The 407,500-nt window shown below is 40.6% G+C and overlaps 3 protein-coding genes across 6 annotated transcripts; 2 read left to right on the forward strand and 1 right to left on the reverse strand.

Annotated features, from left to right (window-relative positions):
* Positions 1 to 7,562: 7,562 nt before the first annotated feature.
* Positions 7,563 to 108,099, forward strand: pappaa (pregnancy-associated plasma protein A, pappalysin 1a). Of its 2 annotated transcripts, none has more exons than XM_086054144.1 (22): positions 7,563 to 8,297; positions 20,397 to 21,495; positions 27,861 to 28,006; positions 28,687 to 28,980; positions 30,005 to 30,197; positions 30,918 to 31,039; positions 40,578 to 41,079; positions 48,535 to 48,663; positions 50,538 to 50,629; positions 52,632 to 52,828; positions 68,467 to 68,577; positions 69,181 to 69,316; positions 71,908 to 72,121; positions 75,547 to 75,721; positions 83,749 to 83,932; positions 84,304 to 84,505; positions 84,631 to 84,865; positions 86,984 to 87,131; positions 88,311 to 88,426; positions 93,913 to 93,984; positions 95,065 to 95,163; positions 106,106 to 108,099. In XM_086054144.1, the coding sequence occupies exons 1-22, from the start codon at positions 7,901 to 7,903 to the stop codon at positions 106,208 to 106,210; spliced, it is 4,968 nt and encodes a 1,655-aa protein (XP_085910270.1). In that variant the 5' UTR covers positions 7,563 to 7,900; the 3' UTR covers positions 106,211 to 108,099. The 2 variants fall into 2 exon arrangements, with proteins under 2 accessions (XP_085910270.1, XP_085910271.1); XM_086054145.1 differs by having other exon boundaries at positions 84,631 to 84,835.
* A 12,531-nt stretch (positions 108,100 to 120,630) lies between these two features.
* astn2 (astrotactin 2) lies at positions 120,631 to 385,475 on the reverse strand. 3 transcript variants are annotated; one of them, XM_086053042.1, is made up of 23 exons: positions 384,909 to 385,474; positions 333,468 to 333,655; positions 298,997 to 299,420; positions 269,048 to 269,200; positions 253,537 to 253,644; positions 251,413 to 251,559; positions 246,611 to 246,778; positions 241,402 to 241,486; positions 239,236 to 239,310; positions 237,274 to 237,399; positions 226,939 to 227,089; positions 217,822 to 217,988; positions 215,811 to 215,999; positions 195,440 to 195,564; positions 193,232 to 193,336; positions 192,648 to 192,827; positions 178,159 to 178,478; positions 165,234 to 165,367; positions 164,634 to 164,782; positions 140,693 to 140,834; positions 126,969 to 127,069; positions 126,289 to 126,472; positions 120,631 to 122,885 (listed from the first exon to the last, which is right to left on the reverse strand). In XM_086053042.1, the coding sequence occupies exons 1-23, from the start codon at positions 385,297 to 385,299 to the stop codon at positions 122,645 to 122,647; spliced, it is 4,053 nt and encodes a 1,350-aa protein (XP_085909168.1). In that variant the 5' UTR covers positions 385,300 to 385,474; the 3' UTR covers positions 120,631 to 122,644. The 3 variants fall into 3 exon arrangements, with proteins under 3 accessions (XP_085909168.1, XP_085909167.1, XP_085909169.1); XM_086053041.1 differs by having other exon boundaries at positions 237,274 to 237,411; XM_086053043.1 differs by having other exon boundaries at positions 122,733 to 122,881; positions 237,274 to 237,411; positions 384,909 to 385,475.
* On the forward strand, positions 181,712 to 187,257 carry trim32 (tripartite motif containing 32). Its single transcript, XM_086053044.1, has 2 exons — positions 181,712 to 181,823; positions 183,678 to 187,257. Exon 2 carries the CDS (start codon positions 183,691 to 183,693, stop codon positions 185,731 to 185,733), a length of 2,043 nt encoding a protein of 680 aa, XP_085909170.1. The 5' UTR covers positions 181,712 to 181,823; positions 183,678 to 183,690; the 3' UTR covers positions 185,734 to 187,257.
* Positions 385,476 to 407,500: the final 22,025 nt, after the last annotated feature.

Consider the following 407,500-nt stretch of genomic DNA (forward strand, 5'->3'; position numbering starts at 1 on the left):
AGAAAGCCTCAAAGACAACACAATATTTCCTCTCCTACTAATTACTTTTTCCCTAAAAAATAAGGCCCTGGAACACTGGTAGGATGTTGGGTGGGGAAGTGCAGCTTAAAATGAAATCAATCCAAACATATTTTTTTCAAGAATATGTTCCCAGCAGGCCTACTAGTTGCAACACGGCACTCTGATTAATATTGCGATTGTGGAATATGAGTTAAGCAGCAAAATCCACCCCTTTTTAGCCATCTCAGGGGGCCCAAATATATATTTTTTCAAGAATATGTTCTATGCAGGCCTACTCGTTGAAACAAGGCTTTCTGAAAAATACTGCGTTTGTGGAATACGAGTTAATCCACTCATTTTTAGCCATATCTGGGGGCAGCCATTTTGTCACTTCAGTCGACTGAAAATGACATCACAACTACCCAGTGCAATTCTGTGTGCCGCTTCAAAAAACCATAAGCAACCTTTTTTTTTTTTAATATTGGGCGAAGGGGTCTCAACCCTGTTGAGATGTCGCGTTGCTTCAAATGTTTGAGGATGGCCTTTTCGGCTTCAGTGGTTACGAATGGCCTTTTTTTCATTGTGTACGCTGGGCGTGAGAACGTGTACCAAATTTCAAGAAATGTTGCGGCTGCGTGGATTCTAACATTTGAGAATGACCATTATTTTCAGATTGTGCGTTGGAAAGCGGTGGTGCACCAAACGTTGGGCATGTTGAAAGGGGTGCACCTTGAATCAATGAAGTTCATTTTTCATGTTCTTCCAATGGGCCATATCCCATTCACCTTAGCAGGCATTTTCCTCTCATCCTCACCCAAAGGGATCAGACTACCTCGTTCCGAGGAATCATCTCTTTCCTTACGCCCTCGCTGTTCCAGCCACTCTTGGTGACGGCATGGACTCGTGCCCAAAAAAATCCTTGGATGCGTCAGCCTGGTTCATTCGTCCGTACAGAGCACTCGACTTTGTGTTTTTATGGACAAGCGTCAGTGCAAGTGTATTTCAAGCGGCCCAGCTAACGAGCGTGTTAAACATCTCCATATGGACGTTTCCTAGCGTCTAGACGGAGGGGCAGTGGTGGTGGCGAGTGGCGGTGTGCTGACTGCGCCATACTCGGCGCATATAATTCTTCCCCGCAAGCAGCGCAATTCAAATAAGACTGCAGCAGCCTTGGTTGTGGTCACTGAGCCATAATGGATTAATATTATTTACTACACGCCTCACTCACAACGGCCGCAGCCAAACTCCAGGATGTGGCTGTGACGGCGACTTTTTGAACGCTGGGGCCTTCCTGTTAGACTAATTCATCACACTTTCTCCCTTTTGAGGAACAATTGATCTTCTCAAAAAGTCCCATAAAGGCTGGCACCTTAACGCTTTCGTCTATATTAGTGCTTAACCATGCGGGAGTGGCTATAAACTTTGTGAGCTCATTAATTTTCGTAATGAACGGGCATAAAGCAAAAGTGTCCAAAAATACTCAGTCAACACATCCACTGGAAAACTCTTAAAGTGCATTGTGAAGGCAAACTCAATGTTTTGGCTAATTTATCACCTTGTATAATACAGTGAAATCTCTTCCAGGACGCTGGTTGAAGCTTTTTTTGAGGGTGTGTGCCAGGCTTGTCTCGCCCATTTTTGGGGGTGCTCAAGCACCAATGAAAATTTGATCGATTTTAAGATTTTATTTACTATATGACTTTTTTTAATGCAAGGGCCAGGCAGCTTTATAGAACATTTGATATACAAGGTGACTAAGTGTGCTTTGGATAATTAACAGTACAACTTAAAAAAAGCATTTTAAAATAAAGTACAGAAATAAAAGATAGCTTGCGAAAATTACAAAAAGAACATACAGTGCAACAAAAAAAAAAATTATTTTAAAAATGCTTTAAAAGACCTCAATCATAGACATGGGGAAAAGGCATCATTTTAACCTGCCGATCGAATGCTCCTCTATCGGATGTGCTCTGACACCAAAACTGTCAGCACCCCTAAACTTCTGATCCTAGACTCGCCCCCCCTAGACTCGTGCGCGCTTCAGACTGCGAAACTGCCGTGCAGGGCAATGAGTAGCTCCTGAGGTGGCGTGGCCTCTGCATCTTCGTCAAAACCGTCTCAAAGTGCAACCTCAAAGACACTAGCAAGAAGGCCAAGTGGCGTGCAGGATGGTGGGATTGGGATGAATAAAGCGGTGGCATCCCGCCTCCTCTTGTGTGTGTTCGCGTGTACGTGCGTGTGGCTCTGCAGCTGGAAGTTATGACTAATGGATGCCGGCGCACGTGGACGAGAGAAGATCAAGTGGCCGACCAGGGGGAGTTAGTGGCGCTGGGATGAAATATAGAAAAAAAAAACACACAGTAAAATGCAATAGATCATGACGTGCTGATGGAAACGCTCATCGGAGACATCATTCACGGCCAGAAATCAGAGATGGAATGACTCAACTACACGCTGACATCCACATTGAGCTAAGCAGCCTAATGCCGAAATGTGACCTTCCAATTATTGCTTCATAATCCTTTAGATCAGCCGTTCCCCAACTTTTTAAGCCATGCCCCCCTTTCAACATCCCGAGAGAGCTGGCGCACCTCCTCTCCCCTTTCGCTTACCCTAAAAAATGCCATTCTTAAACTTTTTTATGCTACGGACCCTTTTCGGCATACAAACAGAATCGGCCAACCTCATCTCCCCAGTGCACGCCCTGGAAAAAGGACACTTCAAAAGTCTTCAAGCTGTGCACCCCTTCCAACATTCACACTAAAAAATGCTGGGTTGTTTTGCGAATTTGGAGCAGATTAGCTTACTTTTAGCCAAGGTTGGGTTAGCTATTTTGACCAGCAGATTGGGTTGAAGATTGTATTTGGGTAGGCTGAAGAGCTTTCGACTCAACTCAACTCAACTTTATTTATAGAGCACTTTAAAACAACCACAGCTGCATGCAAATCACTGTACATAAAGTAAAAATCTGACATATAAAAACAGTGACAGTTCAAATTACAAACACAATAAAACACTAAAACAGTGCCAAGTGTCATAGGTGCAAAGCCGAAGAGTAAAAATGTATTTCAAGGCGAGTTTGAAAGATGGACAGAGAGGGGGCTTGCCTGACGTTTAACCGGATGTCCTCCCAAAAGGAGGGACTTGCAACGGAAAAGGCCTCTGAGCCTCCGCTTTGTTTTCGGTACCTCCAGTAGCTCCTGCTCCACGGGCCTGGTCGCCATTTTGGACAGTTTTGTTGCAGACTGAAGTTGAAGTAAATTTAATGTAACATTCGACAGAAAATAGGTGGGTGTGTCAGGGAGGACATCTTGTGTAAAATCTGTGCTGAACCTATCATGTTAGTGACTTGCTGCGGTAACCCCTCACAAGAGAAAGTTGCTTCTTCTTAGAAAATGTTGGTAGTAAAATTTGTGTTATTTTTAACCACAGCTACATTGATAACTCATTTGTTGGTCGCTCTAACTCATCAGTATGGGTACTTTTTAGTTTACACTGTAAATCTGATGACGTTAATTCAACACCTCCGGTGTTAATTTAAACACTGGCATACTGTCGATAATTTATCCACACTAGCCGGTGTTAAAGTAAAAAAAAAAGTGTTACATTAGATTATTTGGTAAAGGTCGTCTTTGCTTTTTAGGTTTGTGACGGTTCGGGTGATGGCTAAAAATGGCTTCCATCTGTTTCAAAGTTTCCGTCAGCCGTGAGACGACCAGCGAAATGAGAATCCATCAGGGACTGACTGACGGATCTTCCGTCGGTACTGACGGACTGCCCACCGCTGATGCTAATACGAGCGTTTTGAGTTGTGTTGTGCTTTTTCCTCTTTGCCCTGTGCAGCGTGCACGCCATATAAATACTCCAGTGTCCATCTGAACTGGCTGCCCTTCCATGCTAAGCGCATCTAAAAAAAATGACAGCTGTCAAAAGCATTAGGAAAGATTAAACCCGATTTATGCGTATAGCGTATACATTTCCCGTAATCTTTGCCATTGGTTAAAAGTAACAAACAACTCCTCGGCGCCGGTCGCTCATGGCCCTTATTACCAAGTGGTTTCCTTTCGAGTTGGGGGCGGACATTCTGCGTGACAGTTTTCACGGAATGACTGAAAGTTTGAGCCGCTGCTGTTAGTTTGTAGTTGGGATTATGCTCTTAAGAGCTTTAATGGGTTATTCTCTCAACACTATTTAGAAAAAGAAGCCCATGTAAAGTTGTCTTAGCCGCCACAGAGTCCTATTGTCGATATTTCTATGTTTTGTGTTCGATAGTTACAGATATTCTTGCGCAATGCTGACACTAGGATGTAGATGGTGTAAGATCAGCGACAATATTTGAAAGGGCGAAAGAATTTAGGTTTGCACTTTAAAACAGTCTCAGATTAAGCTCAGTGCATTAATGGATTATGAAGCTGTGTGTTTTTTCTCCTATTTATCTGCTGCCGCTCGCTCCACAGTGGCTCGGATGACGCAGTGGGATTATTGCGGGAGCACGCCGCAACCGCTTTTCTCCAAACACAAGCGACCACATCGCCGCGGGAGTTGGACGATGTACGCCAGCACGCTCGATCGTAAAGGTCCTGTTCTAACTTTGCCCATCGTGCGAACGGCTGATGAGTAAAGTGGGGCCGCTATCCTGCACGAGAAGCGGTATGCAGCTCCTCGGGGTTTAGGCCTATGGAAAGGCACCCGATTCAAAGCCTATGGAAACACATTGCAAGTGAAGTCTGTCGAGTCTGCGCAATATGGCAGCTTCTTGGCCTAAGGCCTCTTGGGTCTGTAGGTTAAAGCTGGATGTTGTTATTTCTGGAGTGTCGTATCTAAAAATAACCGGATGATCTTGTGTAATAAGGAGAGATGGTGTAACTGTAAGGCCCTTTTAGTGGCTTTGAATGGTGGGGGGGGGGGGGCTGCAAGACAGACTATAGTAAAACAATCTCATTGGGTAACAACGGGATGCAGAATCCCCTCTCCATACCCACTAGACACATTAAGTACACTTGCACGATAGCAATAACCGATGAAGCCACTTACAACACTCCAGCAAAGACAGTATCAAAACAACACTTTTAGTCATCACATATACCCAGTCTCAAACTTTCGCAGTCATGAAAGTCACATTTTGTGGGTGAGAAAATGTCTTATCGTGTAGTTAAGCGGGAGTTTGGAATCCTAAACCCCAAACAAAAAAAGTGAAACCGTGCAATCAAATATGCAAAGGTGAATGCGTTCACAACCTTACCATTTTGCTGCTGTTTTAAAATATCTGGCTCTTCCTTTCACGGTCATAGACCTTTTCAATATGCCAATATGTCACACATCCCCCAGCCCCTGCCAACCTCCACACACCCGTGCGAGAGACACAAAAGGAATATGTGGGCCCAAGTCGCAACAACACAAGAAGGAAGAAGGCAAATATTGAATGTTTGTTCCCGCTTTCCTTTTATGGTAGATGGCAACACACATTTACAACAAACAGCAATGGATGAGCACTAGGCACATTCCACATGATGGTCTCGATGGGAAAAGACACCACATTTAACGTCTCTACGGACAGACACTACATGTAAAATCTATGGAAAGATACTTAATTTAAAGCTTGTGGAAACGCAATGTGTAAAGTCTATGGAAAGACACAACATGTAAATACTACGTTTATGGAAAGCAACGTCATGTAGAGTCTATGGAAAGACATCGCATTTAAAGTCTTTGGAAAGACTCTGAGGGCCCTATTTTCATTCCGAGAGCAAGTCTATCGAAAAGCGCAGTCTAAATGTGCACATGGGTGGAGTTTTCTTTCTTTTGGTATTTTGCTAGACTTTGGGTCAGTAGAAATGGGTGTAATATGGCGTTTGCGCCGTTGTGGGATGAAAATAATCTTTTCCCGGCCAATCCAAGTGGCGTCCTTCACTTGCATCAAAATCAGGGAGGTCACAGCGCAGTACACCTGAGTACGCCGTGCTTGACATTGCGGAAACTAATAGACTTACTGGGATCCATGCATGACATTGTCAAACTGCAAGCTCACACCTTGCCGATGATGTAGTCATCATGCATCCATGTGACGTGGGCAATTGGAGACCAGATCTGTGTGAGGGCACAGCTTGCAAATGTCACAATGACCAAACCTAGACAAAAGGTGAGCAGTGACTGGTCTTGTCTAACCCCTGAGCAACTGTGATGTCATTTTAGGTCGACACCAAGTGGCAAAATGGCCGCCCCGAGATAGACAAAAACAGGTGGATTTTACAACTTAACGCATATTGCACATATACAATATTAATCAGAATGCCATGTTTAGACTAGTAAAACATGTAGGCTGCATACAACATATTGTAAACACATTTTTTTACTTGACTTCCCCTTTAAGTTTATGGAACGTTTTTTCACGTAACATACAAGTCTATGGAAGGACGTTAAATGTAAAATATATGGAAATACACTTCATATAAAGTCGCAGAAAAGACAATCCATGTAAACATTTGAACTTTTTTTTTGTTTGTTTGGTTGTGCGGTTAAATTATGTTTACAATTATTTTTGAAGAATTAGATACGTGAGGCTCTTCGTGACTTACGACATATGTACGACATATAATTTAAGGTACTGACTGACATTTTAACAACCGTGGTTACTACTTTTTACCCTTGTATGACTGCTAAGAATGTTAAAACAATGCTTTTCAAAAACTGCATATGCAGATTTATGATGGCGACTGGTTGACCCTGGAACTCATTATTTCTCCACAATGCAATATGTGTGAATATAGATGTGGATTTTACTGTGAATACATAGCAAGCTAGTTCCGGTTGTAGCCACCAGGGGGATACAGCACACACAATAAACATCACCATATCTTAGCATGCAGTGGACAGTGAGAGTTCCCTACCTGCGCGCGCGTGTGCGTGTGTTTGTGCGTGAGTGTGTGACTTCCCACTTTGAGGTAAAGGGGGTGGGGGGGGATAAGACCACACACACACACACACACACACACACACACACGCGCGCGCACACCCCCACACACACACTCACACAGCCGAAACATTTGAAACACGAGTTGTTCATTTCGAATAGGCCTATATACATACACACACACACACACACACACACACGTACACATGCTTGCGCACGAACACAATTGGGGAGAAACCGGCTCCGCGAGCGAGGAGCGACTGGTGCGCACAAATGTGTCCGCTTTAGGCGCGCGTGAGGACGGCGATGCTGCGGCTCTGCGCCTCCCGGTCCGCTGCAACTTTTTAAACTTTTTTTTGTCTTTCTTTCTTTTTTTTTTTTTTTTCAAACAGCATCTTAAAGGAAGTTGGGAGCATTTTCCATTTTTGTGGGGACTTCTTTCAATAAATATGAGAGGTCGCTTCGCTGTCACTTTCCCACGTCTTTTAATTGGTGAAATGTCTTATTCTGTTTTAAGGGTGGGATAAATAATTCCAAAAAGGACGGAGAGCGAAAAAAGGTGTGACAGCGGCTTGGCGGACAACTGTGGATCTCTGCGAGTAACTCCTACCGTCCAGAAGGGGGGTGGGGGTGGGGGGGGAGATGAGGAGGGGGGGGCATCGGCCGTACCCCCCTCTCCTTGATTGATTAGTTATTAGTCATCCCTTTGGCTAAATGGGACCCATTGAAAAGGCACCGTGGAACACATACATGAATCAAATATTCCTCGTGTCCCCTCATGTCTCCACAGTAGTTTTGCTTAAGAAGAGAGGGGGTCGTGGCTTAGCATTATAAAGAGAAGGGGAAAACAGCAAAGCTTTATGAGGTTTATTTGGACACGTTCAAACGCAAAAAAAAGAAGAGGATTCCAAACAGAAGACGGATTGTGGACTATATTTTTCTATTGTGGGTTTTTATGTCACATTTGTTGGCATTTTTCATTGTGAAAAAATGAAACTTTGGACGTCTCCCTGGGTGTCCTGCCTGGTGATTCTCATCCTGTGTTTTGGATCAGAGTGCGGGACGGTGGAACAGCGGAAAGGCAGATCCAAGAGGGACTTGGTGCGCATGAGGGAGGCGGGAGCCACCGTCCCGGGGGCTTGCGCCACGCGTCTGCCCCGGGGCAAGCGCTCCCTGGCCGGCTTGGAACGCCGTGGGCTCCGCCAGCGTCGGCGCTCCTCCTCGCAGCCGGAGGTGAGCTCCCCTGAGCGGGGCAAGGCTGTTTATTTCACCGGCAGGGGCGACCAGCTCCGGCTGAAGCCCGGCGTGGAGATCCCCAGAGGAAACTTCACACTTGAGATGTGGATCAAACCGGAGGGAGGTCAGCGATCACCCACTGTTATAGCAGGTAGGAATACGGTGTCTTTGTTTTTTTTATTAGATATACGTATTTTTATGCAGTTTAGGCCAACTTAATCCGAGCCTCACAATGACAACTTGGTGTCATTTGAGGCACTGCAACACACTTGCATGCAGCTTGCCTTGGATGGAGCAGATTTAGCGCGTCAGCTGGTGTCGCGACGCGTTCAGACGTATTCCTCCAAAAGCCCACTTGGCTATTTTAAAACTATGATGTAATGGCCAAAAAGTTTGGCGGCTCGAGAACTTCAAGGGAAATTGATAGCGCGTTTTTGGACGTTACTTCAAAAGATCGACAGTAGGATTGACCACTTTTTGTGCACTTTTACGCACACTGATCGCCTCCATACGCAATCCTAGATGATGATGGATAAAGGTGATGCATCGGGGTGATGAGGTAGGCTTTTGCGGGGGTGGGTGCTCTCGAGTGGATCGTCCACTCGAGTCTGCAGTCGTGCGTACAAAGTGGCACCAAAAGTCGAGGTGTTAATTTACAGTGCACGACTACACGCGCTACCTCGGCTCGCCAATAGGGAGCGTCGCGCTACACGTTACCTGCTGCCTTTGCCTTGTGTAGATGGCTGCTTGGCTGCCTTTGAACCGAACTGAACTGGAATGAACCCGGTACCTCCTCGCGCGTACGCATGCAGCACGTTTTGGAGGTACTTTCACTCAACCATATGAGCAAATTTAGTTATTTCTATCGGTGTCTGACTTCACACACAAAGAATCACAGTAATGTGTGTGTGTGTGGGGGGGGGGGGGGGCGTGCGGGTGTGTGTGTTGTTTGCAGAGTACACTTTTTAGAGCTGCCAGCTGGCAGGGGGATGCTCTGCAAAGGGAAAAAACGCATTGTAAGAGTTTGTGGAGGCATTTAATGATGATGATAGGTGCACACACGGCCTGTGAGGCAGTGCGGGATACACTTTAACACCCTTAAAGATGCACTGAAGGGAATTAGAACATGATTCCAACACAAATATTTTGTCTTCTCCCCCCTTCCATCTCTCACTACTTTGTTGCCTTCTGCCATGCTGGGGGTGGGGGGAAAACGGGGGTCCCAAAAGAGAGCAAATAAGACGACCTAACATTCCCAATAAAGCCTAATCTTTTAAATCTAATTCAGGCCTCTGCAAATGCCCCATCCCCTTGTTTTGATCCATGGGGCTTGTTTGCAGCAGCTGTTTTCTAGACTGGCTTGTTTTGACCATTGCAGTTTTCTCCTTTCCTGTGTCCCAAGCACCGCCCCCCTGCCCCCTCTCGCTTCTAAAGTTTCTTATTTTTGACCTGTTTACCTACAGTATGTTGTTATTTCTCATTTGGAAAGTTGGGGGAAACCATGCGTGACATCAGACATGCTGGGGGAAAAAAGTCACCTCAGTGACTTTGGGAAATTCCTAGGATGCTGTATGGATTAATTAAAGAGGAAGTCAACGCAAACATTTTTTTTCAAGAATATGTTCTATGCAAAGCCCACTAGTTTAAACAAAGCAAAATGCACTCGTTTTTAGCCATCTCTGTTGGTGACCATTTTGTCTTCTGTCGACTGAAAATGACATCAGAACGACCAATCAAGGCTTGGATTCAGAAAACAGGTCAGCCGTGATTGGTTGTTGTGAGCAGTTGTGATGTCATTTTCAGTCGACAGAAGACAAAATGGTCGCCCCCGGAGATGGCTAAAAACGTGTGCATTTTGCTGCTTAACTTATATTCCACAAATGCAAAATGAACCAGAATGCCGTGTTTCAACAAGCGGGCCTGCTGGGAACACATTCTTGAAAAACATATGTTTGGGTTGTCCTCTGCTTTAATAAATTATGTACAGGACTAGCCCTTAAAATCGTAATTATTCATCTTCCCAAGACCTTTTAGGCAGTTTTATGCTTCTAATTTGATTTAAACATTAATAACAAGACCGTATTTTGTGCTCCAGTGTGTGGCATGCTTGGATGATTTATGGGAGATCAGATTTGTTTTGTCAATGTAAGTATAACGTGCAGGTGTCTCAATATGTTTGTCCATACACAGTGAAACCGCGCTATTCAGAGGGGCATAGGGACCGGACCGTGCTGTCAGTACTAATAGTTCAAACCGTAAATATAATACAAACTATTATTACAAAACATTTTAAAATAATTTCAAGATCATCTGGCAACATTACCCTTTGAAATAAATAGCTTACGAATGATTTTATTAAAAAAAAAAAAAAATGCGCTGAATGTGTACATTCACATGCGGCAGAGACTTTCCCACCTTCCACAAACAACCTGGGCTAAACTAGAAAAATCTTACATAAGCACACAGATTTATTTAGCTGTTGATACTTTCCTTTTGATCTATATTCTTGCTAATTTACCGTTCGTAGCGGTTTACTGCTGTTATGGAGGTGAGGATTAGTGTCTTAAAATTGCTGCTGCACACCTTGGAATGAACAATCGACCCTCCCCCTGTAGCCTATACAGTACAACAGTGGTAGGCACGTCAGTCATCATTCCGTCATTATTTCAGGCTGGCCCAGTCCATCCGTCATCATTGGCATCGACAACGTACTTACTACGCAAGTGCAGCACAAGCAGACTCGGGTTAAAAAAACAAACAAACAAACAAACAAACAAACAGTGCTGTATACCTTTCAGTCCACTAGACCGCAATGACATTGTCCCATCTTGTTTTTATTTCACAAATCACCACGCTGTGTGTGTGGCTGTTGTTCTTGTTGTTTTGTTGAGAGCATGTACGTGTGACGTAGTTGGTACATTCTCAACACCCATGGGCTGTCGCCGCAACCGACCGACTGGGCCAGCCTGAAATAATAACAGAAAGATGGCTGCAGTACCTGCGGTAGTTATCTTAGCACTTAACTTAGCATTCACTTCCGTGTTTCCTGAGCACAAGCAGCCGGGAAACCAGGGAGGCTTGATGACTGTTCGCCAAGTTTGACGCACTGCCAAAAGCATATTGGTAGCCATGAGGTGCACTAGCCAGAGGCTGAGCTTCACAATGTTTATTGACTAGCGTGTGGCAATTACATCTCTTGCCCTTCCCTAATATGTTGCCTGTGATAACTTGTACCAAAAAGGGGACGTTATTTATTGTACATGAAGGGTTAAGAGGGGTATTTTCCTTTCTGACTTGAGAGCTGGAAAAGTAATCTTTTTGGTCATCCAATACTGTCAATAGGCATCCGTTAAAACTCAACACATCAAATCTCTTAGTCGTCTTGTGCTCTTCTTAAGCTTAGTGCTGCTGTGACTGTTACATGTGGTCAGAATTGATCCCAGCTTTGATGAAAAAAAGTCCCGTTACACTCATACAGACAATTAGAACATCCAGTACTGCATCCAAATGTTATGCAAACTTTGTTGTGGCCTATTAGCCCCGTATCCGGGTCATGTTGCATTGTCCCACATCAAGGGAAGAAGAAAATAAATGGTAAGGCAAACCAGGGTTCTCTCCAGGGAGAATTCCATGCAGACGTCGGCTGATATTTGCTGAGATAACAGTACTATAACCTGGTGCTTCAGTTGCTTGGGTTGTCTTCTTGTCTGGTACAAACCAGATGAAGGCAATCATTTGTACATTACCACAAAAACTATCATACTGGGAAGAAAAAGATTTTATACGTCTATTGGACATTTTCAAGTGTCTGTAGCACAAACTCCAGTGCGCTGTATTAGTGGTTAGCACATTTGCATCACAGTTTTGACTTTGAGTGTTCGACTCTTAATCCTGCATTCATATAGATTATCTCCGCGGTATTCCCACTTCCTCTCAGACTCTTGCATTTAAGGTACATTTTAAGTCTGTCATTGCCTATAGGTGATTATGTGACTGAGAATCATTCAGTCAGAGAACGTTCGGGACTGTCATGTCATGTCATCTTCCAAACCGCTTATCCTATATAGGGTCGCGGTGAGTTGCTGGAGCCTATCCCAGCCGTCAATGGGCGAAGGCAGACTACACCCCGAACTGGTCGCCAGCCAGTCGCAGGGCACACCGTTCGGGACTGGTGGCTATTAAAGTGTTATCGCATTCAATGTGGGCCAGTCGACAAACCAGCAAATCTCCAACAAAAGCCTGCGTCATTCGCTTTATTCACTGAACAAGAAGGGTCGAAAGTTGCGGCAGAACAACTCGTGGCTGCTTCACCCTGACATGCCTGAGCATCCGACAGTTCCTGGCCAGGAAGAATGTGATTGTGCTGGATCAAGCTCCCTACTCACCCGACATGGCTCTGTGTAATTTTTTTCACCCTCTTTTCCCAGTACAAGGAGGTAATCAAGGGGACCTGTTTTGAAGACAAGGAAGCTGTGGAGTATCCACGGAAGAAGCCTTCCAGGCATAGCAGGGAGGGCTGGGAAAGTGTGCTAGATTCAAGAGGGATTACTTAAAAACGGTTAGCTTGGATTGCAAATATAATTTTTGTCACCAGTCCTTGAACTTTTCGGACACATATTGTTTGTGCCCCACAATTGGCTGGCGACTCTGGCGTCCCCCAACTCAGCTGGGATGGACTCCACCTATGACTCTAATGTAGACATTAGGTATAGAAAATGGCTGGATGTATTATAGACGTCCCAATTAAACGTCCAATTATCAGAGGAAGGGCAGTCCGTCCCTCGGGCGGAATGGTCCGTCCCTCCGTCCCAGATAGTCTTGTTTCTGTTCATGTAAATATTGCAATTGTTGTCAACTAGCCAACGGAAGAATGGATGGGCTTTATAAGAGGAATCGAGTGTGACATCAGCAATTATTGTCTCAAACGGAACTCTTATTTGTTTCGCCATTGAGCGAATATGAGCACCACCAACTTCCTTAATGGGATGTCAATGTCCCAAAAATAAGTTACGATGCAAAAAAAGGCAATCAGGGTCCAATAACCTGAAACCATTTTAACTGTATCTTATTGGCAGACTCACAAGCGTGAAGACTCCAAGAAGTAGTCTAGAATATTCAAGCCTGACAGCCTAGTTAAATGTTTAAAGTCTCAATATGTGATGTCATGACATTTTTATCATCAATATCTTTTTATTTGTTCATGTTTTAGATTAAATATCAGTGACTTTTTCCATCATCCTTCAGGGAAACTCTGGCTTTAGGACGAAAAGTTATTTCACCTCTCGTAGGGTGACAAAGTCAACACACTCTTCATTGTTTGTCGAGTCAAATCCGATGTGTTTCTTTGTAGCGTGTGTGTGTATCAATGCTGCTTTACTTTTTCAGGCCTTTTGTTTCCTGAGAGTGTTTTTCTTGGACTGACACGAATGCAAGGCGGCCTTTGGAACGAGTGCAAATCCCTTAATGTGTGCAGACACAAATGGATAATATATCATATGTAGCATACAGTGGTTGCGCTTGAAGTTCACCCAAATCGTACAATTTGGAGCTCAACCAGAAATTCTCGGGACAAAATTCAAAGAATCATAGATCACCTCGCCAGACCAAATTTTGGCCAGCACAGAAGGATCAAATATGCGTATTCACTTTTCCTTAGGTTTTTACTCACTTTCAAAGTCAAGTATCCATGTACTTTGTCCAGCATCTAACATGTTGATACTAGTATTTTGGTGGGTTACTAAGTCTTATTTTTGTCTCTACTATCGTTTACATTGATTGGACTCTATATCAGCAGTTTCGACCAACTTTTTGAGAACAAATGACTTTCTATGACTGGTGTGGTGCATTTGAGGCCAACGGTTTGTGCTCTTTGACAGGGAGGAGCACTGAGGGAATGTGTAGAGCACTGAGGGAATACGTAAACTGCTAATGTTAGCTTCTCATGCTCGCTGATAATACTCTCAGCTGGTATTGCCCAAATAACTTAATTTGGATCTTTTCTGGATAGTGGTGTTAGATAAGAATGAGCACTGGGAGAACAAGTATACTCCACGTTAGCTTTTCGTGCTTGAAAGCTTGATAGGACTCTCAGATGGCCGGAGCTGATTCATCAGTGGAGTACATGAGTTTGTGCTGTTTGACAAGTAGCACTGAATTATTTTGTATGAAATGTGCTACAGTGTATAAATAAAATTGACTTGCCTTGCTTTGCCTTGTCTTGAATGAATGTGTAGCTTGCTAACGTTAGTTTCATGTGCAATAGACCTGTGTTTCCCAACCTTTATTAAAGAGAAATCAACCCTAACATATATTTTCCAAGAATAAGTTTCCAGCAGGCCCACTAGTTGAAACATGGCATTCTGATTAATATTGTATTTGTGGAATATCAGCAGCAAAATCCACCCGTTTTGAGCCATCTCTGGGGGCGGCCATTTTGTCATTTCTGTCGACTGAAAATGACATTACAACTGCTGAGGGCTCAGCTCATGACCGACCACGGCTCAGCTTCAGAAAACAGGTCAGCCGTGATAGGTTGTTACATGAGCCCTGGGTAGTTGTGATGTCATTCTCAGTCGACAGAAGTGACAAAATGGCCGCCCCCAGAGATGGCTCAAAATGGGTGGATTAACTCTTATTCCACAAACGCAATATTGATCAGAATGCCTTGTTTCAACTACTGGGCTTTCATAGAACATCCATCCATCCATTATCTATACCGCTTGTCCTCACAAGGGTCACGGGCATGCTGGAGCCTATCCCAGCAGTCTTCGGGCAGTACGTGGGGGACACCCTGGCCAGCCAATTGCAGGGCACACAGAGACAAACAAACAACCGCACTCACAATCACACCTAGGGCCAATTTAGATTAATCTCCATGCATGTGGGAGGAAACTGGAGTATTCGGAGAAAACCCACGCAGGCACCGGGAGAACATGCAAACTCCACACAGGGAGGCCGGAGCCGGCATCGAACCCACGACTTCTGAACTGTGAAGTGAACGTGCTTACCAGTCCACCACTGTGCCGGCCCTGCATATAACATTTTCTTGAAAAAAATATGTTTAGGTTGTCCTCCCCCTTTAAGCCAAGGCACATATTTCGCATTGGAAAAATGTCAATGTACAACACTTGGCAAACCAATGCACAAAAAGTGGACACACCGAGTTAATTATGTACCTTCTGTCATCTAGTCAAAGAGCATTTGGTTGTTCTGTCTGTCACAATATGTGGTTGGCATGTGTCAATTAACAAAACATTTTTTAAAATAGAAAATAAATAATTTCTTGTCCAAATAACTGAGATTTCCTGCGACAAACCTGATGATCTCTCACGGCACACTCAGCACGCGGGTTGGGAACCACTGCAACAGACGATATAATAGATTTCCTAGCCGGAATCGCACAACTTTTTCAGAACAAATCACTGTGATGTGGATCTTATGTAATCAGAGCATTTGAGTCCATCTGTTTCTGCTGAGTGACGAGAAGCACTGAGTGAAGATGTAAACTGATCATTTTAGTTTTGTGTGCTAGCCGGCTAGCCGGCTTCATAGACCTACACACTAGCTGGAGCCAGTATTTACAAGCTTTTTGTGAAAAATAACTTTTATTAGAGGTCTGTTATGGTACATTGGTGTCCAACTGTGCTGTCTGACAAGAAGGAACACTGAGGTTGGATGTAGAGTGCTATGTTATCTACTTGCGCAAGTAGTTGAGCAGCCAAAAACCTGTGATCAAGAAATTGAGAGTAAATGTTAATGTTACAATTTTTTTTAGTTTATTCAATTTTATATGCTGACTGGTGTCCCAGAGCAGATCGTAGTTACACACCAATCTGTATATCGCTATATATTTACAGTATACCTGTATATTGGGTGTGTGAGCCAGGGGAGTCCTGAAAGCAGGCTCTGGAAAAGTGTAGTGTGTTAGATTGATTGAGCATGGCAGAATTATGACAGCTGTTTACACGAGAAGCCCTGCAAGCATTGGAGCACACCTTTTAGCCTTGAGTGCACTAGCTGACAGATGGAGGGCTTTTTCTTTCCAACCGAGTGAAAAGGAGGCAAACGTCATCCACCTAAGGCCTGACCTTGACGCTGAACCCGGGACATCATTCTCCTTTTGAACATAAGCCCATTAAATTAGCAAGTTAATGAATGCATCCTGGAGCCGCTCGCTGTCTAATGAGAACCAGATCAAAGTTAGCACTCACCATTAGCCAGCGGTGTGGCTTGATCGATGGCGGTACCTTATAAAGATATGGGAAGAGTCGGTTAAGACCAAGAGGTTTTGTTTATTACTATTATGATTAATATTAACCTTGACATGTTTTTTGACAGCATTAATTATGACAATAAATAAGAGATAAATATTAGGAAATCATGTTAGACTAACTAGCCTCCTACGGTTTTGAAAATCAGGTCAGAAATCTATCTAGTAATGTCTTTTAGATATGCATTGGGCAGTCGATGAGCGTATATGAGCCAGGTGTGCCCCCCCGCAACGTCATTACGAATCAGCCAAGTTGGCTGGTGACAGTCATTACCTGGTGTCAGCAGCTGTGACATGACACAAAAGGTGCAACATGATGTTTCACTTTCCAGAGGTGCTAGTCAAGGGGTGCCCAAGTCCGGTCCTCGAGAGCCCCTATGCAGCCTGTTTTACATGTATCCGTCCTCGAACACACCTGATTCAAACGATAAGGATCGTTATCAGGCTTCTGCAAAGCTTGCTGATAAGCTGATCATTTGAATCAGATGTGTTGGAGGAGAGAAACATGTAAAACAGGCTGGATAGGGGCTCTTGAGGACCAGACTTGGTTCCCTTCTGCGGTGTTGTTGTGCATTCTGGCAATTGCAGTTTCTTCCGAATTTGTTCAAAGATGACTCTTGTTTGTAAATAAAAATCACAATGGCTAGCACTATTACGGAGGTGCAGGGTGAGGCATTATTTGAATTTTGACGATTCTGATTCCGGTTCATTTATTTGATTACAGTTCATAACAACTCTCAATTCCAATTCTTAAAAAAATGAATAAATAAATACATTTAAAAAAAAAATGGGGAGGGGATAACCTGAGTTATTTTTGGACAAATCGGATGAACTTCTCTGTTCTTAAATTTTATGACATTTTTACTGTTTTAGAACTTTACTATGATTTACTGAAAGGGCTGTCTTAAAACAGTATATTCATCTTTCACAAGAGCTTTATTTTTGTGAACCTCAAGAAAATACAATAATACATGAGTTACTAAAAGCTACCGAACACAGCTGGTGTTATCTAGTGTAGTTTTTCTTTAGAAAGAAAATACACAAAGTTGCATTTGATGGCAAGCTATGAAAATGTACCTACTCTAATCAGTCTCTAATTTACCTAGTCTAGAGTAGAGTCTATGTAACCATATGCTCTATGTGTACATGTATGTATGTATGTATGTATATGCTGAAGCTGTGTATGCTATAAGCTACATATTAGGTATGAGCCTTTGTGCGTTGACTAACTGTTTTAGTCCCAGTTTAACTTTTTAGTATTGGATTTCTTTAGCTGATTTTGACTTCGGGTCCAGATCCACACCAGTACTAAGGCTAGGCGCTGCCCGAGGCAGTTAGCCGGGCTGGCCGGGACGAAATCACTATTGTGGGGTCCTGGAGGTCGCCCCAGCTTCCGTGGGAAGGGTCTGGTGGACATCCATAGTTGCCGCCGCGGTCCACTCATGCACGGCGCTGTCGCTCATAGGAACCGGGTGGCGGGACCAACTGAGAAAAGTGGCCAGCGGGGACAAGCTGCCGTGCACCCGTGCTGCAACTTTGGCGGCGGAAGGGCCCTTCTTCATTTGTCCTTCTTCTGCGGGGCTAACTAAGTGTCAAAACTGACATTTTAAAACCTGAACGATTTTAGGAGATCCAGAATGATAGTCCCAGTTCCGCTCAATTCCCGGTTATTGATGCAGAATTTACTTAAGACCCCTTGTTGTGCCTAAAGGCATTAAAAAAAAAAGACAAACCTGAGGAGAGCATTCTCCCTTCAACTGTCAATTCAAAATCCTCTGTGATGGACCATGTGGGACATGTCTAGGTGCTTTGAATCCTTGCAAAACGTCCATGCAGCAGCCTGGGCCACAAACTTGCATTCACGTTGAACCCTCATGCACCCGAACGTGTGCACCGGTCACATGCGTACCTCAACAAGCGTTAAACAAACAAACAGTTAGCATTCAGAGATCCCCTAAGAAGTGAAAACACATTACCATGCTGGAGCTGACACACATGGTCCAAGTGAAACAGGAAAAAGGTGTTTTGGTGCCTCTACAAAAACAAGGCCTCAGCAGAGAACTGGCCTTTTCTGGCTACTAAGCTGGCAAGGGACATTTACACTAACAACTTTAAATGCACTCAGTGTTCGTGAAAACCCTATACAGAGAGATTTCCATGGAGTTTCCCTTAGCCAAACATGCACTTCAACCCAATTTCCAGGACAACACACCCTCAGATATATGGGAGAAAAATAAATCACATTTATGCCTATGCATCTGCTCTGTGATCTTGACAGCTGGAAATAAAAGTTACCAGAATCGTACATATTTTAGATTTTTTGTAATGTATGGGATTGAGTTGAGTTTTATGGTGGTTGTTGGCGGGCGTTATGTTCTCTGTACGTATTGGTGTACCTAATGGTTTGGTGTGTGATCACGCTGACTGTGGAAAGCCTTGCATGACGGATAAGAGAAGACTACAGTATCTGACCAAATCCACAGCTCTATTTGGACAAATGCCACCTCACCCCCCCAGCCCAAATCTGCATGGAATCTCTGCCATGCTTTGCATTTGCCTGCAGAGACATATTTGTACCACGTTTACTCCCTCCGGCTAACAGACTCCATTGTGTTGCAGCCAAATATCTAAAGCTTAAACATGTCAATCCAGATCAGCCGCTGTTAGTTTTCTCCACCTGAGTTTCTATGTGTATTAACTCTGGCGATTCATTTGACTCCCACATAAGATTAACAGGACCCTCTGGAGTCTTCCGTAAAGACGATCTCAGATAACTCCACGCTGGAGATAGGTGTTACCACTTTTCACTGCAAGAATCGTCATTGTAACATTTGAGGATAAACAGCTATTAATGGCCTCACTGATGGTGTAAAATGATTTACCCACCTGACTTCTGTGCACGCAGCATCGGTTCAATTCCCATTAAGTGACTGTGTGAATGTTAGTGTAAAAGGCTGTTTGTCTCTAAATGAGTCCTGTGATTGACGGAGATGGGCACTTTACCCTATTTTGCCGGTCGGTCCTCCATCGTCTGTTCACGACCTGGACACCCTTCCGCCATCGTCCCTCCATCCTTATTCATAAAAATTATCATCCTCCGACCCCGTCTGTCCTCATCCTTTTAAAGCGCTTCCATCCTTACATTCCATCAGTCCACCCCCGCACCCCTACGCCGTGGAAAAAAAAAAAAAACTCCATGCAAGACACCGTGGTAGAGGTTTCATAATTCACAAATAATATGTAAAGCTCATTAGCTGGCTAATTTCCTATTCACATCCACTTACCGGCTGGGAGTATCGAGAGTGGATTGACTTAAATTTACAACTGTTTTAGTGTCCACCAAGATAACATTTAGCTGCCAACACAACCACAGTCGGTCACCAGACTACGGAGCCGGCCAGGGGTAATCACAAGAATATTCAAGATTGCGTTATAATGCAATACTATTGTGTTTTATTGCATAACTTTGGCATTATAACTTATTGCGTCATCATTCATGTCAGCACAGTACACTCAAAGCTACGACCCGGAAGTGGAAGTCTTTCATTCTCCCCCTAAAATAACATAAATAACATTGGATTGGCTGGCAACCAGTTCACGGCGTACCCCGCCTACAGCCCGATGACTGCTGGGATAGGCTCCAGCACGCCCTCGACCCTTGTGAAGATAAGTGGTATATAGATAATGGATGGATGGATGTTTGTGTGTGCAGAATGACACAATCAAAATTGAAAACTTATTGCGTTATTTGCAAAATTTACAGATCATGACAAACACCAACAGTTATCTCTCCTTGTTTGTGTTAGTGTGCTACAAAATCCCATTTTGCTGCAGTCCTCCCTTTTTTGTAAACTGCCCTCCCCAAACTTGTGAGTTGGAAGCGACAGCCTGCCAGAACATACAGACTTACAGGCAGTCTACGCCTAATGCTTGCTAAGCGAATGCACATATTAACAGGTTTTTCTTTTCTTGTCTTCCCAGGACTTTACGACAAATGTTTCTACGCCTCCAGCGACAGAGGCTGGTTGCTTGGCATCCAGTCGGTCAGTGAACACGGCAACCGAGACCCTCGCTTCTTCTTCTCCCTCAAGACAGATCGTGCTCACAAGGCCACCACCATCCACTCCAATGCACGCTATGTACCAAATCAGTGGGCGCACCTAGCCGTCACCTATGATGGTGTCTACATGAAGCTCTTTGTCAACGGCGCCCAGGTTGGCGTGAGTCGTGAGCAATCGGGTGACGTCTTCAGTCACCTGACCAAAAAGTGCAAAGTGCTGATGATCGGGGGGAATGCTCTGAATCATAATTACAGGGGGGCGGTGGAGAGGGTGGCTCTGTGGAGGCATGCTCGAGGGCAGAGGCAGATTATCAGGGATATGCAGAGCAATGAGGATCAACAAGATCTACCTCACCTGGTGATACGTGAAACTTTTGAGCACCCGGGCAGGAAGTGGCTGACTGTGAAAGACGGTAGCTTCCCTCAGCCAGAGCATAAGGGAGTTGGACGGATGGGTTTTCAGGGTGGTGGAGGAAATGCTGAAGGATTATTAGACACAACACTAGAACCGCCAGCTTGTGGCCAAACAATCTGTGACAATGTCGAAGTCATCAAAAATTACAACCGGCTTTCCAGCTTCCGACGTCCCAAGAAAGTACGGTACCGTGTGATAAATATCTGGGACGATACGCGGACCAAGCCAACCGTGTCGGACCACCAAATAAGCTTGCAACACCAGCATCTTAATGATGCCTTCAGTCCCTACAACATCACCTGGGAGCTAAGCATAAACAACATTACCAACTCGTCCCTTCGAAACAGGTTGATTCTTGCGAACTGCGACATCAGCAAAGTGGGTGACGACGCTTGCGACCCAGAATGCAACCATCCACTCACCGGGTTCGATGCAGGAGACTGCGTGTCGGGCCACCGGAGCCGCTGCCCTGAGAGCAAGCAGGGTAATGGCGTGTGTGACCCGGAATGTAACTGGGAAAATTTCTACTACGACCTTGGTGACTGTTGCAACCCCGATGTAACAGATGTGACCAAGACGTGCTTCAACCGCTCCTCTCCACACAAGTAAGATCGCCACTAATCTATTTAGTAGTTCTTCGATCTCACCACAACATTCCTTGGTTGATTTCCGACAAGTCATGATGAAATAATTTCAGTAGACCAAATCCACACCTCTCATTCCCCGATTAATCAAAAGGCAAAACTTTCGGTGTGCCCATCCCGCAAAATCGTCTTGGAAGTCGAGTCCTTCTGCTTCCTGACCATTTGGTTTGTGGCTGAGTTGTAACTTGACTCCCAGCCTGTGTGGCCTGAGAAATCCTCCAGGGGCAGCTAGTCCAATCTTACCTTGGCCTGGTTCAATCAGTGTTCCGCACACAAGAGGGGCAAAACAAGTGCTACATGATGAGTCTCCTGGTAGCAAATACCATTTGCCAGACGGATCTTTTTTTTTTTTGTGAGTATCCATTTTTCAAAAACACTCCCCCACGTTTTTCTACTTTGTCTGTAGCCAGTGGTCCTAATTAAGCCGTCTTGATTGGAGGCGGCAGTTGATTCGGAAAGAGTGAGATTGTAAACAGTGTAAAGGCAAATAGAGGTCAGGAAAGCGGGAGCAGAATGACTTTCGCTTGTAGCAATGGAAATTATTCTAGACATGCCGCTCTCCCCAGGAAACCGCACAGACGTGTTTCCTTGGGAGGCAGGTGAGGGTCCCTAAACATGGGAGGCTAAATTTTCCAATGACAAAACAGTGGAGAAACTTGTGTGTATCCATTTTTTTTCTTCCAGGTGTACAGCACATGAACGTAGGGATTGTGGTATTCAATGTGGCTGCTTGAAAACACGCAGACCTTCATAAATCTTTTTTGTTTTGTTTTTTGTTTTGTTATAATGTCATAGTTGCTAGTAAATGATGACTAAAAGCTGGCAGACATCATAGATATTTGACTTTTTTTAAAAAGACCTCTGCCAGTCCTCCAATACCAATTTTTGGGGTTCCGGGTATGCAAAGGACAGTAGCCATGAGTGAGGACATAGCAGGGGGTTGTCATCATTAGCAAAAGCACTAAATCACCGTTTAGATTGTCATAATAGTGTGAACAGAGTGATGAAGTTGGCTGGTTTTAATCACGGCTGAAGCTGGAAGCGCTGACAGTCCTCCTCTCTCCCTTTGTTTGAAATGACCGCTAAATAGCAAAATAATGACATTTAATTAACAACATTGGAAGAGTAAAAGCAGGTGGGCTTCACATCCCTTCCAGTTTAGTCATCGTTCAAAGCTCATTCATCAAGCAGCGGAGAATCTGCTTGATTTAGACGTCAACAACTGGCTTCCACTGTCCAAATCTCCCTGGTATTTGACATATGGGCGTGGGGTTTGACGCATACCAGAAAGAAAGAAAAACAGGGGTGGTATTCTCATTCAGAATAATCTTGCTCAATTGACTGCTTGCTTTGTTTTTTGATTATGGTATGTGTATGGTATGCTCTACAGATATTTTGAGTTATTCGACTGCATATAGAATCCTGCATGAGCATTGCACTATATATATTGAAGAGGGACAATAACTGTGGCTTTCATTTCCTCAGCATTGCTGCCTGTTTTTAAACAGCAAGTCAACATACAAATAAAACTGCAACTGCAAACATTACCTCCTTCCCCAATCTCAGCAAACAAGTCTTACTAAATATTGCATTGTTTTCCTAGCCTTTGTGTTTGACACCTCTTTATGAGATTTTTGCTGGTACATGTTATCTCATGGTCCTTTTTTCAAAATGCCAAACATTCCTTTGTCTGGATTTATACGGAGTGAATTGATATTACATGAGGGGGTAAGTCAGATAGCGAAAGGCACAGGGAGTTGGTTTCTTGGTTTAGCCACAGTGAATCTCAAATGATACAATCAGTACTGCTTCATATACTGTACTTAAGTTTTTAGTCGTTTTTAAAACCTAAGAAACTGGACGTCACTCCTAAACCAATGAAAGACAAGTGCATAAACCTTTTCATTTTGGGAAATGAAATTCTGGCCCAGCGTTGTCAGAGGCTAATAGGTCATCCGTTTTCCCTTGGCCTCTGCCTCTCCTCCTCATGAGTCAATACCTCTCAGCGTGGCAGATTGATGGATGGACCACCCTTTCTCTGCTCCACTCCCTCTCCCCGCTGTATTTAGCTCGGTGGAGGCAGCTAATCTCCCGGGCCCTTGACTTGGGTGTTTTACAGTTGGTCGTCTAAACCATTAAGCCTCGTCCCATAAAACATAATGGAGTGCTTGTTCGTAAATACCAGGACTTTGCACTTCCTCTTTAAAGCCGTGGCGCACTTATAAAAACACCTGTTGTTGAGATTTCACCTGTGCTTTCAGTGAGGGGGTGGGTGGCTTTTCGGGAAAAGGACTCCTGCAATCTAGGCCATTAGCCTACTCAGATGGGATAATGGATTGTCAGATTATATCTTTTTGGAAAATATACTGCATTGGGGACTTCACCGCTTTATGCTCCGGCTAGATGGTGGTCATTAAGTCACAGAAGGCAGTAATGAAGATGTTGCCAAAGTTCTAAGAGCGTTCACTCCAATGCCCAGTTAAGAGCAACCACTTCAGAGATTTGGTGGAGCTTTTGACGGCCCCTTTGTCCTGTTAAACCCTTGTAGTTATTGTTGTCATCATTCCTGATTCTAATTTCTCTCTGGGTTGTTGAGAATCTAAACGCCCAAGAGTGCATTTATAAGCAGAAAGGTTGAGGACAAGCAATCAGATCCGGTAATAAAGGCGGAGTTGAACGATGGGGTTTAGGGTGTGTGGTGTTAACCCAATCGGAATATGAAAGTTCTATTGGCCACTAGAGTGTCACAGACACACCAGCTTGCTCCTTCGCTGGCCCCAGGCCTACTCTACTGAATATATACGAGGCAAATTTATGGCTTTATATGAATTATACATGGGTGTAAATGGATGAAGTCATAATCTCCCGTTTAAAAGCTTTGAATGCAGAAGTTTGAGCAGCCACATGAAATTCTGGATTTCACACCAAATGATCCCTCACTGCCACCCTTCCAACCTCCCCATGTGACGGGGGTCCAAAGAGGGAGAGCGACAGGGTTGAAGTAAAGCCGGGTAAGGGTCATTGGCAAGGAGCTTAGAAGAAGACGTGAATGGACGGGCACAAAGACAGAGTGACCGGTCCAAACTCTTTGTGTGCTACAAACACTTCTCCAGGCTCGGCAAAGTGGCAGCTGATCAAAGCTTCTTTTCTTGCAAGAGTATCAGACAATAGTCGGAAATCTAGAGCATATGGGCGCCTTCAATACGCAGAAATGAATGCACATCAAGGACCCTTAAATCATTTTTGGTTTTGTACAAAACGCCAAATGTGTGTCCAACGTGCTAATAACCATGGTTGGTTATTAAATCAACTTGAATGAATAGAATTAAGTAGAATTTGCGCTCTTGAATGTCCGTCAGTCAAACCCTATGACCAATCCAAAATCATTGGGGAATTCCTTAGAGGATATCGTAGTTGTATAGTATAGTATGCACTATTTCTGTTCATTTAAATTCATCGTGTTTCTTTAATAACATGCCAAGTCACAGGCATGTTTCATCAAAATGCCCCAAGGATCAAGAATTACAGCTAAATTAGCCTAAAATGATGCCAAAAGAATTTGCCTTGCTGAATTTTGTCGATTTTAATGGGACGCGCTTGTCTTCCATAAAATGAGCCACTGCACACCCCGCCCCCCCATCTCCTTAATAGCTAATGTTGAATGTGGCTAGAGCTTGTAAATGAGACAAAACAAGCGGATTCTGCTTAGTGTAGTCCTGTTGTTGCCTGGAAATGGCTGATTTGGAAGTTGGCATCTCACAAGAGTTACTGAGTTAAGTAATTTAACAGACAAGACAACTATTTGTATACAAGCAATTAATAAGTCAATTTGACTTTTACTATTATCCAGTATGCCCCATGTCTCTTTCCTCCTTATGGTGCAATGAGATTTATCCAACAGATTTTGCGCAGATATTATCTATTAAATGGCTCTGGGTTCAAACCTCTGCCGAATTGCCAATGAAGGACAATTTTCTCACGAGTGTATTTCCTCTAAAACACTGCCAAACACCGCTGTTAGCCACTTTTAAATTGCTTCCTCTAGGTGACATTGAACATACGCCGCCAGTCAGCTTGGTTTTACATTGAGATTTTAATATCTTATGCAGACACTTGCCTCTTTTTTTGTGTGTTTTTTTTTAAGATGTGGAACTATCCATTTAAAAGCATGCTGGCTATGTTTTTAGAGCGCAGAATGGAATAGATGATACCCGGAGTGTTGTGGTGCAAAAGACTGAAATATAAATTAACAGTACAGACAGCACTAAGTGAATGTAATGAAGAAGTTGGTGAGAAAAAAAAGTAGATGTTATGCTAGTGAAATTTAGTTATCAGATCTTAACATTATTTAATCAGGGTGTCCATCATTACATCACAATTTTTTTTCCGTCAGTCTTTTCCTGCTTCTCACTTTCATCCACAAAGATTCCAATTCTTAACCACAGACTTATAATGTGTAAATGGACAAACACAGGCAGCCATTTAGAAAAACTACCCATAGGCGTGCAGTGTATTTGTTCCAGTGAGAGATTATGCTGCATGAATTTCACCACTCAGTCCACATTTAACCAGAGGGTCGGAACCGTTTAGTTGGAAGTACGTTTGTTTCCCAGCTGTAAACGGACATGTTTTTTTTGTTTCTTTTTAGCCTCATTGTTGTCGCACTTAATCTTATGATCCAAGAACACAGAAGTTATAAACCGAAACACTGGTCGTAACTGGCGAGCGGATCACACAAACTAGGTCAAAACATTCAAAGGGTGTAATTTGTGACCATGTTTTGTCCGTTGTGTTTTGTGTTGTTTTGAGAAAAAAAACTCCAGCAGATGCTACAGTTTATTGACACTTTCAAGCGATGGCTGTGCTTGCTGACACTGTCTGCCAGGGCCAGCGGCCAGGCTTTAATTTCTTCATAAAAGGAATGACAGATAGACTGCAGTGACAACTTATCGTGGTGCTGAATGACTGCAGTTATCAGTGCCGTTTTTTTTTCCCCCCAGTGCCTGAACCCAACGCTGGGCCACACGCTGAAAGACAATACTTCTCTCCGTGCACTCAATTAATTGGTGGTTTGATGAGACGAAAAATGCCTCGGGAGATCTTGGGAATCAAACGGAATAATAGCAGCAAATGTTTTATTGAACTGGTTGTCTTCCCAACATAAAACATGTGTAGCCATGATGTTCACAAAGCATTGCGGCTTGGCTATCACCACTGCTACAAACAAGGGAAATGAAGGCCCTTAGTTGCATTTTGGGTTACTGTTTATTGGCCTCTTGCGCTTCCGAGACAACAACCTCGACATTGTCCAATTTCCTCTCGATTACACAAGGGTGTAATACCGAGGATGACAAATGATTTGGGCGTTTTCAAATTGAAATGGAATTGCCGTATTTTATAAATTAGGTTTCTCTCACTCCATTCAATCATGTATTTGTGCAAATAATTTGTTGCTCATGTTCCCCAGCCAGGTGTCCCATAAATAAAAGTACATTTACACAATCCATTGCGCCTTATCCAATTGAACTACTTGAACTTGAATGTGTTTTCTGTGCTGGTGGGACCCAAAGTACAAAATAACAAGTCCAATTATAAAAAAAATAAATAAAAAAAATGTAAATCCCCCAAAATAAAATAAATAAACAATATTTTTTGTTGGGGTGTTTTCATTTTTTTTTTTTAATTGCAACTTTATCATCATAAAAATATGACTTTTCTAATCACGCGATAACTTAACGTAAAATGACAATAGGTATTTCAGACACTTTTGGGAAAATATATTTTTTTGTATTCTTGTGATTTTATTCTGAAAATGTATGAATGTATGAATATTGTTATGCTATTCTCATTATGTGGCAATTTAGTTTTCATAATATCACAACTTTGTGCTCATATTCCTTCTAATATTATGGCTTATTCGCATAAAAGTACAATTGGGAACCAACATATTTCAACTTTGCTCTTGCAAAATTTACACTTTTATCCTGTGATTATTTTCTTCTTGGAAAACATTTTTCTTGTAAATTAGGGTTATAAACTTGTAAAATGACATTTGAGGAACTTTAAAAAAAAAATCTTGTAATCTTTCAACCTTATTCTCATACAATTCTGACTTTTTTCTTGTGATATTTGGAATTTATTGTCATAAAATAACTGTTGTTGATATTACAACTTTATCCCTGGGAAATTATTTCCAATATTATCACTTTTATTGTCTTATTTCTATAACTTTCTTCTCAGTTGTTCTAATTTTCTTTTCTGCAAAAGAAAACCTGATTTGTATGTAAAACGCTTCCTTTCTATGTGCTTTCTCTGTCATTTCCCAGAGCTTATTTGGATGTGAAGGAGCTGAAAGAGATCCTGCGCTTGGATGGCTCCACTCACCTGAACGTTTTCTTTGCCAACTCTTCTGATGAAGATCTAGCGGGGGTTGCCACTTGGCCGTGGGACAAAGAAGCCCTCACTCATTTAGGTTAGATGACATGCACACACACGCAAACACGCGCACACACACAGCCGCACACACATGCAAATATTCTGCGCAACCCGTATCTGGCACACCCAGACTGTTGATTTGGGGTAATTATAGTTCAAGCCTCAAGCAGCAAGCGTCTGTCTTGATCACAGCTCAAACTGTGAGGAAGCCCAGGTGGACTGTGAATAATGCATTGCGTGATTCTACTGGCTCTATTGATTGTTTGCATCAGGCACTTACAGTGGATATGAAAAGTCTACACACCCCTATAAAATGACAAGTTTTTTTGTGTTATAAAAAGATAAATCAAACTTTAAACAAATCTTTACAACATTAATGTATCTTATAACCTGTACAACTCATTTGATTAAAAAAAAAATACTGAAATAATGTGTTCTCACAAGTGTGCACACCCCCTGATAACTAGGCATGTGACTGTATTCAGGATTAACCAATCACATTCACACTCATTAAATGGGAGTTATCACATGCGTTTAAAGTGCCTCAAATCAACCATAAATCATTTTCAGATGTTCTAGTCGGCTTTTTCCGAGTCAGGAAGCTTTATTTTGATGATTTCCCGGCCCGATCAGCAGTTGTTAGACACATCCCACACACAAGGGAGCGATGACAGCTGTGACGTGGGCTGAAATACACCCTATTTTCCCCCCTCCCAGGTGGGATTGTGTTGAACCCGTCTTTCTACGGCACATTTGGCCACACCGACACCATGGTTCACGAGGTCGGTCACAGTCTGGGCCTCTACCACGTCTTTCGAGGGATCTCTGAGATTGAGTCGTGCAACGACGCTTGTTTGGAGACCGAGCCTTCCATGGAGACCGGCGATCTGTGTGCCGACACCAACCCCACGCCCAAGTACAAAGGCTGCCATGATCCTGAGCCGGGAAACGAAACCTGTGGCTGTCCGCATTTTACGCACACGCCCTTCAACAACTATATGAGTTACGCAGGTGAGGAACGGCGCATCGTGATTGTTTGTTTTCACGTTACGTTACCTTGGTAACACACACTTGTGGAACAGGCAGCTAATGTTTGATGACCGGAAGTGTTGAGATGGATTTGAGACTGCTGTGAAGTCGGTAATATCTCACTTGAAAGCGTGACAGTACATTTTTAAGTGGAAATAAAAAAACATGGCTGGTGAGCAAAATAAGATGCTGCCAAAAGGGAGTTTATGGTGCTGGTGCTGTTTACGTGCTTTGGTGCTGCTGTTTTGGTTTGCAACTGAGTTTGATGGAGCTCAACAGTTGATTATTCAATATCTGTGTGACCAACAGCAAAAGTTTTTTTTTTTCCTGACACAAAAAAGGAAGCATCTGTTGGATGGACGTGTATATCTGTCTTAAGTTATTTTGCACAATATTTTTTTACATTATATTGATTTCGGTTGTGAACTCCTATCAAGACTTTTTCTCATATCATACATTTTTCCCTCTACATTACAGCTTCATTTTCCTAAATTTGTATCTTGGAATAGTATGTATTCTTTTGCTTCTGATATTCCAACTTTATTGACTTTATTACTTTTACTACAATTCTTATATAATTACATAATGGGGAAGTACATTTTTTCCCCAAAAAACTAAATATTACTCTGTGTATTACAAGTAGTACTACAATTCTCATTTAATTGCAATATTGGTGAATAATGAAATTTAATTGTGTGTGAATTATCTTTTTTTTATTACCTTGTAATATAATGACTTTGTTCTCCATTCATTAAATCTTTTTATTCCATCCATTATCCAAACCGCTTATCCTCACCGGAAAACATTAAAACTTCATTTGCTGCTTTACAGATTTTTTTATTGTATTTCAACGCTATATTCTTGTCAAATAACATACTGGAACGCGATGAAGCCCAAATTGATTTATCAGTATATTTAATTTAATATCCATCTGTGTCCAGCAATGGTACAGTCGAAAGTCTGTCCCACTTCCCATATTCCTGCAAAACGACTGTCTTCCCCACAGATGACTCCTGTACCGACTCCTTCACCCTGAATCAAGTGGCTCGGATGCACTGCTACTTGGACCTGGTCTACCAGACCTGGCAACCTGCCTCCAAACCTCCCCCGGTGCCGATGCCCCCTCAGGTGGTGGAGCAGCATCATAACTCTGTCACCTTGGAATGGTTCCCGCCCATTACGGGACACTTTTATGACAGGTGAAATGACCTGGATTTGTTGCCTATTAATAACAATGGCTTGGCTTGGAAGTCCTAAGTGATCCTTCGTAGCCTAATTGGACATCACATCCCATTTTTAATCAAACAGTTGAGGCTGGTGTTCATTTACTCACATTCAAACTAAGGGAGCTGCCTATTAGAGCAGAGGGCTTTAATTGTATGCATTTTTAGAATATAACTATGTACTGTATACATGAACAAGGATACACACAACACTGAGGCAAGCCCACTGAAGACTTTAAATACAGTTAATATACACTCTAGTAACAAAAGGATAAAGAAAGACGTGCATATATATATATATATATATATATATATATATATATATATATATATATATATATATATATATACACACACACACACACATACACATCTAACTCTTTCATGTTTTGCAAGGAAGTTGTTTAAAATGTAGGTTAAGTCTCCATCTTGGTATTTTTTGGAATTTAACGGAGCACAGCTGTTAATGTCCGTGCGTGAACAATAGCTCCTTTTACCTGAAATAATTACAGTCAATGCCTGATTTCTTCCTGTGGTGAAAAGGGGAGGTTTACATTTAGCGGTTCAAGCGTACAATACATCGGACAACTAATCGAGAAGCGGCGTCTATTGGAGTAAGAACCACTGTTTGAGGAAATACGGCACATGTGGCCTGTATCTAAGTTGGTTGCTGTGCCTGTCTGTTGTGTTTCCTAGAGAATTGGGATCAGTGTGTGATAAATGCACTGAGGGGAGAGTTCTACTGCAGTACGCCTCCAATTCATCATCGCCCCGACCGTGCGCCCCCTCTGGACACTGGTCTCCACTCGAGGCTGAAGGTAGATATCATGTGCATGCATACCGAGCATCTGTCTACTACTTCACTAAGGGAGATGGAGGCTGCACATTCCCTGTTTGCTGTGTAAAACATCCAAACAGGAAATGAGGTTTTGCCGTTTTGTTGTCTTTCTGAGTCAGAGCTCCAACATGCAAACATTTCGCCTCCTGACTCACTTGCGAAACACGCACCCATTAGGTCGACTCCTAACGGATGAAGATTTAAGGTATCACCATTCACGTGGCGTGAGTGCTCAAGCCCGCAAACAAGTCAAAGGCTTTGTCTGAAATGAAAATTCCCCCATTAAAAAACATGAGAATTAAGCACAATAAAATATGACATAAGTGGGATTTCAGGTTAGATTTTGTTGGTGCACTGATAGCGAGTCCCCTAAATAAGCACTTTATGAGGTATTTATGCTATTAAAATACTTTTGTGTCCCATCTGTGCATCACTGAATCACTCTGGCAGCACTCACATCAAGCACACTCACTTTCTTCCTATTATGAAACTAGGATGGCACTCAAAGCACAGAATTCCACCTAATTTGGATTCACTCTCTTGTGCGTATAACTCAAGTCGGTCACCAAGATTAAAACGAATGCAAGAACGTATTGCAACGTTTGCAATGTTGACAAAATGATGACACCATTGTTCAAATAATTGTATTTATTCAGTTCTTTATTTTTTTGCATTCCGTATTTGTCTTCTACTTGTGAAAAGAAGAAAATATGTGCTTTTTATTTATTACATGAACACCAGATGGTTCATAATTCATATGAATGCATTTTAACTCAGGCTTGAGGATAATTTAACAAAACAAATGACAAAAATATCAACAATTGAATGGATTAAACATTAAAAAAAACAAAAATGGCTTCTTCATTGGCTTCTACCCCAACCCTCTACAAATATTTGTGGGAATCGCTTAAGTACTGTGGTCATGATCCGGCACATTAGAAAACAAACTTGGATCAAAAAAAAAATCAATGCAAGTAATGACTGCAACTGTACATGTCCAAAGAATATTTCTACTAACGACAGCAGTGATTACGATCTTATTCATATTTGTAGCATACAATCTGGAAGGCTTGTCCAACCAGGACCTATTACTCACGCGTTATTACACACTTTTAATGACTATTTTAGATCTTGCCCTTCTCCACATATCATAACAAATGTACTCGCGCTCCTTTCAGGCATGTCGCCAAACGACCAAATTTAATGTGTCGCCTTTATCTCGGACTCTGTGCGGTGTTTGTCTGCTTGAGTTGGCGTGCGTGCTTGTGGGTGATCTATAGATTATTTAAAGTCACTGAACCTTGCCTTAACACTCGCCATAATGTGTGTACCAGAGGCAAGTCTGGGCTTGTCCAACATGCTCTGTGTGTAAACTGTACTCAATTTTCTTTCTTGGAAAGCCTCCCTGTTTGTGTCAGCTCCCCATTTCCTCTTAACTCTGCCCGGGCCGGCGTCTCGGTAGACACCCAGCTGCCGTTTTGGGTGAATAAAGTGTCTGCAGTAGTAGACGTTCTCCTAATGTACCCGCTCATGACTGGAAACTGATGCATTTGCATTTAAACTATACGGTGAGGCTCATATCTGGTGATAAACGATGCCGTGTTACGCTGCATGTGCGAATGCATTCATGAGTTGAGCGTTCATGCATACACATCGCACCTCAAACGGCGGCGTGGTCATCGAGGGCCAGAGTACCTCTCATAAATGTTTACGACTCGATGCCCTGGCAGGAAAAAAAGCCCCAAAAGAAAAGGCACACATGGACACGAGTTCGGCAGGACGTAGAGAGGAAGAGAGGTTGTGTGCGGTGGAAAGCAACCAAAATATTTAAGCAAGATGTGTGTGGTTAGCGTCATTCACAAGGAAAGGATCCTGGCTTGATTGGAAACAGAAGTGTGCATGCATGTGAGTGAATGTGGTGCAACATCCTGTATGTATATGTGAGTATGCGCACGGTGTAAAAATGTTGATTGGTGTTAGAGCCATAAGAACATTTTGGTTGGTTAAATATTCAACTATTTGTTTACCATTTGAATAATTTTAATTGACCAGTTACAAATCGTTTGGCTGATATTTGATGTTTTATTTTATTGTTATTTTACTTAAAGTAAAATTAACAAGAATGTTTATGTACTTAGGCTCCATTGGTTGCCCTACTTGTTGAGAAAAGATAGCTGCCGTAAAGTGTGGTGTTGACGTAAGGATAATTTGGAATGCAAGTAGGGCATGGAGCAACAACTTTTTTGACCGTGAATTTGTATTTGTATTCGTGTACTTGTATTCGTGTATTCTTGTATTCGTGTGCGTGCATTCGTGTATTCACACAACTCAGGTGGAATTAAATCGAAGCCTTTTTTTGTTCAACTACAACGCCGTTGTTCTTTTGGTGTTGTCGTTGCTGGACCGAAAGGCTCATAGATGGAAGACACGAGTCAGGATTTTCATGCCCTGCTGAAGTAGCAACAAAATGACAGCAAGTTGCCGCTACAATTGGGTGTAGCCAAGGCTCGGAACAAACTATTATTGTTTCTATAGATTTCTGCCATTTTGGCACATCTTTGCGATTCCAACATCCCGCCGTGGGACGTTCTATATATTCACTATATATAGTACAACTTCAAAACATGCCCAGGCATGTTGTATACGGTTAGAAAATTGAGTTTTTGCAGATTCGAATGAAACCAAACATTATAAGATACAATCATATCTGCAGGCTCGGCGAGCATTTAAGTAAAACAATCGCTATCACATAAAAAATACGTAACTCACCATTTCAGCCTCATAAATGTCCAAGACAATGTCATAATCCATCAAAAATGATCCCATTATGTCGACAAGGGTCCAGTAAAGGTTTTGCAGTTATGTACTGTCGTTAGTCCACACCAAGTCTTACATCTATAAAGCCACGTTATTAGTTGCTGAAATCATTAGATATCTCCATCAGATTCATCAGCTTCAAATTTACTTTGGTGCACCTTTTTAGGCATCCAGGTAAAAATGCCAGGTGGAATTTTAAAGTGTTAGTATTGCAAATCGCAATGATTAATTGCAATGACAAAAACTAGAAAACAAATTTTGCAATTCATTGTAAAACATTTTTCTAGTTGGGCTGAATAATTTCGGGATCGTCCAAACGGCATTTTATTTCTAAAGGCCTCTTATACACGCTAAGATCACTGGTCAGAAGTGGCATCCTACTGGTGGATAGGTCACACAAACCAATCAGCGCCGAGCTGGTTAAAAAAAGTGTCCACGTCACACAATCACCCATCCTCGTGGAAGTCCTTGCTTTTCTGGCTGGTCACGAAAGCTAGGCGCTAAACTGACTTGCTCTATACAATGTCTGTGGGAGCTACGCGACAAGTATCCACTCCTCTATTAATCCTTGCATCCGTGGCGGCAAATAACTACATTTCTAACCAGTAGCGCTATCAGTAGAGGCAAACAAGATGTTGCTAGACATGCACCGAACAAGAAGGGAGAACATGAGAAAATTGAGACGATAATGCTAATCGCTCAGGTGAAACACAGAGTCGCAAAAGACCAGAATAGGTGTACAGTACAATTTTCACGAAAGTCCGGCTAGACTTTTGCTTGTGGACTTTTTTACTGTTCCAATCATTTGGAACTGTTCTTGTCTTATCTATTCCCATCAAATTACACCATTCTCCATGGGGCAGGAGCCCAGGACGTAGCATGCAAGCTAACAAACAAGCTCAATAACAGTCTTCCACAACTCTAAACATAATTTATGGTTGTCATCTGGAAATCAACCAACTCTAACAGTTTAGCCTCTGAACACTCCAAATTGCAACACGATGTGACACTGATTCCCCAGCTGTTTAGTCAGTGTCTTTCGCCTTCGTCAAGTGTGCGTGGTTGAGAGAGTGTTGCGAGAGTGTCGAGTGTGTGTGTGCGTGTATGTGTGTGCGGGGTGGGATTATCTTGTCTGCCTTGGGAGTGTGTAACAGTGTTTGACAGTGAGTCATTCACCATGGGAGCCAATTCTTAGAAAGCAGAACGTGTGCATGCCTGGACATGTCCCATAGTTCACCCGCCTGCCTCTTTGGATGGGGGCAGACCGAGGGCTGCACTGATAATTCAATATCAATATGTATCGCGATTGACATTTGATCAATATCAATAGAAAATGCCTGAGATAAAACTTTAGATATAAAAAAAAATGTTAAAACAAAAACGATCGCGGCATGGTGCACGATGTAGGCAGCGCGCATCCCCCCCCAAAAAACACGAAGAAGTTAAACCAACGAAGAAGAAGCTGCTAAATCAACAAAGAAGAAGCATTTAAACCAACGAAGAAGAAGTAGCTAACCCAACGGAGCATGCGTGCGGGCCCGGCAGCCGTCCACCATACTCACATCGAGCGAGCGGCGTAACTTGGTTCAAATCAATGACCAGTCTACTCTGTACAACTCTTACAATAAAATGATATTATGCATAATAACCAGATTAAACACCTCCGGATGTAGACGTGGTATACAAGTAAAGGAGTTCCCTGTCTTTGACATGCACCAGTTAGCCATAGCCGACCCTCAGCTTCACACTTAAGTTAAAATCAAGCAAATAAAATACAGTATGAATGGACTATGGCAATAATGAGTCCACTAAAAAGATAAAGTAGTCCTAAGACGGTTGTTCAACAATAATGTATACACTGCAATAGATTATTAGTTCATTTACATTGTATGAACATTGAATGAAGGCTAATGTATGTGTATCAACAATACTGGTTTGGGGTAGCACCTAATGCAAATAAGCATTTACAATGCACTGGTGGAGGAGAAACTGCGTAGGCTACATAATGATGTACATAAAAAGAGTTAACTGTTATTTTTCAAACATAGGTTTAAAACAAAGTCAGTAATTGTCAATATTAACTGATAAAAAATATTTAGATTGTGACAGTTTTTCAGACATATTGCCCAGCCCTACTAAGCACATTATGTTTAAAACTGAATTTATTTAATCTTTGTATTCATCAGTTTATTTCACTCTTTCATAGTTACGTTGACCTCTTATTAAAGTGTAAGTATTATGCTAAAATAAAATAACCTACATTGATTTTTCTCCGGGTCATGATTTTCAATAGCTAAAAAAAAGAAAAAAATCAATACATATCGATATTGACCAGTATGAAACACATATCGCCCAGCCCTAGATAGACCCCAGTAGTGATACTGTACATGGGTGATGGGTCGGTGGTTCGCCCACTTTTTGGGTGTCGTCATATTTTACAACAAACATGTATTCTTAAATTAGCAGTGTCTTTAGAGAAAATAAATTACGGTAGGCAATGGGAAAAAGTCAGTGATGGCCAGTGCTTTTGATCCAAGTCATTTTAAAACATGTATTTATTTATTTATTTTTGCCTTTTTCTCCAGTTAATATTTTTTTTCTTTTTTTTTCTTCGGATTTACAGTGTAATTTTATTACCAGTACATTAAATTGGTAAGTGAGTTTCAGTGTATCATCATTAATGATAATAATAGGTAGTAGTTGTAATAAAAATAACAACAATGACAACAAGTGGCACAGTGTCCAAGAGGTTAGCACATCCGCCTCACAGTCATGAGGTTGTGGGTTCAAATCTGGGCTCTTCGTGTATAGAATTTCCATACTATAATTATAATAATAATAACAACAATAATTATTTCATATATAGGCACTTTCCTGAGAACTCATGGATACCATATTGATCTTATAATATATACAATAACAGCAAGGAAACAAGAACACATAAAAAGGCAAAAGATTACTTCAAGAAATAAACAGTAAAAAAAAAAAAAGCAGCCAACCAAAAACAAACATACACTGGGACTGATTATACAAAAATTAGACTTAATCCAAAGCCTTATCAAGTAGTGTAACTTCACTACTACTACTACTACCACTGATAGTAATAATAATAATGATAATAATAATAATAATAATAATAATAATAATAATAATAATAATAATAATCATAATAATAATAATAATAATAATAATAATCCTCTGTGGGAGCATGTACGCCACAGCAAGAATTCTAAAAATAGAAAAAGTCTGTTCAAATAATAAATTCACAAATGGAAATATGTTCTGTTGTGCCTTTAACACCTGTAAAGTACTGTGGTTTTGACTTGACCTGCAATATTTTGACCATGCTTGCATTTGCATCTCTAAGCATTTGAACAGTAGTGCAGGAGCATCGGTAGGGCATCATAGCGGCTGATTTGCTCCTTGAAAACGCAACGAAAATGAGGCCTGCAGCAGGAGGTCACAGAGTAAAGTGAAGCTCTCCGAGTATTTCAGTAAATACTTCTGTACCAGCCTTACTTTTGTCTTTTTTCCACATTCTTCTTCTTTCATTTACCTCCACTCTGGCCACACACGCAGTTACAGTACAATAATAAATGTGTTGAGATAATGTGGCTTGGAAAGCATATTCAGTATTCACTTGATTAAACAGTGGAATTTTGCACGGTGCCCAGAAATGAGGTTAGCAAATGGCTTCGTCGCTCGCCAGCTTGGAAGTGCACTAAAGGAAATCGGGGGAGAACATAGTGTCTGCCTCTCACTGGCTTCTCAAAGTGCTTGATGAATGTTAGCGTACGTCACTTGGGATAATGCGAGTTAGCTGTGTGCCGACTCCAAATATGGAGCGTTTGTGACTCTTCGGGGTTGTAATGACTTTGCTGAACTGAGAGCCCCTCACGGCAGGCCCCCCTCTCGCAAGGTACACACCTCGTTTGGCTCGCAAGAACTCACAATGAACTCTCAGTTTCACCTCCACCTTCATGTCGCAAGAGGTGCACATGCTTGAGAAATTAAAAAAAGAAAAACCTTTAGGATGCACATTCTCCATCTGTTGGCCCTCGTAAATAAGATCCAAAGCCTTAAGCACACACAAGAGAACATTGTGGCATCCTGTTTGGATTTCATGCATCATTGCACCATTATGTTCAATGGATGTAAAATGTACACACCACTGTTGAAATGCCAGGTTTTTGTAATATAATAAATGAGACAAAGATATACCCTTCCTGCTGGCAGCCGTAATGGCCAAGAACGTCCTGGAAATACACCAGCCGTTCGGGAAAATTGCACGCACATTTTTTTTTTTATTTAGTTTTTATTTAATATATTGTTTGTGATATTTTAACATTTGTTTTATTCATTTATAATACATTTAATTTCACACAATTTGCGTATGCTTTTATTTGAATACATTAAGTGGAAATATAGTATTTGATCGTGGGCAATGTGTTCATGGTTGCCTCAAAGTTGACATCGGCGAGTGCGGCTTCCTTCCACAATCCAAAAATGTCCATGTTAGGTTCACTTCTAATTGTCTATAGGTGTAAATATTCATGTGAATGGTTTTGTAAATGTGTGCTCTGCAATTTGCTCCTTTGACCAATCCAGGTTGTGCTCTGCCTTTCGCCCAGAGTGAGCTAAGATAGATTCAATTTTTTTCAAAATATTTGTATTGCCTCAAAGAATGATATAATAAAAATTATACAATATAGTTATGTGTAACATTTGAATATGCAAAACATTAAATTATATATGCACAGTAAACCCATCACCCACCCCACCTCACCTCGGCTTGGCATATCATGGTTAGCACAAAATGCTAGTTAGAGATGTAAAAAACAAAAACAAAACAGGGAGACAACTAGATGGGCAATGACTTCAACTTTGTGAAGTAAGAGATAAGGGGTTACATTTTTTTTTTCTTTTTTGAAAATTCCATCAGTGGACCCCTTAAAGTGTACTTAATCTTTTCAAGTTTCAAAAAGAACATGGTGTGCTTAAGCCACGGAGAGATAAGAAGGATAACTTAGGAGACTTTCACTGCAGTAGTAAACAACGTCTTGCCAGTAAAGATGTGAAGGCTATTGAGTGTACAATTCAATGCAAGAGAGGTTCTGGAATACCAAATGTAGAAACCAACGAGGAAGGCTGCCCATTCACCTGAAGTACAGCGGGCATTGTACCAAAATATCCGTTCCAGAAATTAACCAGGTTGTGACTAGAATAAAACATACGATTAAGGTCACATGGAGCCATGACATTTCTCGCATTTATGCACAACATCTGTATATATTTGAGAAAGTCTGGATTTTGGAAAATGGACCCTGAACCTTAAACTGGATAAGTCCCAGGTGAGCACAGGAGTTGGTAAATCACAGAAGTCAACATCTATTTGCATGCCTAATTTATTTCCCATGCAATCTTAATATTAATGCCCGACGGGTCGCCTAAGGCCAAAATGTAGTCATAAATACTAGAGATTGTTCCCCTCTGCTGTGGATTAAGAAAGAACAATTGCTCCCAGGTCTGCCTTGAAGGTTAAAAAGGTGAATTAGGAAAACCTTTGAAAACAAAATCACAAACCTGAAAAAAATGAAACAAATGATTCGACAGGAGGTTATAAGCAGAAGTTACGCTAGCAAAACGATCAAATACGCCGTGTCCATATACATTGTACTGTCTTGAATTGTTTAATACCCTTGCCATACCACATTGAAAGTACCGTCTAAAAGCAATGCAGGAATTAAGCATTTGTTGCGTAATGGGCCAAGGCGGATGCATCCCGAAATTTAAAGCGCCGTCCAAACTTATAACACATTCTAAGAGTATGCGAACCACTTGGTTGTCTGTATATAATGACGGTTTTGTGGGTAAAGATGAATAAAGGAGGGCAGGTAGAGAGAAACCCCTACAGAAGGATAGTTCCCATCTACACCAAGGGAAATCAGGAGCAGTTAACCAGAAGCTAAGTTCGTGCACATGAGCAACCCAATAGCAGGCTTGAAAATGAGGTAACGCCAGAAAGCCACTAAGTCTACAACTTTGTAGTCATGTTTTATGAACTGGTTTCCCACCCTAGATAAAAGAAGAAACAATCCAATCCAGGGAATTAAAGACAAAAAAAATGGCAAAAAGATGGATCAACTGCAATAGGAAAATAATTTTTGGTAATATATTCATTTTTATAACATTAATCCTGCCAATCAGTCAAAGGAGGAGTTTACTACACCTTTGAGATAAGAGGAGAGAAATTACCGGATTAAAGATTCCAGTTCAGCCACCACCCTGAAGAGGACAAGCACTTTAGAAAATGGTTGGCTGAAAGAAAAGTGTAGCAATGATTTGTTTAATATCAATCTGTATTTTTTAGCACTTGTCCTCATTAGTGTAATCACGAGCCAGAGTCTATTCCAGTTGACTTTGAGTCGGAGTCATTTTACAACTTGGACTGGTTGCTAGTCAATCACAGGTCACATATAGACAAACACCAAATCATGTTAGAATTTACACCTACGGACAATTTAGAGTCATCAATTCACCTAAGAAGCACGTTTTGGAAATGTGATAGGAACTACCCGCGCAGAACATTGTCATCGCCAAACGGACATGTTCCAATAACCACTAAACCTCTGCATTGCCAATATGTTTTTTTTTTGTTGTTCTTTTTTTGACATTTATATTTTTGTGACTGTACCCCTCAGGCCCTCCAGATGTTGAGCAGGCCTGCGAACCAAGTGTGCGCACCTGGAGCCCCAATGCAGGGATCGAGCAGGGCATTGTCGGCCTGTCCGAGTGCCCCCTCCAGGGCTGCATGCTCCAGCTGGAGTTCCCCCATCCGCTGGTGCCGGATTCGCTGACTGTTTGGGTCACGTTCTTCAGCCCTGAAGAAACAGCGCTACCGGCTATCCACAACATCCTGCTGCTCACCGTCAGTGGCAATAACATCTCCCTCGGGCCCAGCAACGTCTTCTGCGACACCGCACTCACCCTGAAGCTGGACGTTGAGGAGGAAGTCTTCGGGGTGCAGTTCTTCACCATGGAGCAGCACCTGGAGATCGACGCCACCCTCTTGGCTTCCAAGCCAGACTGCGCTCTGTGCAATGACTGCCAACCACTGCGCTACCGTCTGCTGCGCCAGCCGCCATTCACCCACGCGCCACATGGTCTCATTTTCAATGAACCGTCACGTCGATATACAGACAGGTGAGTCACCTGGTAGGTAAATTGCTTTTTGAGTCAACATTCCATGTTGTTTGTGATGCTCCCTTGGAAAATCTGTGAATTAAAACCTAGAGACAAGACCATGACCTAATGGTTTGGTACATGTAAAATTATTGAAAAAGACACAGGTATGTATAATAATAAACTGTTATATATACATGTCCTGTGTATTTTGATTGAGTATCCCAGGAAAGTCAGGAAACAGAGGTAGTGTTTTCTTCAACACTTGCTTTAAAGTGGAAGTGTAATTAGGGATTTTTATGTCACAGTGAAGTGGATGTGTGTTTGTTTATGTGAGCAAACTAAACTCACAAACATGGTCTCGCAATAGCGGATTTCCTTTTCAGTGCCGCCGCGGAAAATGAGTAAGCCACCGATTCTCTTAGAGTTTCAAACCTGCGGTCGGACATGTATTTCCAAAGTCGCAGGTCAATCGTTGCCCACATTTGTTTTTTTCCTTGTTCCGTGAAGCAAGGGCAAACAGATGGCTTGTTGAAAGTATTATGTGCACACTGTGGTGAGAGTTTAGTGCTGTGCTCTTGCGGAATGTGCTGACTTGCCAAAGATTTGTGCTATACGTGGCACCGATGTGTGTTGTGCCATCTTGCTATCATGCCGTCAGCGCGGTTCACATGAGAAGGAAAATCGCCTGATAAGATTCGAAGGGTGAGTATGGGTGTTACACAAGATGGAGCGATGATACTTGTGTTGCATAAAGTGCCCTCACAACAACTTCCTGGTTTTGGACAGCAGGAGGTCTTCCAATGGCTGCACCAAGTAAGATGCATTTTATTTGATGGGAGGCTTTGGCACACCTCATTGAATATTGACCTACTGTAGGTAGTTTAAAAGCTGCGGCGCATTTCATGAGCTGCGGTTGCATTCCCGCGGTCGAGGTCAGTGGCACTGGTTTACTGTTTACCTTCTTGAGTGCATATGGAATCTTGTCACTGGTCAGAGGGGTTTTGTAGCGTGATTGCAACAAAGAAAACACATACTTGCTTGTTTATTTAGAACACAATACATATAAATGGAGTTCTGAAAACATTATCCCTGGCATAGGGTGCCATCACGAATTGGTTTTGGAAAAAAGAAAGTGTTTAGCTGAGTCTTGTTTATCACAAATGTTCTTCCTTCTTGAGGGTCTGCTGTGCTCTCTAGTGTCAGACCACTGGCCTTTACCTGAGCTGGATCAAACTGAGCAGAAGGAGCCATTGGAGTTTTTTCCTCGGCTCCATTCTTGGGTGGCGGTTTGTTTGGAATGACCCAAGACTGGAAGGTCAAAACAAAAGGATAAATTATGGTGCAAAATCAGGACGTGTGAAATGAAGAGGAGACGCGTAGGGTTGAAGGTTGGACTATTTGGGGTTAAATCATCGGGGAGGGCCAATAGATGGTAGAGGAGAACATTCGGGGGTTGAGAATGCATGAGTGGGGGGTAGGGGGAGGATTTGGTCTGACCCCCATTCAGTCGAGGCACCCCAGTCGATGGGCTAATCCTCTCAGTGATGTGGGTTTCAGAGCTGTCACTGGGTCAAAGGCTATCTCAGAACTGATGTGACGGGACCTCCCAGAGAAGTAACTCCCCACACCCCCTCTCTAATTGGGAAAGACCTAGGGATTGACAGCTCTTTCCCATAATATCTCATGACAATCCCCATGGCTCCTTTGTTGAGAGGGCTACTAAACACAGATCAATCAAGGTACACCTGAAATCAGCTCTTCCAAATAATCCAGTTTAGTAAACCACCCTAATTCGTGTTTGGGACGGATTTAATCTCCTACCAATTCATTGCCTCTTTGAACACTGGCCATCATCATTTCATCCACATGGAACCGGCGTTTTGGAAGCTGGAAAATGATACATTTTATAACTGTGTTCCAGAGTATCTACGATAGTTTTGTTTTTGCATATGAACGACTCAGTTTCTATGCGAACATAGTTAATTTCGAGGCAGAGGAAAGGTTGAGTGTGAAGTTTATCACACAAGACTCATTTGTGTTGAAAGCAATTGTCTGTCACACACATTGAATTAATTGAATGCACAAAGCTGTGCCTAGTTTGTGAATGTCAATGTACCACTTTGTTTAAGTTTGGTGAAGGCACAAGCGAATAAGATTTGTATCTTTCACGTTACACCTCCGATGTTCAAATTTCCGTGAAAAGACATGCGAAATTGGATTTTGTTTTTGTTACAGTGGTAACTCAAAACTGAAACGACAAAGTTTTGTGCAATTTGTTGTTTGACCAGAATGTCAGATAGATAGAGGGTAGTACTTGGACAAAACCTATACATGCACGGGGTGAACATGCAAACTCTACAGGAAGTCCAGAGCCGAAATTTAGATAGATAGATAGATAGATAGATAGATAGATAGATGTCTCCGTCTTCCAACACACCTGATTTAAATGATCAGGATCATTATCAGGCTTCTCAGAGTTTGCAGACTCGGGCACCCCTGCTTTAGAGTTAGACATCTAGACATCAAAAGACATGTTTGTGTCTGAACATTAATTTGAATGACAATTAGGGGCTATATAAAATAAATGCAGCCCATTTAACTCTAAAAAGCATCAAAACAATAGATGAATATCAACTCCCATATTGACAAAACGATTCTTACCTTGTTTCTTGTTCTTGTAGATAGCTAAAGGTTTGTCTGTTTTAGCTATCCAAGATCTCTTAGCAAAGACCAACAAGCAGATACAAGAAACAACTTCATATGAACGCACGAGATATACAATAACACTCTTTTTAATCTAAGTGGACGCTTACAAACTTTGGAAGGTATATTTCATCTACCTTGTACTAGACTTTTAGACGGCCTCAAGATAAAAACCCCTCATTCTTTTCCGACAAGCTTCTTGAGAGGAATGTCGGGATCCACAAACGAATGACATCTTATCAGTGATAAAGACTTGTATGGCTGACTTCTTTGCCGGCATGTAAATGGATTACAAGTGTCTTGTTTTACCTTTCATCTCTTCTGTCCCCAAACATTATAGTCAGCATCAGCAAGGAAAGAGTTCACTCTTTTTTTTCTCTCTGCATGTATTTACACCAGCTGTGCCCATCTCATTTTGACAAAAAGCAGAGTTTTTTCTGTGAATACAAAATAATTACTTTTATTGTACTTTCGGTGTTCAGTGCTGTAATCCTGGGGATCGGGAAATGGATGATGAGGTGATCCAAGATGGTTGATTGACTAGTTTGATCTGTATCCGTGAATATGGATATTCAGCCATCAAAATGACATGTCTTGGGCTTATAGTGTCTTATATTTTCGCTTATTGTTTTATTTCTACTACACTCCTTTGGCACTGTAAATCATTTTGATTAGCCTGGACCGTTTATAAATAAACCTGCCATGCATGCCTCAACATCAACCACAGAAAAGTCTTTTGTAGTGTGAGACATATATATCTACCGGTAATCACTAAAATAGGAAGCATTTTTTATGGGATTCTGAATCAACTGTGTACTTATATTAAAATCTTTACTTACTCTCAACACCCAAGGTAAAGTCTAATTTCCAACCGTCATAGCATGATGGTAGTGTGGTACCAGGAATTCAAACGCAATCTATTCCGTGATGTTAGTTGTACTTGGACTTGGTCCCATTAAGATCACTTCTAATTGCAATAATTCATTCCAGAGTACAAACAGTCACAATCATAAAAGATTATTTTTTTTTAGGTAATGCAAAATGTTAAAGCATGACAGACAAGCATTTGGCAGCTAACCAATTCAATCTGTGAGAGCCAACACCAGACGCTAACATAGCGGTCTACCTTTTTTACTCCCTCCTTCTTGTAGAACAGCACAAATTTATGGACTTGTATGAATGACACCCGTCCCAGAACCATATCCAAGGCATTTGTTCATAAAAAGCTACTCAATACTCGATCAGAGTCATATTGACACAGAACTAGAAGTTGAAACTCACCTCAATAAAATCTGTAATAGCGCTTAATAAAAGCAAACATTTCTCTGCTTGGTCATCTACTTGACTACTGGCTGGCCATCTCCAACTAACATTCGCTCAATGTTGGATGCAAGTAAGTGGACACTGCCAGAGTCTTTTCTATTTTATTTTCTGTTACCAGAAAAATCCCATCAGCAAAAAAGTGTATGAAAATGTCAAATTTTAGAATACACAGAGTTAATCCTTTGGTGCTGGTTAAACTGAGGTACAAGAGGCGCCCTGAGGCGTCACGAGATATGCTGTCATAATGCATGGTGAGATTTTAAACAAACAAAAAAACATAAACACTTTAGGCGGATATGTTTTAGGAATTTGGATACATACCAAATTGTAAAGCTTTAAAGTGCCCCTGTTTGTAAAGTGTCATCATCCTTGATCCATCCATTTCCCTTAGGATCCTCAATAGTGTCACAAATACACTGTAGACTGGTCACACCTCAGGACAATTTAAAATATACAATGAACCTAATATGTAAATTATTGGAATGCGGGAGGCAACTGTAGTACTTGGACAAAACCTATACATACACGGGGTGAACATGCAAACTCTACAGGAAGTCCAGAGCCGAAATTTGAACCTCATACATCAGAACTGGGAGGCAGATGTGCTAAGCATTCGGACACTCTGCTGCCTGTTCTGGAACACAATACAAATTGAAAACATTATTTGACACATTGGAAAGATGTGAAAAGATGATGGCCATTGTGTTTTAACAAGAAATAATTCTTAAAATTTGTTCTTAATTAGTTGGTCCCACATCCAGAATGGTAAACTTCTTGATCCCACAACCAAGTGGTCGTTTCAGTCATTTCAGTCCACCAGTAGCGAATTAGACGCTGGCTTCAACTTGACACAACCGCAACGACTGCAGCCCATTGTTTCTGTGTTTGTCTTCCATCAAACCCGCCATTGTCCACATTGCCAGGACAGGATGTGCTGTGGTCATTTTTTTGTGGGACTCCATTGAGTCATCAAACTGATCATCATTTTGTGTGCGTAGAAGTGAAGCTTTGTTAGCCACAGTCGCTATCATTGTGATGGAGGTGCTGGCTGCCCGAGAAACTGTGGTTGAAGCAGGATGTGAGTGACGACTCACGACCCAGTGGGCATCAGACTTGTTTTATGGTTGGAATAGCTTTGAGGCATTGCAGAAGCTGAATAGTGCAAAGACGAAACTTAAACGAAAGATGCTAGATGCTAAGATGCTAAGCTAATTCATTTAGATGGCTTCTACATACTTGTTCATGTTTGAGCGGAGCCACCGTATCCCAACACTGCATGAGTTTGCATTGAAGAGGGTGTTTAAGATCATACATATTGTTTTAATAATACAAAAAACACCACATAAAATGTCCAAGTTTTTTTTAACAATGAAACTTGTTTTTTTTTTCCCCATGACATACAGACAGGCAGCTCTTGTCTGTCTGGAATGTGTTGAACAAATGCAACAGAAATGGAAATAATACATACAAGAGCATCCAAGGACCATAGCTGGAGATGTCATAAATAAAATAACATCACATAAATACGTTTTACCAGAAGTCTTCTCGCACAGTAATCAAAATCATTCTTTGACATCCAAATCCACTTTCCGTCCTGCTAAACATTAAATCACTCCAACATCGCTGTATTTTTTTTTTTTTTTTGGAAATTCCATAGGATATTCCTACAAAACTTGATGGTCCACATGAAACAATTTACTTTATCTATCAGTCCTATTTGGCCCTAATTTACCAACTCTGCCCCCAAACTTGTTCCTCCCTTTTACCCCTGCTATGATTAAACAAAACATACTGTATACATGCAGCTCCCGTTACACATTAAACAACAAGATATAGGCTTTATTATGCTTAAAGAGTAGGAAACTGTGAACTTTTTTCCCCTAGTATTGTGAATATAAATTGTTTTACAAATATTTCTAGCATATTAAATATCACACCAATAGAAATTATAGGGTGTGAAAATACTTGACTAGTAGAACGAATAAGACAGTATTGTCTTTTTTGTAATCAATAAATACTGTGTGAAACAATACGAGGACAATTCACAAATGTTTATTTACATATAGAACTGTACATAGTGGCGGCACGGTGGTCGACTGGTTAGCACGCCTCACAGTTCAGAGGTCGTGGGTTCGATCCCGGCTCCGGCCTCCCTGTGTGGAGTTTGCATGTTCTCCCCGTGCCTGCGTGGGTTTTCTCCGGGCATCCGGTTTCCTCCCACATTCCAAAAACATGCATGGTAAGTTGATTGGATACTCTAAATTGCCCCTAGGTGTGATTGTGAGTGCGGATGTTTGTCTCTGTGTGCCCTGCGATTGGCTGGCAACCAGTTCAGGGTGTCCCCCGCCTACTGCCCAAAGACAGCTGGGATAGGCTCCAGCACGCCCCGCGACCCTTGTGAGGAGAAGCGGTACAGATAATGGATGGATGGACTGTACATAGTATACCACAAAAAAATGGTGAATGGAACAAAGATAACATGATCTTATTTGTTCATAGCTATTTATGTGCAAAACAACTACAATCTGAAGCAACATTTAATGATATACTGTACGTACGTACATAAGCATATACATAATAAACAAAACAAAATATTGTAGTTGGCACTGGATACTGTGTGAAACAATAAAACAATGTGTGAAACATCCAATTACACACACACACACACACATGCATACACACACACACATCAACACACTACGCAGGGCATTTGAAAGCCAAAAGCAAAACTTAAATGAGAAATAATAACCATGAATAGCAAATCAAGTATAAATGATGAACTCAACTATAAGCAAATAAGAAAACTGTAAATGACACATTTGCAAGGAAGAGTGCTGCATATTTTTTATTTTATTTTATTTTTTTATAAAGGATAGGATACATGTGAGAAAAGGCTGCTTGCACTTTTGTACTTTTACAGTTTTCTCGTTTGTTTGCTTATGGTCTTCAGTTTTTCATTTATCCACTGATTATTTTTCCTTTTTAGTTCTTAAACCTTTTTTTGGGTTCTTTATAGTTTTAAGTTTTCTCATTTAAGTATTGTTTTTTTCCTTTCAGACCTTTTATTTTCAGCCTTCCTTATCATGCCGACTCAAGAAACCGTCATGGCGACATACATCCGTAAAGTGAGTAGTCCTCAATAATTCCAACCATTCCGCTTGTGTGTTCCTCATGATGGTTCTTTGACTCGCTATGATGGACAAGCAAAGGGAGCGTCTGTGGGTATTGTGTGTTTTGGCTCATGGAAGCGTCGCTGCTAAAAAGATGCCGCAAAACACAACGTCCCGACATGCAGTTTTCCACCAGGCTGGTCCAAATGTCTTCGCAGCGTATAATCTTTTAGTAATTGTGGTTCGCTCTGACGTTGCTTGGAGTCTTCCCGTTTTCCTGAAATGCACAGCCGTTTTTGTGACGTTAGGCTCTCTCTCTGTGTTTCTGTATCTCAAGGGATGTGGAGCCACATGTTCCGTACACCTATCAGGTCCAAACCATCTCCAGTCGTAGCGAAAGCGAGCCTTCCCCACCGCTGGTGCATGAACTTGGGGCAACCTACTGTGGGGATGGATGGATCCAAAGGTGAGCCAAACCTACAGCATTCATACCAGGCATTTTCTCCAATAGTTCTTGATGAAGTGTTCTTGAACTGGGGGCTTTAGTAATGTCGTGCCTACTTTCCATTTGGCTGCAGATCTCCCCGTTCTTTGCTGCCCGTAGTCACATGTTGGATATAATGTTTCCTGAGAGTGGGCTGTAACACATATCAATTTGTACAATATGAGAGACCCTACACGTGACTAAGAAATAATCGTGATTTTATATATATATGTGTATATATATATATATATATATATATATATATATATATATATATATATATATATATATATATATATATATATATATATATATATGCATACATACAGAGCTGAGCACCTAACACTGTGGTGGCAGCAGCCGCCCTTCGCGGGTCGGTGACCCTACCCGGTTGGCTCATGGCTGTCGCCTAGCCATAGAAGTGACGCGATGCGGTTCATGACGCAAAGTCAGAATCGGCTAAGTACGTCTAATGCCTACAATGAGCCAACAAGTTCAACACACAAATGCACATATCCAGCTAATATTTAGCTTATAGCATATGTAGTTAAACCAAATATACATACATACTGTACATACACATACAGCATATGGTTACATAGACTGCTTAGATTAGATAGACTTTCCTTGCTTGTCCTTAAAATGCAGCGTTGTATTTGTCATATATATTTTCTTTCTACAGAAAGGCAAGGTTAGCCAATCAGTTGGTGTTCAGTAGCATGCTTTCAGTAACAGCTGCATTAATGTATTGTCTTGAACTTCTAAAGAATAAAGCTCTTATGAAAAATAATATTAAACAATAATACAAAAATGTTTATTAAAAATACATCTACTGGTTAAAAACAGACCTTTGAGTAATTCATGGTAAAGTAACTTTTTTTTTGTTTGTTAAAAATCGGACTCAAAAACCAGAATCGAATCAAAGAATCGGAACCGGAATTGTCCAAATTCAATACGATGCCAAACCCTGGTGGTACTCTTCAGCCATCTGTCTATCCACCTTTTTGGCAAGCCAGACAAAATAGTAATGGCCTATATGTCTGTCAGACCATCATTTTAAATGGGTTCCGTTAGCATTTCCCTCGACAAACTCCACCCCCGTCTAACGTCGCCTACAAAATGGGCGTCCATCATAGGCGGATAGATGGATTTGTCCCTCGGATAGGTGGAATGGCCATATATATCCATCCATTCATTATCTATAACGCTTATCCTCACTAGGGTCGTGGGCGTGCTGGAGCCTATCCCAGCTGTCTTCGGGCAGTAGGCGGGGGACACCCTGAATTGGTTGCCAGCCAAACACACAGAGACAAACCAACAACCGCACTCACAATCACACCTAGGGGCAATTTAGAGTATATATATAGTAATATATATATATAGTAATATATATATATATATATATATATATATATATATATATATAGTAATATATATATATATATATATATATATATATATATATATAGCGAGAGAGAGCGAGAGAGAGAGGTGCAGCTTGGCTGAGTCCGATTTCCTTTCACAGGATATATATATATATATATATATATATATATATATATATATATATATATATATAGCGAGAGAGAGAGGTGCAGCTTGGCTGAGTCCGATTTCCTTTCACGCCAATACTTAAATACGGCAGCCTCATTGTGTTTATTATTGTGGTTATAGGCTACTGTATTTTACCCACACATTTTCACAATTGGATTCTTGTGGAGATGCCTGGTGCCTTAACTGTATTGCGCCCAGTCAGTGTACACACGGAGAGAGTCTTCTACTGTATGACGTTTGATTGTATGTTGTTTGGCAAGTCTGAGTGTGGATGTTTCCTTAACCACCTCCTGATGTGTTAGTTCCAAAGGAGAGGAGTGTGATGACATGAATTCCATGAATGGTGACGGCTGCTCCAGCCAGTGCAAGAAAGAACCTTTCTTCAACTGTGTTGGTAAGTCAATTACATTCATATTTTGTTGCCTGCAAGTCCATCCATACACTCAGAAAGCCTCAAAGCTTTGCCTTTCTTTTAAAAAGTCTGGAAATCATTACATTTCCAAGGAGTGACTCATCCTATTTTAAATTGCTAAATGACTGGCATATCCGACATTCTTTTTCACCAATAGATGGATGGGTTTCCTGTGTTGCTCTCCTGCTGAAGACCAGCACCCCCCCCCTCCCCCCGACCGTACCCCAGATCCCCCCCGCTGACCTCCCCGCACTGTTCTCCTTGTTGCATGTGTTTGCACATGTACACGACATGCGAGCAGGCGCATGCATGTGGGAACGTCTGTGAAGTGGCTGCTTTAATTCCTGTTGGATTGCCGGATGACTGCATTGGCCGTGCTGTTTTTCCACCAATTGCAAGGCTCAAGTGTGTGTGTTTGTCCGTGTGTGTGTGTGTGTGTGTAGTTATGCACAGAATTTGGATAGCATGATGATGGGACATTCTATCTGCTCCCCCTACAGGCTGTTCAGGCAATATTTTTAGTACAAGAAGTGTAAGAATAAGTTAAACACTATTATTAATATTAATAATAAGGCATTGAAACAACGGTACAGATGGAGGGAGAATACAAGTCGCCTACATAGACTAAGCTCATGTGCACTGTAGGTTCCATCCTTCCCTCCTTCTTTTATTATTTTTGCCTTGGTAAGTCAGCCAGAAGATATAAGTATCCTGAACTGAAATGACCTAACAACCAAAGCCATTTCTAATTAGCTAATTTGTTAATAGATTGTATAGGGTTCATTTCTACGGCCACCAGTGGTGGCATTCAGTGCTAGCTTTGCAAAAAGAGACAGAAATAGCCAAAGGAAAATGCACTTGGGGAGTTAATTCTTTCTATGCTAAGCTTGAAAGTCTTGCAAAACATGTTGGCAGTACAGTACAGTAATTGTTCACTACCCTTGTTTTTGCGATATTTGAGGAGTTGGACTTTGAATGTTTCTTTGTAATTGGTTTGGTTATGCATGCTTGTTGAAGGTTGTAAATTGCTGATTGATGGAAAAAACGGAAACAAAACCAGTGTTAGAAGCCAAAGAAATCAGCGAATCTAGACACTGAGGTTCTTATGTAACTTTGCTGTTGCAATACAATGTCTTCAAAACGAAATTTTGGCGTTACGCACAAGGTGCTCTGGCTGGTTGACCAATGTTATAAAGCTGAGAGATTCCCTTATTACTGGGCTTTTAAAATAATGCCTTGTTTCTTCCACTTTTTCCATTTTCTCTTTAAATGATCCAAAATCCAACAGTGGACTCCTAGCCTACACTATTCTTTTTTCCTCTGTAAATTCTCATGAGCTACCATTTGAGCTTCCTTCTGTCTCAGTTTTGCCATCACCTCCTGTTCCCATTAAGTGCAAAGCATCTGTGCCCCCTCAGTAGCCCCTCAGTTCACCATCCAGTGTAGCACAGAATTGACTTTCGTTTTTTTGGACCGCACTGGGGAGGGCTGGAATTTCGAGAAGGAGGCCCTGGCCAACTTGGCACTGAACGCCGTCTCCCCTCCCCATTCTCCTAAATGGAACCCCATCAGCTAACAGCGCTTTAGCTGTGAGCAGTGAGGCCCTTCTCCTCCAGCCCCATAAGCTTCCACTTCTAGACTTTGAACCCGGTGTGGGTCTGGAAAAATAAGTACCGTAGTTGTATTTTTCTTGATTTTGTCTGATACCCCGTACCAACCCGCACACTCCCTTCTGTCTCTGGAACTGTTACACCACCTTTATGTTATCACAGTTTGCTTTAAATCATTCCTTTTGTTTTTTTCCTTCTGAACCTCTCTGGAATGTAGTTTCTTTTTCCTCCTTTCTGTATTTGGTCAGATATCTTCTCTTTGTTAAGAGATAGGGATCAAAGGGATAGTCCCGAAAGGTAGAAGACCTGGAGGATGTGAAGGAAGAGTTTTGAAGAGTTTGACGATCTTCTGTTGTTTTTGCATCAATTCTCAGAGGAACCAAGCATGTGCTACTACTACGACGGGGATGGCATTTGCGAGGACTTTGAGAGAGAGACCGGCGTTCGAGATTGCGGCCTCTACACGCCCAGCGGCTTCCTGGACCAGTGGGCATCCACTGTGGAGGTTTCCCACGAGAAGAAGCCCTACTGCTCGGGAGAGGTTGCAGCTGGTTATCCCGCTGTTACGAAGGTAGTGCCCTTTTTAAGACTTCTATGCCAATCCACCCATTCATTTTCTACGACTTGTCCAGTTCAGCGTGACAGGTGAGTTGAAGGCTGTCACAGCTGACTCTGAGAGTGAGGTGCACTAGGCCCTGGACTGATCGGTGGTCAATGAGAAGGCTCATATAGACAAAGATCATTCACACATATGGGCAATTTAGCCTCTCGCCTAAAATGCATGTTATGGGAATATGAGGGGAAAATGGAGTAGCCAGAGAAAGCCCACACAAACACAAGAACATACAAATGTCCCAAGCTGAAATTCAAACCTAGAATCTTTGACTGTTAGGCCCCACAGACTGCCACCATGCTCTCTATCCCGTTATGATATTAGGATTTATCAAGGGTTAACACAAATATTGGTCTGTTTGTTCGACCATCTTTTCATAGCTTCCTCATGCTTCTCGTTTTAATCCGCAGATGACATCATTTTTTGCCAAACAACTTCTTTTGCCGGTTTGCCAGTTAAGTCATTTTAAAGATTGGGACGTTTAATTAGATTCCCCCCTCTTATGGCGGGTGCATAAATTTGCCTCTCTCATTAAAGTAATGCTTCCAGAAGACGGGACACAAAGCCATTGATTCTAGCCGAGCATGGTGGAAGCATTGATCTGTTGCCGTTGCGACGCGATGGCACAAATCATTAGGGCGATGCATATATCAGGTAGACACAAAGCTGCACGTATGTGGAAGGGCACAACCCTCGAATTCCCCTTGGGGCGTTGACATGTGCTACATAAAACCATCTCCTTCAAGTCCTTGTTTATTATTTCTGTTCATTGTCCAGTCTTTTTACAGCATTCAAGGCATCCAAACCAACTAAAAGATTCAAAATCTTTCCACACTTTCTTTAATGTGAGAGTAACTCTACTATGCATCATTAATGTTCATACCAAGAACCACTGGAGTTTTCCAAAGTCATGTGGACTTTGACAGTGCTAGTTCTTGCTACTGATGATCACTGTAAAATGTCAGTGCATTCCTGGATGGTTGTGGTCAGGGAGGATTTGAAAATCACTTACTGTGTCGATGTAACAATTTGTGCCGTGAAGGCAGTCGATCCACATAGAGACCACATGTGCAGATCAAAAGGTCATGAGACATGAGTTTATTTCTACTTGGTTCACATACATTCTCATTACTTATAATTTTTCTTTTGATTTGGGAATTCCACACAACTTTGAATGCAATATCCTTGCAGTAAATGTGAAGTAATTGAGCGATTTTAATATCATAAGGAGATTGAGACTGTGATACTACAGAGCGACCTGTAGTTCAATGATTGCCCATGGCAACTTTACATTGACGGAACATGAAGTTGTGATTACTAAGCATGGAACTAATTTTGTAGACTAAACCCTATCTGCATGACCTGAGGGTAGGTTGATTGTTGAACAGGAGTTATCTGTGTGGGTTTGTCAGTTCTTCAAAAAAGTCTGTGTCAAGGTCTTTAGGTTTCTCCTGACCAAAAAAAGAGGTCACCTTAAAGTTTTCCTATCCATTTCTAACAACAGCCATTACAGTTATTTGGTTGTGGTAGGAATGTTTGGAATTAGTAATGAATAGGAATGTGTTAGAGTTAGAGCTACTGTAGGCTATAACTCTAACTCTGACACCATCCCTAACAATTACTCAGCCTAACTTTAGCCATAACTCTAACCCTGTCCCTGACCACAACCAATCCTAGCTGTAACACTGAAACTAACCATGACACACCTAAACCCTAATAATTTCACCCTCCTTCTTGGTGTGGCCAGTTAGTAAATGTGGGCCAACGTTGAGAGCGTTGAGTGACCTTGCATAAATGAGATTAAGATTGACCCTTTCCCGGATGGCTAAACCGCTATTGTGAAAATGTTCTTTGGGTTCAGAATTTTGTGCTTTGGGTACACCTCACTCTCAATCTGTGTCAATTCCTCTGCTAATCCCTGCGCAATCGACATTCTATTAGGCAAATACCCTTTGCCACAATGCTTCAAAAGTGATTCCGATGCCAATCAGGGTTAATACTCGAGTCTATGGGTTTCCGCTTCTGTTCTCTGCTAGACTTACCAAAGGTTTTTATCTCTTCTATCCATCCATCTCCGTGTATCATTGTGGTCCTTGCAGTGTTTTTTTTTTCTTTCCAGAAAGAGAGGCGAGGCTATAACTAACATGCACCTCAACATCTTAAGTGCTCCTTGGCATGGAGCATATACATCTTATTTCTCCAGGATGGATGTACGCCATCTTGTCACACACTTGAAAAACTGGCTGTGCAAATGAGCTGTTTTTTTTTCTAACTAAATCACGTCACCTGTCCTGTTAATAGCTCGCTTCATCCCTTGTGGATTAATTTCAAAGCGCTTTGATAAAGTCTGGCGAGAGATGTCCTGATAGAGGACGGCACATTTTTGCGGCATTGCAAACGGTTGCTTTTTATATTCTGAATGAGCATGTTGAGGATAGGACATCATTTCCACCCGATCTCATAAACAAGTCCTGTGTTGGCTTTGTGTATCTGTTGCTTTTGATGTCCCACGACAGTGTTGATTCCGTGTGTGCCTCGGCAAAGCGAGCAGCTGCGATAGGAATCTTTACGGATGCAAGAAAGGCAACAACAGCACAAGAAGGCACTTGAGGAGAAAGAGAGATCGTGTCTCTGCACGAAATCTTAAGTTTGGCATGTGTGTGTAACAAAAAATGTGTGTGCGTTGACAGCCTGTTACACATAAATCTTTATCTTTGACTTTAAAGCAGCAAAATCGATAAGGACTCACATCCATATATCATGTTTTGACATGCTGAGCATGTGCTTTTATTGATTTGGTTAGGTTTTTGTCTGCTTAATTTTAAAAATGATCACGCAGCATCTCATATCCAACAGTGAGGACGGCTGAGTGTGGTTTCGATAAGATGCAAGTTAATGATGCATGGACACATTAAGGCTCAGTACTCCAATTTCCACAGTATAAATAATGTGCGCTGTTATATTTGGTTTGAAATACTCTACTCCATGACAATATATTACACATTTTATGTAGTAAGATTGCCTAGTTATTTATTCTAATTACATGTTATTTTAAAGTGTTTTATTTTCTCCCATGGATTTTGATTATTTATCCAACTTAAAATAATGTGTTTATTGAATCTTGGAAAAACGTATAGGACAAGTCTAACATTTAGAAGACCAGTCAACATCCTTTCAAGACATTTTCCATCTTTTGTCACTCTTCCAATTTTCTACTTGTTTTGAACTTGATGGATGTGACCAATGTTCCCTCTAATTTTCCATGCGTCTGAGCATTCACAAAAAATCCATGAGCATTCCTTGGACCGTTGTGAGCAATCAGACATGCACACGCCGGCCAAACCAGTATCACATCTGTCCAAAACCTGAGATCAGAACATGTTACATGACGTAGATATGTTACAGAAAAATGAAAACCCCTATCTATCAAAATAGATCTATCTAATCTATCAACATGGAACATATCATTGAATAGAGATTTGAGACAAATAAAATCAGCCCTTGTTTACTTTTATTTTAGCAGTCATTTTAAGCATAATTAAATCTCAATAAAATCTGTATAAATATTGTCCCACATTGTCCACTCATAAATAATGGAAAACATGTCATTTAGTAAAACGTAAAAAATTCTAGTCACCTGACCTCTGAAACGCGCGAAATAGCCTTATTTAAGGCGCTCGTAAACTACGCCCATATTTGGACTTCCTGAATGGCGCGGTCGGTGTGTTGCCTGCGCCCTGCAGCGTCTCGTCAGTGGGGAGTGTATATGCGTCAATGTATGTTTCCAACTGTAGGAGAACAAATGAGTTTGCACGCTCGGTTGCACTACTGAGACGGTAAGGCAAGTGTCCTGTTTGTAGATCAAACTGGGGTGGAAATGAAGGAATGACGCGCGAGCGTCATCATGTGCGCTAGGAGGGTGAGAGAAGTGCGCAATTGCGCACGTGCGCAGCTTAGAGGGAACATTGGATGTGACAAAAACTTACTTGCCCTTTTCCAAGTGGTTAGTAGTGGTTGGTGGTTCTATCCACTCTTCCGCAGAATTAAGGATTACAGTAAATGGTCTGAAAATAACAGCAAAGACGGAGTAAATTCATGAATGAATTTTGGAGAAACAGTAATGATGCCACTTTAAATGGCATGCAGTAATGTAAGGGGTCAGATGCGCTGACAGATGGGTTTATTGGTCATAAGCAGGGTTAGTTTGACTGACAGTCCTCACTCGGTTCACTGGAGATGATGTCGCTGAATAAAAGTAACAGAGAAAATGGTTCTTTGTTTACCACTGTTGTCGTAAAATACCTTGAAATGAGCAGATTGAGTTGACTAAAACAGTGGTAAATATGTGCTGATTACATTAATGACCATGTTCAGTGGTTAGCTCAGCTCTTCCACTGAATCTCATGTGGTTCATGTTGCACACCCTCGACTCGACTGGGGAATTAAATACGCTACAATTGACATCAAGACATTATTCTCTCATCATCAAGCCTTTAAATATGGTGCTTGACTTGAGAAGAATTGAGAACTAACCACTGTATTTGTGTGTACATGAGTTCACATGTGCGTGTATGTTGGGTGTTTGCGCAGATTCTAATTTCAGACGAAACAGCGAGGCAGGTGATTTCTCCTGAGATATTTGCTGCCCAGGCAATCTCTGACGCAACCGCCCCGGGTATCCCTTGAGAACGCCACCCTTAATTATACATAAGCAACAGAAGGGGATAACATTTGAGTTCTCTCACCCTGCCAGAAAGTGTTTCTACATGAAGATCATCTGTGTTGAGGTGTAAAATACATGAATAAGGCTTGGAAGGATTAATATAAAGTAATGGTAGAATAATATGTGCAATTGTTATTGTCATGGTTCAGAGTAGGGCTGTCACTATTGAATAGTTTTAGAATCAAATTTTCTGTCAAATATTCCATTGAATAATGGGATAAAATTTAATTTTGCATTCAAGTGAGTTACAAAACCATTTTCCCGGATTACAGTTCATTAACCAATCATTGTTTATTTATTATTGTTTAGGGATTACAAAATGCAACTAAACTATTAAGCAATATCACACGAGAGGGATTGGCTCACCAACCTTCTTGAAACTGATACACATACTGGTTCGGTCATTCTTTTCCAAAGTTAAAGTAGATGTTTGCAAATGTCTCATTTTTGTTAAACGCAAAAGTTAATGAGTCTACTTTCACGAAGGCCTATATAAATCAGAGAATAATTACCGTGGAGAGGCTGAAATCAGAGGATTTGGCCAAAAGTGATGGCTTTAAACCCATACTCGGTTATTAAAATATTTGCCCATTAATTTGATAATCGATGAGTTGTAAATAATTACTGACACCTCTACTTCAGAGTGAAAACCAATCTGGACTTCAGTAAAATTTGGATTAGAATCTAACTTCTCCACTTGCCTGACAATTAAACAAAAGAAGTAACGTTATCAAATGTTGTAGGCAAGACCCCACTAACTGAAAATGGTTGAGAAAAGTCAAGATTTAGGACAGATTAAGCCTTGTGTGACAGCATTTTGACAAAATTTGTGCAAACAGTATGAACAAGCTACTCAAACTAATTTTAGGAGATGCAAAGACATGTTGAGGAAACCTCTCTCTTGGTTTGAAAATTTATTGATAGTTGGTAAATTGTTGGTATGTGTCAGAATGGTAAAACTTTACCTCTGAATTACCAAAATTGCTCATTTTCACACATGTGGAGTTGCTATGTTCATATAAAACAATGGCTTGCGAGACCATCACCAGGGGTCTATTTCACAAAGTCCGAGTTGATCTACTCTGAGATAGGAAACTCTGAGTTTCCGGTTCCAGAACAGCTGATTCTAATCAGTTTACTCAACTCGGCGTACCTTCACCTGGAGTTAAGCGCGTGCACCACAACTATGAAAAGACAGCATGAATGGAGCCCCGATTCGCCGAGTCACCATGGCAACGAGGGAGGGGCGTGGGAGAACATTGCTGTTCGGGTCAATATATGCGGAGGTTTCAAGTCCTTTGCAATCACAATACAATAACAGAGGAAAACTGCTTGCTTCTACCTATTAATTTATTTAATTTAGGTGCAATCTCGCGTGGGAGAAGCGCACTTAACAGCTGGTGGAATATAAAAACATTGTTCAAACAGTTAAGACCTCGGCATAATCTCATGGGGGTGCACTGAAAAAAATGGTTGAATTTTCTCAATTATATTTCATCAGGTTGCACAAAATAAAATAATCTGGATCCAGATACATTAATTTAGTAGATGTAGTAGATTGAAAAATGTATCTGGATTCAGATGACTATATTTCGTTCAACCACGTTAAAGAAATAAAATTGAGTAAATATTCAACAGAAACATATTTCAGTGTACACTGAAAAAAAAGGAATGTTGAATTCATCCATTCCATTCATTCATCCATTATCTACCGCTTATCCGAGGTTGGGTCGCGGAGGTAGCAGCTTCAGCAGGGAAGCCCAGACTTCCTTCTCCCCAGCCTCGTCTTCCAGTTCTTCCGGAGGGATCCCAAGGCGTGTCCTGGGTCATCCCCGAGGCCTCCTACCGCTGGGACATGCCCAGAACACCTCACCAGTGAGGTGTCCAGGAGGCATCCTAATCAGATGCCCGAGCCACCTCATCTGGCTCATCTAAACGTGGAGGAGCAGCGGCTCGACTCTGAGTCCCTCCCGGATGACCAAAATTCTCACCTTATCTCTAAGGGAGAGCCTGGACACCCTGCTAAGGAAACCCCTTGCGGCCGCTTGTATCCGGGATCTCATTTTTTCGGTCGCGACAAACAGCTCATGACAATAGGTGGGTGATGTTGAATTCACTCAATTTTATTTTGTCAAGTGGTTGCACTAAATATAACCACTTGAAACCAGATAGCTTTCCTGAGTCGACTATGCACCTTTAAAAAATTATCTGGATCCAGATGATTTCATTAAATGCAACCATCTGATGAAATAAAATTGAGTAAATTCAACATTCCATTTTTTTCAGTGTATATAGATGATGGACTGTCACGTGAAACAGTACCACTCAAAAAGATAATTTTCTTTAAATGCTAAAACATCACACCGTGGTCTGATCTCTCGACGAATATTTAATTCTGCTCCACCTTCATCCACGTCCTCATTATCATAAGGACGTCACGTTTGTCTCTACTTACATTGAAAAAAATGGTATGTTGAATTTACTGACTTTAAGTGGCAGTTGCACAAAATTAAATCATCTGGATCCAGATACATTTATTTAATAGATGTAAAGTCTACTTAAAACAACAAAATAAAATGGAGTAAATTCAACAAAGTTTTTTCAGTGATACTGTTCCTAATGGACTTCTCATATGCTGACTGCGATTTTTTTTAATGACAGACGGCAGAACTACGCTACGACAAAACTCGCCTGGGCGAATTGAAGGAATGAGGAAATGAAAAGGAGTGTGTGGCTCAGAAAGAGGGCGGAGACAGAGCGAAACTCGAGGTTCACTGAGATAAACCTGCTCCCGACCAGGTTAGTTTCAGAGAGTCTGTTACTGCAGTAACTGACCGGGAGCTTAAATTACCTCTCTCTCTCTGAAACCGGCTAGAGTTACCCCTCTTTCTCTGGTTTGAGTTACATCCCTTCTTTAAACGGAAAAGTCAGAGTTTCCCTATTTTCAGGGTTAGCAGACTCTGAGTTTTCATTAAACCTGTTTTATGAAATGGACCCCAGGTTTCACAAACCTCAACCTTGAATCGTTTGTGTAATCCCAATGGCTAGCCAAGCAAGCCAATGCTAAAAAAGAAAATAGGTGGCCCACTTTTGTCTTAACGTGCCCAAAAAAGCAATCGGAAGCACTGTGTAAAGGCTACTGTAGAGCAGATACTCACATTACAGATGAAGAAAAAAAAACAACAACAGTAGCTGGGCTGCCGCTTTCAGCAGGAGAGGAAAGCCAGCTCCTTTGGCACGGGCTCCCTCGCCAACATTCCCTCAAACCGCACAGACCTCGTCAGGCAGCGTGCCAGTGACATAAGCGTGTGGTAACATTAAAAAGAAACCTCTGGGATGGCGTTCCTTTTTCCCTTTTGCTTTTCCCGTTTCAATTATTATTGTGGCTCTGCCATGCAAAAACCTCAGTGCGGTTGGTGTGCTTTTTTTCGTGGCACTGTTGACCCCACATAACATTTTCAAGCTGTTAATATGCAAGGTTTTGGCCTTGTTCTGTTCAGCAAAGGGGACCACTGACTGAGGGACATTTATCCTCTCAGCAGACCCATCTGTTTTCAACTTTCCGCCATCGCACGCTCACCAACTCCTATATGTTAGATTGCGGTCGACGCTCGCTACCACCCAGTCTCCCCTGATGAGACGGGCTTAGGTAAACTGCATAATTGCCCTCGCTCGTTAGCGCTTAACGGCCTCACTCTCAGCAGGCCGCCAACGTCACTGCCATTAGCCCTGCACCAATGAGACGGTGAGCTTCAGTGGCTAAGGGTGGGACTGGGTGACAGGACATTACCTCACACACCAGGCGCTCACCAACATTCCGGTAAACCATGGGATGGTGCTTGGAAAGTGGTGCTCGTTCCTCCCTCTGTTCCTTGTTCTCTTTCCTTCCACAAATGCCTCGCAGATGCTCACGTCTGCTCAGGCTTCAAATTCATAGTATGTATGTTTGCCAAGAATCTGAGAACTAGACCTAAAAACATACCTGTGGCAAATACGTTTCGCTGTCATTGCATCAACGGTTTCCAAACACTGCAATGTCCTGCACCCCTATGTACATTTAAGCTCCATCCCTCCATTCCACTTGTGGGCAGTTGAAGCCCATCTGTGTATTGTTCCAGTTTATGTACTACTGAAGTGGTACGCTTGCCATGTGTGAATACATCTTATACAAATCTTATCTCACTGACTTTTCACGTCATCATTGGGGAAGAGTTTGTACACAAAGTAATAAAGTGTCTTACTTAGTAGTTGACATTTTGATGATACCTGATAAAGCTTTGTAAATGGGCAATATGGTTCATTCAATGATGCTCAGTGGGGATCCTTAACTCCACCAGCAGAAATCCAAGTATTCCGTCAATATGCATTTGTGTAAATTGTAGAAATCATGCACAGAATTTTGCAATTTTAGAAAATTTGAGCCGATTCAAATTCTTTCCTATAGCGCTTGTGCTATAAAGTGCTTGACATTGAGGCACACTGCATTAAGCGAAGGGCGGGCACTCTTTTCTTTACCTTTGAAGTGATCAAACAACTCCATAAAACTTTCATCTTGGAAAGATTGTTGAGTAGAACAGCATTCTTTTTTTTCTATACACTAGACAGTTTCGCCCTGTTCTTCATACTGATGAATATATATTGTACCTCGCGCATACTTAAGACTTAGTTCATGTTGATTCTACAAGTGATTTGTTAAGTCGTTGGCACGAAACAGCAAACAGTCTAGTTAATATATCACAGCAAGTACCCTAATTATTGACTTTCTTAGGAGTGGCATCGAATAATATGGGGAGGGCTTGCCAACATGAAAACAATCACTTTCTCTGGAGTATGTGTTGCTTCTTTTCATTGCCAAGTACAGTCAAGATCACCCCAGTGAAGAACTGACCTCGTGCTTGTGTTTATCGATGGGGTTTATTGAACTGAATCCACAGTTTGAAGGCTTCATAATGAGAGTGAAAGCATGGCAGGATTTGATCATTTTACTACCTGGATGTTTGTCCTGCCCAGTGATTCAGTACATTACTCTGTAGGAGTCATTTTTATTGCCATTACTCTGTCTTTACCAACGATGATTCCTCCTTTAATCTTTACTTCTTACTCGAACTGTACATTTTCCTGTGCCCGCATATTTTCAGCGTAATGACTCTGACAGTTGCCCTCTCGCTCTTTTTCTGCTCGACTTCCTCTTCTCTCCATTGCCCCTTGGCTTCACATTAACGCTGCTGTTAGCTAAAGTGATGTTTAACAAACACTAGTGGGTGCCTCCAGATACGGCCGGCCTGACCAGCCAGCTGGTACAAATTAAGACCGCATGTTTTTCCTGTGGGGTTTTGTTCCGAGTGGACACCTAGTACCGTGTACTTGATTTGGTATTGGTACTTTGTGACGTCCTTGAATTTATTACAGGAGCTTTTTGAATATTTTTAAAGGGATGTGAACTCAATGTAGTGGTTCGCTGCATGTGGTTCCTACTGTGATCACAAGGAGTAAAGTTTTCGGGAGATTTATGCTTGCTGATCTCTGAACAGTCTCTGGCTTTCTCTTTGGCATGTGGATGATAGAGGGAAAAACAAGTTCCATGCAGCAATGAGTCACAACGGTTTGTTTAGACGCTTCGAAAACTGGTGACACAATTAAGACAGTCCAAAGTGGCTTTGCATCGGCAGAAGGGAGGCACTCGTAGTAAAATGGGCAATAAAATGTTTGCTGACAGTTGGCTGACTGTTTCATTCATTCATTCATTCATTCATTCATTCATCATTGCACTGGTAGTGTGGTAGTTCACATAGTTGACTTCCACACAGCTGGCGAAAGATCGATTTGCACTCAATGCCCAATTCACCATCGCACTGCGACTGACTGCTGACAAGTCCAGATTGTAGTCCTGGGGGCTACACCCAAATAGAGTTGGAGGTTAGGGTTCAAGACTGGATGCCCTAGCATGTGTGTGTCAATTTCTTTTAATATTCACAAAGTATGGAAACCTTGAGTGCACAAGAATAGGATTAATAAATGGTGCAATTTTTAGTCTCTCTCCACCCTTTTTGCTTTTGTTTTCTTCGCTTTGCTTCCGAATGTCGCTAACTGGTGTGTTTGTAAGTGCTTTTAGGTGTTGTGTCTTTGCTTGTTTTTAAACACATTGAGTTGCTGCCTTATGTATGAAATGTGCTACAGTATATAAATAAAGCTACCTTGCCTTATGTTGACAATTACAATTCGCTAGAAGTACTGTATTCAGATTTACATTACTCTAATGCTGAAGACAAGACAGTTCGCTTCTCTCACTGGGCACACAGTTACCAGTTTAAATCATCCATATCTGCTTTCTCCTTCCCTTGTCTCACCTTGAGACTATAAATATTCTGTGTACCATCTTTTGTCATCTGTTCCTGCTGTGATATTATGACTGTTTTAATCAAGCAATCAATTGAAAGGTCTGCTCGCAGGCGGTGTTTCTTAATACCCGGACTAAAGGAGGGCAAATATCTGTGTCGTCATATTCTTTCCAAATGTTTTGTTCCAGTTTTGCCTTGTTATATTAGAGTGCGCTGACTTTGGTGTTGTACAAAGTACCACTCTTATGCAAACTACTGTGTAGTTTGCCTGCCAGTCACTTTTTGTGTGAACAGCCGCCTTGGCCCTGAATACCACATCCTACAAAGATACAGTTACTAATGCCTTTGACAGTAACTTTTGCCTCCAGGGGTGGGCTGACTGGTCAGTACTGATACAGTTTGACTGTGATAGAGCTAAAGGCATCTGGTTTTCATTCAACCCATGTATTTTTCCCAATTTTCTCATTTTTATTCTATTGAGTGAAAGACTCATGGCAAAGACATTGCAGAGAGAACCTGCCTCAAATTTGTCAATAATAGCTACATTACTAACCAGATGTTTGTCCAGTCTTGCAGACTTTGGCTTTTGCAGATGGTAAACTGGTTGAAGTAGCCTTGGAATATTAATAATTGTTTCCATGTGGTTTATTACTCAACCTGTTATAAAGAGACGTCTATAAATGTCTGCAGGGTTCTGTAGCCCTCCCCTCGAAGCATTCATCAACAAACGTTCATTTTTACTGTCCTCTGGGACACATTTTTGGTCTTATTATAATACCTGATCACGGCTCAAAGGAGTCCAAGGAATGTTTCCCTGCAGCGTGTTTGAAGGATCCGACATCTTGCAACACGGGTGTATCAAATTAAGCTTCATAGGTTAACGCTGGGCATGTGCAAGATGGGATTCGTTGTACACAGCATTTTGGGCTTTCCAAGAATTTATATAAATCAATCGTGTATAGCTCTGTTGTTCAATTAAGTTTGTCCGTACATTGATGATCCATTTATTTAAGTGATTTCGATGTCCATAGCGGTCAGTCTTGCAATCTTTGCAACTTTCATTTTTGTGTCATGGAAGTAATTTTTAGTTCTTGCAACTCAATTTTTTTTATAGCAAGGGCTGTTTCTAATAGAAATGGAGCCTGTGAGTTGCTGCTGACATGACATTCAAACTGTTGGTTTACTTTGGACTGTAACAATGTGCTTTGAAGAAAACTGAGTAAGAGATCCATCAGTTTCTGCTTTGTCTCAGAAAATATATACAGTATAGACCAAGCTTGAAAGAAAACTAAACTTTGACTGAAACAAACGCAGGTACTATATAACTGGAAAAGACAGTAGTAAGCTTAAAATGAAATTTTATAAAAAAAAAATAACGCATGGAGCCAAGGCCACTGCTTGGTCACAGATGGGAAACAAGTGACCGATTGGGGAGTCATTAAGATCAGATGATGGATGGACAGATAAACAGACGGACATACCTCTGCGGCTTTAAGATTAGATGAAACAAACAATCTTTAGAAAAACACAGTATTGAAGGCTGGAACTGGTTGGGAGGAGGAGGGTGAAACACAACACTGTGCACTGGAACGGTGTGATTGATGCCACTGGGATGCTTTGTTTTGAAAGTCGACCCAATTGAAGTTCCACCGACGTCAAGGAACAGATTGGGGTTGAACTTCAGGGGTACCATTGTATTTGTAAGAAAATAATGCTTTTCATGGGTGTTCATCCTTAAAGATCAAGTGTGAAATCAACTTGGCCAACCATCTTTTGAGTAATACGAATGGCTAAACCTATTTTAAGCATACTTTTGTGCGTTTTTCTGACGCAATCCACCCAGATTCATAATTCGACCCATAGCAATGTGCTTAACAACAAAAATGAATATGTTCGAAAATTTGTGGTAATCTTTGGCGAGTTACGTCATTTAAAGAGATGGACTTGCCAGTAAGACATTGTACTGCATTGTTGATTCTCCTGTTATTGCGTTTTTCGGTGAAATGCCTCGGCGCTGTGTGGTGATGCATTGTTCACATTCAGGCCAACAGTTGTTTGAGTGGCCAAAAGACAAGAATAGGGAACGCAAGAAATTGTAAACAGAAAAAAAGAAAAATATAAAGGTAGAGAGAGCAGTATTTCAACCAGAGTGAATGCTCTACCCACTACATCATGAGCTGGCACACTTTTACTGGCACAGAATTTGTACTTGCAGATCTAAATAAATTCCCTGTAGAGGGCACAAGTTTGGTGCTCAACGTATACATCCACGTCAACTTGACATGGTCGCGATCGTGTCACAAGTCACTCTTATTGTAAATTCACTTGCATTGTATGATTTATTGAATATACTTTATTTATGCTTACTAGTACTATCACAATGTGACAAGAAATAACGTTAATTTGACGATATGGAACACCAACCCAATAAGCTCTCAGTGCTAACAGAATAAATGGACCAAGTAAGTTATCTCATCATGTGTAATTTACAGCATAGCACAGTGTCGAATTTCAAACAATAACGCTAGGCAAAAAAATGTACCCTATATAACTTACTATTCTTCCTGGGTCTCGTCTCCACTCGATGTCCGGTTGTTTGGGCACAACATTTTTGGCAGCCTGAGCATCTGACTCATACATGTATGGTCCAACATACATCATGCCAACAACTTCCTCTTCCTCCAACTCTTTAAACACCAGGATCGCCTCAGATAAGTTTGAAATATTGCTTTCTAAGTCGGTTTCTGACTGGCTTTGTACACTTTCCAAGTTGCGCACTGCCATTGTTGTCTTAAAATGACATCTCACTTCTTGGTTGTCCCTCGACAGGATCTCACTTTGGAAAAACGATTATTTTGTCAAATATACAAAATCGAAATGATATTTTATATGCTTTATTTTTTGTATGACGTTTAATTACTTTACTTAGATTTCATTTGGCATTTTCTGAAATTACTTCACACTTGATCTTTAAAAGCAAGTCATGCAAACACAGTGATTAGTTGAATTGCTTCCTAATCTTATGGTTCAACAGATTGGATTTAAGGTGTTTCACACGTAACATTCTCCTCGGCAGTTATCAAATGACACAAAAACTGTCTGGTTGCATCACAGTGTCATGGGACTCTATCCACAAAATGGCATTTGCATTCTCATAGGAATACTCATTTCTGCTGCATCAGCAGCAAGCATAGAGGCCATGTCAACAGATTCAGGGAACAGATATATGGGCAGATAGGTGGTCAGGACAGTTTTTCCACGGTGGCAGAATCTTGCAGTAGCCGCCGTAGCAAAAATCTCCGGTTACAGGTGTCCCATTTCACTAGGTCAGGGCAGCGGGCGAAACTAGCCGTGCTTGGTTATCTGCCCTCCATTCGCTTTTGTGTTTGCTGATCTTTTGTGTCCATTTGTCACATTTTCCTCGCTGCCACTTTTCTTTCTTTTCAATTTATGCTGTTTTCTCAATTTTTTATTCGTTTTACGATCCTTTTAAAGCAAATTATGACATCCAACACAAGTTGGACCCTTTGACCCGCTTCTTTGTAAAAGGGGCGTCAGCAAATTCGAAACTGTAGCAACACTCTAGCGCAGCAGTGGGCGATTCCGATATGATCATTTGAATCAGGTGTGTTCCAGCAGGGAGAGATGGAAAACAGGCAGGATACTGGCTCTCGAGGGCCGGAATTGCCCACCCCTGCTTTAGCGTTTTGTAGTGGAGAGGTGTGACATGATGTTTTATAGGCAATTAAAGCAGCCACTTATAAAAAGCAATATTTTATGGATGATCATAGAAACAAATAATTGAAAATACAACTTCTATTGCACTTACTGTAGTTGTTGTAATTACTCTGGTGGGAGCGTTGCACTTGTCTCTCTTAAATGAGCCTGTCGAATCTTAGGGGTAATAGGAGAGAATGGCATCCAAAGTGTGTTACTTATGTCCAGTCCGGGCAGTAATGTTTATTTTGGTGGGGTTCTTTGCAGAAAATGTTGTTTCACTGTGGCCCAGTACCAAATGGCCCATGGATTGGTACGATAGTTCCTGGTCATTGGGGACTAGTAAAGAAAAGTAGCAAGTGGGATGCTGAGACTAGGATCTATTTTTTGTCTATTAGTCAAAATAGTAGTAAATGTTTTATGCCCGGCGGCACGGTGGTCGACTGGTTAGCACGTCCGCCTCACAGTTCAGAGGTCGTGGGTTCGATCCCGGCTCCGGCCACCCTGTGTGGAGTTTGCATGTTCTCCCCGTGCCTGCGTGGGTTTCCTCCGGGTACTCCGGTTTCCTCCCACATTTCAAAAACATGCATGGTAAGTTGATTGGACTGTCTAAATTGCCCCTAGGTTTGATTGTGAGTGCGGATGTTTGTTTCTGTGTGCCCTGCGATTGGCTGGCAACCAATTCAGGGTGTCCCCCGCCTACTGCCCAAAGACAGCTGGGATAGGCTCCAGCACGCCCGCAACCCTTGTGAGGATAAGCGGTATGGATAATGAATGAATGAATGTTTTATTGCCCTCTTCTTTTTGTCTTACCTTAGACATGTCAGTCCAAGGTGTTTGATCTATCTGATGGGGTTTCCCAATACGCCTGGTTCCCGTGTCATGACGCCCGCAAGACTCCCTGGGGATACCCAAACTACTGGCTTAAGGTAAAACCAGACGGATTAAATGTATCACTTGGTACTGATACAACAGTTTGAGTCAATCAGGATTTTGACTCACTGTTATAAATAAAAAATACAAACCGGGAATATGAACCCAAAATACTAAAACTCAGTGTTTGATCTGTGTGTGTCACTAACTGTAGCTTATGAACCTACTGTTGTCCGCTATTATGTTAGCATGCACGATGGCACAACTTAAGTGAATAAATTGTCAGTTTTGATCAAGGTTATGTGATATCCATATGAAGTTGGTCTACCACATTCTAAACCAGGAGACCTGCGGTGCAATATAATATCATTTTCTCATTACAGTGGCTGCTTTCTTTAAACATAAAGAACACAAACTTAAAAGTCATACAGTGTATCCTGGTTTTACTTTGTATAACATCCTGTGTTCGTGAAACATTAACTTTTAAGATTTGGCCATGAAGAGGGAAAAAAAAGTGCATAAAAAAATGTGACACCATAACACAGCCACTTGCATTTATGGTGCAGTATATGCGAACTGAATATAGCTCAGAGGAAAAGCACTTAATAGCGCAGTCCGTTTTACTCTTTGGAAACATGGTCTCTTCTTCCCTTATACAGGCCCAGTTCTCTCATCCGATGGTAGCTGCGGCGGTGATCATACACCTGGCGGCTGATGGGACGGGTTACATCGACCAGACTCAGTGCAACATCACCGTTCAGCTGGTGGACACCAAAGAAGGAATCCATAGTCTTGGCAAGAACCTTCATATATACTTTTACTTTGTCAATGTTCTGTTCATACATCAAATGTCAGTGACATGGAATGTGGGGATGAGGTTCACCCATCCAGCAATTTTACCAGTATAAGAGAAGGTCACCACCTTTGTGCAAGGCTTTTCACTATGCTGGAACAACAGCCGAAATTTTAACACCTAGAATGCACTTCTCCTGCCCTGTTGTTTTGAAAGTAATTATTCACATTATTATTCACCACTGGTCAACAAATATTTACTAATTTTTTTAATCAGATATGCAAGTAAACCTTTCCAGATTCATTTTGCACTGATTCTGTATCTGCCCTGTTTTTTTTTCTCTAGCACATCAGGTTTTCCTAATAATAATAATAATGATAATAATAACAATAACAATAACGATAGTACTCTTTTAAATGAGAATCATATGCAGGGATTGGCACATCAATAAATTTGGCGGTTCGTTATTCACCAGCGGCCGGGCCACCCATCCGACATCGTCAAGTCCGTCATTATTTCATTACTAACTGACCACTCTGTCATCGTTATTTTAACTACACTTCCGTCATCGCAGCTACACTTCCGTCATCGCTAAACTACAGTTTGATTGTCAGTAAATTTCACCGGTCCGCTTGTCCGTCATTGTCAGTCAGTCACTCCATCATTGTTATTTTAACCACGCTTCTGTCTGTCCTGCTTCTGTCTCTGCTAAATCTACCCATGATCTATAATGGGGCGGTCAGATCCAAAGTAAGCTTCCTCTTTCTCCTTCTCCACTTCTTCTCTTACCTAATTGGCAGATGACAGCCGTTTTGTGCATACTGCGAGCCACTGTACACAAACCACAGATGGACTTAGCATGATCTATCTTATCGACTATAGGTCAAAGCTGAGTGTTTCTGGCAACGCTTTTCTATATACAGTATATGGTCAATGCAGTCCGCTCGAAGCAAACCCGGTGTTTATTCACCCTCGAGACCAAACGTGCATGTTTCCGTCAGTCTGTCACTGACATCTGTCAGTACTGACAGAAGGCCAACCTCTGATTATATTGTAGTAATGTATTTAGTAACATTTAAGAATTAAGGTTTAGGTTCGGCCACAGTTACAATTTTTTTCTGAAATGTCATAGCTATAAATTACCACGTATGGTATAATCTGTAGGCAGCACGGTGGTCAACTGGTTAGCACGTCCGCCTCACAGTTCAGAGGTCGTGGGTTCGGCCTCCCTGTGTGGAGTTTGCATGTTCTCCCCGTGCCTGCATGGGTTTTCTCCAGGTACTCCGGTTTCCTCCCACATTCCAAAAACATGCATGGTAAATTGATTGGACACTCTAGATTGCCTCTAGGTGTGATTGTGAGTGCGGGTGTTTGTCTCTGTGTGCCCTGCGATTGGCTGGCAACCAATTCAGGGTATCCCCCGCCTACTGCCCGAAGACAGCTGGGATAGGCTCCAAAACGCCCCGCGACCCATCTAAGCGGTATCGATAATGGATGGATGGATGGTATAATCTGTATTGCGCAACCGCAAAATACAATTAGGGACACATAAAGCCATCTGTGATTAAAACTTGCTGTTGACCAGTGTGATTTTCCCGATATCCCGCATTGCAAGGTTTTGCACAGTCAAAAAGGCACAGGCAGATAGAGTAAATGCTGAATCTACGGTGGCTGTAATGCATCCATTTTGTGGGATCTCTGTGCTATTCCCACTGCCAATGAGGTATTTGTTTGCCATATATCAATTATGAAGGGTACTTATTCTTCCAACAAGTTTCCAAAGGTAGTAACAAGTCACACTGCTGTGAAAAATATCCATCCATCCATTTTCTATAGTGCCCATTAGAGTTGGAGGTGAACTGGAGCCTAGCCCAGCTGACTCACAAATGACTCACAATCACACGGCAACATATAGACAAAGAATCATGAACAGTCACATTCACACCTATGTACAATTTAGTGTCTTCTATTTTCCTAACATTCATATTTTCCATCATGCTGGCCATGGAATATAATACAATAAATATAAATTATATACATTCACGTCCAGTCTCTCTATCAAATCTATTCCAATACATGCAAAATAATCTGTTTGATGAATGTTGAGATTGCATAACATTAAACCAAGGAAAAATTCCTGATTTGTTACAGACTGCGCATTTGGTAGCAAATCCTGTTTCAATGAAATGTTCAGTCACCGCAAAACTAGTCATACGCTGGCCACATTTGAAGTTAGATTTTTGTTTGACAAATATGTGTCTCTTTGTTGAAAATTATGCATAGTTAATCATTTTTAGAATGTAAAAATATCATGAAAACATCAAATAGTTTTGATTAACATCTATATCACAACTTTTGAATAAGCTTTTGTCACATTCTTGTGTCATTTTCAGCTGTGAAAAAATACCCGTTCTTCAAAAAAAATATTCACTTTATCTGCCAATTTAGCCACAAAAAATTGATCACTAAACTGTAGTTCTATAATAAGATGGGCCTTTGTAGGATCTCCTTTTTTTGTGTTTACTTTGGATCCAGTGGAAATGCCTAGATTTGGTCAACAAAATCCTAAAAATTTCTTGGTCCTTCTTTCCAGGCGAGTGGCGACTGAGTTGCCGTACAAATCCGTTGGTGATTCCAGTGAGTCACGATTTGTCGGTGGCCTTCTACCACACCAAGGCCATCCTGGTCATGTTCGCCTCCCGCCTGGTGGCCATCTCCGGCGTCGGCTTGCGCTCTTTCCAGTCCTTTGACCCTATCACCATCAGCGGTTGCCAGAGCAATGAGATCTACAACCCCACGGGTCAAAGGTGAGAAAGCAAATGTGCCAACATATCACAAGCAGGACAAGATATTTCATATTGTTAAACATTGCTATTATTATCACCATCGCTAATATTATACAATTGTAGTCTGACTCAAATTAGTTAACGTAATCATATGTTTATGCCAAATGATGGCATGCCATACCACAGGAATGAGGAATCAGACATGCATCATTTACTCAAAATCAATCCGAGACGCAATTCCGCGAATGTGCTAAACATTGCCTGTATTCACCGGGAAGTTTATTTATACGTCCCTGACGGACAAATTTCCTCTGACCAGAAATGATTCGTTAAACTCCAAAAAGTCTAGCAAAGCAGATGTCTTGATTCCCCACAAAAACACAAAACTGGAATTGCCGTCCAATCCGCTTATCCTCATGAGGGTCACGAGCGTGATGGAGCCCATCCCAGCTGTCCTCGGGCAATAGGCGGGGTACACCCTGAACTGGTTGCCAGTAAATTGCAGGGCACACACAGACAACCAAATATAAATATGTATATTCATGTAGTGTAAATATTAGTATGCATGTATGTATGTTTTTGTAGACAGTATATACGTGTGTATATATATATTATATATATATATATAATATATATATATATATATATATATATATATATATATATATATATATATATATATATATATTGCACCTGTGTGTGAGGAAGTGTTTGGAAAGCCTAAATGTGATGCAGCCAACCACTTCAAATCGAAGTCAATCATCACCGACAATTATTGATGTCATTCCTCCGGGTTGTTTATTGGAGCACTAATGAGATTTCGCAGTAAAATTTGTCTATTCTGAGTTTTGATACCATTTTGAATTGAAACTTTTTGGTTGACGAGTCACTTAACACAAATAGCATGACACACACGCACAAAGGAACTCGCACTGTTTACCCGATTGCCACACCGCTGTCACGCATGTGACTGTTCGCACTGATGATGCATACACACATACGCACACTCACAAGATTTTGCCACGCCACATGCTGCGAGTAAACATCACAATCCACAAAGGACGCTTATTTGTGAAGGTGTGCGGCCAGCGATAGAGCTGTTTGTACTATTTGTCATGTGCCAAAACCACCTAAATGCATTTAGGACTTCATCTGCATTGCCTGCAACACATGCTTATTTGACTAACTCTCATAGTGGTAAAAACACACATGCATAAAACTCATTTTTTAAATGAATTTGATAGTTCGGTCGAATGGTCGCACGCAGTTTTTTTTTTCAGACTAGGAAATAAATGCCTCTATAAGACAGAATACTCAGGAAATAAAGGTAGGATTTAATTGCTTCCTAGATGCTGTTGTTCACACCTTAGCCACTGCGCCCATTTGAACATTTGCTTATAACTCAAAGAGCAACACTGAGACACGTCAAGGGTCACTTCGAATAATTAAAGTGTGGAGTTACCGACTGTGTACATTTTTACGTTACTGACTGCATTAGCAACTACCCTGCACAGTAATAAAGATTATATTACCTTACTTTTTACGCAATGACATGCCATTGCTCCTCCGAGGTTCTCGCTGTTGCTCTGAGTTTCTCAACTATAGTCCTATATTTTTTGTTTTAAAATCCACTTTATTACCTTAAAGAAAATCTATATGGTAACCTGCGTAATTATGAGTTGTAAAAATAAGTTAATCAATGCAAAGAAACACGCCTCTTGCTAAGACTATATCTTTCTTTCTGAACAACGCTTGTTGAGGTCAGTCCTAAGTGTTGAGCAAAACACCACAAGCCAAAGAAAAAGCAAAAAATATAGGCACAGAAGTTGTGATTTTTCCTTGATGCCCGCTGAACTTGGTTACATGCGCACATGGTGTGGTGCGACTTTTGAGGCGTCATTAAATCCAATTTTTAATTTTGTGAACATAGACGCCAGCTCCCCCCAACCCTCTTTGCCATCTACTCCAAGTTCTCCCCTTTTTATGTGCCTGCAGCTCTGGTACTGCCTTGCTCACACACATTTTCTGTAACATTCCAAAAGACTACATCCCTGAACCCCTCCCCCCCCCCCCCCACACACACACACACCATCGTCCCCCAGCCACCCCTGCCCACTTTCCCTCATCTGCCTCCACTCTGAGTCGTTAACAACAGTAAAAGCTATTAAACGTCACTTTGTGCACACCGTTGCCCCGTTTAGTCTTTTCGTGCCAGTCTATGGTTAAGTATTATGTTATACGATGCACTTTTCATTGGGAAAAGCAGAAGGGGAGGCTTAATATTGGGTGGTTAAATTCAAATTTACGACAAAAGGATTCCAAGTACCTACTGGAGATTATAAGGAACCTCCAGTGTACCGCCTATACATACAATGGAAAAAAATGTGCATTGAATTAACTCAATTTTATTTTATCATGTTAATAAGTAAAAGCATCTGGATCCAATCTACTTAAGTATAAACAATTACAGTTCATACAGTTAAAATTGACATTACTATATTTTGTGTTTTTAGGCATTACAGTTAGTTGTTTTTTTAATCTTTTTTTTTAAATATTTTATTGTTTCATCACCTCTATATTCAAACATGATATTATAAGTAACTTTAAATCCACACACGTTCTTGCCCTTTTTCTTAATTCACCAGGTTTATGTTGCAACTACTCTATTTATTTATTATTACACCAGGTAAGGCCGACTGTGAGTCAACTTAGGTTGAGTGTCTTGCCCAAGGACACTTTGACAGCAAACGTTGAGCTCCGGGATTCGAACCAATTGAGCCACAGCTGCATCCAACAGACTATGATCGCATCATTATTAACGCCACAAGATGTCCCACCATGCATATTTAACATTTTGTTTGGGCTAATTTCATTATGAACAATAAATTCTCACTTTGTCAGTGGTGGATTGGAACCATCGGACATGGGCGCATGCATACAGTATACATAGGCAGCCTGTGATTCAGTGGAAGCGGAAAAAGCACGTAAACAAGAAAGATTACGGCTACATGCGAGGCTATAAAACAAATGGATTACATTTCTGCAGCACACACACTAACACTTATTGTGTGGACCCCTATATGATAGCCTGTTGTAAAAAAAAAAAAAAAAAAAAGTACAACTAATAAAATGTTGCCAGCTTGGGCGTGCAGGCATTCCATGAGCATGAAATGCCAAGACAGTCCTTGTATCCCGCCACTCCTCTAACACACGTTACTCCACAATGTGTCTTGGCCCCCCAGCCTTCAACCATGACGGCATTCAAATATGGCTATCTTCTGTCTCCATGCGGTTTATCGATCCGATATGTAAAGCAGTCATTGATGGATGGATGTGGCCGCTGACATTTTGCAGTGTTATTTCACCCGCATGTACACCATTTGTAACGTTTCATTTCACTCTTTCGCTTTCTCTCGACCTTCCCTCTAACATCACCATCTTCGCAGTTGTGTACATTATTCGTGCGAAGCCATCGACTGCCAGGAGCCCTTGATCCGCAATGCAGAGCTCAAGTGCAGCAACGCCGGCCGCCACTTCTACAACGGCGACCGCTGCACCATCTCCTGCAACTCGGGATACGTCCTGCAGATCCACCAGGATGACGACATCATCAAGAGCCAGGTGAAGCGCGCACACACATACGCACGTACATGCGGCGCAGGTGATGTACAGCACACAAGAGCGTATTGGGACATGCGTGCCAATGTGAATGCACACGCGATGCAAACTTCAGCACACAAGTGGCCAGAAGAGAGCTTCTGCTTGCCTCGGCACTTATTGTGTCATCTGCCAGTGCCACAGCCAGTCCCCTGGGATGGGTGAGGTAGGGGGAAGGGGAAGATATCATCCAGGTAGGCGAAGTGCGACGCTGAGGAGCTAGGGAGATGTGCACCCAGCGCCTCCTCCCTGCACACGTGAGCGCCTCGCACCCGTTTAGTCCCTCGCCGAGAATGCTGCGCCATCACCTCAGACAGTCACTTTGTGTGGCTGTCGCTCCGCTGGGACCATGACATCATTGCATAGTGTCTGCTCCCCCTCCTCTCCCTATTTCCCGCCCGCCGCCCCTCCCTCCCTCATTGCTTGCTCCATCTTTACACACACACGCACACACACACACCCACACACGCACATACACAGTGAAGCCACTGTTAAAGTGCAGAGATTTGCTACCGCGACGGCACATAAAAGGCACTTGCATGTAGGAACTGACACGTATACGGGAAATTGCACCCAATGCCCTGCATAAACAAGATACACACACACAGATGCAGATACATGCACTTTCCAAGTAAATATACAAACAGGAGGGTTGACACCATGCCGTAAAGCTTGTGGGCTGGCTCCAAGATGCTGTAAAGGCCAATATCAGTGCTTAATCCCTCCGTGTGTCTCACACTGAAGCCAGACAATCGAATAAGAAACGAGATAAGAGAACAAAGTATCTAATGTAGCTTTTATGCGCAGCCACACATGTTTAATAATTTGAAAAGTGAGCAGACTTTCCCAGACTTTAGTCAGGATTGTGTCCTTTCTATCTGTCCCCGATGTGTCCTCTGCTCAATGACCTCGTCTGCACTGTACATGTGCATAAAGCACCACATGGGAATAATTACACGAGTGGAGTGTGGAGGTGCATTTACAGCCACTTGCACGCCCACAAACACAATATTTCCCAATTGAGTCCCGGCGTGTCGGTAATTGCTTTATCTTTTGATTGACGGCGCACTTTGTGGCTATTTATCAATGCCAATTCATTTAGTGCTAAATTATGAGATTATCAGAGTGGCAGCGGCAGGTATGTGTGGAGAAAGTGGAGGGGAGGGACAGCAGCAAATAGGGAAGACAGTAAAGTGTGCCTTGTATTATACTACAAAGCCTTTTAACTATGGTGGAAGAGAAGCATAAAGCCAATCAAAGTTTTAAGTAGTGTTGAGCAGTTTAGAACAACTGAATACGAACCATTTAACTTTATTTTTTTTTCACACACGACTGTTATTTTACATACTTTATATGTAGTACTGTTTAAAAATATTAGGGCGCCGAAATATTTGTTGTTTATTGTTCAAGGCTTTGGGCGGCCATTTTGTCTTCTGTCGACTGAAAATGACATCACAACTGCTCACAATGACCAATCACGGCTCAGATTCAGAAAACAGGTTACCATATTGTTGATCAAGGAAATATAGTCAAATGTTCAACTCTAGTCAGAGTTACTTTTAAGGGCACTAATGTGGTTTGGATCATTTCAGGTAGGATTCATGTTCCTCTCGACTATAAACTTGGCTACATATGTTCATTAAGAAGCCAGACAGACAACATTGTGCCAAAAACATCAACATAAATTTACAAAATTATTTTTAAACGGGCCTTGTCCTGTCACTTGGGGCGCCTAAATCACTCCACAAAGCTCACATGTCGCCAATAATCGAGCTGATGCTGCAAAGTACTTGTGCTGACAGAATGATGTTTATAATTACTCTATAGAATCTGGCGGGGTTAAATGGGGGCAGGATGTGGTTTTTTTACGGCTGGGACAGCCATTTGTCGAAACACCGGACAAGTAAGACAAATGAGAAGGCAAACACTGGGAATGCCCATTTTTACATCCCAACGTCAAAAGCGGGCTGAGTCATGAGCCATTGTTCCATTGCAAAGTGAAAGGAAGTTCAACAACATAGATTTTGAACAAAATCAAATATCAGATGGGCCCCATTCGTACTAAAAAAGGGTCTGCTTTCCATTGACAAGAGCTAATTGCTGAATTAATATATAGACTGGTAGTTTCTTGTGCTTCCGCCAAGTGGCGAGTACCAATATGCTTGTGATTTGTTCTTTTAAATATGAGGTGGAAAGGCCCCCTTGAAATGTTTTGGGTCAACATTATTGTTAGACCAAACAAATTGCCAATTTGAGGCTTTGCTTTCCCATACTTACAAACTCACCAAGTTTTACAGGTGTGTTTATCCAGGTCAAAGTATATTAGGGTCATTTTGGCAGCTCTAAGGTTCCTTGAAAATAGAACCTGTCCTGTGCCACAAATTTTAAAGCATGTGTATTATTTGCCAACTATTCGAGTTCAAGCGGGGGGGGGGGCCTGTTGACCGCTGCGCCTAGCTTTAATATTCTGCTATTATACTTGTATGACAATAATGTTAACACATGACTTTGCCTGTACCATCAATAGGGTTTTATGATGTTGACAGTTTAGACTCTGGAACATATTATTTAAAATATAATTCATCTCAATGGGACATTTCTTTTTGAAAGTAAACCAAAAGTGTTTGAAGGCAGGATTGTGGTTGCCTTGCTGCTGAAGTTGAAAAGTTCAGCAGGCAGAGCCATCTTGACGCCGTGCATTATCCAGTTGTATCTTTTTGACAGTAAAAAATGATCCGGGAACACCTTCTTCTCTGGAATAATTCTATCTTAGATCTTCTCTTTCCCCCCCATCAGTACCGTTTATGCAAATGTCATAGCTGTCTGTTTTCCATTTGCATCTCCTTCAAGAGGTCAGAGAACACTGAGTACTGGCACCGAAACTGACTGATATCCACAATTTCTCATGTAGGCATTCCTTTTGGGCTCTATCGGCTTGTTGTAATACAGCACAGCGACTTGAAAGTGCTCGGCAAGCTGAATTATCGCCATACTGTACGTGATCAAGTCAGCCCGACGATATATTAGAGTGTGACCAGAAAACCCTCTTAAGTCTCATTAAGGCGGCGGTGCATGGTGTCCACGTGTGACCCGTAAATGTGTGTGGCCGTGTGAGGGGGGGCCACTATGGTCTCCGTTCAGGCAAATTCCATGGAATGTCCCAGAGGGCTCTTAGCAGCTACATTCACATTGTCATTATTTTAAGTGAAAGGGCATTCGGAGTAGCCAGTCAGTCAGTTCATCTGTAGGAAGACTTCTTCTGCTTCTAATGATAGGAACAACATGTTCCCGAGACCTGGGACAGTCCTGACACGTTTTGGGATATTAAAGAGAATGTCCTCATAATATTACAGCGTTCTTATCTGTCTATAAGTGTAAAAGTAAGTTAAAGAGGAAATCACAAAGTGAAAAGAGTTAAAGAGCAAAATGCAACCCAACTCTTGTTTCAAGCCAGCTTTACTGCATCATACTGGACAGATGAGGAGGTTCTGCCCGCTTCTAATTGTCCCTCCTCGATAGATTCCAAATACTTTGACCCTCATCAAAGATCCAGCCAAATTGAACCACGCTAATTAAAAAGTACAACTCTGGAAAACTTCCATACCTCAGCTCTGCGTCACCGCCCTTTGCCCCCTTTCCAGTAAGTGACAGAGTTTTTGCTAAGGGCTTCACTTTTTTTTTAAAGCTTGTAAGCCAAACCAAAATCCTTAAGACAAAATGAACCTCGAATTTGAACACCCAGCGGCATTATTTAGTCAGCCCTTAGATCATTCATAAGACTCAAATGACATCACTGCATCGCAGGCTAAATTGATGTGCTTATATATATTGTATACTCCTCCCACAAAACACAAAATGAACTGTTCAGCACTTTCGCAGACAAAATCCTAATTAGCACATCGGCTTCCATATCTGTTTGTAGACGCAATCAAGTTTGTGCGTTCAGTCAAGCTTCTGCCTGTTTTTGCTTGTGTAAACCTTCAGTAAATCAGGCGCTAAGAGTTTTACAAGTACGAATCTGACAAACATTTTTTTATGGAAATGTTGCCCCCAAAAGCTTGCCCATCATCAGATCAGACATTCACCTCATGTCACAAAGTGTTTGAAAATTGGCATTTAGGAGGCCAGTTAGGCTAGGTTTTGAAATGGGGTCCAAGAGTGCTTGAACACAAATGTCTCCTTTGTTGCTCTTTTCACACTCTCCACCATTGTTATTATCTTATTATTAGCTTAGTATTTGTTCATTTGATACGGACATCACAAAAACACTGGACAAACCAGAGACTGTTTACATCACATCAGTCAAATATTCCCTGTATTGCTATTCAGGGTTTTAGGACAATTTATTCCAAATACAACTATTTTCTTGGGAAATGTATTTTGGAAATTAAAGTTTGTTGTGGTACCACAGCAACACAATCATGTAGAGTTCTTCGTCAGTTGCTTAAAGTCAACCCAAACGTATATTTTTCCAGAATATGTTCTGTGCAGGCCCACTAGTTGAGACAAGGCATTCTGATTGATATTACGTTTGTGGAATATGAATGAAGCAGCAAAATCCACCCGCTTTTAGCCATCACAGCATTTTGTCTCTTCTGTCGACTGAAAATGACATCACAGATGTTCAGGGCTCAGATAACGACCAATCATGACTCAGCTTCAGAAAACAGGTTAGCTGTGATTGGTCGCTACCTCAGCCCTGAGCAACTGTGATGTCATTTCCAGTTGACAGAAGTGACAAAATGGCCGCCCCCGGAGATGGCAAAAAAGGTGGATTAACTCTTATTCCATAAATGCAATATTTATAAGAATGCCTTGTTTCAACTAGTGGGCCTGCATAGAACATATTCTTGAAAAAAAACATGTTTGGGTTGACTTCCATTTTAAGCCAGTATTCATGAGTGCAAAATGGTGTTTTCATTAAGCTCCAAAATTGCCGTCTGCAACATGTTTGCGGATTTTATAACCTGAAAATGTTATTACGTGCTTAAATCCTTCAGTGATTCTGGTTCCTTCTCACATTCATTAGGTTACAATGAGAGCTTATATTGTTGCCAGAATCCAAATCCTTATTGGGTTTTGTCACTCAAATACTCTCTAATGTCACTGATTTTTTTTTGCACACAAATCATTTTTTTTCTCAAAGGTGGTTGGCTAGACATCAAGTCAGCCTCAGTCAAGGTACCAGCGGGAGGCCTTTTTATTGTACGAGCTTCACGTCTACACGTGACCAAATTTGCACTGAAAATGTGTTTCCTTTGCTGTTTGAGTGTGTGAAACCATCAAAATGATGAATGGAATAATGGCACATGGCTGTTTCCATTCAACCATTCCAAATGCGGTACTCCTATATAGCACCATTAGACCGTATTAACGAAATACAACTGCAGAATCAGCCGCGTCATACTTTTCACATGTGCTCATGTGTTTGTGTGCCGCTTGAGGAAAAGCTCTGGCTCGAATGAAGACGCCGTCGTTCTGTTGGTTCTTGTGTCTAATAGGCTGCCTGGCTTGAATTAGGCAGAGTGGCCAAAGGTTGTTAAAGTGGCTACTGGAGGAGCGCTAGTCAGCTGTAAAGTTTTTAAAGGAGGGAAACTTCCCACAAATTTACACGCATAGAGGCACTCGCAGCCTTATGTGTCCTATGGCAGCCTACCACAGACGTTTAACAGCAGAACAATTGTCATCGGATGGCTTTCCTTTGCGTTTGAAGAGCCTTGCATGCGTAGTCTTTGTAATCATATTAGCTCCCAGGGGATAAATGACTGGTTTTACAGCGGCCCTGCTCACATGGTGCGCATGTGTTGCGTTCTAAGCGTCCAATCTCACTGGGAGTTTATTTATTTGGAGTGAACCTGATACTGTTATGCAGTGTTATGCAGTGTCATACGCTGGGATCCAGATGAAAGCTTCAAATTAATGACGGCAGAGAAATAAGGGGTTTGTGTTGCAAAAGAAATGTCTGCTAAATTGTGTGACGTTTACATTTGGACACTCTTTAAAGCAAAAAAAAGGGGAGAAATTTATGTTAAAAACAGAGATTTTCCTTTATTTAGTCTGAGCCGGCGAGGGATGTCAAAATGATAAAAGTTTCCCAGCTTTGTTGCAAGATTTGTTGGCATGGCCATAAATTTGAGCATTCCCGTTGTGTAACATGTTGCTAGTTAATAGGAGAGGATGAAAACACTTGAGGTTTGGACCATGCTCCGCATTTTGCTCTCATCCCTGCGAACAGAATACCACAAGCCAGCTAATTTACAGGAATCATAGCTATTTCTATTAGGTGAATAGGCCGATCAGAGGTTTTCGTTTGGAGAAATTTTAAAACATTGTAGATGATTTTTTCCTTCCCACTCTCTCATTTAGAGACTTCTTCATCTTCTTTTTCAACAACACACATCCTCAGTGTATGATCGCCAATCCTATGTGCGCTTGTGTCAAAACTTGCTTCGCTGATGCATCCGTAAAATAGCTAAGAATATTCATCTCTTATATTAGCTCTGACTGAATATCATGCTCTCCTCTGTTTCCCTTTTACATTATATTGGTAGAATGTTTATTCATGGTTGTTTGGCCCCTTAGTCTTCTGTTGTGTGCGCCCCTATTTCACCAAACTTCGAGTCCCTGATCGCTCTCAATGCACTCAGTAAACTTGAAGGTCTGATGTAATTTTTTTGTTTGAGACTCCCAGACTGGCGGGATTTAGATTTATGGTTATCTGTCAGCTGTCAATCAATAAATCATGCAGCTAAGCTAAGGGCATTAGCTTGGTAGGTCAAAGCTGTGTATGTGTCATTGCGCCATTTTTTCTCCTCACCAGACAAAAAAAACGATGGGCTCTCTGTGAAAAAAAAAAATGTGGATTGAGGCACAGAAATTGATTGAATTTCTGTTGCGAAACATCCCGTGTGTTTATGTGTGTGTTTCTCTGATTGTGTGTATGAGTGCTTCCCAGAAATTGACACAATGCCACCTAAGTCAGCCTGCATTTTGTTAGGGTTGAGGTATTAGGTGCACTTGTAGGATATCAGTTGTCTGAGCGGCACAACTTGGCCTTAAAAATGCTCCTATTGGGTACTTGAGCTGCTGAGTCGCCAGTGCGGTTTACCGTAAACTAAGACCAGTTTTCTTCTGCGACATGCTGATGAAAGCATGGATGGTACATCCATTCGCCATCATCAACCATCTAGCGCCGACCCGTTGGGTTATTGCGTTGAAAGTCAATCGTCAGGTAAGGTGCTAAAAATAGCTCTGAGTTTTAAGGACATTTTACTTCAGCTACCTCATGAATCTTGAGGCTAGATAGTATAGGGTTCTTGTTCAAGTCAGCTGGGTTCACCTGCTAAACTAATGACTACAAGCACTAAAAAATATCGATGGCTGTTTTTCACACAAATATTTACTGTAAATATGACTTTTACTACTGTGTTAGCAAAGGCTAGTGACAGAGTACAGCATATTCCAAATTACGTAAAAATGTGGGCTACATTGCTGCCGATTATCATAAATCCCTCCAGATTAATATATTATTGCAAGTGTATTGAGATGTGTATCACTAGCCCATGTTAGAATCCACCCACCCCACCTCTTGCCATATATCGGTTGTGAAAATCTCCAGCTTTTCTGTGGCCTTGAACAGGATCATCTGTATAGAAAATGGATGGTTCACCTAAGCGAAAGGGCACATATGAATGTTTTTCTATTGTAAGTGATATTCTCCACTAGCAAGTCTGTTCAATTCACCATGGTATGGTACCAAACCAATGTTTTCTAATATGGTTTCCACACTTTTACTTACCATTGTAATGCAGAAGTGACAATTGTCCACCAACTAGTGTTACCATACATGAGCGTATTACTACCAAATGATACTCTGACAAAAGGCTACTGAAAATTAGGTATACGACTAAAATATTTTGGGACCCTTCACAAAGAAATTCATTGAAACTAGTAGAAACATTTTTGAAATGGTAATCTGTGCTCCTTTGCAGTCTGACTCTTTGGTGACTATAACCTGTGCAAATGGCAAATGGAACAAACAGGCATCATGCGAGCCTGTCGACTGCGGTCTGCCCGACAAATACCACGTTCACCCGGCCAATTTCAACTTCCCCGAGGGCACCACCTATGGCAAGAAAAGCACGTTCCAGTGTCGTGAACCCGCCCAGCTTGTAGGTGAGCTGCTCCGCCGTGCTCGTGCATGTAGATCGTTTTTTTAGGCTGACCTCAAACTACTTTGGCGAGGTTTGCTTGAAAAAAAAAAAAAAAAACACACAAGATGGCACAAACCTAAGTGCAATCTATTGCTTCCCTCTTGGGTGTGTCAGACAAGCAAACAGATGAGGCCTGTGTTCTCTCTTACATTGTTTGCATATTTAAATTTTAATGCACATTAGGATCCTGGTACGTTCTGCATTTTTCAGAGTCGCGTGGGGGAGATACAAAGCAAGATGACATGACATTTACAGGCTATATAACAACTGAACATCTCATGGCTGGTTCGTCAATCCACACATTAGTTCTTCTTTTTCTGACCTCTTGATCAGGTACCAACAACACTCTGACCTGCCTGGAGGATGGGCTATGGTCCTTCCCGGAGGCTCTGTGTGAGCTCCGCTGCCCAGCTCCTCCGCCCGTGCCCAACGCCGTGCTCCAGACTAAGCGCTGCAACGAGACGGGCCTCAAAGTGGGAACACTGTGCAAGTACAAGTGCAGGCCGGGCTACCATGTGACCAACAAACCAAAGAGGTAAAGAGGCAAACAACCAGTTGTTGATGAATGCATATTTGGTCTCCACAAACAGAATTTGTGGTGAATAGAAGCAGATTAACTTTCCCAAATATTCTCATTGTAATTTTAATGCCTTTCTTTAGGCGTGCGTTCAAGCGTCAGTGCACTGAGGATGGCAGTTGGCTGGAGGGGGCTTGCGAACCGGTGACTTGCGAACCCCCACCGCCCATCTTCCACGGCTCCTACCACTGCACAGACGGCTTCCACTTCGACAGCGTTTGCCGACTCAACTGCTCTGACCCGGCCGGTAATAGCGCTAATGCCGTCACTGGAGGCTCCGCCCACACGGTGAGGCTGCTGCACGCTCCATGCAAGCAGGTCTGTCCATCTCTTCCCTCTCTTTCTCTTCTTCACTGTGCCTTTTATGTGTGTGTCTACCATGACGTGTCATTTGTTAGATCAGTGAAAACATTACCTTCATCTTGGACTTCTTTCCTCTTTCTGTTTTGTAGCTTGAAGGATTTTTTTTGCAAAAAGAGACAAATGGGTGAACTAAAATAGATACACGGATAGGTGGATAGATGGACAGATAGCTAGATAGACAGTTACTTACATAGATCGAGAGATAATTACATACTTATGTAACATATACATATAATTACTAATGTTACAATTCGTTTTAAGAATGATTTCTTAATTTGGATAATTGATCATTTTAGTTTTGGTTACAATTCATTTGAAATAAAAATGTAAACATTGAGAATACGTCCGCTGATAGTGTAGTGGTACACACGCCCGAGTTGTGTGCGGGCAGCGTGGGATCGATTCCCGCTCAGTGACAGTGTCTATGTGTGCCCTGCGACTGGCTGGCGACCAGTCCGGGGTGTAGTCTGCCTTCGCCCGTTGACGGCTGGGATAGGCTCCAGCAACTCCCCGCGACCCTGTATAGGATAAGCGGTTTGGAAAATGACATGACATGACATTGAGAATACATAAAGTAATATTATACAATAAATTAGTTAATAATAAAGTGACACGGGCGGCACATTGGTCAACTGGTTAGCACGTCCACCTCACAGTGCAGAGGTCTTGTGTTCCAATCCGGCCCCGGCCTTCTCCCCGTGCCTGCGTGGGTTTTCTCCAGGTACTCCAGTTTCCTCCCACTTTCCAAAAACATGCATGGTAGGTTGATTGGACGCTTTAAATTGCCCCAAGGTGTGATTGTGAATGTGAATGTTTGTTTGTCTCTGTGTGGCCTGCGATTGGCTGGCCACACAGCCGATTGAGTAACTGGCAGCACGCCTGCGACCCTTGTGAGGATAAGCGGTTTGGATAACGGATGGATGGATAAAGTCACATATAACCAACCATGATTATTTATATTTTTAGTCATTTAAAGGAGAGGTCAATTTATTTGTACTTTTTTTACAATAATGTGTTCTATATAGCCCCACTAGTCCAAACACAGTATCCCGATTAACATTGCGTTTGTGGAATATGAATTAAGATGCAAAATCCACCAGTTTTGATCCATATCAGGGGGCGGCCATTTTGCCACTTGCCGTCAATGGAAAATACCATAACATGCTCAGGCTCCGCGGCTAAGCTTGCAAATGTCACATGACCAAACTCAGAAAACAGGTAAGACTTAATTGGTCGTTATCTGAGCCCTCAGCAACTCAACATTTTCAGTTGACGGTAAGTGGCCAAATTGATTCCCCCTGAGATGGATAAAAAACTGTGGCTTTTGCTGCTTAACTCATATTGCACAAATGCAATTTAATCAGAAATCCATGTTTAGACTCATGGGGGCACATAGAACATATTATTGCAAAGACAATTTTGGGGTTGACTTGCCCTTTAAAGATAAGTCAAAGTTTTTAAAATACAAACAGATACTGTATACTATAATTATTAAGCCTCCTAAATAATTGTAATAATTATAAAAAAATGCAAAAACATAATTAAACTTAATCAGCTCGATAATACCGCCTGAGTATTAATTTGAAGACATTTGGCGGAACAATTTGGAAAAGGGCCATGAGTTTGGTGTGGAAGAACCTAAGTGCTTTGAGCTTTTGTCCGTATTGTGTAAAACATACAATAACACACTGTAAACATCTCATATCCTATAAACACGTATCTGATAAATTCCTAACATACAGTAGATATTTAAGGAAACCTAACTTGCCCTAAAAGTACCTGCCAGCTTTTATCAGATACTCCTTACGTTGTTTTCAGGTTCGCCGACTCCCCTAGCACCCCTTAGTTTGATGCCGTTCTATTCAGAAGGCTATTGATTTCCACAACAGCCCTGCTTGCCATGGAATTCTGAAATGTATACACCTCTTAATCTGCTCGGCCTCTCAGGCCTCATGACTAGGTTGCCTGATAAAAGTTGGATTGTATTTCGCCCCCTTTCGCAACAGGATGCCAGCATAATGTCCTCGCCCTGCCTCTTGGATGAGCGTCTCGGTGTATATGTTGTTTTTGCAGGGCACAGGCTCCAACGCGATCCGCTGTAGGAAGGATGGCAACTGGACAGGATCCTTCCGCCTCTGCCCAAACATCAAAGGCCAGTGTTCTTTACCTCAAAACCTGCATTACAGCCTTCAGTACTCATGCAGACGAGGACATGGCATAGGTGGGTATGCACGGAGGGATCAGTTTTCTTTATCACAGATGTCAACTTTTTCACCATTTTGGCCCCTTTTGCTCACATTACTGTTTCCGATGGTCTCCAAGGGGGTTACGTCATTACTTGAATCTGTTGTTTTTTCTGCAAGTACTTGCGTCTTAGGGTTAACCTCAGCAAATTAAAATCTTCATAGATGCCGACCCAGGACCATTGGGGTGGGGGTGCATTTGGAGAAGGGGAAGCAGTAGTAATTAAAAAAAGGCAGAATTTCCAAGTTGCAACACATTTCCTAGAGTTGCCTGTCTTGGTTTGTATCCTCCCTTCCAATTTAGTCCCTGTCAGTCTTGGTGGTAAACCATCTAAGGTTTGAGGAAGCCTGAGGTTGAGACCCCCACAAACAATTCTCTGAAAATGTCAACAAAAATGAAAATCAAATGCAGGTTGTGAACCAAAATTGAATAGGAACTGTCGTAGCCCGCGCTTCACCCCTTCGAAAAAGAACATTTGTTTTTGGGTAATCCAGCTAACAAGCTAGGATCAAAATAATTTAATGAAAACATAATCAGTAGGAATGGGTGCTATCATTAATCGGATTGAATGATTAATGGAGTAATGAAGCAGTTTAGACAAAAGAGAGAGCACTAGATTAGTTTATTTGAAAGGGGACAGTGCAATTTCACATAACGTGAAAAATCATGGTTAAAAAAAGCCAGAATTAGCCAAACGGCTATTTTTCATTTGTAGTCCCCTGGCTAGCCATGATGTAAAAAAAAAAAAACCATTGAAATACATTTACAAAAAATAAATATAAATGGCAAGACACTAAGTCCTTCAAACATTTTATGGCTGCTTGGCTGCAATCAGCAGAGATGGTGTTGATTCTACCTAACTTGTTTGTGGCCTGAAAAGCAACATGTCACACCACGTTATTTGTTAGATGGCATTGAAATTAACATATAAATGGGAAGAAATACATTCAGGCTCAGCCATCTAAAATGAATACTGTAGAAAACTGTTTGAGCCTTGATTTTTGATAATTGATCAAGGAAATGTGATAAAATGCCCATCACTAAAACGACATAGTTGAGACATCCTAGACTCTAAAATGTGTCAACTTAGAATTTTTTTTGGAGTGTGCAAATATGAGTGTGTCTTTCTTGACGTTGATTTTCTCGTCATGTGCAGGTGAGGAGTGTGAGCTGTCGTGCAGGGAGAGCAACAACGACGTGGTGATCCTCCCTAGCAACATGACGGTGCAGGGCGTACTCAAGGAGCACTGGAGGAGCCCACACAAAGTCAAGGTACGTTGGAGGAGTGTGTTCGCCTCACCGTTGTGACAGACGCACTTGACAAAGGCCTGTGATCCACAACTCTCCTTTAAGGAATTTCCCATCTGGTGTCGACATCCTCGCTCCGTCGGTGGCAATTCGAAAAAGGCTCACGTGTGCCTGCCTTTTATCTTCTGCCGCAACCAAATGTTTTGGTTCAAAACATGGCAACCCCTCAGACATTTTTCAGAACACGGTGTTACCCTCTAGCATATTCCTAATAGTGGTCGAGCCGACTGCTATTTTGGGGATGCGCAGACAAGTCACACCTGTTCAAACGTTCAGTCAATTTACCTTGTGTCTGTCATGCAAGAATAAATTTTGCGATAAGAGTCAAATGGTGTTCAGTTTGGCTCCGGACGTAAGCTTGAGGGGGAAAGGTTTGGGTTTGGTTAGGGTTAGAGATTACAGTTATGTTTTGGGTTATGGGTTAGGGGTCATGTTTAGGATTAGGAGTTAGGTAAAGGTATTGGGTTGAGGTTGTGTCTGCTCTGGCTCACTTGGTCAAGAGTATCTATCTTCTGGTGACCAAAAGGTCAGGGGTTTGATTCCTGGTTCTAACTCTCTACTGGTAAATTGTCCTAGGGCAAAACACTGAACTTAAATTACCTCCAGGTCAGCATTGTAAGTAGGAACCTATTCTCAATTGCCTTACCTTGGTTTATTATTATTATTATTATTATGGATTTGGAGCTTGGGTTAGGTTATATAATAAAGAACATGTTAAGGTTTAGGGCAGGGTTAGGTGAGGTTTAGGGGTTTGGTATAATGGCCAGGAATTAGTGGTTAGGTGTTAAGTTTACGATTAGGGTTAGGGTCAAAATGATGTTTACTGAATTAGAGTTGGGGTGGGGCGGCACGGTGGCCGACTGGTTAGCACGTCCGCCTCACAGTTCAGAGGTCGTGGGTTCGATCCCGGCTCCGGCCTCCCTGTGTGGAGTTTGCGTGTTCTCCCCGTGCCTGCATGGGTTTTTCCGGGTACTCCGGTTTCCTCCCACATTCCAAAAAACATGCATAGTAAGTTGATTGGACTCTCTAAATTGCCCCTAGGTGTGATTGTGAGTGCGGATGTTTGTCTTTGTGTGCCCTGCGATTGGCTGGCAACCAATTCAGGGTGTCCCCTGCCTACTGCCCAAAGACAGCTGGGATAGGCTCCAGCACGCCCCGCGACCCTTGTGAGGAGAAGCGGTATAGATAATGGATGGATGGATGGAGTTGGGGTGAGCATTTGCATGATGGTAGGGCTAGGTTTAGATATTTTACAGTCACTAATAGTCATATGGATTGTATATAGCAGGGATCTCAAACAATTTATGCGGAGGCCGCTGGAGATAGGCTGGGTGTGTCTGGGCCACATCAAGTATTCCACAATAAAAGTGGTTCAAGTATTCCCCCCAAAAAGTATAACTAATCCAATCTTCTCAATCTTTTTTTAATAACAGTTCATAATATTACCGGTTCTACAGAACGTGAAGAAGATTGGTGACTCCGTCCTCACTATCATCTCTCTTGTACTTAGCATATTCCTCAGCATGTCTAGTTGAATAATGACGTCGGCTTTTTTTGAGGACCGCAACTTTCTCTATGCATTCAACATGTAGGAGCCAATGTACTCAACCAAAAAACATTCAGTTTACAAGAAATTAAATGTTCTCGCCACCAACCTTTCTCTTTATGGCAGGTTTTGAACAAGGATATCTTTTCCTTTCGCTTGGTGTCACTTGAGAATTGTTCTGCTGAAAGCTGTCATGAGCCTGTGGTAGCCCAACACACAAAATGGCCCAGGGCAATGACATGTCAAAATCGATGTGGGCCGCCCTAACATTAAACTTTGATGTCAAGTAGGGGGCCGCAAAATATCATGGCCCACGGGCTACAAGTGTGAGCCCCCTTAACACTGATGTGGAAAGAATCACACAGTTTGTGTGTTGGTGTGCTTTCCCTCCTACAACCCATTCCGTATGCTTTCAGAGTCACGCTGAGTCAGCAGTGGGCTGGGCCATGAGGACATTAAATGATCTGTTTTTCATGGATGTGCGTAATTGATATGATTTGTTCTCAGCGGTAAATTGAGACTCGCGCCTGTGTTACTGGAGGGCGCCGCAATGGATTGCGTACAAGTAAACCTGTAAAGAGATAACGGTTGAGTGCCAGAAGGTTGAGTGTGCCCTGGTAGCACAAGCTCAGCATTTACATTGTTTGTTTCTTTAGCAGGAAGTTTATGTATTCATTGTGTTGCATTTATATACAGTCTGTTGTTCTGAAGTCGTTGAAGTGTGAGTCTAATCTAATCTAATCTAATCTATCGGATTGACTTCACAAGTGTGTTGATCTTTTTCTATGATATTTTTGTGACAACCACAGTGATGGCAAACTGGATGAAAAAGTATGATAAACAGGATTTTCTTTCTGAAGTAGGCAAGCGCAACACACTTAGTGCTACTCCTACAAGACATAGTAATAAAATAAATAAATAAAATGTTCCCCCCACACCAGTTTTGCCGTTCGACACAAAGTTCTGTGAACTTGTCTATCACAACAGGACACACGAAATGAGATTGAACAATAAGGCCGCAATTTTGGTTCAAAGCAGCCATTTTGAGCAGAGCTTGTAGTTTAATTTTTTGAAACAAGGCTCACACCTGCCTATTGGGCAGACACTTTTCCATTGAAAAAATAAAGAATGCATATTACCAAAATGCACATTCAGTCTAGTTCTACTTTCAGAGGTTAAAGGACAAAGTCAACCCAAAAATGTTTTTTACAAGACTTATGTTCTATACAGGCCTGCGAGTCAAAACATGGCATTCTGATTAATTTTGCATTTCCATCTCAGACATTTTGCCACTTGCTGTCGACTGAAAATGGCATCACAGTTGCTCAGGGCTCGGATAACGGCCAATCATGGCTCAGCTTCACAAAACAGGTAAGATATGATTGGTTACCTGAGCCCTGAGCAACGGTGATGTCATTTTCAGTCGACAGCATGTGACAAAATGGCCGCCCCGTGAGATGGATAAAAGACAGTGGCTTTTGCTGCTTAATTCATATTCCACAAACGCAATATTAATCAGAATGCCATGTTTAGACTCGTGAAGGTGCGTACAACATATTATTACAAAGAATTTTAGGGGGTTGACTTCCCCTTTAACGTTGTCCACTTTAATAAGTGGTGATGATTTATTGCTTTAAACCAGTTGTAGTTCAGTTCTCGCTATGACCCACTTAGACATCCCTCCTCCTTCTCTCCCTGTGTAGCTAACGACTCTGCGCCCAAATGCACCCCCCCCCCAACCCCAAGCACCCGCCTTCCCCTTTATCAGCAAAATTAGCCTGTCGGGCTTTCAGTGGAATTAGTCATTTTCTATATGACATTACGTCGTCTCAGGTGGCGCTGAGATGGGGATCTATTTTTATGTGGCATCAGTGCCCCGGGAGGCTTGGAGCGACTGAGGATCACATACATAGCGAGGGGTGAAGCCAGGCAACCATCATGGATTATCATGATTTACGGCCCTGCTGAGAGAGGAGAAAAGGAGTGTGAGAGAGAGCGGGGAGGGGACGGAGTTTCTGGATGACATCATCGCTAAAGCAACGAGAACAAGTGGAAAGTACAGTAGGTGCAAAAAGTTTCAGCTCCCAAATGAATTAAGGTGCTCTATCTTGCACGGCGTGGCTACTGTAGGCCTCACCTTCTGCTCTACGCGCCTCCTCCTCCATCTTCCATCTTTCTCAATTGCATCGATTTGCTGACAGAGCTGTAATGACAAATAGCTTTCGTTTGCGGCCGCAAAGGAAAACCGTGTCAATTCTCTTAGATAAAGGCACACAGGGGGTGTTATTATTTGGGGGTGTTATTTGAGGTGAGGCAGTTATTTTGTCCCGCTGGGATGTGTTAGATTTATAGTGGTCTGACCTGCACTGAGAACACAGGACACTGTTTTTTTTGGAGCAGTTTGTGTGTTTGTAACAGCACTTGAGATCTTAATGGTATTTCCTTTTTCCTTTTTGGATTTAGCTTCCATAATGAAACTTTTTGTCCAAGTGTTGAAGGGTTTATTAAAGTGTAAATTCACTGAAATCCTAGAGTACAAGTGTGCTTTCCTTCATTAGTGTACTGTATTAGAATACATCTACGCACAAGCTGTCCAATGGAATATTTATATTACTGCTTTTGTATTTACTTTCCATTTGTCTTCATACAGTGGCTGAGAGCTTTTAGTCACTCAGCTGCAGTATGCGAGGCGTCTGAGGCAAAAGTTGTGTTTTTATTTTGTAATACCATATTTCCTCTAATAGACACCCTCCACATTAAGACAAATACATGCCTCCCTCAAGTAGGCACCTTCCTTTTAATCCGTCAAAAAATGAACATATATGATATCGTCTCAGTTTGTAAAAGCTATTATGAAGGATGAACTGCAAACACAAACAGTAGCACCTGCTCAAGTAAACATCATCTCGCAATTTGTGTTACAGTACTTACAATTAAACCTCACCGTCAACCTCAGCTTTACAGATGCCACGTTTACTCTGCAGGCCATGTGTGTTGGAGTGCTTGAGACCATCTTCAAGAAGTCCAGTGAAATACATTGTGATTTTGTATTTTGCTTCCGTTTTCCCCCATATAGTATCTCAGAGTTTTTATTTACCCAAATGAAGAATACCAGGACTAGTAAAGATAATCAAAAACCTTGAGGCACTTTTTTTTGTGACTATTTAGAGCATGTTGTCTATTACAGCGGAGGCCACTGCTTGAGGAAATAACATGGTTTTGTTTCTTTTTTTTTTTTTTTTTTATCGCAGGAGATTGCATTCTTTTTCATCCATGCGCACACACAAAAACGGACACGCAAACGGACACACAGATTAACTTTGCATTTGACATTTGACTGCATTGGGACTGATGTAAAAAGATTGACAGACTCCTTCCAACACCTGGTAGACACACACGCACACACACATACAAACAGACGCACCCACACATTCCATGCACAACTCCCATGAGCTGCATTTTAAGGACAAGCACAGTGGGAAAGGATTCCACACATTCTGTGAAGATACTTGAGAACATTGTGCTCTTTGCGTGTGTGGTTTCCCCTCTTGTGCTCTCAGCTCCTTGACCTCAAAGCACCCTGCTGGACACCCCACCCCTATGACTGGTTTAGTTATATATTTAAAAAAAACACTATTACAACTATTATTAGGTTCTATCTTGTCAAAACCAATTGTTTTCACATGTGTTTTGATGTAGACACGGTCACTGTAAATCAAAAGCAGCCATAAATATGAAAAGCGTACATGAGTAGCACATAATAACTTTTAATAGATCCTTTTGGTATACTGTCCATGCATGTGCGTGTCTTGATGTTGTTTGCAAAAAAACATGTTTTATTTACTGTTCTTTTTTGTTCTCCGTTCTAAACATCTTAATTGATTCTTCACAATGTATCTTACAGAGTATTGTCTGTACAATGGGACTGAAGTGGTATCCACACCCAGAATTACTCCACTGCTTCAAAGGATGTGAGGTAAGAGAGTGTTCTATAAAAAAAAAAAAGTAGCCTCTTTTTTCATGTAAGAGCAGATTTTATTTCAGTAGAAAACTCCCAAACAAATAAGTACCAAACCAAGGTAAGATAACTTTTATTAGTACCACAATGGGGAATGTATATATATATTTTTTTAAAAATGGCTAAACAGTATAAAGTGAGTGATCAGAACTTAACAGCTTTGGCTGTTCTGAAAACAAACAGATTCCAAAGACTAGCCACATTTAACATTTTAAAATTTTTATTTTACTATTTTCTGACAAGGTCAACTACATTTCCATGACAAATAGGGTCCAACATTTTTGGGTTAGATTGACCTAAAGTTCCATAGAATATAAGGCCCAAGTTTTTTTTTAATACAGTATGCACTGTAAGTAATTATTTTGCTTTTATGTGATAATTAAGTAATTCCACCAAATTCAACCAAAGATTTACTCACCAACTATTTGAGGTTTTCTTTGGGGACCAGCAGAGGTCTGCAGACCACACTTTGAGAAACATAGCCTTAGCGACAATCAAGAATAACAGAATTTTTTTAAGTATTCATTTTTCTTTTACCTACAAACTCCACCTACAGGGGTGAACTGTAGTTGACTTAAATCCAGACAGCTAGTCATTACCATGTAGTCCACTGCCTTTAAAGTCTTTATTTTATTTGGAGGTCAGACTGAGGTCATCAGATCAAACACCGTCTGTCTTGTGCAAATGTGACGTTCACAAGTGAAGGAATTCCCCTCCACTGTATGGAAGAATTATATGATGTGCGCACTTTAGACCAATTGGATATCCTGATTGTTAACTCAAGTGGAAAGGGTCGGGCCAACCCTATAAATCTCCTCATAGGAGAGATTTTTTTCCCCTCCTTTTTTTGTACTGAATACTTTATTGCGTTCTCGGTCAGATTTATGATTCTGGTCCACAAAGGGCCAAACAGAAAAAAAAAATCACATTAAAAGATAAAGGTTGTAAAAAGGCATGTATTGCGTGCAGGACACTACCATTAGCACAATCATATCAATATGATAGTACTGAAGATGAGTGTTTTTTTTTTTAACACAGCCATTCATGGGAGACAACTACTGTGATGCAGTAAACAACCGAGCCTTCTGTAACTACGATGGGGGAGACTGCTGCCAATCCACTGTCAAGACCAAGAAGGTTAGACGCACCATTGTACGGCACATGAACTCAGTTTCCTTTTTTTTTTTTTTTTTTAGATTACATGTTACCATTGGCAAGCTTCAGCACTGTAAATAATATAAAGTACTTTTGAAAGAAAAATATATTGGAGGCAATATGTTAAATGAGAACTGTTATGCCCATAAATCCTCGTCTTGGACTCCCTCTGGAGTCATTTTGCCTTATTGATGGTTGCCAAAACTCATTATCAATACCATACTGGCACTTTAAGAAGCCTCTGAGTTCATACCCTGTCTGCAACAAAAGTTCACTTTCCGTCCCCTGGGTATGGTTTGGAACGGTAAACCCTGACCTCAACTTGTTTCCACCGCAGGGTGTGTAGGCGAGATGACGCTAGTCTCGTCAGCTACCAGCTACGCAAATTATGTGACATCATAGCAACGAGACACGGCGAAACTTGCCGATGAATCCACTGAATCCACTACATCCACTGTACTTTACTTGATCGGTTATCTTTTTATTGGGGGGCGTTTGATTGGCTATCTTGAAAACGTTTGCAACTTGAAAAGCAGAAAGAGAAAATTGCACACCATACCAAACTATATCCTGTGAAACAATGACATCTGTCAGTTGAGGTGCCTCGGTTGTCATCAGCATGTTCATTGATGAGAGAAAAAAAGTGATTGACTACGTAGGATTACACTGGTACCTCCAGTTCAACCACGATTCAATCTATTGACGCTGGTCGAAGTAGCAACCTACTAAAATGAAACTTGTTACATTGGTCTGCATGACATCACTGGGCTACTGTTGATCATATCTGAATCTCACGACATTGAAGCACACATAACGCTGTCCAAAACTGACTTGGATTTGGTCGTTTTTTGCGTCTTGGGTCCATCTATGCAGTTTTGACAATGCTTGTCCTCAGTAGTGTCACAGGTGAGCTGGAGCCTACCCCAGTTGACTTCTGGTGAGAGGCGGGGTGCACCAAGGACTGGTCACCAGCCAATTGTAGGGCACACGTAGTCAAAGACATTCACACTCATGTTCACACCTATGGACAATTTACAGTCTTCAATGAGTCTAACACACACGTTTTTGAAATGTGGAAGGAAGCTGGAGAAAACCCACATAAGCACGGGGAAAACATTCAAACTCACAAACCCTTCACGATACCTTCCGGCTAATGTTCCAGTTTTTCATTTCTTCTTGTACCACCGTCACCCTTTCGCAAAAAATAAAATAAATGTGCAAAAAGCCACAGGAAAAAGTAGCACACTCATATTGGCTGAAATGAGGTCTACTGAACTCTTAGCGGCAAATGAATGTCAGGGTACCACTGTATCAAATTTGAATCTTCGAAGCAGTCAATAATCCTGAACATATGTTGGGACCAGCCATTCAAGGTTCAGGTTTTGACTGGTAGATGGTGAACTGACTTTGTTTTTAGCTGCGGTTGTAGCATTCAGACCTGTGAACATTCCTTTGCAGTCCATGTTATTACCCACATTCATAAACACTCAACATTTTCTCGACATTTAGGCAGTTGTTAACGTTTTTGCGGTTGGCTGCATATGGCAAAGCGCTCGGTTCTTGTGGTAGCAGCACTCTTTAGTGTAGCGACGGGCTTTGTCTGGATCACACTTAGCAGTTGTTGGCAAATGGCATGATTGGAAGTGTAGTTTAGCTTCTGCACTGCAACATCTGCTTCTCTGGTTTGGCCTCTCCTTCTGAATTTGGCGAGGGTCTGAAGTTGTACTCCTGGCATATCCATCTGTATGTCTGGCTACATTTATACAGCAGTCTATGCATCTCCCTGGATATTTCACTGTGTCTGACTAGGAAGCCTCTTTATTGCCTCTGGTGAATTAGAATGTACAGGGAACATCGTGCGCTTTTCCGACGGTACAATTGAACATCTCGGGACTGCTTCATGTCCACTTTCACATTTCAGTGTAGTTTACAAATAAGCCGTGCTCACAAGCAGTATTTTTTTTGAGTGACTGCTACTTTATTTTTTGGCCATGGTCTGACCAAGGCATTACCTTTGAAGGGGAGCAAGGTATGGAAACAGCAGTGATCAGATCTGTGTTACTTTTCCAGAATTATGAATTCCCTCGTTGCAAATGTCGTTAAGTTGAATGTAAGGATGCAGAATTGGATCATAAGTGGCCAAATACGTCACCTTAATAAATGTTTTAATTGGTGAGCAAAACACTCTCAAGTCATTTTGACAGAGGGAGTTATTACGGCAACTCCAGTTTGCTTTTCTAAATCATTTTCACAGGTATTCTACATTGGCATTGTTTGAAGACAACTGTTTACTTTTTCTTTTCTCAAAAGTTTGGCGTCTTGTAAGACATGCCTGTGATCCCTTCATTACTCTTCAAAAATGGATGTTAGGGTGAGGAAAGCTTATTGTTCATAGGGGTTCAAAGGGAAATTACCATTGGTAAGAACCATCCACTCTCCCCGTGTCTGCGTGGGTTTTCTCCGGGTACTCCGGTTTCCTCCCACATTCCAAAAACATGCATGGTAAGTTGATTGGACACTCTAAATTGGCCCTAGGTGTGATTGTGAGTGCGGTTGTTTGTTTGTCTCTGTGTGCCCTGCGATTGGCTGGCAACCAATTCAGGGTGTCCCCCGCCTACTGCCCGAAGACAGCTGGGATAGGCTCCAGCACGCCCGCGAGCCTTGTGAGGATAAGCGGTGTAGATAATGGATGGATGGAAGATCCATCCACCTTAGATACTGTTGCCAAGTCCGTCAAGCTTTTCAGAAAAAAACTTGACATTTCCAGTGTCTGCATTCTCTGGAGTAACATTATTCAACGTTTGGGGGAAAATACAAGACTTTTAGTAGCAGGCAGAATGGTGGACATTACAGTGCAGGAGTAGGACACTTCGATATACAGATTTCAGAGAACTACAACATTGCCCAACAATGTAGGATGACAATATCAAGGAGCTGGCTAGGTCTCTATTTACTATTACAATCAATCAAAAGATCAGAAGAACAATTGGCCTATACAAAGACTGCTACCAGGAGAAACTTTCGAGCACCTTGGTCTGCGCTGTTGAGCATTTTCATTGTCTGCAGTCATCACCTGCAATTTAAATGGCCCATTTTTCAGATGGCAGAAGACAGGGGTGTTCCATGCTCATTTTCTTAGTTCATTCTACAAATAAACAGTGTTAATTTTTTTTAGAAGCATGGTTGCAGGCTGCAGTCTGTGAACCATAGCCTTTAGCTGTTTGCTTAGCTCTTGCTAAGCCCGTACTTCCTCTTGCAATCCGAGTGCGACTGGGGATATACCGCACTGCTAAATGTCAGCGCAAGACCGGTTTAAAGCTTAGTACGCCTCATTTAAAGTCCTAAACAAGACATAGAAAACAAGTGTTAAGAAGTGTTCAGACAAAACCAGCTGGCTCCAAGTGCACCTTCGTCCGGATTGTGTCGTAACATCAAAGATGCAGACAGTGCCAACTGAATCAAATTCTGAAAGTCTGCCAAGTCAAATATTTTTATGTATATATCAAGAATCTAGTGTAATGTATGCCGATTTACATTCGATTTTTCACTTAGAGGCAAAGGACGTGAAGGACGGTGAGTCTCCAGCAGAAGCATTACAATAGGATGAATGCCCCTATAAAGCGACTGGCTGGAAAACTATCATGTGCTTTGTCCAAGCCACTTTATTTGATTTAAAAAAATATATATATATATATTTTTTGTTTTCTTAGTCAATGCACACTCTGAATGGACAGCTAACAGATCATGAGGAAATATTCCTGGATTTGACAAAACATGTATTGAATTACAATCGCTGACTCCCCCTTTGAGTTCTGGATGAGTTGATGTGTATTATTCCAGCCCCAGGAGCTTTGAGGGTGCAAGGTCTAGCTGCATGTAAGGTCACCTCTGGATCTAGCGTTAATAGTTGCAAGCTGTCAGTTGGATTTGGAGAGGATGAGAGTAGGCAAGCGTATGGAGGAATGCCTTTTGAGGGTTGCCTCCACAGAACCCCCCTCCCTTTTTTTTTGTTGACCCCCTCCCTTCACATCCCAATTTTGGAAGAAATTCCTCTCCTGGATGCTTGACGCAGTATGGAGAGGGCAGCAATTATATAGTTATATGACTTGGCCTCTCTAAAACAACTTTTGCTAAATGAGACTATATGTTTTTTCTGTCTGCTTTGGTGGTCGGCTCTTGAGTTGCCTCCCAGTCTCTCAGCGCTGTTTACAGCTCTCCGTCTGGCACAGGAATGCTCAATACGCGATTTGTAATGTGTCATGACTGATGTTTGTGTCCAAGCTGATGGTCCAGCATTGCCAGCACTGACCACCTCACTTTTACTCTTGCTTTCAGCCACAGATTATAATTCAAACCATTCCGTACTTCTGAAGTTACAAACAGAGATAATGATGATATGGGCATTTGAAATATAAAAAAATATGTTTGCCTTCACTTATGTCTTGAATATGTTCATTTGTTAAAATGTCTGAGGTCTACAGCCGCACAGAGTATTCAGTAGTTGTGTTTCGGCAGTGGTATCCAGGGTTACTTTCCTACCTTCTCATGTTTTTGCCAGGCTACTGCAATCCCCTGTAATTGCCAACAATTGAATAAACAGCATCTCGCCATAACTAACTCAAATGCCAACTCTGGTGGTTGAGGGCGTTTAAGTAGGACGAGACTTGGGGATAATGTGAAAGGGGATTGGGGGTTTTCTCCACAGCTGAGCAAAGGTAGTTGCACACCAGTGAGGACACACTCCCCTCTGTTTGTTAGCCATTTTGGCAGTTTGCTGACGTTAAGTACCAGCACTTATGTAGTCAAACAGAGTTATGTGTTTTTTGTTTGTTGTTTTTTTATTTTATTTTTTATTTTTTGCTCCAAGGCTGCCATTTCTACATATTAATAAGTTAAAATACAGTCTTTCCAATTCTGCCCCTCTTATATAAGTGTTTGTTGCATGTAACGTTCGGATTCTGAAATGATCATAAAATGCGCCCCCAAACACGGTATTCTGATTAATGTCGCATTTGTGGAATAGGAATTAAGCAGCAAAATCAACACGATTTTGCCACTTGCTGTCAACTGAAAATGACATCAGTTACTCAGAGCTCAGGTAACAACCAGTCATCAAGTCATGTTGTCTGAGTTTGGTTTGGAAGAATAGAAATTACTGGTCCGTCCATTCCTAGGTTATTATAGTTCACGAAAACTAACGAAGTAACTAAAACTAAATTTGAAAAAAACATTTTCATTCAAGTTTTAAAATAAAAAAGTGAGTGCTTTTAAAATGGCAACTAACTGAAACTACATTGTATGTTATAAAAGTAACTACAATTATAATTAGAGCAAAAATGTCCTTCGTTTATGTTTTGTCAATTAATTCACCAACACCAACTTAGCTCTACTTGGCTTGGTGTGGGAGGCTCAATTTTTCAGCTTTGAAATAGTACAGCTGGCAACTGCCAAAACAGTGCCTCGTTGAAAGCATCAGTTGGAATGGGTTACAAACAAACACGGCTAAAGCAACATTGAAAGCTATTGGCAATCCCCTCTGTTCTTGTAAATGTGACTCTTAGCCACATTGAGGAGATAAGTTGAACCCAGAGAAGACTGAGGGCCGTTGCAGCCAAGCGGAGACTCGTCGTGTTCTGACCCAAGCCACAGCAACGGTCTAGTTTAATGATAGCATATATGTTTATTTCAGCCATTTCAAGACGTGTATCTTGCTACAATACTGCATCAATGATAAATCTGCTGGACCAGAGTGGTTAAGTCAACCATATGGTATTGACTTACAATGCTTGGTGCACTGACAGAGTAGTGACTAGAGATTTGTAAGACCTCGAGGTAATGTTTTTCCCTCCAATGTCTTAGACTCAACTGTGAGTAGATTGTATAAAAGGCATTCATATTCCACTAATAACTAGAATTACGGTAGTATAAAGACAGTTCATTCAACAATGATGGTTTTAGATGGCTTCGTCCACGCCAAGAACTGGGATACGCAGAATTTCTACTGTACAATGAGGGGAAAAATGTATGTTTTTGCTCCCACCCTAACCTTATCTTGTACATAGGTTTTAAGGAAAGGGGTTTTCACATAATTTCAAACAAGGGTCATTGGGCATATAATGGTTGTTAACATAGATAACTTTCATGGAGATGCCATTGAACCAGTTCACACCCAATGCCCCTTAAACCATCACCTTGCGAGTAGCTGGTGGTCAGTACAGAGTTTAGTCCACCTGCAGCCCTAAGTGGGTGGGACTGTCTGCAGCAGTCGAGAAAATGGGTAGATTGTGCAGTGTAGGTTATGCAGTAGTTTGCATAGCTTAATATTTGTGCAGCTCCCATTCGCGTTTTCCTTGCTGAGCTGACTGGCTGGCGATCAGTACAGGTGGCAGTCCATCTGAGTTTACCCTGTAATGATTTGAGGAAATGAGTTAAACAGTTTTTACATCATTCCTGCCCAAAACCAATTATTTCCCAGAAAACGTTGACATACCTTCTTCCTGAATCGTATACCTTAGCACATTTTTAGAAAACAAGACAAACATTTTGGGGTGGGAAAAATAAGAAATAACACTTTCTTTGCATTCCCACCATTAGTGTTTACTACCTTGGGACAGTGGGTAACAAAACTGGCTTTTATGCAGCAAGTGTCGAATTAGATTCTGGTCAATGGCCCTCATACGATCACCCTGAGACTGACTATTCGTATGTCATCCATCAGTAGACAAGATGAATGGGGAAGCCACTAGCTGTATAGTGGTTCAAATAGTTTAATGTGTGCGTGTTTGTTGACTTAGTGGGCCATTTGCAGTTACCCTGACGATTGACTGGTGATCAATCCATTTTTTATTCCCTCAGTCTGCCGGAGTCGAGATCGGCATCTTTTGTTTTGTTGTGCGTGACGCACCTTTCCAGAGTGTGCGCAAGCGCTCTTGTACACTATCTGCACACCTGGAAATGTGTTATGACTGTGTGGTTGCTTGTGTTGGATTGGCGCCCCTGACGCTATGTCCTTCCCTTGCCCTTGAAGCAGCTTTTGTGTCTGAAAATCTGCAAGCATATCAGTCAGCAGAGTCTAAAGCCACCTTTGATAAAGTCCAGTCAAGTTGGAGTACGAGACTAGCCTTACATACCCTCCGCCCTCCAAGCAATGACTGACACTCACATAGTCAACTGAAATGAGAGGGACGCTGTGTTATTTTGACCTGGACCAGAGATGGAAGGATGAGGTTCTGACAAGGTCAACAACCACCAGAATGTCTTTCATGTAGCACTTACTGGGTGTCCCCCACTCCGCCCCCACCCCCAGGCCTCCCTCTAGCTCTGGGATCTGGGGCCCCGGGCCCACTCGGCCAGCCAGCTATTTCCCAGCCACCCTGAAGAGAGGCCCTCAAGTCGGGGCCAGATGTGGCAGCTGGCCCCGCCACCCTTCGGGTCAAGGTCAAAGGAAAACAGTTCAAATTTGCCACCCACCATCATTCGATAGATGCAGACGTAAACCTTGGATGGAAGATAAGCCTTGGATGGAAAGCGAGGTGACGTGAGGAAGTGGGAGTGGGTTGTGAGTAGGAGCAGAAAGATAAACCAAAGCGAGACACTAACTAAACTGAAGCCGGGAGCTCTTGGCCTCGTACAGGAACACACATCACACCGTTGACAGCTGTTTCTGATGAGAGTCCGGCCCCCGGTCTCGTAAAAATCATCCCATGTAGGCGTCATTTTCTTAAGCGGGTCCAGGGCACTGCCCACTCTATCCACCTGGCCCTCACATGAAGAGCAGCCTGTACGCACAAACAACTTCTTTTATACACCAAGAGAGTGTCATACTCATTCACTTTGTTTCTTTCATGAGTTACTACTGGGGTTCAATTGATTGTCATTCCAAAGTAAGGTACATCCTTTGGTACCCAGATTGGGCTAAGCAGCAAAAATTCTGCATACATTTATACTTAACTACATTACGCGAGTCTTGTTCCAATGGAGATTTAGTACAATTCAAGATGAAATGTAAAGCAAAACAACATCTTTTTGACTAATTAAAAAAAATATTTTGCAGTTTATAACTTTGTACTGTATGTTGACTGAATTTATCCCACTGCCATTTTGTTATGACGTCCCACACTTAATGAAATGATAAAAAAAATACTTTGACAATTAAGTTATAGTGCTAAAAGAAAAAGTCGCAATATTATGAGAAAAGCAGAATATTTCGGTTGGAAAATTCTACCAAATAATTCAATTTGAGAGAAAATCTTTAATATTACGATCATAAATTTGAGGATGGTTGATAATTGCCTTTTGTTGTGCTTTTTCAAGCCTTTATCTCAGGGATAGGCAACTTTAATGATGGGGGCTACAGTTTTTCATCAACACTACCAGGGGGCTACATACCATGCACTTTCTGACCAGTTTATGACAAAAATGCCATTTTAAATATGGACAAACTATGTGCACGTCTGTTTTTTTGTTTTTTTTTCATGTAAAAAGTAAGTCAACCCAGAAAAGTTCTTGACAAGAATATGTTCTCTGCAGACCCATTAGTCTAAGCACAGCATTCTGATTAATATTGCATTTGTTAAGTATGAGTTAAGCAGTAAAATCCACCCATTTTAGTCTATCTCAGGGGGCAGCCATTTTGTGGTTCTTGTGAAGGAAAACAATCTGTTATGTATGTTGGTAGAGATTGGCCACTTTTTGGTGCCCAGAATACAATGCGGCATGCAATGCTGAACTTTTTCCCGTCATAAGGACATTAAAAGGATTATTGTGTAAGTGTGTTTATGTTACCCGTAGTTTGTTCAATGTGTGTCTTAATTAAATGTCCGATTAAATTTATGTTGCACGTTGTTAACATGAAACCGTGACTGTGACTTTAGTATAATACAGTAAGATCCTGGTTAATCAAGTGTAAGGCTACAATAAAATTAATTAATCATTACCTCTTGTCTTACCAGGACATGTTAGTGTGCTCTTTCTGGTGATAACGCAAAAAATCCTCTTTCTTCTCCATGGTGAAAGACTCTCCTTTAACTTGTGTGGCTCAAAAACACCACAAAATCACTAATGCCTGACAGCATCCCTACATTATTTTTCTCTCATGGCAATGAGCCAGTAGAAGTGCTTCAAAGCAATGTCTGCTGTCTAATGGCATTTTTTGTAATGTTCAAAAATTAATTAAGGGGCCACATGCAAGTCTGCTGACCAACAGTTGTTATCCTTAATCTAACTAAAGTAAAAATAAAATAAGTACGATTCTGACTCTTAGCATTCTACAATTATTACCCTTTGGCCTACATTGTTACATACAATATTTCTTGAAATAATGAAAACGAACATAAAATTACAACTTTATTATTATCTCTTTACAATATTTTTCCAATGTGGTCCTAAGACTCCCTCATGCTTTGCGATCCAGACCAAGTCAACTTTATTCCGTATTTTCAACTCAATGAAAGGAGCGGCCAGTCAACTTTCATTAATGACACTTGAACTAAAAAACAGCCCAAACTCTGTGGTGTGTCAAGATGGATTAGTCTTATTTTAACGTCTGCATTGAATACTGGGAACCATTGTATAAAAAAGTTCACAACCACTTAACCTCTAATAAGAAAAAGTGATGCTGGCAGCAGACCCCCACAGTGTGAGCTGATAACTCCCTTTTTTTTTTTTTTTTTTGCACGAACGTGCCCTCAGTCTGCTGTTTGCCTTTGCATGACTTGGACCACATGTGTTCCTGGTTTGGCTGAGGAGCAGTTTGTATACCAAAAAAGATGAAACCGGCCCCCCAGAGACGCCGGTAGACAAGGTGGCAGCAGCGGCAGCTGGTGCTGGTGACGCATTCTCAGTGTTTTATCCGGTGACGTTGAGCACCGAGAGTGAAGGCTACTGATCCTATCATCGTATTTTAACCAATCAATATACTATTGTAACATAGTAACATGCATCCATCCCTCAATCCATTTTCTGTAACGCTTGCCATTATTAGGGTCATGAACATGAGCCTGAACCTAACTCGCATGTTTTTGGAATGTAGGAGGAACCCATGGAAGCACATGGAGAACTCCACACAAATTCAAACCCAAACCTCAGAGCTGTGATGCAGACATGCTAACCTCTACTCAATGCCCTGTAACAAATTGGGAAAATTGTTTATTTCCATTCATCTGGACTGAAATGATGACATGTTTGAAAATGTCCTGAAGTCTGAAGGTGCCCTGAAATGCTCTTTGAGTACCGACTCACCGGCTTGACACAGTTCTACTGCACGATTGCTGTTTTTCTATTTGCCAAAGAAAATACTACCAGGTTCCCTTTTCAAGTGGTGTAAATCAACACCTGTGATGTTAATTTTAACGCCGGCAAAGTGTCTATATGCAGCCACACTACTTAGTGTTAAAGTAACATTTATGAAAGTGTTAAATGTTCAACACCCAATAGTGTGTTGCAGCAACAAAAAGTAGTGTTGACACAAAACAAAACATTACAAGATTTCAATTACGTTTCAAAACAATTCAAAAGTTTTTTTTTAATTAAATCCATTTCAGAGAGCTCACACAAAACAACAGTAGGTCACAATATATGTTCTTTCATCATTTTCATGTGAAAATTGCCCATCGTGATGCCAAAAAATGAGGTCAGACACACCGATGACAGCAACAAATCCTCCTCAATTTTAAATGCATTCGGGTAGACATCAAAACCTGTAATAACAGTTTTGGTCAATAGAAATGCCTTATCGTCATTAAGGTGTGAACACTTTCAGTTCCATAGTTTATCACCCAAGAGCTAGTGGCATTTTGCTCTCTTCAATGCAATATGTTTTTTGCAGTTTGGTGGCAAACCGACTGGCCCGAACCGAGGTCAATTGGTACTGTGCCGTGGAAAAGTGGTATAAGGGTATTTGTTTGCTTTTTTCTCTCCTGCTCAGGTGATTCCATTCCCCATGTCCTGTAACATACGGAACGAGTGCTCCTGTCGGGATCCGAACGCCACAGAGAACAAAAGAGAAGAGAAGGTCCATTCCCTGGGGTGACCAAACCTACGAAGGAAGGGGGGAGGGGGCGGGGGCTGAGGGAGGGCCTCAACTTCCAAAGACCCTTTGCTCCAACACTACACCCATCGTGGCCGAGGCGACACCCCCGCACCCCCTCGATCTTCATCCTCCATTTTCCTGCACATGCTGCTTTAACAGGCATACCTCTCCGTCCTCGCAACCCCTCTGCCTCCACATCATGAAAAGATCGAGAAAAGACGACGGGACTCACGAGACGCCACTGAAAACTTCATCCCTCAACTAAAAGGAAAGTAGCCTCACAGTACTGTATCATCATCATGAAGCAACATGGAGAGAATTGTGAAAGATCTATTCAAAAAAAATGAAAACCTAGGCAGGCCAAGGTATTGTAGCATGCCTTTTATTCAGTGTCTAGTTTAGTGCCCTAGCTTGACAATTACACGATGAAAGCAAATCCAAATGTTTAGTGTGTGTGTGTGGTGCGTGCGTGCGTGTATCTGTGTGTGTGTGTGTGTTGGGGAGGGAGGGGGAGGAGTGGTTGTTGGATCGATAATTATAAATATGAAGGAAATGAAGACACATGTTTCTCAGACACGTTTTGAAGGCATGAGGTTTTGGCACGAGTGGTCAGACATTCTGTATCTGTTTTAATTTCAGTCATGTGTTTCTTCATCGGCACATCAGAGGTTGGAACTCGCTTGGTGGGAAACGATATAGCCTCATTTACACTCCGCAGAGTCCACACACAATAACTGAGATGAAATGAGCAAATAGTCACAGAAACGATCAAGTAATTACCCTGCAACCGCAGAAACAATATTCCCATGCAACGTCTTTTTTTGTTGTTGTTGTTTAAGCAAATCTCAGAGCGTGTAATGAAAACAACGTCCGTGCGGCCTCTGCTACTGCATCTGCTGCTACTCGACATTTTGCATTGTAATATCCTCAAGGGGAGGCGGACGGTTTATGGCTTTTATCTGTTTTTCGCTCACACGTGCATGTTCACGGGCAATGCTTTACAACCTTGTACATCGACCATGACTTAAGGAATGTCACTGAAAACACCTCACTTTGCAGCACTCGATTTTAGTTCGACTATGATCAATTTTTCCAACCAAAAAGCTACTAAAAACTCAAAAACACCTCAGCTCATTTTTAGAACGCAACCGTTATGATATCATAAAATTTAGACCAGGGATGGGCAACTTAAATGCTGGAGGGGGCCAGAGTTTTTTTCAGTAAAATATTCCGTTTTGATATCACTATTTCAAAAGATTGTCGCTAGAAAATGGCATGAGATAAAGGCACACTGTAAATGTTGCTTGGTGCAATTTTTGCTAGTTTGCCACTCAAAGGGTGAATTCAATGTGGACAAATACTAGCAAAACACGTGCTCAGTTTTGATAATCTAGTTTTCAATGGATGTATAAAAGATCCACTATCCTAAGCCAACAACAATATAACATACTGTATTTTTATTTTCCAGTGCAAGGGTCTCTCGCATAAAAAACATTCAATAATGGCACAGCAGACATCAAGTGCAAGAACTCAACTGACTCAAATTGCTAATATTATTGAGGTACTATGATTGTTCTTCAATATCATTTCAAATTTGCAAGAAATTATTAGGCCTACTCATGTCGTACAGTAATATAGGGCAGTATAAGACCCAGTACAAGCGTAACTAAGACAAGTCTGCTATTCGCATATTTTTTTACATCCCTCTTTTTAAAGTATTTTTTTGTATTTTTGTTTTTCCATTTTTTCCTGGATTTGTTCCCCTCATTTGTCCCAGGTTTTTTTTTTTTGGTGGAAAAATACTGGCTATTTTTCAAGAGTTTTTGACAGTTTTTGTACACACACATATATATATATATATATATATATATATATATATATATATATATATATATATATATATATATATATATATATATATATATATATATATACATATATATATATATATATATATATATATATATATATATATATATATATATATATATATATATATTGTATATGTTCCCCCCCATAAAAAAAAAAAAAAAAAGATCAAGGGGCCACTCAGAGTGTGATCGCGGGCCACCGCCAGTTCGCCAGTTGCCCATACCTGGTTTAGACATACAATAAAGTGGCTGGATGAAAACAATGGACAATCGGTACTTATCGGTACTTGTGATGGAACAACATTTGTAAATGTACACAAGTATCTACAATATTTTCAATTTAAAAAAACAAATCACTGGATGATGATCCTTTGCTGGGTGTTTTTAAGTGCATTTGTTTGTTGTAGTCTGCATTTTATTTTAGCTGAACTATTTCCCGACCAATTCACCTTTCGCTAAGACCTGACCCTTCTCCCACCCCTCCCGTTAGTTCAGTCCGTCAAGCTTCTGGAACCAACACAGCGCTTCCACTGTCTCTGGTCACAGTTTTCAAAGAAAAAAAAAAGACATTTCAATCTCACTGGCTAAGCTTGCTAGTGCTGCAGAGGCTGATTACGACTATATGGATAACCTCATTTCTTTATCCAGACACATTTATTTTCACGACATCATTTACGAGTTTTTAGTTTTGTTTTAGGGAAATGAAAACAAAATCTTTTAATGTGTTTCACGGTGAACCTTAATTACCTTTTAACCTCATGTTAATGTTTGTTTTGCAGGAACAGCAATAATGTTTCTGGGTCACTCTGACCCAGGGCATGTTTAATTATCCAAACATATCAGAAATGAAAGAAAATCAAAAAACATTGTTTGTATCTCATGATTAACTCCATTACCAAATATTACATTGCATAAACGTGAACGTTTTGTATCCCAAAAAACGACACTTGAATATTTTATTTCTTTAATTGGTCAATTTGACCTCAATGTAAAAGCATTGTTGTACAGACCAGTACCATATGCAGAGGTTGAACCTATGTTCTTCGCTGTGATTGGCCAGTTTTAGCGAAAGGGTGAATTAACCTCATTCTTTTCTCTCGTTTCATTACACACACACTATCGGCCCACGTTTTGCTGCGTCGGTTAGGTTACGATTGCAACAGGACTAGGACCTCTCATTGGACTCACGTAAGGATGCTAAAGCATTCCTCACCATCCTGATTAGTCAGGAAATATCATTCACACACAACAGGCAAGTGGCAATGTTAAGACTGATGATGGCATTGTACAGACAGTGGTACAGACATAAGGCACACAGTCGCGAGGTATTATTTTCCACCCCCCCAAAAAAAAAAAAATACAAATTAATATTTTGTAAATATTACTTCTCAATGGAGGGGAACATTATCTTTTTCATGTATTTGATTTTTACCAAATGTCACATTCAATTAGTGTTTGTAATAATGACCTCAGTTACTGCACTTTTTGAGTTGCCGTCTAAGGGGAAAAAAAGTATGTCTTTCAAAAAAAAAAAAAAAAAAAACTGTCTAGAAGCTGCTATTTTCCACATGGTCATCTGAGACAAACTGTATGATATTTGATATTTGGTCCATTTGCTTCCTGTGTGTTGCTTTGACATGACCTTTTCCCTTACCTTTTCCTAAATCTGCTTTGCGTATTGCTCCCAAGAGCATTAGATATTCCTAAAGAGGTTTAAAATCCGCCCCGGTGCATATTCAGTGGAACCTCCAAAGTCGAACACAAACCATTCCAAACAATTTTACCTCCTGTTCCGCTGCCAAACTATCGGCCCCATAAAATATTTGTTGCTGTCTTTTGCCGAGTAGCCATGTTGAAGACGTGCATTACTTTTCTTACACTGCAGTAAGTTCCATTTTGTATTCTATGGCTGTCGTCTTGGGTCATAATGCTTCTGTGGCGGTATGAAAAAAAAAAAACGGACAACACAAAATGACCATTTAGGTCGGGATCAAGTGATACGGCCCTGCTCATTTTTTGGGGATATTTGCATCATACGTTTTTATATATTTACAACGGCCCTGTGAGGGCTTAATAAAAGCTAAAATGCACCCTGATTGGAAAAGAAAAGTTTACATACTCAGGCCATTAAATGCTCACTGAGCTGAGGTCTTGTGCCGTTTCCCAAAGTCTTCACATTTTGTGGAACTTTTTGGTTTGGTCGATGTTGGAGGTTGTACTGTGGAGTTCATGTAATATTTCAGCATATCACAACTAACTGAACTGCACATTTGTTTGTCTTTCGCATTGATTTCTATTATTATTGATTTTTTTTCAAGCTGTACATTTTGGCCGAGAAACTCAAAGAGAAGGAAAATCTAAATGAAGAAATGACAATTATTATTTTTGAATGATTGTATGGATGTTCAAAAAAGGCTACATTATCTTTAAAGCTTGCATTTAACAGAAGACATGTATTATCTTCATATTATTACACAATGTAATATTAGTACTCTGGTTGCGGCTGTTTTACATAGAACTGTAACCAGTGGGGTAGGGAGGAGGGGGGTTTTGAACCTGCAGACCGTGCTGATGACCACAGGTTCAATATCCACCACTCAGCTCCATTCCTGCCATTTGAATGGACTGTTCTGTTGTTTGGACTCACAGTGACCAGTACCCCAAGTCTGTGCCTGGCTCCAAAGGTTACGGAAGATAAGACTGGATTTTCTTTTGGAGAAGGTGCCCGTAAAGCCGTAGTCCACTTAGCAATTCACACAAGGAATCACCTCGATACTGTCGTCATCACAGGATCCCTCACTGTACCTCATGCCTGTAATGTTTGCTGCTTCAATATATAGATATATATTATTTTATTGATTTTTTTTTTTCTGCTTCTCATATCGATGGTGTACATAGTAGAACTATTTATTGAGAGTGTTATACTTTTTTAAGTTATATTTAATGTCCATGTAAGTTATTTTTGACATTCTGCATTCATCATTATCATTGTAATCTGGCAACCCCTCTGCCCTCAAACAAACTTTTTTTTTTAAACCCTTAAGTGTTAAAAAAAACAAAACAACTGACACTGCTTGCTTCACATGTGTAAAACGTTACGGATTTAAATAACAGAATGTATTTTTTTTTTTAACTCTCTTTTGTTTGCCTATGGGTAAAAATAATGTATGTTGTGGTACAATTATCATGAATAAAATAATTGACATTGAAGGTACTCAGACTCCAAGGTACCTTTTTTGAGTAAACAAAAAATGCGTGCCCAAGCAACATACTGCCAGCACAATAAATGTAACCTGATTTGTTTTTTTAAATTGTAGATTTCCAAATAGCCCAATCTGACCCAGAACATAACAAGATGGTACTTTTGAGGGTATGCCTGACCGGTAGGATAAAGTCCTTTTTTTCTGAGTGTGAGGTGCAGAGTGGTGTTGGATGCAGATAAAAAGCTGTGTGATGGGGCGGGGGTAGGGAATGGGTGGGCTGCTTTTCCTGGCCTGGTCAGCTATTTGGCCAGGTGTGAAAATGTGTACTCACAGGGGCCGGACCCCGATGCCCCCACAGCGGCGTTGGCGGCCAGCATTCGACTGGCAGCGCGACACGTAAGCCGCCAGTGAGTCCGATTTTCTGCCGGAGGGTTGGGCGGCCGTCCCCCTTCCACCGGGACATCCCCCCAAACCTCCGCCCCGGCCCCTGCCTGCCCGCCTCCTACTCCTTTGACACACTGCCTCATCTGTCACTGTCAGCTCGGGCGGCACAGGGCGGCCAGTGTGGAGCCAGGCCCTGCGTAAAAAAGGAGAGAGGAAGTTTGGGCAGCTTAAAGAGGCGTTTGAAGTGCAGGCTGAAGGAACACACTTCTCCTTGGCCAAACGCCTGGCTTATCACATACACTAATATGTTTGGAGTCCTGCTCGCTCCCTTGACAGGCTTTGATATCGCGCCATTTATACCAACAGTTGCCACCTTCTTTCACCTCCAGTTGCCGTTTCTAATTTATTATTTTTTTTATTTTTTTGCATGCCCACAAATGGTAAACTACGACAAAGAAGTAGAGGAGTGTTTGACGCCCCTCAGATCATAGAATACTGATGTGCCATCTTGTTGAAGACATTTTTATTTGTGTATTGACACACATGAAGTACCTCTCACAGGCCTCTGGTTCTAGACTTAGTCCACTTTTTGTCTCCCTCAATAAAGGTGACTTGTCCTTTTGTTTATTTTTGTTATTTTAAAGTATATACAGTATATAAATATATATATATACAGTATATATATATATATATATATATATATATATATATATATATATATATATACACAGTATATATATATACAGTATATATATACAGTATGTATATACAATATTTATATACAGTATATGTATATATATATATATATATATATATATATATATATATATATATATATATAAAATCAAGTGTATTTGCATATTACGTGGATATCTAGTGGTATTACTGCAATGTTTCGTACCCGATTGCTCAGCAAATATATTTTAAGATGTAAATAGTAATATTATATGATGATTGTATTTGCAAAAACAATGTACTAACTGTTTGGGAGTAGCTCTTGGATGGATTTTTATCCTAACTGTTATACAAAAGATGTTGTATATTGTGTCAAAATAACGCCCGCAAAATACAGAGAGAAACAAACATTAAAAAACAAAGAAGATGCTTTGACACGCCCACTCGCAGTTAGCATTTATTTGTCCTTAATGGCTCTGTGGAAGTACTGTTGTCAGCTTTCTAGACCATTAATTATATCCAGTGAGTCATATTTATTTGTCATCCAAATGAATGGAACCCGGATGATCTCTTCTGGGTCGAAATGTAACCTCAGCAGCAACTCGGTTGCATTTTTTTTTTTAAATGAATTATTACTAATATGCATTTAAATGTTTGTTTCAGGCACCAGCCGCTAACTTTTAACAGTTTCTTTGCCCTCAGTTTGGACTGTATGAGTCATATTTGCCTTTGGGTCTCCACCAACACTGTAAAGGAAGCCATCGGTCGTCCCTCCGATGGCTTCTTCGCTTTTTGGTTTCTTTTTTACAGTATGCACTTTTTCAGGCACATATACAACCAGTTGGACTTTTTATGTTTTCCGTGGATGTTTGTCCTTGTTTTCTTCACAGTTGCAATTATTTCAAATTTTTTGGTGCTCTGGTACATGGCAAAAACATGTCGGAACTGTACTATATTTTCATAAGAAAGAGTCATACAGATGAGTATCATGTTGATTTTTTTTTTTTTTCCGCTGTCATTTATTGTGTAGAAATAAAACACTGGTTAAAGTGATCTGGAAAATGTGTGGTTATAATGTTTGTCTTAGTCATATTTTTCTTTACATACACATTTTTTCTTAGAATTATATATGATATATTTTGTGCACTTTATTCAATGGGTAAAATATGTTCTTGGGGTTTATATTTTTGATATATATTTTTGAAGACTCCATATATACAGACTTTAAAGCATTACAAGTGCTATAACAAAAGTTCAAACAGAACCAATCAGATCAATTGCATTCTTAATGATCAATTAACGATTTTGAAAAAAAATATTGTTTATAAAGGGGTGGGAAAATCTCTGAATGTTCTGAACACCTTTTTCAATGCCAGCCTATTACTAAGCAGAGTAAAGCTGCCAGTAGAATTTGTATGTCATCTATGTGGATGAAATTTAGCTCTGAATGACAGTTATTGAATATCTTATCAATTCCTTTTGTATTCATTGGGTGAAAAGGAATGCTCAAGTGGCCAATTTATAGTTTCAAAATAACATTTAGCTTGGGGCCCCAATTTGGTCATGGGCGTCCCTGGGTAAACACATACCAATAATATCTTTACTGACTTTAAAAATGTACTGTAAAATTTGTGGTGTGTCATGTGCTCAAGATGACCAACATAACAATAGCTCCCCCAACAATTGTTGTACCATGACTGACCAAGACAGGCAGCAGGGTGAGGTTGCAAATTCTTCTCCTCGTCATATTTATTGGGTGAATGAATTGTGAGCTACGTCGTACGAGCACTGAACACAACCACTTGCTTTTCTGGTTAAAAGTGGCGCAAGCGTGAGCAAGCTAATTTCACAACATAATATTTCTCAAATTTCTCAAACAACTCATACATATTGCAAAACATCCTGGAGCTGTCACCGAGTGGGAACTTCCGAGGCCAAATCACGGAGTCGCTGTTGTGACGACAACGCTCGCAACATGGATGTGGCGATACGTGAAGCTGGCTTTGAGCCACACATTAAGTGCTTATCGTGCAGGCAATGAACGCAACGCTAGTGCAGCTGGTCCAAAATTGGCTGCGTATCATGTTTCTTTGGACGTGTCAAGCGTATAGTTTCTTTTTATCACCGATGCTCAACAGCAGCAGCACTTTTGACGTCTAAATAAAGCAGGCTCGAGCTGCCCGCGCACAAACTAATTATGGATGTAATCACGCGCTAGAACAACTCTTTGGATATGATGGCTCGCGATCTAGAGCAGCGGTGTGCCGTATTTTCAGCTCTGAGGAGCCCAGAACTACGACGAGTTGCAGAAATCTTGACACAGACGCAGTGACATTCCTCTTGTTGAAGATCGACTGAGAAACACGTTGAACTCTACAATAAAATACAATTTTATTTATATAGCGCATTTCATAACAGCTAGAGCTGTCACAAAGCACTTAAAAAAAAATACAATAAATAAAAAAAGCAATAAGAGGCAATATATCGATAAATATTAACAAATATTATACAGATATATATATATATATATATATATATATATATATATATATATATTGGCGTGGTGAAGAGGCTTGACCAGGCTTGGTGATGAGGCTTGGTTTGACGTGGCCCGGCATGGCCTGGCAAAAAAAGAGATGTCTTGGCATGGCAAAGAGAGTTTACTAGACTTGACAAAAGGAAACTCAGTGACACCATCAGATATTGACACCACAACACAGCAACAACCAGCTACAACGATAATGACCCGACAAGAACTGAAAGGAAAGCTAGGAACTAAATACAGACATACTCACGAGACAATGAGAAACGCCTGGACAATACATGAAAAGTAGGAGGGAGCTGATTGGTCAACACTAGGGCGGGAAAGGAGCACAGGTGGACACAATCATAACGAAACAGACAGGAACACTGAGGAAAAACAGGAAAATAAAAAAACAACAACAAGTCAAACAGATCATGACAATAAGTGTGGGTATGATTTTTACAAATTATTGATCAATCAAAAGCAGGGGTGTGCTCGGGGCGGGACCTAACGGGGCATTTACCTGGGGGGGCATCCACAACATTTATATATTTTTAATCAAACATGCAAGTACATTTTCTACATTTTTTTTTGCAATGATTCCGAATCAGCCCTCGTTGTTTTCTCCAGCACATCATGTTTTAATCCATTCAGCCATTATCTACACCGCTTATCCTCACAAGGTTTGCAGGAAGTGCTGGAGCCTATCCCAGCTGTCTTCGGGCAGTAGGCGAGGGACACCCCAAATTGGTTGCCAGACAATTGCAGGGCACACAGAGATAAACAAACATCCGCACTCACAATCACACCTAGTGCTCTTGACCAGTCCAATCAACCTACCATGCATGTTTTTGGAATGTGGGAGGAAACCGGATACCTGGAGAAAACCCACGCAGGCACAGGAGAACATTCAAACTCAACACAGGAAGATCGGGGCCGGATTTGAACCCAAGACCTCTGCACTGTGAGGCGGGCGTGCTAACCACCGTGCCGCCACTGATGTTTTGATATTTAGTAATATTTGTGAATTACGGCTTAGGTTCAGCAACAGGTGGAATATTTGTCTGAAACCTTATAGCCATAGAATTACAACGGATGGTAAAATCCATGTTGCGCAAGCTTTTATAGGTCAAACTTAAAAACAAAAAATGAAAATATCTCAAAAACCTGATGTGCTAGAAGAAAAGTAAGGACATTTTTAAAATCAGAATCAAAAATACGTTTCGGGAAGCATAACACCATCTCTAATTAAAATTTGACCAGTGTAATCAGGCCTTAGCTGACTTTTCTCGGGAGTGGAGGGTTGCTCAAATTCGGGACGATTGACTAGGCTAATTGTAGTACTGTTTTGACATTAAAGGTTTGCCATCGCTCCCCGTAACACGTAAACAAGCTCATGAAAAGAATGTTCTATTCGCACCTCGTATATAAATGCAAGCTAATTTAATTTATTGAGAAGGTCAGTCACAAAATCACTACTTTGACGTAAACATCGTCGACAAATGCTGAAATTGCAGAATTGCTATATTCACGGGCGGTTGTGACAATATCACTGATACGTCGGAACGGAAATGAGGGTGTTGTTCCTGGCGCGCCACTTGACGACCGTGGCCTAATTCCGTGAGAATGAACATCAAGCTACTGATTTTTAAAAGTGGCCCTTAATGTTGCATGACTGGAAAAAAACGAGATGGGGAGCTTAAAGGAATAGTTTTGCAGAGGGGAGGTGGAAAAAGAAACTGCTTTCCCGGCAGCTCACGCACACAGGAAGGCATAGCCACCTTTTTGCTTAATGATATCAATTAGAGAGTCCAAGTGGTGTGTTAGTTCAGGAGCTAATGTAAATATTTTCACTATGGATTGTGCTAACTGCTGAGAAATGACTCTATATTACCTTCTGCAGATCATCTTCTTCACACGTGTCAGCAGATCAACACCGCATCCCATTCATTGACCTTCCTCACAAGCCACCGATGTATTTAAAAGAAGCATCTTGTTTACAGGGAGACCTTTTGTACAGAAGTCAGCTCCGATCGGCCATGCTTATAAATCTTAGCTGGCTCGACCAAACCATAAAATTTGATAATAACTGCAGTCATGCGCTGAAAGGCCAAACAGTGACTATTACACTTTGGCCTTACTGCTACTGTATATGACAGCACGTAATTATCTCATTTTAATAGAGTGCTTACTTGTTCTTGCGTTCATCCTAAACCTAACATTTGAAGAAGTCTGACAAAAGTACTAAAAATGGGGTCGCTTTGGGAATTGTGAAGCAAACAACATACCGGAGCAAGTGTTTTGCATGTTTGCCTCACAGTCAAGAAGAATTCAAATCTCAGCTCGTGCGTTCTCCTCATGCTTGTGTGGGTTCTCTCCGGGCACACAGGATGCCTCCCAAAACATTCAAGTTTGAACCATTGAAGGCTAAACTGTCACAGGTGTGAACATGAATGTGGATTGTTTGTTGATACGTGTCCTCTGATTGACTGATTGATCTGTTCTTGACCAGTACAGATGAGAAAGTAAATGACATGTATCAATCTGAATAGGGTTACAAAGCCATTCCTAAAACTTTAGGACTCCTTCGAATCTTGATGAGATCCATTATCCACAAATGGAGAAAAACATGGAACAGTGGTGAACCGTCACAGGAACTGCCAGCCTATCCCATGAGCACAGCAACAACTCATCCAGAAGGTCGCAAAGCAACCCAAGACAATGTCGAAAGGACTGCTGGCCTCCCTCACTCTAATTAAGGTCAATGTTCATGACTCAACATAAGGAAGAGAGTGAACAAAAATGATATCCATGGCAGGGTTTCAAGGCAGAAACCACTGCTGACGAAAAACATACTGTATAAAGGCTCAACTTAGTTTTGCATCCATCCATCCATTATCGATACCGCTTCTCCTCACAAGGGTCGCGGGGCGTGCTGGAGCCTATCCCAGCTGTCTTCAGGCAGTAGGCGGGGGACACCCTGAATTGGTTGCCAGCCAATCGCAGAGCACACAGAGACAAACATCCGCACTCACAATTACACCTAAGGGCAATTTATAGTGTCCAATCAGCATACCATGCATGTTTTTGGAATGTGGGAGGAAACCGGAGTACCCGGAGAAAACCCACGCAGGCACGGGGAGGACATGCAAACTCCACACAGGGAGGCCGGAGCCGGGATCGAACCCACGACCTTTGAACTGTGAGGCGGACGTGCTAACCAGTCGACCAACGTGCCGCCCCAGTTTTGCAAAACACTAAATAAAAAAAAGTTGAACCTTTCTGAGAGTTTGCAAGTGCTTGTTACATCTGGCATAAATGTAAAACGGGAAAAAAAACATCATAACAGTCGAATATGGTGGTAGTAGCGTGATAGTGTGGGGCTGCTTTGGTAATTCAGGGCCTGGATGACTTGTTAGCATTGATGGAACCATGAATTCTGCTCTTTATCAGAAAAACCTGAGGGAGAATGTTTGGCAATCAGTTTGTGACCTCAAGCTGACGCTCACTTGGGTTCTGAAGCAGGACAACAATCCAAGGCACACCAGCAAGTCAACTTCGGAATAGCTTGGCCTAGTCAAAGTCCGGACTTCAATTCAATTGAAGAGCAGGGGCATGACCTTAAAAATGCCATTCATGCTCAAAATTCCTCCAGTGTTGTTGAATGTAAACAATTCTGCAAGGAAGAGTCTCCGCAGAGATGTGAAAGACTCATTGCCACTTATAGAAAATGCTTGATTTCAGTTAAAATGAGACTACATCCAGTAGACTGTGACACGTGATTGCTCCACAAAGTGTTATATCAGTGACCTTTTCTTTGTCTTGGCTGGAGTAGACTCATACAAGAAGTAGCCTCGATAAGGGCTGTAAAGAAAAAAACGTGAGAAGACACATAACACACATTAAAAGCAGCATGACTTCAATATCGTAACCCCCCGCCTCCTTAAAATTTTGATCCGCGATACATTGGCCGTTTTTTTTTCAAATGGAGAAACGTGAGTTTTTATAGGGTTTTTTGTTTTTATTTTTAAATCTGAATTAGATTAAATTTCTGTTATTTCTTTGCACTAAATATAGTGTAAACAAATCAAATGGTGACTATCATCCTGGAAAAACAGGCCTGTATCCTTAAACATTCAATATTTTCTGTTGCTTCCAATGTCTTTTGTAAATTAGATTGCCTACCTAATGCTTTGAAAAATAACAAGGCAAAAGAAACAAAACATAATAAATGCATCAAATATCTGCAATATAATGTGACAGAGGTTTGTAACATTACAATTGCACATTTTCACAGCCGTCCTTCGCTGTCATTGGAGAAGTATGTGCTCCAGCTCATTGGTTTTGAAGTCGTGAACGCAATTGGTTTTGGATGTGGGTGTTCCAACATGTGTTAGTACTTTTTTGGAGGCCAAGTATCAACAAGCACTTCTTCAGTTTCTCCTGATAGAAGGGTAGCACGCCGCAAAACGGGGCCAGGGAAGCTTCGAGTAGCAGCGAGAATTGACGCCTTCAGCTTCCAATAAGGGGCTGTAAAGCTGCATTATTACATTGAAAAGAACGTTTCATTTTGAATTTCATTTGAATGTACAGTGCTTTAACAAATGTATCAACCATCTGTCATAACAATGCCAAGACACCATACAGCATTACGACTCACTTTAATGCAGACTATTCCTATTCCAGCAATCTGCCAGTGTTTTACGATTTTGAAGAAGAATGTTTTTCTTTTTAACAGAGTCCACCGTTTAAGACACAAATTTAAGTGTGGAATAAACCTTAAAGCAGGGGTGTCAAACTTGCTTTCATTGCAGGTTAGTTTTGGTTGTCCTCAGGAGGCCACTTCCAACGGTCAAACCACATAGAGCACAAGTACATACGTCCTTGTATTCTGTTTTTAAAGATTCTATAAAGTCATGTTTGTGCTGTTTCTAAATACATTAAATATGTTTGAAGATACTGTAGGCTCTGAAAACGTGCTAAGACTGAGAACCTTTGAGTACTGAATTGTTGGTTTTTCTGCATGGGGCTAAAAATTCACCCAGTGTTATGTACAGGTAGCCTTGGGCATATACTTTCTGGGTCAGTCAGCTGTCCCCAACATTAGCACTGTTATTTCATCTGTGCCTAATCGTTGCAATTAAGAAAAGAAAACTTGGCCCATTTGTACCACTACAGTGGGCAGTTATCCAGCAAGCTATGCCTACAACACAAAAAAATGCATCTCCCTGAAGTGTTGTGCTATGTCCAGCGCACGGCATAAGACACTGAGAGTGGCTCCATTGTGAATTAGCCAGCTAATAGCTATTACTACTATTACTACTACAGTACTAGCTAGTCTAGTAGGTACTAGCCACTAATGGGCTGGCGGACCGGTGAGCCGTCCAATACTGAACCACCTCACTTCATGTGCCGCGCGTAGAACAACACTTAAGCCAGTCAAAGTTTTAACGTTTGCTGGCCCACGAGTGAGTGAGCTAACGGCGTCGTTTAATATGTCGGTGCCTCGCTTGGTGCTGTGTATGGGTCCCCACATAACAGAGACAACAAACCGACTCGAATCCACTTTTAAATCGAACCGTGTCAAATCGTCTATTTTGGAAAGATGCACACCCCTCGTAAATACCGAAAGCAAATTTATCATAAATTTGATCGTTGCCAGGAAACCAGCAGGCGACCATGGACCACATTTTGACAAACCTTACATATGTCGAAATACTGTAATATTTTTTATACAGTACGTAAAATAGACACATTGCTCAATGAGAACTAAACATTTTTATGTATATACATTTTTTAATATTTCACATTCTTCAGGAAAAAAATTGACAATGAAATCCACATAATACAGTTTTTATACAATTGTACAATGTACAATATCATTTAATTTTACAGTTAATATAACATAAGATGAACATACCGTAAATGGAAATAAAGGCAATGTCTATGTAAAAAAAATAAACAGATGGAGAGTGATCAACTGTCACTTTTTTTTTTTTCATTTCTGCTTTGGGTGGTTGAATCTTGTAATGTGCTCTTCTGTGGGTAATCATACAAAAATGTAATACCACGTTCATAACCAGGCTATTTTCCTGCTAAGAGACAAAAATACATGGGCATAGAATGTTATAAACACTACATTCAAAGCAATTACACTACTTGTGATTGGGTTTAATTTTCAAAAGAATCACTCAGAAAAAAAAACGTTTAAAAAACTCAAAAGTCAAAATTGTAATGCATTCTTTTTGTACAAAATCTTACTGTATTCTCTTGAGAACAGGCTCACGGTACGTGGTAAACACAAACATAATTTGTTTGCATTCCGACAGAAATGATCAATGATTAATTGGATTATAAGCGTACAAAATGGTTTTATTGACCTTGTTTTCTCGAGTTTTGTCCCATCAATAAACCATGAAAACATGTAAAGCATTAACCGAAAAGCCTTGTAGCTACATTGTTTTTGTTTCAGACGGGCCATTTACATAGTAAGGAGGTATATTCTATTTGAAACAAAACATTGAGCGAGCATGTAGAAGAGTATTGGAATGGCACAAGACCATATAATATACATATAACATTTTTTTTCAGGGGAGGTGCTGCTGTTTTGGCTAGCGAAGACATTCAAATGGGCATGGGAAAGATGCAATGGGAAAATAATTGGGGCACTTTTGGCCTTGCGATTTTTAAATTCTTTTTAATTATTATGTGCGAGTTTGCAGGATTACATAAAAGCTTTTTGCAAATGACATTTTGATAGTGATCCACAATCCAAACATTGGAACAATTGTTATTTTAACAACAATTGAGTTACTTTCTCGGTGAAAAAAAAAGCCTCAATTTCAATGATAACATTCTATTCTATTCTAATTCTATGAAATTGCTTGAGTGCAACCGAAACAAAAAAAGACTGGCACTGTCAATACACTAGCTTCAACGTTTTCCAAATAAAAGTGTGACTATTTTGGTAGCAAAACAAGTCATTATTTTTTTGTTAAAGAAATAAAAGGTAAAAAAAAGTAAAAAAAAAAAGTTTTTCTTTTTGTTATAAATTAGGAAGAAACAAATAAAATAGTAACATTTGGCAAGACAAACTTTTTTGTACTGTTGACTTCATTTGTTTTGTCAAACTTGCACATTTGTATTTTGTTAGTTCAACAAAAAATACTGTTTTATGTTTCCAATCGTTTGGCTTTAACACTTTCTGACAGGCCTAAATGTTTTGCATTTTTGTCGACTTTGGATTGTCACTTATTCGTTCAGCTGCCAAGTGTATAGCTTCGCCGAGTACCAACAGTCATGGACGTGAATTCTCAATGATTTTTTTTTTTTAAGAATTTGCAATTATTTGGCTTGAAAATGTAAAAACAGTTAGTTTTGCAAATGGTTTTTACATTTCTCCTTTTTAAATTATGGTAAACATAAAGGCAAACTTATCTTTAGATTTGTACTTTTTTTCTCTCTCTTTTAAGTGCTTCACGTAGAAGCATGAACAAAGCAACTACAATCTTACAGTCAACGTATTGAAACAGACAACTGGCTGATTAGCTGAGGATTATCTTCTACCATCCATCATCATCTATCTACATGTTCACATCACTCCTGCTGTTTGTTGTCCAATGTGATGTATTCGTGCCTCACGCTAGTAGTAAGCCACACGCATTGTTTTATTTTCGTCCCGTGGATTTCTTCGCAACGACACCTGCTGCAGGACGACGTCAGCTGATGCATCAGTCAAAGACATCACAAAACGCAAGCGCGTCCCCGTTCTTGTGTCTCACCGGAGTTTGGTGTTGCTGTACATATTGCGCTGTACAGAAATGAGTTTCTCCGCGCAGGCGGTGCGGCCTTCGTGCAACGAGCCACTCCACATGCCATTGCCCGGTATCCGGCCGTCGTCGCTGCGGCAGTAGACGTACGCCATGGTGTCAGTACGGCTCTGGATATGCGTGCTGCGCAGGAGGGAGCGGCAGTAGTGGCTGATCTTGTCCACCCTTCGGAGGATCAGGTTGGCCTTTCTGTCAGAACGACAAAATTAACAAACATGCTACTACCACCAAAACGCAAAAAAAAAAAAAATCAAATCAAAAAATGTTTTTGTTGTTTCTTCCGATAAAAAAAGGCAACTCAAACGGGAATTACACTGTAAATTGAAATTTTGTTTGATAAGGGAGTTTTCTATGTTCAGACATTTTAGTTATAACTGTCAGTATGACCTGACAGTAGGCTTGGGACTTGAGTGGAACCGGGACCATCATTCTGGTTCTCCCGGAAGCGTATATACATGTGCATGTACACATACACATATATATGTATACATATATATATATATATAGAGAGAGAGAGAGAGAGAGAGAGAGAGAGAGAGAGAGAGAGAGAGAGAGAGAGAGAGAGAGAGAGAGAGAGAGAGAGAGAGAGAGAGAGAGAGAGAGAGAGAGAGAGAGAGAGAGAGAGAGAGAGAGAGCATGAAATGTCAGACATTTTTTCAAAAGACTCATTACTGATCTGCTCGTTCGTGTAAAGTGAAGTCCTGGTATTTTATATTTAGAATACTTGTTTTTTTTGTTTTTTGGGTTGTTTTTTTTTGCGATGAACATAAATCATGAATTGTTTTCCAAAGAATACACTTATGTTGACTTGCCAGCACATTCCCGCAACATTTTTGTCAACTTGCAATTTTCATTCACCTGTTTACCTGCCACATATATTGTTTTGTTACGTTTCAGCATTACATGCAATAAACATACAACTATTTTTCAATTGTCAATTCTTTGGCTAGGCTACCAAATTTCCCTAACATTTTCATCACTAAAACAAGGCATTCTGTTTTTAGCAGTCTATTCATTGAAAATACATTGCCAGTTGTTGGTCAAAGAACCGTCACTTCTTTCAACTAGACACACAAGTTGAAATGCCTTCACAAAGGTTGTGTTTACGCATGTGTTATCAAGGTCAGCACAGAGGTTTACCTGATGCCACAAAACAAACACATGCACAAAAAATGAACCACATGAAATATTTGTGGTAGCACAGTCGCTGATTCCAGACCGCAGCAATCATGTCCTGCCTGCCCGCCTGGGTCAAACTATCACGTGCAGCTGCGTGTTGTATTGTCAGATAGCCTTGTTGTTGAACACTCCACCAGAGACAGCTGTCTGGAGTCAGTGAAACAGAGAATCTGGATAGGAACGTCTGCTGCTTGCCACTGTTTACCACGTAAAAGCCCAATCGAGGAAAGATGCTTGCAATGCAGGAAAACAACAACTGAATACACCTACAGTCGGTTTTGAATTCAAGGTTGTTAAGCTAGTGGGGATTCTAAAATGAGGAAAACACACACGGAGAAGGGGGGAAAAAGTTCCATTTGTTTTGAAAAGCAGCGTCTGCTGACCATCAACATCTGTCTTTAGTTACGCAAAAGGAGCACAGACATCCTTTTCACTTATTTGCTGAAAATGGGGGAAACATTTTCTCATTTCCCCCCTTGAAAATTCTTGTGTCTGACACAACAGTATACCAAACACATAATCAAGAGAGACTCACAAGCGTGTGAACTGGAGACAAATTAAACATTTATGACTCTCAACAAACAGCGAAAGCAACAAAAAAACACACGAGTGGGTAAAAAAACAACACTGAATTGAGTTTACAGCTCATTCCATTATGTTTGGCCTCACGTGAAGAAATTCAAGAGTGATGCATGGGAATACTTCTGCATTTGTGTATTTAAGAAAAACAGCATTGATGTTGAGAATAATGCGGCTATGAATAGAGCTGTTAAAATAAATCTACATGGACGTCAGGAAGCTCCTAGGATTGTTGGTGTCTGGTTGAGCGCTGATTGTGCTTATGTTTCATTTGGCCATTCTTCTTTTGGCCTTAAAAAAAAGGCACCACCAGTAGAGCACGCTTGTAAATTACTCTCAATGAGGCTCCAAGCCTGCCAACATCAGGCAGTAAATAATCCAAAGCACGCTCAACCAGAAGACACCCCCAATAACCTCACCACACCCAAGATCACCTCAGGGGTGCTCACACACACCCACCCCCCCAAACACATTTATGTCCACAAAAAGACCATCCCGATATTGGACAACAGATTTTGCACTGACCTAAACAATTTTGCAAACTATGTACAAAAAAACAAAAATACAAATTAAGTAATTAAAACCCTCTACCAAAAACACTTTAGGGTAATGAAAATTCAAAACATATTCTCATAATTTGAGAGGTGGCTTTACAAAATTTAAAACAAAAAAAAGCTATTAATGAAATACAAATAGTTGTCATTAAATGACTTTTAGAGCCCAAATTATATTTCACAGGACACCAATTTGCTTCATCACCAGTGTGGACAAGAGGAGTGTAAATCTATTATTTTGATCACATCCTTGTATGTTTTTGTCGACGATTGTTTTGTCATTAGATTGTTTTATATTTAAGTGTTACTTAAAGGGGAAGTCAACCCAAACATTTTTTTTCAAGAATATGTTCCATGCAGGCTCACTAGTTCAAACAAGGCATTATGATTAATGTGAAATTAAGCAGCAAAATCCACCCATTTTTAGCCATCTCAGGGGGCAGCCATTTTGTCACTTCTGTCGAAGGAACGTGACATCACAGACCCTCAGGGCTCAGATAACGACCAATCACGACTCACCTGTTTTCTGAAACTGAGTTATGATTGGTCTTTATCTGAGCCCTGAGGGTGTGTGATGTCATTTTCAGTTGACAGAAGTGGCAAAATGGCCGCCCCCAGAGATGGCTTAAAACGGGTGGATTTTGTTGCTTAATTAACTCATATTCCACAAACACAATATTAATCAGAATGCGGTGTTTGAACTAGGCCTGCATAAAACATTCTTAAAAAAAATATGTTTGGGTTGACTTCCACTGTAAGTACAAAGTTAGGTTCCGCAAATGCCTTACTGGAATGGAACACTGTTCGAAACTGAAGATGCCTTGACTGGTTTAACATTTGACTTGTCGTCACAGCATCTGAACAGGCTAACCTTGGGCCTCCATTTTCCATAATCCTCGACTGCAGCTGCCTCTTCCTGAAGAAATTACATTTTGACCGCTTGCAGTGCGTAGGATGCTTTTCAAAAAGGGTGGTTGATATTTTAAACGAGTACTCTTGAGTTTCACTGTTCAGGTATTGTCACACACTGCATCTGTTGGAGGATTTTAAAGACCTTTAGCATCACCGTCTTGGAATTACCAGGAATTATAGAGAATAACTGTAAAATAAATTGCCTGGCAAGCACCAGGCAGTTATCGTTACGTAAGAAACCTCAGGATGACTGTAATGGAGGCGAAATCATATGTCAGAAAAATGTCTAGAAGAGGGAACTGTAAGATTACTCAGACGTCTAAGTGGGCCCTATTTTAAACATCCTCCGCTATCCCACATCCTCTCACCTGGGGCCCAGCTCATCCTCGCTGCGCCACACAAAGTCGCCAAACTTCTCATAGAGGGAATTGTAGTGGTGCTGGACTCGGTAGAGCAATGGAGGAGAGATTTCCATCAAGGTGTTATACGCCAGCTGCTGTTCCTTGCCACTCGTGTAGCCGTTGTACAAGTTGTACACCTTGTCTGCGATCTCTTGAAAAGCAAGCAGAAACAGATTCAGTGTGAGAACGAGTCTAGGACTGAAGTGTTCAAAACAGCAAACGTGTAGTTTGATTTTAAAAACAATTTTAACAAATTTAAAAACAGCCTACAATTCTGAATTTTTGAGGTTATGTTGGGTCAGGTTTGCGTTGTCCCCACACCCAATTCTTCATCAGTTTTTTTTTTCATCAGTTCAGTGCAACACCAATTTTAAGTCAATGCAATGACAGGGAAAACAAGTTTGTTAGTTTATGTCCTTCAGATGTGCTTCCTCCAGAGCAGCAGACCAACTTCATCTGATTTATTAGTATGAAATCCAAAACGAAGAAAAACAAAACCACCCCGCAATGTGGCATTTGAAAAACTGTAATTAGATAATCACTCGGCTGTATCATCAGGGCAGTTTAAAAAAGAAAAAAAATCTTCTTTTGTGCCAACCGAGAAAACAAAAAATGGAAGACGCCAACAATTCTGAGAATGTCGGTACCTTCAGCTCGGCTATCGTCAACCATCGGGCAGGACGTCCGTACAGAGACGAAGCTGGAGTCGGAGGGACTACCCCGGCTGTCCACTGCATAGAGAGTGAACCTGGAAACAACAAGTATATGATTATCAACTAAGCATGTAAAACAATGCTGGTCTTAAATCTCAAAAATCAAAGATTTGACCTAAAGAAAGAAGCATCTATAGGATATTTAAATGCCCCCACTACTACACCACCACCACATACACACACTCAATTCCATTGTTATACTGTAAGTATTCAAGTGAAAATAAAGTTTACTATTCCCACGGCAGGAACATGGAACTTGAATTTGTATGTATATTGGAACCAAGGTTATAATAGTTTTCAATTTCTTTTTATTATAGTTAATTTTAATTTTGACGTTTGCTTTTAAATTTCAGTTAATTTTAATTCATTTTTACAGCAGGTTTGTTTTAATTTTTTTAATGTTTATTTTTAGTTTAGTTTTTATAAGTCTTATTGTTATTTTCTTTATTTAAATATATGTATTTTTCAATTTTATGTTTTATTAGTATTAGTTTTCTTTTAAACATAGAGTATATGTCGAGTGTAAGATGAAATAAAATGTCAGTAAGTATTATGTTATAAAGTAAACTACAATGCTCAAATGCTTCTGTGCTACTGAAACCCAAAAGCTCATGTATGTTATTAACTGAAAAAGACAAAAATGAAGGACATTTTTGCTATCATTCCAATTCGTTTTATAAACGTAAGATGTACATTAGTTTTCATTTGTTTAAAAGTATTTTAGTTTTTATTTTATTTCGTTAATGAAAATTCCTTGGTTTTAGTTATTTTCCAGAGACTGTCCGGTCCGTCGTTACTGATGGGCACCCGTTTTGCTGACGATTGATGGAAGTGAGTTTGCATATGTCAGTGTAATCATCCCCAACCGCATCTGTCAGTGACAGTCCGCCAGTCTGTCACTGGCGGACGCCCGTTTTTTTGTATGTTTTTTGCGGGGACCGACTGACTGACCAACGAACTTCTGACGGACTAACTGACAGACTTAACTGATGGTCTGACTGACGGACTGGCTGACTGCAATTCAGTTTGTCACCAAAAATTACTGACAAATGATGGACGGCTCCCCTGGCCGCTGATGGACCAGTGAAATTGAGTAAAATGCCCAAATCTGGTTATTTCATTAGTATTCGTTAACATTAAAGTGGAAATCAACCCAAACAGCAGCAGGTCTACTAGTTGAAACACAGCATTCTGATTAATATTGCATTTGTGGAATATGAGTTAAGCAAAATTCACCACTTTTTAGCCATCTCAGGGGGCGGCCATTTTGTCACTTCTGTCGACTGAAAATGACATCACAGCTGCTCAGGGCCCAGGTAACGACCAATCACGGCTCAGATTCAGAAAACAGGTTAGCCGTGATTGGTAGTTACCTGAGCCCTGAGTAATTGTGTTGCCCGTTTTGCTTCGTTTGAGTCGTTTTCAGTCGACAGAAGTGACAAAATGGCCGCACCCAGAGATGGCTAAAAACGGGTGGATTCATTCTTATTCCACAAACGCAATATTTATCAGAATGCCTTGTTTGAACTTGTGGGGTTGCGTTGAACATATTCTTGAAAAAATATATGTTTGGGTTGACATCCCTTTAATAACCTTAATTGGAACGTGTCACAGTCTATCACTAACCTATGCCAACCCTGCAGTAAAGTGATAATTACAGTAAATAGTTGTAGAAAACACTTCTAAGACATAAATTTGTAACTATCAGTAATACGTATGAAATGAAGTCAACCACTAATATAATATGATGTAAAATTCAAGTTCAAAGGATAATATAAAACACACTACCCTTATGGCAGTGAAACAATCTGTGACTAGTTAGCTAGCACTAGCAGTTTACCTCTTAGCTCAGCGAACTCAAAATGCAAAACAAAAGTGAAAGAAGAATCAAAGACTTCTGCAACAATAATGTGAATGTATTGTGACAATAAGTGTCCTATCAAGCCAAAGGCAATGAAACAAAACAGGAAGGAGGTTTTCATCAGTGTAAAACAGTTCTAAACATCGGAAACAACAAAACCAACACTAAATTACTTGGAGTCTTTTCTGCTTAGAAGTCCTTCACAGGGGCCTCTGGTAATTTTGTTCATCTCTAACCACTGTCAGCCTTTCAGAGTGACACGTGGAGGTAATCTGTCGAGGATGCACAGTTTAAATTCAAGCATAAAATGTTTATTATCTAAATGTGAAAGTTGTTCATTATTAAGTGGAAATGTGTTTTTTTTTGTTTCTGTATCTTTAACCAAGAAAAAAAATGTCAGAATACCCGATTATTTGATAAAATTTTCAGTAGGATATCTGAATACCAAAATGCTTGATAGCTACAGCCCTACTATATTATTCAAACTTCAGGGTACCACTGTAAAATGATTTTATTTCAAAGGATCCACAGGGTTCAATAATGTTTATCATACTATATGGGTTACAAGAGAAAAAGCAAGTCTGGCTTGTCTCCCCATGATCTCTACCAAGCCAAAGCTTTCCCCTCTGGAAATGTCAAACGTTACAAAGATTTTTGGGACGACTCAGTGACAGACTTCAGGACCGCTCAGTTCCCATATCGTAAGGTACGGAAAACAGTTTGAGACGGTTGGAGATCAGATGCCCACCGCATCTCACCTTTAAATGGCCTTTTGCAAATGGCAAGGTGTGCCATGGCAAACGAAAAAGGAAGTACGGAAAAAAACGGACCATGTAGAATTTGCACACATTTACACAGCAATATCCACTCAGTGGCTAGGAAAAACTCATGTTTGCTAGCATAAACATTGAGAATCTTTGTGGTCATTTTCAATTGAAACCACAAAGAATATCAACATATTGTATTCAGGGCTTTTCGGTTTTGTTCGACTTTCTGTGAGGAAAGAACCATGATTAGACGACAACTCCCTGAGGTTTGTGTTTGTTTTGTCGCACCTGTGTCACCTCGTAATATCTTATATCCAAGCACGGGCATGCCAAACCTCAGTCTGGCCGCATAGTCCAACAACCGGTATAAGTGAAAGCACCTGCGCAGATCCTCCCATGGAAACTGTTACTGAATGTCTGCTCGTTTATCCAGTGGCTGACTGGGCAGGGCATCTTATATTTTCAGACCACTGTGCTCATAGTTTAGGTTCAATATTTGGTGAGGAATTAACTGTATGCAAAAAACAGTACATGGGGGTGAAAAAAACAAAGAAAGTTTAATCGCTGCTCAGGGCGCCTGCCTCTGACGGCGTTTATTTACAAAAAAACAATTCTCCTGAATGTTATGAATGTTACGTCACATGTGGCAATAAGTAAAACTAGTGTCAGGGAATATTTTTCCAACTTTTGAAGGGTTCTACAGGGTGACCTTTTGGGGTGGGGGTCGTTATTCATTCATTCATTCATTATCCATACCGCGTATCCTCACACAGGTCGCGTGGGGGGGGGGGGTCGTTATGTTAATACATAAACAGTTTGCATTGTAAAACATTTTTTGAAGTACACTATATTCACAAAGACAGAACAATTTTAACAAAAACATTACATATGGTTGTGTAAAAGTCTTCTTCCCAAAAAAAGCATGTGATGTTATATTAGTTTGTTACATTTTATTTGGTCTTAAAAAGTCCATGGGAAAACACCCGCAAGCACAGCGTGAATGTTTTGAAGGAACAAATTAATTCGTAAATATGAAACGTTTCAACATTTTTATTCAATTAGTCTTTCTTTATAGAATTGCCACTATGAAAACAATTCAGACTACCGCAAAAACACAATGAGAAAGAACAACCGAGCCCAAATTCCAAGTATTAATCATGCCTCATGCACAAATTCAGAAAACTTAAGAATCTGACTATTTTATTGTATTTCTTCCGAAACCCATTTGCGATGTTTTAAATGATCTATTGAGGCACGGTCCAAGTGCTGCTTGTTTTGGTTGTAACATGACCTCTTTGGGCATTGCTCGCATAGTTTGTCTGATCTTGTGAATGTGGTATTCCCCCAAGAACCTCACACAAGTTTGCATGGGCCATGGTGGCTCCTCTGCCCAGCAAAACAATGTCAGCTTGTGAGACACACTGTTTAAATCACACGGGCACAATATTACATGCAGATGGAGAGATTGGTACACAAAGACAGGAGGAAATTAGGATAACTAGACTTTTCTCAACAGCCAACACCATCAAAAGCCCTGTTTATTTATCCATGTCTAGCTGTCATTCCACGACTGATAGTGAATACTGCTAGTTTCATTCTCAGATGGACAAACGGTTTGTTTGTTAGTTTGTCATGTCATCTTCCAAACCGCTTATCCTATATAGGGTCGCGGGGAGTTGCTGGAGCCTATCCCAGCCGTCAATGGGCGAAGGCAGACTACACCCCGAACTGGTCGCCAGCCAGTCGCAGGGCACACATAGACACTGTCACTGAGCGGGAATCGATCCCACGCTGCCCGCACACAACTCAGGCGTGTGTACCACTACACTATCAGCGGACCTTGTTAGTTTGTTTGTTTATTTATTTATTTTCCATCCATCCATGTATCCATCCATCCATTTTCCCAAAATTATTTTAGAAAGAAAGAGTTGTGTTGATTCAATATTCATAATAATACTATGCATACACTATACTATGAGAGTACACTATTCTATTTATATATAATGTATTACTATAGTGGTTAGTACACCTGTTGATATTACTGCTGGTGTGTTTTTTGGGGGTAAATAAATTGAAATAAAATAAATTGAATTTGATTCCTCTCTAAAATACAACCGTTGAACAAATCGATCAAAACTGAGTCAGCTTTACAGGGATTTTTTTGTATTCTTCTCATAGAAACAATTCTTCAAAACTTCTCGCTTATATGTTCAGTTCTACGCACCAGCAGCGTTGACTTGCAAGGCCCTGTGGAGGTATAATATATCCATCCATTCCATCCATCCATTATCTACACCGCATATCCTCACAAGGGTCGCGGGGAGTGCTGGAGCCCATCCCATCTGTCTTCGGGCAGTATGCAGGGGACACCCCGACTTGGTTGCCAACCAATCGCAGGGCACACAGAGACAAACATCCGCACAGAGTGTTCAATTAACCTACCATGCATGTTTTTAGAATGTAGGAGGAAACCGGAGTACCCGGAGAAAGCCTGCATAATTTTTATTTTCCAGACTACAAGCCGTGACTTTTTTCCTAGATTTTGAGCCATGCGGCTTATAGTCCGGCGCGGCTATTCTGTGGATTTTTCTTCCACAGCTCGGGGCGCTCTAACCGGAATGACAGTACAATTCAATACAATACATTTGCCATGAACTGCATGTGACTGCAGGTGGAGGAGTTCAACAGGCGATGACGCCATAGACTAGGTTATTGCATTAGGTGTTGTAATGCTTTGATTCTATGTTTTCCTAGAGGTCCGTGAAGTGCACATGAATGCGATTGGCTGATGTTACGTCTGTTGTGTTATTTCGATGTGAAATGCTATTGTTGATTTAGCACGTCATGTGTTAAGATTGGCTGACTTTATTAACATAAAACAAGACAAGTGCATATGTAGAATGTAGTAGAACAATGATGGTGGAGTCTGGTGGACATTAGCTGACAAACTGGAGCGGCAGTCGGCAGTGAAATGAAGATAAGTACTGTTTATTTTCTCTTGGTTCTCTTCTGTTTTAATCAGCAACATTGCTGCAGTGTTGAAAGGCACTGTTAGGAAAGAATCTGCTCAGGTACATACATACATGTACATTTACAGTTCATAATCGTTCTGTAAATGCAGTAAATATAAACGTTTTCAACATAGATAGGTGCGTCTTATATAAAGGTGTGGCTTATTTAAAAAAATGTTTCCAAAATATTCTAAAAATAGAGTGGGTGCGGCTTATATAGCGGTGCGGCTTATGGTCCGGAAAATACGGTATGCATGTGGATGGCCTCACAACAACTAGAGACTTTAGGAACTCCGGGCGGATCACCATCAGGGCTCTGCCACCGAGGAGATTTTTAATCACCTCAGAGTCCCCACATTGTGCTTCCTCAAGGGAAGGCGCGTTGGTGGAATTGAGGAGGTTTTCGAAGTATTCTCCCCACCAACTCACAATGTCCCGGGTCGAGGTCAACAGCGCCTCATCTCCATGATACTGCTCCCCCCTCCTGAGATGCCAGTTGGTGGACCAGAATTTCCTCAAAGCAATCCAGAAGTAGTTTTCCATGGCCTTTCCGAGTCCCACAGGCCAAAAAGGCCCGATAGGGCTCCTTTAGCTTGACAGCATCGCTTACCGTCTGTGTCCACCAGTGAGTACTTACAAACGCCACGAAACCGGACCACATCATGCCTGTCGTCAAATCACTTACACTGGCTTCTGTGAGTCAAAGAATACTGTAGATTCTAAAATCTTGCCATTGTTCTATACATTTCTAAATGGTCTTGGATGAAAATATATGCAATACTGTATGTATTAGTACCCTATGAAGCATCCAGACCTATCGCCTTGCTGGTATGCAGATTCGACCTCAGGAAGAGAGTTGATTAAAATCCTGACCTAGAAGTACAAATGCCAACATATTTTGTGTAACTTAAACGCATTGGTAGCTGTAGCACAACATATGCTATGCTCATCCCAATGAAAAGGAAACACTTGGTTTTATCTGAGATTTTTGTCACCTTACGTGGTGAAAGAGGAGGGGACGAATCGTGGTCTTTATGAAACCGAGGGGGACGTGTCTCCCCTCCCCCCATTGCCGTCTGTGCTTATGTGTGTACGTCATGTAAGGTTTGCCATTCACATCCACAATTAGAGAAATTATTAATGTATAGTTGCCACAAGCACTGCTGCTGCTTATGTAAACCTACTGTAGAACATACAGGCCTATTTGAGTCTACTCTATTCTATTCGACTCTATTATAAGTAGGGAGACATTTTATCAAGGCAACCCAGCATCTATGTTTGCCAACATTTCATAGCTGCGTTTCAAATGTTGGCTTCAGTCTACCCCAATGGCAATTACAAGGTTGTTATGTGCAGTTATAAAATAGTTTCTGCCAGGACTTTAAAGCCTCTCTGGGGACTCGACTGTGTAGATGTTTTTGTTTGCTGGTTTGAGACAAGAGTGGGATAACTTCTCATTGTGCAAAGACATTAACATATTATGTGGAAATGGAGGGGAAACATTTTTGAGCTTCATTCGCATATCACTGAAAATGAACTTTCTTTGGCAGTGAGTTTGGGTTTCATTCTTAAGATGCATTGAGAGGCGGCACAGGGGGTCGAATAAACAGGGTGTCCGATGATGATAAAGATCGCCTGGGAGCACAAAGAAGCCAAAACGTGGTCTGGCCTGCCACGAGAATGTCAAACATCAAGTATGAAAATTGGCAAGACACACACAAACCTCCGTGGCCACCCACCCTCACTTGACTTTTTTCCCCACACTTTTTCAGGGGGTATGTTACATAGACATAAACATAATCAGAGGCGACTAAAAACGAACCCTAACCTTGACCCCAAATGGCAGCCGTTTCCTCACTAACAGCGGACTTGGCCTTTGTCCCCAATTTAACAAGCTCCCCTGCAAACTAGCTGCTCTTTAGTGCCAAATGTGTCCTTGAAAAAGAGCAAAGTCAGGAAAACACATATTCGCGCACAGACACTTTTAAGAGGCGGCTTGTCTGGTGCAACACTTTCGGTCCCCGCAAACCTGTCAGACCCCACAGGTATAAGTCATTCAATTTAACACACATGTTAAGGACACACGTATGACCCTAAGATGCCACTAATACCAGCAAACCTGTTGGACCCCACAGGTATAATAAAATAACAGACACGTACACACACACATAGAGACACAGAACCTCATCAGACCCCACAAGAGTAGTAAATCTAATTGACACACAATTTTCCATAAACCACTGGCCAGGTCCACATGACATGCACACACAGCGATCTGGCATCTGGCTGGTGGTGACCTTGTGCCATAGTTAGGTGAAAGCTCAGCAAGTAACAAGACAGACAAATGTCGGATTAGCGTGCAAATGCCATTAAATTGAGCAGTTTCATCGTAATCTAATGAGACAGTCAAGGTATGTCTGAACAAGAGATGACAGGACAAGAAAGCCCAACAGGAGAGGATGCCTGGCACAAAGTGACAGCGAGAGAGAGAGGACCAATTAGGGCAGTATTTTTGGCACGCGGGTGGACGCCAGGGCAGAAGGGGACGCCTTTTCCATGACATCAGCAGTTTGGACGCACATCAGTCGAGCCAGACCACAAATCAATCCGAGCTGCGTAGAATTGTTTCTCGCCACCGCAAGAATTTGTGGCATCTTAGAATATCTGACTGCTTGGAAATCCTCAAATCTTGCAGGTCAGCAGCAGCATCACAGCCCAAAATAACAGTGACAGCATCTTGAAAATCAACAGTCGAAAATGTATTGAGCAGATACTAGTGTTGTAGTCAAGACCTCACCCACCGAGACCAAGACATTTTCAAGACTAGAGAGTATCGAGACCGAGACAAGACCAAGACATTTGAAGATCGAGACCGAGACAAGACTTTTGGAGGTCAAGACAGAGAAAAGACTAAGACATTTGGAGGTTGAGACCGAGACAAGACCAATACTGTATATACCAAAGAAAAATCACAAAAATACACAACCATTTTGTTGTGTATTTTTGTGATTTAGATAGTATTTTTTTTAAGGTTTGCAACAAAAACAAATTCTTCCCTTCCCTTTGAAATAGTACAATAAAACAAATCTCAAATCTAAGCAAATGTGTTGTTGTTCACTTCCTCTACAAATTATGCAATCATAAACTAAAAATCACTTATTAAAACTGAATTGTCCTGAAAGACATAGTAATAAATAAATAAATGTCATTTTAAATGAAAGGGTCAGTGCACCTCACGCGACACTGGGGAGGCAGCGCTGCGCCTGCATTTCTGACTGATCATGGTAGTACTGGTCCGGTCTCTACATATTTTGATCAAAAATACTCTCTAGTTTGCTCTGTCCGAGACCGAGACAAGACAGAGTATAAATGCCTTAGATTCTGAGACAAGACTGAGAACCTTAAAAAGTGGAATCAAATCCAGTCTCAAGACCAAGATCAATCTTGAAAACTACAAAAGTAGCAGAGAATATAGATACAGTGTGTTAATTTTGTTCAACTACTTTAACCACTTTGGCAAGAAAATGGAGCCTCCGCTCGGAATTGGCCTCTGTGTTGCAATCGATGGGCAATACCTGCTTACTTTTTCGACAACAGTTGCACATGGCCATCCGCTTATTACATTTTGGCTAGGGAAGACACTGGAAAGAAAAGAAAGAGGAGGCATATTGCCGAGTAGAGAGAGAGAGAGAAAGAGAGAGTGTGGACAACATATAATAAAACCTATCCTCCAAATGCTCATGAGTCATTCTTTGGAAAGGTTCTATGGGTCATTTAAGAACAAACAACTGACCTTTTTTGGGAGGTGGGGTTGAGACTTCTTGTGCAACAACTGGCACAGAATATTTGACCCGGTGTCTTTAAACAGTATACGGTATCATGTTAACTCATTTGCATATACATGTCTTTTACAAATCAAAAGCAGGTAAGTGAAAAAAAACATATTTGTCTGTTTTTGTATAATAGTCTACTGTACTGTTCACAGACCAGAGGTGCCCAAAGTACATTACTAGGGTGGAGAAACAAAAGGACACAAAGCAGTTCACACAGGCCAACAATAAGATGGATGGGGTGGTAAAGGAATTCGAACAAATGAACTGTCTGGTCTGGAGACTCACTTTCGTAGACAATTAGAAGCAGCTGAGGAGTAATCAGGAAGATGTTGGGCAGTTTGCAGGAGATGAGGACATTGTCCAACAATGCGCAAAGTCAAAAACAAATGGGAGGTACAAACCCATCAATCAATGACACATTTTTGGAGTATGAATGATTCATGATTCAAGAGGCCATCTGACTTGTGAAAATAATAAACTGTGAGGCTTATAATGAGTTCCTCAGACCGCAGGCATCGGCAGGCTTGTATTCATCTTCATTGTTGACAAAGAAGGATTAGACATCCAAATGTATTAGAATTTACTAAATTTAGCAAAATTATTTGGCAACTGTTTTTGATGGTTTGGAAATGAGTTTCCTGTTGGCAATTACTTTTCAGTGTGCATTTCGCTAACTTTTAGTGAGGTTCAGTTTTCAATCTTCCTGTGTGCATTTTCTTCTTGTGTCCAACTGTTCAAGGTTTCAGCACTTTTCGCACAAGTTTCTGTTCTCTAACAAGGCACTGGACATCAAAATATGTAGGTGTTTGTTCAATTCATCCACTTATACATTTCCAAGAATGTCAATTCCCAGACCGATGACGGAGCGGTCCGTCTATCTGCCTATGACAGACGCCCATTTTGTAGGCGGTAAACGATAGACGGAAAACTTAAATAAATAGACTAGGCATAGGCGGAAGCACATTTTTTCCATCTATGTAATCGTCTATAGTCTATGGCTGTGGTGAGGCTTCCATTTCCCATTGGCCGCGTTGAGACTTTTTGACATCTTCTGGGTCCTAAAGGGAGACGAATTTAATCCGGCCGCAGTGAAGCTTCCATGGCACGGTGAGTCTTTCGTATCAAATTTCACTGAGTGGTGTGAGGGGGCTATGGTAACGTGTCTTCAGTACTGCGAAATTTAGAGACTTTTCTGACACATTCAGTGACCATTTTTCAAAAAATAGATCAGATCATGATTTGTGAGTCCATACTAGGAATGGCCAATAAGAGTTAGCAGCTGGTGCTCATAATGTCAGCACACTTCCGGGATGAATATCCACACTGCCGACAGGTTTTTTTGAGAATGGTGATTACATAAGAATATAATATATAACTATTATATATTACTATTTCATAATTCGTGAAACAATTTAAACATCTGACATATTTACAAGTCGTAGTTTATTAAACAGTACCATTCATATAAGACATTCTCCTTGAAAATAAAATCGGACATTTTGACTTTGATTTCACGAAATGAGTACCGGTGAATTTTGTATGACTGGTATAAAACTGAGCTATATCGGGGGTGTCAAACTCATTTTTGTCATGGGCTGTCATGACTGTGAAACCATATGAATGTTTAATTGTCTCATCATATTACATATACAAACACGAAATTAATGGATAACTCATTTTTGAATAATATGTCAAGGATAACAGTTTGTTCAACTATTCTTCAAGTTACTGTCAACGGTTTGTAATGTAAACTTTCTGGGAATATCTCAACAAACGTGGTGCGCCAGATCTGGCTCTGGCCTTGGATTTGACACGTATGATATATTTTTGCATGTCCTACACTGATTATTTATTTTTTGTTTTTTTTTCATCCAGTTTTTTAAACAGTTGTATTAGTTCAGGTGCACAATCTTAGCATCTACTAGCGACCAAAACATCATCATAATACTGTATTATTTAGACATGTTTTTATAAAATAAATAAAAAACAACTATAATCAATTTTAATCAACTACAATCAATCAAATAACTAACAGTACTGAGTCTTGATAGTTTTCAGAAATGAGCGCTTTTGAAATGGGAATCTGATGTTGTCCCCATTGCTAAAGAAAGGCTGCTACCATAGCAGCCTTAGTAATGATCAAGTCTGACGCCAATTTCAGTGGAGGTTTTATCTGGCTACTTGATTTAGACAAGTGCGTTTTGCTGCACACACATGTGCCCTCAGACGTAATTTCGACGTAAATTTGGCCCTTATCAGTCCAAAACAACGCTGTGAAGAATGCATAAACAAAGATAACAGGGCAACAAAGATTGACATTAGCCCCGTTTTGTAAGTTCATGTAAGTAGAGGGCAGATTTCTTTCGATTAACCCAATAGTCATTCCCCAAATATTCCTATCTACTGATAAAACTTTTGGGAAAGTCATCATTGTGAAGCAAAAGTGTTGACTGTAATTCCGAGAACTGTGTCATCATGCCTGTAAACCGGGCCTGGCCAACACGCGGCTCGGCATGGCTCTTTGGTCAGTTTCATGCGACTCCTGAAGCTCTTTTCAAAAATGAGCTCAATCCTATCATTGTGGATGTGGGGAGCACGGCGTGCTGCACTAACGGTTCCTTGCTATCGTCCTGGTCTTGTTTCACTGACAAAATAATGAGCTGTTCTTCATAAAATGTAATTTTACTCGCCAGTGTGGCCTTTCAGCACCTATCATCCGGGTTCGTGTTACGCGGCCAATCGGGTGTCTGTATTTGCAATACAAATACTTTCTCCCCCTTTCTCGAGCGGAACTTTGTAAACAAAAACCAGCCGTGTACGGTACAGTACATTATCTTCTCATTAAAAAATATATGTAAGTCACCGTGATGTGCCGTCGTCTGGTGGCGAGCAGTGTCGGTTGTTGAGGCTTCTACTTCCAATTTTGGGTCAAAAATGGACTGATCCACTACTTATGTCAATTTGACCCAACTTTACCTCGAAAAATGGGTAGTTTGGTACAAACAATGCAAAAACACATTTATTTATTCTAGTTTTGCATTTATCCATCCATCCATCCATCCATCCATTTGTTCATTCTTGTATTCATTCAGGTAGCTGGTACCTACAGCCAATCCCATCTGATATTTGGCGAGAGGCTGGATACACCCTAGATTAGTTTCCAGTCAATCGCATGGCAAATCACATTGTTTCAACGATGCCGCTCTTATTGACTTTAGTCAAAGAAGAACTCTCAGAGGCGAATGTCCTGGAATCTTGGCATTCAGCGAGTGCAGAGCAGATTCTTCTATCATTTCCCAAACACCCTATCATTGTCCTCCTCAGCACATCATTGCAGAATATTCAATATTACTACAAAGATGATTATGTCCGTTTTTGTTTTAGTATCTGATGCAGTTCACAGTAGGATGCTAAAGCAAGGTTGTTGCTTTTGGAGTTTATGGCAAGCCTGTCTAAGTCTGAGAAACCCCACGGTTCCAAGCTCTGAGAAACCCCACCGAGATGGATCAACCCCTCTATTTATTACTACCTCTGAGGTACATAGGTGAGTCAAACTGAAGTGTGTCTAGTTTTCTCTGATCTCCTTCAGACGTTTGCTTTGGCAAACCTGCAAACTGACAAAAAATTTGCTGAAGATCTTCACTGTCAGTTTTCATCGCCAAATATCTGCACGGCCTCCAGCAGCGCTCATCTCTTTTTGTATTATTGCTCTGGAGTTCTGAATAATGACCCTGGAATTCAAATAGATACCCATTTCACTCTAAAATCTGCATATCATTTAGGTTTACCTCGCCTGGATGAAGATGTTTTTCTTTGGTAATACTTACTTTAGAGGCTCTCAACATTTTTGAAGCTGGAAGCAAAAGTTGTATTAAACATTTTGGGCTTATAATAGAAGAACATCATAAACACTGCCCAGATGTGTTCAACATTGCAAGTGAGTTGACTTTATCATAGCCAGGGCTTGTCAAGATCACCTTGGTACTTTGTCTGATGACATATCGCAGTTATATACCGCTCCATACTTCCAAGAGTTTTTACAAAAGAACCGAGTGAATAAAGTCTGCTCATGAAAAAAAAAAAAAAATAACTCCACCATGAAAATGACCAAACGGCAACAATTAAATCAAGCAAGACAGGGTTATTAGTTTTTCCAGGAAAACTTGGTAAAAAGAATCCAACTTACTTGTAGAGACTGTCAGGCTCCAGGCACTTGAAAACAACGGAATAAAGCAGCGTGTGAGGATGTTCGCCACTCCTTTTACCAGGCACAACGCAGGATGAACCCAAACCCGAGAAGAGATCATCCAGCAAACTCAATACTTCACCTGGAAGGGAGATTGAATTGGACAGAAGGTTAGTCGAATGAAACAAAGGTTAGTTGAATATTTCAGTTGTATAAGAAATGCCGTCAAATTTGGAAAAACAATTTTAAAAATGTGACATGTTCTGAAAAAATTTGAGGCCTATGTGTATATATATATATATATATATATATATAATATATATATATATATATATATATATATATATATATATATATATATATATATATATATATATATTTAAAAACATTTAAAACTGTATGGTAATACTTTGCAACCATGCTGACTTTTTGGTCATACAAAAAAGACGGCAGGCAACACTCTTTTTTGTGCAAACCCACATTGCTATTTTCCAGAGCTTGTGGGGATGATGGAAAGGTGGGAGCTATCAAAAAAGTTGAAAAACTCTGAAAAGGTTAGATTTGTAGAAATAGTTGGACTATTTCTACACACAGGCAAAGGGCAGCTTAGTTTGAGTTTATAATTCAAGATCCAACTTGTAAATACTCAATTAATCCGGCTGGCAGGCCACAAAGTAAGAAAAGAAGTTCGAGAAGGGATGGAAAAGAACTCTATGAATGAGTGATTTGACCTTTCTGTACAAATAAACGTGAGTATACAAAATAATTCCCTAAAATGCATTCCTGTGCTGTTCCTCTTTCGAAGGTTTGGACTATCTAAATCATGTCTCAGACTGCATGGATTTTATTCATATTTTGCTGCACTATACTAGTATATATATTATATTGTATTTTTATATTAACATTGTAATTGTTATTTTAAAAGTTGACATTGCTCGACAAAACTACCCAATTATAGTTTCTTGGCCAGATTACTTAACTCTGGTTTGCTACAAAGATTAAAAAGAAGGAAATAGAAAACGTTCTACTTCAAATCGAGGGATTTAACATAGGATGCAAACTATGATCTTTTTTTTTTTTAACTGCTGCTTATTCTGCTGCCTGCTCTATACTGAATAATCATTGTCACCACCACAGTAACTAACATGCCAGCACTTTATGGAACAGTAATTATCCCACTCAGACTGCTTAATTATTCACAGACATAACTGACAATTATATATTTCCTCCTTTTAAAATAATTTGGCTTCATCACGCCTCTGTTTCACCTTTCACTGTGTGCAAATAATAAAGGAATGTCAACTGGACGCCAGTTTTCAAAAATAGAGCACAACAGCTAAGTGCAGTATGAAAAAAAGCCAAGAAGGAAAGAAAAATGAGAGAGAAGAAAGGGTGAATAATATGTTGATGACGCCATATTATATAAGTAGATGAATTATGTCAATCAGTCTTTCAATAATTTCAGTAATTTCTGTCTGCATAAGCAAAAGCCACTCAGGATGGGCCTAAGTGAGTATACGTCATTAACACAGAATCTTGACCCATATAAGTCCACTGATAGGCCTACTGACTCATGTTCATCTTGCATAAACCTGTCCATGGCATCTGTTCAACCTGGTTCTAGCAGGACGTAGCTCAGTGATGGTTTGGCTTTGGGTCTTCTGGTTTTATACATTGTATACCATACATTCAGTCTAAACAGTATGTCACACTCAGAGATGGGAAGTAATGAAGTACAAATACTTCCTTACTGTACTTGAGTAGTTTTTCCATTACTTTGTAATTTATTTAGTTAGAATACTTTTTACTTTTATCCTTTTCTTTTTAACACCATTATAGATACTTTTTACTCAATACATTTACGAAACAGGTATTGTTACTTTTGTTACATGATGCATGATAATTGGAAAATAAATTAGACCAATGTTCGTGGCTCCGCCAATCATATGAAGTGGTACACGCGGTCCCGGACATTCCAGCTTGTGATTGGCTCTTTCTCAAGCTATGACATCACCCGACAAGATGCTATGCTACCCGCTACAGAAGATAATTTAATTGGAAGGTGAGAAGAAGTCAAATGAGCGACAATGATTCTTGGCGAATGCATTGTGTCCTGTGTAAACCTAAAGTCCATGAGCTCGCTACCCTGTCTGACCTGAGAAAACATGCTAAATGATCAGCTTTTCGTTAGCTTGGTCCTGGTTAATGCCGTTAGTTTAGCATAACATTCTGCATTAGCGTGGTGGACCATTTGGATGATTTTGTTTGCTCTCAGGAAGATATTGACATTTTTAAGTTTGAGAACTAAAAAAAAAAACATCCAGTCAGTTTAATGGGTGTTAAGTGACGACTTCCTTCAAATTATATGACCTAAGGAGGAAACATCAATTAAAAGTACGTTTTACTTTCACTCACGAAGTATATTTCAGAGCCTGTACTTTTTTACTTTGATTTGAGTAATTAATTGAATGAATACTTTTGCTTACCAAAGTCATTTTTACACAGGTAATTGTAAATACAGGAAGTCAATACTTTTCCCATCTCTGGTCACACTCAAGAAAAATGCAATGTTTTCAAAATGTCCTAATAGTGGGTAAGATTCCCAATTATCTGTTCAGCATTTCAGTTTCAGATTTGAACTGCCCAAATATTCATTCATATGCAGTTATATACTGCGACTGGCTGGCGACCAGTTCGGGGTGTAGTCTGCCTTCGCCCATTGACGGCTGGGATAGGCTCCAGCAACTCCCCGCGACCCTATATAGGATAAGCGGTTTCGAAGATGACATGACATGACATGCAGTTATATACAGCTGAAGAAACATTTATCCAGGTGTCGAAAATGAGCATTTCATGTTTGTCTTGGTATAGTGAGGCTAACTTAACACTTGGAGTTCTGTACCGCAATGGTCCAAAAACTAAACTTAGCATTTGGGAAACCATTCCTCAAACGTTTCAAACTTAACATTTCTCAAATTGTACCCCTGAAGGTAAAAAACAAACTTAACATTTCAGAAATGTTCCTTCTAAAGTCCAAAACACAAGCATACCATTTCTGAAACTGTTTCTTGAAGTTATAAAAAACAAACTCAAAATTAGATAAACGATCCAGAGAAAGTCCAAAACCCAAACTTAGTATGTTAGTAGAAGAAAATTAACAGTTCTGATATCGTCCCTCAGAGGTCTGACACCTGAACTTAACATTAACAGAAACATTCTGATGAAAGTCCAAAACCCAACTTAGATTACAAACTGTCCTTTGACCATCCCAAACTCAACTTTAAAATTTCAGAAACACTCAAAAACCCTAACTGACCATTTCAAGGAATAAACCCATGAAAGTCAAACACCCAAACTTAGTATTTGGGAACCAAAGCATGGATAAAACATACCATTAATTGATGTGACTAAATTTATGTTTGCTCTTTTAAAAAGCATAAATATAACATTTGGCATTAAAAGGCCCACTTGGGTGGTGACACAAGTCAAGAAGTCATAAGTGTCACATGTCTCTAAGTACACGAGGACTTGACAGGATACAAACAACGAGCCGATGACGTTGCTCAGTGAAGCTTGAAGCAGCTACTGTATTATCATACATTTGGGCTCTTTATGTTTGTTTAAAATCAAAAGCTCTTACTGACAGAACCAAATCAGCACATTCCATGGGTCAACAGCTAAAGTATCGGATGTACCATCATGACCAGGCTTGAAATGTACTTCTGGCATTCGGTAAATGCCACTTTGTGAGTAGCTAACCAAAATGAGGATAAAATATGGAGATCATTTTACCTCCTGCCTTAATCCTGCATCCACATAGTCATCTTGTGATGAGAAGACATCAAATCACTTCCAGTTCATTTATTCCAAAACAAAATACAAATGGAGCTAGCCAAAACCTGATGTTGGCAAATTGAAGAATAGTTGTATGATTCAAAGTCTAATCATGAGCCGCCCATTCAACATTGCGTGGACAGTTGTGTTTTTTTACGGATGTCCCTATCATACTTTTGTCCCTGAGTCCAAGTCTTCCGAGTCCTCAGCAATGGATCCCAATCAATCAATCAATCAATACATTTGTATATATGTTATTATACAGTATATATTTACATTCATATTATATGGGCCAATCCACCAAATCTGTGCCAAATGCTTTCACTCTCAAAATAAATATTTTTTTTTTTAGGTCTAAATTTGATGATACACTTATTAAACAACTCAACATGTATATTGGTAAATCTCAGACAATTTATTATTTTTTTCGTACTTAAACTCGTACTTAAACTCCAATGCTTTTTAGCATAAAATTAGAAAATACATGAACATTTACACTTTACACTAACAGAAAGCTAACATTAAGGACAATACATATCAATGTGCAGGACGCTGCACAAAAAATGTATTTTTCTGCAATTGTATAGTGCATTTATACATTTTGTTTCTTGGGGATGCAAATGGCTTCAATTTGTGGAATGGCCTATACGTTTTAAGTATGAAGAATGAGGGATTCCACTGTTTGAGTGCATTTGAATTATCTAATGGTAAACGATACATTTACATGGCTATTTACTGGCATGTGCGGGCTAATAAGTCCACAGAGCTACGTAGTTGGTGGGTACTTGTGTGACTTTCTCATGTACGGACAACACTATTGATTTATTACCTCGTTAAACGCAACAAGTAGGGAACAAGCTTGCTTTTCACTAAATAATTTACACTCCTTAACCTTCTATTTGAAGTTATGTTGTTGGGGCGCGTCACAATTGCTTAACTGTCTATCACTCTCTCAACTGTTATGTTGTTCACTGAGGCAGCTTTATATCAGGCAAGGCAGCCTTAGGCTGTTTTAGAAGTATCTTTAGGCTCACCCCGAGTGTTTTCACATTTTTTATGTGTTTGTTGCTCCAAACAATTAACATTCTGCTTCAAAACGGCTGTGCACAGGCAGAGCGTGTGTGGCTCTTACTAACACTCTGACGACTACCCGCCCCAAAAAACAAAATGGAACATTCTGTAATATAAAATTGAGCTATTACTGCCCCATTTCACAAGATATTTATAACTTTGTATTATTTGGTCATTTTGTGACCTCTAAAATCTCAAAAAAGGAAGAAAATATCTTTTTGCCCCCGAAAACCATGTGATTGCCCTGATTTCCAATGATGTGATCAGATCAGGACATCCCTGTTTCGCAGAGCTGGGCAGTCCGCCCTGGGGGTGGAACGGCCGGATGCCCATTTTTGGGGGCGGTGGGTGGAGGGTGACACCCTTTAAAAAAGGGGCAGACTAATTAAGAGCAGAGATGGATTTTAGTCCAGCCCACTACACAAGGCAGCCAAAGTTCATTTCAACATCCTACTCAGTGATATGGACAAACAATAGTAATTGCATTCCAACATTTCAAATGCACCACTAGTTATCAACTACGCTGCAGAAGAGTTGAAGGACATAGAGGCGCAGTATCATTTGCCTTGCTTGCATATGCTAACATGGCAGTCAGGTTTGTCATGCGGTCCTCAGTTATGGTTTCATAAAGTACAATGTATACGTGTCCAGAATTCTGTTCAACACATTCATGGTGGGGGTGTGAACAAATCTAAATTAAAAAGTAGTGCTTAGAATTGTGGAAAATTCATATATTTTTGTGTCATGGTGCTTTTTAGATATTAATTGAATGAATAAGCCACCAACGTCAGTCTGCAGTGGTGTCTGTGACAATCACTCTGATTGGCTGTCAGCCAGGAAATGCAAATCAGTGCATGAGCTAGACGAATTTGTAAAATGGTATACAATTTATTTCAGTTCTTTAAACCAAGCAATATTGTATTTTTAACTGTATTGCATTGGTTCAAGTAAAAACCATTTTCAATGTTTAAAATACAGTAATATATTAATTCTACAAGGAAATATGATCCTTTTCACATATATTAATTGTACAATTAACAATTATGTTGACTTAAAGTACACACCAATTCATTGTTATTCATATTACAGATTTTTGATGTCATGATTTTACAGCATATTAATGTTAATTTCACAAACATTTTTTACAGTGCAGCTATAATAAACTCCTCGCTCACGGTTCTCCAAACCAGGTCTCTTTTTTTCTTGTCCCGGTACTTGTAGCTGGCCATGTTATATGTAGTCCAGTAAATATGGGGTCGGGGGCCGATAATTTTTATGAATAAGGCCGGAGGAGGAATGACCGGCAAAAAAGGGTCAAGAGCCCAGCTCTGCTATTTTGTATCATGAATTTATATGTAGCTCATGTTATGGCAATGCATGTTATTATAATATACAGGGTGGTACATACAGTTCCCAACATGGGAAAAATAAATGTGAAAAGAGCTTGCTATAAACTATAGTGTATTTATGGAAACTTGCTCTGTGGTTGACTGCGGAACCAGTTCAGAGTGTACTCAGCATTTCAGCCAGTCAGTTGGGAAATACTGCAGCCCTCGTGATAATAAGCAATACAGAAAATGTATATATGTTATGTACATAAACCATATTGTAAACCATATCCTGGGGAACTAATTTTCTCTTGAACATCCGGCCTAAAATAAAAAAACAAAAAAACAATGACACTTTAATTCCCAGGCGTTACTTGCTTACCACACCGAGTGCCATCTGCATCTAATCAGTGGTATTGCTGTAACTAGTGACAGATAAATCAACAGTTGCTCAAAAGTCAGCATGAGTACAGACCCACAATAAATTGAAATTTAAAACTTAAATTGAAGGCACAGTGACAGAACCAATACTGAAGTATGGATGACTTTAAAATACAAGAACATCTTTTTCACATTGAATGTCAAATCACAACAAGATAAAAAAGGAATAATATTGTTTAAACTTTAAATGTTCACAACATGAAACTGCCTTAATACTGTTTTGTGGCAATCAATTATTGTCATTTCACACAAAATATACACAAACTCTGGAAAAGCATAAATACATTATATTTTATACATGGGATACGAAAATCCTCATGTCAATATTAAACATCCCAGTATAACTGACTTAAGGTGCCTTAACATGGCCACAAGTGTAGTTACTCATCTACTTGCTTCCAATCTAAAGTTAGTCAAATTTGAAAAAATGTTTGGCAGAAAAACTAATGAAACCCAACAAATGTGCAAATTATGGTGTGACTGAGGTCAGCATTTTCTAACAACACCCCCCCCCCCAAAAAAAAAAAGCCAAAACATGGCACACAGCTGGAAAAAATTACAGTTCCTGAAATTCTATTATGGTAAAAGCCATTTTGCGTGTTCTCCGGCTTACATGGCGATTACAAAAAGCTGATGACAAGGGATCTTTTTTGTAGGCAGAAAGGGGAACAAATGATAGCAAATCACAGGGAGGTAAAGAAGGAGAGCATGTGTGGGGGGGTGCTCAAATGTATTATGTAATTCCATTAAATCAAACATATTTGTATGAGAACTGCCTGACCCAGACTAAAACAAATGTTGTGAGAAAAATAACCAAAAAAACTGCCATAACAAAAGACAATATAGCAAACAAAATGTATGTGAAGGAAATTCAGAAAAGTCAGTCTCAGTTGGACAGTGTCGTGCGCAAAGGGAGCTGAAGTCAGGAAAGGACCAATTACAAACAATGAGCAGAAAAGCAATACAAGCAGCACATTTATGCAAAGAGCACATATTTTATTATGCACTGCATCAACTTACATGCATCATGTTTATTTTGCAGTCAAACATGCACACTTTAGGGTCGCTTCTTTTAAGCTAAAATGAAGATGAGTAGGGGTTGTAACAGTTTGGGTAAGACAATGTTATGTCCTCTGAAGCGATGGAAACACAATCTCGTGTGTCTGTGGTGTCTGCATCCAGGTTTACATGGAGACTTTTATTCATTCAGAATGAAATCGTTGCGCACACATATTCTATCCACTACGGATAACTAGGAATCGAAACACAGACATTCCAAAATCTGACAGAGAGGATGGAATAGGATTTCGCATCCTATGCCTGTATTAGTCTCGATCAGCCAGACTGAAAAAAATAAAATCATAATCCGTCTCCGGTATTATTCAGGGGCCGTAGTTTAGGGACAGCCTGCTCTAGACCGTATAGCATATTTGCAATGTCCAACATTTGCCAAAGGCATTTCTTTTAAAACATTGATCGGAAATTTGTTAGTGAGCACTGCTCTTTTGCCAAAGTAATCCATCCATCCCACAGGTGTGGCATTATCAAGATGCTGATTTGATAGCATGATTATCGCAAAGACGTGGCTTAGGCTGCCCACAATACAAGGCCACACAAAAATGTGCAGTTTCATCACAGCACAATGTCTGATATTTTGGGAGTGTGCAATTGGCATGCTGACACCAGAGCTGTTGCCATGAATTGAATGAATGAATTTCTTTATGATAATTAATTTCGATTCAATTCCCTTCATTTCAATTTCATTCATATATTGCCATATAAATCCCTGATAGTGTAGTGGTACACACGCCTGAGTTGTGTGCGGGCAGCGTGGGATCGATTCCCGCTCAGTGACAGTGTCTATGTGTGCCCTGCGACTGGCTGGCGACCAGTTCGGGGTGTAGTCTGCCTTCGCCCATTGACGGCTGGGGTAGGCTCCAGCAACTCCCCGCGACCCTGTATAGGATAAGCGGTTTGGAAGATGACATGACATGACATGACATGACATATTGCCATATCAAAACATAAGTTGTCTTAGGGCACTTTACACATGGATCAGGTTAAAGATCACACTCATCACTTCTTAAAATATTAACTGAACCCCAAATAAACCTCACATGAGCAAACACTGGGTGACAGAGGCAAGGAAAAACTGCCTCTTGGGTAGAAATTTCGAGCAGACCCAAGACAATGTGGGATGACTGTCAGTCTCGACTGTCTGGTGTCGAGAGAGAAGGCCATCTCCAAAGGTGTTTCAGGCGAAAATGTTCTGGAGAGGATGAGACGACATGGAGTTTGAAAGTCAGTCTATAATTACCAGAGCTGGGCATTTTACTAAAAATTTGCGGTTCGTTTATCGCCTTCCACCTACATTTGGGGTACCCTTCCGCCATCCGTTTATCTGCCATTTTGTCTGGCCGGACCAAATAGTAATCGAATAGAGGCCGGTCCGACTATCATTTAAACTGGGCTTCCGTTTGCGTTTCCGTCTACTACAGTGGTTAGCTCATAAACACAAGAAGATTTCTAGTCTGAGTGCTAAACTTAGAGAAGTGGCTGCTCGTTAAGGATTCAATTATGACATCATTGGGCTCACAGCTACATGAACTACTCATTCACGTACCATGAGATCCAGCGGAGTCTGCTGACCCATCTGTCCAACTGGACCCAGCCACAGACTCACAACTTCCGGCTCGTGTGTCATTGGCATGCTTGCAGCTCTCCCTCCCAGGGAAGTTCTCCAGTAAATCAGGTAACGTGAGACCTTTTTTGATGCAGTGCAAACTGGGCCACGGTAGAGTGGAGTCAGAGGTCCGCTGTCTGTCCCTCCCTCACTGGATTCCCACGCGCCCTCGAACAGGTGTTCCAGCACACCTCCAGCAGCAGAGAAACAGCCAGTTCACTGCTCGGACTGAGGCAAGGTCAGCGTTCAGTTTTGGATTATTCTATTGACTTGTTCCCTCGCTACTGACAGCGAGTGGAATCCTGCGGCTTTGGTCATATTTTTTGATCAGCTCATGTCAAGGGATGGATGATTTGGACTCACCCATCAGGCCATCAGGACGGACAAATGCCTAGCCGAACGTGACCAGGAGTTGGGACGTCTTAACACTTGATCCTCGTCTCCTCGCGGATGGAGGAGCAAGTCATGGGAGTTCCCCCAACCGTGTCCGACCAGCGCCATCCAAACAGCTTTCCGTCTTCCCCACCTCACACAAGCCCATGCAGCGTGGCTACCGGACAACTGGGCCATCAAATGAGTGACTGCCACATCAAGAGAGGTGGCTCTCAGATGAAGGAACAGCAGTCGTGAGTCACAGTTGTATGATTGGCAATACTGCCCGATGCCAGCACCTTCTGGAACTACAGTCTGACTCTGACTTTCTTCACTCCTCTCTTGTCAAATGTCTGGGGCTGAGGAGGTTTGCCCTCCAACAGCCCCGTGAAATCAAAGCTGTGAACGGCAACCACCTTGGCAGGATAAGTTACCGAGCTCAGTCATTAAAGCTGACATTTCCTGACTCTCACTCTGAGAGTATTAGCTTCCTTATCTTTGACTCCGACTCACACCAAGTTATTTTAGGGGACTCGTGGCTAAAAGTACACATTCCTGACTTTGATTGGGTTAGTGGGAAGATTACCTCATGGAGGCCTCAATGTTATAGTTCATGTTTCCGTAGACCCAAAGATTGCATAAGAACGCCAGTTCCCATGAGCCCTGACATCGCCAATGTTTTCCCATGATACCATGACCTTTCTGAAGTCTTTTGTAAGGATAAACCCACGTCCTTGCCCCCACATCACCCTTATGACTGTGCAATAGACCTGTTGCCAAGTAGCACCCTAACTTGGGGTAGAATCTTTTCTCTCTCTGTTCCAGAATAAAAAGTCTCATTGACTCATCGAATCTCCTCCTCTGCCGCTAGAGCAGGGTTCTCCATCGAGAAAAAGGACCAGATCCGCAGACCCTGCATTGACAATCATGGCCTCAATGCTAATTCTATCAAGAACCGTTACCCTCTCCCCTCATTTCTACAGCCTTTGAACTTCTCGAGGGGAGCACCATTTTTACCAAGCTCGATCTCTGCAATGCTTACCAATCAGGCAGGGAGATGAGCGGAGGACAGCCTTCAACACCCCCACAAGGCATTATGGGTATCTTATTATGCCTTTTGAAGTCACTAATGCACCTGTGGTCTTTCAAAATCTTGTTAATGATGTCCTATGGGATATGTTAAATGTCTTTATCTATCTAGACAACAGTCTGGTATATATATCACCGATGGGGAAACTCACAAAGTCTATGTTAGGAAAGTGTTACAACGGTTGTCTGACAACCAGTTGTACGTGAAGGCTGAGAAAAGTGAGTTAAACAGATCCTCAGTCTCTTTTCCTGGGTTCGTTCTGTCTGAGGGGGAGATCCAGATGGAGCTTGCCAAAGTCTCTGCTGTTGCTGAATGGGCCACCCCTCGTTCTAGGAAGAAGGTTCAGGGGTTTCTAGGATTTGCTAATTTCAATTGAAATTCATTCGTAATTACAGTTTTGTTGCCTTGCTTCTGCATGATCTCACTTCTTCCCACAAACCCTTTGCCTGGTCCACATGAAGTGAGTCTGCCTTTCAGCACCTCAAGAAAACCGTCACTTCCACCCTGGATCTCATCCTCCCGGACCCCAGCCAGCAGTCCCTGGTGGAGGTAGACCCTTCCCACATTGAAGTTGGTGTGATCCTCTCACAATTTAGCTTCAAGGACAATACACTTCACCCATGTGCCTTTTTGTCCAAGAAGCTCTCATCTGCAGAACAAAATTACAACACAACCAACGGTCAATCTGAGCGCATCAATCAAGAACTTGAGACTGACCGCATCACTGTCTCCCAGAACCCTGAAACCTGGCCCCAGAGATTGGTTTGGGTTGATTTTGTCCACAACACTCTACTTTCCACTTCCACTGGTATGTCCCACTTCGACATTGTTCATGGCCATCAACCCTCTCTGTTCCTATCCAAAGACTCTGATTCCTTGGTTCCCTGCATGTTGGCCTTGGTGAGATGGTGCAGGAGGATCTGGGAACGTAAACCTCCTCCGTCAGTCCAAAATCTACAAAGTGGCTGCGGATCACAGGAGGACCCTGCTCCACGCTACAGAAGGTGAGGTTGTCCACATAGGGTCTTCCCCTCTGAGTCGAGTCCAAGAAGCTCGCTCCTAAGTTCATCAGCCTGCTCTTTGCTTCCCCGCCCTCTTCTTTGTCAGCGTCACCTGCTCCCTGATTGTTTTGCCCTCGCCTGTTTCTCATCTCCAATCAAGCTTTATATATTCCTCTTGTGCCTCTTGTCTCATTGCCAGTTCGTCGATTCTCTGCAGGTAACGTTTCAGCGATGTGTTTACCTCAATCATAGCCATAGTGCACATGGTATCCAGAACCTTGTTTGTTTTCTGCCTCATGTGTCTTGTAACTGATCGATTGTTTGTGTCTCACGTGTACCGACCTTGACCTGGATTAAACCTGTTTGCCCTCACCAACTCTGACTCAAGCATTTGGGTCCCAACCACGTGTGCCTCGCCCATGACATGTATATAGTGTGTGAAATGTTTATAGTGTCAGTAACATTATTTTTTTGTTTGCATAATAGTGCTGAGTTTTGATTTGACTTCTGAAATGTGTACAATAAATAAAAAAAAAAATCTTATTTTACAGTATGAACTTTTTTAATCAGTTCAGCTTCTCTAATTGACCACACAACCTGATATTTCTTGTAATGTGTCATTCTGTAACTAAAATTGTCATTATGTTGTATGTTTAGCAATCAAGATGTATTGAATACACCAATGATGGTGGTGCGTTTGTCTGTTTTTTTGGCTGAGACACAAATGTTCCTGGCAAAATCCAGATTTTTCCTGAGAAGTTTCTTCTGATTCTTCAAATATCCATCCATCCATCCATAATCTATACCGCTTATCCTCACAAGGGTCGCGCACAAGGGAGCCCATCCCAGCTGTCTTTGGGCAGTAGGCGGGGCACACCCTGAATTGGTTGCCAGCCAATCGCAGGGCACAGAAAGACAAACATCCGTACTCACAATCACATCTAGGGGCAATTTAGAGAGTCCAATCAACTTACCATGCATGTTTTTGGAATGTGGGAGGAAACCGGAGTACCCGGAGAAAACCCACGCAGGCACGGGGATAACATGCAAACTCCACACAGGGAGGCCGGGGCCGGGATCAAACCAGACCTCTGAACTGTGAGGCGGATGTGCTAACCAGTCGACCACCGTGCCGCCTCTTCAAATATCCATCCATCCATTATCTATACCGCTTATCCTCACAAGGGTCGCAGTCGTGCTTGAGCCTATCCCAGCAGTCTTTGAGCAGTAGCCGGGGGACACCCTGAATTGGTTGCCGGCCAATCGCAGGGCACACAGAGAGAATCAAACAACCGCACTCACAATCACACCTTGGGGAATTTTAGAGTGTCCAATCAATTTACCATGCATGTTTTTGGAACGTGGGCGGAAACCGGAGTTCCCGGAGAAAACCCACGCAGGCACGGAGAGAACATGCAAACATCGAACCCACGACCTCTGAACTGTGAGGCAAACGAGCTAACCAGTCGACTACCGTGCCGCCCCGATTCTTCAAATAAATCATTGAAAATAGTGAAAACCTATCCCCCATTTCCTGTAAAATATCAGCAATAAATTGTGATTTTATATGAACGGGACACAACTGATCAAAAATAATACTTGGACTATTCTGAGCTCAAACATTTATGTTTATTGCCTGAGTGTGCTGTGTAATATGTAGTGAAATTCTACTACTGATAGGAATTAATTGCTCTTCAAAGGCAGCCAAGCACGTCGTTCCCTTTTTCTTCTTTGGCCGGCACTACAACAGCTTGATCGCTCAACAGCCTGGTTGTCATTATCATTGGTCTTCGCATCACTGTGCTTTTAAAAGAGTGCTTGCAAATACATATCACACTCCGGTTATCCTCTTGACTGAATTCTTTTCTTCTCCCTCCAAACATGTGCGCCACTTCTGCTTGTCTGGGTCCCATCATCGCATAAAGGGGATTATGGAAATTACGATATCAAGAGTGATAATTGGTATTTCAAAGTGTAGTGTTCTGCATGAATCTGGGTTTCATGTTGTAGTTATATGGCGTACTGGGTCCCTTTGTACCAATCTTTTGTATCCCCAGCTTGACTAAGGGCTTTAGCTATGTCTCCTATTGTTGGTGCAGGGATACCTCAGAGTTCAGCCGTGGTGGTCAAACATCAAATTGTTCAATGGTCATGGCTGGAGGCTGGACTGAACGCAATCAAAATGACAGAGCTGCAATAAGCTTGCTACACAAATGCGGCAGTGGTGGGCATTCGTCAGTGCTTTAGTCCGTCTGTGACTTCTCGCCTGTATTTCAGGCTTTCAGGCCCGCCCGGTCGGTCCGAGTCTGCCAAACGGCGTTGACAACAGACTTACCGCTATCACGTTACATGCAGGTGGCACACTTCTGACACACAGCCAAATACATCAAAATAAAAAATAAAACAGTGCTGTCTACTTTTCAGTCCCACAGACGCAATGACAAGTGCCCCATACTGTTTTTATTTCACCGATCACCACACTGTGCGCGCGTGTGTCTGTTGCTTTTATTTGATATGTTTCTTTATTTGGCGGCGTGTCTGCTTGTGCGGTGCCTGCGTGTGACGTGAAAATTATGTTCTAGACGCCGATTTGCTCTCGCTTACGAGGATGGACTGTGGCCAAGTGGCTTGGCCGGAAGCAAAGATGGGAACTGAGTGACGGATAGACAACGCTCGCCTCTGAAATGCACACTCACACAATCAAATGTGGTGCGCATGTGAATATCTTCAGCACACATGCGCATCTGCAGACCACTTATGTTTACCCCTGTTAATAGAAGAAACCTTTTGGTCAGTCATCCAACTGAGTTCCGGTGATCATCTCAGACTATCATGACATGGAAACAATAGGTCTAGTTGGACAAAAGTACTTTTGTCAAAATTGTTTCAAAATGAATCATCAACTAATCTATTATCAAATTAATCGCTAACTAGAATCATGCATGTCAGGTTAATTGAAGATTCTAATTTGTCCACGGGGGTGACAAGACTGTGAGCATTTGTTTTCCTAAATGTGCACTCTGATTGGCTGGCTACCACTCAAGGGTGTACCGCGCCTCTTGCTGAAAGTCAGCTGGGATAAACTCCAGCTCACCCAAGACCTAGTACAATTGTTTTAGAAAATGGATGTATGGTTTTGACCATAAAAGTGTTTTCATCTATAATGCAGTGGTGAACATAGCAAGACAGTACAGAACATCTGGAACTATGATCAGCATGAAATAAGTGTATCTATGTACATTCAACAGCGCATACTGAGGAAGGATTTATTACTCTTGGTTTTGGATATCAACTCTTTCATCCTGATGTACTGGCAACTCGTAAGCATTTGCAAAAATCAAACCAAAAAAAAAAAAAAAAAAAACCTAGTAACTTTCCTAATAAAATGTGGGGTTCAGCCAACTCTTACTGAGATTCTGCACAAGTCTAAGCAGGTACATTTTCTTGTGTATCACTGCCATGTCATCATGAAGAAAGCCTGACTACTATTTATGTCCCGAATGGCAAAATGAATCAGAATAAGTGCCCGGCTTAAATGCCTTCGCTTTCGATCAACATAACTTATGTCTCGGATTCATCACGTTCAAAGATTTTTCTTTCATTGCTGCTGTTGTACCTGGCCCAAAACAAACAGTAATGAATAAAACGTGGATCTTGTCAAAGTTATATTTTGAATACTGTATGATTGAGTGAGCTTTAAAAAAAAAGTAATGAAAGAGAAAGCAACACTAACGGCGTGTTTGTGAGGAGGTAAAAATGGGAAAGAATGGGTGGGAAAAAAGAGGGAATGCAGAAACCCCTTGGCCCCCTGCCTGCGATCTGCAATCTGCTGATGGCGAGGCTCGTGATGAGGAGGTGCACAGCATCCATTTTTAGCGATGAGGTCATCTTTAATTAACAACACAAAGAGAGTCAGCTGTGTCACTCCAATCTGTTATCTGCACCCGTGCTCAAGGACGTCGGTTATCTCCATATAATTCAATCTCTTTGAATGAGGGCTTATCGGGCACAATTGTGCAATGATGGCGTGCTTACATAAACAAGGGAGTGGGATACCTTGTTGGAACATGAGGAAACCGAAAGAGACATTCCAAATGTCATGGGCATGTCTGGCTGGTAATGGCAAGAGGAAGGTGCAAAGATCAAATGGTTGGTCGTGTTTTTACAGTGCAAAATTGTGAGTGTGAGATGACATCATTCCTGAGTAGCCTCGAGTTCTGTTGACTCTTTTCTCCTGCCCGTTATTCCCGACGGACCATGGCTTTCCTACATCTTCATACAACCGCTCCGTCCCGGCCATAAAAAACAAAAAAATACAAGATCAAGTCTCATGCACATGTAACACACACAAAATGGACCTGTAAATTTTCAATTAGCATTAAACGTGCATGTGTGCGGACATAACAGTGTGATATAAGGACACCGAATTAGCAGCTGACAAAACAATGACATCGAGGAAAGGTGATGACGGAAACCAGAAGCTTGTCCACATTCGTCAAGTATACGAGGCGCCTTCCACTAAAGCATTTTATTAGACACTTTTCACAACGATTTTGGCACCTTCCCTTTTCCTTTTGGGAACTCACAGTGAGAGACAGGAAATAGAGACATCTGACGTTACAGACTAGGTAAGCCACTAATCATTCCCATGCAGTCAAAACATTACACGCAATTTACTGCAAAACAAACTGAAGTGGCAATAACCGTGTGAGGTGTTTTCCTACATTTGCCAAGTAGACACCTTACCGGCAGAGTTTCTCTGGCTTGACCTACATACCACTGTTCGATCAATACGGCCAACCCTTAGGAGGTCATATTTAGAAATTGATTAGAAATTTAAAGGGCAGGTTAAAAGGCCATGCCTAAAATGTCAATACATTATCATTTTCAAACAAAAAGCTCTACAGCTAGTATGCATATGATCTGATCGCCAATTTCGACTTTTGTATCAAAGCTGCTTTGACGTGCCATTGTGGATGAATGCCCAACCTGACACTAATGCATCAGTGCTGCTTATTCAAGTGGCTGCTTGGTGAACGCGGCCCCTGACTTGGTGTGCCATCTAGAGGCCATCAATGTAAGACCCCAGTGATTTGGGTCCTTCCCAAGAGCAATCCTAAAGAGGTATTAAGGGAGGGAAAGGTAGTTCTATCGAAAACAGGATACATGTAGTCTATTAAAAATATTTTGAATGCTGTAATCAGGATAAAAGGGCACCATACTTGCAGATGGACATACTATAGAAGATACTGTACTTAGGAGGATAAATATGAGGACTATAGAGCACAAAGTGTAATTTTTCTCTCTATCCTGACTGCCGACTACCATATAAGTAAAAAACATTGTAATTTGATAATGAAATAACAACCGTTCACCGGCATGCATTGCCAGGGTGAAGGAGCGCAGGGCAAATTCAACTTGAGCAAATCAGGCTCACGGTCACGCATCTCTGACCAGGTAGTCAGTTCAATTCGACTAAGTAAACAACAATTGTTCATCTAACGTATGGGTACATACACACACACACACACACACACACAGCCGCACAGGATTTCAGCTCAGTGAGCATCAAAATAATCATATTGATTTTTTTGTAGCGAGCCCACTACAAAATATTATCAGTGATAGCAAAGCCCAATTGATGCCATAGACTCAGACGTGGTTCTCGGTTTGGCACGCATCCCTGCCCAGGCTGCTCATTAAAAAGTCAATCCTAATCATAAAGGCAATCACCCATTTTTTCCATAACCAGACATAACCCTAACCCCTCAACAATAAGACCCTGGGATTGATTAAATCCATTCGCATTATTTCCACTGAGAATGAATCGTTTGTTGTATGATCAGCGTCCTGGAACACACTGTGGTCGACCTTAGTCTCAGCTCTAAGCCAGGCCTCAAATGACTTATCTTCCATTCCTTGACACAGGAAGAAACAGATCGGGGTGACGTTTTTCTTCACTAACTATTCAAACACAGCTCATGTTTGGAGTCCTTTCACTTGTACATACCCGGCATACTCACTCGAGACTGCACGCTGTGGATCAGCGAGACACAATTTACATGCCAATGGGGATGATTTATCATATTTGAAGACTATAAATGCCATCTCAACTCACCTTTACAATTGCTTTTATTCAGCACTTGGGATGATCGACTGCCATCTGCGGTGACCTCATCTTCACCTGCACTTCATCTCTGTGAGTCAGAGTTCCTCTCGCCACAGTTGTGGGAACAGGTGATCCCCCTCTGTCTGCTTCAAATCTAATGCCTGGCTCCAGAAGTGTTTTTTTGTTACGTCAGGGTCTGTGCATTTTTACGAAAATTACCTCAAGAGGACTAAACTCTGAATAAATAGGATGCAATGATGGGACAGATTTTGATTATCACAAAGGCTGAGTTTTTTGTTTTTTTTTACAACACTTCCTCTGAAGATTTTTTTATTTTTAGAATTGCATGGCAGTCCCATCAAATGCTGTAGGTTCCCCACCCTTGATCACTTTACCGTGCCTTTCCCCATTCCTGAGCATCTGTACTTTTGTTTTCTTGGTGGTTTAGTGCAAGCAAGATGACTGCTTAACGTCACACAATGTCCTCACCTTCAACTTTGCTGTAAGGATGGGTCGATTGTTCCTACCTAAAATGGCCACAGCCTCTCCATGGGCTATCCCTAAAGAGGTGGCAGTGGGGGGAGGGATTTGGGATTATCATGGTTGTGGGGTATTACAGTGAATTTAGTAGAAAACATTGAAAACAAATTTATTTATGTATTTTTTTTGTGTAAGGCATAATTGTCTGTTAGAAAATTAGCTGATAACTGGCTCCTCCGTGCAACATAATTTAACATCAATTAGCCAGACGAATTGATTTTACCTAGTAGATGCTAACATAAATAACATGTATCTTATTGCATAACGGCTAATAACAAGCATGAAATAATAGTCAGTGAGTGGTGCATAGGTTTCTTGTTTTGACTTTTGTTTAATTTCATTGTGGTAGGTAACTTCTCTTTGAGCATTGTAAAAATGTACGCAAGATTCTTAAAACATTCGCTGAACAGTCAATTAGGGTTTTACAGTGGCTCAATTCAATTCACTTCACATAATTTCTTATTGGAACAATATTTTATAAATCAGAACAACCAGCGTCATGGGACGGATTGTGTTCCACTTTGCGGATTTGTGTGTCTTCATGCAAAGGTGAAAGGTCTTCATAGCCAAGCTTAGTCCAGGCTGGGCATAAAATGGGAACGCTTTTGACGTAGGCTAGGTTCGTGTTGATCATTGCCGCTACGCACACCACTTAGCAACGCAGTCCAGCTCCATGCAGTGTGCAACCAATGACATTAGCAGACAGATAAAAATAATTCCTGGAGTCCGGATCAAACAGGAGGTAGTCGCATCAGCGGCATTTTTGGGATACTGCCTTTAGAATACATTGCATTCACAGGCAAGACACCAAACTACTTGGATGATTGCATTCATTCATGCAGGAAGCTGTTACAGATGAAAAAACACCAGTTGAAAGAGAGGTTTGTTAAATTGCTTGAATCAGTGTGGGGGTAAAAAGCACACTCAAAAGCATACACCTAATCAGTCAATCACTGATTTACACCCATAGATCTCAGCTTGTCACTTGATAGACCTTTGACAGTCCTGAATGTACCGGAGGACAGGTACCATTTCCTCCTACTGTGGTCTAGACAGCTCTGGCATTCAGAATAGGACATGAGAATCCACGGACACGTTTCCGTGCACATTCCTCAAATGGTGCACTCTAGACTGCGTGACTCATGCACTGACATTTGCATGAATGTGAATGTGCAGCTGCCTCCAAATCGCCAACCTCAAGCCATTTTGTTTCTTAGTCCGAGTAAGATGCCAGTGGCTGGGTACAGGAACTGCTATTACCATTGACACTAGACCACGTCACAGTAAGGCTACTTGATTGTTGTTTTTATACTTTTAGTATACCGTATTTTCTGTAAGCCGCTACTTTTTTTTTTTTTTTATTGCATATAAAGGTGCGGCTATTCTGTGGATTTTTCTTCTACCGCTAGGGGCGGTCTAACCGGAATTACAATACAAAACAATCCAAGTGCCATTAACAGGATGTGACTGCAGGTGGAGGAGTTCAACAGGCGTAGGCGCTATGCACTAGGTTATGAATTACGTGGTATGCGGAAGTAGAGCTGGCAAACTGGAGTGTCGACCTTAGGCTTTAATCAGCAAAGTTTCTGCCGTGTTAAAAGGCACTGTTAGGAGAGAATCTCCGCATGTACATACATGTACATTTACAGTTCAAAATCGTTCTGTTAATTGCAGTAAATATCTAATTTTTCGACATAAATAGGTGCGCCTTATATAAAAGTGCGGCTTATATATGTTTTTTCCATTCCTTTTTTTTTAAATAGAGTGGGTGCGTGTCGCTTATAGTCCGGAAAATACGGTAGAAACTGCAACAAAAAAAAAAACACACTGCCATCAAATGCATCGATCAGAACATGAAACAATTCATTCCAGAGAAGACTGAGGGGAACACTGCAGCAAAGTGGAGACTGTGGCACCCAGAGCTGCATGTTCTTGCAACACTCAATGAATGCTTGATAAATGAATAGACTTCAGTAACCATAAATACCACACCACCACTTCATGTCATTGAAAGGTTGAAAAATTCAGCTTTTCCTTTTGTCAGTTTTTCTATTTCTAAATATTACTGCAAGAAACTGCGGCAAGCGAAAAACAATTCCCTCTTTCACACTAACTTACTGTTTTATTCCATATCAGATGTATAATTAAATCATTGTTGGAATTTCTCTTTCTGAGGGAACTCATTCAAGACGGACATTGGTGTCTCTGAAGTGCAGGGTCACACAGCACTTGCGGCTCTAAAAATTTGATGTGTGGCAATGTCAGCGTGACAAAGACAATTGCTTTCAACACAAAAGGAAGTAGGCAGGGAGTTTCGGGTGTTAAGATTTACATTCTGCTGATCCCGCCACAGACTACGTCTGATGGCAGTAGATCTTTGGCTCAACTTCAATCATACTGGTAAGAGGAAGGAAATATATATTGGTGTATCTCGCATAACTGCATAAACCATTTTTTGCTCAATACAAGTAGTGTACATTTTTGTCCTTACTTTACTCTGATGATTTGCATGAATGGAATCAGCCAAGGGATGCAGTACAAACAAGAGCTGCTGATAGCGAGCCGTGCACACACTTCTCAACAGAGCTGGGCATTTTACTGAAAATTCCCAGTCCGTTTATCGCCTTCCCGCCTGCAGCATGGATACCCTTCCACCATCCGTCTATCCGCCTTTTTGTCCGGCTGGACCAAATAGTAATCACATATTGGCTGGTCCACTTATTATTTTAAACGGGCTTCTGTTAGAGTTTCCGTCCACCAACTTCGACCAACTTTTACTAGCACCCCAACCCCCACCCAGTCCCGTTTGGCATTTGCTGCACAACACGCAAAAGGTCAACAATAACTTAAAAGAGTCAGCCCAAACTTAAGTACACCAAATGAGCCAAACCCAAACATTACGCTGTTTCTTCCAAGTATGAGTCTTGACTAAAGCTTTGGATCAGGATTTTTCCTTAGGATCGTCAAATATGGGTTTCTGTAAATCAGGCAACTAATCCTTTATTGCATGTGTACCCACCCTTTAGATGTTAGATGTCAGGAAAAGGCCCGACTGCTTGAAATCGTCACACAGACTTGGAAAATATGAACAAGGAAAAACGAAGAACTCCAGAAAACCACCAAGATACCCCTGAGCAAAGAATGTCTCCTCAAAACGGGCTGCTTGTGACCAGTGCTGGAAGGTTGGTTAGCCAAGGAATGTGTTTCCTTGTCTGTCAAAGTCAACATTTTGAATGATTGACAGTGTGAAATTGTTGTTTCAATCTGTGTCCGAAAGGTGGGCAGGGCCTACTTGGCTCGAGTAGATTCTATTTGGGCTTTTGGTTGCATTAAGCTGTCTTCCATTTTCCTAGGAAGCGCCTTGAAGATTATCCCTAAAGAAAATGCCAAGCAGGAAGATCGGCCAGTACCAATCGAATTATTTCCAAATAAGTCAGTGTAAGTGTGAGAAAATTATACATTTCAACACTGTGCGCGATTATTTGCTGAGTCCGGAGAACAAGATCTCATCATTTTAAGAGGCCCCTATTATTTCATAAATCTTCCCCTGCGATCCATCCAAGTATGTATCAGCGATCTCTGTCCTGCTCGCGTCGGAGAACAATGGCTACGTTGAGCAAACTGCCGTTTTCAGCATTTACCGTTGAAGTGGAGGCCACCCGACTGCATGCCAGTCGCTGATGATAATTCACACTGGACAATGCGCATGGGAGGCATTTACCAAATCAACAGCTCATCCATGAAAATTCACTCTAATAAACTATGCATAGTTTTTTTTTTGTTTGTTTGGTTTTAGTTTTTTTTTCTCAACGCATCATTCCGCTATTTTTCCAGAGCTGCAGGATTACACTATACAATCACATACAGTATAATGGAAAGAGGGGAAAAAAGGTGAAAAATGAAGATAAAGATGTCTAATCTATATTACATGCTTTGCAACGACATGATTTATAGTGGTGACTGGCACGTAGCAAAGTGAGTCACCCACACCATCTGCCCCTTCCAACCACCTTGCTGGGGCCCATGCTTCATCAGCACTCCTCCCAGGGGTGATGGATTGCCTGTCCATACTTCTCAATGACTAAAGCCAACTCCTTCCACACCAATATTACTCAATTCCTATCACCCTTCCTCTGACTCACCCCCGGTTCCTTGGAAGTGCCATAGCTACTACTTTTCTAATTCTGCAGCAAATGAGGCAACATTTGTGCCCCGGACCACATTTTCTTCATTCATGATCCAAATTCCTACAAGCCACTCAACTCTAATCAGTCAGCATTTCTTCACTAGGACAAAATACAATTCCAGGTGCATGCACACCAAATACCCACATATGGTACAAGTTACTCAGCTGCAGAGGGGTGGAGACATCAATGGAGGGGGGGGGGGGGGATTTATCTAACGGACCCTTGCACTACGGAAGTGTACATTAGTAAAAGATCACTCCTCAGAGTGTACAAAAGGCAGTGCTGTGGATGCTGAGTAAGCGGCCGGGTCAGTGTGCACGACTTGTATCCGGTGATGCAGTGGCAGCATGGATTCGAAGACCGAGTAGGTGTGACTTGACCAAGTCGTTACATTTGTATGACACGTTTATTGAAAAAGTTATCAATTTTTGGACCAGCCAATCACAGGACACAAATAGACAACATTAACACTTCAAAGATTTGGACTTAAATGCCGGTTAACATGTCTACCTGTTAGCTCTGCTAACTTTCTTCCTTTTTTTTTTTTGCACTTTTCCACCTTTGTTTACCATTTCGTTTTGTTTTACATCATGCCAACCCGTTTAGCACTATTTACAGCATTTTAGGCGGAGAATATCAGTAGTCGTGGTGTGCGCCTGTAAATCGGCTGTCTGTTACAACAGCATTCTTAACTTTCTCCTCATTTGTACTATAAGTGTTTTAGCCATGATACTATTTTTTTGCAGAGAATATCCACACGACTGGATTTACGCCATTTATTTACCATGCTACAGATGTTTTTCTTGTATTACCTTGACTTAAATTTTAAGCAAATGTGAAACCTCCCATTAGCTAAATAAACATAATGCCCGGGGGGGGGGGGGGGGTGTATTGCTGGTGTACTGTAAAATTTTGTCTGCCATTTTTAAGAAGTTCGAAAGGCAGACATAGAAAATATGGGACATTTTTAGGGATCAGTAATTTTGGAGAATCAAATCAAATCAAACTAATCCCTGGAACATAAACATGGACTCAACAAAACATTGTGGAGTGATCACATCAAAGTCTACTAACTAGACTGCTTATCGTCTCTACATAACAAACATACCATCTTGAACACTGCACAGTTTAGAAAGGTGTGGTAAATCTCCACACGTTAATTAATCTGACACCCTGTTTACACTTTAGATGCTGATGTTTGGTTTAGTAACTGACTTCTGGGCTCAAGTCAACTATGAACATCTTATACAGTCCTCAGCTAGAATGATGGAGTATTATTTCATACCTGTGTAGACCTCGGCCTCTGAGGGGTCTTCCACCCGTTTATGCTGGATGATGTAGTCTGAAACCTTGCAGCCAATCAGGGGCTCCACGTCCAACCACTCCAGGGCCACCATTGAGCTTGAAGGCTCCAGGTAAGGGGCTAGGCGCAAACTAAAGAAAACAAGAGTAAATGTGATGTGGGAATTGAACACCTTATCGAAGTGACCATCTTATAAACATGTATTATAAAAAAAATGATCAGTATAATTGTGCATTTGGATTATTATCAATACATAATGTGCAATCAGTTGTAAGTGCGCTGAAACTGTTATTGATACCGCAATGTACCAAACTATGCCGGAAACGTCTGGGGTGCCTTTGATCCACAGGACCCGGAGTCAGTAGTTCATATAATCTCAAGTGTATCATCAGGACACCTTGAATGAGAGCATGTTCCTATCAGAGGAAGGGCTGATTGACAGCTGTTAGGGCTTTGGGAACTATCCTTGTGTCCGTAACTTTCTCATGTCTGCATCTACATGGCGCATCCGTGCATCCATCTATAAAATCATTCTCGTGTGTGCCTGGATTCTGAGGTGGCATGACATCAGTTCACACTTACACCGGCTGTCTGAGGGGACTGCAGTTAGGCAGGCCATCTCTGCTGAAGGCACTCAGGTCACAGCGACACCAGTTATCAATGACGTCGCCCTTTCCGCCGCACCAGTATGAGCTCATTGTGGCGCTCTTGAAGGCCTGTAAAGGGTAACAGGTGAGGGAAATACAATTATCTCAGAGAACATGCACTGCCTGTCCATCTATGTGTACTGCCAACCTGCCCCACGATCTGAGCACACACACACACACACACACACAAGCATAGGAATCATTATACTTATTCCTATATAACTCTCCTCCAGTCAGTTCCTTTTGAATGTTACGTAAAATGAATCATCTAAGTGTAAAGCCTCAAACTAGCTGAAATGTCCTTCAGTGTATAAATGCTCTCTTTATAGGAAGGTCTCACACCCAGATGGGGCTCACTAAGATAGTGAGCACAGTTCACACACACGGAGACAGAAGGACCTTTTCAATTCCACTGCTTCCAATTACCGGAAGCGGGGAACATCTCACTAACATCGTTGATCTTACGCTGCGATATCATAGATGTACTGTGACTTTCATGATGGAGGTGTGAATGCCCCCCACCCACCCCTTCGACGTCTATGTTTGTGTGGTCGTCTGTCTGCAGCAGCGGAGGGAGGAGCGGATATGTGAGGAGATGACATCATCTCCTTGCATCTCCTTGTACTGCTTCATTAACAGCTGAAAGCAAAAAATCAAATGTAAGGAGCTCAGTCATTCTCTAAAAGGCAGTGAAATGCCAATGGGAGTGTCAAGGCAGTAAAATATAATGTCAGGGTTTCCCTTAAAGCCACAGGAGCAATAGACGGAGTTCAGGGGCGTTCGCAAGCACTCTGGCTCCCCCTGTCACGCAGTTGGATCAATAGAGCACTCGGTTTATTTATGTGCCCTTAACTTAACTTTGGACAAGTGCTTGATCACAGTCACGAAAAGAGGACAGTGGAACCAAACAGAAACATTATCGCCAGGTACCAGGCTCCCAACATAAAATAACAAAGAGCAGCCATTCTTTTGTTCACCCTGAGAAAAGCAAGGGACGCTTCTTGAAGACCACCACTCTCTCGCACGTAGTCAATGCACACACACCAAATTAATTATTGATTTCCACAGTTGTTTCATGCCGGAGCAATGCCAAGGACACTTCAGTTCACAGTCCCGATCACAGAAGTAGACAAAGGTAAACTTCCAAGCACTTCCCAGCAGGGGTGGGAATAAGTAATGTGTGAAAGTCACAACTAAGTCACAAGTCATAACCTTCCAGTTTCAAGCAAGTCCGAAGCCACTGTGGGGAAAAAAAAATCAAGCAAGCCAAGTCTTGTCCCTAATAAATGTAAGCAAGTTATTACCTGTCTTACACGAGTCATAAATCAAGTCAAACAACCATAATCATTCACAAAATATATTCGAGAAATATTTTTTCACCGATTGTAGCACAACTACTACTACTGTGATGATCAATACTGTCTTGAAAAATATTTTATATAGGAACATTGATTTAAAAATGTGCATTAGCGCATTAGTGTACATTATGTCAAGTCTAATCTTTTATACGTTTTAGCCAAAGCAAGTCATAAAATCGGTGACTTAAGTCTGACTGGAGTCAAGTCATGTGACTTGAGTCAGCCACCTCTGCCTTTTCGCATACTGCATTGCTAACTGTGGAGCATGTTCTTCAGTTACAAAGGAATAGAGGAGAACAAGCAATTCCTGCTTTTACTGTACGTCTTGGCATGCGGCTGTTGGCCTCAGGAATGAGAAAAATGTTATCTTATCGATGACGAATCTGCACGACTAATTTCGCAGCAACAGTGGTTTACATCCCTCATATGGTATCATCCCAACATGCTCCGAGCTCCTAACTGATCAGCTAGTGCAAATAGTAACTCGTAATAGCTGGTAGTTGTACTGCAGTTGAGGCGACAGAATCAAAGCCCAAGAGCACAACTTTGCAACTGAGTCAAAACGAAGATCAAGGGAGGTTGACCCCAGGCCTTGCAGCTCTGATTTACTGATGTTTTCAAATAAATCCAGGGTCCACTTTGACCAGACACCAGAGATGAAATTGTACACCTGCACAAAGCTGGGATGAGTCACACTGCAATTGGTAAACAACTTTGTGAGAAAAGATCAACAGTTGGAAACATTATTAGGAAAAATTATTAAAAAATGGAAAAAGTATGAAACATCACTGACAATCTCCCTAGGAGTGGGGCTCCATGCAAGATCACACCTCACGGTGTTCAAATGAGCCTAAGAACAGTGTGGAATCACCCCAGAACTACACGGCGGGAACTGGTCAATGATTTGAAGACAGCCTGGACCACCGTCACAAAGAGGAACAATAAAAAAGAGACTACGTCGTCATGGAATGAAATTCTGCATTGCCCATAAGGTTCCCCTACGAAGCAAAAATCATGTAAGAGCCCGTCTGAAGTTTGCCAAAGACCATCTGGATGATCCAGAGGAGGATTGGGAGAATATGATGTGATCAAATGAGACCAAATCGAACTTTTTGGTTTAAATACCACTCGCCGAGTTTGGAGGAAGAAGAATGCTGAGTTGCATCCCAAGAACACCATATCTACTGTGAAGCATAGGGGTGGAAATATCATGCTATGGGGATGCTTTTCTGCAAAAGGGACAGAAAGACTGGCCCGCATCAATGGCAAGATGAATGGGTCCATGTATTGTGACATTTTGGGTAAAAACCTCCTTCCCTCAAAGAATTGAATGAAACGTAGCTGGGTCTTCCAGCACGATAATCATCCAAAGCACACAGCCCAAAAAAAACAAAGTAAAAAGCAGAAAAAGGTTCTGGAGTGGCCTAGCCAGTCTCAAGACCTCAACCCAATTGAAAACCTGTGGCGGGAGTAGAAACTCTGTTGCCAAGCGACAGCCCTCCAACATCACAGCTAGAGAAAGGATCTGTGCAGAGAGAGAACTACAGAACTACAGGAACCGTTTGACCTCTGTCATTGGCACCCAATGCTACATTACATTACATAAAATTAACTTTTGCTGGCTGCCCAATACCACCCATTTTCACAAATAAATTGTTTAAAAATCATAAAATGTGATTTTTTTTAATTTTTACATTCTGATTCACACGCTTGATGTGTACAAATGATGAAAACTACAGACCTCTCGTATCTTTTAAAATGGGTGAATTTGCAAATTTTTTTGTTGCCCAATACTTATTGGCCCCACTGTATATCCAAGTTAAAATAACATTGTTCACGAGACTACCCGAAAGTCGTCTGGGACTGAGTCCAGTCTCAAGACATTTTGAAATTCCATGTTTCCAACTTTGGGTGAACAGTTTGGGGAAGATCCTTCCTGTGTCAGCAAAAGTACAGAAAACGAGACCCATCGCAGGATCTGACTTGGCTTCAACCTTGTCAAACACCTTTGGGATAAACTTTTGTAGTCGTTCATCTTCTGGATGAGTGGGCAAACATTACAGCAGACACATTTCTGTAGAAAGTATTTCCAGAAGGGTAGAAGCTCTTAAAGCTGCAAAGAGGTGTGGGTGGGGAGGCCAAGTCCATATTGTGGACCCCCCAAATGAGCCGGATGAATGAGTGAATCTGGCAAATCAAAAAGGGAGAAATATTATAACCTCTCTCCCCGCTGCAAGCGGCTTGCCACTTTGTGTCAGCAGAAAACCGGCCACAGACAAATTCTAGACATTTGAACAAAATTTACTTGACATCTACACAGGCTCACAGACTAGACAAATCGCAGGTATGACCTCAGCTGCTTGAGGCGAAAGAGAGCAAGGGACCCGCATTTGCATTTGCCGCTATTAGATTCCTCAAAAAAACAAAGAGCCCATATGGTGCTGCACGATTCGCTGCATGGCTGCATATGGGAAAAACAGACAAAGCGATTACCACCGTGTTTATGTTTGACAAGTAATGCATGCCAATCCCCTTTGGGTAACAGGGATTGGAATGGTGGTTTTAGAAGAGAGGCTGGTGGGGGTTGAAAGAGGTAATGCGACGATGACTCTGACATATTCAGAATTCGGTGCTATTCTTCATTTGTTCTCATGTGAATTTCATATTTGACTATATTTAATACAGAGCGCTGAAAGACATACATTTGTTACTATTCTATGCTATTATACTAGCCAGTCAAGCTCCCCAAAGCAGAATTTAAGAAAAAGGCTCCTGATAGGAATAAGGTTGCCCACCTCCGATGCACATTTTCCCTCTGATGAATTATGCCTGACAAGTGGTATGTGCGTGCCCAGAAAAAAAAATCTGTTCATCTATGTTGCACCACTTTTATTTAGTTCCAAATAAATAAAAATTGTGCCTTGCTGTTGATCACAATTCTTAAAAATCCGGTTGGAAGAAGAAATTTATGGGGCGGAGGAAAAGCATATTAGACTATAATAGTTTTCTGGGTATGCGGCCTAACTAAGTGGTTGGTCCACCACCAATTTTTGTTACATAACAAAAAGTCTTGTAGGTAAAAAAAGGCGTTGAGGTTAGTAATGGAATGCAGTGGAAGCGGGGGAAGGTGCATGTGTCCATTGCTGTTACTTGATAAGAGGATGATATCTTTTACTTTATTGATTATCCATAGATACATTTCCCAGAACACTATAGAGGCATATACATTCTGTCTTTGACTAATGGGAGGATATGAGACAAATCATTATGCATTAGACATCATTTTGGAAAAGGAGGTATTTTGACAAAGACGCTACTGGATGTCCACAATTGCTTTCAGTGTCAGTGGATGGCCCTCAGTTTCTGCCTTTTTGCAAACATGCCTCAATTCATCCCCATGATTTTATCAATATCAAAATGAATTGAGTTGAAGTGATTTCATTTCAAAGCCTTGATGATGATACTTGAGCATCAGCGACAACTCCAGCTGCAAAATTCTGAGCCTTGACGTCATGTAGCCCCCCCCCGGGCAGACTCGCTGGCACCAAAACACTATTTGGACCTTTCATTTTCGTAGAAGCCTGACGTGACTTACAAGAAGGCCACGGAGGCCACTGTGACCTCTTTAATGTATTAATCAGTTTGTCCACTATAAGCTGACCATATTACTGTCCACCTTTAGTGGCTAATACAAGAAAACACTGGCCAGCTGGCCCACAGTATTGATTTATAAAGTGATCACCAGTGGTGGTAAAGAGTCAGCCCACACAGGAGATTGCCAACGGTGAACCAAGAGTGTGGGGTTTTGTGTGTAAACATGTGTTAACGCAGTCATTCCAATCAGAGGACGCTTTTAGGAACCATATGATTATCTGTGCTTCCAAGAAATTGGAGATGCTGGTTGGGTTGGTTCACCCAAACCTTTCCATGTCATGTTTGGGGACTCTTTTACCTGATCTTACTGATTTTAGTTCTTAAATTATAATACTGTTGCCTTTTAGTTTTGATGTTTTCTTTTCTTATTAGCTTTTAGCTCGAGTGTTTCGTCATGGGGGGCGTCCGCGTTGGGGTGGGGGTGGAATGTGGCTGTCTTTCCCGCAGGGGGCATTATCGCAGGGGCTCCTTAGGTCCAGGTGACCGGGGGCCTCTACACTAGGTGTGGGGTCTCCCCGGCTAATCTGGGCCGGGGGTCTCTGTGATGGTGGCACTCCCTGTGGCCGTGGACTGTCATTTCCCTCAACGTGAGGTACCATTTCCTCATATGGTTTCCCTGTGCCTTGTCATGTCTTTTTAACACAGTTTATTAAGTTGTGTGCTTTGTGTGTGTGTGTGTGTGTGTGTGTGTGAGTGCTGATGTACTGGCAGATATATGTCTTTGGGTATGTTGGGAGGGAGAGCATGAGCGGGTCTTCCTTTTATGTTGTGTTTTGGACATTTTTATTGCACAGCACTTTGAGTTGCATTTTTGTATATGAAAAGTGCTGTATGAATAAATGTGATTGATTGATTGATGTCACAAGAGAGAAATTCATCTGAAAACCCACAAACAATTTGTCTTTGTAATTTCATTACTGATGATGTGTTGTCAAAATTGGCCAGAACAAAAGACTGAATAGGCTGTAATTTGCATGCCAAGCCTGTAGATAGCAATGAAGTCTTATAAACAGAGAAATAGCCCTGTGACACATCATTGTTATTTTGGTTCTATTTGAAACCATTTATTGGAGCTGGCTTGTTGCATGCAAACATTCCGGTCGTACTTAGGAAATGGCAAAATTCTATTTTCTGGAAACTGAATGTGTCAGGCTACCTCTGTATTTCATCAAATGCCCTCAGGTTGGTTTTTGTTTGGAGCTTCAAGGAGGCAACCTGGGATTTTCATGTCTTTCCATCCAATTTTTGACATAAAGGGCATCGGTGTTGATTTAAATCTTGATTTAGACAGTTCCTCTTTCAGACAAGTCCCAGTAAGGGGCGGCAATTGTGTGCAAGCATGACAGCGGCCTGCCTTCAAGATATGGAGCATTTTTAGCTGCTAAGCTGAGCTCACAAGCCATTCCTTCGGAGGCTTACCATAACACAAGTTGTGGCAACGCAGGGCTACTGGCAAGCTGTTGCGTATATATTCGCCATGTTTTCTTCAAATCTCTCTGAGGGTGCTTATTAAAGTGCATGTTGCAGGTTATGCTACTATTCAAGATCACCATTCCATGTGTGGCTCCAGTCAAGTTAAGACCTGGGAAAAGCAAGACCACTTTGAGATTTGATTAAATTAACGGGATGGCGCTATATCGCCAAGGAAGTGAGCCTATAATCTTAAAGTCTTCCTTTCTCACCAACTCCAGTAAAATGACGACCAAGCATATAAATTTATGTAGTGTTCCAGCAACCCATAAAGAAGGTGCAATGCCAGATTACACTGCTAAGGGTGTCGCTACCTGATCCCATTTCTGTTTAATGTTCTCTACAGTTTATGCCGAAGTGCAAAGTAGATAATTTGTGACCTGTGTAAAAATAAGGAAAACTCTAGCACTTGGGATAGAATCCTGGTAAGAGAAATAAAATAGAATATCATACAAAACTAAGGTAATTATGTTATTGAGCATCTGCCAGAGCCGTACTCCAGATAAAAATGGTCACCTTACCCTCACCTACAGCATCCTCCATAAACAAGTCAGATGCTGTGGTTAGAACATGATATTTTGAAAAAAAAAACTCTTAAGATTTTGCCAGAGCATTACAGTTATTTTATATTCACTCACTGATAAGATTTGTAAGAGTAAGGTTTGAAATAATATCAAATAATTTCAAGTGCACATTAAAACCAATGGGAAAAATTCTTATTAGCCATCTGACATTAATTGAGACTCTGGGAGCCACGATCAAAAACTCTGGTGAGGTTCAGGTGCAGCAGAACATTGTAGTACAAGACAGATTATCAACCTACCAAGTATTGAGAGCAATTTCCACATTTTGTGTGGAACAGGCTTGCACATTTTTGTGCTTTACAACTTCATCTTACCATGCAACTGAAATGTTTTTTTATGTGCACTTCGAGTCAGGGGCGTCACCTTGTTCCAGACAAAAATGTCGGCCTTGATCCATAAAAATCCACATTTTTACCCTTTGGAGCTTCTGCCAACGGCAAAGAAGTTCAACGAGGTTTGTGTCGGTTCTCGGAAGATGCACACAGGGATATTACTCCTGAATTTAGTCTTTTAAATATTTCTTTCAGACTGGGCGTTAATGGCCAATCACCTGTGACTTTAGAAATATAAAAAAGCTCTGAATTATAAAAATAAAAATATATATATAATAGGCTGTCATTTCACTTTTACTGTTCATGCAGTCATCGGCTAGACTACTTGGCATTGAATACTAGCAGCACCATTGATTGGTCAGTTCTTTCACCGTGATTCTCTTCAGGGCCTGCGTTCTAAATGTAAAAACTCCTGACAGGCACCACAATCACTGTTCATAAAGTAATTCTTCATACACTCTATTTGTCCGTCATTAACTCATTCACTGCCATTGACGTATTTATTTGTCTTTTCACAGCCCAGCCATTCAATCCCAGGAATTTACTTATCTATATTTTAATTTTTTTTCAAACGTTAGGGTAAAAGCGGGTCTGAAATGTCTGGCAGTAAATGAGTTAATGACATAAACTTTCTTCAACTGGTCATCGTGCAGATATTGGAAAGATGTATGTCAATGATAACATGCATAGTGGGAACTAAAAAGTCCAGTCGGCATTTCATGACGTACGTCGACACGTATTTATCTCTTGTGCTGCCTTTATTATCTGTGTCTGATATTTAAAACCTTAATGTCTGCCATCTTAGTTCATGCAGGCATTAGCAAGTCGACTTGTCAGTAATGACAGCAACTGATTGGTCGCTTTTGTCAGCTGGACTAATGTAGATTGGTTAGTCACGTGTCAATCATTAGAACACCATGAAAACTAAAGCATTCAGACGGAATTTCATTACCTCCCTTGATACGTATTCATCCCTTGTCATGTGACTTACTGTATGTTTTTCTTTTAAGTCACACTTTCTTCCACTATGTAAACCTCCATACAGTCATTAGCTGCCATTTCGGTTTACTGCTCATACAGTTATTGGGCAGTGTAAATTACTGCTGGCAGCAATAAGAATTGGCAATTGACGTCAATCACTGATGATCAATTGCCAGTTTATGGTTTTCTTTCTAGTTAGGATTCAGTTAGGCCCATTCAAATAATTTATCTGTCCGGCATGTGTTGCGTTGTTGTATTTGAGGGTCAGATTTGCTTTAAATCATATTAAGTCGATTTTATACTGCAGTTAATTTCCCATACCCCTTACGCATCTACAGTTCTTGTCTTACATAATCCACCTGCACTTCAGCAGAGCAACTACTGTACTTCTCTATTTTTTGCAGTTAGGCGCCAAAATAAAAATAAATAAATAAAAGAAGAACAAGCTCATCACGGAGAAAGCTTTTGCAACATGGCAGCTGTCTTCCTGATCGAGGCAGCCAAGTAGAAGAAGTCTCAAAGGTGTGTGTGAAAGACACGCACACAGGCACACACTGAACGAACAGTTGTGTGCCTTTCGATGGCTTTTATTCAATACATGTTATATGTACCTTTTAATGTACCTTTCAGACTAGCAGCAGCTGCACTTGCCATGGCCAAGAACAGCAGCAAAAGGACGTTTGAAAAAAAAAAAAAGAGTAGGGGAGTGATGGACTCCCCTCCCTCCCTAGGGGTCGATGACATCAATAAGAAGCTAATAATCCTGCCTGGAGCTACCTCACTCGAGCAATCCACTGCAGTCCAGTCCTCCTCCTCCACATACATCTCACTCTGTACATCCCCGCAAGACCATGGCTATAGACTTAGGAGGGGTGGAATCGAGGGGCTTGGGGCGGTGGGGTTATGGTAGGTTAGGAAATGGAGAAAATGAAGACGTTTTTGCTCCTCTTCACATTTAGTTATCGATAAGGTCCACTAGAGATTGTCTGCTATTGACTGTGCGTTTCTTTAGGGCTGCGGTGCTTGGTGTGGGAGGCACACACTTTTCAGAGCTTTGTTGATGTATATGTCTGTATGCCATGTTTTGTTTGTTTTGGATGTTTTTAGGTGATGTGATTAGATGCCTGATTAGTGAATGCATAAACTAGTTGTAAATACACACAAACATACATGCACTGCGTGATAGCTGCAGCTATGCAAAGATGAATGCAGAATTGAGCAAAAATGGGGTAAACTAATGTCAACATGACGTCAAAACCTGCACCCCTCCTCCACACACTCCTTTCTCCTTAATTATCTTATGTAAAAGCAATCTCCTACGATTGACTTTCACGGTCCAAACATTTGGCCATTATGCTGATACTTTATTACATATGGCTGTCAATGCTTGTTTAGACATACACAAACACCCACACCCACACACACACGCTACACAGGTATTGAGACAGTGACTTGCTCACAAAGAGAGACAACCATGATGTCATCTTTTTTATGGCCGCTGTATTACTGGGCGCGTTTACAAAAGATTAACCATCCAATGCCCCCTAGAGGTGATGAGTTGAAACTGCCCCACTAAATGCCTCGAGATACATTGTCAATGATGAGCATAAAATACAAGGTCCATTAAACTACTGAACTCAACTGTACAACTAGTACGGTATTACAGTGATAGAGAAAAACTGCATTACAGAGATTTCAGTCAACCACATGCATAATTAAAAATATTTTAGAGAGAGTCTCAAAAGCCTTCGCGGGCCCACAGTTGACAAAGATTAGCGACATCCCCTGATCTAAACCCGCCAACCAAACAAGGGAAAAACTCCAAACCCCATTGTGGGGAAAAAAGAATAAACCTTGGGAACAGACTGCAGATGGAGGTATCCCCCTTCTGGGATGACAAGGCTGCCATGGATCTAGAATAGGCCACATTTCTCACAGGATACGGTGCTATACAATGTTAGCTATAAATGCATGAGAGTCCATAATGAGATGAAGCGTCGTGAATAGATGCCTTCACGAAAGTGGTTCTTCCTCTGGCCCTGGCCTGGTCAGTTGATGCATAATCTTTCACAACAACACCTCCAGGGAAGTGGTCCACCTCAGATCTTGTCCTGGTTAGTGAATGCATAACCCAAACAGCAACAGCTTCACATTCAGCCACCTAGCCCCATCTCCAAACAGGAGAGGAGGGGGAGAGAGGAGAAGTGTCAGTAAAACAGGATTACATGTTATTTAACTAGATGGCAGTGTGTAAACATTATTTTTAATACAAATTGTAACAATTCTACTGAAGCATCCACTTTAATTTCTGCAGGTAGGGCATTGTAAAATACTGGAACACAAAAAGAAAATGCTCTAGAACCTGCTGACTTCTTTTTAGCTCTCAGATCATCAAAAAACAGTGTGTTCTGACGTTTCCGGGAGGAGCATACTGTACAGTACTACTAAGTCAGCAAGAGAGCACGGTGCTAAATCATGCAATATTTTAAGAGAAAGTAATAAACTTTCAAATCAATCAAGTTGGCCAGTATATGAGTGATATGATCAAACTTTCTTGTTCTTGTCAAGAGGCTTGCTGCAGCATTTTGTACTAACTGCAGGCTTTTAATATGACATGGGAAGACCACAAAACAGTGTGCTACAATAGACAAGGCGTAACAAACATAACAAATGCATGAAGTAAGATTTCTGTGTCACTAGTGGATAGAGTGGACCATCATTTAGCGATATTGCGGAGGTGAAAAAAAAATACAGTTCCGGTAATTTTCTTAATGTGCATTTGAAAGGAGAGATTTGAGTCAAATATAACACCTGGATATTTTGCTTAGTCACTCTGGGTTAATGTTACCTTTATAACAACTCAAAGTGGTGTCCTTAAACACGTACCTGTATCTAACAGGGCCAATACAACATCTCCGTTTTATCAGGTTTAAAAAGCAAAAAGTTATAGGATATACATTATTTAATTTAAATGAGACACACCTGAAATTACAGCAATCACGTGGGTTAGTATTAAAGACATATATCGCTGGGTATCGTCGGCACAACAGTGAAAAGCTAATGCGATATTTGCGTATGACATTGCCAAGCGGCTGCATATACTGTGATTATTGAACAGTAGAAGGCCAAGTACTGATCCCTGCGGTACACCGTAGGTGACATTATAATACTCAGAGGTCACATTGCCATGGATTACATGGTGCATCCTCTTTGAGAGATAAGATCTAAACCAAGAAAGTACTCGACCTCTAATACCAAGACATATGTACTGTACATGTTTGGAGATGATCTATTAGTACAATGTTATCAAAGGCAGCGCTGAGGTAGAGTATTAATAGTCTTGATGAAGTGTCTGTAGCTAGTAAAGGTTCATAAGTCACTTTTGTCAGGGCCGTCTCATTAGAGTGAGACGCCCTGAATCTGGAAAAAGTTCGAAATAGATTGCTGTAGAGTCCATGTGACCACTAAGGTATTGTTGTTTATTTTTTTCAAGAATTTGCAAGATGAATAGGACATTGAAGGGCCAGGTGGTGCACGAGTCCATACTTACGTTTATTTGGCTGGAGCTCTGGAAGCGAAGGAAGTAGGAAAGCAGAACAGCTGAAGATCCTCGTTGGTGTCCGAGCAGGGGTGTGGCCGAAGCTAGCAATTTAACTTTAAAATCAACACTTGACCGCTCTCAAAAATTCTAATTAGTCCAAAAAAAACCTAAAAAACAAAGGTAAAAGTAAAGCGTAGAACGTCTTTTTTTACACGATGGACCGCTTTCACGTAAAGACATATTTGGACAAACATCCAAAGCCACAATGATACTGAGCTGTCCGTGAAGCCCGCTGTCTCCTCATCAGTGTGTTCGGCCACCACCTCAGGTGGTGCTTCTCGTATTACATATGTTGGACTGCAGTCGCCAGTCAGGCCAGCCAAGTCAATCCAGCCGGCACATCAATTGTTCATACTATGCATTATGCTAGCTACATAAAAACCTAACAAGTAATAATGTAAATGGACATCAGTGCATTAATATGCTTTTATTTTGAGGTTGGCGCTCAGAAGCAGTCGTAGCAATTCACTTGATTTGACTTTGACCACAGCCATGTTGGCAGCTGCAATATGCTTGGTACACAAATGTCTACCAATCCAATCTGGAGTGCACATGAATATGTTCAGTGTGCATGTGCAGCTGCGCACCACTTACTTACAGCATGATTAACGGGTTGGCATGAATAATAAAAAACAAAACAACAACAACAAAAATGATTGAAAAATGATTCCCCTGGGATCTAGTACAAGTTGTGTCAAGCACTTGGTTTAGAAGGAGTTTACTTGGGAACTACGTGGGGTGGGGGGTTGCAGTTTCAGTTTCACCGTACTGCATGTACTAAAATATGCAACGAAAGTTAGGACAGAAGACGTTGTTGGTTTCTGAGCATTGTGCAATACCATAATAACAACCATACTATGACACATTATAAGAGTCTCACCTCTTTGGTGATATTGTCCTGGACCAGGCTGTAAAGGGGCACTATGCGGCTGACTTCCAACAGGACGGGGATGGGCGAGGGCGGCTCACCGCCCCTGCCACGGCCCCTTGCCACCATGCCTCCCGCCGTCCCGGCCTGGTGGTGGCACAAGTGACAGCTGAGTGGGCAGCTGCCCTTCTCCTCACAACGGATTTCCACACCACTGACTGCGTCGTCGGACAGCAGCTGGCTCTTCTGCAACGCTGTCAAGTAACTGATAAAGGGCACCGATTTCAGCTCATGACGCCCGCCGCCGCCACCAAGCCCTTGCTCTGTTGCCTCTGGAAGAGAAAAAAAAGAACAAGTACCGGTACAACAAACCGCTTATGGTCTACATCTGGATTGACTCTCTTGCTCAAGAACAACAATTTCTAAACCCACCCTGTCATCAGCTTGTTAAGGCTGGATAGCAGAAACAGGGGCTTTTCCACCACAGAGTCAATAAGAAATGTTTGATCTTCCCATCGGAAGTGGGGTGACGGGGAAACGAAACCATTCCAGAGGATGAGGAGGCAACATAGAGTATGTGTGTGGAATCAAGAGTGTCATTGTCACACTGTCAAATGCAACTGAATCAACAACCAACCAACCAACCAATCCAGAGACCCATAACATAATGTCGGTGGGTTTGATATGACAATATGGAAAATTACCTGTTCAGCCATCAAGCTTAAAAATTAAATAACCAAGAAAACAGGCATGGTAGACCCACGAGTGATTGCCAGCCAATCGCATGGCACATATACGCACACAACCATTTACACTCACTTTTTCACTAAGGACAATTTTTAGTCTTCAATAAACCTAACATGTATGTTTTTGAAATGGGGGAGGAAGCTGGAAAACCCACACAAGCGCAGGGAAAATATGTAGGCTCTACACAGGAAGACCAAAGCCCGGATTTGAACGTACATCCTCAGAACTGTGAGGCAGAAGTGCTCACCACTCATCCACAGTGCCAAGAGGTAACTTCTCAAATAGATTTTTTTTTAATGCTTTAAACTGAAGATGTGCAGCATTTTTATTCATCAATTAAAAAAATTTGCATGTCCTGTTGTCTGTGGCGGAGAGTCCATTCCCCATGTGTATTTGTTACACTGTATCTCACTGTTGTAGTTTTTTTTTTTGTTACCCTGTATATTTGATTGCTGTTGTATTTGAACACATGTTTTTTGAGATTCCGTTTAACACCTGCCTTCCTTCCCGAATCCTGGGTCCTCTTGTCTTGTTTTCCTGCGCACCAACAATACGAAACTCTCACAAGGTGGCAGCTTTCACTTCTTTCTAGCTTGTTTGTGCAAGCCAAAAGGCCCTGGAACAGGAGAATTGCGACTAAACCCTGATGCATCTTGGGAAGAGCACAAGGTTATCGTCATCAGCATCCTCATTCTCATTATGCATTTTTCTCACATAACCTTTGACACTCCTCTGCTTATGTGTGGTTGTCTTATGCAACATTTGTCTGTCGACGTGCAGGTAGACACACAGACAGAGACAAGAAGAATGGTGCCAATTTCCCCAGCCATTGATCTCGCACCAGCTTGTGAATTAAAATGTCGTTGTTGGTTGCAGTATAATTACTCATCTGGGACACAACCCCAGTGGGTGGCTGGGGTTGCGTTGCCTAGGGCAACAACGGCTGAGGTGACAAATAAGTTCCATAGCAATGTAACACAGATGTTGGGAGGTATGGATAATAATTTAAATGTTTGGATGTGTTGAATATTCCACGCATATACATACTATACTGTATGTAAGTCATTGTTGTGTCTTTATGATGGGTAATACATACAAATATATATATATATATATATATATATATATCCATCCATCCATTATCGATACCGCATATCCTCACAAGGGTCGCAGGGCGTGCTGGAGCCTTTATATATATATATATATATATATATATATATATATATATATATATATATATATATATATATATATATATATATATATATATATATATATATATATATATATATATATATATATATATATATATATATATATATATATATATATATATATATATATATATATATATATATATATATATGTGTACAATGTAGGGCGGCACGGTGGTCGACTGGTTAGCACGTCCGCCTCACAGTTCAGAGGTCGAGGTTCGATCCCGGCTCCGGCCTCCCTGTGTGGAGTTTGCATGTTCTCCCCGTGCCTGCGTGGGTTTTCTCCGGGCACTCCGGTTTCCTCCCACATTCCAAAAACATGCATGGTAAGTTGATTGGACTGTCTAAATTGCCCCTAGGTGTGATTGTGAGTGCGGATGTTTGTCTCTGTGTGCCCTGCGATTGGCTGGCAACCAGTTCAGGGTGTCCCCCGCCTACTGCCCAAAGACAGCTGGGATAGGCTCCAGCACGCCCGCGACCCTTGTGAGGAGAAGCGGTATGGATAATGAATGAATGAATGAATGTACAATGTAATCAAATTGCAATGTATGTCTCAAGCAAAATATCTAAGGTGTCATTTACCTTCATAATGAAGCATGTTAAAAAGCAAACGTTACTCAAGTACAACAAGAACATATATTACCATTTCATTTCTGCTGTTACGTTACTGTGCTACACAGTGCAGTGACGCCGTATGAGTCACTTCGATTAGAAGACTTATTCTGACACCCAGTGGCTATTCTCTGCAATCACTATGTCGGGTCAAAAACGATGACATCATTTCAGCGCTTTCTCAATGGTCTCTCCTCTGTCTCTCTCTGTCTCTTGTCTGTGTCTCTGTCTCTGTCTCTCTCGCTCACTCACTCATCCACTCACTCACTCCCTCCCTCCCTCCCTCCCTCACTCCCTCCCTCACTCACTCACTCACTCACGACATATATAAGAAAAAACGTGACTATTGCGAGTTACTACCTGCTAAGAAATTATTATTATTATTATTTTATCACAATAATAATATATCATCATTATAACTAAAATAAGCTTATAATTGTGGAATTCAACTTTTGAATAATAAATATATTATCATTTTTTTATGTCTGTATTTTATTTCATAATGTATGATCATTATATTATCCATCCATCAATCTTCTATCGTCTACTCAATATTCACTGGTAGGGTATCATAATTGCAGGATTATTATGTAATTAAATTAAAAATAAATAAAACTTGCATTACACCATAAAATGTATTAAAAACAACAAGAAAAACAAGCAATATAATAATAGAAATGTCCCATTTATTTAATGTCGTACCAAGTAAATTAATTAAAGGTAATAAAAAAATGGCGATTATGGAAAAGCTGGAAAACCTCCCCAAATACATATTTTTAATACTGATGCATGTTTTGTTTTTCTGTAAAAATTATATCAAATCAGACTACAGTACTCTTGCATGTTTTTCATTTAAATTAATATTAATTCTCGTGCATTTATTGTGTGTGTTTTGATGGCCGCCATTGCGTTGCCGTGCCCACTCAGCAGCAGCCAATCACCACAAACGCCTGCGTTCACGCACTTACGTAAACGCGTAACCTTGCGTACATGACGTCACCGCCACTGCAGTCTCTCCAGCGGACAGCCTTAGCAGAAACCGAAGCAAACACCTCCATCTCAACACGTCTTTACTTGCAACCAGACAGCTAGCAAATAAAGGTAATTTTATTTGCACAATGCCATGTTAGGAGGGCACATTTTATATGTACGGACATAAAATATTGCCATTTTGTTAACGGAATTACAGAGTCGATTGTTCTCGAGGGAGACGTTTCGCTCGTGTGGCCTGGCTTGTTATTAGCCAAATACTGTATTATGAAGGCTGCTAAATAATTGACTTTGATGCGTGAGCACTATGTTTGCACCTTTTCAGGCAACCGTTCCACATGTTTTCTCCCAGATATGGGCTTGGCACCTTCAATGTTGACAGAGGCCTTGTACGTTTGGACTCTCAATACAACTGTCATTTATCCAGTTTTGGATTGTGACTTCTGCGGCAAGCGCCCGCATAAACGGCATTTTTGCGCCCAAGTATTAGTCTAACCTGTTACCGTGTGAATGCTACAGAGACACCCATTCACAGCAAAGCACGTATTCTAAATCCTTTACTTTTCTCATGGTTTTGTGGTTCTTCTCAATATGTGCATTTCAGAAGTCGTGCCAAAGCGAAGGAAATGATTCGCATTTTCTAATTATTCTACTGCGGTCATATCTGAATGTTTATACAGTTGCTTCAGAGAAGACTGTGCCTCTGAATTATTGGACAGCAGTAACACAGCAATGTGGTAATGATGTCATGACATTGAGAGAAGAACTAAGTGACGTCCAATCGGAATGGAAACTATTTTGGGATGTTGTCCGGTTCATCTTGTGTTGATATTTCATTGCTAACCAACCACCAATAGCAATAACAAACACAGGGCGTCAGAAAGTTAATGCTACTGCGGCAAAAAAATGTCACATTATGTATTACATACCCGAAAACTTGAACGGACGAAAACTGGGCTGCCCAAGCATCAATTGTATATCTGGCTTGTCATCACTGGGTTCCTATCCCAGTTCACTGGGCAGGAGCTCGGGTACACCACATTCACATTCACACAGATAGACAATTTACAATATTAAACATAAGTATGCTTTTGGAATGTGTAAGGACATCGGTATACCAGTTGAAAACCCACACAAGAATGGGGGAGAACATGTTAAGTCTACACAGCCATGTTTTAATAGAAAGTTGAACCCGAAGCTCCTGACTGTGAGGCAGATGTGCTAACCATCATGCTGCCAAAACTGGACTTGGTTGTTCTCAGAAATTATTGTCAAAGAATTGGGCTGCGGATGGTGACCCAGTTTGAGAGTGAATATGTTTCCCTTTAAAATCAATCACCAGATTTGATTTTTTTTCCCAACATTGCATATATAATGCAAAAATAAAATAAACAACCTAACTGAGATTTCTACTGTGGTCGGTGTGAGAATTTATTTTGAGAAATGAACAATAGCCGCTACAACCATTTCCTGTTCGTGACATGCCAACGAGACCTTTATACCCTTAAAATCCAGAAATGCATCAAAACATACACATGAAGGTGTCGTAAGCCCAAGGAGGATGTCCAGGATTTTTTCGTGCAGTAATGGGGGACACAAATGATCACGGAAGCTCTGAAATAAGTGCCGGCAGTGAAAAAATGCTGCCGGACTTGTGGACTTAGAACCGGTGGAATGTGTTATGAACGTGCATATGGTTAAGATCTATGTTTGTAGACAATGACGATACCAACGACTTTGTAACAAAGTAGAGGATGGTAATTGCTGCTCAATATTTTAATATTAAAAATAGTGTTTCTCTTCCACTGACACTTTATTTTTAACATTTGTGATTGAAACAGTAAATAATAATAAAATCAGGCCTGTGTGAAAGCCACATGTCTAAGCTCTCAAATTCTTTTGGAAAACAATGTTCCAGCAACACTCTTCGTGTCACGGTAACCTATGAGGTTTTCTTTCTTTCAGGCAAAACGCCCTCATGGCAGCAGCATCTTACCCACTTGATCCAGATCTAATGAGGGAGGTCCTTGAATGTCCCATCTGCCTGGAGACCTTCAACGAGGACCAAATGAGACCCAAACTCCTCCAGTGTGGTCACACAGTGTGCCGCCATTGCCTGGAGAGGCTGTTGGCCAATACCATCAATGGTGTGCGCTGCCCTTTCTGCAGCAAGGTCTCGCGCATGAGCAACATCTCACAGTTGGCCGACAATCTCACAGTGCTCAAGATCCTTGACTGCGCGACGTCGTGCGGAGCGGCCGCCGCCGTCCTCATGTGCGGGTCCTGCTGCAGCCGCCTGCCGCGGCAGTACTGCCACGACTGCATCACCGTCCTTTGTGAGCTCTGTAAAGGCGAGGGCCACCTACACCGCGGACATTCCGTTCAGCCCATTCGGATGGCTGCCGAGCAACGTCGGAAAGAACTGGGCGGCAAACTGTCCACCCTGCGTGAGATTATGGGCGAAATCCAGAAGAAAAAGACAGCAATCGAAAACATTACCAAATCATTAAGAGCAAAGTACCGAGCGGTGCAGCAGGATTACACGGCGGCCGAGCTGCAACTTCAAGAGGAGCTGAGTCGCTCTCGGAGCACATTCACTGCGTCAATGGCAGAGGTACAAAAGCTCAATGGGCGGGTCCTTGAAGAGCAGACGTACCTCCTTAACATTGCGGAGGTGAAGGTGGTATCGTGCTGTGACTATCTGACCATGCGGGTGAGGCAGAGCGACATTAGCCTGCTCAGGGACGATGGAGGCGGGTGTGAGGACGAGGAGCTCAACCTCAGGAGCAGCTTGCCCACCGTGTTTCAGCTGCACGAGCCAGAGTTGATCCGAACGGAACACTCCAAACCGGCAGAAGTAGGGCAATTGACCACAAGCACGTACACAGTCAATACAGACAATTCGGAATGCGCTTTGGATATTGCACTCAAGGGTGACGCTGAGGGTCTAGATGGGGCTGTAGGCGGTGCAAAGGGGCCTTCGATGGATCTTTACCGAGATGTCGACATGGTTGCAGCGGTAGATGACAGTATAAGTAGCTCACCTTGCACCTTTAAGTCAAAGTCAATGGACGCAGGCGGGGAATCACAGGGAGGCGCATGTGCAGGCCCACCAGCGTGCCAGTTTGTGAAGAAGATGGGCTGCAAGGGAGCTCTTCCTGGTTCTTTCAATTTACCAGTTAGCATCTGCGTAACCCAGCAAGGCGAGGTCCTGGTGGCTGACCGTGGCAACTATCGAATCCAAATCTTCAACCGCAAAGGTTTCCAGCGTGAAATCCGCCGAAACGCCAGCAGTATTGACAACTTTGTCCTTAGCTTCCTTGGTGCTGACCTGCCAAACCTCATGCCCTTGTCCATTGCCGTTACGCCTCAGGGCCTTATCGGCATCACTGACAACTACGACAACTCCGTCAAAGTGTACACCATGGATGGGCAGTGTGTGGCCTGCCACAAAAGCCAGCTCATCAAGCCCTGGGGCATCGCCGCAATGCCCTCGGGCCAGTTCGTGGTGTCGGATGTGGAGGGCGGCAAGCTGTGGTGCCTTGCCGTCGACCGCAACCTCGGCGTGGTGAGCTACAGCCGGCTGTGCTCAGCGGTGCGGCCCAAGTTTGTGACGTGCGATGACGCCGGAACCGTCTACTTCACTCAAGGCCTGGCTCTCAACTTCGAGAAACGCCACAACGAGCCCCACCTGGAGGGCGGCTTCTCGATTGGCTCGGTGGGCACCGACGGCCAGCTCGGCAAGCAGCTCAGCCATTTTTTCTCTGAGTCGGAGGACTTCTGCTGCATCACTGGCATGTGCGTTGACGCCAACGGGGATCTGCTGGTGACGGACAGTGGCAGGAAGGAAATCTTGCAGTTTCCCAAAGAAGGGGGTTTTAAAATTCTCATCCAGGAAGGACTGAACTGCCCTGTCGGCGTGGCCACCACACCCAAAGGGCAGCTATTGGTGCTGGACTGCTGGGACCACTGTGTCAAAGTCTATACATACATTCAAAGAAGGCACTCATCCACTTCCTAGAGCCGTCGACCGCACACAGTGTGGAAGGAAGCGCCGGTACGTTTTGTGAGGCGTTTGTAAAAGGTGCACGCAGAATAATTATTTTTATTTAGTTTTAACTTATTCCCACAACAGTTTGTATTGGCCAACATAATTTAAAATTGTGTCACCTCTAAGTAACACTACCAAGGCGACGGCGTCTTGAGTATTAATGATCTCGCAATAAGCTTTATATTTAAGAATACACGCACATGCTGTCTCATACAAATAAGAGTCTCCCTCTCATTGGTTTAGATGTGCAATACATGAACAGTGGAGATTTAACCGCATCCTCACATGAAATAGCATAAACCTCTGGGCTGTGAGCCTATGAAGCACTTTATTGTGGACTCATTGTTTTAATTGCATGTTGACAGCTTTAAAGTTTATTGTGCAGTTAACTAATAAGTCAATGACCTTGGTAAACTGCATTCAGTAACATTCAGGGAGCATGCACATTGCACATAGTATATTCTGTTACACGCACTGTGGCTTGTTTGTGGGAAAAAAAAAAGTTGTGGAATATTATACTAGTCAGTGTGGTTTTGTGTTTTTTTTTATTCATACCGGCATTGTCAAGTGTGGAAAAAAAAATGTAATTGATATGTAACTGTTAAACTTATGTACTTTTTGCTAAGCCTAATCAAAGTGATTGAAGTGAGGCTGTAAAATGTCAAAACTGACCTTAAGTCCAGTGATGGGCACACAAACAGGAGCTTGGAAAATTCTGAGAGAAATTGATTACATTAATACGAAATGTATTTTTGTTTCCCTATAGCCATTAAAGGGAATTTGGTCACATGTATATTAAATTTGTGGGGAAAACATCACTAAGGCTGAACGATTTAGCTTTTTTTTTTTTCTAATTGAAATTGCGATATGTGATCACGTGATTGCCAAAGCATTTTTTTTTCAGCACTCCTGATTGACACAGAATCTGTTGTATCAACAATTATCTCATGTCCCTCCTCTCTTACAAAGCCCACCAATATGAAGTGGCATGAACGAAGTTCATCTCTTTTAACCGCACCGAATGGATGGATTTTTGGTGCTTCGCTCCGCGTCCCACCGCTCCAAAGGCATCATCTGCGCTGCCCCGCACACAACCGTGCCCGTCCGCGCAAACTACATTGGATTCAATTCAAATGCACCGCCAGAAACACTCGCAATGGATTTATTGTGAATGCAGCATACGCCAGTGATTCTCAACCAGTGTGCCGTGGCACATTAGTGTGCCTTAAGGGATCATCAGGTGTGCCGTGGGAAATTAATCAACGTGAATTATTTTGACAAAAAACAAATTAAAAAACAGTTTTTAATTTATTTATGCCAACCGCGTATAGTAACAGGCAAAACAATAACATGTTCTTCCACTAGATGACCGAAGGTACATAATGACCCCCCTTGGCCACTTTTTGTGAATCATAATTGTTAAGTGGTGTGCTGTGAGTTTTTTTTCCCAATGTTAAATATGTGCCTTGGCTTAATAAAGGTTGAGAAACACTGGCCTAAACATACAACACTGAGCAAGAGAGAGCAGAAGAAACCAAAGCTAATCGCTAAGCTAATGTTGTGTCCCCAAATACCATTACCAGAAAAAATGCTTCGCTCTGAAGTACATGTTTCAAATAAGTTTGGAACTGTTTGAAGTGAAAAGCAACCAGCTATGAACAGCAAATAAGCAGGTCAATTAATAAGTGTCTGAAATAAAAATAGTAGTACAGCGACACAGTAAGCACACCCTCCAAAAACACAGAAACTATTCAGTTACGTCACCCAGGACAAAGCTGAGCTCTGTACTGTATTTGCATTTGTTTGCTCTATTTTGACCCCTAGAGTGCTGAGTTATGAGATGTACACAATGATAGGTCTCAAAATATAGCTATATATTTTTAATACATTTTCCTTTGCTATGGGATTATAGTTATTTTGTAAATGTATTTCATTGAATAAAAGAAAAAACAGGCATGTTCACATGTAATGAAACCAAACTGAAACGAATAATTCTGATTCTTCTCAAGAATATTGACTTTAAAATTATAATTTTAAAATAACTTGATACTTCCATTAGAAATTTTAAAATTAAGTTTGTATAGGTACTATTACGTTCAGTTAACACCATAATATGAATTTTCGGCCATATTGCTTAGCACTCAGTATCCAGGTGAACCAAATTAGTCCGTGACAAAAATATGAAATACAGTTTACATACGACCTATTTACAATGAACATGTAAATAAGTCCAACATTTAGAAAACCTTTGCTTAAAAAAAGTTCAATATTTTTTCACATAGTATTACACATAATTACATATTTTTACATGCATGACAGCAAACAGTACTTCTTGCTTTAAAGGGAGGTCAACGCAAACTTTTTTTTTTTCAAAAATATGTTCTATGCAAACCCACTAGTTGAAACAGGGCATTCTGATAAATATTGCATTTGTGAAATAAGTGTTAAATCACTAATTTTTAGCCATATCTTGGGATCTCTTGTCTTCTGTCGACTGAAGATGACATCACAACCGCTCACAACGACCAATCACGGCTCAGATTCAGAAAACAGGTCAGCCGTGATTGGTCGTTGTGAGCAGTTGTGATGTCATCTTCAGTCGACAGAAGACAAAATGGCCGCCCCCAGAGATGGCTAAAAACGACTGCATTTTGCTGCTTAACTTGTATGCCACAAACGCTAAATTAATCAGAATGCCGTATTTCAACTAGTGGGCCTGCTGGAAACATAAGCTTGAAAAAAAACGTGTTTGGGTTGACTTTGACTTATTTAAAAAAAATAAAAATAAAACCTTGAAAATGGACTGCCTCCCTCACACAGCTTCTTTACTGTCCTAATGTTTTGTATGATGTCATAATTGTAAATTTTACTGCACATAGTGAATATTACCCTAAAGCTTGATTTAAAAAAAACAAACAAATAAAGCATTGTGAATTGACTCCAGATTGCAATATGTTCTTAAAAAAAAACACAATTCAATATTTGCCTGAAATCGTTCAGCCCTAATTGCAACTGTCCAGTCTTGAGAATTAAGAATTATTTTGTATGACCAGTTGAAGAAGAAAATGTGATATTCCTGAAGTGCATCCCAGCCAAAATTGCTGGAAAATAGTTTGGTTTGAACATTAATCTTTTTGTATGATTTTTTACTCAAGTCTTTGAGAACCTCAATATCTGTGCTAAAAATGGTTAATGTGCAAGCGACAGCGAGCAAAAAAATAATATTTTGTGTCTTGAGCGACCATGTGTACATCCCATGCTCCTCTTGGTGTTTAGGTCATGTGTGTTATCATAAATGGTATCTACTAATACAACAACAACAAAAAAGAGACCGATAACATAAATATTCAGACGCAAGGTTTCTGATTATTCCATTTCCTACAAAAAAAAATCACAGGGCATAGGCATCATTTAGACCTGTCGTACTTTTCCAGCCTCGTATAAACACAAACAGACACAAAGATAACTATAAATGCACAGTTGTCATTGCTTTGTCAAAACTAAAGAAAATATGACTTGAGCAATATGTTCATTATTGTGATTGTAGTTCAGTCGTAGTATTTGTAGTTAAGTAATTAATTACTGAAATGGCTTTCAGTATAAGAAAGTGCAGTTGTCCACAATGGCAAATAACAACCACAATACAGTAATAAACTTTCAAAAACAGCATTATCATAAACTTTGTAAAGCAATGTTTTTGTACTTCATAAAAAATAAAGTGTCATGTATTTTTATTTTTTGATCCAAAAAAACGCGACACAATATATGGCACAAACAGGAGCCATCAAGATAAGAAATATTTCACATTGTCATTTTTTTTTTTAACTTGAGGAACCAAAACCTGTATCTTATACTGTATAGGAAATATGCCTGCTGTAATATGCACCTTCAAGCCCAGGTGGTGTTCTTATGAGCACATTGTTTGAGCCTTAAAGATGACAGCACTTAAATTGCTACATTCACATATAGACAGTGCACATCTCTAAATTGAAATGAACAGGAGATGAAAATCACTACATAGAAGCTGTTGTGTGCTTTAAATTTTTTAGTTTTTCTATGTATTTATTTATTTTTTTATGTTTAGTATCCCTGCATTAGTCAACTTCATCTACTGTAAGTGGTCACTAGCTATAGTCGGGTAGAAGTTTATAAACACACACACAATTAACTGTCCCCGTGTCAGTGTGCTGAACATCAATGTGTGCATGTGTGTGTGTGCGCGTCACTTTTATTTATTTATTTTTTAATTAAGCAACATTTCATCCTGCAGTTGTTATTGTTAAACATCTGCATTTTGTCCTTCAACTGAACTCCCTGACCATGTCTCTCAGGTGCTTTGGAGCATGTGAATTTTACTATTTGTTGAACACATGGACAAAAAAATCTTGCTGTGGTCCAATCAATGTTTGTATTGTTGATTCTCGAGTGCAATAAACGTTTCTGAATTAAACATAGCTGTTATTTTTTTCGTTTTTTATCATTACAAGCATATTTTTGTTCAAATTAAACATTTAATCGAGCAATTTCACAATGACTTCAAAGTAACCCAGCACGGACAAAACCCAATGTATCCCATTGGGCATTTTCCAGTATATGCTACTGTCTTTTAAAATACTGTACATCCATAATCAACATCAGAACGACTTAACGAACTACCTACCTACCAACATTCAATCTATATTGTACAATTTTAAAAATGCAGTGCACAGCGTTCCCGCCCGCGGCATTCCCAATGCAAGTAAGTACGCATAGTTGGGTAACTAGGGGCATGTAGGGACTTTGCAGACCACTTCAGAAGTAAAATCGATGACATAAGATCCAGTCTTTTAGCCCGTCAAAACACAAGTTTTAATAAACCCGGACAATCATATTTACATGAGGAAACACTGGAAAGTTTTGCCCTGGTTGATGCAAGGACACTTGTTCGAGTTTTCTCCCAGGTAAACCCAACAACCTGCCTTTTGGATCCAATTCCCACATTTCTTTTTAAGACATTTTATGGATTTTTTGAAGAACAAATTTTAAATATAGTCAATTGCTCTCTTCAGACAGGCGTCTTCCCAGCTGCCTTTAAAACGGCGGTGGTGAAGCCCCTTCTGAAGAAGAGCGGTTCTGACCCGAGCGTTTTTAATAACTACAGACCCGTATCCAACTTACCGTTTTTAAGTAAGATTTTAGAAAAACTGGTTTTCATCCAGTTGAATCATTTTTTAAATACAAATAATATTTTGGAGAAATATCAATCTGGTTTTAGGATGAACCACAGTACGGAGACTGCTCTTTTAAGGATCTTAAATGATATTAGGTGCACTGCAGACGTGAGAAAACTCACAGTCTTGGTGCTACTGGATCTAAGCGCTGCTTTTGATACAGTAGATCACCAAATTTTATTAAATAGACTTAAAAATCTAGTGGGCATCTCTGGTACTGTTTTTGACTGGTTTTATTCCTATCTCACAGACCGATATTTCTTTGTAAGTATGGATACTTGTTCCTCTAAAACTCATGAAATTAAATGTGGGGTTCCTCAAGGTTCGATTTTAGGCCCCTTACTTTTTAATCTTTATATGCTTCCCCTCGGGGATGTCATCAGGGGACACGGCATCAGCTTTCACAGCTATGCTGATGACACGCAGCTGTATATTGCCGTGTCTCCTGATGACACAGGACCCATTGATACCCTTTTAAATTGCATTTTAGATATCAAGTCATGGATGGCAGATAATTTCCTACAGCTCAATGAGGACAAGACTGAGGTCTTAGTTATCGGTCCCGAAGGTCAGAGAGAGAAGCTTTTACCAAAACTACACATTTTTAATCCCTCACACTGTGTGAAGAACCTTGGCGTCATTTTTGACTCTGAGCTCAGTTTTATTCCTCATATTAAAAATGTAACCAAGATTGGTTTTTATCACCTTAAGAATATCGCCAGAGTCCGCCCGTTTCTCTCTCAGGCTAACACGGAAGTGCTGATGCATGCCTTTATTTCCTGTCGTTTAGATTACTGTAATGCCCTGCTCTCTGGCCTCCCGAAAAAGAGCATTTCACCACTGCAACTACTGCAGAATTCAGCCGCTCGGGTGCTGACGAGAACCAGAGGGCGGGAGCACATTACGCCAGTTTTGAAATTGCTGCATTGGCTCCCTGTGTGTTTCAGGATCGATTTTAAAGTACTTTTATTAGTTTATAAATGTGTTAATGGTCTTGGGCCATCTTATTTATCTGATTTGCTTTTATCATACCAGCCCTCGCGGATCCTGAGGTCCTCTGGCGCCGGCCTTTTATTTATTCCAAGGGTGAGGACCAAAATGCATGGCGAGGCTGCATTCAGCCATTTTGGTCCTCACCTTTGGAATAGCCTGCCAGAGGATGTCAGGTCTGCAGAGACTGTTGATATTTTTAAGAGGAAGCTCAAGACACACCTTTTTAGTTTGGCTTTCAACAACTTTTAAATAATTTATCTTTTCTTTTGATTGAAGATAATTCTATGTTTTGCTTTGAATGTTTTAAAGCACTTTGAGTTGCATTTTTATGTATGAAAAGTGCTATATAAATAAAATGTGATTGATTGATTGATTGATGTATGAAGCGTTTGGAGGCATTTTTTGCCCATTTCGCCGAGTAGTTTGAGATGAACTTTGGCCGCCTCGCGACCACCTTACACGTGCATGAGAGACAATTAGTGGGACGGACTAAAATCCAACTCCGCCCTTGCTTAGTCCGTCCCTTTTTAAAACTTGTCGTCCTCTGTCCCAAAAATGGGTGTCCGTCCGGGATGGAGTATTACATCTGCCGCGTATTACAAACACTTTTCATAAGTTCCTCTCTAACTTAGACGCACTGTTGTAATCACTCAAGTGCTTTGTGTATTTATTTCTTCTCACCTTTCTGGTACTGGAGCCAGAGCTGCTGCTGGACCTTCTTGCTGGGAAAGTAGATGCTACAGCTGAGCTCGGAGCCGTACAGTGCCTCTGACACATAGTGGCTGCCATATTGCCTGAGGAATGCCAACAGCTCCTCGCGCGTGCTCTCGCCTGACAACGTCTTTAGAACCTTGGCAAAACCTAATGGGTCAAGAATGTGATCAATAAATACATCTATCTAACCACTGTACTGCTGCAAATACGGCTGTGGTTATTCATTTATGTGCTTCATTAGGGCCTGCTGTTTTGGCTAGCAATACAGTTCAAAAGGGCTCAGCATTTAAGTCTTACATGTTTGTGTGAGTTAATAACAGTTAACAAGTCTTTTTTTCTCCTGGTTGAAATGGGAGGTTCTATTTGAGGGAGGCATTTCTTTTTCTTACATAGACTAATTGGGACAAGCCGTCTACTATTGTTTGCCACTTCAACCATGTAGCTGTAAAACTGAGTTGATACTCCAAGTTAATGAGTGACTGCTAATGACAACAGATGAAAAGAGGGTTGAACAGATGCTCTTTAGCGGCGGTAATGCTTCTTAGGCTGACCTGAAGCCAGAGTGATGGAACTGAGCTTGACTTTGTACAGATTGCTGCGCACTCGCCACTGTTGAACCATGGGGTAGCCTGCAGCCTCGTTGAACTTTGCATCTCCTGAAAATCATGCACAATATAGGACATGATATTTTTCAGGCTGCTAGGTCATAGATGGACAGAAAATAATGAATACCAATGTATGACGATGAACAGAAAAAATGATCAACTGGGAACATTTTCAACAAAAGTGAAAAATGAGCATGACTGTAATGGTTTTTGTGTCTTCAATTCTGGTGAAAGCATAAACCCAGGTAAAAATGAAATCACTCTATGTGCCCCAATACTGCGGTCATTTAGCTAATGGAGGGATTACAAGCAAGGGGTGACGGCTTTAATTTCTCCAAGGAGCCCTGATAAAAACATTTAACAATGAAACAGAGCATTAACTACACATTGTAGCTGTCCATTGAAAAGCATCTACAAAGTTTTATTTACTTGAACCTTCACTTGTGTAGCGTTTTTCTACCTTCAAGGTATTTAGCTAAAGCAGAAATCCAGTCAAAAATGTTCTTTGCAATATGTTGTTTGTATATCGTCGGTGTCCTGTGAAAAACACTTATGTCCATTTTTTTCCCCTATTTTTATGTGAATGGTGTTTCTGCATTACAGATGCGTTAATGTGAACATTTTTAAACAATCCAAAATTTGACATATGTGTTTTTCACAGGAGGGTGACAATATGTTTAATATGTGCCCCCAACAAGTCTAAACATAATCTGTTAAATATTACACTAGCACAATAAGGATTAATCCACCCGTTTTCATCCATCTCAGGGCACAGCAATTTTTACATTCTACCGCCCTGTGCTGTCGACTGGAATTGACGTCAAAGCGCCTATGGGCTTGTATTGAGAACCTCACGTGACCAAATCCAGAAAACAGCCTCTCATAATATTAATAATAATATAATAATAGAAATGCATTTATGATAAAAACTTCAAGGTGTTTTAAATAACATTCTCAATTGCCATGCATGTGTAAAAAGAAAAAGTTAACAACTGTTAATATTAAATAATACAATTATTATGTCACGTTTAATTATTATTATTATTTTTTTTATTAAAAAAGGTCATGCCACATAACTAACTTTAAATGATGGCAACAACTTCAGTTTTTATGTGGGGAAGAATATCTGGTCTTTAGTGCATTTATTACTGCAGGGGTTTGTGCATGCACTGGAATCATTCCAGAGGTCCGTTTCACAAAGCACGATTAGTGAAAACTCAGAGTCTGCTAACCCTGAAATGAGGGAACTCTGACCTTTCCTTTACAAAAAGAAAGGTAACTCAATCCAGAGAAAGAGGTAACTCTAGCCGGTTTCAGAGATAGAGAGGTAACTTAAGCTCTCGGTAAGGTACCACCGTAACAGACTCTCTAAACCTAACGACCAGGTTTTACTCAATGAAACATGAGTTTCTCGCTGTCTACCCCCTCTTTCAGAACCACACACTTCTTTTCGTTTCCTCATTCCTTCAGTTCTCGCAGGCGAGTTTTGGCGTAGCGTAGTTCTGCCGTCTGTCATTAAAAAATGGAGCCAGTATATGAGAAGTCCATGAGGCACATTGTCACTGAAAAAGTTTCTGTTGAATTTACTCAGTTTTAGTTCTTCAAGTGGTTGCACAAAATATAATCATCTGGATTAAGATATATATTTGTTTTTAATTCATGCTGTCTTTTCATAGTTGTGGTGCACACGCTTTAACTCCAAGTGAAGAAAATCTGAGTTGAGTAAAAGGATTCAAATCAGCTGCTCTGGAACCGGAAACTTAGAGTTTCCTATCTAGATCAACTCAGACTTCAGGATTAGACTCAGAGTTTGTTGAACCTGCTTTGTGAAAAGGACCCCAGTGCTGCTTGTGCTTATTATATACTGTATAATCAACACATAATTTTCAACAATAAGGAAAATTAATGATTAGTTGTTTTTATAATCAGTACTACATTTATCATTGTAGATAGCAGCCAAATTAACTCTTTTCTGTTGTATGTAGCACAACCTCATTTAGTCTCATTAGCTCCAAGACACAACAACAGCATGCTTAATCATTAATTTATCAACTAATTAATATGCCTTTCTCCCTAACACATTTACTTTAAAAAAGTATATATATTATTTTCAAATCCCTGCGTCGAGGGCTTGTACTCCCAACAAACACTCACCAGTGAGGAGATCCAGGTTTGGCAGCGGTTCTGACAACACGCCTCTGCATTGTTCCTCAACTGGCAGGGGAAGAACCATGAGGCCATCGGCTAGTTGGGGGAAGTCCTTAACAAAGTTGTTATCTCTGCAGGGAGGAAAGAGGAAGATTAACCCACATCAACCTGTGGTGCATACACATTTTCTCAAAAGTGGAGCTTTGGGGATGGCGAGGAAGGCGGGGGGAAAGTCCCTCTTAGGAAGAAACCTTGAAGAGAACTGAGTGTCAGTTCAGGGGCAGACATCTACTACTAAATTAATTACAGCAGCTCTATAGACATTGCTATTGATGGCACTGGCACTGACTAGTGATGAGTTTAGTCCCAGTGTTGCAGTCTAGGGCACTGGAAGCAGCAACGCCTGCTAAGCAAAAATATTAGTCATTGCTCAGAAAAAAAGGGAGACAAGAATTAACCATGCAGAGTGATCTCTACAACAAAAAGGCTGGAAAACATGAATGCAAAACTGTGTTGGTCAATGTTAGCCCCATGAATGTATGAAAAGCTATTTCAGAAAAGAAACAGTCAAAAGGGACAGCATGTATGTGCATTTCTGTTATACGCTTCACTTTTGTCCAACGGATAAACTGCTTTGTGCTTTTTATGCCCTAATGAAACCAGCTCGGTTCCATTTCCTCAATCAAAATGACGAGTTGTCCCGCTGCATTGTGCAAGCCCAGACGAGCAGCAGCTACAGCGGCAGCAAACTATTTCCCATAATAATCCACTTTTATGGAGGTGAGCGCGGGAGCTGAGAACGTGCACAGTGGGGACTCCGGGGACTGTGCTTCACTCTTCCCGGAATCAATTTTTCATCCTCTCTCATTGCCTTCTCCAAGCACCAAGCTCTGCAAATCTCACAACCAAGTCATGATTGACTCAAAGGCAAGCACAGTAAGGAGCAAGAAGTGCTTCGAAGAGATTACAGTGGTTTAACGCTCACATTAAAAACCTGATTGTAGAAAACACGGATGATACTATTGACAACCCTGTTTTACCCACCAAATCAAACCAATTTGGTTACTGTAGTAATGATGGTCTCAATTTACTTACAATTTGGATTGTGGTGTATGAATGACATCATGGTGGCTAGACGAGTCATTGTCCATTCTGCCATCTAGTGGAAGAGCTTTTAATTGTTGTGCCGGGTCAAAACACAACATGGATGACTAAGATACATTATTTGTAGTTGAAATATAAACTTCGGACAAATTAAGCAAACTGGCATTCCGTTTTGCCTCCATGAGACATTTTTATATGCAGGTAGCTAACAAAAGATTGACTATGTTTCATTCAGGATCAAGACCCTACATTGCGACCCCTGCACATCCGCCTTCCTCCCCGGCCACAGAGGCCTGCTTCCATCTGTAACAAACCATAACGCCAGTCAGCAGTTATCGTTGAAGCTGACCAGATGAATGATAGTTGAGAACCGTTAACACAAATTACATTTACAGCATTTGTATCTTCATGCCTGAAGAGGATGAGCTAAAGTACCAAGAGTATGCACACGCATCACACAAGCAACTATCATCGGTGTCACCATTCTTCCCTTGATGGAGTGTAACAATAGTTTGCTCCATGTTGTCCCCAGCCACATCACACTGCTGTCTACAAGCTTTAATTATTGCTGCTTCTTAATAATGTCCACCATCAACAGGTCCGCACACTCTAGGCATTTCTATGACAGCTGCATTTCCAGGCAATGAATGGGTCTGCTCAACAATGCCAACACTGTAAGCCATCCAGGATCCACGTGTGGCGAGCACTTTCCAAGACTCCCTAATCCTTCCCACAGTAGCCGAGTACTGAATACAAATCCTTAGCACGGGGCACCACAAAGAACTCATTGTCAAGTGTCTCATCTGCTAATTAACACTTTAATTCAACCGAATGGCATTAACGCTGGTCCATGTAGCATTTAACTTGGTATATTAAATGGTAAAAAAAAAAAAAAAGAAACCCAAAAAATAAGATGCAGTAGTCCACATCTGTTAATAATTGACATACTATTAAAAAAAAAAACGAAAAATAAAAAAAACATTTATATAATAATAATAATAATAATAATAATAATAATAATAATAATAATAATAATAATAATAATAGTAATAATAATAATAATAAATTAATGATGTAAGTAGTACATTTATGTTATATGATATGATAGATGCAAGGGCATTTTTCTTCCCCTTTGTTCATTTAATTAAAAAAAACATTCTATTTTAATATTATTATATATTTATGTAGGTATTTATGCAAATATAATTGTAATGTATGTCATTATGTTTTTGCATAGTACAATTCTAATTATTTGCATTGAGAAAACGGCCAATTATTGTCAAGCATTACAGGACTGTAACGGCAGTTAATTAAGGAGAAGGGTCAGTAATACAATTCTCCACTAGAGGTCACTCTTTCTCTGCATCAAAAGAAAAGACCCATGCTTTCAAGAAGAGTGATCAGCTTCAATTTTCTGTGCTTTACATAAGACTGCAGCACGCTATTGCTTTTTGATTAGGAAGAACTCTTATGCATCAAACATTTAATGTGTTCAAAGAACACCAATACCATCACGTGTAAAAGAGAGTGGTTTGTGGTAATGAAACAAGATTGTTAGCGGGATCAAAGCGGCCATTAGTGGCAGAGCAAAGTTCAGGAGGTGAATGCGGAGTGATTGTTTCCAACCGAGGTGGGAAAGATGACACCGCGTGATTTCCATCCAACAAGGTAAGAAAGGGCCGAGTGAGAGAGTCGGGAAGTGGCAAGATGATGTCACAAAGAGTGAGGAACCACTGATTCTATACGTGGACAAATAAGGCCAGTGTTTTTGAAGTGTGCTCCAGCCATCACTGGGTGTCAGTGCAGTGCAGGTCAGAGGGCGGTTATGAATAGTGGGTGAAGGAGAGCAAGGGCTGCAGTGTCACTGATAAACTGTATGGATGTTTGACAGAGGGGTGTCTTTGCTCTGGGACTAAACAAACATACTTCACCATCAAGTTGGCAGCACAAGATGTTGCCAGGCCACTGCTATGCAAATTCTGACTCGTGTGTCCACTTTTTGAGACATTCTTTTTCGGTGTTTTTTTTTAGATTTTATGAATGTAAAATATGTGCCTTAGCCCAGTAAAGGTTGTAAACACTGCTCTTTAGATGCCTCAATTTTTCAGGTAATCTATACACTACACTTACATGAACAGAATTTCTGTAATCCGATCAGTGTTCAGATTAAAATTATGATCGGATGCACTGTTTCCATGGCCACTAAAAATATTGATCCGATTAGGACTTGTGTGTTCATGCATTACACTTTCGATCGGAACAAATTATTTTGACATGCGCAGATTGACCAAATGACCAGTTCAGTCATGCACCCGCCATGTCTTTGGCTCGCTCTGCTTCTACTTGTTTCCGGGAATAACAAAAACGCGTATACTAATGCCACAAGACATGCACGGTTTGTTCCGAAATTGCGGGATAAGTGTTTTCATGTGCGCCGATAGTATTATCAATCGACAAAAAACAACCCTCTTGTTCAGAATAAAATCTTGATCGGAATGGGCTTCATCCGGTCACAATATTCCAAATGGGGTGTGTACGTAAAGCATATATATTCCGATCAGGATTTTGATCCGAATAAATGTGTCCATGTAAATGTAGCCAGTGTTGTATAAAATATAACGACAGCTGAACCTCAAGTTATGAACGGCCCTTTGTACTTTTCAGAACTTTTCAAGGTCCGTACAACATTTTTGTAGAATATACGCCTCTAGTTACGTACGTGTTTCGTTATGCGAATCATCTCAGCATGGTTGAACGGATGGCTTAGTGTTGTGCTTTTCGCACCATTTAGCTATTCTTATCATCGGCTCTGTGTAAAAATCATTGTGATGGCTGTGCTGGTTTTTTTCCCTCTTAATTAGACCTCAGAATGATTTAAAGTTACAGCTGTAAACGCACATAAAACTCGATGTCTCCTCTGCAGCAGCAAATAGAAAGCTGGCATATGTCAGCAGGAAGTTCCGTTTACACACACTCGGGCTTCTTCCAATCACAATTCTCACAGCAGCCGCCTAAATTTCTGATTAACGAGTCAAAACGTTTAAGTCTATGTATGATATATACGCTATTTATTGTATTGGAGAGTCTCTAAAATTGAAAAAAAAAAAAAAGACATACAACTCTATGTCTGCTCTCCGCTGTTGTGTGCAGCAGGAAGTTTCGCCTCCACACACTTCTTCCAATAACAATTCTAACAGGGGCTGCGTTAACATCCTTAACAGGTTTCCTTGAATCATTTTTTGCATAAAAAAAAAAGAAGAAAATTGACAAAAGAAAAACATCTGAATAAGATCATTCTATTTTTGAATGACACACTTTCAAATGAGAACCTGTTCTTTTAACAGCTGTTGAAGTGTAACTCTACTTTTGTTTTGCCACTAAGAGGAGCTGTTGGTTCTCTTATGCTGATTGAGAGTTTTACATGGTGCAATTTATTTTTTATGTGCATTGTTAGGTCACTTCCTGTTTCCTGATAGCAGAAGTCTGATGCGACATGGCACACAGCAGAAGAATGAACAACATGCCGATGGCTAAAATACTCAGCACAAGCGCCAATGAAAAGGCAAATGCCATATGACTTTTTGTAAGAAACCTGGCCACACAATTCACAAATGTCGAAAAGGTCCTGGAAAAGTCAGTTGAAGAAATACCGGTAGTCAAGTTTGTGCAGTCTGAAAAACGATGTTTTGGCTGTCTCAAGTCCGGTCACAATTCCAAAAACTGTACTTCCAGAAGCATTTGTGATAAATGTCAAAAGCCTTATCCAACCTGTCTCCATCAAAACAGAGAGACATGAAACAAAGAACAAAGAATAATCAAGAAGGATCAAAGACAAATGAGGAAACAGAAAACGTGTCTGAAAGACAAGAATCCACACAAGTTATGTCTAACAGAGTAGTGCAACCAAGGTCACAAGGTTGTACTTCTTCAGTAATTCCAGCCTACGTATCAACTGTGGATGAACCGAAGAAAGAAAAGCTTGTGTATGCTTTGCTTGACACACAACCCGACAATACTTTCATTTTAAAGTGATTGCTACTATTCCAAGAGAAGAATGTGCAGGAGCAACTGACCTGGATCTAGCACTAGGAGAGCCAAAGCTGGAAAGTGTCTTAGGAGTCCAATGGTATGTAACCTCAGACACATTTTGCTTCAGAGTTGTCATAAGGAACAAACCTTCACTAGAAGAAGACTGCTCTCCACAGTGGCCGCAACATTTGACCCACTCGGAATTGTCGTCCCACTCATTATCGTCGGCAAAAGAATCCTCCACGAATGTGTCAGGAAAAGCTGGGTTGGGACGAGACACTTCCAGAAGATCTCAAACCTCAATGGGAAGCTTGGCTTAGAGACCTCCAGAACCTGTCCTCTATCAAGATACTACGTCGTTATATCCCATCAACATTCAACCAAGTGGAACAGTATGAGTTACATAGCTTTTCTGATGCCAGTGTATCCGGCTATGGCGTGTGCTTGTACCTGACAATAGTGCTGAAGTCTAGAGAAGTTCAGTGCTCCCTTGGACAAGGGAAAACAACAATTCCACGATTGGAGCTTTCATCTGCAGAAGTAGCTGCAAGAACCGCTAGCTTTCTGAAGAGAGAGTTGGAAATCCAAGACATTAACGAATACTACTGGACCAATTCCAAAGTCGTCCTTGTATATATAAAAAATGACGCAAGACAATTTCATGTATTCGTTGCTAACAGAATACAGATTAGATCAAGCTCGGAATCAAGTCAATAGCGATATGTTGCCTCGAAACAAAATCCCGCAGATCATGCATTGTGTGGAATCATGACAAGGGAACTAGTGGAGTCCAACTGGTTCACTGGCCCATGTTTCTTAAGGCAAAATGAACTGCCAAAAGATGAGGAGGAGCTATTGGTTCTCTTATGCTGATTGAGAGTTTTACAGTACAGTACAGTACATGGTACGCAACTTATTTTTTTATGTGCATTGTTTTAATTTTCCTATTATCTTTGTGCAATTTGTAGGACTATATTGTTAATAGTATTTCGTTTGTAAGATAAATTAAAAGGGTACATTTTGTAAGTTTAACTTCAAGGACACAGTTAGGTCACTTCCTGTTTCCTGCTAGCAGAAGTCTGATGCAACACACAGCAGAGTGACAAGTTGAAGAGAGTAAAGTGTTTTTAAGAAGCTGAATAAGTTCAATCTAAGTACCCGCTTGTTCTCTAGCAGGCCAAAGTGGTATGTTTTGTTTGTATTTTATGTTTCTACATATTTCGTGCAGCTAGGTTTATTTAATTGCACACCCTTTTGTTTGTCTCACCAGTTCTATGGTGTGCCTGTGTTGTGCCTGTGGTGTAAAATAAAACCAAGACCACAGTAAACATCAGTGCAAAGAACTCTCTGCGTCTCCATTTGTCAACAAGCTGGCATAGTTGTCCTACCCCCCTCCTCAAAATTAAAGCATAATACGCACTTGTTTGTTTTGTGTGTTATTTCTTCATCGTGAAGTATATATTCACAATTTTTTTGTTAAACTATATTTTCAACCAGACTCCAATAAAAAAAAAAAAAACAAGTTTATCTTGTAATCATTATCTTTCGCCACAAAAAAAATATACAACTTTATTTTCCTTTGTTATAATAATTTTACTCTTGCATTTCATATTTAACATAAAGACTGCGATTGGCTGGCAACCAATTCAGGGTGTCCCCCGCCTACTGCCCGAAGACAGCTGGGATAGGCTCCAGCACTCCCCGCGACCCTTGTGAGGATAAGCGGTATAGATAATGGATGGATGGATGGACTTTCTTCCTTGTTAAATGCCTCATCCTTCTGGTGCAGGGTTTACATATCCCCTGTAATCATTCTATGTTAATTAAGACTGATTTGTCTCTAGGTTTAAGGTTTGCTAACTCGTGTGCAGCCTACTGTAACCACTAAATGTTGTCCTTTGTTACCTGCATGTTGTTGTCTACCAGCATGTTAGTGTCTATGTGGATTGTTTCAATACCAGTACGGTTATCAGATATGGGTCACTGGAAAGTTATAGTTTAAAAAAACAAAACACAGAAATCTGATAAAGCCCCTAATTCGTAAGTGGGTATAAAAACCAGCTGTGTAAATGCAGCCTAAGGCAAATAGTGTCTCCAGATGCTCCATATCTTGCTCCATCTCCGCAACGTGAAAACAACCCCGTTCTTCCAAGGATTTGATCGTTTTTAAAAGATAAGTGGTAGACGCCGAAGCTGTGAGGAGATTATCATAATTGTGCTTGTGCATGTCTTGGCGTAAAGAAGTCATCAGCCATCTCACAATCTTCTCTCCCCACACATCCAGTGGCATAGAAAAATAAAATAAAATGAACCACAAAACAGCCATGGCTCAGCATGCCGGCAATTTCTGCGCCTAGCTCGCTGTCTGAATTCAACAATAAATGGCATAATTAGCTGGTGTGTCAAAGAAAGCCACACAGCAAAAGGCAAAGCGAACAAATACACAAAAACAGCAGTGAACGTTGAGCGAAGGTTTCATCAGTTCATGCTTGCAATTATTCCCGACAATAGCATTATGAGCAGTCTGTTTTTCTTTTCTTTTTTTTTCCATTATTCACAGAACTTTGGTAATTTGTAAATGTGAAAATATCGTCCTGACTGAACTAAATTTTGGCAACTTTTTGAGGGTTCTTTACCATTGTGGCCAGATTTCACAAGAATTTTAGAATGAACATGTACAAAATGTTACATCACATTGAAATGTTACTATTTTCAGTGAACCCCAATCACAAATTTTCTTGTTTATGGATTTTTTTGGGGGGGGCACATGTCACATGTCTTCGTTTTTGTTTTTGTTTTTTTTTTCTCTGAAAAACGTACCTATTGGCGGTTTATTGCACACAGGCTTAAGCAATAAAGTCATTGATTTGGCGCCACCTGGTGGCATCTTGGTTTCAATGAAGAAGGCTTAGGTGAACTGAATAGTTTCATTTATACAAATATAGTGCTTTCCAGCAAAATGTGTGGCATCTATACGCAATTAAAAAGCTTGTTAAGCGAGACGTCACTTACTGGCTGTTTTTGGTGTGCAAATGCAAATTGCTGTTGTTATTGTTGTAGTTTTTTTTCTTACATCATTACACTACTCCACAAACAAATCACATCCCTCCCCTGAGTTGTACATACAAGTGAAACGCAATGTAAATATGCATTCTTTATACTGCCACATTGGCAGCTGCCTCTCTTTTTGCACAGTATGGAAATGAACTCCAGTGGCCAGGAGCATTACCATAGAGATTGCACTTCCTAATGCTGAGTGAGGAAGAGCGCGAAGATGAGCCTACAAGACAGCTAGCTGTGCAGCTAATTGGGAGACTTTTTTTTTGGGGGGGGGGGGCATTTTGATACTTCTTTCATGTTTATATTGCAAAGAAAATCACAGAAAGTAGAAATTGATCTAACGCCTGAACAGCAAGCATATCAAATCTGCTTCCCCTGAGAAGACAAAAGTAGAAGATATGGTTTGGTTTCTGTTTAGGTGGGCCAAAGGCAAGGAGCAATTGCATGCAGCAAAGAGATTGGCATTTGCATGGCTGAAGCAGCAGTTCGTAATTCGAGGCAATGTGTGGATGGTCTTTTTCACGTTTAATCACATTTTCATTCTTGATTACTTTAACGATATACTGTATTGTCAATATTCCAATAGTATTCATATATTATCCACGACAGGAACCAACAACTTTACGGCCACAACTCCAGTCACGAGCCTCAACAATGGAGATGCAGATCATGGTCCTCTAGGACTCAATGTCCCTAATCAAAGTTCTGCCAGAGGAATGAGTTGAAACTTCTTCTGCCGGAGGGAATACTGCCCCCTTCTGAAATATGCTCAGACCGCCATTGTGCCAGACCAGATAATCGACTTTTGGGTGTTTTCCAATTTTTGCCGGATTTCCACCATAGGGAACATATAATGGATTTTTATGAGTCTTCTGAAAAATGTTTGGGGTTTAAAAATAAAAATGCTGTGTAGATCCCTGAGATATACTTGGCCCCCACATGCACCCGCTCCAAGGAAAAAAAAATCCCAGCTCCACCAGTGGGTGCCAAGTGCAAGGAATCCGAAGGGTGGGTACTCTGAACTGCTGTTTGTTGCAAAGGCACAAACAACAGTCAAGAGGAAGGACCCGTCCCCCACACTCCAGAAATAGACAAAGTCAACCCTCTCATCATCCAGGATGAACCCCAATGTACAGGCACCGAGCCGGAGGCAATGAGTATGCTTACCCCTGCTTGGCGCTGCCGGCCCACAGGTGGTGAGCCTATGGGAAGGGGGACACTCTTTTCCTTTCCCGGTGAGTGCAGGCCTGGCCAAAAGGCGCTCACCAGTGAACGCCACCTCCAGTCTTTACAATAAATAAATTATTTATCAATCATAAACATAATATGCTTATATTATAAATGCATGTTTAACATCATTAAACGCATTGGGAAATCCTCACAATCAAACCAAACCAAAATAGTCGTTTTCCTGTAAAGTTTCATACCTGGGTCCTTGAGACTTTCTGTCAATCTGTTGCTAGGGTCAAATTTATTTTAACTTACCAGGGGATGCTTCAGAGTGAGTTTGTTGATTGCTGTTGAGGCCACCAAAAGGCAATTAATTAGTCCGAAAAATACGAATGAACAATGATTCATTTGTACCGCCTGGTGCTTGGGCCCTAATAATAACAACAATAACATATATTAAGAAAATCATTTGTTTCATTAGTGAAACCAATATCCCATTACCCATTTACAACTTTACCTGCATTAAAAGCCTTCCAGAAACTAGTTTCCCAATCATCAACAAAACATTGTTGTTCAGCCAATCTGTTCTATCAATGAGTAATTAGGAATGGACATGAGGGACATTAAGGTACAATTAGCTGTCATTATGTTATCTGTCAACCTGCCAGTCAATGTCAAATGACTAACTGCGATCATATCACAAAAGAGTCATTTGCCATTTCGCCCCTGCGAAGGTGAATGAATACTAAATGCCACCAACTTTATATAGTTGGGTGAAAGTGAAAAAAAAGTACATTATGAATAATGTATGAAAGGTAAATGTAGAAAAGTATGATGAAAGGACAGAGACAGACAGCAAACCGGAGGGTGAAGTGAAATTGCAAACATCGCCACTGCGAAGTTGACTGCCTCGCCAGGAGTTCATTAATCAATACTAAAACCATCTAGCTTCTAATTCCCACTTTTTAGCCCAAGTCCAAAAACGACTCCTCACAGGGCTTTTTCTTCATTAAAACCTAGCAGGCAGCTGAAGGCATCTATCAATGCCAAGCATTGTTAGCTACCTCCTGTGAGGCAACTCCATCAAATGTTGACGCTTTGATGCCTTATGCTGAATATTCTCATTTGTCACCCTGCGGTCCGCCGCTGGTTCGACTGACAGCTCCGCAAGGTGATTTTAGCTGCGCACAGTCTAGAACGGGCCCGATCGTAGCTTTTTGGATTGCTTTATTTACAACGAATTAATGTTCAGTGAGACAGGAAAAGACCAAAAAGTGGCTGGAAAATTGCATTCTCACACATTCTTAATTTCATCTCCTGCATAGAGAGACATTTGGCCTCAGTCTGCCACTTCATACTGTTAGATAATACCGTTCTATCTTTATTTTGAACTGTCAAAATAAAGAGGGAACTGTCAGAAGAGGACCAAGTAGGTGAAGACAAAGGGTGAACATACTGTAGAGCAGGGGTGTCAAATTCATTATAGCTCAGGTGCCACATGGAGGAAAATATATTCCCAAGTGGGCTGGACCAGTAAAATCATGGTATATAAGTTAAAACAATTGGAGTCAATAATACGCAATTTTTCGCTATTTGCAGGTCGGCCTGGTCCCCATTCCCCGCGAATATATATGTAAATATATTGTTCAAAAATAATTTCCTTTTGCTTCCCTGTATACTATACCAATATAGCATTTTTCCTTAAATGGCAATTTTCTTTTTTCGATTTGTTGGAATACAAACTAAAATGAATTATAAATAAATAAATACAATGAAACTATATCCAGTAGCAGGAAAAAGTCCTAATCACAATATGTGGTTGTACAACTCCTTTTGAGGGAATACGTGCAAATAATTAAATTTGCTACAATTTATGAATGCATTCTCCCGAACGGCCGGTGTACTTCCAGGCCGGTCCTGGCCATCACGGCCGTCAACGATTGTGTTTCACCATGAGACGGCCACACCCCTTCGCCGACTAATTTTCAGCGCATAACGGCCGCACATCAGTCCCCCGTCGACGATTATTTTCTCATGCCTCATGTATTATTTGGACCAAAATGCTTGAATCAAAAGCTCACCGGCATGTTATTTTGTTGTCTGAAACACTTCTCTGGTCCAAGAGTTACTTTTATTTAATTTCAGGGAACACCCCTGCAAACATTCTGTTTGCATTCTCAAATAGTTTCTCCTCAAACTTTTCACTCTTGATCTGGTGTTTCTTTTTTAAATTGCTGTTTCATTTTCAACAACACCCTTATCACGGCCTTCTTTTTCCCTCCGGTCAAACTGGCTGCGGGTTTGCGGTAAGCCTCTTTGGCAACAGCTGTTATTAAGCCAGGTTTGCTTTAGGCGCCGCCTTGCCTCATACGAGCTGTTGACCAGCGAACGAACGCCTCGGGAGCAAACACAAGCTCACTCAAGGACAAACAATCTAGCAACCCACCCAATAAGAAGCCTGCACAACCTCTAAATTACGGTCGTCCATTGAGGGGCACTTTCGTCATGTAGAAAACATAAAACATATTTCAAAAATAATCCCCTTCTGTTTTGAAATGAATATCCCAAATCAAGAAAGTTAAGTTACGATAAAGGACGGACGTGTAGCACCTTCACAATGAGACCAAACCTTAACAAGTCTTCAAATTTCATCATGGTTTTTGCTCAAACATTTTTATTGAACCTCACTAAGCTTGAAACATCAATGCGGGGTAGTAAGTAAAGTCGAAGAGTCAACTAGTATGCTCAACCCCTACTTTGCAATGAAAACCAAATGTCATGTTTTTTTTGACAAAAAAATCTCAAAATTTGGTGCTACATGGATTTCCGTGGGTCATAACAATTCTGTCCAAGTTGTGAAGGTAAATAATTTGAAGACAGCAAAGAAAAATTTTCAAAATACAATCTATATTTATTATTATTATTCTTATACTGTAATTAGGAGATACAGTACATGGTATTCACCGAGCTGCAAACAAAACTACAGTACGTTTTTTATTAGTACGTATTCAGTGAAAATAATGCATTGCCAGAGTTATTTTTTTTTTAATTTCATTAAAAAAAAAAAGTATTTTATTGAATTGCACAAATGTCCAAATTCTAAAGGGAAACAAAAAACGAGGACAGCTAAGAATACCTTAGTAATACATATTTTTTTTCTACACTGTAATCTTTTGCCAAAATTATAGAATGGTAACACATTTTCACTGAAAGCCATATATCAACGCATTTCATCATGAATTTGTGTATATGAGAAAGAATACCATCATGGCGTAAGAAAACATCTCTCTCTTCACTATGTCGCTTGCTCTTTGACATTGAGCGCATTGTCACGTATGACATATTGACAAAATGATTATGGCTCTGGAAAGCGCCTGACAAGGGTTTTAAGATGATGTATGACTTGCTGTGGTTTGTTGGACATTGATTTTTGAATGAGAAACGTGAACCTTGGGTCCTTCCACCGAAGGCATTTACCTTGGGACAGGTGGTTTGGTGCACTAAAAATGCACAACATTATACCAAAACAAGACTACATATCGTCGCTGTCCTGTGAAAAATGCATATGTCCAATTTTGTAATTTTAAATGTTTCATGTTAATTGGATGTGTGTAATGCAGAAACCCCATTCGCATAAAAATAAAGAAAATGAAAAAATGGACGTATGCGTTGCACAGGACAGTGATTTCATAGGACAGTGATGATACTGTGATTTCCAAAAGAGGCAGAGCAAGACACCGGAATGTTGTGTTGTGAGCTTTAAAATCAACTTCTTTCTTGTCACACTTGGGCAGTTTAGCACTCCATCCAACCCAGTCCTGCTCATTGTCTCATGCTTACTCATTAAGGAAAAACAAAATAAATGACCTCATGCCGTTTCCCAACTAGCTCTGCGCACTAGCAGGACGTACTTACTGAGAAATGCTGCTAAACATATGGGAAGCAAGAGTCACCAATTAAACATGTAGTGTTGTGCCCCTCTTTGAGAAGTGCGCTGTTCATCAAATGCCTTTTCCCGTTACATAAGACGAACTGTGTGACGCGCCCGTATGTGCAGCGAGATGCGTTGCTAGGTAACGCTTCAATAACACTGCCAATTTTGCAGGACTTCTGTGTAAGAAGAGGATAGCATCTGCTGTCCAACTACTGTGCACAACTGAACATGAATTGAAATTATGGTGGCCCAGAAGAATCAAAAATATGTTATACTGAAACTGTAGTCTATTGTATTGAAATCATAAAAAAAAAAACAGCCTCAAGTTTGCAAAATCCATTTATAGTGGCCTTTTAACTGATAAATTTAGACTATGTATTGAGCGAGACAATATTCGAACAGGGTGTTATATTTGTAGAAAATATATTATAAAATGGCAACAACAGATGCTTCCTGTGTTCAGTCAGCGTATTGTCGCATTCCAAGTCTTATTGCTTTCAAGGTGTAATGGAATTGCTCTCAACCATAACATTTACATTAACACATGCAACTTTATCACACCACCGGAATACACCATCCGCGAGAAATGGTAATGTTCTGTAATTCCATGACTGCAAAAATTCATTCCCAGGGCGTGTTCGCAAGACGGCTAGTGAGATCAATTTGAGACAAAATGTATGCAATGGAGTTATAAATCATAGGGGGTTCTTTCTGTTTTTGGTTTATTTTTACCTGAAAGGCTATGACTGGAAAAGTCATATGATTCATCTCCATCATCTAATATTTCACTTTGCATTGCCAAAGGTCCCGCTGCTGATGTGGGAAACAGCAAAAAGTGCAAGTTGAAGGTTGTGGCATATGACATTCATCTACATATCAAAGCGGAACAGAGGCTGAGGTAGGAGGGGGGAATTAGGTGAATAATAGCCTGCATTTACATATCACTAAAATATATTTCAAAAAAGGGAGTGTGTGCACAGGGAGCAAGTCAGTCGTAAGACAAAGCTTTTGTTACTTTAACAAAAAAGTCACAACGGATTTGATAAGCGGCGTAAGTGCTTTAGTGAGCTGACACACAGTAATACACATGTTTAATTAGCGGGAAGTGGGTGGTGAGATCATACATGTGTGCTGTGCTTGTCTGGTTAGAATGGCAGAGATGAAAAAGGAAAAAAAAAAGAGGAACGTATATTTCATGGGCTCACAATGAAGTGGTGGCACATCAATGGGGTTTCAAAACAAAAGCATAGTGTGGTATCCATCCGGATTCATGCCCAACATTTGATATTTAGTTGGTCATATTGTCAATGTGCTCTTTATTAGACACCACTATATGTATGGCAACGAGTCCAGACACACTCACAGTGGTTGGCGCAAGCTACAAAATAGGTCTAAAATTATAATTATTATATAAATATTACGTACTGTACACCCTAGTGTAATGATGAGACAGTGAAACGGTGTCAAAATTTGAATACCGGCCAACCCTGGTGTATCTATTTATATACATACATAATATGTGTGCGTGTGTGTGCGTGTGTGACGACAGTAATGTTATTTCTGTTTTTAGGATATGTAGATGGTTCACCATGGATTGTTTTTACTTAAATGAATCCTCATTTAATGACAAATAACTACAATGATTACATTGGTTTCAAATGTTACATTATCGTGGGATGATATTCATATTATTCAACCTACAGCTCCTGTAAAACATGCAGGACTTAAATTATGTATTTTTGCAAGGAAGTGCTGCATGAGAGTTAGCTTGAGGCTTTCCGCCTCTCGGAGCAGAGAACAGCTTACTGCAACTTGTTTTGTTTTTTTTACTTAGTTTTCCATATTTAAGATCTACAAAAGATTAAAATAAAGTCTTAAGAGATGAAATTGGTTGTCGTTGTACTTGCCTTGGTTTCTGATGCCACTAAATCAAGCATTAATCAATTGAAAAGTTGCCCATGTGAGCCCAGCCTAGCCTTTTACGCTATTTTTGGAACTAAAAAAAAAAAAAAAGATTGGATGGAAATGTATTTATTAAGTCTAAAAACGTCACATCATAATTTCCTTTGAGCGGACGTGTCATGCATCAGATACAGTACATATTTGTTGGAAGTTGCCTGAAAGGTCTTCCGCTCATAAGTCCTTCCAACCTTTCTTCGGCTAAAGTTCAGCTCAATGAAACTGCACCAAAGAATGATACCTGCACCATCATTTTTCATTGTATTTACTGTGTTCTATTAGAGATGAGCATTGGTCGGCAATGTTTGAAATTCACACACTTTTTTAAAATTATGGTAAGGTCATTTCACTTTGGTTTCATCTGGCCATAACATATTTTCCCAAATGTTGAGATTGAGTGTTTTTTTTTTTTTAATCAAAATGCAACCAGGCTTGGACGGTATTCTGAAATGAGGCTTCCGTCTTGCCACACTACTCTACAGCCCAGTCACATGGAGAAGATGGAAGATTGTTATCACACATCGCTACCAAACATGCAGCTCTTTCACTGTTGCTGTTGGCGTCTTGGCAGCCTCCCTAACCAATTTTCTTCTTGTTTTAATCTTTATTGGAGTTACATCCAGTTCTTGGTAATACCACTGTTGTGCCATATTTCATGAGTTCCTTGATTTAATACCTTGTAAATGTGTTGAATATCATCTCTTCAGCAATACAATGTAGGAGCTTCTGAATTGCTGACTTGGAGCCAGAGACAAGAAGGAGCGATAAAGCTCATTTCAACTCAGCATTTTCTTGTGTCTGATTTTACCGCACCCAGACAAATATCGGGAGCTAGACTCTCACAGAGCAATTTTCCTGTCCCAAGTTTTGAATGCAATATTTCGCAGCATGGACACTCACATCCAATTGGCACACAAACATACTTTTAGATTTTTTTTTTGTGTTTTTTTTTAATGTCGTTCTACAACTCCATTTTGAACACCCACTCAAGTAACTAAGCATGGTACAATATGTGTTTACTGTAATTGCATTCATTTTATAATAATTCCTGGGGGAAAAAAATGCTCAAACTCAATGGAGCCATAAACTAGAAGGCGTCCCGGCAAAAGTTTACATGTGTAGGTGTAAGAACGGAAGCTAATGTCGCTAATTTGTCACGTAACCACTTAATCAGAACAGAAATGTGTCGAAGCTGAATTTACTTATAAAATATAAAGAATTGCATTTGTGAACTAGATATCGCATGTGAGTGATAATGACATGACATTTGGTGGAAATAACTGAAATGTTGAAATGTAGATTGTGAGACTTGAAGCAAGAATGGTTTGTAGCCAAGCTAAATATTTATAATGTAGTAATGTTGAAGTACGTAAAATCTCTGAATTCATTTTATGAATGTTATCATAGAAAATATAGAATAATAAAATGTGACCATTTTGAAATGTGAAAAATAGTTTCGAAGATGTCCTGAATGAGCTAAACAGTTTGAAGTTGTAATGTGAAAGATGAGATACTGTTATTTGTTGTGGAGGTGTGGAAACTAGTTCCCTGAAGGTCTTTGACAATTCATTATTTGGTTGAATTTGAATGGTTTGAAATAGTGACACTGATCCGTGCACGTGGCGCATACGCTTGCAAAAGCTCAGCTGTCACGCAGAAAACAGGAAGTGAAGGGTCCATGGCCTCCCTCTCCCCATTTATAGGATGTTTTTTGTTTTGCGTTTCTCCTTGCCAGGACAAGTTCTCTTTATGATTTCAAGTGAACTCAACATAGATGGTGGAGGAGGCAATCAGAGGCTTCCCTAATTGGCTGCTTAAGAGCATCGACGTCCCAGAGGTATCTTGAAGGGTAAGATACAGACACAATTATGTACCCGTGGCAAGTAAAACTACTGTCTGAAGCCCTTTGTATTGTTAATATTAAGTGAATAAGAATTAAAAAGGTCAGGAGATCACTGTACTGCTCGGATGTTCTCTTCAAAATAGTACAAACTGAAAAAGAACATTTACAGCATCAGCCAGAGCAGAGGCCACTAACATACAAAAACAATGGAGGAGAACAAAGGTCTGCTGTATTTACATCGATTGAAAGGAGACATTTTTTCTACAGGAGTGGAAGCAATGTGAGGACCGTGGAGAATAATACTGTACCATCCAAGTATTATAACAACGTGAAATTTTATGGTGTTAGCACAAAATTGTTGTCTATGCGTCAATGGACATAATTTGCCAATGAAGCTTCAGAGTGCGGCTGACCTTTTTTGGTCACTGATGATGTGAATCTATTAAAACTAGCAGCGATCGGGATGAGCATCAAGTCATTAGCTTTCAGCTAACTTTGATCTTGTATGCTTGCGTCCGAAGTTTGTTTCTGACCACTGATATGAATCTATGAAAACTAGCAGCGATTGGGCCGAGTCAAGTCATTAGCATTCAGCTAACCTTGGACTCGTCTGCTTGCTTGTACAGCGATGCGTTACGTCACCGGCGGCAGTGGCGTGGTGTCAAACATTTTTTATTCATACTGGGTTATGTTTAACCCAACAGTTTTAAGGGGATAGGCAGAGATGGCCACTTTACCCTTTTTTGCTGGTCCATCCTCCATCCGCGACCCTTCCATCCTCATCCCTCCATCCTTATTCCTAAAAATAAATTTCCTCCGACCCCGTCCGTCCTCGTCATTTTAAAACACTTTCGTCCATATATTCCGTCAGCCCCACGTCGTATGCAAAGGGATAAGGTATATGTACTAAATGTTAACAAGTAGTTAACAAAATAAAATTGCTATCCAGCATTTTCCTACGCCCAATACATACATTATCCCGGATTACACACACAAAACAGGCTGGGCCTTTTCCTGTCAATCAGTGAAATGCGTCCTGTGGCATAATTCATGGTACTACATGTGTTGAACCACTAGAAGGCAGATTATGCCTGTGCAATGCTACTGTAGGGAATGCACATGAAAAGTGTTATGCAGGCAGTTAATGGTATTGAAGAAGAGAACAGAATTTGCTTTTGAAAAGAACCCAACACAAGATGTAAGTCAGTACTTGACCCGGTTAGGGATGAATAGAGAGTCGGACGAAAACCCACTTCCGTCTTTGCTTAGTCCGTCCTTTTTAACAACTTCTCGTCCTCTGTCTGTCCATCTGGATGGACGGACGGACCGTTACATCCCTGGGACGGAATGCCCATCTCTGGGTATAGGCATAATTACTAAGACCAGTAAAACGCATTCAACGACTGGCAGTTCTTAACCAAGGTCCAACTAATTACATCAGAGTTAACAGAAACAGCAGGAAACATAAATGATTATAAGGTGCGATCAAAGCAAGTCCACTCTGGTGTTTTAGATGCGTTAATGCACATTTCAAAGTGTTAAACAATTGCCAAGCAGTTTAAAGAGGACAGATTATGGTGAAATTACTTTTTAATTGATTGGATACAAATGGGTCCGTGAAGTGCCTGGCCACTGACTAGGTGTGAAATTACACAGCCAAGTTAATCAACTGCACTGGGAATGTGTATGTACAGTGCATGAACATGCGGCAGAGACTTTATGTAACTCCCCAAACAACCCAAGCTGAGTTCCCCCTGACATATAAAGCTTGTCTATCAGTGGATATGTATCACGTCAACAATGGTCCTTTACACCAATGTACGACTTTCCTATTTGAAAGTGCTTTGGCGCCCTTGTGCCAATTGTGGCATGTTGGGGTGTTTCAGAAAGAGCACCCCCCAAAAAAAATAAATGAATAAAATTTCACGAATAGGTGAATTTTTCATGAATAACTGGAGATAAAGTTCCACAGGAAAATGTCTGAACAGGTCAATTTGAAAAAAGCGAACCACAGATACAGTATGCGAGGTATTACTATACCATGGAACTGTGGACAAAAATGCATAAAATATCTCCTTTAGGCTGGTTCATAAGACAACGGCGCACATCTAAGCACCATGAATTTTCAAACAATGCTGAATCATATTGTTACACAACACACTGACCGTTAAGCCTGAGGGTGCGTTTAGTCAAGCACAACTATCATGAAGTGGGGGAGAAGAGGATTGGGGGGGGCAACCCACTGATGCTGTGTCCTTGAAAAGCATCAGTTTAGCATCCAAATGAGTAAATAGAAAGCATCCAGAGAGAAAGTGTGGTACATGCCGGGTGTACTTCTGCATACTCTTATTACTATCTCGGATGTGTGATTACAAAAAAACGCTTTCACCACATATGACTTCTAATGGGCCGCTGGGCGAGGAGGAATATGACCTGTTTTACTGGGGGTGATCCGCCAAGAGGGGATAAAGTCTCAATTGTAAGTCATCACAAGTCTCTCATCCGCTTGTCACTCAAAGACACGGTAAATGGTGTGCACACATGCGCGGGCACAAAACTCCCCGTGGCGAGACCTATTGTGAGACGTTGAGCTTCTCTCCCAGCCGCATCTTGAAAACTGATAAAAGTTGCCATTGCTCCCCGATAATGTCTCTTCAGAGACGTGGAGAATAAACAGCAAAGATGTGAAGCAAGGCTCAAGGGAGGATCGTATATTCAATATACACCGGCATATGAAGCTGACAAAATAATGAGGTGCAGTGGAATGCCCCATGAGGTCTTAGAAAATGGAACTTGACAAAAATGTGCCTCTAAAGTCTATAAGATTCCAACACTAATAGAGTTCAAGTGAATAGCAGGAAAACAGATTTTGAATGGCTGTCCCCTGGAGTGACTAAAGCAACACTTTGAATGTGCGTATGAAAGAAAGGCACTTTTGAACAAATGTCCATTGGAGTGTCTCATGCACAATTCTGACTTGTGCATACTGTATAGCAGGAAATCTCGTTATGAGCGACATCCCACTGCAGGGACTGACATGCAACTTTTTTTGCACTGCATTTATCTGTGATGAACTTAGTTCTGGTACAGTATGTGAACACATTAAAAAAACATGACAAAATAAAGCATTTTGCCTAGAAATTAATGAAGTCCTGAGGGAGGTTGCCAGAAATCATGAAGAAAAACTCATCTTGTGTAACCACTTACAATTAAACTTGTTTGTCCACTTATTATATCAATATGTGAATGAAATGTATGTAAACTTGTGTGCTAATTACCGGAAGGTCATCTGGAAGATCTGTCCCAGGTTGACCTGTTGGCTTTTGTTGTCATATCCATGCAGCATTTCACCGAACAAGGTCACGTTGAAGTGGACGGCCTGCCGCGGACATTTCGGACCCTCACAGTTTTCGGACTGCAGCAAGCACGAGCGCCCATCTGCCGCCAGTTTGTACTCCTGCACACACCTGCAGAGGCAATGGGGGTATAGATTAGTCAGCGTGACAGACAGGATGTCATTGGGCGCATGCACTGACGGGCTAACAATATTTAACAGAAATAAGACCGCCACTTTGCTTAGCTTCATGACTGCCTCTCCGTTAGGCAATAAAGGAAGCTAATGTTCTGTGATGCGGTGACGCCATCCCCAAAGCGAAGACCCGCTGAAGGAGGATTAGAATATCCTTCACCTGTCATTTCCATACTTTTTTGCTGGGCGACATCCAGCTTTACTGTATGAGTTATGCAAATGGTTCAGCAGATGGCCATCACCACATTACGCTGCCCATTGATAGTCGGTAGAAACTGTCTAAAGGATGACAGCCAATTAAAGGGCTTTTCTACAAAGTTAATTAACAGTCGTATCTGTATTACCATACAGGTCTCTGATATGTTATGAACTGTGGCATTTACATCAGTCTTGCATTGATTAATTTTACCTGGCTAATAGAGCAATTGTCTGTCAAAAACGACCTCATGTGTGGCAAAATCAAAGATGATACAATGCATGTGCTCCTACATGGACCCATAAGTTAAAAAGGACATGTTATGGAAATTTGACTTTTTAATTGCTTAAACACTATACCTACTAGAACCCATCACAACTGACTGGCTGAGAGGAAAATTACACCCTGGACTGGTTGCCAGTCAGGCACCTGGCACACATAGACAAACAACTGTTCACATTAATACCAGTGGACAATTTAGGGTTGCCAATTAAGAATCAGGTTTTGAGGTTTTGAGAAATGCATGCAAGCACGGGGACGACAGACATTCAAATTCAGACCTTCTGACTGTGAAGCAGATGTTCAAACCACTAGAATGTGATGATTTTCATCATACAGAATGAAAAGGTTAAATACTAAACAAAAGCAAAACCATTCCCACAATGCACTTCAATAAATCGACAGCATATGCACGTCGAGTGTTTTGGACCTAATTTCATGCAACTATGCAAAACTGCCTGAAAAATGAATGGTTCTGATTTTTTTAAAGCAAGTGCCCATTTTTAACTAAGCCTTTTTATTGCCTGCCCACCAGCCCAGGGTGATGTCTGCCAATCACCTGAAGCCAACTGGGATAGGCTCCAGCTGTCAGCAACCCTGACTAGATTACACGTTACAGAAAATGGATGAATGGATGGATTTTGAACATACATTTACAAGAGGTGGGCATTCCGTCATGGACGGACGCTCGTTTTGCTGCCGATTGACGAATGACAGAACACCTTCAAAAAATGACCGACTGATGGATGATGGAAGTGGGTTTTCATCCGTTACTGTAATTATCACTAACCGCGTCCGTCATTGACGGTCCGTCAGTACACTTGTTTTACGCAGACTTTTCTGGGGACCAACGGACCTCTGACGGACTAACTGACGGACTTAACTGTCGGACTGACTGACGGGCTGACAATTACAATTCATTTCGCCACGAAAAATGACGGATGACGAATGACGGACCAGCAAAATTTTATAGAATGCCCACCTCTGCCATTTACTATAATGCTTTTATGGGTTAGTTTTGACTTTTTGGGAGGGTGTGTTCAGGGCAGAGGAGCTCCAAGTCATCACTGTCGGGATGTGGAAGAGGTACGTGGCTTACACATTTTGGAAAAGGCTGGCTGATGTAGTATTCTAAGACCCCGGGAATGGATTAAGTCCATTTCTGTCAAATAGGGAAAACCAATTTGAAATCCCCAAAAAGTCAAGGTCGAACAAACACCTGGTACCAATGTTTGGTGGAATATTTTGGGCACAGTTGAATCACTTAGTGGTTCTTTATTCTCACCCGCAATACATGAGCACGTTGCTGGACCCGGGATCGTTTTCGAGGGGCACAAGCTGCTGGTGACAAAGCTGCTCGCAGCCTCCGTTAAAGCCGTCCGTGCAGTCGATGCCCCTGGAGTAGTCATAGCAACCGGAGCCATCCTTCATTGGCCTCAGCCCATTAGGACACTGCACGGGAGACACAGGCGACGAGGAGAACGAGGAGGAGAAGGAGGAAGAGGGGTGACGAGGGAAACAGAAGAAGTGAGGAAGGCACAGAGGTCAGCACATGCATTTTAATCAGGTGCCACCGAGGAGGCGCAGGTAGCGGCAGAGATCAGAGTGGAGGAGTGAGCAGCGGATGTCAAGAGAGAGAGGATCAAAGAAGTGAAAAGTAGAAGCAAAAATAATAAATGATAAATTAAAATATGCCTCAGCACGTTCGGCAACTGATGTTTCACACTTTGAGTCCGCTTTATAGCATAACAACACACAACCACATACTTTTTAGTTTTCTTTGATTTATATTATCAGAGAGGAATTCATTGAACAAAATGGGATTCTGGATCAAACGCTAACGATTCTTTAATGCAAACACGTTTTGACTAAGAATAAATTGTCATTCAGGGAGGCAATTTACATAGGCAGGTGCACACATATCAATAATCTAGCCACACAATTTGAACAATTTCCTCCTCTTTAGATCACAGCCAGAAAAATCCCTGATTGTCAAATGTCCCTAAAAGATCATCCTGAGGGATCTGTCTGTGGTATGCCGTGTGTTTAAAGTGGATTTTTCACCTCAATCTGGTGAGTAAGTAGTTTGGGTAAATTATAACTGTTAAAACGGTTAAATATTTATGCTGGTAAATCCTCATGTGTGGTCTATATCAAGTTAGGCCGAGACACTGACTCCGTGATTGTGACATTAAATGTAACTATAGCCAATCAGAAAGCAACCTTGTGCCGTTATCGGACACAAAGAGAAAAGCAACTTGTTTTTCATTGTGTTTTCCAGCAGCAGCCCAGACATCTGGTATGGGGGAGTAGACTCGCAGTTGTCGGTGGATATATCATTATATGTGTGGTAGGATGTGTTGGTATTCTGGAGTACACTTCCATTCCAGACCTTCTCCTCGTCATGTGTGGGGTTTCTCACGTTTAAAAATTCAGTTGTTAGAAATCACTAACTCCTCACATCCATCAACACCAACTAACCTGCACTAAAGCCGCAAATGACACAAATAAAACATGTTGATAGCAGGGTTACAATATATTGAGGATTTTTCATTATGGTTAGTTTTCATTTCATTCTGACTCATTGTTTAAATGCAGCCCCTTTTAATTAGTTTTTAGAGCTGCTTATTCGTTTTTATTGGATTTAATTAAAATTGGGTGGGGGGCATCATTTTAAATTTGTGACATCAAACTTGCCTGGGATCTGTCATGCACGAGCACAAACATAAAGCCAACCCTAGAAACTTTTTAAACAAGTTGTGATTACACCAGGATTTCAACATCTTTTTGGAAAAAAAAAGGAAAAGAGCATCAGTTTCATTTTGCGCGTTTCACAAATGCAATATCAACTTTAGCAGGGCTAAAGTGGAGTCATTCATCACGATGGCTGTGTAATTTTGCGATTGTCATGTGGGTTTTCGGCAATTGAATAAGATGAGTTAAAGTTCGTAATCATTCTCTCTGTCTCACAAGATCTTCTACAGACACAAGTGCAAAAGGGAGCCTTAAAAACTGGGTTTTTTTTCAATCATATATATTCCAGTCTGTTCTCTTGCAGCAACTCAACTCGCACAGCATAGGGAGAACCGGCAAGATTACTCAAAGAAATATGACAACACAGCCATTAACTGAAATGGTATGACTACCAATTAAGAAGGTAATGTATAATTAAAGGGGTCTTATAATGGAAAAGTGACTTTTAAATGGCAGAGTGCCTGCCCTCAAATCAAGTATGAAATTAAGCAAACAAGTAAAATATATTTCTAAATATGTGACTGTGATCGTTCCACACCTCCGCCACACAGTTACGCAACAGTGGGGCTAATTTACATAATAACTGCACCTCTGTCCATGACATGGATGAAGATTGAGAGCTACTTTCAAGCGGCAAACACTACCACGCAGATGCCAAGGTACAGGGAATGCATTTTGCTGGTATACCCTGAATTGGTTGCCAGCCAATAGCAGTTATCGGTGATGATTAACATCTCTTTATACTCACATAACAGTTAGAAATGTTATGATGATGAAACACTGCCTATAGAGTAAGTAAAGGTTGCCGATCTAATTGGAACAGACTGTGTTTGACTTTAGAGGTTCATTGTGATTGTCTGTCTGATTATAATGGTTTAAAAAAGAAAAAATCTGTTTGCCTATTAAAAAGTTTTCAAATAGTCTCCTGTAGACCCTTGAAACCAATTCTGAGTGTTGTCATAAAGCAAACTTGGTTAGGTGTTACTGCGCATATTCTCTCGCTGAGCAATTACAAATGAGACATTCACTACACTGATAATTACCAGCGAAATGATGTTTCACTCCTGAGTACACTTGAGGGGATTAAAGAGAAAAACACATACACTAATTAACTTTAGAAAAATGGAGCAATCCAAAGCAAAGTACACATTAAAAACAAACAAATGCACATAGCAGGTCCACAACCAACAAAAGTTTAGACATCATTGCTGCTTACTGTAAACACCATTAGAGAATGTATATAAATATCTGAGCTCATTTTTTTCTAAATCATCCACTAATTCTCTGTTTTAATCGAGAGATGAAGTCAATCTATAGAAAACTCTGCTAATGGGCTTGTTAACAGAAGTTAGTACCCCTTTGAAGCCATAACACCTTCTTCGAAACACAATCGGGGCCCTAGTTCATTTCAAAGGTAGTTGTTGGGGTTCTTCTGTATAAACATATCCAATAGCCACAGAGGAACTTCCAAAGCGGGCTAGAAAATTCAATTCGCATTTTCACAAAAAAGACATCAGTGAATCGTGCCAGGACTCGTGTTTATCTTCCTTGACTAAATATATTAAGAGACAAAGAATGGTATGCCAAGGCTCACTGGCATCACCATATGTGTCTTTTTTTTTTTATCACTATTAAAGTACCCATATTTATGTTTTAAAGCAAATTCAAGTTGAAAATGCTCTTTCCAATAATATGTTCTATGCGCCCCCACTTGTCTAAAAAAGGCAGTCTTATTAATATTGAATTCATGAAATATGAGGGCGGCACGGTGTACAACTGGTTCACCCGTCCGCCTCACAGTTCGGAAGTCGTGGGTTCGATCCTGGCTCCGGCCTCCCTGTGTGGAGTTTGCATGTTCTCTCCGTGCCTGCGTGGGTTTTCTCCGGGTTCTCTGGTTTCCTCCCACATTCCAAAAGCATGCATGGTAAGTTGATTGGACACTCTAAATTGCCCCTAGGTATGATTGTGAGTACGGATGTTTGTTTCTGTGTGCCCTGCGATTGGATGGCAACCAATTCGGGTTGTCCCCCGCCTACTGCCCGAAGACAGCTGGGATAGGCTCCAGCACTCTCCGCGACCCTTGTGAGGATAAGCGGTATAGATAATGGCTGGATGGATGGATGAAATATGAATCAAGCAGAAAAATCCACCTGACTTCATCCATCTCAGAGGGCGGCCATTTTCCCACTTGCTGCCGACTGAAAATCACATCAAAGTTGCTAAGGGCTCAGATAATGACCAGTCATGGCGCAGATTCAGAAAACAGGTCAATCGTGATTGGTCGTTACCTGAGCCCTGAGCAACTTTGTTGTCATTTTCAGTCTGCAGCAAAAATGGCTGCCCCCTGAGTTGGCTAAAAATGGATAGGATTTTACTGCTTAACTGATATTCCACAAACACAAGATTAATTAGAACGCCATGTTTAGACTACTGCGGGTGCATACAACATATCATTGTGAAAAAAAAAAAATGGGGTTGACTTCCACTTTAAGGACTTAGATTCAATTCAGCAAGAGGTGGACATTTTTTTCTGAAACATCATAACAATAAATTACAACACATGGTGTAATCCATATTGCACAAGGTTTTATAAGTCACACTTAAAAACAAAAAAAATGAGAATACCTCAAATACCTGATGTGCTAGCAAAAAAGTACTGCTAAGAACATTTTGGAAATCCGCGTTCAAAATATGTTCAGGCCATCTAAAAATAGATAGGTTTAGGGCATCTAAAAATTGTCCTACTAGTCACTCAAAATGTAGTGGTTTATGGGACTGTTAGAGTTTTCAATTGCCTTATACGCTTGTTATTAGAATGTGAGAGGAAGTCGGTGTGCCCGGAGAAAGGTACGGGCAAAACATGTAAACTTCACACAGGATGGCCGGAGCTGAGCTTTGAACCCTGAACTAAAAAAATGTAGGGCATTAGTGCTAACCACTAGATCACAGTGGTGCCAGATTAACTGTATTCCCAAAATTCTGACTACAAATCTTCCATCAACCCGGCATGGCTTTTGACTATCAATGGCATAGTGTAGCATATAGACATACAGCAGGGCTGTCAAACTCATTTTTGTCGCGGGCCACATCATTGTTGTGGTGTCCCTCGGAGGGCCGTTATGACTGTGAACCCATACAAATATATTTATGATCGCCTTATAAAATCACATATACCCAACAAATTGATGGATAACTAGTTTTGAAATCAGAAGCCAGTAAATAATTTGTTCAACTGTTTTACAATGTATTTTAAAGGAGGGATTTGTAACAAATGCTTGCAATATCTTATATGATATCGTTGCTGTCATGTGAAAAACACTTATGTCCATTTTTTTTTCAATTTTCGTATTTTTACGTGAATGGTGTTTCCACATTATAGACATCGCATTAATGTGAAAGTAAAAAAAAAAAAAAATTGGACATAAGTGATTTTCACAGGACAGTGACGATATGCTGTGTTAACAGTGAAGACAATTTCAAAGAAACACATCAAGTCAATGCACATGATTTGACTTTGCGGGCCACTACAAATATGTTGCCGGCCGGATCTGGCCCCCAGGCCTTAAGTTTGACACCTGTGACATACAGTATATAATAGTATGTGGGGCACAGCATTTCCTAAAGCCTCCTGTGTCATTCACACAGATTAAATTAAGACACATTGGCTTTTAAAATTGGGCGAGGGTGCAAGACAGGAAGTCACGACCTGGCAGTTGATTGCACAAAATGGTGTGACAATGCTTTGTATTTCAGCGTGGTGTGAAAGCACTCTTTAAAAGCTAATGGTGCTACTGCTGCCCTGAAGGATGGAGGGATTTTAGCTATTCCAACCCTCTTTGGGGATGACACATCTACGTAAAGCAACACTTCATTTCAATGAGCTAAAACAAAAAACACCACTTTGCCAGCTTTCTCACTTATCTAACAGTCTGACTTCATCTTCATGTCTGTGCTCGTGGGAGTGACAATGCCCACTTGTCAGGCATATACGTCTTTGCAGGGTACAACGTAATCAGAACAATCAGCGCATATGTACACGTAGCTAATCGCTCCATTCTGCAATCGCCCTTCTCACCATCACTTCGTTGTGTGCCCCGGGGAGAGCGGCTGTGGCTTAAATAACGTCTCGGCTACACGCTGCTCGCTCCACTGGTGACAACATAACAAACGAGGACTGAAGGTTGCTTTGTCCCGCAACTCTATCAGACTGTGTAGCTCAGCTTGATGGCTTAAGGTAGTTAAAAGCCGCTTCCTCAGAAAAGGCACATACAAAGCAAACAAAGAGCGCAAAAGCTACTTTTGTTGTGATTTATAGAAACACTACATGTACTAAAATCTGCCGAGATGTAACTCACAATGCTCAATAGAGATCCGTGGCTCTACATGAGAGTGTGATTCATCTTTAAAATCTAAAACAACAGGTATTGTACACTGACCTAACAAAACATGATGTACGCTTGCACCATGTTATAAAATCCAACACAAGAGCTGCATAAAAAAAACTGTCTAAAAAAACAACTAAAACAACTAAAAAAAACAAATTTTGATTGGTATTTATATGTGTTTGTTCCTTTGAATGTATAATTACAACAAATGACAAGCATCACTTCCTGTAATTGGGTGACCGTTGAAATAATGCTACATTGGAGACATGCTGGAAGTCAGGAATATATTACTGAAACAGGTGACAAGGGGTGTGTATTCACTCTACAGCAGATGAGGAAGGCATCTAACCTATAACACCCACCACATTCCCAGCAGCACACTACAAGGGCTGGGCATTGTTAAGAACCTCACCATTTGATCCAATCTCTATTTGCAGGTTGTATTCTGATTATTTAGGTTAATTCAATTCGATTTTGATTTAAATCTTGCTTTAGAAAATAAAGAAAAAGCCCCAATCATAACTCTAACCCTAATCCATGCCATAAACAGTCCTCAATTCCTTTCTTCCTCAGCGTTTTGTCTTGGCAACCGCCTCCACATGCAATTTCTAAAGAAACTGCAGTTATTAGATGTGACCCATAACGCCATGTCTTAGTTTTACTCTTCTATCGCACACATCCATCAAATTGGAATTCATAACTCCTGTCTGAGACATCACTTAGAGATGTATTTTCCACAGTTAGCTGTAGTCGTCACATTTACAGCATCTGGCCAAAGGTGCAGACGCAAAGGGATGAAATAACTGATACAATGTATTTTTTTTTGCATACACCTGTGAATTTTAAAAAGGTAGCGAGGGGAAAATGAGATGTGCAGTGCAGCAGAGCAGTTATAAACATACTGATGCTGTCAGGGCGGATAGGGGATTGTGGGTAATAGGTGATGACAAAACTTCTCATAGGGGAGGAATTGCGCTTCATCCTCCCCGCTGAGTCTTTATGCAAACCAGATGCAGCCAAGCAGTTTTTTGGGCTCCACACTGTTATCCTTGCCATTCTTTGTTTGGACCTTTTTGGTCTTAACTGCACATTTCGAATAGTGGGGCAGAACAGAAGCTGCAAAATGAGATTGGAGACAGCCAAATTCCCTAAAAACAGGTCAAAATGATGGATTGGAATCTATAGCTAAACAACTGTAGCTGAGCTGTCCCATAAGGTATACTGACTGGTGGGGGATGCACCATTAATATCACACCATCTGCTTTGGCATCTGAATGTTGTAGCATGAGGACGGATGACAGATGAATACAGCATAAACAAAAACATGAGCCCATCTACACTGTGGTGTTTAAATAAAAAAAACACACACTTACTGTACAGGTAGTTTACTGAGGCATGAAAACTACATTAAGCTTTTTATTACCATTGGCATAGACAACAATTCCAGCAACTGCTATTTATGTTTGTGTTGAACAAAAATATCATGTACACCTCTCTACTATCAGCAGAAATAACAGCAGCTATCTCATATACTCCATATTCAACTTGGAATGTTGATGCCAGAATGCATTAGATAAAAAAAAAATAGGACAAATCCATCTCCTCCTGTATTTGCTATAATATGCATCATGTTTATTTTCCATGTTTAATATATTAAACAGTTGAAAACACGAGACAATTTGAAACCAAGGGTATCAATTCCAGTATCAACAATGGAGTGTGCAATCGAACAGCTTCGTCAAACATGACTTTCAGAAAGTCTAATCCCTCCCCATGCTGCTAAAATGCTCTATGTTGGTTTTAGTATGTAAAGGTCAATAAGCAATCCCGGTTTTAAATGATAAGGTATGGTTAGCAACCCATTTAATGAAACAAATATATCATCACCTTGGACAAGAATGAAATACCTTGAAAACCTCTCCAACTAGAATTTGATTTCATGCAAATGAATTCTAAATGTCTTGAGTGCTGCAAACAGCCTTGAAGGACTCCCATAATGGATTTTACGATCTGCATGTGCCATATCACAGCTTTGCTAGCATCCACTCTGACAAGGGTGGTTGAAATAACACCTAACCAAACGAGCTCGGGAAAAAGAGAGAAGGAAGAAAAAAATGATACAGTGTCTGTCTGATTTTCTGAGCTAATCTTTGAAGACCGGAGGGCTTTGTCATTTTTTTTTTTTATGTGCCTTGCAGAGAGGTGTGTGAGGTTGTTTGGAAGTATTTTAACTTCACTGAACCTTTCAAAACTCGGTGTACTTGAGATTTGAACCTGACAGCATTAAGTGTTCAAGGCTTTTCTTCCGTTCCTGAATTATGTTTGCCAAGAGCTTAAATGTTTTGCACCTATAACCTCCTGTTTCCACCTTGTTTATATCTACTATTTGCTCCCTGCTGGTCCTTGAGCTCTGTGATTCAGATGCATGTTGACAACATAGGACTTAACTTATCTATTTATTCATCGATCCAGTACATTCCGTCTGGGGTTTGTGCCACACATCCCGCACAGGATAACTCCTATCCCAGGTGATGGCAACTACAAAACGGCATATTAAATCCTAGAACCAGTTGCCAGTCAATCAAAGGTCTATTGTGAAAGGACATGAACCCACACAGATTTTTAAAAAGCCTGCAAGGTGAACCACTACATCACCACGATGAAAACCACAATTATGTTAGTCAAGCAAGAACATTCACATTTTTTTTTGGATCAAATTTTTGGCCAGGCTCTTACTGCTAGGCAGAGTCCTTGAGGCTCAATCCTGATTGTCCCATACATTTGGGAAATGTGCTTTGCACAAGGGGCAAAATCGGGAATTATTGCAAACCCAAAATATGAGCTGACGCAATAACACGTTTGTCAATCCTTACATTTTCTATAGTGCTTGTCCTTATTAGGGTCATGCATGAGCTTAAGCCTGTCTCTGGGCAAAAGGTGGAGTTCACCCTGAAATGGTCGCCAGCCGATAAATAGACAAACAATTATTTACATTCACAACAATAGACAATCTACGTAGACTCTTCAATTAACCTAACATGTATGTTTTTGGTATGTGAGTGGAAGCAGGACTACACGGAGAAAAATCACACAAGCGCGGGGAGAACATGGAAATTCTGGGTTTTCTTGGACTGCTTGTTTATGGACAAGAACATGGTACATTCTCTATATAGCAACCTTTTCATTGCCAACCACAGATGTAACATAATACATGAAATATTCTCTTTCAATCTTCTAAGAATGTAAAAACAGTGCCTGCTTACCATGCAGCCAGATGAGTCCAATTGTCGGTCTGACACGCACTTGAAATTCTTCTTGCAGCCACCGTTGTCTTTGGAGCAGTCACGGACGGGCCCGAAAGATGCCAGCAAGTCCTCAACTGTCTCAAAATATGTGGACATCATGGCTTCGTCCCTGCATTTAAAAATAAATTTAAAAAAGTCAAAAAATGAAGATGCCTTATGTTTTCTAAGTATAAATGACAAATGGAAAGGAATGTTTAAGCAGCTAAACATAATCCCTTGCCGTCTGGAAAGTAGTTTCTTATAACCTTGCAGTTTTTAGTGCAATTAAGATGTGAGTCATGCACCCTTGTTTAATGAAAAAGAATGAGTTTTTATTTTTTTGAGAGGGAGAAAAAAATCTCACTGCAACCACAGGGAAAGAGGTATACAGACTACTCTTCTGTCAAGTTGCAAAACCGCATGTCTATTAAAATGACAGCACATCTTTTCCCTTGAGCCATTTATTTAGTTCATGACAGGAGGCAACGTTGGCGTTGACACATTTAGGCATAGATCATTAGAACTGAACTAACAACCTTCCTCAAACTTCAACACAGTCCTCATAGTTGCATGGCTAAGTGTAGAATGTGTAAATTGTTCATAATGTGAACTGCTGTAGGGTTTCTTATGTTATCTTAAAGATGATTTTCATTTAAATCAGTCACCTTAATACATATATGCTACGAGTGACCATTCTTATGGCCCAAAATGGCAAAACATACATTATGCTAACATTAGCTTACTGCTGCAACTGTAGTATTTTACACCAGCATCTCCACTTTGCATAGTAGTCCATTTTCTTGTTGCCTTCAGTCTTCTTCTTCAATAGAATGTGTTTCCTTATTGAAAAAAAAGTAAACACAAGTGACCCTAGGTCTCCTTCATTATTGTTGTATGTTGGCCTGTCTCGTCCTGAAGGATGAATCAATGTGGCGTGTTTTTCTCACTTTAACGTGGTACTACTATGGAGTGGAAAAATCAGGGCGAGTAGAACCAAGCCAAACTGTGTAGTAGAAATGAGGTAAAATAAAAAAAACACGTCCCTGACAAGTCAGGTGAAACAGTCTCCAGAAACAAAAGGAAGACTCAATCAGATCTAACAGGTTTTGTAATTTTTTCCCGAGAAAATCTCAGTCTGATCGTAACTGTTTGGCTTCACTTAAGTATTCCCCGCTACGCTCCATACATCGGGCCCTCGCATGGCTGCTGTCAGAGTGGATGACGGGGTGAGCGACCCCTGTATGTTGTATTTGTAAAGAAACAACAAGTAATAGCACAACAGGGACCACCCAGTGTCCTGAGAGTGACTTGACTCTATAAACAGCTATAACATCGTAAATGATGGTGAGACGGAGGTACTGCTGAGTAGGGAGGATTCCATGGTCTTCTGTCGTATTTTTTTACTGCCGTTAATTTGTCCGAAGCAGTGAAGTTGTAAAAGGAAATATCCGCTGCTCGTCAAAATATTCACTTTATAATAAGAGTTTGCAAACTACAGTTTGGCAAGCTGTTGTGAACAAATATAGTTTGGCAGTGATGGGAAGTAACAAAGTACAAATACTCTCCCTATAGTTACTGTACTGAAGTAGATTTTTTTCAAGGTATCTGTACTTGAGTATTTTTCTCAACTTTTATATTGTGTCAAAATATGGGCACTATTTTTTTTCAACCTCAACTGATGAAGGTTCAACAAAAACACGAGACAATTAAAAAGAGAGGTCAACTACTCAGAGTCAAGTGCACAGCGGCGTCGAGGAACATGATCCAGGGAGCATTCACGCCGATGACGCAACATCCATGGTTTTATTTCAGAGAATGTTTTATGTCAAAAAAATACAACTTTAGTTTTGTACTTCTTTACATTTCTTTTTTTTTTCTTTTACTTTTACTTAAGTAGAAGATTTATAACGGCACTTCTGCTTTTACCAGTCTTTTTTTGTACTGCAATTTAAAGAGGAAGGTAACCCCCCCAAAAAATCTTTACAAGATTACATTCTATGAAGGCCCACTAGTCGAAACATGGCATTCTGCCTTTGTGGAATATGAGTTAAGCAGTATAATCAACCCGTTTTTGTCCACGTCAGCGGGCGGCAATTTTGCCACTTGCTCTCGACTAAAAATTACATCACAGTTGCTCAAGGCTCAGGTAAGGACCAATCACGGCTCACCTGTTTTCTGAAGCTGATTCATGGTTGATCGTTACCTGAGCCCTGAGAAACTGTCATGTCATTTTCATTCGACAGAAGTGACAAAATGACAACCCTGTGAGATGGCTAAAAATGGGTGGATTGTGCTGCTTAAAGGTTACCTGAAAATAGGGCTGAGAACTGACCTTTCAACTAGTTGGAGCATATCTTACATATGCAGTATGTACAGTGTATTCTGTATTGAACATAACCACGGGATACTGTTGTGTGTTGCCATGAGGACTAATGGCCTCATAATTGGCCTTCACCAGTGGAATAAAATGAAGACTTGAAAATACCTACAAAGAAACTCTGAATCATCTACAGCAATTAAAAAGGTCGACTACAAGATCTTCTGTACCTGCAAAAAAGACTAAATGAGGCTGTGAAATAACCCTGGACCACCTTAACCTCAAGTCTTATTGTGGTCGTAAATTATACCAATGGCACACAATTGCCTCTAAGGTTATCAGTTAAAGTGGAAATCCACCCAACACATTTTTTTAACTGAGCCCTTGTGATGTAATTTTCAGTCGACAGAAGCGACAAAATGGCTAAAAACGAGTGGATTAACTCTTATTCCACAAACGCAATATTTATCAGAATGCCTTGGTTGGCTTCCTCTTTAAGGATTGTTTAATTTTTTTTTTTAAGGCGCATACCTTGTAAGGATGCATGAGTTGCAATGGGCCGCCAGGGTAAAAACATTTAGGATGTGTTCACAATTGTAGTTTGCTTTCTTTATTTTGAACCAAAGCATGGACAAAGCATTCAGATTGGTATGTTTATTATCTGGTTACAAGTTAGTACGGTACAGTACCATATACTCCAGCACAGTTTGCATGTGATGTACAACAACTACAACTGCCAGCATAGGGGTGCATGAGTTTATCCTTTTAAATGGCTCTGAGGCCGGCTACTTTTTACATTCTTCAACACTCAGTAACACAACGGCGTTTGTGATCAGCAGCTAACAGGATGAAGCAAAGTGTTTTTGATATGCTCCGACCAAGCTTGAAAATCAATATGGTGACAAAAAAAACAACAAAAAAAAAAGATGAGTCAGATGACATGCTGCATGTTGGCAGTTTACATATACAGTACCACTCTCTATTTGCTGCCTTGCTTTTGTTTAACCGTCTTAGAGCAGCATGTCTTCTTTTAACTGTGCAACCGAAGGTAACGCGTTGTCTATATGATTATTAAATCTTTCATCAAAAGCTCCGTTTTGCATTTTGTTGATTTGTTTGCTTATCACTTGCTAGTCCATTCATTGAACATTCTACAATGTTTACATTTCTGCAACCAGTATGAGAAGAGGGCAACATCACATGGTTTGTTGTGCTTTTATGGTTTTGTATGTTATGTTGTTTTAGTTACATCACCCGAATTAGTCCAATGACAGTAAATTACAGGTGTGAAACCCTATAATGTATGTTCAAATTGAAGTGGGATTTATTTTCAGACAAGGATGTTCTCTACTTGGTTCATGTGAAGTTCACACCTGAGTTGAAGTGAATAGAACCGCACCAGAATTCACCTGCAATACTACGGCCACCTCTTCAGGCCAGCGATAAACTGTACCACGTAGGACTGATCGATACTATACCACACCAGTATAAAAATTAATGAGTAGGTCTAGAGACACAGCAATATCTCATCTGTTAGGGACCTCTACTATGGATAACGACTTTAAGTTTGTGGTTTCTTCAAAGGACAAAAGCCATACTCCACAAATTGAAAGAGTTCCCAGGTATCTTAATGAAAAGTCTGACATGGCTTCAGTCCAGATACTCCAAGGATCATGAATTACAACACACTTTTATCAGTGTCGTTTAATAGTTTTCACTCAAATTCCACGCATGATGAGCTGACAGGTACACCAGAGACACAAATATTTGAATACAAGCATTTAAATAGTCAGTTTTCCATAATATGTCCCCTCTAAGACTTATTCAACAGCTGAACAAAGCAGTACCTCGGCATTATTTGAGAAGGTATATGTTCATTTTTGATTTCTGAGTACAAAGACAAACAACATGCTGCAGATTAAACAATCGCTGTTGATTTTTGGAGTCCTTGCTATAATGGTTGTTAATAAGGAACAAGAGGGCTGGATAACCTGCTTGTTGCACTAATTGGGAGCCTTTGGTTGCTTTCTCAGTGTATGCTTTTTCGACATTACCTCCCAGAGGAAAACACATTTTGCATTGCTTAGGACTTAGAGCTTTGAAGTTAAATCAATTTCCTTGAACAAGTCTGCAAAACCTTAATTCAATCTCCAACTGCTCTCCGATCTTTTTCACCAAGAACATCTCATTACTTCCTGACAAGTGTTCTGTCCACTTCCAACCTTTATCTCTCCTGCAACAAAAAAAATGTGCAGAAGCAGGAAGAGTGTGTCGTGCAAAGTTGCATTTTGAAACTCCCATGTCCTTAATAGTGTACCAGATGTGCACTTTTTTGATTTACTTGTGTTTATTTATACATAATGACCTCAAAACCTCTTGCTACTTTTCCAGGTTGAGGCAATGCTTAGCACAGTAAACAAATAGTTTATGCAACCGAGACAGCAACCGACATGCCTTCTCTGCTTTTATGCTCCTCCTCCTTGCCCTTTTTGTTTGGTTTCGCGATACTCTGAAATTCAAAAAGCCAATATGTGACATCAATTCTTTCTGCCAGGACTTCCCATTGCTTACAAATGACTCCTTAATATAGAGGAAAAACGCAGGGTAGGGAAGGTGCGGCAGGCCAAAAAATAATGACTTTGGCTCAGCTGTGAGGTGCATGCTAACTGGATTTCTGCATAGTGAGTCAACGGCAGAAACGATCAATCAGGACGCCTGTTTCAAGACAGACCTCATTACAAAACCTCAGCTAGGATGTTCTTTTGTTATCTGATCATATCACACATACCTAAATTGTTCCAATAAACCTGTTTACTGAACTAATAAGGACCTATCATTAAAATGCATTATTTTCAACTGCAGTACCAGCTTGGCTCAGCTGAGCTATGCTCACCTTGGTTTGAGACACCTTAAAAGACTACCACACTAAGGTGCAAAAATGCCCTGTGATTGAGTGGCAATCAGTCGAGAGTGGGCCCAGCCTCTCGCACAAAGTTAGCTGGTATAGCCTCCAGCTCACCTGACATGGTGATGATGAAAATTGATGGAAAGTGAAAGAAAATGTGCTACCATGAACACATCAGCTGGAACGACAGGTAAACAACTACTGAGAACAACAGTCCCTCTCATTTCCTTCTTTGCATGTTGGTCACAGTCAGGAGACAGATTTTATTTGAAAAGAGACTGAGAACATCCTGCAGCAAAGTTAGAGTAGAAGTCAGAGTTTATGCCCACGGCTAAGGCAGACGAACACAATTAGTTAACAACACTGTGGATGGATTTTTTTTCCTTTTTTTTTTGCATCATCCATACAGTATTAGCTCGACACACTCGAAATGTCATCTGACCAGGTATTTTCTACAGTACCAAATCGTACCTGGTTTTGAAAATAGAATTGAGTGAGTAGAGCTGTGGTGAGTGGAGAAGTTACCATGCAGTGGTTGTGCCCAGAAGAGAAGAGAATAAATACCATGATGTCCACCTTACACATCTGTGGAGCGCCGAGTTTATCTCCCTACACCTTGATCAAATATCCCAAAAAACAAAATTGAGTTACAATGTATGCGCCACAAGTTGGACCTGCTTTTTGTGGGTCTAAAATCTAGTCTAATTTTTGTAAGCAAATTTGCAGATGCGCTGGGGGCGCAAGTGTGTCCACCAAATTCACAAACGTGCTGGTCACAAACTAGACCATTGCACAAACATGATGATGCCCGTTCGTACACCAAGCGCAGACTACTTTCAGTAAACAAATTGTCGGATGAGTCGGGGCCAGACATCCGCTGGAACGCCACAAAGAGGCGCAACTTGGCCCCAAACACGGCAGACTAGACAAAAATTAAGTTTTGGCTCGTTTTTACGCCGAGTGCATAGGCGCCATTCTACCAAAATAGGGCCCTTTCTGTCATTCTGACCTTGTCTTGTGTATGACGCAGTTATGATTGACCCCTATGGTCAATACACAATACACAAGACAAAGGGTATTTGCTATGGTATGGGTATTTGGTGTTAACGTGATATAACCAGGAAATAGAATCAGATCAATTCTGCTGATTTAAGGCAAGGCAAGGCAAGTTTATTTGTATAGCACATTTCATGTACAAGAAAATTCAAAGTGCTTTACATAAAATATTAAAGGCATTACAAAGAGAAACAAAATATGAAGACATTACAAAATGACAATAAAATCATCTAAAATAATTAGATTTAAATGAATAATTCCAAATATCCTAGACAAATTAAAAGATGGTGTGCAAATGGGTATTAAAACAAGAGCCCAAAACATGCTTATTTACCATACATAACCAACATGATCCACGTATTTACTGTTGCTGCTAAGAACTTGAAGCTAGAGTATTTCAAATAGACAAAAACCTTTTCCAAAAGACAAATACTTATTCCAGGTGGTGTTTCCAAATGGTGGGGAAAGTGAGATCAATTCCTTTGGAACTCAGTTGACCCCAAAGCATATTCACTGCATTTAAACAGTGACTAATGTACTACTGCTATAAATCTACGTGCGTGCCTCTTGCTTGTGCAGATGATGAACGAGCAAGGGATACTGCCCAAAGTTAGAGCAGTACGCCGGCATGATTACAGAGTGTGTTATTGGTGTGCCCCCTGCGCTTGATTAATACCCCTCGCAAATATGCTGACTGGTGTTGAATATTGCACATTTTCTTAAAAAAAAAACAAAAAAAAAAACAACCCAAAAATCTCATTGGCATGGAGGGTAAAAGCAGCAGATGAAAAACAGCAGCGAGATTGCAGTGATAAAATAGAAGCATGCACATTTTTGAGATCCCATGGGGAAGATTTATGTATTTGTTTCTGGTGTCACTCACATTGACTAATGGCACATTTTGATGTCTCGCTTGATCGCACTGAGTGAAGTCATTCATCACACGTTGCCACTCGGCTTTGGCTACTCTAGGGTATCACTTTCAACTGACAAAAATATATATGCTAGAGATGTCAAAAACACCTGAATCAAGGGGCTGTTTTTTCAAAGGAATGAAATAGATGAGGCAGTGACTGATTGCTATGTTCTGTCATTACATCAGGTAAACAGAAAAAGTAATATTTGCAACTATAGTGAGAGTGAGTGGATTAAAATTACAATCAAAATCTTTGAAACAACATTAGCCACTTTCACTTGTTGATTGTTTGCTGGTGCTGTTGACTTTAATACTTCAAGTGATCCATAAATTACCTTGGAAACTTTAGGAAACACCACCATTTGTCCCAATTCGTACAAAATGCGCAACTCTACTGCTGACGCTTGAATCATGGATGCTCCGAGGCTGCATACCCTAAAACTACCTTTTGTAAACTTTACAAAAAGGATGCATCCGTTTCAGTCACTGCACAGTTTGAAATGTTCATACTTTGATGATACTATGTAAACTAAAACTACCGTGCTAATCCCTGCTGAAACAACAGCATAAACAGCATGTAAAATCTGCAGTGACCTTTAAATCACTGATACTTTGGTGATACTGTTAACGGTATGAGCCACAAATCACCATCCAGATTTTCGCAAACAACAAAATAAGTCACAAACCCTGACTAGATTTCCACCCATCACATGGATCTTTCAGTCATTGAGACTTTGGTGATACTGCGCAGGCTTATTTACCCTGCAACTTTTAAAAACAAGATAATTAGCCACAATCGTTACAAAGTGTTCTGTATTTCCAAGGATCTTTAAATTTACTTTTGACTTTCAGTGTTGCTTCAAAATATCTTGCAATTTTCAAAAACAACAAATTAGCCACAACCTTGCAAAGACTTTTAAATTGCTCATAAAAGAGTGGCCCCATGTAGGGTAAAATCACCCTGCAAACTTTTGAACAACAAAATGGGTCACAATTGATCCAACATTTGCAACTTTCACATTGCGTTAATTCCTAATTATTTTGATTTCAGTTAAACTTAACAATTAATGTTATTTTTTTTTAGGAAACAGCAAGAGATGTACTGTCTACAAATTACAATATAAAACTAAAAATATAAAATGTTCCAATTTCTGATATAATACATCATAGCTCGTGCATTTCAAATAAATTTATAGCATAATATGCGAAAGTGTAACAGGTCTTTTTAAGAAGCTGTGGCAAAACACCACTTTTGACGTCAACACTCTCTCATGTCAAAAATGACATCAGTGACTGTGTAAAATCTCCACAAGCTCCAAAATTGAAACACTCCCAAAGGACATGCATACTTTGGATAATGAGAAACAATTGCATTATTCATGACAGTCTGACAGATCTCCCATGTCACAGGAACTAATCACAAGCCGCTGCTACCTGAAGTAGGCTTTTAATAAGTCATTAAAAAAGCTGAGAAAATGTCCTTCTGTTTTGTATGCGGATTATTTGGGTGTTTCTTAAAAGTGGTAAATCCTTCACATTTCATCTAGTGTGTCATCACGTCTCATATTTAAGTTGTATGGTGTGATTTTAATGAGTCCATAAAGTGAGGCAGATAAAAAAAAAAATACAACAAAAAACCAACAAGAAAACATTCCGATAAGCACCAAAGGCTTCTTGCCCAGCCTATAAAAAGTATATACGAGTATCTTTACTGATAAATGGCTTTGCATTAATATTCCAGATTGAGAACACCTACAATAAGGTTGAAACGGAGTAATACATCAGATTCAACGTTATCTTCGTCTAGAATGTATAGGCTAAAGAAATATTTCTGTTATTTTTCAAGCTATTCACCCTTCGATATCAGATAACTTTTCAAAACAGAAGCCATATTTATGCCAATTAATGGTTGCAAAACCCATTGAAGGTAAGAATGTAACAGATGCTTTTATCCGTAGAGGGAATTCCAGACTCGAGAGGCAATATTAAACAACCTTTAACAAGTTTGTATCCACGCAATGAATGCCGCCATATGCTGGGATGAGTGCAGCCATTTTTTGTGCTCATACTGTAATAATTGCAAACTATTTGGAATGTAAAGGGAATTGTGAGATACTGGACACAGAGTGTGGATATGGAACTGGGATGTGTTGTTCTTATGTTAAAGGAGTGTTTGGCCTCAAACACATGATGAATGCATGAGCATATTTGTGTAGAAATATGCATGTTAGTGCTATTGATGATTACATTTTTTGCAAATGCTTTCATATTCACTTCCGAGACCATAAACTACCAATTTATGTTTTTTAAATTATTATTTAGAATAGTTAGGATAAATACCCTCCAAAGATTTTCAGAAAACTATGGGTAAAAGGGGCAACTAAAAGGAGACTCTCTGAATTTATGTCAGTATTGGCGTTTGACCTAAATTTTCATTCATTTTAAATGTTTTAAGTGTGGGCGGTACGGTGGTCGACTGGTTAGCACGTCCGCCTCACAGTGCAGAGGTCGTGGGTTCGATCCCGGCTCCGGCCTCCCTGTGTGGAGTTTGCATGTTCTCCCCGTGCCTGCGTGGGTTTTCTCCGGGTACTCCGGTTTCCTTCCACATTCCAAAAACATGCATGGTAAGTTGATTGGACTCTTTAAATTGCCCCTAGGTGTGATTGCGAGTGCGGATGTTTGTCTTTGTGTGCCCTGCAATTGGCTGGCAACCAATTCAGGGTGTCCCCCGCGTTCTGCCTGAAGACAGCTGGAATAGGCTCCAGTATGCCCCGCGACCCTTGTGAGGATTAGCAGTATTGATAATGGATGGTTGGATGGATGGATGTTTTAAGTGTATAGTTTCCAGGGGGTATCAGTATAGCTAAAGAGAAAAAAAAATGGAATGATCAACCCACAACAAATATAATTTAAATTTCCATTGTGAAAGGCAGGTCTTTTTTTTTTTAATCTGAAACATCCATTAGCAGTAGCAAAATGTTTATTACCACTATACTTGTTAGCGAAATTTAAAAAAAAACAGTGTGAATGCAACAATTATGGATAACATTTTAATCATTGTTGGTGATAAACAGTCTATGACGATGAGTTGGTCGCAAAAACAAGCCAATTCCAACTCACCTGACCTCTCCCGGGTCTTCCGTCACCAGCACATCTGTCTTGCAGCTGGCGATGGGATTGATTGACAGCTCCACCGGCGGCACCACAAAGCTCTTGCTGACAGGCAGCCACAAGCCTTGGCCCAGACTATAGAGTGATCTGCGTTAGCACAATCACGAGACGAACATTTCAAGCAAAAAAAACAACATTTTCTGACAAACATGACCATGCACCAACACCATGTTTATGTCGAACAGGAAAATGCAGACCTTTTACAATGTGGATGATGACAGATTGCGTGCAGCACAGTCATAAAGTGTGAGATTAGTTTTTGCTGTGATTAATTCAAATGTCCTTAAACTCGTAAAATGGGGAATTCAACCCAATTTTTCAAGGGAAGAGGCAGTATTATTTGACAAACTGTGTCATAATTCTTGACATGATCAAGACATGTAAATAGTCAAGGGCCCCTTCCGTCGCCTTGTAATATGCTGGTCATCATACTTCGAGGACTCAATGTACTGCTCAATGGACTGCATTACTGTATATGAAATTTTGTTTTTTGAAAGTTGACTAAACCAAGATACTGAATTTTAACATATTCAAATGAGAAGGATGCTGTTTGTTTTTGTCAGAAGAGGCTTCAGGAGGAAATCCAAAGAATACAATCCACAGGAGTCCAACGAGCAGCAGGAAGGAAACAAGATGAGGCCTCACCAAGAGCACGGAGCATGACTCGATTTTTCATCATGTGCTGTTTGATGTCTATTAGCAGGTGGGAGACAAACACTTGAAAAAAAAAAAATATTGGCTCTGATGTTCTGATCCAAAATCTTGGAAGATATATTTAATTAAAACCCTCTCAGGTCACGGCCACATTATCACACCCCCTTATCAGAATGTGCAGCATCAAAGATGCCCCACTTGCCAAAAACGTCTTCTCAGATGCCAAATCTAAGCAACTCACTAGCAGCGTAAAAACTATCTATCCGTAACAGACTTTTAAATATTCCCTGGTAAATTTTCCTCGGTGCTATTTTTCCACCATTATAGCTCATCCGGAGGAAGGCGCTGCTGGTTTCTTCCAAAGCTTCCTATCTGTAAAGCCAAATCCCTGCTGAGATTAAACTCTTCTTTTCAATCGCCTTGGAACTGAAGAGCAGAGCGGTCTTCTCCGCCCTTGTCATTACCCTAGATACACCATAAGGACAAAAGCACTGGTCTACACCTCTTAATCAATGGCTTCATCAATCAGGAGTTGTACTAACCACACCCACTTCTTCCTGAATCTTCAATCTAATTTTGTGTTTGGAATTTTGGGAAATGTTACCTGTCTTTTACAACGTATGCCAAGTGAAAGTGGAGTTTGAAACTAAATAATAGGACAATTATGGAAACAGAGAGAAAAAGGTGGAGAATGACAAATACGAAACGTTGCTACTGGAACACAGACATGGACGACACACAATATTGTGTGTAGCAAAACACGTCAATGTCTACTGGACTCTCTCTCTCTCTCTCTCTCTCTCTCTCTCTCTCTCTCTCTCTCTCTCTCTCTACATATATATATATGTCTGTCTTAAACTGAGGCACCCTGCATTGTAGGTGTACAGTGTATAAGTGTACACTTCTAATCACCAAGTTAAAATACTACAACTACAACAAAGTGTCACTAAAAATTGCTGATAATTGCAAGGGTCTCAACTTCTCTAATAATACTTACTGAAAGATTTTGATGATCCCATCAATAATCGGAAGTCTCGCAAAAATGGCATTAAAATAATTTCAACCCACACCAACAGGCCCATGTTGGGGGTAGGACTACACCCCAGCAAGAGTTGCATTATCGCACCCAGCCAGCTGTGTCTATTCCTCTGCAGGCATCTTTATGCTCCATCACCCTCACAAACACATACCAAAAAACAACTTACTCGCAAGACGGTCAATGGAGGTCATGCACTCATGAGACATTCCACAACTCACCTGAAGATTCTCTCCGGGGCTTGTTCGCCCGTAACCAGGTCGTAGCCTTTCTCAAGGTTAGTGTACGGCCAAGGCCTTTGCAGAAGAAGGAGAAGGAGTGACGTCATCACACAAAGCTTACGGCACGAGTACAAAATTTACTGTAGCAGATGGAACAGGCTTTATTGTATCTAAATAAAACAGACGCATCAAAAGCTGTGTTTGCACGTGGCTAAAATTAGCGTCTGTCACCGGCCTTCTGACAAAACTGTGAATGGGAACTGGATCCGTGGCTGGACGGGATCCAGCAGATAACAGGCAGAGGTGAACGGCAATGTGAAACATTCAACATTGTCGCAGTTGGCTGCATGGCTCATTTGATTTATTTTTATCCCTCCGCTGGGTTCACACATTCTTTCCAAGGTCAGATTCAAGCACATTTTAAGAACTTCGTAAGAAATTACAAGATTTTCTAGGTATGTGGTAATGTATCTTACATTTTTTTCCTCATAACAAGGGATAGGGTTAGAGTTAGGGCAGTGAATACATCACTGGCATTGATAGGTGAACAAAGGGACATTCACGACAGCAAATCATAATTTTAGGACCAACTGGGAGAAATTGGATGATTTCCCGCGGCACATAATCTCTCTCTCATGGCGGGCGGCACGGTGGTCGACTGATTAGCACATCTGCCTCAAGTTCAGAGGTCGTGGGTTCGATCCCGGCTTCGGCCTCCCTGTGTGGAGTTTGCATGTTCTTCCGTGCCTGCGTGGGTTTTCTCCGGGCACTCCGGTTTCCTCCCACATTCCAAAAACACGCATGGTAAATTGATTGGATACTCTAAATTGCCCCTAGGTGTTATTGTGAGTGTGGATGTTTGTCTCTGTGTGCCCTGCGATTGGCTGGCAACCAGTTCGGGGTGTCCCCCGCCTACTGCCCGAAGACAGCTGGGATAGGCTCCAGCATGCCCGCGACTCTTGTGTGGATACGCGGTATGGATAATGAATGGATGAATGAATAATCTCTCATGGCACAACCCCACACACAGAGTGTTTTAATTGCACCTTTTGTAACAGTAACAAACTCAAAAGTGTTCAAAACCTTAAAAAACTGTGGAAACCCTTACTTCAAGATCAACTCATAATGTACAAAATGCGAAATAGAGATGTAATGATTCACTCAATCCTCGATTCGATTTGATTTTCAGTTGCCGATTTTTTATTTGATTTTTTTTTTTTAATCTCTACCATGCCTGTCTCTGTGCGCTAGTGTGGTGCTGCAGCCATAGCTGCCACAAACAATCATTTTGCTAGGACGTGTGCTCTTGCTGTTCGATGATATACAAAAACTCAGTTTTGGTTTTTAATAAATGTGAGTTCACTGACTCCGTAATCCACAGTAGACATCACAATATGTTAAGTGTTCCATAACAGCATGCATAAAAGCATGCAGCATCTCATCAGACACACACGGTAGCCTGTGTGTGCTAACTACAACTATTTTCCAGAAACGACCGTCCCTATGTCAGAAATGAAATTGGGCGTCAGCCACAACGTGCTTAGATGCTCGCTTATCACTGCCTTGGTGCTGAAAGGGAGGTTTACATTGTATTAAGTAATTTTGTAAAATGCGCCTTGACTTTCGGACTCTGTTTCTAACGCTAACACGGGTAGCCATGACACCATTACCCACAATGTTTCTGTTTGCATCACGGATCAGTCGGATACCAACTACTGCGCATGTGCGTTGCAGACAGGCATAAAGTCAGCGGGAGATGAGGCATTTTCGAGAGAAAAAAACCCAGTGCCAATTAATGAAATATATAAGTAAAAGGGTTGACTATTAAAATGAATTGCCACAATTTTAATTGTCAACATCGTCGTTAGTAATCTAAACTTTGCAGCTCTAGTATCAAGTCATTTACGCAATGTGCATATGCATTTTGTTTACAGTAGAGGCATGAGAGAGCAGCTATGGTAAACATGGTGTTGCGAATCAATTCTTTTATTTTAATACAGTGATGCATAATTCAAGCAATTTTAATCAATTTTAAATCCATCTTGGATGAATCCATTTTATGTCCATCTATACATTTTGGTAGTAGATATTATCTTTTTTGGGGGGGAAGAGAACATCCCACATGTAAGGTAATGAGGTACATTTTCATGTGCAGGCCATGCTTACCCTTCATTCTGACCCCAGTTACTGCGAACACAGAGGTGTTTATGGACAAGATCCGGGGAATAGCCATCGTGACAGCTGCATTCTCCTGAGACAGAAAGAAAAAGAGGTGGCAGATATGTGTTTATTGTCAGCAGCCGAATAAATTACCATTTAGAACAGTAGAACCTAATTTCCCAGCTTCAGTTTTCCACAACAGAAACAATTGTAAGAGCTCAGTTGATATACTTCACCATATTAAGTCATTCACTGCCATTGATGTATTTATTTGTCGTTTCATAATGCCAGGAATTTATTTATATGTTTTTCAAAAATGTTCAAACGTTAGGGTAAAAGAGGGTCTGAAAATGTCTGGCAGTGAATGAGCAATATTTGATATTAGCAAATGATGATAAATTTAAATACAGTACTATTTCAAATGTTCTATATCTATGAATTAAAGTCACTGAATCAGTGTATTGATTTAGCTTGTATCAATAGATTATTGATTCCTTGGCGTAAAAATGTATCTTCAGGTATGAAAAAAGATCCATGCTTTTAGGATATAACGAAAGATCAGTTTAATGAAGTGGTTGGCAATAATTTGCCAAAAGGGCCACATAAGAAACTATAATTGGACGGATGGACAGACGGCACGGGTTGGGGGCAGAGCCCCTGCGGCCCCTCCTTTAGCTCTGACATTGCCTCCACTGTGCAGAAAATAAGAATGTTGCTAACATTAGGCCTACCACTGGCATTTTCACTAGTCTATCAAAAGAAGAAAAATGCTTTAGGGGCCAGAAAGTCAGTAAAATATAGTGAAAATGTCGCTAGGTTGGCCCATGATCGCTTATACCCTCCACACATGCATATTTTACATTTTATTTGCATTTCATAAACACTGCAATGGACGGTCAGAGACTGTTGAATGCAACGGATGCTTGAGCCCAGGTCTCATTTAGGGTATGTGAAAATGTGCTTTTACTTATGAAAAAAAGTTCTATGGTTTAAGGCAGCGGTTCTCAAAGTGTGGTCTGAGCACCACGGTTGGTAGGCCCAGGCCGGCTCTCTCATGGTACACAAAATAATCACTGAATTAAATGTTCAAACAGTACATAATGTTACAGTGACTTTAATTTAGTTTTTAATCCAGTCCCAGGGTATGAAAAAAAAACATGTCAACAACAACAACAATAATAAAAGATAGCATTGTATAGTTTCATCTTGTGGTCATTTACTTAAATATGAATTAAAAAAAAACATTGCCATTGGTGAAATTTATATGGTATACATTTTTTTATTCTATTCGACGCAAAATATATTGTTTTGTTTTACGTCACCCTGCCTGTAAAAAAAAAAAAAAAAGCTACATATGATTCATGATACCTTTCAGGAGGATGGCATTTGTGGAGTCTTAGGTCAGATTTCGCAAAACCCTCGACTGTTCTCGAAATAAATGGTGATTGCCGTACTCGCTTGGCCCGCTTTTGGAGGCACAACGGTGGAAAAATGCGTAATGGCCACGCAGGCAACACCATTCACATTTTATCACCTGCTGTTTAATAATTTACTGGCTGAGTTTATAGGCTCTACGCTCGCTCAAGGGGAGACGTGGCAGCCATATAGGATGCAGTTAAAGACCGGCAACAAATATTCTGATTGCCCTTTGTCTGGTAAATGGTGCCTTGCTGAAAAGCAACATAAGCCACAATAAAGTTTGGAGAAGGAAGGATAATAGTTGCACCCAAGACAGCATTCCATCTGATGAATAATAGCTGCTGGTTGCAAAGCATCGGTCTTACTAAGATGATCTGTGGATTGACCCCAGTTGCTAACTAAAAAAAAATACAAAAACAATTTTTGGTGGATTATTTCTTTGACCTCGCTTATTAACCTATTTTAGTATTGGTTTAATGTTTTTTTCTGGCTCCATATGACAAAAAGTGACATACTGTTGTTTTTGCGAAATAAGTAACGCAAATGGCAAAATATCAAACATTATTTGAATCTTACTGCTTAAAAAAAACAGTTGTAACGTTCATGTTTCATGAGTGAGTGATGTCCTGAATTAAAATATATGTATATATTGGATTGGAATTCAAAATAGCGACATTTTGTTGTATTGTATTTTTTTCAAAATGTCAAATTTTCAGGTCTCTGTGACATGTTTTTGTCAAAATACACCAAGGATCATGACTTGCAGCATGCTTTTAAGCCTCTGTTTTGAGGAGCCGATTCTGTCTTGGTTCAATAGCGAGCGAGTGAAGTTGGAGACATTATTTCTAATTAGGAAAACAAAGGAAGCAAGGAGGTAGGAGGTTCACAGGTCTTTTTACGAGGACACTTATGATGATCGATGCTGCAATATTTAATTCCTTAGTAGGGCGTTTAACTATCGGTGGAATGAATTGGCTAATAATGGGGACAGCTTATCGTAGTAAAATGATAACTGGAGTCATCACATTATTAAGGCGACATCGTCGCTGTAAAGCACTCGGAGGTCTGTATTTAATTGCAAGCACCTGCTCTGAGGTGATTGTGTAATTATGTGTTACAAGTGATAAGTGCACGTAGTTGTATGGTATAGGTACGCTGATTGTCCGACAATGGACACCGTTATGCTATTGCATGATGACAGACTATAACAAAGCAACTGAAGTGGGAGTAGGGCACATACAGTTTTGTGCAAGCTGCAAGTCTCACGTCATAAGGAGCTACGTGACTTGGTTTATACCAGCCTTTCATTTTATACTATGCTAACTTCTTCAGAGTTCATTTTCAGAGAGAGATTCTCAATGGAAATGAATTGTTCATTTACACCACAGTACCCTTTACAAAAAAGTATCACTGATGAAATAAGTCGAACCTCATTCCCTCCGGAACCCAATCTCACCACACATTGTTCGTTTCTTGCCATTTAACATTTCCACCATCTGTTCAGCTCAGATCAAGAGTTACCCTCGCTTGCGTTGTCTCGAGAAACGGCCCAGTGTGTGTTTATCATTGTTTTGCTGTGATTGTGTACAATGTTACATTGCTTGTGCTAGCAGAGGACACTGATGGAAATAAAGTGCTCTTGTGAAGAGCACCTTTAATTTTCACTAGCGGACAGATTAGGTCGTTTCCCCCAAGGAGACTCAACGTACTTGAGGGCAATCACTCATCAAATAATCTTGCCACCGAAAAAGGACAGATGAAAGGGGAAGTAAATCGGGAGCGACAAGGAGACCGGGCGAGACAAGAAGCATTAACACAAGGGGAATCTCGGAATGCAGCAGGCTCTGATAGAGTGAACGACTCCTAAATTGAATTAGAGTGATTACTGCTCTCGGTACATATAAATACACAAGAGGAGAATGGGGTTTGGTGTAGGCGGTCCGTAACGCAGCATAATCCACAAACTCCATCGTTGGCATCTTGATGCGTAAGGATGGATGTGAGGATCTGTTGCTGTAATCCATTATGCATCAGCCTTCAACGTGCCCTTGACCACGGTGACATTAATTCACATACATTACAGATGTAATCCATTCTAATGAGCTTAGGCTTGATGTAGTGGGCACAGAACACCAGCAGGAGTTACGCCACTCAAGCGACGACATGACACTCTGCACTCGGAGCTTTGCTAAAAGTCCTTTTAATGTCAGCGCAAATATGCTCAGAGATGTTTGACTTGCAAAAGTGTGTGATCAGGAACCATGGAATGTACTTCACCCTGACAGTGTGGACTGTGTAGTTTTTTTCATACCTTGAGATGGAACTATGGAGCTTTTTTATTCAGCATCTCAAGTCACTCTTGTACAACAAAAACTCACATACAGATTTTTGCTTGAAGGACATGCACAGTGCACACACTCTGTTTATTGAACTCAGTTTAGTGTGAATGGCATAACAACAGTTGCCTCTTTTGCACATTATGCCCGTTTTCACTCTGCAGGCATGACCAATCAATCCAACCGTTTCATTCATGAAACGGTTGGATTGATCGCAAATAAATTACTCATGCCTGGAGAGTGAGGCACAAGGATGATATCATCAAAACGCGACTGTTGCTGTGTTACCATTTCCGATGCTACATTAGTGTCGAAAACCAGCTAACCAAACGTGAAATCAATGATTTAAACAATCGGTTTCTTCGTACAGTAAATGTTTTTATATGGCATTATAACATATTAAAGCCCCCGGAACCTACAGCCTGTGGGCCATATGCAAAACGAGAAAGCATTTGAACTAACAATTTAACGCACACTTGCTCAAACTACTCAATATCGGATTGTTGGGTCATATTCTTTTCAAAAATTTAGCATGGTTCTCTAAAGACTCTCTCCCCTCACTCAAATACCCCCTTATACATGATCAATTAATCTCTGACTTTGTTGCCTAAACAGGCTACCTTTGGAATCCTTAGTCAAGGATCCTAAGACAAGACCCGTATCACATTTGGAAGCCTGCACCTGTTTGTTTAACTAGCAAAACAAGTTTATCAAAGCTTGCCTTATTTGACACATTTATAGATATTGACCTGTTTTTGTGACTTGGTGTGTGATCTATTCTGACCGTGTGTTTACTTGCATTTAATGTCTGAAATCAATTCATTGCATCAGTAAACTCCTAAATTGAAAAACTCTAATTCAATTATTGGTTCCTCACTAATTACAGTGCATTTTAAGTGGAAACAATTGGCCTTAACTGGGGTACAACTTTTACACCCAAGTGGAACTCTTCTGATGCATTAACCCAGGAGCCCATATGAACATTATTGGTGACCAAAACAGCAGCATCCACCAGAGCAAGTAATCAGTCTCACCGATGAATTCAAGTGTGGAGTCTATAAGCATATTGTAAACAATTTCCTTATGCATTATTAAAGGTGATCTTTCATTATATGGAGAAGGTGCTAGTGTTGAAACACCGGAGCTGGACCGGATCGCTCCACAATGTTTTGTGGAGATCCAGGACTTGTTTGTTTTTCCCCATTCTGCCTTGATTCTTGATGTTTCACACCATTCCTCTGTACAAGTCCTTTTTTAAACTCCATTTTTCCTTTCCATAATCCCCCCAAATGTATACAAATAAAGGCCTCTCCTTAAATAGCCACCACGCCTCTTGTACTATTATACTGATCAGTAAGTATTCACAGTGCAATTAATTTATTCTATGTTTGGAATGATTTGATGCAAATCACGATCTTGCATGCACCGGTAAATCCGTTTGCACGTTTGCATACACTAACCTGTGTCCTGGTCACACATCTGCTCACAGGGGTCGGTAGTCCTCTGTCCACAATAGTCTCGGACCCACTGTGACGATGAATTGGTCTGATAGTACAGGATGAGCTTGGCTGGGTTGAGCCAGTTGGAAACATCCAGGAAACTTCCCATACCCAAAACGAAACTACTTCCTGTGTAAGAAAGCAAGAAAAAGTTAGACAAATCCTTGAGTTGTTGAAGAGTTTTTGAACTCATCTTATCTCTTTATTTTCACGGTGAATTGAAACTCCCCTATGTCCAGACCGTATTTAAATGAGAGCCCTATAATGCGTGTATTTATGGTACCTCCTTGATAATTGCACTGGAGAGACCGTGCTCATTGGCACTGAGTTACCTTTCTTTCTTATTGCTCCCGGGCCAATCATTAAACTCTGATCACTGAACAAGATTATCCTTAATTGATGCCAACGACTTTTACTTTCAATGAGGGCGCTGAGGGGGATCATGCCGAACATAAAGATTCTTTTACAGCGACATATTGCTGTCGGTCCGCGGCGGTGAAGGTAGGGAGACTGGCAAAGGCATTCAGAGTTAGTGCACGTTGCTGTGTAAAGGTCAATTTAAAACCTACACCAGCACCACAGTAGGGCACAAAGGTAGTGATCACATTAACATTCTCTTTCAAGTCATGGAAGGATGAATACAGAAGGAGGCACTAAAACAGTCACTTGAATCTAAATGTAAAAACGCACAAGAAAAGTTGGCTTGTGTTTTTATCTGGCAAACACATTTCGACACAACATTAACAGGCCTGCCGTGTTGCCTTCACCTTTGCTTGTAGCAATTATTCCTCCACGCTCACACTACATTCGGACATGGGTGAACACTCGCTCTGTACTCTGTAAAGTGTAAACAGCACTATGAGGAGAATATTCTGTCATGTAAACGCCATCTGAGAAATGTGATCTTATGCAATTATAATGGCACTTGAGATTGGACTGTTGATAAGTGGAGTGAAGCAATTTTTTTTGTTTGGCCATCCAAATGTTAACTGACCAGAATATTTGTTCAGGTAAAATGATGGAGGGAATAATGTAAACAGCAAAACAAACAAATAAACAAACAAACAAGCAAGCAAACAAACAAACAAACAAACAAATCTTCATGTTTTTTCTTCTCTACATTAGCAAGTTACGTCCCTAAAATAATGCAATAAAAAGTGAAAATGTACAACAAAACCCAATAGTATTGTTATTTCATATTCTTAAATATTCTTGTGATGTCCACTGGTTTGCTCCGTCCGCATCATCATCATCATCATCATCATCATCATCATCATCATCATCATCATCATCATCATCATCAACATCATCCCATCACGATGGTGGTTGCTGGCAGCAACACATCCAGACACTGCCCATACCACCAATACCCAAAGCAGTGCCAACACGTGGGAACAGTACAAACAGTTGTCTATAAAATGCCAGGCGTAAAGTCCAAAGTGTGGTAGGTACAATTCATTGAGTGCAGAATATGTGCTTGTAAATTGAGCTAACAGCGTGCAGTGGTTGCAGGCTGTTAGCTCACCTTAATGTTACTGTTAATTGTTACTTATTTTGCACTGATGCTGGGGCTGGGGCTGCTGACAAATGTCTGCTCCACACTTTAGCCCATTGTGAAGATATTGTGAAGTAACATTTTTGTGTTTGTCCATCCATCTAATAAAAGGTCACTTCTTGGTTCATGAAAAAATATGCCAGACAAGACTGTACAATAGAGTTCAATGACAAAAAGAACAAAAATGTTACAAAACTGAAAAACATAAATAATTGTATCACATGGTGGACAGCTACTGTCCAGTTCACCGGTTTTGCATCAAATGTTTACATGATTTTTCTTGTCAAAAATGCCTCACCTCCAAAAAGTGTCTGGGTAAAATAAGATATGCCATAGTCCTGTAATCTTGTCAAACAAACTAACAAATAGCAACTGAAACAATACCTCTACCTTTGTTATGCTTCCGCTTGGAATTATTGTGAAATTGTGCAGTAGCTAATGGATTACGTTGGTAAAATCCATACTATATACTAAAAGGGGAGGAGCTACTGTTAGTGGTGGCCAGCGGTGGCCATGACCACCTCTGTTCTCGGCCACCACCACACCTAGAGGGAGGCTTTTATACCCGTGACTTTCCCACCAGTGTCATATGGATGCAGTATTCTTAGAGCCCTTGATACTTTGCCATAGCACATTTATTGTAATTGAATGTTTAAAGAAATGTGTCCTGTATGGAAACTCTAATCGAGTCTGTGTTTAGTAAAGAACATTTGTTTCTCACAATCTTTCACATTGTAAGCAACCAACCAACCAACCAACCAAGAAGTCAATGTTTATCATACCATCCACAGTCATGCATGGTTTTACAAAATAAAATGTACATATATACAGTACCAATCTTGCCCAAAAGACTGATAACACAAGCAGAAATAAGTAAAAAGCAATGTTTAGAATTGTGAAAATTAAGAAATATTTGCATCATTGTGCTTTTTAGATGTGATTTGAATGAATGGGCCATTGATCATAGTATGCAAAATGCCCTTGGCGTGTTGGCTGTTAGCTAGGAAATCAGTGCATGAGGTAGAAGTAAACTATGAGTACACACAAGCAAAGCAGCGTCAAAGAAAATAGCATTATCTAGTAAATTTAAGCTCATCAAAATGTTGCTTTTTACTTAGACTAAATCCCACTTGTATTATGAATGTGTCAGGCAAGGTTCTGTATATTTGTGAACTTTATTTCATGAAGCCCTGACTGTAGATGGCATAATCTGCAATGACTTCTCAGTTACAGAGGGGTTTCAAAGCATGCCAATGAGTGCACAAGTACGTGTGTGTGCGCATATGTGCACACGTGCTCCAGGTAGAATTTATGTTTTTTAAAACAAGTCTAGAAAGACTAAAGCTAAACCGACTTGGCCATTTTCTATGAGGCAAATAGTAGTTTAAGAGACAAGAAGTAGTTTAGACTACCTACCCATCACATAATAACAAGACCTTGGCAGAGATAATGATGAGGCATATATTTAATTTTTGTGAAGGAAAATGACTCCTTTCTCTCCCTCTCCCTTTTTTGCTTTTACACTATTACACTTTCACACCGCATCTTTATTTATTTTTTGTTCTTTTGTTGTTGTTGCCATTCTCCTGCCTGCTATGCCATCGGTCCATTAGTCACCCCTGTTGAGGTTTGTTGTTTATACCGATACACATCCTTATCACTTGCCTCCAACCTACCTTCCATCACTCATTATTTCCGCACTATAAAGATTTTCTAGAAGGGTGGCTCACATCTTTGGTAGCCGTGGAGCTGTGAACTATCAACAACCCCCCCAGCCACACACACACATTCACACCCCTTCCACCTGAAACTGTGTCTGGATTTGTTGTTTTTGAATTTTTTGAAATGTTTGTTAGCTAGTCTACCTGTCCATTCATTCGCCCCCTGACATGCGCAAGCCTTTCAAATTGGTGCTTTGCTCGGCTTCAGCTGCATACAAAAAGTTTGCGGTGAAACAGTAATATTACAATTGGAAAAATTATGTTCAAAGCACCCGCAGTATTTTTTTTTTTTTAACTAGGGGATAAAACTGTTACAGTATTTGTAGCTATCGTAAAATCAGAAATCTAAAGCTAAAGGCTGGTTTCTTTATGTTTGCTGTTTATCTACAGTTTTGATTGATTTGTATACATTGTGTTATTATTGTGTGATTGGATTTGTCTTTTTAATTTTCTGACTATATAATCTCCAAGTACCCTGGAAATAACATTTTAATTAAATTTGTCTATTTGATATTTAATGACAATTAATCTTGAATTGCCCACTGCTATATTTATCATTTATATTGGTTCTTGTAATTATCCTAATATGTATTGCACACATAGTTGGATTTGTCGACAAATTACACTATTAACATGAAATGATTTGTCAATTAAAGGCTATCTGTTCGAAATGTAATCAATGGCAGAATGCAGTCTATCACAGAAGGAGAAAAACAAAAGGGAAAAAGAACAAATTAAGTTGAAAATGTCACTCTGGGTCTTGTGGTAAAAATACACGCCATTTCCACAAAGGAGCTTTGGATCTTTGTTTCAAAATGATTTTTTCTTTTTTTTTTGGGACACTCCATCGCATGTTTAGTGCTGGCATTGACACTGAAAAGCTTTCGAACAACTGACACTTGAAAGGGTACAAACCACAAACAGACAATCCGAAACCATGTGGTAGTTGTGGTTAATGAAAGAGAAATGCTTCATAACAAACCCATTTTGCTACTTTGGTATTCACACAAGTACTATACATAATAGAGCAGTGATTCCTAAACCTTAATTGTGTCAAGGCATTATACTTTGGATAAAAAAAAAATCACAAAAAGTAAATATACTGAAATAAAGATGTTATTTCAATTTACTGGGAAATTTCCTTAGTGTAAAATGTGTGCCTGGTTAGTTGAACACAAAGCTTTGATTGGCAACAGGTCAAGCTACGGGTTAATTGTACCTTCAGTGAAAGAGCATTTAATTGTTGTACCTGTCACTAAATGCCGCTGGCACAGATAGATGAAAAAAGTGTTATTTGGAGTAAATAAATAAATAAAGCTGACTGATTAAGTGAAATTGAATAATTTGTCGCAGCACAACTGATGATCTCTTGCAACAAATGTGCTACGACAAAGTGGTTGGGAATCACTGCATATAGTGTGCATCCGTTGGGTGTGTTTATTCGTAATCGTCTTGTCCACCGAGTCTAATGCCTATATTGTACTAACCATCTGCGACAAAGTGCTCAGGCACATGGAGCGTGACCTTGACAGTGAGTGGGCAGGAATCCTGTGTGGCGTAGACAATGGCGACGACACAGGTGCTGATGGTAATCAGTGTCAGGGTCACCTTGTTTAGAGGACTGTGTGGGTGGCCTGGATGTAAAAAAAGAGAAACAAGGTTAAATTGTTTGGTATTGCTCATTTTGCATCGACCCAACGCTTCAACAGAATATGGTGGAACCACATCACATCTACTTTGTACATCCACACCGAAACACAGCTATAGAAGGAAATAATACAAACCGAGGATGAAACCTGACAGTAGTGATGTGAAAATGAACCTTCAAATTTGCTACATGAACCATCCATCCATCCATTATCGATACCGCTTATCCTGACAAGGGTCGCGGGGAGTGCTGGAGCCTATCCCAGCTGTCTTCGGGCAGTAGTCGGGGGACACCCTGAATTGGTTGCCAGCCAATCACAGGGCACACAGAAACAAACATCCGCACTCACAATCACACCTAGGGGCAATTTAGAGAGTCCAACCAACTTACCATGCTTGTTTTTGGAATGCGGGAGGAACCCGGAGTACTCAGAGAAAACCCATGCAGGGTAGAACATGCAAACTCCACACAGGGAGGCCGAACCCACGACCTCTGAAATGTGAGGCGGACGTGCTAACCAGTCGACCACCGTGCCGCCGCTACATGAACCAGTTGTTGTATTTTTTGACTCCTCTCTGTTCAACATTGGGCTGAAAGCACACTGACTTGCCATTTCTTAAACCCCTTTATTTAAACCAACAGTACCATCTAGAGAAGTAAAAAAAAAAAAAAAAAAAAATTCAAAAACTGGTTCAAGAAGCAAATTTGAAGCTTCATTTTCCCATCACTACCTGACAGAATCGGGGAGCGACAGCAATGGAGAAGACAAAAATCAAAAATGAAACAGCGTTTGGACTCAAGTGACTATGCAAAACACATTTAAAACACGGGTAACTTTAATATCGTATCGACCTACAGTGACATTTTCTATAGTTTTCATTTTCAGTAATCCTGTGCATATTTGCGGTTTACTATTCACAAATTCACCTAATTGTTTTTTTTAACCTATCCACAGCTATTTTCTGAAAAACATACCAGTTAGCGTCTTTTTTTTTTTTTTTTGTGCTGTTTTTGAAATGCCACAACATGATGTCAAAGTCATAAATAGGTATTGTTGTCAAGGAAGTATGTTGAAGTTACCCCATCTTGATGAAGAGACAAACTTTATATGTCAGGGGATCTAAGTTTATTCTGGGTTGATAGTAAAGTTATAATGACGGATTGAGATACCACATACGATCGAAACATGATGCAGATCAACCTCCAATTCGTCTTCTGACATGATGCATACCTAAGTTAATAACTCGCCAAAAAAGAAAACAAATGCAATCGGGTCACTTTGTTTTCAGAGGTGATTTATGATCTTATTTCCAATGACAACCTTGCAAATTGGTTATTTTAGTTGCCCTTTGGCTTTGTCACAGCTCCCATTTCCCAAAGTGGGTTTACGGGGGAATGGAATTACCCATCTAACCTCCAACTCTTGGTGTTTTCCAGTTTGTATGATGAAAAAATACATAAAAAAGAGGCTAAATGGGACATATGGCTTTTAAATTTTACAGATACATCAATGCTATTTCGAAAGCATGACAGAAGTTTGAAAACCGTGCAATACATCTGAAGGTCAAAAACAAGGGAGCCAGAGAGAGGACAATGAATTACCCTTATTGAGTCACGTGTCTATCAATGTCCCAAGGCTGGGAAGGAGCACAAAGTGTTCAGTCTGCAGGGAAAGTGCTGGGCCAGCTAATCCCTTTGGGGGTGTGGGTGGTGTCACTGGCCTCGGGAATGGGGTCTCTCAATTACTATAAAAGCCTACTGAGTAGACAAAAGCATGTGCACTCACGCTAGCAAACATTTGCTTTATGGCCGCAAACCCGACACACTTCAGTGTTTGTACACGGGCGCACAGACAGCGAATGTGTGTTCAGGCTTAAGAGCTTGACATGTGTTTATCTTTAAATTCCTCTGGCTTACGCATCTTTTCCATTTTATGGCGACCGCCAGGCGTCTTGCTTCTCACCTTTGCTCCGTCGTCGTCCTCTGTGCTGCTCGGTGTAAAACTTCATCTGGGTGTCGTCCTCGGGCTCTGACCCTGATTCTCCTTGAGGACCAAACATGCCTGTGGTTGCTGAGAAGATAAGGTGGAGAATCAATCACTTGATGGCTACTTAGGATTGTGATGGTGTAGTTTATGGTGCAATTAATTCATATACCCACCCCTCAGGCAACGGCAACGTGTTGTGGACATTTACAAAAAATAATAAATGCTAATCATGAATTGATGAAGCAGCATGTAGTTGTTCATCCGATGTTATTCTTGTACCAGTTCAGAGAAATTTAAAAAATGTGCACATTGTGATCAAGAGAAACTGATTGTTACTTTATTCCAGTAAGGAGCCTACGCACCATGCAAACACGGGAAAAACATGCAAATGCAATGCACAGGAGTGGCTGAGTTGAGATTTAAACCGCAACCTCTCGACTGAATTAGACGTGCTAGTCACTCCTTTACCATTCTGCTCCATGTGTAATTTTAGCAATATAATTCTAATTATGATGTCGCTGTGTCTTGAAGCAATGGCAGCATCATGGATTTCATTACTGGAGGAATCGGTAACAATTTATTCAGTCCCATTTATTTTGCAAGTTTGAATGGATTCCCATAGAAATAAAAAAAAAAAGAAAAAAGTCAATATCCAATAAAGTGGTTAAGACGAAATGGAGCGAGGTGCCCCAGGCAGGTAAAGTTAGCAAATCAACATTTTTCTCTTTTCCTCAACTTTCATACCTTCAGAGTGGCTATTAGGCTGCTTGAACATATTACCTTGATTATATTACACAAAAAAGTAAGCTGGAATGAACGTGAATAACTTCAGCTCTTAGCCTCCAAGTGTAACGAAAAATGGTTAATCAGTGATCAAAAATCCTGAGAGAGCCTACATTTTGTGCACCGTACGAATGAGGGCATGCCAGTTCAAATCTTAAATAGACTCTATGCATTGTGAGTACACTCAATAAACAAACCTTTTTCGGGCCAAAAATAAAAGTAATGATGAAACTATACATGGGAGCAAATAAAAGCCAGAGAAAGAGCCATCATGAAATTAGCAAGAGGAAGCAATTTCCCCAGTGCATTAGGAGCTCACTGAACATCAAAATCAATTTCAGGTTTATTAACAACACAGTCACAACTCCCTGTGCTGTTTCTGTTTGTTATCATAAAATAGTCAAATATCACATTCCATTTATTGCTCACCCTTTAGGTGTGTAAGTGGTTTTTCTTTAGTGCTCAGTAATTTTCATTCCCCGAGCACTCGTAGACGTAAAAAAAGGGCACTTTTTTACATTAAACAAACTATACCAGGATGAGGTATACATTGGTTTGCTGGTTTATAAATTCATGGTTTTAGATATTATAAAAATACAACAGAAGAACAAGTGCAAACTTCCAGTAAGGCTCAAACTTGTAAAATAAATCGATGAGAGCTACGGGCCAGAATTGACCCACGACCCCTGCACTGTGAGGCGGATGTGCTAACTAATTCGTCCACCGTGTTGCATTATAAATATTGTATATATATATATATATATATATATATATATATATATATATATATATATATATATATATATATATATATATATATATATATATATATATATATATATATATATATATATATATATATATATATATATATAGGGGTATAACGGTACGCTGAATCACGTTTCGGTTCGGTGCGTTTTTTGGAAACGTCGGTATATTTTCGATACAAAAAAAAACGTTTTTTTTTTTTTTTTATTGTTTATGTTTATTTTGAAAATATGTCAAGTAAACTGTAATAAAAGCGAATCATTCGGTTGAATTATTGCTAACTATATTAAAACTCTTTTTATAATGAAAAAATATAGAGTAACTTTAAAAAGTCTATGAAATTGTATATACTTTTTAGGCATTGAAATCTTTGAATGTTGAAAAGCATATTGTAACGAATTGGGTTATCTGTGTTGTGGTCTTATTTGTGTGTTGCTGAGTTGTGATGTTTCCGATGTTCATGAATGCATTGTACAGCAAGCGAGTGGTGTAGCGGAGAAAGAAGAGCACGAGCAGTTGTACTTGGATTAATAAAAACGTGATACTTAAACTACGTCTGACGGAATGTTCCTGGAAGACGCTACAAAATGATAAATCTCGCTATTTAAGTTTGACGATTTTGCTCCCTCGTCTAAAAAACATTCACAGTCGGATGATGCCATGCATGTTAGATGTGCTACCTGCCTCCCATCTCATGTAGCAATGTCGGCACACAACCTTCGGAGTTAACCACGTACCTTTTCTGGCTCTCACTGTTGTGCCGCCACTCTCCTCTCCCGCATGCAACAGTCAATAGCGCCCATGCGTAAACTCGCGCTAATAAGTGGGCCGAACCGAATGCAAGTGGGCCGAACCGAACATGCCAATACGTATTAATACACCCGAGTGTACCGTTACACCCCTAATATATATATATATATATATATATATATATATATATATATATATATATATATATATATATATACATATATATATATATATATATATATATATATATATACACACACACACACACATACAGGGAGTTTGCATGTTCTACCCGTGCCTGCATGGGTTTTCTCCAGGTAATCCGGTTTCTTCCCACATTTCAAAAACATGCATGATAAGTTGATTGGACACTCTAAATTGCCCCTAGGTGTGATTGTGAGTGTGAATGTTTGTTTGTCTCTCTGTGCCCTGCGATTGGCTGGCAACCAATTCAGGGTGTACCCCGCCTACTGCCCGAAGACAGCTGGGATAGGCTGCAGCACGCCCGCTACCCTTGTGAGGATAAGATGTATGGATAATGGATGGATGGAAAATACTTTACAAATTCTCATTTCATAGCTTCACAATACTTGCCATGCACTGTTGCATTTTTTGAAACAAAAAAATCCAATTATAAACAAAAAAAGGTAAAACAAACAAAAAAGACCAACCCTTTGTAAGCTTCAAACAAGTTTTTAACTCACTACTTAAATAAAGGTGAGATTTTACTATACAATACAATTTTATTTATACAGCGCATTTCATAACAGCTAGAGCTGTAACAAAGCACTTTACATACAGACAACAAAATAGCCATAACACAACAAAATTGAATCAATAAATTAACATAAAACACTATATACAATAGACACCGGAAAAGAGCCAAAAATGTCAGGTCGTATTAAAAGCCAGAGAATAGAAATGTGTCTTCAACCGGGATTTAAAAGTGGACAGAGAGGGGGCTTGCCTAACATCCAATGGGAGGTCATTCCAAAGGGAAGGACCAGAAGCTGAAAAGGCTCGATCCCCTCTGAGGCTCTGCTTGGTCCTCGGCACCTAATCTGCATCCTACAAAACGTCTTAAATTTGTGGGACAACAAAGCTGCCTTCTTTCATTTTTCCTCCCTTATTCTGGGAAACCAGTTGCACAGAAATGCAAACCTTTTGGAGTTGCTCTTTCCTAGCTGTTTAACATAATTCCTCATTCAGACCATTTTTATATGAAGTGGTGGCATTAATACATCATTGGGTTAAACTAAAGCAACACTTTCGATAATTGCATTTCCCGGAAAGTATGCATCTGGCCGTCTCTTCTGACATTTTGTTCAACACCCAAACTATCCCATGGACACAGAAAGCAGCAGTGTTTGCTGAATCCACCTTGTATTCCCATTAGAATGCAGATGACCTTAAGGTCTCAACAAATGTTCCATTTGTATTCACTACAGTGCATTAAGAAGGATTTCAATACTTTCATAGGATTCCTTTAAATGTGCATGTGCTTTTATATTACCATTGTGGAGAAGAACGGCATTGAGGCTTCTTTTAAAAGAGTCCAGGAAGAGGTGCCACTCACTTATTGACAGATCAATGTTGTGCTTTCTATAATGGCTAACCAACACATTTTTCTTTCTCCTTGTGGTGGATTTCTGTAGGCGCCAACACTGTGCATCTGCACCAGTGAATATCCGGATAACAGATACAGATGTTGAGAGAGTCTCAACTTACAAGTACCTGGGTGTTCTCTGAACAATAAACTGGACTGGAGCGACAACACAGACTCTCTACGCTTCCTACTCAGGAGACTGAGGTCCTTTGGGGTTCAGGGGACACTCCTAAGGAACTTTTATGACTCGGTGGTTGCATCGGTCATTTTCCATTGAGTGGTCTTCTGGGCAGGCGGCGTCTCGGCCCGGGACAAGAGGCTGGAACAACGGGTCCTGGGCTGCTCCCTGGACTTGGTGACTCGGTGGGGGACAGGATGATGATGGCTAAACTGTCATCAATGCTGGACAACCCGGCCCACGCCCTCCAGGGCACTATAATAGCACTCCACAGTTTCTTCAGCGACAGACTGTTACACCCTCGCTGTGCAAAGGAGAGGTTCCGCTGCTCCTTCTTGCCTGCTGCTGTCATACTGTTTAACAAGAACATTGGGTAGTCTCTACAAACTGGCGGACATTAGTGCAATCGTGCAGTCCTGCACCTGAGCTTATATTGTGCAATAGTCAACATTCCCCACGACTGTTTATTTATCTATTATTATTATTTATTTTTATCCAATGCTGTTCCTTATATTTCACTGCAGCACTGTCACTTACAGTATTTCTTTCTCTGTACTATGTACAGGCTAAAATGAGTGTTTCTTCATACTTTATATGTAGATGTATGTTGGTGTGTGTATATACATGTGAGTATATACACATGGTTACTGCGTATATTTACATAGGTTTGATTCTGAATGTTTGCTGTTAATGTTATACATTAACGGCTACATTATGCCGCCGTCTCTGTGCGACCTATACCTTTGCTGCTGTAACGCAGAACATTTCCCCACTGTGTGATCAATAAAGGACTTCTTATCTTATCTTATCTTATGCTTTTTGTTTTGAAAGTGCTAGATCCGTATTATCATTTTATCTTCTCATCTTCATCTTATCATTTATAGGTTCCTGGGAAAAGAGAATAAGCAGAGGTGTAAACTCCACCTGACCAACGGACCTGTCCGTCTGTCCGTCCCTGACAGACGTCTGTTTTACGGACGTTTGACGATAGCCAGGAAACTTAAAAGTTTGATGGACTAAGCACAGACGGAAGTGAATTTCCGTCCATTAGTGTAAGCATCACTAATCCTGGTCAAGTCCCTACAGAACTCACAGTCCATCATTGACGGACGCCCGTTTTGCTGATGAGAGACGGAAACACGACCCGCATGTCTCGCATGTGTTGTTATGATGGCATGCTTCCTTGAGTAGACTGCATTGAGTGTACATGTACAGCAGGTGGCGGTATGCACCAAAGAGAGAATCATGAGTTAGTCATAATGAGAGCAACAACCAATTAATGATCTAAGAGGTATTAGAGTATCTTTGAATACAAGGACAGTTTTACAGAAGAGTTCTTGTGAGTTAAGTTTTACATTTCTATTTTTATTTTTCATTTCGAAAAAAGTTGGGTTAGGAGGTTGTGAAACAGTATTTTGCAGCTCCACACTCCATTTCACGAGGTGGCAGTAATGCACCAAAAGTTGTTTACCAACCACTTATGGACAGAAGAAAAAAAATATTTATTGTAATGGCTGCTTTATTTGGGTTTGCACAGGGACTAGGAAGCATTTTAATCCACCAGGATTGTGTTTTGTCAACAATGTGACTCGGGATTCTGGTTAAGGTAAGCAAAACCTGAAAGTAGAACTTAAGACTTAAAGGGCAGCAGACTCCCACTTAACAGCTCAATAGATTGGCAATTAAGTGTAGTCTATGTGAAATGTCAAATGTATGTGAGCGTAAAGTTGTTTGAGCAGCAAGCTGACACAGTATGATGTAGATGGTACACTCGATATACCATTTTAATCAAATCGGTCCAGATAAGTGGATGGATGGATGGATTTTTCATCTCTTGGACCATTTTTGTTCTTTCTTCGGATTGACAATTGACAGAAAGGTGGACCTTTGATGTTTACTGACGGTTAAAATAAGATGACGGACTGACCAATAGACGATTACAGTTTGGTTGTGCTTGAAAAAATGACAGACTCACGGACATGTGCCCAAACCGTTGACGGATGACAAACTTTAGTAAAAAGCAAACCACTGAGAATAGGTTTCAACATTTCTGGCTCATACTCAGAATCCGTTGGACCGCTAGTAGCAAAGGTACTTCCTTTGTCAGCACCCTCCGCAGAAGCAAGTCCATCTTCAGGAGGAAGTGGTGCAGGAATATAAGCATCATGCGGAGCAGGTCTTTGCACTGAGTCTAGATTTGAATATGCGATCTTCATTCTGTGTTTCCAGGTAAACCATCTTACAAGGCAAAAACAACAATCGGGGATATGGTCCTTAACTTCCCTCCATATCATTGGAACCAACAAGTCTGAACTACTTTTAGGCTTTCTTAGCATGATTATTAAATTTAAGGTTTAACTGCAAGCAAATGAAAAAAAAGTTATGTTTTTTTAAATTTAATTAATTTATTTATGATCATTGTTACTTTTTTTTGTGCAAAATTGCCATCTGTTGGATTTAAATCTGTTTGCCAACGCTAACCTAGTCCTTTGATAATATTCATGTAATCTGATAAAGCCTTTGATTCTTCCATAATAACCATTACCAGTGACACTTCCTGAGCTGGAGAATAACCCAACTTCTTCAAATACTCCCTTTCCATTAGAGCGGATAATGGCCATTTAAGGGAGTTGGGTTGATGATATCTGGAGGCTTTTGAGAGCTGTGTGTGTTTGTGTGTGCGTGAGATCTACTGTAGATGGCAGGCCAATTGTGCTTCCAGGCTACTGCAGCGGTTTGATAAATATAACACAGTACCGGCATACATTGGATATCACACTGAACAAAAATTGTTTTGTACAGTATTTTCCCATCTTCCCTTTTAGCAGTGCTCTTGCAGTTCATTTTCTTCATTTTTTTTCATCTTTTCTGCTCCCTCTGTGGTGATATCCTCAAAGCAAGTCTCTTTAAAAGCATCGACTTCAAATGTATGCTGACAAAACAAAATTTTCTATTTCTATATGCAAAAAGTCACAATTGACTCCACAATACAATGACCTTTGACCTTTGAGCATTATTAAAATCAATAAACGTACAAGTCTAATATGAATAATGTATGTTATAACAAACAAAAAAACCTTCAAGCACGACTGTGGTATTAATGATGAATCAGTTTGAGGAACAAAACCTAACTTATAGTTTAGCATTAGCTGTCAAACAACCACCCGTCACGCCTTGGGAATCTCCAGCATAAGGGACATCCAGTGCATATTGTACAAGACAGTCCACCTTCAAGTGAAATGGTGTACTGAAGACATTTAAAGACCCTAATGAGGCTGAAGCTGCTTTCCTCTCAACCATGCCGTGACTGCAAAGTAGCCTTTGTTTGCTGAACAATGACACTGGTGATGAGTGCCTATTGCCCTTTAGAACCGAACGATTGAATTGTGATTGACTGCGGAATATGGACCACAGCTTTTCTCTGTTATATGGCGACACTGTGTAAGGAGAGTATGAAAACTGAAAATGTATATACGTTTTGAGTGGTGGTTTGAAGGGTTTTTTTTTGTTTAGATTTTTATTGTAATTCACAGTGTGCTCAAATGAATATTTATGGTATGGTAGTGTTCTAAAACATAATGGTACAATAAATCTATAAATCTAATACTCAACATAAATTGCTGTTTTTATTTCAAATTAGATGGTTGTTGCATTTCAAAAATATAATTGGTAAAATCAGAGGAGGGGTATGTCTATATGGCAAATTTAGAGCTCACTTTGTAAGTCTCCTACTTCCCAGGGGTAGCAAAATACAAAGAGAACACCAAGAGCCCCAAACTAGAACCCTGTGTAACACCATACCATAGAGGGGCAGTGCGGGTCTCAGAGGAGCCTAGGCTAACAGAAAAGGTCCTGCCAACCAAATAGGATCTAAACCATTCTAGAGCACTTCAACTTGGTGTTGCAAACGAGTCAAAAAAATACTGTCGTCTACCGTATCGAATGCTGCAGTCAAATCCAACAAAACAATACAAACCTAGTCGACAGTGTCATTTGCCAGGAGGATGTCAATAAAAACACATAACAGGGCTGCATCTGTGTTATGCATCTTCTTGAAAACTGACTGAAAAACCTCCACAACATTATGTTCATTCATTCATTCAAATATTGTTTTATTTTTACTGGGAGTGCACCACTTTTTCAGAATTTTCAGAATTTTTGAGAATTTCAAAAATAAAAGGCAGTTTGGAAGCGCTGGATGTAAACCGGGTGCAATATAGTCAGATATATCAGATCATTATCCTATTGTGATTTTATCCACTGGACCAAAAGATTATCTGCACAAAGAGGAAAGTTAGAATTCCAACTAACAAAACCCTTGCAAACCTAACTCAGCACCTCCCAACTATAAACCGGGATGTTATTTAGTGTTCCACTGTTCCCAGCAATACATTTGACAGCCTAATTCATGAACTTAAAGATTCTATTCATCAAAATTTCCAGAAAGGATAATAAAACAAAATATGAAAACAAAATCTGTATTACAAAAGGAAAGTATATTCAGAAGACCAAACTTTACAATCAATAAATAATAATAAATAGTATAAATAAAAGTACATACACAAAGTATAAAAAAAAAAAATAACTAGTCTAATGCAAACTAGTAAACAAAACTATTTTACTGACCGATTCAAAAAAGCTTCTGGGGATCAGGAGGAATCTTGGAAGGTGTTGAATGAGATACTTGGCCGAAATGCGAGGGCATAAGTTGTCCCTAACACTGTAATTCAGACTCAATCAAACACTTTGACAAAGGAAGGAAATGTACCAAATGTTTAATAGTTTTTTTGCCTCTGTTTGAAAAAAAATCTGTCTAAAAAAGTTTATCCACCAAGAAAAATAAATGACAAATATTTTCTCATAATTATCCCTCCTAATGTTTAAAAAATGACAGTGTATTTGAGTTCTGAAGTAGTAATAGTCTAGTTAGTGCAAAAAGAAAAATAAGTATATAATGTATAAAGGCGCAGACATTCAACTACTCAAATATTGCAGGTTGCAGAGGTATTGCACGGTGTAAACGTTCATGTGAGCAGGACAAGGTTATTATACAGTGGGTACGGAGAATATTCGGACCCCTTGAAACTTTCTGTGTCATTGCAGCCATTTGCCAAAATCTCCAAAGTTCATTTGATTTCTCATTAATGTACACTCAGCACTCCATCTTGACAGGAAAAAATCTGAAATGTAGATATTTTTGCAAATGTATTAAAAAAGAAAAAATGACATATCCTATGGTCATAAGTATTCAGACCCTTTGCAAAAAACCGTCAGATTTAACTCACATGCTGTTCATTTCTTCTGATCTTCCCTGAGATGGTTCTGCTCCTTTATTGAAGTCCACATGTGTTTGATTAAACTGATTGGACTGAATTAGGAAAGGCACACACCTGTCTACGTCTACGTTACAGCTCACAGTGCATGTCAGAGCAAATGAGAATCATGAGGTCAAAGGAACTGCCCAAGGAGATCAGAGACAGATATTGTGACAAGGCGCAGATCTGGCCAAGGTTACAGAAGAACTTCTGCAGCACTCAAGGTCCCTAAGAGCGCAGTGGCGTCCATAATCCTCAAATTGAACGGAACGACTGTTTGTAACTGAAGGAAAGATGAATGCGGCCAAGTACAGAGATATCCTGGAGGGAAACCTCTTCCAAAGCGCTCAGGACTTCAGACTGGGCCGAAGGTTCACCTTTCAACAGGGAAATGACCCGAAGCACAAGCTAAAATAACAAAGGAGTGGCTTCAGAACAACTATGTGACCGCTCTTGACTGGCCCAGCCAGAGCCCTGACCAAAACCCGATTGAGCATCTCTGTAGAGACCTGAAAATGGCTGTCCCCAACATTCACCATCCAACCTGACAGAACTGGAGAGGATCTGCAAGGAAGAATAGCAGAGGATCCCCAAAACCAGGTGTGAAAAACTTGTTGCATCATTCCCAAGAATACTCATGGCTGTACTACCTCAAAAAGGTGCTTCTACTCAATAAAATGTGTCAGGGTCTGAATACATATGACCATATGACATTTCATCCATCCATCTATCCATTATCCAAACCGCTTATCCTCACAAGGGTCGCGGGTGTGCTGGAGCCTATCCCAGCTGTCTTCGAGCAGTAGGCGGGGTACACCCTGAACTGGTTGCCAGCCAATTGCAGGGCACACAGAGACAAACAAACATTCACACTCACAACCACACCTAGGGGCAATTTAGAGTGTCTAATCAACCTACCATGCATGTTTTGGGAATGTGGGGGAGAAACCAGAGTACCCGGAGAAAACCCAGGCAGGTACGGGAGAACATGCAAACTCCGCACAGGAAGGCCGGGGCCGGATTTGAACCCACAACCTCTGGACTGTGAGACGGACGTGCTAACCAGTTGTGCTATCTACTCTAAAATGTAGTAGTTAAAATATTACAAATGTTATTTTGTATTTAATCTGGTGGCATGATAGCTCACAAATAAAAGGCCATGGTGAAACCAATGCTATTGCAATTTCTTTTGTAAGTGTATGTAAATCACCGATGAAAGTGGGTGCCTAGTGCGCAACATTGGGTCACGCCAGCTCTGTGTCCACACTATTATCGTCTTTTAAATAAATTGAAAAGATAAATAAGCCCCCATACTATCGACATACTGAGTAGATGATTTTCAAAAAGTGTTAAAGCAAATAAGGTTTATGAACTGAGAGAAGTTGATAAAACTTATCTTGCTAACCATGATATAGAATCCAAACTATTGAATTTTAATGTAACTCACCACCTTTTGGGAACGGCTACATAATTGTCTTGCAGGCAAAGAATGTTTCCTTCTTAGAGACCGCATGATTATGGATCAATAAAATGTGTAATGGCATGACAGCTCCAAGATAATACAAGTCAGTTTTTTTATTTACATAAAGTTCAATAAACTCAATTTCCTATGCGCCTCGGGAGGTTTTATAAATCGGTAAAACCATATAACATCTGCTATCCTCAGACTGGGCAGGTCAGAGTGCATTATGTATGTATTTATGGAGGACAAATAAACAAGATGAAGAGGAAATATTGTACAACATAAGAAAGACAAGCATGGTTCTTGCAACTAGCAGCAGTATATTGCATTCAGATGCCCTAGTGTTCATAAATACTGCATTTGCATGTGAGTGTATCGCACACAAAAGCATGCAAAGTTCGACATGACCTCAGTGACACTTTCAACTTTTTTCTTAAAACCACAGATGTTGGATTTACGGAATGCAAGTGTCAACTTGCGTCTGTTTTTGCATGCATTTTAGTCACGCTGAGAGCAAGCGTGCGCGTCCGGGGACGATGCGAGCTAGTAAATGAAGCCGACAGCCGCGGCGGTCCTCACATGGCTATAATCACATTAAGGCGACATCTCAGCCTCACTGACACCAGCTAAATATGTCCCAGTCAAACTCAATGCGAGACAGCATGTACAATCACACACAAAAGGGGGTCTATGCAGATTAGCCACTTATAATGCATAACATGGCATCTGGGAGGCTGATAAAGATAATCGGAGGAGTCTGCTTTGTTGCGATATACATAAAAAATGCATCTCGGCCAATATGAATCAGCATAGTTAAATGGCTGTTATGAGTAGTGCATCACTGAACCCTTAAAGGGTAGTCAACCCAAACATATTTTATTCAAGAATATGTTCTACACAAGCCCACTAGTAGAGGGCATTCTGATAAATATTGTGTTTGTGGAATAGGAGTTAATCCACATGATTTTAGCCATTTTGTCACTTCTATCGACCTAAAATGACATCACAACTGCTCAGGGCTCAGGTAACAACCAATCACGGCTGACCTGTTTTCTGAAGATGAGCCGTGATTGGTCATTACCTGAGTCCTGAGTAGTTGTGATGTCATTTTCAGTCGACAGAAGTGACCAAATTGATGCTCAATGAGATGGCTAAAAAGGGGTGGATTTTGCTGGTTAACTCATATTCCACAAATGTAATATTAATCAGGATGCCGTGTTTCAACTAGTGAGCCTGCATAGGCTCATCTTGAAAAAAATGGGTATGGGTTGATTTCGCCTTCAAGACATCCTCTGGCCATTATGTAAACTGTGTTTTATTTTGTTTTTTCCCCATTGCCATTTTGACTGTCTTGAATATAGGCATGTGCGGTCAAGGCAGGCATGGGAGGCAGTGCCACCCTGTCCCCTCCACTGGATGTGAAGAGTAAAATAACATCAACAACAACCTAATAATGATAACATTAACTTACTTTCCATTTCAGCTCTCTCGGCCATGCTTAACATTGATTTTATTTTTCAATCCAATAATGTCAATGATTTCATCATAAAAATAGCTGAATTTACAAATTTGTAAATACACGGGCGAGAAGCAAGAGAGACCTGAATTGATGCAGGCAGTTAATGGCACATGCACTCACACAATAAACACAGCGGTTTGTCTTTATTTCACCACTATTGATATTTTATCACACATGTACCGCACGTGCTGATGTTCAGCAGTCGAATATATTTGATGAATGTACAGTATCTTATTTGGAATTTTGTTGAGCGTTACATCTGAAGAGGATTTGCTAAAACTGATATCAAACCCAAACAAAGGGAACATTTGAGGGGGCTTGTGATCCACAAAAGGGATTAAGGGTAGAACCAGTGTTTACTTTCTGGTATGCCTGTCCCAGGTGTCGTGCTGCTCTGCATATCTGTGCTTGCGTGATGCCCAAAGGTACGTATGTCATAATGGCTGCCCACTCACAATCTTCCACTGCAGTGGCTGTCAAGTCTACATTTTCTCGCCGTTGGTAAAACCAACTGATGCTGAACATTTGAACAAATACAACTGATATATTTCATCATTCAGATTTTTTTAGTTGTTGCCTGTTATGTGAAACGCTAAAGGGCTGAGCAACCTGGCTGTCTTTGCCACACTGCTTTGTATTTAATCACTTCCTTTTTTTTTCTTCAAACCTCACAATTCAGTCAATTTTCCAAGTAATAGGAGTAAAATAGGAAACCAGAGTGGAAAAATATTTCTAAATAGTAAACCACAAGGTGACACAGACATTGTTTTTTTGTTTTATTTATTATAATTATTTTCCAAGTGGTTCTATACTGTACAATACATGAGTATAATCACCAGACAAACACAATAATAACAGACAAACACAATAATAACAAAATGTAAAAGCATAATTACAGCTTATTACAGCTGAGTTACTTTTAACGTCTTAGCAAAAGCTGTTTTATGATGTGAACAAAAACACATTGTGGCCTCATCAAACATGCTTTCCACAAGTGATGCAAAAACAGACCCACACACACACACACACACGCGCCCAGGGAAAAGGGTATTAAGTATATAAAAGAATACCTTCAAAATTCAGATGCCAGAAAAAGTAAAATGTCTATTAATAAAGTTGGAGGGCACCATTTTTCTTTTATCCTTCATGTCTTATTCTATATGCAGTTGAGCAAAGTAAAGAGATGATATATATCTGGAACAGCGGTTAGTACTTACTAATAACACCGCCTTTTTTGCAATATAGCTGGTCTCATTTACATAGTGTTTTTGTTTACACTATCTGCTGCTTTGCTGAACAATTTCATTATTGTCTAACGTGATCACTGTGAATTCAGGTAATAACTGCATTGCGGCACTGGGGCTGTGCTAACATTTCACAATGACAAAAGCCAAATGTGTCCCTTATTTCGGATTCAGTTGTGATTCAGGGTAGAAGCCACATTTGCCTTTCAAACAAGCTTGAAAAGGAACAATCTTAATGTTACTCCTATTTATCCTCTGGCCTTCCAATATGTCATTATCGTGCGTGCGGACTAAGCCCAAATGTGGTATCAAGTAATGTTGCTGTTGTGTTTAGAAGTAGACGTAAAATGTTGTACTACAAGAAACTGGGGTAACACATGCTGACAAAGGAGTGTGAATTTGTCATCCCAAAGCAAAATTCCAAACCAGTTTTAATGACACTAGACGAAGGGCAGGCTAACACCTGCAGAGCTGAGCTGAGCAGACAAAACTGCTCCCTGAGTTATCCAACTGAGCGACTGTTGAGACACGCTGCCCTCTTAATGCATACATTAGACCTGCTTACCTTGGTCCTTTGCTATGTAAGGGGAATTATACTGTAGTGCACTTTCAGCTGAAAAATTCCCCCGTTGCTACTCAGAAGAATAGCAGCAGAAATTACTAGTTTGTTCTGAAGACAGCCATTGGGCCAAATGAAAGGCATAAATGACACAGTGACAGTTTATTGTGTCATTCTGGTTGCTAACCCAGCCTACCTCCCCCGCCCATCATATGCTTTCAACACCAGTTCCTCCACCCACTCAAATGCTGAGGACGTTACCGTTTCTTCTGTGCAGAATGCCCCATTATTTGTTTTGTTGTTGTTCCCAGCGACATGTGTTATAAATGTACGGTGGTATACAAAAACATACCTTATGTATTTTTAAGTAAAGTCATTTTTGAAGAAAACAAGTATTTGGCTTTTATCCAGGCAGTGTCATTTACGTTCATCAATCAATACATGATGCATAACAGCTTTCTGACTGCACAAAATCAATGCAATGAACATTTTTTAATACTTGTTGTTTCATTGGAACTCTATGACATTCAGGAACATGTTTATTCTAAATGTCATAAATATTTTAAATAAATGTTAGAGGCACAGTATTTAATATTAACCGCAGTTTTAAAACCTCTCAGACATACTTTCCCAAACATCATCCAACATATTGAAACAGTGAGGACAATTAATTTATTTGCTGCAGAGGGATTTATTTATTTATTTATTTCATTGGAACCGATGGACTAAAACTGATTCAAGTGAAAAAAAGCTCAATATTAATAACTTAAATAACTGCCTCAAGCATGTTGATATCACCTAAATGTTTTTCATCCGAGTGAGTCTCCAGACTTAGACTAAACCCTACAGAGAATGCATTTTACCTGTTGAAAAGGAGACTGAAGGGGTGTAACACCCCTAAGACACCAAACCAATGACATCACCAAACTTTACATCTTGGTCCGTGTCCAGAAAACGTATTGGGCATGCACTTCAGCCACCCCCTGCCCCCGCCCCAAAAATTAATCAGAATTTGAACACAACACAACACCCCAGGCCCGCTTGAATTGTAATCAATTTACCTGAATATCCGTCTTATATATTTTGGGGAAAATTATTATTTGTCCACATTGTCCATGTCCCAAAATATAAAGTACATTTATCACCATAAGAAGTATAAAAAAAAATCTATTTTGTCTCTATCAAAGGTGAAGTCCTCTGGTGTCAACTAGAGGGGAGGTATGCTTCACACATTTAACACATTTTAACAAGTATTACATTCTTAATGAAAAAACAAATACCATTGGATAACTTCATGTCCTACCTCTGGTGTGGCTGGGGACCCTCCGGCGGCTGGTAGAGGAGCTGTGGATGACGTGTTGGTAGCGAGAAATGTCTGGCGGGGTTTTAGGAACACGGAAGCTGTCCTGGAATCGCTGCATTAAATCTTCCACAGCCTCTCTGTTTGGGTCAATGGCTGCGGCAGAGGATGACAAGAGTGAAAACGTCAGATGCATCATAACACTTACGAGAGAAAATGTGTTTTCAAGAAAAGTGTGGGAATACTCCTAAAGTCAATTCTGGGGCATGCTCAAAATAATTTGTTATAGGACATATTTGGGATTGAAGCATCATCTGCATCACGTGCCAATAGCCTGCCCCATATAAAAAATAAATAAATAAATCCAAAATTCAAGCTTTCAAAGGATTCCATCAATTCAATATTGCCTCGTTTCTCTACAGGGATCCTGCCAACGCTTTCTCTTGTGTCTCGGTCTCAGTCATTCTGATTGATGACTCCAGAGCACCTCGCTTTGGGCAAAGTGACTGTATGGTTGAGAGAGAGAAAAAAACAGCTCTGCTCACTTCCCTTTAAACTAGAAAAGATAAAAAGGCAGGGTATAAAAGTCAACTGCCATTCCGCAATGATCTTACAAAGAATAATGGCGAGACCTTTGTGGCGTTCGACATCCAAAAAGGCTGGGAATGCGGACGACACTGCACTTCATGTGGTTATTCTTTTATGTTGGTATTTAATGGCCTGACATGACACAAGAAGTATTACTACGAAACAACAAATTCTCAATTGGTGGTCTCGCTAATAGATGCGTTCCTCAATTATCCGCCGGGTGTGCTATCCAATTAAAACAAATAATTGCCACCATCAAATAGAAACATTGTTTTCCCATATGGAAAAAAAGGGTACTAATTACCTCTGGTTTGTGTTCATACGTTGACAATAAAATATTAAAAGCTGAACCTATTTGAACTATGTTGCTACCCAAAACAGCAGCATCTACCAATGCAATAAAAAGTCTAACAGCTGAAGTGATATGTGGAGCTGCTTGTTGTTGGGCTTCCAGCTCAGACCAAATATGGTCACCATCCTACTATAACGGCCTAAATCTTTTTTTTTTCAGTTTTTCCAGAAATCACGAAAAACTGAAAAAATACTCAGTACATTATATATATTCATAATTTCATTTCAGGGGTACAATAGACTGCTCTGTTTAACTAAGGATGTAGTTGATTTTAATATCAGTGGCCAGCATACTGAAGGGATGATTAAGGCAAAAAAATATTTTTTTTCTCAAAATATGACTCAGGCCATTATTTTAAGAAGGTAATGAATATGGTTGTTATAATGAGACAATGTATTTCCCAGTGAGAAGTGTTATGGTATGGTACAAACTACAAATACAATTGAATCAAAGACCTGGCTAAAAAAAAGTCAGTCATAAGTTTGCCCTTTTTTTATCCACACTAGCTGCTTCTCTCAAATCTTCATTACGGTTGGTCCACAGGCTTGGAGCATCATAATAGATGGTCACTTTGCTGTGCATTTTGGTTCAAATTCTGGGAACTGATGAAAGACCTCCTTCTGGACTAAAACCATGGAAGCACGTTCAAAACCAACGAAGAAAATAAAATAAATCCTGAGGCAGCCGTACAGGTAAACAGTGCAGATAATTTATTATGGGTGCAAAATGTGAGCTCTCCTCCTGTTTTGTGACAGCATTCATGCAGCTGAGCTCTGAAGTACTGTAGTTGAAATGGTAAAATATTCTTTCCGAAGACCAGAAAGAAGATCAATACAATAATAAATTTGCCATGTAATAAAAGCATAAATAAGTGTCTCTGTTGAACTCCAAAAACTGAAACTTTTTTTCAGCTATCCATGACATGATGTTTAAAACATACCGGTAATTTAAAAAGGCATCAATATGTGAAGTGATCATGTGTAATTATTTAGTAGTACAATTTTTCAGTTCCAATTCCAGGATTGCAGAAGTGCGGGCAACCGAGGCCTGCTCTCCAAAGAAAGAAGTCACAAGCAGTTTGGTCCGGTGACGATGCAGGCCATTAGCAACACACCTGTTCATTTCCTCCAGCACGGCCCATCAATCTGTTTGGCATGAGCTGGGATGCAAGTGTGGCAGTGCACCGTTTTGCTGAAAAAGATGTCTTTGTTGTTGACGCTAAGGTGATATGATCGACTAACTGATGGGAACATTTATATTTTCAAATTGTCAACCTGCTATCCACTCAACCTGTGTTCAAGCCTCCAAATACATGCCCACTGTCACAGAGGCATGCTCATGTATGTCTAGACTCGGGGCTCAACAAGCCACCCATTATCCTGCCCTAGTTTTCATCTTAGCAAAACTCTACTAAATATTAGCCCCGCAGTGTAGAGGACCGGGTGAGCAGCGTCTCATGGGTATGAGAAAGGACCGCCTCCTCAAAACAAGCTAATTTTAGTGTGATAAAAAATGATCATGTAATTGTTAATTATTTGAGCAGATGTAGATTCAGAAAACTTTATTTGACAAAAGCAAGTCACATACATGTGAACATTTTGGGAAAACAATGGAATATAGTTTTATATGATTTTGGAAAACTTGTTTGTACATAAGATTTCTATATGTTTGTTAAAAATGGAAAACAATTATAGTGACAAACAACCCCACTTCAGTCTCATTTACACTGTGTGCCGAGTGTTTTACATTTGCACATTCAAAACAACATCACTTCTCAGCTCTTTGCCAACCCCCCTTGGCTCTCATCAACATTTTTTGATCTGTACATCTGAAAAAATGGGTTTATCTTCAGGAATACTGCTGGTGCAATTTGGATCACAATCAAGTATTTAAACAAGGAAATTCAACAAAGGAAAGAGGGTAAAACGTCCCACTGTGACATTGTTACAACTCTGAAATTTCTGGTTCCAATGGCAGTTATTACCAACGCGTCAGACCTTGACATACTTAAGCAACACGCCACTGAAAATGCATTTTCCTTCATTCTCTCAGGCAGTGTGTACCAACAGTAATAGTGGAAATATCAATGGCATCTGATTCCCTGAAAAATATTTAAGCTTAGATTAAGTATCTAAATAATAAAATACCATGTACATCGCCATATTGGACATTGTTCACCAGTTCATGTAATCCCTGTGATGTTGTGTGTGCTGTAACACGGGACTGTTCATTATTCCTGGTCTATTTTGCTATACAAATTTCATATGATATAGTCAAGTATTGCCATAATTTAGATACTACTAATCTAAACTAGTACTACTAGTACTCTCACCCTTGTCAGGTTTTACAGTATAGTCTTCCTTCGACAAAGAGGGGAAAAAAAAGAGATTTATTGTATGCAGACAGCCTGTATGTGTACGAAAACATGGTTAGATCCTCACCAAAATTTCTGTGCACATGTGTAGGAATTTTCTAATCATAGTCTGAAAATATTACAATGAAAAATGAGATAGCAAAACAGAAATACCTGACGGCTCCATATGGCATTATTATAGCAAAATAGACCAGGAAACAAGTAAAAAAAGAACAGTCCACATGTTATAGCACGTGCAACGTCACAGGGTAAACTGCTCAAAAATGTCCAATATGCCGGCGTGCAGGGTAACATTATTTTGATACTTTAAGGAGAAATCTACGCAAACACATTTTTTCAAGAATATGTTCCCAGCAGGCCCACTAGGTGAAACACGGCATTCTGATTAATATGACGTTTGTGGAATATGAGTTAAGCAGCAAAATCCACCGCTTTTTAGCCATCTCAGGGGACAGTCATTTTGTCACTTCTGTCGACTGAAAATGACATCACAACTACACAGGGCTCAGGTAACGACCAATCATGGCTCAGCTTCAGAAAACAGGTGAGCAATCGTTGACTTTTTATTTGTGTATACACTACCAAAAAAGGAAGGGAAATTAACTTTCAGTGGCTTGTTTCTTTAGAACACATGAAAGACCCCCAAAATCTGAACAATTTCAGTCAAACAACTTAAAATGAACACACCCTCCAAAAGTCGAACAAGATTCCCAGACAGAAAATATAGCAGCAGGGGTTGCTTTTCTGTAGAAAAGGAACTAAAAGTGGATGTTATGCTAAGGTTTGCTAGATTTACATTTAACAGTTATTTATGTTGTTTTGCATTTGACCATTTGAAAATACCAACTGACAATTAACAAAGCTAAAATTTAGAACATTACCTACATTTTATGATGCTGGCATTCAAGCCCTTAGGTCAGATGAATTGTACTTCCATTATTTCTTGAGTGAAAAATCAATCTGAAATGTGAGAAAATCGAACCACTTGGAATGAGGATCCACTGAACATTTAATCAATTAGTTCTTGACATTCTCATGTGGTGAAGGCATTATTCAGGTTTCTTGCATCACACAAAACTGTGAGCGTTAGCGTACCTTTGATGACTATTTACAATGGTATTAAATCAACACCAATTGGTATTCTTTCAGGCCTTATGACTCACAGCTAAAACTCCCCAAAAGATGAAAGCATAACATGAATTTCAACTTCCATTGTGCCGTGTGCAGCTGTTTGTGTTTAGAGCAAAAGTGTGTCTTTCTCCATACACTCCGTGGGGAGCCATGTTTCTTTCACAGGCTTAATGGGAAAGAGAGAACAGAAGAAAAAAATGAAAATGTTTCAGACTGATTTTTTTGTGTGTTGCAGGAGAACAGCTTTGATGGCTTGGCAGTGACTCGCATTTTTGCTCCTGGCAATGTTGTAAACTGAAGTGCAGGTGTACCGCTACCTGGGTTACGAGCAAGGTTTAGCCATGTGGCACCCAAAGCACTTCCAAACAAAGGACAAAGGAACTTTTGCCTGTATTTTCTGTCCAAATATAGGTTCTTAGACCAGGGATTTCCACTCACCAATGCTCCTCAGATTCAACAAGCCCATCGTTGCCAGGGGAGGATCCCTCTCAAGACATCAATCATTGTTACTTAGTGTATGTGAAGGCTGTGTTGAAACCCATGTTGCACTGTGTGAAAACTCCTGACCTTCTAAAAAAATAACAATAAAAAACGCCAGGCTGCTAAGCAATCCGAAGGCTCGCACCTAATGGAAGCAGGCTAAATGAAGGGCACTGTGTTTGGCAGCTTATCTACAGGAAAGGGTAGGAATGTGCAACATATAAGGTTCTACAAAGCCTTTTGATGCAATCTGTTATTCAGCACATCCCTTACTGCATTCCATAACATCTAAAGTGTTTACAACGCACTTCTTTTATGTCATTATTTTCCCTTGTCCAGAACTGTGGATAGGTTTGCCTTCCTTGTATTTTAAATATCCAATTTTAGGGAAAAGGCAGCTCAAGTAATTAATTAAAAAATAATTAACTCTTGATCATATCAATGCTCGGAACAAACCCCTGTTTTAACACTGTCCTTTCACCTTTTGTAAATACTGATATACAGTATTTTTGGACAGTATTTTTAAATAGAACAGCCAAAAATCTTGGTCAATTTTGCTTGGACCCAATCATATTAGTTTGCTTTGTTTTCTTGACGCTACATTTTGTTGCTGCAACACGTTTCATCCAGCATCTGTGCGTTCATCCTTCTACCCATATCCACCCATCCCTCATCAGTAGTGCTTATCCTGTGCAGGGTTGTGGGGGGCTGGAGCCAATTTCAACCTACATGTCAGTGACTGACGGATATGTTTCTTCCTTCCAGCAGAGGAATGATTCAACAGTGCTCAACGAAAATATCCTTTCACCTTCATGTGTAATATTAATATCCACTAAATGCTACCTTTGCCATAGTACATACACTCTAAGAAATGTTTCATGGCGTTAGTATGGAAAGCATAAAATCATGGGCTTTCTTTGTATAAAAAATATGTTTGTTACATATACACACAGATACACACACAATTCTACCTTGAATTACCATCCAAGTCCTTCAGTGACAACGTTTACAAGCAGTCAATATTCGGGTTAAGGTCAAAATTTCGATTTCTGAAACATTCTGAATATCCCGTTTACATTCGTGAGTGGACAAAGGTCCTCCAGCATTTGAATAACCCGAATGAAAAAGTGACGCACAGACGTCGTGACGCAAATAGACGTCATTTCCGCTTGTTACTTTCTACTGTCAATAAAAAACATTATATTCCCACACCACACAAATAAAGCAGTTAGTTTTGTCCACGTTCCAAAAATGTGCAACTGTGTTGCGTCTCTGAGTTTCACCATGATCGATTACCTCTGCGTGTGTATTTCCGGCGAGTTGCACGCCAGACATACGTACTTATACACACGTGTATATATGTCTATATACACACTGTGTCATTTTTGCCATAGAGACAGAAAATAATATGAAAACGCTGCAGAGAAATCAATGTATTCAAGTTATGCTCGCTACGGCAAGGATGCCACACATACAAGAACTTCATGTACTACAAAGACCAAGATTCCTTTGTTGAGCATGCGCATAGTGTCCCGTGCGGATGTTACAATCAGTAGATATTTATTTACATTTCTGAGAACAACTGGACCATATTAGTAAATCAGAATTTACGGGGCAACAGTTTTGTGTGTGTGTTTATCGTATATGTGGTGTGTGTCTGCCTTTATATCTAATAAGCGTATATACGGAATGTTAGAGTTATTGAGGAGTGATTTAGCCTGTAAGTCAATGCAGTGCAAACCCCCGTTAAACACGAAACAAAGAAGAAGAAAATGTGCCCGGACTCAGAAGGCGGTGGTAACGCATCAAAGTTTTGCCAACCCCTAAAAGAAAGTGGAAGAAAAAGACCTGCTCGGGCATGTTACTCTCAGGCCGCAGCGAAATTTTAGTCGGACTATGGATGGGTACTATTTTTTTTCCCCCCGAAAAAAAAGGCGAATGACGGATGACAGAAGGATACCCACGCTACAGACGGATGACGAATAACGGACGCTCATTTTTTAGTAACATTTCCAGCTCTGCATCCATGCTTTCATATTCATAGAAAAAGCATCCCCAGCTCCTAGAAGTATTGTTCCGTTTGCTAAAAGGAAAAGACACATGAACAAGCTGCCCCCAAAAAGAACATAATGAACAAGATTGTGAGAATGATTCCACTGAATCGCTAATGCAGCCGAAGGGAATTGCTGCCTACAGAAACTGAAACCTTTGACCATGTATCGCTCTCTCTCTCACTCTCCACTAATAGTACTTGACCCATATTTCTCCGACTCGGGAAGGAACATTTCCTCTCCACTCAACGTCAGCGAGACGAAGTAACAATCGGAAGTTCTTCGACCAAGCTTCACACCCTCGGGCATGTTGAAGCAGTAAACAATGTGGCTCAGAGTCTGGATTACAGAGCTCTAAATTCACTCATCGACAGGTAGACAGAATGAGCCAGATATCTCCAGCAAGACTTCCTTTCTGGTAATATTAAGTGTTCTGCTGCATGCCCTGTTAAAAATTATACGGACAAAAAACAATGAAAACTTATTTTACACACCACATTATGACAAGTATCTCAATTGGCTGCAAGAACTGTCTTTATAATTCAACACATCCGCTTCAGACCACACCAGAGCACTCAAGAAGAAAGCCGATCACTGACACAGTGTTGACAGTTGACTCATAAACATGACAATAAAAGTACATAAAACAAAATACAATTAAAGTGTAATTGACAGTGTTATTGACACATGTACTATGGTCCAAAACTATAAATTACTATTCTATTTCAAGCAAAACAGTCCCTCGCTCAAGATGAATTCTCAAACTGATCATCTAAATGCTACGTCAATTGCCGTTCACATTGAATGGTGTTGGAGTCTTGTTGAGGATTATGAGGCTCAACTTCTTTAATGTCAGTTGCTGAGACATGGACATCCATCCATCCATTATCTACACCGCTTCTCCTCACAAGGGTCGCGGGGAGTGCTGGAGCCTATCCCAGCTGTCTTCGGGCAGTAGCCGGGGGACACCCCGAATTGGTTGCCAGCCAATCGCAGGGCACACAGAGACAAACATCCGCACTCACAATCACACCTAGGGGCAATTTTGAAAGTTCAATTAACGTACCATGCATGTTTTTGGAATGTGGGAGGAAACCGGAGTACCCGGAGAAAACCCACGCAGGCATGGGGAGAACATGCAAACTCCACACAAAGAGGCTGAAACCTAGATCGAAACCACGACCTCCGAACTGTGAGGTGGACGTGCTAACCACCGAGCCATGGACACGCTTACGCAAACTGCAAAGTCTAAGATGTCAAAGGTTCATGGCCCATCTGAATGATACCTGAAACAAATAAAAAAAAGGAATAGTATTGTAACTTTTGGGACACCATGTACAATATGACTGATGATACTTCCACACCAATGAACACACTTTTTTTTTAACGGTCATAGTAGAAAGGCTAACTTAAAGAAAAGTCAACCCAAACATATTTTTTTCTATGTTTCCTCTTTTTTTAAACACAAAATTTGATGATTCACATATTGAACAACTCAATGTTCATTGGTTCATCTCACAAGTTGTTTTATCATGTGAGATTTTTGTACTGAAACTTTTAGTGGGTTTTAGCCATGACATTTAACCTAATTGAATGTTAACTTTAAACACAATACATATCAATGTGCAGGACGCTTTATGAAAATGTATTTTTATGTAATTGCCTGGGGACGCAAACAGCACCAATTTGGTTGAATGGCCCATAAAAGCATTACCATAGAATGAGGGATTTCTCTGTTTGACACAAAAATTACATTTACATCATTACTTTTAGGCTTGTGCAGGCTAAAATGAAGGGCCCACGCAGCTCCGTATGTTGGGTACGTGTGTGATTTCTCTCATCTCCAAACTACACTACATTATTGATTGATGACCTTGTTAAATGCAACCAGTGGAGAACAGGCTTGCTTGTCACCAAATAATTTACACTCGTTAAACTTCTATTTGAAGTTATGTCGTTTGGACGTGTCACAATTGCTAACCTGTTTGTCGCGCTTCTCGAGCTTTCTCAACTCTTTGACAATGCCGTTAAGCATGAGGCTTCTTTATATCAGGCAAGGCAGACTTGTTTAAGGAGTTAATCTTTTGGCTTGCTTGTCCCTCCAAACAAGCTATGAAGACAAACCTACCGCTCTGCCTCTGCCTGCAGGAGAGCTATGCGCAGCGGAGGAGACGTGTTTGTGTGTGTGTGTGTGTGCGTGTGTCACAGATTTACAACGCTACAAAAGAAAAAAAAACTAACATTGTGTCATAAAACTAAAATACTACTGTTCTATTTGGCAAGATTTGCACATTTGGATTCTTTGTGACCTTTAAATGTTCAGAAAATAATAAAACCAATCTTTTTCACCCGATACCGGATACACTGAAAATCACGGGATCGGCGCCGATTTGCCTGTATGCCAATTTAATGGAAACTCTTTTCCACATGCATACTTGTCTTGTTCTTATTCGTCTTGTCTGGCATCTGAGCAACATTTGTATTCATGCGAGTGGATTCAGCCACACGGGAAATGATGGGGAAGGGTTCTGACGACCATTGGGCCCCTGCTGTTTTAATTTAGGGGAAAAAAACTAATTTGAGAAATTACATCCTCACATTTTTTTTTCTTTTTTTTTTTAGTATTGCCTACCTCTCACGCATGTACACATACTGGAGCTCAAGCAAAGCAATCAAGTTGCATCAGTGTTGCCTTGTTTTTGTCTTCCCCTTCACGCCTTGGAGAGCAAATGATGGCAGAGCCGATCAATAAGGATGAAATGCGGGTGTTTCAAGCCCAAGTATTTGATTCCCTAGGTGATTTATCCAATGTGCCATTGTTCCAAAAAGGACAAGTCAAGTATAGCAATCTGAGGAAGAATTGACGCCGCCGCTTCCAGACTTGTGACAGCTACATGAAAACGGGCTAAGCTGTGAGACAGGTGCAAAGACAAAGAAAAAACTGTTGGGAAGACAAAGGATGCATGATGAATGGGGAATGTCTAAAAGAGACGAGAGACGAAAGATGAGGGGCAAGCGGATGAGACAGCGCAATGTTGGCACAAGCACGGAAATCCAGTCAGTCTTGCAAAATATATGTGGAGTTTTGAATTATTTATCATCCACCATCGAGTTACTGAGTCCTGTAGAATTTTGAAATCACCACATTTGTCGGGAAGGATTGGCTCAAACCCTTGCCTCAACCACAAACACCAACACTCTAAGCCTAACAAAACATAAGCAAAAAATACTACCTAAATTTGACCTGTATTGTATTTTCAAATTTAAACTAGCTTCATGATCTCTAGAATTATCAAATTACATTTTAATTATTCCTTATCAGGAAGCATCTCAGTGATGGAAAAGCCAACGAGGAAAATAGTAACCCTTGTTAGCCTCCACCCTAATATACGGTCCTAATATCCCAACCCTCAACCCTAAGACCTAACCTTAACCTTGACATGTTAATTATCCTTACCTCTTACCTAACAAAACGATGACGAAAAAATATCTAAATATGATCTGTACACTGTGGAAAAATGGTCAATCCTTACACTGGAAAACTCAAATCATAACTCTCTCCTCTACCCCAAATCCTAAACTCTATCCCTAAACCTGAAACCGAGCCCAAACCCTAACAATCCTACCTCTAACTCTTACAAAATGATACTAAAAAAATACTTGAACTACGATCTCACAATATTTCTAAACAAGTCAAAGTAATTATAAAAGTTTCACACAGATCCAGTACAAAGACAAGTTGGTTCTATTGCATTTTATAGCTATGATTTGACATTTCCTAAGAAATTGCAGATCGATTAGTGAGAACTAATTACCAATAGAAAAAAAATGATGAGAAATACAGGTCATACTGTATATGATATCATAGCATCCCTGAAAGCACATGCTTATACAGCTACAAGGAATAGGGAATAATAGAACAGTTCATGGTAGCGTGTTTTTTCTTGAAATTGCTCACTGTCAAACAAAGAAAGGACTGCAGACAGCCCATTCCCAATCACAGTCATACTACAAAGCAATACTCATGTCTTGAATTCTCTGACTGACCTCTACTTCTAATATTTTTATGGGTTGTAAACCGGAAACTGACATGCTCCAAGGCATCCACGTTTTTTGGTGCCACTGGGGAAAAGGAGGAAGATGATGGAGAGGATGTTCTATACCGTTGATGACACTCTCTTTCTCTTCTTTTATAGAAAGACGGCTAGCCCCGCCACTCCCGAGGCGACTTTCACAGTGATGACTGCTCACACATCACACCTAAGAGAGGCGCTGCTTTCAAACAGCACTGTGGAGCAGTAAAGGCAATATTCTCTGCATGGAAATGGCAGCATACTATTCTTCTTCATACTATTAGTCTCTTCAAACGTAGTTTAAAAAGTGAGGTAACATGGAAGTCCAGTCTTGCTATGTTCAACTGCTTGGACATGATTTGGAAAAATGGAACGTCCTCATATTGCCACATGTGAATTATTGGGTAAATGTTTTTTTTTGTTTTTTTTTTTATTTCTAAGGCTACTCTTGACCACATACTCATTTTACCCAAGCAGCCAGCTCAGGGAAGAATCATGGTGTTCCAAATATGTCTGCTAATTAGTGATACTTGAAGGCAACCAGCTCTTGGGAAAAATTCAATCCCGACATTTTTTGTCCCAATCCTATGTGCAAGCACAAAAGACTCCTCCTTTTAATGGCATGGTTTGTTTGTATTAAAAAATGTTTGCTGCTTTACCAGCTCTGCTTTTCAACTGAACACACCAGGGTCACATATATTTGCTTCTCACATGTGGCTGTTGGCCTCATGAAGGAGACACATTTTACACAAGAAAAGTCCAAGGATAGCAAGAAAACTAAGTGGTGCAGACTGCAGACTAAAGCAGCAATTTTGTCACTTCAAATCTCACTGTACTTCTGAATATCCAGTAAAGACACGGCCAGTGACCAGCAGACGTTTACATCACACATATTGGTTGGACCAATCGATGAGTTATTGCAAATCTGTTCTGTCTGGTATTTGTTTTTGGAAATGGAAATGTGTCTGTACAACAGTGACAAGACAATTATGTACTATATTATAAAGAAGAGGCTTTGGAGCATCTGGTAAAGGCTGTCTTGTGCAGGGTACAATGAAATATCAAGGTTGTCAAGGTATTGTAGGGAGAATTGTGTTACCCAGTGTCAGAAAGCTTGGTGTCAGTCGCAGGTCATTAGTCTTACAACAGGATAATGACACAAAACACAGATTAAAACACCCACAAATGGCGTTTTATGAGCCCTGATCTAAATCCTACTGAACATCCATGGAAGGAGCAAAAACATTTTGACGCTTTAAACCTGGGACAACTGGAGCAGTTTGTAGTGGGCCGAAACAGATGTTGAAGGTGAGGTGCAGAAGTCTCACTGAAATTTACAAAATTGGATTGATAGCAATAATTTCCTCATAAGAGTATGCAACAAAATATTAATTTAATTTAATTTTTGCCCAGGCCTGTTTAATGAGTTTGTTTTTTCAAATAATTCTTCTGAACCACAATTCAAAAGCAATGTCTGATTTTCATTGATTGATTTCAATTATATTTGTATTTATTATTAACATTTTGCTTTTGTCTATATTTTGTGTGCGTGTGTGTGCATGTGTGTGTGCGTGTGTGTGTGTGTGTGTGCACGCACCACCTCATGTCTTTGTCATTCCTTCCCCACGGCAAAGGATACAGCGTCCCTTCTCAAGTTGACATGTAGCCTCCTGTCTGCCAGCTCGTGGCTCCACTTGGATGTCTACAGGGTCTCGCAACTGTTTATGCCGCATAGATCTGGAGCTATCTATAGTTCGCTCCTCTCGCCACAGGGCCACAATAAAATATGGATGTGTCCCTTCACACTTAAGGCATACCGAAGAGATAGGACCAAACGCTAACCTGCTCCAGACAGGCGGAATGTTCAAAGTGATAAACACAAATTAGCGTAACTCATTAGACCCTGAGTGCAATGAAGGCCGATGCGGAACGACCCACTAGAGGAGCTAACATTGAAATTATTCTGACAGACAAAGCTAATCATACTAGATCTTTCCTTCCCTTCTTTGTTCTGTTGTATTAATGGGTTTGGGTTGGTTTATTGTATTGGTCATTTCTTTCATGGCATAAAGGATTGTGGTTTGTTTAAGGTCGGAAATGTGCAACTCAAATAAATTAGTCAGACAACAGAAGGTCTACATGAAAATTTAAAGTTTCTTCTTCGTCGTTTTAAAGCGCTTCCGTCCTTACATTCTGTGCCCCCCCTCCCAAAAAATAAAAAAAATAAAGAAATAAATAAAATAAAATATTTTTAAAAAAGACAACATTATTTCGAGCTCATTAGCTGGCTAATTTCCAATGCACATCCACTTAGCGGCTGGGGGTGTCGTGAGCGGGTTTAATTGTTTACAACTGTTTAACTGTTTAAGACAGCTTTTTTAGCTGCCAGTAACCATTGTCGTGATGTGATGATGATGATGATGATGATGATGATGATGATGATGATGATGATAATGATGATGATGATTAAGACGCGAACCAGAGTTAGCCAGGGAACATCATGAGAATATTTAAGATAATAACGGTATAAACTGTAATAACACACTTCTACATACTACTTCACTATATGGCGAAAATGAGCATCTTACACTTCTGGGTCATAGCTAAGAGTGTTTTTTCCCTCATCAGTGAAATGGGTGCCCACAAGAGGGCAGACTATTGCTGTGAGAACAATAAAAAAAACACTGTAAGAAAATAGTGTTGTGTAGGCATAGCCGGCAGTCTTGCTTTTTAAAAGAACACAACACGCCAGCCTGGATTTAACCCGGTTAGGGACGATTAGAAGGATGGACAAAAACCTACGTCTGTCCTTTTTTGGTAGGCGAGCACGTCCGCCTCACAGTTCAGAGGTCATGGGTTCGATTCCAGCCTCGGCCTTCCTGTGTGGAGTTTGTATGTTACCCCCGTGTTTTCTCGGGGTAATCCGGTTTCCTCCCACATTCCAAAAACATGCATGGTAGGTTAATTGATCACTCTAAATTGCCCCTAGATGTGATTGTGAGTGCATTTGTTTGTTTGTCTCTGTGTGCCCTGCGATTGGTTGGCAACCAGTTCAGGGTGTACCGCACAGATGACAGATGACAGCTGGGATAGACTCCAGGATAAGCGGTACAGATAATAGATGGATGGATATACATACAGTATATATCATAGTGTCTAGTATACAATAGGCAGGTATCATGGGGATTTTTTTTTTTTTATCGCACACTGACATCTCACATGGAGACATCTCTGTGCAGGAAATGATGCAGCAATCCATGAACGACCGGAAGATTGTCACTGTTCTTAGGTGGTGTGGTATCAGACAACGTAATTGGTTACAGAGTGAGCTGGTGATAACCGCTTTCAACTTATATATGTGTCCGGACCTCATTTATTTATCCCCACCACCGATTATTTGTGTGCCCCCTGCTGGGTGCCGGCCAGCGGGGTGATTTAAAACAATAATCATGATAGTAATAATACTAATGTGTTCAATGCATTGATTTCTACAATGGAGGGTATGATGCCCACTGTTGTTATTTTTATGAATGAGTTATAATGACATCCAACCACATGTCTGTGAAGCTCAGAAATTTACCAAACTTGCAGCAGACCAGCTGTGCCACTATTTAGACATGGTCTGAGTAGGCGTAACTTTAGATTTCTGCCACTACAGTCATTCGTGTAAGGCACAGAAACGTGTCCCAAAACTGGCAAAGAGGCGCAGCGAGCCTCGTGCCTGGCAAAAGTTAGGACACGCCGGCATTTCCACATGTGCCGTCTGCGAAACTGGAAAGACAACAACTTTTTTATGTTGCTTTCATTTAAAGAAGCAAAAGAATGTAGAATTGTGTATAAAACTGTAAATAACTGGAAGTATTGAGGGGGAATCTTTTTTTTATGTTCAAATACTGTATTTTTCAGGTAAAGGTAACATTTTTAGTACACTGTCCACTGTATGTATGTGGCACTGCATGATTTGTAGCTTATTTTATAATTGTATCTGTTTTTAATTTGATTTTAATCAGGGAACACTCGTGTTGATGTACATATCGGCTTTGAACTTTAGACATGAGCACATGGCAGTGGTTATGAAAAAAAAAAAAGATTAGTATCCCTTTTTATAAAAATGCCTTAAACTTTAATTTAACTCAGCATTTCCTTAATGTCACATTATCCCATGCCTAATCAGAGCCCCTCTGGGATAAGAAAGTTAATCAATTAATACATTAAAGTCCATCTTATTCTGGAGGGACCTATTCTGCTGATGCCAATGGTTGAAGGGGAAAGTAGTCAAGCATGAAGCACAAATGTTCAGTCTTCGAGTATATCGGCATGCAATTTTGATGGCCTTTTTTAACTGGTGCAGTGCCATTTTAAAAGTTAAAGGGATCAAATGGACATGCTGGGCGCAGCCCCATGACTACGAGGTGTTGAGTGCGTGAGGACCAAACACTGCTGAGCCTATTTGAACTCTGTAGGCAGGCAAACAATTCAGTGGAGATTTACTACGCATTGTAAACATGTTTCCTGCGTGGTATTAAAAATGATCTTCGTCATCTCGAGACGGCATCTTTAACGCCGATTTGCAATTCAGTAGTAGTACTTTAATTGTACAGTATTAACATTAAGTGATGTGACCATGTGCCACATGCACACAGTGTAGTTAGTGTTTGAAGTGTATTATATTGTATTGTCTTTAGAGCACTCACTTGTTTTTTCCTTGCCGGCAGTATATGCAGTGGTGTAAACAGTCGCTCACTTGTATGTTACAGAAATGTGACGAATGTTATACATTGGACACACTCACAGTTCGACACATGCGGAGTCACCTATTCACAGATTTATTCAAATTTATTCAAATTTGTATTTAAATATGTTGTCTATTTATTTATGAATCCTTATTTTTCATGCTAATCGGTGACTGTTGCTATATCCTTGCCTGTTCAAGAATTTTGGGGCTAAAAAAAATTACAACCTGGTCTCTATAACCAGTAGAATAGTGGAGGTCCACTGTAATGCTTGATCCTAGGGGTATATTAAGCATGTCACAGAAAGGTTTTCAATTGTGGGGGGGGGGGTGGGGGAGGGTAATGTGGGTCCCTTAAAGATGAAATTGCAAAATACTATTACAAAATCCTCCCAAATAGATGATCAAACCAATAGTTAAACTGTCACCTTTATAAACCATATAACAATAAATTGGACTAGTACATTAAAAATTTAAACATTCTTTTGACAGTCTAATAAAGCCGTAGATGCACTTGAACACTCATTATTTTATGTGGTATTTAACATCCATTGTCACATAAAAAAAGAAAAGTTGCTAACTATGAACATAGAATAGAATAAAATGTATTTTATGTTCATTATACACATTTACAATGTGATTAAAACATGTCCTTGCATGTATAATGACATTAAAGGATGTGTACAGTGACAATAAAATGCATTTAATTGTACTCTGTTAATGGTTAGCTTTTAATTTTATTTTTTTCAACTTAAAGATAAAACCACTCGCTGAATAGGTAGTAGCCAACATATTGTTTTGCATATTTTCCAGTCCATGTAGAGGTTTTCATTGTTTGTGTATTAATTGCTCACAGTACTTTGAGCTCTATAAAATAACTTAACATTGCCAGGGGGATACAGTGAAATATGACTTGGTGGGCGTTTGAAAGATTCCAAAGTCAACAAGAAATTTTGTTAGTGGGGAACTTTCCAGAGCCCATTGCAGTGGAAATGGAGCGCGGAGACATTATGCAAATATAATTACAATACGGTGCCAATTTATCGCATACCCAAGATGATTCATCACATCCAGAAACAATTAAGTCAATTTAATACACTGCGTGGCAGCATCAGGCTCCCTGGAATTGCATGTTGACCAATAGCAGGTTGCAGGAAAACCAAATTCATGATTTATCCGCTTAGCATCCTTTATTTTGAAAAATGACGGTGAGTGAGTGTAGTGTTTACATGTTAGAGGAAAGTGTAGGTATAATTTAAACACTTTGAATGCAGTAGGTGAGCTGCTGATCCCTTTTGCATTGACCATTTGTTTTTAACAGACTGTTAATACTGTATGTCACGTCTGTGTGCGTGTGTGTGTGGGGGGGGGGGGGGGGTATCCTGCCCCTCCTCCTGTGTAGTGTTCACCAGTCCCTGATTGTGCTTTTCCACATATGTGCCTTGTCATTCCTGATTACCTCATGTAATTATTGTGTCTGATCGCCAATATTTTATTTTTTTATTTTATTTACCTCGGCCGTTTCTCAATTTCTGTTCTTGTCTGTTCTTACATCCTTGTGACCGCATGAGACGTAGCCCAAGTGCTGTTCCAACAAAAAGTACGAATAAGCCAAGAACACGCGGAATATACGGATGCTGTTCTTGTTATGTAGCGTAAAACAAGGACGCATTGCTTGAATACTTGTGAGAGGTTGGCTTGGAAAATATCCCAAAGTGCATTTTGTGCTGCAGGGAAATAGATCAGATTCCGTGGGGAAGTACACAGCTGATCCAATTTATAAAGAGACTCGCGTTCTTAACAACATTTTCGCATATGAAGACCGTACGTGTTGAGTTTACAAAATTGTTCTCTGCGTTCTTCACATTAAGAACCGGCCCTTGTCTTTTAGCCTTAACATTCTGATACCATTGCCTTCACTTACTCTTTACCCGTGTAATGAGTGCAACCTGTTTATTAAACAGTGTTTTCTTTGTGTTTGGTTGTTGTTGTTTTTTTTTTTAATTGCAATCTTCTTTATTCCCCCAACAATGGCTTTCTATTTTCCTTCTTTCCTGCCATAAAGTTCAAATTTATGGACTGTAAGACTAAAAGTTGTCTAGTGGGCATTTTGTCCCCAATGAGTTGTGGATCTTTGCCACTTCTCCAGACTTACCATGGGCCTCCTGTACGCTTCTCTGATCAATATTCTCCATGTCCAGCCTGCCAGTTTATGTCCATTTCTTGGGAGGTTTGCAGTTGTGCCATTCTCTGTAGATTTGTGGATGCTGGATTGAACAGGTCTCTGTGAAACAACCCTCTTTTTATTTTATTTTTTGGACCAAACCCTACTCTTGAACTTGATCCCTGACCTATAGCTGGTTTGTTCCTCAGGCAGGGGATACATACACTGTTTTTTAAAATCCAAACCCATTGCTTTAAATGTGAACAAGCCCACACATGATGTGAACCAAATTATCTGTAGATTGTGTGCTTACTGCTCTTTGAGTGTATGGTGTATTTGAGATGATGAACAGAGCATCCCACACACATAAAATTGGAACCAACAATCTCAAGTCTCTTCCCCAAAACTGTCCATCATAATACCAAAACTGACTTGTGACAGGTAAAATGGTAACACAGGGCCTCCAGACTGTGGAAAATACAGAGAACAGGTAGCTGTAGAAAATGGAATGGAAGAAGCGAGTTTAAGGAATAAAATAAAATGTTGGGTGAACTCAAAATGTCAAGGCGACATTTGAAATTTAAAGTTGGGAAATTCAATAATAATTTAATAAATAATTTAAGTTTTCCTGTTGTTAAAATTGGCTAATTCACAACAAATAAATGACAGTTTACAAGTCAACTTCATATAAGTAAAAACAACTCAGCAAAAACAACTCAGCAAATTGTTTTGGAGCAAACAGCTTATGTACTTGTTTTGTTTTGCTAGCTAACATTGTTGCCATGATTCTCAATCATTTATATTTTAAAGCTGTTCCAACTTAAATGACTGTTTTAGCCTCCAAAAAGTACAAGTTCGGTGTTGACCACACTCACTAAGATTTGCCATCATAAATATTGAACAGGTTCAACTTTTACGACTGATGTTCTCAACCGTTTTCAGAACAAACTACGAGAGCTTCACAGAACATCTACCATACCTGTCAAGTTGTCCGCTTTCGGTGTAATTTGTACAGGTGGAAAACCTTTTTCAAAGATGTACGCCATACATCGCATGACTCTGTACGGCCAATGTCATTTTTTATCATGTTTACTTAATTTTTTAATGCCACCAAGTTTTTTTTAATGGAGTTGCACTTCGTTGCTACCGCCATTTGCAAACTGTCGTTTGATCGCTCTCGCGAGATTCTCATTCTCATGCCTCGCGATATTCTCTCATAACCTTGATTCCGTCTGCTAAAGCCGATTTCCGATCACGTGACAGCAGCCATTCGAAAATAATGCGTAATGGATATGATTATGTACAGATATGTACGGGCAAATTACAACTTTCGTAAGATTAGTACAGCCCGGGTTTGACAGGTATGAGCTATATTTGTAGTGTCATTAGAGTAAATGTTTAATTATCATTGGTTGCACTACAGCGGCACGGTGGTCGACTGGTTAGCACGTCTGCCTCACAGTTCAGAGGTTGTGGGTTCGATCCCAGCTCCGGCCTCCCTGTGTGGAGTTTGTATGTTCTCCCCATGCCTGCTTGGGTTTTCTCCGGGTACTCCGGTTTCCTCCCACATTCGAAAAACATGCATGGTAAGTTGTTTGGACACTCTAAATTGCCCCTAGGTGTGATTGTGAGTGTGTGTGATTGTTTGTCTCTGTGTGCCCTGCGATTGGCTGGCAACCAGTTCAGGGTGTCCCCCGCCTACTGCCCGAAGACAGCTGGGTTAGGCTCCAGCACGCCCGCGACCCTTGTGAGGATAAGCGGTATGGATAATAGATGGATGGATGGTTGCACTAGATGTTATTTAGCAGCACCAGGGTAAAGGGAGTTAAATACTTTGATGCGATACATTTTTCATTTGTATTTGTAAAAAAATAAAGACATGAAAACAACACATTTCCATCTACTTAACAATTATGTGTTGGTTTTTGTTATCAATTTGAACCATTTGGTGTGTGAGCAGCGGAAGCCACTGTTGAAAACAACATCACAGAAAGAAGGCTCTTGCATTCAGCTCACATATATTGATCTGCGGTGAACCCATTTGTACAGCAAAGGGCTTTTATTTGTGTATTTTTGTTTGTCCGACCAATGTATATCTGACGATGGATCAGGTTACTATAAAGTCTTCATTTCTCAGCACTATACCTGCACTTCCTGGCAGCTTTCTCTTGATTGACCCTTAAATTATTCCCGTCCTTCCTCCTCCAAATGACCGCATCAGATGCTGTACTGTGCTTGAGGGGGTTTGTTCATTATGTTCTCCATCACAGCTTCCCAAGAACACGCGGCACAAAGAATGATGAAACTCATACAGTTGGTTTTCACACTAGACTGGCAAGCAAGAACAAAAAAATTATAATCGACTGTCTAAAAATGAATGTTTCGATCTGAGCTTTTCTCACTTTACTGGCTCATTTTTCATGCTGCCAATATTTGATTTTGTGTTGGTCGGAGTTATCTTAATTGTGCTGCTGAGTATCTTGCTGACAATATGACATAAATGAACAAAAAAAATCAACAATTTGTGCAGCTTTATAGCAAAATAACCCTAACACCAAAATCCAAAATTCCATTTTTTTTTTTTTCTGTTGCTCTCTCAATGATTTTGACCCTCGGGACAGACATGAAGGAAATGCAGAAGTTCATGGATTCGGCAGGGAAATGTGAGCTCTTGTGTGGAGTGAGTAATCTAGGTGTGTGCGGTGTTCATATTTTATACAATTCTCTAAGTTTTATCAGTGTTTGATGCATGATAAAACTGTGTAATGTGGATCTGCACGTCATTTATTGTCACCACTCTTTGTCTGCTTTCATTAAAGTAAGTGTTGTCTATTATTGGGGGGAGTCCCAATTCCCAATGCTACAAGAAAAGCTTTAATCTAGCTCCACTTGTACACAAACTATGTAATCGGTTCCCGCTCAGTGACGGTGTCTGTGTGTGTGTGTGCCCTGCGACTGGCTGGCGACCAGTTCGGGGTGTAGTCAGCCTTTCGCCCATAGTCAGCTGGGATAAGCTCCAGCAACTCCCCGCGACCCTGTACAGGATAAGCGGTTGGGTACCCTTCCGGCTGTGTTGGCCCCCGCCTCGTTCCGCTCCCCGACCCCAAAAAAAGAAAAGTCTGTGATTGACGTCGCTGAATCACGGAATATATATATATATATATATATATATATATATATATATATATATATATATATATATATATATATATATATATATATATATATTTATATATATATATATATATATATATATATATATATATATATATATATATATATATATACGTATATGTATATATATATATATATATATATATATATATATATATATATATATATATATATACATATATTTATATATATATATACATATATGTATATATATATATATATATATACATATATTTATATATATATATATATATATATATATATATATATATATATATATATATATATATACATATATATATATATATATACATATATATATATATAAATATATGTATATATTATCTATGTAATCTTTGGTCCAGACTATATAATAACTGTGAGGCTCAGCCAACGTTATTGTTCCCCATCTACTCAGAGTTAATTTTAAAATTCTAGCAAATTGCAGAAAATGTGTGCTTACTTGATCATAACTGATTAAAAGTCCAGCAGAGTACACCGAATGTCGGTCCAGAGACCAGACACAGTTAACAGTTATCATCCGGAGTCTCAAGTTAATTTCGTTTTCAGCTTTATCAGGATGAAGATGTGACCTTGGATGCCGCTGCCACCACCACAGCTTTCATTCCCAGTGAAGACGGAGCAAAGATACAATGTTGACAGGAGAGAACAAACACTGTCATATAGGAAGTTAAATATAGGGTGCATTTGGATTGTAGTACAAAACTAATGAGGGTCATTTTAGATGGGGAACCCGATGTGGTGGCTATCAGTTAAGTTTCTTGTTTTTTTAAAGTTGACGTCTCTAGGAATAAATCAATTTCAGAATTGGAAAGGGCCATCACAACTCCGATAGGAATTCACTAGGAGTTTTCGTGAAGGTACAATAGGGGCTTAAGGCATTACGTAGAATGCTAATAACAATGGTAGGCCAAAGTAAAAAGTATGTTATGCCAAGCATTTTATCGTTGTAGCTGAGAATTGTACAATTTCTAGTAAAACTGCTCCGTGTACTTTGCTACGCTAAAATAGGACAAGCTCATTGGATCCCTTGCCTGACGCCCCACAATGCAGTACAACCATGTTGCTCGATGTATTCAAGACAAATTGCCTGTGAGGAACAGGAAGTTTATTTTATCAGAACATAGCACTTTATATAAGGTAACATCACTTTACAGTAAGCCTTCCACTCTTTGCACACTGGCTCTGATGGCCTACAATTGAATGAATGAATGATCTGTGTACTTGTATTGTTCATGTATTAACTTCTCTAATCCTATTACCCTGAAAATACTTGAAATGCATCAATTACATCAACCTGCCAAGGGACTTCAGATGGAAAATAGCCTACAGCTATGATCTAGCATATTTACATGAAATATTCCTTAATGTGGCGGCACGGTGGTCGACTGGTTAGCACGTCCGCCTCACAGTTCAGAGGTCGAGGGTTCGATCCCGGCTCCGGCCTCCCTGTGTGGAGTTTGCATGTTCTCCCCGTGCCTGCGTGGGTTTTCTCCGGGCACTCCGGTTTCCTCCCACATTCCAAAAACATGCATGGTAAGTTGATTGGACTGTCTAAATTGCCCCTAGGTGTGATTGTGAGTGCGGATGTTTGTCTCTGTGTGCCCTGCGATTGGCTGGCAACCAATTCAGGGTGTCCCCCGCCTACTGCCCAAAGACAGCTGGGATAGGCTCCAGCACGCCCGCGACCCTTGTGAGGAGAAGCGGTATGGATAATGAATGAATGAATGAATGAATTCCTTAATGTGCATTGTACTTTTTAAATTAATGAATGAGTAAATGAATACAATCTTACTTAAAAATTGCGGTCCATCCAATTATTATCTGACCATCAATTATATGGTGGCAGGTCATCTGGAGCCTATCTCAGCTGAATTGAAGTAATAACATGGACTGGTCAATCATAGGCCACCTATTATAGAGCGGCACATCTATTGAAACAGTCACTGAGTGGGAATTGAACCCACACTGCCTACACAGGAGCCATCAGTGAGTTGCTTAAAATCTCTGTAGAGTATATCAAAATGAAAATATATATATTAAAAAAATGTGTGTCATTCACTTTATTTCCTTCTGGAATGAACAATGTTCTAGTTGAAAGAGTCTCAATGACATTTTTTTTGTTCAGCGTGCCATGGTTGTGAAGTGTAAAACCACATTTTGGTGATTTGAAGATAAACAGATGTCTTTTAATTATAGCTGCATGAATAAACACTAGTTGCACAGGGCTTAAAGACCGCTAAACCTTTGCTACATCACTAGCATTGACTCCCAGTGCTATTGTTAAACCCAGTGATTCCAGGCACATGGTCACTGTGAGCATAGAACACATGTTTCAGTGTTGTAGAGGCAAATTTACAATAGTAAGCTGGGTGCGAAATGGGCTGTGGGATGATGCCGGAGGTGTGACAGCGATAACTCTTGTGACTCTTCAACTACCTAATTCAAACAATTCCGACACTAATTCCCATATCGCATGGAGTCTCAATCTGTACCATATTTGGAGGTGTTAAAATCAATAATAAAAATAAATATGACAAGGTACCTTGAGTCAGTGCCTTTATCCTTTAAAATATTATCACTGGATTCAAAATAACATGGCAGGTATGACACTGAAAAAAGGCAGCCTGGTATTTAAAGGCTTCTGTCTGGGTTGCCTTGTTGTGTAGATCAGCCTCTGGGACACAAGTTAATTGCCCCCTTACTCAAATGCCACCCCCTTCACGCAGAGTGCAGATAGGAAAGCAGAGGCATCAAATTAAAAGCTTTGTGTTCTGTCTCGCGGAAAATGCCAAATTGTGCATAGGGGAATCCTTAGAGATACTTATTTAGAAAGTGTCAGAAAAGTGGGAGCTCACACATAAATTAGCCCCTTTAGGCAGTGTAAAAACGAAGCCACATGGAGTAACACACTGTCAGCTTGAGCCATATCACCTGAAACCTACGAACAGGGAAATCTAAGTATAAGTATTTTTATTTAGTCTGAAAAGTTACTTTTTTGATGTACTGTAAGTTTGCACGTGCTGTCTGGCAGAAAGACCCTGCTGATTTGTTTGTTGTCTGACTTACTAAGCGAGCTTCTTTGAACCCAATTTTCCTTAGCTGGTTTGTCAAGAGAATGCAGCCTTGTTTTCTGAGACAGTGAGCTTGGAGTCTTAAACACATGTCCACTATCAGCATTGTTGGCGGTCACATTTTCCTTCTTTGTTAAATTCATTACTGAGGGTTATGATGTCACCAACCCACATACGCTGGGTTTAAACCAAAAACTGAAGCTAATCAGGGTTTAGAGTACTGAATTGTACCGCTTGGTGCAAATGTGGCTATAGAAAAGGTCCTTATTGCTGTTTAATTGAAAATCGAAAATTCTTATCAGAGTAAGACGACAAATAATATTACCAATTCACCTTGACGTGGAATTGTTGTGGCATGAAAAAAAAAAAGCTTAAGTTCAAGATCAGCTTTTGAATTGAGTTTCATTCTTGTAGAGTGGCTCATTAAGGGGTTTGATTCAAGATTCATAATTCATCAACCCAAAGCCTGAGTTGTTTGGCATTTTTGGATATGCAAGCTCTTTATGTAGGATTGAAGTATTTTGCTTGTGAATAAAATATGAATTTAAATTCTGTAAACCAGGGTCAAAGGCAACCAAAATGTATCACTTCCCCCAAACAGACAGTGTTGGAGCCACTTTCTCTGAAAGCAATTGCAATTTTGTGTAAAAATCACTTATTTTTCTCTGTGGAATGAAAGTAAAGAATTTTTTTTGATAGTCGAGATAAATTAATATGGAAGTTGTACCTTTGTTGTTGTTGAAATCTTGACCTTCATATGGTCATTTTTGTTTAGTATGCCCCTCAATGGCCAGGTATAGCTACTGCATTTAGAGGTGTGCTCTCCTTGGTGAGGTCAAGGGTTAAAAGCAAGATGTCACATGTGTGTGCAAATGAGCTACTGTTCACCCAGCCTCCTTTGACTGCAGTGTCAGGCTTTCAGCATGATGATGACAGGGGCAGAGCTAGGGCGTTGCGATGAGGTAAGCGGTTACTTTACTCTCATGCAGCCCAAAGTCTGAAGAGAAAAACAAGCCCCCAGAAGGTGAAATAAATTCACAGGTATCATCTTGACTTGTGGAAGCAGCATTTTACCAGCAAGCCAGCAACTGTCATTAAGTGCAGAGAATCTGCACATGTGGTGCAATCAGCAATACAATACCAAACACAAAATGCTTCCTTAAAGAGGGAAGTTTAGTCAATAATGTTCACCAGAATAATATAATATAATATTGTCATGTCTTTTTTAACAAAGTTTATAAGGTTGTGTGTGTGGGTGCGAGTAGGTGCGAGTGCTGATGTACTGGCGGATATATATCTTTGGGTTTCTTGGTAGGGAGGGCGTTAGTGGGTCTTCCTTTTTATGTTGTGTTTTGGACATTTTTACTGGACAGCACTTTGAGTTGCATTATTTTTGTATGAAAAGTGCTATAGAAATAAATTTGATTTGAATATGTTCTGTTATGCGCCATTGAATTAAGAAGCAAAATCTCAGGGGTGGCCAGTTTGCTACTTGCTGTCAACCGTCGACCTGTTTTCTGAGTTTGGTCATGTGTTATGTGCTGTGATTGGTCATTACCTGAGCCTTGAGCAACTGTAATGTCATTTTGAGTTGACATCAAGTGGCGGAATAGTCTCCCGCTAAAATGGATAAAAATGGGTGGATTTTCCTGCTTAATTCATATAACACAAACTCAATATTAAACAGAATTTTGTGTTTTGACTAGTGTGTATCATGTATTCAGTTCATGAAAATGAAAACCAGGTGTGAGACGCGTCATTATATCCATCCATCCATCCATTATCTGTACCGCTTCTCCTCACAAGGGTCGCGGGGCGTGCTGGAGCCTATCCCAGCTGTCTTTGGGCAGTAGGCGGGGGACACCCTGAACTGGTTGCCAGCCAATCGCAGGGCACACAGAGACAAACATCCGCACTCACAATCACACCTAGGGGCAATTTAGAGTATCCAATCAACTTACCATGCATGTTTTTGGAATGTGGGAGGAAGCGTCATTATATATGAATCCTATTTTCCTAAACCAACAACATCAGATTTGATAGTGCTAACATGATTATGCGGGATGAGTGGATGAATAAAAAGGATATTTCCTAAAGCATCGCCAATACATGATTCAGAATGACAGAAATAACCCGGGCTCCCTCCAAAACCGTCAGCACCACTTCAATTATTCAAGTTCAACCATGGAGAGAAGTGCCCCACTTTCAACAGGATATCAACAGATGCCACAAAAACAACCAGCTGCTACAAAAGGCAGGAAGGCATTTTGGCCTCCGCTCTTCACAGCCCCTTGATTACATCTTGGGAGGGTCAAGAAAAACAGTAACACAGGCCTTGGTCACTTAACTTTGACACATTCAATTACAGCAAACATGAAAGACGTACTTATTTGATGTGGCGATGGAGTCTTGAACAATTCAGGTAGTTTCCAGCATGTGCTCACGGTGCAATGTTGTGTACAGTACATTCATGTTAATGTTTTTGTGACTTTCTTCAGGCCTCTGATGGTTGTCGCTGATTTTAGGTGCTAAAGTCAAAGATTTTTTACCCAGTCCATCTGTGATCGTCGGCGACAGCTAATTGGCGTCGAGCCTGCAATTACTACGTCACAAGCAGGCGCAGCGCAAGCAGACACAAGTTAAAAAAAACAAAACAAACAGTGTTGTATACCTTCCGGTCCCACAGACCGCAATGACATTGTGCCATGTTGTTTTTATTTTATCAATCACCACGCTGTGCATGCACGTGCGTGTGAGGTAGTAAATACGTTCTCGACACCGATTGGCTGCATCTGACGGACTGGACTGAAGAACTGATGTGTCCACCATGGCTGTTTTGCTACATAACAAGCCAGAAACTCCATTTATCAATTTGTTTTTTGGGACCACTTGTCCACCGCACATGTAATTGATCCGAAAATGTATATTTGTGTATACTTGTTCATTCATATTAGTGACATATAGTGACAGGCAGAACAACTAGATTATGTTCCACTACATTGCCAAAGGTATTTTTGACCATCTTTTTGTTTTTACATTTTTTGTTTGGTACTGTGCCTTGAAATTTTTCTAGAGTAAAATAATTGCTTTGGCTGAACCAAGGTTGGAAAACACTGAATTAGTCTTCAATAAACCTAACATTCATGTTTTTATGAGAAGGAAGCTATAGGAACACGCAGACCAGAAAACATGCAATTCCCACACAACGCCAGAGCCTGAATTTGAACCATCAACCTCAGTTCTATGGGTGTGCTAACCACTCTGCAACCCTCCCGTCTAGGCCAGTAACATGGTGCGATATGATCGTAAGAATGAATTTGTATCCCCTTTAATATGATATAACACATGGCTTTAGGCTGCACAAAATTTTGTAGGAGCACCCAAATTTCCTAATGGTGACTGAAAAAAATGTACTACCTGTCGATGGAGGGGAAAAAATTATCCTGGACTCTAAACCAAGAAACAATAATGGGCACCACCAGTGCAACAAGTTAGTCTAGAGCCCTGTAATGATACAAGTGAAAACAGTATATAAAAACAGGAGTTAATGCAGCTTAAGTGTGAGTAGTTTTCAGAGAGGAGTCTGGGCTAAACTGTGTAACCAAATGTGAGCAGCACATGCTGTGCTAGCAGTAGTGGGGTGGTCTTGATCAGAGCCAAAGTTAAGCATCCAGGCTGGGCCATCTGGGAGCTGGCATCATTGATGTACAAATCATGCCCATGAAAAGAGAACAACCACCGCAGAGCAGACATTTAAAAATAAGAAAAAAATTAGATATTCTTTATATTCTTTGGGGGTTGGTTAATGCAAGTGTTACAGCAGTAGCATAATAATAATAATAATAATAATAATAATTAGAGAATGCAATTTCTGGAGAAATTCCGTGTGAAGGCGAAGGAAGCTGAATGAAAACTGCAGAATCCATTGGAATTAAGTTGAATGTAGTTGTAGTTGAATGATACTGAATTAAATTGAATGATACTGAATTAAGTTGAATGATACTGAATTAAGTGGAATGAAGATGAATGAAATTGAATGAAAAGGAATAAATTGAATGACCTCTATGAAATACTGGAATGCGTTGAAATGATACTGAATGTAGTTGAATGAAGTTGAATGACCTCAAATGATAGAGAATAGCCTGGAATGAGGAGGACATGGAGGACAAGAAAAGAGGAAAGAAGGAAAAAATAAAAGAAGGAAGTCAGAACGCAAACAAATGCCACCCCCAATGTGAGAATGTGAGTTCATTGAGCTGAATGTTGTCAATTTGAAATTGGAATGTGAATGTGCCATTACGGCGGCACGGTGGTCGACTGGTTAGCACGTCCGCCTCACAGTTCAGAGGTCGTGGGTTCGATCCCGGCTCCGGCTTCCCTGTGTGGAGTTTGCATGTTCTCCCCGTGCCTGCGTGGGTTTCCTCCGGGTACTCCGGTTTCCTCCCACATTCCAAAAACATGCATGGTAAGTTGATTGGACTGTCTAAATTGCCCCTAGGTGTGATTGTGAGTGCGAATGTCTGTCTCTGTGTGCCCTGCGATTGGCTGGCAACCAATTCAGGGTGTCCCCCGCCTACTGCCCAAAGACAGCTGGGATAGGCTCCAGCACGCCCCGCGACCCTTGTGAGGAGAAGCGGTATGGATAATGAATGAATGAATGTGCCATTACATAATGTGACCGGTACTTGGGGGTCACTTCGGGGTCACTAGCGGTTCATTTGGGGTAACTTCCGGGTCACGTGGGTCACTTCCGGGTCACTTCCGGTTCATTTTCAGGTCATTTGGGTCACTTCCGGTTAATTTCCGGGTCACTTCCGTTTCAGTTGGGTCACTTACGATTCATTTTCGGGTCATTTGGGCCACTTCCGGTTCATTTCCGGGTCGTTTGGGTCACTTCCGGGTCATTTGGGTCACTAGGGGTCACCGCCTGAAATGTCCGCCGCACTGGGGAGACCTCGGGGTGAGTATCCCTAGTCTAGCTAATGTCAATGCCCAAGATGGCCGCTGCACTGGCGAGACCTTGGGGTGAGTATCCCGAGTCTACCTTATGTCTGTGCCCAAGATGGCCACCGCACTGGCGAGACCTCGGGGTGAGTATCCCCAGTCTAGCTAATGTCCCTTCCCAAGATGGCAGCCGTACTGGCGAGACCTCGGTGTGAGTATCCCTAGTCTAGCTAATGCCATTTCCCAAGATGGCCGCCGCACTGGGGAGACCTCGGGGTGAGTATCCCCAGTCTAGCTAATGTAGGAAGTAGGAATTTTAGGGGAGTTGAAAAGCTGAATGTGAGTTGAATGGGTTTAATCTTGTTAATTTCAAATTGGAATGGTGGAAATGGGAAATGTTGAATATGCCATTGGAAATTAATGGGGGTTATTTGTGGTGAAAAATGGGGAATTTGGGGGAAACCGTGAATTTTTTGAATGAAGAAAAAGGACCCCCGGATGGCGTTTTTCGAATACATTGAAGTTGGAATGGCGAGAATCGGTTGAAAAATATGGAAATAGAAGAACGCCAAAAAAGTGCAAGGAATAAAATAGAAGAATAATAGTTGAATGGTGTAGAATAACATATGTGTAAAGGCCATCGCCTTCACACAATAATAATAATAAACGCGTAGATTAATTTTTAAATTGAAAAAACCCAAAAGAAACTTCAAAAAATATTTTCTACGCCAAGGCTTTTTTTCTCCTGTGCACTTCCTTTTAAATAAATAGACATATTTAAGACTTACACTTACCTCGTTTGTCAAAAGAATGTGTAAGATCATCCTCCTTGATGTCAGTGTGTCCTCCATAGCCAATGCCGACCCCATAGTCATCCTGGATCGTCCCGTCGCTCACTTTGTTGTGCAGCTGGTTGGGGGTGGAGTTCAGCGAGCGTCCCACCGGGTCGTCGTCATCGCAGTCGTAATCGTCGAGGATCGGCGTCTCTCGGATGGGCACGCCGATGACAGAGCTGCCGTGCTGGTGGGCGCTTCGCGAGCCCCGGTAGCTGTCCCGGCCCTGGGGTCCGAGCAGTACCGAGGGAATGTAGTGGATCTCGTGGGTGGCCTCCGTGCTGGCGCTCTTCTGAGGGATCCTGCGACGCTTGCACCATCGGTGGCGGGTGTACAGGACAAGGGTGAAGAGGAGAATAAGCAGGAGCAGGGCGATGAGGCCTCCCTGAGAAAACACATCAAATGGTACATAAACAAGACATCATAAAACAGTGTTTCCCAGAATTAATAGGCGAGGCAAGGCAGCTTTATTTAAATTGTGCATTTCATACCCAAGGTAATTCAATGTGCTTCACATAGTTGCAAAACAACATTTAATGCCAAAATACAACATTGAAAGCAAACACATTTAAGACATTTAAAAACATAATAATTGAGGGCATTTCAAAACAAAGCAAAGAGTAATAAAAAGTAGTTCACTAAAATTACTAAAATAACATACAGCACAGGAGCATGATTTTGGAAACATTGATGATAGAAATGCTCTAAATGACCTTAAAGTGTAAGTCAGCCCAAACAAGTTTTTTTTCAAAAATATGTTCCCTGCAGGCCCACTAGTTGAAACACGTCATTCTGATTAATTTTCAGTTTGTGGAATATAAATTAAGCAGCAAAATGCACTGTTTTTTAGCCTTTGATTTTGGGCTCCACTCATTGATGAATTGATTGAACCATAGTGGGTTATATTTTCCATAAGCATGCCTTTAATGTATCCACCTAAGCCATTCATTGATTTATAGACGAGTAGCATCATTATAAAATCTGTTCTACAGCTGTCTGGGAGCCGGTGTAAAGTCTTTGGGACTATAGTAATATGTTCTGATCTCTTTATTCTGGTAATAACTTGAGATGCAGCGTTCTAAATGAGCTGCAGTCGTTTGATGCGCTTTTTGAGGGAGTCCAGTGAGAAGACCATTACAGCAACTGGAGATAAAAGCATGGATAAGCTTCTCCTGGTCTTCTTGGAGCATGCAACTCTAAATAGAGCCATGGCACATATTTTACATGAAATACATGACACAATGTTTTTACAGTATTCTGAAATAATGATGATCTCATCTTAATTTACTCCCAAATCCACTCACTCAGTGAAAACCTGGCCTGTTTACTTTAACAGAAGGCTATTCATCCGTTGTATGAATGGCAACAGGCGGATACACAGTTTAATTGTACATTATTCCATCAAGTGGAAGAGCATTTCGTTTTTTCTACCTCGACTCTATGTCACAGGAATAGAGAGAATTTCTCGACCAATTAGGTAAAATTGGATACACAACACACTGATGTGCATCAGCGCAGAGGTTGGGTATCATTTTGGCTACTACATAAAAGAAAATTAAAAAAAACATTTTGAATGGGCTTCTGACTTTTAATGTGCATTCATCTTTTACATTTTTCATTGTACAGGGTTTTTCCTGCATTCAAAAGTGAGAGACGGCCGCCTCCAGCTAATTGTGGGCCCGCCTCCAGCCAAAGTGATTATATTGCTCAACACAGGGCGAGTGATGTGTGACAACAACACATTTTATGTAGGTGCACCGTTCGCCACCACAGGGGCGCTAAATCAATTGATCGATTTCAAGGTACTGCCCTTCCCGCAACAGGGGCTTCTTAGGTCCAGGTGGCCGGGGGTCTCTACACTAGGTGTGGGGTCTCCCCAGCTAATCTGGGCCGGGGGGGTCTCTGTGATGGCGGCACTCCCTATGGCCCGTGGGCTGTCATTCCCCTCAGCGTGAACGAGCCCCCCTTTCCTCATATGATTCCTCTGTGCCTAGTCATGTCTTCTTTAACAAAGTTTATCAGGTTGTGTGCTTGGTGTGTATGTGTGGGGTGTGTATGTGTGTGTAGGTGTGAGTGCTGATGTACTGGCGGATATATATCTTTGGGTTTGTTGGGAGGGAGACCCGGAGCGGGTCTTCCTTTTTATGTTGTGTTTTGGACATTTTTACTGGACAGCACTTTGAGTACTTCATTCATTCTTTTTGTATGAAAAGTGCTATATAAATAAATTTGATTTGATTTGATTTGATTTGATTAAATCAGGCCAGGCCAACCAGCAACTCGCGAGCCGCATGCGGCTCTTTGCCTGGTTTCATGCGGCTCTTAAAGCCCTTTTCACTGTGAACTTGCAGTGTGCTTTTGTCAGTCTCATTCATGTGTATGTGGTGAGGGGGGGCACCACAGAATGGAGCGTTGCCGAGTGGTGCTGCTTTTTGAACATTATTTTATGTATATCTTCATTTGTTTAACTTGAAGATTATCAACCTATTCCAACTTGTTCAACCCCAAATCCCATCTTCAAGAAACTAAATAACCAACAAATAAGAAGAATTGAGTTGTCCTTTGCGTTCTTAAAGAATTCATCAGGCTTTTTGTCAAGTTTGGGCGGAATTGTGGTCAAGGAAACACACAGAACTTGACAGTAGGAAACGTCTCATTTTTTACTTCCTGGTCGGCTGCTTAGTCAGCACTTTCAAATATGGGCAGACTGTTGTATGTCTGTTAAAGGGCTTGTCCAAACTCAGCGATTGACATTCAGCAACATTCGACAAGCGAGGTACCTGCTACGCATCTCATGCATGCACTTTGACACAAATGAGTTGGAGGGAAAAAAATGTTGGAGTGTTGCCTACCAAGTTCACTTTTGAAATAGGAGGGGGAAAAGTCAGACCATAATAAAAATATGAAGCTCAACGGAGGACGTTTTAACACAGTTTTTGTCGAATGTAAAGGCAACCCCACCAAAAAAGAAAATAAACAAAAACAAAACAGCTACACCATCATAAATATACAGCAATGCTAGCATATCTTGTGAACTGATCTGATGGACTATTTTGTGTGCCATATGTATAATGTGGCTCTTTGCAGTGTGTGGCTCAAGTGTTAAAAAATGAATGCTTTAACGTGACAATAGTCATTCTTATTGTAACTCTTAACTTAAAGTGTCTTCCAGAGCTGGGCAGTCCGTCCCTTTTTACAACAGCATAATGAAAGGTTGTTATTATCTTTTTTACATTTTTTTTATTATGTCAATGAATTGTTTACCTAAAACAAAATCATTAGCACTGGACACACAGGCTTGCATGAAGAATTGCATCTCTGCAGAGCTGGGCAGTCCGTCCCTGGGCCGGACTGGTCGGACCACCCGGCCCGGCCGAATGCCCATTTTTGGGGCGGAGGGGTGGGGAGTGACACTTTAAAAAAAAAAAATGGCTGGACTAAGCATGGCCAGAAGTGGATTTTAGTCCGGCTCACGAATCGGCCCTCATGCGTGTGACGTGCTCGCGAGGCGGTAAAATTTCATCTCAGCCTACTCAGTGAAAGGCTTCTTTTTAGGATTCTTTCAAAACAACTTGTGTCCGGGAGAATATTCAAGCTGAGGTCAGCACTAAAGTATGGCACATCATGCACTTTCCTACTTCCGGAAATACACCGTAGCAAAACTGCTGTGTAGTGGTTTGCTGGCATGCTTTTATTTTTAAGGCCGGGAAGTGTGAAGGAGGGGAAGTGTGGAAAATAGGTAACTTGTTGAATGCTTGCAGACTTGTCGTCTGTTGACCCAAATAATTATACAATATGACAAACCCAACCCCAGGGCTCGCAATGGAAGTAAGTACTGGACATGTACGTATGTGGCGCGTTTGAAGCGTGTCCACAGCGGGTTTGAATGGTAAGATAGCCAGCTAATTGTCTTTAAATAAACCTCTTCCGTTAGCATCTCTCCCGCGGGGGCATCATTCAGGTTTTTTTTTTTTTTTTGGGGGGGACGGTCGTAAAAAGTAAATCTTCCAATATTTTCTAGCATGCTGCTAGAGGTGCTGCCAAAATTAAGAATCATTTTGGGAATGGAGCACAGTGGTACAAACCAATTTAACAGACAAAGGAAGATCTGTGCTTACCATAGCAATGACAGAGATGCAGAGCTGGGCACTTGACACTTTTTTGCCCGTCTGGCCGCGACCCTCCACCCTTGACCTGGGTACCCTTCCGACCTCGACCTCCCAGCCTTATTCATAAAAATCATCACCTCCATCCCCGCCCCGTTCCGCCGCTCCCCCCGACCCCCCACCACCCCAAAAGAAAAAAAAAACTGCATGATGCCGCCGCGGGAGAGATGCTAACGGAAGAGGTTTATTCAAAGACAATTAGCTGGCTAACTACTATTCAAACCCGCTGTGGACACGCTTCAAACGCGCCACTCGTACTACTTACCAAGCTGCGTGTGCTTACTTCCCTTGTGAGCCCTGGGGTTGGTTTTGTCGTATTGTATAATTATTAGGGTCCAACAGATGGCAAGTCTGCAAGCATTCAACAAGTTATTTATTTTCCACACTTCCTCTCCTTCACACTTCCCGGCCTTCAAAATAAAAGCATACCAGCAAACCACTATACACAGCAGGTTTGCTACGGCGTTTTTCCGGAAGTAGGAAAGTGCATGATGTGCCATACTTGAGTGCTGCGCTTAGCTTGAATATTCTCCCGGACACAAGTTGTTTTGAAAGAAGCCTAAAAAGAAGCCTTTCACTGAGTAGGCTGAAGAAGTGAATGAACTCCACCTTGATGTGACAGTGTCATCCTTGAGTGCTGCGCACAGCTTGACTATATTCGTCGAGACAAGTTGTTTTGAAACAGTTACGTTCCAAGTCCAAGGGGTTGCGTTCGACGCCAAGGGGGCGTCACTTCAAAAAGACAGCGACAACAATGGATATCGTGCCTGCTAAAACCATAAAGGGACCGAGATGACTAGACGATGCATTTAATTTTATTGCGAAAACGATCTGGAAGGTGGCGGCTAAGGGGGAACGTGGGTGAGTAGCTTCTTTACACACACACATATATGACATAACACCCACGCCGCTGCCAAACTAGTTTGCTTTGCAGCAGCAACGAGCTGCGTGCTGCATCCTCGCCTCAGTGTGGGAAACTGTATGTCATCGCAACATGTGACATAATGGACCGGTCAGAGCAGCAACAATTACTGATGTTTGCGTGGCATGTGTTGCAGACCTGTCGCCAACAGCACAATGCGTCGGTCATGTGAATCAATACAGCAGTTGTCGCTCTCGCCGTAGCGGGAGTAGTAAAAAGCCTAAAAAGAAGCCTCTCACAGAGTAGGCTGAGATAAAATTTGGCTGCCTCGCGAGCACGTCACACGCATGAGGGCCGATTAGTGGGCCGGACTAAAATCCACTTCTATGCTATGCTTGCTACGCTATGGACTATGCTTAGTCCAGCGCTTTTTTAATAATTTGTCAGCCCCCAGCCCCCGCCCCAAAAATGGCATCCGGCCGGGCCGGGTGGTCCGACCGGTCCGGCCCAGGGACGGACTGCCCAGCTCTGCAGAGATGCAATTATTCATCCAAGCCAGTGCTAAATATTTTGTTTTAGGTAAACAATTCATTGACTTAATAAAAAGATAACAACCTTTCATTATGCTGTTGTAAAAAATTGTAAAAATCCTGGACTCCTCTATACATTACAAAGCACATTGTAAGTAATTTCAATATGTTTTCCAGTCCTTGTATCCACCCCATACAACATCATAAACACATATATCATATACCATAGCATTGATTCAGCACTTTTCACAAGCTCATGCTCAAAATGTAATCCATAAATGAGAAGTGTGCTGCATCTTATTGCTTTGCAGTGCAGGTGTGTCTTGCAGTCATTTTGAATGCAGATTTGTCCAATGCAGCAGGCCTTCTACTGTATTTTTAGTCACAGAAACACACACACAATCCATTTGCTGCGCATTTTAGCCTGTGTTACCCTTTTTCTTTCTGTGCCCATTATAACAGTCACAGGAAATTCCTGTGGAGCATTACATTTCTAAACTCTTTATTCATTATGTCACTATGTCGCTAAAACATCACGAACAATGAATGTCATTCGTGCAATAGTTGGACGATGAAGGAAATCCATTCACATTCTTCGACAAGTAGACAGGCAAAATAAAATTAAAAACAAATCTGACGTCAAACAACGTCCATATACTGTACATCGTTAACTGATAGCAAAGTTCAGTTTTAAAGTTTTGTGTTCATGGTTTACAGTGGTTAACGTCTTTTTACACTTGTATGACAGTTACAAACGGTAAAAGACCGAGATGTGAGCCGCATTTGCAACAAGAGTTACAAATCCACTTTGCATTATGTCTTTGTTAGGAGGTGTTTTTTTTTTATTTCTTATTATACTTGAAAGTAAAAAAAAAAAAAAATAGGAAAAATAAAATTGTTACGGAAAATTAAGACTAGACTGTGTTCAACTAAAAGCAGTTTAGTTTTTCCGTCTTACTATCAATAGTGGTTAACTTGTTTTTACATTTGACAATGTGACAATGACAATAGAAAATATGTTCCAGAAAAATTTGAGTCATCTTTCCATTGTCACTTGCTATCAAAGTTAGAGCAGTGTTTCATTAGATATGCATTACACAAACTCATGTTGAAACCGGGTAAAAAAAATATATATAAAGCCACAGAATATTGCATGTACCAGTTTCATTAAAGTGGGAAAACATTGGTGTGATGTACACCACACTTGTGATTCAGCAATGTGTCCAAATCTAAAGGTGACATATGTTTGTAATTGGAGAGAAAATACTGAATCAGCAGTTTCGATGGGCGCATAAAGAAGCATGTGTGGTGTGCATTGTAGTGAATGCAAGGGCACATACGGAAGGGGATTGTAAATAAAAACCCACATGGGGAGGTCATTCGTCCCAACATTTAAAATTCAATCTTCATGAGGAAAATCAAAAACACCTCCCTTCCCTCTTCCAACTCATGCGCGTTTGGATGTCCATAAATCACTCTATGCCGATAGAGGAGGCGGCCCTTAGACAACTGATGGCGTGGACAAACGCGTTCATTAATCTCCTTGTGGATGGCAGCTTTGAAGAAAAAGCCGCACAACTCCCCCTTAAGTTAAACTTCCATATGTTTTGAGGAGCAACAACATACATCTATGTTAGCATCGCCATGTCAGGTGCATGCTAATGAAGTGACACAAAAATGGTCGCAGTAAACACACACACACACACACACACACAAAATCATTTACATTTTAACAATGTTTGTTCCAGGAACTTGAGTGGGAATATGAATTGCTGGACTTTAAGTAAGACTCAGCACTTGCTAGCAATGGTTTAATTTTAGCTGTCATTCTGTCTGAGAGCAGATGAGTAATGATTTTTGTGCTTCCTCATAACCTATTTCCAGTGCAATTTCCTGTTCAGCCTTCAATTCATTTTTTTACTTTGCTTTCATTACTGATGAATACGGTACGCATTTGTTCTTCCAAGACGTCCTTCTGACAGAAAGTCTAATTAAGGGATGACTGTTTTGTTCGTCCATCTTCCAGGCTCCCCTCGCAATTAATCACCTGGATTTTTTTTATTTTTATGTACTTGCCTTACATCTTGAAAAAAACAACTGAATATTTTAGCGTACAATCAACTGTAAGATTAGTGCTAACATTGTGCAGGAGGTGTCCTGGCTGGTCCTGCAATACAGTATTACTGTATACATGGGGTCACCAACTTTCTTGAAACTAAGAGCTGCTTTTCAATTACAGATGAAGATGAAGGGCTAATATTACATTTAATTGAATGACATTTTATCATGTGTTAGTATTAATATCACAGTCAACAGTATTGTTTCAAAAATCAGATATGGCTTTATTTGTCCTTTGAAATATTTTCACACCCATTTAAAATGTGTCTTTTTTCTAGCACAAGTTTTTGATATATTTTCATTTTTTGTTTTTGAGTTTGACCCATAACAGCTAGCACAATAAGGATTTTACCATGTGTCGTAATTTATAGCTATGTGGATGTAGACTGATTTCTCATACGGATGACGTACGACAAAATGCAATTAATACGACTGTGACTTCATGTGATGTTTTGTTTTTTTGTTTCTTTCATTTTTCTTTCTTTAAATTGTGTGACTTATCTTGTAATTCTGTTTTTTATCCCATAATCTTGTGGTTCAATACGCAATTATACAATTGCACAAAATCATCAGATTTCCTTAATGATAAACTAATCCTATGCTAGTTTCCAGCCAAATTCGATGCGTGATTACTGCGCAAACTGTAAAGAAAGCACAACCCCTTTAGCGTGGGTCAAAAGATACACATATACTTGACGTTGTTACATCAGCATCAGTAATATCAATTTAAGGGGGTCCTCTGTTCTGTTCCTCTGTTCAGGTCTTATGATGTAATGTAATCTGAAAGTGTACACAAGTCAGATTGGAACATCAGGTGGGTTTCCATCCACCTATTTCCATTCGAATTTTTAAGAATAGCGCAAATAAATCTCAATGGAAACGCTAGAAATTTGAAAAAAGGCATAAAATCACCCCAAAATAATTACGCTTGGAGGGGGTTGATTTTTCAGTGTATTGATAATAGGAAAATGCAAATGTTGGGGATGGAAACAGTTTTTGCCACACAAAATGTCACACATTTTGACTGGATATTACGTCACATGTACATACTGTCGTAAAAAAAATAAAAATAGCTGCGGACAATAAAGTACGGTACCGGGTACATATGGGTAGGGGGAAATATTTCTGGAATTAATAAATGAAGTGAACATTAACGTTGGAAGGCACCATCGTTCCCATACGGACGGAAAATGACAAGATGTTCTCCTTATCTCCGCCAGTATTCTTCTTAACATAAACAATCTTCTTTGCTATTTCCTTTTCATAACTGCTCGGTATGCGGTGAATGCTGACAACTGTCACCAGATTTCTCCCAAACCACAAAAGCCTGATCAGCAATCTATCCATGATCACTTTTGTTGACAGTCACCCAAGAGTCTTGTGGCAGTGAGACACACATATGACATAATCTCATGACGCAGTCTCATCTGCTCTCAATATTCACAAAAGAATAACAAATGGAAACGGGCATAAGTCACATGTACAATTTGTGCATTTTCACTCAATTTGCGTAAAAAAAATCGAAACATTTGGAAGGTAACTCCATTAAAGTCTATTATTATTACACTAATCCAGCTGTAAAGTCATAATTACAGTCAATACTGGTATGAAAATTACTTAGAGGCAATATATATAAAACAACCAAATGAAAAACATTAATTACAGCAGTAACTGAGTGTGCCGTCTTGTGCCGCATGACCACACAATCGACCACGCTGCGCAAACTAGTTCATTGTGCAGCGTTTGTAACCTTGAAATAGTCTTAAGTGTGTACTGTAGTAAACGGAAGACTCCCTATACCAAGTAATGAAACAGAAATGGTCGTCACTGATTGGGAAGAAAAGGACATATATAGCCTTAATATTTCTGGCTTCTTCACATTGTGTCGTTCTTTATACGCCTCGTGGAGATGAATTTCCCTGCAGCTGAGCTGGCAACAGCAGTAAGCGATCGATGGGTTGATAGAACACCACAAGAGGAAGCAGCAGGACAGCTCCTTGCAAACGCTCTTGTCACACTTTAATTCACACCATGGGACCGCATTGCTTTGTTGCTGAGGAGCTACGAGTAAACAAGCAATGGTAGGGCAACATCAACGGTCGCATAGTGCCATCTCTGTGTGAGAGTATAAGTGTTTCAAAAATGGACAATGTATGGTAAAAAATCATAAGAGCAATCGACTTGACTGAAAAAACACAATTCAATCAAAGTCTCAACTGTATATATATATATATATATATATATATATATATATATATATATATATATATATATATAGCTTGGAATTCTAATGTTCACGTATATTGATCCCACCCTAGCCTTTCTTTCTTGACCCTTTCTCACTTGACCTCTGCAGGGGAAAACTTGACTTTTATATGCATAGCCATGATATTCCCTCATGAGCCAAATACTCTTCATTATGCAAGTCAAAACACAACACATGCTCTGTGGTTTGGTTACCATCTGTGCACAATGGAGACTCCCAGCCAGCATCTGCCCTCCTGCTTTCGGAGGGAGATTCTGGCATGTACTGGCATCATTACCTCCATAAAGTAGGTTCTGTCTATTTATTTGTTTTTGTTCTTAGTTACAGTTTTTTTTAACACAAATCTCTTATGACTCTTATGACTTAAGCAAGGATCAAGAAAACCCCACATTTCCTATCCTGTTCCTTAGAATGGGATGGAACTGCAACTGATTTGAACAGAGTTTGCTCCATTTATGAGGGTCAGAATATGTACCACCAAACCAGATTATAATTCAATGTATGGTCATGAATGTGCTCTGTGATTGACAGGTGAGCGGTACAGGGGGCAGTTTGCCAAAGGACAGCTGGATTATGTTCCAGTATTCCACCAACGGTCAACAGGATCATCAAAGAATCAAGCGGCCTGGAAAAGGTTTGGATGAAGAAGCGTTCTGTTCCTACAGCGGCAAGGTAAACTGAATTTGTAAGCAAGTTAAAGTGCTAAATTATGCTAACACAGTAGTTATGTCATTCATAAATAATCTTTGTGTGAAAAAAACACTTCAAGGCCCAACACATAAAGAAATCACCTTAAGACCAGTACAAGCAGGCGTACTCAAATAATAGATTTTTTTTTTCAAAAGGTCAAAGGTCCATCTATTGAAATGAGCCAGGTCACATTCAATATACTTTAACATTCAAAACAAAATGTGCTTTTCATTTGATAGAACAACCAAACTCAGATGCCATTTCCATGTTGACATAAATGAAATCAATTAGTTGAGTGAAACAGAGGCAGATTTTATTAGCTATCTTACTTGTCATTTCCTATTTGTTCATCACTTTAGTCATGCACTCTTATTTTATTTCTGCATCTGAGAATAGCTTTTTGTGCTACCCAATTCCATGCCACTCTAAGTGAGTGCTCTGTTGCTTTTTGTAGTTGTCATGGATGTAACAATGTCACACGCAAGGACACGAATAATTCCAAGCATGCGGGGGTTTTGTAAAAAAGTATCTTTACTTCTGCAACACACAGCACATCAGCGACAGCTACAGCGAGACATGACGCAATCAGCTGCACTCTGTCTACTGACTTCCGGGTCAAAAGGACCCCGTAGCTGTCTCAGGCGCCTTAATTAACTTAACAAATCCTACTTTGTTAGCCACTGATGAAATACTGTAATACTTGCACATAAAACATGTTGAAAATCATTGTACCAAAATAATAACAAAAAAATTATATCCATGGGCCCCACAACAAGAATCCTACTTGCTGCTTCATATGATGATTTCAGCGCATTTGTTTGTTGTTATTAAATCAGAATTTTGATGTAGTGTCTCTTCTTTTCCTAACATTTATCTTATAATAGTCCAATTGGAAACCATCACAGCTCAAGTCTCCTGACATATCAAGCACATGAATCGTGTGTTTGCTGTTGGGTGAATTGATGCAAATTCTTTAGCAAATTGGAATCTGCCTTTTTTTGTATAATATAGGTTCCCACAGCTGGCAAAGTGTCAAAAGTAAGCTGACTGCTCAAAAAACAACAATACAATTTAAAACTGATACTTGCAGCAGTGACCCAGTAACAAGCTGTCTGTTTAGCATTGGCATAAAGAAAAGTCCCGTCATACACGTTCTGACCCAACCAAAATTCATACAATATGGTATTTGCAGCAACTTGTGCACCGCAAGCCTCCATGACAAGACAATGTGCCGTGGAAGCACATTTAGAAAGAATTTGTTAGTCATGGTTGTACTGTGTCGTGCTAAGTTCAGTATGAAATGTCCTGAACAGTTTGGGGGTGACAAAAAGGCGGCAAGCAGGCCGGATGCAGCCACAGGGCTGCCTATTGAGAGACACTGATAAAAAAAAAAAAATGTTTTGAAATATGGCCAGGACTACTTCCTGTAATCAGGTAGAATCTTGTGACGAACAGTATTGAAAAGGGTGAAATGGGTGCTGTAATTATTGATTCTGGGTATTTTTTGAATAATAAAGTCACAGGCATGTTATGAAAACAACTGGAAACTGTTTTAAAATGTCACCTTTAAAATGTCAGTAAAGATGGGTATGGCAAAATTTTAGCAGGCAGCTGTACAATACCAAAATCCCCAAAGCTAAATATGTCATACTGAATATATACACAACCTTTCCTTCCATTTCGGCTTTAAACCTGTTTCTCCAGTACCTCACAGCGGTATGCTGGAGTGACAGGTGCCTCAGCGTCTGCTCTCTTCTCTGTGTCCAACTAGAATGACAAGCTTTGGCTCTCTGGCGAGTGTTTCCACTCTGCCAAATCACCTTGGGGAAAGCAAGGCTGTCCATCACCTGGACTCAGGGGGAGTGTTTGTGGGAGAGAGAAAGACCTTTCTGGAACTGGATCTTCACGTCACGGAATCTAATTTGGCCTGTTTAGTTTAGATGTTAAAAGGCGGACTACAAACCGAAGAAAGGTTTATATTGTATATTGATGCATTACATCGGTATTTGTAAGGTGAAGTGTTTTGATGGAAGTTAAACGATCTATCTTGGAGGGACAGATAGGCTGGGCCATGCAAATCACCAGCAAAATTACACCGTACAAAAAGATGGCGCCTAATCACAAAATCTGATTATGGCGCAACAGAAAAACTGAATGTAAATCTCACCCTAGCTCAACTGCTGAGCAATTGTTCGACCTTTCCATTTTGTTCCTACCGCCGAAAGGAACTAATGCACATTTCCATCATCCCTGCCTTTCTCCATCTCCCTGAGCCCCTATCAGCCATTACTTCATCTTTCACACGCCACACTGCTCTCTATGGTAAGAGTCCAAAGATACGAGGTCAGTTAATGCCGTCCTTGTGAATTACAACAGGGAATTAGGGCTGATATGCGTGGGTGTGTGTACTTGTATGTGCGTATAGAACAAGTTAGCAGCAAGTACCCAATGCCACACAATATGTCTGGATCAGGACATCTAGACTTTTGAAGCCACTTCACAAAAGCGGACCGTATTTTTTCTATCTGAAATGTTATTATTTTTTTGTGTGTGTCTACATCATTGACACACACATCATTGTTGAGCGGCTACATGAAAGTCGACTAAAACCTTTTGTTATTTTGTTAAAACACAATTTTTAAAGCTGTACTGGGAACTTGGTTACAGCATGCGGTAAGACTCCACACTTAAATCAATCCGAGAGAGCGGTTATGTGGTTTGGTAGGTGCTTCTGTTTTGGTTAGCAACCAGGTCAAATGGTGATCAGCAGTTTACTCTTTAATGTCTGTGTGTGAATGAACGGGTCCATGAATTGAGGTAGTAACAGTCACTATTTTTTTTTTTTTAAATAAAGGCATCTATTCTGGGAGAGTCACATTCATCCATCCATCCATCCATTATCTGTACCGCTTCTCCTCACAAGGGTCGCGGGGCGTGCTGGAGCCTATCCCAGCTGTCTTTGGGCAGTAGGCGGGGGGACACCCTGAACTGGTTGCCAGCCAATCGCAGGGCACACAGAGACAAACATCCGCACTCACAATCACACCTAGGGCCAATTTAGAGTATCCAATCAACTTACCATGCATGTTTTTGGAATGTGGGAGGAAACCGGAGTGCCCGGAGAAAACCCACGCAGGCACGGGGAGAACATGCAAACTCCACACAGGGAGGCCGGAGCCGGGATCGAACCCACGACCTCTGAACTGTGAGGCGGACGTGCTAACCAGTTGACCACCGTGCCGCCGAGTCACATTCAGTATTTGGTATTTGCCGGCGTCCGGCAACATATTGAGATGCAACATCTATTAGAGTAGGGGCAACTATTTGAGGAAAGACGGTGTCAAGGTCATAGGCACTTTTGTCAAGCTTCCATGAAAACAAATCAAATTGCCATTGCATCAAATAGTGATGTTGGAAAACTACAATTGCATACATTATTTACTAGTAGTATACAAACATATCACATATTAAAGTTTTAAAATGGTATTGGTTATATATGTAAATGTATTTTCCCATTAAAAATGTTTTTAAAACAAACTATTAGGTTTTTGGTTCATTAAAAAAAGTTCAAGTAAGTGCTTAATGTTTCTAAATTGAATAAGTATTTGTCACAATTGCAGGAGAAATCTTTAAAATTTGGTTCCAGTTTGCCTTTAATGGAAAATCAGAGGAGTACTTACAGGGAGAGTAAATGGCTCTATGTGGATGGCATTTAGTCTTATATAAGAAGCCTTGACATTTAGATAATGCCTTGTATTTGTTTGTTTGCCTGTTGTCATAGAGCCGGGCTAAATTTCCCCTAGTTTAATGGCATTCCATGATTAGTTCCATTAGCAACAAAACAACCATAATTGCCAGTTGTCAATGCACCACCGAATTGAAGTTTGAATTCTATTTATTTACAAAAAGGGACAGCGTACATTGATAAAGCATTATAATACATTTAAATGCACATGCACACACATTACTTACAACATCTGTAATTTGTTTAGCAGCTTGGAATTTATCTTTGGTTGCACATACAAGGCACCATCATATGCATATAACTGGCAAGTGACAGATGGTAGACAGTAACGTGTCAAATGTATGTGAAATGTAAGGAACAGGAGCCCTTGTACTGAGCCTTGTGGCCCTCCAAGTTTGTTGTAACACATCATGGAGTTTGTGTTATGCACTCTGGTACAATGAGTCCTAAAAGTAAAGTACGAGTCCATCTACTTAAAGCTCAAGTGTTAAGTAATTTCAGAAAATTCCAACTATGTAATGTGAACGATGTAATTAAACATCATGCAAAAAATACAGCAAGAACAAATCATTTCTATTTTGTATATTCAACAAAATAATCGTTTTTCCAAAGTGAGGCCCGGCGAGCGACGACTCGCAGTGAAACATCACGTCAAGAAGATGACGTCAGTCTGGAACATGGAAAGGGTCCAAAGACAGCCACAAATTGACACGGAAATCAATATTTTAAACTTATCTGAGGCGATCCAGGTGTTTGATGAGTCCTTAGGAAGAGGAGGTTGTTGGCATGATATATGTTGGACCATACATGTACGAGCCAGATGCTCAGGCAAGGAAAGTGTTGTGCCCGAACAACCGGACATGGAGTAGCGATGAGACTCATATTTGGACAAATGCTAAATTATAGGCTACGGTTATTAAGACAAGTCTTATTTTATGAAATTCAATGTTGTGCTGTGCTGTAAATTACACATGATGAGATAACTTATTTGGTCCATTTATTTTACTAGCACTGAAAGCACACGTCATAGTGGGTTGGTGTCCCACATTGTCAAATTAGCATTATTTCTTGTCAGACTGTGATAGCACTAGTAGGCAGGTATATTTAATAAATGATAAAATGCAAGTGAATTTATAGTAAGATTGATTTGATTGGGGGCGGCACAGTGGACGACTGGTTAGCACCTCCGCCTCACAGTTCAGAGGTCGTGGGTTCGATCCCGGCTCCGGCCTCCCTGTGTGGAGTTTGCATGTTCTCCCCGTGCCTGCGTGGGTTTTCTACAGGGTACTCCGGTTTCCTCCCACATGCCAAAAACATGCATGGTAAGTTGATTGGATAGTCTAAATTGCCCCTAGGTGTGATTTTGAGTGCAGATGTTTGTCTCTGTGTGCCCTGCGATTGGCTGGCAACCAATTCAGGGTGTCCCCCGCCTACTGCCCAAAGACAGCTGGGATAGGCTCCAGCACGCCCCGCGACCCTTGTGAGGAGAAGCGGTACAGATAATGGATGGATGGATGATTTGATTGGCGTTTTCCAAGAGAACGAGAAAAGAGAACTCATTGTGTAGTGAGTAGACCGCTCGCTTCGATTGTGCTGCTGCTTTTTTCACCTTTGTGTCACAAGTTCAAATACCGCTCTCTATCTTTATATTTTTATTTTTTACTATGCTTACAATTTATTACAGCCAGTTGAGAGTTATAAACAAGAGGTTTTGTTTCAAGTGTTTATTGCAGAATTGAACAGGTAAGAAGTTTCGATGAAAACAGTTTCGATGTTGCTTGTGATGAATCTGGAGACGGGATAAACACAATTACTGGACTGGCATTGCCGAACGGCCACAGCTGGAAACGGGAGCCAGTTAATGTGGAAGCCAGTTGAACTGTAAAACCCGCGTGAAATCCATTTGCTTTGTGAGAATGAAACTGGTCCATTTACGTGCCCTATTCTTATCTTTTAGCCACTCAAACAACTGTTGGCCTGAACATAAACAATTCATCGCCACACAGTGCAGAGGCATTTCACCGAAAAACGCGATAACAACGGCAGCGAGCGGTTAACGGGACAATCAACAATGCAGTACAATGGCTTACTGGCGAGTCCATCTCTTTAAATGACGTAACTCGCCGAAGATTACCACAAATTGTCAAACATTTGCATTTCGTTGGTGCATAGCGTGTTGCTATGGGTCTAATTATGAATCTGGGTGGGTTGCGCCATAAAAGCTAACGAAAGTAAGCTTAAAATAGTTTTAACTGTTTGCATTCGTCAAAAGATGGTTGGCCGAGTTTACTTCACACTTGGTTTTTAAGGGAGTTCTCGGAGAAGCTGAAGTGTTAGTTTAGTTATGAGTTGTTTACTGTAGTTGACTGTGCCAAAAGCCTTTCCCAGGTCTACAAAGAGAGCTCAAATGACACCAGCTGCCTCAAGACTGGATTTTACATTTTCCAAGAGATAGCAGACAGCTGTCTCATTGGAGTGATGTTTTTTTAAAGCCAAATTGCAGATGATTCAGTGAGTAAGTACTTGTGTTTAGATGACGTACGTGTTGTACTGCACCTAGTTTCTCAGTTATATTTGATGTTGAAACATACTATTTGGAGGTCCACTCATAGTGTAGTGGTACACACGCCCGAGTTGTGTGCGGGCAGCGTGGGATCAATTCCCGCTCAGTGACGGTGTCTGTGTGTGCCCTGCGACTTGCTGGCGACCAGTTCGGGGTGTAGTCTGCCTTCGCCCATTGATGGCTGGGATAGGCTCCAGTAACTCCCCGCGACCCTGTATAGGATAAGCGGTTTGGAAGATGACATGACATGACATGACATGACATACTATTTGGTCTGTACTTGCTTGTAATTGTCAAAGTCCCCTGATTTAAGGATTGGTGTCTATATATAAGTACACCTAAATTTACAGCGTCATTAATGATATTGTTGGAAGAATCATGAAATAAGGGTTAGTAGTTTAAAGAAAAGGTGTCAATAACAAATACATGTTTGGCTCTACAACATTTAAGGCCACAGAGCACCTTGTCTGTCTGTGTCTGAGACACTGCATTTAGGGCTACATTCTCCCATTTGCATTTTAAAACGTTTTTTTTTTTTTTTTGACGCGCCAGACTGCTGGCACACCCAGCGCTCGTAAGATGGGAATGAACGCAGAAACACTGAAGATGCCCAATTTACTGACAGTGCAGGCTGCCTTAAAATAACAGAAAGTTTTCTTTCTGAAACTTATGAATATAATTGAATTCTGTGAAAGAGCTCAAGGACACTTAAAATTTGAAAATGCCTTACACCAGCGGATGCAGTGTGTAGTCGGCCAGTCCTGACATGTTTTTGTTGTTGTCGTTGTTGTTTTAATTCTGTATGAAATAAATCCAATTCGAGTAATTGAATCAGATACTGTGTTGAATGAATATTTGAAGGTATTTCAATTAAGTAGTCGGTGTGCCTGCCATTCTAGCCTTAGATTAGCCAACCTTTTTCATAATTTGATCGATAGGCATAGAAACAAATAAAAACGAATGATTAAACTGTTACCACAATAAAATGAATGTAGCTATTGTAATTAGTGGAAGATTGGATCCCTGCGTTTATCTTGGGTCCCTTATTAATTGCTGTAATCTCCCTTTCTTTCTTTTAATGTTGGAAACAGAGAAGTAGATTATTGACATGAATTATCTTGGAGCATTGGTCAGGCATGTGATTGGTCTGGCTGGAGTGGATAGCTGAGCCTTCATGGCAGTATGTAGGAGGATGCCACCGTTGGCATACTGCATGAGAAGGCACTTTTACTTTTTGAGATTGGCAGTTTAAATACATTCCAAAGCTCTATTTTACAATATTATTAGTACATGCGGCTTACATGGTAACTGCATATAAACTTCAAGTGCAATGTTATGTTTCATCGTCCCAGTTGTAGTAATTCAAGCGTGAAGCTTGACTCTGAAGTGCACAAGAGCAAACATGCTTAAGGCCAGATTTGACACGATTGCTCTACCCAGAATTCATATCTGGCGTAAAGGTGTGCAAATGACAGACTTAAAATGATGGGAGAATCCGTCCAGTTAGAAAAGCTCACAGGTGTGCACCTTTTTCCTCCGGCACACTTGGAGAAAATAATAGCCTTAAGTGCTATAGCCATGTCCTTTGGGTCATGAATGACTCTGTCCAGCAGCTGTAGCCTCTTAATTTCTTTAATTGTGTCACTGATGGAAGTCCGTTTCTTAATATTAGCCAGATCCCCTGATTAAAAATGTGCTTGAATCCCATTGATTACCTTCCCAAATAAGAACTATCACATATTTAATCTCAGACTTTGGTTCTCTTATTTTCTCAGCTACATGTCTCGATGGGTCAGAAGACCAAATCAGCAGTATTTCTAGATGGTTTTCTAATCAAAAGCGGCAGATTATGGTCAGATAGACATGATTACATATTTTATGTTTTTTTTTTTGTACTCTGACTTACTGATTACAAAAAAAAGTAAATTTTACTGATTACAAAAAAAGTAAATCTATGCAAGTTTTCAATGTGTTACTTGTGTTACTCCTGATAAAATATGTTAGTAGCTAGGTTAAGTCAAATTTGCTTGTTAATACTTTCCGGTACCTACCAGTTGTCTGACCAAGCCAGTTACAGTATATTAAAATCACCAATTGATATGATGTATTGTTACTTATGTGTAGTCTGAAGCTCATCATACAAAACATTGTAAGCATGATGGTTGCTCTTACGGGTTTCGTTTCACTGACATTTGTTCGGAGAATATTATTTCAAGATCAGTGCACTGCAATTTGTTAACACTCGTCCATTTCATTTTTTGTTTTCCTTTCTTCTTATTTAACATATTACCCTCCACCACTTCCCATGATCTGTCCAATCTGAAGATATCAGAGATGGGCACTTTACGCTATTTTGCTAGTCCGTCCTCCGTCCTCTGTCCGCGACCTGGGCACCCTTCCGTCCTCGTCCCTCCGTCCTTATTTTAAAAAATAAATCGTCGTCCGACCCCGTCCGTCCTCATCCTTTTAAAGCGCTTCCATCCTTACATTTCGTCATTCCATCCTACCTGCCGCTAAAAACCAAAAAGTGTCCGTGCACACGGTGGGAGGTGCGAATGGCAGCGGTTTCACGATTCTTAAACAATTATTTAAAGCTTATTAGTTGGATAATTTCCTATTCACATCCACTTACCATCCGGGAGCGGATTAAATTGTTTACTGTTTAACCAAGATAGCATTTAGCTGCCAACACAACCACATCGGTTACTAGACTGGCGCACTCCCTATGGAAGCATACACTCCGAGCCTGCCAGAGGACATCACGAGAATATTTAAGATTGCTAAATTTCTATCCACCCTTTTCCTACACCCAATATATACCGTATCCCGGATTACACCCACAAGACAAGAAGGGCATGTTTCTGTTAGTCATCTGTGTGGCGTCCTTTGCCGTTATCCATTGTATTACATGTGTTTAATCACTAAAGGGCAGACTATGCCCGTGCATTGTTACTGCAGGAAACGCAAATGAAAAGTGTTGGGCAGGCAGTTAATAAAGGCAGCTCCGTAGTATTCCAGAAGAGAACAGTGGCCTTGCCTTTTAAAAGAACCCAACACAACACGTCATTCCATACTTGACCCGGTTATGGACAAATGGAGGGACAGACGAAAACCCACGTCCGCCCGTGCTTAGTCTGTCCTTTTAAAAATAATTATTATCCTCTGTTCGTCCGCCCACAAAATGGGCATCCATCCGGGACAGACGGACAAACTGTTCCGTCCCTGGGACAGAGAGCTCATCAACCAGATTAACTGTTAAGTAGCATTTTTAACCTGTGTTCTTGATCTGATAGTCAAGTTGATGTCATCCAGCTGTTGGAAGCAGGGGATGATCAGCTCTCAGCAAGCTACTAATTAGCATGTAGTAGATCATTGCCTTTAATTGGTGGTGGTAGTAGTAGTAGTAGTACACTCTAAAAACAGGTGGGTTAAAAGTAACACAATTTTTGTCAAAAATTGACTAATCCACAATTTGGGTCAATTTCACCCAACTTTGTGAACAGTGGGTAGTTTTGTACAATACAACCCCCAAAATGTTCTGTCTTGTACAAAACAACACAAGAAGGTGGGTCAAATTTACCCAATTAGTGGATCGGTCCATTTTTGACCCAAAATTGTGTTATTTTTGACCAAAGTATTTTTAAACTGTAGTAGTGGTGGTCCTTGTTTGTCTACACACGACCTGCCATTGACTTTTGACCAGTCCAGAATGTAAATCGCCACCAAAGTAAGCTTGGCTTAAGCTTTAATTGCACCATATAAGCAGCACTGGGAGGTGACTACTACAATGCCCACAAAACATAATGCTGACACCATATTATGTGGGGAAAATTATTTTCATATTGCGGTAACTGGCAGTGCATTCGTCTGTGACATTTCACAGAAAGCTGTGATTAGAAGGGCAAAGTCAATATTTATAGCAGTGTCACAAAGGGCCAATGCTCCAGCATGTTGATAACAAGGCAATAAGAGAGCCTGGACAATCAGCGCCTTGGGGTGACTTTGATTGAGAAAAGAAAAGGGCATCGTTTGTTATTGCAACAATACCAAATCTGAAGAATGAAGAAATACACTCAACTTGAAAGGCATGTGTGCAAAGTCGCGTGCAATTAAAAATTTTGATCCGGGACAGACCTTCTTTGCGATGACTTTGAAAGTGATTTATATAATTGGCTCTGCTTTTCGTTCATGATCCACAGCCTGCTCTGGGTGTCGCCACACTGGGCTGACCTTTTAGCATTAGCGCATCCAGCAGCTGCAACTGCTTGTTATATTCCCAATGCTTAAGTTTGAAGATGCCATGTAAAGTATAGCCAAGTTGGCAGCTACAGTACATATGATGAGATATTTTTGTCTTTATACTTGGTGAAGTAGCATGTGGCTCATTGCCCAAGGTAATTCCTCTAATCAGTCGCAGTAACAGTAAACAATGTATATATGTGTTTTATCTTGAAGGCTATGTACACTGCATTCTGCGTACAAAATATTTTATGTACTGTGCAAAGAAGCATGCACAGTATGTAACTGGTTTTCAGTATCCCTATTTAGAAAACTGACTGAACCAATCAGAGGCAAATAATACCAAGCTACTACCCTGCGCCATACAAACAAATTTACACTTCAAGTCTGTTGGGAATGAGGCAAATAATAAATTATGATGCATTTGTTTTGCTACGTAGAACTGGTTGATACAGGTCGGAATGAAGCCTCCGACCCAAAATGAAAGCGCACAGATGTTCCCATTTGGCACTTGACACATTAATGTCTGCTAGTAGAGTACATCTGCCATCGTTAGCACATAGGGGAGGGGAAAACAACATGTTTTAAATAGATGTTCTTTGCAAATTTATGCTAAGTTTTTTTAATCACTGCTCTGCTAGGGGTGCTTAAATAAAAGGCAGTAATTGAGATTAATTAATAGTGAGATGCAGCACTGAATTAGATCGTTGCCTGAAGAATTTGGTGCCTTCCTCTTCTGATATGCGTTGAAAATAATAAATGAATCAACGTCAGTTAAAGTATCATATTTCCTCAGTCCCTTAACTGAGCCTAGGCCCGTATTTTTCATGAGAAAAATCTCATGGCACACCACCAGACAAAAATTTCACAACAAATATATATAATGAAATAATGATGATCTAATTTGAATTACTTACTCAGGCTCTTTAATTGAAGACATACTCATCTTAAACAATAATTTCCAGGCCAAAGTGAACATTAGTGAAAATAAATACATTAATTTAAAACATATGTGCTAGTATTGTCGCGATACCAAAATTTTGACTTTGATACTATACCTGCATAAAGTACCTCAATACCGATACCGAAACAGTACCTCGGCAAAAAGGTAAAATCAGCAAAAGCAGCAAAATTAAACTGACAAAAGAACTTCAAATTATGTTCTTATTAATTCAAAGTATTAGGATATACTTGATGAGAGAAATAACATTTTAAACATTGTCAAAAACTTGTGAACATCTGCACGCATCACAAACATTGTTAAACACTATTGACCAGAAAAATAATGTCTGAACTAACGTTCTTTTAATAAGTTCTTTGCAAGGAAAACAAGGATATCAAGATTTTCCTCAGACAGCCTACCGCATCTGCACTTATACTATATGTTTATATAACAATAATGTTGGTGTTGTCACGATACCAACATTTTGACTTCAATACTATAACTGCATAAAATACTTCGATACCGATACCGAAATGGTACCTCGACATAAATCTGAAATCAGCAAAAGCAGCAAAATATAACTGACAAAAGAACTTAAAATGTTTAATAATGTGTTATTAATTCCAAATATATTTTAAATAAGGAGGTCAATGCCACCGGTGTTAAAAAAAAATGGTATTGAGCCTTTTTTGACGCCGGAAAATCAAGGTACGGTACTGGTACCGGTATTCCATGCAAAATTAGTATGTGCTATGGCACAGCGGTAGGAAATTACTGCTTTAATCGACAGCATGACCCAATTGGCCAGTGTGTCATCTGCTTGAAAAAATATATACCTGTAGTCTTACTTTACTTTTCTTTACCTTACTTTTCCCCATCAAGTAAAAACATGTAGTAATTTAGTAATGTAGTAATTTTCTTAGCTCATAATAATCACACATGGACATTTAAAAGTACACTTCTGCATTTGAACTCTGTTACTAATCAAAACAGCAGCACCTACCAAAGCACATAAACAGTTGCTCAAATTATTTACAGTGTGTGTTGTATACAAGTATTAAAAACGAACGTGCGTTATGCAGAAACGCCATCTTTCAAAACCTTTAACAACTCTGATATGTCGTCGCTCCGTAATATTGTAATGCCAGGCTCTGTTCTTGCCGTTTAACAACATAATAGTCCTTTTTTATTCGGAAATAAATTGTAATATGCAATTAATATTGCTTCATTTTCTGCAGTGAATGAATAAACACCCAGGGACACTATTTGTAGAACTACGTACGTTTTGCAATCACATCTTCACAGAGACCATATTGCTCAATGCAATAATTGTTTTGTTTTCATTTTCATATTGCCGCAATTAAGGGTGCATACACTCTTTATGATGATATGTAATGAAAACAGAGACAAAACCTAATGTAATTTGCGCTGTGCTGCTAAATAGATATAAGGCAAAAGGCAATAAAATTATTGGGAATAAACAAAGCAACAACTATACATTCACGGTACATTTGCACTCGCAGTTATAAAAATGTGCTGATAAGCTTTCTACCATGTTGAGTAATTATATTAGAAAATGTAAATGCAGCTCATACACAGTCGCGGGAACACGCTGTCGAATAATGCAATGTGCACAGTATTCAAGTGTCGGTAAACACCGCACCTGTTTTAACCAGAGGTGGGCACGTCAGTAAATTTTGCCAGTCCCTAATACATCAGTCCGTCATTAATTCAAGCCGAACCAAAACTGTATTTGTCAGCCGTCACTACGTCACGGTTATTTTAACTGCAGTTCCCTCATCGCTAAATTACAATTTGCCACTGTTATTTTCGAACTGCCAGCGAGTACGTTACTATGTCATCGTTATTTTAAGCACACTTCCGTCATCGCTAAAAGACAGTTTTTCACCACTATTTTACAACCGAGAGATCTTCTTCTTTCTTCTTCTTTCTTCTTCTTCTACGACTTATCGTGTCACACGCATTCACAGCACAAACAGTGTATTTACTTGAGTAAAGAACCACGCCTCGTACCGTGTTTCCGTCAGTCGTCAGCGAAATGGGAGTCCATCAATGATGGACTGAGAAAGTCCGACGGTACTAACCCGATTAGTGGCAATTCCAGTGACGGACGAAAACCCACTTCCATCGATGCTTAGTCTGTCAGTTTTTTCAAGTTTCCCGTCATTCGTCAGCAAAACTGATGTCCATCAGTGACGGTTTGATAGACCTTCCATCAATACTGATGGAATGCCCACCTCTCGTTTTAACAAATACTTGAATGATTAATTCTTATATTGTGGACAAGTGTCTGACAGCGATGCATTGTCCAAATATTGGAGGGATACAGAGAAACTAACTGAAAATGGGTCAGGTATTAAATGGATGTTACTGCTGCAGCATCAGCTGTCCCTGAGGACTGTAAAAGCTTATCCCACATTTCTGAACCCTGAAGTCACAATAGTGTGTTCAAGATTTTTTTAAAGACTTGGCTGAGCTGGCTCTTCACCATTTTTAAACCTGTGCTTTGTTTGAGAAAGACAGTGTTGAAACTTTTAATCTACAGAGTACTGTTCGTTTCATTATAAAAATTATTAATTCACACAGAGCTAGTATAGAACCCATACACAGTATTAATGTACATCCATGTAATGATGATGATGATCTAGTACATACCTCCGCTTTTACATGGTGCCCCCAGTGCTCAGTATGAGAAATTTAGCCTGATTATTTATACACATGTACCCCAGTTAACAGAACAGTAAGTAATGATACAGAAGGAATCAAATACAATGTCATACAGCCAATACTGGTCCACCTACTTGTACTGCATATTCTTCATGATGTCAACCTATTTTATAATTCAAGCGAGCCATCGAAAAAGCGGGGGAGTTAAAACAATGTAACAGATTCAGCAAACACGGCGCAAGAAAGTCAAGGACTCTGTTAACACTTAATAATGCGTGTGTCCTTTCCAGAGTATAAACACAAATAAAGTACCATGCACTTAAATTTGGTACACTCAATAGAGCACATCTCCACATGCCAAGTTACTAAGTTACTTTTGGCACTTCACTGTCCGGTTTGTCGCGCTGGGTGTAAGGGAGGGGCTTCTCTCTCTATAACCCCCCTCCCCGCCCACACACACACACACAGGAGCCTGGCCACTGCTACAGCAGCACAGTCCTTGAAGCCATATTAGAGCACCAAACCATGTGAGGAGTGCCTTCTTAACTCAGGAATCACAGCAGCTGCGAAGGTAAAACGTGAGATGCGTGCCAGTGAGCATCTGCAGGATGTACAGTAGTTCTATCTCCCTCACCCCGGGACGACTATAGGGAGAACCAGAATAACAGAACACGAAGAATATCTTGACATATGCACATGGTGTCATTCAGTGTGAGGTGAACAGTGCTCTGTAACAAGACGAGTGTCCTCCTTGTGGATTAATGAAGGAAATTAGGCTCTCCCTGCTGCCCCAAGTGCACTATTGTCCTCATATCAATGCTCAGTGGGAGGGAAAATACCTGTGCTGTGAAATGGCACAGCTGCTGCATAAAAGGCTGGCTCATATTAAAAATATTCCAAACAAAGCCTAATTCTCATTGAAATTGTAGGTTAGGCCCATCAAACCAAAATGAATGCACGGTCTTGCAACATAACACACATTCCAAAAACAGGGCGGATATTTCGGACCTGCTGTAAAACACGCTATACGGTTTACTATAATTTCAAAGCAGGTACAAAATTGGCCCTTGTGAAAGTATGTTTTGTGCCCCTTTTTTTTTTTCTTAAATGAAATCCTACTCAATTCTGAGAGCAGGATAAGCTATATATAAAAATACCGGGACAGCGTATATAACATGTACATGAAAAATGAAAGCAGGGCTATTGCCAGATGCCAGGATCTGCAATGAGAGGACAAATTGTCTTTTCACAAAGAGCCACTGTGACTTCCAAGAGGAAGCCAACGAGAAAGCGCTTCGGCAATGAAGCACATTTTGTGTCCCTGTAGATAAGAGGGCCACCGTAATGTCAGACATTATATTGAGGAAAGGAAAGCATGTTCTGCTTTGCATTAAAGATGACCGAAGAGGTGCTTTCATCAATTCATCACATTTGAGATGTTGCAACTTTGAAAAGACCCGTGGTAAAATATGAAGTACCTGAAGAAGAACTTTTTAGGAGGCATTTCTTGAATAAATATAATAATAATCTATTTTCCTTTTAGTTTAGGGATCCTCAATTAAATTACGCAGGGGTCCGGTTGCAACGTTTTTTACAGGGCATGTCCAAACCCAAAATGTTTTGATTTGTTTTTTCTTTTCCTTCTCACAACTAGGAATGGGTACCAAAGTTGGTACTTTTTTTGGTACAAACCGGTTTGCGTTGTTATTACCGAGCACCGATTCACGTCAAACCAAGCGGTGCTATGTTTCCGTCCTGAAGTGCGTATATTTATGTCGTGACTGTGCAGCAGTAGAAGAGTTGGCATTTTTCCACAGCGAACATGAAAGCAGCAGTGGATTCACACCCGTGTAATGATGTTACCCACTCTCACTAAAAATGAATTGAAGCCAGTACAATTCGACCATTCGGTCGAATATGAAGTACATACATTACAACAATGGTAAAGCCGTGAACTTTACAAAATGATTTGTCTGAGCCTTATACATATATAAAATCTCAAGTTTTGTGTTTAAATTTCCCTAGTTCCAAAATTTCATCTGCACCCATGGGCCACAAACAGAAAAATCTAAGGATGCAAGGGCCACTTTGAGTTCCGTCACCTTTCATTTCTTTTAATACACTAAAACAATCCATCACTGTAGGTTATATATACATATGACTCTAATATATAGTACAATTTATGTTTTTGCAAACAAACAAAAAAAAAACAAGGATTTTTCAGGATTTCTGGGTGGCAAGCTGCACTGTGTCCCACAAGAATAGATTCACCCTGGTACTAAGCAACAGCAGAATTTCATCTCTGCATTCAGAACCACAAGAAGAACTGTGCTAAGCTGTCCTTAACACGGAGCAGAAAATGGAACAAACCAGTGCAATTCCAAGCCAGATCTTACCAAATGAGTGATTGGTGGCAAATTTCTTCTTTTTCTTTGGTCTTGCTGTGTCAATCATTGGAGATAGTAAGTGGTACAATGCGGGCAAATGTCATGGCAACGGTCCATTGTTAATTTTAGTATATGCTGCAGGCCACTAAAAGACGGACAATAAACAGCAAGTAGCTCCTGGGCCATAGTTTGGACTGCCCTGGTTTTGGGGGGGTTTATAGGCAGTGTTTACTTGTGCAGTAGGATAGCGTTAGGGTAAAACAAACAGTAAAGAACTGCTTGCTCCAAGTGTCTTTAATCACTGGTTGAATGATTCGGAAAGCAACTATGCATGTCTGACAAGACAGGGTGACATATTAGCACCAATCATCACTAGTGGACTAACAATGACTGCTGTGAGTGCTGACAAGAAATGGTCGAGAATCGTGCTAGCTAGCTAAGTGAAGGTGACTGCTTTTGAGGCCATCACTCAAGCAAAACGCCTCCACTGCAAGCGGATGATTAAACCCAATAGCAATTTAACAAGCGCAAGTGAGATTGATGGCGTAAACAATAGCACGTCATAGTCACGAAGCCTTTACGAGAGCTGCAAAAACTTTAATCGTAACTCATATAACGCTACTTAGGCAGTATAAATAATGAGCCCACAAGGCCATTAAAAGTAAAAGTGCAAGAGTTCCCATGCATATGACAACCACAAAAAAACACTGACATATTGCCCAGTAATGACAATTGTACTGAAGTGATGGTAAAGTGAAGGTCAAATGCAATCTGTTTGTGATGGGAAAAAAGTTGAGTAGGAAATAACGGAAAAAGGAAAAAAAATTGCGTTGCTATTACAAAACCATTTGTTTCATGTTTTTTGAGGGACTTAAGACTATGGAAATGTTCATATTTCCCAATCGTAATTTAAACTGTACGACCATATGGGAATTTCTCATTAGAAGACGGTATTGGAAACATTGAGTTATGGAAGAATGGAATGTGGTCAACATTCAGAAGAATTCACTACGTTTCGTTATTTTTGGAAGGTTGCAAATGATCAAAAAGTGGATCCTCAATAGCCGAAAGTTTCAAAACCTTGCGTTTCCTAAATAACGTCACAAAACCTTAGTTCAGATACCAAAGAATTAATGACTGTATGTTTTGCTTTTTGTAGCTTTTTTGTGACATTTACAACATGACAGAAGTAAAACAATATAAACAAAAGTTCTTTGAAGTAAATATACTGGGTGTACCCATTCTACATTGGTTTTCTCCATTGTTTGTGCCATCCAGTTCTTTGGTTTTCATGTTAGTTAACAAACTCTAACAAATATACATTTAGTAATTGCAATACAATGCTGAGCAATGAGCATAAAGATGTATTTATTGTGATGAACAAAACAAAAGGTGCTATACACTAGATTGTGTATCAGATATGGATATAAAAACAAAAAACAAACAAATATAAGCTCTTGGTCTCTTGTCCCGTATTCATCTTTTGATACCCAACCCAAATGTTTTCAGTATACAACATAAATAAAGGAACAGTGGCCTCACTGCTCCAGTAGCCTGTTTGTAGGGGAGGGTAGTAGTGCAGTATCAAATATTTTAATCCCGACAGGCTGACAAAGATATCGTTGAAGAAAATATCATTTGTCAAAGCTAAAAGCTGCTAATTGGCATATTGAGCCACTGACTTCATCCACTTAACCCAAGTACCTAAAAATTAAAGCTTCTCTCGAACAAAGAGCACATTAATGTGCCATATTAGAACAATAAGCGCAAATCACATGTCCAATAATTCTTCATCTAGAAGCTTTAATGTCAGACTGAAGCAAAGAGGCCAGTGTGCACTTTTAATTAAACGTATGGTGCAATAAACTGCGCGTGTACAGAGGTGACTGACACAATTAAAACTCGAAGCAATTAAAAAAGTAGCGCGCCGAACATTCATCTCTTCAGTCCGCCGATTCCACAGTTTTCCTCTTCCTCGATGACCGGATGGCCATACATCACCCGTGACTGTTTAATTATAAGAAGGCCATTTCAGCCGTGTCGGACGTGCTTGGCCGAGAATAGTCTCTCATTCTTACATACTGCGCACGCTCAGGAGTAAAACACGATCGTGGGCGTATGGCCAGCTGGAGCAAATGAGCCAGGATGATTTAAAAACTGGTACCATCGTCCTCGTTGTTGCTATTGTTCAGGGCTGGGCAACTTAAAACACATAGTTAGCCTCGTGATCTTAAGCTAAATTTACACTATGTTCCCAGCGGCCAGAGTAGCCCCGTTTGGTCAACGTAGAGCGCCTAGATGTTGGCTATTTTCCCATCCGTATTCAAGTCCAACTACGTTTTCAGTTTTCTCACAGTCAATCATGCTGTCTATGACAGTCGTGGGTGCATGGGCAGCTGTTGCTGAATCAAGACTCAAAGGCCCATGTAGTTACCCACATAGTTTGGCACACGATCTACCAAGGATGACAGTATGTTCTCTCGCACCCTGGCACGTTCTGATGGGTTCACTTATGTTTCTCATGCTGTAATCAAGTTCTGACACGTTTTTCACATTCTGTCATTGCTTTCTCCAGCTGATGAAACATGTAACAGCTCCAGAAGAGTAATCACAGTTGTTATCACTACGTGAAATGTATTCTCCAAAATATATATTACTTTTGTATTTAAACTTAAATAAAAAACAAATACTATAACCCCTACATTCCTAATTCAGCCTGTAGCATTGAGCTCCACGGATATAACAAGTTCATAAAAACTATTTTCCCCACAGACATACAGTAAATGCATTCACTATGATATTTAACCTTTTTAAAAACAGAGTGCCACCAGGAATATGTGAGACAGCTGTTCTGAGCTGTGCTGTGATTGGCCAGGCTGTGTTGTGTAGGTAGTTAACGTAAAAAAAAAAACAATAAAAAAAACACAAATATTACAGCCACAAATGTTTCAAATAGTATAGATTTTATAAAATATTGGGAGTTTTTTTTTTCCATAGCTGCTTCATTTGGTGACCCAGCAGTATGTCCAATTGGTCTATGGAACATGCCTAACTCCCAAAGAATGTCTGACCATGAACCGGTTGCGGCTAGGATGGTGTTAGCTTGCATGGTCCCATGTATGTATACAAACTTTACTCCTCTTTGATTTGAAAGTCCTTCTTTTATTTGAAAAGAGTTGATGTTGTTATCCAAAAACAACTTTATGGCACCTTGAAGAATCATCATGTACTGCATATCAAAATGGCAAACTTTTCTGTGTAAACACATTCAAACAGATTTAGTTTTGTCTCATTTGATTAGCAATTGTGATTTTTAATGTTAGCTAGTAACGTGCATTCAACTTTGTGATGCTAAGTAAGACTGGGACAAACTGGCAGCACTGCTTTTGTATGTGACAGATGAAATATTTACCACAATATTTTTGCTCTTCTCTTTATCCTCTTGTTTTATTTTCCTCTTTTTGTGTGCCCTGATCAAGAAGTTTGCTTCATTTTGTTGTGCAGTAAATTTCTTTCCAACAAGCCTGCTAGTAGGCGGCTCTCCGACACCCAACATGTCATTGCAAGGACTTTTTAGAGTTGCATCGTTGATGTAGACTAGGACTGTACGATGTTGGTCACATCCGCCAAGAGCAGGTCGCAAATTAATGAATGTAGAAGGAAACATTGCGCGTGGCACACATGAAAAGCTGCAACAACGTTTTTTGTTTTTGTTTCCCACTCCAGCTGTATCGGCTAGTCTGATGGCCCGTCTGCACCTGATACTGGGTACAGCTCATTAATAATGGGGTAAGTGCGTCAGTAAAAGGGGTCAGGTGATGCCCCAGTCCTAGAGTAAAGGTTACACCAGTGCACCTTTGGAATGGAGGGTGGGATTTGGTAGCCCTGATCAAAATGCAGGTAGAACTTCCTTCCAGAGAAGAACTGCCTGCTTTTGGATATTACTATTCCCAAGAATTACACTACTGGTTCTTCTCTGCTCTCTGTCAATTCGTGAAATGATTCAAATGTTCTAAATCATCTTCTCCGTTTAGATAAATGAAATGAGGTATAGAATACTAACCTGTCCATTATGTAACTGTCACTGTGGTGCTCAGCACTTCCTTCAAATTAGGACGCCAGTTCTGACAAAAATACATAAATAACTTTATACAACAGATGATTTACTGTGATTAAATATGTGGACTGGCATGGTGGAAATTCCATTGGGTGTAACTAGAACAAAGCTTCCCAAAGACACACTTCCAAATCTTGTAGAAAGTCTTCCCTGAAGAGTGGAAGATTGTAAAGCTACAAAGAAGGAGGACTGGCTCCATATTTTCTTCCATTTATACACCCCTGAAAAAAACATCAACCCTACCATGAGTGACTTTACGCTAGGTGGTGTACTAAATGTATAAACACTTTGGATTCATCTTTTGTTATCATTATTATTCTTAGGTCAAATAAATTGTCATTCCTAAGACCAAAAAAACCAAACATTTCTGTAGGCATGTTGTTGATTGGAGACAGCAAGTAGGGGACACAAGCAGGACCCCTAAAAATCTTTAATGGGAGACACACAAAAAATGTTAAGAACAAAGTAAGTCATTTTGGTTTGAAATTGCCATTTTAAGGTAAATTTGGCAGTTTTTGGGTCACCTGCAGATCTTGTCCAATTTCTACCAACTCTGAACCACAGAGTGTATACTTGACAGATAGGCAATGCTAAATTGGAAGAAAATCCATGTATCATTCATTACTTCCATTTTCAATTGGTAATCATAAAACAAATAACAAAAAAAAAGTGACTCATTATTTTGTTATTTGTTTTCACATCTCACAGAAGAAATAAAAAATTGCCAGATTTTTCACAGTTACATTCTGGGCTCCAAAAATATGACATTGAACAGTCGCCAGGACTGAGTTTGAGTTAAAATTTAATTGATTGTGTTTACATGAGTGTTTACATGTGTTTGCATTTCATACAGAGACCAGAGGTTCTTTAAAAATGAACGACCACTGTTCTTTTCTTCGATACCACAGAGCAGCCTTGATTAACTGCCTGGACAACACTTCTCGTGTGCATTCCCTGCAATGTTCAACCTTCTTCTTGAAAACCCATTTCCTTTACCTTCAAATAAATTCCAGAGCAGTAGAGTAGTAATACCCCTAAAATATCCTTGGCCGAAGAAGAAAGACTACTTTTTTATATTAAGTGCCACTTCTAGCATATAAAATGGTAAAACTAAAAAGAGATGGAAAAAAGAAAGCAAAGTAATCCCTTGGGTGTGGTGTGCTGGATCTTAAAGGGGTGAGTGAGAGAGAGATTGAGGTAGCAGTACTACTAGATACAGTAGTGAGTGAAATTTGGCTCAACAGAGAAAGCATATTCAGTATCCTAAACAAAAATCTTGCAACTATTAGTGCGCCAGGTATCCAGGTACTGATTAAAGACTAATTAAGGAAATACAAATGAGTAATTCAAATTCACAGCCCTTTAAAAATGAATCTTTAAAGAGGAAGACTTCCAGAGTACCAGAATTCCAATGCAGGAATAGGGGCTGAAACCCATTGAAGAATCACACTGAGGCGGTCGAAATGGTAAAGTGTGGCTGTTTGGCCTCGCACCCCGAAGGTGTCCTCTGGCTATTCGAGTGAACATCATTATGTCTGCTACTGTCAGTTCAGGGCCAGACTTCAATGTGAGGACTCTATTCTTCTTGGCAGTCAACTGTCAGTCAAGAAATCCTTCTCCCAAACCCTCTTCCTTCACTCCCACCTTCCTCCTGTTCCTCACACTTTGTCCCGCCCCCTCATGTAATTAAATATGAACATCGGGGTAATATTTCAAGCTGAAAAGATTGGATATGATGTATTATGATGGATTTTTTGTATTTTCTGAGATAGTTCAGGCAGCAGGATGCTTAATTTCTTGGCTGTCTTACTATTATTATCATTATTAGTAGTAGTAGTAGTAGTATTAGTACCAATAGTAGTAGTAGTAGTAATATTAGTATGTCATGTCATCTTCCAAACCGCTTATCCTGTGCAGGGTCATGGGGAGGTGCTGGAGCCTATCCCAGCTGACAATGGGCGAAAGGCAGACCACACCCCGAACTGGTCGCCAGCCAGCAGGGTACACACACAGACACCGTCACTGAGCGGGAGCCGATCCCACGCTGCCCGCACACAACTCAGGCGTGAGTACCACTACACCATAAGTGACCCAAGTAGTAGTATAATCATTATCATTATGATCATCATTATCTGTAGTGTTAGTAGTAGCAATTGTAGTAGTATCAACATTATCATTATTATTATTATCAGCATCAATTTTATTATGATGAGTAGTAGTAGTAGCAACAGTACTAAAGTGTTTGTCTTAATTATTCTAGCTCTCCACTCTGGCCATCGAGGGCCACTATCCTGCATATTGTTTCACTCCTCCAACACACCTGATTCAAACGATCAGCTAGTCAGCAAGCTCTGCAGAAACCTGATAACGATCCTGATCGTTTGAACCACATGTGTTGGAGGAGGGAAATATCTAAAACAAGCAGGACAGCGGCCCTCGAAGACCGGAGTTGTGCCCCGATGTATCGACCATATAAGGGATCCACTCCTGTCCACAAATTGACAAGTGTAATTTGGTGCCTTGGTGAATTGCTCCCTCCCTGAGTGAAAATACTACGTATGGCTATCATGTCAATATGGGGACTCTTGCTTTTTTCTGACTTAGGACCCTAGCTGTTATGGCAATGAAAGCTGTTTTCACAAAAACGTCAGTGGAGTGTTGCGAGGAAAGCAATGGTTAATTTGCATGAGACAGAACCACCCCCTCAAAACGTATGAATGTCCTAAAATCATCATTGAGGTATTTGGTTTAGTATTTTGAAAAAAAAAAACATTGAGGTATTTGGCTTAGTTTTTTCACAAAAAAAAAAAAAAAGCATGATTATCCTCTGGATAAAATTACATTCAAAAGAAGTGCCCCACAGGCAGTGAATGATGCTGAAGTCAAATTGTGCCAAAAGCAGCTGAACAAAAAAAGAACATTTCAAAAAGTACGAAGTTTTACAAAACTTTGATCACTTAAATGTCCAGATAATAAATGTTAACATTCTGTTCCGTAGTAGTAAAACCAGATAGCATTGAGTAAAAATATCTTTCTATTGATTCACCTTTGTGTGTTACTTCCTGGTAATAAAATAAATTACTACAGTATCAGTAAAATGTAACTTTTCCCTACTTACCATAACCGAGATGTGCAGCAGATGCATGTGTTCGTGCATAATGTGCACTGGCTCCCGCGCCGAGGCCTGCGTGGTCTGGGCCACCGCCTCCGACTCCGTCATGGACACGTGGAAATAAAGTGTCCCATTCGCCAGCCACTGCTGCTTCCAGTGCACCTGGGAAATGTCTTCCCCCATCCCTGACATCTCTGCAAGACAAGAGACCACATAACCAAAAACAAAAGGGAGGCGTTTAGAAAATTTCATTTAACTGGACTAGAGGTGCACGAGGGTAGTTTTGTAATTTGACCGTGGGCTTTTCTAATGCTGCGTTGTAACCCAGAACATCAACGCATCAGCCGAAGAACCTTTGAATAAGCTGATTTGAACTGTCATACCGCTGGTTCAGGAGGAATTACCATCAAACGTCGCCAAGCGCAAAACCTGCACGCCGATAAGGACGGTATTAGAGATTTGTCTAAGTGTGAGTAAATCAAAAAGTGGTTTAAGCATTTCAAAAAATATATAATGAAAGAGTCACATTTCTCTTCATATCGCATCTGATGTTCTTGTCGTTGGGAGGAAGGATATCCCCTAATCGGAAGACAATAGCCATATCAAGCTCAATTAATTGTCTGTGGCAGTTGCAGGCGCGACATCTCTGCAGCAGTGTTGTCGTCTTGCCGTCTTGTCGTCTGCATTAATCACTGTGCAACTGAAGTCAGTATAAAAATGCATTAGCTTTGGGCCTGCGTCTGCAAATTATGCAGACATCAGCAAAGTACTGGAAGCTTTTAAAAGTGATGGTGGAAATCAAGACACATGTGAACATCACTTCCAAAAGCAGTACCATGTCATGTGTTATGCCTTGTCTATTTCGACAAGTAATATTCATCAGGAAAAGATGGGTCCATGGAAAAACGATCTCATGGTAATATGAGGGCAAATTGACAAAGCTCTCAGCAAAACGTTTAATTTGTGGTTTTTGCAAATTGAATTTTGACTTGGTTAAAGTCAGAGTCAATTGTCACGTGAACCTTGACGCTTTGTCCTGCGGAATTTTAAGGTGGCAAGGGCCAGATTGATTGTGTGTTCAATGTTGCCCACTCGGCATCCATTGCAGCCTGATCATCCTGGAAGGGGGATCCCCCCATCTGCGGTCCCTTCTCAAGGTTTCTCACTTTTCCCCAAATGAGTTATACGTGAATCACTCAAATGATTTCTCCACAGTATCAATCTGGGACAACTCCAATGTAATCTGCTCGGGAAAGGCGGGACATTCACTTAATTACTTTGCGCTGATTGCCGATGCGGCAACTTGTACACGCCTACCAAACTTTTGTTTTGACCAATCATGGCAACGGAAGAAGTTCTGTGGTTTCCTATGGACGGGGGGTGCGTAAAGAAAACAAGAGAGAACGTTGGAGGGTGAGGGAGAGGGAAGAAAGAAATTACACTGGTTAGTGTTGTTTTGGCGTGACTCGAATGCAAAAATTCTGATTCTGCATTAGTTTTTGACAGCTAATCGTTTCTCTATTCTAGTCACCAACAATACATGCACAGCCCTATTTTACAAATTGAAGAGTTTATTGAAAGGTGATTTTTTTTTTGTATCTATCATCATATGGGAGCAAATTGTCAACATAATTTGAGATAAGTAAATCTCTCATGAAGTCCATCAGTTTGAGATGTGGCTCAATTCTGTTTATTGAAAATGTACGTTTTTAGTCTTTGTATTTTGGCCTTGTCTTGTCTTGTTTTTTTTGTTCACTTTGAACTTTGATCTTCACCTTGAGGAATGTTATAATGCAACAAATTAAATAATTGTGAATCTGTGGTTTGTTGAAAATACATTTTGACCTAAACAATGATGAAGATGATCTGAACAAAAAATGCCCAACTTAGCCACTGTCAACTTTCTGTAGTCATAGCTCTTGGAACCAGTCTTGGAACTAAAAAGTTTAGATGCAATATCTGAAGAACTACGGAAACCCTTGCCAAATGGTCCCGGACCTGTTGAAAGTACTCAAGTCAAGTCTTCTTCTGGCCGTGATAAATTATAGTCATGAAGTCCACAGTGTATCTCCAACATGTCCCACTTCTGGGGTAAAGTTACTTTTTTTTCACTTCAGCCAGATAATAACCCTTTGAATCCTATATCACGTGGTCAGATTTATGGCAAAGGCAAGATGACTAGCTAATCTCACTTGAATCTCAGGATTTCTAAAAGGGCAAAGAGGTAAAGGAGTAGCAGCAAGCAGGGCCTTCGGGTGGGAGACACACGATGTGTCGGTGCGTGATGCGGTATTTTGTCATGCAGGTGACAAGGGAGCAGACATCTGTGACATCCATCAGCTGGGCAGGTGGCAAATGACAAATGTCGCTGAATGCGGCTAGTTATTAACCTACTGACTCTGGGCTACGTCATCAGGGGAGGCTAAGCTGAGCTCTGCCTTGAGGCACAGGCAGGGTGCATGGTGGGAGTCAGTCATGTCAGAAAATGGCCGAGTCTATCTATTAAAATCAGAAGGATTGCAGTCCCATGCGTGGATTAAAACAATTGAGGCAAAAAATCGGCAGCATTATTTTCAGCAGTGGCAACAATGGCATGGAAACAGGATTTCAAAATATTCAGATAGTCTACCAACCCATTAAACGCTAGATAGAATGGACCAATATGTTTAGGTTTTTTCCAGGCCAATTCCAATACCGAATATTAATAGTCAAGGAGACCAATATTTGGTGCCAATATTCATTTACGGTAAAAGAGAAAATATTTGCGTCAATTGAAAAAAAAAAAATCAAACTCCAACTCTTGATATAAATGGCTTTAAGAATGTAAACACATTTTCAGATTTACAAGCTATCGTTTTATATTAAGACAATAGACATCTTTGTTTTCTACATTAAATCCAGGGAACTCCCAGGTTCAGCAGCATGTCTCAGAAATGTAACTAAAATGAGCTATCATTATCTTTTAGTAAAAATTTAAAAAAAACTAGTGCAGAGGGTTCACAGGCTCAGATTGAAATTGTCGACCAGCAGATTTAAAAAAAAACGCAGATTGCGATATGATTCAAGATGCTAAATATCGGCCCCCGCTGATAATCGGAGTCACTATTAAACACATTTGTTGATCACAATTTTTTTTTGCCACAGTTGCCAGTGGCTGTTGTGATGTATAAAATACTCGTCTATCACTGACAATTGCAAAAAGGCAGGAGAATAGGGTATTAAGTTCCCCGGGTTGACCTTACCCCCCATTTTGTGTCAGTGCCGTGAATGGAGAACATAAAAAAAGGTGAAGTGTAAAATGGATTTCTGACCCGACCTACCTCCAAAGGTGGAAAACTCCAGGGCAAATTTCACCCTCCTTTCTGTCAACACTGTCTGCGCATAACGGCCATATGATCAAAAAAGTGTGGTGTTAAAATTCCCGTGTCAACTTCACCTCCGAGGCCCAACCCACCAAACCCACGCGTTCTGTGGCAGTGCCGCTTTGACAGAACAGAGACACAGAAAAAAGTCAGAAAAATTACATCTTTAGCAAGCCGTGTAAAAGACACTTCTGATACTGCCTCTGAAGGTGGGAAATTTCCAGCTCAATATTACTCCTATTCCTTTGGTGCTGTTTGTATAGAACAGCATGTAAAAAGCAGACCCAAGTCAGCCTTTACGAGTCGCGTGTGTCTGATGCTGCTTCTGAATGCAGAAAATTCACGACTCATCTTCACCCTCATTCCTTATCAGTACCATTGAGACAAAATAGAAGAAATGCTGGCTTATACAAGTACTGTTACAAGGGTTTTATACATTGGCACCGTGTCATCTCTGATATTATCTCTGCGGCAGAAAATCTCCGTGTCCACACCATAACTTCCATTCGACGTCATGCTGTTTAAAATGGAAAATATCAGCGAATACGGGATGTCTAAATCAGGCTTCTGAAACTAAATCCTTCCGCTTCAACCCCGATTCTGTGCTAGTGCCGCAAAAGGAAACGGGGGAAAAGGCTTGCTTTTACAGCCACTGAGAAGTGGGCTTTCCTAACAAGTGCCATCCAGTCCCTGGGTAGATTTTATATTCTCAATTCTGAATCTGTCAATTATAGAGAATAGCGACACCTGGAAAATTGCTGTCATACAGGAAGTTTAAAATGGGCTTCTGATGGTGTTTTCAAAGTCTTCAAAGACGAAAAATAATGAGGTGGAGGTTAAATTTGCCCCATCTTTAACATTTTTTTTATTATCATTGTCAATTTTGTAACTTGCAATACCTCCAAAAACAGGGAAGTAAAAGCTTTAGATAGCTTTAGCACCCAAAAAAAACAACAACAAAAAAACAATACGAGAAGCATTATGGATTTCTAAGATGGTTATTTTAGCATTAAACCACCATTTATTCCCTGTAGTACTCAAAAGGTGCACTTTCTTCTATTGTAATAAACCTGCTGGACCTTTCGCGTTTTTGCTGACAACAGCGTATGATAAAATTTTGTGGTGTGTGAAGATCTTAAAACTTGAAACCCCCACTGGAAAAGCTGCTTTTGTCTGCTACGTTAAATTGGCGGGACTGACGACGCCCACCCCACATTAAAATAAGCACTTTCTGACAGGGAGATGTACCCGTGCCTTATAATTTTAACACTCTTGTCAAATCCGCTGCAGAGACTTGCTCAGCCGGCTTTAAATAATATGTCATTTTGATGCAAATTAAAAATTACTTCCTTGTGAAAAAGCGACGTTTTGCAGAAAATTCGAATGCACCAAAACCAGCTAGCCTAATGTCTGGCTGTGTATTATCTATGTTTATACATGAATATGACAGAGTTTCACTAGGAGTGCTATTTAAAGACAAAATTAGGTGTGTGTGAGTGTGTCCTTGTATTTGAGTCCGGTCACTGGGCTCCGAGCCAGACATCACTGGGATAAAAGGTGTGTGTGGCCTCGAGGCCTGCTTGTAATTCATTAGCAGGACCATTATTAATGTGTATATGTGCATCGCTGTGTGTGTGTGTGTGCGTGCGTGTGCGTGTGGGGGTGGGGGTGTGTGTGTAGGTGTGCGTCTGCGTGCGTAAACCAGATTGAGTCCAAGGACACACCACAGGAATGCATTAGTGAACCTTTCTTGGCATACTTGATTGGCATGTTGATCATTGATAATTCATGGATTGTCAGAAATCAGATGAGCAACTGGGTGGATAAGCATGCATACCTTAAAGTCAGGAGATCTTGGTTTGAATCTCCAGGACCCTAAGTTTGACAGGCAATATAGAAAACAGATGGACTGATAAAAATGCGCTGAAAATACGTGTCATAATTTTATACTACACGCAGCAGTTCTTGATACCCAGTTGTTGCTGCATACATCCAAATGTCTATTTCATCTACAGGAGGCACTCCAAGGTTGAACACAATCCATTACCAAATGCTGATCAACCTCAGATGTAGTTGTACTGTGAAACTATTTTTTTCCAATCAACATTATTATTATTATTAGCATTATCATTATTATTAAAGAGAAAGACAACTACAACATTTTCTTAACAATAATTTGCTTCATGCAGGCTCACTAGTCGAAACATGGCATTCTGATTAATATTATGTTTGTGGAATATGAGTTAGCCATCACAGGTGGCAGCCATTTTGTTGCACAGTTACTCAGGGCTCAAGTAACGACCAATCATGGTTCAGCTTCAGAAAACAGGTGAGGATGGATCATGTCTTGGATCGAGAACATAAGACTCCACAATACGTTCTTCCATCATCTCTTTACTATTTACTGTTTGATAGGTAGCGCGGTGCCGGCTTTGCGGCAGCCACTTGGGGAGTGGCGGGGTATGGTGAACCAGACGTCTTACTTCCGGGTTAGAAAGAGAGCCACCAAAATAACGTATCTTTTATTAAGAAATGTGAGCGTCATTGTGCTACAGGAAATAAATATACAATCATGCATATGCCTATAGTTAACAGTGGAAAGCTTAAAATAGCATGATACATCTCCTTTAATCAGAATACCACGCTCACACTAGTGGAGGAGTATTATGCAACATCCATCCATCCATTATCTATACCGCTTATCCTCACAAGGGTCGCGGGCGTGCTGGAGCCTATCCCAGCTGTCTTTGGGCAGTAGGCAGGGGACACCCTGAATTGGTTGCCAGCCAATCGCAGGGCACACAGAGACAAACATCCGCACTCACAATCACACCTAGAGGCAATTTAGAGTATCCAATCAACTTACCATGCATGTTTTTGGAATGTGGGAGGAAACCGGAGTACCCGAAGAAAACCCACGCAGGCACATGGAGAACATGCAAACCCCACACAGGGAGGCCGGAGCCGCGATCGAACCCACGACCTCTAAACTGTGAGGGGGACGTGTTAACAATGCACCACCATGCCGCCCTATTATGCAACATATTATTGCAAATATTTTTTTTTTGCTGACTTCCCTTTAAGACATTATGTAAAATCCATATGGTTCTGCTTAAAGCTCTTTATCTTAGCTCATTTCTGTATACAAGTTGCCATCTTTCTGTATGTTAGCATATAAAAATGCCATGTTTGTATTTTATCTAATTTAAAATTGTATCTCATTACATTGTATAAAATAAGGGTATGATCTTCCTGCATGTTAGCATATAAACTGTCACCATTTTAGCAGTATAAAATTATTATTTTAAACAGTATCAAACTCGAAGATAAACTCATTATTCAACTGCCAAAGCATTTACTGTATGTAAGCTTCAATATTGTTTTATGTTACCATATCAAGTATTAGCATGTTTGCGTTTGTCCATTTTAATTTTGACATTAAATCCTTACTGAGCTCCCTAAGCACTTTCTGTATTCAAGTTGCCATCTTGCTAGGTATTTATATTTGATTACATGTTGCATAAGAAAATGTGTGCCTGCATTTAAGTATTTAAATGACCACCGACACTGTGTGTTTGTTTTTGTAACTGCTTTCCTGACCGCTCGAGAATGGGTTAAAAAAAAAAAAAAAAAATCTCCATCATGCTCTGAACTTTAAAAAGACTTTCATAAGTAAAGAATAGAAAGCGTAGTAAAATGAAGTGAGGGATTATAAAATGAGCTTTTCAAATGTGAGTTATGCTGACAAAATGTGTTTGACTCAGGAATATCTCCAGTGCCCACACTGAGGACTTAGCAGCACTAAGAAGGCTTTGTCAAGGATTCTGTCCAAGCTTTTTACACCTTACTTGCTTTGTTTCAAAGGACACTGGAAGCAGTTGCTCCTTGTGTTTTTGGATCGGCTGTTTGAAAAAGGAGTAGTGCCATTTTTTTTTATCAAAGTTGGTTTTGATCTATGTTTGCAAACTAATTGTTGCCATTTGATTCAGTCTTACTGCCTGAACTAGTGTACAATGCAAAATCCTATAGATTTGAAGTAGTATCTTCCTTACTCAGGCTGTATTGCTATAACAGGGGTCTATTTATTGGCAACTGATTAATGTGAAGGGTTACCAGTTTGATATTAACTTCTGAAAAAAGAAATGTGTTCAAATTACCTTAAAGAGGAAGTGAACCCAAACATATTTTTTTCAAGAATATGTTCCCAGCAGGCCCACTAGTTGAAACACAGCATTATGATTAATTTTGTGTTTGTGAAATATAAGTTAAGCAGTAAAATACACTCGTTTTTACCCATCTCCGGGGGCGGCCATTTTGTCTTCTGTCGACTGAAAATGACATTACAACTGCTCCCAACGACCAACTACGGCTGACCTGTTCTCTGAATTGGAGCTGTGAATAATAATGGTACTATTAGGGCCTGACCTACTGTATTTAATCCGTGGATTTTAGCTCTTTTAAAATAGTCAAAATCGGCAAAATAAAAATTGTAGATGACTTCATTGATGAATTCCTTTTTGTCCACATTAACACTCTACAAAATAAGACAAAGATAACGATATTTCCCAAAATGGGCGAAAAATCAGACAAAAATGTAAACAATACTCAAGAACAAAGTATTGTTAAACAGTCAAATGTTCTGCTTGTACTTCACATCTGTATTCATTTAATTTTCTTTATTTATGTTTTAATTAATTGGACGATTAATTGGTTATTGGAATTTTACCCTGCCAAATATCAGAATCAGTATCAGGCTAATCCATCAATCCATCTATCTATCTATCTATCTATCTATCTATCTACCTATCTATCTATCTATCTATCTATCTATCTATCTATCTGTATATCTGTATATCTATATATATATATATATATATATATATTTACACACACACACACGCACACACAGTGGGTACGGAAAGTATTCAGACCCTTTGACATTTTTCAATTTCTGTGACATTGCGGCCCAAATAAAAAAAAGTTCATTTTATTTCTGATTAATGTACAGTAAGCACACTATCTTGACTAGAGGTAAGATCTTAAGCCTGAGCCCGAGTCTGAGCCGGGCAGGGCCCAAAATGTCAATTATTACGTTCAGGTTGGGTCGGGCCCAGGCTCCTTATTATATAAGGCACTGTGGCGTAACGGTATAGGCGTGTGACTATGAGATCCGAGAGCATAGGTTTGATTACCGTTGCCCACACTTATTTTTAAAGTTAATATTTTGTTGGTATATTTAAGTGAGCTACGGTGCCAGAATCCTGAGTCCTCACGAATAAAATATAAAATTTCAGATTCTGGGCTCAGGCCTGCAAATCAAGTTAGTTGGCTCGGGCCGGGATGGCCTTTAATATAAATACATATATAAAAAATATATATATATGTATATATTCATTTCCGATTTTATATATATATATATATATATATATATATATATATATATATATATATATATATATATATATATATATATATATATATATATATATATATATATATATAATCGGAAATGAATATCACAATTGATCAATTCTTAACAATCAATTAATTTTTAATCAATTAATATGCCTATCCCTACATCGTACAGGGGGCTTCTGAAAAATAGAGAAATCCTCTGGCAACTGACAGGTTGCAACTTCAAACCAAGGTCAGTTTTCATTAAACCTAGTGGAGCAGAGTTTTTGAAGTCTTTTATTTCACATTGACCTTCAGAAGTGCCCTTTTCCTGGTCTCACTGGTATGTGGTGGGTTTCGAATTTAGACCATTTACCACATATTTCTCTTAGGATCAAAATCAAAGATCAGCCGGGATTGGTGGGCAAGTTGAAAACCTGTCAAGATTGGGGTTGTTCTGCCTTGAGTGTTGTGATACACAGTCGGCATCGGCTCCGGACTAGACTAATTGCTGAGATTTGCATGCATGCGTGCACGCTAGCCTGCCCGCCCACACACAACAACTCTGGTTCCCTGTAGACTGACGTTCCTCCGTGTAAAAGGTGATCATCGCACTGACACGCTCTCTGATTGTTCAAGGCTGACAGCTCCATGACAGTTTGTCAGCTCGGCAACAAGCCCGCGTCATCGAAGTTTACCAGGATGAAGGCTGGCACCCGAGGGCACTCTGTGGCATGTCATTACATACGTGGCATAGCGTCTTTTTGCAGGTTGAGTCTGCCTATAGCGCTGACTCCTGACAGCACAGAAGGCAAGCGAAGCTTAAATAATTCATTCGAGGAGGAGGAGGAGTAGGAAAAGAGACGGATTCAAAAAGGAAGCAGAGATGGTGACAGAGGGGTCAGAATAAGGAGCAGGAAATATAAAGCAAGAGTACAAAGTATTGAGGAATTTAATTCTGGCTTCGCATTGCCAATTCTCGGAACATCAGTCATTTGTGTCATGTTGTTTCCACACATCATACACGAAGGTTGTTTTCACCACCGTGGGGTGTATTATCCCTTCCCATCTATTGTTTGCCAACCTGGTTTAAGTGATGGCCACCGTTCAGACAAAAACAGAGCTACACCTATGAGTCGACTCCCTTTTACGACATCATTTGATGTTGCTTGTCCTAACCATGCTAAACCAAACAGCTAATTAAGACTCATCAAAACTATATTTGACTTCAGAAACTGATAAGTTCTCTATTCATTTTACAGCAGCAAACATCTCCATTTAAGCCAATAATTAGCCCATGCATATTTACTTCATCTCATACTTGCAACTCATCATGTATGTCCTCAAACATGTCTGATTTGTCTTTCCTATTGAAGGGTTTACATTAAGGAGTCATTTTAATTAATGTTAAGTGTTAGTTCAATAGACTGCAGGTCTGGCACACCGCATTTTAATTTTATTTTTTTACAATAAATTAACACCATTTCAGTGGAATTGTATAGCTATGTGAAAATTTTGGACTTGACTGTTTTTGGAGAAAATTATTTTCTTTCGGTTGTCTGGTTTTGTTAATTTTCTTCTAGTTTATGAAATGACATCAAAGACCTATGTTTAAGACTTTAATGAAAGTTAAGATATTTGTTCCCAAATTAGCTTTGATGATTAAAGGTGAGCTTTAGTGAGACATCTATGTGGTTTGTGGATTGGACGAAATAGTCCAATAAAACAAACGCTCAGATTTGCATTCAGAAACATTGTGAAGTAGGATGTTGACTCATTGTTTAAGTACAAGCCCACTTTGCCCGCTCAACTCAGCGATGGCGAGAATGCTCACCATGTAAAACTTTTTCCAATCTAATCTGAGTTCAGGAATAAACGGCTTCAATTTGTGATGTAGTCGCTCCGCAATGCGCATTCATGTTTATGTTACAAGGAGCTACGTTCAGCCATTTCACTGCATTTCTCCACAATAGCATTGTTTTAAACAACTGTCTGATATATAAATTGCAATAGAAAAGTACAATTGTTTAATATTCTTCTAGTCTGCGTGGAATATTTTTCTCCACAAGTTTCCACTCGATATTTTTTTTTTTTTTACGCCAGATATTCAGGGAAAATAAAAGATACTTGCATCTTGCAGCCGCACAAGCCAACGTATGGTGGTGGTGACACCTGAAAGAAGCCCATGCATCCAAATAGTGTATAACAACAATAGACTATTTCAAGTGTCTTGCAAGATGAGATGCCTGCTGTAGCACAGAAAATGAATGAGAGAATGAAAATAATTCCATGGAAGGCCACTCAGTTTGTGGATTATTTAATTTCTGCTCAACAGAGGCCCCTCCCGCCTTATCACAGAGGCCCACACTCGATCCCCGCAGCAGCACCAGCTGTGGTCAATCTAAGCAGCAGCTGCTCGGCTGCAAACCGAGCATCTCCGACATAAAAGCAATCATATTTTCAGAGACAGTGACTCACCGCTTCACAAAACTCAGACAAGGTGTGGCAAGTAACAGTGGGTGGCTTCAAGAAGGCATATATTCCACACCATTTGCCCGCCACACTTTCCCAAAGTCAGTAAAATGCAAGAAAAGTGAGAGCCATATTCTCGATTTTCTTGGAAAGTCCTGATTTATCGGGTTTAAAATAATTCTGTTTCCTTCTGTGCTGACTAGTGTACAGTATTTTATGAAAATCTAGTGAAAGGGTAACAAACTAGTTTGACACATTGACAATAAAATAATCTTGAATTAATGACAGTTGACTAGAAAATGTGACATTACTTGCCAGTACAACGACTGACTATCAAGACGTGCGAGAGTGAATAAAAGCAGAAAGATGTTATTCCAAAGGTAATCAATTACATATTTTTAAAAAGGCAATTTCCTTATGCAGCATTGCAATGTATTAGTTCAACATTTGAAAGGAGGATTAAATGAAAGTTAATCTGGTGAAAAGGGAAGCTTCTGATTCAACACAGCTACCTCCAATTCTAGTCGCTGATAGTGTAGTGGTACACACGCCTGAGTTGTGTGCGGGCGGCGTGGGAACGGTTACCGCTCAGTGACCGTGTCTGTGTGTGCCCTGCGACTGGCTGGCGACCAGTTCAGCGTGTAGTCTGCCTTTCGCCCATAGTCAGCTGGGATAGGCTCCGGCACCTCCCCCCGAAACCGGATACAAGATAAGCGGTTTGGAAGATGACATCACATGACCTCCAATTCTGACAAATAACCCCTGGTATTGCTAGTTTGTTCATTGGTAACTTTATATACCTTAATAAAGTATACAAAACATCAAATGAAATGAATACATAAATAACCCCTGGAATTGGAAGGGCCGACCAGAAAACGGCATAAAAAAAAAAAAATAAATGAGTGTTCTGAAAACCATGCTAAAAAATAAAAATCCAAACCAAAGACATGATCAAGTGGATATTTAATTACAGAGCATAGGGACTAAAGCGGATTGGGGAATTTGGAAGGTGTCAACCGACGAAACAAATAGATGCTTGCCTTTGGTCCTGCTGTGCCACAGCGAGACCTCGAATGTCTCTCGTTAGCACGGAAAACACGTTGCCTTGGAGCTGTTTATGTGCACATGCTCACGTTGGTCAAGGTCATTTTCCATCATTTAAATTCCACACACATACATGGGCGATAGCTGCCCCTCCGCACATTGTGATACGTAATTAATTCAAAACATAATGCTGCTTTATTACAGGTAATGAGGATCATTAACCAACCTTAGGAAAGACTGTTATAGCGTTATTTATGCACAAATCTATACCCGCGTTGCCTCTTGTGCGCTTGTGGATTAGCAAGGCAAAGTGCCAAAAAAAACAAGCCTACTACTCCTAATGTATTTAAAGTGGCATATTAACGGTATAAACAATCCCCTTATCCACCGAGCGCATAGACGTCTTCTAAAACACTCCAATCCTATTAACAAGACCTTGTCTGATTGCACATCTTTCGTAGTATCTCAAAGTATAATGTTAAGCTTGTCCGTGAATGAGGGGAGGCAGTTGTCTCCCGGTGCCAGCGTGGGTGGAAACGCTGTAATAAAACACACATTAGGAAAGCCTTATCCTTGTGTTTGTACTTCTCTGGAAACCTTGCTCATAAGTATGAAAAGGGTAGAGTGCACTGGAAGCACTACAATACAATAATAATGAATTGAGGGTTGTTGCTGCGTATTTAGTCCCGTCACAAACACTGATGAAAGTGTTTACATTGTCACCTAGAAAACTCTACAGACAAGCCGATATTTCTTTGACGGTTTAAAACATTTTGGCTTGCAACATAATGATTTGACACATTGACCTTAGCCACCTCACATGCTGACAAAGAAAATAGTCTGTGGATGTATCCAAATCATGATGTTGCTGCACGTGTGCAGACTTGACTCACCTGAAATGATCGAATCTCATAATGTGCAGGCAAAACCAAGCACTGCATAGATAGAACATATCGAACAGCTAATTAGCTGCTACGCTGTATTTTTTATGGAGGAACTAAAACACATCAGAGAGTTTCTAAGGTGTAAACACAACAAATAGTTGCTTGCCTTTGGTCCTCTGGTCCACGGAGAGAACTTTCATTAATATATAAGCTTTAATAAAGCATTGCATCTCTCCAGTCTTATCTCTCCCTTAATTAACTGGCAAAAAGGCTATGGCTGTACATTGGGGCGAGACTAGTGCGGCGTGGTTAGAAAACGTTACAATTGAGGATGCTGTGATCCCATGTTTTGCACCCGAACCCAAGTCTTTTGATTTTGCCTATCTCTGGCTAGTCGGTATGGCAATTGTACCTTGTATTTGGTGGGCTGGCGGGTGTTGGCAAGCCCTGATTAAAAAGAAAAAAACAGCCCATAAAATTGGTTCAACCGTCTTATATTTTCTTTTATTTTAATAAAAGTATCGAACCATAATACCTATCTAAAGGCAAATAAACAAATTATGTTTATAGCAAGTTTGCGGTGCAGCACAAAATAATGATATAAATAAATTACATTTAAATATGCCATCTTAAATAAACAAAAAAAACGTGATATCAGAAAACCCACTTAGTGCAGTAATACAATCAAGATTTTCCCAAAAAGTCAATCAATCAATTTCACACAGTGCAAATAGTAGTAGCTGTGTCTACATGGAGACTTTTTTTTCATTTCGATTGAAATCATTCCAACTGAAGATGTCAAATCAACTTTTTACATGTGACATGATCTGTTCCGATCTGCCGTTTACATTAATCCACAACATTAATCGGAGCAGCCGTTTTACAGCCATGTGAGACGCCGAGATCGATGTTAACATTACGGGATTTGTCACGATGGAGTTCATTTGTGTATTCTGGTAGGAGCTGCCATTGCAAATGTATTAACGGCAACATCCCTACGCATTTACGTTAAGACTTTTTTTGTCATTTTGATTGAAATCAACTGACAGATGATGTCTGGTCAACTGTTTACATGCGCAGACTGGACACAGCCCAGATATTCCGACTGAACTGTTTAAATGTTTGTTCGGATTGGCAAGAGAATAAGACCCCTCTGAATCTGAATGAAATCCCATTGGGATGTTTTATTCCGATAAAGGTGTTTATACGGAGCATTTTTGTTCCATTGGGTCATTGGGCAGCACCTTTTTATTGGGTGTTGCTTAGGGGTGTAACGGTACACGTGGGTGTATTAATACGTTTCGGTAGGGCATGTTCGGTTCGGTCCACTTGCGTTCAGTTTGGTCCATTTAGCGCGAGCTTACGCACGGGCGCTACTGACTTTTACACGCGGGAGAGGAGGGTAGCGGCACAAAAGAGAGAGCCAGAAAACAGCCGGAGCTCGAACTTCCCCCCGTACACCGCAATCTCCTGTTTGGGAACATTCTGTCTTTCCTGTTAAAATTGTCGATGGGGAAAGGTACGTGGAGGAGTCCCAAAGTTGTGTGCCGACATTGCTACATGAGATGGGCGGCAGGTAGCACGTCTAACATGCACGGCATCATCCGACTGTGAATGTTTCTTGGACGAGGGAGCAAAAACGTCAAATTTAAATAGCGAGATTTATCATATTGTAGCGTCTTTCAGGAACACGCCGTCAGACGTAGTTTAATTATCACGTTTTAATTCATCCAAATACAACTGCTCGCGCTGTTCTTTCTCCGCTGCTCCACTTGCTTGCCGTACGATGCATTCATGAACCTCGGAAACATCACATCTCAGCAACACACAAATCCGACCACAACACAGATAACCCAATTCGCTACAATATGCTGTTGAACATTCAAAGATTTCAATGCCTAAAATGTGTATACAATTTCATAAAGGCTTTTTAAAGTTACTGTATTTTTTTCATTATAAAAAGAGTTTTAATATAGTTAGCAATAATTGTAACTGTTATTGTATGTATTTTTTTTTCCATCACAAAAAGTGTATAAGTATATGTACTGTAATGACAACTTGACTACTTTGATGTGCCATTGTCATAAGATGTTGCTGCTGAGTATTTAAAAATTTCAGTGTCTTAATAATTCACAAAATCGAGAGATCTTTATTGTTAGTGTAATTTTTATTCTGTTGTTATTCCTTGGAATATCACCCAATGGTTAGCTTTTATTTATTTTTTCAAAAAAATGTACCATTTACTTGTCATCTTTTCAAAATAAACATTTTTTTTTTAATCTGTTTTTCTGGACTGAAAATATACCGAACCGAAATTTCCAAAAAACCGAACCGAACCAAAATGTGATTTAACGTACCGTTACACCCCTAGTGTTGCTTGAAGAGTATGCCTGCTAATAGATGGACACATTTGATACACTGTCTTTTCTTTTATCAATCAACTCACCCAATAATGCTAGGTAAATGTGGTCCCCTTTTGTCAGGTTAGTGTATGAACAAACAGTTACTGTACAACATGTCCTAAAGAGTTTCAGCTTGAATAAACGACAAGTATTTTCATGGAATTCCAGCACTCTTGTTGAAGTGTTTTTCTAACTCATCTTTTCCATGTCACCACACAAACTCGAAAGGTTACATTGTATAGTATACTATAAGACAAAGCTATACCTGTTTCACTTGGCAATATTTTTGTACCTCCCGGTTATATAGTTGCCTTATAGTTATTTTAAAAAATAAAGGAAACTGAGCTTTTTCACCCAATACAAAGCAATTGAAAAGTATGTAATCGGCCCCAATTTCTGATCACATAAACACATCAGGATAACTCTCGTTATAATTACTGTCAAACTGTGGTAGTCCATACAATAATAATAGAATGTGTTTAACTCCACTGTGTAAGCTATCCAAGCGCCATATCTGATATAATGAGCCATTCGCTGTTTTGCAGGTCCATGTGTACATAGACTCGGATGTCTTCATATGAGACACTCAACTCAAATGTGTTTGTAGACCACAAAATTAAGCGCTGTCCAGAAAGAGTGAATAAAATATTTGATTGTCGCAGTATTGTGAAATGCAGCAAAATTGAGGTTATGAAAACATAACTGACAACCAATGAAGAAGACGATAAAGTGACTTTCAGCTTTTCCCTGTTCGGGGTCGCCACAGCGAGTCACTGGCATGATATGTTTGGACAGAGGGAGAGCGATGGAGAGGAGAAATAAAGACCGCAGCTTCATGACGGGGGTGGCTGAGAGCATTACCTCGCTTGCTGGGTAGCTGCACGGGAGAAGCGACAGAGAGATGGACAGATTGAGCTTCAACCGTCGCTGATTGGTTGTTGTCATGGTGAAATTGTCTTACCAAATATGTATACACTTTCCATTTCATTCGTAGTGCTGGCTCACTGGTAAATGTGTTCAAATAAAAAGATGAGATGACTCGCTGAACAGAAAGGCCGGCACACCATTAAGATGGCTGGAGGAGCTATATTTTCATTTTAAAAAGTCACAACTTTCCACCTTGAAAAGCATTAGCTATTGAATATACCTATTGCACATACCGACATTAACAAAGGGTTCAAGAATGAGGTTATTTTTGCCTCAAGAGGTCATACCAGTAGCACGAAACAACAACGCCACAACACGTAAACACGTAAGCCACCGTACTTTTGCACCAGAAATGCTTAATGTGCTGCGGTGCATATGGTCCATTAGATAAATTACGAAAAAGGTTTAACCAATGTGGGTGCTTTATGCAGGTGGACTGCATGGTGCATTTACACCTAATCCCTATCCAGGGCGGGGCTTAATTCGGAAGGGCGGGGCTTAATTCGGCACGGTTCAGGGAGAGGGATTCCTTATATAAATAGATTTAGCAGATAAAATTTGGACCTGACAACATTTTATGCTCAAATATCCATTTTTCATAGATAACCTGACCTTTTCAATCAATTACCTTATCACATAAAACTGTTGGAAATCAACAATTAGCACTGCAGGTGAAGCAGAAGATGCTAGATACATGCAAGGCAGTGTTCAGAAAAATTGTATTTAAAAAAATCCATCTTACTTTATAGTTCCAGTCTAACCAGGGATTGCTCCCCAATCCCCCCCAGTAACCCCCCCCCCCCCCCCACACACACACACACACACATTTAATTACACCTTTTAAATAATGTGACAATGTTGATTTAAAAGAATTAATTAATTCCCGGTGGCCATGGCTGTGTCCCGTCTGATTAATGACGCCGATGCTGCGGGCATGCTGAGTCGGGTCGCCTGTCACGGGAGATAAATCAGTGGCGCACTGGAAAAGCGTCATGCTCCAGCTGTGTCCAACATGCGCGCCTTTTTAAATGGCCTCCTGACCAATGAGAGAGGTGAGTCCAGAGGCCAGAGGCAGGTGACAGGAGACCTGCGTGACCTTGAGTTAACTTAGCTGTCACTCACAAGACTGACACAGGGATACTGGGAAATGTCTCTAAAAATAGAAGCCAGGTCTAAAGAGGCTGTTTTTTTTTTAATACGGTATACTGTACTGTATAGGGTAGAACTATAACAAGGGACAAATAGCTGACCCTCTGGAAAACATCTCTGTTATTTAAAAAAAGGAATTAAAAAAGGAATAGTAGATGTAGTTTTTGATAGCTTGATCTAGATGCGCAAATAAATCTGGATGTAGACAAATGAGATAGCAATCGCCCTTTTCGCAATGCCTCGCAAAGCTCTGTGAACAGCACAGAAATAGGGCCTTTTACTGGCTTGGAGGGCAGTATCGTAGGCCCGTCCTATGGCCATTGTGAACGGGAATAGGGGAAACCCGGGACAGGGTTCTTGCGCTGTTATCTGACAAATAACGTCACAGGTGCTAATGAATTATTGAATTATCTGAACATGGAAGTGAAGTGAAGTGAAGTGAAGTTGAGGCTATTATATCCCGCTTTGATGAAGTCTGTGAGAAAGCCACAAGCATAAAACAAGCCATAAGGAATAAACAAAGCAAAGCAACAAATTGGTTTTAATGCATCACACCTACTCAAGTATATGACTCAAGTAAAATAAAAAATACTACAGATCTATACACACAAATTGCACACAAATCATGTAAGTGTTGCCCGTGACATGAGACCTTTGGTGCCGAGGGACCCAGTGGTTCTCTCCTTCTCCTCTCAACTCACGTACGGGAGTGGCACTTGCCAATAAGGGGACTAGATATTAATTCATTCACCGCCAGACAAGTTCAGACCCTCTTTTACGTTTGAAAAATTTTGAAACAAAATATAAATAAATTACTGGGATTGAATGGCTGGACTGTGACAAGACAAATAAATGTCAATCGCAGTTAATGAGTTAATTGTTTCATTATTTAAAAAGTTTCAAACTTTAGACTGTCATTTTGTTGTTGTTGATCTTTTGGGTGTGTTTGCTTGTTTTTGTTTTTTTGATTATGGTCAATCGTATGATTACTGTTGTTATTATTAGCACTACTATTGTGACCATATTGTTTCACAAAAAAAGGAAAAAATAAAATTAAAAAACAAAGGTCAGATTCAAATATTTTGTAGGATCTTCATGTGAAAGAGAATAATGATGGGGTCATTGGTAACAGGATCATAGCAGGGCTAATGAGACCGTCAGAAATATTTTTTCCTATACTAGACTATAGTATAGACTATACTACTGTTCTGTCTTTTAGTTTTGTTGCTCTCTGCCGTTGTCAGCTTTTAGCTCCAGTGTTTCCTCATGGTGGGGCCTCCGCTTTGAGGGAGGGGTGGCTGCCCTTCCCGCGGGGGCTGTCATCGCAGGGACTCCTTGGGTCTGGGTGGCCGGCGGCCTCTACACTTTGTGTGGGGTCCGCCTGTCTAATCCGGGCTGGGGTCTCTATGGTGGTGGCGCCCCTGTGGCCGTGGGCTGTCATTCCCCTCGGCACGGAGAGCTCCCCTTGGGTACCCTTTAGTCATATGGTTTCTCTGTGCCTTGACATGTCTTTTTAACACATTTTATCAGGTTGTGCACTTTGTGTGGGTGTGTGTGAATGATTGCTGATTCTGATTCAGATAATGGATAATGGATGAACGGATTTTTATTTATGTATTTATTTATTTATTTACTTTTTTATTATATATCTTTTTATATTTTGCTTTGGATGTTTTACAGCACTTTGAGTTGCATTTTTATGTATGAAAAGTGCTATATGAATAAAATGTGATTGATTGATTGATTGATTGATTGATTGATTGATTGATTGATTGATTGATTGATTGATTGATTGATTGATTGATTGATTGATTGATTGACTATAACGTTTGGAAGAGTGGAATCATAGGCAAGGTAGACTTGGGAAGTTCTTATTGAAAAAAAAAATCTTACAGAAAGGGAGGATGTAAGACGGTAGGGGTTATATAACCATTTGAAAAGTGTTCCTTGATATCGCAGGGAGAAGAACCTGGGAGAATGGACTTTGCAAGTTCAGGTCAAGAGAACAATTTTTGACAACAGGAGTGTACATCTTGGAATTGCAAGCAAAACCAATTTCACACCAGAGGCACTTAGACCATTCTTGGCAAGATGCCGAGTTTCACTGGGGACAGCAAACAGTTCCGAGAGAAGCTTGAAAAGTGTAACTTTTCAGACTTTCGGAAGCACAACATAGACACACAAGGGATCATCAAAACATCTGCTCAAAAATGTATCCAACTATTGATTGTTTTTTATCACGCTCATCCTGCAACAGTCGAGCCCATCTCAGCTGACTTTTGGCAAAGAGATAGGATACACTCAGGAACATGGTTATCAACTTACCACATAGATTCCACCCTTCACACCATCCAGCCATCCATCCATTCTGTCATAGCATCTTCCTTAGGGTTGCTGGTGAGCTGGAGTCTACCCCAATTGACTTTGGTGAGAGGAGGTGTAAACCATGGACTGATTTCCAGTCAACCAGAACGCACATATTGGAAAAACAACCACTCAAACTCAAATTCAGACCTTGTTAATTAACCTACAATGTTCTGTATACACCAACGTCCAATTTGCAGTCATTAACCTAACATTTAGACTGCGGAGAAAGGCAGGGGGATTAATGCTATGCCAGCCCGGGATAACATCAACATTAACAGAAGGATTCAAACTTCCATCCAAGTCTTCTGGTAGCGCTAACCACTGTTGCCACTGCCCACAGAAAATTAACAGTAAAAACGAGAGTGCAGTCTATTAATGGTGTGTAACTTATTGTGTCTGAGTTCAATGTGTTTGGGCAATCATTTCTTTTATTTCTTCTGAAACTTGCACAAAGACCTACTCTTTATTTCCACTCTGGGGATCAATAAATGATTAAGTTATCTTAGTACTTAGTACTAGGTTATTTCAAACTCAATAAAATGTTTGTGAAAAATGTGTTTCCATTAGTGGCTGTGCTATCAACATCACAGACAGAGGTGGAATTTGCACTTGATAAGAGAAGGTTCTGGGTGAATAAAAAAAACAACAATTAAAACAAGGAGCTAGCAAGCTAGCAATAAAATGAATACTTTCAATCATTTTCAACGAGGGACAAAGTATTGGGAAAAAAAAAAGTTTTCAATGTTATGACCTAGATTGAAAGCGTACCACTTCAGATCTTTCCTTTTTATTTTAGTGTTCACGGCCATGGAGGGAGAACACTAATACCTCATGTTCCACATTACTCTACCGACACAGACAAACACAGCAAAGGGGTGGGTTGAGGACAAATCCCATTCATTCTTCCCTCTTTGTAACCTGAAATTAAACGTGAAAAGATCAATGTCTTTTGTCATTGAAATTAAATCAAGTCGAAATAGTTAACATGTGTGAATGGTCTCCGGCCTTGTCTATTTCCGTTTATCGTACATATTTCGACTGTCATTAAGGTACAGGACAGAACGTCCAGAGTGTCTATGGCCATAGATCATGACTTGTTATAAAATCTAATGATAAGGTTTTATGAAGGAGAGAGGAAAGTTAATAGCCCCATTCGCACTTCCCATCTCAGCAGGCATTTTTCTGGCTTGCTGTCTTGTGTGTAAAGGATAGGGAGTTGACGTCAACCCAGGAATTTGGCGGCTCAGAGGTGGAATAGAGCAAAACATCACCTTTGTGTAAGGGGATAAGATAGCATGAAACAGCAACCAACATGTGACGTTTACTGCCTAAGTCCCTAGTTTCCTTGACAGTATATGCCACTGAGGATGAATAACAATGCATCTAATTATCTGAATGTGTGAAGCCGCCACAGCTTTGAACACACACTACAGATATGCATTGGAGAGATCTATCTGAAAGGCACAGGTTAAATAAATGTCTTTCTACTGTGTGAAAGGGTCAAAAGAACGTGAGCTTCCCACTCTACTGTCTCGAAATCCGGTACACAGCCCAGTTGGTTTCTTCTATACACAAATGAGATATATGGCCAGTTCATCCAATCTAAATGCCGATGTCGCCCAAGTCTTCAAACTTACAAATAAAAAAAAAAAATACAAATAATAAAAAGGTATTAACTAATAACACTCCAAAGACCTTAATCCCACTCCCTTAATGCCCCTCTTGTTATTCTCCCCGTTGTCGCTAAACAATAGGAGGGGTTGGGAACGCAAATCAACTTGGCGTGATAGTGTATTTACCTAAGAGGCTTATCGTCAGCATACAGGCCCAGTTTCACCACCAAAACTACTGCACGGTATAAGCCCTCAGCCGTAGATAGTTACAACATTGACAATGAAAATGAAAAGTAAAAGTAGATTAGTGAAAAAGCTCCGGAGGACCTTGGAGATTTTGTGGCTTGTCAATGAAGTGGCAGAGACTGCACGTGAGGCTGGTTAAAAAATAAAAAAATACAGTGAGAATACGGTGGTTACTGTGGTACCACCAAATTCATGATTTGGTCAACTTTATTATTCTACAAGCAATGTTTAAATTAATGAATTGCTGAAAATCATCCAGACTCTCTTAGCATATCATTAATCCTCCCCGTTGACAAGTGGTTTCCGATCGTAACAAGGCCGTCTAACCAATGTTGATAACAACACCGCCGCAATGTATAGTTTTCATCGGACAACAATACCCTTCTTGCCACGGGCATCCACACACCTTTGCATGCCACACTCAAAAGTTCAACAAGGTTCTGGATATTTGTGCATTTTATTTCACGGAACCATGACTTTGATTGAATGGTATGGTAAACAATGATTTGTCAGCCATGTTGTTTGCTTGCTGCGGTGTGAAAATAATGGATATAATTAACAATGACTGTAAGAATCAAATGTTCTATTCTAAAGACAGACTGAAAAAAAAAATTATTCAGTCATGATGCCTGACCATCCCTGACCACCAAATACTAGCTTTGCCACTGATTGGTTCAGTTTGTTGTATATTGTACATTGTTAATAGATTAATGGGTTGCTCCCTCTAAATTGTGAGCCGGTCTCTTGGGGGAAAATAAATGAGAGAAAATCAAAATAAAAAATAAGATAGTACTGCTTAGGCCCCTAAAGACGCCGGCCGACCAGGCATCTGCCTTCTATGCCAGATGGCCAGTATAGACCCGGGTATCATTTTGTGACAGTAAGTTCAAAAGCGATTAAAAAGAATGCAAAACACAGGCAAATGTTAGCATCACTTTCTGGTTATGCTGTCTTAATTTATGAACAGTGGAGATGTGTAGTCACTCTTAGCGGTTTACATAGTCTATGAACTATGGCACGGTATGCTTCTCCAGCCAACTACAAGCAATGAATTTAAATTGATGTTGTACCACAGCAACCCCCATAATTTATATTCATCTAATGCTCTTTTGGAGCAGACAGAAAGTAATGCTTCAAAATCTTATGGTCATTTGATGTCAGCTCCCTTTTTTTTTTATGGCCTCAACCTGTCTTTTGCCCAATTTATTGCAACTCATTAGCCGGCCGAATCGATCATTATTCATCGCGCCCTTAAGTAAGTGAGCATCTATGAAATACAATTTAGCTTCACGGGGCACAAAACGTAATAACACCTGAGAAGCTATTCCTCATAGCGTTCATTATTTTGGGCCTGTTACCTTAATTTTACTGTCTAGTATCAAATATAATTTTGATATAAAAACAATACATGTGTATTGATATCATACGAGAGTTTTACAACTATTTTAAAGGTCTACTCATTCAATGTGGTTCTCCCAAGCAGACCATGAATTCTGGTTAGGATAAAAAGTTGCCATTTAATAAAACAGATTTAAAACTGCCTACCACTGCAATGAAAAAACACTGTTATCAATTTTATAGAACACAAGACAATATATTTACTTGTGATTTATGCTTTGGATTACAAAATGCAATTTACTGTAACATGAATCAAGAGAAATCAAGCCAAACCTCTGCAGCGTTTTTCTGCTCAATACAAACCTGGCACGGGAAAACACATTCAGAACATTCAGGAAGAGAGAATTTGAAGGGGACACATTATGGAATATTAAGTTTTTAAGTGCTCATCTACAAATAGTTGGGTCTCTGGAATGCTTGCCCACCTATCAAGTGTGAAATTAAACACAAATAAGTCTTGTAATGTGGCTATTTCTGAACATATGTGTTAGTGAGCCCTTAATTCTGCTGTCTAATTTGCATGATACGGTCCAAACATGGAGTTTCTTCCCCGATGACTTTGGCAGCTTGTGCCGAACAAAGAGCCCCCATTTTAAATAAAATCTTTGCTGTCTGAAACGCTATCAAGTCGAAGTCAGAAAGTAAGCAAGAGCTACCTTGAGTTTTGTGATGCAAAGATTAGTATTAGTGTCTAATAAGTCGCAGACACTCAAAAGTTTAACAAATTTGCAGCTGCTTGCTCCCTGCCCACGTGCAAGGATCCGCTACACTAATTCACGAATGATGTGCTACCTGCAGGGGTGAAAATGTAGTTGACATGACTCAATATTAGACTCTGGGCTCAACAAATAGCCACCCGCCGCTCCTTCGCTGGTCATGATGATAACGAAAGCCATATTTGGTATTATTCCCACGGGAGAGGCGGGTGTGGTGACCAGTGGTTAATTTGCATGAGACAGGAACAGCCCCTTCAAAACCACTCGGAGGCCTAAAATTGCAAGTTGTAAAGTGTACTGTTATTCTCAATCCAGATGTCATTTGACACCAAGGAACTGTTTAATATTTTTTAAAATAATGCATTATGTTGCCTCTACAGATAACTTTTTCCCAATAGGCGCTCAATCCTTCTCTAGTTATGTCTAATGTCTAATAAATCTGTAACTCAACGGACATTGAAATGACTATTCTATTACTGTACTAGAAATGGCATGCTGTTAACCATTTGTCCCTGACTGTACCATAAATGGAAATGTTTGAATGGAAAAAAAAAAAAAAAGAAGCAAAGATCACATTTTGTATTTTTTTTTTAGATTCTAATGAGGAAAAAGGAAGTGGGCAAAAAAGACACTAAGGGAAATGAGTTTCTAAAAATAGACATACAGTAATAGAACATTTCAGAAAGGTGTCAACTGACAGTTTGACCACCAGTGTCTCCATCATGGAGCCAGATAGGAGTTATTATTCTGTAACTTGCACATTTTTTCATTTGAGCTAATTCTGTCTATGAACGCAACAATGGCGACACTTGAAACTGAGCAGCTTGATGGCAGTGAGGCGTCCTTGCCAGAGATCACTCTCGCCCTGCTTGCTATGAAGAGAGGTTAAACCCATGCCAGCACAGTGGGAAGTCAGCATTACAGTTTGGCTGTACGACTGCCAAACTGATATTTTTGGGGATAACCAACATCACAAAAATGGAAGGAACTACAACTGCCTGTCTGAACATAAATACAATGGAACCTTCACAGTTGATGATTTTTCAGGAAAAATACCAAAAACATGGACGTTGGCTGTTATCATCACCCACTCAGCAAGTGTTGTGCGACTGAGAAACATCCATTTTCTATAGCGCGGCGGGCACAAATAGATAAACAACAATTGGCACTGAAAATTAATCATGCTGCCTAAATAGGCTTACGAAATGTAAAACAATGTGGATATGTAACTAGGAGGAAGTTATTGAAGCTATCAATTTCTCTGTTTTTAATATCAATCAATCAATCAATCACATTTTATTTATATAGCACTTTTCATACATAAAAATGCAACTCAAAGTGCTTTAAAACATTCAAAGCAAAACATAGAATTATCTTCAATCAAATAAACAGTTAATTTTCCTGAAGTGTCTCTGTTATGTGGCATCAAGCAATGCAGCAGTGACATATTGAACGAGCTGGCCATCCAGAAGCCTGCAAGCTTGGCAGCTAGCATCTTTCGTGTCAGCATGGAAAAACCTGAGCTCGGATATATTCCAGCTACCAGATTCTTTAAGAGGATCTAGAATAATTTTTTCAGCGAGCCTCCTTCAAATGGATGTCTTTTGACTGCTTTTTCCAGTCATCTGACTAGAGTGAGCAAAATTGTGGCTACGCTATTGCTAATGCTGCTAGGTTAGCTGGGAAAGAAGAAAAACGGCTAGTAAGGCCTATTACTGAAAACCCTCAAATTTAAGTCATTTAAGTCAACAGTATGGAAGTTGAAACACAGCATTCTGTTTGTGGAATAAGAGTTAATCCACTTGTTTTTAGCCATCTCAGGGGGCGGACATGTTGTCACTTATGTCGACTGAAATTGACATCACAACTACTCAGGGCTCAGGTAATAACCAATCACAGCTCACCTGTTTTCTGAAGCTGAGCCATGATTGGTCGTTACCTGAGGGCTGAGCAACTGTGATGTCATTTCCAGTCGACAGAAGTGACAAAATTGCTGCCCCGTGAGATGGCTAAAAACGTGTGGATTAATTATTTATTCCACAAAGGCAATATTTATCAGAATGCCTTGTTTCAACTAGTGGGCCTGCATAGAACATAATCTTGAAGAACATATGTTTGGGTTGACTTTCACTTTAAAAACAAAAAATTCCATCCATCCATCCATTATCGCTACCGCTTATCCTCACAAGGGTCGCCTGACGTACTGGAGCCTATTCCAGCTGTCTTCGGGCAGTAGGCGGGGGACATCCTGAATTGGTTCCCAGCCAATCGCAGTGCACACAAAGACAAACATCCGCACTCACAATCACACTTAGGGGCAATTTAGACAGTCCAATCAACTTACCATGCATGTTTTTGGAATGTGGGAGGAAACCGGAGTACCCACGCAGGCAGGGGGAGAACATAAGCAAACTCCACACAGGGAGGCCGGAACCGGGATCGAACCCACGACCTGAACTGTGAGGCGGACGTGCTAACCAGTCGACCACCGTGCCGCCAATAAAAAATTCAAATATCCCAAATACATGATAAGCTTGAAAAAAGTACAGGCTTTTTTAAAATCAGTATCAAGCATCATCTTTGATTAAAATTTGCTTTTGATCAAAGCCATTTATCACAATAATTTATTTATTCTAATAATTTACCAAAATAAATTCAAAGCGTGTAACGAACCGTGATTCAGAAATCGAGATATGAATCCAATCTTAACTGTGGTATATTTTTCCAGCCCTACTGGTGACACGTTGAATGCATCAGCCCTGGCAATGATCCACTCATAACAGATCAGCTGCATCCCAGTCTCTTACTCTGACCACATACTGAGGCGTTGCTTTGTGTTAGCACGCTGTTGTGCACTTTCCTCAGCGCCAACAGGGAACCTCCTGCAGTGAAGCAACATATTCAGCAAGCTTCTTTTTTCCCTCGTTCCAGACTTGTCTACCCTATTGCGCCGTCTCCCTGTGTTATGATTTGAAGCCAAGTCTCCCATGCGATTTCCCCTCCAATGATAAGCATCAGAGTCCTGGAAGTGGATCGCATTCACTTGACTCCATGCATTGATTCGTATTGACGGTATGCGGATGAGTACGTTCATTGATTCGTATCGACGGTATGCGGATGAGTACGTTTTTGTATTTGTGGCTCCAATAAACAACAAAAACAAAGTGATGGAATAAGACTTGAGTGTTCGACATATTTTCCATGTTAACAAAATTTTAAATCATATTGCAGAATCCATACTTAAATACTTTTACAATAACTTTTACAACAACAACAAAACACAACTTTAAAACACGTCCTTGTTTTCATTCTTATTAGAGCTACTACACCTAGTGGTATGCAAGTGCAGGTATATTAAGCCTCAATTAATGTTTTAAATTTATTTATTTATTGGATCCACAATATAGCATATGATTAAATGTGAAATTGCTTTCTTCTCATTTGAAGCATGTGCATTGAGGTGAAAAGATAAGAGCCTATTTTCATTTTCTCACTGTCATTTTTCATTGAAAAACTCCCCTTTTGGCAATTTTTGTATGCTTTTTCTGCAATGCCCTAAGATGCCACAAGATACCGCCAAAGTCCTGGCTAATAGGAAAGTAGTAATTTCTGTCAAGGATTGTATGTTGGGGAGAAGCTAAGTGTAGCCCAGGTTGTTATCAGAAGTTATTGAGGGGCTTCACATCATGTTTTTGCTTGGTGGCTATTAAAAAAGTAAAAGTTATTAAAAGCAAACTAAGAACAGAGGACTCATTATTGCAATGACAATTAGTACTTTTACGGTTTGCAAAAATGTGACATACACATCAGCATCATGTTATTTCTGGTATGGATTATACTCTCTGGAATATTTAGGGTTTAAACTATTCATATAGGCCTTGCTAAACATTTTAAGCAGGGATGTCAATTGCTCCTGTTTTCCTTTTTTTGTTCTTTCTTTGGGGGATTGGGTGGTAGTGGGTGGGGGGATTGCTATTTGTAGCAGTGCTTGGTCCCTATGTTTAGTGTATATAACTAACATTAAAAACCTAAGCCTAAATGGATATCACCCTTTATTCATAATGGCTATGAAGCAAACTGCCTTACCTACTTAACAATAATATTAAATGCATCTAAAGGCAGCCCGCCAAGTGTTAATGGTAAGGAGAAGCCTATTAATAATCAAATGCACCGTTCCCATGAATACTCATAAAATACTATTGCCTATCGGTAGCATGCAATAGTTTTCTTTAATGGATTCATGGTTGGACTACTCAATTCTATATATTACATTCTATTAAACAGAGCTGTCAGACTGTTTTAGCTCATTTTATGGCACATTACTCTCTTTAATGAAGGCCTCTTTGTCCCTCCTTTGGAAAAGGCAAAATGTAATTCGATATATAGATATATAAGGATTGTAGCAGTAAATTCATTTGTATTTACAAAAGTTTTAAACAAAATCCTGAAACGGTGATTCAACTTTAATGTCAAGATCCGCCCAAATTAGATGGCATAGGCTAAAAAAAAAGTTGTTTTTTTTTCTAATTTAGCGTCAGCCATCTGTCCTGATACTGATTGGGGCTGCATTTGGCTGAATTCCTTATTTGGAGTTTATCAAAGTACAAGCCCTGACATTTGCCCAAATTGCCTGCTTCAAACTACTTCCTGTTCGATGTCAGACACTTTTTGGAGTTTTCTGTCATGATAGATATGTCCACCGAATTTTGTGTTGACCCGTGAAACTGGAGTTGGGGAGATTTTTTTTTTCTAAATTTCCCAGGCTTTTCTGTTGAATACATTTTGGGGCATCTTGCTTGGGACTTCTAACATGTCTGTCTTTTAATTAAAAAAAGGACTAAATTGAAATTACATTATATGGCTGCTTATATTTTCATTTCTACATGATAATTTGAAAATATAGACAAGGGTCTCCTGATCTTTATATTTCCACGGCACTCTTCATAGCATTCAGTGGCCAGTGGGAAAAGCATTGAGAACAACATTTACACTGCTGAACACTGTTGTTACTAGCAACTTTCACAGAAAAGCTTGACCCCTCATACAGTTGTTTTGAATACACTGAAAAAACTTGCCAGGAATGCCGTAAAATGTCAGGTTTTTTTCAAAGCATTTCCTTGTGAAGGCAATCAAAGGCCTTTTTGAAGTCAGTAAAGTTTAGGGGCGGCACATAATTCGGCATTTAATTCTAGACTCATGAAAAAGCAAGGACACAATTTGTTTTGCTTTTTGGTTCAGAAAAGCAAAGGGCCCCTTGAACTCATTAAAAAGTCAAGTGTTAGATTAACATACAAAATGTTCTGGGTGTTTTTTTTCACATCTCGGTAAGTGTTTGAAAGGTACCATCTATCATCTTTAGCGGATTGCGGCAAAGTGTATTAAGCTCCCACAGGCCGCGCAAATAGCTGGTTTGACAAAGAAAAAAAAACAAAAGGAGAATAAGAAGAGTATAATAAACCTTTCTTGTCACAACCTCACAACTCAAGAGTGGTCGGCACTCCACATTGCTAAAATATGCAACAGCCCTCGAGCCATGAGGAAAAAAAAAACACAAAAACTTGACATTGCGAAGGCAGCCAACGGAGTATTACAGTCTGTTCAGCAGCAGTCTCCAAAACCGACCAAACACAAGCAAACAATTGCAATAGTTTTTGTGAACTTAATGTATCGGATCACAACATATTGTCCCATGTGTTTGGAAGGTACAACCTTATGGTAGGGCTGTGCAATTCATCGAAATTCAATTACACCCCATGATTAAGAAATTGGCATAATCGTAAAAAAATATTATTAATATCATTTATATGCAAAGTATATTCAACGCACTGTTTGTTTACACAAGAAAATCATACATGAATTTATACATTTGCACTTTTTTTTTTTAAATACTGTACATTTTGTTTGGTCCAAAAGGAACTTACATAATTGTAGTGGTTTAAAGAAATGTATTTGTGTCTTTGTATTTTTTTAATTTAAACATTTTCGTGTTTTGTACCCAAAAAAATAATGATGTTTGATTAATCATGATTTCCATTATTACCAAAATAATCGTGATTAATATTTTTTTCCATGATCAAGCAGGCCTACATTTTGGCCAATAATTCCAAAGGCATTTTTGATGCCATCACAAAACTGGTCATCACCAAAAGAAAAGTACAGTATACCTATAGTGAAGCATGGCGGTGCCAACATCATTTTAAATTTATTTGGGCTTAATCAGAGGCACTTTAAATGGTCGCAAGTGTGTCCTGCCACATGAACATGCCACAGTCAGTGGGGGCGAGGGGTAGGGATGCACACTTGTGCAACCACATTATTTCAGTTGTTTATTTTTACTTCCCTCTCAAACACAATATAAAAATGAGTTGCACAGGTCAGAGGTCTTTTTTTTTTTTTTAATCCACTGTTGTAGCAGTGTTGTCTGCAGCACTGGAAGGTAGCGGATTCTTTTTTTTTTTTTTTCACATCATGTTTTTTGGACAATTTTGGGACCACCGCTTGGGAGAGGATCAGTCTTATGGTTGAAAACATTATCCTCCAAAGCCGCAAAAAGGTCATGAACAGCAGTCTTCAGTGGCAATAATTCCAATTAGCCTGATTGGAATCCCCAAGTCTTATTAAGTTCTCACAATATGCTGTGAATTAAAAATTGGTGGAAGCCGCTGAACACTTGTTGGAGTAATATCCACGCTGGAAAAGAGAGGATTCCAAAAAAGAAAATCAGCTTAGTCAAGGGGAACTGCAATTGTTATTGTATTAAATTGGGGCCATGTATCCAGCCACTGGGGCACTGACTCTTAATTTTATTTAATTCAGGAGGATAGCAGTGGAAGCAGACAAAAAAAATGCAAGTGTCTGTTGCTATCTTGTTCACTTTAATCAGTGGAGAACTTCAAGAATATAGCATCGCTTCCCCCAATTTGTGTAACTTTTGATCCACCATCAAGGCTGTGAAATCGTTATCCAAGAGTGACGCGATGCTTGCCAGCCCCATTGATTGTTTATTTGCGAATCCAGTCACTCCCCGAGTGGAAGTACAGTAGCTGCATGAATCAAAGACGTGACAAGCATTTTTGTCCACATATTATGGTGCAGCAATTTGGAGTGAGACAATCTCAGATTTGATGGTGTTAATTGCGCACACAACCAAGCAAACAGACGTAAAATGTCACGATCGTGAAGCTGTGGACATTTACAATCGCCTTCAAATAGGCTGACTGCGCCTCACTGACAGCTTATTACACGGGCCAAGCCTGATACCCATGGGAAGAGTCAATAATTGCACACACAACACATCATTAGGAGGCTATCTGACCTTAAGCAACGGATGTACCCTCGTGCCTCGCATGGCTGCTGCCCGCCGAACAGACTGAGCAGCCTATTTTGATTTGAACATAATACAGATGCAAAACAACAAGTGGATCAATTCAAATTAGTCTATGGACAATTATCACGATAATGGCGAGCTGTTGCGAAGCACAAATGACACTGGGAAACACTGCAAATCAATCTTTTTCCCAACTTTCTACAGTCCTACTTTGGTAGTCAATCCGCACTTCATTCTCACAACGATTCTGGCACTTTTTGAGAATGTTGGACTCAAGAGATCAGGAGGTACGTGGTCGTGGACAGCCATTTGAGGCTAGCTACAATTTTTAACAAACTTTTCCAAAGAACAGGTATTTGTCAACAGAGCAGCACTGAGCTTCCGTAGTTAGCATAACTGGCTCACAGTCGAGAGATCAATAAAGTCTACTGAACTCAATGGATGGAAGGATGAATATTTCTAATGTGTTTGTTTCAAACAACAACACAAAAGGTAGAGGTTGCTAAGCTCAATGTATCTGGTCACAACTCTCTATCACATTCCAACTACAATGCTTAATTAGGCTATGAGAGACCACTGACCATCTGGAAGAGGAATGAGGACATTTGAAATTGAATAAACCTTTTTATACCAAATAATGAGCCGGCTCACAGAGAAGTCCTAAAGTAACCAAGCATAGCATTCACTGAATAAAACTCATTATTCTGTTCAGGAGTGCAAAAAAACTAGAATTTGACATATTTATCTGAAATAATATCATGCTTTATTGCTTTTTGTTTTCTTAAACAGGATAGCGGAGCAAACAGTAATGCATGGTTTGCGACAAAACAATCATCCATCCATCCATCCATCCATCCATTTTCTGAACCACATCTTAACCTGATATAGCACCATAACAGCTACAGATTCTTTAGTGGATATGCAGCAAATCAACAGCCTGTCTGCTGAAATGAACTACGTTTTTAACCCGCTGCCACTCCACTTGTATTTTTACCTGAACGCCTAAAAAGGTGCACCCAAAGTACAACTGATGTTCATTTGGAGTATCAGCATAGTTTTGGTCTCTTTTTGAAGATAACACTTTGAATTTTTCTCCTCAAATGTCAGACTCTTTTTAAGTGTTACTAGCACTGAATTATGGAAGTTTGAATACATAAAAGAAGGCGGATTTTATGTCCGCCTGTTTTTTTTCTTTTCCAAAAATCTGCCTAGAAAATTTGGTATTAGGTGGTGGACTAAAATAACACAACAGGATTACAGCTCAAAGGCTCCTCCAATTCCATCTCAAATTTGACAATAATACGACGGAAAATGAGCATATTACACAAGTTTTACTAAGGGGATGTCCAGGCGAACCAAAAGTGTGCTATTTGGGTGATCCCATTGCAACCATATACGTAGGGGAAACGGGCTGCTATTGTGGAATGCTTCAACAATCATGCGTTCTAATGAAAAGTAAGACTTGGCATCATATCCTACATCCAGATTTAAAGAAAAAAAAGAAAAGGCAGAAAAATGGCGGCACGGTGGTCGACTGGTTAGCACGTCCGCCTCACAGTTCAGAGGTCGTGGGTTCGATCCCGGCTCCGGCCTCCCTGTGTGGAGTTTGCATGTTCTCCCCGTGCCTGCGTGGGTTTTCTCCGGGTACTCCGGTTTCCTCCCACATTCCAAAAACATGCATGGTAAGTTGATTGGACTCTCCAAAATTGCCCCTAGGTGTGATTGTGAGTGCGGATGTTTGTCTTTGTGTGCCCTGCGATTGGCTGGCAACCAATTCAGGGTGTCCCCCGCCTACTGCCCAAAGACAGCTGGGATAGGCTCCAGCACGCCCCGCGACCCTTGTGAGGATAAGCGGTACAGATAATGGATGGATGGAAGGCAGAAAAATCAAAGAAGGTGACGCGATATGACATGCGCTCTGATGCACAGCCCTGATGTCGCTGGGCTTTGAAAGTGTGTTACGCAAGTTATGCATGGTTTTTTTTGTTGAAAACAGTTTCCATGTTTTTTTTTTAAAGAATTTCATTGGCCGTTGAATACGTCAATCAGGATCTTAGCAAGTTTGGTTGTGACTGCAAACATAACTGATGAATCATCCATATGCAGGGGTGGTACTATTTACGCATGGAATATGTTCATTGACTGTTGTTGAACTCTGACATGTGAAACATTAGTTATTGGATCAAGTAAGCAATCAATCAAACTAAGGTCCAGCCTATGTTTTGTAAGCTCGTATTGCTAAATCGTAACTCAATCTGCCATGGAAAATATGTACATATGTAATATGTATCTGATCGCAACCTGTAACATTAGCAGCAGCTAATTACGTGGCTTTATGGATGTCAAGCATGTTGTGGACTAACTATATTACTGGAATACTTTTACTGGACCCTTGTCGACATAATATGATCATTGATGATGGATTATGAAATTGTGTCGGACATTTGAGGATGAAATGGTGAGTTGCACATTTTTTGTGTGTTCGCGATTGTTTTGACTTAAATGCTCACCGAGCCTGCAGATATGATTGTATCTTATAATGTTTCGTATCATTCGAATCTGCGGAACGTCGGTTTTCTAACCATATACAACATATATATAACATGCCCAGGAATGCTTTGAATTTGTTCAGTATGTAGTGAATGTCCCGCATGCATGACGCGCAAACCCACCCGTGGGTATATGGAATGGCAACGGGTTTTAACAGCCCAATTCATCACTAGTCACTAATGAATTGTCAAACAACCATTGTAGTCGGTGACACAAATTGGTCTTGGATAGTTAAGCAATTAAACTTGTGATGTCTGCATTTGTATGGTAAACTTCAAAGCATTTTTTTAACAGTCAAAAACGGAAGATTGAGTCTTGAATCTAACTCTTAACGTGGAACCACTTTCCGTTGAAGCCTGGGTTAAATTGGAGGGTAATCTATCAAAAAGAGTGTAAGAAGTGGAATGATTAGACCCACTGTGAAATCAAGACTCAGGGCTCTTTGTGACTTTGTGAACAACTCATCAACATATTACGAATTCGGAATTTATGCATTTTAGCTCAGTTCAACAGGGAAGACAAGATGGCACTAAAGCAAAAGCCTCCCACTTGCAACCATATTTCATCTGGAAGGCATAAGAAAAATCAATGTCCTTAAAATGTGTTTGTTTTGATCCTCGTATATGAGATGCTGACTTTCTTAAGCCATGTAACCTTTAACAGCCAGCGGATCAATAGGTTGGAAACTAAGAAGCCTTTTCAAATCCACTGACGGATAGCATTAAGTAGTCAAAGCCAGTGCCAAACTTGGAAGCAGCACAAAACACTTGCGGCATCGGGAGAGGGAAAAAGAAATAACAAAAAAAAAAAATACGGCTACATATCAATTAGGTTAAACGAGGAGAGGGCCAGCCCACAAGCAGATATCATCCATTAAGGGACTGTAATAATGACATATAAATGCAATTAATATGATTGATGAGTCACAGCACGCCAACAATCATTTGCCTACTTCATCATAATAGGCAGAGGGGCAAATCCCATTAGATGAGTATTGGTAGGAGTGAGAGTGCAAAGGAATGTTTCCATTATTGTTGTCAGAGTTTATTATTGCACATCAGGCTTTCACTGTGTCAAACATTGTACAAGTGTAGCTGTTTTCATTTGGTCTTCAGCATCAAATGCTGTCTCTTGAGGTCCTCTCGCCCCCAAAGCTACAAGTTGTATGAATGCAAATGGGGATATTGGGACAATCAACTGAGGCAATAAAATGTACTTCAGGATTAAGTGAGGCTAAAAAAATAGCATAAAGTCCAAAGAGTGTAGCTAACCTGAAGGTTAGCCAAATACTAACATAGCTTCACCGTGGGGAAAAAATAGAATAAAGTCCAAAAAGTGTAGCTAACCCTAAGGTTAGCTAAATACGAACATAGTTTCACTGTGGGTAAAGACGTGCGGAATTAAATGTCAACTCGGGCTTTGTAAGAAATTTGAAGTCTTGTGGGAGTGCCCTCAGCACGAATTATATCCCAGGCAGAGGTGGGTAGAGTAGCCAAAAATTGTACTCAAGTAAAAGTACTGTTACTTCAGAATAATATGACTCAAGTAGAAGTAAAAAGTAGTCATCCAAATAATTACTTCAGTAAAAGTAAAAAAGTACCTGGTGAAAAAACTACTCAAGTACTGAGTAACGGTAGCAACGTCTCATTAATTAATTTTTTTAAAAACAACCATTCAATCAGACGAAAATACAAAATAATTATCTTCAGGCAAATTAAAGTCTATCCAGGAGAGGGAGAGGGATAGGGACGTACGTACACGGAGGGGATTTAAGTAACGGGTTCAATGTACCCTAATGTAGCGAAGTAAGAATACATTTTCTTCTTCACAAATCTACTCGAGTAAAAGTAAAAAGTATAGTGATTTAAAACTACTCCTAGAAGAACAAAATTTACCAAAACTTATTCAAGTAAATGTAACGGACTAAACCCACCTCTGATCCCGGGACACCACTAGTAGAGCTTTACATGATCTTTACTTTTACATAATCTTTAAGTGTACCTACTGAACCTGATCTGCCCGCTCTGTAAATACAGTACATGTTAGATCTTCGAGAAGCCCATGATGGGATCTTTGGTACTGTACTACTTTAGAAAGATGTGACATTACAAATACAATGGAACCTTGCGTAATTGCAGACAAGTTAAAAACAAGGCAAGTCAAAGAGAAACCAGTACTGGTCCCTCACTAATTATAGCAAGCTCATTCAGCATGATGGCGGACCGATGAGTTGTATATCTAAACTTTTTTTTCCGATCCAGGGCAGTCAAAATATGTCTTTACGTGAAATTGATCCGGGGAATAAAAATGTTACGGACTGCCTCCGTGGACCACACAGATGGGTAAAGCCTTACGGGGATTGTGATTTTTTTTTTTTTTCTGGGTTTCTGGGTTACTCCTCCTAGAGTTCAGTGAAAAATAAAAATAGTGTCAGAAATAAAATGGTTATCTATTTTTTATGTTTATCACCACTGAGATTATAAAAGTCCTTCCAATCATATTAACGGCAAACTAAAATGTCCCTGGAAATTTTGTGTGAATTTTTTAAAAGCGACCCCAAAACAAAAATGCCAAACATTTTCAACAACTAGAATGTTATTTCATAAATGATTTGTTTGAAAGCGTTGTTACACGTAACAAATAAAATGAACATAGTCAAATAATAAGAAATGTAATTATTTTTAAGCACTAGGCAATACAAAATTTACTGCTTTTTACACTAAGAGTAGGGATGTAACGATTCACTCAAGCCCCAATTCGATTTTATTTTCAAATTTAAGTTTTTGATTTCAATTCAATTCATATTTTTTAATCAAAATGGTATACTCATTTTATAACATACAATGTTTTTTATTTTAACAATTGCATTTTTTTCTTGCTACAAACAGTAACTTGTTGTAATGTTTCAAAATACTTGATAATAAAACAATTTATTTGACTTTTTAACTACATTTTTTCCTTATCAGTGTTTTATTAGTTCCAGAACGAAACATGAAAATAAATAAATACAATACAGTACAAATTTGACTGTTAGCATTACAAATCCTTTTGTGATCAAAATTTTACTTTCAACACCTGCATTTAGGTTGTATAAACTCAGCGTTGCAAATCGATTCTTTTGTTTTAAATTGATGCATATTTTAAGCAGTTTAACTCTATTTTAAATCGATTTTCAACTGTTACATCCCTATCTAAGAATGTTTGACAGTTTGTGCACCAATGGTGCAAGTCAATGGTAGGATTTCATGTCTTCCATGTGTCGCCATGAATGTTTCATGCTGTAAATTAGCAACGAGCTTTCTAGATAATGAAGATCCTTTATAGAGCTGTTCCATTAACGTGATGGAGGACTCATTACACTGTGCAACATATTACTGACCTATGCACAAAAGTTAGCTCTGTGAAGACTTTCAGGGGCAAAAGTAAGAATTGAATCGTCAATTCAGCTGCGATGAAGTGGTTTCTATCTGATAGTGGAGGCTATATTTACCAGACTGAAACTTAAATGCTGATTGCTTGAAAGCGCCACTATGAATGAACCCATTAATACTGTTTGTTGAGCTGTCTCATTACTGAGTTAATTGTGCATTTGTCCCGATCGCGGTCATGTTACGGAACAGTGATCTCGCAATTGGACTAATGGATGGAAGGCACACACAGCGAACACACAGAACTTTATTATGATCTGTTACGTTTCCTGAAATCATCAAATCATCCGTAACTGGCGGTGAAATTTCGGTCAGGGGGGGCTGACAGTAACTCCAAAACATCTGCTTGACTTTCTATTGAATATTGAATATTTAATTTACATTAATTAATGAAAAAGTTTCAGCCTCGTAACCAAAAACAATACAACTTTTACAAATCGCTGTGTACTTGTGAGTGAAAGTGTACACATTATTCAAGTGGTAGAAAAACAATTGGAACTGGAAAGTAAAACTGCACGAGTAGTGTGTCCCACAACATGTAAGGCTAATGCTACTGCCAAATAATCTTGGTAGGAACCCTATTAAACTAACATAAAGAAGCTTTATAGTTATGTGAAATAAAACAAGGGGAAAATGGCAATAGTCCACCTTGTAAAACTGCATCACAAACTGAAAGAAAACTGAACGGAGTGAGGTTCATTGCCATAGTCACGTACTGTATGTCAGAACTATGGCATTATTTCGAATGAAATTTTGAATTGAATTGAATTTTGAAAACATAGTGTAGTATGCTACTTTTACACATTATTAACCAATGCAAAGTGTTTAAAATGGATTTCTTTATTTCATGATGCAATGCTAATGGTTGAATGAACTTGCCATTTTTGGGGTCCCCTTAAAAGTGGCTATTTTGGAAGTACAAGGTTTTGGCCCGACGCCAGCAATTTTATACACACACACACACAGATACACACACACACATACACACATGCACCCCTACATATATACGTGTACATATACATACATACATACATACATATATATATATATGGAGTATTTGTTGGGGATAAAAAACAAAGATCACTATTGTGTAATAAAATAAAGTAAACTAAAACTACATTCCCCAAATTACTGTTCAAGTATCCCTCTTCTGTTTGGCTGAACAGTAATACTGAAATAAAAACATTTGAAATAAACCCCAGAAACTTGTTTACGAAATCAGTTGACAACAATGAAAATAATGGACATTGTCCTTATAATTATATTTAGCTTTAGTTAGTTTTATAAATGTAAGATCCAGTTAATTTTCATTTTTAAGCACTTTAATGTATTTATAAAAACCTTGGCACATTGTCATGCCCCAAACCCATTTACTTTGTTCATTCTTGATTTTTTTTGTACATGTTTTTTACTAGAATTATGTATTGCGACAGCTTTCTGTGAATCCTGGTTTAAAAGGGAAAAAACAAACAAACAAACAAACAAGCCCAGTCTTGTAAACGGAGCTGCTGGCAGCCTCTCCTCTCCACGGAGGACGACTGCAGGCTGTGAATCACCACGGCAGCAGCAGCAACACAACTAAGAGGATGTAGGACAGGACGGATGCTGAGTGATGTCTGTGTTGTTTATTAGTTTTCAACTCAAATTGCTGTTTTGCTTTTCATATGATATTTTATGGCACTGTGACGTGACAGGGTCAATATCCAGTGGTCATCATGATTACGAAAGTACGTTGAGACCTACGCAGGTCCATTTGATTTCAATGCAAATCATCAAAACATGTTGACATTTGTACGTCTGCCTCATAGTTCGAATAATCACCTTTTTCTTAGTTCAAAAGACGTAGTGGTTAAGGTTAAATCAATACTCTTAACTGTGCATATCGGTGAATGTGAACTATTGTTTGTGTACCGTATGTGTGCGAAATGCAAGTGCTCATATAACTTAACATGCATGGAATGTGGTTGGAAGCAGGACAAAACATACGCAACAAGTGGAGTACTGAAAGGTGAGGTTCGAACTCACTAGACCACTGTGATGCATGTGTGAACAATAATGGAAGATAGTGACTAACTTTTTTCCAAACAGTATTCAGGGAGGGGTGTGTGTTTACTTGTAGCAGACAAAGCATATATTAGAGACAAATCCACATTTTGATAAAAACAATTTCAAGAAAGCAAAACATGAAACAACCAATCAATTTATCAACTGCCAGAGCAATTTCAAGGTTTGTTACACTTCAAAAGAGTTGTAGCCCCAGACGTAAAACCACAAACCCTAACCCTAATCCTAACAACAAGTCGCAGCTAACCTCTCAAACAGCTGCTGTTTGGACAACAGATGCATAGAATGTCCTCGTTTTCTGCACAAATCTCGCATTGTCAAAGTCAAATCTAATTTATTCCTTCTAGCCGCCGCTTAAATATGCATGACAATCTTAACCGTCTGCTCTATAAATACCTGTGGCAACATAATGGGCTGCAAATCCACTGCTCACCTTGGGCCTTTCACCAGTCTAAAGACGGATCAGCGAGCCGCAACCTCGGGGAGGCAGCGCACAGCTGTGTTCTTACTTCTAATGGTAATTGCTGACAGATCAGAGCTTAATCCACAGCCAGACAACATACCTGAAAAAAAATGCATGTGTTGTGTGTCTTCAAACGCAAAGGGGGAAGATGGGGATACAGCCGTGTCATGACAATGAGCATGCGTCGGGTGAGGCCAAATTCTCCCCTCGGGCTTGCTGAGAACGAGCGGCTTGCTTGAAAAGATGCGAAGTGGATAGGTGTGATCGTCATCGTAAATATCATTTTGACGGTTTAGCGTATGAAATATAGCCTTCGCATTTTGTCAGCAGGTGTGGAATGGTAAAAACAATACGTTCGTCTTGGTTTAGCAGCACAATGCAGCCATTATGTATGATTTCGTCTGTAGCTCACCAACCACAGACAGCAAGGAAAATGCCATGGCTGTGATTGGGACAGTATTGCTCTACTGACTAATGGGTAGGCTACAAAGAAGACTTATGACGCGTGTGTCCCTCTGCAGATAAAGCCAACTCGGACAAATGTGCAAATGGAACGGCGCGGGGGGGAAAATGTTTGTCACAAAAGCAAATGTGAGTCATTGCACAATTTGAAATTGGACGAGGCGCTGGGGATGCGCAAGAGCTGGAACGATTCCAGGATGCAGAGGAAATTCAGGCGGGAATCGAATTTAATGGGTCTTAAACATTATTGTGATCGGCTTACACGAACAAAGACTCCCCCTTTTTTCCTTTTCATGTGGCTCGTCACGTGTGTAATTATCATAGCGATATGATTTTAGCTAATTCCTTTATTCTTGACGACTCAGGACAATTGCCACAAAGGCCGGGATGATGCGCCTTCTCTGTCAAGATTATCCTCAGACCTTTTAAATTAAAAGTCTCTGAGCTGAGTACGATTCCGAAAAAAATACACCTCTAAAATCATACATATACATGCACATTGTGTATGTATATATCTATCTATCTCTCTCTCTCTCTCTCTCTCTCTCTCTCTCTCTCTCTCTCTCTCTCTCTCTCTCTCTCTCTCTCTCTCTCTCTCTCTCTCTCTCTCTCTCTCTCTCTCTCTCTCTCTCTCTCTCTATATATATATATATATATATTTTTAGCCATTTCAGGGGGCGGCCGTTTTGTTACTTCCATCGACTGAAAATGACATCAAAGTTGCTGAGGGCTCAGGTAACGACCAATCACAGATCATTTGTTTTCTGAAGCTGAGCCATGATTGGTTGTTATCTGACCCCTGAGCATCTATGATGTCATTTTCAGTCGACAGAAATGACAAAATGGCCGCCCCCTGAGATGGCTGGATTTTGCTGCTTAACTCATATTCGACAAACGCGATATTAATCAGAATGCTGTGTTTCAACTAGTGGGCCTGCATAAAACATACTCTTGAAAAAAATATGTTTGGGTTGACTTCCCTGTAATGAAGATTCATTTTATGTCTATTTTTTTTATTTTAATTCTTCCTTTTACTTATAAAACCTTTGTTATTTCCATTCCGTTTTTAATATTTATTATATCTTATCCTCATGCTACTTTTATGTTTCTTAGCTTCTTGGCCTTGTAGACAAGAGGGGTTCGATTTTACTTCATGTAAAGCACTCTGAGTTGCACCTTTGTGAATGAAATGAGCTATACAAATAAAGTTTTATTGATTGATTGACTGAATTAACAAACATTCCCGCCAGCGAGCCAACTCTTCTCTTCCGGAAAGTTACACTATCCGTATCCCGCTTTGTTTCTGTGTGTATCTTGATGGGACACCAGCCAAACTTAAAGCATCCCAAACAAGTTGCGAGCAATTCCAAAGTTAAGAGATGCATTACACATTATTTGCCACTTGGGGTAATCCATTGTGTAGCGGGGACACATTAGAGGGTCCAGAGGTGGAAAAAGAGCAACTCAACTGAATTGCACTTATAAATCAGTGTCACATTATGTATTCAATGCACACACACCAGGGAGTGTATATGGTACGTGTAAGTAACTTTATGAATTTTGATTTGGAGTTCGTGGCTCGTAGATTCCTACTCCTGGATACACATATTCACCAGTGAAGGCAGAGGTTTTTTTTTCTTATATCCCTGCAGCTTTTCATCTCCCATCTCTTGAAAAAAGTGTTTGTTCATATGCTTGTAAAGATACAATGACGGGGGAAAGAGAGAGTGGGAAAGACGCCGCTTGACATCCCAGACAAAAGAAAATGTGGTAAAAGGGGATATCGTAAATGACTTCAGCCGAGTACAAAGGAGCAAAGATGAAGGCCAATTATATATTTGATACGGGAAATATGATTTTAAATGGGTAAAAGGTAACCATATGCCAATAAAGCTCTTTCAAGTAATTTGTGTCCCTTGTCATATAATCCTTTTTTCTCCTTTTTTTTGCCTATTCACAACCGAAATGTGTGTCATGTGTCATCCTCCACACTGCTTATCCTGTCCAGGTTTGCGCGGAGGTGCTGGAGCCTATCCCAGCTGACTAAGGCGAAAGGCGGACTACACCCTGAAGTGGTCGCCAGCCAGTCCCAGGGCACGCATACAGACACAGTCACTGAGTGGGAACCGGTCCCACACTGCGCGCACACAACTCAGGCGAGTGTACCTCTACACCATCAGCGACCCACCAAAATGACTAACAAACAAATATTGATCAAAGCATAAGCTCCTTGGCTGAGATAATAATGTTGTAGCTGCGTTTGGGTGCTTTACGTTGTCAGTTGGTATGGTCCTTTTGGTGAATATTTAGGATCTGGTTGCTGTCCAAAGATAGCTGGGATAGGCTCCAGCATGCCCCCCGAACCTCGTGAGGATAAGCGGTTCAGATAATGGATGGTTGGATGCTCAGTCACACATCATCAGAATGTCTGGTGAACTCCCATACCTCTTCGTTGGATGCTCTGCCACTGCCGCATCCAACGCTGTTCTTTGTTGTCACTTTGTTTGTGCCCTTAACTGCTTGTTCTGTGATTTTGGTTTGCAGGTTTGCATATAAAGACTTTGCCACATCCTCACCCAGGGTCAGTTTAGGCCAGAACATGCCAGGAATGAGGCAGTGGCTAATTGGCAAGTCACTTCATCCCACAAGCAGCTCCAACAGTTCCTGGGGAGCTTCTACAGGCGGTTCATCCGTGACCACAGCAATGTCGCCGCACCCCTCACCCAACTCACCTCAACAGCCTCTCCATTCGCATGGACCCTAGAAGCTGAGGCCATCTTTAAACCCTTCAAACAACTGTTCACCTCTGCCCCAGTCCTCTTCCATCATCATTTATTGTTGAGGTGTATGTTTCTAACGCCGCCGTTGTGCCAAGCACTCCCAGAGAAGTTCCAGGGACCAAAAGGTTGTAATTTTTTTTCATGCAAACTGTCCCTCTCAGAGAATAAGAAAATACGATGTCGTCAACCGTGAACTGTTGGTTGTGGTGGCCACCCTTCGATCACAAAAATCTCATGGATCTGCAATCTGCCAAACACCTAAATTCCCACCAGGCTCGTTGAGCTTTAATTTCTCTCTGTCCTATCGTCTAGGGTCTCGTAATGTTAAGCCTGATGCTCTCTCCTGCATACATGATCTCTGTCCAGAGAAGCAAGATCCCCTGGCAATCATTACCTCTTCATGCTTTGTCAGAGCAGCTGTGTGAGACTTCACATGGACGGTTTTGGAGGCACAATGACAGCAAGCAGATCCTGACTCTAGCCCTCAGGGTCGGTTGTTCATCCCAGATTCAGTCCGCTCGCTAGTCCTGTAATGGGGACACTCCTCGAAGTTGGTTTGTCATCCTGATCTGAAACCAACTCTCCAGTTCCTGCAACTATGCTTCTTGAGGCCACAGAAGGCCCAGGGTTTTGAGAGTTTGTCACCGCCTGCCTCATCTGCTCCTGAGGGAAGTGCTCTCATCATCAGCCCATGGGTCTCCCGCAATCTCTACCCAGTTGTCCCTCGTACCGCCTATGAATCTATTTCATCTCTGGTCTGGAAACATGGTCATATTGATGGTGATTGTTTTACCGATTTTCCAAGATGGTTCATTTCATTTCATTACCCAAACGTCAATCAGCCCTCTTGTGACAGCGGAAATCCTAATCAATCCCGTCGTCAAGCTCCATGGCATGCCCCTTGATAGTTTCTGACTGGGGCCACCAGTTTACAAACCTCTTGGGGCATCCATGTGTAGCGAAGATGCCTTCATATGGACCACATCCCCAGGGCTGGAGATAAGTTTCAGCCAGATGCCATCATCTGCTACAGCCTCACTTGAAAACAATTGAATCACCAGGGGACCCTGTCAATTGGATTTTACAAAGACATGCTAGGACTCAAGAAGACACAAACTCCTGATAAGGAGCCACTCTTCGTCACCTGGACACCTCCACAGACAACGGATGTGGATTCGAACGGCCTTAAAACAGACTTTTTGGAGCCTTCTCAGCAGGGGGCCAGCCTGACGAACATTGACAATGCTGGATGAAGATCGACCCCTAAGAGGTCGACATGGGAACTGCAGCATTAAACTTCCTATGCTTTTGATCAGTCAAAATTACCTTGAAATGAAACATATTTGAATGTCATGTCATGTCATCTTCCAAACCGCTTATCCTATACAGGGTCGCGGGGAGTTGTTGGAGCCTATCCCAGCCGTCAATGGGCGAAGGCAGACTACACCCCGAACTGGTCGCCAGCCAGTCGCAGGGCACACATAGACACTGTCACTGAGCGGGAATCGATCCCACGCTGCCCGCACACAACTCAGGCGTGTGTACCACTACACTATCAGGGACCCGTCCATATTTGAATGTATGTTTGTGTATTGCTTACTGTGTGTATCCTGCTAACTGCATTGATGAATCTGCTTCTCTATGGTAATAATCATTTTCCTGGTCCAGTTTATGAGTGCAGGCTTAAATAGGCTTATAAGCTATATAGGTTTAAATTCACATCTTTGACTCCTAAACTTTGGACACAGTCAGAACGAGATGTTTCCAGCTGAAGTATGAAAATTAATGCCAGTTATGAATTGGGAAATGCACAAAGGTTTTAAATCTAACTTTATTGTCATGAATTGAGGCTCACCTGAAACCTGCGATTGATTGTGAGGGGAGGGGGGGGGGGGGGGTGGCGGACACCTCACCGTCTCCCCTTTTTCTTAAGGAGATAAAAAGGCCTGGCCTTTGCCTCACAGGCTCTCTCCAGAAACTCTCTCTCTAGAAAACTTCTCAACTTTGCTCTCAACTTCACCTCTCAGACCCTCTTCAAAACACAAGATCCTCCTTTCAAAAGAAACTTCTCAAACTCTCTCTTTCTTTTTTTTTATCTTTTGGCTGCATTTTTGATTGTGCTCCCACGCGCCGAAAATCACTCGCAGTTGACCTGCACAAAGCTAAAAATTTGAGTCCTCTGACCCTCAGTCGCCACACACGTGATAGACGCGCCGAACTCCGGCGGGGCAGCAAACGCTGAAGCAACACACCAGTGTTGCCCCCTTTTGGAGCCCGACACCATGCAGCGGCCGGACTCCATGAGAACCCAACCAAGCTTTGGTCCCGCTGCAAGCAGCCTTCTTCTATTTCCCCCTTTTTTTTGGTTGCTCTTAGATCTGCAAATGAGTGAAGGTCCTTCCCCTCTTCGCTCACAAATTAGTAGTGAACGCTAGCAAACTTTGTGCATTTCATAAAGCCCGCCGACTTGACTCTAGTCGTCCTTACTCTCATCTAGTCAGACGTACCATTCTTCCCTTACCTCCCTATTATTTTTTTATATTTGTTTTCTTGTTTTTCTTCGTTTATTTAGGCTTGCCATATCGTAGTATTTTCTTATATGTCCCACTAGTTGTAGTTAATAAACATTGTCCATATACAGAGGTCAAGAGTGAATTGTGTGTGTTTGGGTCAAGGTATTAACCTCTATTTTATTGCAAGAGGTCACAACTTATTCTATTGTAGCACCTTCACATTTTATGACTGATTTAATGAGATTTGTTGTCAAATTCCCCTCTAAATACCCTAAAACTTTGACGCGGTGCCCCTAGAGGTGGGCAGGTGTGATGCAGGCCTCGCTCCTGGCCGTTACAACTATTTACCCTCTTACGGGTGACCCCCATGTTCGCTACACATGTATGAGTACAAGTACCTAGATTGGAGTATTCACAGAGTATTGATACTTGATAATGCCATTATGTCTTGCAATTGAAATGACATTGTTCAAAATCAGATGGTTTTTTTCTTGAACATGTCATAATCAGTCAAATGTAACACTTTTTAAAGCAACAACTTGTCATTGTTAAAATGTTAAAATCCAATTGCCAGGTCACGTTTATTTATTTAGCCTTTCATCACTAAAGAGTCCCAAGGAGCTTTAAAAGCCCACAGTTCACAAAGATCAAAGATATACCCTGGTCTAAACCTCTGCAAAGAAAAAGTCCAAGAAAACCCATTTAGTGGGGAAAAAAATTAAAACAAACTAAAATAGAGAATTAACCTTGAGAAGGGATCAAATGGAGGGATCGCCAACATTACCAACATTAACATAAATTTGTTTTTACGAAAGCCTCTGTTTCATTTCACATGGCTCATCTCCATTATATCGGCGAGCAAGTTTTGTTAAAATTATACGGCCTCCCGGGTTTTTATCACATGTTGCTCCCTCCGTGTGCAATTATGCAGCACTTAGAAAAAAAACAGAAGTCTGAAAAATATGAATCAACACAAACAAAGTGCCTAAATGCACCATTAGGGTGGAGCAGTCCAAATAGACTGAGTGCCTTACATGCATGACAACAAGGAAAGAAGAATGAAAGGAGGGAGGGAGCCGAATATCTTTCCCCAACAGAGTTCATCCATTTTCCGCGACACTTGTGGTCATAAATCAAAGCTGAGCAGAGAGACCACAACAGGAAGAGCACTTGCAGTCCCTACCCAACCCTTCATTCCTTCCTTAAACCTCGATGGCACCATCAATAATGGAGGAGCTGCACGACAAAACTTCTCTTGTGTTTTACGCAGCATTCGGCTAATAAGCAACAACCTCAAATTGATACAAAATACCACAACCTCTTGAAAACTCAACAACATTCCGACGACTGAAAACGCCCTTCTTGGCATCCTTTCTTGGCTAATGGCTGACCACTTGGGCTGTGACAGTTGCCCATCATTGTTTTAGTGAATTACAGTGGAACCTCAATTTAGCGTACTAATTGGGGGGAGGGGTCATCCGTTAGAGCCGATTTTCCTATGAATTGAAGTACTTTTTTATGGCCAAAAAACACCCAATAAAGTACAAAATGTTTTGCATTTGTTTGTTCCCTAACAATGTCCAGTACAGCATAAAATTATTGTAAATAAATATAAAAACCTGAGCTGTGTCCCTACAGCAATGCTAACCTAATGTCCATACTTTGCATTACCTTTGACGGGACAGTCACATGTATGGCCATGCATTGCCTTAATTGGGAATGTCACCCCTGCCAAAATGGCTGCCATGTCAGCACATGTGGTAAACCGGCTCAAGTCTACTGTTATCTGTGGCAACAGCGGCACAACCTGGAAATACATGTCTGTCTGTTTATTGCGCCACAGCGCCTTTCACTGGCCGTTTACTAGCGCTGTGCAGCCAATTTTGGTACTGTGCTAACAGATTTTGAAACTATTGTACAAACTGGCATTTTGACTGAACTGGATACATTTTCTCTCTGTTGAATCCAGTGTCCGTTGGTTCTACATCTGTTAAATCTAGGTTCCACTGTATTTATATTTTAACTCACGTAAATTAAAGGTACCATCCTTGAAAGAATCCACCCATCCTCCCTGTATATAAAACGTATTAATGTCATCCCCTGACCTTAACGCCCAGGAGGGCAAGGAAAAACTAAAAAAAAACATCTGGGGAAAAATTTGAAACCTTGAGAAGGGACCACAGATGGGGGAATCTTTCTTTCAAGATGATCAGGTGCAATGGATGCCGAGTGTGAAATCAGGGAATCACCCTGGAGTTGCTGCCGTGCCAGTCAATCGCAGGGCACATAGAGACAAATACCCGTTGATGCTCACATTCTCACCGATGACCAATTTAAATTCTTCAGAGGACCGAATATGGATGTTTTGGGAATGTGATAGGAAGCCGAAGTACTTCGAAAAACCCTATGATAGCATGGGGAGAAAATGCAAACTCAACATAGTAAGGTCATAGTCGATTGAAACACAAACTTCAGAACTCTGAATTAAACGTGCCAACCACTGTACAGTACCACACATTATATTGCAAAAACCCTTAGAATGGAAGTTACATCCAACGTATAAACCCACATTAATCATCACATACCAAATGCAGAATATTTGTTGTGCTGCTCAAGACTCCACAAACTGATGTTGACAAGCTCACGGCTTCACAGAAACAGGCATTAATAGGGTGCACAAAAACACTCATGAACACCTACATAAAGTTTTTTTAAGGTTTTAAAGTGCATTAGGCCCAGAGCGACTAAATATGTGATGACTGCTGTGCGTGTGTGTTTGTGTGTAGGGGTGGACTCCAAAGGCGGTATTTCAGCATCAGCAAGCGGAAAGATTAATTTACAAGACAATAACCATGCCAACATAACTATTTAGAAGCAGTTTGCAGTATGCAAATCATTATGTGCTATTTGGATAGGTGGATGGATGATGCACGGATCAATGGCGATAGATCACCAGTGACAATAATTCGGCGGCTAGCTAGCTAGAAAACCTAACATAGACTATAGCTTCACTCAGTCCTCCTCCTTGGATGTTTTTTGTTGCTATCAGGTGGATGGATGTCAAACTAGAATAGCAGCTACATCACTCATTAAACAGGACTCAAAAGCACAACAATTTAATTTGTTCGACCCTCGGGGCACTACTCGTATTCAGTATTTAGCCATTGAAGATGGCGTAGATGGATGCTAAGATAATAGTGGTATAAATCTTCACTCAGTGCTTCTTGTCACACCGGACTGAAATGCATGACTATTTCAAGTTTTAAGACGTTCCGACCTCAAGGTACTGCTGGTTTTTTTTTGGTTTTTTTTTAAGTATTTAGCCATGGATGCTAAGCTAAAGTAGCAGTCTACATGTTTGATAATTCTTATTAAACAGAAAACAAATGCATAATACTAGTTGAAATTTTAAGGCATTTGACATTTGAGGATCCACTGTTTTTCAGTATTTAACCCCTGATAAATGAAGGGGTTCTAAGCTAATGTAGCAGACCAGCTCGAGTTGTAAATTTGCTAGCCGGCTGCCTGAGAGCACAGAGAAGCCCCTCTTTCTCACCAGTCGATGAGAACAGAAAAGTGATTTAGTAGCTTAGTGCTCACAGCCCTTCGCCGTCCTGCCAGCCTTTCAGCCTCCCTGCAGCAGCTCTGAAGGAAAATTAAGACCAAGGGAAGAGATTAAAATAACACAGCAGGCTAAATATAGTCATTTTGAAGTCATGGCGTTCTCACAGTAACCACCATTTATTTGGTTCGTTATTCACTATGAAGTGGTGAGATAAATCACATTGTTTTGTGTTATTGTGTTGAAATCACACAATTAAAACTAGAAAAGCACTAACCAAGGCTAAGAAATTAATTTAGCACCAAGACTTATTTTTCACTGGAAAAAATAAGCAAAATGTTGTGGCAGTAGCTCCTCAGTAAGGACTTGGGCTTTGGAACCTAAGGGTCACGGTTGGAGTACCACTGCAGGGTGCGCAAATGTAAAATGGTAACTACTTGTTGGAGAGATGGTAGTCTAATTCCTGACTACTGTCGAGGTGCCCTTAAGCCTAACTAATGAAGTACAGCACTCTGTGTGACAAGTTCACTGTTACATCTCTCCTTGCTTTGCCTGCATGTGTGTAATCTGGTTCTTTGTGTGGTGCGCAACACAAATACTGTATTGTGTGTGGGTTGAATTTCGCACTTGAGGGATTATAATAAGTATAATAAAATACAGTTTTTTAAATTATTAAAAAGGGCAAACAATAAAAGGAAGAAGAATCTTTGACAAAAGTGACATAAATTTCCTGCCCAAATTATGCTGTTGTTGTTAACTTTGTTTTTTTTTTTGTTTTCACTTTGCACCTGCGTAAGATCTTCTAAATTAAATGAACATTTTTTAAATTGTTTCAAATGCTCCTTGAGAGAGACAATTAATATTGCACCCCATAAATGGGTGTACAGACGGACAAATGGATTTTAAAATAACATAGCAAACAGTATACGTCTCGGTTCTGGCTACTCAGTACAATAAAAGGGAATACGAAGAACGAAACTGGAAAGATAACTGATTTTTCCACTTTTATGACAATCAAGAAACTCAATGAAACATAACATATTTCATCTGTAGTTAGCAACATTTCTAACAATTTCACTCTAGAACACATTAACTTTATTTCCGTTCATTTTAGCAAATAAAGAATAATAAACAGGCAAAGAGGGAAAGAATAAAGGCCAACCGTTTCCTTCAAGCAAAGCTTTTGTTTGACAGCAGAGCTCTTTCCACCCCACTACTAGAACCTCTATCATGATCAACTCAGTGAATATTTACACCCATGATCGTTCTAAACGTGGAACATTGCCACAACCTGTCAACCTAGCAGCGGGGTACAGTTTATATCCGTTCCCTCATCTCTGCATTGTGTGTGTTTTCTCTTATTGCTTGACAGTGACGCAAACTCTAGCTCAGCATCTTATTGAGTGGAAGTAACATCAGACACTGTGCCGTGAGTGTGTGTGTGGGTGTGTGTGTATGTGTGTTCCGGTGTGAGAGTAAAATATCAATTTCATGCATATTTGCAGGACCAAATTGCATCCCTTGATTGGGGCACAGAGAGGGCGAGTGTGTGCATGAAATGTAATCGTATTCCAGCTACAACATGTGGAGAGCAGCACTGAGGAGGAAAAAATGAGATTGTAACTTAAAACGTGTGCAGTGAGGGGAAATCACTTTCCATTGGATTTGAAGCTGAGGGTAAAGCAAAACTTCTGTTGTCTTGGACCCAAAAGAGCATTAGGGCAACACGGAAAGGAAACATTGAAATATAATGAGAATAATATCATGGAATTTAAATAATAGAATTCAAATAATGCATCTAATGGGTGGTATGAGAATATACTTTACAAAGAATAAGGGGCCGTTTTCCTCTGATGGGGAAAAAAAGGTAGAGTCTCCGGAAGACGTAATTATTGTATGATTTTCTGCTACAGAAACATACAATATGTTTAGTTATTTATTTTATTTTTTTTTAACAAATGGGAAACAAGTTGCCGTACTCTGCCCATTGCTACGGTAAAATGCAACATTTCCGTTGCATTTTATATTTGTTTATAACTTGTATAAACAAATAGTGCAGCATCCACTAACTAAATGCTCTTTCGGCAATGTTAAGAGGATAACAGTTATGTGAGATGAATCATAATTGTGGGTTTAAATATTAACAATCGATGTTTCATTTATGCAAATGCTAAAGCAATAAGTGCATCCAGGTACCACCACCATCATCATCATCATCATCATCATCATCATCATCATGTGCCAATGTGATGTGTTAGAGTGTGTGTGTGGGGGGGGGGGTTAGGCTGGGGGGGAGTATCGGTCAGAAGGAGAGTGGTTCTTACCGAGTGCAAAGTAAGGCAGAGCCGTATTGTCAAGATCATCCATTACTGAAATCCGCCCAGGTAGATCCGTCCTGACGAATAAGAGGAGTCGCGATTCACCACCACCTCCTCCTGGTCCTCCTCCAGCGGTGCCCCCTGCCCCGGCTGAGGCGCCCCCTCCACCTCCTCCTCCTCCGACCGAGCTCCCGGAGGCTCCCACGCCGGTAAAGCTGAACTCGTTCTCCCGGAGCACGGGCAGCGTGGAGACGGTGACGCTCTTGAGCTCGCACGGGGTCCCCGCGGCGCGTCCGTCTCCGCCGGGCGTCCCCTCGTCGGCGGCGCCTGCGGTGGTCGGCGTGAGCCCCGCGAGGAGCACGCGGAAGAGCATCAGCAGCGGCGCGGTGCTCGCCATTTGGCCCCCGCTCGTTGTGCGCGCTTGTGCAGCTTTGAAAGCGCCGAGCCGAGTGGCCGTGCACTTATGAGAGGGAGCACGCAGCCAGCCAGAAGCTCGCTTTGCACATGGCGATGCGCGGCCGTCCAGGAGGCGGCAGCACAGGTGAGCTGGAGATGGGGGCGGGGGGTGAAGGAGTGGGTTGGTGGGGCCAAAGACTCCGAATCTACAGCCGCCCCCAAGGCACGTCATCCATGCTTGATTGTTACTCAAAAAGGATTAGAGCCATTCATTCAGTAGTACATTGAAATAAAAAAATACAATAAATTCACCCACGGACATATTGACAGAATGTTTTCACTGGAGTGGCCAGAGTAACACAACACGTCAGCGAGTGGCGGCTGTGCGTGAGCGCGTCGTTCTTCATCATACCATCCTAAATCGTAAAAATAAAATTCACACAAATCCAGAACAATGCCCATCACACTAATTATGAAGCATAGGGATGGGAATTCATTCAAACTGACCTGTTTGTCAGTCCATCTCTGACGGACGCTTGTTTTTGACGTTTTTGTTTGTTTTTTTGGGGTGGGGCGAGGGGGGGCTGGACTTCTTTCAGTCTAGCTGACGGATTTAACTGACAAACTGACTGACGATTACAATTCGGTTCATCACGAAAAATGACGGACGGACGAATGATGGATCGGTACCCAGACTGCTGATGGATGACGAATGACGGACCAGCAAAATTTAGTAAAATGCCCACCTTCTGATCTAGCAGTAACAATTATAAGTGTAAAGCAACATTTTACATATCTTAATTTGCTAGATCATGGCATTTGCTATGCAGTGACTTTGATTTTTCGTAATCTCTTTTCTCTCTATCTCATGCACTGATTCGCTAGCTAACAGCCAGTCTGAGTGATCAATTGTCACAGTCAGCCGATGCCATTTTACAAACCACAATCAATGGCTCATTCAATCAATTCATACCTCAAAGTGCAATTTGACACCAAAGTCTCTTAATTTTTCACAATTCCAAATGTTTCTTTTTACTTGCTGATAAATTAGCCAAAAACTAATATTTTTGAAAATACATTTAGGGACTCGTAAAGCCATCCCTGATTATAATTTGCTGTTGACCAGTGTAACTGCCATTGAAAAAGTTATGAAATCTTCATGTTTTCTTCAATTTCTTGTTTATTTTAATGTCTGGTGCCACTAAAAGTGTATCAAGTGACTGTCACAAAAGGAAACATTGAAAAGTACCGCTTTTGGCTGTGCAATGTTGTAGCTATTGATGTAAGAATTTTTGAAGTAAGTTTGGCTATCATCAATAAAACCTTTGGAACATGTCTCAATCATCTTACATTCAACTCTTATGAGCTGTTTTTGTTGTCAGTCCAAACAATGTTTCTTTGGTTTTAAATGCCAAGCATTTAAAATAAACAAGAAACTGAAGAAACAAGGGTGCTCTCATGTTTTTCTTCCATGGCTGTATTAAAAAAAAAAAAAAAAGCAATGTGTTGGAGAGTCTTCGTCTGCCACAGAAAAGCACAAGTGGTGTCAATGAATGGAGCCACATCCACTGAAGTATCCACACTCTCTCCATTTATTTCTCACCTATTTTCTCTCTTTGTATTATTAGAACTACAGTGGCCAGGGCAAACAGTTTCTTCCTTGGAAATCATGTTTGTGGTTCATATATCAAGAAAATAATACAGTACAGTACAGTATATCGTCGCTGTCATGTGAAAAACACTTATGTCCATTTTTTTATTTTTTCTTATTTTTAGATGAAACATGTTTCCCCGTTACAGACATCGCATTAAAATGAATATTAAAAAAGTTTTCAAAATTGGAGGTAAGTGTTTTTCACAGGACAGCGACGATGTGCAAAGCCTCAAAATGTTGAGTCCTGGTGTGACCAAAGTGTGCAGTTTTTCTGTTGCAGACAGCTGGATTATAGGTGTAAGTGTCAATTGCTGATGTGTGGCAGGGATTCGCTACCTGGGTATTTTTTTTTCACAATTGTCCAGTTTAGCTGCTTTCAGCTATAGGAGCTGAGTGGTAAAATTCACAACAGGTGATTGATCCATGAAAATCTTTAAAGATCTCCATTGCTATGCCTTTCTGTGACTCTCCTAGTCTCTCTGTATCTATGTTGGCCATTTCCGTCTGAGCAAAGCCAGTTTGAAGCCTCTCAATGCCAAGGTAATGCTGATCAATTGTGAGTAGGGATGCAGGGATTAATCAAAAATTGATTCAAAGTCGATTCGTTATCAATTAATTGATTTGATTAATCAAAAATCGAGTTGGTTAAATTCATCTAGAAAATTATGTTTTGAATTTTTTTTTTATTCCAGGTGCATAGATCAAATTATGCTTTTGTGCCAAACATCACTGTGTATTGCGTTTGTGGGTGCCTGCAGAACCACACTAGTGCACAGAAACAAGCATGGTAGCAATTTTTTAAAAATCGAATCGAAAATCGGGAACTGAAAATCGAATGGAACCGTGGCTTGAGTGAATCGTTACATCCCTAATTGCGAGGCGTCATCCTTGTCTCATATAGCATCAAAATGTGAACAGCATGATGAAGAGGACTGTTTAAATACCAAGTTTGAATGAACCAGTATTTTTATATTCATGGATCAAACACCCTTTGTGAATTTTACATTGGTTACAATCTTACATTGGTTTTCAGGAATGTTTATGTCATTTAAATGGCTCCTATTATTCCATAATGATATGACATATAATGACATTTTGAGCTGCAGAAAGTAACAAACTACTAGAGCAATCAGAATGAGAAAAAGGTGTTTACTACAGCAATCACAATTAAAAAAAATAAGAATTTGAAATGTAATTTGTGTGACGGTGTAATAGTGTCACCCAGCGAGAGAAAAAAAGGACATCGCCATGACAACACCCATTCTCATACATTGGCCACCGTATTCGGAATAAAGTTGAATAACAAAACTGCAAAATACCGAAAAGTGCATTTTCCCACTCATTCATCAGTATATGTAGACTTGTGACTTTATTCATGCTTGGGTGTATCCTGGCGTCACACTGTCATGTTTGACTTGCTCGCTAAAGCACTGAGCGTGTGTGTGCGTTTGTGTTTGTTGGCTCAACTCGGCGACTGTTTTGAGTGTGTGTGTGTTTACTAAGCTTTTGTTTAGGGTGCTTTCCTCATAATCCATATGGCTTGTGGTGGAACAGAATTTCTCTTCACGGTGACCATTTTGGCACATCTAACAATGTTATTCCCACCGACGTCAGTATTGTCAACCCCAAACATTTACACAATACGGACAACGTGGACTCGCGCCTCGCTATGAATCCCTGCTCGACACTCCTCCATACTTGAAATCCAGCTCGGCTGCAGTGCAAACGTGGCTGGGTCCTGCCCGACGATTTGGCGAACGGTTATCACTTCTTCCTCCGCTGATGTCAATGCACACTGATTTGCCGAATGAGGATTTCAGCATTTGCCATACTTTGCGGCCATCGACTGAGTCATTTTCAAGGCAGTATTAACACTCAATAATGTAAAATTGCACATTGTGAAAGCAAGATTGACGATGATATCGATCATGATGTATATCGCCCACCCCTACTGTTTAGTTTAGAATATAAACCGCCGACCTTCTGCATCATTGTGCATATGAGAAATAAAACAGTAAACCTGATGCTTGGACTTAAAAAAAAAAAGGTTTTAATTTTGACGGAAGAAGAAATAAAGAGAGCTGGGCATGGCCAAACCGCCACCGAGTTCCCGTCTGCATAGTTTAACCACCCACACTGTCCCACTCTGTCCCTCGTCGGTGACAGCCAATCGGCATCGAGAACGTAATCCTCACATCTCACGTCAGTGTGTCCATAGCAAAAGCCAACGGTTTCAATGTGGAAGGTTCTAACGGGAGCCAAAAGTCATTTTAAAAGTCATATGTTTATAGGACATTACATTAGGTACACCTGCAATGAGATCCAATGCAAGAGCTGTAACCAAAAGTTTTGCCTTTACAATGACAGTACTATTCAGCGAGAGAGATTTATTTAACACTACTTTGCAACATCTCAAAACTCGACCAACATTCTGGAAACATCCGAATCAAGTGTCAAACAAAACTCAAGAGTTCAAGGGAGATAAGACAGTAACCATAGAAGAAGGAAATGCTCATCTGCAATATGTGAAACAGACGCTCAGTACAATATGAGTGAGAAAATTAGGCAAACAAATTTGACCAAGCAGCCAATAATGTAACTTAAACTATTTTGTTCATAGTGCATAAAGGTTTGAGCCTGGAAGTAGTTATTCACTCTCCATTATTTGTTGTCATTCAACCAATACTACTGTTCACATAGGTCTCCTCCAACATGCATGCAAGTTAAATGATTCCCACTGTTGCAACTCGGAATGTTTCACCTGAGAGATCCCAGTTGCAATTACAGAACATTCGCTCCACCGCGGAGTAATTCACTCTAGCTGACTGCACCAGTGAATGAGAATGAGACAAACGCATCATCGTCATCATCATCATCATCATCATCATCATCATCATCATCATCTCTCTTGGAACTACACGGTGCAGTTCGCATGCATTTTAAAGACAAATACAAGGAATTTAATCCTTTGGAATGCATTATTTTTCAAGAATGACATCAAGAAAGGAAATGAAAGTGCTCGCTATTTCTTCGGCGTCTTTCACTCTATGTACATAATAACTGATGCAGCAGTTACCGCCCACTGGGAAACAACAAGTGTCTTATTTCTAGTTCTTTCCTTGTAAGAGATATGAGCAGTTGCACAGAGCGGACACACACGGTGCTGTACACAAACTCTTGTGATTAACATGGCAGCTGCTGTCTCATACTTAATACTGAGCCGCCACATACAAAACGAACAACCGCATGCCGCTTCATCCAATCTAAAGACGTCATGCTTTGACTGCCCGTAGGAGCCTGTTCTGGTAAATTTCCATTTCACTAAACGAGATCAGAGAATAGTGAAAACAACAAATAGCGATTGTTACAATGTATAATCTTAAAACAACTAACGCCGTCATGTGTTCTGATGCAACCGAATCAAGAGGCTGAATCGGGGTAAACATGCCGTTATTTAAAGTCTCGACCAATTTTTGTTCCGACTGCTTTTATGCTGTGTGGTGTGCTTCTGATGATCACGTCACACGCATAACGATATCGCCACCTACACTTTCTTCCTTCCCCAAACCAGGGGTCTGCCGCAGTACCAAAACTAGCCTGTGAGAGGCAGTATGGTGCCACAGAGCAGCCGGATTGCCAGAAAATGGGGAGTGTGGAATAATGTATTCAGAAGAGAAATAGAAGAACATAGGTTTACTGTTCGCTAATCTGGTAATTACATTGTGAGCTAAGAAACCTAAAAAGAGACTCATGGAAAACATGACGAAGTAAAATACAATCGAAACCAAATCACCAAAATCCAGATCATGCCACACATCAGCGTTTTCAGAGCAAATCAATGAGGAAGCAACTTTTAACACCCTACACGAAAAAATAATCGCTCTGGGTAATCTCTCAGGGAAATCACATATTTGCTGACTTTGATCTCAATGCAGGAAAAATAATCAATTTAGGCCCGATTGTGCAAAACCCAAGTGCACACGCAAACACGATCAAAGACTTAAAAAAATAAAATCACACATATTGACATCTTAATGTTGGGGGGAAATGCTTGAGGACAACAACGTCACGATGGTCTTAAGGGGGATCGTATTTGCATAAAGCCGAAATCAGTGATGCGACTTAGCTCGGCTTTGTTAGTGCCTCTGGCTTCACTTGGTGGCTGACAATGAGCTACTTTTTTCTGTCTGGCACCCAAAGAATCTGAATATGCAAAATTACCACTGGTGGCTACACATTTAATTTGTTTTATTGTTGCTCTCTTGCACAAGATTGGGATTAAAACATTGTGAAGTCACAAGGGAAAAAAATAGCATACAGTTGAACAAATGGAAATTGTTTATTTTGATCATTTCTAGACCTGCACGCGATGATTACTAATTTGCTCAATCAATAAGTGGCCAGCAGTCGTTTATGTTGCATTTTTACTGTCCGAGCTGCGCAGTACAATGTGGCGAAAGCGACAAAAGTTGATGTGAGACTCTAGCTCAGTTTTCAGTGTTTCTCAAGTGTTGTTATGCTGGGACCCACATCAACATTTCTATATTGCAAAAAAATCAATTGGCAACAGGTTGCTTCTGATTTATCCGTAATAATATCACAGACTATCCTATTAAATGATCTTAACGTTTATTTTAAGTAATTTATCATGTGTCATCTTCCACACGGTTTATCCTGTACAGTGTCGCAGGGAGGTGCTTGAGCCTATCCAGGCTGACTATGGGCGAAAGGCGGACTAGACCCTGAACTGGTCGCCATCCAGTCCCAGGGTACACACATAGACACGGTCACTGAGTGGGAACCGATACCACGCAAACCACTTCACCACCAGTGACCTTAAGTAATTTATCCTCAATTAATACATCACAATGAAAAAAAAAATGTTATTGGCTGGACTAACAACAGCAAAAAATATTTGCAATGAGATGGAAACCTCCACATACTTCGTATCTCTCATTGCTATCTGACTTTTCTTGATATTATTTATTTGGAAAAATCTAGGGTGGCACGGTGATCAACTGGTTAGCACGTCCGCCTCACAGTTCAGAGGTCGTGGGTTTAATCCCGGCTCCGGCCTCCCTGTGTGGAGTTTGCATGTTCTCCCCGTGCCTGCGTGGGTTTTCTCCGGGTTCTCTGGTTTCCTCCCACATTCCAAAAAACATGCATGGTAAGTTGATTGGACTCTCTAAATTGCCCCTAGGTGTGATTGTGAGTGCGGATGTTTGTCTCTGTGTGCCCTGCGATTGGCTGGCAACCAATTCAGGGTGTCCCCCGCCTACTGGCCGAAGACTGCTGGGATAGGCTCCAGCACGCCCCGCGACCCTTGTGAGGATGAGCGGTATCGATGATGGATGGACGGATGGGAAAATCTATGGCCGAATCCATAATGCAAATCAGCAGAACCTAATTATTTTTGACTGTGGCAGCTTAGCAAATTAAAGCAGCCGCTACTGTAACATGATGTTATATGTATGTATTTATTTCCGTTATAAACTACAGTACATGAATTGTTGACGTTCAAGGGGTGCGTGGAATGGGCTTAACTGATATTGTTGATGTTTAGATATGTATGTTTTGTGCTTTTTTTTTGTTGTGTTTGTAAATAAAATGTAAACACAAATATTGAAACAAAACAATATATAGTAACCATACTAAATTCTGGAGGTAGAGAAGAGAGGTGTAAAAAGTTATGGTTGGATTTAACAGAGGAGGGCGAGAAGATGAGCCGTATGCTGCGTTCACAGTGGCACACAGGAGGTCCAGAGTTTTAATTCCCTCTTTCACAGTCTGCATGTTGTGTGAAATTGTTATAGATGAGAAAGAAGAACATGATCGAAATCTCCACTGACCAGTATGAGGGCGCTGGAATACTGAAATTGTAATCTCGCAATCACAGTGTGCAACAGCTAATGGCTGAATGCAAACAAACAACTACAGCATTTTAACAGCAGTTGATTAATTTGTTCGTGTGTAACCTTTTACCTTTTATGCTCACAATAATATCAGTAACCACTAGTTTAACAGTCCCCATTATAATCAATGGAAGGTTCAAATCTCCTGTTCCATTCAATCCTCTCTCTCACTTTACTCAACTTCACTTTCGACGCTGGTCCCTCTCCATATCTCCTGTGGGATGCATTTTTCGCTGACGGGAAGCCAGCCGTAGCTCCTCGCAGTTGTGGTTGAAGCATTGTAAATAAAACAGGAAAAATGCCTGTTAGCATTGATATTCTCCTTACATTTTGGGGGGGGAATAAATTTGTAAAGGAGAACACAATAAAGGAACAAAAAATAAATAAAAGGGAAGTGAGTCAACACAGCTGTAATGGACTGCTGCCTCTCAGCGCTAGGAAGTGCAAATTTAGAAAAAGAGCACAACAATGGAAAAAAAATAAAATAAAATGTAAGTTAACACAGGTCAAAGGTATGGAGTGATTGATTAACTGTGTTTTTGAATTATGTCATTGCTGATTTTGTTTCATTGTGTGAATATTTCAGAAAATATAAAATATTACCATGTGTTCTAAATGTTCAAGGCATCTATGGTCCTTAGAACTGATTTTTTATTGAATGTGCTATATTGATTGGTTGAGTGGGTAGTAACAGGTTAAATTATTGTTAATGTAGACGCTTTGCTGTTGTATCGATAGCCTACAAAAGAAATACACAGGGCTAATTTTAATGTCGCCCTCTGCCAGTAAAGTACGTGGTCAGCGTGTTTGCAGCTATTGTCAACGCTCTAAATCGCCACCCTGACATTTATTTACCTTCTGTGGTATTTAAAATGCTTCAGTGGTTCGCTAATGGAGCAACTAGCTCCAAAGATTAGCCTAACGGCCAAAAGTTTTGCTGCTGTTTCCGCTTAAAGGTGTGCAGGAAGTGCTGATACGAGCTCCTGCCTGGAAGCGCATGCCACGGTTTGGCTGATAGATTTCATTGAGCCGCGTCTCTCTTGAATGGCCAAACAGTAACAAGACATCATCACGTGGGATCGATGGCTGTCGGCGAGCTGCAACTAAAACAAGGGAGCAGAACGAGGAAGAGCTGCATTTTTATTAGCTGACTGAGAGCTTTTTAAAAAGGTTCCGCGCTTGGTTATTTGAGATTTATGGCTGTGGAAATTGCTTTGACCCGAACGAGACGGCGGCAGCGGCTTTCCAAATGTGTCCAAATTGAATTTGACGGACAACAAGCTTCACCTGAGACAGAGATGTTAAACAGATTTTCTGACTGAGGGGGATGACCTTTCCTTCCTTTCTGAGTAAAGTCTTATCTGGTGTTATCATATCAAATGAAAAATTAAATATTAGCGCCTCATGCTAGCCAAATGCTGCTATTGTTTTGATTCCCATTTGCTCGTTACCGGGATTATGTTATTCAGGAACTAAAAGCAGAAAAACAGAAGCAAAAACAAACAGAAACAAACAGATAGATTTTGAATTTTAAATGGAATAAAACTACAAAACATATTGAATACAAGTAAATTTAATTCATGTTCATTGTTACGCTAAAATTAATAGCTAAACATTCAGTTACAGAAATGTACCCATATCGACCCAGACACATTGTAAGCTAGTTGTGTTTTATTGAGATACTGCTTATGTAACCCAAGGACCTTTTTTCTTGGCTTACTTAAAAGGCGCTATATAAATAAAATTTATTATTTTCATTATCATGTTTATTTATCTCTCTAGCTATATTACGTATGACGTATACTGGAGTGCCGGGAGAAAACCCGGAAGAGAAGGGTTAGTATGAGCGGGAGTGAAAAAGGAGGGATAAAAAATAAAAACAAACCGATTGCTAAGAGACGTGACACCTCGTCGTTTCTGCCAACCACACTGACTGCAGTCAGTTTGCCCCTTACTACGGTTTGGAGCTGACACCACTGACTCAAGCCTCATAACGGAAGGTAATACTTGCAGTGTAAGTCATAAAACAAGGAAGAAGCTTATTAACAAATGGAGGAACTAGGGGAATGCGGCACAGCAAGATTTTTCACATATTGTAAATTTATTTCTAAATGTATTTTTCTTGTTTGCAACAGAATAGAAAATAAAATATGTTCCTTGCAGTTGTTTTACATCGTCCTCCGTGAATCCACTTTCCATTTCAGAAGGTGGCAGTAATGCACAAAAAGGTGTTTGCCAACCACTAAAAGACAGAAGAAGACGAAGAAGATGAATTGGAAGAAAAAAAACCCCATTAATTTATTGTAATGCCTACTTTATTTCGGTTTGCTCAAGAAAAGGAAGCATTTTAATCCACCAGGACTGCACCTTTGGCAACAATGTGACATGGGATTATGATTAAGGTCATCAAAACTTTAATGTAAAACTTTTAAGGGGTAAAGCGGCAGCAGTCTCCCGCTTAACAGTTCAATAGATTAGCAAATAAATGTAGGCTTTGTGAAATGTCTAGTGTATGTGAGTGTAAAGCTGTTTGAGCAGCAAGCCGACACATTAGGATGTACATAGTGCACTCCATTTACCATTTTAATCAAATTGGTTCAGATAATGGATGGATGGATGGATGCATGGATGGAAGGATTTTTCATCTGTTGGACCTTTTTTTTCCCCCGGTTTGATGATTGATGGACTGGCGAACCTCACTGATAGACTGGCGAACTTCACTGAAAGAAGTGCTGTTAAAATAACATGACGGACTGACTGAAAGATGATTACAGTTTGGTTCGTGTTGGAAAATTGACGGATGACGGACCGTCAAACTTTAGTAAAATGCCCACCTCTGGTAAACACAGCGCACAGATTACTAAACTGAGGCTAGATTAGCAAGAGATGTCAAATCCAAGAAATAAATACCCTGCCACAGTTTGGCTTTAGCCTCAAGTGCTTCTCCACACGGGCTCCCGAGTAGCTGGTTTAACTGCTGGTTTAGTAGAAGCACCTGTGGCTATAGCCAAACTGTGGCAACATTTTTATTTTCTGGACCTGGAATTGACACCTCTGCCGATTAGTAAATTGAAGGAACAGATTAGCAAAGATTTTCTTTGTCTCACACCCAGGCACCTAGGGTGCTCTATACATTTATGGGCTCCATAATAATAATTTATTTATTTTTTTTAATTAAAAAATGGGGCAGGCACAGTGGTCGACTGGTTAGCACGTCCGCCTCACAGTTCAGAGGTCATAAGTTCGATCCCGGCCCCGGCCTCCCTGTGTGGAGTTTGCATGTTCTCCCCGTGCCTGTGTGGGTTTTCTCCGGGAACTCTGGTTTCCTCCCACATTCCAAAAACATGCATGGAAGGTTGATTGGACACTCTAAATTGCCCCTAGGTGTGATTGTGAGTGCGGATGTTTGTCTCTGTGTGCCCTGCGATTGGCTGGCAACCAAATCAGGGTGTCCCCCGCCTACTGCTGGGATAGGCTCCAGCACGCCCCGCGACCCTTGTGAGGATAAACGCTATCGATAATGGATGGATGGATAAAAAAATGCTGCTGTCCTCTGTTACCAGGACGTGGCCTGCTAAAAACAGACAGACAAACAAGCCAACGTGGCACCCCAAAATTTTCTTTTTACCTTTGTGAAGCAATTTATTTTCTCTTTTGTCAATTATGTCATGATGGAAGAACCCCCCTCCCCATTAAAAAATTGTACAATCCTCCAACAACAGCAATAAAATATATGCAGTGAACTACCATATTTTTTTCATTCACTATCAAACTATTTCCCAAACAACAGAATTAAAAGGGGGAAAAGTATACACTTTTGTCTTTTGTCGTCCTCCATGAAACAAGAACTGGAACTGCCAAACTGATGACAAATAAATGAATTGTATTCTGTGTTGGGTTCAAGGCAGGTCAGGGTTTGTATTTGCACATTACAGAAGGCAAGAACCATGTTTATAGCCGCCGCAGTAGAGCCGTGAAGCAGATTTACGGCGTGACGGTGTCACGGACTGTTGTCATCCAAGGCCACGCTGCTCGTCATTGATAGTGACTCTGAGTGGAACAAGATCTACCTCTGGGTGACCCTCTCCTCCCCCCGCTTTCCCCCCTCTGCTCACCCCGTCTTCCGTCATCATCTTGTCAAGCCAGGTTTAGCGTGCACATCCTGGCCCGCTGAGCACACCATCCGTTAGTCCTGTCCGTGACAGAAGGTAGCGCCGGGACAGCCGGGCAAGGTCAGGTGTATGTGGCCTTATTCTCATCACTCTGGCCTCGCTCCTCGCCGCTCCGTCCAGAATCCACCCCATCCGACTCCCTTACCACCACACCTCTTTCCATCTGTCACCATCCAAGACAGACGCGATATATTCCTTTCCACTGAGGTAGTTTTACAACTACGTTTAAACTTGTAAGGAAAAAGTGATTGGAGAGTTTTGGGGGTTAGTTTGGACAAGCTTGATGAAATACAGTGTTAGTTACTGACTTCATGGAGCCTGATTGTCACTTACGCATTCATTTTGGGATGCTTACATATTTCTTCACTATCAAACTATATAGTGCGTGAAATATTACTAAGCAATAAACTTATGAGTGGTTTTTATGTGTCCAAGAGTGGTGGTGTGATGTTAATAAAGTCTTGCGGCACCTGCTAGACTACACACTAGGCTACAAAACAACAAAATTGCTCATGTTTTTATTCCTGGTGGTGTCAGACATTTATCTGAAAATAATCTAATAGCTTCTTAAGTGTGAATATATTACGATATTTTAAAATTGTGAACAGGTATGTAATGGCTGATTGTTTATTTGTGCAAATGATATTTCTCTACAAGCATTAATGTCACATTTAAATCACTACACTTTATTAAATAGAAAATGCATAACATTATAGGGTTATATTTAACCAGTAATACTAAGTGTTGCACAAAAAATATCAGTTCTTCACTGAGGGTGTGACCAAGAAGCAGCATTTAAGCGGATGATGTTTCTTCATACCAGTGATGCACAAAAAATTAAATAAAATAAAAACAATATTTGACCTGCATGTTGACAATGTTGAATTGAATCACTACTCTTTATTAAATATAATACATCATCTTGCCTGAGTTACCAAACACTTCATCGTTCAAATGGGTATTAAATCTTATATTGCTATAACATACCATTGCACACCAGCATCAACACAACACCACCCCAACATAATGTTTAGTGGCTAAATAGATACAAAAAAAATCACTATTGATTAAAAGGGTACAGATATGTTGCTACCTCCAGCTTTGCTCTTCAAAGTCTGCATTCACACCGACCCTCCAACCAGACAAAAAGCCTTTATTCACAAATGCAAACGACTGTGGTTACGTCAACTTCCCAAACTCTTTTTGGAAGGTATTAGTGCCATGAGTGATGCAATAAATAGAACGATGGGCTGACTAAGCAGCATACTAGGGGGAAATCAATCTGCATGCACATTTACCTTCGTGGCTGACCAGTCCCTTCTGTACCGAAGCAAGACAATTATCCATTTTTAATAAAACAGGCTGGCTGAAATGTGTCCATATCATTCGTTATTGTATAAGAAATGCCCACACTTTGAATCTTGAGACGGAATAATGTTGTCATGGTTCAATGGAGTGAGGAAGACGCTGAGTTTTACAACACTTCTTAGACAATTCATTTAGCCAAGATACTTAATCAAACTAACAGAAAATGTAGGGAAGGCCAATAGTACAATATTAAAAATACCAAATTGACTGAAATTGACCATATTTGGACATCAAATCAAATCTACCAATCCTTCATCCATTTCTGTTCAAATTGAATAAATGAGTGATAAGTCCCATGCACAGTACTGTTTTTTTTTCGCACTTTAGAGGTTTAGGATCAGAGGTGGAATGGCACCTGTTGGAAAGCTATAGCGAGAAAACAGGAACACCTAAAATCTTTATGGGAACACTGTGAATAAAACACACTTTCAACACTTTCCTTTTAATATGCTTGATCATTTGTTCACTATAACCCCACTTACTTCACCTACATTTAATGGTGGGTGGAAGTCTTTATAGACCTGTTTGTGTAACCTGTTAATAAGGCTGCAGGATCCCATTTTACTGCAAACTCAAGCCTTTAGATTAATCGTGTGTTATTAGCACAAGTGTCAGTGCAATTGTGGCCTATAGGATGGATTAATAAAAAAAATTAAAAAAAGGTCTGAAATGAGTCATTACTATTGCGGCACAGATTATTGGAAAAGCTACCGTATCGCTCTCATCCGGTCATGGTGCACGCCCATCAACCCTCCCACTTCATCGACCCCCACCATCGCTGCTTCATCAGCGTGACCCGAGCCCTAATTTGCAGCTCCCGTTGGCACCGTACTCCTACACACTGACCACTGTAGAACGAAGGCCAACTAATTACATGGACACCGGATGCAATTAAGGCAACTGATAATGCAGCAACTTAATAAGTTGCCTGCACATTTATTTTCCCTTCGTAGCATCAGATAAACACAATCAGATTATTGTGAAAGGGTATTAAGAAAGGTGACTTCATTAACTTCATTGAGAAGGATGTTATTAAAATACTTCCAATAGCAAAGCATGTCATAGGAGTAGAAGATTTTTGCAATGGTGGAATAGGATACTTTTTAAATACATTTAAAGGAGAAATCAACCCAAATATATGTTTTTAAGAGTATGTTCTATGCATGCTCACTAGTTGAAAAAACAGCATTGTGACTAATATTGTGTTTATAGAACATAAGTTAAGCAACAAAATCCACCCATGTTTAGAACCTCTCTGGCGGCGGCCATTTTGTCACTTCTGCCGACTGAAAATGACATCAAACACCCTCAGTGCTCAGATAAAGACCAGGTGAGCCATGATTGGTCGATACCTGAGCCCCCACTGGTCTGTGATGTCATTCTCAGTCGACAGAAGGGACAACATGGCTGCCCCCTGAGATGGCTAAAAAACGGGTGGATTTTGCTGCTTAACTCATATTTCATATTAATCATATTACCTTGTTCAAACTAGTGGGCCTGCATAGAACATATTCTTGAAAAAAATATGTTTGGGTTGACTTCACCTTTAAGTAGATTTTTCAGGTATCTGTACTTGAGTATTTCCTTTTGGCTTTCTTCATTTGCTATCTACATTCAAAAACAGATAATTTTACTTTATACTCTTCACTTTGTCGAAATAGGCTTGTAACTTGTCTCAGCATCCACGGAGAGCAGTAACCGCAACTGAGATCTTAACTGACTGAGATCTTTCTGAAAAGCAGACTAAAACATGACAGCAGCAACATGGAGGCCCATCAAGAAGGGAGCAAAAGCGACAATGGCAACGAATTCAGAGTAGCAAAATATTTCCCATGCATGAGCTTATGTAAATATTTTTACAGCTACAAGGATTATTCTTGGAAAATGCAATGTTTTGTAACACCCCCCCCCAAAAAAAAAAACACACCAGCTTCTGGCATTCAAAAATTCTCTATCAAATCTGAAAGCAAAAAAGTGATAACAGGTAAGATGTACTTCATCAGTTGTTATTATTAGTTAATTTAACATTTTGTTTTGTTTTTAGATTTTACTCATGCAGGACCTGCTGTCAGTTCAGTCCTGATCATCCTGTCAAAATTCATCTTGCAGCACATCTGTGCAGTTATTTTTTCCATCTTCTTCTGAGTACAAACACAATACAAGTAAATTGAGAGAAACTATTTTGTCGACATTTTTTTCCCCCATTGCACCAAGTTATCAAAATGGGTATTGTATACAATTGCCAGTACATTACAATGTCCTAACATCCCTAAAGTCCCGCCTAAAATTGTCTCATTCCATGGAAAGAGTGGCTCTAACGATCTATTTAATCAGCAGGTATGTACGACAGTCGTTTACCAGCTTCGCTGGGCAACAACAACACCGCCTTTGCGACTGCTAAGGGACACACCAAAAATTTCAAACTGCAGAAGGCTTTTGGATAAAAGGTGAAACTTTCTCAACAAACAAGAACAGTCCTGTTGCCTAAACTCAACCGTTGCGGATTGCCATTAACTGGATTACTGAGATTCTACACATAAATCTGTGCTTAAAAATATTTTTTAACAGAAGTACCCACACTTCTATTTAAGTAGAGTGTGAATACTTAAGCCACCTCTGGGGTTTTGCCACATATATTATTAATGCACGAGGCTCATCCTCATTTTTATTACAGTTATGGTTGCCCTCAGGAGGACAGTTATTTATGACTGTGAAACAATATAACATTTTAAGGGTTCTGAACAGGACAGTCCCAAAACCCTCCCCTCACAGACTGCTCCGGAAAGTTATAAAAGTCAGTACCAGACCCCATTTTCTGCCATCATCATGAAATTTGGTGGACTTGTTTATCAGAGCAGGATGCACGGAAATGCCTCAAGATCCAATGTATGAAATCGAACTACGTTTGGCTTTTTTTTTTCCAAGCAGCCATTTTCAGTGAATTCAAAGGGCTTGTACCTTTACCAATCCATCATCCATCCATCCATTACCTATACCGCTTGTCAAAAGGGTCTCGGGATTTCAATCGCAATCAAAATAATCGTAATTATATATTTTTTCCATAATCATCCACAAGCTTGTTTGTGCCATGTGTGTGTTTAAGCTGCAAAACAAAACAAAGCAAAACAGTGTGTTCATTTTGTTTGTATCTTTAGACTGAATCATTGTGTAAATTGCCCTTGTATATTTTCCCATGTGGATGAGTAATCTATTTATCTATCATCTTAAATCTTCATGCTACTGCAGTGGATGAGGAGCTGGAGGGAGGGAGGGGGGTTGGGGCGTTCCACCTCATTGATTGGTCTCAGTGACACCCCCTAGTATCAGAAAGTCTACCTCCAGGTGACCCCATCCTCTGTTCGTATCCCTTCCTCCATCATTCGGCTGTGATCTGCTGGGTCAGCTGTCAGCCGCTGACAGCCTCAGCAAAGCAAAGCAATATTCTGCCTGGCTGCGTTCTGCCCGACTGCACAAGCCCTCTTCCAACGCAGACAAGGGTTGTTTTCCAGAATGAGACTCAGCAGCCACCTCTCTTGACCATGCCGGGAAGCTTTTTAACTCCATTCTTATAAGTCACCAACAGGGGGCAACGTTGTTCTGCAGTTAAAACCATCACTGCAGGCAGACTCCAGTGGAGCATGTTTACAGAGAGGAAGGTCGCTGAACAAAAGAGAAAATACAGCAAAACAGAAGGAGATAAGTCATTTGGCCGGAGCCAAATGACTTGAGGCAGCTTCATTTTAGCCTGCCAAATTGGACATTATGTTGAAAATGTTCAATCATTATAACTAACAAATAAAAGGCAATCTGAAATGTCAGAGCAAATTTATTGACAGATGCGTTCAGGTGCAGATACACGCCCGTGTGGTAAGTGCAGGACACTTTTTTTTACTGTTTTCCTCTAACATCGTGTACACTAAATTAGTTCACTGGAGCCTTGCAACATGTTTTATTTGTATGTATGCATGTATGGAAACAGACAAATACTAACCCGTTAAGGGGACATACATGAAAAAATGGCTTTTTAATGACTTAATGACATTTTCATCAAGACGTCACATGTACTTCAGAGAGACAAAAACTCAGATGGTGACTTGAAGAGCAGTCTTCAACAAGCGGATTTCTCGTTCCCAGCATCCTCCGAAGTGTGGGGATCCAGCAGGGTTAAAAGCAAACTTGATTTGCTGACCAGCAAGCTGTTGCTTGAGCTCAGGATGAAGCTCTTGGAATGCTTCCTGTAGTTCTTGCTCTACTCCTCTGAGGTTTGTTCCCTGGTCACAGAGAATCTCCTTGTGTTTCCCTCGTTTGGCTATAAAGCATCTCAGGGCTATTAAGAACGCATCTGTGTCCATACTGGGGATCAGGTCGAATGAATCTGAGCCCAACCAGGCCAAGACAGTAGCTGAGTCTGACCATAAAGTGCAGCTGCGAATGGGCAGGGTCAACTTGGTGCTGATAACTTTGTAGAGCTGCGCACCTGTCAGGGAAGCACACAACTCTAATTGGGGAACAGACTGCTGCTTCTTGGGGGCAACACGTGATCGGGCTGCAAGCATCCATCCATCCATCCATTATCGATACCGCTTATCCTCACAAGGGTCGCGGGGCGTGCCAGCTATCTTCGGGCAGTAGGCGGGGAACACCCTGAATTGGTTGCCAGCCAATCGCAGGGCACACAGAGACAAACATCCGCACTCACAATTACACCTAGGGGCAATTTAGAGAGTCCAATCAACTTATCATGCATGTTTTTGGAATGTGGGAGGAAACCGGAGTACCCGGAGAAAACCCACGCAGGCACGGGGAGAACATGCAAACTCCACACAGGGAGGCCGGAGCCGGGATCGAACCCACAACCTCTGAACTGTGAGGCGGACATGCTAACCAGTTGACCACCGTGCCGCGGGCTGCAAGCAATGCAACTTCAATCTTTCCCTCTGGGTCCTCTCTCCTCAGATATGCTACTGATTCGTATGCCTGCTCAGAGACGTCACAGAATACTTGAATGTCTCTTCTGCAGTTAGGCTGATCAAGGCTGCAACTAGTGTAGCACTTAGGCAGGGTTATCTCAGACAAGTGTACTAATTCTGCCTCCCATTCATGTCACCTCTCCAGTAACCAACTCCCTATTCTTCTCTCACAGGTGGCGCACAATGACTTTAGCTCAGGTGATGTAAGGCACAATGTAGCCAAGAGGATCATATTGGCTGGTTAAAACTCTATATATGTTCCTCATTGTAGTCACAGGGCAGTCAATGTGTCTGTACTTGTAGGTGAGAGAACCACACTTACAGTTCCATTGAATTCCAAGTGCTGGCTCCTGGAGGTCGGGTTGACCTTGGCTGAGCCACAACTCACAGCTGGATGACCTCATGTCTGGTGCAAGATGGTTGATGACACTGGGATCGTTGCTTGCCCACTGCCTCAGCTCAAATCCACCCACCATCAGCCAGAAGATGGCGCAGTTTGTCTACAAGAGTCTTGGCAGCTATTGGAGAGGTGAGACTAAGTAGACAATTATCCACATAAAATGACTTGTTGATGGCATCACGCACGTCATCTGCTGGTTGGCTGTGATCAATGACATGTTTCTGCAGCGCGAACGTTGCACAACAGGGGCTGCAGGTGGTTCCAAAGGGAAGCACATGCCATTCATACACATCTGGTGGGAGGTCCCGTTGCATGTCCCTCCATAAAAATCGCAACAGTGGTTGATCGGCTGGTAAGAGCCTCACCTGATGAAACATGCTGCGGATATTGCTGCTAAAGACAACAGCATGTTACCTGAAGCGTAGTAGAGCAGCTAGCAGGAAGGGGCTGAGAGGGGGACCTGGTAGCAGAAGCTGGTTGGGGTTGTGACCTTGGTGCTGAAATGAGCAGTTGTACACCACCCAATTATTTCCATTATGTTGGACTTTATGGTGGGGTGTATACCACTCTTCTGCACTGCTCTCTACTTGATGTTCTGTCAGCTTTACAACATAACCGGCATCTACAAGCTTCTTGATCTCCTCTTGGTAGACAGCAGCTTGCGGGGGAATTGGCTAAGCGCTTCTCTGTGCCTCTCAGGAGTGGTAATACTGCTACAGGGCTGGCTTTGAGGAGAGGCATGTTCCTAACTCGAAGAAGGGGTGTGGCATAACGCTCAGTGCCATTGATATTGACTCTCACTGTTTGTTCTTGAAGGAGTTTAACTGCCTCTTGGTCCTGTCTCGACCGAACTGCCAGTTTCTCACTACGGTAGGGGAGCACACCCATCTGCCATAACTTCTCAACACATGAGAGCAGCTCTGTGGATGATGGTGCAGATGTGAAAAGGCAGTGACTTACGTCAGGGCTTGACTTGATGGCTTGTCCCGGTCCTTGTAAAGTCCATCTGAGGCGTGTCTTCACGGCTGCTGGCCCACCGGGTGGTCCTAGTCTGATTATCTCTATAGGTGTAATGAGGTGCATACAGTCGGCACCAATAAGCAGCAGGGGACGGACTCTATTCAATGGTTGGAGAGGCAAACCTGGCAGATGCTTATACTTCTGCTGAAGTGAGGCAACTGGATGGGTATGTTCTGCTAAACTCCGTTGCCCGGCTGTGAAGGCATTCTGGATGCTGTACATCTTGCCAGTGCTGTCAGCTGGGACAAAACCGTGAAAGATACAGCCACATGGAGCTCATCCATTCCTTGTCAGATTGTACTGAGAGCCAATACCTCTTTATTCCTTTAAGGCACAGTTGTTTGGCAGCAGACTGGAGCAGTATTGTCCGCTGAAAGCCGTCATCCAAAATTGCATTTGTCTCCAAGGACTTGTCACCGTTCCTCAGGAAGACTTTACTGATTTTCAACAACGCCTTGCAGTTGTAGACTGGGCGGTCCACGTACAGGACTTTCTTGGTGGTGCTTAAGAGGCAGCTTTCAGTTGGCGGTGAATCTGGTGCTTGTTCCTCCTCCTTTTCTCTCGTTCACCTCATGCAGCACGAGCAGATGTTTCCTACCACAGGTCTTAGAGGGGGCTTTGAGTGTGCACTTTGCCACCTGAGGATTGCGCCCACAACGCCAGCACTTTTTGTTGACTTTAATCCACTTCACCTTTTGTTCCCTACTCAAGTCCTTGAAGTTGGAACAGCTGTTCAGGAAGTGCTTGTCATTATCGCAATATGGGCAGTAGACCTTTCCCTTCCCCACCTTCTTGGTCTTATCGACTGACTCATCAGGTGCCGGTGGTGCTGCTGCGCTTGATCCCGAGCCTTTCTCAGTGTTCAGGAGGATGGTAGCAGACTTGAAGACTGACTAGTGCGCTTGACATCATGTTTCTTGTTGAACGACTCCTCCCTCCTGTTGAGGCGTAATGCTGTCTTCCTGAACTTCTAGTTGGTATCCTAGCCAATCAGCAAAATCTACAAGGGTGGGAATGGCTACTCTATGTGGATGGATAAATATCTTAAAGCTGGCATTGAGGTCGTGGGGGAGTTTACTGAGAAGCCTCGAAACATAACTGGCCCTGTTGCCCCACCTGTTCCAACATGCCCACTAGTGATTGCACATTGAGAGAAGATAAACGAAAGCTCTTAACATCACCATTACGTATGTTTGGACCATCCATTAATGCTGCAATCCGTTGCACAGCAAGCTTGTGGGGCAGTCCATACATCTTGATGAGAGCCAACATCGTATCTGTGTAGGGTTGCCTGGAATTACAATAGGAGTCAGCCACGAGAGACGCTTCTTCACACTTAAGGTGATCAGTGAGGATCTGGTACTTGTAGCTCTCAGTGGCATCGTGCAGTAATAAATTCTCTAAGGCTATGTTCATACGTGCAAACCCTCCGGGATCTGGTGATGTGAGGCTGGGAATGGTGGGCTTCAGTCCTCTGTATGAGGTCTCTCTCTGTGGAACATTAGAGTATGGCACTTGGGAGAATGATGAATCTCCATACTGTGGATCACTAGCTCTGAATGAGTAAGCAGGATACTTTTGTCCATGCAGGTCTACACGAGGTGCACTCTGCTGGGGTGTGGCAGCATAGTATGGACTATGTCCTTGATATGTAGGTGGCTGCGAAACTCTGAGCTGTGAAAAATCTTGGTTCGGGTTTCGAGACGAGCGTGTCTGATATTGTGGCTGTGGGTGGGCTGGAATGTTAGGATGACTTCTGACTGGGCGTTGGTCACTTACCTCATAACCAGCACTGGATGTGGCTTGAGGTGGAGGAGGAGGATTGGACTTTAAAGCAGTCATCAGACTCTGAAACTGTTTGCGGAGTTCAGCATTTTCTTGACGCATCTCTTTAAATGCAGCATTCAACTCAATGAGTGGGTCTATATCCTGCCTCTGGTGGCTTGCATCATAAATTGCCTGGACTCCTGTTCTTGCGCAACATCCCCCAAATTCACCATGTCAAGGCCTTGGCTAAATGGTGGTGATGGGGATCTTCTACCTGAGCGCTCCGTGGCTTCGTGCTCCACTTGTAATGCCCTTGGAGGAGGTCTTGTCTTTGGAATTTACTCAGAGCCCCTGGCCCACACAGGTCATAATCAGACATATAGGAAGACACTGATGATAATCGTTTGGGTTTACTGTAAGTTGCTGCTAATTCTGGGTTCTGCATCTTCAAACAGCAATGTGCTATCCGGCTTGAAGTACCATTAACAGAAAGATAATTATTTAGGTGCTGGTTGGAATTTCCAAATCCCTGTCCCTGAACTCCAATAACGAGGATCTTGTGTTTGCTGACGTTTAACCCTTTGCAATTCCAGGTAAAACTGCCAGGTGGAATTGCAAAGGGCTACTGAAGTTGAATTCACAGTAAACAGGTCTTGATGCTTCAAGTTAAAGTGTGTGGTTTTGTCTCACGCACAACTTAGAAGCAGGATAAACTCTGGACTAAGGCTTAATGAACTCAAACTTAAATAACTGGCACAAGCCTCACTCCCGTCTCTCTTTCATATCCCTACCGTCTCTCTTTCTTCCTCTTTCCTCATTCCTGTGTGAGTCGGAGCTCCAAGCTCCGCCCCCTTAAAGTAATCAGCACAGCAGTCTTTGAGCACCCTTTTCTACACTGATAGCACCACTACTTCTAGTCAATTGACTCGGGTAAATGAT

The sequence above is a fragment of the Filicampus tigris genome, chromosome 15 (genome assembly GCF_054856515.1).
Source record: "Filicampus tigris isolate MCC_2025a chromosome 15, RoL_Ftig_1.0, whole genome shotgun sequence".
Classification (NCBI taxonomy): domain Eukaryota; kingdom Metazoa; phylum Chordata; class Actinopteri; order Syngnathiformes; family Syngnathidae; genus Filicampus; species Filicampus tigris.

Coding starts and splice junctions, on each gene's coding strand:
- astn2 (XM_086053041.1), bottom strand. CDS start 385,299: ATGGCGAGCACCGCGCCGCTGCTGATGCTCTTCCGCGTGCTCCTCGCG. Junction 178,479..192,647: donor CTGGCTCCAGTACCAGAAAG/GTGAGAAGAAAT, acceptor TTTCTCTTCCAG/AGGCAACAGAGCAAGGGCTT. Junction 140,835..164,633: donor AGAGGCCGAGGTCTACACAG/GTATGAAATAAT, acceptor TCTCCCTTCCAG/GTGAAGTATTGAGTTTGCTG.
- trim32 (XM_086053044.1), top strand. CDS start 183,691: ATGGCAGCAGCATCTTACCCACTTGATCCAGATCTAATGAGGGAGGTC.
- pappaa (XM_086054144.1), top strand. CDS start 7,901: ATGAAACTTTGGACGTCTCCCTGGGTGTCCTGCCTGGTGATTCTCATC. Junction 52,829..68,466: donor GTTATCCCGCTGTTACGAAG/GTAGTGCCCTTT, acceptor GTCTTACCTTAG/ACATGTCAGTCCAAGGTGTT. Junction 95,164..106,105: donor CCACTGTCAAGACCAAGAAG/GTTAGACGCACC, acceptor TCTCCTGCTCAG/GTGATTCCATTCCCCATGTC.